The sequence below is a fragment of the Megachile rotundata genome, chromosome 16 (genome assembly GCF_050947335.1).
Source record: "Megachile rotundata isolate GNS110a chromosome 16, iyMegRotu1, whole genome shotgun sequence".
NCBI lineage: Eukaryota > Metazoa > Arthropoda > Insecta > Hymenoptera > Megachilidae > Megachile > Megachile rotundata.
The window spans coordinates 10035368-10507686 of NC_134998.1; the positions used below are offsets into that span (position 1 = coordinate 10035368).

A 472319-nucleotide genomic window follows, 5' to 3' on the forward strand; every position below is an offset into this window, starting at 1 on the left:
CAAGTAGGGAAAAGGGTACGTGTGGCGCCATCTAGCGGCAGTGCGGCGAACTAACGTAACTACAGTTTCAAAACCGTGTAGTTCACCCCGTTCGCCGGAGAGATGGCGCCACCAGTACCGTTTCCCGACCGGTCATAATTAATATTAATTTTTTCAGCTTAATTAAAAATAATGTGCATCAAATTGCTTCTAAAAATCAATTATAATCAGTTCTAGAATCTTTCAGAAGTATTTGTAGCTCGCAAAAGTTATTAAATGCAAAAAAAAGTATCTCTATTTTAGTTCCATTTGTTCCCACCTGTCACCGCTAGATGGCTGGCGATTTTTTAGTCCACGTTTCGAACCTTTTTTCAATTTTCGAATACAATGCTTCTAGCTGACTGTAAAGGTAATTTTCTTACTGTACTGTGATCATAGATCCACTTTTTAGTGTCAGCAACACGTAAAAACTTATTTAAAGAAAAAATGAAGTTTTTTGTTCTTCGAGAAAATGCGCGGTAAATTTAAATTTGAGAAACACGCGTGCCAGGTACAAACACAAATACAATTAATAAATAATAATATAAATATGAACATGAAATTCAATTATGAAGGAACGTTAATTCGCATAAGAATACAGTAATAAATACAGTAATTATACAGTAATAAATAAGTGCACCGACACAGCTCTTTAAAAAAGATGTAATGAAACATTTAAAAAAAAATTTTCAACAATGTTGCTACTTTATATTTGCGATACGAAGAATAGTCCATTGTGTACGTATTTTTTCTGTGCTCACACTTTTATATTCTTCATGCGTCATCGCTGCCGAGTGAGCGAAAGTATCAGGAGCACACGAGGAGAGTTGGTAGATCAAGGAAAACTCTGTCCTCTTATCTTCAGCATCCAACACCTCCTCGATCTTCCTGTAATCCTGCATCCTCGAATCAAAAATCAGCACGAAATTCTAAGTGAAGTTGGTCGTCATGACCTCTTGCAACTTATAATGGTGAAGATATTTTTGTTTTGAGAGAAACAATTTCGACAAGATAGTCTCGATTGTTCTGCTGAACGAGGACAATTATTCAGAAAATTTTGATTGAAGAGAAATAATTTCTTTTGTAAAATATTGCTATTATAATCATACAGCGATCTATAGAGCCTCATTTTGCAAAATACCTTCTAAAACTTTATGAAAGATTCCTTGTAAATTCTTGTTAAAGGCCAAATTGCAAAAAGGGGGTTGCCTACGTAATTGTACAGAGAATATTTAAAACAGAAAGCAAGAGAATATATTGCTTTGATTTTTGGAACGGAAAAAATTCTCAAGTGTGTCAAGACTAGGTCCGCCATCTTGGATTCATGGCGTCCCTAAGTTTCGCTGCCAGGAGACAAATTCTAAAATTACTGTTCCTAGCTTGTAACTATAATTACCTTATAATAATTGTTTACTACATAATTATCTTTTATAATACAATGACATAAATGAGACAGCAAATAAAAATAACAGAATCTTTGCAGAACAAAGATATTTCTCCCAATAAAATCTAATTCCTCCACGAAACAGAATGGTAGATAAAATTCTATAATAGTATTTCATAATAATCGAACACAATTAACCATCTCCATGGCGTTACTTAAAGGCTCTCAAATTTTCTCATACAAAGCGTGCGAAATACGATGAATTTTGAGTGCACTGTTAACATAATTATTCCCTTAACTATCTTCAAACACTCGAGAGCATCAATTACTTCCATCACAATATTACTCCTTCACTCCATTAAAAACCTGTAACATATTTCAAATACTCCGTAAACATCAGACAAGAGCTTCAATGATAATAAGAGTGGCATTTTTCATTCTTTTATTAAAACATTTATAAAAAAGGAGTAAAATATATTTGATACAAGTTACTGGTAACAATGCGAATATAATAGCCAAGTATAAAAGCGAACAACAAGAGCCTTCTTTCTTCTCCTTCCATTGAAGGACGGGAAAAAATGGCGCGGTAATGGATACAGATAATTTATGCGTCGTTCTGTTGCATTCATGCGAAAGAATCGCATTTATATTAATGCTCTTTAATCCCGAGGCAATCGATTCGAATTGGAAATTGCTGGATGAAGTCTGCCAGCTGGAAGTCTGTGCAACGGCACAGCAAGAATACGAGTTATCTCTCCAACCTCGCCTGAAACGGTAAAAGGAAATTCTACAAATTTGTTATTAAAATCGAGCCTTCTACTTTGCCTCTATCTCGTGGAAAACCGTCGCTTAATCCTTTGGTTTCAGGTTGTGATTGATGGGGATTCGAGGAGGAGATGGTGGAGTGAGATGGTGGAGATGGAGAAAATGGAGGAGTGAGGAAGGGTGTTTAGGAGATGGCCATGTAGTGGGAGTGGGGATGTGGACGTTTGGGAGTTTGGGATGTGGAAAGGGGAGAGTGGAATTAGGAAAGTGGGAATTTGGAGAGGTGGGGAATTTGAGAGGTGGGAAATTAGAGAGTGGGGATTTTGGAGAGATGGGAGATTAGAGAGTGGGGAATTTGGAGAGGTGGGAAATTAGAGAGTGTGGAATTTGGAGAGATGGGAAATTAGAGAGTGGGGAATTTGGAGAGGTGGGAAATTAGAGAGTGGGGACTTTGGAGAGATGGGAAATTAGAGAGTGGGGAACTTGGAGAGTTGGAAATTTGAAGAGTTGGAAATTTGGGAAGTTGGGAAATTAGAGAGTGGGGACTTTGGAGAGTTGGGAAATTAGAGAGTGGGGGATTTGGAGAGATGGGAAATTAGAGAGGGGGGAACTTGGAGAGATGGAAATTTGAAGAGTTGGGAAATTAGAGAGTGGGGATTTTGGAGAGATGGGAAATTAGAGAGTGGGGAATTTGCAAAGTTGGAAATTTGAAGAGTTGGAAATTTGAAGAGTTGGGAATTTGGAGAGTTGGGAAATTAGAGAGTGGGGAATTTGCAAAGTTGGAAATTTGAAGAGTTGGGAATTTGGAGAGTTGGGAAATTAGAGAGTGGGGACTTTGGGGAGATGGGAAATTAGAGAGTGGGGAATTTGCAAAGTTGGAAATTTGAAGAGTTGGGAATTTGGAGAGTTGGGAAATTAAAGAGTGGGAAATTTGAAGAGTTCAGAAATTAAAGAGTGGAAAATTTGAAGAGTTGGGAAATTAGAGTGAGGATTTTGAAGAGTTGGGAAATTAAAGAGCGGGAAATTTGAAGAGTTGGGAAATTAGAGAATAAGGAATTTGTAGAGCAGGGAAGATCCCGCCGAATAATTGATAAAAAATAAGTAAAGGGATTAAGTGAACGGTTAAATTAAAAAAATCTCGATAATCTCATACTTACTGGCGTAATACGGATTTGCAAGGTATGCCAGATCTTCCGGTGCCGTCTGTTCCATTAACGGGTTTATTCAATAGAGACAGGGTAAAAGAAAGCGAGAAAAAAAAGATGATAAATTTTCGAGCGACATCAAGAATTCCATTGTTTCTTTCTCTCTTTATTGAAAATAAGATGACGAAGGATAATTACTTGACGTGACTAGGACTTTGCTTTTTACACAGGGTAATTTGAGCCAGTTTTTATATTTTTCGTTAGACCATAAGGACGTTTCTGTTTCTTACGTTCTCCTCACTTCCGTCGGTTACACCCGTTGATTCTACGTCATACGATCGATTTTCATTCAGCTGCAGTTGCTCAGGAGCTTCGGTAATTAATTCGCTGAATCTGGCGGCTACTTGCTTCCATTTGGCCAGGTCAGCTGGCTGTAATGGAAAGTAATCGACCGGTTTACGATCTAATGAAATCTGTCTGTCTTTAAGTTCGACTGCACTTGTTGGCTCAACGTGACACTGCGCACTTCATTTCAGTCATGCTTATCCTTTCAAATCAGTGCATTCTTTAGGACCAGATAAACATTTAGGGTTTAACATTTTTAGATATTTACAGGTCTATGTTTTCACATACTTGGATTCCCAAATGGATACCCAGACTTGGGTTTAGGAACGTAGGTATTTGGATTGGTTCCTCAAATAGCTGCATATCCAAACATCTATATCTTCAGATTCATATGTCTTCAATAACTACATCTTCAAGTAGCTATGTCCTTCAGTAACTACGTCACATCTTCAAATCCCTACATGTCCAAATCCTTATATTTCTAAGTAGCTGCGTCCCCAAGTCACTACATCCCCAAATCTTCACAACTCTAGATACCTACGCTTCGAAATCCTCACATTGGCAAATACCTACGTCCCCAAATTCTCACGTTCCGAAATCCCCACGTCCCCAAATTCCCACGTCTCGAAATCCCCACGGCCCTAAATTCCCACGTCCCCAAATCCCCACGTCCCCAAATCCCCACGTCCCCGAATTCCCACGTCCCGAAATCCCCACGTCCCCAAATCCCCACGTCCCCAAATTCCCACGTCCCGAAATCCCCACGTCCCGAAATCGCCACGTCCCCAAATTCCCACGTCCCCAAATTCCCACGTCCCCAAATTCCCATGTCCCGAAATCGCCACGTCCCCAAATTCCCACGTCCCGAAATCTCCACGTCCCGAAATCGCCACGTCCCCGAATCCCCACGTCCCCAAATTCCCACGTCCCCAAATTCCCACGTCCCCAAATTCCCACGTCCCCAAATTCCCACGTCCCCAAATTCCCACGTTCCCAAATTCCCACGTCTCCAAATCCTCACGTCCCAAAATCCCCACGTTCCCCAAATCCCCACGTCCCGAAATCGCCACGTCCCCAAATCCCCACGTCCCCAAATCCCCACGTCCCCAAATTCTCACGTTCCCAAATCCCTACACCCCCAAATTCCCACGTCCCCAAATTCCCACGTCCCGAAATCGCCACGTCCCCAAATCCTCACGTTCCCAAATCCCCACGTCCCCAAATCCTCACGTCCCCAAATCCCCACGTCCCCAAATTCTCACGTTCCCAAATCCCTACACCCCCAAATTCCCACGTCCCCAAATTCCCACGTCCCGAAATCGCCACGTCCCCAAATCCTCACGTTCCCAAATCCCCACGTCCCCAAATCCTCACGTCCCCAAATTCCTACGTCCCCAAATTCCTACGTCCCCAAATCCCCACGTTCCCAATTCCCCAAGTCCCCAAATCCCTACACCCCGAAATCCCCACGTCCCCAAATCCCTACACTCCGAAATTCCCACGTCCTCAAATGCCCTCATCCCCAAATCTCCACATCCCCGCGTACCCACGTCCCCAAATCCCTGCCGTCCCTTTGTGAAGGAGCCTCCTGCGGTCTAAACTAGCCAAAGTAACCCAGCAAGTTGTGTCTTACCGTCAGAGTGAAGAAGACCGGAAGCAGCGCAATCGGAAGCGGCGAGCCGCGTAGTTCCGATCTCTCGGACGGTGGCCCGGAAAGCGTCAAGTGTCTCAGTAAATCAAGAAGCCCGGCCAGAAGCTCCCCGTGACGACCCCCGACGTCCTGTCGTATTAATCCAAGCGCGTCCATCGCGATTACGTGGGCGGTCACCCCGGGATTGTCGGCTGGTCGATGCAAAATTACCATTTAATCACTCGCTCGTCCTTATTTCGCTGATGGCAGGGAAAGAAACCGTTGAAATTTATGCTAACGATCGGGTCGAGGATCAGGGGCACCGCTATGGACCTGTCGGCTAACTAGCTAGCTGTAATTACCACGCCGGCACGTGGACTGTTGCGGGATATTGCTGATCGATGATTAAATGTAACTGAATAGTTAAAAGAGCATGTGAATGTGACGAGTGGTTTGGTCATCGAGCGGAGTGGATCGTATTGGAACAATTTAATGTTCGAGCACCTGTAGCCGTTTTGTATCGATTCGTATTGTGGGAATGCAGTTGAATTATTTTAGTGGAAACGTGCAATGGATTACTGTTGGATCATTGCGTTTAATATTGGAGATGTGTTGCTTCGGGAATGTTACCTTATATGCTACGATATTGGATCAAATAATTTCGTTTGCAAGCCCCAGACCCCCCAGCGCAGGTAATTATCAAGACTTTCATCAATAAAACTCGTTTCTCTAAAATTATATCTCATTAAAGATAATGCTTGCAATGGAATTTTGAGTTGGTTATAAACGAGGTCGTTCAAAATTGCAATATCGTCGATTGAGATATGCAACGCGATAAACTGCGCCTGCATAACCTATTTCGTGATGTTAAGAAATACTTCTTACTCAATTACGACTCTTCGGAAAATGGAATTCCGATTCGGTTGCATTACCTAGGAGAAGTTGCTGGACGTGTTGAGGCATCACGGGTTTCTTCAAGCGACTCAAGAACAGCTGTAACGCTGCTGCACATTCTAAGGCTGCGTCGTTGTTGTTGTCCAAATGTGGCCTCTCTCCTTTCTTCAACGAATTCAGTATTCGCCTTCGGAGATCGCGGCGACCGGCTCGGCGGAATAAACCCTCCTCTCTGGCATCTTAAACGAAAGTTACTTCCATTGGAATTTATTACTCGTCCTTATATTATTAGAAGTCTGCTCGAGTCCTTATATTATTAGAAGTTTGTTATTAGGTCACAGCGCCATTTTGACGAGCCCGCCATTTTGAGGTTACGCGAAATGTATAATACTTTCTTTCGCGTACGTTCTTTCAGGAAAATGATGATCTGTTTCACAGCCTGCAATGATTTCTTCGATATTATGTCGTCATCTGTTTCTTGCCTGCAACAAATCACACTAAATTACATTCGTCACTTTATAAATTCTAAATAAGTGATGGCATATAGATGTGTGTATTGCTTAAACATTTCTTTCAATCATATTAGTTATTGTGTTCAATGTGAAAAGATAGGTTAAGTTAAATTAACTGTATATTAACTAAAAAATAAAAGTAGACTACAGTAGGTTGGAGAAGTAAATTAGTAAGGTTAAGTTGTTAAAAGTATTTAAAGAAAAAGAATTCCTACCAAGTGAAGTAATAAACGCAAACCAAACAAGACTCAATATTCTAAATAAACGATGGCATAGCAACCATTTTGTAACCACAGTTGCAACAAATTCAAGGCCAAAGCAGACGTCCGCACAATGCAACAAACAATACATCTCTTATTGCTACTCGATCCGAAAGTGGATCAAGGTTCATTAATTTCCGGAAGAGTGTTAAAACAAGGTGACGCGAAACCACTCCGTTTCCGTTAGCTGGAACGAAAACATCTCAACAGAGAGACACGTGATTTAGCTTATAAAGAGGCCACGATCGGTGCTGCCCTTAATATACTCAGCATGTTCGAGCGAGTACTCGTTCTACCGTGTTTGTTCGCGATCCTGGTGTCTGGGTCGCCAGGGATTTATCAAGACGATCTAGTCAGGAGTCTCAGACATGCTTCCTGTCCCTCGTGCCGTAGAGAGCGCCCTGATGCCCTGGTATCCTGGTGAGTGCCCTAAGAATGCGAGGTCTGATCGACTCAGTTTGCAAGGTTGGGCCTGCAAGTTTGCAAGGTTAACTTTCTCTGAAAATTTCATTGGACTCAATTTCAAAAATCAAGGGGTCCTCTTCTCTTCTGAAGCTTCGAACCCCATTTTTGTAAAGGGAAATCTCGTTCAGAATCACTTCAACAACCTTCCATTTCAGAGAGCTACACTCCCACTGAGACACCCTGTATTTACCATTTGTCACCAGTCAAAAGAATTTTATTAACCTACCCAATAATACTATAAATGTTTCAGGTACTCGGAACCCGTCAGAGAGTACCGTGCCCTGGAACCGGAAGCCCCCTGGTCCAATTTCCAACTGGACGCACCCATGTACCCGTACGAGCGAGCCCTTAGAAGCCGAGGAGGCCCTCCTTTCAGGCTTCGAAGCCCCGGCAAACGCGAGGATCCCTTCTCCCTCGAAGGAGACGTCAATTTTGACCTGGCTCCTACACCGGCCGCCCCTGTTCGCGGCTTAGAAGGACCCCGCGAGTACCAGCCCCGTTACCAATATCCACGACCCATGCCCAGACCCAGCTATTTGAAGCCTAGCTTCTACAACAAGATCAGTCGCGACACGGATCTGGGTTCCGGTCGATACGACAGATACGATGGATTCAGATCAGTCTATGAGGAACCTAGGAAACCGTATGAGGTGCGATCACAGAGTTATCCTCTCGTGGAACGTCCTCTGGTTCAACCACAACCGTACCCTGTTCACATGGGACGTCGGATTCAGTCACAGAGCTACCCAGGACAGGGTGCGGGGTACAGGATGGACTCACAGGTCCACATGGAACGTCCAGTTCAACCACAGCCTTACTCTGTCAACATGGAACGTCCAGTTCAACCAGAGGCCTACTCTATCCACATGGAACGTCCAGTTCAACCACAGCCCTACTCTGTCAACATGGAACGTCCAGTTCAGTCACAGCCCTACTCTGTCAACATGGAACGTCCAGTTCAGTCACAGACCTACCCTAGAAGACCCGTTATTAATATAAGGACGCCTGCACCGGAGGAGTTCCTGTCCAGAGAGCAGCCTCGAGACGTATACCCACCTCAAATTAAGGATTCCTATAATTTCACGCCTGAAAGTGTCTACAAAATGCAGAGTGCAAAAGATTCCAATAACGGATGGGAGGTAAAGAGGGAAAAGGCAGAGAGAGAGGCAAGAATCGAGGAATACGAAAGTCAGCAGAGAGGCAAAATGGCGGAGGAGATGAGGCAGGGTAATGGCGGTCGTCAGAATAATGGACAGTTCGATTCCGGTGACCAGGAGGACATGAAGGGGAAGAGGGGTGCTAACGAAAACACTAACGTGGAAGTATTAGGCAGGTCTAAGGTGTCGTGGAACAGGTTAGCGAAACCTACGGAGGTTAGTTCGCCGGAAATGGCTGAGGCAGTTACAGAACGGGTGGAGGATGCGAAGGCTGTAATTGTGCCTTAATCCTGGGAAGACGCTCCTCGAGTGTTATCGGTGGACGGGTAACTGCTGGTAATTTCGTGGAAATGAAATTCTCTAGTACCTTTGTTATGAAGGCTGGGAATTTGTGTTAGCTTAAGTAATTAATGAAAGACTGTGTTTAAACCAGCGATTTCTGCTTCTTATAGAAAATGAAGCACCAAGCTGTATATATTTAGTGCAATAAAACTAATGTAAGACTGGCCTATAAAATTTCTCTGTGTGGAGAACCTCGGAAGAGGGAAATAAAAAATTAAAGGTTATATAACAAATAGTTTCATTTCTGTGTTATTATTTCTACAAACTCCCTACATATCTTCCTATATATTGTAAGATTAACACTAAACCTATCGACATATCATGTACACTTGATTCGAAATTAAAAATAAATATACAAACGACGAAACATAAATTAGCACACATTCTTTATCTTGATAAAAATCAATGCCGATTTCAAGGAATGTACTTTAACAATATGTGTAGCTTATAACAAGAAACTTGTGGAGCGGTCATTTGGTAGTTTCCGCGTTAAAAGAATTCCCTATAAACCTAACCTATAAACTAGAATCCTTCATCAGACGATCATGGCACGTGTTCTTTCCCAAAAGAACCGGAGAAGAAAGAAAGAAGGTTTGGAACAACAGTCACCTTATCCGATTCGATAGTCGAAAATCGTATTCGATAAAAGTATTCTCGCGGTTGAAATGATCCTGCACGTACTACCGTCTGTTATACGGCGGATCCAATCGAAGTAGCGGAGATAAGAAGAATCTCGGCTGTTTCCCGAGGGAAGCAAGTGCCGGAGATTAAAACGGTAGAGGGGAAACAATCGGAGCTTTGTGCTCAGAAGTCGCGTAGAGGAACAGTTTAACGTGACTGTTCATTTCGAAATTATTTCCAGTCCATGGATTTTGTTAGACTACGTTTTGCATAGATTTGATGAATTAATATTAGAGATGGAGGTTATGGGTGAGGATTATGGGAGGTACAACAAAATGGCGGGAAAAGGGAGATTTAACGATGGAGTGATCTGATGATGAAATAATTGTTGCTGCGTTTTGTTGATGGAATGTTAATTGAGAAATGTTTTAATGTTGGAATGATCAAATGATAAATTGTTTCAATGGTAAAGTGCTAGAATATTAGAATGACCGAATGGTGGAATGTTCTAACCACAAAATGGTCGACTGGTGAAATATCAAAATGGAGAAAGGTTCTAATGGTAGAATGTTATGATGATTAAATGTCCCATTAGTGAAATGCTAGAATATTAGAATGACCGAATGGAGGAATGTTCTAACCTCAAAATGGTCGACTGGTGAAATATCAAAATGGAGAAAGGTTCTAATGGTAGAATGTTATGATGATTAAATGTCCCATTAGTGAAATGCTAGAATATTAGAATGACCCAATGGTGGAATGTTCTAACCTCAAAATGGTCGATTGGTGAAATATCAAAATGGTGGAAGGTACCAATAGTAGAATATTATAATGATTAAATGTCCCATCAGTGAAATGCTAGAATATTAGAATGACCGAATGGTGGAGTGTTCTAACCTCAAAATGGTCAACTGGTGAAATATCAAAATGGTATAAAGTTCCAATAGTGAAATGTCCCTATGCTGAAATGATAGAGTGTTGAAATGATCCAATGGTGGAACGTCCCAATCTCGAAATGAGCCAATAATAAAATATTCCACTGGTAAAACATAAAATATCCCAATAACTATTCCACTAATTATCCAATAAAATCGACTACTGCTATATCTCAAAAATACTGTAATTCAATAGTATGAACCCAACCTAACCAGTAGACCAACACAGCAATTATCAACAGTATAACCCAACAGCAAAATAAAATTCCCAACGAATACGAATCCGCTAATTTCTTTAACAGAATAATGAAATTGTGAATATGAAAAAATATCCCGCATACCCGATCAAAGGTTTCAACACGAGCAAAAAATTTGCAACTATATTTTCGCTTCAATTTGATTACACAAGAGCGCAGCATGACCGCGTGCTCTTGATTCCGTATTCAATTACAACATTTTATTATCGCCATGCAAATGCCAGCGCTATTATTGTTTGTTATACAATTTCCTACAGCGTGCGTTATTGTTTGGAATTAAAACATATAATCCAAGTACCGTATAAGCATCATTCACTTTTGTAATTCAAAACAATACAAATTATTTGATGTTCAAACCAGAGATATAATAATTATCTGCATCCGTGCACCGAACAGCTCGAAATACATCGAAATACCAGAATATTCTCGTAGCACTTTATGATTTAATTTATATTTTTAATTTATATTTATATTTCCTCAACTCTATTGCCTTATTGTTTATAACCTTATCGAATTTGAGATTTTAGTTAAGTACTAGAATTTAAGGACTCCATTAAGGCTTCAGAAGTATAATACTAGTTTTACTACAGATTTATTCCAGCAACTTTGCTCAACTTGCTGCTCAACCAGACTCAATAGTATCTATTTCGTTTAACCACTCCTCAACTTTGCTTAACCCACAAAACTCGTGATCTCGTAACACCGCTGCGTGGAACGTCAGTGTCAACAAGTGACCCAATAATTTCCGGAATTCGGCGTGGTCAGCAGTCTCGTGTTGTGGATGCGTGCAGAGTTGCGACACCGAGCACGTCCGCCAGGACCTTTAAATACCAGTCCGACGAGTCGAATCGTCAGTTCAGCATCGAACAATGAATCCTAAAGCCTGCTTCGCCCTCTTTGCGCTCGGTCTGGCGTTGGCGAGTGCCATTCCAGCGAAGATCGAGAGGAAGTCGGTGTACGACGAGCCTGCGAAGGACCTGAAGGTGGAGGAACTCGGCGATGACAAGGAGCGAGCGAAGAAGTCCACTCTCTGCATGGAGATCAAGGACAAGGGCGCTCATACTCTCGGACCGGTTCAGACCATGAACCTGGTACCGCAGAACGGACAAGTGCAGACCTTCAGCGTCCCTTCAGGACAGCAGGTGTCGCAGACCTTCAGCGTCCCTTCAGGGCAGCAGGCAGCGCAGACCTTCAGCATCGGAGGGCAACAAGCAGCGCAGACGGTGAGCATCGGTGAAGGGTCAGGAGTGCAGACGTACAACATCCCATCGGGTCAACATGGAGTGCACACGTTCAACATCGCCGCGGGACAACAGCCACTGCAAGCCTACAGCATCCCATCCGCCCAGCAGCCCGTCCAGACCCTCAGCGTGATCCAGACCCAATCTCAACCAGCTCCTCCGTCGGCGGTCGTGATTCCCCAGCCCGTCCACCCCATTCACACCCTGCAGATCATCCAACCACCCCAGGCGTACCAGCAGCCCAACATCAACATCGTGCAGCCCGCCGTCACCCACGTGAAGGAGGTCGAGATCGAAGAGAAACCAGAACCCACGCCAGCCCCGGTACCGCACACCACTCAGGCTCCTAAGAAACCGGAGAGGATTGTCATGCCGTCCGTACACCACATGGACATGAACGTGTACCCTGTAACTAGTGTCTGCAAGGAGCAGATGGTCGTTGTACCCAAACCCGTCGTCGCGGTGCCCGAGTACGAGAACGTGGCCACCATGGTCAAGGTCCCGCACTGTCATCACTCTCACCACGCTCTGCTTACGCAGTGCGACTGCAAGCCCAGCGCCATGGCCGTTGAACCCATGCACCTCATGGCTCTGCAGAGGAGCAAGATGATGGGCATGCACACTCTCGTGCCGAGGCAGGCTGATAACAAGAAGAAGGTGGGTCTCTACTTTGGGAAATTTAAGAAGTTGGGATGCTATCCGAGGGTTGTCTAATGTGGATGAGTAAATGAAGGGTTCAGGGAGGGTACGATTTGTCTCAGGGGTAGATTTACGTCTTCCGTGATAAAGGAACTGCCATAAGAATGGGGGTATCTAAGAATAACAAAAGACCTCAGCCATGCATGTGCCAAATGTCATACTAAAAATTCTTCTATTGTTACAGGAATAACCTATCGATTCCGGAGGCAGGACGTCAAGATAATGTTTCGTTGCATTCATAAACGCCAATAAAATTATTGTGAAACAACCATGAGTACCTTAATACCCAATTAGGTTAAGTTTCCGTTCTGGTTAAATCCGTTTACGCGATATTTCAATTTGAGAACGTTTTCCAATTCACTTAAAAGTCGAGCGAAGGTGGATTTAAAGGCTTTCGAGTCGGTTAATCTATCATGTAGGCAAACGTACGTCATAATTCGGCTGGCTGACAGGCGAAGAGTCCATTTACGGTAGCTGACGAGTGTTTGAAACGATCGGTGAATCGGACGCGATTTATCATGACACGTCTGACGAAATGGATTCCTTCGAAAGGGCTCGTTAAATGGCTGTCGTTAGGATCGATGGCGCGCACGCTCATACCCACGGTTTAGACGCTGAATAATAACCGCGATCTTGTTTGTGGAATTCTTGTTAACATATGTAATCTCTCGTGTCATTTGTTCTTGTGACATGTTTTCGTATCTTCGATAACGAAGACGCTTCAAAAGGTTATGATAAACGACCTAACCTAAGAGAAACTGTGGAACGGTATAATTGGGACAAGCTGTATCAGCTTTTTGACGAAATATAGGAAAATGATTTAACTGCGTATTTTATGACCTTGCTATTTGTGCTTTAGTTGGTAGTTTTCGGGCAAAGCTTACGTATTACCTCTTTGAGTTTTGCACGCCCATAGTTCCGACTTGTTTGCACGATGAATAAAATCCGTGCGCAGCCGGGAAGCTTCGCTTTTCAGGGTTTACGAGCGATCAACCGAGCAATTTAAACGTTCATCGGGATCGGAAGGTTACGACACGGCACCGAGCGTATTTCTGTCAGCGACGCGAACGCGTCCGATTAACGCTGCCGATGTATAGAGCCTCGTATATCGAATTACTCGCAAACACCGTCTTTTGTCATGGTTATATTGACTTCTAGAACTCTGGAAGTTCCGCACGTTCGTATAGTTTCGTCGTTTAAATCGTCGTGCTTGAATATAGCTAACGACTTTACGATTTCATCGCTCTGCCAAGCTGGTATAATTGCACAACTTTAACTCGAACGTAACTGTATGTAAATTTCACCTAACCTTATATGCATATGTCTAACCTAACCAGACATGAATATATTTAATCCTACCTAACCTAACATGAATACACTTGATCTTATTTAACCTGACTCGAGTAGACTTAATCTAACCTAACTCAATGTTAATATATTTTATGCAACCTGACATGAATATATTTAATCATACCTAACCTGACATAAATATACTTCATTTTATCTAACCTGACATGAATATGCTTAATCTTACCTAACCTTATATGAATATATCTAATCTTATCTAACCTGGAATGAATATACTTAATCATACCTAACCTGACATGAATATACTTGATCTTATCTAACCTGACATGAATATGCTTAATCTTACCTAACCTTATATGAATATATCTAATCTTGTCTAACCTAGAATGAATATACTTAATCTTACCTAACCTAAAATGAATGTACTTAATCTTACCTAACCTTATATGAATATATCTAATCTTGTCTAACCTAGAATGAATATACTTAATCTTACCTAACCTAAAATGAATGTACTTAATCTAACCTAACCCAAAATGAATATATCTAATCTTGTCTAACTTGGAATGAATATACTTAATCTTACCTAACCTGACACGAATAAGCTTAATCTTACCTAACCTAAAATGAATGTACTTAATCGAACCTAACCCAAAATGAATATGTCTAATCTTATCTAACCTAATATGAATATACATAATCTTACCTAACCTAAAATGTACTTAACCTAACCCAAGATGAGTACATACAAACCTAACCTAATATACACATAATATAACCTAACCTAACAGCAGCACCTGAAACGAACAAACACCTTCAGCTAAGTTATTTTTGCATAATAATCAAGTGTACAGTCAATGAAAGAAGGAAAATGATTAAAAGAAGGACGTTATTAAACAATAGCAAGTGCAAATAAATATTTGAAGTCGGCTCAGCGAAACTGATGCAGAACGATGAAACGTGAAAATTTAATTTTTCAGACGGGTCTAAGGTAATGGAGGTAGCTTATTCGTCAGGGTCATGAATAATAATCAAGAGAAGAAAAGCTACAATTCCGTGGGAACCTTTGTGAATGCCGGGACTACGTGGCCGAGTTTATTTCGCCCGGTAATTACCCGCTAAAGGAACAATATAAATGTAAATGGACGCATAATTCCGGAGGTTTTCTACTTTTCGCACTTCACAAAATATTTGCCACATTTAAATATTCGGAATGTCGGTGATCCGCGATGAAACGAACAGGTTAAATCAGGTTAGGTCATCATTAGAAGCGCTGGAAATTTATTTCCATTCACTCATTAAATTATGAAGAACCGGAATTTCGGATCAGGCGAATAATTCCGGATAATATTGCTGTAATTCGGGGAATTATGAGATTAATGGAGTGACCTCTGCCAGAGAAACTGTGAAATTCTGAATAAATTTGCGTTGTGGAGGACCTGGGATTTCAGTAATTTGGAAAGCTTTTTCATAAAGAGTTACTTATTTTATAACCTCGTTATGTACACGTTTTTACTGTAATAATCTATACAAAATATTATTAATAAAGAAAAGAATGTCTCATGCTAATGGTACTCTTTTATTTAAATACTTGAGATATTTATAGTCAATTACATAATTTAGTCAATAAGAAGAATCAAAGTAGTAAGAGAAATCGATGCTTATGAGTCGACTATAGTTGCACGCGATAATTAGCGCCATTAGGCGCTTGGAGTTACCACGCTTGGAATACCAGTGCGTGGAATTACCACGCTTGGAATTCCAGCGCGTGGAATTACGGCGCTTGGAGTTACCACGCTTGGAATTACCACGCTTGGAATTCCAGCGCGTGGAATTACAGCGCTTGGAGTTACCACGCATGGAATTACAGCGCTTGGAGTTACCACGCATGGAATACCAGCGCGTGGAGGTACCACGCATGGAATACCAGCACGTGGAGTTCCTACGCTTGGAATTCCAGCGCGTGGAATTACGGCGCTTGGAGGTACCACGCTTGGAATACCAGCGCGTGGAATTACGGCGCTTGGAGTTACCACGCTTGGAATACCAGCGCGTGGAGGTACCACGCATGGAATACCAGCACGTGGAGTTCCTACGCTTGGAATTCCAGCGCGTGGAATTACGGCGCTTGGAGTTACCACGCTTGGAATACCAGCGCGTGGGGTTACCACGCTTGGAATTACCACGCTTGGAATTCCAGCGCGTGGAATTACAGCGCTTGGAGTTACCACGCATGGAATACCAGCGCGTGGAGGTACCACGCATGGAATACCAGCACGTGGAGTTACTACGCTTGGAATTCCAGCGCGTGGAATTACAGCGCTTGGAGTTACCACGCATGGAATTACCACGCTTGGAATTCCAGCGCGTGGAATTACGGCGCTTGGAGGTACCACGCATGGAATACCAGCGCGTGGAGGTACCACGCATGGAATACCAGCACGTGGAGTTACTACGCTTGGAATTCCAGCGCGTGGAATTACAGCACTTGGAGTTACCACGCATGGAATTACCACGCTTGGAATTCCAGCGCGTGGAAGTATCACGCTTGGAATACCAGCGCGTGGAATTACCACGCTTGGAATACCAGTGCGTGGAATTACCACGCTTGGAATGAAGCCACAATAGTTAATTAATAATCCATCGTGCAGCAAAAATTCTACAAAAAGTTCCACAGAAATCCAACAAGTCGATTTTACTCGTCCCATATTTACTCATTTTTACATCACGTACAAATTAAAATGATCAATAAAGCAGTACAGAAATCAAGCTCACAGACTATTAGGTAAGGTTAGGATTGAAACACCTTTCAAAAAATTATGCTTTTCGATTAACTTTGAAAATTTGAAAAACGATCGGCTTGACCCGATTGGAGCGTAGGTTAAGTGTCCTTTGGTCCAGCGAAATATCGTATTCCGTTCGTTACGAAGGTAAACTTTCGGTCCGCCCTGGGTGTGCAAACACTCGAAGGTTGAAAAGGTGGCGGTTAACCTCGTGGCAGTCGAACAAACCGGTCTGAAGGCAGAAACCAAACAGCGAATGTTCGTTGTTACGTTCGAGACGTTGTCGAACGTGCAAAGATCGTGGGAATAGAAATTTCCTGTTCCGTTGACGCGCAGCCACTCGACGCGCGACACCCAGGACACCTTATTTGCCCGGAGACGGCGAACGGAAGAAGAATGCACCGTGTTTCCGTCCATCGTGGCTCGATCCTGTGAAATGAATCGGATATCGATGGCTCCCCGGTGATACTCGACCCGCACACGACGCAACTGAACCGGCAATGCCGATCATCTACGTGAGCTATTCTTCTCGCGACTTTTCTTCGATCCCTTGTTCGCGATGTGCCCGCGACCGAATTGGAATCGCTCCCTTCTGTTTTTATTCCTTCGTTTTCCCTTTCTTTTTTTTCCTTATGTAGGTTATGGAAGAGAAACAATTTGCGCGAAGTAGAGCGAAAGATTGCGTCGAGAACGATCGATCGACGTTCGGATACTGTCAGCCTGCGCGTACTTTCGTTTCTCTTATTACCATCACATTCCTTCGGTATTGTCTTTTATTTTGCTCGATTTTATTCGTTACTTTGTCCTTGCACTTTTAACATGGCAGTGACACTACGAGTAACTCATGGATAGAGTGGGGGTTGAAAAGTGAGGTTATGTTCGGTGATCTTAGGAGCTGACTGTTAGAATTGAGGAAATTTAATGTTATAAATATTAGGAGCTTTAGGAAATTTTGCACTGGTTTAAGGATTTTGGACAGCCTAGAATTTCATGTGGGAACTTATGGTTTGAGGAAAGTTGCGTTGGGACCCTAGGGAGTTTCAAGTTTCAATTGCATTTCTAAATGTCCTATAACTTCTAGGGACTAAAAAGATTATTGTGTTTAGTTATTATTATGTTTGGTACCTGGAGATTCTAGGGAAGTTTCTATTCGAAACCTAGGAATTTTAGGAACATTGGGAGCCCTGCAGACTTTGGGACCCTAGGGAGTTTCAGGTTCCTATAGCATTCCTAAATGTCCTATAACTCCTAGAGACTAAAAAGATTATCGTGTTTAGACATTATTATGTTTGGTACCTGGAGATTCTAGGGATGTTTCTATTTAAGTCCCAGTATTATATAGAAAACCCTACAGACCTCAAGAAACGTAATTATAGGAACCCTAGTAATATTAATTACCCGAGATAACACTCATCAAATTCATATTCCGAAACGAAGAGGATTTCCTATCTGATCTCTAAATATTTGCCTTTAATTAACATCTGTTATTCTTGTCTTATCGAGCGCGAACAGAGTCTTTCTTGGTTGATTTTTTTCTGGGATGAGGGCAGGAGAAATAAAATATCGCGGTCGATAATCCATCGTAAGAACGAAATATGGCTCCTCGGATTGATCTCGGATGGCGATAAATATTCAGGAGCAGTCGCGTCATCGTACGACGTCACGTTTCCGGGATCACTCGAAACGCTTTTTGAGGTTAAATGACGTTCAATATTTCAGGTGGTAACGAATCTATTCCAGCTGGCGATATTCCTGGGGTTGACCGCGATTTTATTCTCGGTCGCCGCCGTGTCGCAAATGATGGAGATCACCATCGTACATTTTGTTAGCCCCATGACCACCTTCATGCTGCGTCAGTCTTGCAAGATTGCTATGGTGAGTGTCATAGTACTATTCTTCTCAAAGACAAGTCCTTCAAACCTTCTTTTACAAGATCATTAAATAGACAACGAGGAGTTACGGTGCGTGGAATTGCAGCGCGTGGAATTACAGCGCGTGAAGTTTCCATGCATGGAATTAAGGCGCGTGGAACTACGACGCGTGGAGTTACCACGCTTGGAATTCCAACGCGTGGAATTACGGCGCGTGGAGGTACCACGCTTGGAATTCCAGCGCGTGGAATTACGGCGCTTGGAGTTACCACGCTTGGAACACCAGCGCGTGGAGGTACCACGCTTGGAATTCCAGCGCGTGGAATTACGGCGCTTGGAATACCAGCGCGTGGAGGTACCACGCTTGGAATACCAGCGCGTGGAGGTACCACGCTTGGAATACCAGCGCGTGGAATTACCACGCTTGGAATACCAGCGCGTGGAATTACCACGCTTGGAATACCAGCGCGTGGAATTACCACGCTTGGAATATCAGCGCGTGGAGGTACCATGCTTGGAATACCAGCGCGTGGAATTACCACGCTTGGAATACCAGCGCGTGGAATTACCACGCTTGGAATATCAGCGCGTGGAGGTACCACGCTTGGAATACCAGCGCGTGGAATTACCACGCTTGGAATACCAGCGCGTGGAGGTACCACGCTTGGAATACCAGCGCGTGGAGGTACCACGCTTGGAATACCAGCGCGTGGAATTACCACGCTTGGAATATCAGCGCGTGGAGGTACCACGCTTGGAATACCAGCGCGTGGAATTACCACGCTTGGAATACCAGCGCGTGGAGGTACCACGCTTGGAATACCAGCGCGTGGAGGTACCACGCTTGGAATACCAGCGCGTGGAGTTACCACACTTGGAATTCCAGCGCGTGGAGTTACCACACTTGGAATTCCAGCGCGTGGAATTCCAACGCGTGGAATTATGGCGCGTGGAATTCCAACGCGTGGGATTACGACGCGTGGAGGTACCACGCTTGGAATTCCTACGCGTGGAATTATGGCGCTTGGAGTTATCACGCGTGGAATTCCAGCGCGTAGAACTATAGCGCATGGTGTATTTAAAATCGAATGGTAGGGTAAAAGTTCTAACAATTTATACAAACAAACCCTAAAGCAAACTACACATTTCTGTCTCTAATACAATACACAATATCACCGCATGAATATGTGTAATAAGATAATATTATCCAATATAATAGAAGAGCAATGTTTCAGAATCAAGTAAAATTCCTCCCACATAGAATATGATCCTCCGTTCGAGATATATGATTAAGGATATCAGGATTAATTAATCTACCTCGTTGAACATTTCTGCGTGTCGCAGTACTCGAGAAAATGGCAACTGTCACAAGCACTGAATCCCACTAAAATGTTAGGTTATTACACAGTGTCGTAATCTAGCGTCCTAGTAAAAGTCACTCGGCGTAAATTAGATCCGCCATTCTCACATTCTCCCTGCGAAATTCTCGCGGAACCATAGAATTTCTTATACCGAGTCATATTTCCTGATAGCAATCTCTCCGTAAACTTACGACTATGTAGAACTCATTGGCTACTGATCAGTTACTCAATTCCGACAATTTATATCCCCTGATTTCCTTTCTTCCCGACAGTTTTCTTGAAAGACATCTTCGCATCCGTTTACATTCTGCTTTATAGTTCACCGGATTAAAGTCTAAACTATAACCGTAAACCTGTATTTTTATAACCTATAACTTGTACCATAACCGTTGCCATAACCTATAAAACTGTATCCACAGCTATATCCATTGTGTCACTTTTCCTTTAGCGGGTTTGATCACGCTTCGATATGTAGGTCAAAGAGATCTACTCTCACTGTACATTAGGTTTATTCAAATTCTAGATTAAGCTTTATAGTCTGGAGACCCGTAGGTTTCTGGGAAACAGTAGGTCTGGACGCCATTTTAGAATCATTAGTCCCTAAAGTAGTTTGTTCAGCATTTTTCTTAATAAATTTTCATAATAATTTTGCATTAGCTAATTTTTCATATGGGACATAATATTATAGCCATGGAAGTGAAATTTTCGTACGTGGTCCTTATGGTCAGGGACTTGTGAACGAAGAGCATGAGAGTCACTTAGGGTACTCCATATTTTGCAAGACACTTTCAGTTCCAGGGTGGAATTACCACGCTTTGAATTTCAGCGCGTGGAGTTACTACGCTTGGAATTCCAACGCGTGGAATTACGGCGCGTGGAACTACTACGCTTGGAATTCCAACGCGTGGAATTACGGCGCGTGGAATTGCGGCGCGTGAAGTTATCACGCGTGGAATTCCAGCGCGTGGAGTCACTACGCTTGGAATTCCAATGCGTGGAATTACGGTGCGTAGAGGTACCACGCTTGGAATTCCATCGCGTGGAATTACTACGCTTGGAATTCCAACGCGTGGAATTACGGCGCGTGGAATTACGGCGCGTGGAATTACGGCGCGTGGAATTACTACGCTTGGAATTCCAACGCGTGGAATTACGGCGCGTGGAATTACGGCGCGTGGAATTACGGTGCGTGGAATTACGGCGCGTGGAATTACTACGCTTGGAATTCCAACGCGTGGAATTACGGCGCTTGGAATTACGGCGCGTGGAATTACGGCGCGTGGAATTACGGCGCGTGGAATTACTACGCTTGGAATTCCAACGCGTGGAATTACGGCGCTTGGAATTACGGCGCGTGGAGTTACTACGCTTGGAATTTCAACGCGTGGAACAACGGCGCGTGGAATTAGGGCGCGTGGAGTTACCACGCGTGGTAACTCTAGGTTTATTATCACAGTAGTAAAAATATACCATAAATAGTTTACCATAAAAGCTCATAAAAATTAATTATTCTCAAGCCCATAATCATTTTAATATTACCATAAACATCATAATATCAAAATATCATTTTCATATTACAAGATTTTGAAAGGTTCATTTAGAATTAAACAGAGAAGGACCTGTCTTCAGAAGGACTCGATTACCAACCAAACAAGTGAAGTAAGAGACAGGGCCAGGAAGGCCGTGGCCAGTTAATGTTGAGAACCTCCTTGTTCGCAGTTGTCGGTAAATCTGACTGTACAGTTCGCGTCTCGTGCGTATAACAAGATGTGCTACTACGACCAAACCGATCTATCGCCGTTGGACTTGATCAACCTGGAAGCACCGGAAATCCGATACAGCCGAAGCGCGATACCAGGACTCGTAGAGGAAACGCAACCGTTAGCGGATGTTATTTACCCCATCGAAACCGAGGAAGTTTCCGAAGACCCGGAAATGGCTACTACTGCAACGGCTGAGGAGATCACGATCGAGCCAACGGAGGAAAATGCTGAGGAACCGGTAGCCGAATCTGCTTGAAATGTACTTCACTGCAAATATATCTGTTTTTTAATAATTTCTGTGTTTTTTTTTGGGCAGGATTTGGGGAGTTGGATGTTTTGGGAAGGTAGGGATTTGGGGGTGTGAGAATTTAGGGATGTGAGAGTTTGAGAGGGTGAGAATTTGGGAGTGTGAGAATTTAGGGGTGTGAGAATTTGGGGGTGTGAGAATTTGAGAGGGTGAGAATTTGGGGGTGTGAGAACTTAGGGGTGTGAGAATTTGGGGGTGTGAGAATTTGGAGATGTGAGAATTTGGGGGCTGTGAGAATTTGGGGGTGTGAGAATTTGGGGGTGTGAGAATTTGGGGGCTGTGAGAATTTGGGGGTGTGAGAATTTGGGGGTGTGAGAATTTGGAGATGTGAGAATTTGGGGGTGTGAGAATATGGGGGTGTGAGAATTTAGGGATGTGAGAATTTGGAGATGTGAGAATTTGGGGGTTTGAGAATTTGGGGGTGTGAGAATTTGGAGATGAGAGAATTTGGGGGTGTGAGAATTTGGGGGGGGGGTTAAAATTTAAGTCTGTGAGAATTTGTGCATTTGAGAATTTGGAAACTTGCTAATTTGAGGGGTGAGAATTTAACTATGTGCGAAGTAGACAATGTGAGAATTGGACAATGTGAGAATTAGACAATGTGAGAATTTCGAGGTGTGAGAATGTAGATGTTTGGAGTATATTAAAAAACGCGAAAATCTTGTAACGTCAGCACTTGAAAACTGCTCCCCTAAAACTACCATTTGAATAAGAATTTTTTTAAACGATTATCACCGACACGTTTTCGTGGAAGTTTTCGAAAGGTGACCATCAATATTGAACGTCGAACGATCATCGAATTTCGATAACAATAAAATTGAATGCACTTCTTTCCTGTCCGCTTTCGAAAGGAAATCGAATACCATGCTTTTAAGATCGTTTCCGGATTGTTGGTCGAAGTCGCCTCACAATGTTCCGCCATTGCAAAAATTCACGCCGGTGGTCTTCTTCAATGGTATTCACAGCCCCGAGGAACGTCGCGAACGATAATTAATTTTCCTCGTGAATTTTCAATTAAAAACCGTCGATTCTTCGTTCAGATATTAATTAAAAATTGTTAACTTCTTTTAGCAAAGTTTTTACTAGTTTCTGTTTGGTTGTTGTTTTTACAGCGTTGAGAGTTTTGCTCCATTTTTTTGAAGGTTGTAATTTTTGTTGGCGAAAGGAAGTGGATGATGGACAGGATCGATGGAAGCTGGCTTAATTGGGTATTAATATTGAAATTGAGCGATAATTAATTAAATTATAATGGAAATGTCAAGCTTTACTTTCAGTCATCGTAAATTAGGTTAATTAGCGAATTCCACAAAGATCTAGAGGATTTTTTTATGGAACTTAATACACGGTTATTTTTCGAAGCTCATTTATTAGGTTGCTTTATCATTATACTATTGTGCTATTTTTATTTTTTGCGATTTTATTATTTTACTATTTTACTATTTCACTATTTGGCCATTCTGTTATTTTACCATTTTACTATTTCACTATTTGGCCATTCTGTCATTTTACCATTTTACGATTTCACTATTTGGCCATTCTGTTATTTTACCATTTTACTATTTTACTATTTGGCCATTTTGTTATTTTACCATTTCACTATTTCGCTATTTGGCCATTCTGTTATTTTACCATTTTACGGTTTCACTATTTGGCCATTCTGTTATTTTACCATTTTACTATTTCACTATTTGGCCATTCTGTTATTTTACCACTTTACTATTTCACTATTTGGCCATTCTGTTATTTCACCATTTTACTATTTCATTATTTGGCCATTCTGTTATTTTACCATTTTACTATTTCACTATTTGGCCATTCTGTTATTTTACCATTTTACTATTTCACTATTTAGCCATTCTGTTATTTTACCATTTTACTATTTCACTATTTGGCCATTCTGTTATTTTACAATTTTACTACTTCACTGTTTTACCATTTTACTATTTGGCCATTTTGTTATTTTTTCATTTTACCATTTTATTCTTAAGGTCATTTTATTATTTTACCATTTAGTTATTTCGGAACTGTAAAATATATAAATTTTGATAAAAATCATTTCGAATTCATTTACTACAACATTCAGACTGAAAGTAGTATCTTAGAACTACGATCCAAGTCCACCAAGCGCTTCCTGCACCCTGATAAACTGCGAAACCTTTTCACAGTAAACTCTCCACGTTTCCTGGTTTTTGTCCCCCCAAAAATTCTTGCCCGAATATGAAAAGAGGATTCAACGAAATTAAAATGAAACGCAAAAGTTTACACGTCGCATTCCGAGATAGAAAATGTTTTTTCAACAACGTCAAGAGTCTCTTTCATTTCACGGTTCCGTGAAGTTTGCCCCTTCGTTGTTCGTTTATTTCTTCATCAACGTGCCTCGAATGTCACACGAGGTTATAATTTCCGTTCTGTCAAAATCAAAAGAAGACAGAAAAAGGAAATAAAGTTGAAATTATGTTGCTTTCGAGGGAACATGTTCTACAAAAATCTGATTAAGTTTGTCCAATTAATTCATTTTTCGTTGTAAACGAATTTCAGTTACACAGATGTCAAAAATAAACAGAATGAAAGCTGAATTTTGATGCTGAAGTAAATTATTAAGTTTTATGTATGTGACGAAGAGTGAAGACTGGGAAAATGGACGTAAGTACCATTTTGTTTTGCAAAATCAGAGTTTTCTTATAATGTTACATAATTTTAACATTTTTCATAACTTCATATGATCTCATAACCTCATGTAACCTTATATTCTCACATAACCTCATAACCTCATAACCTAACATAATCTCATAACCTGACCTAACCTCATAACTTCAATACCTGACCTAACCACATAACCTCATAACCTCACAACCTCACATAACCTCATAACCTCATAACCTAACATAACCTCATAACCTAACATAACCTCATAACCTAACATAACCTCATAACCTAACATAACCTAACATAACCTCATAACCTAACATAACCTCATATAACCTCATAACCTCATAACCTCATAACCTCATAACCTCATAATCTCACAACCTCACATAACCTCATAACCTCACAACCTCTCATAAACTCATAACCTTACACAGTATTTATTTATTATTAATAATAAATGAAAATTGTACTTGTCACATGCTACACTGCTCCAATACACTTCATTAAAAACCCTTTTCCGATCAACTTTATAAATGAAGTAGTTGGTAATGGAAATTAGGTAGTGCAAAGGGTTAAGTAGTCAATTAACCCCGCACACGAGTGATTAAATACTGAGCTGAAAATTTGAATCGATACTCGAGCTACATGTACTTAAGCATCGAACCATCAATTCCTCCTTGCAGTTCCAACCAATTTTGACGGATTTGGGCAGAAAATTTCCCTGTTTGCAGTACCTACTGAGAGCCGAGTACGCGTCGTATTTAAATACCGCCGGTACTATACTACTTGGCTGGTTAATCATCTCTTGGATATCCTACGTACGTATATTAAATTATATTTACGTTTCTATTCATAATGCGCTTCGAATTCCTTTCAGATTAAATCTTTCTATTGAGATGCTTTAATAACCTCGGCCTTTCATAATTTTTATTGAATTTCGTGTCGTTTTGTGTCGAACTGTAAAATTGTGTTATTAATACACAGAACTATTGATGTGGGGATCTAGGGATCTGGGGATATGGGGATATAGGGATCTGTGGATCTAGAGATCGGTGGATCTAGGGATCGGTGGATCTACCGATCGGTGGATCTAGGGATCGGTGGATCTAGGTACCGGTGGATCTAGGGACCGGTGGATCTAGGGATCGGTGCATCTAGGGATCGGTGGATCTAGGGATCGGTGGATCTAGGGATCGGTGGATATAGAGATCGGTGGATGTAGGGATCGGTGGATTTACCGATCGGTGGATCTAGGGACCGGTGGATCTAGGTACCGGTGGATCTAGGGACCGGTGGATCTAGGGATCGGTGCATCTAGGGATCGGTGGATCTAGGGATCGGTGGATCTAGGGATCGGTGGATATAGAGATCGGTGGATGTAGGGATCGGTGGATTTACCGATCGGTGGATCTAGGGACCGGTGGATCTAGGGACCGGTGGATCTAGGGATCGGTGGATCTAGGGATCGGTGGATCTAGGGATCGGTGGATCTAGGGATCGGTGGATCTAGGGATCGGTGGATCTAGGGATCGGAGGATCTAGGGATCGGTGGATTTACCGATCGGTGGATCTGGGGATCGGTGGATCTAGGGATCGGTGGATCTAGAGATCGGTGGATCTAGAGATCGGAGGATCTAGGGATCGGTGGATTTACCGATCGGTGGATCTAGGGATCGGTGGATCTAGGGATCGGTGGATCTAGAGATCGGTGGATCTAGGGATCGGTGGATCTAGGGATCGGTGGATCTAGGGATCGGTGGATCTAGGGATCGGTGGATCTAGGGATCGGTGGATCTAGGGATCGGTGGATCTAGGGATCGGTGGATCTAGGGATCGGTGGATTTACCGATCGGTGGATCTAGGGATCGGTGAATCTAGAGATCGGTGGATCTAGGGATCGGTGGATCTAGGGATCGGTGGATCTAGGGATCGGTGGATCTAGGGATCGGTGGATCTAGGGATCGGTGGATCTAGGGATCGGTGGATCTAGGGATCGGTGGATCTAGGGATCGGTGGATCTAGGGATCGGTGGATCTAGGGATCGGTGGATCTAGGAATCGGTGGATGTGGCGATCGATGGATCTACCGATCGGTGGATCTAGGGATCTGTGGATCTGGGAGTACTGGGATCTAGGAATATTTTGATCTAGAAACCTTGGAATCTATGAATCTAGAAACCAAATTTAGGAATCTAGAAATCTAACACCTAGAAATCTAAGAGCCTAGTTATTTATATAAGAATTTAGAAACGTATCAATTTAGAAGTCTATAGTCCTACAGAACTGAGAAACCTCGAAGTATCGTTAGACACAGAAAAAACTGACTCCCTCGCCGACCCCATGTTTAGTAAAAGCGTGTGAAAAAGGTACGAATTTAAGTGTAATCTCAGAGTGACCCAGCAGAAAGGCGCGTTTTTGCACGTAGGACCGTACTTTTTTATAGCGAATCGAAACGGGTTCACCCTGTCGGTTGACCCTGTCTCGCGGCGCTGATTCGTGAAATTATGCGAGCGAATTATCGGTGACGTTGTTTCTCAGATCGTGTGGGTGTTGCTCGCCCCGTTGACGGTCACCGTTATCGCCATAATCCTGATCAGCCCGATGACAGCGAAATGGTGCCTTAAACAAACGGTCCCGGGTCTCCAAGTCATCTTCAACGAGTCCGCGGAGAAGGTTCACACTATTTTCACACGAGTACGTGGCTAATCGAAATTCGACGAGATACCTGCTCGAGTACGTGTCGCCTCGAACGTGATACCATCGTCTGGAAGACGTTTGTTCGCAGATAATTTGTAATCACTGTATGTATATAGTCATTTTCTTGTTAAATTCGAATAAAAATTTTTAATACATTATGTCTTCTTTATTAAATGTACGGAATATAGTAAAAAATGAAACTAGTTAAACGTAAGGTAGTTGGTAACGCGAGTAGCGTCATGGACTGTCACCAAAATGACCAGGGATCGAAACCCAATGAGGCCCAAAATATTTTTTCAGTAATATTTCACGTTTTTCTGCCTATATTCTAGGAACATTTGATAGGTAGAATAAAATCACTTTCCCTCTTACCAATTCTAGGGAGTTTTTGAAAGCTTAGAAAATTACTAGCATAAACCTAGGTATTTGGGAAGCTAGAGAATTAGTACGTAAAATCTAGGGAATAGCGTTATAAAATTACTATAATGAGCAATCTAGGAATTGGGAAGCTAGGGAATTATTAGAATATAAAAAACTAGAGATACAGAAGGCAGAAAATCACTATAAAATTACTATAACATGAAACCTAGAATTGTATTGTATCCTACTGTTTACGGTTGATGTTCATATTGAGGAATATTTACGTAGCAGGAAATTGCGTACATACAACACAGAAATTCGTATCATATAGTGGTTGAATAAGTTTGAACAGGGAGCGATGAGTGGCGCAAATTGAATTTCTTGCTCGGAACACGTGTAAATTTGTAACACGTTATGATAATAAAGCTGAAAACAGTTAATCATCGCGGAAAATTGGAGTTGCAGTTAGGTACAGACAAATGGGAACCGCGTTCATTCGAAAGTTCGCGTTTATTATCGAGAACACTCGTGCACCCGTAGAAATTTTAGTTCGCATCATTATTATAATGTAATTAGTTAGTTTCATTTTAAAAGGTTTCATCAGAGTATACGCACGCAAATATTCGTGCTAAAATTTCAACCAACGTTAATTAGAAATTAATTTCTACTCGAACAAACAGAACCAGATTTGCGTCGTTCAATTATCGTCTCTGTGAATCAACACGCAAATTGTACCATTCGATTTCGAGTGCGCATTCAGGTAATTTTTCGACGGAACGCCATTAGAGAATCAATCTCGTTACTTTCCAATATTCACAGGAAACGCATACTAATTTCGCTTCGCCCCTTAATCTTTTAGTTTCTAGACCGTTTTATGAGTTCTTCATCTGCTTACTATTAATTAACTAATAGAGGGAGTATTTAAACGCTCTTTAGCTAACTGCTGGCTGACGTATCACTTTCGTAATAAAACATTAGCTCACAGTAATTTGCTCGAGGTCCTCTTGTCAAACATCCATACTCATTTCTCCGAGCACGTTACTTCCCATAAAATTTAAATCCCTCCCTAAATAACTCCGTGGAACGTCATTTTAACCAAATTCGTAATCTCGAAATTAATCCGACCCTTTCGGCTGTAACAACTCACAAGAACGTCATCGAATTTCATAATGAGAGATCACTTGAAGATTCAGGTCTTCATTTGAAGATAACTCCAGCCAATTATATCCAGAAACTTTGATCATCAGAATTATATTTTTCCTAATAAACGAATATTCATTTTTAATTTGATTAGAGGATTATTTTCTCCCCTTGTAATTACTGAGGGGAAACAAACGCCTGCAATGAATTTTTTCCAGCGAAGTTAATCCTGGAAAACCGGCGCGAACAGTTCTGCAGCTTCCAGTTAATCTTACGTTGGCTTTCAGACAACACTTAAATGATGTTTAATCAGACTGATGCTGAGCGTTTGGCTAAATCTGTCAGACGGCTAGTTAAATTGCTGTTGTAAAACCTGGCTGGATGTGCGTCTTAAGAAACGTCTCATTAAACGAACGAGGATGTTTCAAAGAAAAGAATGTCACTTTGATTTCAGAGATTTTATCAAATTTAATTAAAAGAAATTTCATTCAAGCAAATGTAAATTTTGAATAACTTCGTATTAATTTATAATAAATTAAAGTGCTATCAATTTTTGTAATAATTATTGCAATTTTTGAAACTTGTAACAATTTTATGTTTAATGTTGATTATTTTTAAGTAAAGCTCCATTAACCAGTACACGTTTGATTTCCATTATCGTATTTTTCAACGTACCTCGGAAATTTAATTTAAAAAGTAATTACAACGTTCTGTATCATTTAAATGTTTAACGTGGAAAAGGTTGTTTCAAAAATAACAGAAAAATATTCGAATTTGAAAGCACACGAAATTATTAAAACTTGACTTGTTAATGGATTGTAACAGTGCGTAAAAATTAGGACAATGGAGGTGAAATTTACTCGCAAAGAAGCTGAGGAATTTTTTACAAGCACTCAACGTTAATATACCCGAAAGGTGAGTTTTCTTGAAACGCGATTATTTCGGGCCGAGGAAGCGGTAAAGTGTATGGTTGCGGCTGGAACAAGTAATCCAGAAGCAAGCTGCCTTGAACGATCGTGAAAACTATAAAAGGCAAAGGTTTAATGGGGTAGTAACCGCAGCGTAGTGAACCACCGATCTCGTGGCAGGAACCACCCTATGGCTCATAAATATCCGTTTCTCCGGTCCAAGTAACTCGGAGGTGTAATGGGAGTTGATAAAAGTTAATGTCCCGTTACGATTAATTAAATTGTCGATTGTTCCGAAAGTAAATACTTCTGACATACGCCGTTATGGCCGCACAGGCTGTTTCTATTTTTCGGTACACAACTCGCAGCATAGATTTTCCAGACCGGGTTTGATAAAACAGGATGGATTTGCCGGGAAATGAAAACTGGGACGCAGGATGTAACGTGGCTTTCATTGGAATTTCGTTTCTGTTAGCCGCTGAATTTCCCCTTTTCGGTTGCTTTGAAATGCAAACCTGCAGTCCAAACACCTACTACTACGGCATTTGCATGCAAAACTTCCGCAACTTCGTTCACTTTTTATTCGACTTTTACTACATTGTCATTCTGCTGTTCGATGGATCTTGACAAATCTGTATGCAATTATGCAAATGGTTAGTTTCATGTGATATTAAGCTGGGGTTGGAAGCTTTTAAAAGTACAGAAAGTAAGAAACACTAAAAAAAAATGATATACTACTTGTCTGACCATCTATGTTGCTCGGAGTCACATGTTACTCGAAGTCATCATCTACTTGTCTGACCATACATGATAGCCAGAAGACATATACTACTTGTCTGACCATACATGATAGCCAGAAGACATATACTACTTGTCTTACTACATACGTTACTCGAAGTCATCATCTACTTGTCTGACCATACATGATAGCCAGAAGGCATGTACTACTTGTGTGACTACATACGTTACTCGAAGTCATCATCCACTTGTCTTACCATACATGATAGCCAGAAGGCATGTACTACTTGTCTTACTACATATGCTGCTCGAAGTCATCATCTACTTGTCTTACCATACATGATAGCCAGAAGACATATACTACTTGTCTTACTACATACGTTACTCGAAGTCATCATCCACTTGTCTTACCATACATGATAGCCAGAAGGCATGTACTACTTGTCTTACTACATATGCTGCTCGAAGTCATCATCTACTTGTCTGACCATACATGATAGCCAGAAGACATATACTACTTGTCTTACTACATACGTTACTCGAAGTCATGATCTACTTGTCTGACCATACATGATAGCCAGAAGACATATACAACTTGTCTGACTACATACGTTACTCGAAGTCATGATCTACTTGTCTGACCATACACAATAGCCAGAAGGCATATACTACTTGTCTGATCACACACGCTGCTTAAAGACACGTTCTACTTGTCTGACCATATATGATAGCTAGAAGGCATATACTACTTGTCTGATCACACACGCTGCTCAAAGACATGTTCTACTTGTCTGACCATATATGATAGCTAGAAGGCACATGTCTAGTCGTTTTCTGAAACGTAAACTACTTGACTGGTTATAATACGGCAGAAAATGTACTTGCTTGACCAATCTCGTTGTCTGGAGCCATAAATTATATACTCGGGCAACGGCATTTGGCCTACAAGCCCCTCGCTCGATTCCCTACATCTCTCAGAACACATAAATGCCGCAATTTGGAGCTTATGGTAATCAGTTCGGTGCCAAAAACACTCCCCGGGTATTTCCCACTCCGGCACAGGTCGAAATAGTCCAGCAGCGAGCCGTGGAAATCGGTAAGCCACTTTGCATTCCATTTGAAAGTTGCCGACGGCGTAAATTTCTAGCGGCTAGCGATGGGACTCGGTTGTCCGAGAACGCAATTCGCCCGAAATAATCCACGGTTTGCCGTACATAAGAAGCGGTCGTCGCCAGATTTATTCAGATTTCTCTCGTTTCCATGCGACGGACGGTATGGTCTATTTTACGTGCTCGTACAAGGACGTGTACCGACGGGACACGAGTGTTTTCCAACAGTATATGCACACAGTCTGCGTTCTCTGCGGAATATTGCGGACCCCCCCGTCTCGTCCTCTTTCACGGAAGACAAAGGCGCACCACGTGCATTGTGTTTTAATTTCTCGTCTGCTTGCTCCTTTAATATCGTCTGGCTAGGTGTATACCTGCAGCGTATCGCTGTTCCTTACCCGTCGAGAGGAGGATGCAACGTCCCCATTGTTTCTGCTGATTCTCTGGCAAGTATCTATTGCTTCCGTTATTTCCGGGAAGATGCTTGAACGCTATCGGTGAGCAGTTTCCGAAGTCGGTTACAATGATGCACTGTGTGTCTCACCGAAATCCACGTTGCGTCCAAAATCGCGTAATCCAGGCATTAAATGTTCTTCCCAACAATTAAGCAGCCTGTCCAAGTGTTTTGCGATTCGACGGATTAAGGCGGGAGATAATGAAACGCTCTTTGAAATTAATGTTCGCTTTTGGTGCCTGCGAAAGGTAGTCGTGGGGATAGGGTAGGTAGGATTGTCGGTCTCGTTAAACTTCTTGGTACATTGAAACTTGTAGTTAGGAAACAATATGGAAATGTACATCTACTGTACGAGGATGTAGGGGTTTAGGGATGTAGAGGCTATGGGTATAGGAGTCTAGGTATGGGGGTTATGAGTATAGGACTCTAGGTATGTGGGGGCTATGGGTACAGTGGTCTAAGGATGTGGACGCTACGAGTATAGGACTCTAGGGATATGGGGGCTATAGGTATTGTGGTCTAAGGATGTGGACGCTATGAGTATAAGATTCTAGGGATGTGGACGCTATGGGTATCGGGGTTTAGGGATGTGGGTGCTATGAGTATAGGGGTCTAAGGATGTGGACGCTATGAGTATAGGGCTCTAGGGATGCGGGGGCTGTAGGTATAGGGGTCTAGGGATATGGGGGCTATGAGTATAGGGGTCTAGGGATGTGGACGCTATGGGTATCGGGGTTTAGGGATGTGGGTGCTATGAATATAGTACTCTAGGGATGTGGGGGCTATGGGTATAGTGGTCTAAGGATGTGGACGCTATGAGTATCGGGGTTTGAGGATGTGGACGCTATGAGTATAGGGGTCTAGGGATGTGGGGGCTATGAGTATAGGGGTCTAGGTATGGGGGCTATGAGTATAGGACTCTAGGGATATGGCCACTGTGAGAATAGGGCTTTAGGGATGTGGGTGCTATGAGTATAGGAGTCTAGGTATGTGGAGGTTATGGGTATAGGAGTCTAGGTATGGGGGCTATGAGTATAGGACTCTAGGGATGTGGCCACTGTGAGGATAGGGCTTTAGGGATGTGGGTGCTATGAGTATAGGAGTCTAGGTATGTGGAGGCTATGAGTATAGGACTCCAGGGATGTTGCCACTATGAGGATAGGACTTTAGGGATGTGGGTGCTATGAGTATAGGGGTCTAGGTATGTGGAGGCTATGGGTATAGGAGTCTAGGTATGGGGGCTATGAGTATAGGGATCCAGGGATGTGGGGGCTACGGGTATAGGGGTCTAGCGACATAAGAGCTATGAGTATAGGAGTCTAGGTATGGGGGCTATGAGTGTAGAAGTCTATGTATATGGAGGTTATGAGTATAGGAGTCTAGGTATGAGGTTTATGAGTATAGGAGTCTAGATATGAGGTCTATGAGTATAGGAGTCTAGGTATGAAGTCTATCAGTATAGGAGTCTAAGTACCATGGGTATAGAAGTCTAGGAACGTGACGGTCTAAGGATATAGAGTTACAAATGTCCAGAAATACAGCCGTTTACCCACCCTAGACTTTCCCAGACATCTAGGCTATAGAAATACAGCAGTCTCCGAATATAAAGGACTACGTATACAGTTTCTAAGGATATAACTATGAACATTGGCCTCCAAGGACATACCCTACAGATACGAGAGTGTCAAGGTGTAAGGTCCCAGGAATGTAACGATCCAGGAACAGCAGCAAAAGGCACCACCTACGTCCAACGCGGCGCGGAGAACGTAGTACTACGTTCTCATAGAACAAAGGGATCACCACTCGGTTATGCAAACAATGTCCGCTTGTATCCGCTCGTTGCACACTTTCCGCATCTAACGAGTAACGTTTGTGAACATTTTTCTTTCCTGTTGCTTTATCAAAGGAACAGTAATTGGAATCACGTAGTGCAGATGTATAGTCGTTAAGTCGAGATGTTAAAGTCTCCGACGTTCTTTGTGACAAATATTAACGACGTCGTTTATATCCGGTGACTGAAAGCGAAATGAAGTATGGAGGGAGGGTTCGAATTTGTCATAAATCGTGCGTGTCAGAGAAATCCTGAAAGAACTCGAAAAAGGGACGAGTTAATACTTGAGGTGGAGTTACAGACAGCTTTGATATGTTTTTTATATTCACACTTCGACCGAGGAGTGTTTCAATGGTTGGAGATGTGAACGTAGTAGTACGTTCTGAATTTTTCTCTTTGATGTAATCTTCGGTTGGGTGAATATATTAAGCATTTATAGTAATCGAGTTACAGGTTGTTTCAAGTGACGTACTATGACGTAGTACTACGTTGAAAGTAATCGATACGTTAGAGTGTCCTTACTATTTATTTACGACTGAATCGTTTTCTATCGAACCACGTAAAAATTATTTTTAATAAAGTTTCTGAACAAATTCTAACAAATGTTTTATGGAGTGAAAAAAAGAATATGTAAAAATATTGGAGACTGATAAACAGGTACACGTAGAAAATCTGAGAGCAGAATTCCTGCCACGTGCCATTTGCAGCTTCCTCTCGTCCAATTTATTCGGAAAATCGACGATTCGGGTGCAAAAATTCACACTGGCAAGATCCTTATGTAACCGCCCGAAATCGTCCGTGAAATCTCGCCAATTTTCGGATTCTCCGGTCACACAGGGATCACGTGACCGTCCTACGAATTCCATTAAAGTATTCGCGTGTTTCCGGCCCCGGGGGCGTGTTTCCCCCGGAGGGTGATTGCAGCGATACCAGGCTGCACGTGACGCTGATTGCAGCGCCGTCTTACACGCGAGAATCGCTCAATAATAAATAGTTAACGTTCGCACGTAGTACTACGTGTCTTAATTAACTCCTTTTAGTCTTGAAACTTTCTATTGTCTGACTAATTCAGCCTCCTCCTGAATAAGGCAGGCGTCTTTCCGCGAATTTTCTCCTCACGTACTACTACGTGTCGTCACTTTGTGCTTTCGAAACAAAAGGGATTATCTCTTCGGTATATCTTATGCAAACACGCGCTTTAATTAGTTCTGCAAGCGTTCGTTTTATTTTTAGAAAGTCGACTTTTCGAGGATTTTTATAAAAATAAAATATTATTTCTATAAAATAATATTATTCTATAAAATAATATTATTTCTATAAAATAATATTTTTTAATAAAATAAAATTTCTATAAATAATATTTTATTCCCACACGCGTGGGAATTTAACGTGTAGATATCCAGCGCGTGGAAATCTAGCGCGTGAGAATTCAACGCGTAGATATCCAGCGCGTGGAAATCCAGTGCGTAGATATCCAGCGCGTGGAAATCTAGCGCGTGAGAATTCAACGCGTAGATATCCAGCGCGTGGAAATCCAGTGCGTAGATATTTAACGCGTGGAAATCTAACGCGTAGATATCTAGCGCGTGGAAATCTAGCGCGTGAGAATTCAACGCGTAGATATCCAGCGCGTGGAAATCCAGTGCGTAGATATTTAACGCGTGGAAATCTAACGCGTAGATATCTAGCGCGTGGAAATCTAGCGCGTGAGAATTCAACGCGTAGATATCTAGCGCGTGGAAATCCAGTGCGTAGATATTTAACGCGTGGAAATCTAACGCGTAGATATCCAGCGCGTGGAAATCTAGCGCGTGAGAATTCAACGCGTGGAAATCTAGCGCGTGAGAATTCAACGCGTAGATATCCAGCGCGTGGAAATCCAGTGCGTAGATATTTAACGCGTGGAAATCTAACGCGTAGATATCCAGCGCGTGGAAATCTAACGCGTAGATATCCAGCGCGTGGAAATCTAACGCGTAGATATCCAGCGCGTGGAAATCTAGCGCGTGAGAATTCAACGCGTAGATATCCAGCGCGTGGAAATCCAGTGCGTAGATATTTAACGCGTGGAAATCTAACGCGTGAGAATCGAGCGTGTGGAAATTCTACGCGTATTAGTACGCGTTTGGAATGCAAACTGAGAGCAAAATGGCGGGAAATGCGAAGGAGAGACGAACGAAATTATCGGAGATTTAATTAGGAAGTACAGATTCGTGAACACAATTAGATAGAGAAAATTTGTCGGTCACGCGGAATAAATCGCACATCAGCGAGATTAGGAAAACGTTCGATGGATGCTCGTTAGTCAACCTGCCGTTCAACTTCAAGGACTTGTCTACGATAGATGAAAAATGTGAGCTAAGACGCGCGGAAGTGACGTTTTCGGTGTCATCCATTCTTCGGGGAGATTTAATACGCCCCCTAATGATAGAAATATCGAATAATGCTGTAGTGACTGGCGTTTTATGGCGACTTTCTTGCTCTACGTTGCGTTGTGATTCAATTTTAACGGAATAGATATAAATGGATTTGTTACGTAACTTCAATATCTGCTTTAAGGTTTAGTCGATAACTGAAATGAAAATTGATATTGAAATATTTTTTGTAGTTGTGGAAGATATTGCGAAAGTAATTGCATTACTAACCTAACTTACCATCGGTCGATAAACAGACAGACTTTTATAAAATATTGCATTTATAACCTAACATTAACTGATCTAATTTAAGGTACATTCTCAGTAACCACTTTTTACAGGATTTTCAGTGTAAGATTTTTAACCTGACTATTAGATTAGTCCCGTAATGCCATTATTATTCCCATTATACTATGTTATATTTCTAACCAAACCTGAATGAAACTAAACATACATAATTTTATCAAGCTATAACCTTTTTGATAATTTTATTAAACAATAACCTTCCCGATAATTTTATTAAACTACCTTAACCTTATAATCTCATTAAACCATAACATTCTATAAAGCACTTCTAACCTAACCTTAAACAACAATAAAACATCATAAGAGATATCAAAGCACGCAGCAAAAAGTTCAGAGCTAATTTAAGATAAGAAGTAAATACAGTGTGAAAATGATAACGATAAGTCGATCCAATAATTCCCAAAGGCCCGAGGTGCTCGTAGCTCCATCGCCGGCGGCCATTTTGTGCCTCGTAAGAACAAGGTCCGCAAGTTCGCCAACGTTCTGCAACTTGTAATTTAATTAGTGGGAAGATAATTTTGCGACAGGCAGCCACAGTTACCGAAGCACAATATTGAACCACGTTTATTGGTAAACGTTGTTAAATTATGCTCGGAGGTTATACTTTGACCAGTCGTGAACACTATAATTAATTGTTAATGCTTCGGTGATATTTGGCCAATTAGCACGTACGGAAGTTCTTTCACTTGGAATTATCTAATCGGGATTCGAAGACCTTGTAATATATATCGAAAACCTTGTGCTAAGATCGATATGTGAAAGTGGCGATAAAGTATCCTTCGAGGATAAAGGGTCAGAGGAGTTCATATCTGACAGTATTTGAAGGAACGTCGAAAGAAGAATGAGTGAAAGACTTCACTTCTGAATTTATTATTGCTTTGATGGATAACTTAATCTATAAACTTGAATTCCACGCGTGGAATTTTCAAGCACCAAATTTCCACGCGTTATATCGCCAAGCGCCAGATTTCCACGCGTGGAATTCCCAAGCGCTAGATTTCCACGCGTTATATCGCCAAGCGTCAAATTTCTACGCGCGGAATTCCCAAACGTCAAATTTCCACGCGTGGAATTCCCAAGCATCAGATTTCTACGCGTGGAATTTCCAAGCGCCAGATTCCCACGCGTGGAATTTCCAAGCGCCAAATTTCCACACGTGGAATTTCCAAGCGCCAAATTTCCACGCATGGAATTCCCAAGCGCCAGATTTCCACGCATGGAATTCCCAAGCGCCAAATTTCCACGCGTGGAATTTCCAAGCGTCAGATTTCCACGTATGGAATTCCCAAGCGCCAAATTTCCACGCGTGGAATTCCTAAGCGCCAGATTTCCACGCGTGGAATTCTCAAGCGCCAAATTTCCACGCGTTATATCGCCAAGCGCCAGATTTCCACGCGTGGAATTCCCAAGCGCCAAATTTCCACGCGTGGAATTCCCAAGCGCCAGATTTCCACGCATGGAATTCCCAAGCGCCAAATTTCCACGCGTGGAATTTCCAAGCGTCAGATTTCCACGCATGGAATTCCCAAGCGCCAAATTTCCACGCGTGGAATTCTTAAGCGCCAAATTTCCACGCGTTATATCGCCAAGCGCCAGATTTCCACGCGTGGAATTCCCAAGCGCCAGATTTCCACGCGTGGAATTCCCAAGCGCCAAATTTCCACGCGTGGAATTCCCAAGCGCCAGATTTCCACGCATGGAATTCCCAAGCGCCAAATTTCCACGCGTGGAATTTCCAAGCGTCAGATTTCCACGCATGGAATTCCCAAGCGCCAAATTTCCACGCGTGGAATTCTTAAGCGCCAAATTTCCACGCGTTATATCGCCAAGCGCCAGATTTCCACGCGTGGAATTCCCAAGCGCCAGATTTCCACGCGTGGAATTCCCAAGCGCCAAATTTCCACGCGTGGAATTTCCAAGTGCCAAATTTCCACGCGTGGAATACCCAAGCGCCAGATTTCCACGCGTGGAATTCCCAAGCGCCAAATTTCCACGCATGGAATTCCCAAGCGCCAGATTTCCACGCGTGGAATTCTCAAGCGCCAAATTTCTACGCGTTATATCGCCAAGCGCCAGATTTCCAGATTTCCATTTGAAAGAACATCGAAAGTAGAATAAGTGAAAAAGATTTCACTCGTGAATTTATTATTGCCTTGGTAGATAACCTAACCTATAAACTTGAACCGATAACCTATAAACTAAACGTACTCTAAAATTATTGATCCATGGAAATTCTGTTACGTACAAAATGAAATAGTAATTGTAGTAACGAGGAACTGGAAGGAACTAAAGACAAAAAGGCTACTAAATAAGTCACCATAAAAATAATTAACAGTACACTTGCTAAATTGTTCTCAGTTACAATGGCTCTTAACGAGCATTCATACGAAGTTAATAAGCTCTAGCAAGGATATTCTCAGTGTCTTTTCCACTCCGTATTCAAGTCCAGGTTTGGAAGACGAATGAAAGAAAACTCGATGAAAAATTCATGCACGTCGATGCGACAGCTGAGATCTCTTCTCTTCGCACAGTTTCGTATGCAAATCCGGCCCGGCAACTCATCCGGCCGTCCGTTTCCGTTTCTAACGATGCGGCTGAAATTATTATTACATCACGAAATTTCGCCGGCAGGGAATTAAATCACTGTTTGAGACCAAATTTCACAGAAAACGAGACACCGCTTAATCGACTGCAATTCGTCATCGGTTATCGATTAATCTAACCGCGTTCCGCGCGTAACGAGCTTCTATTCAAACACGAGGGTCCGAAAATTTAGAAACTCTGGAATTGTGGAAAACTCGTTAATTCGATGGGAAATAAAGTGGAGGAAAAAATTGGAAAATTTCTGCGCTATTTCTGTTCGCGCAGCGATCGATAGAGCTTAATAGAATTTTATCCTCGTTAATTAGAAATATAACGGCGTATGGAGATATTACGATAACGCAGATGTTGTTTATCAGCTAATTACCCGTAATTTATCGCGCAACAGTCTTTGTGTAGTTGTTGTTCGACCGTAAATTGTTCTGTTCCCGGTAATTTACTAGTCAATAGTTCTAATTCGGTTAAATAAATTCGTTCGCAATCCCGAATGCGAGGAATGTTTATTATCCGGGTGCTGATCAACGCTTATCGATGTCGTTTGATCACTCGTGGAACGGAAGTGGCGAAGAGTATGGTAATTTCACGATAAATGTAATTCCACCGTGTTTAACACTCGAAATACTATGATTGCGAACAACAGTTATCAAATGGTACAAGTACTAAAGCGAATTTACGCTTTCAAAGTTCCACTATAATCAACGTTTAACATCTTCAAATATTTTGACGCACTCATGACGCACTCTTGACGCACTAATGACGCACTCTTGATGGACTCATGACGCACTCTTGATGAACTCATGACGCACTCATGACGCACTCTTGATGCACTCATGACGCACTTTTGATGAACTCATGACGCACTCTTGACGCACTCTTGACGCACTCATGACGCACTCTTGACGCACTCTTGATGCACTCATGACGCACGCTTGACGCACTATTAATGCACTCATGATATATTTATGTTTCCTCTCATGACGCATTCATGACACATTCAGGTCGCACTCATGACGCACCCATGACGCATTCATGTGGGATTGCTAAGTTCTAAATTTCCACGCGTTATATCGCTAAGCGCGAGATTTCCACGCGTGGGATCCCCAAGCGTCAAATTTCCACGCGTGGAATTCCCAAGCGTCAAATTTCCACGCGTGGAATTCCCAAGCGCTAAATTTCCACGCGTGGAATTCCCAAGCGCCAAATTTCCACGCGTGGGATCCCCAAGCGTCAAATTCCCACGCGTGGAATTTCCAAGCGCCAAATTTCCACGCGTGGAATTCCCAAGCACCAGATATCCACGCGTGGAATTCCCAAGCGTCAAATTTCCACGCGTGGAATTCCCAAGCGCCAGATATCCACGCGTGGAATTCCCAAGCGCCAAATTTCCACGCGTGGGATCCCCAAGCGTCAAATTCCCACGCGTGGAATTTCCAAGCGCCAAATTTCCACGCGTGGAATTCCCAAGCGTCAGATTTCCATGCGTTATGTCGCCAAGCGCGAGATTTCCACGCGTTATATCGCCAAGCGCTAGATTTCCACGCGTGGAATTTCCAAGCGCCAGATTACCACGCGTGGGATCCCCAAGCGTCCAATTTCCACGCGTAGAATTCCTACGTTCCAAATTACCTCTCGTTATATCGCAAACCGTCTTATGATCGCTCTTAGGACGCACTCGTGGTGCATTCATGACGCACCCATGACGCATTTATGTCGCATCCATAACGCACTCGCGATGCATTCGTGACGCACTCATGACGTACATCGTGTTCAATTTTGCTTGAATACAAAATGTGTCTAACTTTTCAATTTGTTCTACATGTCCCCACGCTATTACCGTAATTAGTCATCAACTGTCTAGAAAATTGTAGGTTGAATCAACATTTCAACCGTGACTTCCAACACCTGGCAAGGTGTTAAAACTTCGTAATCGAATAAAAATATCGTCTCCCATCGTGACCCAAGAAAGAACAAACTGCAAAGTAGCTGACACAGAAATGTTGAACTAAAGGTTCGTAACTCCTTAATCGAACAATAATAACCAGAAGTCGATCGTAAATTTTCCATATTTTGTCCAGGTGGTTTCTGTACGAATAGTGGCCGAGGGCGAGAAAAGTCACGTTGCCGTCATAAAGTCGTGCAAATCTGTTCAGCCGTGCGGGTCGAGTCGTAAATTCGAGTCGAATCTGCCGGTAAATGAAGATTCTCCTCGGAACTTATGTGTCCCAGCGGGTCGAGACTGTTGGATGGTTTTCAATTAGACCCCGGGGCCAGAAAAATGAATAGCTCTATTTGCTTCGACGCGCCCTTTTTACACGAATCGATACGCGGTTCGCCCGTTCCGCTCGCGTCACGACGATTTGTCCCATGGTCGGGCAAATTAATCGGTCGGCGAGAAAGTGCACAACGAAGTTAACCGGCGCTGGCCTTAACCGGCCACGATTTCGCCTAAAAACCGACGTTATCGGAAAGTTGGCGCTGCGCGAGATGGACCGTGTGCCCGGGGGTTAATTCGATTTGTTCGATCAGAGAGAGATGAGATTCTTCTGTAATTCGACAACTGGGTAAGGTATATTCGGTTAGTCGTTTAATGGACTGCCGTTTCTTAAGTATTGTTGAGAGAGCGCTTTGTATGGATTGGTCAGGATTATCTGCTTAATGGCCTTATCCGTTACTGTCACTGCTAAGCGTTTTCTACTGCCTCACGGAGGGAACGCTGCTAGAATAATTCAATTATCTTATTTATTTGTCACGCTTGTGCCAGCAGGGAGAAATTTGACAATGACAATGACAAAGGTAATTACAATAACTTCAACAATAGTAGCGATAGTGAGGTCAGTCTAAATTTTAATGGTCATATCAATAGAAACAGCAGTATCAATGTTAGTATCGATAGTGACAACAATATTAATAGTAATATTAATAATAGTAATAGCAAGAGCAATATTAATTGTAAAGAGACAACGAGAGCTGCAACAACACTGTCATCAACATCCACATCCACATCCACATCCACAACTTCAACCTCAAGGTCAACATCTAATAATAATAATAATAGCAATAGCAATATTAATTGTGAAGAGACAACGACACTGTCATCAACATCCACATCCACATCCACATCCACATCCACATCCACATCCACATCCACATCCACATCCACATCCACATCCACATCCACATCCACATCCACATCCACATCCACATCCACATCCATATTCACATCCATATTCACATCAACTTCAACCTCAAGGTTAACATCGAATAATAATAATAGCAATAGCAATATTAATTGTGAAGAGACAACGATATTGTTATCAACATCCACATCTACATCCACATCCACATCCACATCCACAACTTCAACCTCAAGGTCAACATCTAATAATAATAATAGCAATAGCAATATTAATTGTGAAGAGACAACGACACTGTCATCCACATCCACATCAACTTCAACCTCAACGTCAACATCAACCCCCAAGTAGCCAAATGTCCAAGTACCTACAACCCAAATACTTAAACTATATCCCTACATCTCTACATCCCCTAATTCCCACATTCCTAAATCTCTACATCTCCAAATCCCTGCATCCCCAAATTTCCAGCTCTCAAAATCCCTATATCCCCCAACTCCGACATCCCTAAGTCCCCACACCCCCAAATCCCTACCTCTCCAAATTCTTATATTGCCAAGTCCCACCGTCCCCAAATTCATAAATCCCAAATTTCTACATCCCCTAATTCCCACATTCTTAAATCTCTACATCTCCAAATCCCTGCATCCCCAAATTTCCAGCTCTCAAAATCCCTATATCCCCCAACTCCATCATCCCTAAGTCCCCATACCCCTACGTCTCCAAATTCTTATATTCCCAAGTCCCACCGTCTCCAAATTCTTAAATCCCAAATCTTTACATCCCCACATCCCGAAATTCCAAATCCCCATACTTCCTTCCTCCCCATCCAAATGTCCCGAATTCCACGAAAAAAGATTCGGAATAATAACAACATAATGTACTTCCCTTGAATTTTTATCGGAGAACTCCGAGCACACTGTAATGCCAACATCACCATCATAATACCCACCGTGTTATTATATCGAAACTTGTTTATAGAAGCGAAAGTCGAAAACGCGATGGGTTGAGGAACATCCCCTTTAGGCCGTCCGCGTTTTTTGCATAGGAAGCTACTTTAAAGTCCCCCCTCGCGTGGAGAAGAAAACGGAGCTCAGGGCTGAAGGGATGGTGAGAGTTTTTCATATTTATAAACTGATTACCCACTTTCCATGTTCTAAAAGAGACGAGCCGCAAACACTGGCTAAGGATGGATTCGATGGTAGTTTGATGTCTACATTCGCAGTCGAACGTGAGGGAAAAGCGATTAAAAACTTTGGGATTAAAAAGTTTCAACCAGCATAGCTCGATTAAGCGATATGCTTGCTTTCGCTGACTTCAAAGCATGGCTTCCAGGAATCTCGGAGCAAATATGAACTGTGAATGAACATTTATTGATTACTTCAATGAATGTTTATTAGGTACTTGAGGATTTGGCTATTTGTGAGTAGCGCATGCGTTGCAGTACCACGCATTGGATTACCATGTATCGAATTACCACGCGCTGCGTTACCACGCATCGGATTACCATGTATTGAATTACCATGCATTGCGCTAACACGCATCGGATTACCATGTATCGAATTACCACGCGCTGTGTTACCACGCATCGGATTACCATGTATCGAATTACCACGCATCGGATTACCATGTACCAAATTACCACGCGCTGCACTACCACGTATCGGATTACCATGTATCGAATTACCACGCGCTGCACTACCACGCATCGGATTACCATGTATCGAATTACCATGCGTTGCACTACCACGCATCGGATTACCATGTATCGAATTACCACGCGCTGCTCTACCACGCATTGGATTACCACGTATCGAATTACCACGCATTGCACTACTACGCATCGAATTACCATGTATCGAATTACCACGCGCTGGACTACCACGCATCGGATTACCATGTATCGAATTACCACGCATCGGATTACCATGTATGGAATTACCACGCGCTGTAATACCACGCATCGGATTACCATGTATCGAATTACCACGCGCTGCACTACCACGCATCGGATTACCATGCATCGAATTACCACGCGCTGCACTACCACGCATCGAATTACCACGCGCTGCACTACCACGCATCAGATTACCATGTATCGAATTACCACGCGCTGCGTTACCACGCATCGGATTACCATGTATCGAATTACCACGCGGTGCAATACCACGCATCGGATTACCACGTATCGAATTACCACGCGCTGCACTACCACGCATCGGATTACCACGTATCGAATTACCACGCGCTGCACTACCACGCATCGGATTACCACGTATCGAATTACCATGCGCTGTAATACCACGCATCGGATTACCATGTTTCGAATTACCATGCATCGGATTACCATGTATTGAATTACCACGCATCGGATTGCCATGCGTTGCACTATCACGCGTTGGATTACCATGTATCGAATCATCACGCTTTGAATTACCATATATTGAATTACTACGCGCCGAATTACAACACGTTACGCTACCACAAATCGAATTACTACGTGTTGCACTACCAGTCACTGAACTACCACGCGTTGAATCACCACCCAACTCTCATACATTGTACTACTATACTTATCATCATACACATTACTCTATATCCAATTTAGGTACTCGGACATTTGGCTACTTGAGGTTTTAGGTACTCGGTGATTCGGGTATCTAGGGATTTTAGTACTTGGCGAATCAGGTACTCAGACATTTAGGGATTTGACCAGGTATGGATGTGACAGTTTGAGAACTGCAAACCTAATCAGAAAATAAAGAACTTTAGAACTTCGAAAATGTGGAAGTTCGATCATATAAACTTTGAAAAACTATCTATTTGACCACTTTCCCATCTGAAAATCTTGACCCATGAAGAGCTCCTTATTACTTCTACATCAGTAAATTAAGGTTAACGATATTGGAAGAATTGAAAGAACTACAGCACCAGTTCTTGTCCGCCACGTTAAATGAACGTATAATTGAAGTGTCTTAAACGTAATCGCCAAGTTTCCCCGATTCTCTACAGCTCTCGCTAATTGTTTGTTAACTGTGTCCGACAGGCTACGGTATGCATTCATTTAAATCCTAACACTAAGTTTCATGCAGCTGCTAAAGGAACAGGCTACGTTACATAATTTAACAGTTTCTTGAATTCCAAAGTACCAAAGTTTCCAGTTCACGAAACTGTCACGGGGTACAATTGTATTATACGAGTTGTACGTTTCCTAACTCCTCGTCCAATATCCTTATTATACCACTCTTTATTGTTCTACTTAAATTGCCTGAAAATTTTTACTTTTCAAGTTTTCGTATTCTCACATTGTCAGATTCTTACATTGTTGAATTCTCACGTTGTCAAATTCTGATATTGTCTAATTCTCACATTGTCCCATTCTCACATTGTCCAATTCTCGCATTGTCCAGTTCTTACATTGTCCCATTCTCACATTGTCTAATTCTCACATTGTCTAATTTGCACATTGTCAGATTCTTACATTGTCGAATTCTCACATTGTCCAATTCTCACATTGTCAAATTCTCACATTGTCCCATTCTCACATTGTCTAATTCTCACATTGTCTAATTTGCACATTGTCAGATTCTTACATTGTCTAATTCTCACATTGTCTAATTTGCACATTGTCAGATTCTTACATTGTCGAATTCTCACATTGTCGAATTCTCACGTTGTCAATTTCTGACATTGTCGAATTCTCACATTGTCCAATTCTCACGTTGTCAAATTCTGACATTGTCCCATTCTCTCATTGTCCAATTCTCACATTGCCAAATTCTCACATTGTCCAATTCTCACATTGTCCAATTCTCACATTGTCTAATTCGCACATTGTCAGATTCTCACATTGTCCAATTCTCTCATTGTCCAATTCTCACATTGTCCAATTCTCACATTGTCCAGTTCTTACATTGTCCAGTTCTCACATTTTCTAATTCTCTCATTGTCTAATTCGCACATTGTCAGATTCTTACATTGTCGAATTCTCACATTGTCCAATTCTCACATTGTCCAATTCTCACATTGTCCCATTCTCACATTGTCAAATTCTCACATCGTCCAATCTCCCAAATTATTTTCCAATAAAACCCTTAAGTCCCAGAATGAAAGTATGGTGTCCGGTTGGCTTTGTCACGGAAAATCGAAGCGCCGCAGACCAATATCATGCAATTAGTAGGTTGACGAACCGTGCTGTCGCACAGAGAAGCGTCAATTAATTGGTTAATACAGGCACGCGTTTGTCCCCGAACGATCGATGGATCCAGCCATCGAATTCGTAATCGTAGATGGCGAGGTTGTCGCGGCAAAATTGGCGTAGCTGTGCTTGACGGTGTCGCGGCGACAATTAATATCGAGGGAATTTCAGGCATACGATGCGTAGATTATTAACGCACGATACATGGCTAACCAATGAATTGTTTGCCCTTCCGTCATTACGATCAGATTCCAGGAACGAGCATTGTTGTTAATTAATAGCCTCGATGTGTTCGGCGCTAGCCATACCGTCCTTTATGAAACCGTGTCGACCAATCGAATTAACGAAGTTACATCGCAGACGGTTAATTTGAAACGGTTAGAAATTTATGGCGCCATGGGGCAATGATTAATTTAAACAGGTAATTTCTTGACTACGTTTTCACTAACCGGTCCCAATATTCTACCTAACCTAGAAACGTTCTCGTTGGGCCATAGATTATGCAGCGTCCCTTGGGAACAATTACATTTTACTAAATATAATCCATATGGTATAGTATTTCGGATGCAAACCTATATACCTTGATTCTTCTCGACAATATACGTAAAAAATGTGCTATAACTTTTTCTTATAGGTCGCTTCGTTTTGGAGAAAATTATGTTTGAATATTGCAACGACACCTCAGCGTCTACCTCTGATGATATTAGTCTAGCATAAGTTTAGCTACTTATAGGTAAAAAATGTGCAGTAACTTTTTCTTATAGGTCGCTTCGATTTGCAGAAAATTATGTTTGAATTTTGAAACGACACTTCAGCGTCTACCTCTGATGGTATTAGTCTAGCATAAGTTTAGCTACTTATAGGTAAAAAATGTGCAATAACTTTTTCTTATAGGTCGCTTCGTTTTGCAGAAAATTATGTTTGAATTTTGGAACGACACTTCAGCGTCTACCTCTGATGGTATTACTCTAGCATAAGTTTAGCTACTTATAGGTAAAAAATGTGCAGTAACTTTTTCTTATAGGTCGCTTCGATTTGCAGAAAATTATGTTTGAATTTTGGAACGACACTTCAGCGTCTACCTCTGATGGCATTACTCTAGCATAAGTTTAGCTACTCGGTTTCTATGAAGGATCACTGATCTGACGCTTTTGACAGACAGGTGTCACAAAGATTGGAAGTAAATATTGATCATCCTGAATATTTAACCCGAAATCTAACGCTGGATAGGTTAATACGACACACGAAGGAAGGGGACTCAGAATGAATCGACTAAGATGTTCGTTTGTTTATTTATTTATTCATGAATGTACTCACTGACACGCTTGCCAGTTACAAGAGTAGTCACATAAAATCGATTCTCTTAAAACCAACGTTACCCTAGAATGGAACTTACGCGATCGATCGTATGATAACAACATGTATTCTATACAATTTTAGGTATGTTTCGTCAAACGCGAATCGAAATGAGCGGCGAATAAAATCGTTTCTCGATATTTTGCAATTTTCCGCAAACGATTCCGTCGAGGAATCGAGGATCAACCGATTTTCGTGGATCACAGAAGCTTCTCATCTTTGTGGAACAGTTAGGCGCTCAACTGTCTGGGGACATTCCCCTAGGGACAGCCTGACGTACTCGTACAATCGTAGATTATCCATAAGTGTGCACGCTGGCGTCCTCTGGGAACCGCTGCCCGTAACTGCCCTTAAGATGGAGGTGATAGACCGATATGCATAATCAAATCGTTTACGTAAATGGAATTTCGCATAATACGTTAATGAACGCCATGTTGGAATTCCTTATTATATTATTCTTACTAAACTTAACATTCTTCATAAACTATATTACATACTAAGAAAGGAGTTGAAATATTTCAGTCAATAGTAAAAATGACAGTTTGTAATAAAAGCTTCAAATATTGCCAGAAATTGAAGATGTGCAATATGAAAGATGAAAATCTGTAATAAAAAGTGGTATGTCTGCGATTACCATTTTCAGAAGAGTAGCAAAGGACACGTTTACTGCACAAAGTCCAGTACCTAGAACCGCTATAAATTTTAATATCGCTGTAATTTAAAATTTAATATATATGTTAATCATAATCATCTTCGGTACAGAAAGGGTCTGCAATATAACAAGTATTCTTCACAACATCCACGAATAACAAAAGAAGCTAACATAAAAGTTGAAACATCTAAATTACTTTGTAGATATTTAAACAATTATAATTTGATAACGTTAAATAATATCGTTCGTAGCAACAAACAGGTACAAATAGTGATTCCCTCATTACCGAGTAACGGAGATAGGAACCATACGATATAACATCGGTTTACCTAATATCACATTTCTGTCGCAAGTTTCGACGAAATTGCGATTAAACTAATTTGCATAAACTGTTAAACTGAGATCGGTAAATACTGTAACTAGAGCATCAACGCACACTCTGATCCAGCATCGTCGTTCATTAACGCCGTACGACGAAACGTGTCCATGATCACATGTAAATTACAGCCTAACAATGTTCGTGAGATCACCTAGCGCACGACCTTAACAATAAAACCGATCGTTACGGTCTAGTGGCAAATTCGCATGACGCAGGTATTTACAAACGTATATTTACAACAGGTGGATTGATATGAGAGAGAAGGACAGGGAGACGGTGGCCGTCTCCCTTTTCGTTTGATCTATAGCAGGGGTGCGCAACTGATCCATCGTCTAATTTGGGGATTTGGAAATTTGAAAATTTTTAAACTTCAGTTCTGAGTCCCAATTCTCCAAATTCTAAATTTTGCAAATACCAAATTCCGAAAATTCCCAATTTTCCAAGGTTCCAATTTCCCAAGGTCCCAATTTCCCAAAGTTCCAACTTCCCAAGGTCCCAATTTCCCAAAGTTCCAATTTCCCAAGGTTCCAATTTCCCAAAGTCTCAATTTCGCAAGGTCCCAATTTCCCAAGGGCCCAATTTCCCAAAGCTCCAATTCCCCAAGGTCCCAATTTTCCAAGGTCCCAATTTCCCAAGGTCCCAATTTCGCAAGGTCCCCATTTCCCAAAGTTCCAATTTCCCAAGATCCCAATCTCCCAACGTCCCAATTTCCCAACGTCCCAATTTCCCAACGTCCCAATTTCCCAAGGACCCAATTTCCCAACGTCCCAATTTCCCAAGGTCCCAATTTCCCAAATTTCCAATTTCCCAATGTCCCAATTTCCCAAGGTCCCCATTTCCCAAAGTTCCAATTTCCCAAGATCCCAATCTCCCAACGTCCCAATTTCCCAACGTCCCAATTTCCCAAAGTTCCAATTTCCCAAGGTCCCAAATTCCCAAGGTCCCAATTTCCCAAAGTTCCAATTTCGCAAGGTCCCAATTTCCCAAGGTCCCAATTTCCCAACGTCCCAATTTCCCAAGGTCCCAATTTCCCAAGGTCCCAATTTCCCAGCGTCCCAATTTCCCAGCGTCCCAATTTCCCAACGTCCCAATTTTGCAACATCCCAATTCCCCAAGGTCCCAATTTCTCAAGCTCCTAATTTCCCAAATCCCAAATTCCCCAAATCCCAATTCTCCAAATCCCCACTTCCCTAAGCCTGCAAATGTTCCAAGTTCTCTACGCTTCCCCATTTTTAAATTTCAAATTTCCCGCGTCCGCCATACTACACGGCGGGAAATATGAATTCGATCAAACAATTGCGTACCTCACATTCGCAGATCGACTCTTACTGTGTTATTTATGTTCTTTTTTACAAAATCGACTTAACATACGGCAGAAGACTTCGAATAAGCAGCTAACGACAATATTTACAGAAAGCTTCGCGAGGTTCGACTGATCACTTTCGTAGCTGATGAACGTGTGTCCCAGATAAAACTCGACGTGGTCGAAAATGTAACATTTGCTTTCAACCAATTCGTGGAAATATTTATCGAAATTCAGTCCTTCATTTATAGTATCGGTACGTGATTAAAAAATGCAAAATTAAATAGGCTGCGCTGTGCAATATACAGATCCGTGAAATGTAAAAAATTTAATATGCTACAATTGTTTCGGTGTTGAACGAAATTAGACGAAATAAAAAGTATCGATTGCATTATTTGTAACCCATGAAATTTATTAACAATACTTATTTACGCTTAAATTCGGTCTCAATTGATTTCGAATCGATAACAAACTTTTCCTGTCAACGTTTATTCATGACTGGAGAAGTTACCGAAGACTAGAGAAGTTTTAATGAAAACAAGAGGAGCCTGTTCTATCTGGGACGGTATCGGTGATGCATATTTATGAGAACAATGCATCGGAATAGACTTTGCAACTTTCTTCCATCCTCGAAATCGCGTTTTCCTTCGCATCGTAGATTTCGGCTCATTTCTCCACTGAACATTCTTTCGCCCCTTTATTTACCAGTCGAAGAACTGAAAATTTTCGAACGATACGTGTCTAAGACATTTGTGCTTTCCCCTTTTCTATACGACGAAAAGGAAAATCATGTTTCAAGAGATTTTATATTCTGTCTCTGTAGAAATGTCTGTGACTATCTAAAGCGTGCCAACAAAAATATATACCGTCAGCACTGTGAATTCTTCGTGAAAAAACAAGTCGAAAAGTCCTTTACCGTTTTTCGATCCGTTGCCTCGTTTCCGAGATACACGCAATTAAAGTTTGGAGTCTTACGGGCGCCATTTTGATATGGCGGCCATATTTCAAAATGGCGTCCGAAGACTCCAAACTTTGACCGCGTGTATCTCGGAAACGAGGCAACGGATCGAAAAACGGTAAAGAGCTTTTCGATTCGTATTTTCCTGAAGAATACACAGTTTCAATGGCATACAATTTTCTTGAGTTATCATATATTATAAGTTTCTTTTTAGTGTTCGATTCATTAACCAACGCCCACGTAGGCGCATATCACAATGTTTCTTAGATAAAACGTTTCAAGAAAATTTGTATTTTTATAACTCGACAAAACTGTTACATCTACAATCGATATATAACCTTCGTTTCGCGCAAGCATCGAGAAAAGAACCGAATCTATACCCCTTATCCAACAGAAAGGAAACTCCTCGTTATTCAAATGTCATTTCACTGCATCGCACCGTTCGAGATTCAAGTGACTAGAAGACTATAATTGAAACAGTTCACAGGAACAGGTTCGATCACCTCAAACAGTGACTTCTTCGGAGAACCTGCTCTTGTCATCCAGATTGATGACTATGGCGTGTGTCCTCGCATGGCCGGATTTGCTTTTGCTCTTATCTTTCGTCTCACCCGTTTTCTCCTCGTGTTTCGTTTCCGTCCCGATGTCCTCTGTGGTGGTCGGCTTACCGGAAGTGGATACCGCAACGTCGTTGGTCCTCACGGGTTTCCTGGGCTCAACAGCCACCAGCACTTCGGCGTCCTTTGAGGAGCCTTGATCCTTGCTCTTGATCCCGTTCTTCTCTATACATGCTTGACACCTCTTCTCCTCTTTGATCTCTCCACCTGAGCACATACGTGATTTGCCAGGCGGTTCGAGTGGGCCATGGTTAAATCGAGATGCAGGAATATGAGGTGGACTGACGAGGAGTCTCCGATTGGTATGAGTGCCATGAAGTGCGAAGTGAGTGTCGTAAGGGAGTATCATAAAGAAGGAAGTGGATACCGTGAGATCATTAAGCACTACGACTAGATTGGATACCATCAAGAAATAACTGGGTGTGATTCGTTCTGAACGGGGATAGGATTCTTCTTGCAAGTATTTGAAGATGAACAAAATATAAATTCGTAATGGTGTTGTATCCATAAATGTCTTCATACAGGGAGATTCAAAAGTGGTGTTTTAAAATTTGCAAGGGAATTCTAGGACGTTCAAACAATCTTCAAGAGAGATAAAGATTTTAGCTGTTGAAAGTGACGACGGACACCACTTTTGAATCATCCTATACAGTCATGATGTATAAGAGTAGTGTACGAACAAACGAATTCTAGGGCGTTCAAACAGTCTCTAAGAGAGATAAAGATCTTAGCTATTAAAAGTAACGAGGGACACTACTTTTAAATCATCCTGTATAAGACCTTGATGTATAACAGTAGTCCATGAACAAACGAATTGACTCACCCTTCTCCTCGCTTTTGTGAGGTTCTCCGACATCAGTCTCAGCGATCGCCGTGGACCCACTTAGATCGTTCAGTCTCATGCTCGAGGAGATCGCTTGGATCGTGGACACCTGAGTTTCGGCGCGGTTAGCAGCCTCCTGCATTGCTGCCAACTTGTTCACCAAGTGATGATTTCCCAGCAGAACGTTCTTCTCCTTCAGTACTTCCAGCTGGTTGATGAAACGACGAAATTCTTCCTGCAATTTTTCAAGCCGAGGAAAGATATTTTAGCGGAAGTCAAGTGGGAGTAGTTGCGAAATACGAATGAAGGTTGTGAGATGGGAAGTTTGGAATGTAGGGACTTTTGGATATGGGTAGTGAGGGGTGGGGGAACTAGGTAGTGAGGGAATTAGGGAATGGGGGAACTAGAGAGTGGGGGTACTAGGTAGTGAGGGAACTAGGGAGTGAGGGTACTAGGGAGTGGGGGCACTAGAGAGTGAGGGAATTGGGGAGTGGGGGAACTAGGTAGTGGGGGAACTGGGGAGTCGGGGAACTAGGGAGTGGGGGAACCAGGGAATGGAGGAATTAGTGAGTGGGGGAACTAGGTAGTGGGGGAACTAGAGAGTGGGGGAATTAGGGAGTGGGGGAACTAGGGAGTGGGGGAACTAGAGAGTGGGGGCACTAGAGAGTGAGGGAATTAGGGAGTGGGGAAACTAGGTAGTGGGGGAACTAGGGAGTGGGGGAACTAGGGAGTGGGGGAACTAGAGAGTGGGGGTACTAGGGAGTGGGGGAACTAGGAAGTGGGGGAACTAGGGAGTGGGGGAACTAGAGAGTGGGGACACTAGAGAGTGAGGGAATTAGGGAGTGGGGGAACTAGGTAGTGGGGGAACTAGGGAGTGGGGGAACTAGGTAGTGGGGGAACTAGGGAGTGGGGGAACTAGGTAGTGGGGGAACTAGGTAGTGGGGGAACTAGAGAGTGGGGGAACTAGGTAGTGGGGGAACTAGAGAGTGGGGGAACTAGGTAGTGGGGGAACTAGAGAGTGGGGGAACTAGGGAGTGGGGGAACTAGGGAGTGGGGGAACTAGGGAGTGGGGGAACTAGGTAGTGGGGAAACTGGGGAGTAGGGAAACTAGTGAGCAGGGGAATAAAGGGATACAGGAACTAAAGACTACAGGAATTAAGAAATGATCAAATTTGAAAGTCAGAAAACTCGATAATGACAAAACTCGTAAATGTGAGACACACAAATTGCTGTGAAGCAATTAACCGAACCAATTATAGAGTTCCATTGACATTCTATGAATTATTATTTATTCAGGTGGGACAAACAATCTAATATAGCATATTTAAAATATGGTCTGACAATTGATAATGAATGCAAACATGAAACGGACATTTAACATTGAATGATTATTAATGAGCAATACATTCACGAATCGGTAATACGGTAGTCGTGAACACTTTCATAATTATACATTTAACAGAATGTCACTAATTGCCTCGCTATTAATTTCAATATAGAGATGTTAGCGTAGCTGGATAGTTTGTGCGATAATTAAATTCAATGATTAAATGTATGGACACTGTCGATAACGTCGCTCGAACACGACAGTTTCAATCATCTCATCTAAATGTTAAACTAAAATGTGGCATAATAACGCAAAATTAATTTGTCGAAATGTCACCAGTGATTTATTCAAAATAATCGCCCGATTTTATCAACTGATTATGATAATTAATGTAATATTTAAGAATATTTCAGATATAGGATTCACAGTAAAATGCAGCGTATATTTCCCAGACTAAACGAAATAAAAATCTGCACCTTTGTCGGCGTCTCTGAAGGGGTTGAAATAAAAAGAGAAATAGAAGAAGAACACCCTAAAGTATACACGAAAGAGGGAAGGAAGTTTAATTAAAGTTTGACCATTACAGAAATACTATTTACTTTGAATTTCGAGGTTCGAGTTAAGAGGTTGAGGCTTACACAGCGTTGCGTAACTTTAAAAAAGAATATAATCGGAAGGCACTGTACTTGAATGAAGAATTAATTAATCAACTGGAAGGGAATTGAGGGGAATCTGTTTTTAACGTCGATTCGTGGCGCGATTGAGATCGATTCGGGCGAACTAATCTAACCTTAAAACTGCTGATCGAATTGGTTATCAAGGTGGAATGCTTCGGGCAAATTTTCCTAATTCTACAAATTGCCAATTTTTCAAATTTTTAGTTCTTCAAGTTGCCAATGCACCAGAGTCACACTTTCACAAATTCCAAATCCCCCAAATTCCCAAATTCCCAGCTCTTCTAATTCCCCACTTTCTAATTTCCTAGCTCTCCAATTTCCCACCTCTCTAATTTCCCACCTCTCCAAATTCCCAACTCCCCAAATTCCCCACTCTCCAAATTCCCCACTCTCTAATTTCCCAACTCTCTAATTTCCCAGCTCCCTAATTTCCCAACTCTCTAATTTCCCAACTTTCAGATTTCCCACCTCTCCAAATTCCCCACTCTCCAAATTCTCCACTCTCTAATTTCCCAACTCTCTAATTTCCCAGCTCCCTAATTTCCCAACTCTCTAATTTCCCAATTCTCTCAATTTCCAACTCCCCAAATTCCCCACTCTCCAAATTCCCCACTCTCTAATTTCCCAACTCTCTAATTTCCCAGCTCTCTAATTTCCCAACTCTCTAATTTCCCAACTCTCAGATTTCCCACCTCTCCAAATTCCCAACTCCCCAAATTCCAAATTCTCCAAATTCCCAACTCCCCAAATTCCCCACTCTCTAAATTCCCCACTCTCTAATTTCCCAACTCTCTAATTTCCCAGCTCCCTAATTTCCCAACTCTCTAATTTCCCAATTCTCCCAATTCCCAACTCCCCAAATTCCCACCTCTCCAAATTCCCAACTCCCCAAATTCCAAATTCTCCAAATTCCCAACTCCCCGAATTCCCCACTCTCCAAATTCCCCACTCTCTAATTTCCCAGCTCTCAAATTTCCTAACTCTCAGATTTCCCACCTCTCCAAATTCCCAACTCCCCAAATTCCCAACTCCCCAAATTCCCAACTCCCCAAATTCCCAACTCCCCAAATTCCAAATTCCCCAAATCCCAAATTCCCCACCTCCCAAATTCCCCATTTCCCAATACGATTAATCGCACGTCAACATCGATTGAAGCGAACCTAACCTTAAAGAGGAACGGACCGTCGTCATCGACGGTCGAATGTCGAGGTTGAAATTTTCTTTTTTTCCCGCGTTTCACCGAGCGTGTCTTTCAGGTCGACGCAATTTTCCAGGCTTTTTGCCACCGGCCCGGCAATCTTCGCCGCCCTAAAAGCCTCGAGGATGACATTTGTTCTCGTGCTCGGCCTTTATCGCGCGATCCCTTTTGTCGAAACTAATGCAGCCAGAGCTGGAATACCGCATACAACGTTTAACCGGCGTCCGTTCGATCCTCGAAACTCGATTCCCCAAACCACGACCAGGATTTACGAACATTAAGAGGTTACCTTTTAATCGATACGCTGTAAGTTTTCATTTTTCGCTATTTCTCTATCCTGCAACGTACTGTGATTATACGAGCACTCGTGTTTTAATTAAAAAATAATTTGAATGCAGGATCAAAGACGTACCCTTTGAAAAGGTACTATTTTAATTACCAGAAGACGAAGGGCCTTCGCAAGAATTTTATTTAAGGATAAAGGTGCTTTATTTTAATTCCTGGAACAGGATCCTTTTGATCCGTAATTAAAATCTGATTTAGAAGGCACCTTAATCCCTCAGAAGCGCAGGGACATTTTGACCCATAACTGAATCCTTGAAAGCAGCCTTTAAGGTCACTGCGTAGAAACGTGGATTAAATTGATCCGAATTAAAGATAGAACGTTTGCTTAGGACGTTCTAAAGTCAAGGTCAGACAACGGGAACTGTACGCCGTCGTGGAGTTTCAATGGGGTCCATTAGTTCGCGTTTAACCCGGCCATTAGTAAATCGGTTTCTCTAACGTCGATATCGTAATTAACGCGGCAGGTCGTTCTATTAATCGGCTTTTCGTACAATGGGCAACGACGGTTCGATGACTATTAATCGGTATTTGCCTGCATGGTGTGCAAGCGATATATGGTGTGTCCTTGTACGCATGATAACCATGATCGATCTTGAATGAGTTCTTCCTTATCGGGAACTACGGAACACGGATAATCGTGGCCTGCTTGCCAGGATATAGTGCCCAGGGATTCCATGGACATCATTCTTCCCTTAGGATATGGTCGCCATTTTGTTATTTTAGATGGTGTTAGAAATTAGCTGGAGTAGATCTTTTTCAATATATCATTTAAGGATTGGTTGTCTGTTATTTATTGAGGAATTTATGCAAGGACTTTCTATATTTCAGTCTGTGATAGGTGACTATAGCAGCCATAGTCATTTATGATTGAACAGCTAGCTTGATTAATGTGGACATGTCTGTAGTGACTATAGGAATATTATGATAAATGTTTGTGGTTACTATGGTGACATAGGTGCAAATAATGAGCATCAATAATGAGTATCAATAATGAGTATCAATAATAAGCATCAATAATGAGTATCAATAATAAATATCAATAATAAGTATCAATAATAAATATCAATAATAAGTATCAATAATGAAGATCAATAATGAGTATCAATAATAAGTATCAATAATGAGTATCAATAATAAATATCAATAATGAGTATCAATAATGAGTATCAATAATGAGTATCAATAATAAGTATCAACAATAAGTATCAATAATGAGTATCAATAATAAGTATCAACAATAAGTATCAATAATGAGTATCAATACTAAGTATCAATACTAAGTATCAATAATAAGTATCAATAATGAGGACCAATAATGAGTATCAATAATAAATATCAATAACAAGTATCAATAATGAAGATCAATAATGAGTATCAATAATGAGTATCAATAACAAGTATCAATAATGAGTATCAATAATAGTCACTAAATTTTTACAGTACAAATGTCTGCTGAACATAGTCCCAAATGTCTACATAGTCCTCCAGATCTGATTATAATAAACCGCAACCTGAAACGCGCAGATCCCCACAATTCATCGCAACAAAACACCATCTACAGTAGGAGGGGACGTTTTGCTAGCAGAAACAGAAGCCCCGAAGTGTTCTTACCGTGGCACCGTCGCTCTCGTCGGTGAAGTTTCCTTGCTGAAGGGATATGGAGTTGGTCTGGTTACTGGTGCCCGCCGGGCGGCTGCTTTTTCCCAGAAATTTCCCGGTGGCCCCGAAGTGTTTCGAGTCGTCCTTGCCTCCGCTGCGGAACACCACGTAGGCCTACATTAAACAAGCAAGTTTCAGTCGACACCCAGTTTCTCGCGAGATCCTCCATATGGACAAGTTGCGCGAACAATTCTGGCCAGCGGCGGTTTAAATAACTTATGGAGTGCTGAAATGGCGGTGCGAGCTGAATCTTTTCAGATTTCAATTGTTTTTTTAAATTTCAAATTCTCCAAATTGCAAATTTTCCAAATTCCAAATTCCCCAAATTCCAAGCTCCCCAAATTCCAAGCTCCCCAAATTCGAAATTCCCCAAATTCCAAATTTCCCAAATTCCAAATTCCCCCAATTCCAAATTTCCCCAATTCCAAATTCCCCCAATTCCAAATTTTCCCAATTCCAAGCTCCCCAAATTCCAAATTCCCCAAATTCCAAGCTCCCCAAATTCCAAGCTCTCCAAATTCCAAATTCCCCCAATTCCAAATTTCCCCAATTCCAAATTCTCCCAATTCCAAATTTTCCCAATTCCAAGCTCCCCAAATTCCAAATTCCCCCAATTCCAAATTCCCCAAATTCCAAGCTCTCCAAATTCCAAATTCCCCTAATTCCAAATTTTCCCAATTCCAAATTCCCCCAATTCCAAATTTTCCCAATTCCAAGCTCCCCAAATTCCAAATTCCCCCAATTCCAAATTCCCCAAATTCCAAGCTCCCCAAATTCCAAGCTCCCCAAATTCGAAATTCCCCAAATTCCAAATTTCCCAAATTCCAAATTCCCCCAATTCCAAATTCCCCAAATTCCAGATTCCCCCAATTCCAAATTCCCGACTTCCACAAATTCTCCAAATTCCCCAAATTCCGAATTCCCTAAAACGTCGAATCCTCCAAGTTCTCCAAATTCCCCATATTTTGCTCAAAAGTTTGAAGTCCCTAAATTGTCATCCTTTTTTGAATCAACTTGTAACTAATCGTTCGAGACACGTTACCCTTACAAATATCCGCGAAGAAGCGGATAGACGTTTAATGGAGAACGTAGAAGCGTTCGGCGAAATAATGGGAGTACAACTCCAGCAAAGGATAAGCTGCTCAGACTGTTAGCCGTTACAGAGGATTCCCTGGCAAATCAATCAGCAGATTGGTGCAGAAGACAGACGTTCCCTTTTTTGTAGCCCGTAAAGCTGCACCGGAGGGTTTGGGAACAAAGTAAATGGAATGGAACCTCGTTTCTTTGGCGTCGGCTCTTTTCAGATTTCCCTCCTTGATCGATAAGACCCGTCGAAATTTTTGCCGATCGAAAATTCGACAAGTCAGTTTCCACGGAATTTTTGTCACACGGAATCTGACGACTCAGCACCCACGAGGCGACCTTAATCTTGAAGCAGCTTTGCAAGGGAGGACTACATGTTACTTTTTAGTCTAGGCGTCGTGAAAAATGGTGACCGTAGGTCAGACAGAAACGGACGAGTAACGATGGACCTGTGACCTTTCAGACTGTCCTCCGGTCTGGACTGCAAATCGAAGGTTTTCATTGCTACTTCGCAGACAAACCTCGAGGAACTTTCCCGCAAAAACTGCGACACTGATCCATTAACCCTGTTAGCACTCCACAAAAAATTAGGGTCGGATGACCCTCGTAATTCGATGAACTTTAAAAGCTCGTAGTTGTGGATTAACTGGTCAGATAAAATTATGTGCTCAAGCCTTTACACTGACTATATACTCTATGACTCAACTTCAAATACCATAAGATTTTTATTCACAAGAGTGTCATTCTTAGTCATCCACGTAGGTTAGATCCACATCCACATGTTACACATGTGATAATTAAGTGTTAGTTGCTGGTTTGATTACAAGAATATTTCTATCTGTTTTGTATTATTGTGTTCTCTGAGTGAGACACTTGAAACCGATCACCAGGGACGACCTAACCTAACCTTTGATCTAATTTTATCAGCAAAGTTATTCAGGTGGTGCCTCACCCTAGATTTCTGCACCTCTTTTCATCGATAAACGCAGCCGATTCAAATATTAATCCCAGCAAGTACCAACGAAATATCGGCTCCAAGAGGAATTAATAACAATTACCAAATTCGTAGTAGCAGAACAATGGATCCGCACAAAATCTGTCACGGGTCGGCGATTTTTCATCGCCATTCTGCAACCAGAATAAATTAGACCGCTGCTCGGCTGGTTTACAAGTTGCAACCAGCAGGGGCCGCACGCTGTTACCGTCTGATCAATATGCGTGCCGTGAAATAAATAAATTCCGCTGGCCAGAGACTTCGGGACCCGAGGATCCCGCCCCGCCATTTGTCACGTCGCGGACCGCATGAAAACAGACTACGAGATCGATCTTACCTTGCTGCCGAATATGAGGCACAGCAGCAGCGTCACCGTGAGCTGGGTGTGACAGAAAAATATCACGTACAATAAATCCGGATTGGCCGGCGACTGCAAGAACAACCTGCAACCAGAAAGATTGCGGCGTGAAGGCACTTTCGTAGGCCGTTTCTTTACGATGCTCGAATGCTTCTTGATAAACCTATAAATCGTATTGTGTCGCTGGTTATGTGTATAGGAGACGATAAATTTGTTCTTCGTACCTCGCGAGCGCTTTCGGTTCAAATATAGAGAGGTTAGGTTAGGTTAGGTTAGGAAAGGACTGTTTAATTTTTTACCTCTAAGATAAAGCTGGGTTTTCTACAAATTAGGTTAGGATTTCGATTTATTAGAAATGTCGGAAAGGTTGGGTTAGATTAATAAATTTGAAGTTTGAGGTTAGGTGTAGGTTAGCTTCAGACATCAAGGATGAAGCTTTGATAAGTCATCTACCTATGAAGATTACAGTGGACGACTACAATAAACAAATTACGATATGAAGTTTTATTTTAATTTCATATCGAAAGTGACAGAGTGAGGTTATGTCTGACTTCATTTAATTTTGAACATTGAATATGAAGCTTCGATATTTCATCTAACTCTGAAGATTATAGTGGACGACTACAATAAACAAATTACGATATGAAGTTTTATTTTAATTTCATATCGAAAGTGGCAGAGTGAGGTTATGTCTGACTTCATTTGCTTTTGAACTTCGAATATGAAGTTTTGATATTTCATTTAACTCTGAAGATTACAGTGGACGACTACAATAAACAAATTACAATATGAAGCTTTATTTTAATTTCATATCGAAAGTGGCAGAGTGAGGTTATGTCTGACTTCATTTGCTTTTGAACATTGAATATGAAGCTTTTATATTTCATTTAACTCTGAAGATTACAGTGGACGACTACAATAAACAAATTACGACATGAAGTTTTGTATTAATTTCATATCGAAAGTGACAGAGTGAGGTTATGTCTGACTTCATTTAATTTTGAACTTCGAATATGAAGTTTTGATATTTCATTTAACTCTGAAGATTACAGTGGACGACTGTAATAAACAAATTACGACATGAAGTTTTGTATTAATTTCATTTCGAAAGTGGCAGAGTGAGGTTATGTCTGACTTCATTTAATTTTGAACATTGAATATGAAGCTTTGATATTTCATTTAACTCTGAAGATTACAGTGGACGACTACAATAAACAAATTACGATATGAAGTTTTATTTTAATTTCATTTCGAAAGTGACAGAGTGAGGTTAGGTCTGACTTCATTTAATTTTGAACATTGAATATGAAGCTTTGATATTTCATTTAACTTTGAAGATTACAGTGGACGACTACAATAAACAAATTACAATATGAAGCTTTATTTTAATTTCATATCGAAAGTGGCAGAGTGAGGTTATGTCTGACTTCATTTAATTTTGAACATTGAATATGAAGCTTCGATATTTCATCTAACTCTGAAGATTACAGTGGACGACTGTAATAAACAAATTACGATATGAAGTTTTGTATTAATTTCATTTCGAAAGTGACAGAGTGAGGTTAGGTCTGTGTATCAAGACTGGAACATATTCATTAAGTTAGCATACAATGTACGTACACTTATCTCAATTTCAATATACATAAACATTTTTATAAAACCACGTATCATAAACATTACAAAAATATTTCAAGCGACCTCTTCGCATCAAACCAACCTAACCCAACCTGTCATAAAATGACCGTTAAAAAGAATAAGAATTAAAAAAGATGTTATAACCATTTAAAATGTACAAGAAAGCTTTTTTCCCATTTCAATATCTCTGAAATTCCTCGCGGGTGTAATTAACATTAAAGAAGACAACGGAGGTAAGGAGGTTAGGCAGGAACTCGAGGCACGCGTAACGGCTGGTCCCCGACAAAATGTAACCCTAACCTCTCATAAAACGTTCGGCTTAATTCGATACCGTTTCCAGCGGACGACCGGCAAAGGATGCTGCCGCACTCTGCTAACATTATTTATGCGAAACACGTGCGACCGAACCGTACCACAACCACTTCCGGTATTCCGCTCCAGTTCGCGAACGTCGTTGACTATCGGTGGAATACATTATCGAAATTAACGATTCGTTAGGCAATCGGTGTTTTCGCTTTTTTGCACCACTTTTAGCCACCGGTTTCAACCTTTTGGGATACCACTCTATTTTAGGTTAAGTCACGCGGTTACTGAAATCCTCGTTTTTCTTCAGACTCGTGAAAAAATCTTTGTAAGAGTATTTATTTTTGCGGTATTTAATATAATTGTTATTATATTCATGTTAATTTAGGATATTAAACGATAACATTCCTAAAATATTTTTAGGTTAATTCTTGTGGGAAGTTTAATTTGAAGCGGAGGCGCCATTTCGTGTCTCCTACACAAAATGGCGGACGGTACTCACACGTAAACGTTATTATAATCATGTTAATCTATAATATTAATAGACAAAAACAATTCCTAAAATATTTTGAGGTTAATTTGGCAAAATTCTTGTGGGAAGCTTGATTTGATGCGAGGCGCCATTTCGTGTCTCCTACACAAAATGGCGGACGGTACTCACACGTAAACGTTATTATAATCACGTTAATCTCGAATATTAATAGACAAAAACAATTCCTAAAATATTTTGAGGTTAATTCGGCAAAATTCTTGTGGGAAGTTTAATTTGATGCGAGGCGCCATTTCGTGTCTCCTACACAAAATGGCGGACGGTACTCACACGTAAACGTTATTATAATCATGTTAATCTATAATATTAATAGACAAAAACAATTCCTAAAATATTTTGAGGTTAATTCGGCAAAATTCTTGTGGGAAGTTTAATTTGAAGCGAGGCGCCATTTCGTGTCTCCTACACAAAATGGCGGACGGTACTCACATGGAAACGTTGAGGAAGACTGAGAGTAGAAATTCGTTGTAAATCGCCATCGAGATGAAACGGCTTTCATTAAACTCCGACGGTGTTTTTCTCACTACAATGCACAATCTGATACCCCATATCAGGAACATAACCTCCACTGAAACAAAATGGACGTTTTTAGTTGCAGTGCTCGAAGATATTCTCTTTAATCATCGTTTAAAGCGTATTTCTGTTTCATGTAGATCTCTCGAAAGTTTCGTAACCTCTTTCTTTCATAAATTAGAATTTATGTGTTGATATTAAAGTTGCAGATAAAATTAGCTTATTTGAATAAGTTTGGGAAGGATTTAAATTTAATCTGAAGAAAGAACATTTCTCGAGAACTGCGATATTCGTTAATTATTAACGAGGTCAATCGGTTTACAGTGAATTTGAGAAACTTTCAAGCAGAAAATTCTGTGCCATTGTCTTCCATTAATTTTATTATACATTTCTCGTATTTTCCAAGATGTTTAAATAATAATCCGCTCTTCACATTTCACTGTAATCATTTTTAAAACTTGTTAAAACAAAATTATTAAAAGCTGATTTTATAAAATATTAATATGGCAGTTTACGAAATTGTTACAAATATAAAATATTGACAGTGTAACGAATTAATAATTAACAAAGCTCCCTTAACATCAAAAACAATTAAATGATATCCCATCAAAGCTTATTCCAGTTTCAACTGCAGCTCTGCTTTATCTCCATTACATTTTCCCAGAAATAATTCTGGAATAAACTTTAATAATGTCCTAAAATTATATTTCCTGTTTCATAGAGTTTATTACGAAGCTCGACTCATTTGTTCCATTGTACTGTTAATATTATTTCACTCGGCAGAAGGAGAGTTTCGTTGTTTATTTTCTCAAAGCATATAGCAACAATCTCGACGAACATTTAAACACGCATATTCTTCGATCGAAACATGTGCACGTTTAATTTACCGAGGTCATTAAAATCGTGTAATTTTACTACTGTTTCAGTCACGAAGGGAAATATATCGCGATATAAAAATTATATTCGATCGTGTATTCGATGAAAGGAACATTTATCGGCTATTTGCTCTGCAATGGCAGAGATTTAATCCCGAAACAGATATCACGTGTATCTATCAGCAAACTATTTCAGGAAAAAATTAACAATCCTTTGTCATCGGTGATGTAACGGCCATACAATGCGAGGCTCGACTGCGTTTGAATAAATAGCGAAATAAAACCCATTGTTTCCATTTCAATGCCTTCATAATTTTTATACACCCTTTGTTAAACGTAGCTCTCCCCGTTTAAACAGCTTCTGTTTTATTTAATAAATTTTACATCGAAGCTACGTGGCATTCGAATACATTTTTTCCAGGTACGTTCATAAATAACTTGAGTACAAAACGTTGTTTCCATTTCGGTAAATGGCAGGATTGAATTAGATTAGCAGTTGCAAAAATAGTCTATAAACGTTGACTCGGTTGTTTTGTAAATTGATGGTGTCTAGCGCAGCTATATCGAGCTTGAGTAAAGAACCGTGTTTCCACTAAACCTGAAATATACAGGATGTACCAAAATACGCACGCCTATTCCGTTCGAGCAATTATTAATTGTTCAGACCGTAATTACCTCGAATAGTTACTCGATACAAGCTGTATCTCGTTGCCTTCATTTTTCGTTGAAAATATATTAAGATACCACGTCGAAAACAGAGTCAATAATTCGTCAGAATATTTCCTGTTAAATATGCAAATATTTGGACTTGCAAATATCTTATCTGTAGTCGTCGTCAGTTTATAAGCCGTTATCGAGTCGCTTCGATATGCACTGGTATCGGGCCATCTTAATCTTCAAACAGTCCAAGCGAATCGATCGGTCTGATATTCGAAAATCGAATTTCGTTGCTTGAAAAGGCGCGCCCCGCGATAATGGTTCTGATAAAACGTTACTCCTTTCACGGCGGAATCAAATAAAGACTGCTATCGGTTTACCTTTTAAGTTGTTTATCAGTCCTTTCAAGGATGACCATTTTGGTAGAAATATCTTATATATTGCTCAAGATTCTATTTATAGCCAGTAATATCGTTGGAGGATTTTTACCGTGAAGAGGATTTCAAATAACTTCATTTTACTTTATTTTCGTTCTTATTGATTTTCCTTCCTCTTTTTTCTATTTTTCTTTTCGTTCTACTTCTTTTCTGTTCTAATTTTATTGTCCATTTCCTTCTTTATTGTCTTCTATATATTTTCTTCTGTACTTTTTTCCCTCTCCTTTCTCTTCCCCTACTTGTTTCATTTTCCTCCATTTTATTTTTCTTTCATTTTTGTATTTTTCAATTTCGTTTTCTTCTCCATTTTTTTATTTTTTACCATTTTCCTATTTTCTAATTTATTTTCTTCCATTTTTTCTATTTTTCCATTTCATTTCCTTCCATTTTTTATTTTTCCATTTCATTTCCTTCCATTTTTTATTTTTCCATGTTATTTTCTTCCATTTTTTTATTTTCCATTTCATTTTCTTAGTTGTTTTCCTTATTTTCTATCCACTTTTCCTCCATTTTTCCCGATTTTCTACTTTTTAATTTTTTATTGCGCACGTCATGAGAAAAAGCGGCACCCATCTCAGACGCTGACCAGTCCGTTTTGGCTTGACGTCGGATCAGACCAGATCCATTCAAACTCGCACGTCACTTCTCCTTCATACACAAACTTCTCATATTTGTTTAACCCAACTTACTAATGTTAGTTTAACATCTGTATGAAGCTGAGAACTAGTTCACCAAGGCCGTGGGCAAAGTTCTTCTGGAATGTAAATTATTTCCTTAAAATAAATAAAGTATTCGCTGCAAGGTTCAACTGAGAACCACTGTTCAATTTTTAACCCTCGATTCTCCTCACGACCCACAAAAAAAGATCTTTTCCACTAAAATTTGCAAAAAAGTTCTCACGAGAGAATTTCTGTTTTGGACATCAGCCAACGAGCACTCACGAAGCTTCTATTTGTTAAAAATTCTGGCTTTTTTCCCAGCACTCGATCACCTTAGCAATGAAATGCAGCCTTTCAAAAGGAAGGAAAATTTGCTAAATTTAGAAATATTCAATTTCCATCATTTCCGAACCGAAAAGTTCGGTCGAAGTTAATTTTGTTGCGAAATTGTTTCATCAACGGACGTTCTGTGATTACCGGCAAGTTAATTAAACTGGCGGTTTAAATGTGTTGTTCTGAGAGGAAACTTGCAGATAATAGCTTATTCCTTTCGCGATTGTTCCGCTTCGTATCATTTCACTCTGTGTTTTTACGCTGCCTTCGTTTCATTATATCGATACTTTCCTTTCAGAAAAAGCCCGATCAGAATTTTTACAGATACATTTTTTAGTTCGTCAGAAAACTGGTGTTTGATCACTTTCTTGAATGGTCAAAGATTTCTTGGCACCGGTGCTAACTTTCCAAGAAACGACGCCCGGTATCTCTTTCAGTACGTTTCACCGGGAAATTTCCTTTGATAATGTACCAGAAGGAAACTTTGCCAATGTGAAGTTAATCACAGCAACTTGGAAAATCAGCTACCGTGATGTCTCTCCGGCGAATTACCAACGGACTTATTAAACTTCGACTTGGTGGTTTCATCGGGTATTTAGCAGGATTCTGTTACATCTTGATTTACCACTTTTAAAAGATTCTACCAGACTACTAACTAGAACCACTTAAACTTTTACGACTTTGAGCGGACTACATGTAGATACATATAAAAAATTATCTAAAATTCATTCAATTTGTTACACGTTGTAGATAACAGTATTAGAAATCGATATAACATGTTTGTATTATAGCTGCCATAACTTCAATCTAGTTGAAGTAGACCAAACTACGTCACGTCCTATTTATCTTTAACCTTTACCGAAGGTTACGAAAATGAATCGAAGTTCCTAGGTCAATCAATCAGTTCGGTGTATCTAAATTTCCACAACATGGCGTGACAAGACGTCCCAGAGGTTGAAATACAGAAAGATTGTACGAGGTGACGAGGGTGTGTCGAATCACTCACGTGTGGTAAAACTGTGATCCCACCAGTCGGTTCGGCAGAGATAAGCCTTCAGATCATCGGCTGTGCGCGCGACGATGACCACAGGCGGTGCAACCAGGGTGCGGATGCTCAGGAACACGCTGAATATCATCACGATGATGCCCAGACGCTTCAGTAGGCTGCCGTCCGTTATTTTCACTGCCTTGGCGGACTTCACCCTGAATATCACCGATATGCTGAAAGCAAAACACCTGTTAATACCATCTACATATATTTCACACTGTTCCTTTATATAAGACAAACTTTATATACATAAAACTATTACTTTGTAGAGAAAATTGTCTTTGAGTTATAGGAAATCATCGTAAGTCATGGAAAATCTCTTTGAGTCATAGAAAAACATCTTAAGTCATGGAAAACCTTCATAAGTTATGGAAAGTCGTACCTTGAGTCAAGGAAAACTGTCTTTGAGTCATGGAAAATCATTGTAAGTCACGGAAAATCTCTTTGAGTCATAGAAAAACAGTTTAAGTCATGGAAAATATTCGTAAGCGATGGAGAATCGTACCTACAGTCAAGGAAAACTGTCTCTGAGTCATGGGAAATCATTGTAAGTTATGGAAAATCTCTTTGGGTCATACAAGAACATCTTAAGTCATGGAAAACCTTCCTAAGTTATGGAAAATCATGCCTTGAGTCAAGGAAAACTGCCTCTGAGTCATGGAAAATCATTATAAGTCATGGAAAATCTCTTTGAGTCATAGGAAAACATCTCAAGAGAGGGAAAACCTTCTTAAGTTATGGAAAATCGTACCTCGAGTCAAAGAAAATTGTCTTTGAGTCATGGAAAATCTCCTTGTATCATAGAAAAACATCTTAAGTCATGGAAAACTTTCCTAAGTTATGGAAAATCGTACCTCGAGTCAAAGAAAATTGTCTTTGAGTCATGGAAAGTCATTATAAGTCATGGAAAATCTCCTTGAGTCATAGAAAAACATCTCAAGTCATAGAAAATCGTCCTAAGTTATGGAAAATCGTACCGATATGCTGAAAGCAAAACCAGAGTCCTAGGGATCTAACATGTTTTCTAAGTATACAGGACTCGCAGAACACCGGAAGCAATAAAAAAATTCGATTTCCGAAGGAGGTCAATTGTCCACCGCAATTCGATGCCTCTCCACAATAAGAACACTCAGATTTTCCCCTAGTCAACGATGCTACTTTAGAAATGAAATCCCTCCCCTCGAAATGCACTCGAGCCAATAAAAGAAACAACGTGAGAGTACAGTGACTCGAGGTCGTGCAAGAGGAGCAGACGTCCAGGATAATCGTCTTAGCGTCCACTTAATGGCGCGGCTATTAGCGAGCACACCAACCAACCAAATTTACGTAATGAACTTGGTGAACTCTTAATACAGTTGAGGAACCTCCGTTGAATCTCGGCAAAGTTTTCGGCTTGAACTTCATACAGACTCCCTTTAACTCGTCTTGGAAAGAGTTAGCTTTCATGCTGAAGCCTCTGGGCGGACCAGCTTTCATCCTTTGTCCTTTAATCTTTGGATCACCGTTTCAGCCTCGGCCAGCTGGAAAAAACGTACTTTGTGGATGTGCTAACTTTGAAGTCCCTTTGCCGACTGATCAATTATGAAAGGACCTTTTGGATCGTTTCTAGCTGTACCGATTGCCAGAGACATGTCAATAGCGTGTCCAGATCAATAAAGGGCTAAATCGTACGGTTGTGCGGAAGGTCCCTGCGAAGTGTCATCATCGGTTCCGCAAACAGGCATGGAATCATCGCGTCGCAAGACTAATCACCTCGTCCAATCGAATTCCACAAATTTACACCTAGGCCAGGGTGGACAATTCATCGATCACTTGTCGAAGATTAGCGTGAATGCCCTAGGATTTATTGATCCTGAGTAGGCTGTCGAATGTGAAGGCAAAACAATCTCGGGCCACGTTTCTAATCACCGATTCCCATGCTGGCCAACCGTTCATTTGCCTAGTAGTTACGTGTGTACCGGTTGACCTGATTGTCTCCACCACGAGCACCACTCGAGGCGATTAAGGAGTCGCGTTGAGAAGTTGTTGAGCTGGGAAAAGTTTCGACGTCCCTGCCGGAATTCCTGCGACCTCTATCACCTGCTACGAACTGCCTTTGATGCTAGGTATCGACGTTTCACCACCGTCTCTGAGGACCAATCAATTTTCTGGAGGACACATGACAGGGCGACGGTGCTTTCCTGGCCCTGAATAAGTTTGGTTAAATGCCAGGCGGTGCTCGATATTGAAACGGACGCGAAGATGGATGCCTTGGTCAAAAATATAGGGGCTGAGATCGATGTATCTATGTTGCAATATTCACACTGGACTACGAACTTATATGATGGTCTCAAACTGAAGTGCAAACGGGGATTAAGTGTTATAGGATTACACAAATAGCTATGCATATTACGAGGAATCTATCCCAAAGATGTCTTTTAGGGTAACAAATAGATTTTCCATGACTCAAAGAAGTTTTCCTATGAGTCAGCCATTTTTCCATGACTCAGATAAATTTTCCATGACTCAGAGTAGTTTTTCCATGACTCAGAGCAGTTTTACCATGACTTAGCAGCTTTTCCATAACTCTGGGTAGTTTTTCCATGACTCAGAATAGTTTTCCATGACTCAAAGTAGTTTTCCATGACTCAAAGATTTTCTATGACTTCATAAAGATTTCCTACGACTCAAAAGTAGTTTTTCCATGACTGAGGAGGTCTTTCCATGACTCAAGAGGGTTCCTCTGTAATTGAGAGTCATTTGAAGTATCGAAAAGGTATAATTATGGAATTTTCTTTTTGTGACTCATCGAAATTTTACAAAACTCGAAAGAATTTTCTGTAAGAACATCTGCTACACGAACAGACGGTCCAGAATTGATGAATGGAAGCAAAAGAAACTCCCAGAAGCACTCGACCATCCGTAGAATTTCTCAAGTCGTAAGAACCGAGACTGTAGTCATACGATCAAAGCCATTTTTCATAGTTTCGGTCGTAGGAAACAATCGTATTGGCAATGTCTACAGTACGGTGGACCTTTCTTTCCGATAGATTTTTAGCGATAAGCCCGGTCGAAATGCAGAGAACGAGGTCAAAAGTTTTCGACGATCGCTGGTCAACGAGTGTGTAACGGTCCGCTTCTAGTCTCCCTCCACACTTCCCAGGGGATTCGTATTTTCGAGCAGTTGCAGGATTTCCGGTGCTGCGCAGATGCCAGGACAAAGATTGCCCACTACTTTCATCCCCTATTCTTTCTCGTCAATCCCGCCTCTCCACCCTTTGTCGGTCGGATACAGGAGAAAAAAGTTCGCTCCAGTTTTCCCCGAATCCGTTAGCCAGTTAGACTGATGCTCCCGTTTCAGCCGGGTAAAGCTCCGAGCCACGCGCCTCCCTTTCGCTACGCTTCCTGTCCACCGCTGACGCGATAAAACCTTCTCTTAACTTAATACATTTATTTATTTAACGGAGATCCGAGGATTACCGGGGACGATGCACGCCACGGTAAACGTTTCTGTCCTCGCGATTTAATTAATCATACTCATCCTTCAAATAGGTTTTACGGCGAAACGTGTTTGACTGGAATTTCTATTCTACCTTAAGGGTCCTAGGGGGAGCCGAAGCAGACGGGGTTATTTATGAAAGATGCCGGCCGAAATAGGAAATTATTTATGTGGTAACTTAGGGAGGTTCGGAAAATATGTGGAAATTATACAGAATGTCATCAACATGTGAGGAAGCTGTTGTGGAACTACGCTGCATCGTACAGAATTTGTGGAAGCTGCAGAAGCCTCCCGAAACGAGTTTAGAACACTTTGGACTATGAAAAGATCGAGGGACAGCTCTGCATATAGAACAAAAACTTTCTTGAGTCTAGGAAAACACTTTGAGTCATGGAAAACTACCTATGAGTTATGAAAAATCCACATGAGTCATGGGAAACTGTCTTTGAGTCTTGGGAAATCATTGTAAGTCATGGAAAATGTTTTTGAGTCTTAGAAAAACATCTTAAGTCATGGGAAATCCTCCTAAGTTATGGAAAATCATATCCTGAGTCAAGGAAAATTGTCTTTGAGTCATGGGGTATCATCATAAGTCATGGAAAATCTCTTTGAGTCATAGAAAAACATTTTAAGTCATGGAAAATCTTCGCAAGTTGTAGAAAATTGTACCTGAGTCATGGGAAATTGTCTTTGAGTCATAGAAAAACATGTTAAGACATGGGAAATCCTCCTAAGTTATGGAAAATCATATCCTGAGTCAAGGAAAATTGTCTTTGTGTCATGGGATATCACCATAAGTCATGAAAAATCTCTTTGAGTCATAGAAAAACATTTTAAGTCATGGAAAATCTTCGTAAGTTGTAGAAAATTGTACCTGAGTCATGGGAAATTGTCTTTGAGTCATATAAAAACATGTTAAGACATGGGAAGTCCTTCTAAGTCGTGGAAAATCGTACTTGAGTCAAGGAAAATTACCTACAAGTCATGGAAAGCAATGTTTGGGTTATGGGAAATGACTGTAAGTCACAGAAAGGAGCTGCAGGCAATAGAGCATATCTTGAAATCATGAAAACGTCGTTGAAGTCGTAGAAAATCAGATATGAAAAGTTTCTTCCGGTCGAATTTCTGTAGTCAAAGATTTCCGTTCCGACAATCATAAAGTTGAAGAGCATTAGAAACGTTATTCTTACTCACCGCCAAGTTTTGAGCATTAAGGCGCCATAGGTGAGGGAAAATCCAATTTCTCGCAGCCAAACTCGCACCGTGCACGTAATAACGTTTGGACGGGGGTACATTACTATCGTCTGAAACAAATAAATTGCTTTCTCTTCACATTTTTTTTTTCACCACCGAACGGCACACGCTAAACTCGATTTGCCAAGAGGCGAATTTTCTTTCGTTGCCAGAATTTCCAACAATATCGGTACAGGTGTTCCGACATGGAAAGAAAAACATCCACTTACGCCGCGAATAAAACTAACTTTCTCTGACTTCCAACTTTCTGTATTTTCGTTCGATCGATCGTTCATAACACATCAAACGTTCCTGTGTTTCGGGCAGATGGACTGATGGAAATTAATCAATGAATACGTCACTTATCAATTAAAGTAATTAATGTGTAAAGCAACTAATAAATCAATTAATAGAAAATTGATGGGGAGCTGCAAATGAAAAAGTGGATAACCGGAAAGTCGAAAAATGTGAAAATGGGATAATGAGAAAATGTGGAAATTGGAAAATGTGAAAATTGGAAAATGGAAAAAGGTGAAAATTGGAAAATGAGAAAACTTGAAAATTGGAAAATGGAAAGAGGTGAAAATTGGAAAATGGAAATACGTGAAAATTGGAAAATGGGAATGTGTGAAAATTTGAAAATGAGAAAATGGGAAAAGTGGAAAATGGAAAGAGGTGAAAATGGGAATATGTGAAAATTGGAAAATGGGAAAAGTGGAAAATTGAAAAATGAAAAGAGGTGAAAATGGGAATATGTGGAAATTGGAAAATGAGAAAATGGGAAAAGTGGAAAATTGGAAAATGGAAAGAGGTGAAAATTGGAAAATGGGAATACGTGAAAATTGTAAAATGAGAAAATGGAAAAAGTGGAAAACTGAAAAAGTGAAAAGGTAGAAAATGTGAAAATAAAAAATATGAAAATGGAAAGTGTGGAAATGATAGAAAATGTTCCTTGCAACAAACATAACATTCAGCATCTCCGTTAAAATCGCAATTAGTGTAACAATATCGACATAATTCACATTATCGTTTGCCATTTTCGATAATTCGGTGGAAAATACCAGGGCCGTTTCACGCTACATATCGCGTGATTGCACTAATTGGTAATCGAGAGAATAATTTTGATAGTCCACCGATGAATCGCGTGCCACATTAACCGAGCATTTCCAATTAGATTCTCTTCGTTCACCTTTTATCATGCTGCCTCTCGTGTCGATGTGCCGTATATATTTCTCGATCTAACCGGGAAGTAAGGCGCTGCCGTTTATCGGATAAAAGCCACTAAACGAAACGGCCAATTGCTCCTTTAATGCCTATCATCGTCGCCTTCTCAATAAAATTAACTTCAACGGCACTTGAAACTGTACTTGAACCTTATTAATAGACGTACTTTCATGAAACGTGCTTGTACAACGCGCTGTTCAAAACATTCGCGGTCACCAATTACCCCTATTCTTGTTAAGTCATCGTACAAGAGACACCTGTTATATAGCCATTGAATTTTGAGAACCTTCTTGAAATTAACATCGGTGCTTAATTCGGGAAGTGGGAAATTGGACAATAGAGAGCTGACAAAATAGAAAATTGGGACGTGAGAACATTTGAAAATTTGGAGACAGGACAAATGGAAATGGAGAAACTAGTAAATTAGAAAATTGGGAAATTGGATAATAGAAAAAAAATTAGAAAATTGGAAAATTGGAAAATGGGAAAACTGGAAATTTGGAACTTGAGAAAATTGGAAAATTGGAACTTGAGAAAATGGGAAAACTGGAAAATTGGAACTTGAGAAAATGGGAAAACTGGAAAATTGGGACTTGAGAAAATGGGAAAACTGGAAAATAGCAACTTGAGAAAATGGGAATACTGGAAAATTGGAACTTGAAAACATGGGAAAATAGGAAATTTGAAAATGGGGAAATTGGAACTTGAGAAAATGGGAAAACTGGAAAATTGGAACTTGAGAAAATGGGAAAACTGGAAAATTGGAACTTGAGAAAATGGGAAAACTGGAAAATTGGAACTTGAGAAAATGGGAAAACTGGAAAATTGGAACTTGAGAAAATGGGAAAACTGGAAAATTGGAACTTGAGAAAATGGGAAAACTGGAAAATTAGAACTTGAGAAAATGGGAAAAGTAGAAAATTGGAACTTGAGAAAATGGAAAAACTGGAAAATTGGAACTTGAGAAAATGGGAAAACTGGGAAATTGGAACTTGAGAAAATGGGAAAACTGGAAAATTGGAACTTGAGAAAATGGGAAAACTGGAAAATTGGAACTTGAGAAAATGGGAAAACTGGAAAATTGGAACTTGAGAAAATGGGAAAACTGGAAAATTGGAACTTGAGAAAATGGAAAAATTAGAAAATTAGAACTTGAGAAAATAGGAAAATTAGAAAATTGGAACTTGAGAAAATTGGAAAAACTAGTAAATTAAAAAATTGTAAAACTGCAGAACTCAAAAGCAGATAAAATGACTAAAATATAAAATTGAAAAACAGAACAATTTTCAAGTGGAACTACAATGCGAATTTTGTAGCCGAAATGTTTGAGAAAGAAAATCACGAAGCTGCAACGTCGCAATACAAACAGTTGTGTTATGTGTACGAATATATGTGCAAGTTAATAACAGATTTTCAATATTTCAGTCCCTGCAGTTCGTATTACTTCAAGCACGCAGAATTTTTAATATTTTCCATGTCGATTAACGATTAATGATATCCAGATATTTGACCGTTCGATACCGAACAGTTTATTGATTCTGACGTTCATTGAATATCAAATGTTTCACGAATGGCAGAACAATATTGCTGAAAATGTTTGTCGATGAGCTTGACTCCGTGAAAATATTTGTAGCAGTATCAATTTCAAAATAAGACCGACAATTTTCAGGAAAATTATTTGTTAAGGCATTCCTCATAAAATACAATATTAATATTGCGCGGACGGAAATTTAGAATAAAACGAAAATCGAACAATTTCGATGTGCATTAAATTCCTATTAATTTTACATTGAATTTGGGAATACGCAATAAACGGCAGAATTGTCAAATAAATTTTCAATGAATTATTGAATAAATTGCAGTCATTAATTCTATCGTCGATACTCGTTAATTTTAAATGAAACGTTTTAACAAATATCGTGTATGAATTCTGTAATACGATATACCTTCTGTAAATAATTCGACCGAAAATTGAGTTATATACTTTTCACAAAAAGAATAAATTTCAAGATTTTATCAAATTACTCACCGTGCAATAAATGAAAAATGCGCCAAGCACAATGACACGAAGAAGAACCGGACTGGCAGCTCGTACCACCTGTAACAACGCAGCAGAAAAAATTAAATTATAAAAATGAAAAAGTGTACTCAACACGAGGAAATTTTCTTTGATAACATTATAACATATCGCAAAATTGAATTACACCGTTAAAATCTCAAGCACTACTTTTCAAAGCGAAATAGGAGTGAATGGGTAAAGGAAAAATATTAAATTTTCACACAGAAGAAAACTGAGCACAAGAATATTAAATTTCTTAATAAGCCACAGACGAAGAAATGGAGGTGTAACGTTTCGCAGCGAAGGGAACAAAGAATCAGCGATATCTACAAAGCATTATTCAGCTTTCAAAACGTTCAAGTAATTCTGACGCAAAAATAATTGCAGTGTAACGTGTATCTGAAGTTCAAAATAAATTTAATAATTGGGGTTTTAAACAAGAGGTGCAATTTTATTTACTAAACAATGTGAAATCATGGAGGGTATTATATGAATATGCTGCCTCAAATAATAGAATAATTTCCTATATTAAGGGCATTCTGAAGAGTAATTAGAGGGATTATAGTTTGCAGGGGTATTAAGCATGATTATTTGGTGCGTGACGTGATCATCGATGGGTAATAATACCACCCGTGGGTATTCAATACGTAGCATCGCCATGCAAGGTTATTCAACGCGTGGAGATATCACGCAAGAGGCACCACGCGTGGTTACTCGATGCGTAGCGACACCACGCAAGGTTACTCCACGTGTAGTACTACCACGCGTGGTTATTCGGCGCGTAGAGACACCACGCAAGGTTAGTCGGCGCGTAGAGACACCACGCAAGGTTAGTCAGCGCGTGGCGACACCACGCGTGGCTACTCGGCGCATGGCACTACCACGCGTGGCTACTCGACGCGTAGCACTCTACCACGCGTGGCTATTCGACGCGTAGCATTACCACGCGTGGCTATTTGACGCGTAGCACTACCAAGCGTGGCTACTCGACGCGTAGCACTACCACGCATGGCTATTTGACGCGTAGCACTATCACGCGTGGCTACTCGACGCATAGCACTACCACGCGTGGCTACTCGGCGCGTAACACTCTACCACGCATGGCTACTCGACGCGTAGTGACACCACGCGTGGCTACTCGGTGCGTGGCACTACCACGCATGGCTACTCGACGCGTAGCACTCTACCACGCGTGGCTACTCTACGCATAACACTACCAAGCGTGGCTACTCGGCGCGTAGCACTACCACGCATGGCTACTCGACGCGTAGCGATACCACGCGTGGCTACTCGACGCGTAGCGACACCACGCGTGGCTACTCGACGCGTAGCGACACCATGCGTGACTACTTGACGCGTAGCGGCACCACGCGTGGTTACTTGACACGTGACTAGCTGATGCGCAGTAACTCCACGCGTCGCTATTCGACGAGTAGTGACGCCACGCGTGGTTACTCGACGCGTAGCGGCACCACGCGTGATTAGTCGATGCGTAGCGACACCACGCGTGCTTACTCGGCGCGTAGTAACACCACGCGTGGTTAATCAGTACGTAAGTAGTCGATGCGTTGCGACACATGCTTCCTCGCGTCCTTCCACGTGTTATTAATCGCCACATAGTAACATCTATGGTACATCGACGTTACGGCACCGCACATAACTTCCTGTCACGCACCTATCAATGAATGCCCACTCACTCGACTACCCTTGCCACTACAATATAACAAGTGCCCCTTTCGCAACTATTTATCATCTACTAAGACACCATCAAAGTATCTAAAGTACCATCAAAGTATAATACCTTCCTAAATTTCTTTATAAAATGCCCTAATAATTCAAACATTAAGAATCACTCAATTTGACTTCGTATATGCCTAGCCAGCTTCTTTCAAAGCCATCGGGTAGTGAAGGTGCGAGAACGGCGTCCTAAAGAAGAGGAGTGGACGTGAAAAATAACATAGAAGGAATGGGAACGCGTTTGTTGGCGGTGGAATCGGCTGCAGTTCCCTTGCGGAACCGGTGTGGGTGTAACCGACTGTATTCCCGAGAAAGTGCATACAAATCGTTGGCCTTTCGAGAGCAAGCGCATTTATGCACTTCACGAAACGATGGAGTTTCATGGACGAAGCCAAGAACGACCTAACCCACTTTTGTTCGCAAATCCTGCTATTTGTCGAGCGATTTTTCGATCGTGACTGGGTGTGTCGTAATTTTTGACGACGCCAGGCGATTGTTCTATCGAAAATGAGGGAAAATCTTACGGGAAGTTTGTTCGTTCGAGATCAGCTTTACGGGAGAGGCGGGATTTGGTTATAGGGAACAGGGGTTCTCAACTTGTCACGCTTGTTGACGCTTGAAGAACGTATTCGTGAAAATATTGTGTAATAGTATGTCAAGTGAATTTTCGCACCAAATACATTTCTGAATGTTTCAAATATTTCAAGGAAATTCTATTGAAATGTTTCGACGAATGAAAGCTTAATATTACTGCGACTGACGGCAGTTAATTTCTTCCGCGGCGCTCGATTCCCAGCTTCGATACATTTGGTATCGAAGCTTTTCATTTGTATACTTTTTCAATGGAGCTCGGAATGCCAGGAAAAATGTTTTCGTGTACTCAGTATTTTCGTAGAAGACTATTTTCGGTGTCGGCAAAGTGGGCGGAAGGAGTTCGCGGGATTCTCAAATATTATTCATCCAGCCAAATATTTGAGCCCGCGAAATTACGGTGTACATTCCCCAATTGTTTCAAATTGCATACTTTTTATAATACATAGAAACATAGAAAAATGTGAACATTTTCCGATATCGGTAGGGGAGTGTTTCAACTCAGGCACGAAGAATTTATTCAATTCCTATATCATTAATTATTTTGCAGTAACAATATATCAAGCTTGTTCACTTTTTTAAGTTCGCGAGGATTTTTGCAAATTTTTATTTATGTAAATTCTTTATTTTTTTTATTATTTAATTTCGATTGGTATGTAATTTGTTTATTTTACAAGTTTTCAGTGCTTTTATTGTCGAATGACTTAGTTTTTCATGAACCTTTTCAAATCTCCCGCCAATTCTCGTCACACCACCGCCATACTTCTAAGACTGTTAAAGTTGCAAGGGTTTCCTATATTTACAACTTTTTTGTTCAATTTCTCTCATTTGTTGTAATTGTTCCATTATGCAATTATTTTTTTATAATTTTAATATTTGAATGTGTTAATATTTCATGAATCTCCAAAAGTAATTTCAAATTTCCCGCCAATCCTTATCCCACCGCCGCCATCGTCGATCGAAATAGCGGAGTTAAATTAGAGATGTTTAATTATCCGAAAGTGTAGTTCCTCGAATTGGTAGATGAACCATTTACCGACAGTTTACGCAAGAAACACAGACGTGAGAAGTCTGGAACTGGTTTGTTAAATAGGAAATCGGAAGTTGGCGAAATTGCATTCGACGAGCGGAGCCATCTCTTCGGGAACTTCCATCATACAATGGGATCATTTCTCATCCCCTTGTCCCTTTTAGGGGAAGGTTTCCTACTTAATCCAACAAGATTTTGAGGCTCGAACCCCTCCAATCCCGCCGATAAACGACTTTCCAAACAAACTTAATATTTGTCCAAACTGTTAGACCTATGGATACTTCTTCCTTTCTTATTCTCGCAAACTTTGTGTCCGTCCATTAAACTTCTTCCATCCTTTCTTATCTTTCCTTGTGTATCGGATAATTTCACCTTAGGACGTTTCATAATTGTATTTAAATTGAAACATAAAATTAAATAATCTGAACTACATTATGCGATGATACTTTGTCTCGAGGAGACAGTTTGACAAAATCTTGGAGCGTAGTTACTCCACCCATAGCGTCACCACGCGTGGTTACTCGACACGTAGTAATTCGGTGCGTAGCACTACCACGCGTGGTTACTCGGCGCGTAGCACTACCACACGTGGCTATTCCGCGCGTAGCACTACCACGCGTGGTTACTCGGCGCGTAGTACTACCACGCGTGGCTACTCGACGCGTAGTACTACCACGCGTGGCTACTCGACGCGTAGCTCTACCACGCGTGGCTACTCGACGCGTAGTACTACCACGCGTGGCTACTCAACGCGTAGTACTACCACGCGTGGCTACTCGACGCGTAGTATTACCACGCGTAGTATTACCACGCGTGGCTACTCGACGCGTAGTACTACCACGCGTGGCTACTCAACGCGTAGTACTACCACGCGTGGCTACTCAACGCGTAGTATTACCACGCGTAGTATTACCACGCGTGGCTACTCGACGCGTAGCACTACCACGCGTGGCTACTCGACGCGTAGCACTACCACGCGTGGCTACTCAACGCGTAGTACTACCACGCGTGGCTACTCGACGCGTAGCTCTACCACGCGTGGCTACTCGACGCGTAGTATTACCACGCGTAGTATTACCACGCGTGGCTACTCGACGCGTAGTACTACCACGCGTGGCTACTCAACGCGTAGTACTACCACGCGTGGCTACTCAACGCGTAGTATTACCACGCGTAGTATTACCACGCGTGGCTACTCGACGCGTAGTACTACCACGCGTGGCTACTCGACGCGTAGCATTACCACGCGTGGCTACTCGACGCGTAGCACTACCACGCGTGGTTCCTTGACGCGTAGCACTACCACGCGTGGCTATTCGACGCGTAGCACTACCACGCATGACTACTCAACGCGTAGCACTACCTCGCGTAGCTACTCGACCCGTACCACCAAATATTCACAATTTAAAATAAGAAATCAATTTTCACAGGTTTAGTCAATATAGTTGATCACTTTATTTGAAAATTTTTCAGTCTTCCAATATTCCATTTTTATGATTACAGATCACTGCGTTTACCACGGCGAACAGAATAACAATGAAAGCACAATAAAACAGAAGCGTACATGTTTCGCCCATTAGCGAGATACAGAAATTTCGAGAGCGGAAAATATAAAAAAAAAATACGCAAGTGAGAGAGGATTAAAACGCTGAAAAGAATGAGGAATGATTCGGAAACTCGTCAGGTTACGTTGCAATCACGTCCTCACCTGTTCTATTTCCTCGTCCGCGATTCAAACGGAGAAATTTTCTTGCCTTTCTGCGAATCAGGTGGATTTTCGCTGAAGGTTACCTTTCACGTGATATTCTCACGTGGTTTCGAATTCGACGAGCGTGGCTTCGTTCTCGCGAAAGAAGGGAGAAAAAACTTTCATGGAAATTACTTTCCCTATGTGAAATATGAATATTTTTTTGAAAGCCATCTCAAAAAGATAGCGCGAACAGATTTATTTTATTTATTTCCTTTTTTCTGTTGCCGTAACATGGTTGAGTGCTTCGCATCAAATCATTACACTGCGTCCTTTACGCGAACACGAAAGCGTAGCACATTTTTTACTTTTTTCGTTTTTTGTCTAATGAAGTATTTACGTGTTCGTTCGTGCTTGCGACTTCGATTTGGACGAGAAATAATTTTTAGGTCAATTAGTGAAAATTCGAGATCGATCAATTAAATTTTCACGTTTCTACGGAAAATTAAAAGCATACGTTGGTTGAAATCTGAACGTAGCTTATGTCGAGTGTACATCATCAGCAATAATTAAAAGATACGTTCACTTATCGCTTTAAACCAGCAAGGAGGACTATTCATTATTACGCAAAGCGATTGCGTATTGAAAAGTCGAGCACTATCGAAATTTCCTCGTATAACGAATCCCTTGGGAAATAAAGGTGGATGTTTCGGCGCTAATAGGGATTGAATGGCGCTGCTTGATTCCGCGAAAGCCACAAGGATTTCCTATTTATTCTCGATCATTTTTTCCTCCCTCAGTTTTAATTAATTTGATTTCCGTAGCGACGGCCAGGAAGATGGATTGATATTTGAGGGAAGTCGAATGAAACTTCTGTGGGATCAACTTATAATCTGATTGCAATCCGACGGCGGGTTTCGTATTGATTTCATCGGATTTCCGTTAATGGCGATCCTTTCTCGTCAAGGGAGTTCCTGGAAATCCGGATGGATACCGATACCCAGGATTTTTCGTTCAAAATAAAGCGCGGAATGTTATTGTTTAGCTATGCGTTTTCATATATGTTTTGCTCCCGTTCGTTCGATCAATACGGGAAATATATATCCCGATTGCTCCAGGGAATATTATAAAGCTGTTATGAGTATTCGACACATTTATTAAATACGTACGCACGAATTTATTTGATGCTATTATTGTTTCAGAACGTTAGTCTGTACGTATGCTGTTATACTATTTATGTCTGACCTCGAAAATATACTACTTGTGCAGTCACATATAGATACGTTCTCGTCTGATTGACTGTGGTTGGGTTGTACTACTTGTCTGGTCACACACGGTTACATACTACTTGCCTGGGTACATAGGTCGTGTACTACTTGTCTTGCTATATACGCTTACATACTACTTGTCGGACTACATAGGCCGTGTACTACTTGTCTGACTATATACGGTCACATACTACTTGTCTAGCTACATACGGTTACATACTACTTGTCTGGCTACATACGGTCACATACTACTTGTCTGACTATATACGGTCACATACTACTTGTCTAGCTACATACGGTTCCATACTACTTGTCTTGCTACATACGGTCACATACTACTTGTCTGACTATATACGGCCACATACTACTTGTCTAGCTACATACGGTTACATACTACTTGTCTGGCTACATACGGTCACGTACTACTTGTCTGACTATATACGGTCACATACTACTTGTCTAGCTACATACGGTTTCATACTACTTGTCTGGCTACATACGGTCACATACTACTTGTCTGACTATATACGGTCGCATACTACTTGCCTGGCTACATACAGTCACTTATTATTTGGCTTGCTATATAGAGTCACTTATTACTTGTCTTGCTACACAGAGGAACATGCTACTTGTCTGACTATATATGGTCACATACTACTTGCCTGGCTACATACGGTCACATACTGCTTGTCTTGCTACATATAGTCACTTATTACTTGTCCTGCTACATAGAGGAATATGCTACTTGTCTGACTATATACGGTCACATACTACTTGTCTGGCTACATACGGTCACATACTACTTGTCTGGCTACATACGGTCACATACTACTTGTCTTGCTACATACAGTCACTTATTACTTGTCTGGCTACATACAGTCACTTATTACTTGTCTTGCGACATACAGTCACTTGTTACTTGTCTGACTACATACAGGAACATGCTACTTATCTGACTACATACAGGAACATGCTACTTGTCTTACTACATACAGGAACATGCTACTTGTCTGACTACATACAGGAACATGCTACTTGTCTGACTACGTACAGTCATGTACTACTTGTCTGACTACGTACAGGCCTATGCTACTTGTCTTATTACATACAGCCCTATACTACTTGTCTTATTACATACAGCCCTATATACTTGTCTTGCTACATACAGTGCTACACTACTTGTCTGTCTACATACAGTTACTACTTTTCTGACTACATACGATGTTAAACCACATATGTCTTACTATATTTACCCTCCATCCCCAATGTCTTAAAAGTTACATTACGAACTGCATCTCAAACGGTGTCACCTATATCTCCATGGAAAAAAGTACATTTTCCGACTGCCGCAAACGAAATCAGGCGAATATCAAATTCATAAAATCTGATTTATCATAACATGCGAAATATTTGAAAAATCTATCGAGTTCGTATTTATCTTTCGTTCTCTCACCTGTCTTTTCAAATAAAACCGTGAAAAGTGGAATAACAAACGTAAAATTCAGAACATGTGTCATGAGGTGTAGCGAGTTGCGGTCCCCAGTGTGCAACACGGAATTTTTTCTTATTTTTCACTTTCAATTCTTCACCATGGACGGGACGGAGAGATGCACTATTTCGTTATTACACCAGCAGGGCGAGAAATGAAAACGAAAAAGAGAATAGTAGAAAACGAACGCGGGCGTATATTTCACCGCTTGTTTTTCACCTTTTTTCTTATCGACCGTTTCTTGTTATTCGACTAATGACCAACAGAATGTTCCGGAATTTCGAATGGAGATAGCTGTTCTCCCCTGTTTGCGTCCGACTTAACGATACTGCGAGCCCTCGCCATCGTATTAAAATCGCATCATTAGAGCGTGAAACTGGAGGTAGGGCGATTTCGAAAGAAAAACGAGCGCGAACGCTTTTTCCTTTCAACAATTTACCTACAGAGCGTATTCGAAGTACATTAAATTCGAAAATTTTTGAAATAATTTCGCTTCTCTGAAAGTAATTGTTAGAAAATGGATTCTTCCAAGTTGAAACAGTGGAAAATCGGAAACGTCGAGACGAAAGTTAAGACAGAACGGATGATTCTTGCGGCTATATCGCGGGAACGGTTAAGCCGTTCTTGAAGAGCTCTCTCCCTTGGCTAATGATTTCCTCTGTCTCCTCGTCTCGCTCCAAAAGACACTTCTCTTAATTTTCCTCGATTTTTCGCCTTCAAAGATGAACACGCTCCACTGCGAAACTTCATTACGTTTCATCGTTACAGTTCAGTCATTAATTATTATACCATTATTTTAATTACGCTATACAAATGTATTTACTGTATTTTTACATACGCTGTACATTTCTTTTATCACCAATTCCAAAAACATTTCGCTCGCGTAAACATTGATTTATACTACTTAAATATTTCAAATATTTGTATGGGATTTGATTAATATTCCACAGCTGTTCATTTCCATATGAGCAATTGTTGATCCGCAACCCGCAATTTAACTATACATTGAAATTAATGCAAATTGCTGATTACAGTTTAGAAATACATGAAATTCAGAATACAGAAATTGCGTAATTTTTCAATTCATGTACCGTTAATACCATGAGCCATTAGACGAATAAAAATCAGTCACTATAACATTTACTATTACACAATGTACTTTTTACTGCATAGCTCAACGTGTAAATTGATTTTGTTCCCCCGGAGAACATATCAGAAGTGAATTTCGTTCGCGCGGAAGTAAATTACTCTGCCAGACGATGTTTCGCGTCAGAAACGCTTCCGCAAATCGGACGTCTCGTGTACGGTTAATTAATGTCGGTTTTCTTCTGATAACCGTCCGGTCACGATCGTGTCACGGCTGAATAAAATGGCCGCGGCCGTCGAAGGGAAAACTTTCCACTGGTTTCTTCACCTTTTGACATTTCACGGTTCCTTAATTTCTCGCCAACTTTCAACTCGACTCGTGCCTCCGATCTGTAATGAGTTTTCCACCGCAGGAAACTTCGCGTTCCTTCTTATCCGATTGTTAGTAACTGCCGTTTCAGGATGTCTGAACGTTGGAATATACCCGTTGCGAGTTTAAAATTGACTTTATTTTTAAAAGTCGCGAAACGTAGCGAAATGAAAAGATTTATTTGATGCCCGACTTATTCTCGACTTGTACTACTGATGTTTAATAATAGGTTTCTATTAAGGTACACAATGAATCGGAGATACAAGATGAATTGTTCAGTGATACGTTTACGTAATTATTCGTAAATTTACTGCAAACGTGTCTGACTTATGCTTGACATGTATTACTGATGTTTAGTAATAGCTCTCTATTAAGTTACACAATGAATCAGAGATGCAAAATAAATTGTTCAGTGATACGTTTACATGATTACTCGTAAATTTATTGGAGACGTGTCTGACTTATGCCTGACTTGTACTACTGATGTTTAACAATAGCTCTCTATTAAGGTACACAATGAATAGGAGATACAAGATGAATTGTTCAGTGATACGTTTACGTAATTATTCATAAATTTACTGCAAACGTGTCTGACTTATGCTTGACATGTACTACTGATGTTTAACAATAACTCTCTATTAAGTTACACAATGAATCAGAGATGCAAAATAAATTGTTCAGTGATACGTTTACATGATTACTCGTAAATTTATTGGAGACGTGTCTGACTTATGCCTGACTTGTACTACTGATGTTTAACAATAGCTCTCTATTAAGTTACACAATGAATCAGAGATGCAAAATAAATTGTTCAGTGATACGTTTACATAATTATTCGTAAATTTACTGCAAACGTGTCTGACTTATGCTTGACATGTACTACTGATGTTTAACAATAGCTCTCTATTAAGGTACACAATGAATCAGAGATGCAAAATAAATTGGTCAGTGATACGTTTACATGATTACTCGTAAATTTATTGGAGACGTGTCTGACTTATGCCTGACTTGTACTACTGATGTTTAACAATAGCTCTCTATTAAGTTACACAATGAATCAGAGATGCAAAATAAATCGTTCAGTGATACGTTTACGTAATTATTCATAAATTTACTGCAAACGTGTCTGACTTATGATTGACTTGTTCTACTGATGTTTAACAATAACTCTCTATTAAGTTACACAATGAATCAGAGATGCAAAATAAATCGTTCAGTGATACGTTTACATAATTATTCATAAATTTATTGCAAATCTGACTTATGTTCGAGTTATACTACTGTAACTCGCAGTTCACAAAGCATCAATGCCCACTCTCTTTCCACAAACAATTCCGACCCCATTTCGTTAATCGTTTGATAAGAACACGTGTCTGAGTTTGTAGCTATCAGCAGCAGAACACCGCGAGGGAAATTCGGTACATGACAAAACAGAAAAGCTCCACTCGAGTGTAAACCTTTACTTTAGCAACAAACAGCAGTTATCCTCGTTGTCAGGCTGGGCTGCAGGGTTTTGGAGGGAGTGTTCGACTTTAATAAACTTCCGAAGCGACGCGGAAGAGCAAACAGATTTTCTCGGAGACTGCACCGAGAGCAGTATCGAAGGCGCCGGTAACAAGAACGCTAACTTACGTAAGCAGCACGCGGTTACACGATGAATAATACATGGCAGTGTCGTTACGTTCGCCGGCTTTATGCGAGCGCCGGCATTCATCGGTGACGCAACAGCGCCACGGTGCCGCTAGATTTCAAGAGCAAATTCCACGCGGTTTGGCACGCGTTCGGGTTTGCAGATAGCTGACCCAATGGCGTACATGATTCGACCCGGCTCGGCAATAACTCCCGGGGATAGTAACCGTCGCAACTACGGCGACTTGTTACGCTAATGGGCCAGCGGCACGTCACATATGCGGTCTCATTACGATTTTAATCGTCAACCGACGGTCAGTTCGCCTGCTACCCGACCATTAGACCGGCCGTTTAATTGTCTGACCGTTCTGCAGTTTGGATCGTTACTCTTCCGTATTGTGGACGTTACTGGGCCAAGAAAAGCCTGTCCTTCCACGTTCGAAGTTTCCATAAGAAGCCCGCGGGCATCGGTTATTCAATGCTTATCTTGCTTTGGGCCATTTCCTAACCGGAGGGTCTGATTTAAAGGCAGATCTAGATTAGCTTAAACCTGGCTCGAATTTAATTCGACTCCGCGTTAAATGTAATCCACTTTATGGCCACCTGGACCTGGGCCAACCCTATCTGCGAATTCTAATCGATTAGGCTCCACGAATCTGTCTTATTGTTTCCTATGCTTAATAACAGGCATAGACTTTTCTTTGCTGTAAGCTTCGTATAACTCCAATTACGGGGAACCCTTCAAGAAGCAAGTGGTCAACAACGCCGGCAACCTAACCTCTTCTGGTAACCCGAGATTCCTTTAGGAATCGAGATGTTCGAAGGGAAAGGGATTTTCTCATCGATAGCCCGAAGCCACTGGAACGCATCAGGTGTTACGGAACAACTTCTCGACCCGTTAACGGCGCTCGGCAGCGTTAAATTAACCTTCGCTAGAGGTTCACGCGAAGCGCACGATCGCGGAGAGGTTAATCCGTTCGGCGATAAACCGAGTGGCAACGCGGACCAAGATATCGTATCTGGCTCGTTATGGCGCGCAGGAAGAGGCGAATATTACGCGGCATCGTGCTCGTAAATGTAGGCGCGTATATTAGATGCACGCTCGTAAAGCGGTTTAATGTGTACGCCGACGTTACATCAAAGAAACTCGTTAAAGCCGGGCGCCAAAATGGTCTGAGGCCAAAAGAGAGCAGAACGGAGCCAAGGCATTTGTTCACTTAGACATATTTATTCTCTCTGCACCTCCGCCTGAAGACGAACAGGCAACTACCTTCTGTCTTTGCGCTGGGATTAAGTTCAACGTACTGTGTCAGACATCCTTTGTGTTGTTGCAAGTAATTAACGCTGACGAGCTGCGTGGCTGCGATGCTGTCGTCAACAAAGTTCCTGCGATGTGACAACTCTAGTTGGCCACTTAAAGGAGATAACTGTCTGCGCGCAATGTGCGAGCTAATTCAGCGACGGTGCCGCCGTTGACTGTTAGGTACGAACGCTGTGACGAAGGCTGGAACGCATGCCGATCTGTCTTATCATACTTTAGTGATGGGATGCAGGGTAGATGCTGCAAGAGTGGGCCTAGCGGTCAGGACCACGTTGGACATGCCCGGACTTTTCCCATTGGGCTGGGCTGTTAATCACAACTACTATACGTTATAAAGTTGAGGAAATATGTGTCACTCGACTTGTATTATCATAATTGAGCGATGGGTAACGTAGGTGTTGCAGAACCTACTGGAGCTTAGCGGTCAGATGAGTACCGGGTTGGTCATCCCTCAAGGTTTCCCATTGGGCTGGAGTGTTACACACAAATACTATGCGTGATAAACTTGAGGAACTATATCTCCTTCGACTTGTATAATTATATTTGAGCAATAGGCAGCGTAGGCACCGGAGGACCTACGAGTGAGCCGTGGACCTAGCGGTCAGACTACCGCTTTGAACATCCCTCAAGGTTTCTCATTGGGCTAAAGTGTTACACACAAATACTATGCGTGATAAACTTGAGGAACTATGTCTCCTTCGACTTGTATAATCATATTTGAGCAATAGGCAGCGTAGGCACCGGAGGACCTACCAGTAAGCCGTGGACCTAGCGGTCAGACTACCGCTTTGAACATCCCTCAAGGTTTCCCATTGGGGTCCCTAAACTCCGCAAACGCTATAAATCTACTGGGTACAGTCCAAAGCTTCTGTCAAGTACATTCGTTGAGTCCTCAGGCGCTTCAACACTCAGCACGACACGTGAATTCACTCACTAAACGTGTCAACTTATCTGAACAAAGTGTTGAAATCTTTATCGCAACACGTATTTCTATATCTCTGCAAGGATCAGCAGAGATTTCTGCACGCACAAGAGGCGGAAAGGAAGATGATCCACCGGATCGATTTTCCACATAGAAATGCGTGAAAAGGAGGACAGGCTGCTGGCAACATTTATATGCTAAACTGAAATATATTGCCTGGATGCATGGCTTACGGCCAACTTTTCCACGTTTATTCCATTCACGTGCCGTGATGACAGTCTCCTTCGCGGATTTCACCGACTCACGACCTGTATCACGATTTATTCGCGGATTCCTGCCTGCGAATTGGACTGCCCCTTTCAACAACTTTTAGAACTTATAACGGCTCTTATTGTGAATCATTTGCTATTTACTACTTTGTTCTTTGCTTCGACTTTTAACGGAGATGTAGGTTATAGGTCGTCGTGGTAGATTATGGTCATTATAGCTCGAGATGCGCGTAATTTGGGAGAATTTGAGGTTAGGAATTTATTTGCGTAATGCTGCAGAAGGTTTATTAACTTCATTTAGTGTGATCTGGTAAATTACGACATGCATATTATAGCACGAGATGATGTTCGTAATTTGGGAGAATTTCTGGTTATGAATTTATTTGCGTAATATTCTGAAAGGTTTAACTCTGCAGTTTTTTGGGTAATATTTAACTTCATAATATATATGTTAACGTGAAAGACCGAAATTGGAGAATGTCGGTATATACCAAATACGTCGGTGAAAGACCGAATATTTTATTACATTCTTGTACATTCGGACCCTCACCGGTATATGTCGACAATCACAGATATGCTCTGGTGGAGGTCCAAAAGAGAGGAGCCGACAAAGAAGCGACTGGCTCTCTCCCGCCAAATCCTGTGTTCTGCTGGGAGTCAGTCAGCTTTGTCAATCTTATGCAAGCTTTGCTAACGCGAGCAACGTTTCCTTAATTTTTTTTCCAATACCGTAATTTATACTGAATGGATACTGCAGTAAATCGTGATCTTTTTCTTGAAAAGTTAAATGCATTAATTGCGGGTCAACGAGAAGACAATTGTTTTTATTTTTCTCAAGAAAAGTACTCTAAAATACTTTCTGAAGTGGTTTCTGCTAAAACTAAGTGCAACACACCTTGGATTACAGACGATTAAAACGTTTTGACGTTTTAAAAATTAATGATGAAAGGAAATTAATTGTACCATTAAAATCAGGGGAAACGAATATACAGTATTATGTTACCAATGAAAAATTGTTCAGTATACTATATGAAACTCACGGCAGAATAGGCCACGGAGGAAGAACACGTATGCTTAGAATGTACTGTGTGTTTTAAATTCTTGGTCTCTCCTCTCAGAAAGAGAGGCGAAAAAGTTACGTCAACCTTGTGACGTTTTATAGCGACCGAATTACGGAGAAGAAAATATAAATCTCCGACATGTTCAACATTCACCATTAGTGCATGGTGAACGTCGACATTTACCGGTGTAAGTCAGAAATAAGGGTATTTAGCAAATATTTCGGACATACACCAAGCGACTATGTGAATGTCGACATTCACCAGATTTCTGTAACATAATCATGAAATGTATTAATGTAATTGGTGACACGTGGTAATGAAACAAATAAAAATACAAGGTGACGAAACTTTTGAATCACCCGATACACTTGAATTTTCTAATTTGTTTGGCGGAGCAAACACACGCGTACACAAGTGCTCAAGTTCCGTCTGGAATTCAACAACTTGTTGCATTTCGTGGGCAGCGTTGAAATTCAATTACGTATCCGCGCGTTGCTTCAGAAAATATTACTCCGACTAATGAAGCACCAAAAAATTCCGCGAATTCCAGTCAGCAATTACAATTGTTAAATTGTCGTGTAACAACCGTTTCTGTCATTCGCGAATTTTTAATTTAATACTCGAATGTCGCATATCAAAGTTGTAAAATTGAACAACGCGAAAGTAAAACGCGTCCCCTCGTCCGCTTAATGCGCAAATTGCAGCGTTTCGAAACACGTTTATATCCGAAAAAGCGATGAAAGCGCACAATCCGGCATTCGGACCACTTTTCCATTTCCGTCATCTAAAGCTCGTTGTTTCCCTGAAAAACTCGAAATATTCGGCTGCCGAAACGGACAATCGGCCCGTTGGAAACCGGTTACACTTCGGTCTTTTTAATCACGCTCGAGAGATTGAAGAGCGAAATTCGTTAGCCTGCCAGCTCGAACTTTCGATTATCCACCTAACGGTCCTAACGCTTTTTTCCGCCACTGGACACGTGGCCGTCGTTTCTATACCGTGGAAAAGTGATTTTCCTGCGAGTTAACCGATCCCGTTCAAAAAGAAATCGAGTTTTTCGTACGCGTTTCAAAACGCGTTTTTCGCTCGATTGTTGACCGAAGCAAACAGCCTCGATTTACATCGGAAACCGCGGCTCGACTTTGCAATGCAGAAACGTAATCTGCATTCGAAAGTGCGATTCGAGTTGCCAGACTCGAGACAACGGGATTACGGTCTTGGCCTAATTAATTCCCCTCACTCTTTTCGCCAGATTCTTCAGACTCGCCGAGTCTTCTGGAATTAAATTACGCCGGACGCCTCTTTGATCGTGTTCGGAAGGAGTCTCGACAAGTTCAAGTATTTTTGAACGGATTAAATAGACTTTGAGGATGGTGTAGATTCGAGAAATGTGACGAGTGCTGGGAGGGTTCATAAACTCAGGAAAAAGATTCGGTGTTCAAGCACTAATTTTGGGGAGTCTCGTTATATGGCCGATTGAAGGTTATGTTTATTATTTATTATAATAGGGATTATTATAATGTTATAATAGATTTGGCAAATCCAAATGGCAGGGAAAGTTTCAAGTTCCTACCGTCGGCCATATAACGAGAACCTTAACAACAGCACTGTTCATGCATGGAGGTAAATTTGCCTTGAATTTATTGCAATATTTATTATAATAGATTCGGTAAATCCAAATGACAAGGAAATTTTCAAGTTCCTGCCGTCGGCCATATAACGAAAACCTTAACCACAGCACTATTCACGAATAGAGGTAAATTTGCCTCGAGTTTATTGCAATATTTATTATAATAGATTTGGTAAATCCAAATGGCAAGGAAATTTGCAACTTCCTACCGTCGGCCATATAACGAGAACCACTGTACTTAACCACAGCAGTATTCATGAATAGAGGTAAATTTGCCTTGAATCGCTTACCTTCACGTTTCCGTATTTCCAAGTGAAAAGGGCAACAGCCGGCAAACAGGCAATGACACAGCATTCCAGAATCAAAATGGCCGTTCTCATCAACCAGTTCAAGGAAACCACACAGGGAGAATCGTCCTCGCAGGACTCGCAGCCCTCTGCACACGGAAGACACTCGAAAAAGCCGTCCACGTCGTATTGACTCTCTTCACCCTGAATAACATACAAACTTCCTGAAATTTACACATGTTCTTGAACAAATTTTTATTTCTAATTAAGTGCCATAATCACCGTCAAATTATGGTAATTATAATCCAACTGAAGTGTCGCAAAATAAAAAATTTCAAAGTGAAATATTTATGTAATAATTTTCAAACCTTCACCCTCGATCGCTATATTTTTGACATAAATACATTTTTTTGTGGCTATATAATATTTTCGTCGAAATCTGTAGATGGCATAATAGAGTCGTCGAAAAAATTCCTACTCGTATTTCACCGAATTTCGCCGTCATTCATCGAGGGTAGTTTCGCGTAGCGAGGACGGTTCATTATCGTCCATATTGGAAACACATCCCCGAAACAAATTTCCTATAAACGGGCACTGCACGACACCGTTCGCGGTAAATCGCACCGACACAAATCACGCCGTCGTAAATCGCGAATACGATCGGACTTAAATTCCAATGGATTTATCGTTCTCACAAATCACAGCTGGCTGTTATGGTTTACAGGACATTAGGGCCAACTAAATGCACCAACCTGTATCTACGGTGCCGATGAACCTTAATGTTCTTGACCGAGCAAAGTATACCCTGGCGAGGGTTATTTCTCATGCAAATGTCTTTCTTGCGAATGCTTCAGCCTTCAAATTAAGGTCCTTTAAATTAAAGGGAAGAGAGTGATCGATCATGGAAACGAAATGAGCAGAGCGCAGTTGGTGGAGTGGATATGCAACAGATTGCTGGCAACGCGATAAATTAAATGATATCCAAGTGATCGTTCGCATAATTGCAATTACACGCTGACAGAATTACTAAGTGCCTCGAGGATTGACTCTGAAGAAAACTTTTGGAAAGTTCACCCCTTGCACTACTTTCACTAGTTTGCCTTATGACGCACTCGTGACGCACTGGTACCTCGACCTCGATTTTACTCAATTCTTCAAATCTTCGTTTACTTCAATTTGAGTTCAAGTCTATTTGGACTGCCTTACAATGGAACTCAAATAATTAAGTAGTTCAGACGAATATTATTCTCACAGTGATTTAACGTGATCCCAGGTCAAGATGGAATACGGTTGGCATCGATATTTCAGGCACAGTGGCTGTCTCTCGTGACACCGCGTCATTTTCGATTACATAGGAGTAACACAAACTGACAGCGAGTTGTTAAGCTCGTGCTGATTAGTTTCTGATTAGAATGCGCTTGTCGGTTGCGACAGGATCTGGGTACGTGGTTGCGAAGGTAAATTTGTTGAACGATATCCGATGAAAGACGATCCCTCGATTATACCGAAATCAGGACAAGCCTGTTCGATTACCGATTGCCGGAATATTCTATTTTATATCTACTGAGTTTTCATGCAATGTAGATTATGTGGTCAAAGGGTGGATTATTTGATGAATACGGGGAGGTACAATAGCTTTGATGAATATGGGGAGGTTCATAAGTCCAATGGGAGCTCTAGGGAAATTAGGAGCAACGGGACAGGACTGTTGGGTAAGAGCACTGGGGACACTAGTAGCATTAGGATCATTAGGACTTAGGAGGACCACCTGGGACTGTAGTGGATATAGAGACAGTAGGGACACTTATAGTAATGGGATTACTGGACCACCAGAGGCACTGGTAGCAATAGGGATGCTATGTACATGTGGACACTGGTAGCCATAGGACTATTTTGCCCACCTAGGACACTGGTAGCAACAGGGACAGTAGGGATGCTTACAGCAACAGGGCTACTAAGACCACCAGAGGCACTGGTAGCAATAGGGATGCTAAGTACATGTGGTCACTGGTAGCCATAGGACTATTCTGCCCACCTAGGACACTGGTAGCAACAGGGACAGTAGGGATGCTTACAGCAATGGGGCTACTAGGACCACCAAAGGCACTGGTAGCAGTAGGGATGCTAGGTAGATGTGGACACTGGTAGTCATAGGACTACCAGGCCCACCTAGGACGCTGGAAGCAACAGGGATAGTAGGGATGCTTACAGCAATAGGGCTACTAAGACCACCAGAGGCACTGGTAGCAATAGAGATGCTAGGTACATGTGGACACTGGTAGCCATAGGACTATTAAGCCCACCTAGGACGCTGGTAGCAACAGGGACAGTAGGAATGCTTACAGCAATAGGGCTACTAAGACCACTAGAGGCACTGGTAGCAGTAGGGATGCTAGGTACATGTGGACTCTGGTAGCCATAGGACTACCAGGCCCACCTAGGACGCTGGTAGCAACAGGGACAGTAGGAATGCTTACAGCAATAGGGCTACTAAGACCACTAGAGGCACTGGTAGCAGTAGGAATGCTAGGTACATGTGGACTCTGGTAGCCATAGGACTACCAGGCCCACCTAGGACGCTGGTAGCAACAGGGACAGTAGGAATGCTTACAGCAATAGGGCTACTAAGACCACTAGAGGCACTGGTAGCAGTAGGGATGCTAGGTACATGTGGACTCTGGTAGCCATAGGACTACCAGGCCCACCTAGGACGCTGGTAGCAACAGGGACAGTAGGGACACTTACAGCAATAGAACTACCAGGTCCACTTAGGACCCTGATATCAATAGGGGCTACTGATGCCTCCAGCAATAAAATTGTAAGACCAACAGGACCAGTAATGAACGAGCAAACTTGTAATAGAAATGAAAATCACAGAACGGTGGTAAAATTGAAAATTATCAGGGTGATTAAAATCGAGGAAGTGCAGGTGAACAGATCGCTGGCAAGCTATCAAAATGCGGCAAAGTAGAGAAACTTGGTCGACAAGCGTCCTTCTCGAACGGCAACCGGAAGAAGGCTGGCCTCTTCGTTTCACTTTATTGCGCCGTTCCTTATCGGCTTGCAGCGGCGCCGCGTCGCTTAATTGCGCCACGTTTCATCGATCACCGGAAGTGTCCCGTCGGTCGAAAGGGAATTCGGAAAACGGCCGGCGGTTTCGTACCTGTTCCTTTATCCTCCTAACGAGCCGTTTCCGTAACCGTTGTCGGCCATTTGTTTCTTTCGTTGCTCTTTTTGCGGTACATCGACGCCTCCATAAATCACCCCTTCGTTTTTTCGCGGTTTGTTTTCCGCTCTCCGGGGGTGCTTTCGAATTGTTTCCCGCGAATGATTTTTTTGCGGGGGATAATGATATCGAGGAAGTGGCGGTAAATTTCGGATTCATGGTTCGTTCGAATTTGGTATTCATGAATCTTGCCTTTTTTTAGTATTCAACTCTTTGCGGAATTAGGGTATTTCATGGTCGTAAACTTTTTTCGAAGATTCTAGCTTTATGGATTTCATTTAAATTTTGCATTTTATAGCGCTCTGCATATTATTCAGAATTCAAGATATTTTATGGGTTGCGGAACTGTAAAAATGCTTGATGTACGTTTGAAAAGATGTCAGTTTAGTGGAGCATGTCAGTGTAGTCAGGCAAGTAGTGTGCGTGTGAGCAGATTCAGGTCAGACAAGTAGAATAAGACAGTACATGGTCAGACGTAAGTAGAATAGGACAGTACATGGTCAGACGTAAGTACAATAAGACAGTACATAGTCAGACGTAAGTAGAATAAGACAATACATAGTCAGACGTAAGTAGAATAAGACAGTACATGGTGAGACGTAAGTAGAATAAGACAGTACATGATCAGAAGTAAGTGGAATAAGACAGTACATAGTCAGACGTAAGTAGAATAAGGCAGTACATAGCCAGACGTAAGTAGAATAAGACAGTACATGGTCAGACGTAAGTAGAATAAGACAGTACATGGTCAGACGTAAGTAGAATAAGACAGTACATGGCCAGAAGTTCGTAGCCATTAATCATTTTAGGAGAACAAACGCAAATGAATAGAATATTTATTACAGGTGGAAAGGGTTCCAGTTGGTTTCTTCGAAACAATGAACTAAAGCTTGTCAGTCATGATTCCAGTAGTTATAACTTTTAAATTAAACTCATAAATCTTCTAAACGATTCTCCGGCACTCAGTTTGTTTCGTAGTATCGAAAAACTTCGTTTGAAATGGACAGAATAATCCCCGAACGACCTTCTTCAGACGTTTGTAACGTAACGTGTTTAAAAAGTTGGTAATGCAATCTAAGAATATTTTGCAGCTTTGTCTGAAAAAGTTCGCAACATTCCTTTAGATATTATTTCTCCGGGATCCTTCTTCGGAAACTTAAACGTCTTTCGTAATACCCTTCAGGGACGGCGTTCGCTGTTGGCTGATCATTTAAAATTTGCTACTTTCAAACAGACGCGGAGGCAAGGAGCAAACAGTCATGGACAATCAACAGGGAATGGAAAATAAGGACGGCGGTACGGGACGTGGACAAACGAAAACAAACAATGCAACTGATCTCTGATTCGTATCTCGTAGGGTTCACTCGCGTTCGTCGGAGAGGAATCAACAAACGAGAGTGACAATTTTACTGCAGCGTTATTGTTCGATTATTATCACAGCCTGATAAAACAACGTCAGTCTGCAACGAGATACAAGAGAAAGGGTAATTGTCTTCGCTCCGCAAATGGAAATCAGGATATCAATTGACGGTACACGCGAAACAGCACTTCAACGCTTTGAATCTTTAGAATCCCTCGCGTTCCAGAGAGGGTGCTGCATTTTTAATGGCATCTCTTCAAAGAGGAAGCGATGGTGAGCGGAACACGCGACAAATAATGAATCCGGCATTGTTCTCTCGGCAACTGTATACAAGGTTAACCTGTTCGCACCTAAATAGAATCAAGGTGCTTTAGTCTGTACTTGCAGTGGGATGTACAGTTACTCTGCTTTTTCAAAGACAAAGGAGTTCAGGCATTTGGGAGACTGGAATGTTAATGATATATGAGATACGAGAAGCACTCTCGCAGAAGCAATCACAAGGGTAATTTGATGACATTAGAGGTAATAGTAACATTGGACACGTCTATTGGAGACATTAATTGGATATTATGAATATTGAGGACACTGATGGTATAATGATCACACGAGAGATTATACTGCATCGTTCAAAGTTCTTGCAAGCTGTATTGTCACGCCCCAAATCATTGCCACGCCCCCATAGGGCCTTCCTACATTGCCACGCCCTCATGGTACCATATTCGAATATATCACGCCTTTTCATTGCAACGCCTCCACATTTCCACGCCCGCCTATACTGCCACGCCCCCACTGTATCATACTCTACACGATCACGCCCTCGAAATGCAAAGCCTCTGCACTTCCGCGCTCAATATTTCAACACTTCTTATTACAGTGCCCTTAATTACAACGCTCCGTATTGTCACGCCCTAAATTTCGACGACCGCTCACTGTTACGCCCCCAGCGATATACCACGTCACGCCTTCGCATTGCAACGCCCCTAAATTATCGCGCCTTCTCACATTCACACCAGTCTTACCACGCCCACATCGCCGCGTCCCAAATTACCACGCCCACACTAACCTATATTAAACGCAAATTGTAATCACTGAAATGTGACGAGTGGAATTTCTACGGTTGAAAATAATCGCAAATTCAGTGACGTTTATTTCAATTGAATGGCCTTCTTTCAGGTGAACTGTCACTCAGGAACAGTATCATCGTATGACAGAAGATAATACAATTTGAATATATCCGACACCACGAACCCACAGATAAAAGGAAGCTCTATTCACGGTGTACAGAGACCAGGTCGAATTAATAACGTTTCAGCTAGAAGCCAATAGGAAATCGTTTCGCTGTCCGTCGCAGGTGTTCTCGTCAAATCAAACACGTAACTACGAGTGACAATGCCGATGACAACGGTGGCTGCTGTCGATATTCATTTTCGCACGAAAGAACGAACGAATCGACAGGCTATACGGCTCATCGCTACTTTCATATGTACCGAGTGGCCCGTGAAAATTTGAACGTTCTGTTATTTTCGCAAACAAGACATTGCGAGAATTTATTTTTACTTTTCGAAGTAATTGCGATCTTTTTGAATGGGTCAATGTATTTCTGACTTCATAATGTCACGATTTATCGAAACGTAAATTTAGTGCTTTATGTATACGTACACAATATGTATATTCGAGTGACAACAACAGAGATTCAATCATAAGATGTTCCAATTCGCAGAGTATTCGCTAATAGAGGACAGTTTCGAATTTATGGAGAGTCAGATGCATTCTGATGAAGTTCGAGATTGACGTTAATAGAATCTCGGAGTCCTAAAGACACCGGGCTAACGAAGCAATTATGAACAACTTTGACGGATTCCGAGCTGACGTGTGTGCACGTGTGCATCTGCGAGAGATTGTCCCGCAGAGTGTGCAGGATATTTGCATACATTGTTAAAAAGTTTCCCGGAAGTTTCATCGGATGTTTACGACGCAAACTTTCTGTTGCAAAGCTGGAACTTGGAACTAACAAAACTATTTATAACGACGAAAAAATGTATATTAAAAAACTTACTCGCGATGAAGCAGAACTTTCATATGATTCTAATCGTATCTTTTGCAGTTTGTTATATTTACGAAATGGAACTTTTTTAAATTGGCAATATTGGCTTGTACTGTACGAGTGATTGGGTGTTTGGTGATTGGGGGCGTGGTCATTCAGGGCGTGGTGGTTGGGGACGTGGTAATTCAGGGCATGGTGATTTTGGGCGTGGTAATTGGTAGCGTGGTCATTGGAGGCTTGGTAATTGGGAGCGTAGTCATTGGAGGCGTGGTCTTGGGGGGCGTGGTGATTGAGGGCGTGTAGTGATTCGACACGTGGTGACGGAGGGCGTGTAGTGATTCTATGCGTGATAATTGGGGGCGTGATAATTGGGAGCGTGGTCATTGGAGGCGTGGTCATGGGGGGCGTGGTGATTCAGGGCGTGTAGTGATTCGACACGTGGTGATGGAGGGCGTGTTGATTCGGGGCGTGTAGTGATTCTACGCGTGATGACTGATGGCGTGGTGATTGGTTGCGTGGTAATCCAGGGTGTGTAGCGATTTGACGCGTGGTTATTCGACGCGTGGTAACTCGGGGCGTGTAATGATTTGACGCGTGGTAACTCGGGGAGTGTAGTGATTTGACGCGTGGTTATTCGACGCGTGGTAACTCGGGGCGTGTAGTGATTTGACGCGTGGTTATTCGACGCGTGGTAATCCAGGGTGTGTAGCGATTTGACGCGTGGTTATTGACGCGTGGTAACTCGGGGCGTGTAGTGATTTGACGCGTGGTTATTCGACGCGTGGTAACTCGGGGCGTGTAGTGATTTGACGCGTGGTTATTCGACGCGTGGTAACTCGGGGCGTGTAGTGATTCGACATGCGGTGATTTGGGGCGTGTAGTGATACAACGCGAGCGGATACGACGCGTAGAGATTCGACATATATTATTTTAACACGCAGTACTCCGACACGTGTCAATTTAACGCATAGAAATGCAACGCGTAATATACCGTAAAATACTGAACATAATTTAAACTTGATTTTTCAGAAAGCAATGTGACATCCGACTTGTTGAAAGACATATTAAAGCACGCGAAAAAGTTAGAACGAAGTATTTTTTTGAAAAGACGTTGTCGAGTGAAATATGGCTGAAATTCTGCTCAGCCATTCGTGCAGAATGCCAACAGCCCGCGGAAGACGAATATTTGTTGCTCTGGCAGATTGCCAGGAAACTTCTGCACATTCTCCGGCCGGTAAAAGAGAAAAAGCACAGTTTTTTTCTGTTGTAGCAACACCGTACTGAAATTAATCGAGAGAACAGCGCTAAAGTTCAGAGAACGATGCTTCATATCTTTCGTCGTCGTAGGAAGTTAATTCCATTTTCAGGTAGTGGGGATTCTTCGATGGTTACCAACCGAAGCGTGCAAGGCCGTTTCTCATGTTCCTCAATTCGATATGCTTGACAAAGTTTTTTCACAGTCGACCGTCAGTATCTCTGGCTCGCGTAACAGAATTTCCGCGCCGCGCAACGTGTGCTTCCGTAAATTATGTGAATTACGAAAAAAAGGGAACCGTAAAGGGAGCCCGGTTACGCCACCGGGAAACTAATTTTGCACGAGCTACGTGGCTTTGCAAGCAAACGCGGCGTAATGTTGAAAGAAAAACGGGATGAAATTCAATTTGGTGGACTCTGGCGAGGCCGTGATAACGAGACACCCGGTACATTAAAGTCTCGTTCCCCTGATGTTACGGCATTTCCGGTTTTCCTTGACCCGAACCGCGATCATTTTTCTTCGATACAATCCCCTAAGACTCCCTTGTTCTCGCGGACGCGTGGATGTTCGAAACGATACAAGTTCCAATTTGTATTCCAGCTCGGTATTGATCGAATTCCTGATAAATAAGCCTTGAAGGAAAAGTAGCAGTTAGAATGCGAGGAACGATCGAACGTTTAAGTGTTACTGCGAACTACTTTCCTTTTAATGGCACCTACTCGAGGTAAACCCGTAGCAAGAACGGGAAGAAAGAACTAGGTCAGGTTTTTTTTCGTCTTTGCCGCACGATCAACGACAAACTTCGTGACGGGCTAATGGAAAAAGATGACGAGGCCAGACGTGTCTTGTTAAAGCGTCAAGCAATTTTCTAACTTAGAATCAATGTTCGTGGGATTTAATCCTTTACGGTGAGGTTTTTTGGAACACTAGATGGAAGGAATATCACTAGGGATATAGATATGTTACCTGGATTTTGGGCATTAGGAACAGTTAGGTCATCAAGGATGCAAGAGACACCTGGGTACCAAGGACATTAGGGAATGAGGGATGTTAGGGTGACACAAACTACTTGGGGCACTTAGATTACTCAGAAGTAAGAGATAATATTGGGTTGTACTATACGAGTGGTTGGGTGTTTGGGGCTGTGGTCATTCAGGGCGTGGTGATTGGGGGTGTGGTAATCCGAGGCGTGGTGATTGTGGGGCGTGGTAATTGGGAGCGTGGTCATTGGGATCGTGGTGATTCAGGGCGTGTAGTAATTCGACACGTGGTGATTCGGGGCGTGTAGTGATTCTACGCGCAATAATTGGAGGCGTGGTGATTGTGGGGCGTGGTAATTGGGGGCGTGGTCATTGGGGGCGTGGTGATAGGGAGAGTGGTAATTTGGGGCGTAGTAATTCGACACGTGGTGATTCGGGGCGTGTAGTGATTCTACGCGTAATAATTGGAGGCGTGGTGATAGGGAGCGTGGTAATTCGGGGCGTGGTAATTCAAGGCGTGGTAATTGGGAGCGTGGTCATTGGGGGCGTGGTCACTGGGAGCGTGGTCATTGGGGGCGTGGTCACTGGGAGCGTGGTGATTCAGGGCGTGTAGTAATTCGACACGTGGTGATTCGGGGCGTGTAGTGATTCTACGCGCAATAATTGGAGGCGTGGTGATAGGGAGCGTGGTAATTCGGGGCGTGGAGTGATTCTACGCGTGATAATTGGGGGCATGGTAATTGGGGGCGTGGTCATTGGGGGCGTAGTCATACGGGGCGTGATGGTTCAGGGCATGTAGTAATTTGATGCGTGGTAATTCGGGGCGTGTAGCGATTCTACGCGTAATAATTGGAGGCGTGGTAATTCAGGGCGTGGTAGAGACAGTAAGCATATCATGAACATTAGGGGTACCAATGATATCAGAAGTGCCAGGTACATCCGAGCTACCAGGACCATTAGGACCCAGAGGCACCAGAGGCTCCAGGAACATCAAGGGAGGTTATGACATCAGAAGTAGGGATAACATCACATCCAGGTGTACTAAAGTCACCAGGGATACCACAATCAGAAGTACACAAGTCCCAAAGGAACCTTAGCGTCACAAGTAGTGCCTTCATTCGAATCCACAAAGACCCAGCCTAAAAGACTATCAGCTCACATGCACAGTCCACCTGCAAATCTAAGGCTAAGTCATAAGTGCCCTATGAATCCAACTTGTTAGAAAGACATAGGACCGGAAGTGTTGGAAGTCTCAAGGGCGTAAACGGTACTGATTTAGCCGCCTGGCTAGTGATTTAGTGTCTAACCTTGCAATGATGAAGCACTACGGGTGCAAACTCATTTATCTTGTGTCAGTGTTTCTTATGTTTGATCCGTAATCTCAGAAGGGTGTTAGACCGCGGCGTCAATTATCTGATATTGAGGCGGATGGGAACCTTGAAGATTAAATCTACATCGTAATTTCAAATTCAACTTCCAGATTAAACAATCGCCGCGGAATAACGAAAGTTATTCCGAATTAAAAAGGAACAAAGCTCTGTTCTGATAACCTGACGTCCAATCTTCCGGCGTATTGATTTTAATTATGTCCTCGGGTAAACAGGATTAACTCGCGTTCTATACCCTTTGTAATTTTTACAGTATCGATAGACAAGGGATCTATCGAAGTATTTTGTTCGGGAACTGATATAATTAGATACCGGTAATTTGAGCTCTGAATTTGTTCAAAGGAGATCCTCTTCTGGAACTAATCCTTTTAATCGTGTTACCTGAATCGAATTAACATCTTTTGACTCAACGATCTTTAACTACGTCACGAGCTTCAATGGTACAGAAACCTGATAACGTAATTACTTTCGTAATTAATTTCGACTTTCGGGTCGAATTAAATTTAGGTCGCCATAGGTCGTCAGCCTGGAGCTATCGACAACTCTTTGTTCCTTTTTTCGTGTAGATAACACATAATGAATTAATAAATTAATACGCCATATCTCACGGCTCTCAATAGCATCTTGATAGAACAAGAGGGTGTGTACTCAATGATCCCTGCACCAGCTGTCACCAAGGATATTAATCGCGGCAAAGGCGAGGACTAAGATGCTTCCCTTTTGTGCGAGTGCGTGTTTACCGGTCGTTTATCAGCAATTACACGAGAGTCACGTGGCAATTCTCACAGGGAACAAACGTCGTATCGCATGCGCTGGCGCAGTCTAGTTTCGTAATTCCCTTTGATCCTCGTATGTCCGTTCTATCCTGTAAATTATTCCTGGCAGTTTTCAGTCTGATAGCTTTTCAATCTACTCTATGGTCCCGGTATTTTGTCAGCAATTTTATTTTTGAAACTTTCACTCGCGATTCCAGTCATGTTATGATCAACTTTCATGCTTTTACGATTTATGTTTTCATTTTTTATACCATTTCACTTCATATATTCGCAATATTTTACTACGCCCTCAATAGTGGGAACCATAATACCACGCCCCGTATGGCCACGCCCCGTGTGTGCACGCCTCGTATTGCCACGCCTTGTATTAGGACGTCCCACAACAGTGCGTCACAACTTACCATGTCTCGATTCACCACGCCTCCTATTATCCCCTCCCAGTAATACCACGCCCCATATTACCACGTCCCATTACTACCACGCCCCATGTTAACACCTCCCAGTAATACCACGCCCCATATTACCACCTCCCATTACTACCACGCCCCATATTACCACCTCTCAGTAATATCACGCCCCGTATTACCACCTCCCATTACTACCACGCCCCATATTACTACGTCCCATTACTACCACGCCCCATGTTACCACCTCCCAGTAATACTACGCCCCGTATTACCACCTCCCATTACTACCACGCCCCGTATTACCACCTCCCGTTACTACCACGCCCCGTATTACCACCTCCCAGTAATACTACGCCCCGTAATACCACCTCCCATTACTACCACGCCCCATATTACCACCTCCCATTACTACCACGCTCCGTATTACCACCTCCCATTACTACCACGCCCCATATTACCACGTCCCATTACTACCACGCCCCATGTTACCAGCTCCCAGTAGTACCACGCCCCGTATTACCACCTCCCAGTAATACCACGCCCCGTATTACCACCTCCCAGTAATACCACGCCCCGTGTTACCACCTCCCATTACTACCACGCCCCATATTACCACCTCTCAGTAATATCACGCCCCGTATTACCACTTCCCATTACTACCACGCCCCATATTACCACGTCCCATTACTACCACGCCCCATGTTACCACCACCCAGTAATACTACGCCCCGTATTACCACCTCCCATTACTACGACGCCCCGTATTACCACCTCCCGTTACTACCACGCCCCGTATTACCACCTCCCATTACTACCACACTCCATATTACCACCTGCCGTTACTACCACGCCCCGTATTACCACCACCCATTATTACCACGCCTCGTACTACCCCCTCCCATTAATACCACGCCCCAGAACGTCTGATCCATCGACACATCCACTCCCATTAAGCATTTAAGCTCTCTAGATGTACTTTTAAAAGATCTCATGCGCTGTTTTCCTTCCCACAATGCAAGTACCATGAAGTATCCTCAGACAAGTAAGAGCAAATTGGAGTGTTCCACTTGAAACGGATTTTCGTTTCTTTTCATCTGGTTTATCTGAATTTTTGAGAGAGCCTTGAAAGATCAAAGTCAACACAAAGGTAGCAGAAAAAGGGAGGACTTAAAAGTTCCACGAAGAGGATCCTTGAAACGCAAACGTCTTCAAGTCCACAGCCGTTTAACCAGGCTTGCTCCTGACGCCTGAGAAACTGATTTATGACGAGATCGCCGGTAAGAAAGAAATATGTATGAATATCCGTTGACCTGGATGTAATGGCGTGCTTTCTCACCGCGTGTACACAATTTTTACTTCGCATTAACCTGACACTGACAAATTATCGTACTTGTCGCTTAACCGGCCCGGCACTGCTCGGAAACTTTAGCCGTTTGGAAGCCAGCTGAGCGGCTTAATCGGATAGACTCGTTTCGATCGAGATTAAGGTGATTAATTTTACGAATTGTAAGTAATCGTAGTTGTGTATCAACGGAGTAACTACTTCTAGCATTATCTAGTGACCTTAACTCCGTTTCGCAGGAGTTAATTATAAGTCGTTCAAGTTCATCTGCGCGGTATTACGTTTTCATATAAAATGAAATGAACAGATTTAAGTATAATCCAGAATGTGATCCGACCGTTCGATTCCTGTTACGTACCATCATCAATTTCTCGTATTCCTCCTCGATCACAGTGCCATTGTAGTATCGGCTGGTTGATTTCGTGTCCGGGTAATAAAAGCCCCGTTTGCAAACGCATCGATAGCTCCCTCGACGAAAGCCTAGCCCAGGAATGGCGATGCACTGCGATCATAAAAAAGCGCGGGAAATGTAATAGGTCGAATACCGAAATAATAAATCGTTCACTGAGAGCAAATGGAAAATATAGAAAAAATGAAATGCTGTGATTGATCAATTTTTTACGAAATGGACCTTAATTTTAAAAGGGACAACAAATAATATTTATTAAAATATTTTCAGAATTAATATTTTTTGTTATTTTTTTTTTGTTGAAAGGTTTTAGAAATTCGTGCAAAAATTTACCTCCGTTGTTCGCTTTTTGCACTTGTCGCTCGCAGCGAATATATTCAGCTGGGTCGATCCTGGCCGCAGAGGACATTGGTCTATGTCCAATCTCCGTAAATCTATATCGATTCCACTGGTTCCTCTGCAACAAACACATTTCAAAATATTACTGAAATTTTTTTTTTAATATTATTTTGTAAATAATTTTATTAGTTTGTTATAACTCTTCGATCGTTCAGAAAATTTCAGCAAGACGATAATAAAAATATTTCAATATTTAAATAAAGAATTTAAACGTTTTGCAATATTGTGAATGTTTGATCAGCTGGTATTAATTTAGGGGTGTGTTTAATGTTCGAATGCAGTTCATGGGATGGAAAATGTTCAAATAATAAGTGTGTACTCGAATAAATTTCGTATTAATATGATTATATCCCAAATATGATAATTTAAATATTTCGCGAACGATTTTATGAAATAAAGGCAAATAGTGGTTTACCACTGCTTTGAAGTTATGATCCAACTATAGACATCGCGATGTACGCACATGAATAATTACCTAAAACTTCTCTGGCTAAATTTCTCGGAAATTTCCCCGCGATCCGTAAACAAGAATTGAAATATCTCATGAATGTATTAATGGCGGAAAGGCAAATGTTTGTCAGGATACCATTGTGAAGTTAGTTCGATCGAGCCATTTTCACTGAAAAATGTTCGAACAGCGTCGGCAAACTTTCTGAAAAGTCAAACTAGCAGAGAAAAAATAATCAAAATTTATCGAGCGTAAAAAGTTTTTAAACGTATTCATAAAATTTTTTACGATCTAGCTGCAACGAGGTTCCGCATAATATTCCAGTCATATTTAATTAAACTCTCATTATTTCCACCGTGACATTAAATAATTTCACGACGAATTTTTCATGCGTTCGAATTAAAAGTTACGTTAAAGCAAGTGCTTAATGATTCACGGCGAGCATCAATTTCAACGGATATAAAAAGCAGAAGTTTATCTGGAAATTAGGAATCTGGGTCGGAAAGCTGCATTGTCAAAAATGATAGCTAATCCCGGTTTGCCTGGCTCGATTATTCCGGATAATCCGATCGCGAATAAAGGCAGTTCGATAGCACGCAGTCGAACATTACCGCAGAATCTACGTGATCGTTTGCGTAGAAAGGCAACAACACTCCCCGAGTCAATTATCGAAATTGCATTAACCTTTGTGTATCTTGGAGCGGGGAGAATCCTCCGGATTCGGGTAATCGAGCTTTCGCGTGCGATTTGAATCGCTGCTGCAATTATGCGAGAAACGGGACGCGGCGGGGAAAAATTTCACGAACGAGCTGGCCGCATTTTTCAGCATGTCAGGGGCGATAATGCCGGAGCAATTTCATTAGAACCGGACTTTATAGCCCAATGCCGTTGATAAATACCGAAGGAAACTAACTACTTCGCTTTTAACAGGATCTTCATCATGATGTTCAGACTTGAAAAAATTTTCATACAATCACTGCTCTCCATAAAAACCTAGAGAGAGTGAAAAACCACGCCTTCAATCACTACGCCCCCAATTATCACGCGTAGAGTCACTACACGCCCCGAATCACCACGTGTCGAATCACTACACGCCCCGAGTTACTACGCGTCGAATAACCACGCGTTAAATCGCTACACACACTGGATTACCACGCAACCAATCACCACGCACCCAGTCATCACGCGTAGAATCAACACGCCCTCCATCACCACATTCGAATCACTACACGCCCTGAATCACCACGCCCCCCATGACCACGCTCCCAATTACCACGCCCCCAATTATCACGCGTAGAATCATTACACGCCCTCCATCACCACGTGCCGAATCACTACACGCCCTGAATCACCACGCCCCCCATGGCCACGCCTCCAATGACCACGCTCCCAATTACCACGCGTAGAATCACTACACGCCCTCCATCACCACGTGTCGAATCACTACACGCCCTGAATCACCACGCCCCCCATGGCCACGCCTCCAATGACCACGCTCCCAATTACCACGCGTAGAATCACTACACGCCCTCCATCACCACGTGTCGAATCACTACACGCCCTGAATCACCACGCCCCCCATGGCCACGCCTCCAATGACCACGCTCCCAATTACCACGCGTAGAATCACTACACGCCCTCCATCACCACGTGTCGAATCACTACACGCCCTGAATCACCACGCCCCCCATAACCACGCCTCCAATGACCACGCTACCAATTACCACGCCCCCAATTATCACGCGTAGAATCACTACACGCCCTCCATCACCATGTGTCGAATCACTGCACGCCCCAATGGCCACGCCTCCAATGACCACGCCTCCCATTATCACGCATAAACTGTATCTAAAAACGTACCTATAGGACTTGAAATATTGCTTCCTTATGAACCACCCTGTATATTAATTATTTATGTCGATGTACGCTGTTGTAGGTCGACGATGTAACGCAATTTTGAACGTGATTTTAATATCAGCGCCAGAACGCCGCAGTCTCGATGTTAATATTCAGAAGTAGTGATTAATTAGCAGACATTACGCGTCCCGGTTTCATTTAACAAAAGCGTCTAATCCTCGCATCGAATCACTTCAGCTTTTCGCCGGAGGTAATTTCAGCGTATTCGTGGAAGCGCGCCTCGAGGAGGTGAATATAACAGAAGGAATTGTTTGCGACACGAGTGACGTTAAAATATTCGTCGTTGTGCGGCTGGGGAGAGGGAATGAAAATAAAAGCGACAGGATATACCGCCTTTGGTAAAAACGCCATCTTCTATAAAACAGTATGGAACAAGAAGCAGGAGAGACAGTCGTTTGTGTGCTCGAGGATGACAAGGAATGCAATTCAATCGAGGTATACGTTTCTCGAAGACAATCCGATTAATAACGGGAAATAGTTCTTTGTTTCAATTATTATTGGCATCCTTTTTTGCCGACGGAGGGTCTTATATCACTTGTTTGAACAATAGGGATCATATTTTACTTGTTTGATTGCTTTTTGCAATTTATACTACTTGTTTGATGTTCTTCTGTATCGTATTCTACTTGTCTGATCATCTCACGATTCTCGTTCTACTTGTGTGACAAAGTGGTTACATTATCCACTTGTCTGACTCTCTGCTGGATTACATTCTATTTGTCTGATCAACTGCTGCATCATATTCTACTTGTCTTACCAACTACAGGATCATATTCTACTTGTCTGACTATCTGCTGGATCACATTCTACTTGTCTGACCAACTGCTGCACCATATTCTACTTGTCTGACTAACTACAGCATCATATTCTACTTGTTTGACCAACTGCTGCATCATATTCTACTTGCCTGACCAACTGCTGCATCATATTCTACTTGTCTTACCAACTACAGGATCATATTCTACTTGTCTGACTATCTGCTAGATCGCATTCTACTTGCCCGACCAACTGCTGCATCACATTCCACTTGTCTGACTAATTACAGCATCACATTCTACTTGTCTGACTATCTGCTACATCACATTCTACTTGTCTGACTAACTACAGCAGCATATTCTACTTGTGCGACCAACTGCTGCATCATATTCTACTTGTCTGACTAATTACAGCATCACATTCTACTTGTCTGACCAACTGCTGCATCACATTCTACTTGTCTGACCAACTGCTGCATCACATTCTACTTGTCTGACTAATTATAGCATCATATTCTACTTGTCTGACCAACTGCTGCATCACATTCTACTTGTCTGACTAATTATAGCATCATATTCTACTTGTCTGACCAACTGCTGCATCGCATTCTACTTGTCTGACTATCTACTGCATCACATTCTACTTGTCTGACTAACTACAGCAGTATATTCTACTTGTATGACCAACTGCTGTATAATATTCTACTTGTCTGACCAGTGACATATTCTACTTGTTTGATCAATGACATGTTCTACTTGTCTTATCAATGACATGTTCTACTTGTCTGACCAATGACTTTCTACTTGTCTGACCAACCTCATACTATTTTTCTGTCAAACATAATATTATTTGTTTGCCAATTTATCTATAGTACTACTACTTAAAAAATTGGCATGATATTCGACCATTCCTATAGAACTTATCTGATCCCAAGACGGTACATCTATTCGTATCGAAACATGCAGCCTTGCAAGTTCATTATTTATTGAAGTTCGACAACGTATTTATTTGAGAGGAAGGAACATAAAGTGAAAAGTGCTAACGTGTACCGTGAACTCCACTTTTTCTCAAGCAGACAGAACGTTACGTATGGCTAGAACGTTTCGCTATCGATTCCCACGCGAAGCGTCTGATTTATTTCAGACATTTCTACTCGAACAACTTTTTCCAATGCACTTTTCAATCTAGAGACTCATTCGACGCAGAGATCACGCGAAATCCAGCGATATTAATGGGAAAACGAGGAATAATCGAAGTGTACACGCTACGAACGAAATAGACGTCCATTTCAATCCAGCTGATGAAACATCGCTGCCGCGAAATCGAGTGGTTTCGTTCGGTCATCGGCGCAGATTGAACGGACCTCGACAACGCGATGGCTTTTCCGTTATTTCGTTTTTCCTTGATCGAGGCTTGTTTTCCCGCTTACGCTCCGATTCATCAAGGGTGCAAACAACGACTTGTTTACCTACGACCAGCGATAAAATACAAGATAAATAAACAGATTTCGGGTACCGTGATATCATTGATCTCCGTTTACCAATATATTTCATTTAAATTTTTTACGCGCAGTTATACCGCAAATATCTAACAACAGACTTTGTTTAACAGAATTACACATTGTATTCGTTGTTTGGAAACAACAAATTCGTAATATACGTCAAACGTAAGACGAGATTATTAGCGTAAACAGTCCATGGATTTTCTGACATATTCATCGTATTCAAGAACGCTGTTTCACTTGAACTTAATCCTCGTGTAATCCAGCCTAACATACTTGCCGGTCTAACCTTGTCCTAATTTGTGATTAACTTGTATACCTATACGTAGTATCTTATCCAGCTCAATCTAACAACCGGGATCTTGAGCATACGTTTGTCTAACTTATGCGGAACTTCGAGTATGTTGGGGAACAATCTTGATCTACGCTGATAGGATCTGTTGGGTTAAATAGAATTGGTGACGTAATAGCAACTACGATTTTCTGGAGAAGTTAGGTATATTAGTGTTACTTTGGAAACGAGTGAAATTTCAACGCGCCAAAATTACCTCGCGTTATATGGCCACGCGCAAAAATTACTACGCGTCCGAATTTTTACGCGTTAAATTACCACGCGTTAAAATCTCTACGTGCCAAAATTATCACGCGTTATATTGCCACGCGCCGAAATTACCACGCGTTATATCGCCACGCGCCAAGATTACCACGCGTTATATCGCCATGCGTCAAAATTACTACGCGTCCGAATCTCTACGCGTTAAATTACCACGCGTTATATCACCACGCGTCCAAATTTCCACGCACCAAAATTACCACGCGTTATATCGCCATGTGCCGAAATTACCACGCGTTATATCGCCACGCGCCAAAACTACTACGCATCCGAATTTCTACGCGTCCGAATCTCTACGCGTTAAATTACCACGCGTTATATCACCACGCGTCCAAATTTCCACGCACCAAAATTACCACGCGTTATATCGCCATGTGCCAAAATTACCACGCGTTATATCGCCACGCGCCAAAATTACTACGCGTCCGAATTTCTACGCGTCAAATTACCACGCGTTATATCACCACGCGTTCAAATTTCCACGCACCAAAATTACCACGCGTTATATCGCCACGTGTCAAAATTACTACGCATCCGAATTTCTACGCCTCAAGTTACCACGCGTCCAAATTTCCACGCGTTATATCGCCACGCGCCAAAATTACCACGCGTTATATCGCCACGCGTCAAAATTACTACGCATCGGAATTTCTACGCGTTAAGTTACCACGCGTCCAAATTTCCACGCGCTAAAATTACCGCGCGTTATATCGCCACGCACCAAGATTACTACGCGTTATATCGCCACGCGCCAAAATTACTACGCGTCCGAATTTCTACGCGTCAAATTACCACATGTTATATCACCAAGCGCCCAAATTTCGATGCGTTAAAATTACCACGCGTTATATCGCCACGCGTCAAAATTACTACGCATCCAAATTTCTACGCGTCCAAATCTCAACGCATCAAGTTACCACGCGTTATATCGCCACGCGTCCAAATTTCCACGCGCCAAAACTACCACGCGTTATATCACCACGCGCCCAAATTTCTACGCATCCGAATATCTACTTGCCAGAATTACCTCGCATTATATCGCCACGCATAAAAATTTCCACGCTTGAAATTTACCATTCATCCAAACTCCTACACGCCAATATCACCACGCATTACATCGCCACGTCACGGCCATACAAGCATGCGTTCCATCGTTAGAATATCGGAAAATCTACAAAGCATAGCGCAGATGGCAGGTCATTAATAATCAGCGTTCGCGTGAAAGGAGTTCCGTTTATATGGCCAATTCCGCAATTTTTTCTTCTTGGCCTCTTTCGCGGTCGCATAGTCGATGTAGTCAAACAGTGTGCGTTCAGTTGGCTGACTCTAATAGCTGCATACAATGGCGCCGCCTGCGAGCGGTGTAATGATTGACGTGAAGAATAAAAGCTTTTCAAGAACACTGGCGATTATTGGCATGTTTCGTCACTGCTTCAAGAGCCGCGAGCTCGCAACGTGGCAGTCGATGCCGTAAAGTGTTCTGAAAGTAATTTCTGATAAGCGTTCCTGGCGAAAATTGCATCGCTGAGTGCAAAAGATATTGGACGTACGAGAAATATCGATCGGTGGGTGTCTGAGCTTGATAGTTCGTTAGAGAAGAAAGGATTTCGGTGTTGACTTTATTTCGTTTCCGAAGGGAAATAATCACGGTACGTTTCATGCGAATAACTTGCGGATTAACGAAACTTAAAGTTGACAGAAGTAGTTAGTAGAAAGTTAACGGTCGCATATTTCATCGGGGAACGTCATAACGAGATTGCAGTTTACGTATTCGCGTTCCATGTACCGGAAGTTCGGGCCGAACGGCGGAGGGTGGAAACGGTGGCATTTGCGTGGTAACAATAATATCGTAAATCTTTTCCGTTGATTTATATTCTCGTAAAAACGAGAGCCGAACAACGTCCGTCCACGCAATTCGACTAAAATTTACGATACAGTAAATGAAATGACTTCAATCGACTGTCACCGTTGTGTCCCCAATATCGTAAACCATACATTCGCAATTATATAATACGCTCAGGGTGTTCCCGTGTTATATAAAACTCGCAAGAAAACCCATAAAGTATCCTCACCCTTCGTGGATGCTGAGGGAAATGAATATTTCATACGGCATCAACGGGTACCATCGATCCTTAAAAATGGTGAAATATTTCGGTTATGGTCATATAAGTAGAATTTATGCTTTAAGAAGAAAGTCGAGTGTCATGGATTTGTTGTTAGACAAGGGAATATAGTGCTGTTGTGTTGTCAGACAAGTAGTATATGACTGCCAGGACTTGGTAAGACACATAGTATATGTACAGACATTTATGGTCAGACAAGTAGCGTATGTCACTGATCAGACAAGTAGAGTATGTCACTGTTGAGACAAGTAGAATATATCACTGATCAGACAAGTAGAATATGTCACTGATCAAACAAGTAGAGTATGTCACTGTTGAGACAAGTAGAATATGTCTCTGATCAAACAAGTAGAGTATGTCACTGATCAGACAAGTAGAATATATCATTGATCAGACAAGTAGAATATGTCACTGATCAAACAAGTAGAGTATGTCACTGTTGAGACAAGTAGAATATGTCTCTGATCAAACAAGTAGAATATATCACTGATCAGACAAGTAGAATATGTCACTGATCAAACAAGTAGAGTATGTCACTGTTGAGACAAGTAGAATATGTCTCTGATCAAACAAGTAGAGTATGTCACTGATCAGACAAGTAGAATATATCATTGATCAGACAAGTAGAATATGTCACTGATCAAACAAGTAGAGTATGTCACTGTTGAGACAAGTAGAATATGTCTCTGATCAAACAAGTAGAGTATGTCACTGATCAGACAAGTAGAATATATCACTGATCAGACAAGTAGAGTATGTCACTGTTGAGATAAGTAGAATATGTCACTGATCAAACAAGTAGAGTATGTCACTGTTGAGACAAGTAGAATATATCACTGATCAGACAAGTAGAATATGCCACTGATCAAACAAGTAGAGTATGTCACTGATCAGACAAGTAGAATATGTCACTGATAAAACAAGTAGAGTATGTCACTGTTGAAACAAGTAGAGTATGTCAGTGGTAAGACAAGTAAAGTATAACACTGGTAAGACAAGTAGAGTATGACACTGGTAAGACAAGTAGAGTATGTCACTGATCAGACAAGTAGAATATATCATTGATCAGACAAGCAAAGTATGTCACTGGTAAGACAAGTAGAATATTCCACTTGTCCGACGAAGTAGTATCTGTTACTGGTCGGACAAGTAGTTATGTCCTGCCATAGTCAGACAACTAATGATTGACTAAACAATACGAAATCAGTGAAATACATATAACAAAGTTCCTCAGGAAATTACTAGCTGATCAAACAAGTATTGTGAAAGTGGTCAGACTTTCAAAGTTTGATCACATAAAAGTAAATTATTTGTTAAGTCAACCAGAAGGTACAGCTTTCAATACTGATCCTGCTATTGCCATACGTATTTCATGGCAGAAAAGACTATTCTTTAAGTAATTCTCTTTATACTTCCCTGAATAAGAAGCAGCAAACCCCAAAGCATCTCCAAAGGATCCTTCCTTGGTATCGCTATACTTTATCCTCATTTTCTATGGTGACCTGATTTCTTGCCTGAGCTGGATGAGCGTGATTTCACTAAACGGCAAAAGCGTATCGAAGCCGTTGAAAGGGATCGATGTTCGTAATTGCCGCGAACGCAGAATATCGATGGACGCATTGATGTGAACACGGTAAACCTGGGGTTACAGGGACACGAGCATCAAGTATGTTAATTCTTGCCGTTCCGGCAAACCGCCAATCGGTGTGCAAATCGTTAAACTGTGCCGATAATGGTCGTGACAAAGCTTACTGCTAAGTGAAATGCGAGCGGTAGTATTAGGCCCACGAATTTAACTTCGAATCACTGCTTGCTTTCCTTTTTAATTCTTACTCCTTCTTTGAACAATTTTAATCAGACAAGTACAATGAGAGGAATTAAAAAATACCACATTGTATAACTTGTTTATATGTATGTGGTGAGACAAGAAGAATGACGGTATGCATATGTGGTCAGACAAGTGGAACAAGAACTATGGATATACATATGTGGTCAGACAAGTAGAACAAGAACAATGAGTGTGCATATGTGGTCAGACAAGTAGAACAAGAACCATGAGTATGCATATGTGGTCAGACAAGTAGAATAAGACTTATGGTTATGCATATGTGGACAGACAAGTAGAATAAGACTTATGGTTATGCATATGTGGACAGACAAGTAGAACAAGAACAATGAGTATGCATACGTAGTCAGACAAGTAGAATAAGACCTATGGTGATGCATATGTGGTCAGACAAGTAGAATAAGACTTATGGTTATGCATATGTGGACAGACAAGTAGAACAAGAACAATGAGTATGCATACGTAGTCAGACAAGTAGAATAAGACCTACGGTTATGCATATGTGGTCAGACAAGTAGAATAAGAACTATGCTTATACATACGTGGTCAGACAAGAAGAATAAGAACTATGCTTATACATACGTGGTCAGACAAGTAGAACAAGACCTATGCTTATACATACGTGGTCAGACAAGTAGAACAAGACCTATGCTTATACATACGTGGTCAGACAAGTAGAACAAGAACTATGCTTATACACACATGGTCAGACAAGTAGAATAGGAACTGTAAGTACATCAATGGTCAGACAAATAGTAAAATAAATAAATGAGACCTACAGTTTAATTCAACGTATAATTCTGACCTCCAACTCGTACCTATCTAATTTAAGTACTATTTCATTTCTAACAGCCACAAAACAACCCCCAACAAAACAAATTCATTCATCGCATTCGCCCTAACTTTTCAGCCAGCGATTCGCGGTTCAAAAAATCCGTCAGCTCGTTAAAAACTGAAACACGGATGGCAATTATTTTTCGATTCGACGTCGAGACAGAAGGCTGATGCTCGATACAAAAAATGTGTTAGCTTCAGCAGAAATTAAAATCGTCCTCGGGCTAAAGTACCTTTTTACGAGTCGGATTCGTGAATTTGAAATGGATGAAACTCGTTACGCTGCAGTTTTAAGAAAGGGGAGTACACGGGTTCTTCCCACTCATTAAAAGTCGTTGATTAAATCGTCAGGCTGGATACGCCACTCCCCCTTTCAGGATGTTACCTCCGTCAGGAACGTTGGTATGCAAGCCAATCACAAGTGACGTATTTATTTTCAAGAGTTGTAAGCACGAATTAAATGTCCTTAATGAAACATTCAGACTTTCTTCGCATTGTCGAATTCCATCATAAAAATACCTGAAGGGAATATTTTGTATAATCCTGGTAATAAATCGTGTTATATAATGGACAGATTAAGTGTACATTTAAACGGTTAAAGAGGACAGCTTAGGGAGGATTTAAGAACACCTTCCATATTCCTAGCACACACAGTTTCCGTGTCGCTGGAATTAATAAAGACACGAATGCAACGACAAAGGGACAAGTCACGAAAGCGGAAACTCGGAGACAACGAGAACTGCAGATTTGCGACGGATTTGCACGGATTCTCGCGAACTGTTCAGCTGTCCATTTTATCCGGTTACGATTCCTTCAGTTGGCTTAGCCGATCCGTCCGGGAAAGTCGTGGGAGAATTGGCAACTGTCGGCATATAATCGAAGTGTGAAATCAATAATGTCGATCCCTTCCACGTGGCCTCCCTTAAACGGTCAATGCTTCCACGTCGGTTCTTCGTTAATCGTGGATATCAACCATTTTACTATAAATTTGTTGGGCATAGTCGCTGTGGAAATTCCGATAAAATACCCGGGGCTTTTTTTCGCCTATCGACAGCATTCTCTCTTGTCACTTGGGGACAAAAGGGCGCGGACCGTGGCGAAGTTTTTCTAGTTACGGAACACTTTGCAGTTTTTTTTGGAGTCTGAGTTGGATAGAAATCCCTTGTAAGGTTTACCTCAACCTAATCTCAGAGCCAGACAGAAATAGCTCAGGCGTATAATAGACCTGACCCGGTGTCCTCTACAGCTTTGAAGTTCGCGTTTAAAAATGGTGAAGTTAAGTGAAGTTTCATTGTTATTTTATTTTTAAGGAGCTTCGTACACTTTAATTTTAAGCAGAAGTGCCTTAGCTGGTTCATTACATGAAATTTTGCACCATCTATAACCTCAGATAAAATATAACCTCACAGTATTGGAATTGAAGATAACTAATCGAAAAGCATTAAACATCCACAGAAATTTATCGCGTATATGACATAAATGAAGTACTGTACAAATTTCTCCGATTTTTTAAGCCGCAATAAGAGGATCCGACAGAAAAATGTAGAGAATCGTAAAGGGAAATAATTTCAATCACGACTGGATTTCATCCCACTCGAATCTCTTTGAGTTCTGTTTATCGAAAAAATTACACAGGTGGTCGTAACTAATCATGTTTGCCGATGTTTCTTGCACCGCGATTAAAAGTTTCGAGAGATTTGCTCTAGCGGCGTCATGAGAAAATATTTCGCAACTAGAGGACCCTTGACTTACTTTCCCTCATCCCTGTGTTTAAATAAAAAACTTTTCTGCCCGGGATAATATCATTACAACTCGACTAAATTCGTTAAGACCTGGGCTGAAGGAAAGAATCGTCAAAAGAAGACGAACGTGTGCCCCTTTTAATCGCTTCAAATAGACCATAGCGAAGGAGACATTGATCGATCGATTGTGATTAAGTACGGTCGGATTAAACTACTTATCTGATCAACGGAGCACTTGTACCACTTGTCTGGTTGATAACAAGGTGACATTATATTATTTATAACGGAGTTATTGTATTTGGCTGACCATTCAGGGGAGAATACTACTTGCCTGGCTATGGTAGGAGACATCTACTTATCTGACCATCATAGGGACTATCTACTTGTCCGACTAGTAAGGGGACTCTGTTACTTGTCTGACTATAGTGAAACATCTACTTGTCTGACTACAACTACAACTACAAATACTAGACTGACGAGTGACATGTTCTACTTGTCTGACCATTGATATATTCTACTTGTCTTATCAGTGACATACTCTACTTGTCTTACCAGCGACGTACTCTACTTGTCTAATCAGTGACATATTCTACTTGTCTTACCAGTGTTATACTCTACTTGTCTTACCTGTGACATACTCTACTTGTCTGATCAGTGATATATTCTACTTGTTTGATCAGTGACATACTCTACTCGTTTGATCAGTGATATATTCTACTTGTTTGATCAGTGACATACTCTACTCGTTTGATCAGTGATATATTCTACTTGTTTGATCAGTGACATACTCTACTCGTTTGATCAGTGACATATTCTACTTGTCTTACCAGTGTCATACTCTACTTGTCTTACAAGTGACATACTCTACTTGTCTTACCAGTGTCATAGTCTACTTGTCTTACCAGTGACATACTCTACTTGTCTTATCAGTGATATACTCTACTTGTCTCAACAGTGACATACTCTACTCGTTTGATCAGTGATATATTCTATTTGTTCGATCAGTGACATACTCTACTCGTTTGATCAGTGACATATTCTACTTGTCTTACCAGTGTCATACTCTACTTGTCTTACAAGTGACATACTCTACTTGTCTTACCAGTGTCATAGTCTACTTGTCTTACCAGTGACATACTCTACTTGTCTTATCAGTGATATACTCTACTTGTCTCAACAGTGACATACTCTACTTGTTTGATCAGTGATATATTCTACTTGTTTGATCAGTGACATATTCTACTTGTCTCAACAGTGACATACTCTACTTGTCTGATCAGTGATATATTCTACTTGTCTGATCAGTGACATATTCTACTTGTCTTACCAGTGTCATACTCTACTTGTTTGATCAGTGACATATTCTACTTGTCTGACCAGCAACGTACTCTACTTGTCTGATCAGTGACATATTCTACTTGTCTTACCAATGTCATACACTACTTGTCTGACCAGTGACATATTCTACTTGCCTTACCAGTAGTGTAGCGCTTGTCTGACTGTATTAGAACACATTCCACTTATCTAGTCGATAACGAATGTTTAATCAGTAACAGTGGCACTCTACTTATCTGACCACAGAGAGGATAATACCACTTGTCCGACTATCAACGGGGTCGTTCTACATATCTCACTGACAAATGTCGCTGCTCAGTAGTACGATAAATCTGCTTATCTGCTGTGTATAGAACTATCTTTCCGACTGATCAGTTGCAAATGTATCTGTTCAATATGGTCAGTAACGAAAACACTTATTGGATGAATTTGAACTCGGTTACGTTGTACATAACTGCATAAGGAATTTCTTTCTTCCTGTCTGATCAATATCTGACCTATTCTACTAGTTTGCTTACTGGTTTTACCGGAGGCGGTTCTTTATGGAAACTTCGTTGAAAAGTGAACTGTACAGCAACGAAAGGTATAAAGGAAGGTTAGGTCTAATCTGAACGTAGCCACGAGTCAACAGAAATCAACGATAGCGGTAGGAGAACAATGTTGCGCGACATCGACCGTGTTTCTAAATGATCAATTCACGGCTCCGCGATAGTTAGGGTCGATTATGCGACGAATCTACGTCACCGTCGAATTTCCACGTGGCAAGCAGACGAACGCAGCCTTTGTCCCGTCGAATCGAAGCAACGAAGACCGAGCAGCGATGGACAATAGGTTTTCCGGCTACGCTGGTTCCCTTTCAACGCGAAGATACACCCGAACGATGAATTACGGTGTGCCCGACGAAATTTCCTCGGTCCCCTGGTTGCGTTGTCGTAATTCAGTTAGCCACTGTCTGCCGGAAACTCGGGGCGAAAGAGGGGCTCGCCTCGTGAGCCAATTAATATCTGCCGAAAGTAGAATCCCCGGTTCGAGACGAAACGAAATCACCGGGCAAATAATAAACTGGCCCGGGGTTGATATTAAATCCACGATGGATCTCCGACGGGAACCGGCGGACGTTCAAATTATACTTTGATAATTGTTTAAACTTTCGGTCGTTTAATTAATGGAAAATCGAGGCAAAGTTTAAATCGCTTCGTCAAGAGGGGTTAAGACTATAAGCAGATTATTTGCGAGAGAAGAACAACGGCGTTAAACCCCCACCAGACGCTATTCAATAGGGTAGTGAAAATTTCAGCTCGTTTTGTCCTTGTGCTATTAACGGCTTCGACGATTCACGTGAAATGGAGCACAACTCTAGGTGCAAAATACTGTCAAACTGTTTCAACCTCATAAGCTGTTTACCAATACCGTCAAAAATTTAAGCTCGCGATTAGATCACTTGTTCAACCCGCAAGGAGTTCAATCTGCTTCCATTATTATTTCATTACTCGGTCGGTAAATTAATTATGGAGTTTATGTAGATTTAACTTGTATCGATATTGGATTAGAGTTTGCTTTCGCTTGTCTGACCAGTGGCAGGACAATAATACTTCACTGACCGGTAGAAGGACAATACTTTTTGTCTGACTAGTAGCAGGGCAATAATACTTTCTTACTAGTAGCAGGACAATACTGTTGTCTGACTAGTAGCAGGACAATAGTACTTGTCTGAATAGTAGCAGGACAATAGTACTTGTCTGACTAGTAGCAGGACAATGATACTTTTTTTACTAGTAGCAGGACAATACTACTTGTCTGACTAACAGCAGGACAATACTACTTGTCTGACTAGTAGCAGGACAATCATACTTGTCAGACTAGTAGCAGGACAATCATACTGTTTATAAGTAGTAGCAGAACAATACTACTTGTCTGACTAGTAGCAGGACAATCATACTTGTCAGACTAGTAGCAGGACAATGATACTGTTTTTAGTAGTAGCAGGACAATACTACTTGTCTGACTAGTAGCAGGACAATAATACTTGTCTGACTAACAGCAGGGCAATACTACTTGTCTGACTAGTAGCAGGACAATCATACTTGTCAGACTAGTAGCAGGACAATCATGCTGTTTTTACTAGTAGCAGGACAATACTACTTGTCTGACTAGTAGCAGGACAATAGTACTTGTCTTACTAGTAGCAGGACAATGATACTCTTTTTACTAGTAGCAGGACAATACTACTTGTCTGACTAGTAGCAGGACAATAATACTTGTCTGACTAGTAGCAGGACAATCATACTTGTCTTACTAGTAGCAAGACAATGATACTCTTATTACTAGTAGCAGGACAATACTATCTGTCTGACCAGCAGCAGAATAATAATACTTGTCTGACCAGTAGCACGACAATAGTACTTGTCTAATCGACAATAAATACCACTTGTCTGACCAGCAACATACACCACTTGTCTGTGCACTGACAGGATCAATCTACTTGTCTGATCGACAGCAAATACTACTTGTCTGACCAGCAACATATACTACTTGTCTGTCCACTGACAGGATCATTCTACTTGTCTGACCAGCAACAAATACTACTTGTCTTACCAGCAGCAAATACTACTTGTCTTACCAGTGACAGTATACCTCTTGACTGACTACTAACAAAATAATCCTCGTCTGATCATTATAATCTACTTGTTCAATGAACTGCAACCCTCGACTACTTGTCTGACAGTAAACAGATGCTACTAGCTCAAACAGTAACAAGTTAATGCTACTTCTCTGTTTATTCGTTGCATGATTAAAATTTGATTAAACTTGTCTGACAACAAATGTCCCATTTTACTGATTTCATCGCCTCCCATGCATTCAATTAACCCGAGCGCAAAATGATACTTTCAATCGAATCAAACAGCTGCAATTTTCACCATTCTCGGTGCTGAACAGCGTCGTAAAAGCTAGAATAGACCGTGTAATTCCATCAGACCTGTGCCGAAAATGGCCTCCTTTCGCCTCTCCCAAAGCAACCATTTCATCGTCTTCTCCGTATGATAATATCGTAGGAGCTCTTTCGTTAGAAATCTTCACTCGAATTAAACAGGCACTTGAGAATTGTGAAGATGGGCTTCCAGGGTATTGAGTCAGTATGATGGCCGTTCGAAAATGAAGTATCAGTTATTAAAAATATATATTTGTTTTATTAATTCTACTCGTTAAGTGACCTTGCGTTACGTTTTAAGGTCGTTGCACAAGAATTTACGACTTGGCTATGTCAAGGAGACAAGAGTCTGGAATGCACGGTCGTTAAGAGATCGATATCGGTTCCGAAAGTAGGTGCGTCGAGTTTTCACAGACTGATAAACACTCGAACGGGGCTGATAAAATTTCGAAGCGGTAAGTCGCGGCGCTAGATCGACGCTGCGTCAGTCTACCTCTTCGATCGCTCGAAGAAACGTGTGAATCGCGCTGCTTGCAACGACCGAATCAAATCGAGTGCAACGCCGAGAAATTCTGAGTAAGGTTTATAACTTCAGTAGTGCAGTTCGAGAGACGGTCAGACAGATGCGTTCGTTGCGTTTCAATAATGTTTCCCGAGAAAAATCAATGAAACGCTGAATGCCGCAGTGAAAGCCGCCATCACGTGTGCTACACTGTGCCACGCTATAATTATCGTTCCATTTTTGTTGCCTCATCTGATGCTTAAATTACGTTCAACCTCTGGATTTACCGGTGAACGCGAGTCACATGGGAGAAATTTTCATGTTATTGTTCCCAATCTGCGCTGTTTTGTCACGAAAATATATTTATATTACGTAATGGAAGGTTGGAGAACTGTTTAGTGAATACAATGTTTAATTGCAAAAATTTGTAAAAATTTGAGTTGTACAAATTTTTAATGTGTGTAGTTGGTAAATTGGGCAAATTTGAACAAGTGAGTTGTGCAATATTGAAATTCAGATACCAAGTGAATAAACAAGACACAGTTTAAATAATTAAAATTATTAAATTATTAAAATTTATTAAATTATTGAATTTATTAAATTATTAAATTATTAAATTATTAAAATTTATTAAATTTATTAAATTTATTAAATTATTAAATTTATTGAATTATTAAATTATTAAAATTTATTAAATTTATTAAATTATTAAATTTATTGAATTATTAAATTATTAAAATTTATTAAATTTATTAAATTATTAAATTTATTGAATTATTAAATTATTAAAATTTATTAAATTTATTAAATTATTAAATTTATTGAATTATTAAATTATTAAATTATTAAATTTATTAAATTTATTAAATTATTAAATTTATTGAATTACTAAATTATTAAATTTATTGAATTATTAAATTATTAAAATTTATTAAATTTATTAAATTATTAAATTATTAAATTATTAAATTATTAAATTATTAAATTATTAAATTATTAAAATTTATTAAATTTATTAAATTATTAAATTTATTGAATTATTAAATTATTAAATTATTAAATTTATTAAATTATTAAAATATGAAATTATGAAATTATGAAATTATGAAATTATTAAATTATGAAATTATGAAATTATGAAATTATGAAATTATTAAATTTATTGAATTATTAAATTATTAAATTTATTAAATTTATTGAATTATTAAACTATTAAATTTATTAAATTATTAAACTATTAAATTTATTAAATTCTTAAATTATTAAATTATTAAATTTTTAAATTATTAAATTATTAAATTATTAAATTACTAAATTATTAAATTATGAAATGTATTAAATTATTAAATTATGAAATTATGAAATTATGAAATTATGAAATTATTAAATTATTAAATTTATTGAATTATTAAATTTATTAAATTATTAAATTATTGAATTTTTTAAATTATTAAATTATTTAAATTATTAAATTATTAAATTTATTAAATTTATTTATATAATAATTATCACAATATATAATTTATAAAATTACTAAAATTTATTTGATGTTTTTTATGAAATTTGTTCAAGATATATTTTTATATATTTTCATATCGAACTCCGAGTAAATTATTTTCTGTTTTGAAAAGCCTTACCTAAGCGTCCATTACGTTATTTGACCTTCGGCTATAAACCGAATCAATACGGAAACAGCGGTTATGCACGAGTCATTAACTACAAACTCTCTTTGCCTGCTTTATCTAATCACAAATTCTAGTACGAATCTCAACGAAGATTTGATAATTCGGAAAAGATAACTTTTATCTCCCTCGACATTTTAATCAATAGATTCGTATTTTGAAAAATGAAATCCTTCCAGGGATTTTATCTCAATTAAACCGTTGTATAAAGAGAATAATTTTTTACACCCGTTCCCGCTCCAATTGCTACATTTTAATTAATTGTTTTTCCGTTGCTCGACGGAAAATCGAAAATTTCTTCGAAAAGAGAAGAAAATAATTTTTTGTTCGCGAATAAAACACGGCTCGGTAATTCCCTGTAAAGTGTCCGTTTTAATTAATAAAGGTATAGAATTTATTTGTTTTTCAAACAAAATAGAGGATCGATAAAAGGGGGATTCTTCGCAACAGAAAATAAAACACGACCGATAATCTTGTTTCGAGTTTCTGTTTTAATTAAAAACGGGATAGAACGGAAGAAAAGCAATCCCTCGATAAAGCGGTCACGATGAATGGTGTACTATTAACGATCGATAAAAAGCTCAGCAAGTTCCCGGCGGGAAAGCAGAGTAACAGAAGAATCTTTTGTTTACAGAGATTTATCGAGTGGTGCACTCGAACGACTTCCACAGGATTTAATTCGCGCGGAGAATCCGATTGTGCAAGTTTCGGCGAAAGGAAAAACTCTCAACTTTCGCTCGGGAAAGTCAATTTGTTCGGTGTCCTTCGGAGACCAAAATGGCGGACGAACCGAAAGAGGTGCAGGAACCAATGCAGGACGAAGTAGATGTAACTGAAAATGGCGGAGCAAAAAGCAGAAGTAAAAGAAGTATTATTACAGTGCCGGACAGAGAATACATCAAAGATGGCGTGAAATATAGAAAAGACAAATCGGGAAACTGGAGACCGGTCGTCGACATGGACTTCGAAGATTAAACTTGTAAGAAAATTCTTTGTATATTTTTGTTGATTATTCTCCGTGTTTACACGAAATATTCCGTGTTTACCTTCGTTTTGTTAATAAAACACTGCTCGATAATTTACCATTGGAATTCGGGAAATTTAAATGCGGCTGTATTGGTTTGTTTAAATTGAAACGTGCAATTTTGTCACGTGAATGCGTTTCACTCTGAACTGCTTCAACTAATAACTCTGTATTTTCAACATTTTTTGTTGGTAGAACAAAAACACGATTAAAATAAAAAACAGGAGCGTTTCGATCTCCAATTTCACAAGATGTCAAATAAATCAGTAAACAGAATAGATAAACGTATAAGAAGTATTACGAAGAAGAAATAGAGGATGATCCAATTAAAATTCATTAGAAGCTGATCAATATCGCTAATCGACATTTTATGAAGACATCCAGAACCATTAAACATTTATGTTGGCCGGAGTGTTTCGAAAGAAAGTTCAGAAACGATGTGGTAAGAGCTCGAGCACGTGTCGAAGTTGTACGAGTTGGGGAAACGACATCGACGAGGCCACGATACCGTTAACGGCTGTGAAACACGAGACAGTGCATTTCGCTTTGAGTAATATTGTGTAACCGACGGTAGATAGATACTTTTAATTACTGTTACTTTACTATTTACTGTTTTAGTGGAGATGTAGGTTGTTTAGGAATTTATGTAGGGACAGATGCTATGTAGAGAGCTAGGTGATATGGGGATTTAGGTGATATGGAGATATAGGAATTTCTGTATAGGGATCTGGGTTGTGTAGAGATGTGGGATGGATGGGGCATAGGGGATGTGAGGATGTAGGTCATGTGGGGAACTAGGTGATGTGGGGATTTAGGTGACGAGGGGATGTAGGTTATATGGGAATCTAGGTGGGGACCTGTGTGATATGGGGAGCTAGGTAATATGGGGACCTAGGAGATATGGGGACATAGATGATATGGGATCCTCGGTAATGTGGGAATCTAGGTGGTATGGAACTCTAGGTGGGGACCTGGGTGATATGGGGAGCTAGGTGATGTGGGGGACCTAGGTGATATGGGATCCTCGGTGATGTGGGGATCTAGGTAATATGGGATCCTCGGTGATGTGGGGACCTAGGTGATATGGGAATCTAGGTGATATGGAACTCTAGGTGGGGACCTGGGTGATATGGGAAGCTAGGTGATGTGGGGGACCTAGGTGATATGGGATCCTCGGTGATGTGGGGATTTAGGTAATATGGGATCCTCGGTGATGTGGGGACCTAGGTTATATGGGAATCTAGGTGATATGGAACTCTAGGTGGGGACCTGGGTGATATGGGGAACTAGGTGATGTGGGGATCTAGGTAATATGGGATCCTCGGTGATGTGGGGACCTAGGTAATATGGGATCCTCGGTGATGTGGGGATCTAGGTAATATGGGATCCTCGGTGATGTGGGGATCTAGGTTATATGGGAATCTAGGTGATATGGAACTCTAGGTGGGGACCTGGGTGATATGGGGAACTAGGTGATGTGGGGACCTAGGTGATATGGGATCCTCGGTGATGTGGGGACCTAGGTGATATGAGATCCTCGGTGATGTGGGGATCTAGGTAATATGGGATCCTCGGTGATGTGGGGATCTAGGTTATATGGGAATCTAGGTGATATGGAACTCTAGGTGGGGATCTAGGTGATATGGGATCCTCGGTGATATGGGAACCTAGGTAATATGGGGACCTAGGTGATGTGGAGATCTAAGTGATATAGTAACCTAGGCAATATGGGAACCTAGGTGATGTGGAAATCTAGGTGATATAGTAACCTAGGCAATATGGAAACCTAATTGATGTAGGAACCTAACTGATACAGTAACCTAAATAATATAGAGATCCACCTGAAGCAGGGACCTAGCTCACGCAAGGACCTTACATAGATATGTAAGTAATATAAGGACCTAAGTATGGATATCTCGATTACATAAGGACCCAGATTATGTAACAATGTACTATACCTAGAAACCTAGATGATCCAGGTATCTAGGTTAAATAAGGATTAAGGTTATGTACAAATCTAGGATATAGAGACGCAGGTTAAGTAGGGATCAGCACATAAGCATCTGAACAATGTACGGATTCACAGATCTAGATTACGTAGAATCTACACGATAAACAAGTCTAGGGATCTCGGAACTTATGACTCTGATATGAGCAAATGTCTTATGAATTCTACAGACTGTACGACTACCTTATCAGTTAAATTACTTAGTTTGCCAGTTTTATCGGGAACTGTTATCGAAGAGCTATTGATCTTTAACGATCTCTCAGACACCATTTGTAAACCGCCAACTGCGGACTGCGCCATCTGTCGATGGCGTCATTAACTATGAGCAATAACATCGAAACGGCGTTTCGATCAATCCATATCCCTAGAAATATAACTAAACAAAATTGCAATATAATTAAAAATGAATAATTCTAATAAATGCAAGATGAATGAAACTTGATATAAATTAACGCGTGCCGCTGGATAATAACTCACTGTCTCTATCATGAATTAAAAGGTAGAATAACGTAATTGCCCTGGGGGCCCTTGAAAATACGTTGACACGTAGGTTAAACCAACCGAACGCGAAATTGAATCGTATTGTAAATGATACACGGATTGGTAGAGAAACGTTTTCTCACGAAACAGTGTCCGAAACGCAAACACGAGGTAAATTACGGGGAAGTCGCGCGAGGCACTGTTTTAACGCGAGATTTTAACGAAAGTATACGACGGTCCAGGTAACGCGTACGAATAAAACTAACGGATTATAAGTGGCGGTGGCAGCTGCCACGAATCCAACGGAACTGGCTGCGAGCCAGCACGTGTTTAGCCACATTCCGTGGAAATCCACGAGGCATGAATGTGTTGCGTTCGTAATACGAGGGAAATCTTATTACGAAACCGCCGGCCGGAATTATTAAACGGCCGATCTACAATGCAGATTTTTCGCTCGAGATAATAGAATCTGAGTGATCCACTCGGATTCGCAAATTTGCAAATTTCCGGACAGATTCATTGCGCCGGATAACTCGGTTCTAACATCTCGTTTCGAATAATTTCTCTTATTCACGCCGTTTTACTCCTGTATCGTGCGACGATATATTAACTTTCACGCTGCTTAAACTATAATAATATTAGTCTTTTATTTTACCATTTTACTGTAGTGCTATTTCTGCTGTGACGCAGCAGGTGTGTCAGTCAGAAATATACTGTTTTATCATTTTACTGTTTTGTTATAGTACCATCAAATTTCTGCTGCGACGCACCAGGTGCGTCAATTAGTAATATACGATTCTATCGTTTTATTGTTTTATTATAGTACCATAAAATTTCTGCTGTGACGCAGCAGGTGCGTCCGTCAGTAATATACTATTCTATCGTTTTACTGTTTTATTATAGTAGCATCAAATTTCTGCTGTGACGCAGCAAGTGCGTCAATCAATAATATACTATTCTAGCGTGTCACTGTTTTATTATAGTAGCATCAAATTTCTGCTGTGACGCACCAGGTGCGTCAGTCAGTAATATACTATTCTATCATTTTACTGTTTTATTATAGTAGCATCAAATTTCTGCTGTGACGCAGCAGGTGCGTCAGTCAGTAATATACTATTCTATCATTTTACTGTTTTATTATAGAACCATGAAATTTCTGCTGTGACGCAGCAGGTGCGTCAATCAGTAATATACTGTTCTATCATTTTACTGTTTTAGTATAGTACCATCACATTTCTCCTGTGACGCACCAGGTGCGTCAATCAATAATATACTATTCTATTGTATTACTGTTTTATTATAGTACCATCAAATTTCTGCTGTGACGCAGCAGGTGCGTCAGTCAAAAATATACTATTCTACCATTTTACTGTTTTATTATAGTACCATCAAATTTCTGCTGTGACGCAGCAGGTGCGTCCGTCAGGAATATACTATTCTATCGTTTTACTGTTTTATTATAGTAGCATCAAATTTCTGCTGTGACGCACCAGGTGCGTCAGTCAGTAATATACTATTCTATCGTTTTACTGTTTTATTATAGAACCATGAAATTTCTGCTGTGACGCAGCAGGTGCGTCAATCAGTAATATACTGTTCTATCATTTTACTGTTTTAGTATAGTACCATCACATTTCTCCTGTGACGCACCAGGTGCGTCAATCAATAATATACTATTCTATTGTATTACTGTTTTATTATAGTACCATCAAATTTCTGCTGTGACGCAGCAGGTGCGTCAGTCAAAAATATACTATTCTACCATTTTACTGTTTTATTATAGTACCATCAAATTTCTGCTGTGACGCACCAGGTGCGTCCGTCAGGAATATACTATTCTATCGTTTTACTGTTTTATTATAGTAGCATCAAATTTCTGCTGTGACGCACCAGGTGCGTCAGTCAGTAATATACTATTCTATCGTTTTACTGTTTTATTATAGTAGCATCAAATTTCTGCTGTGACGCAGCAGGTGCGTCAGTCAGTAATATACTATTCTATCGTTTTACTGTTTTATTATAGTACCATAATATTTTTGCAGTGACGCATCAGGTGTGTCAGAATTAATCACAGCAACAATGTTAACCACTTAACCTACAATTTTCTGAATAGAAATGTTACGTATGAAACATTTCGTCAGATAATGTATTCACTGTTTTCTTGATGTAGAACGAGAATTGTATTCATTCGAACTGACTGCATGTAACTAGGTTACATATGTGAAATTGCTTCTCTGATACGTAGAGTATGCAATATGGAAATTGAGAAGTGGGAATAATAGGAATGCGGAGAAGAAGGTAGAATAGTATGTTAGGAAATTTGGGAATTGAGGGAAGTGGGGAATTAGGGAACGGGGAAATTGGAGACGGGGAATTACGAAGACTGAGAAGAAGAGGTTGGTAATTTTAAAACTGATGCGGGAAAATAGGGAAATGGAATATTGGGAAGATAGAAAATTGGGAAAGTGGGAAATTAGGGAACGGGGAAATTGGGGACGGGAAATTACGAAAATTGAGAAGGTGAGAATTTTAAAACTGATGCGGGAAAATAGGGAAATGGAATATTGGGAAGATAGAAAATAGGGAAAGTGGGAAATTAGGAAAATAAAATATTGGAAAAGTGGGAAATTAGAAAGCGGGAAATTAGCAAACTGACAAATCTATAAAACTAGAAAGTTACAAAACTGAAAAACTAGTAAAATATAAAATTAGAGAACTTGTAAACTAAGAAACTGAGAAATTGCAAAAATCTAAAACTCTAAAAATTATAAAATTGCAAAAATATAAAACCACAAATGACACTTGACATTTAATGAAAAGAGAACGCGATACGTATTATCCTCTCCCGTCAATGAATTCAACATCTGTTTCAGAGATCCCCGATGGAATTCGTCAAAGAATCAGTGGCAATGGAATTACACTCGCCAAGCGCTGCTTTTAATTTCCTTCCCTCGCTTTGAACTTCGAAGAATGGATTCTTAAACGCGACAGACAGCCCGAACGCTATTGGAGTTTTCTGCAGGAATGCGACGAAAACGGAACAAAAGCGTCGTGAAAAAATTTCGGAGCTGTCTTCGCTTCACTGAAACCGGCACAAAATATTCTTTCTACATTTCCTTCAAAAACGAATCCCCCAAAATATTCCACAAAATTGTAATGCACCTTTAATTAGCGCATTTTTAACGACTTCGTTAAAAACCCCGGAATTAAATCAATCGTACAAAAACTATTGTACAAAATGTAAGAATAAAAAATGTTCGTTAAAATAATCCACACGTAACATAACTCCTAGAAGTATTATTAATTAACTTCGCCCGGTTTAAACACTAACAGTGATAATTAGCGCTGCGTTATTTGTTCGGAAGCGCGCGTAACATCAATCGTTAATTAATTTATTAATTGCGCCAATTTCGCATCATTACTGCACGTTCGAATTTCGCCTAACAAGTCTTCGTCGCGTTGCAAGCAATTCCGGCTTCGTCATTTGTTAAATCTACTAGCTGGATTGTTAATTCGCGAAGTTAATTCGCGAACTGCTGTCGCAATTAACAAACGCTAGTGGCGTAAATGAATTATTGTTTAAACGGTTGAATATTGTACGAAAACCTATTCTCGATGATCTTCCTTTGTATCGCATTCTAAATGGAGTACTCATCCACCCCACAATTCCTGACCCTCGTTTCACTCGCGTCAAGCTCGCACTTCAAACGTGACTTCCGCTCAACGATCCCACTTCCCTGATATTACAATTACTGCTCCGCGACAAACGCATTGATTTTAATCATTTTTACCGAGAGACGAAATGAAACCTGCGTACTGCATTTTTTTTGGTATTTATTACGGATATGGATCGATTTTAATCGTTTTTAGAGAGAGACGAAATGAAACTACTTCCATACTGAATTTTGTGGTATTTATTACGGGTGCGAATCGATTTTAATGGTTTTTGGTAGCTGGAACAAAATGAAAGTACTTGCATACTGGATTTTGTGGTATTTATTATTTAAAGTGATCTATGCAATGCAAAAGGGGATTTTGAGGTTAGAATTTTTTAAAAGGTTTATTCACTGCAATTTGGCGGACCACATAATAATACTTACAACTTATGAGGTAATTCGGGAGAATTTGAGGTTAGGAATTTATTTGCATAATGTTCCAAAAGGTTTAGTAACTCTATACAGTTTGGATGATATTTAACTTCGTAATATTTATAGCTCGAGATGCGCGTAATTTGGGAGAATTTGAGGTTAGGAATTTATTTGCGTAATGCTGCAGAAGGTTTAGTAACTTCATTTAGTGCAATCTGGTGAATTACGACATGCATATTATAGCACGAGATGATGTTCGTAATTTGGGAGAATTTCAGGTTATGAATTTATTTGCGTAATATTCTAAAAGGTTTAACTCTGCAGTTTTTTGGGCAATGTTTAACTTCGTAATATATATGTTATCGTGAAAGACCGAATATTTTATTACATTCTTATACATTCGGACCCTCACCGGTGTATGTCGACAATCACAGACATGCTCTGGTGGAGGTCCAAAAGAGAAGAGCCGACAAAGAAGCGACTGGCTCTCTCCCGCCAAATCCTGTGTTCTGCTGGGAGTCAGTCAGCTTTGTCAATCTTATGCAAGCTTTGATAATGCGAGCAACGTTTCCTTCATTTTTTTTCCAATACCGTAATTTATACTGAATGGATACTGCAGTAAATCGTGATCTTTTTCTTGAAAAGTTAAATGCATTAATTGCGGGTAAACGAGAAGACAATTGTTTTTATTTTTCTCAAGAAAAGTACTCTAAAATACTTTCTGAAGTGGTTTCTACTAAAACTAAGTGCAACACACCTTTGGATTACAGACGATTAAAACGTTTTGACGTTTTAAAAATGAATGATGAAAGGAAATTAATTGTACCATTAAAATCAGGGGAAACGAATATACAGTATTATGTTACCAATGAAAAATTGTTCAGTATACTATATGAAACTCACGGCAGAATAGGCCACGGAGGAAGAACACGTATGCTTAGAATGTACTGTGTGTTTTAAATTCTTGGTCTCTCCTCTCAGAAAGAGAGGCGAAAAAGTTACGTCACCCTTGTGACGTTTTATAGCGACCGAATTACGGAGAAGAAAATATAAATCTCCGACATGTTCAACATTCACCATTAGTGCATGGTGAATGTCGACATTTACCGGTGTAAGTCAGAAATAAGGGTATTTAGCAAATATTTCGGACATACACGAAGCGACTATGTGAATGTCGGCATTCACCAGATTTCGCGGTAACATAGCTCGAGATGATGTTCGTAAAATTTGAGGTTATGAATTACAGTTTAGTGGATCTCGGTTTGTTCGCTATTCAGATTGTTCGGATTTCGACATCTAAATATTTAATCCAAGCTTGAGATATCGCAGTTGAAGCGACGTTAGGAATTTCAAGTCTGGTTCAGTAATTTGTTCTGATTAATATCTTTCCATTTATACTAATTTTCCGCAGTGAATTACAACAGTAGTACAGCAATTTTGAGGTTAGACCATTTTATATACCACAGCGTATCTCTATTATTAATTCTGCTAAATGTCCCTATTCCGAAATGAAGTCGCAATATACCCTAATTGAAATATCCCTTTATTCCCTATATCTCAAGCCGAAAATCTCCACCAGTTTCAGCAATCAAACTTTATGATAATAAGGAGACAGATCCTGCGATAAAGCAGAGATCCCCTAACGAAGATCTCCATTTTTCCTTCAGGTTCTGCTATCTAAATTGATGCAAAACCAATGTATTATGATTGTATCGATATCTTACGCAAAAACTACGAGCATCCTAAACCTATTACAAGAGATTAAATCTCTTACACAAACATTCTTAAGAGACTCGATAATAAAACCAGCTTATTTAGATAACTGTCTTGCTGCGTACCCTTGTTGCATGTTTACTTCAACATAGAAACGTTCCTTAATTGGAACATGCATCTTCTCCTGTCTATTATGCTAATTGCAAAGATACTTGTGCCTCGTACGCTAATTTCGTCTAAACAGATGCACACTTAATTTCGTATAAACTTCAACGATAAACTACCCTTGCCAATGTGGTCAAAGTGACGCAGAGGTTATTGCAGACATTTGATTAGCATTTTAATCAAATAGAACCCCGATCATGTTACAAGTTCAATGAATGTCTCGAAATTTTAATAGGCTTGATTTTTGGCAACATTCTCGAAGGACTACAATTGATAGCTCCAATAGCATTCCTTTCCAGTCGATCAGTTCTTAATCCTTCTTCTTACCCTCCGATAGTGAAGCCATTCAGAAAATCTGTAGACCGTGAAGCGTTCGTGTCCCGATACGCGGCAAATACTCTAGATTTCACCCGAACACGGTCCTAGCTCGCAAAATATCGATCACGGTTGCAGACAATTCGGCTCGAATGCACGGCTTGTGTTTCAACAGGAATCTCATACAGATATCGTGTTTTTCAAATGATTTGTTATCATGCGTATTGTTTTAGAAACATGCTTTTTCAGAACTGTAGTTTGCAATTTCTATTCAATCTTTTATTTTGATAACGACTATTGTATTTTCGATTGTTACGTGTGTAACGCCCTGTACATAGATAATAACATTTCAATCATTCATAACTGGAATTTGTAATTTCTGTAGGTTGATACTTGGACCACCACTTTAGCGACTCCCTGTATATTTTTAATTCAGGACCACCACTTTATAATCATCCTGTACATCTGTGTACCACGTTGTGACTAAAATTTAATTACGATCTTTTACAATCAGTACATGACCTTAGCTAACTCATTTTAATAAATGATATCTATATGTAATTTATGTTGGCCACCATTTTATGACCACCCTGTATATTATACTTTGATGCAAGTTTAACTAAGAACTCTCAGTTCACTCTCACATGATCTAACCTGACTTATTTTTATGAATGACAGCCATTGAATGACATCTATGTAACCTAATTTATTTCGACCACCATTTTATGACCACCCTGTATATTATACTTTGATGCAAGTTTAACTAAGAACTCTCAGTTCACTCTCACATGATCTAACCTGACTTATTTTTATGAATGACAGCCATTGAAAAACATCTATGTAACCTAATTCATTTCGACCACCATTTTATGATCATCCTGTATATTATACTTTGATGCAAATTTAACTAAGAACTCTCAGTTCACTCTCACGTGATCCAACCTGATTTATTTTGACGAATAACAGCCATTGAATGACATCTATGTAACCTAATTCATTTCGACCACCATTTTATGATCACCCTGTACGCAGTATTTTGACTCAAGCTTACCATACACCTGCCAGTTGATTTACACCGCCAATATACCTCAATCAACCTAATTCTGATCAGAATTATGACGACCGACATATAATCTAACACATTTAAGCCGGCATATCTCCAGCACAAACTGGCTTTGCTCTTCGGATATCAAAGGTTTAAGGTAATTGAAAGACAGCATATCGTCGTCAGATACGAGTATTCGATTTGTTAGGTTCTCCGGATCGGTGGTATTTCAACGTCGCGTGACTTCCGGTCCCCAGGAGGTTTGATTGGAACGCGAGCGTGTTGGCTGCGGTTACGTTCCACGTGTACCGCTTCATTCTCTCTCTACGTCCGGACAACATCCGTCTCTGTGGATTCCGAAATAATACGAGAACAATGATGGCTGCAGTACCTGACATAACCTCTGGAATGCTTCTCGCAAAATCTGCCATCGTTTCCTGTCTGCAGTTCTCAATAAGATGGCGGAAATGTAACTCGATCTTACCTACTTTAACTTAACTTTATTTCAAACTCAACATAGATACACTCAAGGGATAATAAAATGAATAAATCAAATGTATTTAATATTTGACAAAATGTATTATGCATTGTTCGTTACCTAACCTAGCTTTCCTGCACACTGTCATGACCTAACCTCATTTAATAAAATGTATTATACATTGTTCGTTACCTAACCTAGCTTCCCTGCACACTGTCATGACCTAACCTCGTTTAATAAAATGTATTATGCATTGTACGTTACCTAACCTAGCTTCCCTGCACACTGTCATGACCTAACCTCATTTAATGAAATGTATTATGCATTGTAGGTTACCTAACCTAACTTCCTTGCACACTGTCATGACCTAACCTCATTTAATGAAATGTATTATGCATTGTAGGTTACCTAACCTAGCTTCCCTTCACACTGTCATGACCTAACCTCATTTAATAAAATGTATTATGCATTGTACGTTACCTAACCTAACTTCCTTGCACACCGTCATGACCTAACCTCATTAACCTTCTCGAATTTCATTAGTACGCAGAGCACATTAAATTATCAAAAATAATATTATATCTGACATCTTCCTAATCTTGAATGTCGACCTAACCTAATTTACGTTTCTACCCATAAACATCAAGAACAGATTAACGCAGATAAAGGGAAAATATTCGAGTAATGTCTGACCCAGTCTCGCTAATACTCCCATAATTTAAGCAACCTAACCCAAATTTTTATCCGTACGCATTAAACGGAGTTAAATAAATAACAGATTATGTCCGGTTGTCCGCGTTTTATCCTGTCGTGTATCATTTTTTTTATCTTTCCACGTCGATGGAGTGTAATTAATCATCGAACCGGATGGTAATTGGCGCGCGGTTCAACTTGATTATCCGGTGTCGAATCTAATATTGATTTATGGAGATTTTTATTAGAGCAACCTAACCTCGATTTTAAACGAGCGTCAAACTTCCCGACACCTCGAGTTACGTTTAAAAATATCGAGTTGGTAATTCGATAAGGTTCGGATGTTTGTAATCGTTACAAGATTGAAATTGCAATCAGAAGTTTAATTTGGATTATTTTTCGCACGACCGAAACATAGAGATAAAATGACACGGATACAGAGATAAAATGATTGCGTGGTTCACAAATAAAACCGCGATGTCGACAGAAATTTCGACTGGTCCGAAATCCGCTGAACACTGCATTTGCCCCGAAAGCAGCCAACCATAATCGTAACCCCAATTAATACTTGTACGAGAACATCAATATTTGCAAAGGAAACAGTTATGCTAAGTTAACGATATAGCTCGAATAATATTTCAGATGCTACGAGAAAAGACTTGCTATCCGAGACTTTGGGGTTTCGAAGTAATACGCTGAATTTGCGAGTCTTCTATTGTTTATTGAACAATTTACAGCGCCCGGTTAGTGGGAGGTGGATCATAATTTTCCCGCCATTATCTTCGAATCAATGGCTGCTCCCACGCCGTGCTGGATTCTCCAAACTAATTTTTATTTATTCCCTGACGAAATGACGCGGAGGTTTTATTACGTGTATCAACCGATAAATATATGTGTGACGATCTCTGAAATAATTCATATCTAATAGGAGCAACGTTATATAATATAGGAGGATATAATGTAGGATACAATATAGGAGGAAATTATCTGGTGACAATTTAGCAGCTATTTCTGTCACAGTTTGCTTAATGCACTATACTTCAATCATTGTATTATAACACTGCATTTGTATGACTAGTAATATTATACACTAGTAATAATGATACTGCACAATATAGTATATAATGGGTCTACTTTTATACTAACCTATAAAGTTATCATTTATGGTGCTGTATAATGTAGGCTTATAGGTTATGTACTAGGGACATGGTGACTTGAATGTAGTATAACACAGACCTACTGTTATACTAATCTATAGGGTTACTGTTATGGTGCTATGTAATGTAGGTTTATAGGTTATGTTCTACTATGGACATAGTGATCTGCAGATATTGAATGTTGAGATAGAGGGAAGAGGGCTTTAGTAACTTCTGAATGTTCACATCAATGTGTCACATACATGCATTTCGTTTTTATCGCATATATAAGTCAATGTATAATATATGTATATGTATATGTACATGTATATATATCTATGCACATGTGTATGTATATATGTATGTGTGTATATGTATGTATATGTATGTATATGCATATGAATATGTATACGTATGTATATTTATGCACATATGTGTGCATATGTGTATGTATGCATATGTATGTCTATGCATATGTGTATATATATGTGTATGTATGTACATGTATGCATATCTATGTCTATGCACATGTATATGTATATGTATGTATATTTATGCACATGTGTATGTATGCATATGTATGTCTATGCATATGTGTATGTATGCATATGTGTATATATATGTGTATGTATGTACATGTATGCATATGTATGTCTATGCACATGTATATGTATATGTATGTATATGTATGTCTATGTATGTATATGTATGTCTATGCATATGTGTATATATATGTGTATATATATGTGTATGTATGTACATGTATGCATATGTATGTCTATGCATATGTGTACACATATGTATACGTGTAAGCATATGTATGTACATAAATTAGCATAATACAATAAAATTCTATCAAAAAACAGTAAAAAATCACTTACTTGAAAAAGTACGTGTCGTTTACGTATCCGAAGAAAGGTACGGTGTAGGTCAGCATCCAGATGTTCCCGCCCCCGCAATCATAGTACGGTTTCGACCACCTGCCGTCCTCGTATCTCACTGTCAGTATCTCGTCCTCTTCCCTCTCTGTGTGCGTGGTTTCGTTCAGGGTGTACGTGTGGAAACCTACACGACAGAGACACACCAGTGTTAATGAATTTCCTTCGAGGAATGTCTCCCATCAGCTGAAACCTACTTTCTCGTTAATGCCACCGATTACAGGATTTTCCGATACGTAGTGGATACACTTCAATCTTCGCTACTCCATTAACCACACGGAACTTTCTACTTCCACATTCTCATACGGATAGTTACTGATTCCCCGCGTAATTATTTAAATAGTAAATAACTATGGGTTGTGAGGAAAGTTTGGTTAAAATTACTGAGGGTTTATTTTGTAGTACCTGATGTTCAGTACAAAGGCATATGTATAGTTGCCCAGATACTACACAGGGTGTTCCATAACTAGTGTAGATCACTGGGGGAGGTGATTCTGAATAAGATTTCCCTCTGCAAAAATGGGGTTTGAAGCTTTGTCTTTGAATTATTAATTCCAAGCACATGAGATTACGGCGCGTGGAATTATAGCGCGTCGAGTTACAGTGCGTAGAATTACGACGCGTAGAATTCCAACGCGTGGAACCACAGCGCGTAAAACTATGAGGCGTAAAATTCCAGCGCGTGTTATTCCAACACGTAGTATTCCAACGCGTGAAAGTACGAAGCGTGGAACTACGGCGCATGGAACTATGGCGCGTGGAGCTACAGTGCGTGGAGTTACAGCGCATAGAATTCCAACGCGTGGAACTATGGCGCATGGAATTGCAGCGCGTGGAATTCCAACGCGTGGAACTATGGCGCATGGAATTGCAGCGCGTGGAATTCCAACGCGTGGAACTATGGCGCATGGAATTGCAGCGCGTGGAATTCCAACGCGTGGAACTATGGCGCATGGAATTCCAACGCGTGAATGTACGAAGCGTGGAACTACGACGCGTGGAACTATGGCGCGTGGAGCTACAGTGCGTGGAGTCACAGCGCATAGAATTCCAACGCGCGGAACTATGGCGCATGGAATTCCAACGCGTGAAAGTACGAAGCGTGGAACTACGACGCGTGGAACTACAGCGCGTGGAGTTACAGTGCGTGGAAATGCGGTGCGTAGAATTCCAACGCGTGGAACTATGAACGTAGCTATGACTAACAAAAAGAAATCATAGGTTAAGAGTTTTATGCACGAAAACTTAAAGAAACCGCGTCACAAACAAACTTGCAGTTTTTTCGACTCGCAGATCCACCTGTAGCTCCTTTAAACCCCTAAGCCGTCGCAAAGACTTCGTCATCGTTGTTTATCTTCCCGGGAGTCGCGCAATACCGTCCCTGTTTCTAGTTTACTATGCTGACCAAGGTTTTTTACAATTTCTACCGTGCTTGCCAAACACTATATTTCGCGATCCGCGGACACAGAGCGGGGAATATATCAGCGACTGGATCCGAGATTCAGCTGGTACGAGCAGATTTAAAGGGGACAGTCGCCGAAAAGGAAATGGAGGGCGCGGACGAACAAGGGCCAACCACGACCGCGGAATAAATAATGATCCAAAATAGAAGCGGATGTGCCGAGTCACTGGGTCATTCTGGACACCGGCTTACTTTTTGGGTTCTGCTAATATTGATTCTGGCAGAGATCGAATTAAACGACGTATAATTTAAGGGGGATGAATTTCAAACGGTAGAATTGTTGGAAGAAGTTCTTTCATTCGCTTTGAGGCTATTCTGGAGGATCGTGCACAAGATATTTGCCTTCACTTTTTATTTATTTTTCTTTCTGGTGTTCTGCTATTCTTTTCGATTTCCTGCTATAATTGCGAACGGATATTAGGTTGGGATTCTCGTTCAGTCGCTAGAAACACAACTCAAAGAATAGTTGCATCACTGCTTTTTGGTTACTTTGCTGAAATTCCATGCGCCGTAGTTCCACGCCCCATAGTTTCACGCGCCGTAGTTACACGTGTAGGAATTCTACGCGCCGTAATTCCACGCACTGTAACGCCACGCGCCATAGTTCCATGCGTCGTAGTTCCACGCTTCGTACTTTTACGCGTTGGAATTCCACGCGCTGGAATTCCATGCGCCATAGTTCCACGCGTTGGAATTCCGCGCGCTGCAATTCCATGCGTCATAGTTCCACGCGTTGGAATTCTACGCGCTGTAATTCCATGCGCCGTAGTTCCACGCTTCGTACTTTCACGCGTTGGAATTCCACGCGCTGGAATTCCATGCGCCATAGTTCCACGCGTTGGAATTCCACACGCTGGAATTCCATGCGCCATAGTTCCACGCGTTGGAATTCTACGCGCTGTAACTCCACGCATTGTAACTCCACGCGCCATAGTTCCATGCGCTGTAGTTCCACGTGTCGTACTTTCACGCGTTGGAATTCCACGCGCTGGAATTCCATGCGCCATAGTTCCACGCGTTGGAATTCCACACGCTGGAATTCCATGCGCCATAGTTCCACGCGTTGGAATTCTACGCGCCGGAATTCCATGCACTGTAACTCCACGCGCCATAGTTCCATTCGCTGTAGTGTCGTACTTTCACGCGTTGGAATTCCACGCGCTGGAATTCCATGCGCCATAATTCCACGCACTGTAACTCCACGCGCCATAGTTCCATGCCCTATAGTTCCACGTGTCGTACTTTCACGCGTTGCAATATCACTTGTTGGAATTCGTAGATATTAAATGTCAGAGTGGATAATGAATTATTACACATAACCCTGCATCTGAGACTAAAGTAAAAATACTATAGAACAAATACTATCGTCTGAATATTTAATTTGTAGAAGTACAAAATGGCGGACCACTTTCCTCTCAAGGCGGGTAATTTTAATGCAACTAATAAAGGTAAAATATCAGCAGGAAGTATTCCGGAAGATTTCCCCTGCTGATTTATGATTTGAGTAGATTTCCTCGAGGGAAGTCCCGGTCATCTTGAAAGAAGATAAGCGCCAAAGAATCCAATAATAATAACTTGCAGCTCGATTCACACTCCAGGGACCGGCAGCGCCATCTATCAATTTCTCTCAGTCGAATGTAACGAGGATAACCTCGTTACAAGGTAGAGAAGGGTAACTGCGATAAATAAATAATACATCGAAGGAAAAAGTGAGAACGTGGGCCGATGTAAAGCGTGATCGAAGGGAATAACGTTTTTCGATGAAAGCTCGATTTCTTGGCGGAACGGGAACTCAGCGCAAATAAGAACGTTTTATCGAACGGGATAAGAAAACACCGACGTCATTTCCTACGGTGGTTGAAATCTTTCGCGACAATTTTCGTTCGGTGATGTAATATCCCTGAACTGGAAGGAAAATTGCTGCTGAACGAAAATTTCTTAACGAAGAACGAAAATTGCTGCAGTCAAAAATTACATATAATTTAATAAAAATGATGTAATAAAAAGAAAATGTATTAAAAATGATCTGCACAATATAAGTGAAAATATCCACACAAGTTTATCTAATAACAGTGATGCAAAGACAGAAATTTTTATTACGAAACTTGTAATAAATTTAATGATAATAAATAAGCTTGCGATAAATTGTTCACCATTTTCTAATTAAAATCAGTGTCATACTTTGTAAGAATAAATTTCCTAAACTTCGAAACATAACCTCGAAGGAGAAACAGTGCGCCATCTTCGTGATTGAGTAACAAAATGGTGTAGTACTCCATTTGATCAGCGATTTGCCTTTTGTTGAATCAACGCAGAGCCTAGTTATTTGTTAGCAGCTGAAAAAATATAGCACTATCTCGTCTGTCGGCACGATGGAGATAGGAAAATTTATAGTCAACGAGAACAATAAATCAAATTTTATCTCTGTTCGCAATTTATTCCGTTCTTTTTTTAGATAGGTCAAAATTTTCGATTCCGCTACCGGAACGAGAAATTCCGCATGCTTTACGAACAGTGGATTTCGTGCAGCAAAAACAAATGGAGATAAAAATACCGCGGAATGAATGACACTGGTCCAATTTCATGTTGAAACTTTGAAGTATTTCCATTCATGCTTGGTTTTACTTTTTTTCTTTTGTGTACAATCCAATTTTTGTTCCACTCCTTCAATTTTGTTTGTTTGTTTTTTTGAAATTCATCCCATCACTTTGCGAAGCTGCCGATTCGTTTGTGCAGCCAGACAAATGAAATTTAATTATTGTCAGAGTTCCTGACGAACATAACCTCCACTTTTGTTGCATCGTTTAATTACTTCTTCGATAAAAGTTATAAGGAAAAATAGAGATATCACGAGTAAATTAAAAGGCAGGAAAGTTTGAAGAAAAGGGAATCATATTCGTTGAATAGAAGTGATTCTAAATGAGCGTTCACGATACCCTTTGCCGAACAAAGTGATTCCCGCTGAGATGGATTCTCCTTAAGTCTCCCGAGTTACAGCCTAGGGATAAGAAATGTATGGAGGCTCAATTTTTCACCTCTGATTCGATGATCCAGTGTTCTGGGCCATGAGGAGTCTGACACGCCTCCATTACACGAAGGTAGCACAAAATGGCGGCATCCATCAAGTCGGAGCTCCAACGAAATTGCTACATGGGGAGCCGGGAATTTAGGGTTACGCGAGTGTGGGAATTCGGGAATTTAGGGAGTTGGGATATTAGGGAGTGGGGAATTTAGGGAGTCGGGAATTTGGAGATATGGGAATTTAGGGAGTCGGGAATTTGGAGAGGTGGGAAATTAGAGAGAGGGGAATTTGGAGAGATGGGAATTTAGAGAGTGGGAAATTTAGAGATATGGGAATTTAGAGAGTGGGAAATTTAGAGATATGGGAATTTAGGGAGTCGGGAATTTGGAGAGGTGGGAAATTAGAGAGAGGGGAATTTGGAGAGCTGGGAAATTAGAGAGTGAGGAATTTGAAAGGGTGGGAAATTAGAGAGTGGGGAATTTGGAGAGCTGGGAATTTGAAGGGGTGGGAAATTAGAGAGTGGGGAATGTGGAGAGCTGGGAATTTGGAGAATTGGGAATTTGAAGGGGTGGGAAATTAGAGAGTTGGGAATTTGAAGGGGTGGGAAATTAGAGAGTGGGGAATTTGGAGAGATGGGAAATTGGAGAGTGGGGAATTTGGAGAGTTGGGAATTTGGAGAATTGGGAATTTGAAAGGGTGGAAAATTAGAGAGTGGGGAATTTGGAGAATTGGGAATTTGAAAGGGTGGAAAATTAGAGAGTGGGGAATTTAGAGAGTTGGGAATTTGAAAGGGTGGGAAATTAGAGAGTAGGGAATTTAGAGAGATGGGAAATTAGAGAGTGGGGAATGTGGAGAGCTGTGAAATTAGAAAGTGGGAAATTTGGAGAGATGGGAATTTAGAGAGTTGGGAATTTGGAGAGTTGGGAATTTGAAGCGGTGGGAAATTAGAGAGTGGAGAATTTGGAAAGATGGGAAATTAGATTAAGAAACTTAAAAATTCCCAAATTTCAAAATCCCACAATCCAAAAATTGAAATAACAAAAAGTTCCCGAACCCCCCCCCCCCCCCCCCCTCTTAACCTACAGCGAATGTAAAATATAAAAAGTGCGATAAACGCTAAGATATATTATCAGAGTGAACTCCGACGTAGATCCAGTGCCCGTGCGTCTGGAGTCACGTAATGCATCCACGTTGACCGCGAAAAATCCTGGGCTCAACGCGTCGCCGGTCAAATAAAGGAGCTAACTTAAAATGTCGGAAACGTCGGCGCTAAGGACATCGCACACACGTTGCAGTACGAGACAGGAATAAGACCATCCACGATAAATATCCATTTGCCGTTTCTAACCGTGGAGCTAGAGAATCAGTGTGGCTGTATCCCAATAAGGGTGTCCCGGTATTTCAACACGGCCGTATAGTCGCGACGTATGTTCTCGTGAACGTGTATCGTGTCCCGTTGCATATTGGCTGAATCAACCTGAAATCTGTATATATCGTTCCGCAACGTCACATCCTGAACGATAACGAAACGATATTAGCGTCGCGTGTGTATCCAGCTTAAGCAGGATTTGTCCCGGGCGTGTTCGCATCGCGAGATTGGAAACGCGCGACCATTGGCGTAACTAGTATTTTTCTTTGGAGACATTAGGAGACATTATGGCTTTTAGGGATTTTTGGAAATAAAGTCTGGAGATGTGTTCAGAATTTGGGGATAGGTTTGGAGATATGGGAGTGTGGGGATTTGGGAATTTGGGGATGTGGGAACTTGGGGATGTGGGACTTTGGGTATCTAGGGATTTAGGGAATTTGGAGATTTGGGGAATCTGGAGATTTGGGGACGCAGAAGTTGGGAGATCTAGGGATTTGGGGTGAAAGGAATTTGGGTGCCTGGGGATTTGGGGAATTTGGAGATTTGGGCGATCTGGAGATTTGGGGTCAAAGGAATTTGGGTGCCTGGGGATTTGGGGAATTTGGAGATTTGGGGTCAAAGGAATTTGGGTGCTTGGGGATTTGGGGAATTTGGAGATTTGGGAGATCTGGAGATTTGGGGTCAAAGGAATTTGGGTGCCTGGGGATTTGGGGAATTTGGAGATTTGGGGTCAAAGGAATTTGGGTGCTTGGAGATTTGGGGTCAAAGGAATTTGGGTGCCTGGGGATTTGGGAAATTTGGAGATTTGGGGACGTAGGAATTTGGGTATCTAGGGATTTGGGGGATCTGGAGATTTGGGGACGTAGGAATTTGGGTATCTAGGGATTTGGGGGATCTGGAGATTTGGGTGCGTAGGAATTTGGGTATCTAGGGATTTGGGCGATCTGGAGATTTGGGGACATAGGAATTTGAAGATCTACGAATTTGGGTACCTGGGAATTTGAAGGATCTGGTGATTTGAAGACGTAAGAATTTATAAACATAGGACTTTGGGGACATCGGATATTACTGACCTAGGGAATTTTACGGATCTATACATTAGAGGACGTGGTAATTTAGGTAATCTACAAATTTGTATTCTACCAATTTGTTAAATTAAATAAAGGGAGATTCGAACACGTAAGAACCTGATTTAAGTATCAACAAATATGAATATGTAAAAATAAAAAATTCAACGTTATAAAAATTTATAAATGCAAAAATGAAAAATCTTTTATCCCACTAATTTTAATCCTTTAGTCCCTACATTCCTACTATTTAGAACATCCAAGAATTTCAAAATGAAAAACTTGAAAAATTCTGAGATTTGAAATATCAGAAGGGTGCAGCTGCACTGTCCAGACTCTTAGTTACGCCAATGTGTGTACCTCGTTCCGTGCAATTCCTCTATTCGCTGCTTTCATTTGCAGATACCACCCTTCCCGCATTAACGGGAATTAATTAAAAGGAGAACCATGCGAAGGATTCTCCTTGCGGCCGTGGAAGTCGAATGTAAATCGGAACTCATACGACAGGATGATGCGTATTTTTAACGCGGGCTACAACACCGAAGCATCCATTAGGAAGGAAGAAGGTGACTGGTTCATTTCAGTCGCGTACCTTTGTGTCCTGAAATATTCAACGGATTTATGAGGGCACAGGCTGAATCCGTGATATATATTTCTGGCGGAATCGATTTGATTAACCCGCACGAATAATTTGCACTTTTAACGCGTTCGATTCCGAGCTAACCAATACGGATGCGATGTGTGTTATATTACATCGTTGGGTCTGAGTGTTAAGCTAATGGAAAGTTCACTATTCAGTCGAGTGACGGAGCTTTCGATACTATTTTTCTTCTACAGGCTGATACACAAGTTTTCACATGCTCTAAATTATAACCTATTTCATTTCCAAGATTTTCAATTTCATTTACGACAAATATAAAACATGTAACAAATTTGAATATGTAAATTTTGAAGAGGAGAAAATTTTGAAATTTGTAACTCAACTTGCAAATTTGATAACTTATAAAATTATTATTGAACTTTTAGCCTGTCCACCTTAACTGCACCGCCCTGTATTCCAAACCAGACCGTCTCTAAATAATTGACCGCATCCCTCAATACGAACAAAGAATCAAGTCTGAAGGATGAACCTTTAAACACCGACCTAAACGTCAGTCCAGGTTAAGTGCAAAGACCTCTACCTATTTCCCCAGTTGTACCATCTAGAAAGTACCTAGGTCGGCTTCGTCGAAAGCATAAAATTTAACTTGGAGCCAATTGAAGAGGGAACTGAGTCACGGACGCCATTAACCGGTCTATAGCAATGTTCAGTAGTTACGAACAACGAATGCGAACAATCGATTCGACGAATGATCAATACTGCACAGCATCGATCAGCAGCAAGGCCGTGCTTATTTTTATGCTGGACAATAGTGACCTTTTCTATTGGTGCGCCTATAGGACCCCTAGAAAGTCGAATGTAATCAGTGCTGCACTGGGTGCTTTATTCCAACGCTGACGATGTGGAGTTCATCCTAACAGTTGACGTGGAAATTTGGGGAGGTAGGTGATTTGGAGAGGTAGGGTTTTGGGGAGGTAGGGTTTTGGGGAGGTAGGGATTTGGGGACTTAGGTGGATTTAGGGACGAAGGTCTTTGGAGACCTGGGTGATTTGTGACGTAGGTGATTGGGGACGTAGGAATTTTGGGACTTAGGTGAATTGGGGGACCTAGGTGATTGGGGACCTAGGTGATTGGGGACGTAGGTGATTGGGGACCTAGGTGATTGGAGACATGGGTGATTGGGGACCTAGGTGATTGGGAACCTAGGTGATTGGAGACATGGGTGATTGGGGACCTAGGTGATTGGAGACATGGGTGATTGGGGACCTAGGTGATTGGAGACATGGGTGATTGGGGACCTAGGTGATTGGGGACCTAGGTGATTGGAGACATGGGTGATTGGGGACCTAGGTGATTGGGGACCTAGGTGATTGGAGACATGGGTGATTGGGGACCTAGGTGATTGGGGACATAGGTGATTGGGGACATGGGTGATTGGGGACCTAGGTGATTGGGGACCTAGGTGATTGGAGACATGGGTGATTGGGGACCTAGGTGAATGGGAACCTAGGTGATTGGGGACCTAGGTGATTGGGGACCTAGGTGATTGGGGACCTAGGTGATTGGAGACATGGGTGATTGGGGACCTAGGTGATTGGGGACCTAGGTGATTGGGGACCTAGGTGATTGGAGACATGGGTGATTGGGGATCTAGGTGATTGGGGACCTAGGTGATTGGGGACCTAGGTGATTGGAGACATGGGTGATTGGGGACCTAGGTGATTGGGGACCTAGGTGATTGGAGACATGGGTGATTGGGGACTTAGGTGAATTTGGGAACCTAGGTGATTGGGAACGTAGGTGATTGGAGACCTAGGTGATTGGAGACATGGGTGATTGGGGACTTAGGTGAATTTGGGAATCTAGGTGATTGGGGACCTAAGTGATTGGAGACCTAGGTGATTGGGGACATATGAATTTTATGACTTAGGTGAAGTTGCGGACATAAGTGTTTGTGGAGGTAAGCAGTCGAGGACCTAGGTGATTGGGGACATATTACTTTAGGGACTTAGATGAATTTGGGGACGTAGGTCCTTTGGCACCCTGGTGATTGGAGACATATGAATTTCATGACTTAGATGAATTTGAGAACATAAGTGTTTGTGGAGATAGGCAGTCGAGGACGTAGGTGTTTGTGGATCTACGAATATGGACATCCAGGTATTTTGAGACCTACACATTTGTAAACATTGAAGTTCAGCAATTTAGAGAAGTAAAAACCTTAAGATATTTGGATCCCAAATTTCAAGAACAAAATATCAAGTTTTTATATGTGTCCCAAAGGAATCCTGTGGAGTACTCATCAAATATATGAAAGGAAGACTATTTTTCCCGTGAGGAAGAATTTGAAGAGCTCTCCCCATAAAATCAACGATGAAACGTCACGAATGTAATGCGTTCTTGACGCGTAAGCTCTTCGCCCTATGGTCGTTAAAAACTTACCCTCGCTCAGCAAAGCAACACCGTCATTTTTCTGCCGTTTTACACCTAACAATCTGACGCCTGTTCCGATGTCCTTTTTTCAGACGACCGTAAAAAGACTAAAGAGTCATAAAAGTAGCTTTTCACTGAGGTAACCTTTCTTCTGGCACTTTACGATCGAGTCGTAGTTGTTTGTAAAAATTCATTGCATGTAAATAAAAAATAAGTGGGAAACAGGAAAAGTTGTTAGGATCATCACGCGTTAGCGACCCTCGGTAAACCCGTGTCACCACCCTCTCCCATCGCTACGCGCCGACACCCTCCGAACGTTTCTCCCGTTGTTGGCCGCGATTATTGGCAACTATATTTGCGGGGGAACATAAATTATTGCTTACACCGAACCGCCGGGGCTTTCCACCTACAACCCTGACCGTAGACAGAAGCCGAACGACTTCGAGCAACTCAGCTAAAGCCTCTTCCGAGGGGAAAAAGTATCCCCTGGTGTTTCTATCGGTGGTGATTAATCGGCCGGCCCCTTTACTGGGGTAGCTTTTCCTTTCGAAATAGAGGAAACTAGAAAACAAAGCACCGAAGACGGAGCCGCTAAGATCGTGCCCGATACGCTCGATCCTAGTGATACGCCTTTTGTTTTCGATGGCTTATGTTGCACACCTCCCGCTTTATACTAGGTTATATATCTTACTGACGATTATTACGGTCGGTTTCTGGTGAAAGGCGTTGTTTAACCTTATGGAAACACCGTGGGAACATGACATGTGTATCTGGGACATGTCTTATTTTTTCTTCCGAAACTGTTTCTTCATCGTTTGCCAAGTCATTAGAGGACGTCTGTTTATGCAAGAAAAAGCTAGAGGTACAGGAGGTACCTATGGCTGGACCACACCTTCATATGTCTATGTCATGTGGACGTGTTATATGCACATGTTCTATGTCTATAAACAAACTTTTTAGTTGATGTTATTGGTCTAAATTACAGTAGGAGACAGTACACTCATCCTCATATTTAGTGCACGTACAGAAAAGTAGTTAGAACATGGTTTGGGACAGGGGCTACCTATGGCCTGACCAGACCTCCACATGCCTATGTTGCTATTCCACAGAAATTTGATATAAACAAACTTTTTAGTTGATGTTATTGGTCTAAATTATAGTAGGAGACAGTACATTCATCCTCATATCTAGTGTACAAACAGTAAACTAGTAGAACATGGTTTGGTACATGGGGTACCTATGGTCTGGCCAGACCTCCACATGCCTATGTTGTTCCTCCACAGAAATTTGATATAAACAAACTTTTTAGTTGATGTTATAGGTCTAAATTACAGTAGGAGACAGTACACTCATCCTCATATTTAGTGCACGTACAGAAAAGTAGTTAGAACATGGTTTGGAACAGGGGATACCTATGGCCTGACCAGACCTCCATTGCCTATGTTGCTCCCCCACAGAAATTTGATATAAACAAGCTTTTTAGTTGATGTTATTGGTCCAAATTGTAGTAGGAGACAGTACATTCATCCGCATATTTAGTGCATGTACAGAAAACTAGTTAGAACATGGTTTGGAACAGGGGCTACCTATGGCCTGACCAGACCTCCACATGCCTATGTTGCTCCTCCACAGAAATTTGATACATACAAGCTTTTTAGTTGATGTTATTAGTCTAAATTATAGTAAAAGACACCACATTCATCTCCATATCCAGTATATAAACCGAAAACTAGTAGAAGATGGTTTGGCACATGGGGTACCTATGGCCTGACCAGACCTCCACGTGCCTATGTTGTTCCTCCACAGAAATTTGATATAAACAAGCTTTTTAGTTGATGTTATTGGTCCAAATTGTAGTAGGAGACAGTACATTCATCCGCATATTTAGTGCATGTACAGAAAACTAGTTAGAACATGGTTTGGAACAGGGGCTACCTATGGCCTGACCAGACCTCCACATGCCTATGTTGCTCCCCCACAGAAATTTGATATATACAAGCTTTTTAGTTGATGTTATTAGTCTAAATTATAGTAAAAGACACCACATTCATCTCCATATCCAGTATATAAACCGAAAACTAGTAGAACATGGTTTGGCATATGGGAGCATGAGTGGACATACTTGTCCCTCGTTAGAAATATAATGTAAACATAAATTTTGGTTGCTACTATGAATTCAACCTGCTGAAACAGTATATCGATGTCCACATAAAGCACCGAACAAACAGCCAACTGTTTAATAAGCTTTCATCGTTGACATAGGGAAATTACGTTCTGTCTCGCTAGACAGACAGCTGTTTAATTGAAGTCCTGCAACAAAAGTACGGCTATTATGCGGCAGTAACACGGTTTTAAAGCTTATAAAAAAACAAGCAAATACAATGAAAAACAGCCTTGACCGTAGCAAGCTCGTTTAATAGCTCGGGCAAGAAAACCTGATTAATCTCTCGACCGCTAAGAGACTGAGTCTTCATCCCTCTTGCAAGCAAATGGTCCATCTTTTTCTTTTTGCTTTAAATGTCCACTTCATGCACGATGTCCGGTTTTGCTAATCTTGTGGTTGAATCTCGGAGAAATGCAGGGCAATTCTGTACGGTTTTTCTGCTTCTCTTAATTCCCTTTTAATTGGTATAATAAGCGAGTAACTGTTCTTGAGTTTGTAACTGCGTAGCTCGGATTATTCCTCCGGTAAAGAGAACTTCATTTTACAAATTATTTCATAAACTTTTGCCAAACTGTTTTAACTTACAGTTACCGAACAAATTAAAATGCAATTCATTCTGATTTTCTTCGGGATTAGGAATTTTCAAGTTTGTCGGATAAAATCGGTTAATCGAGTTTAGTCGGATATTAAAATTGTTATATTAGTTTTCCACGAAACATTTAACGGCGAGTTGATTAGTCTTTCGCCACGTCTTCTTTCGATCCTACTCGAACGCATTCATCACCGGTGAAAAAACACCCCATCTGTTCCCATTTGGGGGATGCTCCAACTGGAAAGCAGCACAACGATCAAGCGTAATCCTTGAAACCCCTGGAACTTACGTTTCATCCCCTCGAAAATGTTATTCAAGCGGTAAGCACGATTATTTCCCGGTACATCCTTTCTTGTTCTTCGAGGGTGATTTATTCGAGCACCGACAAACAAAATCGTACAATCGAAAAATAATTCCACGCACCCTCTTCGCATCTCTGGAATATCTTGCAAAATCGATACGTCCGTGAACGAATCCATCACGCGGGATTAATTTATTCGGTCGAAGGATACAAAATAATCTTTCAGATTAACTTCGACCTAATCTAAAATCCATGATTTATGAGAAAGTTAATCCGTTCGCGTATCAAGATAAATCACGGTGAAATTACTTACATAAATAACGTGCTTCGACATTATACACGAGAACAAAGTAATAACATAATCGTTGGTGAAATTAAATTATTCAAATTTAAAGAAACACGAGTAGTTCTTAGACGTCGCAGGAAAGATCACTAAACGGGTGATTAATAGCGAAAACAAAATCCCTATTAAATGGGGGAAACTTGAAGAAAAACCTCAACAGTTGATAGAGTTCGATGGGTAAATTAATGGCGAAACTTGCTAGGGGAATTTGTTCGCCGTAAGTAGCTTTTTTTACGGCCTCCTCGATTACCTTTATATCTTTTTTTTATCTCCTCAGCCTTTATCGCGTGGTCGGGAAAGTTCGAGGCAACTCCGCGTAAAAAATTTCACGAGAGGAATTTTTATTATAACGCGAATTTTTAATTAGCAAACTTTCGCGCAATGACGTGCTGATCTTTTGCTAATTCGCTAAGGGAAATTTCGGGGGGGAGCATTTAGGGATTTCGAGATTAGGACATTTGGGATTTGAAAATTTGGAGGACTAAAAAGAAATGAAATTGTAAATCGTTTATTGTACATGAGGACTTCTGTAAGACGCCAACCGGCAATATAGCGAGAGACCTCTGCAGGAAGGTGAGACGAAGATTTGAAAGAGAGGGACATGTGGGATTTGAAAATTTGAAGGACTAAAAAGGACTGAAATTGTAAATCGTTTACTGTGAGGATTTCTGTAAGACACCAACCGGCAATATAGCGAGAGACCTCTGCAGGAAGGTGAGACGAAGATTTGAAAGAGAGGGACATGTGGGATTTGAAAATTTGAAGGACTAAAAAGGACAGAAATTGTAAATCGTTTATTGTACATGAGGACTTCTGTAAGACACCAACCGGCAATATAGCGAGAGACCTCTGCAGGAAGGTGAGACGAAGATTTGAAAGAGTGGGACATTTGGGATTTGAAAATTTTGAAGAACCAAAAAGGACTGAAATTGTAAATCGTTTATTGTACATGAGGACTTCTGTAAGACACCAACCGGCAATATAGCGAGAGACCTCTGCAGGAAGGTGAGACGAAGATTTGAAAGAGTGGGACATGTGGGATTTGAAAATTTGGAGGACTAAAAAGGACTGAAATTGTAAATCGTTTACTGTGAGGATTTCTGTAAGACCCCAACCGGCAATATAGCGAGAGACCTCTGCAGGAAGGTGAGATGAAGACATCCCCTTGAAGAATCGTTTAACACTGAAATAACAGTAAATCGAGGATCAAGTTTGAAAAGTTATCTCGATTGGTTCATCGAGAAGATAAGGCGAACGATCCACTATAAATAGACCACTGACATTTAATGAGTCACGTTTCCAGGTTCCGACCGCGAAGGCCTAACAACCTTCAAAGTAAATATCCACTTTCTTCGACTCATTAACGTGTCAAGGAAATCAATTTCGATAATTATTGGGGGTCTAAGTATAGCATGCTAACGTCAGCCGATTCGGTTCCCGATATATATCGTGTTTCCGCCAAAGTGGAGAACACGTTGTTAAAGCGGAGAATTCAATTATCTGGGGAACTGTTGCGCTGCGCTTGCTAATTATCCCGAAAACTGTTCCCCAATACCACGTAATTACCAACAATCATCAGTAAATACAATGAAATGTAACGTTCCACTATCAGCTTCTGATCAATTAAAAATAAACGAATATATTATTTATTGGGGATAGTCATAGCTGGGGTGGATAAATATTTAATCAGGGATTAAGGGATATAATCTTTAAGTCACTGTTTACTAGTCCCTTTGGGTACCTGACCGTATGGGATCACACGACAAATGCTACTGACCATGTTAGAATATATAGGAAGTAAGTGGTGTTCATTTAACTAACGTCCATATGAGGATACCCTTCAAGTCTTCCATGTTCTATAGCATCTTTACCACAGATATGCTTATTATGTATTTGTGAGACATAAGTGGACCTAAACTTCACAAGAAACACTACTGACCACGTTAGAATATATAGAAAGTAAGTGGTAGTCATTTAACTAACGTCCACATGAAGATACCCTTCAAGTCTTCGATGTCCCATAGCATCTTTACCACAGATATGCTTATTATGTATTTGTGAGACATAAGTGGACCTAAACTTCACAAGAAACACTACTGACCACGTTAGAATATATAGGAAGTAAGTGGTGTTCATTTAACTAACGTCCATATGAGGATACTCTTCAAGTTTTCCATATTCTATAGCATCTTTAACACAGATATGCTTATTATGTATTTGTGAGACATAAGTGGACCTAAACTTCACAAGAAACACTACTGACCACGTTTGAATATACATATAGAAAGTAAGTGGTGTTCATTTAACTAACGTCTACATGAAGATACCCTTCAAGTCTCCCATGTTCTGTAGGCTCCTTAACACAACCACATGGAAAATACTGAAGAGAATAAACGAAGTCTATCTTCCTACGCAAGTTGCACTCAATCCTACCTATCGAGCAATTAAAAATACACGCATCGATGAAAGCTTGAAGGAAAGACGTCATAAAAAGGGACAGCTTCGCGATTCCGCGGGGAACCAGCCGACTAATGAAGATGGCGCTGGTTGAAAAGTTCCTGTAACGGTTTAAACGGCGGGACATTTAAAATAAATAATGCAGCCGGTATCTTGTACTGGTCCTGCGGGAGGTTAAGCTTTCACGGAGGACGAGTAATGTTTGTTCAGGACGTGATAAATCGTCGTCGGTTTACCAACGATTGCACGGCATTGATCCTGGCTGGAAAGCGGAACGAGCATCATCGTTCTGCAGCTGAGGCATCGTGAAAAGGCGTCGAGACGCGGTTCACTGGCTGAAGACGTTGAATAGATGATGCATCCGTCCGATTGGGGTCGTACGTCAGCCGGGCGGATTTGCAAATTTCGTACCGATTCGAGAACCAATATTTTTCAAGCGGTATGGATAAATAAATAAACGGAGAGAATATTTTTCCGACCGAATCAAGAGACGCCTCTGTTTGTCGACGGTTAACCATTATTACCGAAGGAATTGTATCGGTGTTGTTTCAGCGGGGAAAACATAAGAAAACTACGAGAAATGTTATTTCCCGCATACCGCGAATTCTTACTCGGACCAACAAGTAACAGACTGTTTTTGTTGATTTGTTTTGGTAATTACCGATTTCGCAATACCGTTTTAAAAGCTCTGGTTCCATAACGAACGAAAACACGTAAAACGCATCCTTTCTAAAGTTTTCAAAGGGAACGAAATGCAAAATTGAAATTCTTCCTGCTCTCGTTCATTCGTAAAGTAGTCCTGCATTGCGAGTGAGCACGAAATTCGACGCTTTATGAGCTCGTGAAATTCCGTTGCAGCTCGTTGACGGGTACATCCGGGCATTGTAATACGCGATACCGCGCATCGACGGGTCGATGATAAGAAGGGTAGTTAAACCGGCAATCGAGAATGCAATTAGCCTGTCAGTTTGTATTTTTTGCAAAGGACAGTTACGAACATCAGCGATATTACGAATTCTGGTCGCTGCCATTGAAATGCATTTATCCTATCGCATTCGCATCAAACATTTCTGAATTATCGCATTCCACGAAACGATACAAATAATAACAGGCAATGGCACAAAGTTATTACATAATTTATAATCTACTGATCGTATCACCTCGAGATCATAATAACTCCCGAGAATTTCCTTCACCTACAAAATTACCGTCTAATCAAATCAAGTAATTACCAGACATCGAGTCGTTTCAAACGCTCAATTACCTCAGGAATAACCGCAACAAAATCTTCGACAATGATACTAATTTATTCGAAGCGTATTATGAGTTATCTTCGTTCATTATCAATTGATCGCCCCGATCACCTTGAGAAACGGCATACCAGTCTGACGAGTCCCCTCTTCGCGATGTGAACCGAACAATATATTTCCTTGATTCGAAAAGATCATCCGCAGTCTGTCGCAAAAAAGGGAGGGAAACTGATTTCTAATTCGACACGATCGATATTTACATTGGAAAAGATCAATATTTACATTGGAAAACAATGAAATGCATATTTGGACACTTGTTGCTATTAACGATGATAGTGACAGTCGCGATCTGTGTTTATCCTGAAGACTATATGGATTCTTTTCCACCTCCTCAGGCAGCCATAGTAGTACCGGGAAGGCCTTGCCCGGATGGATTTAAAAAGGACCACCAACATAATTGTCGACCTGTCGTGGATATTGTAAGTGACACTGTCATATTAGATAGGGTGTTCTTGAAAGTACTTGCAAGTTCACATCTTGGAACTGCATACTGGTCTGGTAGCATGGTGGTCCCAGTCACTATGATTTGCTCACATGCAACATCGTTATTTGGTTCATAATATTCTCGAATCTCCATTTTCCAAATGACATTTCTAGATTCTGTTAGGCACGAAATCCGCAGGTCTCTACATTTGTAAATCCAAGTGTCGCATTCCCATTCGCAGTACAAGTACCCCGTCCACATTCGAAAATTTCCACATATCTAAGTTTTTGTATTCTGTAGTCAATATCCAAATTAATCGCTTTCCTCATGCTGAAAAATGCAAGACTAGTCTGACCAGTCCCCTCTTCTGATGTGAACGGAACAGGGGTATAATTAGTCGTATCGAGGAGATCATCTCACAGTGTTTCGCGAGAAACCGAAAGAAAGTGAATTCTAATTCGACTCGAACTGCTTTTTCGTTGGCGACAATGAAACCCATACTTGGATATTTATTACTTTTGACGATGATACTGACTGTTGTGGTCCGCGCTGATTCTTCAGACAGCACGCATTCTCTTGTACGACGTACGATAATACCTGTACCTGAAAGGAGACTTTGTCCAGAAGGAAACGTCATGTCGAGGCGCTATCCATGTAGACCTCCCCCGATATATTATTAAGTGAGTGTGACACTACATATCTTATTATTCCTAAATCTTCGCAGTACCAAGTCCCAGTCCACATTCGTAAGTTCCCACATATCCAAGTTTTTGTATTCTGTAGTCGCCATACTCCCAAGTTGTCAACATCCCAGTTCCCGCATACTCAAATTTGCATATCCAAATTAATCGCTTTCCTCATCCTGAAAAATTCAAGACTAGTCTGGCCAGTTCCCTCTTCTGATGTGAACGAAACAGGGGTATATTTAGCCGAGTCGAGGAGATCATCTCACAGTCTTTCGCGAGAAACCGAAAGAAAGTGAATTATAGTTCGACTCGATCGGCATTTACGTTGGCAACAACGAAACACATTCTTGGATATTTGTTGCTGTTGACAATCATATTGGCTGTTGCGACCCGTGCTGATTCTTCAGATAGTACGCATTCTCGTGTGTCTCGCGGTGCCATTATAGCAAGAGAGAGACTTTCACCACCGGGAGACGTCAGAAGCCTGGCCAGAGAATGTAGAACCCGTTCACATGAAAAGCCAGTGAGTGTGACGCTTTAATTAATAAGACAGCACGCGTCTTATTAGTTACTATTCATTCTGGGAAGTACTTGCAAGTTCACATCTTGGAACTACATACTGGTAGCACGGTTCCCTCGATCGCCACGATTTGCTCACATGCGAGATCATTATTTGATTCATAATATTCCCACATCTCCATTTCTAGATTCACATGTTATGCACGCAAGCCTCTATTTGTAAATCCAAGCGTCATTCCCAAATCTTCACAGTACACGTCCCCATAGTCCCAGTCCACATTCGTCCCTACATGTCCAAGTTTCTGTTCCGTAGTCTCCATACTCTCAAGTTGCCAATATCCAAGTCTCCACATCCCCGAACCTCCATATCTCCGACTCTCATATTTCCAAGTTGCCATACTTCCAATTCTCCATATTCCCAAGTCCCCGTCTCGCTAGTTCAGTAGTTTCCTCGGATCCCAAATTGTACGCCTGACCCTCCACGTTTCTAAGCCCTCACATATTTCAATCCCCACACGAATCTCCATATTCCCAAGCCTCCGCTAGGTCAGTTGTTTACTGGACAATAATCCCTAAGTTCCCATATTCTTAAGTCCGCATCTTATCAGTTCGGCCTTCTTAATTCTATCGTCCTGGTAAACATCCACATATTCCTAAGTTCTTTGTAGACGATGTTTACAAGAATTCTTCGTATGTTTCGGTCCGTAAGAATTCGGTCTGTAAGAATTAGCTCTTCGTCAAAGTTCTCCGAGGATTCGGAAAGCAAAACGCGGTCTACGTGTGCGAGTTTCCGTCTACAAAATGAGTTCCATTTCCTCGCTACAGCGTTTCCCTTTTCATTCGAGGACGTTTTGCTACTTTCTACCGAAGGGATCCGGTCACAAATATGTTAAGTGCATCTCGAAACGGCCACGAGCACGCGACTGCTACCGGGAAACATTTTTCTCGTGAATAATTCAAGAAGTTCGGAGACGCGAATCGATTCGGAAACGGGCAAATCAAACGATGAACGCGAAATATTGCTCGAGTAAATAACTTAACCCTTTGGCCCGAGATTTCAAACACTCGCCGTGATACTTGAAATATGCACCAGATATATCACCCGTCCTTTGCGGACAGAAGTGTACGCGTCTGTGAACTTTCTTAATGTCCCGTTTACCTTCTATATTTTGTACTTTATATACAATCTGATGGCAACTGATATTGCGGTTTATGTACTTTCGTCTGTTTACCGTTTCCTCGTTTACGTTGCTTCAGAATTTTTAATATCTCCTGTGGTTTGTTTTATTAAAAGGGATGTTATTTTATATTTAGTCATTTGTGATGGAATGAAATGGAGATGCAATGCTTGATAGATAAGGTTTGATATCTGACATCTTGGTGACGTTTGAAACTTGATATTTTATTCTTAACACCTGGTGTCTGACACCTAAGTTATATTTAAAAAATAGAAGCTGAGAAGATGCTTAAGACTTGAGAAATACAGAATTTGAAGTTTGAAGAAGTTAGAAGGTGATGAAGTTGTGGGAGGTTTGAGGCTAGGGAATTGGAAGTTTGAAGCGGCTTGAAATTCAGGAGTATGATGTTTGAAGCGGTTTGAAGTTAATTAAGATGTAGTTTGAAGTGATTTGAAGTTGTGGAAGTGGGAGGCGAAATGGAAGTTTAGTCACTGGAAAATGAAACCAGTTGAAGATGCATTTCAGAGTTGAAGTTTGAAACTCGATCTTAAATACCTGACATTTCATATCTAGCACGAGGAATTTGATATCTCGTACCTGAAATTCGATACTTCAAATCTGATATCTGATATCTAACACGAGGAATTTGATACCTCGTGCCTGAAATTCGATACTTCAAATCCGACATCTGATATCTAACGCGTGGAATTTGATACCTCGTACTTGAAATTTGATACTTCAAATCCGACATCTGATATCTAACACGTGGAATTTGATACCTCGTACCTGAAATTCGATACTTCAAATCTGACATCTGATATCTAACACGAGGAATTTGATACCTCGTACCTGAAATTCGATACTTCAAATCTGACATCTGATACTTGTTATCTGACTCCTGAAATTTGATACTTCACGATTGAAACTTGATATTAATAGCTCGATGCCTGACACCTGATACTCCAAAGCTGACACCTAACACTTCCTACATGAAACTTAATGTTCGACATTTGACACCTCACACCTGACACCCGACACCTTAAGCTTGATATTCCAAAGCTGATTTCTTCGAAGCTGAATTAACAAATTACTACGTGCTTTCTTATAGCAGAATACTAGTAATTGTTATAAAAAAATTACATTAAATCAACCAAAGAATTATGCAAACGGTTGCAAACCGCGAAGCACAAATTAATTTCCTCCGTGCATTAATCTTGGTACGAAATCGGATTTTCAGATGCAAATATGAGTAATAACGAAATTAACGAAATTGTTTTACGTAAATAGGTATTTATCACACGAATCGTAACGCTACGATTTTGAACGAAATAATCCTGTCGCAAATCCGATTACACCAACGGTGATTGAATAAAACTTGGGATGCAGATTTCACGCGAAAGAACGTAGTTTAATTAAAGTATCGTTCCCGACACGAACTTCGACGGGAGATAAAAATCATGGCGAGGTAAGGACTCAAAAGGAGGGTTCGTTGAAAATTTCCCGATCTAACGGAAATCGTGGCTGTCCAGCACCAAACGATTCTGTATTTCTCTTTCCTGCCGTTCGATCATTCAATTTCAACGGACAATGTACCGTTCCATACGGGAAGCGGAAGTAATCTGAGGGGTTTGCCCCTTCCATTAAAATCTGGGTCGACTCTTCGCTTCAAAGGGTGAGAGGGCTAGAAGACAGACGTTTCCAATATCCGCGACAGGTGAGAATTTCCTAGGCGCGAAATTAAGTCGCTAAAATCCGATAGACCTGTCGAGATGCAACTTTTTCTTGCCGTAATATTACTAATTTTAATTTTGATCGACTGTCATAAAATTATTAATCGTTCGAAATTAATTTGTAAATGTGAAATCTGTGGAACTGAATATGGAGATCATAAAAATACGATTTAATATAGTGGCGTAAAAATATACGAATCTAGAGATATAAAACTGTTATGAATACACATTTTGAAGTATTCACGGTTTGCTTCTGTACCATAATTTTCCTTCCAAAAGGACTGTTTAGATAAAATGTAAATTTTCTTTCCAAATGAACAACATAAAACGCGAGAATTCAAAATTAACGCAAACTTTGCAGTTTTCAATCTTTGAACGGATTATGCAGATTACTCCGGTGAATTGAAAATTAAACGTGAAAGCATAAGACACGAGAACCCTTCTGGGTATTAAAAGGATGAAATAGTCATATCTCTTTATCGCTCAATGTGAGCTTAATACCGAAACCTTTGAGCTTAGGAACATCATAAAGAAATCTGATTCATCGGAATACCTTTGAAATTAATTTTTCGCAATTTCCTTTTTAAAATATCCCTTCTTTCTTCGCGAAAAGGGCCTCTAAAAGGTTTCGTCTAAATTTAATTACGATTTTTCGTCGGTAAAAATTTGTCTACCCGCCATAATCCTCCCCTGGCAATCCTAAGATTGAACAGCAAAGTTATTCAAAGTTACTCGACCCAGAACTAACCGCACAGCTGTTTCTAAGTTTCCAACTTGCAAGCCAAGATTAAACCAACGGTATCACTTACCACGGCTGAATTGATCATTATTCGCAATAACCTTCTCCGCGTTCTTCCTAGCAATGTAGAACCACTCGCTGCTGTTGCTCAGGTACTTGTACTCGATCGCGAGGTCCTTCACCAGGATCCCATCCTCCCCCTGCAGTCGATGAGCGAACGGGCAATAAAGCCAGCGGTCCCTGTACTGTAACTTATCGTAGCAATTCCCTGCGGCAAAGATGTCTTCATCGAACTCCACCATGGACAGAATACTGGCGTGCAGCAAGTACTCCGAGGACAACATCACTTCCGGCGCGTACTTCCACAACCTCGTCAGCATATTCGCTCTGTTCACCGCGAGGTTCGCCTCGAGCTTGAACCTCTCCTGGGCATACTGATCAACGATGCCCTCGCCCAAGTTCAGATCCGTGCCCGCGGTGCAGTTCTCCCCCAGAAGATGTTGGTTCTCGATGATGCGGAGGAACCTGGTCACGATGTCCACGTGGACGGGTTCCTTGTTGGGCCTACCCTGGTCCTCCTTGCTGCCGTAATCCTCGTAGTCCTCCCTCTCGGAACTGTTCTTGCCGAGGTCGCTGTCAACGTAGCCGTCGTAGTCCTCCAGGTTGTCCAGGTCGTACCTTTCGGGTGTACCGCGGACGATGTGACCGTACACGTCCGTCATGTTCCCGACCGTTCTGTTCCCGAACGTTCGGGCCCTGTTCCTGGCGATCACCTTCTTCAGCTTGTTTAAAGAGTCGCCTTTATGGCGGACCGGAGTGGCCCGGGACTTTCCCTCCTTGGCTGCCTCGGACAACCTGGTGAGCAGTTTGTCCAGATCCACGGTGGACCTTTCGTCGATCGTGCCCGAGGATCTGAGATCCTTTCCGGTGATAGCGGGATCAGCCTCCGGGTGTCTGGACCTGGAGGCGTCCTCCTTCGGATCCTCCAGTTTGGCCTGTCTGGTGAAGTGGTTCCTGGAACGACTGTGTCTGATCTGCGTAGCCGGCCTCTCGATGCTGGTTTCCGGTTTGCTCCTGCGGGGAGGTTGACTGTCGAACTCGTCCAGGTGGACAGGAGGCTCCGTGGCTTCGTGCGTGTCCAGTCGGTCGACCAGCCTGCGCTCGATGAACGAGGGCCGGTGATTCTGCTGGTGACGCAACAATTCCCTAGGCCTCTCGATCTGGTCCACGAAGTTTGCCCATACGGAACACCACGTGACCAGAAGGAGCACGTACCACGGAACACTCATCGCGGCCATCGAGGGCAACAAGCTGCGCGGGCTGCTGGGCCCCAGTCACGTCATGATGGAACTGGTTAATTTCGACGAAACTCCATGCATTTCACTGCGGCTGTTTGCTTCGGCAAACCTCCGTCACATGTTTAACGAAACACCACCGTAACCGCGCGGTAACGCGAAGAATCCTTCGAGTCTGTCCACTTGTCCCTGCCCGGAATGTTCATCGCGTTTCGAGCTAACGAGTCTTTTGTTTTAACGCTAGGCGGGAACTGTTGCTCCTTCGTCTCCCTTTTGAAGTTTCAAGTGGCATCATCGGATTTCGAGTAGCGGACGCGGGTCTCGCGGGTCATCGTTCTTTACGCGGTGGGGGGAAATCTGATCAAGCGGAAACGAGAATGCGCCCTCGTCGTTTCGCGCTCGCACGCGGCGCCAGACTGAGGGTTGAAACTTGTGTCGTCTGGTGATAGACCGCGGAATCACTTATCGCGCATGCCTGACGCGTTTAGGCTACTACCGTGCGAATATGTTTTCTACCCTGTCAATGATTTGAAAAGGTATCCTTCGTACACTCGCTTTTTATTTAAATTAACGACTGATTGTCTTGGAGCTCTTCAGGATGAGGGCAAAATTCTTCTTCCTTCTTCGCGTGTATATGAGACACGTGATATTGACATTCGTTCAATCTCTGTATCTCGGATTCGTACATTTTAGATCCACATCTTTACGTCCTAGATCCTGAAGTCCTCACATCGTAAAAACTTTATACCACATCCCCTATCTCTTCATAAGTATATTTTTCTATATGCCTAGACTTTACTCCGCAATCCTAAATTGACAGGTGATAAAGCAGTGGAACATGTCCTTGCGGAGAATTACAAATTGGATTTGGAAGATTCATAAACAAACATCGTGCTGCGTAATCGTATTATAATTACTGCCATGCGTTCCGCGCAAAGCGGACCGCAGAAATTACAACATCTTCAATGGAATTTCACGCTGTATTATACGTATTTAATATTATCCAATGTCATACTATTAGCGGTGCTGAAATTTAATTCCGCAGTAAAAATGATACATCTAATTTCATGCGAATTCTCTAGATTCATATTAATCCACATGTGCCGTTCCAAATAGGAAATTCCAAACATGGAAAAGTATAAAACTTCAAACGGAATTTAACGGAAAATTGTTGAACTCGATAGAATAGTTTTCCGCGTATTAATTTCATCGTACGAGAAATTTGATGTACATGGCACGAGATAATAAAGTTCCGGCGTTCGTAAAATTTCGACGTTCAAAATATGACTAACCAACGCGGCGGAAAATACGTAATGACACTAAATCAACGAATTTCGTTCGAAACATTTAACAATCATCGAAGAATAAAATATCAAATTATCCGTTTAATTTCTAACCGGTAACTGTACAATCGATAAACAATGAACATTCCACCAGCTCGAATTTTACAAAAAAAAAATGACTGAATTTCAAGCGTGAAATATTATCAATTTCGAAGCTTCGTATTTCTTCATATTCTTTATCGAAATACATCAAACGAACGTTGTATCGTGTTTCCATTAGCTTTGCTCTCGTTCGATACTCGACGTAATTGATAACAATCCTTTGTATAGCGATAATATTAATAAAAGGTTTCTGCGAAATTTTGCATTTTAATTTATATGAAACGAGTGCCATTTTCTGATTCATACAAAACTGTCAGATTTATTCATTTCGAACCGTTGTATTTATTAGGTTAGGTTCGGAGGCAGCCATTTTGTTCGTGTATAAATGGCGTTTCAGGTTATTTTCACTTCATTATATTTGGGACGTTGCTCAAAGAGTAAGCATTTGAATATACATTAAGGACACAAGTTTTCTTCTTCGTTGAAAAAATTAATAAAACATTTATATCGAAAATGCAATTAGCGTGTCACTTTTTCCCAACTGAACGCCAAAGTTACGAGCCGACCATCAACGATATTGCGAATTCAAGTGCCATTAAATTCATTTACCATTGCCTGTCTCGTTTGCTTTAAATTTCATTCGTGAATTCTCTATCACATACGATGCCGCACAAAAATAGTAACAGGTTCTGCAAAATTACAGTGTAATCAAATCGAGTAATCATCAGACATCAAGTTATTGCAAACGTCCAATTATCTCAGGAATCGTTACGAAATCCTCGACGATACTAATTTATTCGAAGTACAAGCTATTTTCGGTGATTAGCAATTGATCACCTTGCACATCTTGAAAAATGCAAGACTAGTTTGACCACTCCCCTCTTCTAAACAAAACAAGGGTATAACTTGCGCGTTCGAGGAGAACATCTCACAGTCTGTTACAAAAAAGCCAATAGAAACTGAATTCTGATCCGACACGAAGGAAAAAATGAAATACATATTTGGACACTTGTTGCTGTTGTCGGTGCTGACTATTGCGATCTGTTATGATGACAGTGTGGATCTTGAAAACAGTACGCATTCTGTAGACAATGCGCATACTGAAGACAGTGTGAATATTGAGCCGATGGTTATCGCCGCCATAGAGGTGCCGGAGAGACCTTGCCCACCGGGAACCAAGAAGGCTCTGGGAGCTGTTTGTCGACCCGTCATTGAAAATGTAAGTGTGACAGGGTACATGTCTCATTAGTTAGGGTACATTCTTGGAAGTAATTGCTAGTCCACATTTTGGAACTGCGTACTGGTCTGATAGCACCCAGGTCGGAGTTTGCTCAGTCATGCAACATCGTTATTTGGTTTGTAATATTCTCACATCTCCAATTCCCAAGCGACTATTTCCAGATTCACCAGCATCAAATTCGCAAGTGTCTACATTTGTAAATTCAAGTGCTTCATTTCTAAAGCAGTACAAAATCCCCTAACGTAGTCCACATGTCCAAATTTCTGGGTTCAGTCTCCATACTCCCAAGTTGTCATCCTAGTTTCCACATATGCAAATTTTCGTATCCAAAATGATCACATTGCTCATCTTCAAGAAAAGGAAAACTAGTTTGACTACTCCCCTCTTTCAAACAAACCGAGGGTATAACTTGCCCGTTCGAGGAGAACATCTTACAGTCTGTTGTAACAAAACCAAAGGAAACTGAATTCTGATTCGACACGAAGACATTTATGTTGGAAATAATGAAATACATGTTTGGATACTTGTTGCTGTTGTCGGTGATAGTGACTATTGCGATCTGTGATGATCCTGAATACGTTACGGTTACTGAAGACAGTATAGATCCTCAAGACACTACGTATCCTGAAGACAGAACGGATCCTGAAGATAGTATAGATCCTGAATATGTTACGGTTCCTGAAGACAGTACAGATCCTCAAGACACTACGGATCCTGCAGATAGTGTAGATCCTGAAGGGAGTATGTATCCTGAAGACAGTATGGATTCCGAAGACAGTATAGATTCTGATGATAATACGAATCCTGAGGACAGTACGGATCCTGAACACAATATGGACCCTGAAAACAATACATATTCTGGAAAAATTGAGCTTGTAGATACCGCAGCCATAGTCACACGGGAGAGACTTTGCCCAAAGGGAACCAAGAAGGGTCTCGCAGCTTTATGTCGACTCATCTTCGATTTTGTAAGTGTGACACTGTACATATCTCATTAGTTAGCGTACTGGCAAGTTCTTATCTTGGAACTGCATACTGATTTGGTGCCACCGTGGTCTCAGCCACTACAATTTGCCCACATTCAAGATCGTTATTTCGTACACAATATTCTCACATTTTCATTTCCTAAGTGACATTTCTAGATTATGTTAGGCACGAAATTCGCAAGTCTCTACATTTGTAACCCAAGTGTTTCATTCCCATATCTTCACAGTACCAAGTCCCTCGTCCCAGTCCACATCCGTAAGTCCCTACATGTGCAAGCTTTTATATTCTTCAATCTCCATACTCCCAAGTTGTCATCCTAGTTTCCACATATGCAAATATTCGTATCCAAATTGATCACATTGCTCATCTTCAAAAAAAGGAAAACTAGTTTGACTACTCCCCTCTTTCAAACAAACCCAGGGTATAACTTGCCCATTCGAGGAGATCACCTCACTGTCTCTTGCAAAATACCAAAAGACTGCATCCTGATTCGACACGAAGCCACTTACGTTGGAAACAATGAAATACATGTTTGGATACTTGTTGCTGTTGTCGGTGATAGTGACTATTGCGATCTGTGATGATCCTGAATACAGTATGGATCCTAAAGACAGTACGCATCCGAAAGGCAGTACTCATCCTGCAGACAGTATGGATTCTGAAGACTATATCGATCCGGAAATCATTAAGAGTCTTCAAGACGGTACCTATCCTGGATTAAGGATATCTCCTAAATTCCATGACGGTTCTGAACCGTTTGTGGGCACATCCATAGTAGTACCAGACAGACCTTGCCCACCGGGAACCAAGAAGGCTCACAAAATCGGCTGTCGACGCATTTTACAAAATGTAAGTGTGATACCGTACATATCTCATTAGTTAGGTCACATTCTTGAAAGAAGTTACAAGTTCACAACTGCATACTTGATTGTCCACTAGTAAGGTGGTGACTATGATGTGCGTACATGCAAGATGATTATTTAGTTCATAATATTTGCAAATCCTAATTTCCGCATACGCAAATTTCCATATCCTAATTGATGACTTTCCTCGTTCCGAAAAATGCGAGACTAGTTTGACGAGTCCCCCCTTCGCGATATAAACAAGGGTATAACTTGCCAATTCGAGGAGATCATCTCACAGTCGGTTGCACAAAACCAATAGAAACTGATTCGATACGAAGGAAACAATGAAATACATACTTGGACACTTGTTGCTGCTAACGATAGTGACTGTTGCGATCTGTGATGGTCCTGAATACAGTGTGGATCCTGAGGACAGAGTAGATCCTGAAGACAGTATGGATCATGAAGGCAATATGGATCCTGAAGACAGTATGGATTCTAAAGGCAGTGCGAATCCTGAAGACAGTATGGATCCTAAAGGCAGTGCGAAAAGTGTGCCCCCCCCTCCCACTAGCAATCATACTGGAAGAGAAAAGACCTTGCCCTGGGGGATCCAAGGTGGCCCACGGACATATGTGTCGAACCATCGTGCAAACTGTAAGTGTGACACGGTACATGTCTCATTAGTTAGGGTACATTCTTAAAATTACTTGCAAGTTCACATCTTGGAACTGCATACTAGTCTGGTGGCATGGTGGTCTCAGTCACTATGATTTGCTCACATGCAACATCGTTATTTGGTTCATAATATTCTCGAATCTCCATTTTCCAAGTGACATTTCTAGATTCTGTTAGGCACGAAATCCGCAGGTCTCTACATTTGTAAATCCAAGTGTCGCATTCCCATTCGCAGTACAAGTCCCCCGTCCACATTCGAAAATTTCCACATATCTAAGTTTTTGTATTCTGTAGTCAATATCCAAATTAATCGCTTTCCTCGTGCTGAAAAGTGCAAGACTAGTCTGACCAGTCCCCTCTTCTGATGTGAACGAAACAGGGGTATAATTAGTCGTGTCGAGGAGATCATCTCACAGTGTTTCGCGAGAAACCGAAAGAAAGTGAATTCTAATTCGACTCGAACTGCTTTTTCGTTGGCAACAATGAAACACATACTTGGATATTTATTGCTTTCGACGATGATACTGACTGTTGTGGTCCGCGCTGATTCTTCAGACAGCACGCATTCTCTTGTACGTCGTACGATAATACCTGCACCTGAAAGGAGACTTTGTCCAGAAGGAAACGTCATGTCGAGGCGCTATCCATGTAGACCTCCCCCGATATATTATTAAGTAAGTGTGACACTACATATCTTATTATTCCTAAATCTTCGCAGTACCAAGTCCCAGTCCACATTTGTAAGTTCCCACATATCCAAGTTTTTGTATTCCGTAGTCGCCATACTCCCAAGTTGTCAACATCCCAGTTCCCGCATACTCAAATTTGCATATCCAAATTAATCGCTTTCCTCATCCTGAAAAATTCAAGACTAGTCTGGCCAGTTCCCTCTTCTGATGTGAACGAAACAGGGGTATATTTAGCCGAGTCGAGGAGATCATCTCACAGTGTTTCGCGAGAAACCGAAAGAAAGTGAATTATAGTTCGACTCGATCGGCATTTACGTTGGCAACAACGAAACACATTCTTGGATATTTGTTGCTGTTGACAATCATATTGGCTGTTGCGACCCGTGCTGATTCTTCAGATAGTACGCATTCTCGTGTGTCTCGCGGTGCCATTATAGCAAGAGAGAGACTTTGACCACCGGGAGACGTCAGAAGCCTGGCCAGAGGATGTAGAACCCGTTCACATGAGAAGCCAGTGAGTGTGACACTTTAATTAATAAGACAGCACGCGTCTTATTAGTTACTATTCATTCTGAGAAGTACTTGCAAGTTCACATCTCGGAACTGCAAACTGGTAGCACGGTTCCCTCAGTCACTCCATGAGTATTTCAGTGTCAAACTAATTGAAATTGATATAGTATTATACATGTCAAAGCTGCGTGCTAACGATAAGTGAACGCAGTCATTTTATTTATCATTTGACTGCCATTTGCATCAAGCTTTACGCGTTAATCTAGATCAGTATGAGCTGCGTTTTATCATGCCATGAAATCGTGTTAGACTTAATTGGTTTGAAAACAGTGCGGACATTTAAGCATCCATTGAGTTGAACGTTCATGAAACATTTATACAGTCCCTTTTAACTTTAAACTGCTACTGTAAGCTCGTTGCAATAAATTTACGTCATAAAATCTATGTTACAAAATTTAAATTTGCTCGCATGGAGAGTTTTGATAAAAAACCGGCGTCAAACGAGCACGCATCAAACAACGCTCTTCTCTGTGCCAGTTTGAATTCTATTTTCCACCTATTTTTGTCAAAGTCCTGTCAGAGCAATTTGTAGCAGCTTCCGTTCGTTGGCAAAGTGGAAACTGGAATCGTGGCTTGAAATTTGCCGGTAACGAAAGAGAATCTTCCCTTGCTGGCAGTGGATGGCCGGGAAAAAAGGGAATGAGAGAGAACGAAAAGTTTCCACGGTGAAAATGAATGAAAACTAACGGTGACTTAACGCGACAAAACTACGCGAATTCTTTGAGAGGTCGCGAAACTCGAGTAAGATAGAGTCGGTTGCAAAAGGATCGAGTTTCAGTCACTGCCATTTCTGGAGCACCGAACAAACTTTCTGGAAATTCGCGCAAGTTTCTCAGTTGGGTGACCCAGACTTCGCTATTTGTATAGAAATGAAGGTAGTCTACATTTCGAAATTTCTTTATATCTTTAGACTCTATGCGAATGTTTATATCCTTAGAAACTTATTGTTCAGATCATTATGTGTATTGATATATTTTTGGATTTCTACTAGGCAGTTACATCTCTATATCTGTAGGCTTCTATCCTGTGTATATCAGACCCCTATTACCAGATCTCTATCGTCCCACATCTCTATTGTTCTAGGTACCTATTGTTCAAGATTGCTATTGTGCGAAATACCTGTTAAGCCTAATTGCTGTATTCCTAGATTTCTGTTTCCCTAGAGCCTTTTAATCTTAGATTTATATCTTAGAGATCACTATTGCACCAGATCACTATTGCCCTAGGTAGTGTTCAAGAGTGCTGTAGTCTCCACTCCCTGTTATTCCAAATCCCTCTATTCCCAGCTTCCTATGTTCCTAGATACCTATATTCCTAGGTCCCTATGTCCTCAAATCTCTATACCTTCCAGATCAGTATTGCACTAGATCAATATGGTACCACGTCCTTATTGCGCCAGGTAGTGTTCAAGATTGCTTTAGTCTCCACTCCCTATTATTCTAAATCCCTCTATTCCTAACTTCCTATGTTCCTAGATACTTATATTCCTAGGTCCCTATGTCCTCAAATCTCTATACCTTCCAGATCAGTATTGCACCAGATCAATATGGTACCACGTCCTTATTGCGCCAGGTAGTGTTCAAGAGTGCTGTAGTCTCCACTCCCTGTTATTCCAAATCTCTCTATTCCCAGCTTCCTATGTTCCTAGATACCTATATTCCTAGGTCCCTATGTCCTCAGATCCCTATATCTTCCAGAATACTATTGCCCCAGATCTCTGTTGTCCCAGATCCCTCTTGGCCCAGGTAGTGTCCAAGATTGCTCTGGTCCCCACTCCCTGTTGTTCCAAATCCTTCTATTCCCAACTTCATATGTTCCTAGATACTTGTACCCTTAGATCCCTATATCCCCAGATCCCTATATCTTCCAGATCCCTACTGTCCCAGATCCCTATATCTTCCAGATCCCTATATCGTCCAGATCCCTATATCGTCCAGATCCCTATATCTTCTAGATCCCTACTGTCCCAAATCTCTAATGTCTCAGATCCCTACTGTCCCGAATTCCTATATTCTCCAGATCTCTACATCTTCCAGATCCCTATATCCTCCAGATCATTATATCTTCCAGATCCCTACTGTCCCAGATCCCTAATGTCCCAGATCCTTACTGACCCAGATCCCTATATCGTCCAGATCCCTATATCTTCCAAATCCCTACTGTCCCAGGTCCCTATATCCTCCAGATCCCTATATCTTCCAGATCCCTACTGTCCCAGATCCCTATATCGTCCAGATCCCTATATCTTCCAGATCCCTACTGTCCCAGATCCCTATATCTTCCAGATCCCTACTGTCCCAGATCCCTAATATCCCAGATCCCTACTGTCCCAGATCCCTATATCTTCCAGATCCCTATATCTTCCAGATCCCTATATCTTCCAAATCCCTAGATCTTCCAGATCCCTACTGTCCCAGATCCCCATTCCCAATATCGTCCCACATCCCTATTATCCAAAATTCCTATTGTACCAAATCTCCACGTCTCCAAATTCTTCTACCCCTAAACCCATTGTCCCGGATCTCAATTGACCCTCAACCCCATTACCCCAGATCCCGTACTCCCAAATCTCACACTTCCAAGTTTCCACATTTCCAAATCCCCGATCGGTTCTTTGCCACACATGGAAACACTCGCAAATCCCCCATGTCGGCCTCATCTACTTCAAAGTACATTAAAAATCATGTTTGCAATGGAAATAAGCAGATGCATAATTAATTTTCAGGACTCGGAAGAATCAGACGCCATGGAGAAGAAATAGCTGCACCATCCCGCTATCGAAATTTGGATTCTGCATTATAAATGTTCGGAGAAATTGGCTAGCGAATAAAACAGGAGTTCGAGGGAGAAGATACGGCAGTAATTAATTAACTGAAACCGTTATATAGAAATGTTTGATTGAAACTGACACGAAGTGTTCTGGTAAGAAAACTATTAATAACAAGGTTTTCGTTAAATTGCGCTGAAAAATGTATATTATGTATTAAAGCAAATAAATCGTTTATTTATAACTTGTACAAATAAATGATATGGTGAGGGGAAATTGTACCAAAAGAATAATAATTCTATTTTTTGTTTAACTCATTTGTTTAAATAATCATAAGTTTGATTATATTTTTCCTAATCTTTCCTTACATCTATTAATCTCTGTACACTAGACAAATTTCACAGGCATCAAAAATTTAAATCAAATCGCGAAAAACGAGAATTTCGCAGCGAAAAGCAAATTCCTCATTTTTTATCGCCATCACCATTAATCACCTCACCTATGTTTCATCGGTGAGGTTGTGAATTATTGCTCGACGACGTTTCTGGTTTATCACGTACACCAGTCGTAAGCTGCTTTATCGTGAATCGCTATAAATCCTTCCCTCTTTATCGACCACCGACTCGTATTACTATCATCGGATAAACTCTGCGATTTGTATAAATCTGTATTATCGTCGGAGCTGCGACTGAGCAGTGCTGCACCGCAAAACGAAATCTTTCTACGGGAAAGTTTCTAGGGAGCACCAGATTTAACTGTTACACTTTTTCATAATTAATAATACTTTTTCATAATTGATAATACTCTTTGATGATTGATAATACTTCTTGATAATTGATGAAACTTTTTTATAACTGAAAAACTTAAGATTTATTAAAGGTTAGGTTAGGTGAAGTTCATTATGTCATTCGTTATGTTCATTGTAAGTAATGCAATCATGCATTAAACACGTTCAGACTCAATTTTCATTTTTACAAGAGCAATACATTAAATATCTGAGCAGTGACAGTGTTAGGTTAGGTAATATGAAGGTAGGTACACATTAAACAAGCTGGGAATCAATATTCTCTGTGCTATATGTTATATGATATTCCCAAAATGATATAAATGAAAGATTAGATTAGGTGAAGTTGAGTCGTCATGCATTAAACATGGTCAGACTCAATTTTCATTTTTACAAGAGCAATACATTAAATATCTGAGTAGTGACAGTGTTAGGTTAGGTAATATGAAGGTAGGTACACATTAAACAAGCTGAGGATCAATATTCACTGTTCCATATGTTATATGATATTCCCAAAATGATATAAATGAAAGATTAGATTAGGTGAAGTTGAGTCGTCATGCATTAAACATGTTCTGACTCAATTTTCATTTTTACAAGAGCAATACATTAAATATCTGAGCAGTGACAGTGTTAGGTTAGGTAATATGAAGGTAGGTACACATTAAACAAGCTGGGAATCAATATTCTCTGTGCTATATGTTATATGATATTCCCAAAATGATATAAATGAAAGATTAGATTAGGTGAAGTTGAGTCGTCATGCATTAAACATGGTCAGACTCAATTTTCATTTTTACAAGAGCAATACATTAAATATCTGAGTAGTGACAGTGTTAGGTTAGGTAATATGAAGGTAGGTACACATTAAACAAGCTGAGGATCAATATTCACTGTTCCATATGTTATATGATATTCCCAAAATGATATAAATGAAAGATTAGATTAGGTGAAGTTGAGTCGTCATGCATTAAACATGTTCTGACTCAATTTTCATTTTTACAAGAGCAATACATTAAATATCTGAGCAGTGACAGTGTTAGGTTAGGTAATATGAAGGTAGGTACACATTAAACAAGCTGATGATCAATATCCACTGTGCCATGTGTTATATGATATTCCCAAAATGATATAAATGAAAGATTAGATTAGGTGAAGTTGAGTCGTCATGCATTAAACATGTTCTGACTCAATTTTCATTTTTACAAGAGCAATACATTAAATATCTGAGCAGTGGCAATGTTAGGTTAGGTAATATGAAGGTAGGTACACAAGCTGTGGATCAATTCATTTTGTCATGTGCTATATGCTATTCCCAAATGATACAAATAAAAGATTATATTAACTCAAGTTGAGTCTTGCATTTAATAGGTTCAGACTCAACTTTCACCCTAATAAGTGCATTACGTCTTCATGATAGTGTTAGGTTAGGTAACATGAAGCTAGGTACACAAGCTGTGTATCAATTCACTTTGTCATGTGCTATATGCTATTCCCAAATGATACAAATAAAAGATTAGATTAAATCAAGTTGAGTCTTGCATTTAATAGGTTCAGACTCAACTTTCACCCTAATAAGTGCATTACGTCTTCATGATAGTGTTAGGTTAGGTAACATGAAGCTAGGTACACAAGCTGTGTATCAATTCACTTTGTCATGTGCTATATGCTATTACCAAATGATACAAATAAAAGATTATATTAACTCAAGTTGAGTCTTGCATTTAATAGGTCCAGACTCAAATTTCACCCTAACAGGTGCATTACGTCTTCACGACAGTGTTAGGTTAGGTAACACGAAGCTAGGTACACAAGCTGTGTATCAATTCACTTTATCATGTGCTATATGCTATTCCCAAATGATACAAATAAAAGATTAGATTAAATCAAGTTGAGTCTTGCATTTAATAGGTTCTGACTCAACTTTCACCCTAATAGATGCAATACGTCTTCACGACAGTGTTAGGTTAGGTAACACGAAGCTAGGTACACAAGCTGTGGATCAATTCACTTTGTCATGTGCTATATGCTATTCCCAAATGATACAAATAAAAGATTAGATTAAATCAAGTTGAGTCTTGCATTTAATAGGTCCAGACTCAAATTTCACCCTAACAGGTGCATTACGTCTTCACGACAGTGTTAGGTTAGGTAACACGAAGTTAGGTACACAAGCTGTGTATCAATTCACTTTGTCATGTGCTATATGCTATTCCCAAATGATACAAATAAAAGATTAGATTAACTCAAGTTGAGTCTTGCATTTAATAGGTTCAGACTCAACTTTCACCCTAATAGGTGCATTACGTCTTCACGATAGTGTTAGGTTAGGTAACACGAAGTTAGGTACACATTATCAGAGCACAACTATCCACATTGCCATGTGCTATCCTAAACGAAATTACTAAAAGATTAGATTAGGTCGAGTCATGAAACAGGTCCAGATTTCCCGCCACAAATTAGATTTACCGACAAGTAACATGATGTTAGACACGCGTTAAACGGGTCCATTACGCAATGAACAGGTGCAAGACCAATTTCGAGCCAGTCACGTGTATTACGTTTTCTAAACAATGATCCGACACGATTGATGAATCTTATCCGTGTCGTCCATCATTCTACACGATCCAGACCGCGTGACGGAACGTCATCGATCATTCAAGAAAAATTTGTGAGAAGAAAAAGAAACCGAAGAGAAATGGCTGTCTGGCGGTCGACAATTTCCGTGGCGCGTGCATTCACGCGATCGCTTGACCCCCGCCCGCGGCATTGACCACTTCACAGCAGCCTAATTTTCATTTATTACGCAATTGATGCAATTAGATACGTCAATCGGTGGGATAATGGAACGGACGAGATAGGCACCGGCCGACAATGCGAAGTTAATCCGACTTCAAGCGACCGGCACGATGAAAACACGCTCGACATGCTGATTCGTTGAACGACCCTGTATACAGGGTGTCCTCACTGACAATTCTATGTTTCAAACTGCCCTTACTCACTCATTTCAAATATCGAGTATCGAAATTTCTTAAGCTTGTGTGACTTTAGTCGCAGACTAATTTCTCTGATAAGATATCACAAGCTATGATAAGTTATTAATAGGAATCAGTTATCAATAAGAGGTAATTCTCGTTAACTATGTATAGTGTGACTTAACGGTATTAGAGTGGAAACTCAATAAGGTTACAAGATTAGAAAATTTTACAATTTTAGAAATTTGGGATTACAGGAGATTAGATGTGTATGAAGTTTCATCATTTTAATCCTCTCAAGGTTTCTCGAACTTTCGAACAATTTCTTAAGCCTTCAAATTCCTGTACTTCTGTAGAGGAGACTATGTTCCTATGCTTAATGTATGGAACTATCAAAGTTCAGAACATCAAGGTTCCAGAGTACCAAGGTTTATAACTCTCGCAAGCCTTAAACTTGCAAAGACATAAATTCTCAAAGTCTCAAACTTCCAACGTTCCAAGCTCTCGAAATAAAAAATTACCCAAGTTCCAAACTCTTGGGGCATCAAACTTGATAAGTCCCAAATTCTCAAAATCCCAAACTTCCAACGTCCCAAACGTGGAAGGTCCCAAATTCTCAAAGTCCCAAACTTCTAACGTCCCAAGCTCTCAAAATAAAAAATTACCCAAGTTCCAAACTCTTGAGGCATCAAACTTGCAAGGTCCCAAATTCTGAAAGTCCCAAACTTGCAAAGCCCTAAATTCCCAAAGTCTCAAACTTCCAAGGTCTCAAACTCTCAAAGTCCCAAACTTACAAGATCTCAAACTCTCAAAGTCCCAAACTTACAAGGTCTCAAACTCTCAAAGCCCCAAACTTGCAAGGTCCCAAATTCTCAAAGTCCCAAACTTGCAAGGTCCCAAATTCCCAAAGCCCTAAATTCCCAAAGTCCCAAACTTGCAAGATCCCAAACTCTCAAAGTCCCACTCTCCCAAGGTCCCAAATTCTCAAAGTCCCAAACTTGCAAGGTCCCAAATTCTCAAAGTCCCAAACTTGCAAGGTCCCAAATTCCCAAAGCCCTAAATTCCCAAAGTCCCAAACTTGCAAGATCCCAAACTCTCAAAGTCCCACTCTCCCAAGGTCCCAAATTCTCAAAGTCCCAAACTTGCAAGGTCCCAAATTCTCAAAGTCCCAAACTTGCAAGGTCCCAAATTCCCAAAGCCCTAAATTCCCAAAGTCCCAAACTTGCAAGATCCCAAACTCTCAAAGTCCCACTCTCCCAAGGTCCCAAATTCTCAAAGTCCCAAACTTGCAAGGTCCCAAATTCCCAAAGTCCCAAACTTGCAAGGTCCCAAACTCTCAAAGTCCCACTCTCCCAAGGTCCCAAATTCTCAAAGTCCCAAACTCCCAAGGTCCCAAATTCTCAAAACCCCAAACTTCCAAACTCCCAAACTTGCAAAGCCCAAAATTCCCAAAGTCCCAAACTTGCAAGGTCCCAAACTCTCAAAGTCCCAAACTCCCAAGGTCCCAAACTCTCAAAGCCCAAAACTTCCAACGCCCCAAAGCTTACTACATCAAATTATACTTGAAACCGTATGCCAAGTAAATTGGCATCAACAATGAAACTGTTCCAAAGTCATAGTTATAATTTGCATAATGTCGCGTGCAGGTTATATAAAGTATCAATGGCAGACGAGGAAAACTAAATTGTTGACGCATTTTTGACAGCATAACCGTCGCTAGAGATTGCAGAGCCCAAGGCAGTGCATGTTATTATAAAAATTCCATGTACTAGTGCATGATGTATGACTGCTATAATGTCTGACATATTGTAAGAATAGCTTTAAACTAAAGGACATTAAAGTGACAATCTTCGTAAGGTCCCATAAAATAAGGTGTCCTTAAAGTATTAAGCTTGCTGGACTTTCCTTAATCTTGTATCGATCAAAGGAGATCATAAACGTGGACTTTTTATGTCCTGTTAAGGCTCTATGAATTATAGTTAAAGAGGAGGACCTGGCCATAAACTGAAGAGTTGTAAGTATAAATTAGGGAGTCCTTTAAACCAGAGGACTCTGAATAAAGATTTCTGTAACACCGTAGCCTATTAATTTTTTGCAGTGTCAATCATAACTATAATTTAAACTTAAATATTATCAAAATTATAAACATAGCTAATTATTACTATAATTAATTTTGCATAACCCTATTTGACAATGTTACTAACTTGGTAAAAATGACTAATTATATAAAATGGAATATTTCACTCTTCCCTCGCAACAAGAGGTAATAAAACTATGCCCGAGGAAATGTGCAGTTTCCAAGATGAAGGTAAACATGGCGGACTGTGCTGATATTTGATAATGCCGGAGTACGTACAGCGTGTAAATAACATCCTTTCTTGGAAATATCTACATGTTGATCTACAGTACATGTTGATCTAGGTGGAAGGTAACTTTGGGGAAGATTGTATAATACAATTGAAAACTTTGTATTACATCGCCGTGCGCGAGATACCGTCGCGATATCAGGCGTTTTAATTGATAATGATTTCGCGAGAAAATCTAATGGGAAATGGATTTACATGGCATCGAATAATCGATTCCGCTATCATAAATATTGATGCACGAAGTGCGTCAAACTGCTGGGAACCTTACAGATTTCTGTCACGATACGCGTTAATTTCAGGAAGGAATGCAAAAAATTTATGCGTATTTGCTTACCTTATTAATAGCTGTTCTTTTCGTCTCTGCATATTCTTTTGGAACGTCTGCAAAAAAAAAATGTTTATTACATAGCAATTTTAAGTAATAAATTGTAAGTAACAAATTTATTGCAAAGTAAAACTTAACCCCTTGTTCTTAACGTGACGCACTCATGACGCACACTTTGAGAGATCAACACTCGTATCTTTCACTACAAATGAATTTTTAAGTAATAAATAATGAGTGACAAGTAACAAATTTATTGCAAAGTAAAACTTAACCCCTTGTTCTTAACGTGACGCACTCAGGACGCACACTTTGAGAGATCAAGACTCGTATCTTTCACTACAAATTAATTTTTAGGTAATAAATAATGAGTAACACGTAACAAATTTATTGCAAAGTAAAACTTAACCCCTTGTTCTTAACGTGACGCACTCATGACGCACACTTTGAGAGATCAACACTCGTATCTTTCACTACAAATTAATTTTAAGTAATAAATAATGAGTAACGAGTAACAAATTTATTGCAAAGTAAAACTCAACTCCTTGTTCTTAACGTGACGCACTCATGACGCACACTTTGAGAGATCAACACTGGTATCTTTCACTACAAATGAATTTTTTAGTAATATATAATGAGTAACGAGTAACAAATTTATTGCAAAGTAAAATTTAACCCCTTGTTCTTAACGTGACGCACTCATGACGCACACTTTGAGAGATCAATACTCGTATCTTTCACTACAAATGAATTTTTAAGTAACAAATAATGAGTAACGAGTAACAAATTTATTGGAAAGTAAAACTTAACCCCTTGTAAGCGTGACGCACTCATGACGCACACTTCAAACGCGATCAACACTCGTTTCTTTCACTACAAGTGAATTTTTATTTTAATTCTAATTATAGTCTATGTAAAATCGCTGAAAATGTGCTTAACATTTTACCTATCTTAATTGCCATAAAGTTGTAGCATTATCTAGCTACGCATGACGCAAGTGTCCATAAAATTATAGATTAAGGTTAAACACGGCGCCAAATGAAAGAAAACGACAATGTTTTCTGACATTTCTCGATTTGCATTTCTAACGACTTAATTATGATTACAATTGAGTAATTATGATTAGAATTGATAACAACAGAAATTGCTGGTCATTATTATTAGAGAAATAATAACAGTATCGCATTAGAGCTATACATGTGTCACTCAAATAAATGATTACATAGCCTGAATGTTATTCAGATATGCAAGTAAAATGTATCGCAACTGCTAGAACATATTACGCGTTAAGTTCAAGTTTACGTGTTACATTATAAAGTCAAACTATACCATTAACATTTTTACGCAAGGAAAAAAGATTTCGAATCGCTATAACCATTAAAGCTTATCTATACTTCGATTTCTATTTGTCAAAGGTCAATTTTTTTCTTCGCCAATTTTGATTAACGTAGAAAATAGAACGATAAACGTCGTGAGTATTCCTCAAATAGAAAAAATAGTCTCTACGTAGACTGTGCACGTCACTTGTTTCGTAACAACTGATATGGAAAAATTCATTTGACGCTTTATTTTGCTGCGATTACTGTTTTATTGTAAACATTAGTAGATTGGGGGTAAGAGATGTTACAGAGAAGGTTGTTGGAGTATTATGAGTGTGCCATAGGTGCAGAATGTTATGGGTTACAAATTTTTAGGTCTTACAAGATTGAGGTTCATTATGGAGATCCTATGTTTCCCTAACTTCAAAAGTTCCAAAATTCCAATCTTCCAAAGTCCCAAACTCAAAAACTCTACAAACTCCCAAAGTTTCAATCTTCCAATGTCCCAAACTCCCAAAGTCCCAAACTCTCACAATTCCAATCTTCCAAAGTTCCAAACTCCCAAACCCTCAATCTTCCAAAGTCCCAAACTCCCAAAGTTTCAATCTTCCAATATCCCAAACTTCCAAAGTCCCAAACTCCCAAACCCCCAATCTTCCAAAGTCCCAAACTCCCAAAGTTTCAATCTTCCAATGTCCCAAACTCCCAAAGTCCCAAACTCTCATAATTCCAATCTTCCAAAGTCCCAAACTCCCAAAGTTTCAATCTTCCAAAGTCCCAAACTCTCAAATTCCCCAAGCTCCCAAAGTTTCAATCTTCCAATGTCCCAAACTCCCAAAGTCCCAAACTCCCAAACCCCCAATCTTCCAAAGTCCCAAACTCCCAAAGTTTCAATCTTCCAATATTCCAAACTCCCAAAGTCCCAAACTCTCATAATTCCAATCTTCCAAAGTTCCAAACTCCCAAACCCCCAATCTTCCAATGTCCCAAACTCCCAAAGTCCCAAACTCCCAAACCCCCAATCTTCCAAAGTCCCAAACTCCCAAAGTTTCAATCTTCCAATATTCCAAACTCCCAAAGTCCCAAACTCTCATAATTCCAATCTTCCAAAGTTCCAAACTCCCAAACCCCCAATCTTCCAATGTCCCAAACTCCCAAAGTCCCAAACTCCCAAACCCCCAATCTTCCAAAGTCCCAAACTCCCAAAGTTTCAATCTTCCAATATTCCAAACTCCCAAAGTCCCAAACTCTCATAATTCCAATCTTCCAAAGTTCTAAACTCCCAAACTCCCAATCTTCCAATGTCCCAAACTCCCAAACTCCCCAAACTCCCAAAGTCCCAAACTCCCTAACCCCCCAAACTCTCAAAGTCCCAAACTACCAAACCCCCCAATCTTCCAAAGCCCCAAACTCCCAAACTCCCCAAGCTCCCAAATTTCCCAAAGTCCCAAACTCCCCAAACTTCAAAAATCCCAAAGTCCCAACTCCAGAAACATTCTAAAATATCAGATCTATAACATTTCATCATTCACTAAGGAACACGTTCCTAAACCACAATTATTAGCCACACAGAATCAGTGTCCTCGTTAAAAAAGATGGCCGTCGCGCGGGTCATGAAGTACACGCGTGACACACAAATATGATATCTGTCATAAAGAGTAACAGATAACCTTCACACTTCAAGTTACTTCGATTCCCACGAAATCTCCCGCAATCTTGAATTTTTCCGTTAGCACAAATAAATGACGGGCCTATCGTTAACAAAAGCGCACAAGAATAACTTCGCTAACGTTGCACAAATTAGGGAACATTAAGAGATACTTGGAAAAGAAGAACTTTATTGAAAATTATGAGTCTAAGGTGTAGAAACTTTTCGGGTTAATAATGTAGTGAGGAAGAAAGGAAGTGCTTAATTATGAGTTACTCCGAGTAGTTGCTGAAAAATTACAGGAACTCCCAGAGGTATGTAAACTACAACCGGCATTCGCAGAATCTGAAACATTGAAGATATTAGAAACGCTGAAGAGAACACCGCCTGTTTTCTATGACCAGATGAGTGGGTGCTCCGTCGAAAATAACCGAACAAGTTGAGAGTCTAAAATCGAAAGGTCGTGTGCGCCTAACCGCTCAAGGACCTCGCACTTTTCCGTGTCTGCCGTTATTTGGCACTGAATCGATTCGATCACGGTAATTTCACTCAAGGCCGCGATCTTCGAATTCGGAGACGGAAAACATCGGGCAACAACAAAATGTAACTGTCTGTTGATACGACTTCGCAATTATAAAACGTGAACGAGCACAAATATATTGTTTTCGTTCGAATCGACGATGCGCCTTCTCAAGATATTTCGCGCAAAATCCAAGAAAAATAACAACTTCTTTATCGGGTTGATTCGGATAAAGAAAACGTTTTATCTCCTCGACTAAATGTTGTTCATATCGATTCGAGAAAAAGAGTTACTTGCTCGTTCGAAACTGTGGGCGAACGATAATCGAGTGACGTCAATTACTACGTTAATAAACCGATGACACACCTTGTGCGTCTTATGGATTTTTACTGATGACGCACCATGTGCGTTCACGCGATTCTATACATGACGCACCTTGTGCGTCTTATGGTACATAGCCTTGTGACGCACCAGGTGCGTACTACACTACGCACCATGTGCATTATGCACGTTTCATCAATGACGCACCTTGTGCGTCCTATACATTCCTCCTTCGATGACGCACCATGTGTGTCCTTTGCTACATACCCTCATGACGCACCATGTACGTTCTGTAATACATTCTCATGACACAGGTGCGTCTTATAATAAAACGACGCAAGTTTTTAAGTATACAACGATAGTTTCTTATTAATCATTGCTCTTCGAAGTTTCAGCAAGATCCCACTTATGTAACTATATATACGAAAGCAAGATTACGTGAATCGTTCTTAATTTCTCTTGATAATATATTCGTGAACTCGTGTTCCAACTACTGGACCAAAAACCGTGAATGTAATACGGTTTGCATGACCGTCACATTTTACTAGGATCTGCGGTAACTATCGATTTATTTTGTCCTGGATCGAATGTCAACTCGCAGGATCAGGTGACCACGGTGTTCAGCAAAACTTGATCCAACATTTCTCACTTAAATGGCGACTAAAAAGCATCGAGAACACGGTGGTATGTTAGTGCCATTGGTTCGTGTATCTGTGCGTTTTATTGCACCTTTGATAATGAGATCCATTGGCGTAGCTAGGTGCTTTAAGAGAGATTCGTGAAAAGTTTTATGGAAAGTTAATTATTTAGAAACCCTTGACGTTCAAAACTTTTAAAGTCTCAAAATTGTACAATCCTAAAGTTACAAGTTTCCACGTACCAAAGAATCTCAGTTCGAAAGTTTCGAAGGTTCAAGGTCCCGAACATCCAAAGTTCCCAAGGTCCACAGTCTCAAAAATTCAAAGCTACTTTCCACGGTTCAAAATCTTACAGTAAGTGTCAAATGCCCGCAAATAAGGTGAAAAATTGACGAGCCAGGCGCACGTACAGCAATCTTAAATACAGTATCACAGGTGAGTCGATTTACATTAACCAACTCAAATTAGCAATTCAAATTTCGCGCGTTACGTAACGCATGACGATCGCGCGTATCAAAAGGCGGGTAACCTGCATGCAGTTGATTAAATGCACAAAAATGTGCGTTTTTATCATAATGTTTGGCCTATTCTTTGCTGCGAATAAAAACCGACGTGCTCTAAAAGCTACTTTTTTTCTCTTACTTTTTGCGCCTTTTCCTGGACGAATGAGTAAACAAACCCGGCGAGTAAATGAAATGCAAATGCGACAAGTTTCTCTATCCGCTCGCACGCGTGTCTTTAAATCTTTCACATGTCTCTGGTTTCGTCAGCTTTTTTCCTGAAACCATTTATTTTTGAATTTCTATTCAAATCACGTTAAATAATATACGCAATATTTGTCGCAGAATAAATACCTTTTTTATTGGTTAATTTCAAAGATCCCAGTTTTATACAAACTCTGCATTCTACGACAATGGCTTCCTCGTTCATTAATGACTTATGACGTACATCGTTTCTTTTTTCTTTTATTTCGTTTGCACTTATTGACATTGCACTGCTATAATAAACGCGTTTTATCGTCACCCATATTATGAACGTTCGCCTTATGAAGTAGAAAAAATTAAGATTGAAACTATGTGTACGATGGATTGACACTGACCTCGAATACGAATGCAGTCGTTTACAAAACAAAGCGGATTTATCGCAGTGTTATGGAAATTGTATCAGAAATGCAAAATACGTTGAAATTGTTCGATAAACATAATTTTATCGAAACCACTGCTGCATTTCGTTTTCACAATTAACGCCGGCTTTAAAAAGTAACCTTTGTCTTACTTTTTTAAATAAATACGTGACCTTCTCTTCCTTATATTCTTCTTACAGCAGTCGCTTGTTTTCCACAGTTCGAATTCAACAGATTCTTATTAACTTTATTTCTCTACTCTGGTTAGTTTCGATGTATGCAAGTTCAGCATGAATTTGGCGGGAAGATTTCCCGCCCAAATTCGTCATGCAGCACAATTACTCATTTTCATAATGATACAGCACAATTTACTCGTTTTCCTAAATTCGAATAATAACAATTAAATATTCGAAGTCGAGGGTATAAGAGATATAAGAGTATAAACGTATAAGAATATAAGAGAAATGACATTATACCAACTTGTATGCGTATTTCGTAGAAAGTGCACATTTTCCGGACGAAGAGGAATGGTCACTTTTTTCGACTGTTGACATTTGTTACACGAATTTATATCGTTTGTCAACAAATACTAATTCAGCACGATAAAAGATAAGCGGTAATACAAACGCGTTTAGGAGAGCTGGCTAGCACGAGTCTCATTCGTTGGCAAACTATCGTTCGCGGTGTGATTATCGCATCGTTTCGACTCGCGAGAAATCGAACGCAACCGGTTTCTTTCTCGAGATTTATCAAATTTTTCAGCACGTGCGTGGCCAAAGGCAGGAGGGGCACTGGTTGCATGGCATTCGTGCACCTACGATTGGTTGCATGTCGGAGGCACGGCTACACCGTTTAAAAATAAATTAGCATCGCTTAGCGTGCAGCGTCGTGGCGAGTTAAATTGAAACCGGCCAGTGCACTCGGAGAATTTGCGCCGGTCGTGTCGGTCGATCGTGTGTGCGTGCGTTGGAAGTCGATTCTCGACCACCGTCTATTCCGTTCCAACTCGAATTCGTCTCTGTCGTCCGCTTATTCGACGAGTGACGCGCGATCGAAAACACGTGCGAGCGATTCTTGTGTTTTACGACGTCGTGCAGTGAAATCAGTTCCAGTATTATCTACGCATAAATGTGCGCGAACGAGGAACGAACCTAACCTCCAAAGCCCGCAGTTTCACCTCTGTTTCTCGAGGTAGCGCTGCTATTTCTTACGTTTATGCCTCACGTTTCTTGCTTCTGTTGCTAACGTACATATCTTTCGATTTACAACTCTGATGTGTTCTTTTTTACGTATAAATTGTTACTTCGTGCGCGAAAAACATCGAAGGGTGCATTTAGATCGAGCGAGCGAATACTCCTCTGAGAAATTTGAATGCAGTCGAGCATTCTTACGGTGCTCGGTCATTTGCGATCAACGTGAACGAATGCTCTAACAATAGGCGCGCAGACTCGTCGAATCAGTTCGGCATAATTCGATTTGATTCGATACTTACTCGGTTCGGTTCAATTCGACTTGGTATGATTCAATTTGATTTGACTTGACTGTATTTAATTTGACTTGATTCGATTCGATTCTATGTGATTCAATTTGACTTGACCTGACTCAACACGATTCAATTCACCTTATCGAGCATTCGGACGCGCGACTTGAAACGAACAATTCGCTCTTTCACGGGAAACGAGCATGATCGAATGCTCTTGCTCGGCAACTCTAAACGCACCCGAAGAATATTTCGAATGATGTTCGAAGAACTGCGTGACGATGTTGAACAGTGTTTGTGCTGATGAAAAGAATTTTCGTCACTTGTTGCTGTAATTCATGATTCGAGAAATGATATAATTAGTGATCAACACATGCATAAGTGATTTGCAATGACTACGATGCAATACATGTTATGATGTGTCGACGTATAACCCCCCGAAGAATTCGACCGTCGTGTATCATCGTTCCTTTTATCTGCTCGTTATTGCGTCATTAATACACGCGAAGGAATATACGTCTGTTCGTCGTAACCTTGCGCGCTTCGCATCATTGACCTCTTCACGTTCTAGCAAAAATATAAATTGAATGATGTGTCACTGGTGCAAGCAAAAACACGTGGACTGTTCTTGTTTTTCACTTTCGCATACAAACATTTTAGTGTATTTATTTATGAACGTTCCTTAATATGGTACTCTGTGCCAATAAATATGTTCAACGTGGTCTTTATTTCTTTTGCACCTTATGCAATGTTTCCCTTTTTCTGGTGTTCATAGGTCAGTTGCTAGTAATATGTATATTTATATGCTATAAGACATGTTGGTGAGGCAGCCTTAAGGTGAAATGTTCCGTAGTTTACCGGATAAGGTGGCAGGGCTATATTATGCCCATGGCCTATTCTGTTCTTCTTATCCTGTTGCAGTTATTTCGTTAGCAATATCGATCGTATTGCTATGTTGGTTCGTAATGTTTCTTTTTGATCGTGTATTTATTTATAACATAGAAAATGTTTAGCAATATTTTTTTCTTCAGTTATCCTTTGGTCAATTTACCTATGCCTGGCAATGTGCCAAGAGCTGTAATCAATCATACTATTGTACCTGAAAATAGCACGGAGAATTCTGCATTCTACGTTCAACAAGTGGTATTAAGGGTCGGTGTTATTCCATGGACAGAGGAATTAACAATGATGGATGCTTTCCGGGGTCCACTTTATGAAGTTTTTAATCTTTTAGAGATTATACAAAATTATCAGCATCCTGAAACGTAAGTTACATATTTGTAGGAGTATATTTATAGAAGCATTTGTCTATTAATGTCCCAACTCTTTTTAGGTTGAAAACACTTGACCAAGTATGTTTACATGTTGAAGCTGTTAAAAGAAATGGCAAAAAATCAGAAATTTTGCCAGAATATAATTGTCTGGTTCTTTCCCCTGCTAACTTGTGGCAACGAAGTATCGAATTATATGCACAAGATACAAATCTTATAAATACAATTTATTCATATCAGGTAGGAACATTATGCGATCAATATAATACATTCCACTTGAAAAATGATAAATCATACATAATATACTATTTCAAATAGAATGGCCTGCTACAATTATGTAATTGTGTATTATAGAATCTACAAAAGGGTAAAGTTAGTTTAGCTGAAGTAATGTTTGGAATGAATCTGAAAGAAACTGGAATCAAACGATATCCTAGTCGTCTTCGACAAAGAATTTTACAATATGCAGTAACTATTTATTTAAAGGATTATGATCCTGAGTAAGTATTATATTAATACGCGATTCAATCATGTCTTGGATTTATATTATTTATACTACTTTAATTTTCAGCTTTATAAAAGGCTTAAAGCACAGATTAAAAACATATTACCACCTCCATCAAGTAGGTGACAATGATACTTACGATCGCATGGACGAAACGTTACACATCTTTTACCCTGGTGAATTCAATTACAGTGACTTTTTCCCGCTAATGATGACATTCTTTGCATTGTTTTTTTACGTCTATTTCTCCGTGCGAAAAATAGAAATGATAAAGTCAAAAATTGGCATAGCGTTCAGTGCAACAGTAACAGTGATAAGTTCGTTATCTATGACTGTGGGTGTATGCTTTTTTTTTGGCTTAACGTTAAGTTTAAGTGGAAAAGAGGTATTCCCATATTTGGTGATTATCGTAGGGCTGGAAAATGTTTTGATATTGACCAAAAGCGTAGTGAGTACTCCATCACATTTGGACGTGAAAATACGCGTTGCCCAAGCACTGTCCAAAGAAGGTTGGTCCATTACCAAAAACCTACTAACGGAAGTAACGATATTGACAATTGGATTGTTCACTTTTGTGCCAGCCATTCAAGAATTCTGTATATTTGCTATTGTGGGATTAGTCACTGATTTCTTCCTTCAGATGGTGTTTTTCTCAACTATCCTTGCTATCGATATCAAACGTACCGAACTATCTAGTGAAACATCGAAATTTCATTTACCAAATGTTCCGGCTATGCGCAAACAACAATTTACGACAACCATAACAAACAGAAAGCCAAACATCTTTCGATCAAAGTCGCATCCGAGATTAAATGGCTTGACCAGTGGCCCCACAAATGTCATAGCTCCAAACACGCAAAACACTCATACACTAGGAAAAATTCCGAAACGTCTACGTCTGGTTCATTTCTGGGCAAGAACCCGGATATTTCAACGTGCCTTCATGGTATGGATGGTTGTTTGGATCAGCATGATCATATACAATTCTGGCATTGTTGAGCATGTTATACATTTAAGTGAAACATTGAAGTTGGAATCTGACATTGATGGATATACTGTAGATAGATCTCATACTTTAAATAATTATGTTGAACCAAATACAATGAGACCATTATCAGTTCCCTCGGTTGCGGTTATTCCGGACCACTTAAATAAACAGGTAAACTAATAGAACTATAGGTTTACTTGCATATCAGTTATATATTACTTTTAATTGACCATGTTTTGTTACGCATCAGAATGACCTAAACAATATTACCGAAGAACTAAATAAATTACGACCGGTGGATTTTCCGCCTTGGAATCGCTTGTCGCTATACCACTGGTCTTCTGTTCTCTCGATGTACAACATTTCTGCTGCTGGCGGGCGTATTACAATACTACCAGCAGTGAAAATATCTCATGCTGTAAGTCCACAGTTGGTCAAACAAATCAGCAATCCAAACGATGTGCAACATTTCCAGTGGCAAAGTCTTGCAACAGCTGCACTTGATCCGTTAGACTTCTCAGGTATAAAATAATACTGAACGGGCGAAATTGCATTATATTATTAATTATTAACAATGCTTTTCAATCATTATAGACATGGAATTGCCAACAAGATCCGAAGGTCGAAGTTTCAACGCGGACGCCCCTTTCATCCCATCCAGTCCAATGGAGATATTCTTGGCAGCAGTACTCTGTCTTATCAGCGTCATCGTCGTTGCTTATACAATGGTAGTTCTCTACCGTTGTATATGTTCAAGAAACTATGCCGAATGGCGAGCTAGCTGGTACCAATCAGAGAAAGCACACGATTCAGCCACGCAACTAGTTCTGGAAGCATTGCCACTGGTGCTGGAAGGACACACTCAAGAAGTAGAATGCCTCGCAACAGACAGTAACACAATTGCCAGTACTTGCTTAGCTGGCCACATCAGGGTGTGGGACGCGACGTCAGGCGAACAGTTAGTTCACATAGATAGGAAGCAATTTTTTAGCAGTCCCAAGAAAAACCTAAATCATGTGCCATCAGACATGGACGAATTAATGTCAGATTATGAAAGTGGTTCGCCTCCTTCGAGGGGGGAAATGGAGGGTACTAATTCGTTCGGTCTATACTCGGCAGCCTCGACTGTTCAATGCAGAAAGTCTTCGCCTGTCTACAACGTTCATAAGGCACAAAATACTATTAGAAATCACTCGATGGGTGGCTCGTTTGATTACGATTATCAGATCAACGAATTTGGCGTGGAAAAAAGACGAAACGTACGCAGGTCTTTAGACAATGACTATGATATTCCGGATCTGAAGTCAGCGATAAATATCAAGTTCTCAACCATGCAACAGCCTTCATCGCAGCAGAACTACGAGCACGGATTCGATTTTGGTGATCAATATAAGCAACTGTTCGAGGAACACAACAAATCTATAGAAGAGATGCAGAAGTCGGAGAGTTCCGAACACTTGTACATTCCTAATGGGAAATTGAATTCTTCGGGGTTGGTGAATAGTATGTCTTCGTTGAGTACTGATAGAACTGTGCAGATTATGCATTCGGTGTCTTCCATATGGTGTATGGATTATCAGGAGAATCTGATAGTAGTGGGATGTGCAAATGGAAGTTTAGAATTTTGGGAAGGTACCACAGGAAGATTCAAGGTAATTGATCGGTGTAACTGACGCGCAGAAAAATTGAAAATGTTAAATTAAATGTTTGTTATGTTTATCAGTGTTTATTTGACGATGGTTCAGGGCTCGGAATATCCGCTGTCAAGTTTGTCGGAAGTAGAGTCGTGGCGGCCAAGTTGAACGGTTCGATCGACTTCCTACAGCTTGAAAGTTACAGCGAAGGTCAACAAATTGACTGGGGATTCACTTCATATAGGAGAAGTATGACTGAGTGACTCATTCGTTAGCGCCTTTATTCAAATATAATCTTCACGTCACCTTTTTCATTTTAGCCCATGTTAGGACGGGTAGTGCTGGGTCGCCTATGGACATAAACAACATCATGCAACCGGAGGACCTTCGGTGCATGAAAATCAGTTCTCACAAAGCACATCAACAAGCAATAACAGTGCTCGATAGCGAAGGTGGTCGAGTTTTAACTGGTAGTCAAGATCATACTCTTAAAGTATATAGGTACATATCGTTTTACGACGCAGTGAAACGTATACTACACTCAATAGTCTTATTTTGCTGTTCATTTCCAGGTTAGAAGATCAGTTGCCATTGTATACCCTTCATGGTCATTGCGGACCCATATCGTGTCTCTTCATTGACAGGATGAGTCCCATGACATCTGGTAGTGGATCTCAAGACGGCTTGTTGTGCGTTTGGGATCTCCTAACGGGTACTTATCATTCTTGCTTCTGAAAATTGTATGTGAGCACAAATAACTTTTTTTTTTATAGGAACGTGCATGTATAGTATACAGGCTCACGATGGTGCCGTGGCAGCTATTACTTGTTCCGTGTCGTATGTGATAAGCATTGGAACTGATGAGAGGTTATGTGTGTGGGAACGATTTCAGGGACATTTATTACATGCTCTTCCAGCACACAGATCAGCGTACAGTCTACAATTAGTCATGTTAACACATCATCTACTCATAACCAGTAATCAGGTATGTACATATATATTACTTTTGCCATCATTTACGGATTTGAAGAAAAATAAAAATTATCAGTGACCATTAGGTGCACATTATTTTTAACTGTTACATAAAGCATGAGTTGCCGTGTTCATGATTTCGAAAGAGTATAGGTTTTAAGCGAACTTTTACGAATCGTAACGTTTCAGGGATCACTAATAGTTTGGGACGTCAGGACGGGAGAGCCTGTACGAGAAGTAAGATTGGGTCACAAGGATAGTTGTATTTTCATAAAACAAATGTTAGTTTTAAGGGATAGCGTAGTATGCGATTTCGGGCGACAATTACGCATAGTCAGATTCCCGTTGGTCTCTGATAAACTAGATTAAGATCTGTATATTGCACGTTATACATATTGCTGTTTCATCTTGTTTCTTCTTTCTTATTTAATTTTTAACATTCGAGCAGAATCCTACGCTTTTGGGGGGATATCGAAATTTTTACAAATGTACATTTTATATTTTAAAAAACGTCGTATACGCACTTTCGGTGCGCGAACTTTTTACATTTACGACTACGTCATAGTCGCGCCTTAATATTTATAGTCTATCATGACGATTAAAAGGAAAAGAAGTACGTAATGAAAATTTTTAATCGACGGAAGATTATTAAATCGATACTTGAGGTACGAAAGCACCGTGAGGAACGTAAAGCTGAAGACAATGAACACTCGTGATACGAAAAAGATCCATATTTTTTAGATAATCGAGTAATCCGGTATCTCTGTTCATTGTCTGAAAGAAAAATAAGAATGGCTGTGCTATTTTTCGAGGCATGCGTATTGTTTTTGCGCCGCGATTTAGCAGCATTTTCATATTATATTCTATTTAAGAGGTTTCAGAGGTTAAGCCGAGAAATAGAAGCTCTGCATTTGTTAAACCGGTGCTGCTTAACACGGACGTGCTGGAATTTCACGTCTGTGTTGTAAAATCAAGTACATAAAAGAAATTTATTTACTAAAAAGATTATATATATATTAAATGGATCGGTTTATCAAAAGACCATATAGGGGTCAAAAGTTTAATCGAGTCCCATTAAAACATTAAAATTTAACGATCGACGTATGAGTGTATTAGTAAGTTTTCATTCTTTCTCTTTGTTATTCTGTTACCTGCATCACGGTCTAACAGAGTGCCTTCATTCTACCTTTATTTAGTTCAACTAAATAAACCTTTATTTAGTTCAACTAAATAAAGAGACATTTTAGGAAAAGGACTACACGCACTGAAGAAACAGATCTCAGTCGTCTGGTACATAGTCTTTCTTAGCCCATCTATGTAGCTTGAAAACAGGAAAGGCTTTTGAACTTACGATTAATCACATTCATACGCTAAATGAAAACTCATCATTCATGAAAGAGTAATATAACTTTATCGGCAAGAATTGTTTGCGCCTTACGAGGATCGACTCTGGATGGAAGCGTTGCGTTCGAACGATTCAGTGTTTAACATCCCGTGTATTAAAAACGTTTAGTCTTGTTTAGCTTTAGCGGTCTATTTTTGTAAGGAGAATTGTTGTTCTCGAAAGAACTAAAATGGGTCCTATTTTATACGTATATACATTATTGTAGCGAACGGAAGTGTACGTTCTCACTTTCCGGTACAATTTATAGTTCAAAGAAGAATATATACAGGGTGTACACGTCGAGCCAATGTTTTATTCTTCTTTTGAATGAGCCGCAAACGTTGATATGATTCAATCATCAAGTCCATGTGTGAAACTATAGAGGATCGTTATTGAACAGAGTGTTACACAAAGGACTCCTAACAATTAACTGGTCGTGCGTTTCAATGAAAATTTCGTAACTTTCATCGAATCAAACGTAAATGAGTATTTCTATGCTTCCAACGATGTGATAACGATGCAACTTCCAGATTCACAGATAACTTGAGTGAAAAACTTGTTCAGAAATTTTTATACGAACGATTTCGGTTAATTGTTAGCGGATTCTAGCTTCGATAGAAATTTGGCATGTGTGTTATGAAATGAATGTTACAAAATAGTGATCTATACGCCTTTAGACTGAACTATAATGACGATTTATATTGACAAGTTTCTTTTATTTTCTGATGCCGTGTTTGAGACAATTAGTGCTCGGTCATTCATCTATTAATAATAGAGGTATATATTTTTCTTAACCAAAGTTGTAAATGATATCAGGTCATGACACACTCGTAATTCGTAGGAGTTAAAAGACAAAAACGACGAATAAAATAGACAAAAAAAGTACTTCTAACAGCACAGTTGGCTGGCTAACGATCATTTAGAAGTCTGCGTGATTTTTATATTTATTTAATTAATTTAACACGTGCAAATGTGTCGTACACCAAGATATATCATTCTTAATAAATTCTCAAATTTATTAGATTTTAATTTGTTTTCTATACTCACCACAATCCTTCCCTTCTTGCAAGGTTAGATCAGTAATTATATCAATTGTTCATAATAAATTCAAAAGTCCTTAGCGCACAATTATAGCAAATTACTCTGCTAATAACTTGCCGATCACGAGTAATATTCGTTGTGGAACTTTCCTATTAATTAGAACTGTTGACCTATTCAGGCATAAACCGTTATAGTTTTAACAGTGAAGAGATCAATGAATATAACAGGTGTCAGATAATCTCATGATCAGATCATGTAGCACGTCAAGTGTAAATTTTAATATGTTAGAACAACGAATAACATTAACACCATATTTTGTCATTAATATTTCTCATAACAAATGATACATATGTCCAGTAAATTACAGTTAGACAGGCATTAAGAGATTATTGTTTTTATTAAGTTTAATCTATGGAAAGATGTCAATATACTCAACTGTAAGTAAATAATATTATCTAAAAGATTGTAATTCAATTTCTCTAACAGCATTTGAACTTTATTGAGAAATCTATTCATTTAAAGAATTGACAATAAAAAAGTTCTTAATGAATGTACCGTGGATAGATAATTATGTAGTCCAACTGATAAGTGGAGTATAATTAACAGTAATCAAATTTGATGATAGACATGATAATATAAGTGGCATTGACAGCAGTGCTTATGCTTTGATTTTATCTGATTCACCAGCCAATGTTAGTTCCTAATGATAATAACATTCTCAGTTTTCAGTAGGACAAAGGTCTCTAAACATTTGGCTTTGTAGAGTTAACAATAGTATCACTAAACAATCTGACTGTTATCAACACTTTCACTGTGATGCTTTAGTAATAAGATTAACATTGACGTAAAAGGAGATCTCTAATTACATGTAAATCCTACTGAGTTCCAATCTTGTTTGATCCATTTGAATATAAGGTGATTGTGTATTCAATTAAAATGTAGAACTTGAAGATGTAGCAACTTCTCAGAAGCTATATAAAATTCCAGATGTAATTTACAATCTTTGAAAGACAAATATGTTATTTCTTTTGATATTTCATAGATCTCTGATAAGATTAGGACCAAGTTTTCCATAAATTATTCCATTCAAAACAAATTTTTGTAACTAATATTGTTGAAGATTTATGTATTGTCAAATTCTTGAATAAAATTATAATTATATTTAATAATAATGCGTAGTTTCTCTGTTTTTATTATCACATGTTATTTTATTTACCAATTTACTGTATGTTTAAGTACTTTCCACTGATAGAGACCCGCTCTTTTCATGGCCCTACCAATTGTCTAGAGTTCCAATATCAATTTTCAAATTTTCACATATGATTGCAATTATGTAGCACTAAATGATCATGTCTGGTTCTTTAATTTCATTACTAGACGCTACAATATTTTTTATTTAGCAATTTACTGTAAGTCCAAGTGGTCATGCAGCACTGATAGACTCTCGCTCTCTTTAAGGCCCTACCAATTATCTTGAGTTCCAATATTAATTTCCAAAATTACACATACAATTACAATTATGCAGCAATAAATGATCATATCTAGCTCCTCTATTTCATTACTGAATGCTACAATATTTGATATTTACCAATTTACTGTAAGTCCAAGTGGTGCTGTCTCATAGAGAACCTCCCTTCTCATAGATTTTATCAATTTTCTTGAGTTGCAATATCAATTTACAAACTCCTACCTAATCACAACTAACAATCATAAGAATGAATTTCCAATTCGTCACAAATCAAATTTCTTCACGTAAAATTATCCTGCAAACGTCTCAGGGAAAACCTCACCACATTTTCCACTTAATTTATAATCACACACGTGTCGAAATACGCAGACATCAGAAAGTCCCCTCCACGGCGATCAATTTGTAAAGAAGATTAGCAAGCAGCATTCTCGTCTATTAGCTGCGAGACGCAACTGTCATCCACGATAGGTAACAATGGCCCGTTACCGCGGATAGAGGGGGACCAGGTCGCATGTGGCCGTTCATAATAGCAATCGTTGTGCCCGAAGGAGGAGGAATCGGTAAGTGCACCCGAGTTCGCTTTCGTTTCGGGTTTAGTGGTTCGCTAACCGTTCAACGAACGACTCTGCTTGCTCTATCCTCGGTCAGGAACGGAAGAGACCTTTTAGCTCTTCCGGTCATCCTCATGAATTACTCGTTACCGGGATAATACGATTGCTAACATGGAAAGAGAAAGTGACACTTGTAGGCGATAAAGGTCCAACAGTTGTTTGACAGAAATTGATTCAGTTGTTCTGCTTATCAGTGCTGGATCAAAGAAGAGATAATTTCTCGAGCATCGACTAGGATTTGAACGATGTTCATTGGAAGTTGATAAATTGACGAAGATTTTTTAGAGACTGGGGAAACTGAGTCTGCAAGGTGAACAGTGGAAGATATTTGAAGAAAACTGTGAAATTAGGTTTGTAGGGGCAGAGATACAAAATATACTGTTTGTTATCAAGATAGAAGAAGAGAATAAGACAGAAGAAATTGTAACTGAGTGTGTTTGGGAAATTTCAAGAAGGGAAGAAAAATAAAGGGGTAGTTTAGTGGTCTTGAAAAATTTATAGAAAAGAAAATATACAAACATACAGAAGAAATTATAAATGAACATATTCTTCAAATTTCTTCTTCCAATTTGAGAAACTAGTTAAGTTTGAAGAAATAAACTTGAGTAAAGGAAGAATTGTGAAGAAGAGTGTCTGTAAATTTGAAGAAGAAAAGAATTTGTAAAAGGAAAATTTGAAAGTGTCATTGCTGAAACTTGAAAAGAAGAAAACTATTTCACCATGTCCCGCGATTAAAAAGAAGAAAAGAGATTCGAAGAATGCACGTGTAAAAAAGTTCCGAAAAACCGAAGAGAATCCAAACATTGATACAAGATGCCGCTATCCGTGAACAACAACAGGTAATTCTATTTTCGTCAACTTTTAACACAATTCATTCAGTTTATCTCTTCGATTTACTTTTGTTTCTCGCTAAGTGTTAATTAAATATAGAATCATTGATCAAACAGTACTCAGCTGTTGTATCTGTGAATCAGCTTTGAACAATTTTTAAACAAAATTCTATTACAGCTAAAGTAGTAGCTTAATATTTTTAACTAACAATCGAGTCAAGGTATCTTGCTTAACTTGTAGTTTATTTTTAATTTATTCTGAATTTTCTTTTGTCAATTTTTTTCTGTAATTATAAGAGAAGAAGAAGATTAATTTCTCAGAATTTTTGTTGGTGGTTAATATCATTTTGTTTTAATGATTATTGTCCTTAACTTGTAGTTTATTTTTAATTTATTCTGAATTTTCTTCTGTCAATTTTTTTATGTAATTATAAGAGAAGAAGAAGATTAATTTCTCAGAATTTTTGTTGGTGGTTAATATCATTTTGTTTTAATGATTATTGTCCTTAACTTATAGCTTATTTTTAATTTATTCTGAATTTTCTTCTGTCAATTTTTTTTTATGTAATTATAAGAAAAGAAGAAAATTAATTTCCAAGAACTTAAGATATTAGTTAATATCATTTTGTCAGTGAGTTGATATACGTTTTACAAGAATTCGAATGGAATATAAAATTACGAGAAATCGGCTGATTCGTAGTGCTATTGAAAACGAAAGCGGAATGAAAACACGAGGTTACTTTTCCCTCGGAAACTCGATACGTTGGAAATGTAAAACCAGTTTCTTCCGATGCATGTACACAATTAGACCTTGGGTAATGCATCAATTGAATTTATTGCTAGAATAAGAACTGAACATTATGCATTCTTTTAGGATAAAAAACTACTGAGCGAGTAATTAATCATCGAACTGTTTGAATAAATATTTCCTTATCTTAATTGGATTTTCTCATTCTAGTAGACATCTTCAGCACTTTTCACAAACGAAGTCTATTTAGATCAATATTTTTCAAGATAATTAATTATTTTCTTGTACTGTAAAAATATGTCATTTGCAAAATTAAGGGATAATTGAAATTTTATTTGTATTTAAAATTTGATGTAATTTTTATTTGATATATATTTCAAATTTGATGTAATTTAACTTTGATGTATATTTAAAATTTGACATAATTTTTATTTGATATATATTTCAAATTTGATATAATTCAAATTTGATATACATTTAAAAAGGCACCCTTGAGACATAATTTTCAGAGGTGTATTTAAGGGGAGGTGTATTTAAGCGTCATTCTCATTTTTTCTGCGCACGCGTCTCCATTGAAGTAAATGGGAAAAAGATGGTCTCACATAAGGTACCTTTTCTGGAGAACCAGAGCACCTACATGTACACCCAAGGTACCAAATTAAAGCTAAGGAGATGGCCGACAATCTGAGTGAAGTGGATTTTTTTCGTAGGCCTCCAATTTTTTTAAAACTGGCCATAAGCGTGGCCGTTGAGGTAAGTTGTCAGATTTGAAGTGTTAACAAAAAAAAATGAAGGCCTACAAAAAAAATCCACTTCACTCAGATTGTCGGCCATCTTCTTAGCTTTAATTTGGTACCATGGGCGTACATGTAGGTACTCTGGTTCTCCAGAAAAGGTACCTTACGTGAGACCATCTTTTCCCATTTACTTCAATGGAGACGCGTGCGCAGAAAAAATGAGAATGACGTCCCCCTAACCTCGATGCAATTTGCACAGGAAATTGTTCTCTTCTTATCTCAATTTTTCACAACAGATATTGACAATAGGTCGATAATAAATCTGTGTTGCCAGAAACGCTTAGAATTTTCCAGCGCAATGTTTGTCTTCTGCGCTAATCGGTAACGCTAATGGATTTACAGGTTTCTTCACGCATTTTAAATCTCTATACATAGAATTGATAAGCCTCGAGTTATTTTTATCTATTTTATTGACATGTCTCGTTTATTTTAATTTGATAAGTTACAGTTAGCAATCTGATAATTTAGGATTTCAGTTAAATTCAGTTGAAAAATTTAAGGGTTGATTTGGTTAAAACTTGTGAGCTCCGAGGAAATGTTACAAAAGACAGACGGTGTCTTGACGAATTCATTGAACGTTTTTTTGAGAAAAAAAATGCATTGTTCGAGCATGCAGTAAATTGTCCATCAAGCGAGATAAATCGCATTTCTAAATATAATGGCTGAAAAGAATTTCTGTCGATTAACCTTGGCTATTTAATTGCATAATTGTTTCCTCTGCAACATCGTTGTGCAGATATAAACGATGGGTTGGTAGTTTTAAACTAAAAATTGTATGTTAACACTTGTACTAAGTTGAAGTTTCCTCTGGCATCAATTACTTAAAATGGAGCTTAAATGAAAGCTAATTTTTGAGTTTTGATTTAAAAGAACCTATTTGCGTTGAAATCCTGTGTCACTCAATGAGACTAATCTAAATAAAAAATCATCTACGTTTACATTGAATTAAATAAATAAAATTGAGATGAAAAGAAAATTCTGAGTCCAACGCGAAATAAAAATTTCTGAAACAAGGGTTGAAATGAAGAACTTATTTTATCACTTCGTTCCGCACCTATTAATCATCAATCATTGCTCAAACATCGAGTTGACAAAAAAATGCGAATAAGCTCGTAATCCTATTTGATAAATGAGGATCGTCTCCAGACTTTTAAAGCGTTATCTAGATACCGCGGTAAAAGTATGGATTCGACGTATGAGAATTGTTTAATGATTTATGACCGCTTTGAAGTTTGCGTTCTTAATCCGCGATAAGGAACGCGTGCCTTCTGAATGCCATAAGAATCTTAGATTCCTTCTAACGAGTGAAAGCGAACGCGTAAAGCTAGTCTAATACCTCTGTTTAACTTTTGTTTTACGTCTAACTTCAGTTTCGAGAATTGTTTAAACGTAACATAAATATTCGTTGATTACAGAACACATTTAGAATTTTCGAGGTTTAGGTTAGCGCGTGTTACGTCTTAGATTAGGTTAGGTTACTCGTATCGTGTTTAAGTTAGGTTCAGATTAGTTATATCAAGATTAGGTTAGGTTTAGTTACACCACCATTAGGTTGGTTAAGTTTAGTCATATTTCGATTGGGTTAAACCGTGTTTAATTACATCTGCAGTAAGTTAGGTTAGATTTAGTTATATTTAAATTAGGTTAGGTCAGATTTAATTACATCTAGTTTAGGTTAAGGGAGATTTTGTGAAGTCTGGAATAGGTTAGGTTACGTTTATGTATGTTTAGGTCAGGTTAGGTGAGATTTAGTTGCATCTAGGGTAGGTTAGATCAGTTTTAATTAAATCTAGTACAGGTTAGGTCAAATTTAGTTAGTTATATTGTGGGTTAGGTCAGATTTAGTTGCATCTAGAGTAGGTTAGGGCAGTTTTAATTAAATTTAGTACAGGTTAGGTCAGATTTAGTTACTTGTACAGTAGGTTAGGTCAGATGTAGTTGCATCTAGAGTAGGTTAGGTCAGTTTTAATTAAATCTAGTACAGGTTAGGTCAGATTTAGTTACTTGTACAGTAGGTTAGGTCAGATTTAGTTGCATCTAGAGTAGGTTAGGTTAGTTTTAATTAAATCTAGTACAGGTTAGGTCAGATTTAGTGACTTGTACAGTAGGTTAGGTCAGATTTAGTTGCATCTAGAGTAGGTTAGGTTAGTTTTAATTAAATCTAGTACAGGTTAGGTCAGATTTAGTGACTTGTACAGTAGGTTAGGTCAGATTTAGTTGCATCTAGAGTATGTTAGGTCAGGTTTAGTTACATCTAGAAAAGGTTAGATCAGATTTACATAAATGTACAATAGTTTAGGTCAGTTTTAGTTACATGTACAGTAGGTTAGGTCAGGTTTAGTTACATGTAGTACAGGTTAGGTCAGGTTTAATTACATATACAATAGGTTAGGTCAGGTTTAGTTGCATCTAGAAAAGGTTAGATCAGATTTACATAAATGTACAATAGTTTAGGTCAGTTTTAGTTACATGTACAGTAGGTTAGGTCAGGTTTAGTTGCATCTAGAAAAAGTTAGCTCAGATTTACATACATGCACAATAAGTTAGTTCAGTTTTAGTTACATGTAGTATAAGTTAGATCAGATTTATTCATATCTGGCAAGGTTAGGTTAGATTAGTTCAAGGTATGGTTACATCTAAATGAAGTTTTGTTAGGTTTAGTTATATTCAGGTGAGGTTGGGTTAGGTTGATGTGCATCTAGTATTAGTAAATAGTAGAATTCATATAGTTCGTAGAATAAAGTCTGCAGTATTGAACCAGACAGAAAGTAAACAGAAACATTACCGCGATTTCCTTTCGTATCAGACTATTACGAAATATCCATCATGTCGATTTCACGAAACGAGATTACTGCTATAAAAAGATAAAGCTTAGAGTAGCATACGAAGCTTTAGACGTATTAGGGGATTAGAGAAGACAGTACTCGTTATCATTTTATCGCTTAATATCCGCCGTAATGCGGTGACGAGTGCAACGTCCCTGTCCTTTCAGCGTTGGATGCTGCAAAGTCGAATTTTTCGATACTTTTGTCTCCGATTTAGTGCGAGATGGTTTGATTCAGGCAAAACGAATCGTGCCTTACGCAAGCTCAGGTGAACGTGCACTCGTCGGATATTATGTAAGGATGGTAGTTTGGAGCGATGGTTCCTTTCACGCTGGAAGGAACTATGTCAATGACAAAAAACGTTAATCGTCGTCCAGAAACTTCTTCTCTATACTTTTATACGCGCAGAATGAGCGAACTGAAACGAAAAACGACTGCAATCAAATGGCACCACATAATCTTCCTGTTCCTCAATAATTTTATTTAATTATTGATACGAATACGGGACTCGTAAAGTTATGCTACTCGCACATTAAATTATGAAGGTCAAAATATATCTTATAATTTCATGGACTCCTCATTTTTCTGCAGTTAAGTTATTTACATAAATTTCCCTTTTTGTTGTTTAATGGCTAAGATAAAAGAAAATGTTATTCAAAGATAAACGGAATGCTGAAGGTTTCAGAATATGCGTTCTGTTCTGTTGACTGACTGAAACCTCAATCCCGATTGAATAACCATTGCGTGGTTACTATTAACCCAGTTCAACGAGAAAAAAAATCCTCAATGGAATTGAATCTTGGGCCTGGTGTCGATTGAACCGTGATCGTCGATCCGAATCGATCATCGTGTCTGTCGTACATCAATCCACTTATGTGACATTTGTTCCAGTCATCGTCTCTAGCTATACACGCTCGCTACTGTGAAAACATCCTCCATCCACTTACCTGAAGATAAAACAAATTATAAACAATCGAATCATTCTTTTACGGGTCCTCCGTTATTGGGGACTCTGTTTAGGACGTTTGAGCCTAACAGTAATTTTGGAACACCTAGGACATGTACAATTCTTGAGATCCCTAGGATTTATTGGACTCAGACTCGAAAAAGACTCTTAGGTGCACTCTTGGGGTTGCTAGGGTTCCTGTCACCTCAAGTTCCTGGGTTTAGGAATCTTGAGATCCCTAGGATTTATTAGACTCAGACTCCAAAGACTCTTAGGTGCACTCTTGGGGTTGCTAGGGTTCCTGTGACCTCAAGTTCCTGGGTTTAGGGATCCCTAGGATTTATTGGACTCAGACTCCAAAGACTCTTAGGTGCACTCTTGGGGTTGCTAGGATTCCTGTGACCTCAAGTTCCTGGGTTTAGGGATCCCTAGGATTTATTGGACTCAGACTCCAAAGACTCTTAGGTGCACTCTTAGGGTTGCTAGGGTTCCTGTGACCTCAAATTCCAGGGTTTAGGAATCTTGAGATCTTCAGAATTCGTGTTTGAGAGACCAAAATCCTTTGAAACCTCTGTTTGAGATGACATCTCATTTATGTGCTTCAGTAGCGACGAGAAGTCACCACACGACACAAACGGCACCTCAGAGAACTTCTCAATATCCAAACTCCGCCAAGCCCTGCCACAATGCTGCGCAGTCAGCGCCAAGAACCTCCTGATGATCACCTTCGGCTCCACCCTAGGCTTCTCCACTATTCTCATCCCAGAATTGCAGAAGGAGAACTCGGAGATCCCAGTTACAATCGAGGAACTGACCTGGATCAGTAAGTTGCCTAACAGTAACCTAACCAGAAATCCCACATTGAAAAAATGTAACGTGCTCATATCTATTCAGGTAGCCTGAACTTGTTCCTGGTTCCCATCGGATGCTTCGCCAGCGGTCCCCTGTCGCAGTACCTGGGTCGCAAGCGAACCATGATGTTGACCAACATCCCGTTTATAGCCGCCTGGATCATTTACTACTATGCCACCAGTGCTGGGATGCTGTTCATCGCGTTAGCCATGACAGGACTCACAGGGGGTCTGCTGGAGGCACCTGTGATGACGTACGTGGCGGAGGTGACGCAGCCTCACCTTCGGGGTATGCTGTCCGCTACGTCGAGCATGTCCATCATCCTAGGGATATTCACGCAGATGCTGGGTGGCAAACTGGCGAACTGGAGGACCGTCAGCATGGTCAACCTGGCGTATCCGCTTATTTGCTTCGTGGTGCTGTGTCTGGTGCCCGAGAGTCCTTACTGGCTCGCAGGTATAAACAAATTCTGGTTGGACACGTAATAGTTGTCTGGATAAACACATAATAGTTGTCAATACCTAAGAATTAGATATATTCCTACATAACCATTTCAGCAAAGGGTCGCACGAGGGAAGCAGAGCAGGCTCTCTGCTGGCTCCGAGGCTGGGTCAGCCCCTCCCAAGTGCAGGCCGAGTTCCAGACCATTTGCCAGGAGGTCCACAAGCCAGCCGAGTCCAGGGAGAAGGTCTGGAAGTCCTTCAGCAAGAGGACCTTCTACGTCCCCTTCATGCTGGTCACCTGTGCCTTCTTCATCGGCGCATTCGGCGGCACGATCACTCTCCAGACTTTCGCGGTGATGATCTTCGTGAAACTGAATGCGCCTATCGAGGAATACACCGCTGCAGTGTTCTTGGGTCTAGCGGAATTGATCGGGACACTGATCTGTGTCATTGCGATCCACTTCACCGGGAAGCGAGTGTTGAACTTCGTGTCCATCGGCGGCACCGGCCTTAGCTTCTGCTTGGCGGCCATTTATGGTTATCTGAATGACGGCCAGGTGATCGACGTCGAGAGGTTCACTTGGATGCCTACTACGTTGATGATCGGAGCTGCGTTCTTGTCGCATGCGGGGATTCGGTTGTTGCCTTGGGTCTTGGCTGGAGAGGTGTTCCCTGTTAAGGTGCGTCCACGTTTGAAGGAATCTGAGGATGAACTATTAGGATACTATGTTTATATAATTATATATAGGATGAACTGTTAGGATACTGTGTCTATATAATTATATATAGGATGAACTGTTAGGATACTATGTGCTTATATACCTGTAGGAAGATCTATATACATCTCCATTTGGAGTACTTGAGGTTCCTACATGTGCATCCTAACGTCCATGTCTGCTATGTCCATGTTCTCGTAAACAGCTTTAGCACAGAGCACTTAAGAACTCCAAATGCAGACTTAACAACCCCAGCTGTAGCACTGTATCCCTCAGGACTAATGTCACCATTATTCACCATCACTCCATTATTTTGCTAACCTTACATTTAAGCTATGCAGCTGTAAATACAAGAATATATTTTCAATGTTATCAGGTGAGGAGCAGCGCAACAGGGATGGCAGGCTCCATGGGCTACATCTTCAACTCCATAGCCAACAAGGTGTTCCTGTACATGGTGAACGGAATGTCCCTAGCTGGAACCTTCTTGTTCTACGCGTTGATCAACCTTGTTGGCGGCGTGTTACTGTATTTCATACTGCCAGAGACGGAGGGTAGGACGTTGAAGGAGATCGAGGAGCACTACGCTGGGGTGCAGAACTTGAAGAACAGACCCAAGAAGGAGGAGCTGCCGTTCAAGGAGAAATGGGCTGCTACCAACCCTGCCGTCATCTACGACGACCATGAGAGCAAACTTTGAAATATTCGAGAACGGATGCCGATTGTGACAATTTGTAAAAATTGTAATGTTTAGTTCCTCGCTGTTAACCCTCGGACGATTTGAATTTTATATTTTTATGACTCGGTTTGTTTGGGGGTTAAGGACTTTAAAGAAGGCGTTTCTTTTGACATTTTTGTAAATAAGATTCTGCGATTGTTACTTATTGTTACTGACACGTTATAGGAACATTGTAAGCGAAATTGAACTGCGTATGAGCTTGATGTACAGGAGTGGATTTTTGACACTGTGACTCTTCTTGAGAATGTGATTGTAAGCTACAAATTGCTGAATAAAGCACAACTTATTTTAAGTAAAAGAGTCTACGATTTCCTCCTCTGCGTTTTCCTCTCCACATAATTTTTAATAACTTCTAAAAGTTATTATTCATCAGTTTTCTTAGTTTAAGATGTTACATTCTGACGTTGATCGAACACCATTTACTCGATCAAAAATATTCATGAATCAATGTTTTTCACCATACAAACACGTTTGTTTATTCAAAGGACAAAATTACAAAGTGTTATTCCGACAATCAGTCAAAGTCAACTTTTTAACTTTGCCGTGACAATGTTTGAGTCATAATGGACGTTATTCGACCGCGATATTCCTTCACGGTTGCTTGGTAGCCTTGGGCTTGAAGAATTGATCGACCAATTCCAAGAAGTTCTCGTGTTGCAAAATATTCAGAATATTAACAATTTTTTCGGGTACCTCTGGCACCTTCAGACCGTTCGCCGTCAATTTACGACTGCATCTGTTTAATTTTTTCGTCGACCCTCCTACGCTCTGGGATTTTCTTAATCTAAGAAAAAATTTGTTCAAATAAATGCGTGTCCGGAAATTGTTTAGCAAATGAACTTTTTAAAGGATTATTTACTTAAGACGGAATTCTGTAAATTGACGTCCAGATTGCGTTCGTTTCAAGATGTGGTCCTCGCAGCTGACTTCCGGTTCCAGTATTTGTATCTCCTTCACATAACTCTCCCTGGAGTTGTGAAAATTTCTATGAGACATGTTCAACAAATTAATTTAAATATCCTGGTCATCATTAAATTAAATTCTTTTAAATTTATGGACAACCGTGACTGGGTGAAAAACGAATCAAAATTGTGTCGGATAAACAGTCTACGTTACCAGGCAACCAGTTTTAAGATATCGCAAATGAGGGTATAGTAATTGACTCGATACAGGGTTGTCATATTTGAAAATGCTCAAACTTTCACATTTGGAAGTCCAAGTACATTCTTATGTCATTCCTGGTTTCATCGGTGAGATACAGTATAGTGTGCAAATTGTTCTGAAGGTAGAATATGTATTTTTTGACTCAAGGAATATGTTATAGGCAGTATGAAGTCAATATTAATCAATATGTAATAAGTATATAGCATATTAATTAAGAAAATCGCTGTAAATTGGGTTTTTTTAAAAATTGAACTAGTGGCGCCATCTCTTCAACAAACAGGGTGAACTACACGTATCTGGAGGAGGTCCTTCGTTAGTTCTATTTTTCGCCACCAGGCGGCGCCAAAATCGCTGCCCTCTGGTGGCGAAAAGTGGAACTAACGAAGCACCTGCTCCAGATACGTGTAGTTCACCCCGTTCGCCGGAGAGATGGCGCCACCAGTACTATTTTCGATTTGCGCGCGAAAATTTAAAAGTCCAAATCACCTACAGATACTATTACCACCAATCTTCAGTGTGCGAGACAAAATAATAAGAATCCATTATATTTAGACCGCTTTAGAATATTTTAAAAGCGTTAATATATCCGAAAAGTTAATTAATCGAAAAAATTTTGAAACTCTACATTAATTAGTTCCGATTTTCTACCACTAGATGGCAACACATAACACAGAACCCTTAGGATAATTAAAATTAACCTAAAAATGATTATAGACAAATAAATCTTGCACTTCGATGTAGTTTGATTTATTTTATTATTAATTATGCTAATAAATGAATTTTATCAATTGAATTGAATAAAAGATACACGTCGCGCCATCTAGTGACACTGTGCAGGTACTAATGAGGATATAGAGAGTGTTTTTCTATATTTAAAATAGTCAATTAATTATAACTATAAAAAATAACTGTTTTATTGAAATTGATTATAAAATATGTGGTTCTGAATTCAGATTTAATTATGGGATGAATAACGAACGTTTTTCTTTTAAAAATACAATTGAACATAAATAAAATTGAATATCAAGTACAAATAAAATTCTTCTTTATCGACAGCTTGAAAATAAAATTCCTCTTGATCGACGACGACTCCGATGATCACCGCAGAACCCATGGGATAATTAAAATTAACCTAAAAATGATTATAGACAAATAAATCTTGCACTTCAATGTTTTGATTCATTTTATAATCAATTATGCTAATAAATCAACTTTATCAATTGAAATAAATTAAAAAGATACACGTCGTGCCATCTAGTGACACTGTGCAGGTACTAATGAGGCAGCGACTGTTGCGCCGCCTAGTGGCGATAAATAGAACTAACGAAGGACCTCCTCCAGATACGTGTAGTTCACCCTGTTTGTTGAAGAGATGGCGCCACTAGTTCAATTTTAAAAAAACCCCATTTACAGTGATTTTCTGAATTAATATGTTATATACTTATTACATATTGATTAATATTAATTTTCTACTGCCTATAATATATATTTTGGGACCAAAAATGCGAGTTATATCTTCACCTAAGAATTTCTACCATACTAACGACCGTTCATGTAGAAATCACGCAGGGATCTCCAGGGACTCACCATAGTCGTAGACACATGAAAAATCGAAATCAACAAGTGTCCTCCCTCCAGGAGGAGGGTTCTCCCGGTGGTGTCGAGATGTCAGTCGGGTTGTCGAGGGCGCAGGCGCGTCCTTCGTCGTGATTGGCCCGAAGACGGGCGGGGGTCCACGAAATGGTCGATATTTTAGCTATAACGGACTACAGTGGCGCGAGGCTTTACCGAGTCCAGTCCAGTCTCTTTAAAATCGTCGCGAAACAACCCCCGTGCTGCGTGCGTTGCCAGGCCGTGTCGGTTTTCTTGGACTCGCGTACCAAAACCGGGATCTCATCGTCGCAAGAAGACCAGTGCTGCGCGTGGTGCATCCCTCCAGTTCGAGCCGTGACAGGACCTACGTTTGCAGGAGGTACGGGCTCGGTGACGACTCGTCGGACGGGAAGGACAGACTCGTCCTGTGTGCCTCACGGCCTCGAGCCTTGCGATTTTCGAGCCTGAACATTTCTGTCCGACCAGCCAGTCCGTCGATACGCTGCTTATTGATTTCTCTCTGTCTTTCTCCCCCCTTCTCTTGCTCTCTGTCTCTCTCCCTCTCTTCAAAGCTTCTCCGTCGAGTCGACTTTTTACACGCTTTGAGGCCGCACGAGGCCGATCGACAGCCTTTCTTATGGTCCTGACCGGGGGCTAGCTACCGAAGGGGGTCCTCTGTGGTCCACGGGACACCCCCGAACACGGGGACATCGATTGCTCCGCTATACCGTTCTAGAGGCTGTGGATTCCGCTGGTCGTCCATGGACGGCCAGTTTCAGTGACTGTCAGTGACCACCTGCTCCCTACGTCCCCTCTTCGTGGTCTGCTCCCTCTTCCAAAGCAAACATGTCAGCTGTGAAACATTTCGCGTTGGCTCGTCACGAGTTCCATTTATCGACGAAACATAACGCTCTGACGGACAGACGGATCCGGAGAAGCGTGCCGTATCGATTTGGACGCGTTTTTGAGATCCAGACATCGAGCGTCACGACGTACGTATACGGAGGCTCCATCTTCTATCCACGCTCATTCCGGCAGCCGCTGGAATCGAAACCCATCTAACGAGCCGGCGTGGGTGGTCAGGGGTTGGAAATCGATCTTCCAAAAATATTTCCTCTGTTGCTATCCCCTCGTCCCACCGAACCACCCCTTTGGCGCCACATAATGACCAGCGTGGAGAGTGCTGATCTTTCTTAATTACGTTTCCGCCATTTTACCGAATATTTCACGCTCCCGCTGGTCAGTCCATCGGGAATCGAGTGGCTCTCAAAGGGGAACCCCTGTGCCATTCACGAAAGGTTAGGGTGAAATTGGGCGAGAAGGTTAATAGGACAGAACGGCACTGTTTGCCAACTGTTTAGACGTATGGCAACTTTTTTTATCACAAGTAGTTTCTAGGTTAGGTCTAGTTAGAGCTATGGTTAAAGGGTGAGGACACATTAGAGCCAACATTCAAGGGTTAGGTCAAACTTGAGCTATGTTCCAACGATTAGCTCATGTTAGGCCTTAGATTGTGAGGTTAGATCAAATTAGGGTTAAGATCGAAGGGTTAGGCCATGTTAGGGCTTAGATTGAAAGGTTAGACCAACTTAGGATTAAGCTCGAGAGGTTAGGTCATGTTAGGGCTTAGATTGAGAGGTTAGACCAACTTAGAGTTAAATTCGATAGGTTAGGTCATGTTAGGGCTTAGATTGAGAGCTAAGACCAACTTAGGGTTAAGATCGAGAGGTTAGGTCATGTTAGGGCTTAGATTGAGAGGTTAGACCAACTTAGGGTTAAGATCGAGAGGTTAGGTCATGTTAGGGCTTAGATTGAGAGCTAAGACCAACTTAGGGTTAAGATCGAGAGGTTAGGTCATGTTAGGACTTAGATTGAGAGGTTAGATCAAGTTAGGGTTAAGACCGAGATGTTAGGTTAAGTTAGAGTTAAGTCAGTAGACCCAAGCTTGATTGTAGATCAACTTAGGTGAACGATTTCAAGAGTAGATCTCGTTAAGGCTAAGATTGATACGTAAGGTCACCTCGAGGTCAAGACTGAAACGTTAGGTCGAATCGAGGCTAAGGTTAAGACGTTAGGTCAATGCAGGACTAAAATTAAGTCCTATTTACTCGTTGATTAATCTAATCTACCACATCGTTCTACTGTGTTCGTCAAAAATTGTTCGTGTCGCGAGGTGCGTGGGCAACAGGTAAATTGATGCCCTCTACCTGTGCTCTTCCCAAACAAACTTTCTTAGTAATATAAAAATAAGACATAAAACGTTTCATCCGGGTGTTTTAATGCACCCATTCGAATTGAACGCAGTCACTATTGAGGAGCCATTCAGGCTCACATACAAAAGATCCTTGTATACCTGTACAGTAATTGAAGAGCATTAACGGCAGCCAAGGGGAGGCATCACTTCAGCGTCGTCCGTTTACAATCGATTTCTTGCGTTTATATCATTCATATCGTCCTTCTCGCGAGTCACAGCCTCAAGACGTTCTTTTGTCGCGCGCCTTTCATCTTGCCGCGTCCTGTCCCTGGGACACCCAACTTATCAATGATGCACTCCCACGTGCACAAATATCCAAATTTCTGGTTCCACCAGTCTTCACGCGGAAGGCGTTATCGCGCCGATTAAGGATGCAATTGTGTGCCGTGCATGTCAACGCTAACACACGACGCTGGCGATACGATTATCGCGAACCTTGTCCCACTTTCCATGGCCACTCTTCCGAACGCGAGGCGTGGGTGGCTGACATATTTTCGCCCAGGTGGAATCTTTTTACGGAACTTCACAGGTTGTCGAACTTCCGGCCCGTGAATTCGGTATGCAATCGTTCCCTAGGCACCCAGACTCTTTCGTACTGGTGGAGCTTCAGCGATTGGACATCTGGATTTTATGGAACTACACGGACCTTAGACTCTCTGGGTTGTCTGAGAAATCCGGGTTCACTTCTGGACTGGGACTTCTAGAATTTGTGGGACGTTGTGGACTCTAGAGCTAGTGGGATGTCTGGACTCCTGAGAAATCAGATGGACCTCTGGGGTTTGTGGGACTTTATGGACCCTAGGAATTCTAGGTCGTCAGGGACTACTAAGACCACTTGGACTTATGGAGCTTGTGGGACTTATGGGGCTTTAGGACTTATAGGAATCGTAGGATGCCTGGAACTGTTGGGGTCCTAAGCATCTTCCTGGATGTGGACTCCCTGACAGTTATAGTCTCTCTAGGAGTCCTAGCATCTATCTGGTACTTCTGGAACACCTAGAACTTCTAGAAATCCTTAGATCCCTCACATCATTGGAACTCATACATTCATAGGACCTCCAGGATCCTTGGAGTCTTCTGGTGCCTAGGACTCCTTAGTACCCTTCGGTTCCTAGGACCTCTACACTCCCTGGTCTCTTAGAAACCCTCCTAGGATCCCTATGACTCCTAAGATACCTCTAGAGATTATGGTCTAGAGGTTGTGCTCTTTGGAATCCTCCAGGTCCCAGTATTTCTGAAACCTACCAAAATCCTAGCTTCTTCAAAGACTCTTGTATCTGGAAACCCCAACTCCTAGACACCCCATAATCTCCCAGGTCCTCGTTTTCCCCTCAGGTCTAAAAGTTTGATCCCCAAGATCCCAAAACCACCGAAAAAATGGCTGCCGTACAAAGGACGTAGCCCTCCCTCGGTATTGATTTTTGACCCCCATTCTCAAACTGCCATGGTCTCCTATAATTATTGTTGCACAATGGTACATGCGCCTCCGTTAACTCACTGGAGCATACACGACGCATATTTATCGGAGATAAAAGAATGATTCTTGAAGCTGCACGGCGCATCGAATCGGCCTTTTGAAGTGCAGCCGATGCTGGGTAACTCTTTTCCAGCGAGACAGAAGCTTTTAATTCGACGAGCATGCTAGAAATAAGCGAAACAGAAACGATAGGACTTGAAATCCGAGGGATATCTGGAGTTGCCTCCGCGACTCGGGCATGAAATCGATAAGAACCTCCCACCTAGGGTAAAAAGTTCGCAGTGTCTGTGGCTCAGCGTCAAGTTTATTTATAGACCCATCTTTTGGAGTCCAGTTTTTGGCATAAATGCACGTGCAGGCACAGCTGATCGAGTTTTCAATCAATTACTTGTAAAAAGGGACGAGCTTTTTGATCGGCGGATTGTTGGGAGATGTTGCATGCAATTTTTTTTGGACCTGTGGTTTTAGGATTATTTTGGGCTTGTAGGTTAGGTTAGGTTAGGTAGGAACTTTCAATAAGTACTTGCGAAAGGGAGTGAACTTCTTGATTATTAAATTGTTGGGAGATGTATGCAATTTTTTGGACCTGTGGTTTTAGGATTATTTTGGGCTTGTAGGTTAGGTTAGGTTAGGTAGGAACTTTCAATAAGTACTTACAAAAGGGAGTGAACTTCTTGATTATTAAATTGTAGGGAGATGTATGCAATTTTCTTTGGACCTGTGGTTTTAGGATTATTTTGGGCTTATAGGTTAGGTTAGGTTAGGTAGGAACTTTCAGTAATCACTTGCAAAAGGGAGTGAACTTCTTGATTATTAAATTGTAGGGAGATGTATGCAATTTTTTGGACCTGTGGTTTTAGGATTATTTTGGGCTTGTAGGTTAGGTTAGGTTAGGTAGGAACTTTCAATAATTACTTGCAAAAGGGAGTGAACTTCTTGATTATTAAATTGTAGGGAGATGTATGCAATTTTTTTTGGACCTGTGGTTTTAGGATTATTTTGGGCTTGTAGGTTAGGTTGGGTTAGGTAGGCACTTTCAATAATTACTTGCAAAAGGGAGTGAACTTCTTGGGTATTAAATTATTGGGAGATGTTGCATGCAATTTTTTTTCGGATCTATGGTTTTAGGATTATTTTAGGCTTGTAGGTTAGGTTAGGTTAGGTAGGAACTTTCAATAATTACTTGCGAAAGGGAGTGAACTTCTTGATTATTAAATTATTGGGAGATGTTGGATATTTTGTGATTTTTTATTATTTTTGAACTCGTAGTTTTTGGAGGATCATTTTGTATTCATAGGTTAGGTTAGTAATTGCTGTATTTACTTCTTCGATCCTCGTTTAATTTTCTCATTCTTCCAAACTAAGAGACGTAACCAAGTAAAAGTGAAAATTGATGAGTAGCTGGCTCGTACAAATATATTTCTCACTTGGCACGTGGCCCCCCGATATCTGTGGTCGCACCTGACGTCCGGAAAAAGTCACGGTCTTTCATATCAGTTCAGAATACGATTAACCGAGACCGATACGGCGAGCAAAATGATTCCTCGCGTTCACTTTCTTCAAAGCCGTTGAAACGAGCACTAAAACTTGAAAATGCTTTTCCATAAAGTGAGATGGTTCGAAGGTGTTTATGGGTCAATAATAAAAAAGTTATGCATCCCTTTTTAACGTGTGATTACAGATACTTTTTTCCGTGTGAAATGCTACGATGTCAGGTTATATCGAATACTATAAATTTAAATTAGGTTAGGTTAAGTTATTCGTGTAAGAAATTCTGAATTGCGGATACAAGGAATATTGTGATTTTAGGTTAGGTTGGGTTAAGACAAAGATGAGAGAAGGCTATAAAGATATTATTTGTTATATAACATTATTGTTATATGAAATATAGTATATAATAAATTGTCAGTGTTCCGAATATTGTAATTTTAGGTTAAGCAAAGAGGAGGGAAAACCACATTTTCCTAAAATATAAAAAATACTTTCATCTTCTTAAAGATTGACGAATGGCTCCATCACGTATGTTAGACAGTGATGGTTTAAGGAGGGATAACGAAAGATTTGTATGCAGAATTATTGGGTTTAGATGTCCCAATTGTGGGATTATCGATCCCCCATGAAACAACGTTGCAGTTGTGCCAGGAAATTGCATTCGATAACGTTATTGATCGATGTCTCGTTCTTCGTTGAAGTTTTATTAAAATCGTAAAAGAACATCCTACAAAGTTCAACTTCAACTGCAATCATTCTTTATTCCATTAATACATTAAACACAAAATTTTTTCTCGTTTAGACAGCCTTCATTAATAATTTTTAATGACGTCCTACGATACGGAAGATTAAATATGTAAAATGTTAAATCAAGGTTACATATGTAAAATGTTAAATCATGCATATAAGATTAAATGTGTAAAATGTTAAATCACACATGCAACATTAAACACGTGAAATGTTAAATAATATATGTAAAGTTACATATGTAAAATGTTAAATCATGAATGTAAGATTAAATGCGTAAAATGTTAAATCACACATGCAACATTAAATACGTGAAATGCTAAATAAGATATGTAAAGTTACATATGTAAAATGTTAAATCATGCATGTAAAATTAAATGTGTAAAATGTTAAATCACACATGCAACATTAAACACGTGAAATGTTAAATAAGATATGTAAACTTAATTATGTAAAATGTTAAATCATGCATGTAAGATTAAATGTGTAAAATGTTAAATCACACATGCAACATTAAACACGTGAAATGTTAAATAAGATATGTAAAGTTACATATGTAAAATGTTAAATCATGCATGTAAAATTAAATGCGTAAAATGTTAAATCACACATGCAACATTAAAAACGTGAAATGTTAAATAATTTATGTAAAGTTAATTATGTAAAATGTTAAATCATGCATGTAAAATTAAATGCGTAAAATGTTAAATCACACATGCAACATTAAAAACGTGAAATGTTAAATAATATATGTAAAGTTAATTATGTAAAATGTTGAATCATACATGTAAGTTTAAATGCATAAAATGTTAAATCACACATGCAACATTAAACACGTGAAATGTTAAATAAGATATGTAAAGTTACATATGTAAAATGTTAAATCATGCATGTAAAATTAAATGCGTAAAATGTTAAATCACACATGCAACATTAAAAACGTGAAATGTTAAATAATTTATGTAAAGTTAATTATGTAAAATGTTAAATCATGCATGTAAAATTAAATGTATAAAATGTTAAATCATATATGCAACATTAAACACGTGAAATGTTAAATAAGATATGTAAATTTAATTATGTAAAATGTTAAATCATGCATGTAAAATTAAATGTATAAAATGTTAAATCATATATGCAACATTAAACACGTGAAATGTTAAATAAGATATGTAAACTTAATTATGTAAAATGTTAAATCATAGCAAGGTTAAACATGTAATATGTTAAATTGCACGAGTAAGATTAAACACGTAAGATGTTAAGTTAAATATGTAAACATTCGCAATAAAACTTCTGTTAGAAGGAGACAATGAATTGTAGCAGATGTGGTCGCAGTGGAAATTGAAAATGGCCCCCGTGGTACCATTTGTCTTCCACTCCTGCGTAGGCGTGCACACACGTATCGAGAAACCGCGATATCGTCGTAAGAAACCGTAAACGTGGCTAGGTTGAAAGATTGTCCAGTAAAAGTTTCCAAGTGTTCGTTCGACGTTTCACGCTGCTCCCGAAATCCGTCAAAAGTTGGTAAAATTATCTCTAAACAAAAATCCTTCTTTTACTATTTTAACTTGGCAAACAAAACGAACTAGCTAAATAAAATACGTGTAATTAAAATTGTTTGAAAAAATGATGAAAACTATAAACAACGTAAGACGCTAATAATTCCTTTGAATATTTAAAGCAGTGAGGAAATTTTACGTGGAAACCGAAGAGATGAAGCAGCGAGGGGAAGCTAGGAACAATGGGAGACCGGTGGTGAAGGACTCCGTGCTAGAAATGCGGACCAGAATGGCTCGAATGATGTCCATCGTCGAGATTAGCCCGCAGAACAGACTTCCGGTACCAGCACGCGTGCATTTCCTGAATCGTGGTTCGCGATATTGCTCGCTAATTGCGAATAGTGCTATCGTGGAATCCGTTCGGTCGTTTTCGAGCGCACCGAACCGACTATACTCGCGACTAAATCTCTACTATCTTCTTTATTAATTGAAATAACAACCTGTAACTTCGATAGGTTATTGTGTGCGTCATTTTGCAAACAATAATTCAAGGATTTTTATTCATTTTTAATGGATGATGGATTTTACTGAACGATTGTGGCTCTGGGTGTGTATAACTAGGGAATTTTATTGAGTGTCATAGTGACTTGTGTTGGTGCAGAATGTTTTTGTATAGAATTTTCTGGGAACATTGAAATTTATAATACTACAAAAATGTATAGGGTCCCTAATATCCTTGGAATCAATGATATTCATGAAAATCCAAAAGTCTCTAGGATCCTTCATATCCCTAGAACTCTTCCTCATATCTCTAGAAATATTCCTGGAATCACAGAAGTTACTAAAATTTCTGGAACTCCAAAAGAATTCCCTAGAATCACTAATATCCCTGAGATCACACAGTGTTCAGAGTCTTCTGGATCTCCAAAATTTTTTAGAATTCTTAATATCCTCAATACTTCTAATGTCCCTGGAACCACGGAGGTTACTAAAATTCATGAAACTCCAAAAGTCCCTAGAAGACATAATATCTTTGGGAGCACTGAGAGTTCAGGGTCTCCTGGAACTCCAAAAGTCCTAGGATCCTTAATATCCCCAATACTCCTAATATCCCTGGAATCACTGAGGTTACTGCAATTTCTGAAACTCCAAAAGTCCCTAGAAGCCATAATATCTTTGGGAGCACTGAGAGTTCAGGGTCTCCTGGAACTCCAAGGAGTCCTAGGATCTCTAAGATCTCCAGTGTTCATAATATCCCTGGAACCACAGAAGTTACTGAGATTCTTGAAACTCCAAAAGTCCCTAGAATCCCTAATATCCTTGGAAGCACTAATTCGGGGTCTCCTGGAACCTTAAGGTGTCCTAGGATCCCTAAGATCTCCAGTGCTCCTAATATCCCTGGAACCATAGAATGTACTGAGATTCCTGAAACTCCAAAAGTCCCCAGAATTCCTAATATCCCTGGAAACACTGAGAATTCAGGGTCTCCTGTAACTCCAAAAGTCCTAGGATCCTTAATATCCCTAATACTCCTAATATCCCTAGAACCACTGAGGTAATTGCGATTTCTGGAACTCCAAAAGTCCTAGAATCCCTAATATCCCCACTGCTACAAATATCCTTGAAATCACTCACATTTCTCAAACCCCAAAAGTCCCCAGAATGCCCCAAGTCTAATACCTTGATAAGTGGAGGATCTCTTGAAAGCTTGATAAACGAGGAAGGTTTCACGTTTGATTTTCGTGATGTTCATCGTTCAATTTCACCGGTTTTTTCGCAAAACGCCTCTGGAAAGTGGCTGCGATTAAAGTGCTACACTTTTTCACGTCGTTGGCCACCCCTCGTTTCAGGCTGGAAAGATGAAGTGTCGTTTAAAGAGCTCCACGCAATCTTTGTGACACAGGAGGGAGAAAACGCGTGGGAAAGAAAACTCGATTCACGACCTTTCTGAAAAAAATGAGGAAAAAAGAAGGGATTTCGTTTTTCATGCTAGGACGACGCGAGCTTTCTCTCATTCGCGAGATATTGGGTCACTGGGGTGAACAGCGAACGCTTTTTTCCCTATTCAAATGAAATTTTCCGTTGCCTCCAAGTTCTACTGTTTCGTGCTTCCTCGTTAAAACTTTATTGAATTTAATCCTTTATTTAAACAATTCAAGTATTTTTTTTATTTCGACGATTTTGTATCGGTGAAGGACTGTTTTGTATTCATGAAGGACTTGTTGACAGATGGCGGGCCAGGATCCAAAGATGCAGAAGGAGGCCGCGGACCAAAACTTCGACTACATGTTCAAGTTGCTGATCATCGGCAACTCGTCCGTCGGCAAAACGTCCTTCCTCTTCCGTTACGCGGACGATTCCTTCACCTCGGCCTTCGTCTCCACCGTGGGCATCGATTTTAAAGTGAAAACGGTCTTCAGACACGACAAAAGGGTCAAGTTACAAATCTGGGTTAGTATTAACTTATTCTTACCATAACAGTCTCATCGCTCACAATTATACCAGGACCTGGGACCCAGAATACGTGTGCGACGATCAATATTCGAAGTATTCATAGTTGTCACTAATTTATTCGCCTGCACGTTCATTTATCACTTAATGGCTATGCGTCGTACATCACCCTATCTCCCTGTTCATGACGGCTTGCTAATTTACCAGCGCGAGATAGCGAAGAAAAGAAATAAAACATGAATCTATAAAAATTGTCGGATGAAAACTATACTTGTATTTACGATAAACTCGTGTTGATCAAATTTCTTTATTTATGAGAGAACAGGTAGAACAATTGTGTGGACATTTTTAGGACACGGCAGGTCAGGAGAGATACAGAACGATAACAACGGCCTACTACAGAGGGGCGATGGGTTTCATTCTAATGTACGACATCACAAACGAGGAATCGTTCAATTCGGTCCAAGACTGGGTCACGCAGATCAAGACCTATTCGTGCGACAACGCCCAAGTGATCCTGGTCGGCAACAAGTGCGACATGGACGAGGAGAGGGTCATCAGTTTCGAAAGAGGCAAACAACTGGCGGACCAATTAGGTGTACAGTTCTTCGAGACGTCCGCCAAAGAGAACATTAACATCAAGGTACATTACACATTCGCTGCAAAATCCGAAAACCCCTCAAAAAACAGTAAATACAAATTCTTAATTCTTCTATCATATCTGACTTATGATGCATCTGGGTTAGAAACGATAGTGGACGAGTAGTTTGACCTGGGTCTATTCCCATCCAAATTGTGGTGCATGAGTAATCTGACCGGACGTACTCCAGATTTAAGCTGAACGTAGTGAGCGAGTAATTTGAGCTGGGTGCACTCTAAACCTATCTGGGTTGCAGAGTGCAATAAATGAATAACCGGTGTACCATACCTAGCCCAGGTATAGTAGACATTTGAGCTGAGTTCTAAACCTAGCCTACCTCGGTTGCGAAGTCCAATAACCTGACATAGGTCTCCAGATATAACTCCACAGTACTAATGATTAATTCGAACTGAGTCCTAGACCTAAGCTAGCAATTCAAAGTGTGATAAATGGACAATCTGACCTAGGTGTACCCCAAACCTAACTGAAGCTCAGTAGTAATGATTTCTTTCAGCTAAGTCCTAGACCTAAGCTAGAATTGCAAAGTGTAATAAATGAACAATCTGACCTAGGTGTACAAACCTAACTGAAGCCCAGTAGTAACGATTCCTTTCAGCTAAGTCCTAGACCTAAGCTAGCATTGCAAAGTGTAATAAATGAACAATCTGACCTAGGTGTACAAACCTAACTGAAGCTCAGTAGTAATGATTCCTTTCAGCTAAGTCCTAGACCTAAGCTAGCATTGCAAAGTGTAATAAATGAACAATCTGACCTAGGTGTACCCCAAACCTAACTGAAGCTCAGTAGTAATGATTCCTTTCAGCTAAGTGCTAGACCTAAGCTAGCAATTCAAAGTGTGATAAATGAACAATCTGACCTAGGTGTAGCCCAAACCTAACTGAAGCTCAGTAGTAATGATTCCTTTCAGCTAAGTCCCAGACCTAAGCTAGCATTGCAAAGTGTGATAAATGAACAATCTGACCTAGGTGTACAAACCTAACTGAAGCCCAGTAGTAACGATTCCTTTCAGCTAAGTCCTAGACCTAAGCTAGAATTGCAAAGTGTAATAAATGAACAATCTGACATAGGTGTACAAACCTAACTGAAGCTCAGTAGTAATGATTCCTTTCAGCTAAGTCCCAGACCTAAGCTAGCATTGCAAAGTGTAATAAATGAACAATCTGACCTAGGTGTACAAACCTAACTGAAGCTCAGTAGTAATGATTCCTTTCAGCTAAGTGCTAGACCTAAGCTAGCATTGCAAAGTGTAATAAATGAACAATCTAACCTAGGTGTAGCCCAAACCTAACTGAAGCACAGAGCTGCCTAACGGCAAGTACACATCTGTACCTGGTACCCGGTGGTGAAGTCTCGGCATAAAAGAAAGATGACTCAGCTCAAGTATAGAAGAAGTGATTAGAGTCCCAACACCAATCTATCCACATCGAGTAGCTCTACTAACTCCAGACTTAAGTAGACGTCTGACCCTAACTCAGACAATTTTCATTTTTCTCGGACTGTTTGCCGAGTCCATTATCTAGGATAACTAATAGACGGTGGAAAGGTTGTGTCACGTTTCAGCACTTATTTCCATCCACGAGGTGTGTGCACGGTGTACCATTACCTTCGATCGGGCGTCCTCGATTAACGCTCATCTGCACCCATTAATCACCCTCGCATAATCGGCCGTACTGGCATTGACACATCGACGTCTATCGATTTCTCTACTCATCTGTTTTTAACGATAATGTCTGAGCAATTATCGCAAGAAATTCTTACGTGACGCAATTTAACTTTCGGTTGTACTGCTTGACCTACAATTACGGTAACGAGGTTATGTTAGTTCAGGCTTTAGAGCACATGGGTTTATGTTTCTTGTTTAAATTAATTAAGCTAAAATGTGAGGAAACTTTGGGTTAACAAACAGGTTAAGACAGTTTTGGATCTGATTATCTGAACACAGGTTCTGATGGAGTTAGGTCCACAGGTGTAGGTCAGATCATTCATCCAGGTTAGATCATTCGTCCAGGTCAGATCATTGATCCATCAGATCAGATTGTAATACAGATAGGTCTGAAGTAGATTACTACAGCTTCTGGAGTAGAAGGTCAGACTACAGCACCTAACGTTAGACCCACACCTAGCTCATCAGCTCTTAAAACATGTGCATACCCAGCTCAGATTACTCGTACATCACCCAGTAAATTCAGGTTAGTAATGAAGGCTAGAATATTCATCTTCTATATTATCTGACACATTTAGCTTCTGGAGTAAAGTTTTAAAAGCGCCTCTAACTCGAAAAGTAGGTCACGTAATAACAGAGCAAGTGAACCTGTTTGTTTTTCGCAGACGGTGTTCGAGCAGCTGGTGGACATAATATGCGACAAGATGAGCGAGTCCTTGGACAACGATCCGACCTTGCTCGCGGTCGGCGTGGGTCAGGCGAAGGGTCAACGACTAACCGATCAGCCGACCAATCAAGCGAGCGACAACTGTAATTGCTAAGAACGTGCAAGGCCATTTAATCGCGATACCAGCTGAATAACGAAAAAATAATAAGGAAGACGAAGGAGGAGAAATATTAGATGAAAAACGCGTGTATGCCTGTACATGTGTGGACGAATGCGTGTGCGTACCTGGCCGTGTGTGTACTCTGTCGCGTGTGTGTAACGGTATGCGTGGAACAGAGAAAGAGAGAGCGAGAGAGAGAGAGAAAGAGGAGGAGGAGGAAGGTCGAGTGACAATGTTGGCTCTAGTTCATCTTGTTCGTCGTTCCTTTACCCCTGTTTTCCGGCCATTCTTCGTTCTACTCTTTTTCTTTCCTCCTTTCTCGATCGATATATTTATATATGTGCACATAAAATACGTATATGTACAGGATGAACCGTGAAACGTGACCGAACCGGTCGTTTCTGCCATCGGTACTTGGACCAAGGCTAACCAGAACACTGATTTGAAACAACCACAAGATCGTATTACAGTAACTTTTGCTCCGGTGTCAAGATCGATGGATCGGTTTGCACTCGTCCAAATTGATCGATGGTAAAAACGATCGGACCGACCAATATTACTCGATTCGCCCTGTATACATATATATAAATATGTATGATGGTTGTAGCCTGATTACGCGGAGGTGTCATCGAGCTGATCCGAGTCCGATCGCGAGCAGACGTCGTTCATTTTCGTCGAAAGGGAAATCTCGCACGAACCCCGTCGCGACGAATTTTACTGCTACCATAACGTGGAACATCGAATTACGCGTAGAGGAGGTTCGAATCTGCCGCCAAGGCGCGCGGGTTCGAGCGAGGGTGCGCAGTCGGCGCTGCGCAAGCGCGGACCGTGCAGGGAGACCCCGTGGATCCGGGGTTCACGCGACTAACGAAACAAAATCCACATCGCGCGTTTCTATTCTATAGATTCTTCTTTTCTGCCCCGAAAAATGAACTTTTGGAAGCGTTTCCCTTTTGAAACTGTTTTTAGACGACGTCGATCGATGCACAACTTTAAATTCGATTTTCGGAGAGTGGTTCGATGCTCGGGCACCTGAGACGATGTTAATAGAATTGTCGTGACCATTGGAGCAGATTGGCGTGGACGTTGAACACACAATGGCTAGCGAACCTGGGTAACTATGGAGAAATTTGAAGATTCGGACAAGTTTTCCATCGAGGGTTTCAGTTTGCCATTTAGGAAAATTTAGAGTTAAGATCTTTTATCCTTAGAAAATTGCAAAATTTAGGGAAAGTGACACGTTCGTTTGAGTAAATTTACGCAAAGTAATTTGATCTGATTAATGTCACAAACACCTGAGTGGACAATGGTTATTAATCTAGCATTTGTTACTTCCGTATGTTACTTGCCTTCTCGTGAGCAAGCAGAACGCGTTAAATAGCAAAAATTCATGTTTTCCACGTGACAATAAGCGAACGTTTTCAAAATACACGAATTTGTTCCGCTCGCAAACGTTCTATCGATCGAGAACGTAGCAATTGAAGTGGGCACTCGAAAATTGACCTGATTTAGTTTAATTAACCTATAAAAATAAATTCATAAATGTTAAACTTTGTTCGTTTCCATGAAACGAGAAATCGGGTGAAAGTTGGATACTTTATCGGCGAATAATTGACGAGTGTGTATAGGAAAATGTAGTTAGTCGGCGAAAACGGAATCGATATCTGGCGTCAATTATCAGTGACGATCAGCGTCCATTTTGATTACTTCAATGGTCACGTGACGTTATAAACCTACTAGGCAAGCTGCCCTCTGTACATAAAGAAATATATTAAAGAAAACAAAAAATACCTATTATATATGAATATATAAATATATAAATATATATATATATTATTGAATCTGTAATGAAGTGTAATTGTAAGCCGTTAATTATTCGTGTGAACTCAGAAAGATGAAGCAGCCTGCGCCGTCGTGTAATCGAGAATTAAACTTGAAAAAAAAAGAAAAAACAAAGGAAACGAATAAAGAAAAAAAAAATGATGAAAACGAAATAATCTGTCGATCGAAGAATTGTACGATTGTATCGATCAGATTTCAGGCGAAAAATAAAATTGTGCTGTTGACGTGGAGGTTATGATCGATGAAATCGCGTGTCTCTTCGTTATTAAATCACTGATCTTCCTTTTTTCATTCTTTTATCTCGGATATTGATATTGATTTTTACTACCGTTAATTACCTACTCCTTTAATTTCCCTACATGGCCGCCATTTTCGTTCTCTTTTACATTTTGCGTTATTAGAGATACCTTGATGCCGAGGACCTTTGAGATAAATTACTCTTCACACTTTGGTAAATTTAATTTCCTTTATAACCTAACAGTGCATGGTGGAAATTTAGCCTAAATACAGTTTAGTCAAAAGACAAAGCTCTGCAGAGGTTCGTTTAAATTCCAAGCTAGTTCAAGGTCACGTGTCAGTTAGGTAAAGTTAGATGGTAATTTGGTAGTTGAATAGCTGCATAGTTAGTCTAATAAATGCATACTTAGCTACCCAAGTAGCTAGGTAATTAGTTATGTCAATTAGCAATTTAGAAAGTTAAATGGTACTTAAACAGTTCCGTAATTAGAGTAGCCAAATATCTACATAATAAGTAGATATCTACACGACTAGACACCTATTTGAATAGTTAAGTGGTTAGACCAACAGTCACCTTAATCCTCCATCCCTCGAAAATTTCCTCCGCAAATTAATGAAATCGGATACGCGAAATTCTGAAACCTGGAAACTAGGTTAGGCGTACTATTAAAAGACGGTCGATGTAGCAGTTTAATATTTTTATTCGAGTCCAATTATTTTTTCCGTGAATCGACTGCTCTCGTTTCTGGAATCCGATTCCGTGAAACGGAAGCACGTTCGTCTCGGGAAGATGAGTCGAGTGTTTATTTAGTCGGCGCTGCGAAGATACACCATTTTGAATGCATTAAATTATGACGAATCCAATTTGAGGTTTATGAACACTGCTTCGCTATTATTTCATACAGAGATTGGTACCCTAACTTGATACCCTATTTGGTAGGTTCATTGATTATACATGTGGACTCGAGTAGCTTCATTTGACGTTTGAGGCTAAGAGATTGGTACCCTAACTTGGTACCCTGTTTGGTAGATTCACTGAACATTTGATGATCTAGGTAGCTACTCAACTACCTATCTAACTAGCTCCACTGTTATTTGACATTTGAAAGAGCTAGGTTGAGATTAGTACCCTAACTTGATACCCTATTTGGTAGATTCATTGAACATGCATTTGATGAACTGTCTAAGTAGCTACTCAATTACCTATCTAACTAGCTTCACTGTTATTTGACATTTGAAAGAGCTAGGTTGAGATTGGTACCCTAACTTGATACCCTATTTGGTAGATTCATTGAACATGCATTTGATGAACTGTCTAAGTAGCTACTCAACTACCTATCTAACTAGCTCCACTGTTATTTGACATTTGAAAGAGCTAGGTTGAGATTGGTACCCTAACTTGATACCCTATTTGGTAGATTCATTGAACATGCATTTGATGAACTGTCTAAGTAGCTACTCAACTACCTATCTAACTAGCTCCACTGTTATTTGACATTTGAAAGAGCTAGGTTGAGAGTGGTACCCTAACTTGATACCCTATTTGGTAGATTCATTGAACATGCATTTGATGAACTGTCTAAGTAGCTACTCAATTACCTATCTAACTAGCTCCACTGTTATTTGACATTTGAAAGAGCTAGGTTGAGATAAGTACCCTAACTTGATACCCTATTTGATACATTCATTGAACATACATCTGATGAATTATCTAAGTAGCTGCCAAATTACCTGTCTATCTAGCTTCACTGTTATTTGATATTTGAGACAGCTAGGCTGAGATTGGTACTTAACTTGATACCCTACGTAATAGATTCATGTGCTGAGCTATCCAAGTTGCTCAATTACCTAACTATTCAACTACCAGATTGCATAACCATCAATTTGGGTACCTAGAACTAACTACCCATCTACCCAACTATCTGAATATCAACTATCTAATTACCTAACAGCTCAACTATCCACCCGATCTAACCCCACCCAGATAATTACCCTAAGTAACCTAATGTTCATCGAATTAATAATTCATCGAATTCCACATCCTACCTTGCTAACAATTCAACACACATCCTTCAAGCTAAACACCTTATCATTCGAAGTGCGCCTCAATATTTCAGTGGCTTAACATGTACATGTTTAATGTCCGTCATTTTGAGGAACATTGGATCCTATGGGACTGTGGCGTGGCCCAACGCGAAACGATCGATTCGAACAACTTCTCATAAGTAAATCGACACAAATGGAGACACGGACAGACAGGCTGACATCTTCGCAGCGGAAAAAGAATCACGATTGCGGTTTGAAAAAGGGATCCTGTCGCGTGTGCCAATATTTATTAGCTTCCTGCATGCTGACGTTTATCGACTCCGCAACTCGAGCATCTTGAACAACCTCCAAAATACTTTTGATATTTGCATTTCACCGAAAACATAATCAAGGACGAATCTTCTAGAGCTCCTAAGAAATTTACCATAAAGCCTTCAAGGTCTTTTCAAGTATTTCGTTATGCTGAAGCCACTGGTAATAGGATTTCAAGGTATATATTCGAATTTGGAATCTGCTTAAGGGCTGAGCCCTTATTTTGTAGGCAGTCGCAGAATTGGAACCTAGTCAGCTTTCAGTCGATCGAATCACCAGACCGTACGAAAGTTTTACCATAAACCATCAAAACGAAGCTTCTCGAGTACCTCGTTATTCTTGGGACAATGGTAAGAGAATTTTAGGATATAGTTATGTTACTGTTGATGGGGAAGACTCAATCGCTGACGATACAGCGTGGGGTTACGGGGGAGTGGAAGGAATTATGGTGCGTGAAACTTCAGTGGGTGGAATTGTTGCGTATGGAACTAGGGCGTATGAAATGACGGTATGCATAATTAGTGCGCGTGGAAATTCGGCACGTGGGATTTCGACGCGTGGAATTACGACGCGTGGAAATTCAACGCGTGAAATTACGATGCGTGGGACTTCAGAGCGTGGAGTTGCGACGCGTGGAATTACGGCGCGTGGAATTACCACGCGTGGAATTACGGCGCGTGGAAATTCGGCGCGTGAAATTACGACGCGTAAGACTCCAGAGCGTGGAGTTGCGGCGCGTGGAATTACAGTGCGTGAGACTTTGGCACGTGGGATTTCGGCGCGTGGAGTTACTACGCATGGAACTACGACGCGTGGGGTTACCACGCGTGGAACTACGGCGCGTGGAATTACCACGCGTGGAACTACAGCGCGTGGAGCTACGGCGCGTAGAGTTACCACGCGTGGAACTACGGCGCGTGGAATTACCACGCGTGGAACTACAGCGCGTGGAACTACGGCGCGTGGAGTTACCACGCGTGGAACTACAGCGCGTGGAACTACGGCGCATAGAGTTACCACGCGTGAAACTGCGGCGCGTGGAACTATGGCGCGTGGAACTATGACGCGTGGAATTACGATACGTGGAACTATGAGGCGTGGAACTACGCGGCGTAGAGTTACAATGCGTGGAACTACGGCGCGTGTAATTACAGCACGTGAAATTACACCATACCTTCATTTCCCCTACACTATAACATTACTAAAGCATTTCTGACGTACATTCCTAAAATCGTAGTAACATAACAAGAGCCCATCCTCCAAGCCCGCTAAAAAGCTGAACCTTCACTTTGAACCGAAGAGTACTTGCCAAATCGATTCCGAACAGCTTTAATCTCCCAAAGGGTCCCTATCGATTCCCGCCTGAAAAATAATTGCTCGTAGAATAAGGTTAAGAGACAGTGTCCCCAGTACGGCCGTGACTATTGCAAAAATCGAAATTTCATGACCAGGTGCTGTGTTGATGAATATTAATGAACCTCGAGGCTGATGGTATACAGGCTGTTCTCGAAACGTGACTCGTCAGTCTGCAACACGGGTCATGAAACTCTAAATATTATTCAGCATCACTGAAATATTATGGCAGCCATTCGGCGATATAACATACACGAGATACTAGGTATATAAAGTGATCCAACGTATATCCAGGACGCCGAATGTTGCGTCCACGTACAAACCCACGAAATTTCCCATAGTTTAGTCGCAGTCTAGCGGTCAGAGAGCAAGTTACGTGTTAACAGAGGGCATAGTTGTTTGCATAATACTGCAATTAAGGAGAACACGTGGTGTAAGGTGGTCTCTAAACATTCGAGCAAACTTTGTCCGCATTAGCTGATGCCACAACGGTGACTCTTCAGGGTTTGCACTCTGCTACCTGATAGGGTTCATGAACCTGTTGTTGATGAATATTCTGGGAAATCGTGATTTCGAGTCACTTATGCTCTTGCACTATAATTGGTCAGGTGCGTTAAGATTAAGAACAGCTGCAATATTAGAATTGAAAAATTATGCACGTTTTGTATTCGAAGATCATTGATTATGAAGAGTGTTATTAGAAGTGAAGACAAAGTTTGATGACGAAGAAAGTGTGGGTATGGTCACGTATGAACTGTAGGGTGCGTTACTATGGCGCGTGGAATTGCAGCGCGTGGAACTATGGCGCATAGAATTCCAGCGCGTGGAACTACAGCGCGTGAAGTTTCAATGCGTGAAAGTACGACGCGTGGAGTTACCACGCGTGGAACTACAGCGCATGGAGTTACCACGCGTGGAACTACGGTGCGTGGAATTCCAGCGCGTGGAGTTACCATGCATGGAACTATGGTGCGTGGAATTCCAGCGCGTGGAGTTACCACGCGTGGAACTACGATGCGTGGAAATTCCAGCGCGTGGAATTGTGGCGCGTGGACTTACCACGCGTGGAATGACGGTGCGTGGAATTCCAGCGCGTGGAATTACGGTGCGTGGAGTTACCACGCGTGGAACTATGGTGCGTGGAAATTCCAACGCATGGAATTACGGCGCTTGGACTTACCACGCGTAGAACTACGGTGCGTGGAAATTCCAGCGCGTGGAATTACGGCGCGTGGAGTTACCACACGTGGGACTACGGCGCGTGGAGTTACCACGCGTGGAACTACGGCGCGTGGAAATTCCAGCGCGTGGAATTACGGCGCTTGGACTTACCACGCGTGGAATGACTGTGCGTGGAATTCCAGCGCATGGAATTACGGCGCGTGGAGTTACCACGCGTGGAACTACGGCGCGTGGAAATTCCAGCGCGTGGAATTACGGCGCGTGGAATGACGGTGCGTGAAATTCCAACGCGTGGAATTACGGCGCTTGGACTTACCACGCGTGGAATGACGGTGCGTGGAATTCCAGCGCGTGGAATTACGGCGCGTGGACTTACCACGCGTAGAATTCCAGCACGTGGAATTACAGCGCGTGGAGTCACCACGCGTGGAACTACGGTGCGTGGAACTGTGGCGCGTGGAACTACAGCGCGTGGAGTTACAGTGCGTGAAACTACGACGCGTGGAATTACCATTCATGGAACTATGGCGCGTGAAAATTTGGTATCAAACCATGCAAATAACTTGAACTCCAAATTAAAGTCTATTAATTCAAATAAAATTGATCACGATGTCCCAGTGCGTCACAAGTCAGACTATAAAATAGTACAAACGTTTCTGACACGGTAAGTTTTCCAGTAAGTCGAGAATTTCTAGTACAGTAGCTGATGAAATATTTTGGGTGCATCAGCCGGAGGTAACCGAGACAAAAGCGTCGGAACAACCCTTCCAAGTAGGAAGAAAAGATACACGTAGCTGCCGTGCAGTTTTCTACCGCCTGGAATACACTTTCCTGTAGACCCTACTCGACCTGCTGAAGAGAGGCTCCAAGTTTCGCTGGACCCTTGTGTAACCCTGGCGAGGGTCGTGAGCATCCCTTTCGCTATTTCTTCCTCGCCATTCATCATTGTACACTAAGAATTCTTGTTGCGGAAGAGGGAGAAATGATATGGGAGTTTTCCGTGCGATTTTTCTATTTTGGACGAAGGAATCGGCAAACGGAATTATAGCTTCCCTAATTTTTATCAATTTTCCTTCGATTTTTCTACTGGCACCTTCATAAGTGAAACAAATCAATTGATACCACATTCATAAATTCATATAACTGGGATCACTTTGACCCATCACTTATGATGAAACAATTAAGCAAAAATAGAAAACAAATTCATAAAAGAATAATTAAGTAAAAGTAAGAAGAAGCTGGGTAGCTCTGTGTATCAAATTCTGATAAAGAGACTCATAATGAAACAATTAATCAAAAATAGAAAACAAATTCATAAAAGAATAATGAAGTAAAAGTAAGAAGAAGCAGGGTAGCTCTGTGTATCAAATTCTGATAAAGAGACTCATAATGAAACAATTAAGCAAAAATAGAAAACAAATTCATAAAAGAATAATTAAGTAAAAGTAAGAAGAAGCAGGGTAGCTCTGTGTATCAAATTCTGATAAAGAGACTCATAGTTAAACAATTAATCAAAAACAGAAAGCAAATTCATAAAAGAATAATTAAGTAAAAGTAAGAAGGAACAGGTTAGCTCCGTGTTGCACAGTTTATAAAGAGCCTCCCTATAAAGCTATTAAATAAAAATATAAAAAGAAACAATTAAGTAAAAGTAAGAAACAAGGTAGCTCAATGTTACACAGTTTACAAAGAGACTTACGACCCCCGATTAAAATCCGAAAGCACCGCATATTTCCGCTCGTTTTGTTTTTCCACCCGAAACAAACGAATCGTCGCATATATTTTGCATACATAATTGCATAAACATCCGTAGCCTAGAAATAACAAAACGAAATATCGAGATGCGCGAACTGGGTGCGCACAAGTTCTCGCCAGCTATCCGTCATTTCGCTCGGAAATATTCGTGAGGCATTCGTAAAAGCCCGCTAGAACGGGAGAATACGAACTCGTGAAAATATCTGTCCCCACCAGGGTGTTTCCCACTCCACTGTTTCGGCGAAGTAACGCGTGCCGTCGAGACACGAGAGCCAGTGGTGCGCGGGCCTTCGTGCCGCGAGGTCTACGGTTCGCTCCTTTCAGTTCCATCTTCGTGCGTGTTTCGTGTGTGTGCGTGGATCGGTCGGATTTTTTGAAAAACTAAATGTGAAAGATACGTCGGGTTTTCTTACTTTGTCGTTGAACGCTGTTGGACGATTTATGGCGGGATCGGTTCGTTCGAAAATTGTAAGTATGCACATTTTTTTGGGGGCACGAGGGTGAAATTTATAGGAAAAAAATTAAGTTTGTCAAAGGAATATTTTTGACAAATTTATGCTTATGAAAATTTATAACTTGAAATACAGAATCTTCGTGAAAATTAAATTTGTATGGTCATAATTGTTTAGGTAATGAAAGCATGAATTGTTAAACAAAATATTTGTTGAAAGAATTTGTTAAACAATTTTGTTAAACAATTTTCATTAAAAATTGATTCTTTAAAGTTTAGGGAAATACAGAAATTTATGTGAAGGCTTATGAAACTTACGTAATTTAAAAAAATGACTGAAGAAATTATTTTTAAAATTGCAGAAAGACTTCTAAAATTAATTTTACTTAATAAAAATTATTTACTTTAATAAAAATTAATTTTACACTTTTTCAAATATTTGAATTGATTTATTTTAGTCGTATGCTTAAATGGTCCTAGTCGAAGAAATTATTAAATAAGTTGTTTATTTTAAATTGTTGCTTGCAAGACATTGAAGTACCCAAAATTAGGGGAAGAAATTAAGTGTATGCCAAGATCAAGACCCTGATGTAAATGGGTTTGCGATATAAATAAAATTTGCAGTTTGTATTCGAGTTGCTTCGTATTCCGCGGGAAATTTGAATTTCGAAAATTAACATTGATAACTGACATCGATAACCACTTTTTTTACAATAATAATTAGTATTTTTTGTAACGGTAATAACATTTCTTTTTAATATTAATATCGTTCAAAATTATAATAATATTAGTTAAAACATTTATGGACTTAATCGGTGGTCCTCCATTTTCCTGTAGAAACTTAGGAAAATGGAAGCTTAAAAAGGTCCAAATAATTGACTTATTTATTTATTCTGATCCCCACATTTACAGAAAGTGAATATTTTTGTATAATTTCGAAATGAAATTAAATTGTTAACCTAACCTTAAAACCCCCATAACCTAACTTTTCTCATTTTTCGAAAAGTCTGAATTTTTCAAGGCCCAATATTTTCCTGGTATTAAATTTTAAAAACCAATTTTGCCTCTAAATTTTTCGAAAGTGTAAGCACCGTCAATCTAAAAAAACCACGAAATATCCTCGATTCGCAGAATTAACACGCAATTTCTGAAAAAACAATATTATCCTCGTAAACGCGCAAGACACCCATGAAAAACATGGCGTACAATATCCGAATGCAAATTAAGCCCCGGCCATATATCACGCGTTAAAAAAGGAAACGGAGAGAAACACAAACTGAGGCCCACAGTAAAACGGAAGAAAATTTACGATTCGTTTAATTTTCAGTCGTGTTCGACCCCTGTATTTACGACTTGTACAATGCTGCTTGTTGTTCTGACCCGTCGGCCCTGTTATAATTCCTCTCCTATCCTCTAGACTTCGAACAGTGACGGCTAACAGACGAAATTTTGGATTTTCTCCAAACTATGACCACCTGTTTTCGATTATTTATCGATTTCTTCTGTCTTACTGAGAATTCGATCGATATTTTTACAAATTCAATTGATATTGTTATACATTCAATCTTTTTTACATTTTGTTAACCTAGAGAAGTCGATTGTTTATATAATTTTTAGTCAAATATATTCAGTTCTTGAATATTCAAAATTTTTATGTAAAATTGAATGATTTTTATAAAGTATATTAATAGTTCCAAGGTTTTTCTTTTTATATGAACTTGTTTATTATTCTCTAGTTTTTAGGTTATGTTTCTGTTAGACTTAAGGTACGGTTAGACTAGGTTACTCAGGCTGTGTTTAGGTCTTAATTATGTCAAAGTTACGTTCACTTAAGTTACGTCTCAATATTTATTTCATTGATACTCTTTACGACTTGCTTTTTATCTTCAACCCATCATGCTTGAATTAAGTCTGGTTACATTGAGGTTATGTTTAATGAGTCTGGTTAAATTGTGGTTATGTTTAGTGAGTCTAGTTACATTGAGGTTATGGCACCTTCCTAAAGAACGCTTCAACTTTCGAAAATGGCAAAGCAGGAAAATAATCTCGTTAGCTTTCTTGCGACAAGGTTTCTCAAGAAATCGAATTTGTTAATTCCATTTAATAACAAGAGCCGGTTAAAGATTTGTTCGATATATGGCGTACAAAGTGCAGCGATGACGCACCGTGGATAAAGATCAGGAGGCGAATAGAAAATAAGAATTTTCTTTCAGTCGAACTATTCTCCGTTTGATCAAATATGCTGGATCAAGATATTTTCTGCTCTCGCTGGAGTCCTCGTTCTTCAACCGGTCTCTTCTGTCCTCCATTTTAATTCCGTCTTTTTGAGTCGCAGCATCCAATTACGAGCTAGTGTTCGCTCGCCGATAAGAAAGCTGATGTTTTCACAGATCGATTTCGTGAATTTCTTCGATCAGATAGCTTTTCTGCAAATGGGAGCACTGATTGTTTGCCCGTTGCAATTGAATTTCCAATTAAATTTGCAATTGAGTCTACATTTTTTATTTGAATATTCGAGGACGAAGAGTTTCTTATTGCATGTGCTGAATTGTCGAGTTTAGATTGGTTTTTTAGAGTTTATGTTCGACTACTCACTTGTCTGATTAGTTACCTACTCAGTTACTCGGTTACTCATCTACTCATTTACTCATTTAGTCATCGACTTATCTACTCATCTACTCATTTACTGGTCTACTCATCTACTCATCTACTTATCCACTCATCTACTCCTTCACTCATCCACTCATCCACTCATTCACTCATCTACTCATCCACTCATCCATTCATCCACTCATTCACTCATCTACTCATCCACTCACCCACTCATTCACTCATTCACTCGTTCACTCATCTACTCATCCACTCATCCACTCATCCACTCATCCACTCATCCACTCATCCACTCACCCACTCATCCACTCATTCACTCATTCACTCATCTACTCATCCACTCACCTACTCATCCACTCATCCACTCATCCACTCATCTACTCATCCACTCATCCACTCATCCACTCATTCATTCATCTACTCATCCACTCACCCACTCATTCACTCATTCACTCATCCACTCATCCATTCATTCACTCATCTACTCATCCACTCACCTACTCATCCACTCATCCACTCATCCACTCATCCACTCATTCACTCATCTACTCATCCACTCACCTACTCATTCACTCATCTACTCATCCACTCATCCACTCATCTACTCATCCACTCATCCACTCATTCATTCATCTACTCATCCACTCACCCACTCATTCACTCATTCACTCATCCACTCATCCATTCATTCACTCATCTACTCATCCACTCACCTACTCATCCACTCATCCACTCATCCACTCATCCACTCATTCACTCATCTACTCATCCACTCACCTACTCATTCACTCATCTACTCATCCACTCACCTACTCATTCACTCATCTACTCATCCACTCATCCACCCATCCACTCATCCACTCATTCACTCATTCATTCATTCACCCATCTATTCATCCACTCATCCACTCATTCACTCATCCACTCATTCACTCATCTACTCATCTACTCATCCACTCATCCACTGATCCACTCATCTACTCATCCACTCCTGCATTTAACTACTCATCTATTCATTCACTACGAACCTGTCAACTTGTTCGATCATCTGTACAGTCACCTGTTCTGTCTGATCACGTATTCTCTACTCGTTTACTCGTCTACTCATCCTACCTACATTAATCCAATAACAGAGACACTACAAGCTATTCTAAAAACCTCCTCTTAAGTAACCTGAAGTAGCATCTTCCACGAAATCGAGTAAATACCAAGAACAACGTTGATTAACGCTGTTCAACTACTACAATGACTACTGACCGATCGCGGGCGTTTCAAAGTGCCGTATCATCGATTCATAAGAAGAGCTTACGTTTCATCGAATCGAGGTGAATTCCACAGTTCGGATCGGAATCCGACGAGGCTGATCTGCATGATAATCGGGGCCAAGCCGGGGCTTCCCTCCGAACGCACACCAACGTCGTATAAATTAATATTTCGAAGTAGAACAAACCTGGAAGACTGACAAGTGTTTTCAGCGGCGAGCATGTGGCGCAAAAGCCGCCTACTCTCGGCTGAATGTCGGGATAACGAGTATCGTCGGCCAACACGATTCCCATCAAATTGATATTGTTTGTAATTAACTGGCAACCGTTGCGGCGAATTTGAATCCTTCGCAACATTCTGTGAACGTCTACAAAGAATTATCGCGTCGCCGAAGGTTAACTACAATGTTATTCTATTTCACAATCGATGATTTACATTCTTTGACCAAATTAATTGCTTTTGGACGTCTACTGTTTTATTCGAGTTATTGTACTTCGACGGGTCTTGAGATATTTTGGGGACGGGCAGTTATAGGCGATATAGTGCGAGGGGTTTGTGCGTTAGTATATTGATATTGGATGGAGCGCGTGGAGGAGACATGTGTGAAGTTATAATGTGTGAGGTCGCAGTGCGTGAGGTTACAGTGCGCTGGGATACAGCATGTGAAATTATGGCGCGTGGAAATGCAGCGCATGAGATTACGGTGCGTGGAAATACAGCGTGTGGAGTTACAGCGCGTGGCACTACGGCGCGTGGAGCTATGGCGCATGAAAGTACGGTGCGTGGAGTTACCATGCATGAAACTACGATACGTGGAATTCCAACACGTGAAAGTACGGCGCGTGGAACTATGGCGCATGAAAGTATGGTGCGTGGAGTTACCATGCATGAAACTACGATACGTGGAATTTTAACACGTGAAAGTACGGCGCGTAGAACTTCGGGACGAGGAGTTACCGTGCGTGGAACTACGGTGCGTGGAGTTACCACGCGTGGAACTACAGCGCATGGAGTTACCACGCGTTCAACTACGGTGCGTGGAGTTATTACGCGTGGAACTACGGTGCATGGAGTTACCACGCGTGGAACTACGGTGCATGGAGTTACCACGCGTGGAAATAAGGTGCGTGGAGTTACCACGCGTGGAACTATGGTGCATGGAGTTACCACGCGTGGAAATAAGGTGCGTGGAGTTACCACGCGTGGAACTATGGTGCATGGAGTTACCACGCGTGGAAATAAGGTGCGTGGAGTTACCACGCGTGGAACTATGGTGCATGGAGTTACCACGCGTGGAACTACGGTGCGTGGAGTTACCACGTGTGGAGCTACGGTGCGTGGAATTTCCACGCGTGGAACTACGGTGCGTGGAATTCCAGCGCGTGGAACTACGGTGCGTGGAGTTACCACGCGTGGAAATACGGTGCGTGGAATTACCACGCGTGGAACTACGGTGCGTGGAGTTACCACGCGTAGAACTACAGTGCGTGGAGTTACCACGCGTGGAACTACGGTGCGTGGAATTCCAGCGCGTGGAAGTACAGTGCGTGGAACTACGGAGCGTGGAATTATGGCGCGTGGAACTATGTCGCGCGATACTACAGTGCGTGGAACTCCACCACAGAAAGTACAATGCACAGAATCACAGTTCGTGGAAATGCACAGCATGGAATTAGCTCGCGTCGAATAACAACTCGTAAAATTACGGCACGTGGAATTACACCGCGTGGAAATTCAGCGCATGAGATTATAACTCATGAAATTACAAAGCGTGAAATTTTAACACATGGCTTCCTACATTCTTCTGTACCCACAATAAAGTAGACCGTTAAAGTGCAAAAAATACCCCGTAAAAATGACAATATAAAACCACTAATATTAACATACGAGGAATTAAAAATGTGAAACAATTATAAAATTGAACGATGTTAACTTGTTGCAGTTGATTGTCAATAGCTACATTGTTGAGGTCTCTCTGTACGATACACGAATTTCGCGTCTTCTCGAGTGGTACTCTGCCTGTACATTTTCCGCTAATAGACCTGCTACTATTTATAGGAACCATCGTTCAGAAGTTCACACTAGGTATTTAACGTTGCTAGTTACAGCTGTTGGCCAAAATTCGAGGCTTTTATGTCTTCACATAGAATCTTTGTAGCAACTATTATTTATTATTCATATTCTATTTCGGTGATGTTGACCTTTGACCGGTTCAGAAATTTATCTACACAGGCTTTCACATAGCTACAATAATACTGTGAGTTTTAGGAAATTATTTTGGAAATTATAAAATTCCTAGGGATATATGGTTCTTTCAAAATTGTTGATAACAGAATTTATTAATTTTTAAATCCACATTAAAACCTTCAGTAAAAATCTATAAAATTCACTAAAGATCCACCCTGCAATTTTTCACCATATATCGCCACATGCCGATTTTAACAAATGACCCCTATGACCCCACAGATCAATCATTTCTCCCCTGTGGAACCCTAAAACGTTTTCTGAAAAACGTGTCTCGCGACCCATTACACAGCCATCGCGTGATAAGACATTCAGAGGTGGAACCCATAACGCGTTCCACGGACGGCCATTTTATCCTTGATTCATCTAGAGGAAAGAAGGACTGTTGCCTCTAATGGATAGTTTTGTTCGGCTGTAAACGGCGGTTTCGAGGAAAATGGCCGCTGCCGGGTTCCATTTGCAGCCTCTGACCAGCCATCGATGCACGGCACCCTCTCGAATGGCTTTTCCGTGTTCCGTTTGCCCTTCCTTCGCTGCGAACGCTGCTTTCGGCTTTGGCGATCGGTTTCACTCCGTGTACCGTTTTCGAGGTTTACGATTGCCATGGGCTCCGCGGCAAATGACGGGGTTGGGGGACACGTGTTCGCGTTCACAGGCCACCTGGAACATCACATCGATGTCTTTACACTTATGAACTTGTAATTTAGTTTCAATGGAATGTTGGCATTATGTCTGGTGGAATGTTGGCTGCTTGTATCAATTGACAGAATTAGTATTGATTGATAGTGACATTGATATTGGAAGATGGCAGTATCTGATAAGAAGAGAATTGATGTTTATTGATGTTAGTATCAATGGTTAGTAGTATTGGTAGTAATTGATGTTAGGAGAAATTCATTGTGTTATTGTTAGTATCTGATGTCAGTATTTATTGATAACAGTATTGGTATTCATTGATGTCAGTACCAAGCAGTGTCGTTAATCAATGTCAGATGCATTTGATATTGGCATTGGTATTATCTGTTGTCAGTATCTATTGATAATAATATTGATAGCAATTGTTGTCAGCGTGAATTGATACTAGTATTGATAAAAATTAATTTTTGTATCAATTGATACTGATATTGATAGTAGTTGATGACATTATCAAGTGATACTGATATTGATAGTAATTGATGTCATTATTAATTGATACTGATATTGATAGTAATTGGTGTTATTATAAATTGATACTGATATTGCTAGTAAGTGATGTCGTTATTAATTGATACTGATATTGATAGTAATTGATGTTATTATAAATTGATACTGATATTGATAGTAATTGATGTCATTATTAATTGATACTGATATTGATAGTAATTGATGTCATTATTAATTGATACTGATATTGATAGTAATTGATGTTATTATAAATTGATACTGATATTGATAGTAGTTGATGACATTATCAAGTGATACTGATATTGATAGTAATTGATGTCATTATTAATTGATACTAGTATTGATAGTAATTGATGTCATTATTAATTGATACTGATATTGATAGTAATTGATGTTAATATAAATTGATACTGATATTGATAGCAATTGGTGTTAATATAAATTGATACTAATATTGATAGTAATTGATGTTAATATAAATTGCTACTAATATTGATAGTACTTGATGTTAATATAAATTGATACTAGTATTGATACTAATTGATGTCAATATAAATTGATACTAGTATTGATAGTAATTGACGTTAGTATAAATTGATACCAGCATTGATAGTAACCAATGTCAGTATCAATCGATATCGGAGTTGGTATTATCAGTACTTTAGGGGTTAGAAAGTGCATCGCGATGCAAAATGATTAAGGGGGTATATTTTATAAAGTTTACGAGTTAAAAGGGGTCGTAACAGTGTCCTTGGTATCCCGTTATCGCACGAGGGATAAAAGTTACATGTTGCTAATATTTTCTGAGCCAACACAAGTTGCTATCGTTGCGTTCGAAATACTTGAATGTGAACTCGATTCGTGACCCGCGAGCTTTCCGTTTCTCATGCAACCGCGTGCGTGAAAATGATCTCTCAGATAAATTATTCAACGTGTTCGTCTCGATTGCTGCAAAAAATCAATCGTACTTCTTCAAAGGACCACATACAAAAATTATACTTTTAAGTAAAGAAAAATATTTTTATTTTAAATACGTGAAGAATGCTGAAAATTTATAGCGGTCCTAAATGACCCAAGTATATCTCAGAGTATGAGAGATGAGAACTGTGAGTGTCCTAACGAAACACGTGGACAAAATGGACGTCCATATTTGTCACAACGCGAATATCAAAATTAGATTCAATTAATATTCCGAGGAAAACAATGGAAAGCTCTGTCTCGATAAATCACCGTGTTCTAAGTAATTAGAAAACCGATCTCTATTCGAGATTAGCATCCAGACGAAATTCGATAACCTTAATCGTGGGCGAACACGCGACACCGAAAGGGTTTCCGTTTGATCCTTTCTATGTTTTATGCGATTATGGCTTCCGAATCAACGTCCTAATTTGCGTTTATGATCAACCTTCTACAACTTCCATTGTCCGCGGTTCGTATCGAATGTTGACCGAAAAAAATCACCGAATGTAAACACGAAAGTAGCCCGTGTGTGAATAAAATCGTCGAACAGGGATTTTTATTCGGCGTTTAACGCCGGTATCATTCGGCGGGATGAATGGTATTAATAAATCCGGAACGTGTGCAAACAATGGCAACGCGCACTGTAAATACATCGATAAATTAAAGCGAGGTGAATAAGCCGAAACGACGTTACGGCGAATTGGACGAGAATCTGGTGCCGACTTTCCCTGAATCCCGTCCAAATTTTCGGTCGTTTTGGCATTCGACGCTTGCAGCTTTTCCGAAATTGCTGGGGAACGTGCACACTCGTACGACTGATTCTACTTTTGTTTACGGTTTGTTCTACGTCATTGCAGCGCATGGAAGTACGGTGCGTGGAACTATGGCGTATGGAATTCTAACGCGTGAAAGTACGGCGCGTGGAGTTATTACGCGTGGAACTACGGTGCGTGGAATTCCAGCGTGTGGAACTATGGCGCGTGGACTTCCAACACGTAGAATTGCAGCGCGTGTAATTGCAACGTGTGGAGTTACCACGCTTTGAATTCCAACGCGTGGTATTATGGCGCGTGGAATTACCACGCGTGGAGTTCCAGCATGTGGAGTTATGGCGCGTAGAATTACCACGCGTGGAATTACCACGCGTGGAATAACCACGCGTAGAGTTCCAGCATGTGGAGTTATGGCGCGTGGAATTACCACGCATGGAATTCCAGCGCGTGGAGTTATGGCGCGTGGAATTACCACGCGTGGAGTTCCAGCGCGTGGAATTACCACGCATGGAGTTCCAGCGCGTGGAATTACGGCGCGTGGAATTACCACGCATGGAATTCCAGCGTGTGGAGTTATGGCGCGTGGAATTACCACGCGTGGAGTACCAGCGCGTGGAATTACCACGCGTGGAGTTCCAGCGCGTGGAATTACAGCGCGTGGAATTACCACGCGTGGAGTTCCAGCGCGTGGAATTACGGCGCGTGGAATTACCACGCATGGAATTCCAACGCGTGGAATTACCACGCGTGGAATTCCAGCACGTGGAGTTATTACGCGTGGAATTACGTTGCGTAGAATTTCCGCTTGCCTCGAAGAAACACAGAATAAAGAGAAACTAAATTATTATAGCAAGAGTTTAAAACATAAAGTAGAAACATTCAATTTTATCGCCCTTTTCATTACTGAAGCTGCAACTAGATGAAGTTATCGTCCGTTTTCCAAGAAATTCTTCAATAAACAAATTCCTCTTGACCCTCGCATCTCCCATTCTCCGTAATTTCCATGTAATATTACTTCAAAGGAAAACGGAGAATTCTAGAAAAACGTAAAAAGATGATGTTTCCGAGTTCCAGTAATTTATCGATCGTGGCTGGAAAAGAGTTTTCTAAGAAACTTTCAACTGTTGGCCCACTTTTTACGACGAATCCTTTTAAGGGGTTACAAAAGCAGTCCTAGGGGATTCCTTTGGCAGACGAACTAGAATGGTAGGGTACAACTGTGGAACCTGAGAAATGCCCGATTCTTTTGGTGTACTTGCAAAGTGTTCGATTTGCATTGCAAAGGAACGTGCTTCAAAATTAGATTTTTCTTGCTTTGTTACTTGATTGGTTACTTTGTTGCAAAGTCTCTCGGCAGATATGAGCATAATTTTTGAGATTACTTTGTTGCGGAGGCTCTCGACAGATATGAGCATAGTTTTTGAGGTTAGGTCCACATTTTGTAGCCGTCAAAAGAATTTGTGATTCTTCGTGGAATTATGGCGCGTGGAATTACGACGCGTTGAGTTACCACGCTTGGAATTCCAGCGCTTGGAATTGCGATGCGCTGAGTTACCACGCTTGGAATTCCAGCGCGTGGAATTACGGCGCGTTGAGTTACCACGCTTGGAATTCCAGCGCGTGGAATTACCACGCGTTGAGTTACCACGCTTGGAATTCCAGCGCGTGGAATTACCACGCGTTGAGTTACCACGCTTGGAATTCCAGCGCGTAGAATTACCACGCGTTGAGTTACCACGTTTGGAATTCCAGCGCGTGGAATTATGGCGCGTGGAATTACGATGCGTTGAGTTACCACGCTTGGAATTCCAGCGCGTGGAATTACGGCGCGTGGAATTACCACGCTTGGAATTCTAGTGCGTGGAATTATGGCGCGTGCAATTACGACGCGTGGAATTACCACGCTTGGAATTCTAGTGCGTGGAATTATGGCGCGTGCAATTACGACGCGTGGAATTACCACGCTTGGAATTCCAGCGCGTGGAATTATGGCGCGTGGAATTACGATGCGTTGAATTACCACGCTTGGAATTCCAGCGCGTGGAATTCCTTCGCGTGGAATTATAGCGCATGCAATTAACTTGTAACTTAAATTTGTAGGATAGATACGTAACAGTCAATTATCTAACCTCCCCTGCATAATTATTTTCAAAAGAATAATTGCACAATTTGAAAAGCAAGACGTTGCAGTATATTTGCAGCCGAAAGGAAGTGAATGCTGCCGATAAATCGTTTCAGTTTTCAACGATGAAATATTTATGATTAACGCGAAGATTCATCGCGCTCTCGTTTCAAAGATGTAGCAGAGTGGCTAAAATTTTAGTGGTCTACGAAACCGTGCAATCTTTTAAATGACTGTATTTTCGGGGTCACTTTAGAAAATTGAAAAAATATCTGGCACGCTAAGTCACCTTAGAATACGGAGTTGATATTTACTCGGAACATTTCGACGTTCGAATATATCGAGATGGATGTATTTTTATAGAAATTAACTTCTCTACTCTGCAAACATGAAAATATCTTCTGAAATATGTAGCCATCTGTAGTCATTTTAACGATGAAATGTTGAAATAATTATTTGACAATATTTTTCAAACTTCTGCTTAAAAAAATTCTTAAGAAAGATTCTATGAAGTAAGAGCAACCTTAAAAATATTCGAACAAAATGAAATTTGAAGACAAATCTTAAAAATGTGAAAAGTATCGAGAGTCTAAAGTTTGATATTTAACTGTGTTACTAATTTTTCACGAGTGACATTACTTCAAAGGAAACGATGAAAAATTAGTAACTGGATAAAAATATTCGAAGGTAGTTAAGAAATAGATTCACCTAAGAAACGGACAGTGAAAAAAGAATGTAAAAAAATCTCTTAAATCAAAATAATGATGAAGTAGAGGTTAGATAATTGGCTGTCACATACCTGACCTACAAATATCTCTTTAACCCTATAAATCAATTCCGTAATAAATACCTAATCTCTTTGAAACGTAATTTCATTTGAAATGAAACTTCTTTCTTGTTTTTAAATTTAGACTTGTCCAATTTAAATTTTAAAAATATAATTTTTCTATTCGTAAATGAAATACAGTAAACTTGAAAATGGAACAGCACAAAAGCTTTACCTCTCAAAAGCACGAATTTCTGTCGAATGAAAACATAGATACACAAAATTTTCTCCCATCACCGAAATCCTTTGAATACGAACCTAAATAAAATTCATACACAAAATGGAGAAACAGGAATTAAAAACAGCGAGCTTTTTTCTCGGTGAATTTAATGCTCTGTGTTAGAGGATTATTTTTATTTGCTATTTATATAGCTATCGGTTCGGTAACGTTGCGTTAATGGGGTACGGTTCGACATTATAAATAATGAACCTCGAAATCGATAAATGACGATCGATCGGAAAGTATCGTTTCTTTCATTTAACAGATTACTATGATTTTTATTAGAAGCAATGTGTTACTAGAAAGTTTTACTTTTGATAATCAAGGTGTTCATTTTCTTTCAATTTTGGGAAAATTTTGGGGAGATCTAATTTTAGGAACTTTGACATTAGGGGTAGAGGAAAATGCAGAATAAGAGGAAATGGAAGTACGGAGAGTGAAATTATGGCGCGCGGGATTACGATGCGTGGGAATACGGTGCGTGACATTATGACGCGTGGAATTACCACGTTTGGAATTCTAGTGCATGGAATTAGGGCGTGTAGAGTTCCCTCGCTTAGAATTCCAGCACGTGGAGTTACCACCCTTGGAATTCCACCACATGGAGTTATTACGCTTGGAATTTCAGCGCGTGGAGTTACCACGCGTGGAATACCAGCGCGTGGAATCACGGCGCGTAGAATTACCACGCTTGGAATTCCAACGCGTGAAATTTCAAAGCGTAGAGTTACCATGCGTGGAATTCCAGTACGTGGAGTTACTACGCTTGGAATTTCAGCGCGTGGAGTTACCACGCGTGGAATTCCAGCGCGTGGAATCACGGCGCGTAGAATTACCACGCTTGGAATTCCAACGCGTGAAATTTCAAAGCGTAGAGTTACCACGCGTGGAATTCCAGTACGTGGAGTTACCACGCTTGGAATTTCAGCGCGTGGAATAACCACGCGTGGAATTTCAAAGCGTAGAGTTACCACGCGTGGAATTCCAGCGCGTGAAATTCCAGCGCGTGGAATTATAACGCGTGGAATTCCAACGCGTGGAATCCTGGCGCGTAGAATTACCACGCTTGGAATTCCAGCGCGTGAAATTATGACGCGTGCAATTCCAGCGCGTGGAATTATAATGCGTGGAATTATGATGCGTGAAATTATGGCGCGTGGAGGTAGCCAACATCGAAGCCTTGAACCCCAAATGCCTCGCGAATAAAACACGAAAGTCTGATTTTTGTCTCGAAGAAAATGCATAGTAAAATGTGTAGATCGAAGACGGAAGAGCGCTATCCTTCGGGTCAGTTTTGGCACAGAAAGGTTGGCAGTACACGTGGCAACGATGCGACGAAGGTTGCTAGTGTAAAATTAACTTTAATCCCCAACAGCCTCGTCAGCCCTCTTCGCTTAAAAATCATATATATTTATACACCACCGCTATTTTTCCTATCGCGTTTTTCAATGGAATTCCATCGCCCGCGTTTTCCATTTCCTCGCCGGAATTGTTATTAAAGCGGAAATTATCGAAAGAGTATTTCGAGATAATCGAACAGGTGAACGAACAATGCGGTGTATAAATTTGGACGGACTGAATTTTCAGTAATCTGTTTACCATCGTTTATTTCGCATATTCATGAAATTATCGGTCGGCTTTTCAGCGAATTAGCATTTCAAATTTTATCTCTATTATCAGGAAACTTCTGTCAGGCACTATACTCTCCGGCCTATCAATGAAACTTCATCGACTAATTGATTCGATCTTATATTCTACTGATCAACGTTACCCTTAGTTTCTACTTGTCAATTACTATTGACCCAGTTACGTTCAATATCCATTCGATTCTACTGATTCGGTTATAGATGTTCTGTTCTATGCGCTGTGGCTTTGCTGGTCATGTTTTATTGATTCCAGTTTATCAATCAAATTATTCCAGCTGAAATGTCGCCGTGTTCTGTTACTTTGGTTACATCGATCAAATTTGCTTGTGGCATTGTTGCCTGGCTTTGCGTTCCTTACTTCTATAAATATACAGATATTCTGTTATCTCGGTATATATATGGTTATGTGGATATTTATTTATCTAGACATTTAGCTGTTTCATTATTTAAATTTGTAAGTGGGAAGTGGTTATGTAGTTGGGCGATTATATATTCAGGTAGTCATGTAGTCATCTACTTATTTACTCGTCTGGACACCTAGTCACCTAGTCACTTAACCAACTGGTCATCTAATTACCTAGTCAGCTAGCTACCTGGTCACCTAGTCACTTGGTCAGCTAATCACTTGGTCAGCTAGTCACTTGGTCAGCTAGTCACCTGGTCACCTAGTCACCTAATCAGCTAGCTGCCTGGTCACTTAGTCAGCTACCTACACGGTCACCTAGTCACCTAATCAGCTAGCTGCCTGGTCACTTAGTCAGCTACATACACGGTTACCTAGTCACCTAACCAGCTAGCTACCTGGTCACCTAGTCACTTGATCAGCTAGTCACCTAGTCAGCTAGTCACCTAGTCACTTAACCACCTGGTCACCTAGTCACCTAGTCACCTAGTCAGCTAGTTACCTGATCACTTAATCAGTTATCTACATGGTCACCTAGTCACCTAGTCACCTAGTCAGCTAGTTACCTGATCATTTAGTCAGCTATCTACATGGTCACCTAGTCACCCAGTCACCTAGTCACCTAGTCACCTGGTCACCTAGTCACTTAACCACCTGGTCACCTAGTCACCTAGTCACCTAGTCACCTAGTCAGCTAGTTACCTGGTCACTTAGTCAGCTATCTACATGGTCACCTAGTCACCTAGTCACCTAGTCAGCTAGTTACCTGATCATTTAGTCAGCTATCTACATGGTCACCTAGTCACCCAGTCACCTAGTCACCTAGTCACCTGGTCACCTAGTCACTTAACCACCTGGTCACCTAGTCACCTAGTCACCTAGTCATCTAGTCAGCTAGTTACCTGGTCACTTAGTCAGCTATCTACATGGTCACCTAGTCACCTAGTCACTTAATCAGCTAGTTACCTGGTCACTTAGTCGGCTACCTACATGGTCACCTAGTCACCTAGTCACCTAGTTACCTGGTCACTTAGTCAGCTACCTACATGGTCGCCTAGTCACCTAATCAACTAGCTACCTGGTCACCTAGTCACTTGGTCACCTGCTCACCTAGTCACCTAGTCTCCTAGTCACTTAACTACCTGGCCACCTAGTCAGCTACCTACATGATCACCTAGTCACCTAATCAGCTAGCTACCTGGTCACCTAGTCACTTGATCACCTACTCACCTAGTCAGCCAGTCTCCTAATCATCCACCGATGCTGTCATCTAATTATCCCGTCATCTAATGACCCAATCATCCAGTCACTTAGTCCCCTAATAACCTAGCCACCCATCCATCTAGTCGTTTAGTTATCTAGCATGTAATTACCCAGTACAGGTAATGGCCTACTTTCCTAATTGCTCAGTAATCTCGATATTCAATCAACTAATCTTCCATTAGTCATCCGACTATCTAAAATCTTATATTTAGGGAGTAACATTGACCTCTCACACGGTCATATCACACCACTAGCAACACCAAGATGAATCGATAAAGTCTCCACAGAAAATTACAAATTATTCCGCCATTTCCTTCGCTCGCAGTTCATTACTTGGAACATTGTTACACTTTGTTCTAGGGGAATTGCCGGTTGCAAAACACAGAGAACAACTCCGTTAGCAGCGTCAAAGTTTACCATTAAAAAGTCGATAGCAGTTCCGCTTCCTGTCGTGGCTTGCTGTGACACGTATAATGCCTCAGCCTTTATTCAACCCCCCTAATTAAACTAGCAACCCCCCGTGTGTCCAAACTGTCCTTTGTTCCCGTCACGTGACACAAGCTTGCCGTTGACACGACGGAGGTTTTCGCTTCGCAGGCTTGTTTGCTGAATCGATATCGCTTTCTGTGGTTGCCGCTCGTACGAGCTTTCAATGTTTTCCTTCCTCGATCATAGGAACTTTTCTTCCGAATTTTGTCGTTCCGGAAGCCAGCTGGTTACCCTGATTCAAGTTAGTAGGCAACTGGAGGAATGCATGTGTGTGGCGATGCAAGTTTTGGTAAATAGTGCATGAAACCATGGCGCATAGAATTAAAGGGCGTTGAGATAGGACGTGTTGAATTATGACGTGCAAATTAGTGGCGCGTGGAATTATGTCGCGTGGGACTAGGAAGGGTGGAAGTACGGAGAGTGAAATTATGGCGTGTGGGATTATGGCGCGTGGGATTACGACGCGTGGGATTACGGTACGTGAGAGTACGGCGCTTAGAATTTCTATGCTTGGGATTGCAACGCGTGGAATTATGGGTGCGTGGGATTACGGTGCTTGAAATTATGGCGCGTGGTGTTACCACGCTTGGAATTCCAGCGCGTGGAATTATGGCGCGTGGAGTTATGGCGCGTGGAATTATCACGCTTGGAATTTCAGTGCGTAGAATTTTGGCGCATGGAATTACCACGCGTAGAGTTACCACGCTTGGAATTCCAGCGCGTGGAGTTATGGCGCGTAGAATTACCACGCTTGGAATTCCAGCGCGTGGAGTTATGGCGCGTGGAATTACCACGCTTGGAACTCCGGCGCGTGGAGTTATGGCGCGTGGAATTCCAGCGCGTCGAATTATGGCGCATGGAGTTATGGCGCGTGGAATTCCAGCGCGTCGAATTATGGCGCGTGGAGTTATGGCGCGTGGAATTCCAGCGCGTCGAATTATGGCGCATGGAATTACTACGCTTGGAATTCCATCGCATGGAATTACCACGCGTAGAGTTACCACGCTTGGAATTCCAGTGCGTGGAGTTATGGCGCGTAGAATTACCACGCTTGGAATTGCAGCGCGTGGAATTACCACGCTTGGAACTCCGACGCGTGGAGTTATGGCGCGTGGAATTCCAGCGCGTCGAATTATGGCGCATGGAATTACTACGCTTGGAATTCCATCGCATGGAATTACCACGCGTAGAGTTACCACGCTTGGAATTCCAGCGCGTGGAGTTATGGCGCGTAGAATTACCACGCTTGGAATTGCAGCGCGTGGAGTTATGGCGCGTAGAATTACCACGCTTGGAATTCCATCGCATGGAATTACCACGCGTAGAGTTACCACGCTTGGAATTCCAGCGCGTGGAATTAGGGCGCGTGGAGTTCCCACGCTTGGAATTCCAGCGCGTGGAATTACCACGCTTGGAATTCCAGCGCGTGGAGTTATGGCGCGTGGAATTACTACGCTTGGAATTTCAGCGCGTGGAATTATGGCGCATGGAATTACCACGCGTAGAGTTACCACGCTTGGAATTCCAGCGCGTGGAGTTATGGCGCGTGGAATTACCACGCTTGGAATTCCAGCGCAGAGAGTTACCAATGCGTAAGATTAGGGCGCTTAGAGTTTATCACGCCTATAATTCCAACGCATGGAACTATGTCAACTGAAGCTATAGCACATAGAACTACTATGCGTAGTATTACTGCGTTTGAAGTGACGGCGTGTCAAATTACAGTACCAGGAAATAGCACGCATGGAGATATGGCACATGACAATCCACCGTATAATAATCTAATGCGTGATTCGGCGTATGATGATATGACACATGGTAATTTAACGCGTTATAATCCAATGCATAACAATTTTGCACCTGGCAATCTAACGTGAGGTAATATAACGGGTGTCCAATAAATAAACAGATGTCCAATAAATAAACGAGTGTCCAACAAAAATGAACGCAATAATGAAACCTAGAAAGTTCAAATTTTTTTGTTAAAACTATATTGAATTTAATTTGTGGTAGAATCTGCCGGAAGCCATATTTTGATATTCGCCGTCTCCGGTTGCCACTCGCGGATCTCCGAGGAACCAGTTCCGCTCGCCGATAATTGAAAGTGGAATTATATCTGGTGTCGTATTGCAGCGAAACTTTCTGTTTATTCGAGTGGACGAATACGAGATTTGAAATTTTCTTTCTGCCGTGCTCGGCCGACAATGCAAATACAAGGGACAATTCAATTTAGGAACTTTTTTTCTTTGTTTCTGTCACTGCCGGTCCGCGAACGAAATACTGTTGCCATATTTGAATAATAGCATCACTGCTGATTCGATGGAATTATTTAAACGGGTTGACGAATTAATTGTTTGTACTTGATGGAATTATTGACAGCCGGAATAAAATTCCAATTTAACAAATCTGTCAGATTTTTCCGTAGTAATTTTCATGAAAAATATTCTGACAGGCGAAACAATTCAGTAAATCTGTTTCAAGTATCTTTCTTCAAAAGTGTACCACGTGAGATAAATTTTTATATAAATTTTAAAGAACTTGCAGTGAAATTCTGACAGTGTCTAGTAACATTTAAACAACTATTTATAATAGTTCTTTGTCTGATCGGATTTCTAAGCACACTGTCCCACGAATAATAGTGGAATTATGAGACTAGCGATATTTAAGTTGCACTAATCGCGTTGATTCAGCATCTCGGTGTTTATCCCATTGTTGTTTCTGGTTGAACTAGAATTACGTCGGAATTATGCGGAGACACGTGGTTACGATTCGATATACACGGCCGACAGGTAACATGAAATAACGCGGAGCTACGTGCTCTGTAATATTATGGAGCGCAGAAAGATGAATACAATTATTATTCATTCGATTGAAATTGGATCGATGTGCAAATGTCCTCAAGCTGGTACGGCATGCATATGGTTGTAGAATTCTAAACTTGCTCTTACGCGGGATTCGACACTCCGTGAAATCACATGCATTTAATATCACCGGCATCAAAAGTATCCAGGGAATTAAGGCTTCCGTGAACGAGAGAATTTCGTGAATTATTTGCCTGCTCAGTGGAAAATCCGAAGTCTCTGTTGCACTAAATACATTGCTAGTCATTGGAGTTTCGAAGGAATTCAGGGAATTCGAATGAAATTGAGGGAATTCACTACATTTGTTACTTTAGAAATAATAATCATTGGACCTTTTATTAGCAAGAATTTTGACCCACGGAATTCAGGGGAATTCCAACTGTTCAACAAAAGAATTCCAACATTTTTAGAGTGTTACATGTTCAGAATACTTCTGGGCATAATGTTGTCGTGAAACTCAAGCGGAATTCCATGGAATTTCAGTGGAATACGAGGTGTGAAGGTATGGCGCGTTGAAGTACAGCGCATGGAAATACGACACGTGGAATTACCAGGAGCAGAACTATGGCGCGTGGAGTTACCACGCATGGGACTACGGCGCGTGGAGTTACTACGCGTGGAAGTACGGTGCGTGGGGATACGACGCGTGGAAGTACAGCGCGTGGAGATACGACGCGTGAAAGTACGACGCGTGGGAATACGACGCGTGGAACTACGGCGCGTAGAGTTACTACGCGTAGAACTACAGTGCGTCGAATTCCAGTGCGTGGAACTACGGCGCGTGGAGTTACTACGCGTGGAAGTACGGTGCGTGGGGATACGGCGCGTGGAACTACAGCGCGTAGAGTTACTACGCGTGGAACTACAGTGCGTGGAATTTCAGCGCGTGGAACAACGGCGCGTGGAGTTACTACGCGTGGAAGTACGGTGCGTGGGGATACGACGCGTGGAAGTACAGCGCGTGGAGATACGACGCGAGAAAGTACGACGCGTGGGAATACGACGCGTGGAACTACGGCGCGTAGAGTTACTACGCGTAGAACTACAGTGCGTCGAATTCCAGTGCGTGGAACTACGGCGCGTGGAGTTACTACGCGTGGAAGTACGGTGCGTGGGGATACGGCGCGTGGAACTACAGCGCGTAGAGTTACTACGCGTGGAACTACAGTGCGTGGAATTTCAGCGCGTGGAACAACGGCGCGTGGAGTTACTACGCGTGGAAGTACGGTGCGTGGGGATACGGCGCGTGGAACTACAGCGCGTGGAATTCCAGCGCGTGGAACTACGGCGCGTGGAGTTACTACGCGTGGAAGTACGGTGCGTGGGGATATGGCGCGTGGAACTACAGCGCGTAGAGTTACTACGCGTGGAACTACAATGCGTGAAATTCCAGCGCTTGGAGTTACCATGCGTGGAACTACGATGCGTGGAATTCCAGCACATGGAATTACGACGCGTGGAGTTACCACGCGTGGAAGTACGATGCGTGGGGATACGGCGCGTGGAAGTAGGGCGCGTGGAAGTACGGCGCGTGGGAATACGACGCGTGAGAATTTCTACGCGTAGATATATGGCGCGCTGGAATACGACGCGTGAAAACCTGATGCGTGAAAATTTCTACGCATAGAGATATGCTGCGTGGAAATAAAACACGTGAAAATACGGTGCGTGAAATTACCACGCGTGGATATTCTCAAGTGTGGATATACAACGCGTGGAATTACTACACCTAAAGAATTCCCACATTTCTAGACAATTTATTGCCCACTATACCTCAGAATATAAATTCGTCATTACACCCAAGCGGAATTCTATGGAATTCCAGCGGAATTCCGCGGAATTCTCACTGTCCAATGTACCTGAAACCTTCCAGTAATAAACTAGTTTCCTGAATTCCACGAAATTTGCACCGCGTACCTAAGAATTCATGGATCGAATATGCAAGTAGCCGGTTTTATGGAGGGAAAAACAGTCATGGAGCGTTTCCACGTGCATCAGTGCGAAGGAACAGTAGAGATAATTGAACGAGTGCTCCAATTATTTGCTCGCTGAATGGAATGGCGGCTGGAAGCTTTTTAATCCGATATTGTAACACGATTTCCGAACTTTTGAGGCGCATTAGAATGTCAACGTCGGCGTCGCGTCGCCGTACTCTTCCCTTTCGTTCCGCGTGCTGCTGCATTACCGACTAATGAATTGGGTTACGATCGTTCAAGTGGGCTTTGAAGAATATCCGGCCGCTAATAAAAGAACACGCCGACGAAATGAGGAGTCAAAAAGCTCCCGCCATTTATTCCGTGATTCCGAACCATCATTTACTCCGACCTCCGCGCTAAAAACTTCGTTTCAAAGCTAATCCAGACTTGACCTAACATAACCTAGAAAAACATACGATTCTATATTATGAGGACCGTATGAAAAGACTTTTCAAACGTTCCGCGATGAGTGTGAAATATGAAAAGCAGTTATGCAAACATAACCTAACTTAATTGAAAATTTCACCTAACCCGTTTGACCAGTCGTTACATTCCTCGTTCCTGCACGATGTACACACGTTCCCGTTTCATCCACCATACGGAGGTTCACGTATAATCTACCCTAATAAAAAATGATTTATAATTTCACGGAAGTAGTATGGAAAAAGATTGAAACCCTTTATGGAACGAATTTCAACGTACTACGAATAAAAAAACGATAGGAAGCTCTTGAAAGTTACCTAACCTAGACGTAACCGCGCACTGCGTAAGGAAGTGCCCTTATCGCGGGCAGGAGAATGATGGAACGCGAAGAAAGCGAGGGAAAAGTAACTACAAAAGAGAAACAGCGAATATAGCTGGTTTATCGGTTTCTTTGTGTGAGGAGAATGGAAAAATTGGTCTCACGTTTCGACGCCTGACCTGGTTACGTCCGTCGACATCAAAGCTTAGGCAAAGTCCGGGAAAAACTTGTCCTTTTTAAGGTTATGCTTCTGTAAAGCTTGTTCCTACTAGTTGGATTCTGAGAATCTTGTTTGTACACTTTTCGATGTTTGCTGGCATTCTGAACGTATGATTTATGAAGCGTGACTCGCGCATCAGACTCCATGTACGTATTGGTTGAATAAATATGGCAGTCTTATTGACTTTTCGCAATTGTTTGATGGCGAATGAAACTGGTTCGTGGAGAAGAAAGACGGTGGTATAGTTTGTTCGGCGATATGTATACGGCGTGGGGATACAACGCGTGAAAGTGCGGCGCGTGGGGATACGACGCGTGAAGGTAGAACGCGTGGGGATACGACGCGTGAAAGTACGGCGCGTGAGGATACGACGCGTGAAGGTAGAACGCGTGGAAGTAATGCGCGTGGGGATACGACGCGGGAAAGTACGACGCGTGGAGATACGACGCGTGGAAATACGACGCGTGGGAATTTCTACGCGTACATATTCTCATGCGTGGAGATATGGTGCGTGGAGTTACTGCGCGTGAAATTACTACGCGTGGATATTCTCATGCGTAGAGATATGGCGCGTGGAGTTACCGTGCGTGGAAATTTCTACGCGTGGATACTCTCATGCGTGGAATTACTACGCGTGGGTATTCTCATGCGTAGAGATATGGCGCGTGGAGTTACCGTGCGTGGAAATTTCTACGCGTGGGTATTCTCATGCGTAGAGATATGGCGCGTGGAGTTACCGTGCGTGGAAATTTCTACGCGTGGAATTACTACGCGTGGATACTCTCATGCGTGGAATTACTACGCGTGGGTATTCTCATGCGTAGAGATATGACGCGTGGAGTTACCGCGCGTGGAAATACGACGCGTGGAAATTTCGACGCGTGGATACTCTCATGCGTGGAATAACTACGCGTGGATATTCTCATACATGGAATTATTACGCGTGGATATTCTCATCCGTGGAATTACGGCGCGTGTAATTACCGCGCGTGAAAATAGAGTGCGTGGAAATATTGAGAACAAAATTCTCGATCCTGAAGTAAGATATTTCCACTGAAAAGTTCTTCGAATCGACGATTTACTCACGGTGGAACGAAGGAGACAAAGCCTCTTCCAGATACGTGTTAATTACTTGAAATGGCTTATCGCAATTTGCATAGCTCTCCGGGAAGAGTTATTCCGCGGACATAATCGTAGCCAGTGCTCTCTCACCGCGTTCAATTATTTAAAAAGTGTTCCCCAACCAAAGTTATGACCGCAAAGTTAAACACAGCGGGTTCATAACTTTTCCTCTCTCCCTCCAGCCTTGATGATTGCATCATTTTCTCGACGGAGATAAGTTTTCTTGGAAAATTAACGGCTTCCCGCATAACGTTTATTAATTTCCCGAGATTTTATGGGCTGGTATAAAATAAAAATAACTTGGGACGTTTCAATATGGAAGTAGTAGCTGGGTAACCAAGTTTGGTCAATTAGGGATAATTGAATTAGTCAACTGAAGGATAAAATATCTTCTGGTAATAAATAGATATCGGGAAAGTAATAGTAATAATTTTTGTTTAGAAGAAAGTCGAAAGTTGAGAACGCGATAACCTCGTTATTTCTGCACGGACCCATACGTGGTTGCTTCTGGCTGCTGTGTAATCCATCATGAGGGATATAGGGATATTTCAGTGTATTCTGCAGAACTGATTGATTGATTGATTGATCGATTACCCTGTGGAGATGAATATAACACTTCACTGCGCTTCGAGTAGATGCGTTTTCATTAAAACGTTTATGGCTAATACGTTTGTTGGAACCAATTACGAGGGATAACCTAAGTGGATGCTGCTCTTTAATTTATTTCAAAAATTGGATGAATGATTTTAAAGAAGTCTTGAATAGTTTAACAACTCAGTGAATTCAAATAATTCAAACAATTCAAATAATTCAAATAATTCAAAGAATTCAAAGAGTTCAAAGAATTCAAAGAATTCAAATAATTCAAATAATTCAAAGAATTCAAAGAATTCAAAGAATTCAAAGAATTCAAAGAATTCAAAGAATTCAAAGAATTCAAAGAATTCAAAGAATTCAAAGAATTCAAAGAATTCAACAGAATTCAAATAATTCAAAATAATTCAAACAATTCAAACAATTCAAACAATTCAAACAATTCAAACAATTCAAACAATTCAAACAATTCAAACAATTCAAACAATTCAAACAATTCAAACAATTCAAACAATTTAAAGCACTGAAAGTATTCAAACAATTTAAAAAGTTGAAACAATTATAGATACAGGAAGAATCGATTAAAATACCTGAAGTCACGAAGGGGATGCCAATGAACTCGTAGCAAAGTAAAAGAATTTGAAGGGATTTCTCGCAAATCCAATATCCCTGTCGTATTTCATTTCGCTAAGTTGTCAGTATCTCGCACCGTCAAATATTTCGCATTTCGTGCAACACGCAAATCGTCGAATGTTTAGGGCCACGAGTTATTCGCTGTTGGCGGAAGGAAAGGGGTCCCTGAACATAATCAGGCACGCAATTGAAAGCAGACACGAATCTAGTCGAATTCAAACGTCTCGGGATACATTCAAATCAGATTTAAATCACCGACGACGATTTACATGGCTACCTGGCGGGGTCTTTCGCTCGCCGGAAATAGGAGGACGTTTTCTTTATTCAGGGACCGTTGAATAAGTCGTTTACCCTGTAAACAGAGCCGTTCCCCGCCCGCGGGCACAAAACGTGTACAACGTTAACCGAGTTAAAGCGGGTCTCATTAATAATTCATGGGAGGAGCGAATAGCATGGCGATTATTTAAATAAATTCTGAATTGGATACCGGGGCTGAAAAACGTCAATGAAAATACGTTGCCGCGTCGGGTGTTTAAAGAGGATTCGCCAACAATGGCGGGCCGGCGAGGCGGGAGGCGCCGTTTTAGCCGAGGTTGCTGGAAAACGAGGATATATTAGAGCACAGATTGCGCGTTAACGATAAACGCTGTTCCCCGGTTAATTCCCCGGAATTCTCTCTCTCGTCGACAGAAAACTCCCTAGACAGAAAATAGAGTGCAACTATTTGCATGGTTATGACTTTCTAACCGAGGACTTAATTTCGCGGGTGCCTTTTAATGGAAACAATTGGAATTTATTATATCATCTTACTAAATGCTTCTTGCTACAAATAAGACATCTAAGATTCACTAAGATAGTGTTGGTGGAAGCCGGTTCTAGCCAGCAGGTCCATTGACGTCGGTCACTTTGGCAGACCACTGCTTTAGAAATAGTCTTTTGGAAAGGTTAGTTAATCATAAGAGTGACATCTTCGAATGAGGCATATTACGTTGCCACCTTTCAGGATTATAAACCTTTTACTTCTGGGCAAGCTCAAGATTTGGGACCCTATGAACAATGAGGACTTCATAACTCTGAGGACTTTAAGACTTGTGGGAATCCTAGGTGTTCTGGGAAGTTTAAGTGGGAGGTAGACTTGGGAGTTGTCCAAGGTAGTTTGGGACTCTATGAACAATGTGGACTTCATGACTCTGGGGACTTTAAGAACTATGGGACTCCTAGGTGTCTTAGGAAGTACAAGTGGCAGGTAGACTTTGGAGATGTCCAAGGCAGTTTGGGACCTCATAAACAATGTGGACTTCATAACTCTGGGGACTTTAAGAACCATGGGACTCTTAGGTGTCTTAGGAGGTACAAGTAAGAGGTAGACTTGAGAGGTGTCCAAGGTAGTTTGGGAGCCTATGAACAATGTGGACTTCATAACTCTGGGGACATTAACAACTATGGGACTCCTAGGTGTTCTAGGAGGTACAAGTGGGAGGTAGACTAAGGAAGTGTCTAAGATAGCTTAAAACCCTATGAACAATGTGGACTTCATAACTCTGCGGAATATAATAACTATGGGACTCCTAGGTGTTCTAGGAGATACAAGTGGGAGGTAGACTAAGGAAGTGTCTAAGGTAGTTTGGGAGCCTATGAACAATGTGGACTTCACAACTCTGGAGACTTTAAGAACTATGGGACTCCTAGGTGTCTAATGAGGTACTAGTGGGAGGTAGACTTTGGAGGTGTCCAAGGTAGTTTGGGACCCTATGAACAATGTGGACTTCATAACTCTGCGGAATATAAGAACTGTGAGACTCCTAGGTGTCTTGGGAGGAAGACTTGGGAGGTGCCTAATAGCCATAGAGCTATGGAATTACGTCCTCGGGAGTGTACGTTAAGGACTTGGGTCTCTGGGGTCTGCAAAAGGTTTTGAAGACTTGGAAGACAGAAAGTTTGAGATCAATACCGAAATCTCGTAGACCGAGACCCTTATAAAGTTATTATTTCGAACTAAGCTGCCTTTGATCTCTAAAGTTTCTAAGCCTTAGGGTGTATATCACTAAAGGAAATATGTTAAGGAGGACCACCTTGTTTGTTACAGGATCCACCAGCCATGGGTCTCTAAAGCACAGGGCCTAGTCAGCGATCTCCAACGGGCAGCCAATGGATATCTGAACTCCGCGGTAGTGATCGAATCACCCTGGAAGGAAGCTGACGCGCTATAGGGAGGAAAGGCGAGAGGAAGAGTGTCCCGCGTGCCAAGAAGATGCGGTTGTTCGCGTGGCCTGGCAGCGTGACTCGCGACGGACTCATAAACGATGAATTGGCGGGCAGCGATGTTGGCTCGGCGGAGAAAAGCGGCAGCAGCAGGAGCAGCAGCTGTGGAGGCAGCCAGGCCAACGAGCGAACCGGCATCAGATTCGGGGAAAAACCGGGCGAACACCGCGGGCACACCATCGGCTGGGCATGTACGTCATCTACCCGGCGGACGAGCTGTTGCGTATCTATGAGAACCCAGTCCGTGATAGCCCAGTGTTAACCGACGAACGTCGACCGAGCTGCCAGGTGACCGTGATCGCGGTCGACGATAACGAGCGACCGGTCGCCCAGCAGAAGCCCAAAGGGCGCAAGGAGAAGAGGAGGGAGCGCGGACAGACGCGCAAAAAGAGAACGGGCCGTAACGAGGCACGCGGTAACGAGGTCGCGAAGGGCAACCGCCGCGACAAGCACACCAGGACTATGCTAAATAGCCGTGCGACCGGCGAGGATGCCCCGAATCCTCTCAAGGACCTCGTGCAGCCGGGGCTCAACGAGCCGCTCAAACAGCACAATGCGTCCGCCCTCAAACTCGTGCAGACCGGTGAGTACCGCATCCTTACCTTATTTATCAATCCCATTAAATATACCTAGGTTCCTGGAATCTTGAGGATTCTCATGGAAGTAGAATTTCGACGATAATGCTCCTACAGCTCATCCTTGAGGTCCTTATAACCAAGCTTCCACTTGTTTTGCCTAAAACAGCTGCAAGTGGAAGCTGTCCAAGTAGAACGTGTTTGTGATGAGTCCTACTGTCTCGACGGAAAATGCATGTAAACAGGCCACCTGGCTCCCTAAAGTCTCCCTAAGGACTTCCAATGATACGTTATAGGTTGATGCGAAAAGCTGAGGCAATTTAACGTAGTCTAGTGGGTCGTGCGTCATCCTTTAGTATACCCTTGGTAATACTTTGAGTAAGGGAGTCTGATACTCGTATGACCATTCGAAGCGTAATTGAAATCCAGATGTCTTGCTTCGATAAGGGTCGAGTCACCTTAGTGGGACAAGAAGGTTATGTAAAGAAATTTTTGGATCGGTCGTGACTCAGGTGAGGCTTATACTGGCGCGTCATCAAGGTATTAATCATTTCTTTAAATAAATTTTGAAGGACAAACTGTTCGGAGATATTCGCTGAATCCCCCGAATTTATAAAGCGGATATTGGAGGAAAAAACTGGCCGCGTAATAAGAGCGTTAAATTGTCCCTATAAAGTTGCCAGCTTCGAGCCGTGTCACGAGATTACTTACTAAATTTTAATACCTGTCGTTGTTTATCCGGCGTTCTTGCAACGCGACTTCTCCCTTTGAGACGCGAAGGTGACATCATAAAACTTGGAGTATCCAATTATCTTGTTATTCAAACATGAATATCAGGATTACACGTGCCACGATCAAAGCCCCGGCTCCTCTTTCTCCTCCTACACGCGTGTACACGCCTTCCGTGTTCGAAGGCCATTTTACACTGGTATTTAGTAGTTGGCGGAGCTGTAAGTTTAGGGCTTCGTTGTGCCGCCATGCACTCAAGAACGTGTTCGGTTCCCGTGGCTCGCTTTATGACTCTGCCGAGCGAGCCTCGTAAGGCCAATTGCTCGTGTAATATGTAAACAAGACCCTAGGGACAAATCTGTACCCTTCCTGCCCGATGTTGATCTCGTTTTAATTCCATTATCGCACCACATAGAACAGATCATCGGATAAAGAAAATTATGGCTGAATTGCTAACAGCTTTTAGTAATACTAGAATTCACACAACTCCGAATAAAGTCACTAGCCGATTAACGAGTTGGCGCCAACCGGAGAAACGCGAAACGTCGACCGGAAGGGAAGACACTTTGGCACAGATCTCCCTTCAACTTTCCCGCATACAGTGGTAATATCCAAGCTTCTGGGGATGATCTTATCGCATGAGGGCGATGTTCTAAACGATAAATTTTTGGGAAACGCCAGCGGAGTCGTGGAAATCGCTTTGGCATGGAAACTACGGCCATTAAGGCGTCGCGGATTCTTTGTGCATCTCCCCGGACACGTCGGACGAAGCTGGGGGAAATTTATCAGGGACCGCGTTCCCAAAATGTAGCATCTTCCCTTACTTGTTCGGTCGAACTTTTCTGATCGATAAGTTTTGTGAGCGATACGACGCGTGAAGGTAGGGCGCAAAGGGATACGACGCGGGAAAGAACGACGCGTGGAGATAGGACGCGTGAAGGTGGGGCGCGTGGAAGTACGGTGCGTGGAGATATGACGCGTGAAAGTACGGCACGTGAAGATACGACGCGTAGCGATACGACGCGTGAAAGTACAGCGTGTGGAGATACGACGCGTAGCAATACGACGCGTGAAGGTGGGGCACGTGGAAGTACGGTGCGTGGAGTTACGACGCGTGGGAATACGATGCGTGGCGATGCGACGCGTGAAGGTAGGGCGCGTGAAAGTACGGTGCGTGGAGTTACGACGCGTGAAAGAACGACGCGTGGAGATACGACGCGTGGCGATACGACGCGTGAAGGTAGGACGTGTGGAAGTACGGTGCGTGGAGTTACGACGCGTGGAAGCACGGTGCGTGGAGTTACGACGCGTGAAAGTACCACGCGTGGGAATACGATGCGTGGCGATACGACGCGTGAAGGTAGGACGCGTGGAAGTACGGTGCGTGGAGTTACGACGCGTGAAGATAGGGCGCGTGGAAGTACGGTGCGTGGAAATACGACGAGTGAAAGTACGGTGCGTGGAGATACGACGCGTGGCAGTACACCGCGTGGAGATATACCGCGTGAAAGTACGACGCGTGGAGATAAGACGCGTGGAAATGCAACGTGAGAGAATTTCTACGCGTTATAATCTTACCTTACATGACTAACTCGCCTGCATCTAAAATCATAGGTCAAAGGGTTAGACTGAATTATCAACTATCCAATGACAACTGGGTCACGCATGCCCCATGCATCGATATTAAATTGCATATACCAATGTAATCCTGAAAAATGAAACTAGATCCCAGATAACTGTAATTTGTTTAAGAACATCAAATGAGAATTTTGCCCTGGAAAAAAGTGAAGGCGGACAGGAAGAGGAATCGCAAAAGGGAAAAAATGGATTTAAAGGAAGAGAAGCGAGCAGAGACGGCGTGTGCCGCGTAAAAATAACCGGACGCGATGACATAATTGTAAATTATTACTCCCATAAAACGCGGTACACGTGCTTCGCGAAACGACACGCTGAATGGCCGGGCACGCTTTCCTATTTATAACTGCCCCGTCACTGTTAGGCTGTCTTAAGTGGTACATCCTCCATTTCGTTTTTATCTCCCCTTTTTATGCTACATAATTTATTCCCAATAGTACGTACACGTACGTGATCACCTGTGTGTGTATGATGTACGAGAACGTAATTGTGATGGTACCTTTTTTCTTCGGGATCCATCAGCGCGGCTAAATGAATCTAATACCGAGTGATTCATGTGTTGTCGGCGTTCGAATGATAAACGAGTTCGGCAGTAATTTAGTAACTTTTCTTGCTAGTTAGTTTTTGTGAGTGGGAATTGGTACTGTTATCAGATGCCTTTTTCTGGGTTTATGTGGCTTAGTTTAGTATTTTCGTATTAATTAGCTACTAGATATTGGTTGACCCAGGTTCAAGGGACCGTCTGTTACACCTTGATAGTCCCAGGGACGTTCTAAGGACCGCACACGCGGTCTTGATAGTCCCACTGACTTTCTGAGGACCGCCCACGCGGTCTTGATAGCCTTAGTGACGTTCTTAGGACCGCCTACGCAACCTTGATAGTCCCAGCGACGTTCTAAGGACCGCCCACATGGTCTTGATAGTCCCAGTGACGTTCTTAGGACCGCCCACATGGTCTTGATAGTCCTAGTGACGTTCTTAGGACCACCCACACGGTCTTGATAGTCCCAGCGACGTTCTGAGGATCGCCCACATGGTCTTGATAGTCTTAGTGACGTTCTTAGGACCGCCTACGCGACCTTGATAGTCCCACTGACGTTCTTAGGACCGCCTACGCAACCTCGATAGTCCCAGCGACGTTCTTAGGACCGCCCACACGGTCTTGATAGTCCCAGCGACGTTCTGAGGACCGCCCACATGGTCTTGATAGTCTTAGTGACGTTCTGAGGACCGCCCACATGGTCTTGATAGTCTTAGTGGCGTTCTTAGGACCGCCTACGCGACCTTGATAGTCCCAGCGACGTTCTTAGGACCGCCCACACGGTCTTGATAGTCCCAGCGACGTTCTGAGGACCGCCCACATGGTCTTGATAGTCTTAGTGACGTTCTTAGGACCGGCTACGCGACCTTGATAGTCCCAGCGACGTTCTAAGGACCGCCCACATAGTCTTGATAGTCCCAGTGACGTTGTTAGGACCGCCTACGCGACCTTGATAGTCCCAGCGACGTTCTAAGGACCGCCCACATGGCCTTGATAGTCCTAGGACGTTCTCAGGACCGCCCACACGGCCTTGATAGTCCCAGCGACGTTCTAACGACCGTCTATGATGCGTACAGTGTATAGTAAGACGCTACTGCAGCTGTGAATGAAAAGTCACATACGTTCATTTGATCGAAATAGACATATTAGAAAATTCGAAAGTAACATCAGTAAAGTTGGGCCACCTGTACTTCATAGTGTCACAGGATCAAAAAGACAATAAAAGAACTGAATGAAAAATGACACTGCTGAAGAGAGAAGCAAGCCGTAAAGTCGCATAAATTTGCAGGCGTAGTAACGCTCCATTTCTGTTTTTTATCCGACGAATTAAATTGGGAGGGCAAAGGTTAATCAGCCTTGACGTCTCGCAGAAGGGAACGCGAAGAGTCTCGATAAAATCCTAGTCGACAGATGTAATTAATCTTCGAGCAGAGCTGTCGCGATTAGCCTCGAAGGAAGCAACCCCGACGTGAAAAATGCTGCTCGATCCTCTTTAACCGTGAAAATTCACACCCCCTCTCCCTTCGCACTTAGAACCCCCGGAAAATCGGTTTTTGTTAGGAAGGATAAAAGTTCGATAACCCTCGAGTACACGGCACTCTGAAATTTCTTGCTCTACCTGGCACGATGAATGATGAATCCCTTGCTTCCTCGATTTAACGCAACAATTCCTTTTCTATCTGCTTCTTCTTTTCTCGCCCCTTCTTTTTTAGTTGTATCGCTTTTTTGTACGGTGGCTTGATTTAGGGGGGCGCGAGGATTAATGAAGCCTACTACAGATTGATAGTGGCGATATAATGAGAGTCTACTGTACGTAAGTGTGGTAATATTGTTTGATTTAAGGCTGCTGGAGTTGTGCACGAATTTGCGCAAATTGACGGTTAGTTATAATGGCAATATAACTAGAGTGCACAGAGGAAAGTAGGGTAATATTCGGTTATTTGATTCAAGAATATTTCCACAAATTGAAGTAGTAAGCATAGAAAGTATAAGAACAATAATGTTCGTAATATCCCGTAACGTCGAAAACGGCAATATAACGAGAGTCTACTGTACGCAACAAGTACCTCCACGTTAATTTTTTGCCGAGGTATAATTCGTTAAATAGCATTTAAGAAAATGTTATTCTAAAAGAAGAATTCTTTCCTTTTCGCATAATTGAGGGAAAAGCAATAAGAATAATTATTCGCGGTAAAAAAAGGTGTGTGTCACGGTGTGTCCCGGTGACACAAATGCGCGTCACGCGAACGACACTCCACTTTTCTCGAGTGGTTCGCGTTACCGACTTTTTTTTTCTTCTCGATTTTACAGTAATTTTTTTCTCCTGATAGCAATCGATGACGCGCGCGTTAGCTGATTGGTTACAAACAAAACAATCCGGAATCTGACGTTTTCACGCGAATTAACCTCGGCGCGCGCTTCCTCGACAAAAAAAGGAAATCATTCATTCTGCAAATGTATGGCAATTTAGCAAATTGCTTGATAGTTAGCTGATATATTTTTTGCTAACTGATGCATGTTCATTTTTTGTCGCGAAAGTTAGGTTAGATCTGACTTCAAGTTTTAAGGTTAGGTTAGATTTGAGTTCAAGTTTTAAAGGTTAGGTTAGGTTTAAGTCAAGTTTCAAAGGTTAGGTTAGATTTATGCTTAAGTATTAAAGGTTAGGTTAGATTTAAGCTCAAGTATTAAAGGTTAGGTTAGATTTAAGCTCATGTTCTAAAGGTTAGGTTAGATTTAAGCTTATGTTCTAAAGGTTAGGTTAGATTAAAGCTCAAGTATTAAAGGTTAGGTTAGGTTTAAGCTTATGTTCTAAAGGTTAGGTTAGATTGAAGCTCAAGTTTTAAAGGTTAGGTTAGATTTAAGCTCAAGTATTAAAGGTTAGGTTAGATTTAAGCTCATGTTCTAAAGGTTAGGTTAGATTTAAGCTCAAGTATTAAAGGTTAGGTTAGCTTTAAGTTCAAGTTTTAAAGATTAGGTTAGATTTAAGTTCAAGTATTGAAGGTTAGGTTAGATTTAAGTTCAGGTTTTAAAGGTTAGGTTAGATTTAAGTTCAAGTTTTAAAGGTTAGGTTGTATGTAAGTTCAAGTTTTCAAGGTTAGGTGAAGTCTGATGGAAAGCTTTTAAGGTTAGGTGTAAGTGAAAGTTTCCCAGGTTAAATCAATGTGGTTCGGTCAGATTATAAGACATATGGAGAACTTTTTTCCTACTGTAAAGGAAGTCCCTTCATAGCGCCACAATGTCTACGTCCGCGGAAACAGGAAATGGTACCGATACGCTGGATCCAGTGTTTCGCGAGTACCCTGGCGAGGACAGTTTCGAGGCATTTCACGAGGAATCGAGTCCTCCTCGAAGCGTTTCGCAAGATTACATCCGAGACCTCGTTACCGCGATATAAATAGAGGCTTCCCGCTGGCGTGGATTCAGTTAAACACCGGCTGCACCAGGTCCAAACAATCTTCTGGCTGTCACGTGCGCTGACCTGAATGCTTATTCGGATCATTGGCGCCGGGGTGTTGCCTTCGTTCGCGCCAATGTCTGATGGGACCTGTTTCTGCCCTTCGTTCCGTTAATGGCGCCACCTACAATTTATGCCCGCTTTATGGTGTTTAGACTGCAGGTTAGACTCGGTTAATCCCTTTGTACCTCGCGGCATACCTCACTCTTGCAATTTCATGCTCGGTCAAGTCATTTGCAATTTATGAAAGTTTTGGAATTTCACGCAGTTAAATTTCCTTCTATTTAGCGGTGGCTTAGCATAAAATTAGGAATACGTTTCGTCGCTGAATTTCGTGTTGGTTACAGAAATGTTGGGAATGTGTCGGTAGAGTGAGATGTTCCACATCGCAACTCTATCCGTGGAAAGCTTTGGGTGCATACAACGAATTTTATTTCGTGTTAGAAATTCTGCGAATATATCATTGAAACATCTCGTGCTGTAATTATTGGCATCTATAGAAACGTGACAGAGGAACATGCTCTAAGAAATTCATAGCTACTTCGCTCTGAAATTTTTGAGAAGCCATCGCGAAATGTGTCACGCGAGCTTCCGCCATCTGTCGGGAACGCGAGGCAACGCATCCACGTAACCAAACAATTTTCGTTTCAGGTCATTCCACGTGTTAATCTTTTAATATTTGTCCACTTATCTCATTACAAAGCGGCCGTGTTAACCGAAATCTAGGTCGCCGAGCGTCGAGACGTATAATTCGCTTCGGAATTGTTAACTGCATTACCTACAGCACGTAACTGGTCTGTAAACAGCGTTCAAATTTATTGTTGTAAACTTAGCTTTAATTAACTGCACTCTGTAACGCTGGAAAATAAAATTCTCGAGGGTGATTCGGAACTGTGGCGCACAGTTTTCAGGACTGGCGAACTTCACCGTATAGATCAAACTTTCGCGCAAAAACGACCAACGCGTCCACCTCTGTCGCGCACTGTCCCGTTTTAATTTGAATTCCGTTCTCCGAACTGCTCGTACGCGCTTTATTAGTTCGGCTGGTTGATTAATAATGTTTCATGGTACGCGTAGTTTCGGGAAAATTGACTTCCTATGCGTTTCCTGCGAATAAGGTTGGATACAGTAGACTCTTGTTATATTGCCGGTTTCACGTAGCTGTTGTGCTGGACACTGCAGTGATGGGTCACTGTGCGATATGTAATCACTCAGAATCATGCTGATACATTTAGAAATATGTTGTAAAGCAGGATACAGTAGACTCTCGTTATATCGCCACTTTCACATAGCTGTAAAGTAATGGATATTGTTCGAGGGTTGCAGATAAATGGCCATGTGATATGTTGTCAGTCAAACAACCTCATTTTAATACATTTAAAAGTATGTAATAAAGCAGTATATAATAGACTCTCGTTATATCGCCACTTTCACACAGTTGTACAGTAGTGGATATTGTTCTAGGGTTGCAGATAAATGGCCATGTGATATGTTGTCAGTCAAACAACCTCATTCTAATACATTTAAAAGTATGTTATAAAGCAGTATACAGTAGACTCTCGTTATATCGCCACTTTCACATAGCTGCAGAGTAGTGAATATTGTTCTAGGGTTGCAGATAAATGATCATGCGATATGTTGTCAGTCAAACAACCTCATTTTAATACATTGAGAAGTATGTTATAAAGCAGTATACAATAGACTCTCGTTATATCGCCACTTCCACATAGCTGTAGAGTAGTGGATATTGTTCTAGGGCTGCAGATAAATGATCATGTGATATGTTGTCAGTCAAACAACCTCATTCTAATACATTTAGAAGTATGTTATAAAGCAGTATACAGTAGACTCTCGTTATATCGCCACTTTCACATAGGTGTAGAGTAATGGATATTGTTCGAGAGTTGCAGATAAATGGCCATGTGATATGTTGTCAGTCAAACAACCTCATTCTAATACATTTAGAAGTATGTTATAAAGCAGTATACAATAGACTCTCGTTATATCGCCACTTTCACATAGCTGCAGAGTAGTGAATATTGTTCTACGGTTGCAGATATGTGACCATGCGATATGTAGTCATTGAAACAACTTCATTCTATTACATTTAGAAGTATGTAATAAAGCAGTATACAGTAGACTCTCGTTATATCGCCACTTTCACACAGTTGTACAGTAGTGGGTATTGTTCTATGGTTGCGGATAGATCACCATGAGATATGTAGTCACTCAAAGAGCCAGATATTTATATATTTAAAAATATGTAACATACTATTTCATTCTATATCGAATGCATTTTATATGTCCATCAACTCCTAAAATTTTGCAAATATCTGAGAAATCTGAAAATGCTTAAGTCACCAAGCCCTTTAAACGAGAGGTTTAAAGCAAATCCAAAATCACTGTTATCAACAAAATGGGGAGCACATCTGTTTTTGATAGAGTTCTGCGAGAACGCCCCGAAGACTTTAAATAGATCAAGAAGAGATGAAGAGATCCTCGTAACATCAAAGTGGACGATCATCCGGGTATTTGATCTGAAAACCGGCCCATAAAATCTTTCAGCGTAGTTTCAAGGATCCAGCGAAAAGCCCGGTAATCAGCAGAACCAAACTTGAAACACTCTGGTATCCCGTGACGATTCTAACCTACATCTGTCCAATAAATATCCGGGAAGATGCCAAAGAAACTCTGCGAAAAGATACAATACATCTTTATGATATAAACACGACGCATAAATCACGGTACTGGAAAGCGAGAATATCCGGAGCTCGTAAAATCAGATCATTAATATAAAGAGAATAGTTTTAAATCGTTGGGTCTGCTCGACAGCCCTGAAAAGGGTCAGAAATATGTGAAGGAAGTGCAGAAAGCTTATAACAATTTATGGTGCCGTATTTCACAATTCTTTTGTGTCGGAATCTCTCATAAAGCAGGGTAAAGGATGTTTAACGTTGGGGAAACATTCGAACAGGATATCGATTCCCAGCTCCGCTAACAGAACAGCATATAAGAATCCTTGAGATTGATAATCATCTTCGGGAGTCGATAAGTAACCCCAAAAAGAGGCAACAGGTACTCCGAGTGTGGACTGTGTGGGCTGCTCTTCGGTTGTTTTTGGTTAGTGGTTCTGTTGGCTAGTAATTGGAAATTCGAATTTCTGGTTTTGGTTAGGTTAGTCAACAGGAGAAACAAACTGTTTAAGTATTTGATGAATTATATAGACCAGATGTGAACACAGAGGGAGGCTAATTAGTGTCCGACTTCATAAGCTATCTCCAGACCAGACTTAGTATCACATAATCCGAATGACCAATCTATGGCCTAGTTTAATGAACCCAGCAGATAATGTCCAGTGATTTCTCGAACCACCTGACCAAACGTGTAGTCTAAACCCAAATGCAGAAGTTTATGCATGACCTGGTTGTGTCGGATTATTGAACCAGGGATCCAAATGTCAAAATACCAGAAGATCCAAAATAGCCTGGTAACCATCAGATTAAGTCCAAATGCAGAAGAAGGTCTAGCCATGACCTGGTTATGCCAGATTAATAAACCTAGGACTCAAATCTCAAAATATCAAAGATGCACTTCAGAATGACCCAAACACACCATCAGCTTAAGTCAAAATGCAGAAGAAGGTTTAGCTATGACCTGGTTATGTCTGATTAACGAACCTAGGATCCAAATCTCTAAATATCCAAAGTTGCACTTCAGCATGGACAAGAAACAGCATCAGATAGCTTAAGTCCAAATGTAGAAGAAGGTCTAGCCATGACCTGGTTATGTCAGATTAATAAACCTAGGACTCAAATCTCAAAATATCAAAGATGCACTTCAGAATGTCCCAAACACACCATCAGCTTAAGTCAAAATGCAGAAGAAGGTTCAGCCATGACCTGGTTATGTCTGATTAACGAACCTAGGTTCCAGATCTCTAAATATCCAAAGTTGCACTTCAGAATGGACCAGAAGCAGCATCAGATAGCTGAAGTCCAAACGTAGAAGTCATGACCCAGTCAAAAGTGAATCAATCCAAATATGGAGGAATTCGGAAGATGTCTTAGCGGAAGTTGTTTTCGGATGCAAGAGGAAGGCGCCTTGAACCCAGCAGCGAAATTGAACTGGTCAGACTTCCTGAAACCTGGCACCGACCCTGGTTTACGGTGCCAAGGTCGCATGGCTCGGCAGGAGTGCATCCCCGTACCCCGTCAAGGTTCCCCTAACGACTGACAGGTCGACGACTGTGTCCAGGTGGCCGCACCGGAAACACGAGGACAGGTTATATTTAATAAAGGAGTCTGGTTGCCACGGTAACTGCGAGGTGAACGAGCGCGGTATTGATTCAGCCCACCTGAATTCAGGTCAGCCCCTGACTAAACACCTTCACCCGTGTAACACCGTTCGTTTCCGTTGCGTTCCCCTCGTGTGCCTACCAGCTGTAGATACAACCCCTCCGCCGATGACTTTCGCTGCCTCCCCGTGCGACACGCGACCGCCATGCATTATGGATGTGGTTCATCTTGATAGCGACGCTGATTTCTCACAGGCTGCTTTTTGCGATCGAACGTGCTTCGATGGCTGCTGAATCCTACCCTCTCAAGTGCAACGAGCTAACGTGCTTTAAGGTTACCTTTGTACGGCAGAATGTTTCATCGAGGTTTCTCAACTTTTTAGTAGGAAGCTTTGGGTTGCAACTTTTATTAACCCTGGAGTTAGGGTGAGGACCTTTTTAGTAAAAGTGGATGTTTCGATGTTACGAGTTTGGTATTAAAGATTTCGGGTCATTTGAGGGGATTTTGCGTTTATGGACACTTGACCGAGTCCTTTGATATCTGACGTTTGGTGAGTTGGAGTATGTTAGGTAGCTATGCTAAGTTCTATAAGGGTATATATATCGGAGATATGTGTACTGCTTGGGAATACAGCGCGTGAAAGTACAGCGCGTAGGAATACGATGCGAGGAACTACGGCGCATGGAGTTAGCACGAGTAGAACTACGGCACGCAGAGTTACCACGCATGGAACTACAGTGCGTGGAATTGCAGGGCGTGGAACTATGGCGCTTGGAGTTACCACGCGTGGAATCACGGCGCGTGGAGTTAGCACGCGTGGAACTACGGCGCTTGGAGTTACCACGCGTGGAACTACGACGCTTGGAATTACCACGCGTGGAACTACAATGCGTGGAATTCCAGCATGTAGAACTAGGGCGCGTGGAGTTACCACGCGTGGAACTACGGCGCGTGGGAATACGACGCATGAAAGTACGGCGCGTGGGGATACGACGCGCGAAGGTAGAACGCGTGGAAGTACGGTGCGTGGAGTTAGCACGCGTGGAACTACAGTGCGTGGAATTCTAGCGCGTGGAACTACGGCGCGTGGAGTTACCACGCATGGAATTACGGTGCGTGGAATTACCACGCGTGGAACTACAGTGCGTGGAGTTACCACGCGTGGAACTACGGCGCGTTGAAATACGACGCATGAAAGTACGGCGCGTGGGGATACGACGCGCGAAGGTAGAACGCGTGGAAGTACGGCGCGTGGAGTTAGCACGCGTGGAACTACAGTGCGTGGAATTCTAGCGCGTGGAACTACGGCGCGTGGAGTTACCACGCATGGAATTACGGTGGGGGGAGTTACCACGCGTGGAACTACGGCGCGTGGAGTTACCACGCGTGGAACTACGGCGCGTGGAGTTACAACGCGTGGAACTACGGCGCGTGAGAATACGACGCATGAAAGTACGGCGCGTGGGGATACGACGCGTGAAGTTAGAACGCGTGGAGTTACTACGCGTGGAACTACGGCGCGTGGGGATACGACGCGTGAAGGTAGAACGCGTGGAAGTACGGTGCGTGGAGATACGACGCGTGAAAGTACGGCGCGTGGAAATACGACGCGTGGGGATACGACGCTTGATTCTTCCAGAACTCATTAAAGGGTCGAAGTATCTTGTTGCACTCCTCTTTGACGCAACTAAAAATTGCAGCTTAAGCTAATAAATGGATTTCTTCAGCAGTTGTAATTTGTTAAACTCCCGCTAAACTCGATTCTACCGTATTTCTCCGTAAACTCCTCCACTTCCCAGCGCAACAGTTTTTCAATTTCGACTAATTTCTTCCTTAAACATCCACTTAAAGTTCCGTCTCGATCGACTCTAATCCTGCAGTTCCCGTTTAATTTTCTTTTAAAACAACTGGCGCAGAACGATTCTGTTTTCGTTTACAACGGCGCCAGACGCCGCGACGCCTCCGTGAAATCGGAGACAGGGTCGTAAAGCGATGAACCGCGTTAGATTCGGTTGTAGTTCGATAAAAGATGCACGGTCGTAAAGAGATCAGGTCCGATTGTTGGCCGCCATTAAACTTCACCAAAATGGCGTCATCATTTTTCTGGCGATTTCGTCGACTCGTAAAACGCGAGGATCGATTTGGTGGTACGGTTCGAAAGATTTGCGGCTATATCGTGGAGATTGCAATTAAACGAATTAATGGTTCACTGGCTGACGAGTTCCTGGGAGCTGAAATAATTTTACCTGTGACGATTATGAAATGGAGATGTTCGAACATGTGTGACGCTCGTTGAAAATAATGGCTTGATAATTTATCTCGACCTGTGGTTTTTTTAAACGTCCACTGGGTCAGGAAGGACAAATATCGTGTATTTAATTACAAGTGTTAGTATTTGAACGGTGAAAGGATATTTAATTAATCGTTGGTTAGGTCAAGTTATTTAGAAATATACGCTGCGGTTGCCAGATATAATTTATTGATTATTCAATGATGGTTGAAAAATTTAATAAGCATCCATAATTTAGCGAGGTTAGTTGATAGGTTAGAATTTAATTATTTAAGTTAGGACTAATGTTAGGTTAGGGTTAGCTATACTTGAGTTACAGTTAAGTTGAAGTACCTAGGTTAGATTATGTTAGTTCATGCATTAGAATTGAATCAGAGTTAGGTTAAGCCTGAACTAAGTTTAGGATTAGCATACGGTTGAGTTAGAATTAAGTTAAAGTTAAGTTAGGTCAAGTTATGATCAAAGGTTAGATTGTAGGTTAGGTTGCATTAGTTTAAATTGAGCTTAGGTTAGGTTTAATTGATGGTTCATCAAAGAACACTATTAATAACAAATGAAAATACAAAGTTAAAAAAATATTTGAGGTTAGGTCACACAGCATAAAAGTCATATTTATTTTTTATTTAAATAACGTGAAACGCTTAAGGACATAATTATAATTATTTACAGTTGAAAATCAGTGGAAATTGATGTGAGATTGTGGTCAGGTGTCAAGGCAAATAGCGGTAGCATAATAGAATTTCCGCGGATGATTGTTAAAAACGAAAACGTAAACAGAAGCCGCGACGTAGAATGCCGCGACGGGTTTCAACTTACATGGAAACTCGATTAAACGGTCGAACGGAATAACGTCATTAAATAATGCCATTATGGTCAGCCGTTCGTCGCTGATAAATCAATTGCAGGTTAACGAGTATTATCGATGGCCGTGGAACGAAATTTTGTTACGATTACAGGACCAACGGGAAACGAAGTTTGCGTGCTGTCCGTCTGAATCGGGAATTTCAACGCTTCGCCCTGTAACTTCCATGCCGAATACTGTTGAGAATTAAATTTCACAGGGTGAAATGGAAATTCTACGGTTTCGTATTTGCCGGCAAATTGAGAAGGGATTGAAATTAGAGAGCAATTGTACGAAACACCTCGCAGAACTTCAAGCACTTCATTAATTCTAGCCTAGAGTGTAACATAACCTCGCGCTGTCGTACATATAAATTAAACATAACCCGTTATACCTAACTTTAAGTACGTTTCAGTTCATACCTGTTCACTTTAACATAAAATAGATATTCTAAACGGTGATCTAAAATACTAGCACAAATTTTGATGTACTAGGGACATGTTGAACTAGAACTCTACTCTACCTAGAGCACAACCTAACAGACACAAACGATAAAACATAGAATACTATACAATCTTAAATAATAATATACAAGACAATGCGCAGAGTACACAACGCATGAAATTATAACGCGTAGAGCCCCCAGTATAAGGAATTACCACGCGTAGAGCCCCCAATGTAAGGAACTACCAAGCGTGGAGTCCCCAACGCAGGTAGTTATAGTGCGTAAAGCCTTTAGCGCGTGGATTTACCACGCGTAGAGCTCCCAGTGCAAGGAATTACCAAGCGTGGAGCCCCTAACGCAGGTAATTACGGTGCGTAGAGCCCTTAGCGCGTGGATTTACCACGCATAGAGTTCCCAGTGCAAGGAATTACCAAGCGTGGAGCTCCCAACGCAGGTAATTACGGTGCGTAGAGCCCTTAGCGCGTGGATTTACCACGCGTAGAGCTCCCAGTGCAAAGAGTTACCAAGCGTGGAGCCCCTAACGCAGGTAATTACGGTGCGTAGAGCCCTTAGCGCGTGGATTTACCACGCGTAGTGCACCCAGTGCAAGGAATTACCAAGCGTGGAGCTCCGGTGTAAGAAATTACCACGCGTGGAGCTCCCAATGTAAGGAATTACCAAGCGTGGAGCCCCCAACGCAGGTAATTACGGTGCGTAGAGCCCTTAGCGCGTGGATTTACCACGCGTAGAACACCCAGTGCAAGGAATTACCAAGCGTGGAGCCCCCAGTGTAAGGAATTACCAGGCGTGGAGCCCCCAACGCAGGTAATTACGGTGCGTAGAGCCCTTAGCGCGTGGACTTACTACGCGTGGGGCTCAAGACATCAAATTCAGTTCATTCCTAATGTATGACATATCAAATCAAACAATGTCTACCTTGCCAATATCACGTTCCATCATCTTAACCTAGTTATGGTAACCTAATTTATCATGATAATATTCAAGACTAATTTGTACGTTCCCGTAACAGCAAATCCCATTTCCTATATTTTTAATACTTCCTTAAAATCGATATAAGAGTGACTGATCAAGAATTGTGTGCCGACAGATTCTGAAGGAAGCTGTTACCTAAAAGGTCAACCATCTACACGGCGTATTATTATAAAGCTTAGTGGGGTTCTCATTAATGTAGCTAAGAGGATAGACAGAGTAATTATCGTGCCGTTAAACTTCCGTGCAATTTGCACAGTTTCCTAGAGGCACCGTACGATAGAACCTTAATGTAACATCTGTAACGTACTCGAAGCCGGTGTCATTTAACAAATTAGTATTTCCAGTGCCGTGTAATCGTGTCCGAGACGCGATGCCGTTTGTGGTCGCGTCGGTTTCAATATCGTACACTGAAACACGAATCAATTCGTTCCGGCGATGCGGAAACGAATGATTCGTTTGTTGGGAGACGGACAACAGTGTAGCGTATCGAAACCACGTAATTCGACGTTCAATTCCACTCAAAAGTAACCAATCTAATCTGAAGGCTGGTTTAAACTGCAATCTCTAACCTCGGAAAGTGATTAACCGTTGTGTGGCGAGTGTGTGGATCGCATTCTCTTAGCGGGGACATTTTTACTTTCGTCGTGAGTTAAGGTGACACTGTAATTTCACTTGTTATGAGGCCTGTGCGTGGTAATTACCTGCGTTGGGGGCTCTACGCGCGGTAATTCCTTACACTGGGGGCTCTACGCGTGAAAATTCCTTACACTGGGAGCTCTACGCGTGGTAAATCCACGCGCTAAGGGCTCTACGCACCGTAATTACGTGCGTTGGGGGCTCCATGCTTGGTAATTCCTTGCACTGGGAGCTCTACGCGTGGTAAATCCACGCGCTAAGGGCTCTACGTACCGTAATTACCTGCGTTGGGAGCTCCACGCTTGGTAATTCTGTGCACTGAGAGCTCTACGCGTGGTAAATCCACGCGCTAAGGGCTCTACGCACCGTAATTACCTGCGTTGGGGGCTCCACGCTTGGTAATTCCTTGCACTGGGGGCTCTACGCGTGGTAATTCCACGCGCTAAGGGCTCTACGCGTGGTAATTATCTGCGTTGGGGGCTCCACGCTTGGTAATTCCTTGCACTGGGAGCTCTACGCGTGGTAAATCCACGCGCTAAGAGCTCTACGCACCGTAATTACCTGCGTTGGGAGCTCCACGCTTGGTAATTCCTTACATTGGGAGCTCCACGCGTGGTAATTCCTTACACTGGGGGCTCTACGCGTGGTAACTCCACGCGCTTATTGCTCTACGCACCGTAATTACCTGCGTTGGGGGCTCCACGCGCGGTAATTCCATATGCTAATAACTCCCCACATTGTAGAACATATGCGATCGTCACATGTAATAATTGTCACACATTCTGATCCTATGTAATAATCGTCAGACGTTATAATCATCATACTGTGCATCTCTCATTATATCGCCATATATTTCCCCTCTCCTCGTATTCTCATTATTTTCGATGGTATTCCGGGTTCACGGTAGTCCAACTCGAAATTAGATTCGCAACGAGAAAAGTGGCGGATAGGCTGAAGTATTCCCCGGCCTAATTCCCGGTTGGATCAAAGGATTTCTTTCGACTGTTCCTGAATTATGCAACAACGATCATCCTCCAGAGGGCTGAACGAAATTGGAAACAGGATTACGAGCATTTAAAACGAGTTCAAAGCTATCCGATACCTATTAGTACCTGGGTCCCAAATCCCTCGAGGGCCTCGGGAAAATATCAAACGTCTGACAAGAACACAAAGGCGGCCGCCTTTAAAAATGCAATTCCATCGAAACAAGATTGAAATAATCCGCCGGACAATCGAAGCACCGAAGTTGGATCGCGGTCGATTCGGTTACGAAACACGGGTGAAGCGGTAGGCGCGATGCGACCGAAACCCCTGAAGGCAGTAACAGCATCAAATAATGCTGTATCAGCGGGAAAGGTACCATTTCCACGGCGAATAAAGGTCAACAGGGAATTAAATATAGCTGGACAAAACCGCGGGATCGACCAAGACATTCCATCAATCCGTGGTACCTTCCGGTGTTAGGGTGACACCCCTTCCGGATCAATGATAAAAGCAGGGGTTGAAGCTGTCTGCCAGGTGGGGTCACGATTAATCTTTGACCAGCGAGCCCTGGAGAGGATAAAACTTCCTTCACCGACGTGGATTCTCGTCAAGGATGAAACTTTGACGAATACTCTGGTGTATCAAACTATGAAGCGCTATGGCTGATCATTTGCCTGGCGGCGATGGTTCCGCTGGCTATGCCGCTGATAGTTGTGCTAATTTTCATTAAAACGTCACTGGTTTTGCCCTGGAGAGCGTAATTGCGAAAGGAATTACGAAATACTGGTCATTGGACCATGGGGACTGTGCTCTGAATCCTATGCGTGCTAATTTCACGCGCTGTAATTCCACGTGTCGATATTTTCACGCCCTGTAATTGCACGCACTGTAATTCCACGCACTGTAATTCCATGCACTGTAATTCCCACGCGCTGTAATTCCACGTATCAATATTTCCACGCGTTGTAATTTCACGCGCTGTAATTCCCACGCGTCGTAATTCCACGCATTGTAATTCCATGCACTGTAATTCCCACGCGCTGTAATTCGACGTATCAATATTTCCACGCGCTGTAATTCCATGCACTGTAATTCCACGCGCTGTAATTTCCACGCGTCGTAATTCCACGCACTGTAATTCCATGCACTGTAATTCCCACGCGCTGTAATTCCACGTATCAATATTTCCACACGTTGTAATTTCACACGCTGTAATTCCATTCACTGTAATTCCACGCGCCGTAATTCCATGCACTTTAATTTCCACGCGCTGTAATTCCCACGCGCTGTAATTCCACGTATCAATATTTCCACACGTTGTAATTTCACACGCTGTAATTCCATGCACTGTAATTTCACGCGCTGTAATTTCCACGCGCCGTAATTTCACACGCTGTAATTCCATTCACTGTAATTCCACGCGCCGTAATTCCATGCACTTTAATTTCCACGCGCTGTAATTCCCACGCGCTGTAATTCCACGTATCAATATTTCCACACGTTGTAATTTCACACGCTGTAATTCCATGCACTGTAATTTCACGCGCTGTAATTTCCACGCGCCGTAATTCCACACGCTGTAATTCCATGCACTGTAATTCCACGCGCTGTAATTTCCACGCACTGTAATTCCATGCACTGTAATTCCCACGCGCTGTAATTCCACGTATCAATATTTCCACGCATTGTAATTTCACGCACTGTAACTCCACGTGACGAGATCTCCACGCGTTATAATTCCACGCTCTGTAATTAAACGCGGTTGAACTCCCCGCGTTGAGATCTCCGCGCGCGGTGATTCCCACGCACAGTAATTCCCCACACTGTAATTTCACACGTTATAATCTACCGGGGTGCGGTCTTTCACGCACTATAATTTCCGCGCGCAGTAATTCGATACACTACAATTCTACAAATTGTATCCGCACGCATTGCAGCTTCGTATACTAATTTCTCACGTTGTATCATAATAAATTCTATTACCACCGCCACACAGGAAACAGTGCTACTTTTCGTGATATATCACGAAATCATCGTGACATCATGAACGTACGGTGCCACGTTTACGTCGACCTGAATGTCACGTGGGTTTATAACAGGTCATTTTGGGTGGACGCAAAGCAGCACGTGGCTTAAATGGATCACAACGGAAAATATGATAAATGACAGTACGATTAAAGCCGCGCTAAACGATATAATCCGAAGAGATCTCTTTCGATCCCTGACTTTCCATCGTAGCTGAATTATTGCCGGAACACGTGAAGCCTATTAACCACTGTTGGCTTCATTTTCTACCCATTTTGGCCCATTAGACGCGACCAGACGTGGGAGTACCAAGGGGAATTATAAATTGGGGTTTAATGAATGTAATTCAGGTTGTGGAGGATTAAATAGATCATAATTGTATAAAATAACGTTGACTGATGCTGCGGTAGGTGTCAGTCTTAATCTGCTTATATGATTAGCTACTTATGTAGAGTACGCTTTGCATTTGTCCGATTAAGAACACGTTTCAGGTGTCTGACTAAAACTGTGTCGTTCCATTAGAGAATAATGCGATGTCTTAATATCGTGTCACTTCTACTTGTCTGAGCAGCGAGTCCTCGAGGAACACTCTCTTTTTGCTTGCCTGGTCAGCCACTGCTTTAGTGTCACTGTTTACTTGTCTGGTTTATCTGGTACTTGTAAGGTATTCGTAGTTTGTCTGTCCAATATCATACTACTCGTCTGATTACTCATACTTGTCTTATTAGTCTCATACTACTCTGACTAGTCTCGTACTACTTGTCTGACTAGTCTCATACCACTCTTCATACTAGTCCCATACTACTTGTCTGACTAGTCTCATACTACTTGTCTGATCAAGCTCGTACTACTTGTCTTATCAAGTTTATACTACTTGTCTTACCAGTCTCATACTACTTGTCTGATCAAGCTCATATTATTTGTCTTATCAAGCTTATACTACTTGTATTATCAAGCTTATACTACTTGTCTTATCAACCTCATACTACTTGTCTGATCAAGCTTATACTACTTGTCTGATCAAGCTAATACTACTTGTCTTACCAGTCTCATACCACTTGTCTTATCAAGCTCATACTACTTGTCTGATCAAGCTAATACTACTTGTCTTACCAGTCTCATACTACTTGTCTTATCAAGCTTATACTACTTGTCTTATCAAGCTCATACTACTTGTCTGATCAAGCTTATACTACTTGTCTGATCAAGCTTATACTACTTGTCTTATCAAGCTCATACTACTTGTCTGATCAAGCTTATACTACTTGTCTGATCAAGCTAATACTACTTGTCTTATCAAGCTCATACTACTTGTCTTACCAGTCTCATACTACTTGTCTGATAAAGCTAATACTACTTGTCTTATCAAGCTCATACTACTTGTCTTACCAGTCTCATACTACTTGTCTGATCAAGCTAATACTACTTGTCTTATCAAGCTCATACTACTTGTCTTACCAGTCTCATACTACTTGTCTTATCAAGCTCATACTACTTGTATTATCAAGCTTATGCTACTTGTTTTACCAGCCTCATACTACTTGTCTTACCAGTCTCATACTACTTGTCTGATCAAGCTAATACTACTTGTCTGATCAAGCTAATACTACTTGTCTGATCAAGCTCATACTACTTGTCTTACCAGTCTCAAACTACTTGTCTTATCAAGCTCATACTACTTGTCTTACCAATCTCATACTACTTATCTGACCAGTAACTTCTCAAGTACCACTCTTCTTTCACTTGTCTGACCAGTTACGCCTGCAGTGTCACAGTTCTACTACTTGTCTGTCCACTAGCTCCCTCAGTATCGCTTTTCTTAAACTTCTTCGAGCAGTAACTTTCCAAATACCACAGTTCTACCTGTCTAGCTAAATGTTTGCGGTACCAGCAATCAAACTAAAGATATCGGTGTGCTATCGAAATCATTAGGTCCGTTCGAGTAAGTACGATATCGAAGAAAGTAGAACAATACCGTCGCTGATCGGACCAGCAGAAGGTGGGCCAACGATCGAGTAAACGACCATTGAAAAGTCTAATGAGATGACAAATAGACGTCTGGCCTATTTGCCTCGCCGTAGGCGGTATCGATCGGTCGTTACAGGAAAATTAACGTGACAGGGTTAATTGAAGGGGCAAGATATTCAGATAGGAATTCCGGGAAACGAATTCTAAACACGATATTCTGCGATATCCCTAACTTTATGAATTACGACTTTTCTAACAAAAGCAATGATATTATTAATTTAGGAATTATTTTATCACATTTTGCTAATTACGACCAAAAGTCTATCCCATCGACAAAATTGTATAATTTATTAATAAACCGATGGATATCGTGTAATTTGTTTGCTGAGGCAATGTAAACAGCGTAGGGAAATGCAACGAATTAAATGGAAAATTTACTTCCATGATCGACTTAATGGCTTTACAGTCGTCAGTCATCCATGACAATTTAGCAAGAAGCTCATTTGCCCTGGATGGAGAAGTATCGATTGCCCGTTCACGTGGAATTGACACGTCCGCGACTAATCGAAAGTGTCAAATAGCGAACGTTCCAGGGAACAGCGTCGGAAATGCTGACATTATTAACCCCTTTCTCTTTTACGACGATTAATACACTCTTTTTTAGTTGCAAACACTTCGAATTACTGGAACATTTTTACAAACGTCCATCTACTATGAAGAATACTTAAATATTTTTAAAGATGTTCTTCTATGAAGAATATTTTTAAATATTTTTAAAGATGTTCTTCTACTATGAAGAATATTTTTAAATATTTTTAATTGTTCTTCTACTATGAAGAATATTTTGAAATATTTTTAAAGATGTTCTTTTACTAAGAAGAATATTTTTAAATATTTTTAGAGGCGTTCTTTTATTAAGAAGAATATTTTTGAACATTTTTAATTGTTCTTCTACTATGAAGAATATTTTTAAATATTTTTAAAGGCGTTCTTTTACTATGAAGAATATTTTTGAACATTTTTAATTGTTCTTCTACTATGAAGAATATTTTTAAATATTTTTAAAGGCGTTCTTTTACTATGAAGAATATTTTTGAACATTTTTAATTGTTCTTCTACTGTGAAGAATATTTTTAAATATTTTTAAAGATGTTCTTTTACTAAGTAGAATATTTTTGAACATTTTTAATTGTTCTTCTACTATGAAGAATATTTTTAAATATTTTTAAAGGCGTTCTTTTATTAAGAAGAATATTTCTGAACATTTTTAATTGTTCCTCTACTATGAAGAATATTTTTAAATATTTTTAAAGGCGTTCTTTTATTAAGAAGAATATTTTTGAACATTTTTAATTGTTCTTCTACTAAAACAAAATGTTTGAACATTTTTAAATATTCTTCTACGTAAAACAATGTTAGAAAATGTTTTTAAATATTCATCTAAGGGGAAGAGTTTAATAAATGTTCTTTTATTAACGTCTTCAGAGCCAACCATGTGAAATTAAACATTTCGTATAAGCAAAATATTTGTTCTTCGAAAGTGGGTTGCAGGGATAGTTGTAAATTAGAAACAAAGAAATGCATCGAGACGATTTTTACTTTTAATTGAAGGAAACGTTGGAAGAAGTTGAAACAACTTGCCGCGTCCAATGCTTCTTTAACGGGCTGAAAAGTTTTCTGGAGCAAACCGCTGTTCGGGCTGAAAGTTCCTCGAGTTCTTCCAGTTTTCGAATACAATCCACTTACCGTGCCACCATGTTCTTCGCCATAATCGCCTCTTCGAAAAACGACCGCGATCCCGGCGAAATACGACGCGGTTTTATATCGACGACCCATAGAAATGCTTTCAAATTTATTACCGCCATTATTATGACTTACTATTATAATCTCTGTTACTTTGTACCCTAACGTAAAATTTATCGAAGTATAACCTTCTCTTCAACTTTGGACGTTTTATTACCGAGTGGATTTTCAAAATTGGGAAACGAAGTTTCTTCTCGGGTATAAAAATTGAATTCGAACTTCTACCGCCATTTTAACTTGCGTAACCTATTTGAATAAAATGGATGCGGTGTTTGTAACTACCCTAACGAGTTAACGCTAGTTATGAAATAAAAGGGCTAAAAATAATTGAATGTTTTCATTAAACTCGTGTTTCATTTAGCAGGTGACAGGCCAGGTGATCGCGTTGCAAAACAAATGAAGTCATTCTCCGTTGTGTTGGCGGTCAAGCGTCCGTTTTCGTGGATTCGAGTCAAGATTACGCGGAATCTTAAAATTAACCCAACCTCGGAAAATAGTGCATGACGACGATACATAAAAACACACTGCGTATATTTTAAGAATCAGGTTTAACTTCCCTGTTAACTCTCGTAGAATCAACAATGAACGTTTTTAGGTTGACTCTGCGAGTTTCTACTGTTTGTACTTTAAAAAGTTGTAAAATCGCAGGAAAGAGATTTCGGGGCTTTTGGGTGCAATTGACCCACTTTCTATCGTTCGGAAATTAACAATGGACGATCACGTTTGATGTTAGGTTAACTCGAAAATGACCTTTGGAGAAATATCGCGACAAGGTGTGAACTGAAAATATTAAAGCATAATCGCGTGATTTTAGTTCATTTGCTTGACTATCGCTTGCCTCGGAATTAATCGAGCCCTATTTTTAGACACGTCCGCGTAATTGAATGTCAATTCTGTGCTCGTTAACGAGTCTTCAGTTCGAGGCGACGTCAATGGTAATAATTGAATTTTTCACGACAACCTTCGTTTCTTTTTTTGTCAAATCGTTTTTGGCATTTGCAATCGCGAGACCTTTAACATTTCACGTTTCGGTCTGTGAAATCACTTTCAAAGAACGGGGGCGAGCGCTAAACGTGCAAGTAATTATCAAGTGATTAAAACCGAATCACCCTTGGTTAACGCGATGCAAGGAAAATGAATTCTATCGGACAAAGATGCGCGATATTTCCCTGCGTTGGGGGCTGTGCGTCGACACTTTATTACGCAAGCAATTATCGCGTGATTAAGACCGAATACATGATTCAAAAATTCTTGGCGGGAAATTCAAATCCGATATATCGTTCGAGCGATTAAAATGAATTTCATCGAACGAAGATGCGTGATAATTCCCTGCGTTGGGGGCTCTATGGGTCAACACATTATTATGAGCGATTAAAATGAATTTCATCGAACGAAGATGTGCGATAATTCCTTGCGTTGGGGGCTCTATGGGTCAACACACTATTATGGGCGATTAAAATGAATTTCATCGAACAGAGATGAGCGATAATTCCCTGCGTTGGAAGCTTTATGGATCAACACACTATTATGAGCGATTAAAATGAATTTAATCGAACAAAGACATACCATGAACAAAAATACATTGTTGAAACGCACCGAACGAAATTAACCAAAATTAAAATAAATAAATCGATGAATCTCGTCGAAATGGCTGAAAAGAAAACACAAACCGAGCGTGCTAATGCAGCCCCTAACATTCCGATCGCGCCGAAGCTCGGTTCAATTAATTAAATGGAGCCGGTTGTTTAAAAGCTTTCAACCAGTCTGCCCGAGCTGAAATGATTCCATAGCAGAGCTTTAAAGCGTCCACACGTACAAGAGGGCTGTCAAACACATTTGGGGAGGGAATAGAATGGAAAGTCCGTGGTGTTGGATACACGAGACGTCGAGTTCTCTTCAAATATTTCGACATGTGAAGAACAGATGGGGCCGCTCTTGTATCAATAAACAATTAGGGGAGCTTTAATACAATCCCGGTGTTCATTGTTCGGAAACATCGGTGAAGGGGTCAATCGTGAGCGATCGATTTCGAGGAGACGAATTCAACAGTCTGGTTAATTAACGACCAAACTATTCGATAAGCTGTTCAAACGGATTAATTAAAAGAAAGACGGTGCGCGAGAGGCAACTTCATTTATTATGAACGAATTCCGATAATTATTGCTAAGTGAAACTTAATGGTCTTCAACCTCTTTCTGCCAGCCAAAGTTACTTCTTGAAGAATATTTTCTAACAGCGTCAGGTTAGGTTAAGATAGAGTAGGGACTAGGTTAACGTCACCTCGAATCCCACATAGGAGACGTATCAGGACAGACTGAATTAAATTAAATTCGGCCGAATCAAGTTCCTTCTAGAAGGTAATCCACTTCGACCGCCAATAACGTTGGTCCTATTTCTGTTACCAGTGTCGGAGTTTGCACAGGAGTTGGGCGCGGCGATGGAGAACCATTCCGCGATGGTACGACGTCTGGTCGACGAGTTTCGCGGAAGATCCGGTGACATGAGGGTCGATTCCGGCGGAATGCGTCGGGTCTGGGAGAGTCTGCTTCGTCAAGTCGAAGCGGACGCGGTGGCACACTTGGATCTGGCTGCGGTACTTCAACAACAGCTGTCCAGACCCACTTTAGAAGCCAGCTTCCATCGCAAGCTTCAATCCAGAAAGGTATGAGGATGTCTGCAGTGAAGTCCTTGGTCCATAGGATGAGATACCTCTTAGGTACCTTCAGCCTATTACGGTCTCCTTGCTCGAATATCAAAAAAGTACCTTCCAACTTAACACGTGTTTCCATTTTAAACTAAAGTCTAAGATACCGCGCGGCTCTCTCATCAGAGGTGGACGCTGAAGTGTCATTAGCAATTCTAGTGTATTACTGCCAAAAAGGGTGACTCATTGGGATGTCTCCTAGGTGCCCTCAGTCTATTACGGTCTCCTTGCTCGAATATCAAAAAAGTACCTTCCAAGTTAACACGTGTTTCCATCGTAAACTTAAGTCTAAGATACCGCGCGGCTCCCTCATCAGAGGTAGACGCTAAAGTGTCATTAGCAATACTAGTGTATAACTGCCAAAAAGGGTGACTCATTGTGATATCTCTTAGGTGCCCTCAGCCTATTACGGTCTCCTTGTTCGAATATCAAAAAAGTACCTTCCAAGTTAACACATGTTTCCATCGTAACCTAAAGTCTAAGATACCGCGCGGCTCTCTCATCAGAGGTAGACGCTAAAGTGTCATTAGCAATACTAGTGTATAACTGCCAAAAAGGGTGACTCATTGGGATATCTCTTAGATGCCTTCAGCCTATTACAGTCTCCTTGCTCCGATATCAAAAAAGTACCTTCCAACTTAACACATGTTTCCATCATCCTCCACCTTAAGATACCGCGCGGCTTCCTCATCATAGGTAGACGCTAAAGTGCCATTAGCAATACTAGCGCATAACTGCCAAGAAGGGTGACTCATTGGGATGTCTCCTAGGTGCCCTCAGCCTATTACGGTCTCCTTGCTCCGATATCAAAAAAGTACCTTCCAACTTAACATGTTTCCATCATCCTCCACCTTAAGATACCGCGCGGCTCCCTCATCAGAGGTAGACGCTAAAGTGCCATTAGTAATACTAGCTCATAACTGGCAAAAAGGGTGATAACGCATTAATTCCAGGTGTTCGCGCACCGAGAGGCTTACGAGCAAGTAGTCGCAAAGACGGAGGAGAAACTGCAGCGTGCCCGAGCGGATTACAAGCGCGCTTACGCCGCGCTGCTGACGAGCGACGGTAGTAGCGATCAGGAACTGAAACGCGCTTACTTGGAGTCTCACAACGCTTACGTTCTTCAACTGAGGGCCACTAACGCCATCACGGAACGATACCAAGCTCACTGCCTACCCGGTCTACTCGGCGAAATAGCGGAGGTGTACGAGGAGCTGTGCGGGCTGGCTTGCAAATGCGTCGCCGGCATATCGGAAGCGGCGGCGGAGCGGGCTAGCGAGCAGGCGAAGCGTTATCAAGCTGTCGCCAAGGAGGCTCAAGTGATCGCACCGTTGAACGACCTGCAAGTACGTGTCCGTGTGCGATAAGCTTCGCGCCTTGTGTTTCGTTCGAACCAATTACGGGGAAGCGAGGATTTTATCATCCGACGCAGGCGTATTAGGGCGAGCCTGTTGATCGGTGAACCGTGGAAGCCTTCCATTCACGGCATTCATTCAGACGCACTTTGCTCCTGATAAAAGGATCATTATTACTTTTCGCTCTCTATTATACCCAATTGTGTAGTTTAATTAACTTATGCGGAGTAAGCGAGGCCTGACAATGCTTGATTAGACTAGACGTCTAGAACTTTCCCGTGCTACGTCCTTCGAATTCACGTTCCATTGTTGTAATTGGAGTTTCGTGTCCAGGTTCTGGCACGGAGCCTAGCGGCGACGGCGACTCCGTCAAAAAAGCCTTCCAGGCGCCTGTTCGTGGCACCGGGTCCACCGGAACAAGTACCGATCGACAGGATCAATCAAGTACCTCCGCTTAGGGACGAATTGGCGCCGACATCGACCAGCACTTTGCCTCTGATGGAAGATCTACGACGGGAACACGATACTCTGTCGCAAGAAATAAGTCGTCTACAGGACGCCCTGGACGCACTGGTTCGCATGCAACGCAAGTACGTCACCACATCTGGGGCATTACAGTGCCCCCGTACTGGGTTTGAAAGCTAATAGGGGCCTAGGTGGGACCCAGAGGCCCATGCGATTGACCTATTTCGTGAGGCTAATAAACCTGTCCGTAGTACGGTAGTAAAATCTTTGTTGTATTTATAGAAAGTAATTTTTGAGAGTGAACGAGAGGCAAAAGGGTAGGATCGATGGCGTCCCCAAACGAAAGATTCGAGCGTAAAAATAATTAATAGCGGAGAGAGAATAGTTTAATTGCCTCTCGTTCCGGTTGCCGGGCCACGTCTTCAAATTCTCAAGTTTCCAAATTTCCACGTCCCCAAATTCCCATCCCCCCAAATTTCTACGTCCCCAAATTCTCAACTTTCCAAATTTCCATCCCCCCAAATTTCCACGTCTCCAAATTCTCAAGTTTCCAAATTTCCACGTCCCCAAATTCCCATCCCCCCAAATTTCCGCGTCCCCAAATTCTCAAATTTCCAAATTTCCATCCCCCCCAATTTCCACGTCCCCAAATTCTCAAATTTCCAAATTCCCATCCCCCTAAATTCCCACGTCCCGAAATTCCCAAAACCCCCAACTCTCAAATTTCCAACTCCCACGTCCCCAAATTCCCCAAACCCCCAACTCTCAAATTTCCAATTCCCACGTCCCCAAATTCCCAAAACCCCCAACTCTCAAATTCCCAACTCCCACGTCCCCAAATTCCCAAAACCCCTAACTCTCAAATTTCCAATTCCCACGTCCCCAAATTCCGAAAACCCCCAACTCTCAAATTTCCAACTCCCACGTCCCCAAATTCCCAAAACCCCCAACTCTCAAATTTCCAACTCCCACGTCCCCAAATTCCCCAAACCCCCAACTCTCAAATTCCCAATTCCCACGTCCCCAAATTCCCCAAACCCCCAACTCTCAAATTTCTAACTCCCACGTCCCCAAATTCCCAAAACCCCCAACTCTCAAATTCCCAACTCCCACGTCCCCAAATTCCCAAAACCCCCAACAGGCAAAGGGGTAGGATCGATGGCGTCCCCAAACGAAAGATTCGAGCGTAAAAATAATTAATAGCGGAGAGAGAATAGTTTTAATTGCCTCTCGTTCCGGTTGCCGGGCCACTGGTTCAATTTATTAAAGGTAAACACGTTACAAAAGGAACCACGGCATTCAGAAAGCTTTCTCCGGAGGGGAACACACTCGACCGTGTTGGCGTTTTAATACCCGGGAAAACCGGAATCGTTGAACGGTTGCCCTTCTTTAATTGCAGAAGCGCCGAAAGCAATCTCTACACTAAAGTGGCCGAGCTACAAGAAGATATATCTATGAAGCGTTTCGAGCTGGGGGAGGCGCAACTCTATCTGGCGGCTGTGCAGGCTCAGGTACTTTCATTGATATTTGTCAGACGTCTTTATTCCTGAAAGATTTGCCCAAAAGAAAGATGAATTGTATGTTTTATAACTAATTCTTTATTTGGATACTTATATGATAAATTTGACTATCGGCCAAATTTAATAAATCGGTTTATGGGTCAGTTTTTGAGGTTATGTGTTCACTGTATGGAGACTTTAGGCAAATCTTTCGGTAACGTGATTTCATCTGTAATTGTACTAATCCATATTTATTTTTGTTAGATAAATGAGTTAACAAAGTATTTCGTATAACTAGATATAATTTTCTAAGATAAAAACGGATAACTTTAGAAACCTTGCAATTGACAAGTTTGTCACCAGAGCTCTTTACAAGTTTAGCGTAACTTCTGTTAATTAAACGACGTATCGATTGGAAGAACCGAGGCTATTAGCGATCGTCGAAACTGCGTTGAAAAGTTGCTAGTACTACGTATCCCTAGAGTTAAAAAGAGTTCCGGATGTTCCCAGATAAAAAACTTGCCACTTCCTCGCGGAACGAGCTCATTCTTGTTTAGAAAATCCGCGGCAAGTCTCGTTGAAACTTTTTTCATCCACGACAGAGAAGTTTCCGTGTCTCGGTTTTAAGAACACTGTATGTAGAGGGGTGGGAAACGGGTAGGGGGATGACGGAGGGAGAGAAGTCGTTCCGCGACTCGAAATTGGATCTGTGACGGATCTCCAGAAAAAGAAGCACTACAAAGGGGAAAAACCACAGATTTCTCACCTTTGTCGACCATTTTCTTTGCGGGAAACCATTTCCAATCCTTTCGAGAAAGCTGTACTATGTATGCACTTTCGAGGTTGTTAATGTATTATGGATACTTTTTGTGGATCTTTTATTGAAATCTTTTAAGAGATTTTCAAGTGAGGTAGCTGCTTAATCTAACTCGACTTGATGCATTTAAGTTTAACATAACCTAACTGTACACCTAGCGTAGCTACTTAAATCATAGCTTGACCTAACCTGACTATATAAACCATAGTATAATGTAACTTAATTATTTGAACCTAAGTTTAACCTAACTTTGTTTCTCAAATAGAAGTTCAACCTAACCTAACTACTTGATGAACAAGTTTGACCTAGTCTGACTACTTGAACCTAAGTTTGACCTAACCTTATTACTTGAACTTAAGTTCGAACTAACCTAACTGCTTGGACTTAAGTTTGACCTAACCTGACTGCTTAAACTTAAATTTGATCTAACCTAACTATTTGATGAACAAGTTTGACCTAACCTAACTGCTTGGACTTAAGTTTGACCTAACCTGACTGCTTAAACTTAAATTTGATCTAACCTAACTACTTGATGAACAAGTTTGACCTAGCCTGACTACATGAACCTAAGTTTGACCTAACCTTATTACTTGAACTTAAGTTCGAACTAACCTACTGCTTGAACTTAAGTTTGACCTAACCTGACTGCATAAACTTAAGTTTGTTCTAACCTAACTACTTGATGAACAAGTTTGAACCAGCCTGACTACATGAACCTAAGTTTGACCTAACCTTATTACTTGAACTTGAGTTCGAACTAACATAACTGCTTGAACTTAAGTTTGACCTAACCTGACTGCTTAAACTTAAATTTGATCTAACCTAACTAATCGAACTTAAGTTTGACCTAACCTGACTACTTGAACTTAAGTTTGACCTAACCTAACTACTTGATGAACAAATTCGACCTAACCTGACTACTCAAACTTAAGTTTGACCTAACCTGACTACTTAAACATAAGTTTGACCTAACCTAACTACTTGATGAACAAATTCGACCTAACCTGACTACTCGAACTTAAGTTTGATCTAACCTAACTACTTGATGAACAAGTTCGACCTAACCTGACTACTCGAACTTAGGTTTGACCTAACCTGATTACTTGAACTTAAGTTTCACCTAACCTAACTACTTAATGAACAAATTCGACCTATCCTAACTATTCGAACTTAAGTTTGACCTAACCTGACTACTTAAACTTAAGTTTGACCTAACCTAACTACTTGATGAACAAATTCGACCTAACCTGACTACTCGAACCTAAGTTTGACCTAACCTAACTACTTGATGAACAAGTTCGACCTAACCTGACTACTCGAACTTAGGTTTGACCTAACCTGATTACTTGAACTTAAGTTTCACCTAACCTAACTACTTAATGAACAAATTCGACCTATCCTAACTATTCGAACTTAAGTTTGACCTAACCTGACTACTTAAACTTAAGTTTGACCTAACCTAACTACTTAATGAACAAATTCGACCTATCCTAACTACTCGAACTTAAGTTTGACCTAACCTAACTACTTAAACTTAAGTTTGACCTAACCTAACAACTTGAACTTAAGTTTGACCTATCCTGACTACTTAAACTTAAGTTTGACCTAACCTAACAACTTGAACTTAAGTTAGACCTAACCTAACCAAACATAATCACTATTCCTGAAGCTTAACATCAATTTATGCAACTCGAACCAAAATTCCGTCACTCTATCTCCCCAAAGAAGTGTCATACCAACGCAAATCGCATGAAATGTAACCAGAAATGCAGCATCCTATTCCCCAGCCAGCGTCAGCAGGCAATTAAGCATTCGTACAGCCGTGTATCAGCGTGTCAGCGAATCCATTATCCGCATCGAACGAAATGGTTGGCTAAGTGGCTGGAAACGGGAGAAGGAAGGAAAATCCGTGACACTCGATATGTCGAACAGAAACGGCTGCGAAGAAAAGTGAAGTGCGAAGGAAAAAAGAAGACGAGGAAAGAAGTCGGTGAGCATCGGTCGTGCTCGACTCGAGAGGTCGAAATCGAGCCGATTAAAATTAGCACGAGCCATTGTTCCCATCCACGGTTGCCAGACAACTGCACAGTGCGCCAGCTTCCTTACAGTCGTGCCGTTGTCGCGCGTTTTTTCTCCGCTTTCGGACATCGTCCAAAAATTTCGCGGGTGAGAAGAAGAGAAACCGGAAACGGAGGGAATTACCCAGGGGGTAATTGATACGGTGTGAGTAAATCTACGACCCGATTGCTCGTTGCTGCGATTAATTCGTCCTCGAATCGGCATTTACCGCTGTTATTGTTTCTTGTTGACTGAAGATGCTAAATGTGTGTACGTTCGTGCTGACGGGCTCACTCGTGTGGATTTTGGATACTCTCAGATAGGGCTGTCGGAGGTAATCGTTTCAGAGGGTTAAATGCTAATTAGGGGAATCTGCGGATTGTTCAAAGCGGAGGTATCAGAATAGTAGATAGGTTTCGAAGCTACTGCTGTTGCAATAGTAATATGATTTACAGAAAGCTCTCGGAACTTTTGAAAGTCTTAAATGTCTGGAAAGTCTTGAAAGTCTGAAAGGTTTGAAAGGTTTGAAAGGTTTGAAAGATTTAAAAGGTTTGAAAGGTTTGAAAAGTTTGAAAGGTTTGAAAGATTTTAAATGTTTGAAAGTTTTGAAAGGTTTGAAAGATTTGAAAGGTTTGAATGTCTTGAAAGTCTTGAAAGCCTTGAATGTCTTGAAAATCTTGAATGTCTTGAAAGTCTTAAATGTCTTGAAAGTCTTGAATATCTTGAAAGTCTTGAATGTCTTGAATGTCTTGAAAGTCTTGAAAGTCTTGAAAGTTTTGAATGTCTTGAAAGTCTTGAAAGTCTTGAAAGTCTTGAAAGTCTTGAAAGTTTTGAATGTCTTGAATGTCTTGAATGTCTTGAAATGATTGAAATGATTGAGAGTCTTTAAAGGTTTGCAAGGTTTGTAAGGTTTGAAGGATTTGAAAGTCTTGAAAGTCTTGAAAGTCTTGAAAGTCTTAAAAGTCATGAAAGTCTTGAAAGTCTTGAAAGTCTTGAAAGTCTTGAAAGTCTTGACAGTCTTGAAAGTCTTAAAAGTCTTGAAAGGTTTGAATTCCTTTGAAAGTCCTAAATATCTATAAAGCCCTGAAAGTCATCGAAAGCTCCTGAAAGTCTTGAGAGTCCCGAATGTTTTGAAAGTTGAAAAAGGTTTAAAAGCTTTGAAACCCTGGAACCACAAAAAGTGTCTTTAAAAATGAAGACAGAGGCTGATATTCGTCAGCGATTTTAAAGCACGCTACTTGGAAATGAAGGTTTTCGGCGTCGCCACTCGTTCGCTGACATCAAGAGGCTGAATGAAGTAGGCAAAGGTCGAAAGTTCGAAAACGTGTCCGTGTTAAAAACAAGTAAATACGATGCCTTTCCGTGACGTTAAAATAACATGGAATTCGACGAACGTTTGGTCTGAAAAACGTATTAAAAAACGGAAACGTGTCCGTTCGTAATATCGCTCGCTTTTATCAAAGCCCGAACAGTTTGACACTCGTGTGTCGATATTTGAAGCGGGAATAAAGCCATGATCAAAATTTTTCGACTGGTGCCGTAAGAAACCTTGAAAACTTTTGTATCTTTGTAACAAAATGGTAGAAACAAAAGTTCTAACACTATCATTCTGTTGTCGTTCTATAGTAATTTTCATTGTAACATTTCAACTTCTATTTTTACTGGAAATATTGCTAACTTAAATTCAATCTTAGCGTTCTGTACGAGGAAGTAAAACATTGTTTGAAACTAAGGATGGAAATTGCATCTACTTCAATGTAATTGTTTAGTTAGAGCTAACCTAATCTAACCTAGACCTTACTGTCATTGATTCCGTACCGAAGCAATAAGTTTAACTCGAAGTTAAATTAACTGAGAGTTAGATCTAGCTTCAGGTATGGACTTCACTTTGTTACGAACATAACCTCAATTCGGGAGTGATGGGTAATTGTCAAACTTTCGTAACTACACGTTCTTATATTTTTGATGTTCAGAATTTTCATTTTAGCAAATCCCTAGATTCTAAAATTTAATACCTACTCTTCAAATTCCATAATTTCCTGCTACCTAAATCCCCAAATTCTGCAGTATTGAAATAATTAAATCTCTAAATTCCATAATTTCCTGCTACCTAAATCCCCAAATTCTGAAGTATTGAAATAATTAAATCTTCAAATTCCATAATTTCCTGCTACCTAAATCCCCAAATTCTGAATTCTTAAATCCTCAAACCCCCCTAAATCCCTAAATCCCCAAATCTGTGCATCTCCACATCCCTAACCCTACATCTGCAAATCCCGAAATTTACAAATGGCCCGCAGGCCCTTACAGGCACTTAATCCGCCCGTCACAGATTCAGATGTAATCCAATTCATGTTTAGCCAAGTCGAAACCCAACCTCCGTTACCCTACACAACTCCCCAACATCAAAGCGTGTCAGTAGGAAAATATAAAAATCTTCCGTGAACCTTTAATCGATAGAAAAAGAAGGAAACTGACAAAAGAGAATAAAAGAAACGTAATCAGCCAGTCATCCGTAACGTCGATGCTAGAGACGTGAATCGCGGGCGACGGATTAAAAGGAGGGAAAAAAACATAGGACAGGATCAATTTTTTCATTCGAGCGGGCATCAATTGGAGAGACAGACTACGTGAACCCGTGCACCTCTTCAATAATATTGATTTGCATACGACTTTCAAGTATGTGGATGTAGCCCGCGCATCGAATGCAGTGTTCTCGTCGAGGACGATTGGCCCGATTCGAGCGTTCCACTCGAGCGTTCGCGGAATTCCTGATCACGACGTGTCCTGATCCTTTCGGTCCACTTGCCAAGAATTTCGAATTCCGCGAATTCGAGTCGATACTTGAAATATGTCGGAACTTCGATTATTGGGATTCGCGGCACTCTGTCGTCGAAAACCGGGGAAATTCACCGTTGAATTTTTCTCAAATATTTTGACCGGTAAGGTGGCGAGGGTGTGGTTCTTACGGTTGCCGCTAGGCGGCGCGTGACGGTGACTTTCTCGCTAGTGCTCGGGCCTTCTGACTTCTACAATTAGTTACTTTTTGTTTTAAAAGGGAGAGAATCTTTTTCGAGACACCTGGAGATTTACTTTCATTCAGAGATGAGGTGAGTTGTACACAGTTGGTTTGGAACGTTGATCTGGGTCAAATATAGACACTTACCTGGATTTACAAGTAGGTTTTACAAAGTAGTCTAAAGGAAGTAATGACTAGTTAAGATAATAACTGTGAAAATGTGTGGACAGTATGTATTTCTGTATCGTTCGCCACAAGAAGAATTCTCAAAATTATCTAATTAACATAACCATTTCAAGTACTACAAGTATTATAAATATTATAAATATCACAACTGCCGTAACACTCCTAAATTATTACCACGTACAGAGTATAGTCAGCTTCGAGACCTCATCTCGTAGTACACACTACCGTATTTGATAGCGCGGAATGAGGAACGTGTCAGTTTCTAAAGGACCAAAATGAGATCCTATAGGTCCTTAGAAACGTGTATTCAACCATGCAGATTAGAGATTGAAGCGAGCACGTTTAACCAGGTGGATCGATATTAGAGGCAGCGGCTGCTAAAATTTTCAGCAAGACACGTCCTAATGGACTTGTCAGCAGCCAACTGATACGACTATCCATGGAACAGCCAGTGAAGATATCGATAATTGGGCCGCCTTCGATCGGTCCTTGCTATCTTCTTCGCTCGTGGTGTTCGCTCGAATTTCTTCGCCGTAGTTTTCATAGATATTTCTTGGTTAAAATTTCTGTTTAAGGGAGGATTGTCGGTAATTTTGGGGGCAATATTTTTCTGTAATACTCGACGCGCTCGTGATACATTCGTGACGCACTCATGACACACTCATGACGTACTCATGATACATTCATGACGCATTCATGATACAGTCACGACGCACTCATGACACACTCATGACGCACTCATGATACATTCATAACGCACTCATGACGTATTCGTGATACATTGACGACACACTCGTGACGCACTCGTGATACATTCATGATATATTCACGACGCACTCATGACACACTCATGACGCATTCATGATACAGTCATGACACACACATGACACACTCATGACGCACTCATGATACATTCATGACGCACTCATGACGTATTCGTGATACATTGACGACACACTCATGACGCACTCGTGACGCACTCGTGATACATTCATGATATATTCACGACGTACTCATGATACATTCATGACGCACTCATGACACACTCATGATACAGTCATGACGCACTCATGACGCATTCATGATACAGTCATAACGCACTCATGACGTATTCGTGATACATTGACGACACACTCATGACGCACTCGTGACGCACTCGTGATACATTCATGATATATTCACGACGTACTCATGATACATTCATGACGCACTCATGACACACTCATGATACAGTCATGACGCACTCATGACACACTCATGACGCACTCATGACGTACTCATGACGTATTCATGATACATAGACGACACAGTCATGACACACTCATGACGCACTCGTGACACATTCATGATATAATCACGACGCACTCATGACGCACTTATGACGCATTCATGATACATTTACGACGCACTTGCGCCTGACTCACGAGGGCAGGTTGGATGCGATAAGCCAGACTTTTCGAACGATACTACTTCTTCGAACAGCATGAAAATAGTTGAGAAGTAGATAAATCGGTGAAACGGGGAAATTGGTGAAAATTTGTAAAGGCTGTAAATGAGTGTAAGTCGGTGCGGTTTGAAAACACGAGCGTCGGAACATAAACACGAGGCGGAAAACGAGGGTGTACCGCGTCGACGAATAAATACGGCGCGCAATCGCTTGACATGCGCCCTCCCAACTGGGTCACCGTTTAACGCGACCGTCTGAAAATCCATTCCTGGTCTCGAGTCCGCTCTCCTAGGTCAGGGTAGCAGGAGGAGCCACGAAAGTCCTCGGGAAAATGGGCTGGACAACGTTGCGCACACGAGTCGTTAGTATACCCATCGAACACCTGGCTACCCTTTCACTTTCTTACGGTGAATCCGGGTCATCCTGGACCCCGCAGGAGCACACGCAGGACAATACAAAGTGTCGGCCGCTGCGCTCGATCCCGGTTGCTATGCGGCTTTCGTCTCTGGGTCACTTTGCGGCCGGAACAACCGAATCGAAAGTGCTGTGCCATCGATGGCTCATTTTTGGTGGTTAACGCCGGTTCAGTGATGGAAGTTCGATTAATCGTCCGGAGTGATTTCCATTCTCGCGTCATCCCCACCCGTCGTTCATTTTCCCGAGACGAGGAACGCTCGTCGAATTTTCTTCCGCTTCCGTTTTCGACGGAGGGATGCACGTTGTCTATGGGGTCAGGTGAACTGGCTAGGGACACGTGACTGCTTTTTGAAAGGACGGTTAGGACGGGCTTGTTTGTGGCTCATTGACACGTGACTAGCGTGTCGTCTGCCACGTGTCGACTGTGAAATATGGCTGTGTAGATTGCTGGAGGTCTTTCCCCTGCATGGGAGAGTCGACTCTTCGACATCGCTTTCAGACCTTTGTACGCGAGTGCACCAGTGAGCTAGTACTTCAGGGACTTTTCGTAATCTACGTGTTTTACTATGTTGCTCTCGTGTCTTTCGGAACCTTGAAATTCTTCAATGACCTTCGACTACCTTTGGTCGAGCCTTAAATCATTCACAAACCGTGACGTGTAATATTTGAAATCCTCGAAAAGCAAAATCTTGCAATTCTTGAAAGCCTAATTTTTTAAATAACTTTATATAACATACCCGTGAAGTTTACGTTTAAATAATACTGGCTTCACCTAATCGTAATATTTTGACGGAACCGAGATTAATTTCGAAATCCGAATATCGCAGAATGCCGTGTTGAGGCGTGTGGTCGATGCACTTTCGGTCTCTTTATGAATGAAATCCTCGATACAGTAATAGACAGAATGCCTCGTCGAAAATCGATAACAATCGCAGTTTATAATACCGTCCATACATGAAAAACTCCAATACCTTGATTAAATGATATCCCATAATTATTTATTAATTGGAATTTCACATTTGTTAGATTCAATCAAATAACATTTAAGTAATTAACGTACGTAACGGTAACGATATCGCAGAATTAATTAATTAGCAACGTTATTAAACAATTTTATTTAACATTTCATATTTTCGAACGAGTAATCGATATTCGATTATTTTGCCCGAATAAATATGAAAATTACCAGGCTTCAATTAACAGGAATATTTTTCGTCAGAATTCAAATAATTTATCTACGTGTGGGCCAGTATCAGGTGTTCGCTCGAATCGAATTAATACCAGCTGCTTCGAAGCATTAAAACAGCTCTTCCTCTTTTATTCGATATCTATTTACCGGCAGGAGTCGTCAAACAACTCGTGCGGAAACTCTACGATTCCATTCCTATTATTCCACGTTGAAACTAGACACGTTATGCAGTATGAAAAAAGGAAAGTTTCAAGGGAACGTTGGAAAACACCATCATCGATTTCTCGCTTTTCAATGCGCGCTCTTAATACGCGGAAGTTAATTGAAAATACCTGCTCTTTGTTTGCGTTGAACAGTGATGGAAAATTAGGTGAGGATTTGAGGATTTCGAAGGTGGGTATTTGGGAAGTTGCAAATGAGTAGATTTTACGTTTTATGAATTTTCTATGTTTACATATTCAAAACTTCTGAATTCCCATCCCAACAAATTTCCACGTCAGCAAATTCTCAAGTTTCCAAATTTCCATCCCCCAAAATTTCCACGTTTCCAAATTCTCAAATTTCCAAATTTCCATCCCCCTAAATTTCCACGTTTCCAAATTCTCAAGTTTCCAAATTTCCATCCCCCCAAATTTCCACGTTTCCAAATTCTCAAGTTTCCAAATTTCCACGTCCCCAAATTCTCAAGTTTCCAAATTCCCATCTCTCCAAATTTCCACGTTTCAAAATTCTCAAGTTTCCAAATTTCCACGTCCCCAAATTCTCAAATTTCCAAATTCCCATTCCCCCAAATTTCTACGTTCCCAAATTCCCAAGTTTCCAAATTTCCATCCCCCCAAATTTCCACATTTCCAAATTCTCAAGTTTCCAAATTTCCACGTCCCCAAATTCTCAAATTTCCAAATTCCCATCCCCCCAAATTTCCACGTCCCCAAATTCCCAAGTTTCCAAATTTCCATCCCCCCAAATTCCCACGTCCCCAAATTCCCAAGTTTCCAAATTTCCATCCCCCCAAATTCCCACGTCCCCAAATTCCCAAGTTTCCAAATTTCCATCCCCCCAAATTTCCACGTTCCCAAATTCTCAAGTTTCCAAATTTCCACGTCCCCAAATTCTCAAATTTCCAAATTTCCATCCCCCCAAATTCTCAAATTTCCAAATTCCCACGTCCCCAAATTCCCAAAACCCCCAACTCTCAAATTTCCAATTCCCACGTCCCCAAATTCCCCAAACCCCCAACTCTCAAATTTCCAACTTCACATCCCCCAATTCCCAACCCCCTAAATTCTGAAGTCCCCCAATTCCCATCGCCCCATCTCCCCAAATTTCCACGTCCTCAAATGCGCAATTACCCAAACAGTTAAACAACGCCACACATTCCTCATTTAAGAAATAGAATTCGCTGGAAGGCTTGAATTTTCCATCCCGTTGCCTCAGATATTTCACGTGGCGTTTCGATTTGCAGAAGGAGCTGTTCGGAGGAGGAGAAGCCGGTCAACCGGATGGGGTGAGCAGCCGGAAGATGTCGAATGGCTCGACCGGAAGTACCAAGCACAAATGGTTGAAAGCGTTCAAGAGCTTGAAGACCAGTTCTCCCACAACTCCGCCAACAACTGACAAGTCAGTAATTGATACTTGATAGGAATGGATACTTGATTTCCAATGGCTCTTTCTTTTATGTTCAATTTCATTTTTGTTGTTCACAGAGTGTATAGTGTTTTGTTTGATTTGAATAACGAGAAATGTTGTTTTGTGAATGCTACACTAACACAGAGGGAAACAGGCGATGTACCATGCTGTCTCTACGGTGGTCGCCATGTCCAGGTAAGATTTTAACATTTTAACAGGCTTTTTCCATAACCGTTCGTATTTATTTTATTGTTGAGTTACTAACTTGTGCAGCATCGAGTGTTACAATTTTTAATGTTAATAATTATTTAAAAATGGTTTGACTCTTTGCTAACAAGATAACTGTAGTTAATTATGTTTCCACATTAAGGAAATTGAAATTTCAAAGTTAACTTTGTAAACACCGTCATTATGCTTAAGAAGGTGGAAAATGCTTTTACTTGTACAAGAGATGTTATACTTCATAAGGAACATTATAAAAGCTCCTAGAGTTATTTCAACAGCAGGCGTTTTAAGTATATCAATTACGTTTGGTGAGAGTAAGAAGCATCTGAGAAACCAGAAAAATAGTCTGGAAGTGGGTAGAGTCCTTCATAAACAGAGTTAAGGAGCCATTTTGTTAAAAGCATTGCATCGAATTAATGTGGGATGCTCTTAGCGGTCGTCGAACAAATTAACTTGCTTTAAAGCAAGTGTAATGACGAATCAGTTGGGGATTTAATGGTCTGGGGATTGAGAAATTTCGGATTTTAGGGAGATAGGTGTAGGGATTTCAGGATGTAGGTGCTTGGGAATTAAGGTATTTTGGGGTCTAGAGATTTGGGGCTGTGGGGATTTCAGGATGTGGGGATTTAGGAACTTAGGGATTTCAAGATTTAGGAATTTGGGGGTGTAGGAATTTGGGGATTAGGGATTTGGGGATGTAGGAAATGAGGGATGTAGGGGATTTCAAGATTTAGGAATTTGGGGTTCTAGGGATTTGGGGATATAGGGATTTCGGGATGTAGGGATTTGGGAATGTAGGAAATTAGAGATGTAGGGGATTTCAAAGTTAGGAATTTGGGGGTCTAGGGATTTGGGGATGTAGGGATTTGGGAATGTAGGAAATTAGAGATGTAGGGGATTTCAAAGTTAGGAATTTGGGGGTCTAGGGATTTGGGGATGTAGGGATTTCGGGATGTAGGGATTTGGGAATGTAGGAAATTGGAGATGTAGGGATTTACGGACGTAAGGATTTCAAGACTTAGGAATTTGGGAATTTAGCTACTTGGGAATCTAGAGATTTGTGGATGTAGGTATTCGGGGACATAGGAATTTCAGAATTTACGAATTTGGGAATATGGTAATTTAGCTACTGGCGGTCTAAGAGAGCATAACTTGTACCTACTTGCATAGTGTAGACGGCTCCCTGCACGCACACACATGATAGCGATGCAGAGGTACTTATATAAAGCGTAGGGCTCACTGAGCACTTGCGAGAAAGCGGACCTCGGTCCCATGCGCCGCCTAGCGGCGACAGGCGGAGTCAACCGCCTCGCTACTAGCAAGACTAATAGCAGTTACTCTCTCAATCCTTAACCCTTTGCACTCGAAGATAATTTTATTGATTACAAACAGCAACTTTAAAACTTAGTTAAAAAGTTAAATGAATTCTGTTGAGGTTATTATTTCCCTACTAATAATTTCACTATGTTTATACGTCACATGTGTCACATTATAGAATCAGTTAAAAAATGCTTGTTTCACATTATTGTATTAAATAAAATGGTGACTGAGAGTCACCTCTCGAGCGCAAAGGGTTTGTAAAAGTAAAAAAACATAACAAGATTTCAATACATACTTCATTAGTAACGATGCAATTCAGAAAAGTGCATGTTTCACATGTACACTAAAAATACAACTATAAACTATTAAAACTTCATAAGTAACTCACTACATTTTGAAAGAATTCTGCTATAGAGAAGAACTCTAAAATAATGCAAAATTCCTTAAGGGCTAAAAAAGACAAAATTGTTGTACCTTCCAAAATGTTCAAGTTGTAATAAAAATGGTTCTATCCAGAAAAAGTCTAGAATCCGAGGGAGGGCACTCATGGCGCGAGTACACGTACCGGAAGATCACTCCGTGCGACGCCTGCGGCCAAGTACTGAGAGGTCACAGCCGCCAAGGTGTCAGATGTCGCGGCTGCAAAGCGAACGCTCACACCGATTGCATAAATCTGGTCCAACCCGCCATGTGTCCGAGTCTCGCGCCGAAGAAAAGCGGCGGAATACCTCTTCTTCGACGGCAAAAGACCCAGGCCCAGGTGGATGAGACACCGGCCGAGCACAGTAAGTACGAACCAATTTGGAAACTGTCTCGACGATGCTATCTCTATGGTTTTTCTCGCTTCTATTTCACGCGGTACACCCCTACTTTTTCTCTCTTTTTCTCACCCTCTTTGCCGTGGCGAACGATCGATGTTCTCGCGGATGAAACTAATCTGTTCCTTGTTAATTTCGAAGGGGTGCTATTATAAGAAGCTATTGATCGATGGAGTTTCCTTTCTTCTGGGAGAATGGAATATTGAGAAAGTTTGGAAGGGATGAGATTTGAATCGATTGCGAGTTGGGAATTTTATATTAAAATTTTGATCCTGAATTTTTATTTAATATTATCCGATGTTTTTAAGTATGATTCTAAATCACTGTGTCTGTAAATTTGCAGTTCTCTAAATTTCTATATCCGTAAATCCTTAAAATTTTCATTAGAAATATAAGAGATGAGTTTCGTCTAAAGGAACATCGATCGGCCATTTTAGCGAAAGGAACGAACCGTCGGAGGATCAGCTTTTGCACGTTGTTTTCTCTGCTCCTCATCTTTTCATATCAATCGGCTCTCCCTATCACGATCATCGATGCACAGATCGAATTAATCGAATCTCGGATCATTCGCTTCAACTTTCTCTTCTCGCGTCTCTCGATCGCCTGAGCAAAACAAGACAGGAGGAGATCCTATCTCTTATCTTATCTGTGGTGCACTCAGTGTTCTGTGTGGTTCTATGTCGTTATGGTTTCTGTTCAGAGTCACTGAACCGCAGTTTAAATATTTTTAAATACTTTAAAATAATTGACAAATTAAATACGAGTCGATTTTAGACTCTAATTGCTCGACTAATGTATCAGTACAGTAGTCTCTCGTTATATTGCCATATACAAGGTTCTAGAGGTACAGAATTTATAAAGCTGATAATATATTAAAGTATCAGTGAAGAAGACTCTCGTTGTATTGCCATATATAGACTTGTAAAGGTAAAGAAGTTATAAAGCTGAAAATATTTTAAATTATTTAATGGGTGGTGATATAACGCGAGGTAAAGTAATGTAGCAGTCCATAGCGTCATATAATTAATTTTCTTATCCTTAAATTTGAATTTTATTCAAATAGCATTGGTTTCCGAAAAATGACAATGTAATAAATTATGAAACACGTGGCGATATAACGCGAGGTAAAATAACGTAGCTGTTCAAAGCGCCACACAATTAATTTTCTTATCCATAAATTTCAACTTTATTCAAATAGCAATTATTTTTGAAAAATAACAAAATAAAATTAATTATGAAACACATGGCGATATAACGCGAGGTAAAATAACGTAGCTGTCCAAAGCGCCACACAATTAATTTTCTTATCCTTAAATTTCAACTTTATTCAAATAGCAATTATTTTTGAAAAATAACAAAATAATGAATTATGAAACTCGTGGCGATATAACGCGAGGTAAAATAACATAACTGTCGAAATCGCCACACAATTAATTTTCTTATCCTTAAATTTCAACTTTATTCAAATAGCAATTATTTTTGAAAAATATCAAAATAATTAATTATGAAACTCGTGGCGATATAACGCGAGGTAAAATAACATAGCTGTCCAAATCGTCACACAATTATTTTCTCTAAAATTCTAACTTGAGTATAATTTCCAATTTCTCCGAGAAAATTTCATCATGTAAAATCATTGTCGAGTGGCGACGAGATCGAAATTGATTCGGTAAATCGTCGAAGCATCGTCGTAAATCGGGTTGCGCGCTCAAAGGGGGTTGCATGTGTCGAAAATTATTGGCGGTTTCCATCAGGTGCAATTAAATTATTGTTAACGGTGGCTCGTCACATGGTTTTAATCCTTTCAACGTGATTTACTTCGATTGACGTCACACTGAGCTCATCCTTTGATCGATCAATGGCAATTTGCTCGTTCCAAAATGTACGATACCTTCGAATCAAAAATTGAACACGCTTTAACCGGGTTTCAAGAGATTCTGCTCGCGATTCAGTGACTTTGAACAACCGGTGCCGAGAAAATTGTCGATATACGAGAATGGAAATGGTTCCTGAAGCGCTGCTTCTGTGAACAACCAGATTCTTTCGATTCATTATTCTGACATTTCTTTAATTCAAATTTTGATGTATCTCTAAAGTCTGACAATTATACCTCTAATTTGCATTTACAATTAATATATTATGACATCATGTGAATGTCCATAAATTTTTACATTTGATGAATGTAACACGAACTAAATTAAAAAAGAAAAGTTCAAAAAGTGAGAAAATACAAAATTACCTCGAGTGGTACTAATTCACGTGCCTCACGCTATTACTTTAAAACTTGTCAAACAAAAAGTTGAAAATTTTGATTATAACAAAAAATGAATAAGTAATAAAGCTAGTTGTTGAGAGAAGCAGTGGTTCATTGCGAGCCACCGGTCTCGAGCGCACGCAGAATAAAGGAATAAGAAAAGAAATGACAGGGAAGACACACTTTTGCATTGCTGTCTCTCTATCCCGTGTGGACAGACGTGGACGCCATATACCAGGTGCTGAAGCAGGCAGGCGAGATCCGTGGAAACTCGACAAACTCACCACCTACGCCTCCCACAGCAGATCATCCTCCAGCACCTTCGTCAACGAGGGCCTCCTCCCACCCCTGTTCCTCGTCCACCTCTGGTAAGGCACAGCACCGGTTCCTCTTAACCTTGAAGCAGAATAACGTTTCCCGTATATCTACTTAATAAACTCGAGTATTCAGACTCGACTGGAGTACTCTTTGATTCTTAGAAATTGCTGAATAATGAGTGAAATTGGTTCTTAATCGTTGCATTTACGAGAGTATTGGAAGCAGATATTCTTTGTAGAAATTCGCTAACGAAAAAATTTGTTTTCAAGGGTTGTTATGGTGGGGTTATTAGGTTAGGTTAGGTTTACGGGTGTACTTTCTAGGGAAAATTACTAGGAATATCATAAGGAAGGTTATTGTTCTTTAGGGAGCTGGATAGATTCTAATACCTAGGTTAGGTTTACTGAAGAGTGTACTTTCCAGGGAAAATTACTAGGGATTTATTTAATCTTCTCTAGGGAAGGTAATTGTTTCTTAAGGAATTACACAAGTGCCTAAAATTCATTGGAATCTTCTTGAGGAACGTTGAATCACTAGATTTCCCCTATGGGAGAAGCTTCCATCGTACATAAATTCCCTAGGGAAGTTCCATCACACTTTTCCCCTATGGAGAGAAATCCCAGCTCTTCATATCCCCAGACGAAGAGGGTTCCGTCTCTTTTTCCCCTAGATAAGAAGGTTCCATCTAGATAGGTGTTTAGCTAGAAAAATTCCCCAGTGAATCCCTAGAGAAGAAAGTCCCATCACACACTCTTCCCCCATGGAGAGAACTCCCAGCTCTTCATATCCCCAGACGAGGAGGGTTCCGTCTCTTTTTCCTCTAGATAAGAAGGTTCCATCTAGATAGGTGTTTAGCTAGAAAAATTCCCCAGTGAATCCCTAGAGAAGGAAGTCCCATCACACGCTTTTCCCCCATGGAGAGAAATCCCAAGTCTTCATATCCCCAAACGAAGAGGGTTCCATCTATTTTTCCCCTAAATAAGAAAGTTCCATCTAGATAGGTGTTTAGCTAGAAAAAATTCCCTAGTGAATCCCTAGGGAAGGAAGTTCCATCACAAACTTTTCCCCCATGAAGAGAAATCCCAGCTCTTCATATCCCCAAACGAAAAAGATTCCAGAAAAAATTTCCCAGTGAATCCCTAGGGAAGGAAGTCCCATTTTTACTAGAATAGAAGATGAGTCTATACTCCCTAGTCCCATAACCTATTGCTCCTCCCGATTTTCCTATATAAAACCCAATTACTTTTCAGTGAAAAAATAGTTCCACAAGAAAAGAATGTATTGAGGTTAGGTATACCTGTAGATAGACTACAATTATACAATTAGAATTATTAACAAAGAACGTATGAGCGGTAAAGGTTGCCTTTCATTAAACCTAACTTAAATATGTGCCTTTGTAGGTTATGTTCGTATCGATCATACGACACGAATGGCTCGCAAAGGAAGTGAAATATGTATCTTCTAAAGAGACTCCAGTCATTCGAGGCTTATAGTTTTTCCGCGCTTTGATCTGCTTCAAGGCGGCACGTAACCCTATTCTCTGTTTTATTCTTTTAATCAGAAGAGAAGAATGCTCTTCCCGAGGGACATGACTCGTAATTCTACCTTCTTTTCTTTCTTTCTTTATATCGTCTTTCCAATCTCCTATTTCATCTTCATTCCTCCACCGAACACGTGCCATCTTCGCGTTTTACTCGACCATGAAGCCCGCGGGATCAATTGAACGGAATCTAACGATCGCCCAGCCATTTTGCGCGCTTCTTGCGGCCATCATCATCCAATTCGAGCGTGCGGTTTTTTTTGTCCTTCTAGTATCGTAGCGAGCACTTTAGAATGCATTTTACAACGACGAACTTGTACGGTTAGTTTCATTAGATTCCTTTGATTTTCTGCAATTATTCGACGACAACGTAGAACCTTTCTTTTTCATCTTATTTACAAGCATTTTTTCATGGATAAAATTGAAGCAAAGTGGAAGTTTGAAAAACTGTGTCACCCTGTTTCGCGTTGAAGGGCTTTCGAAAGAACACGAAGCCCTCGAAGGTACGCAATTTGTAGTAACCGTGGTCTTTTTCCCCGCTTTTCCGGACTTTTCGCGGAAGCTTTCTCACCCTTGCCCGGTGTCCGAAAACAGTGGCTTTTGGTGAAACGATCGAAGAAACAACGATCCGAAGTGTATTCCTTCGTGCGACCGTAGACACCATAGTTGCTTACCAAAAAACTACCATAAAACCATCAATTCATTTCTTCGATATCTACACCCCGAGTGTTCGAATTAACGAGTGACGAGAAAGAAATTAATAGTCGCTTCACGAACTTGTTAAGCAAATGGGAATTTTTTATTGAATTTTCACGAAAATAAAAAGCTAACTGAGCCACGGACTAACACGCAATTCCGCAAGAAACGAGAGGATTCAGTGCGGCGAAAATGGCGGGAAAATGGTGAGCAGAGGGCGCCATTAGCGTCGACGAGATTCCGGTATGTTGCAATGACTAACAAAGTAACACGGAGCCCTCTAACAAGCCAGAGATTTTGAGCTTTTGCCGAGACAGTGAGACGGAGTGAAAGAAAAGGTTATGAGGGAATCGCAATTCCATTGACCAGGACGAGGCAGCGGTGGATCGATGTCCGGAACCAGGCCGTTTGGACAACCGTTGGTGTTGATGACCCAGGAGGTACCCTCGACCTCGTCCCCGAGTGCACCGGAGCCTTCTTATCGCGGTGCCAACAGGAGACGATGACCCGTGAACTGAAGACGCGTCGGTACGCGTTCGACGACACCCATCGATCGAGACGAACCAGTTCCTTCGCGATTTAGAACTTTCTTCGAGAACCGGAGGATTATCGAACTTACGCTGTGATTTCAACTGTGAATTTTTCACCGGAAAAACGTGGAATTGCTGGCGTAAATTAATAGAATTTGCCTGCAGAAGGATTTGTTTAACGACGAAGTTTAGGATTAGTGGGAAACGTGGAATTGCAGGGGTAAAATGATGGAATTGTTTTGTAAAATTATTTGTTTGAGGACAAATTGTTGGAAACTGAGGTAAAAATGTGGAATTGATAGGATGAACAAATGGAATTTACCTGTGAAACGATTTACTTAATGAGAAATCGTTCGGGATTAGTAGAAAATGTGGAATTGCTAGGGTGAAATGATGGAATTGCTATGTAAAATTATCTATTTATTGATAATTTGTTGGAAAATTATATGAAAACATGGAACTTCTAGGTAAAACAAATAAAATTTACCTGTGAAACGATTTACTGAATGAGAAATCCTTCAGGATTATTAAAAAACGTGGAATTGCTAGCGTAAAATGATGGAATTGCTATGTGAAATTACCTATTTAATGACAGATTGTTGGAAAACTCTATGAAAACATGGAATTGCTAGGAAAAAGAAAGTGAATTTACCTAGGAAACATGGAATTGCAAAGCGTAGCATGATATTCCAATGAAAAATTGCGAGATAATTGATAGTAACATGGAATTATTCGAATATAAAACTGGAATTGAATTGTAGAATGATCTGTTTTGTGAAAAATTAATAAGAACCGTGGAATTGCCGCAGCACAAACGTGGAATTGCAATTATATTTGAGGGCATAATTTTTTTTACACTGTAATACTATCTGATCCTCAAGAAATTGCGTAAAATTGAGGGAATACATGGAATTGCCATTGATCAAGAAGCTTTTCCGCACTGTTCGACGAAGAATCGTTCAAAATTGATGGAATTGCGGTAGTGCAGACTGTTATACCTGAACAGAATTGCGATTTGAGTTAATCCTACAACCTACACACACTGTAATACAATCTTATCTACACGGAATCGTTCAAAATTGACAAGGAGTTGGAATTGCCGTAGTCCACTACTGGAATTGCTAATGTAATTTACTGTAACGACAATTATCGATGGATTTAATTTCTCGACTAGGTGTTTTAAAATCGTGATCGAGTGTCTGTGAAAGGTTATGCACAGTTTATCATGGAATTGCGAATGGAATTGTATCATTTGCGCTTACCATTGTGATCGGGTTTTGATAAATCGATTGTTACAAGTGTTCTCGTTATTTGTATCTGGACAGTGTCGTGGGGAGACTATGGAATTGCCGGCAAATAAATAGTGGAATTGTTCATGATATCGTTTTGCGATGCTGTTGCTGCGGCATGGAATAACTTTTATCTCTTTTGTTTTCATAGGTATGTTTATTTGAATATCAAAGAAATTTGGAATTGCCAAAGCATGACTGATGGAATTGTTTATTGAATTATGGTTTTAAACACTTCATTAATTGCCAACAGCTACAACTTTGTTGAATGTTTAATAATACAAAGGAATTTGGAATTGCTGAATTAGAGAAAAGCACAGATGCACTCGATGTCGCGAATCAAACAAAAATATAATAATTTCTTATGAAAGTTGAAAATTTTTGTTAACAACGCAATTCTTGAATTCAGCATGACCAAATTGACGAAAAACCTACCAGAAATAAAGCGATCAAATTATTTGCAGGATTTTTGTTATTTACGTACAGGTTGTTTCAAAAAAGACTATGCCTGGAAGGTAAGAATCAACCATAGTACTCTAAAAATTTCGAACGAAGAAAGTCCCTAGACATAGTTTCTTTTGAAACCGAATTTATCAAATTTGGGATTGTTTGTCGAACGATTATCGCCTCGAAATTTGCTCAAACGTTTTAAATTTACCGCCAAGACTTCTAGAGGTCGTTTCCCCTGTGTAACATGAATAATAAACAGCGATCAAAAATGTCCGACCTTTTAAGATTAGTCTCTTCCCCGCCATTTTAGTTTCCGCAACCTCACTCTTTTGTTTCTCGACGGATCCATTTCACGTACGAACAAAAAAAGAATTCACAAAACGTGAAGAAACGAGAAAGGAAGAAAGGAAAGTGCGATATATCTGTAAATATTGTAAATAAAAGTGTTCTCTCCCGGAAACTCCTCTTTCACTTCTCTGTACGCGAGTCGTGTCCCACATTTTTTTTTCTCTTTTTTTTTCTGTTTCAAATATTCCTGTGAATTCTCTTTTTCTCTGTGAACGACGTTCTGTACACTGGTCGAATTTGTCGATGGGAGAACTGCTCCCTGGTGTGCATCCATGGTGTTATCTCTATGGTGTCCCTGTATCGCTGTACGTGTTCATTTCAGCCTCAACGTTCACGCCAAACGATGTTCCGCGTCGAACGGAAACGAATAAAACGATACCGTCGTTTCCGTCAACAGATAAACCAAATAAATAAATAAAAACCGATTATATTTTCCATGCTGTTGTTTCATTTCCTTTAAAAGGCTTGTTTTCGTTTCTAACGACTTCGATTTTACGTTTCGAAATTTCCGTTATTTTTTCTGGTCAAATAATCTCACTGTCGCTTCTCTTGAATGTATGCATTTTATCTCTTTCGGTGAAACATTGTTGTTTGCATCCAGTTCTGCGATGTTAAATTAGATAAACGAATTAAATTCTCTTCTAACCGCTTGGTAGAGATCTCTCTTTTCTATCTTCCCTCTCTGTAACGTAAATAAAAGTCTACTTTCACACGAAACACGTTGTGTAATCGAGCAAAAATATATATATATCAGGTAGGATCAGAATAAACAAGAAAACAACACCTTCCTAACAAGATTTGTGACTGTCGTTCTGTAACCCTACGCAACCTAACCTATCCGCGTGCAAAGTGACGAAATGCTTGAGAAAATGGCGTGAACGTCGAGGAGGTAGCTAATTTCAAAGGCTAACTTGTTCTGATCACAAATTATGGAACATGAAGCGCCGCATAGTCCGCAACGTAGACGCGAGAGACTGAATCTGAGGATGAAGAGTCTCAGCCTGGACTCACCGGAGGGTACTGCGCATGTCCGACATCGTCCTAGGGATTACTATGCCACTGGCCAACGGGAGTCCACGCCACCTAGACACTCTGACAGCGGAAGCATCAATAGATTGTGTAAGTTTGTTTTATTTAACACTTTCGTTTTTAATTTACCCACTGAGTCCTTATTTAGGGTATAAGGTTAGCCTAGGGAGGTCCTAGGGGCTTGTAAGTCTGAAGAAGTTTGGAGATTTAGAGATTTGCGAAAGTAGAAATTTAATAATTTGGGGACTTAAGGTTATTATACTTTGGAGATTTAAAGGTTTAGACATGTAGAAATTCAGGGATGTGGAGATTTGGACATAAAACAATGTGGGAACTGGTGGACATCAGAGAGCTTAACGAGACATCAACGATGTGGACATCAAATAATTCACTTCAGACTCCTAGGAATTGTAGATATGGAAATTTGAAGACTCGAGGGATTTTGATATTTATTAATTTGAAACTTCGATTGCAGCCCCATGCAGCCCAGGCCAAGGCCACCCCGTACACAAGCACATACGTGGAGCCATCAGAATGTCAAGTATGGAATTGCCTGACGAAAACGAGAAGTCCTACTCATCGGCGAGCACCTCTCCCTGCCCCTCCCCGCACACCAACAACCAGAACCACATGAACCCACCAGGGAAACGTGTCCTGCCACCTAACAATCTCTACGTGGTGCTGTACAACTTCGAAGCGCGTCACCGGGATGAGTTAGACCTGAAGTAATCATGAATGAACTTCGATTCTGTTGGCTGGTATTGTTACAGTGTTTATAATAGCCTAATTGTTTTATAGGGCGGGTTACAAGGTGACGGTGATCGATAAGTCCGAGAAGGACTGGTGGAAAGGGAAGTGTCTGGGTGGTCGAGTTGGTTATTTCCCTAGCGCGTACGTTATGCGAGTGGAATCTGGCCAGAAGACTCTTCAGGTTACTCGCAATCTTCAGCTGACTGATCAGATCACACTACTGCGTGATCAGGTACGTCGTCTTAAGAACTGCACTAGTGTACAGGAGCTTTCTGTAGCTTATTTTATTCAGTATGTATCCCTTTTTCGACTGCGTCTGGTCTCGTCAACTACTTTTCTTCTGACAGATCGTGATCCAGGTGGGCGAGGAGGTAGATGGCGTCGCGATGGTCCGCTGCGCCGCGGACGTCCGCTCAGCAGACCATACAGGCAAAGAGGGCGAGGTCCTGTACAAGGAAACCTTGTGTCCGCTGAAATACTTGCAAGAGGTGTGACAACAGCCTCGCCAGTTAGGCGAGCGTCAGAATCGCGCGAATTTCCGCGAGCGATTCGCCGCTTCGACGCGTCGGAACGCGGTCGAAAAGTACTACGATTGCCTGCAATGCGCGGAGCAGTGTCGTCACGTGACCAACGTGGTCCCGATCAGCAGCAACAACAACAACGCTACCAGCACCAACAACAACATGAAGCTGGTGAAAAGCACCAAGAACAACCTACTGGCAAAGAGCGGCATGAACAATTACCAGGTGACCAATCCCATCGGTTCTTCGTCACTGAAGGAGAACACCCGAACCTTGGCTCGTCTGGACGAGAGCAGACCCCTGAAGAACCTCAAAAGCACCAACCTGGCCAGGTCCTTGAAGAACCAACCGCTGCCTTTGACCCCGGCGAAGAAGAGGTCCTCGTTGGCTCGTCCGGTTCGCGTCTACGACTCGTTCTCGCAGCCCAGGAAGCTGATGCCCGCCAACTACGCCTTCCAGAACCTGCAGAAGACCACCAACGAGTCGACGTACGAGGAGGACGAGCACGAGGAGACCGGCTGGCCTATACGGCTGAGGCTCGAGCAGATGCTCGAGCTGACTCTGCCGCAGACCAAGAAGAAGAGGAAGAAGAAGACGTCGATGATGCTGATGAAGCAGCAACAGTCGAACAGGCACGCGTGCAAGGACACGGAGAGGCTGTTGCGCGTCCTCAGCGTGAACAATGTGGACCAAGATAATAGGTACAACGTCACACGGTGTTCTGTCATGTAGAGACTCACCTAGACCAGCTGGAGACTGGTGCTCGGTGGAGGTGGGCGTGAGAAGCAAGCTTCGAATCGCTTTAGGTATGCCTGGCTAGTTGGGGAGTTGCAGGTTCTATGGAGAGCACGTAGTTAGGAATTTTGTATGGTGTGGACCAGGTCCTGTAACTTTATTGGAGCCCTCTATAGGGTAGGTGGTATCCTGGAGATGCAATGAGTACTATGCCCTGTACGCTACACTAGGACCTGGCTCCTAGACACTACACTGTGCACTCCACAACCTGGTCCTAGACACTGGTCCTACTGGTGTAGACTACACTCTACACAGCCACTGTACACTATAGGTGCCACCTGCTGTACCCCACAGCCTACAGTTTGAGTCCCACACTCCACATCCTACGCCCTGGGTCCCACACGCCCTAGTCCAAACCCCACGAGTTGAGACCCACAGGTTATACTCTGCACTCCACATCCTATGCTTTGGGTCCCACACGCTCTAGTCCAAATCCCACGCCCTGAAACCCACAGGCTATACTCTGCACCCCATATCCCATGTCCTGGGTCCCATATGCTCCACTCCAAATCCTAGATATTGTGGTCCTAGTCTACTGGTGTAGACTACACTCTATACAACCACTGTACACTATAGGTGCCACCTGCTGTACCCCATAGCCTACAGTTTGAATCCCACACTCCACATCCTACGCCTTGGGTCCCACACGCTCTAATCCAAATCTCACGTCCTGAAACCCACCCTATACTCTGCACCCCATATCCCATGTCCTGGGTCCCACATGCTCCAAATCCTACATATTGTGGCCCACACTCTACCCCCATATCCTAGATCCCATCCACACCACGGAGAGGACCAACCCGTTATACGCCCAGATTCCTATCGAGTTACACCTATGAACAATGGCGCTGCAAGTCTTTCAAGTGGCTCATATGTAGGTAACTAACAAGGTTAAATGAACGAACATAAGGAACATCTAAACTGACCAAAACCTGCCCACCCCACGAGCACCGCTTCGCAATCGAGGCCGTTCGATTTCGAAGGATTTCCATTTGGAAGCCGCACAAACGCGTGTTTCCCATAAGAAAGTTCTTTGTTCAGTGTGACTCGAGTGTTAGTACTTTTCAATCGCTTGTTGAGTTTGATAAAGTCGTCCTCCCGGCGACGGGTGATCGGTGTTTATATGGTTTTTAAGATAGACACAGTTTAAGGGAATCGAGACCGGGAATGTACATCGCAGTCCAATGATATCCGAAAATGACAGCGCGTTCTGTTTCGTCCACTTGTGAACTGTATTCGTTTTTAAAAAAGTATTTCAGATTTTTATTCGTATTTTCTGAAAAATTAGTTCAAACGCTGTAGTCGCTCTAGAGCCCCAATCGCAGGGAAATATCGGGATTTTACAGTAAATATTTATTTGTGCATTTATTTGTCATTGTTTCTTCGCTAACTCATTCATCGTTCTTTATTTAATCCAAACTGGGATTATTTATTTTACTTGTAATTGTTTAAATAGAAATGTTCGGATATCATTCATAATCGATGAGAAAAATTCGGTTAAACAAAAATGTGAGGACTATAGATCCAATAGAGGTACTCTTTCGTTAGCTGATCGTGAAATATTACGAATTTCATCTCCCCTTTGGCAGAAAACATTGCAACCTTTTTTTCGTCCACAAAATTGATTTTCATTCGAAATTTATTTTGCGATGTTTTTTGCGGTATGAAAGGTCGAATTAAATATCGTGAATCGAAGATTTTAAGGCTATACTTGCATCTTGCATTCCGTCCCCGAAAGTCGAAGTTTGAACTTATGAAACTCGTGTGCACTTCATTTACTCTCCGCTCGCATGAACACCATAAATTTCATCCGTCTTTCGTTTCAACTGAAGAGGTTTGTCCTGTTGCTGCAAATTGTTCAATTATTTCGCTACGAAGGGAATGGAAACGATAAGAGTATGTTGATGATTTAGAAATTGTACGAATAAATGTTATCGACTGTTGGAAATCGAATTGTTGTAAGAAATATCGGATGCCATTATTAAATTTTAGAAACTTGTTTATCATTTGACTCCAAAATATATTCTTCTTAAAATTGTATTTGTTATTTCTTACAACGATTGTTCCAGAATGGTTCTATTTCATAATGCAATATTTTATCTCAGTGTTGACCAATCGCGAGATTTGCATTTACTTGGTATGCATTTACGAGTACTGGACACCTTTGAAGGTATGTAATATTTCTTTCAAATAAAACAAAATTGGGACAACGATTGCCACAAAAAATTAACCGAGTTTCTGAGAAAGTAATTCTGCAACATACGAGATTTACCTTGAAATTTATTGCATGCCTTCAAAAATGTTGTACACCTGCATCCTCGAACCAGAAAAGTATATCAATGTTGAAGATCTTCATTCCAGTGTCTTAAAGAGAAGGAAGGTTTATCTAGAGAAAAGATTATTAAATTTTTCTTGAATCGGTTGAGAATAGTAATTTGCGAAAGTATATCTTTCTTAAAGATAGAAGTGGACAGATTTTCTTGTCGCTTCTTCTGTCAGTATGACACTCAAATGTTGCATTTCTACAGTCTAATAATTTTCAAAGCACCGAAAAGCATTTGAGGGAAAACGTTCCACACAGTATTCACGAATAGAGGAAGAATCGCATCAGAAAGCTCCATCTACTTATTTTTTCACTGTCCGACGTGAAGTCGCCTCGCGATAGGCTGATATTACTCACTGATATGCTTTTTGTCGACATTAATCTCATCGAGTGTATCCTGTTCCTGCTTAGAATCCTTGGATCGTCCACGATCGCGTCGAACTCGTTCGGGAAACTCGGAAAATCACCTTTCACTTTATTATCCATTCAAGTCCTGGAAATCGATTTTTCTTTTGTCTATTTTCCCTTGAGAATACCGATTTTTCCATTTCCCCATTTCTTTTCCTGCAGATTTCACGTCGATTTTCCTGGGAATTTTATGTTGTCGCAATTCGAATTGCAATTTTCCAGAAAATCTATGGGAAACTTTTTATTTTCCACTTTTTCATTTTCCCTTTTTCTTTTTTATTGTTAAAATTGCCCGGAAAACCTAATTTTCCTGAGAAAATCAGTTTGAAAAATTATTTCACCCTCCTGAGGGGATTTGAACTGACGCCCCCGCGGTGTTGAGACTAGTACGCTACCCACTCCGCCAACGCCACATTACGTAACCTTTGTGTTTTTAATTTATTTACTGCACATCTAATACCCTGTCACTCTTGTAATTTACGCGAAAGTAAACACGAAAACTGGTTAAAATAAACTGACCAATAACGAAAGTTGAAAAGTTTACGAGTTTCACGAACGAGTTGCTATGAACACTTCATGGGAATCATGATAGACTAGGATTAAGTATCAGGGATAACTATTGTGTTATTGTACGTTGTAACGCTGCATATATTATATTTCATTAATATTATACGCCACGATGTAACGAGTGCCCTACTCCTGTTAAACAAAAAAAAAGAAACTGTATATCGAATTATTAATTGTACCACTAGTGTGTAAGCTATTTCCAACTACCATGCCCAGTATTTTCTAAGCATTACGACTAATGCGGCAAGGATACGTTCGTGTTGTAAACCACTTCCGGTCCGCCATTTCACCGAACAATATTCCCTCTTCTTTGCAAATTTCTAATTAACGAAATCTACTGCCAAGAAGATACCATAAATATTATATAAAAAACAATACCTAAAATTGACCAATGAAATCTTAACTCAAATCTCGAATTTTCTACGATGGAGCATCCTCTCCCTATATTGCCATTTTTGCTGGGGAAGTTAACCGTGCTGTACATTCGGGTGTCATAGAGATTTTATTTTAGTTTCTACACAATATAGGGGAATCTAGGTTGAATTCTTGCTGAAATTCCCCTAGATGTTCTATAAGGTTTATAAGCTTCCCAGGACTCCTTTTGCAGACATCTAACTTTTCAGAGCTATTTTGAAATTTTTCCAGAAGTCCCTAGATTTCTTACAGCTTTTATAAAATCACTAGAGTCCCTAGAATTCTCTCTGTACTTTTGAGTTTTCTACACTTTCCAAAGATCTATATACTTCACCGAAACTTTTCTTAATACTTTTCAAAAGTCCCTAGACATTCCCTAGTCCTAAAAAATTTTCTAAGATCATTCTTTCGAGATTCTCAAACATTTCAAATGTCCCCAAACTGTCTCGATTCTCCACATCTTTCCAAAGGTCCCCAGACTTCGTAAAGTCCCCAGAATCGATGTGACGGACCAGTTTGATTCCGTAAAATGGCGGGCCGGCAAGCGGCAGAAAAGATGACGCGAATCTCGGTAAACTCGAAGCATCGTGAGTTCGAAAGAGAACAGAATGTACAAGAGATTTCAGGAACAGTTTCGTTAAGCTATACGGTATGCCAGTGGCTATGGTTTTAGCTGTGTCTCGTGTGCCATAACACCTAACGTTTGATATGTCTAACGAGTCTAGTCCGTTTACAAGGAAACCTTTCGTACACACCCGAGCAAATGTGTTTATCTGAATTCATAGACTGCACGAAATATATATTATCTATACATACTTGGCAGGTTCATTTACCCGTGTCCCATATTCCATACTCGCGAATCTATGACGTCCTCTCTGAACATAACTATAAAATATTTTAGATTACACGGTTTAATGGACTATCTATTTATTCTGACTGGCTGTTTTTATCATCAAAAGAAATGTTAGATCCGAAGAATTTGAAAAATAACGTTTATTCTTGATACAACGCTCGCGATACACCCTCGGTCGATCGATAAAGCACTTGACCTGTCGGGAATATAAAAAATTCGATACAAGTACACATAAAAGCTAATCGATACAATTTACACGGCTGCATAACACACTTGCGATCAACAAACACGGTAACATATTTTCCGTCGTACCAAAAGTCGAACAAAAGGAACTAGCAAGCTTCTCAATCGAAACTGAATAATAAACTCGCCTAAAGATCAGTCACACCGGCGTAGTTACATTCTACAGTTTGTATTTGGCTCCCCTGACAATGGGGAACTTGTCTCCGGTGCAGACACCACGGAAATCATCCAAGGAGAGATCATAGATGGCAACACCACCCAGACCCTTAGCCTTAACGTAAGCAGCCTTGTTTCCAGCAGTGTCAGGATCTTCGTAACCCACCCAGATGCCGTCAGCACCGGTGCTTTCGTCATAGGGCTGATAAGCGTAGCTGCCGTACTTCTTCGAAGGATCACCCACGCGTCGCAAACGACCCACAGCGCTCTCGGTAAGTCTGGCGCACACCTCAGGGTAGGAGAGAAGTCCTGGGATGTTGGTGTGTGGCCCTTCCGCTCCGGGACCGTCGGTCACCAGGGGTGGCACTCCTGATATCTGACTGTCCGCCGTCAGTTTCCAGGTCCGGGCGTACGTTGGGATTCCCACGACGATCTTGGAGCCGGGGGTGCCGTTCTCCAGCCAGTACCTTGAAGTAGAATTTATACTTTACGGATATTTTTGATTTTGATCGGGAGGGATCTGGGATGCGGAGAAATCTTTGAGGATCTTTAGAAGGCAAGGAGAAAGTTTTGGAAGGAAGAAGCAGGGATAGGACCTAGAACCTATCTGGGACATGGACTAGGTTAAGAATGTTTTTTAGGTCTGTCTAGGTTCTAGGACCTACCAGGACCCACCTAGGATTTGAATAGATAGATGTAGAGAGTCAATGTTCATGAGGTCTGTCTAGGTTCTAGGTGGGTCCTGGTGGGTTGTAGGACCTGGGCAGGCCTTATGAACATCTCAACTTAGTGTAGGTCCTAAGTGTGTCCCCAGTGGAGCCTAGGTCCTAAGTAGTCTTCATGGACGTCCCAAGCTAGTACAGGTCCTAAGTGTGTCCTAAGTCGATCCTAGGATCTAGGCAGACCTTATAGACATCCCAAGCTAGTCTAGGTCCTAAATATGTCCTAAGTAGATCCTAGGACCTGGGCAGACTTTATGAACATCCTAACCTAGTCTAGGTCCTAAGTGTGTCCCAAGTGGAGCCTAGGTTCTAAGTAGTCTTTATGGACGTCCCAAGCTAGTCTAGGTCCTAAGTGTGTACTAAGTGGATCCTAGGACCTAGGTACACCTTATGGACTTCCCAACCTAGTCTAGATCCTAAGTGTGTCCCAAGTGGAGCCTAGGTCCTAAGTAGTCTTTATGGACTCCCCAACCTAGTATAGGTTCTAAGTGTGTCTCAAGTGGAGCCTAGGTCCTAAGTAGTCTTTATGGACGTCCCAAGCTAGTCTAAGTCCTAAGTGTGTCCTAAGTGGATCCTAGGACCTAAGTAGACCTTGCGGACTTCCCAACCTAGTCTAAATCCTAAGTGTGTCCCCAGTGGAGCCTAGGTCCTAAGTAGTCTTTATGGACGTCCCAAGCTAGTCTAAGTCCTAAGTGTGTCCTAAGTAGATCCTAGGACCTGGGTAGACCTTATGAACACCCCAACCTAGTCTAGGTCCTAACTGTGTTCCAAGTGGATCCTAGAACCTAGGCAGACCTTATGAACACCCCAACCTAGTCTAGGTCCTACAGATGACCTACATGCACCCTAAGACCTAGGCAGAACTTGTCAACATCCCAAACTAGTCTAAGTCCTACATGGGTCCTAGATGAATCCTAGAAAGACTTCTGAACATCCCAACCTACTATAACTCCCAGATGAGTCCTAAAAATATTAGTGTCTGAAGAACCTTCTCACCTGGTAGGAACATCAACATTGTCTTGCGGCACGCGACCGTAGCTGTCATAAATAGGTGCAGGGTAATCAGCCTCCTGTGGATTGCGTTCCGGTGTCTTCTGATCGAAAGTGAACAGATGTACAGCATCGATATTAGGCGCCAACAATCTAGCATCGAAGTAAACTGCAAAAAATAAACGATGACGTTACTCCTAATCATTGTACCACCCGGAACAATTCTATTCGAGCCTCAATCACAGGGAATGTCTTTCGAATTAATTCCCTATTTGTTCAAGCTCCCAGAAATTTTATAGGTTTACACATCGTGTCACAATGTTTGCGTTGCATACGACTGGCAAGAAGACACGTTACAGATCCCTCTTCCTAATCTACAGCGTTCAATATTTACAGAACGTGACGGTGATTTTGAGCCGACCGTGTATGCAGTCACGTTTATGGCGCTGCCGACACGTTCTTAATTTTCAGGCAAACAGATATGATTCATCGAATATAGAAATATTGGTTACCGCTGTTGTTGACGTGGGGAAGGACGGTGACGGTCAGGGCCTTCATTCTTGGCCGGAGCTGCGCCTTCAGGTCGCGGACCATGATGGTGAAACCGTCACGGTGCTCTTGTTCCTTGTCGTCCTTGAATTTACCGTAGCCGAAGGTCTTCTTGACTTTGTGCCATATGGATCCAAAGGTCCCTCTCTCCTTCTTTACTTTGACTGGCGGGAATTGCCATGCCAGGTCGATTCCGTCGAAGTCGTAGTCGTTGAAGAGGCGGTTCACGGAGTTGATGAATTTAGACCTGCCTTCTGATGTCTCGGTCTGAAGATGAGCGTAATATGAAGTATATAGACATAGGTTTTGTAAGGTTTTGTGAATTTTGATATTTGATATTGGGATGTGGTAGATGATAGATGACAAGCACGTAATAGTACGTGCAAGTTTGGATTGCGTTTTGAGATTTTGGGAAAATTGCAGTTTGGGGGTTTGAGAATTTGGGGACGTGGAAATTTGGGGAGATGGGAATTTGAGAATTTGGGGAATTTGGAACTTGGGAATTTGCGAGATGGGGAATTTGAGAGTTTGGGGATTTGAGAATTTTGGGAATTTGGAATTTGGGAATTTGAGAGTTGGGGGATTTGGAATTTGGGAATTTGAGAGTTGGGGGATTTGAGAATTTGGGGAATTGGGAATTTGGGAATTTGAGAGTTGGGGGATTTGGAATTTGAGAATTTGAGAGTTGGGGAATTTGAGAATTTGGGAATTTGAGAGTTGGGGAATTTGAGAATTTGGGGAATTGGGAATTTGGGAATTTAAGAGTTGGGGAATTTGAGAATTTGGGAATTTGAGAGTTGGGGGATTTGGAATTTGGGGAATTGGGAATTTGGGAATTTGAGAGTTGGGGGATTTGAGAATTTGGGGAATTGGGAATTTGGGAATTTGAGAGTTGGGGAATTTGAGAATTTGGGAATTTGAGAGTTGGGGGATTTGGAATTTGGGGAATTGGGAATTTGGGAATTTGAGAGTTGGGGGATTTGAGAATTTGGGGAATTGGGAATTTGGGAATTTGAGAGTTGGGGGATTTGAGAATTTGGGAATTTGAGAGTTGGGGGATTTGAGAATTTGGGGAATTTGGAATTTGGGAATTTGAGAGTTGGGGAATTTGAGAATTTGGGGAATTGGGAATTTGGAAATTTGAGAGTTGGGGGATTTGAGAATTTGGGGAATTGGGAATTTGGTAATTTGAGAGTTGGGGGATTTGAGAATTTGGGGAATTGGGAATTTGGGAATTTGAGAGTTGGGGGATTTGAGAATTTGGGGAATTGGGAATTTGGAGAAATGGGAATTTGGGAAATTGAGTATTTGGGGAATTGGGAATTTGGGGAATTGGAAATTTGGAAAAATGGGAATTTGGAGGATTGGAAATTTGGAGAATTGCAAATTTCGAGAAATGGGAATTTGGGAAATTGAGAATTTGGGGAATTGGAAATTTGGAGAAATAGGAATTTGGGGAATTGGAAATTTGGAGAAATAGGAATTTGGGGAATTGGAAATTTAGGGATGTGGAAATTTAAAAATTTCAGTATGGGGGCTTTGAGAGATACTCACAAGAACCAGATACTTGTGGACCTCATCATCAGGGTCAGCGTTACCACCAATACTGAGGTACACCTTCAGCTCTGGGAACGATTTCTTCAACTGAGTGGCGAGCTTGTAGTACGAGTACCCAGCTCCGGTGTCCAGGTTCGGATTCAGCGGAACAACCTCGTACGTTTCGGATTTAATGCCAGCGAATCCGTAGATCAGGTGGGTGCAGAGGGATAGCGCTGGACGAACATCATCCAGCTGGAATTTGCCTGGCCCTAAAATATTGATTGACTTATTAAGCTTGGATTAATAAATGGTGAATGGGAATGGAATGAAAGTTGTATTTCGAATTGCATAATCGTTACTATTAAGAGGAATTTTACCTTGTCGTTCAAAGGCTGTGCTGTTCCAGTAGCACACAACCTTGTTGTGCTCGTGAAGATCGACGCTCAGAACGGCCTGAACGCAGAATACCGCGATGGCGGCGAAAAGTAACACCTTCATTTTCGCAGACTGGCTCTGAAACACACGCACACACAGCAGATATAGAAACTGAACATGTATCTGTATGACACGTCACATTTTATTTGATTACTCGAGAACCTATCAAACTACATGTAGTGTTCATAAAAGCAAGTATAAGAGTAGGAGATTAGGTGTAAACATTCTAAGTCACCTTGAGAATGAAAACAAACTAAAATTCCGTTAGGACATTCACAAAAATTGCAATAAAAATTGAACTACTATACTTATAACAATAATAATGAATAAATTTTAATGAAACACCGCTCCATTTAATAAAACACCAGGAACCATGAAGTCCAGCTACCATTTTCAATTTAATTTCAAAAGTCATAAGCTCTGCCTCGAAAAACTCGTATTACTCTTCCCCAAAAAACACGTATTAAAAGTAACATATTATTAACATAGAACTAACATATTGTATCTATAAATAATCGTCAACAAACACCGATAACAACAAAATTCTACAAAATTATATAAAATATTTCAGTAAACCTTGTCACTATCAAAAGCCACGAAGAATTAAAATGTATATTTATGGTGTTTGAAGCAACGTCCAAGGTCAGCCTGACGTTTTCTCCAGTAACATTCGAAAACAAGAAGGAACGTCTTACCTTTTTGCGAGGAAGAAGCAGACTGTCCGGAGCGATTTCTTCACCAGGGACTTTGATACCTTGGCCTGACCGACAACAAAATGGTGGGGATACTGGATCGTACGTCAGATACGTGATCTTTCAGAACAGTTTCTCCGATCTGCCATACGAGTTACGCATACAGAGTGATTCATGAAATGTACATAAATGCATCACGTGACTTTATCTACAGGTCAGAACAAGGGAAAGAAATGGATCTTGCAAATGGAGGCATGTACTCGTTGGGGTATTTGGTTTTGATTAGATGAAACGTAGTGGATGAGGAAAATTAGTATTCTGAAGAGGGGAAGAGGAACTTTGGACTTTTGGATTCCCATTTCTCCAAATTTCCAATTCACCAAATTCCCATTTTTCTAAATTTCCAATTCCCCAAATTCCCATTTTTCTAAATTTCCAATTCCCCAAAATTTCTATTTCTCCAAATTTCCAATTCCCCAAATTTCCATTTCTCCAAATTTCCAATTCCCCAAATTCCCAATTCCCCAAATTCCCAATTCCCCAAATTCCCAATTTTTCAAATTCCCGTTTCTCCAAATTTCCAATTCCCCAAATTCCCAATTCCCCAAATTCCCATTTCCCCAAATTTCCAATTCCCCAAATTTCCATTTCTCCAAATTTCCAATTCCCCAAATTCCCATTTCTCCAAATTTCCAATTTCACAAATTCCCAATTCCCCAAATTCCCAATTCCCCAAATTCCCATTTCTCCAAATTTCCAATTCCCCAAATTCCAAATTCTCCAAATTCCAAATTCTCCAAATTCCAAATTCTCCAAATTCCCATTTCTCCAAATTTCCAATTCCCCAAATTCCAAATTCTCCAAATTCCCATTTCTCCAAATTTCCAATTCCCCAAATTCTCCATTCCCCAAATTTCCAATTCCCCAAATTTCCATTTCTCCAAATTTCCAATTCCCCAAATTCCCATTTCTCCAAATTTCCAATTCCACAAATTCCCAATTCCCCAAATTCCCATTTCTCCAAATTTCCAATTCCCCAAATTCCAAATTCTCCAAATTCCCATTTCTCCAAATTTCCAATTCCCCAAATTCCCAATTCCCCAAATTTCCAATTCCCCACATCTCCAATTCCCCAAATTCCCATTTTCCCAAATACCCAATTCCCCGAATCCTCGCTTCCCCAAATTCCCAAAATTTCAAAATGCAACCCAAACTTCCACGTACCACTCCGTACCACACATCACACATTCTCTCTCACATCCCCAGCCCATAAAGCCCAATCACAAAATCTAAGCACCGCGTTATCCTCGCTCAGGTAAAATCAAAGTGTTTAGGAAACAAGAAAAAATAGTCGCACAGGTTGGTCTCCGATAACTTTCCAAGGACATTCGACACGCGAATTAGCAAACATACGAGTTGAGTTACGGCGGTAATTGCGAAGGATCGTTCCACACGTTCCGAGATGAGATCATGCTGATTGTACATGTAGGTCGCATTCGATTAACGCGAAGGAAGTCGAATTATCACGCTCGATCCGACGCCGTACAGCGTCAAAACAAACCTTGAGACGCAGCTTACTTTCGAATGGAATTGTTTTAAATACACTGCTCAAAAGAAATATGGCATAGAAAAATTTTAGGCAAAAATTGGCCAAATTCAACTGATGATAACTCTGTGAAAAATTATCGCAAAGTTATGCTCTTTTTTTTAAATTAAAGCTTGAGATCTCTACTTTAAGACCCTGTAGTTTGATTTTAGATTTGATGCATCCCTACCACAATAACACCGTAAATGTGAGGTCATGTTTGCAATATTGAAAATTACAAAGTTTGACGAAATGCATGGACTTGCCACATTTTTTTGGGGCGATACTGTTTGCAGCAGCATAAAGTACAAACTTTTATCTTTAATTTCCAGTATGTGAAAAACCGCTACCATTTTTTTCTGCAAAGATACAGAACTTTAAAGAAACCCTTGCATTTATGGCATATATCGCCGCCATTAGCATTACCCGATGTGCAGGTCGGAGAGGTTGCTGGACAGATTTTGCACATTATATGGCTCTGACAGGAGCCTTTTCTGTGCGTATTTGTGTGTGAGAATCTGTGTGTGTGTATGAATTATCGTCGAGAAGCCTCGTTGAGAATCATTCTCGAATTTTGCAGTCCCAATTCAATTTGATTGCTTCCATATTCTGCAGTAAGTCCAAATTTGAACCCTATAGAAATTTAACAAGACAACCTACCAATCTGTAAGATCTATCGCAAGTCTTAACTGAAATTTGGAATGACATTCCACAGGAAGAAATTAGGGCTTGCATTAACATGAGTAATCGACTGCAAGGGATAATTCAACAACGCGGTGGAAACACGCGTTATTAGAATTCAAACATACAGACACACAGATACTCACACACATATACACACAAAAAAAGGCTCTTGTCAGAGGCATATGATGTGCAAAATCTGTCCAGCAACCTCTCCGAGGTGCATATCGGGTAATGCTAATGCCGGCGGTATATGCCATAAATGCAAGGGTTTCTTTAAAGTTCTGTATCTTTGCAGAAAAAAATGGTAGCGGTTTTTCACATACTGGAAATTAAAGATAAAAGTTTGTACTTTATGCTGCTGCAAACAGTATCGCCCCAAAAAAATGTGGCAAGTCCATGCATTTCGTCAAACTTTGTAATTTTCAATATTGCAAACATGACCTCACATTTACGGTGTTATTGTGGTAGAGATGCATCAAATCTAAAATCAAACTACAGGGTCTTAAAGTAGAGATCTCAAGCTTTAATTTAAAAAAAAGAGCATAACTTTGCGATGATTTTTCACGGAGTTATCATCAGTCAAATTTGGCCAATTTTTGCCTAAATTTTTTCTATGCCATATTTCTTTTGAGCAGTGTAAATTTACAAATTTCTCTGGTTATGCTGGGTACGATATTTAGGACGGAATATGCATTTCGCATCGAGTTATTTTTAAGCATTTTTCCTCTGATAACGTGACGCACTCGTGACGCACCCATGATGCACCTATGACGCACTCATGAACCCATCGTAACACATATTGCGGTTCGAATGCAATAAATATGTATTCAGCATCGAGTTATTTTAATTTCTTGTCTTGTAAGAATATGATGCACTCGTGACGCACTCATGACGCACTCATGAACCTCTCATGACACACATTGCAGTTCGAATGCGATAAATATATATTCAGCATCGAGTTATTTTATTTCCTTTTCTTGTAATAATATGACAGACTCGTGACGCACTCATGACGCACTCATGAACCTCTCATGACACACATTGCAGTTCGAATGCGATAAATATATATTCAGCATCGAGTTATTTTATTTCCTTTTCCTGTAATAACATGACAGACTCGTGACGCACTGATGACGCACTGATGACGCACTCGTGAACCTCTCATAACACATTGCGGTTCGAATGCAATAAATATATATTCAGCATCGAGTTATTTTATTTCCTTTTCTTGTAATAACATGACAGACTCGTGACGCACTCGTGACACACTCATGACGCACTCATGACACACATTGCGGTTCGAATGCAATAAATATATATTCAGCATCGAGTTATTTTATTTCCTTGTCTTGTAATAACATGACACACTCGTGACGCACTCATGACGCACTCATGAACCTCTCATGACACACATTGCAGTTCGAATGCAATAAATATATATTCAGCATCGAGTTATTTTATTTCCTTTTCCTGTAATAACATGACAGACTCGTGACGCACTGATGACGCACTGATGACGCACTCGTGAACCTCTCATAACACATTGCGGTTCGAATGCAATAAATATATATTCAGCATCGAGTTATTTAATTTCCTTTTCTTGTAATAACATGACAGACTCGTGACGCACTCATGACGCACTCGTGACACACTCATGACGCACTCATGACACACATTGCGGTTCGAATGCAATAAATATGCATTCAGCATCGAGTTATTTTAATTCCTTGTCTTGTAATAACATGACACACTCGTGACGCACTCATGACGCACCCTTGATGCACTCATGAAGCACACCACTGTCGAATATGATAAATTAGGCTCGTAATATAATTGCAATTGAATGGTAGGTACAATTCTAATTAGAATTTGTGTAATTAAGTATAGCTGAAGACAAAATATGCTTAATATGTTAACTTTCTTCAACTGTTCCAAAGTTGTAGCAATAATTAGGTGACTCTGAATGGCGCAACTGTCGAGAAAATTGTGGGTTAAGAATTTAGAAAACGAATTTTTTGACCTCACAGATGAAGCTAGAGTAGCGAGGAATTTCTGCAGAGTTCTATACGTCGGTGCGATAACCTCAGTGAAAGGTTGCGATTCCATCGTTGCAATAAGTTAGCGCAAAATTATTCATCACGTCATGCCAGAAGCCTTATATCGTAATCACGTGCGAGGGATTCCTGAAGGAAGTGTCTTCGACTTTTAGAAAACAGTTGCTGTCCACAGTTGTTATTCGCTGTTACAAAGTCCGAAGCCCGAAAGATCTGCGACACACTCCCGTTATATTGCCGTACCGCTCTGAAAATTCTGAACTGAAGGAGTATTGTAGCTGTGACGCACCTGATAAGTCACGAGGGGTTGATTCGAAGCTTGTATGGTTTGTATGATATAGCGTAGTTATATATGCGAGATAACATTGGAAGTAAAGTTAATAAACATTCTAGATAAGTCGAGAGACTTCTGTGAGCTCACGGTTATCTTGTTACGTCTTCAACACGCGACGGACAAATTATTCAATGTTCCAAGAAAAGACGATTACTGCTCGCTCGTCGACCTTTCTCGTATCTAATTTTTCAATAGACAACAAACGAAGTTCTCAGAAACTTTTCGGGCTTAGCCTTCAGCTGCCGACCGCAGGAACGTGTCAACAGTGAGGCGTTCATATATCGGGTGTTCTGTTAACGCTGGCGTTTCAGTTTAGGGTTTCAGTGTTTGCAAGTATGCGGTTTTGGCAATTTGGGAATTTTAAAGTTTAAGAGTTTTAACGTTTGGGGATTTGCTAATTTGGGGGTTTGAGAATTTGGGAATTTGGGAATTTGAGAATTTAGGGGTTTGAGAATTTTGGTATTTTAAAGTTTAAGAGTTTTAACGTTTGAGGATTTGGTAATTTGGGGGTTTGAGAATTTGGGAATTTGAGAATTTGGGGGTTTGAGAATTTGGGGGTTTGGGAATTTGGGGGTCTGAGAATTTGGGGATTTTAAAGTTTAAGAGTTTTAACGTTTGGGGAATTGGTAATTTGGGGGTTTGAGAATTTGGGAATTTAAGAATTTGAGGGTTTGAGAATTTCGGGGGTTTGAAAATTTGGGGGTTTGAGAATTTGGGGGTTTGAGAATTTGGAGGTTTGAGAATTTGAGGGTTTCAGAATTTGGAGAATTCAGAATTTGGGGATGTGGAAATTTGAAGACGTGGGAATTGGGATATGTCAAAATTTCGAAATTTGGGAATTGGGGACTTGAAAATTTGGGCTCATGGAAATTTGGAAATTTGAGAATTTGGGGGCTTGGAAATTCAGAAATTTAATAATTTGAGAACGTGGAAATTGGAAGATGTGGAAATTTGGAAACTTGAAAAGACTGTGATTCGTTCATCACTGAATTAAAAGGATAATGCGGCTATAAATGGTTTATGTCTAGAATGTTATTACGATTTCGCAGTACCGACGTGTTACAAAAACGATTAAACACGATGCAAATATGTTCTAAGAATCGCGATTGTCCCGTGTCGTATTCCATAGTTACATAACCTATACATAACTACATAAACCACGAACGCTAACGTCTAACCAAAGAACTACAATTTTCCAAATTCAAACACTCCTACATTCACAAACCTCTCTATCCTACAATTCCTATATAAATTTCTACATCTCCACATGATTCTCCGAATCTTTCACTTTGAGTCGCCAACTCATGGGCTGCCAACAGTACGTTTGACTCATCGACAAATAAAAGCGATTATGCATTCTCTCCGTTTCGAGATCTGCATCCAGATACCTCGATTTGCATGTGATCTGCCTTGTAACATGACGAAAACAGGAAACTTGAGGACAGTGGCCTCCATTGCTTCACGGTATTTTTAAAAATTTTATTCGATAATTACTTTATTTGTCAAACTTCGTATTTTGAAGCATAATTCCTAGCAGTCACCCATTATGTAAACTCTGAAGAGATAAAAATAAGATTCTTTTTATTTTGCTCGTTAAATGTCTGTAAATTATATAATGTTATCGCATAGTTTTCTTGGATATGCACATAAACAGTGCAGTTTATGTTGACAAGAGTACACGTTACGGAGAAATCAGGGTTGCTCCAATGACCTCTAGATATCTACTTTTGGAAGTAGTCGTTATCTTTCTTAGTTAATGACAACTTTGATAGCGTTGAGGAAAAACAATTGATACTTCAATATTTCTGTGTGATTACTCTGTGGTCTGTGGAGAAAGAGTTACGATGTTTAAATAAATAAGGAGTCGAATTTAAGTTGGAATTGAAGATGTGGGAATTGGGATATGTGGAAATTTCGAAATTTGGGAATTGGGGACTTGAAAATTTAGAAATGTGGAAATTTGGGGATTTGAGAATTTGGGGGCTTGGAAATTCAGAGATTTAATAATTTGAGAACGTGGGAATTGGGAGATGTGGAAATTTCGAAATTTGGGAATTGGGGACTTGGAAATTTAGAGATGTAGAAATTTGGGCTTATGGAAATTTGGGGATTTGAGAATTCGGGAGCTTGGAAATTCAGAGATTTAATAATTTGAGAACGTGGGAATTGGGATATGTGGAAATTTCGAAATTTGGGAATTGGGGACTTGAAAATTTAGAAATGTGGAAATTTGGGGATTTGAGAATTTGGGGGTTTGGAAATTCAGAGATTTAATAATTTGAGAACGTGGGAATTGGGAGATGTGGAAATTTCGAAATTTGGGAATTGGGGACTTGAAAATTTAGAGATGTGGAAATTTGGGCTTATGGAAATTTGGGGATTTGAGAATTTGAGGGCTTGGAAATTCAGAGATTTAATAACTTGAGAACGTGGGAATTGGGATATGTGGAAATTTCAGTTTTCTCCTATGCTTAACAAAATCACCAACTTAGCTTCTGAAGAAGTGCTACAATTTTACAGCTTGTACTTGTCAAATATATATTCTTTATTAAAGTATTATCAGGACTTAATTTCAGTGGCGACTAAATACAATATAGTATTTATTAAAATTTTAGTTTCATTGACTTTTTCAATTAGTTCAGATATATTCTGGAATGATATCAAGGTGGTTACCGAAATTAAGATGTCTACCAGCAGTGAATGATTCAGTTAAATTTCAGGAAACCGTCACGCTGAAATATTGACAGAATTCTGCAAATAAGCTTCTTCCTGCAAAAGAAGATATCTGTGACAATGATTTTTGACGACCTGAACAAAAATTATGTCGTTCCCTATATTACCGATGAGGTGCAGTGTAGTGTACAAACTGCCCTGAGAACATAAATCACATTTTTGGACGTACAGAGTTCATTACAAACAGTAGAATATCAATATTAATACATATATTATAAATATATAGTGTATTAATTAAGAAAATCGCTGTAAAATGGGTTTTTTTAAAAATTGAACTAGTGGCGCCATCTCTTCAACAAACAGGGTGAACTACACGTATCTGGAGGAGGTCCTTCGTTAGTTCTATTTTTCGCCACCAGGCGGCGCTAAAATCGCTGCCCTCTGGTGGCGAAAAGTGGAACTAACGAAGCACCTGCTCCAGATACGTGTAGTTCACCCCGTTCGCCGGAGAGATGGCGCCACCAGTACTATTTTCGATTTGCGCGCGAAAATTTAAAAGTCCAAATCACCTACAGATACTATTACCACCAATTTTCAGTGTGCGAGACAAAATAATAAGAATCCAATATATTTAGACCGCTTTAGAATATTTTAGAAGCGTTAATATATCCGAAAAGTTAATTAATCGAAAAAATTTTGAAACTCTACATTAATTAGTTCACATCTTCTACCACTAGATGACAGCACATAACACAGGAACTCATAGGCTAATTAAAATTAACCTGAAAATGATTATAGACAAATAAATCTTACACTTCGATGTAGTTCGATTCATTTTATAATCAATTATGTTAATAAATCAACTATATCAATTAAATTCAATTAAGAAAGGTACACTTTGCGCCATCTAGTGGCACTGCGTGGGAACTAATGAAAAACCAGTTTCAAAACCGTGTAGTTCATCCTGTTTGCCGGAGAGATGGCGCCAACAGTTCAATTCTTAAAATAATTCTATTTATATTGATTTTAATGGTTAATTTACTATAATAAGCATTGCAAAATTAATTAGTCTTGCTGTTTGATGTTATTTCACTTATATTATAGAATATTGAAATATAAGATTCTACTTTATCAGTTGAAGTAAACTGAGAACGATGCAGCGCCATCGAATGATAGAAGATAGGAACTAATTAATGTAGAGTTTCAAAAGTTTTACAATTAATTAACTTTTCGGATATATTAACGCTTCTAAAATATTCTAAAGCGCTCTAAATACATTGGATTCTTATTATTTTGCCTCGCACACTGAAAATTGATAGTAATAGTATCTGCAAGTAATTTGGACTTTCAAATTTTCGCGCGCAAATCGAAAATAATACTGGTGGCGCCATCTCTTCAACAAACAGGGTGAACTACACGTATCCGGAGCAGGCGCTTCGTTAGTTCCACTTTTCGCCACCAGAGGGCAGCGATTTTAGCGCCACCTGGTGGCAAAAAATATAACTAATGAACCACCTGCTCCAGATACGTGTAGTTCACCCTGTTTGTTGAAGAGATGGCGCCACTTGTCAAAAAAAAAAAAAAAATCAATTTTCCTTGATTTTATTGGCTTAAAAACAAATTCTCTGATGTTATAACAATCTTTAAACAATATTTGAACATCCAAGAGCCATATTCTCCCAAAAAATGCATCGTTATCGCAAAAAGCGCGCGAATATTTAAATTTCAAAGTGCGCCTCTACTTTTGCTTCCAACATGCAAGATACTTTAGAATGTTCTATCATTTCTTTTATTCCCTTTCTGCATTTTAAATGTAAACTCAAGCTGAATGCAAACTAAATAATTTAGGAATGTACATTTCAATGGAGGAAGTCAATTATAGGTCCACATTAACATACACAAAAATTGTAAAATAAAATAACTTATATACTATTTTAAGAATGATAAAAATTGAAATTACTTGCTACTTATTTATTCGTTAAATTTAGTATAAATTTAAGTGTATTACAAGTACATTGTAAACTAATTGTACATTAGTTTCAGAGTAATCTACTTTAAGGATTAAGTCACTTATGTTTACAACACACATTCGCAACGTGAATCATTACGAATACTTCGATGAGATCGAACGATATCGTCAATCCGAACGATTAACAGATTGAAAAATAAGACACCTCTCGTTAAAAATAACAGAGATAAACTTTGACTCCAACATCCCTACACGAACCGAGTACAACCATCCTATAACGCATACACTGTAGCATAAATCCACCTCAGGATGCGGTTGATGATCGATCGTGTGATTTGCACCGATGAACAGAAGAAAGCACTTACAACAAGTTCAATTGGCCGTCGAGTACTGCGAAAGGTAGTAAGTGCATGCGTTTGTGTGTACACACGCCGACTGTGGCCTGTTCTTTAATGGGAATAAGCTCATTCATCCCATATGAAACGGAAGATCACGTGACCTCCGATCGTCTAGGCCTTTGATGTATGCTCATCACTGACAATTAGTTGTCAATTCAAGGCCGTGCTTGTGTCTACGAAACCCCGAGCCCTAAGTCTCGAGTGGCAATCATCCCTCGGCAAGAAATGCAAAAATCAACTCTGTTGGAACTCTATTATACTATTCGTCTGTTATGTATTATGATCTTTGATTTACTGGGGACGTAGAGAGTTAGGCACGTTATTTTATATTTTGAGCAATGTTACATTTAATAATGTTAAATTTTTAGGGTTGTTTGTGATAGACAATTTTGGTTATAAGGATATTCACTGTGTTACTATGGGGACATAAAACTAGGGACATTATTTTAATTTTATATTTTGAGGAATGTTACATTTAATAATGTTGAATTTTTAGGGTAGTTTGTGTTAGACAATTTTGGTTATAAGGATATTCACTCTGTTACTATGGGGACATGACACTAGGGACATTATTTTAATTTTATATTTTGAGGAATGTTAAATTTTTAGGGTAGTTTGTGTTAGACAATTTTGGTTAGAAGGATATTCACTCTGTTACTATGGGGACATGACACTAGGGACATTATTTGTAATTTTATATTTTGAGCGATGTTACATTTAATAATGTTAAATTTTTAGGATTGTTTGTGATAGACAATTTTAGTTATAAGTATATTCACTCTGTTACTATGGGGACGTGACACTAGGGACATTATTTGTAATTTTATATTTTGAGAAATGTTTAATACATTTTTAGTGCAGTTTGTGTTAGACAATTTTAGTTATAAGTATATTCAGTCTGTTATTATGGGGACGTCTAGTTGATTGTTTATAAATTTGTCTTTTCACATTTTGAACAATGTTAAACAATTCTTCATTGCAGTTTGTATTAAACAATTTTAATTGTAAATATATTATATCTGATACTATATGAACATTAAAGTAATCACTTATAAATTTGTATTTTACATTTTGAACAATGTTAAACAATTCTTCATTGCAGTTTGTGTTAAACAATTTTAATTGTAAATATATTATATCTGATACTATATGAACATTAAAGTAATCATTTCTAAATTTGTATTTTACATTTTGAACAATGTTAAACAATTCTTCATTGCAGTTTGTGTTAAACAATTTTAATTGTAAATATATTATATCTGATACTATATGAACATTAAAGTAATCATTTCTAAATTTGTATTTTACATTTTGAACAATGTTAAACAATTCTTCATTGCAGTTTGTGTTAAACAATTTTAATTATAAATATATTATATCTGATGCTATATGAACATTAAAGTAATCATTTCTAAATTTGTATTTTACATTTTGAACAATGTTAAACAATTCTTCATTGCAGTTTGTGTTAAACAATTTTTATTGTAAATATATTACATCTGATACTATATGAACATTAAAGTAATCATTTATAAATTTGTATTTTACATTTTGAACAATGTTAAACAATTTTTTATTGCAGTTTGTGTTAAACAATTTTTTATTGCAGTTTGTGTTAAACAATTTTAATCAGCCGGTAAAACAGACTCATTATATTGCTGAGTAACGTTAAAATTTTTATTGCAGTTTATATTAGATAAATTTGCAATAAAAATTGTTCACCAGATAATTTATCAGCATTTAACAAAATTGATTTATGGTTAAAAGCGCAGAATTTATCAGCGAGAATGTGCACGATTCAAGTGGCACCTCTAACTTATTATCGCGTATTTTTATTGATTGCAAATTGTACGGGCAAAGATTACTTCATAATTGAGCTCATTTGATCCGGCGGAAACCTTTGGTACATGTTTTTATACTGCAATACGCGACCTTGACGATCTTAATCATTTTAATCGTGGTTCTATTGAATTATCGTGGTGAACTTTGTTAAACATGATTTTATCTCTTATCGATAAGTGGAACCGTATGAAATTTCCGTCCACCTTTCGTGGCTTGTTAAAAATGTCGGAAGCTTTTATAATAACCTTTAGTGACGTTAAACAACATTTGCACATCTGTCGTGTACAGGTTCTTGAATAAAAGAATTTAAGCCTCGACAAAAATGGGAAGAGAAAAAATTATGTAGAAACGCAAGTTGCTATTATTATTATTTATTAAATTAATAAGATTAATATGATGGTTTATTTATAGAAGAAAGAATGGTTGCAAGAATATAATATGCAAATGGCTGGTCGAGTGCATTGAATGTATCTCCTCAGCAACCGAGAACATGGTTGACGATTAAGCGGCCGCGTTGACTTGAATTCATATACATACCAATACTCGCCTCTCCTACGCGCTTTATTAAAATCACAGACATCAGGTTATTGTGGGGAATAAACTAGCTGGAATAAACTCTACGTCGATTCGTACTCGCTTCTTTAGCGTTATTTTAAAACTTACTTTCTTTTTACTGCGGGACGATTAAATATTAACACTTTCAAGTTTTATGATTTTTTAATTTTTTAGGAGTCATGTTTCCAAATATCCAAATACTTAAATACCTCAATTCTTTGTCCCAAAAATAAAGATCTCGAATCCTTAGATCTCATAATCAAGAAATTACTAAATTCACACATTCACAAATATTTATATCCACAACTCTCTAAATCACTGACTCACTAAATCCTTGAATATCTAAATCCCACATCTCTATATTCCAGACTCCCTAAATCCTCGAATACCTAAATCCCCGACTCCGTAAATCCCGAATTTTTAAATCCCAGACTTCCTAAATCCCCGAATCCCTAAGACCCAAACTCCCTAAATCCTGAATTCCTAAATCCCCATCTCCCTAAATCTCGAATCTCTAAATCCCCATCTCCCAAAGTCCCCGACTCTCTAAATCCCCGACTTCCTAAATCCCCGTCTCCCTAAATCCTGAATCCCTAAATCCCCGAATCCCTAAATCCCCATCTCCCTAAATCCCCAAATCCCTAAATCCCCAAATCCCTAAATCCCCGAATCCCTAAATCCCCGAATCCCTAAATCCCCATCTCCCTAAATCCCCAAATCCCTAAATCCCCGAATCCCTAAATCCCCGAATCCCTAAATCCCCGAATCCCTAAATCCCCATCTCCCTAAGTCCCCGACTCTCTAACTCCCCATCTCCCTAAGTCCCCGACTCTCTAAATCCCCAAATCCCTAAATCCCCATCTCCCTAAATCCCCGTCTCCCTAAATCCTGAATCCCTAAATCTCCATCTCCCTAAGTCCCCGACTCCCTAAATCCCCGTCTCCCTAAATCCCCAATCCCTAAGTCCCCATCTCCCCAAATCACTAAATCCCCAAATTCCTATCTCTTCAAACTCCAACCCAAAATTCTCAAACCTCAAATTACACCAAAATTACCAGAACAAACTTACAAAACAAATGTTTACACGAACGAACGTTCAAATTTAGACTAAGTAAGTTAACCTTCTCGTCGAGTGATTATGTGAAATCAAGTCGGATGAATTAATAGATAGAAGATGACTATGAAAAGAGATTCGAGTTAGCGTTTGAAGAAAATTGAAGGAAAGGATGAAATAGCGACTTGCTTCCGTCTTACTTCGTTCCATAGACTTTAAATCATCAATCACAACTCGTTGGTCCAATTTGATAATGTGCATCGCTAATTGTCTAGTTAAAGTAGTTATTTGAATTAGAATTACGATTGATATATTGTGTAAGGGTGCGATTAGACCGACCACGTCAATTCTTCTCCTTACCCCGCTTACTAAGAATTCAAATATATTTCTCCTTCATCTTAGTATTCCGCTTCTTTTGAATTCTCTCATTTTTATTTGATATTTTTTATTTTTACGAGATTCAATTCGGTGAAAGTTCAGTGATTCAATTCGAGTACAATTTAATTCGACTTCGTACAATTTTACAGAGGTTAATTAAATTTGATTCAATTTTACTGTTTCGTGTTAGTCAATAAAGTTATAATAAAATTTGAAAAATGTATAAGTAGTTAAGCACGCAAAGACACCATTTTTGTGCAAGTTAATGGACAAGCAAATAACGTACATTGATACGTAATCAAAAAATCCATTATGTCAACAAGAAATGTACTTTCGAATTACAAGGTAAAACAGCTACAGGAGATTATTCATTTCTTCAAATTTGGATATCTGAGTACACAAACATGACTTTCGTATTTGTTGGAACATTATTCCACGGAAACGAGGACCTCGATTAAATTTCTAGAATCTAAAGTCCAGATAATCTGCTGATTGTGATCGAAAACCTAATCCATGAATCATGAAACTTCACTAAATATCAAATCTTTCCTTTCTAAACTTAAGTTACTCGTATAATTCTCTTTCAAAATCATTTTAGAGAAACTTTGTTCTTCGGTAGATGAAAAATATTGCTGAAATTAAAGTATTTATAAGAAAAAAGGGAAGAAACAATTTTCTGTATGGAGTAGGGCCACCATCTTGGCGCGCATGCGCAGTACGTACCATGCGCGCGCATCGTAAGATAAAGCAGTTCAAACTATTTAAACATTCAGAAAAGATGAAATTTTACATTAAATAAATGTACAAAGACGCATACGACAATTTACTTGTATATTTATTCAAAAATTGAGATTAATTCTAATTGAAAAATATAGTTTAAGCAACAATGAAGTTTAAATTGAAAACCAGAAGAAGAGCTCTATATTGACAATATACTTCCATGCATGTATCTATACTTTCCAACTAAATTTTACATTAATTTTTCACGTCAATTTAAACAATTTAAACAAAATTTACGGTATCTAATCGGCGTTTAAATCGAAACTAAAATTAGCCTATGTTTACTATTTTATCTAACCTAATCCTCGCGCAGGGGATATCTCCAGTTTAATTAACAAGATATTCGCCAAGTTTTGTCACGTACATGTAAAAAGATTCGCCAGTATTGATATAGGCAGTCCGTGCAGGTAACACAGACACTCGCAAGACGATGTTAGTGAAATGATAAAGCAAAACCGTGGCCGGTTGACGATAATCCGTTCGACACTTGTTCTGACCGATCGTAGATTGTTCGATGCGGGTGTGTGAACGCACACTTGCACACAAGTACCTCCGATGATCTTATAAAAGCGGCGACCAAGTCGGGGACCAGTAATTCGCCGTTAGCAACAGCTCCGTTTAACGTGTCGTTCGTGTAAACAACGTGCTCAAAGATGGTACAGATCGTAGGAAAATACCAACACGTCTCCAACGAGAATTTCGAGGAGTTCTTGAAATCCTCCGGTCATCCCGAGTTGGCTGGACCTCTGCTGATGTCCAAACCTATCGTGGAGATCACCAACAACGGCGATCAATGGACTATCGTCCTCACCTCCGACAACAAGTCTAGCACCTCCACCTTCAAACTGAACGAACCCTTCGAGGAGAAGCTGCCCTCTTACGATCGCAAATTCCAGGTTCGTTTAATTATTTACTTCTCAATTCTTCTTCTATAACTTGTTGAATAATCTTTGGGTATTTCTTACATTTTATTTCTTATTACAATTATATTGAGACTCATATTTTGTTCTTATTGCAAGAAAGACAATTTACTTAAGAAACGAGATTCGAATTTCGCGCCGTTTTGAATAACCAGGGCGCGTAATTCAAATGCATTCTCGTAGCTTCAAGAAAAAGGCGGGAAGTGATTTTTACATAAAAAGACTGATCTCTTCACGAAGTTATCTTTTAAAACAAGTAAATATCTCTTCTCTTTTCCATTTCTAATAAAAAATATCATGATCTTATTACTAACGCGATTAATCTCTTTGTACCAGAAAATAATCTCTTTCTAACAGAAGATCGTTATCCAAATAGATAAAGTTAATAACTATGTTATTCTTCTTCAAATAAAAATAGTATTAGTTCCTAAGTAATTGAAAGATTAAATAAAGCTAGAGATATGGATTTATCGTTGAAGACCAGTTGATATTTTTTAGATAGAGAATTAAAATATATTGTTCGCATTTATGGTTGTAGCTCGGTCATCGAACTCGAGAGGGGCTGATTATGGTGGTAGCTCGAAGGGCAATTGACATCGTTTTGCTTGTATACTATAATTTATAGCAGTGATGGGCAATTGTGTCCGTGAGGGGTGCACGGATGTGTAAGCGGCGCGCACTCATGGGCATTGATGAGCGATAGCCTGCGGGCACTGTATTTGTCTGGTTATTAGGAGTGGGCAGTATTCCTCACCCTCTTTCTCGCACATTCAATTGGTACATGAACGTTTTACTATAGGCTTTCTCTGCTTGAGAAATTATTTACAGCTTGGATCCCCAAGGGAATTTAGGAACAACCAGGGACAATTAGGAACAACTTAGGACAATTAGGGACAACTTGGTACTTTTGAAGAATTCAGGAAACGAAATTTAGATATGAAATTCAATTTTCGAATTTAGATCGAGGGAGAATTAGAGAACTAAGGAGAGTTTAAATCTTTGAAGAATTTAGCTGCGAAACTCAATTTTTTAATTTTGTTAATTTCTCAAGTTTAAATTTTGCAAATTGTCAAACACTCAATTTAAATTACTACATTTTCAAAATATTCCTAAATTTCTAAACTTCTGAAATGACAAGAGGTAAAATTCCACACTCCAGAATTAGCAGACTGACTTGGAATAATTATGCTAAATTGTGGCGTTAAGCGTTCGAGATAAATGAAATTCTGAAATTTGATCAGTTAATTTTTGGTAGATATCTTTGTACGAACAGAAATCGTTTTATTTCTTAGTAGATTTGCGATAAGATAGTCTGACAATATTTGGACTGGACACGTGGCGATAATCAATGGATTATTTTGTTTCAAGTTTTCGTTTGAAAATAACTTTTATCAAATTGATAAAATTATTTATATCAAGCTTCTAACGTAGAATTCAATATCAGATTAAATTAGAAAATTTGTAAATTATTTTATAAACTGCAAGATTTGACATAAAAATTGAACATATTTGTTAATCTTTATTTAAATATATTTATTAGTCTAACTAAATCTTAAACTATGTTAATTAAAATGGAATTGTTCATGAGGATTTTGAAATCTCGTGATGACACGAGTTATACCTTCAGTCGATAATCTTATTAACTGCAGAGTACTAACAGAAATTTAAATTTGCGAATTTGCAGAGCGTTGCTGTGATGGAAGGCAACACCTTCAAAGTAACAACGGAGGTCGGTGATGCTAAAATGTTCCGCGTCTACGAATTCACGGACACTGGAATGAAAGTTGTAAGTTAATTTAAAAATATTACAACAAATTTGTTGAGTCAAAAAACTAAATACAACCTAATTAAAATTAGAAAATTTGTCTGCAATAATTTAACATAAAAAAAAGACTTCTACCTTGCAAATTTTGTAACATTAACAAAGATTGACTTATTTTTTTATAAAATTAACTATTTCTCTGAACGTGTCAAGTTTCATTTAATTTTAATGCTAAAATAATTTTAATTTCCCTGCAAATGTCTGCAAAAATGTTAAAATCGAAACCCTTTGCTGCAAAATACAAAAGCAAACTAAAAGAAGATATAAAACTATTAAAAACAGCCCTATTAAATAAAAAATATTAACAAAATTGCAAAAATCAGATGAAAATTGCAACAAACTGTTACAATTTCTAAATGGCAATAAATTAATAATAATTTTATTTTCAGCACCTGTCCACAAACAAAAACGACCTCAAGGCAACACGTACATACAAGAGGCTTTAAACCATGAGGACAATTAGACAAAGAATTAACATTTTCATATTACGTTAATTAAAAATAAAAACTTTTTTACAACTTGAATGATCCTTTTAATCTTCCACGATAATTATTCGAAATAAAAGAAAAATCGGGTACAACGAACTGAGCCACCTTCGGTATTTAATATTAGTATTTATTTAAGAAGCTAATAACGCAACAGACGTATAATTCGATTATTAAATTTATACTCTCGAACCAATTCTTTTTCCCTGTCGGTTTTCTAAAATATATCAATTTTAAATAGTATAAAAAATGTAATCGATAAATTATTAAATATAAACGATAATGGACGCGCATACAGAACTAAGTACTTTTTTTTTGCATTTCCAAACAGAAGGCAATAAATTTTTGTTAATATGCACAAGTGTTAAAAAATGGAGAATAAAAGAATTATAGTGACTTTTTTTGGCAGTAGACTCTGTGATTCTGTCACAAATCGTTAAAAAGTTTGTTTTATTAAGTGTCGTTCAGTCGGCAGTAAAGATCGATGCAGAGTTTAAAAATCAGTCACATCGTTAGAAAAACTGGCAAATGGTCCTACAAGGGGGATACGTAAACTCCACCCACCATTTCCGGTCCCTTTCTTTCCGTAACTTCCGCCATCTTTCCGGTGACCTACACATACAAGTTGTCTCTTGGTTTCGTACTTGTTCGAACTTTATTTAATATAATATTGTATCACATTAACTCATAAAAGTGCTGTACATAGATGGATAGAGAATACATAAGAATGGTATCAATTAATGTCGAGCATCTTTTTAATATTCTCTCGCAGTATACTCAACTTCGGAATAGGAACAAACAAAAAAGAAAAAATAAATATATATGGTACTTATCGTCCGCATATGTGTAGATATGTGTATGTATTTATACAGGGTGCGTGTTACTTAAATTATTTGAATTGTTATGTACAGAAAATATTTAAAAGTGTCAGACACGTTTATTACTGAAACAGGGAAATTTTAGGATAACAGACTTGTTAAATGATTTTCAAATTTAAAAATTTCCAAGCTCAGAAATTTTTAAACTGCCAAATTCCCTAAATTTGAGGAAATTCATATGTAGCTTAAATTTCCCAAATTCCATGGATTTTCAAAGCCCCCAAATTTTACATAGATTCTGATTCCCCACACCCTCAAATTCCACAAGTCCTTTCTCATATTCATAAATCCCTAAATTATAACTAATGTTAATACACTTTTAACAATTTTCCATAACAAACAATTTACAAATAATTTAAATATCACACTTAGACCCTGTTCTCCATGTCTCTATACGCATGTGTCCCTGTGTGTGAACGTGTGTATGTAAGTTCTGCTCCATAAAACGTACGGCGATTAATCATTATCAAATATAATGCACATATAAAATTAAAAAGTATAAAAAGACCGTCCAGCTTCTTCGTGTGTTTTACGTTAATAATTAATATTAAGAAATCGACTCGCACGGTCAACGCATCTCTCTCTGGAACCTGAATTATTATCTTCTTCCTCTTCCTTCCTCTCCTTTTTTTTTTCATTTTATCTTCCCGTTGGACCTGTTTCTTTCTGCGTGTCTGTTGTTTTTACAGGCCAGTTACAGCACCACCTGGACATCTCCGACGAATCACGGAGACCACTTGGAAACGCGTCCAATTTATTTACAAAAACAATCTCGATATTTTTTTTTTCTCTCTCTCGTTATATGCTTGCATCCCCAATCAGATATATCTTTTCTTCCAGCGAGACACCCCATTTCTTTTTTCTTCCAGACGACCGAAGCAGTCAAAAGCGATAAAATATTTACAGGGTGTATCCTCTAAAATTAACCAACATTTTTCGAGCATTGGTCACTTAAGAAAGGTTCTGAACACTGGTTATTATGCATCTGGTTATAAATGTACTTGGCCTTGAGATGACTAATGTTTGATCAAATGAAATGTTAATATGAAAAATTATTTTATTATAATAAACGTAGTAATAATTGGTTCCTTTTCTGATATTTTGATTGAGTAATTTGATCGAAGTAAAATAATGTTCCATATCAACATTCTCAAGTTTTCAAACATCAAGAAATTTTCTCTTCCTCCAAATTCCTAAATTTAGAAGTTAAATTTCAAAGTTCCTCAAACTCTAAAATCGTATACGTAATCTTACTCCTATTTTCGCAGTCTTTGAAATAAAATAATTTTCCATGTTAACGATTCAAGGCCCAAAGCTCAAAAGACGGTTCAGAAGATTTCTGATCGCCGGAACGCTCGTAAAACGATGGTTAATCCTAGAGGATACACCCTGCATATTTTCTTTTTGTTTTTTAGATTATATTCTTTCTTACGCGCGCATTCTCTCCCTCTCTTTCACTCGTTCGCATCCTTTCGCTCTCTCTCACTCTCTCTCCCCGCCAATACAGATATAAACGGATTCGTTACTTTTAACTGGTACATATACACATTAATATATTATATTTCATAGTTTACGCTAATTATAGTAAAAACTTCTTCCGATTCGTTATATAATCCCTAATCAACTACTTCTTAGTGGATCCTCATGCTCCTACATCGCGAAATGAATGACGTTTTTTATCGGCGAGCAACACACGTACGATCAACATAAAAACTAAAGATCGAACGGAGCCCAGAACTCAATCGGAGATCATGATCAGCTGGTTATCATTGGGGGCGATTACAGGAGAGAGATCCTTCTTGGGCACGTCGTCGATGATCGTATTCATTTCTACTTTCTCGGACACACCGTTCTGAAGGACCTTTGCTTTCTCGGTGGGCGTCTTGGCGCCCGTGGACGTTTTACCGGACACTTTTGTCACCGAGGTCTTCTTGATCGGGGATGCTGCCGTGGTGGTTTTCGTTGTTGAGGACACGCGTTTCGCCGTGGTGGTGGTTGTGCTGTTGGACACGCGTGATTTAGTGACGGTGCTCGTGCGTGCCATGGAGATCTGTTTGTTGGCCGTTTCCTTCACCTGCTTGTCGATCATGGGAGCCTTCGACGTGGACATGCGAGTCGTCTTCGTCGTGCTGCCCGCGGACGGTGCTGTTTTAGGTCTGGCGCTACTTGAGGTGGTCGTTGTCGTCGTGCTGGATTTGGCAGTAGTGTTGGTTTTGGTGGTCGTGGTGGCGGTAGCGGGTCTCGGTTTGGACGTCGTCGTTCCCGTGGACGTTCGCGTGGTCGACGATTTGGTCAGCGTCGTCTTCGTCGCGGCTGGTGCCGCCTTGCTCGCAGGTTTGGCCGCGGCTGGTTTGCTCAGAGGTTTCACGTCGCCGTTGGCCGTAGCCTTTTTCTCCGTGGTGGTCGTTTTCGCAGTAGTCGGCGCGGTTTTTGGTTTCGCAGCTGCGCCGGTGCTTGTCCTGGTGGTCGCTTTTGGCGTGGAAGCCGGGGTGGTGGTTTTAGCAGCGGGCTTCGGAGTGGATGTTTTCAAAGTGGTGCTCGAAACTGTCGACTTCTTCGGGGCGTCTAGGTCCTTCGGACGAGTCGCCGTGGTTGTCGACTTCTTCGCTGTCGCGGTGGACATTCTTGTCGAGGAAATCGCAGCTTTCGATGGAGACGTTGGTGTAGATTTAGGTGTGGTCGTCTTTGAAGTTGCTGTTTTTGCGGGTTTCGTTGCGGTTTTGGATTTCGCTTTGCTCTGCATGGTAGTAGCGGCTGCTGCAACGACTACCGCGGTTGCAGCTGCTCCTGCAGCTGCCGCTGTCTCTGCGATTTTGTTTTCTGGAGCTTCCACTTTTGCAGGTTCTTCCACAGCTTCCACAGCTTGCACAGTTTCTACGGCTTCCACTGCCTTCTCTATTTCAGGCTCCTTCATCAACGAAGGAACTTCTTCAACCTCTTTCTTTTCCTCCACTTTACATTCCTCTTCCACGACTATTGGTTCTACAGGCTTCTCTGGCTCAATCTTCTCTTTCAATTCCTCTTCCTTCGGTACCTCCTGAACTTCCTGCGGTACAACGCAAGGTTCAACGACTTCTTCTGCTTTGGGTCGCAACTCGTTCTCCAACCCTGTGAATTCCTGCATGGATGCGGACAAGTTTAGAACAGCCTCTTTCGCTGGTTCAATTTCTTCCTCGGGTTTAACTTCTAGGATGTCTGCTTCCATGGGACCCTCTTCCTTTGGCTCGACTTCCTCGGGTTTCTGTTCGGCAGGTTGAACAGGTAGTTCTGGTTTCAGATCGAAAGGTTCAACAGGAACTTCAGGTTTCTGTTCGATGGGTTCAACAGGAACTTCAGGTTTCTGTTCAATGGGTTCAACAGGAACTTCTGGTTTCTGTTCGACGGGTTCAACAGGAGCTTCGGATTCCTGTTCGACGAATTCAATAGGAGCTTCGGGTTTCTGTTCGACAGACCGAATAGGACAAACAAGATCATCCATCTGCGGTGATTTCACCTCTTCGCGAGGAGAAATTGGTGGCGTTAACTCGGGCTCTACTGGACTCTTCGCGCAAACTTGTTGTTCCTCGGCAAAGTTCAGCAAGTTTCCTTCGGCTGGTTTCGCGTCAACCTCTGGCTTAACGTCCTGCTCCTCTTTTTCCTCTGGCTCTGTATCCACATGAAGCTGCTGCAAATTCTGGCTAGGTTCGTCCACATTGCCAGCTTCTGTAGAATATGGCTGATACAAGCAGCTAGGTTCAGAGAGTTTTTCAACAGGTGTCTGATAAGTGTCCTGAACTTGTGCTGACCTCATTTGACAAACATCATCTTCAATGGGAGATCGACAAACTTCGTTAGTTTCCATATCGAACGAACGGAAGCTGTAAGGTTCCTTTGGCGTGAATTCCGGAGCGTCCGCGTGTAGCAAGCACTGCGTTGGAGCATGTGCTTCGTCTGCGCTATCCACCGAAGCGAGAACCTCGCTATCTATCACGTCTGGAACCGGAGACAGCGACGAAGGTGTGTCTGTCTCTTTCGCAGAAGTTTCCTTCTGCAAATCGATTATTGGAAGAGCGGCGTCCTCGCTAGCCTCATCTATGGGCTTCGTTTCGTCTATGTCAGCACTGGAAGGAGACAGAGGTTGCTCGTTATCGACGGAAACAGGTTCCTTCTCCGACTCGAATTTCGCCGAGTAATTCTCTGTCAACGGAGAGTGATCGTCTTTCGGCGTTTCTTGCTGCTCCATTGGGGAAGACTCTGCTTGGAAGGTTAGGAAATCGCTGACTATCTGCGGCTTATCCGTGTGCTCGATGAAGGTGGCATCGCTCTCCTCTTGCTGCGAGGAAAGGTTCACGAGATCCACGGAATCTTCGGGGACCACTTCGCTCGGTGGGTGTTCGTCCTCGGAGGATTCAATGTTGTTAGTGGATTTAAACTGTGGCTCTGCAGTTTGAATCGTCGGTGGTTCTTCTTTCTCTACGGTGTCGTTCTTTTCATCCAGATCGGAGTTGCTCAGATCATGGACGGCGTTCAGGTCGACGTCCTTGTTGTCGAAAGCTGCTTCGAAGTCGCTAGGGGTAAAGGACATGGCCATGGGGTCCTTGGCAATGTCATAATCCCGCTCCGAGTTCGTGAACGACTCGTCCACCGTGGAGATACCTGTTCTGTGGAATTCTGTGGTCGTTAAGAAGCTGACGGACGTGTCGCCGTACTCCGCTTTCGTTGACGAGATCTCAGAATCGTCCAAGGTGTTGATGAAACTAGCTGCCTTCTGTCTGTCGTTCATGTAGTCCGCCAGGTCGCTATTTGGCTGCACGTGGTCCCCATTTTGGTATTCTTTATCCTCGTTCTCGACCTCCCTGGGTCGCTGGCATATCTCCTTCTCGAACTCGCTCTGACTGGGTACTTGTATGTCGTCCATCTGTGGGACTTGCTTGAAAGGCGAGCCAGAAACGGGGAAGTCCTCCAGATTCATCGTCGTCCCGGTAAACTGCGGCGATATAGGTATGAACTCAGCCGCGTCAGGGTTCAGTGGAAAATCCATTGTTTTCGACTTCTCGTGTTCTTCTACGGAATCCTCGTGTTCTTCGATTTCTTCCTCCTTCTCCTCTTCAAATTCCTTTGCTTTGTCCTCGGCGCTAATCTGAAAGATTTTTTATTAGAAACGTAACCTTCAGATATTTTTATACCGCAACGGGGTGGATAGAAATAATCCTCTAGATTATAATAGATTTATAAATTTCACAATTTCTTAATTTTTAAATATCCGAATTAATATATTTTTATAAATACCTCTGTGTTAATAAGCTCGTGCAAGTCTTCCTTCGGACTTTCGCATTTAACTTCTTCCTCCTCTGACTGGATTTTCGACTCGATCTCCTCTTCCACAGGAAGTTTCTCGATCTCCTCTTCTACAGGAAGTTTCTCTTCTTCGACCGGAAGTTTCGGACTCTCTGCTTCTTCCACAGAAAGTTTCTCGCTCTCTTGTTCCTCGTTCCTTGGTTCCTGCACCTCGTCAACGGGATCAGCGGAGTCTTTGTCCTTGTTAGGATCAACGCGATAGTAATTCCACTCGTCCTCGGAATCCTCGCTGTCCGCTACATTATCCGCTTCTTGAATCAGCGCATGCTGAAGAGGTTCTGCAAACAAATTCGTTCCATAAATATACAAAAATCGTTTTCAATTTTCTAATTGATCCTTGTATACTTATTCAAGAGTATAATTTCATGACCGAAACGTTTTTTGATTTTATAAAAAAATGTATCACGTTGAGTTAGATCAGTCTCATATTTTAAAAAAAGTTAAAAACTGTTCAAGTTAGAATAATTTTATAAATTATCATAATACAATTAACAAGTAATATGATTATTAATAAACATAATTATTTCATTCAGTCTAATATTTATTTAACTTCGGTTGCAACTCAGGGTTTGTTCCACAGTCATTTTTTAAAATTAAAGCACCGAATCCATTGATAAAATTAATTATCCAGTGAAGTATGCACAAATACGTAATTATTATCCACACTAGAATAAAATCACAAAACTGCAAAATCTAAACTTTGTTTAAAAAAAAATATATAAAAATCCTTGCTGAGACACTTGAGTCTTCTTTAAAGGCTGAAATTTTCAGATGCAATTGCAAGAAATACATCACAAAAACCATTGATAGAAAAGAAGCACCGTTGAAATCAATATCTGGTCCTATTTCTTACAGAGGCTGCAGAATCCTCGTAACGTGCCTGCAACCCCCAATGACGCAACCCTTCTCGAACCTCCCAAAATGCGGAGGTCAATCAACTCCATCGAAACCTCCGAAAATCACCCAAAAAAAAAGGACTCTCAAAAATACGAAAAAAAAACCGGCAAAATAGTAAAAGAATTTGCAGACAGCAATCGATTCCGTTGAGCCTTTCGATCACACACCACCTTTTTTCCGATCGTAGAAAAACGGTAGAAAACCGCGTCCGGCTATCGAGGCAAGACTGAAAACTCGTTTCTGTAGCGGGACACGGTTCCGTTTGCTGGTTCGGCTTTTACTCACACACGGACTTCTTTGCAGGAAACTCGTAGGATATGGCCCCAATGGCAGGAGCGATCACCGCCGACTAAGAGGAACTACGCCCGCCAAGAGATGCATTATCGATCTAGTCTAGAGGTCCCTGGAACACCCCCCTTCCTCGACGGCCCTGCCACCACCCACCTGTACCATGGCACTGTACCGTATAGCAACAGTCGCACCTCATCTCCGACAGGAACGCCGCTCCTGCGATTGGTCCTTGCTGCCTTTGCACCGAGGTGACTCACCCTGCTGATAGCAATTGACTTTGCCGGGGTGAGTCCTTACAAATTAATCTACCCTAAGATATGCACTTTTGGGAAAATTCGATGGTGGACTGTGGTTCATTCGTTTGAACGTACAGAATATTGCTTGCCATTGAATTATTGTGGATTTGCTAGTTTAAGTTTTGGAGCCTGGTGAGAAATTAATAAAAGTCTTTGTTGACCCTTGTGGACGTCTGAGATATGCACTTTTGGTCGCTGGGAAAATGTGGACTTTCTTCAAAGGGTACTTTGGTTGATTCGTTTGGACATACAGAATATTGCTTGCCATAGAATTATTGCGGATTTGCTAGTTTAAATTTTGGAGCCTGGTGAGTCAGAAATTAATACAAGTCTTTGTTGACCCTTGTGGACGTCTGAGATTTGCACTTTTGGTCGCTGGGAAAATGTGGACTTTCTTCAAAGGGTACTTTGGTTGATTTGTTTGGACATACAGAATATTGCTTGCCATTTAATTATTGTGGATTTGCTAGTTTAAGTTTTGGAGCCTGGTGAGAAATTAATAAAAGTCTTTGTTGACCCTTGCGGACGTCTGAGATATGCACTTTTGGTCGCTGGGAAAATGTGGACTTTCTTCAAAGGATACTTTGGTTCATTCGTTTGGACATATAATATACTGTTTGTCATATAATTATTGCAGAGTTGCTAGTCTCAGTTTTGGTACCTGGTGAGTCGTTAAAAATTAATACTACCCCTTGTTAACCCTTGTAGACCCTTGTAAGATTTGGACGTCAGAAAATGTGGACTTTCAGGTAGAGTATATTCTGGTTCAAAGAGGTCTGGTACTCATGGAATTAATATTGTGTACCATACGATAATTATTGCAGTCTGACCCTGCCAGACTGTGTTGGTACAGGTCGTTAGCAATTGATACGTCAAACCTTTGTTACTACCCTTCAGACATGTAAGATGTGAATACTGGGGCATTGAGGAAAGGTGTACATTCTTGAAACAAAATTTGGTTTACTTGTTTTAACAAAATTTTTAATACTGATAGAATTTGTCAAGGTTGAGACTGTGGCAGACAGTGACTTTGGTAATTCACAGGCTATTCTTATAAATTAATACATCTAATTTATTGCTACCCCTGACAGGAATCTAAGACATATAATAATCATAGCAAACCTATAATGCTAATAAATACCTACACAATTTTGTTCCTCTAAGAATTACAGAACTTACCACTTTCAACCCTTACATTATAATTTATTACTACCCATTACTGAATGTCTAGAAAATTACCAAATGCCTAAAAAATTATAGAATGCCCAAAAAATTACTGAATGTCCAAAAAATTACTGAATGCCTAAAAAATTATTGACTGCCTAAAAAATTATTGACTGCCTACAAAATTATTGACTGCCTAAAAAATTATTGACTATCTAAAAAATTATTGACTGCCTAAAAAATTATTGACTGCCTAAAAAATTATTGACTGCCTAAAAATTATTGACTGCCTAAAAAATTACTGAATGCCTAAAATATTATTGACTGCCTAAAAAATTACAGAACTAAAAAAAGGTTGAATACCTAAAAAATTATTGAATGCCTAAAAAATTATTGAATAACTAAAAAATTACTGAATGCCTAAAAAATTATTGACTGCCTAAAAAATTATTGACTGTCTAAAAAATTATTGACTGCCTAAAAAATTATTGACTGCCTAAAAAATTACTGAATGCTTAAAATATTATTGACTGCCTAAAAAATTACAGAACTAAAAAAAGGTTGAATGCCTAAAAAATTATTGAACGTGAAAAAAATTACAGAGAGAAAAAAAAAGGGGTGAAAAGTCTAATATCTTGAATAATTGAGATCGTCCAGTTTGAAATGACAGCACCTACCCCGGTGCAGGGAATTTGGTGTCGGAGCAACCGGTGTTCCATGAATTTCCCCATGCACTCATTCCAGCAGCCATCGTCCTTCGTTGATGGAGCCACCCCTTAGGGATCGAAGGTGGGTCTCCAGGTCGACTTTTAGGGGATACGATTGATGAGTTAGGGGAGGTTATGATCCAGAGTATAGATTTTTCGATGATAAGGGATTTATTAACCCCTTCGTTATAAAATGTTTTGATAGGGATGATTGATGGTATAAATATTTGAGATGCTATTAACGGGGTAATTTGTATGAACTTGATAACTCCTCGATTTTGGGGTGCTTGTGAATTTATTATGTGATGTTTTACGGGGTGAGTTCACCCTCAGGGTTTTTATTTTTTAAAGTAGAATTGGGAGGAAAAATTTGTGATCTTAAAGGAATTTGTAAATTTTTTCACCCTTAATTGTAATTTATTGATTTTTGAAGGGATGGAATTTAATTTAATATCTCTAATGGATATTTTTAATGGAACTGAAATTTAAATTTGCAACCCCTTTGGTACTCTGCCTTTTAACCTTGCTTTCAGAATTTTATTGTAAATGAAGAATTCTGATAGAAGCAACTCAATGGACGCTTAAGAAATGAAGTCAATTAAAAATTCGTATTAACTAATAATTATGTAAAAATAAAATATGAAATATTTAGCCCTGTCTTTTTATAAATTTTTGAGAAGCAACTGAAACCAATGAACAATGCAACGAATGATTTAATGAACAATGAAAAATTGTATCATGATAATTTGATATGAAAGTAACAAGGATATAAAAGGAAATTCGGGATACTCGAAAGAGTATGAACTTTCCATGTAAAGGTTTTATATTGAAACGAAAAAAGAACTAGAACTCGTATATACTGAAATTAATTTATTTTATTTGTAAATATTCGTTCGATCGTTTATTTCAGGTCACAGTTGCGTTCTAGTCTACAAATACTATCATTCATTACGTGTCTATTAAACAGCTGTTAATTAAACGGAAAATTAATACTCCCGTAAAACGCGTGTTACAGTTGTAAATATATTTGCTATCGAAAATCAATTATTTTGCGTAATTATGCAGATGTACTATAACGCTCGAAAATTACTTAAAAATTGGTGAAAATTGTTGCTGGTATTAATTATAATTAAAATATTACAATTATGATACTTTCAGTACTTCACCCTAGTTCAATTATAAAAATTGACAACGGAAGGAGATATTTTCATATTAGTTTATTTAAACTTGTCTAGCAAGCACCGTATATCTTAAATAACTAGACCAGAAATTACTTCGTTTCCCCTAAAATTCAGACAAGAAATTATAGTATTTTTCTAGTTACATAATTAGATAATATAACTAGATAAATTATATAATATACACAAGTTATATAATCTGTCAAATTATATAATTAGACAAATTATACAACGTGGAAAAATTCAATCACTTAATGTTTCAAAATAAAAAATTATTTTACAGTGTTTTATAGGATACTTTTATGAATGCCTCTAATTTTGGAACACCCTGTAGCACGTAAAAAATACATTAAGTTCCCTTTATGTGAAGATATAGAAATGGGAGCTGATAGAATACAAGGACCACCATTGTCCCATAAAATCACGCCACCTTGGAAGAAAATGGCAGTTTCACAAATAAATGTCCGAGCAACGATTACACCTTAAGACCTCTAAAAAATTTCTTTCATCACGCAGGAAGCTTAATTTCAAATTTAAATGAGTCAAATTTTAAAATGTGTGGATTCGGTAATTTTCAAATTTATAAATTTTATTTGAGGAAATTTAAAACCTTGTCAAAGTTGAATATTTAAAAATTTTCCCAAATCTGAAACATATTTCAGAATTTTCAAGGGCAATTTTTAAGTATAAAGAAATCCTAAATGTCTTGAAATAATTAAACTAAATTTTATTAAATAGTTAATCTAATAAAAGTACGCAATTTAATAAAATACCTGACCTAAAAATATTTAAAATATTTGGAATATCTCTAGAGACCTTCCTAACCAACTACCCGCGGATACGGGGGTATCAAGGTGAATTAGCTAACCTAATAAAAATACCCAACCCAACAAACCACCTAACCTAAGAATATTTAAAACAAATAAAATATTTGGAATATCTCCAGAGACCTTCCTAACCAACTACCCGCGGATATGGGGGTATCAAGCTAAATTAGTTAACCTAATAAAAATACCCAACCCAACAAACCACCTAACCTAAGAATATTTAAAATAAATAAAATATTTGGAATATCTCCAGAGACCTTCCTAACCAACTACCCGCGGATGCGGGGGTATCAAGGTGAATTAGCTAACCTAATAAAAATACCCAACCCAACAAACCACCTAACCTAAGAATATTTAAAATAAATAAAATATTTGGAATATCTCCAGAGACCTTCCTAACCAACTACCCGCGGATATGGGGGTATCAAGCTAAATTAGTTAACCTAATAAAAATACCCAACCCAACAAACCACCTAACCTAAAAATATTTGGAATATCTCCAGAGACCTTCCTACCCAATTACCCGCGGATACAGGGGTACGTGACGTAACGAGGGTTAACCTTAAAGCACAAAATCCGAGAGGAAACTCAGCCCGTAGTTTATGCAATCGAAGCTTCTGGATGCCAGAAACGTACATAGAAACAGGCTTAAAGGGATGCCAAAAAAAGGGCAACCCACGCGGAGAACGTAGTATCTTAACCCGTTCCTAATTCTAACCTTACTTTACCACCAACGCGAATCCGTTCCAACGATCTCCCCGTCTGCAACTTTCAACGTTTCTGTTCCCACGAAGTTTTCCTCTCGGCTACAAGTATTTTAACCAGACTGTTTTCTTCTCCTCGCTTTTGTTCCTCCTCGGTGTTATTCGCAACGTTTTTAGTCGCTCGTTACACAATAAGCTTATGATTGTTTGATTAGTATATTCGTGAGTCGAATATTCACGCGAAATATTTTTCTCGTTCACTTGTTAAGATATTTTGATGTACAGAGCTAATTGACTGGCTGGTCTATGAGTGAATGGATGACGCACCATATGCGTCTTGTAGGACAATTGATGGAGGCAAATTAATATTAACTAGAATTAAAAATATTGTAACTAGTTCAAGTCTTGAAGATGAAATTTTAATTTTCATGTCTGGTCTATGAGGAAAAAGTGAGTGACGCACCATGTGCGTCTTACCAAACAATCAGTTAAGACGAATTAATATTAACTAGAATTAAAAATATTGTAACTAGTTCAAGTCTTGAAGATGAAATTTTAATGTTCGTGTCTGATCTATGAATGAAAAATGGATGACGCACCATGTGCGTCTTACCAAACAATTAGTTAAGATGAATTAATATTAACTAGAATTAAAAATATTGTAACTAGTTCAAGTCTTGAAGATGAAATTTTAATTTTCATGTCTGGTCTATGAATGAAAAATGGATGACGCACCATGTGCGTCTTACCAAACAATTAGTTAAGGCGAATAATATTAACTAATATTAATAATATTATAACTACTGTAAGTTTACATTAAAGCTGTAATATTTGTATCTGTTCCACGGGTAGAAAAAGCATGACATACCGTGTGCGTCTTATGCAACGTGCCGCACCATGTGCGTCATAAAAAAAAAAATTAATATCAGTATTAATTCATAAATGTACATTAACACGCATAGAATTAATATGAAATATTAAAAATTGGCAAGGTACGAAAAACGTACTATAGCTTGTAATCTTACTTGACGCACCTGGTGCGTCTTAACTTTGCGAGATAAAAATTAAATTATGTTGTACCTAATATAAATCGATGACATCTTGTGCGTTTACGCAATAAAATTAAAAACAATGGAAGCATTCTCCCCCATCTCGAAGGAAACAAAAAACGACAAATAAAAGAAGCAGGCTCCAAGATTTCAACCGAAAGAGGATCCGTTTTGTCCCTAACTCGCGTGTTCTTTTTTCCCTCCCCTTCTTTTTTTTTCAATTTCGACGCAGCAACATATATCGGGGTTCAGGGTGCAACGTATAGAGAGCAAAGAGGAGCTAATTTTAACTCAGCGACAGCAGAGAGCAGCGAGACAAGAAAATAAATAAATAAATAAAAAACAAAAAAGGAACCACGCTGCCGCTATTCGGAGCTCCGGTTTCTCTTAACTGCACCTGACTTTACAATGGCGGTGAAACTGTACTGCCATAAATTATTAAATACGATTACGTCGACCTTTTGTATCTTTTATTTTATGAAAGAAGAGAAAATATTTTTGTCAACTACTGTTTTTTTTTTTGTATTTCAATATCTTAATTGACAACAGATGCAATTAAAATTAAATTGATTAAATATGCTGCTTCAATTATAGTAACGAGGGTACAAAAGAGAAATGTATTTTTAAACCTGACAATTTATAAAAATATTTGTTCACTGTTAAGATATAAATATACTTTTTGTACGCAACTACAATATAGATGAAATCATTCTCGATCAAAGATATGTTCGCTAAGTAATTTCGATTCCAAGAACCTATAATAGATTAGATAAGAATCAAAGTCAACGTTGAGAACACAATTAGTGTTTTAAGTAAACAGAAATTGAAGTTGTAGACTTAGTCGATGCAAAATAAACTTGAAATGAAAAGTTGAATGAACCTAATGCTACAGAGTACATTATGCTAAGTAGATAAATAATCTATGACAGGATTGAATGAAAATTTTTATTCTGCTAATAAAATTCAATGAAAAAGGTAAAAGGGTGTGGAAGCATGGTCATCGTTTAGCAATATAGTGTTTTGTTTACAACGTCTGGAGAAAAATATCACGCATTAAAAATAACCTCAACCTCGAAACTTGTGAGCTGATGCATCGAAGTTCTTATCGTTCAATGTCAATGTAACGCCGCATAAAAAAAGATTAATTTTCTCGCGATACGAGTGCTATAATACCAGTGATTTAATTTCGACGGAATTTCTTAAACTCGTGTTTATCTTCTGATCACTAATCCGATATATTGACTGTGAAATTAATGCTACTGTTTTATATCAATTAAAAATTTAAAAATTAATATTTCTTGTGTTGTTACATTCTTGTGTCAAATTTTTTAAATCCTCTTATTTTTATTTTTTTAATTTCAGACTTCAAATTAAACAATTTGTAAAATTATCTACCAATTGAAAATCACAGGACAATAATAATTATTTCATAAATTAAATTAAACCCCATAAAAAAAAAAAAAAATGACAAAATTCAGATTAAAAATATAATAAAAAAATTAAAATACAATGCATATTAGAATGCACAGGATACCAGAATTATATTAATGAAAAACTGCACTATTACATTAATAGAATCCTCATAAAAAAATAACAGAAATAAAAATGACAAAATTCAAATTAAAAATATAATAAAAAAATTAAAATACAATGCACATTAGAATGCAGATAAAATTATATTAATGAAACACTGTAGCAATAAATTTGGCTGAGTGATTAATAGAAGTGGTCGTTAAGCGATAAATAATTTGCGCACCATTTGGCAGAAAATATCGGTCGCTGCAAAGAGAATTTACTATCCACAACACGTGTTCCGTGCCGAAGTGTCTCGCAACGAGAGGGTTAATCTTGAGGTAAGCCTACTAGTTTACATCCAATTATATGGGCGGTGGAGAAAAAGCGCGGAACATAGTGTCGTTATAATATTGTGACAAGAAAAATCGACCGGCACACTACGCGCTATATTTTAGAGCTATAAAGACGGTAAATACTGTTGGCTTCAAGCATGAACGTTATATACTTATATAACGCTGTTTTAGAGGGGTGGCACTTAAACCTTTTAACCCTTAACGACGTTTCTCTTCTTTGAAATATGACGCAACTATGCAGAGTATTATCTCGAGATAAGGTAGATCCTTTCTAACGGGCCGCCATTTTGAATTCGAACCTCTTCAAATTATGGGAACCATTGTTAAATTTCATTACCTAATTTACTGGAGTAATAATTACCTAATTTAATTGGAGTAATAAAATTAATTATGCTATGAAATTAATTAGATTGAAAATGAAATAAATTTGATAAAAATAAAATTTACCAATAAGTAAAAGTGTATAAATTTTTCAATAAGTTGATTTTCTTTGCAACTTCAACATTAATTATTCCATGAGAAAGAATTTTTAATAGAAAGCAATTTATTAGGTGGTACAAGTATGCATTATACCCGATAGAAAAAATGGAAAATGTACTTGGCAACAGAAGGCGGAAACCCGTATTCATCATGCTTGCAAATGCTAATTATTCAAAGGCAAAATGTAAAATATAAATACGGGCGAACCGATAAAAAAACGATCCGACAGACATGCTTTATGAATCTACCGCCATTTTTCGCCATATCTGTTTTTAATTATGTACTTCCGATATACATTAAGACAGCGTGCAATGCAATATTGAATAATCTCGCATTCAAAACAGTTCGATCGTATTTCGAAACTGCGCTTTTATAATGCGTAGCCTGTTTTGACAGGAAACGACTATATTACCAGTAACACCTTGTTCCGCGCTTTTATTTGCGTGTAAAAAAATATATTTTTCAACTCTCACAAATAATAAAAAAATAACGTACATAATTATTGCAAAATAAATTTAAAAATTAAAAAATCTGTAAGTCGACTATTTTATGTAAATTAAATTATGTATATTATATGTGCGACGTAAACAGATTGCAAAGCAAGAAAAAAGTATACTCTTGTCCATTTAATATATGCGAAATATCTTGTTTCAATTCCTCTTCAAATTACTCTTGTTAATTTCAAGATGTACAATGTAACTGAATTTATGTAGCAATGTTCGGTAGAAAAATTAATACATATTAATCACCGTAGTACGTAATATTGCCTAAAATTATCTGTAAGGTTGATGCATATCAAAATAACATGCAATGCTGAATCATACTTGGCTGAAACTTGTTAACATGGTATATACGTTGTATGTTCATTAATTTCAAATTTATTAAATTTTCAACGGAACTAATAAATGAATTTCACTCACCCGTTTAATTAATTTATAATCAATGACAGTTAATCCATCAACTGAATAGTTATAAAAGAATTAATCATCGTTCGATACTGTATCGAACGTAAATATATTTTATAATTATAAAATTTATTCACCGTGAAAATAAATGGACCTTAACCAAAGCAACTGTGTTAATTTAACTGAACTTCTCTTCAAAACAATTTTATTTTTCCTCGTAGAACTGGCTTGTTTTATTTTTGTTAAGAGGTCAACAAGCCTGAATTTGAGTATGTACCAAGTGTACAGCGAGGGGCAAGGCTTTAAAAAATTTGTACACCGGGGATTTGAAAATTTGTAAGATTATGCGTATCATCCTGAAAACTGCGGAGCAAATGGTGGGGTGTTTCCCGTACACCTGTCCTAATCCAAATGAATGCACCGTTGCACCCGCCTCTACGATAATAACTTTAATGCATGATTTCGCAAACGTTGCATCGTGCATGAATATTCGTGAAACGCAAATACCTAAGCATGGACACGCCAAATGTGCGTAGCATACATTGTTGCGGAGAAGGGAATAGCATATACAGTCAAACTTTTTATATGAATCATTTTAGGAACGCGCCATCGCCACCCGAAAGTTTGGCCTTCAAAAACTCGACGCAAGTTTACGAATCAGACGAATATCGAACGACGGACCCGTAAGAAAGAAGTTTCTCGATTTCCAATTAATTCTCGAATAAAAAGCTCGAGTGTTGGCTAGGCGTCAACGTGAAATCGTTCGAATTCGTTTCCGAGAAATTCAGCCAAGCCCGTGACGAAGCCGGCCCTCTCGTGAGGCAAACAAGAAAACGTCGCGACGGTTTTGCGAACAGTCTAACGTCGCAACAATCGACCGATCATCGTATGAACTCTTTTGTCATTCCATCGCAAACGCGTGAAAAACGTTACGAGGAATTTGAGGAATGCAACGAAATAAATCGGCGAAAATTTAACGCCGGCCGGCATCCGTTCTAAATTTAAATTCGCTGCTAGACCGTTCATGGAGGACTTGATTAACGTACCTTTAGAGAACGCTCTCTCGCTGGCACTGACTGCTTAATCGTCAATGAAACTCGATCGGGTTGCTTTATCGTCGCACGTTTCGAAGAAAACAGTTCAAATTTACGATCGGAACGCACTATACACAGAATTAACTGCGTTTTTACCACGAAAACACTTCGACAATGATCAAAAGCGACAAACACTCACGACCGCTCGAAGCTCGGAGACCAACTGCCGGAACCCCCTTCCCGGCAACCCACGCGGCACGTCACGCGATTGGCCGATGCCTGCTGAGCCGTGCGCCTATCAGAATCCGCCGCAGCCGCGCCGACCAATCGCGCTGGTTAGCGACAATTCGAGATTCTTCTGCTGCCTCGCGGTAAATTCAAAAAAGAATTTTGCCCGCGCGTTATTGTAACAATTATCAGTGCCATTATACGGCACATTCAAAAGACCCGACTAATGGTTTCACTTCTAAAAATAGACTAATTAATGGATCATACTTTAAAATAGCATCGAAACACTTTGTAACATAAGCTATTCATAATTTGAATAAATATAAAGATACAAATTATATCTCCGCTTATAGCAGTAACGTCTTAATAATTTTGAGTTAGAAAATGTGTTGTACGTGAAAGTGCAGATGTTCTTGATGAAACGTTCCCTCGAAGATTAATTAACAACTGATAATTAAATGTTAAGAAAATTCGTGCGGGTTACAGTAGAAGTAAAACGACCTTGCGACTGCATGCCCAGATAAATTTAGATAGATGGAAAAAGAGGGGCGTGGTACAGTGAATAACTACGCGCATGCATGAGCAGCATACGTGGCTTCTTTGGCACGTAAGTGTCACGACACTTCTCCTTTTTTAATATCGCACACAGCTTCGAAGAAAACACTTGGTAATGTTTCTCTGTTGCACAGCGACCGAAATATTCTGTTTCTCCCCTTCGAACCTAACTCTAAACGCTTTGCTGAAAGAATCACGAGTACCCTGACTATAGAATTGAAATTTATTTGGAAATTTTTAAGAACGTGTAACGGGGAATTTCTTGAAATGGGTCTATCCTGGAGAACAATGTGTTTCGCGAAAGATAAACCGGAAGTGCAACAGTTAGGCCTATCGCCGGTTCACTACAACCTTTCTCCGTTTATCAAACGTGTTTCTGCTTTTTGAGATATCGTGATTTTTTTGCGATAAAACCGTGCAAATATTCTGAAGTTGATTTGGTAAGTGATTGTGAGAATTTCAAAGATATAATTAAAAAATGTGGACAGAATGCTTCTACCTAGAACCTGATCTTATCACTACCGTTGAACGAGGCGACTTCGCCGGAACGGCAAAGTCATCTTCCATTAAATCAAACGCAGAACTTCGATAGAGAAAAAATTGTCTGAAGAAAGGAAGCAGTAAAAAAGGCCTCGGTCTAGGATAAAGGCTGGCAGTTTTGCGAGGTGGATGACAATTAGTGCAGGAAATGCAGTGACTGGCACAAGGTGGTGAAAGCCGAAGGCAACGGAAAGTGGGCCTCACCGATATAAAGAACACTTTAAACGTCCCACGTTTGACATTCGTATTTCTGAGTGGAGCGATCCGATTTAATTCTACAGACTTCCTACTATTTATCGTCGTTTATTTTATTTCAAAGATAAATGTTTAAAATCGTTTCAATCGAAAAAAAATTGGTCACCCTAACTGCTACATCAGTGAATGAAATGTTAAAAAATTTAATTGCACCTCCCGCCTCTTTAATAGTTCAATTATCTCCTGCAAGCTACAAAAGCCTAGCTTACAAATTAAATATATTGTGATACTATCTATGAAAAGTGGCCCATTCCTTCAGTACATCTGCATTACGCATCCCGCAACCCAACATCGCCACCAGGTCACAAATTGTTTTCATAACAAGGTGTCTTAACCCCGTTCAAAAGTTTGAGAAATCATAAACGGACACGAGACTGAGCAGCATGAACTTGCCCAAAAGGTACGCGCACCTGAGTACCCAGGATGGCAAGGATCGCTCATAGAAACGCGGCTTACTTATTTCACACTTACTGTTAGCCTGCGGCGATGGCGGCGAGTCGTCATAATCCATCGGTCCAGCTTCGTCCACCATATCCCGCGAATCCTCGACGCGATCCTCTTTCTTCGACTCTTCCACATTCTCCTCGAAGGATCTGCGAACTTCGTTTTGCATTTCTTCGTAGATCTTATCGGCGACCTCGTCGCGGAGCACGTCGGACGTAATTTCGTGGCGCTTCTCGTGTAAATTATTGTCAGGACGCGCAACGATGTTGGATTCGTCCATGGGCTCCTTGTCGAGTTCTTGGTCCTTGTAAAATTCGTACGAGAGGTTTTTCACGGGCATCGGCACGTCGTCGATGGCGTCCACGTTCGTTTCCGGTCCCAGGTCCGAGTAATCGTAATCGGCGTCGCCGTTCTCGTGTTTACCGTTGCTCGCTTCCATTATATCGCCGTCGTCGCGATCGCAAGGGTCCGAGATCATCGTCTGCTTCAGGACCTTCGACTCGATCGCGTTCTGCGCGTACTCGATGTCCCGTGGCATCGGTTTATCCTTCGAGTTCATTTCCTCCAGTATATCATTCACGCTTGAAACGATGTACGGATGGAAGTGTCCACGCCTGGCTGCGATCTCGCTCGCTGGGGTTAACAGGACCACGATCAACGTGATGTTGTCCCTCGAACCTGCGTACTTCGCCCACTGCAGCAGGATGTGGTGAGCGCGGTCCAATCCGTCTGCAATAAAAGAAAACGTTCATTGTTATTTTTGATGATTCTCGTAATTATTAATTTAAGTAGTTAATAGTAGGCTGTATTAGTAGTATTAGATATACAGACTCTTAACAATATGGAACTTATATGTTTCATTCTACTTATATGTCATACATGGATGACGTGGTCGTTAAAATGGAGAACGCTATTTCATAGGTTATTAAGATTACACGTCATGTATTATAATTATTAGAGCAGAAATTATTGTGTAACAATGCCCATTAAAATCTGTTGAAATTAAAAAATTCCCAAATATCTGAGAAGTTGAAATCTCGCGCTTCATTACACATTTCCCAATTAACGCCGTTCCGAGACCACGAAAGCTGTGATTAACGCCTCCGTCCCTGTATAAACTTATGCAAAAAGCATTTGCAAAAGTATTGAATCCGTGTGAACGTGCGTGGCTGAATGCAAGTGCAATGACCTACGCGCCACGTCTGCGTAGGCTTCCATCCCACCCTCTTCTTTACCCCATCGTATTTCTCCTATTTTACCCCGACTATTTCGTCTCGTGCTGGCTGAGTTCGGTCTTTCGTTCGCGTCGTTGACTTCATTGCGACGGAAAGCATCCGCCCATCCCCTTTTTCCATCATTAATTCTCCTTCGTTCAGCTTTTCCACCTAGATTTAGTTATTCCTCCCGAACTTCGCTACCAATTTCCAAGCGATTTTCATTTGCCTCTAACGCGATTATTCTACAAAAATTTGGGGGATTTTTTGATAAACACCTATTTTAATTTTCGAGGTTGTATTAATATGCAGATTGTTGAATTTAATTAGAAGTATAAGTGTGTCTGTGAAATGTAAGTGTATATGTTACCGTGAAAGACCGAAATTGGAGAATGTCGACATGTACCAAATACGTCGGTGAAAGACCGAATATTTTATTACATTCTTGTACATTCGGACCTTCACCGGTATACGTCGACAAGCACAGATATGCTCTGGTGGAGGTGCAAAAGAGAGGAGCCGACAAAGAAGCGACTGGCTCTCTCCCGCCAAATCCTGTGTTCTGCTGGGAGTCAGTCAGCTTTGTCAATCTTATGCAAGCTTTGATAATGCGAGCAACGTTTCCTTAATTTATTTTCCAATACCGTAATTTATACTGAATGGATACTGCAGTAAATCGTGATCTTTTTCTTGAAAAGTTAAATGCATTAATTGCGGGTAAACGAGAAGACAATTGTTTTTATTTTTCTCAAGAAAAGTACTCTAAAATACTTTCTGAAGTGGTTTCTGCTAAAACTAAGTGCAACACACCTTTGGATTACAGACGATTAAAACGTTTCGACGTTTTAAAAATGAATGATGAAAGGAAATTAATTGTACCATTAAAATCAGGGGAAACGAATATACAGTATTATGTTACCAATGAAAAATTGTTCAGTATACTATATGAAACTCACGCCAGAATAGGCCACGGAGGAAGAACACGTATGCTTAGAATGTACTGTGTTTTAAATTCTTGGTCTCTCCTCTCAGAAAGAGAGGCGAAAAAGTTACGTCACCCTTGTGACGTTTTATAGCGACCGAATTACGGAGAAGAAAATATAAATCTCCGACGTGTTCAACATTCACCATTAGTGCATGGTGAATGTCGACATTTAACGGTGTAAGTCAGAAATAAGGGTATTTAGCAAATATTTCGGACATACACCAAGCGACTATGTGAATGTCGACATTCTCCAGATTTCGGTCTTTCACGGTAACATATATGTTTATACACGTGTGCATAGATAATAATATTACAAAAATCGCTAACTAATAATTATTACATTTATTATTTCGTAACACCCATTATTATAATTATTATTAGTGAAATAATTATTAGATTCTCTCATAAATACCCTGAAAAGTAAAGAAGTTCAATTTCTTCTGTTTTCTGATCGCAATCACAACAATGATTATATAACATATTGTCGAGGTTATTTAACTATGTAGCTAGGTGAGGTGGTTTCGTAAATATAACTGACGCCTGCATAAACTCTAGTAACACGAGTGGCTGTATTGAAATCTAAAACGTAATTTGAGGCCTAGTTAATAGGTATAAAAACACTGAATTAATTTGCATAAGAGCCTAACACAGACATACATCAATCTCAGTCATGTCAGATCCTCGGATTTATTCAATTACAAATCTCTTTTTAAGCACCTGGAAGAATGTCCATTAGGGAGAACTAGATATCAGAAATAATCATGACAGTAGATTTATTGCAAATAAAGTTGCTGCTTAGGTGGATTTCAACACTTTCACTGCGGCTGTAAAATTTGTTCTGCACTCGAGTTGCATGGTTCGTGCTATAAATTTATTCAAATTTGTCAGCTGGTATGCAAGAATTTACAAATTCCTAGGATTCATAAAGTTTGAAATAAGTTACATTCTAAAACTTCAATTTTCACTGCATCTTCCCAAACTTTCGTAATTTCGAATTTTTTAACTTCAGATTCAAATTTCTTCTATATTTATAAAAGTTGTGTGCTATAATTTTATAAAATTGTTACTTTGTATGTCTACCACGAGTACTCAAAGTTTGGATGAAATCAATAATTGCAAAATAGTAACCCTCCGTTTCTTCAATTTTACATATTTTGCAGATTTCTGAGGTTCATCTACTAACTGTGAATGTTAGTTTCCGAAACATTGTCTACAAATTTGTTTCAGACCAATATATCTTCCGCTAGAACCCACGCCGCTTCACGAGACGCGCCAAAACACTTCCAGAAAGGATTGTCATAATTCCGGCATTTTGAAATATTTCGCAAAATAAAAAATATTCTGTAACAGGCAATAGTTATAATAAATTATACCCAAAATTTCGAAAATGCAAAACAAAGGTGTCCTAAATTTAAAAAAAAATTCGCAAAATTATACCCTTAATTTCGATAATCGTGGCAAACGTTGTAGAACGCAGCGTTTTATCGCCAAAATGGAGCAAACCGAAAGGAAACTGCAACGAGAGAAGGTGGCAACATCACGGTGAGAAATCACCTCTTCATCGTGCAATACGCAGCATAGAGAACAGTTTAAATTACACGGAAATATTGGATTACATGCGTCACGTTAATGCAACAGCGGTTGAACAATAGACGTTTGTGCTAACACCAGTTTCCTTTATTCTATATTATTTATACGTGGCTTCCTCTCCTGATACCTCTGTCTCTATAGGTGCAAGAAAAAACCGGACCTGACAATAGCCGCCTCATGTTTTACTAATTCCTGACAAGAAACCGAACAATCATTTACGGCTGCGGGTAATCGTAACAACTGGGAAAATTATGATTCCAATTATCTCGAGCATCTTCGAGGTGTACATGTATAATTGTACGTTGAAGTACATGAAATACAGAAAATCCAATCATATTTTATTTTTCAATGCTGATTTAAAATGATAAGTTTGTAAAATGCGACTTAAAGTCAGAAGAAAGGAAATGATTCATTTGTTTCACAGGGGAAATGGAAAAGGAAATGTGAGAAGGCTATTAACTTTTACGGTCATGTGGTCATGTAACCTCTATGTCACTAAAGAAAGGGAATTTTTTGGATGAAAAGAATTATTTTTGTTCTGTCTCGAATTATTTTATTCCCAAGTGTATCTCTATTGACAATAACAGTCAATAGTTGTAATTAAATATATTACAGTTCGGTTACAACGAAAAATGAATAAAGATAAATTATTTTCAATTCCACACGAACCATGGTCGTACGAATAAAATTCTAATTACTGATTATAATAACAGGATTCCATTTTGTCCAGGGCGCAGTGAGATGCAGCCTTGCGCCCACACACGGTGCGAATCTGTAGGAAGCGTTTCTATCGTGCAGTGTGAAATTTATATGGAAAAATCTCGAAGAAGACCAACGATGCTGACGGTCAGGGCCGATGAGCATCGGTTCAACGATCGTTCCGCGAGCGGGTCTTGATTTATGTTAGCACCACCTACATAATTCATATCGCTCAGATACAGTAACAGTTCGAAGGATGTGTGAAGCGGCAGGAAGTTTTGCCTAGGATCAACAACGATCTTGGCCCGCTTTCTCTTCTTCCTCGTTAATGAACAAAGCGATTTGCATACGCTATTCTCGGATTACTTATTAGTCCTTTCATTTGTAAGAGCTGGAATCTTTGTTTGATAGCTTTTACTAGTGGTACTGAGGTTACTGCATAAGTATGAGGTCGCTGGGGTACCTAAGTTAGTACTAGACACATATAATCTAGTACAAGTTACATTTAACCTAGCACAAGTTACACCTAACCTAACATAAGTAACACTTAATCTAACACAACTTACACTTAACCTAGTATAAGTTGCACCTAACCTAACATAAATTACACTTAACCTAGAACAAGATACACTTGACCTAACACAAGTTACACATAACCTAGTACAAGTTACAACTAATATAACATAAGTAACACTTAACTAACACAACTTACACTTAACCTAGTATAAGTTGCACCTAACCTAACATAAATTATACTTAGTCTAGTACAAGATACACTTAACCTAGCACAAGTTACACTTAACCTAGTACAAGTTACAGCTAACCTAACATAAGTAACACTTAACTAACACAACTTACACTTAACCTAGTATAAGTTGCACCTAACCTAACATAAATTATACTTAGTCTAGTACAAGATACACTTAACCTAGCACAAGTTACACCTAACCTAGTACAAGTTACAGCTAACCTAACATAAGTAACACTTAACTAACACAACTTACACTTAACCTAGTATAAGTTGCACCTAACCTAACATAAATTATACTTAGTCTAGTACAAGATACACTTAACCTAGCACAAGTTACACCTAACCTAGTACAAGTTACAACTAACCTACCATAAGTAACACTTAACATAACACAACTTACACTTAACCAAGTATAAGTTACACCTAACTTAACATAAATTACACTTGACCTAGCACAAGATACACTTAACCTAGCACAAGTTACACCTAGTCTAGTACAAGTTACAACTAACCTAACATAAGTAACACTCAACCTAACACAACTTACACTTAACCTAGCACAAGTTACACCTAACCTGACACGAGTTACATTTAGCCTAGCACAAGTTACACTTAACCTACCACAAGTTACACCTAACCTAGTACAAGTTACACCTAACCTAACACAAGTAACACCTGACCTAATACAAGTTACCTGACCCAGCACAAGTCTCACCTAACCTTGAAACATCACATAAATCTTTTAATAGAAATATGTAAATGCAAACATGGCCATATAATGAAAGGTACAAAGCACTTTGAAAAAAAAATTATATACGTATATTTAATTTATCGTTGTTATCGGTATATTAATTCATCTTCATGTGACTTTTACATAGAGTAAAATAGAAGTTTTGTTGTGTAATTAAAATGGACATAGTTATGTTGCCTTTGAGGTTATGTTTCAAAATGATGAAACCCCACAACTTTTTGACGGAATTAAATCACTGGAGCCTCTTCGAGTTAAAGATAGAATTCTGTGGAATTAGTCCGCTATCAGAAATACATTGATTACTCAATATAACCGCGCCCACACCCGGTATAAAACCAACACTTGAATCACCCGATAATTACAAAAACGTCTTCCAGGACTATTTATACTGTTACATGTTTTCTGTGATGGAATTTCTTACACAATGTAATATCGAATAACCTGGAATTTATAATCTTAAAATATCTCTAAATTTCATAAATTTACTCCTATGAACACTTGATTATGAAATACAAAACACATGGAAAAATATGTGAGAATCTTTATATTTAGAAAAAACAGTCACATTTTAAAAATTATTATAAAGTCACGTAAGGTTAGTATACTACCACGTATAATACAAATTGCCAAGTACAATTAAAATTAACCAGAATTCAAAGAAACATAATTTAGTGAAACCCAGTCGAAAGTGACATGACGAAACCCCAGTGTGAACCTTAAAACAATGAATGACTAGTTCTGTCATTGAACTATGGGAAGATGAGTTAAGAGAGTAATGCAATAAAAGAAGTGTCGAAATAAAAGGATTAAATCAGAGATGAATATTAATAGCAAAACTCGAGGAAGTAACACAGCGAACAAAAGGGTTGATGAAGCGGGAAGAAAAACTGCAGTTTAATAGCCGACTTTTATTGCCAGAATTAACATGAGAGAGTAACACAAAACGTGATACCGCGTTCCGGCCACGAGTAACAGGAAAGAAAGCGGATCTCCGCATTTTTATGAAAATTTATGCACATAGCTGTAGATTCGGGGTGTGCAGTGACCATCACAGTACGTAAGCGTTTTATTTCCATTATTAAAATAATTCTTTCAGAAGTCGGTGGATGATGACACATTTTCGTGCAGCGACAAAATTAAAGCTGCATGAAATTCAAATTGGTTACGAAATATTGAAATGCGATTATTAAAAATTTTTGTAGTATTCTGTAACGTGTATGATGTAGTTTCATACTCAATTGTTATAATTTAAATTTTGTTTGTCGTAGTGTAAATTTCTGAAAGATTTGCAATTGTACAATTTTACATTTAAAAATTATATAAAAAATATATAAAGAACAAATAAAACAATACTATAGAATATAAAAGTGACTGAATATTTATTATCTTTGGAATTTGTACTAATTAGAACTATACATCATATTATACAATTTAAATTTCGCGCTATTCAGCTGAAAAATGGCGTCGACCCTTACAGGACTACGGTCAGGAATATTTTGCAAAGACGTTTTAACGCCATCTTCCTCGATAAAATAGAATTATAATCGAAAGGAGAAAACTGAATTAACCTAATAATACATAATTAGCTAACCCTAAAGCTCTAATTTATAATGATAGAGTAATAAAGCTAGTAGGAAATAGTCTGTTCACCGTATTCATGTAAACGATGGGGGCCGCTGATAAAGATATTTAACGTTAACTCCACAAATGTAAACTAGGCTTTAGTAACCACTAACCTAATTCTGTAAATGGATTCTTTCTTCCAGTTTTATTGCATTACTGAGTTATGGCTTCCTGGAAGATTTCAGAAGGATGGAATTTCCTGAGTATTCGAAAATTCAGCAGGCTTATTTAAAAAATCGTCTTGAAAATTGTTTGAGAATTTAAAAATTGGAAATGTGAGAACTTAGGAAATTGACAATTTAAAGAGTCAATTACTAAAATATGGAAATAATTCGAAAATACCTCCACAATAAATCCCTTACAGTTAAATGCCTTACAGTTAAATCCCCCATATCATAAAACGTATTCCGCATGTCCTTAATCCTTCAAACGTCATTCCGTTACACTTTCCACCGCCTTATGATTACCACACAAGAACCACAATTCTAAAAGCCGTCGTTCTCTTATTGGAAGACACACTTCGAGTAGATCCAACATTTCACGCGGCAAAAAAGTGTGCGATCGATTTTTCGAATAGTGGTCACGTTTTCTTTTTCTAAAGGCTTCTGTCCCGATACACGGTGTTAAGTTACAGGAGCCTGCGGCTTACCACATTTGCTCCGCTTTCATTGGTCTGCCTTCGGTACCGGGATCATAGCATTTTACGACAGCATAAAATGCAATTAAGCACAGCGTCTATTATCGCTTCGCTCTGCGGTCCGCGGAGTTACCGACCTATCCTAGAGTTACCGACCGAGGAAAATTCGCGGCCACCTCACTCGCGATTTTACTTCCTGTTACACTATTTATTGCCGGCGTTAATTGCTAAATTTCGAGAATGTTTCGCGATACACCACGCTTTCTGGATTTCTGAATCGTGAAAGCCTGCTTCCTATTTCGTTACTTTGTTGCGGTCCTCGAGACCTTTAAAATTATACGACAGTTTATATATTCAATTTTAAACAGTTTATGTATTAATGCACGATCATTATGAATGATTAAAGACTATAATAAAATAAAATAGCAGCAACTGTTAAATTAATTCATTTCAAGGAGTAAGGATTTTGACTTGCCCCGCCATTTAGAGTACCGCGAAATTTGAATTATAAATTGCGAATGAGCTATTAAGACACATAAATTAATAAATTTTTATTAATACAAAAGTTGTTACGTAAGATGTATACTTTTATTTTAAATCGTTTAAAAAATTTGTTAATGTGAATTTATATAAATTTATTCATTTTGGTTTTCAAAATGTTTCTAGTGTCGAAGTGAGTATGTCAGTGCTGCTACACTTTATCGTCGCAAATTGGAAGAATATCAATGCGCTCCATCCTGTATTAATATACCCTATCTATGAATCATTGTACCCCACCTATGGAATAGACTGACGTTTCCATTCTCCAAAGAAATCTCACCAACTTTTTCTATCAGAATATCGTTATAATTTTTAATTTTTTGAAAAATTGCAAGAAATTTTTTATAAATTCCTCTGTCATTTTTTCGCAGAAATTGAAAACTTACAAATTTTGTTGAAAATTATCTCAAAACTATATTAATTTGGATTTCCTAAAGGTACGTCAATTGCAAAGTACGAACATTGTACAACGAATATTTTGCCATAAATATGAAAGTACTGCTTCGAATACTGCTAGTACATTCATAGCAAGTTTCTATTGTACTTTCGATTTTGGACAATCTATGACGTAGCTGTCCATAACGCGAATCTACCAATTAGGTTAGTGAAGGATAAGTTAATTTGTGTAGGACAGTTTAAGGCCCAAATTTACTTTTTCAACATTTTTTCCAAGATTTAAATTTTCGATGATAAAGGAAATATTTTGGTGATCACATACAGGATTTGATTTGCGTTCGTACAATTTTGGGACTTTTCAAAATTTGGGCCTTAGGGTTATGGAAATGCTGGGACTTCAGAATAGTGAAATTTATATTAGGGATTTTGATGATGAGAAAGTTTGAAGAGGTGGAGTTTCGAAATTTTTTTGAGTATTGCAAAGTTTGGGCCTTAGAATTTTGGGACTCATATTGGGGACTTTGGAATTGTTGGACTTTGGGACTTATGTTAGGGAGTTTGGGACTTTGGAATTCTTATACTTTGGGACTTACAGTAGGTATTTTGGAATTTTTTAATTTTGGGACTTGCATTAGGGACTTTGTAATTTTTTAACCTCAAAATATAAAAATTTTTTAAATTGCACAAATGTAAGAACTTCAGGGAGTCTGGGACTTTGGAATTCTTATACTTTGGGACTCACAGTAGGTATTTTGGAATTTTTTAATTTTGGGACTTACGTTAGGGACTTTGTAATTTTTCAACCTCAAATACTAAAATTTTTAAATTGCACAAATGTAAGAACTTCAGGGAGTTCGTGACTTTGGAATTCTTATACTTTGGGACTTACAGTAGGTACTTTGGAATTTTTTAATTTTGGGACTTGCATTAGTGACTTTGCAATTTTTCAACCTCAAAATATTAAAATTTTTTAAATTGCACAAATGTAAGAACTTCAGGGAGTTTGATACTTTGGAATTCTTATACTTTGGGACTTACAGTAGGTACTTTGGAATTTTTTCATTTTGGGACTTACATTAAGGACTTTGTAATTTTTGAACCTCAAAATATAAAAATTTTTTAAATTGCACAAATGTAAGAACTTCAGGGAGTTCGTGACTTTGGAATTCTTATACTTTGGGACTTACAGTAGGTACTTTGGAATTTTTTAATTTTGGGACTTGCATTAAGGACTTTGTAATTTTTTAACCTCAAAATACTAAAATTTTTTAAATTGCACAAATGTAAGAACTTCAGGGAATACTGGAAACTGGGAATGTTTCTGCCCTAACCAATCATCCTTCCACAAAGCCTACTTCACCGGGTGCCACAATACCGGCTCCAGAACACGCGTCACCTCCCGATCCCACAACTATCGTCGCAAAAATAGTATCACAAATTTCCCCGACCCACTGACACCGGTACGACGAAAAAGCATCATGTAGAACTCACTAGAGTGGACTACCGGCACCGGAAACGTGGTCCAGGCGGCAAGCTGTCACAGAACACCACTCGAGGCTCCTCGCCGGTAGTTCCCGGTCAGCTGTAAAACTCGTCTTTGTCGTTCCGTAGGTTACATGCGCAGACTCGGTTCGGTATCCAGGTTTTCGCGAGACGATCGCGCGATGATCGTAGAAACATACAGAAAGCAATACGAGACAGAAAGCGATTCTCTGTCGGGAGATTTGAAACGGCGGGCGTGGCGTTTCGCGACCGACTGGCAGACTGGCGGCCACCGGATGTCGCCACCAGACCGTTGCCGATGACTCACGCCACCCTCGTCGAGCTCTCGGCATGATTGGTCCTTTCGCAACCCCCACCCCTCGACGGTTCGGTCATCGTTCGGGCTCTCCCCTCGGCTCTCCCCGGGATTCCCCGAACCCCGCGCTGCGCCGTGCCCAGCTGCTCGCCCGTCTGCCGCGTAGCCGCTCGCGAAGATACCGATCTGGTACGTAGCGTGCCAGGATCCCGTGAAATCGATGGATCTTCCAACTTTTAACCGACGATTTGTTAATGAAACATTCGAGATCGACTCGTTTCACCGATTAAAGATTTACAGCCTGGGTTTCTGATCGAGCTTCGAGAAATAAGGGTCGGTTTCTAAATATGGGACTGAGCTTTTTGGTACTTGGGGACTTTCGGGGGTTGGGATAAAGGATCTTTGGACTTTGGGAGATTGGGAAGTGTGGGAAGTTTGAAAATTTTGGGATGAGACTTTGGAAGTTTTTAAGTATGGGGCCCGAGGGTTTTGGGACTTAGGCATTTTGGGACTTTGGGACGTTGAGAGTTGCAATGTTGGGGCTTTGGACTATGAGAAATTTGGAATTTTGATACTTTGAGAGTATGAAACTTTGGAATTAGTGAAGTATGAGACTTCAGGGTTTTGGGACTTAAGTATTTTGGGACTTTGGGACGCTGAGGTGTTGCAGGGTTGGGGCTTTATGAGAAATTTGGAATTTTGATACTTTGAGAGTATGAGACTTTGGAATTAGTGAAGTATGAGACTTCAGGGTTTTGGGACTTAGGCATTTTGGGACTTTAGGACGTTGAGAGTTGCAATGTTGGGACTTTGGGACGCTGAGGTGTTGCAGGGTTGGGGCTTTATGAGAAATTTGGAATTTTGATACTTTGAGAGTATGAGACTTTGGAATTAGTGAAGTATGAGACTTCAGGGTTTTGGGACTTAGGCATTTTGGGACTTTGGGACGTTGAGAGTTGCAATGTTGGGACTTTGGACTATGAGAAATTTGGAATTTTGATACTTTGAGAGTATGAGACTTTGAAATTAGTGAAGTATGAGGCCTTAGATTTTGGGACTTATGCACGTTGGGACTTTGGGACGTTGAAGTGCTGCAATTTTGGGACTTATTCACTTTGAGACATTGAAATTATTGAATCTTAGAACTTCAGGATTTTGAAATATAACAAGTTTAGAATTCTAGACCCTTAAATTTTTGGGACTCACGAATTTTAGAAGTGTGGGACTAAGGTACTTGTTTTATATGTGACCTATGAATGTTATTCCCCATTCTGAAACTTTAAAATATCAATTATAAAATTGCAAAATTTGCAGTCTATTTAAAATCTTGTAAATTTGGGTCTTGTAAGTCCCAAAGCAGCGTTGTAACATCAGATAATTGCAATCTTTAAGAGTTTTGGAGCAATATGCTTCGCAGTAAATGTAGGAGTGGAAAATTTTAGTATGTATAATCCTCCTTTCCTTGATATTCTAAGCACGTGCTTATTTTGCTTAATGGTTAATCCAGCCCTGTCAGGGAGAGACGCGATGACGCCCAGGTCGATGTTTTTGGAGAGGATGATTTTTCGCCACTTAAAATACCTCGCGCTATATCGAGAGAGAAAGTTAAGGGGTCACTGGGGGGAGGTTAAGGCGGCTGTCGATCAAATTTTTCGTACAGTTGGTCGAGAAGGGAGGTCCATGCTTCGAATAGCGATCGTGGAGGTCATCGATAATAAAAAGATCGATTTTAATTGCTCGCGCGGATAATAGCAGTTGGGGTTAATTGATCGAACGTTGCTCCCAGTGAAATAGTACTTCAGATAAAGAAAAATACTATTCACTTAATGTTTTTCAACGTCAACGGTAAAATTGTTATTTTAATAAAAGATAACATATACAATATATACATAATATTTGAACTATGTATTTGATAAAAAATAAAATACTAAATTAAGACAATAAGTCAGTTTCATTTAGTGAACACGGTTACTGTGCAAATGAACGGCACATATTGATTACATCATCAAAAAAACTGCAGAGTGCCACCAATAAAAAGTCGACTTGTGTGGCGTAGGACCGGAAGTGGAGGAACCACGTACGTGGCCATCGACCAGCAAGAAGGTCCCTGCATATCGATATCCCTAACAACCAACATACATCCATTCGACACTACTTCAGCTTAGAAGCTGTCTAAGCTTAAAAGAACAAGTTTCCCAAATTTATAAATTTACGAACTGGGCCAAAAATCAACAAGAAGAAAATGTCCTACAAGAAAGCTAGAGTTGTCTCACAAATGACTTGTAAATCTTCCAAACTGACGTAATACCATCGAGTTAGCAACAGTATCGATACTAATCGATAGTCGAACCTGTAGTCAGCAGGATTAGCCGACATTCTCGCGTTAGGGGAAATAATGGTGTTCCCTCGTGCCATAAAGCATGCGTCACACTGCCCCCCTTCGTCTTTTCGTCGCTCGCATTTACCAGACCCTGTTATTTTCGTCCCTCTCTCTCTCGCTATTGCTCCTTGCTCATTGTTATTATAACGTTCCGTTTATTCCGTGTCTATTTACATATGTATGGAGAGCCATACGCGAGAGCACGGACACGTCATCCTGGACGATAAGCTCTGTAAAATTTTGCGATCGCCATTCCTGATCTTCTTGCCGACAGGTTAATAGAGCATGAGATTGCTAAGCATCCGTAATTGCCTTCTCTTCGGCTGTACAAGGTCTTTCCTGGTCTACGATCACCATTTTTTCTTGCATCGTCTTTTTTTTTGGCAAATTTAACCGTTTGCGGTTGCCATGGATCTTGAGATTTTCAGACTGTGGCTTAAATAAAAAGGTGTTTGGTCGAAAAAAGGAGAGTGATATGGGCTGGTGGTTTGTAACACGGTGTGCTATTTTAAGTTTGACTTGTGACGCATTCATGACGCACCGATGACGCATTCATGACGCACCGATGACGCACTCAGGCGGTATTTAAGTCGGGGAAGTTTTGGGTTAAGGGATCAATATTGTAGCTGTGATTAGTTTTGACGCACCTGGTGCGTCACATCAGGAATATGATACTGTAGTAAAACAGTAAATCCATAGACTAGTATTAATATCTTAGTGACGCACCTTACGCGTCATTAGAAATATGGTACCGCAGTAAAACGAAAGAATTGTATTAATATTTCTGACTGACGCACCTGTTGCGTCACATAAAAAATATGGTAGTATAGTAAAACAGTAAATCCAATCCATAGAATAGTATTAATATTTGAGTGACGCACCTTATGCGTCATTAGAAATATGGCACTACAGTAAAACGAAAGGATTGTATTAATATTTCTGACTGACGCACCTGTTGCGTCACAAAAAATATGGTAGTGTAGTAAAACAGTAAAACCATAGACTAGTATTAATATTTGAGTGACGCACCTTATGCGTCATTAGAAATATGGCACTACAGTAAAACAGTAAAATCCAAGAATTGTATTAATATTTCTGACTGACGCACTTGTTGCGTCACATAAAAAATATGGTAGTCTAGTAAAACAGTAAAACCATGGACTAGTATTAATATCTGAGTGACGCATCTTACGTGTCATTAGAAATATGGCACTACAGTAAAATCCAAGAATTGTATTAATATTTCTGACGCACCCGGTGTGTCACAACAAAAGTCTAATAGTGCAGTAAAACAGTAAAGTAACAGAATAGTATTATTGTAGTAGTAAGATACTAAACAGAAGAATTATTTAAAGCATTTAAATATAACATTCAGCGATTCAATGAAAGAATCGAAGAGAATTATCGGAGCACGGTGAAAGTGTTAACCAGTGATCCTTACGTTTTCCCTTTTGCAAAGAGCTAACCCCGAACCTGTTCGGTGTTGCTCAGGTAATGCTCTCGCGATTAATAACCAGACAAGGGAATACCAACAGGAATAAAACGCCGCCGCGAAAGAAGAAAACGAGGAGGAGAGAGAAGAAGCTTATCTTTCGTGTCTGAGAACAAGACTGGTACCGGTTTCTGGTCCCTGATACAGAGTTCACGCGGAGAACGGATATGTACAACGATGAAAATTTCACTCGTTTTCGCTGCTGCATTTCGTTGTCTATTTATATAATTTTTAATTGGGATTGCGGGTCGCTTTGATAATTCTGCTTCAAATTACTTATAAATATTGATAAATGTACGGTTATGGAGGGATCACGTAATGTTGGAGATGCAAATGTAATGTGATGTCTGATGAAAAATTAATATGGTGGTAATTCTTGTCAATTATTACTGTGAACAGCTATGTAAATCGTCTCTGTATTTTTATATTTTTATATCCCTAGATTCTTATGAGACCAACCCACTAAATTCGCTCACATCGAAACGCAAACCCCAGTGGCTATCAGATCCACAAATATAACAACGTTAACCAGTTCCGACAATTACATTAGAAGAACCGGGAAGAAAGGGGGATATAAAGCTGCTGATCTTCAACACATGGCTGTGTTTGAGCACTTTTCACGCGATGATCGCTGCAGATTAAATCGCGAGATGTTCGGCTTTATGATAGGGGATTTGAGGGTTGCGTGCAGGGAGAAGGAAATAAAAGTGGTAATAGCATCAATCGAGAGCAATGTGGATCGATATGTAGCACACGTAACACAAATAGGCACATATCTAAATGGTAAAATTTTTGTTACAAAATATTTCATATTTTTGATATAACTTTATAATAAAGCAGCCCTAAGAGAATAATTTTGTCTTATGAACTGAATATTTTAGTGGAGTCTGAACAACTGGGACACCCTGTACGTGACGTGCAACAGAATCCACCGTCATTTCGTATTTTTGCTGTGAATTTCTAATAAAGTAACCCTACATTGCTATAACATTCTAAGAACACAGTCTGATGGTGCAAAATTGGGACACCCAGTACGTGACGTGAAGCATCTCATATTTTTGTCATAGAGTTATAAAGTAAACCCACGTTAACTTTTCTGCTACATAACAAGTTAATAAATACAAGTTAATAAATTAACACAGAACGAGTTAGTACATTAATAAAGAAGGCGAACGTACACCATGTACATGGCGTCTGATCTGCAAAAATTTATGATTACGACGATGAATCACGAGCAGTTTAATATGGAAGGTTTATAGCGAAGTTCGTGCGTGAAACTCGAATTGATTAGCCTTTTTGTATTTAACCTGGGCCAGGGTGCAGTCAGGTGAACCGGGTTTTAATCAGTGTAATGTTCCGCCGCTTTCTTCGAGCAACGAGTGAATTGGATACAGAGAAAGCGCGATGACTCACGCGAATTAACGACTGGTTTTTTAACGTTGTCGATATTCTTTTAATTTTGATTTTGGAGCCCATCGTTGCACATCTCTGCGTGCTGCACGATATTTTTAATAGAAACCTCGTTAATTTCTTCGCGTTCGCAATGCTGTTCTCTTTAAGATCTTAACTTAGGGTATCAGATTATTACGAACTGTTATTACAAACTTGGAAGAAAATAAAAAATAACCACAGGAAGATGAATATTGCGCAGAGAAATATTCTAATAAAATATTTGATATTTGACGAAATATTTATTAGAAATAAATTATTGAACGCGCGGGTTTAAACTATTCTTCGGCCGCCATGTTTGTTCACTGCGCGCATGCGCAGTTCGAAATCTTACCCCTATTTGACTCAAACATTGAAATTGCTCGTATCCTCTATATAATTATCTCAGATAATTGTTTATCATAGTTAATATTTAATGATCCTAGTAAATATAATGTCTAAATAATAGATAACATCTTATTCTTCAAGTTTATCTCAGCACATCGTCATCCTTGCAGGTGGTCTACTCCCATAATCCAACAACTGATGCTGAATCAACAGTGACTCACTCCACGCACAAACTAAGGAAGCAATTACAAGATTTACCGACATTTACCAAAGGGAAAAGATAAACAGCAGCGATTGTTTCGTAACTCGGCAAACAATGTCATTTTGGAATTTCTTCTTTCAAACGAACGGCAAGCAAAAAGGTCAAGGACAAACGTTTAAATGACTGATCCAAGGACAAGTTGGAATTTCACGCTTTATTTTACCGGTCGCGAGCAAACACGATGAATCATAACTCTACCGGTTAAAGGAACTAGGATACTTTCGCTTTTCAGTGGCCTATGCAGTTATCGTTAAAACGGGAAAAGAAATCAATGGAACTGAGATACTGTAATCGTTCTGACAATGATTACAGAATAATACGATGTTGCGTTGTTAATGAATTTTTCAAAGAGTTGCTTTCTTTGGTGTCATTGTGGAAAGTTTATGGCTGTCGGGTCGTTAGAAAGCTGTGTGAAGTTGGGCTTGAAGTTCAGCAAGTCTGATACAAATTTTTAGTTCTGCAATTGTAAATTTCTTGGAGTCTAAGGTTTCAAGTATGTAGATTGAAATTTACATATTTTCAGATTTCCAAATATTCAAATTTTTCTTCTTCACATTTTTTAATCTTAAATTTTGCAAATTTTCCACGCTTCCAATTTCAAATTTGCAAATTTTCCATGCTTCCAATTTCACCTCTCAAGGTACCAAGGTATATTTCCAAGTTAGCTTATAATTTTGTATACTTTCCAAGCACCTTATACACTACCCTATGAGTGTTCCACTCATGGTGACACAATGGTATAATTATTAACGAATGTTCCACAGGTAGCAGCTTCCGTGGGGCAACAGTTACGAGGTGGCCCATGGAGTTCGAGCAACGGGTCAAACGTGACGTAACATCCGGACGACTTCTCGCGAGGTGGAAATGCTCCAAGGGAATCGACGAAGCGTGCAGACGCCACGCGTCGATCGCTTCTCGCGTTCTCGGTAATACAGCACGTTTCAATACGATCAGGGTGCAGATCCTTTTATACTTTTGTCTACGAACGAATAAAAGGCAAGGTTTACGAAGTACAACAAACGCGTGTTCTACTATCAACGCTAGACCCACGGCCATATAACGAACAGTCACATACGTTGACCACTGAGGTCCATCTTCAAACACGATCAAGTTACATGTCTTTCCTTAATTTTGGAGGGCCTTTTATGAGAAACAGTCTAACGAATGTACCTCCAAAAGATAATCAAACTCGAGTTCATAAGAAAATTTTTACTTGAAGCATGGTCATTTTAGGAAGTATTTAATAATTTTATTGAAACACCCTGTACGAAACGTCACGTCTTTACATAAAAATTTTTAGTAGAAACAATATAGACGTTTTGTGAAGTAATATTGAAACAGCCTGTACACCCTCTTCCAGCTCAGCGTCTAGCGTTTGCTGTCCCCTCCAGTGCATTGCCACATCGCATTCTCGAAGAATGAATCACTAAGAACCTGACGTACAAATACGCGAAAACGTGCGATCAACGCACGCCTCTCGCCTGCCTCGAGGAAACAGCCCGGAGGAAAAGATGCTTTCCCCTGCGAAAGCATGTATGTACTCCTTTTATACCTTCGTGGAGAAATTCGACCATGTTGAAATTGGTGAAAGAAAATATTTCTGTTGATTATTCTTTGGAGTCATCAGACTCTTCGGACACTTATGATCCTGAGGAGACTTGTGGTCCACTTATTTGGATCCATTATTAATATTATTGATGTTTCAAGATGTTCAAAATTATTGCTAATATTATTGATATTTCAAGATGTTCAAGACTATTGCTAGTATTATTGATATTTCAAGATGTTCAAAATTATTGCTAATATTATTGATATTTCAAGATGTTCAAGACTATTGCTAATATTATTGATATTTCAAGATGTTCAAAATTATTGCTAATATTATTGATATTTCAAGATGTTCAAAATTATTGCTAATATTATTGATATTTCGAGATGTTCAAAATTATTGCTAATATTATTGATATTTCAAGATGTTCAAAATTATTGCTAATATTATTGATATTTCAAGATGTTCAAAATTATTGCTAATATCATTGATATTTCAAGATGTTCTAAATTATTGCTAACATTATTGATATTTCAAGATGTTCAAAATTATTGCTAATATTATTGATATTTCTAGATGTTCTAAATTATTGCTAATATTATTGATACTTCAAGATGTTCTAAATTATTGCTAATATTATTGATATTTCAAGATGTTCAAAATTATTGCTAATATTATTGATATTTCTAGATGTTCTAAATTATTGCTAATATTATTGATACTTCAAGATGTTCTAAATTATTGCTAATATTATTGATATTTCAAGATGTTCAAAATTATTGCTAATATTATTGATATTTCTAGATGTTCTAAATTATTGCTAATATTATTGATACTTCAAGATGTTCTAAATTATTGCTAATATTATTGATATTTCAAGATGTTCAAAATTATTGCTAGTATTATTGATATTTCAAGATGTTCAAAATTATTGCTAATATTATTGATATTTCAAGATGTTCAAAATTATTGCTAATATTATTGATATTTCAAGATGTTCTAAATTATTGCTAATATTATTGATATTTCAAGATGTCCAAAATTATTGCTAATATCATTGATACTTCAAGATGTTCAAAATTATTGCTAATATTATTGATATATCAAGATGTTCAAAATTATTGCTAATATTATTGATATTTCAAGATGTTCAAAAATATTGCTAATATTATTGATATTTCAAGATGTTTAAAATCATTGCTAATATTATTGATATTTCAAGATGTTCAAAATTATTGCTAATATTATTGATATTTCAAGATGTTCAAAATTATTGCTAATATTATTGATATTTCAAGATGTCCAAAATTATTGCTAATATCATTGATACTTCAAGATGTTCAAAATTATTGCTAATATTATTGATATATCAAGATGTTCAAAATTATTGCTAATATTATTGATATTTCAAGATGTTCAAAATTATTGCTAATATTATTGATATTTCAAGATGTTCAAAATTATTGTCAATATTATTGATATTTCAAGATGTTCAAAAGTATTGCTAATATTATTGATATATCAAGATGTTCAAAATTATTGCTAATATTATTGATATTCCAAGATGTTCAAAATTATTGCTAGTATTATTGATATTTCAAGATGTTCAAAATTATTGCTAATATTATTGATACTTCAAGATGTTCAAGACTATTGCTAATATTTCAAGATCTTCCCATCAGTATTTGCTAAATTCAACTTCAGTAAATTTCGGTCATCCCTCCATTGAGTAATTCTTTAAAAAAAGATTCAGAATAACAAGCTAACTCAAATTGTCTCTAAAAATGTATATCCTGCAGTAAAGATCGTCCCATCACATGTGCATGTTTCCGAAGATATTTTTGTTTTGCAAAACATCCACGGTTACGTTTCAATAAATTTAACCGTCCTCCACTTTCCAAGGTTCGTCTTAAAAAACATATATACTATTCTGCACTTTCTACGAATCAAAAGTTGATTCTGTAAATAAACTCCGATCCATTTTTCTCTGATTACCTACACGGTTGATATAACCTATAAAAATATAACCGTGATTCCTGTTAACGTCCCAGCGAAATCCAGTGATCTACACGTGTTCAGAAGAGCAACCATAAGTCTGTATAATGTGAGGAGAGAAAAAAGAACAAGTACAATCTATAGAAGTAAAGTGAAGGAAAAGTTTCTCAAGGAATTAGTTTGTCTAACATTTCGAAAACGTATTATGGCATCGACACAGTCCTCCACTTCGCCAAGCAGCGTGTACCTTTTTTGGCTGCCGAAAATACGAATGGTGTCCGCAACGATTCCCCTTCTTGACCATTTCGTAGGCCGTTTGAACAATTTTAACAGCTGGCAGGCATTTCTCATGGAGGAAGTGTCGGGTCATCGACCCGTTGCGAGCATTTTCCTAGATGGCGAGTGAACTGAACCGAAGACGAGTTCCAGGTATCGTAAAGTCTGTTCGCGGAAGATTGACCTATCTAAGTTGACTTTGACTGCCGTCTTTGGGGGAACAGTCCGAGAAAAAGATAGGTGTATAATTGGAATTGTTGTCGAGTCGCTTTCTAAGTCGCTGTGTACACCTGGATGTAACGTTGCTTTCTTTGCATAGCGATTAGCGCGGCGCAGGAGCATCCTGTTATGCGACTTCGATTCCGACGGATTGAATGCGAAACTTCTCGAATCGTCTTCACAAATGTTTCATACTTTGTGAAACTTTCAAAGGATACCCACATTTTTTCAATTTGGAGATTTACGTATTTATAAATGTCCGAACATTTTTAGATGTGAACATCCAGAATGAAATGTTACTAGATTCAAATGCGCTTAAGTATCAAGGATCTGCAGATCTCAATGTGACTAGATTTCATTATCTTTAAATTCCTAATGTCTTTAGATTTGAAATATCTCCGGTATCTTAACGTTCATGGATTACAAGAACCCAAAACAATAACCCTAGATTCCAATACCCCAAATTCCAATCTCCCTAGACTCCAATCTCTCTAGATTCCAATCTTCCTAGATCCCAAACTCTCTAGATTCCAATCTCCCTAGATCCCAATCTCCTTAGACCCCAATCTCCCTAGGTCCCAATCTCCCTAGATTCCAATCTCCCTAGACTCCACTCTCCCTAGATTCCAATCTCTCTAGATTCCAATCTCCCTAGACCCCAATCTCCCTAGGTCCCAATCTCCCTAGATTCCAATCTCCCTAGATTCCAATCTCCCTAGGTCCCAATCTCCCATGATTCCAATCTCCCTAGTCCCCAATCTCCCTAGATTCCAATCTCCCTAGATTCCAATCTCCCTAGATTCCAATCTCCCTAGACCCCAATCTCCCTAGGTCCCAATCTCCCTAGATTCCAATCTCCCTAGTCCCCAATCTCCCTAGTCCCCACTCTCCCTAGATTCCAATCTCTCTAGATTCCAATCTCCCTAGACCCCAATCTCCCTAGGTCCCAATCTCCCTAGGTCCCAATCTCCCTAGATTCCAATCTCCCTAGATTCCAATCTCCCTAGATTCCAATCTCCCTAGACCCCAATCTCCCTAGGTCCCAATCTCCCTAGTCCCCAATCTCCCTAGATTCCAATCTCCCTAGATTCCAATCTCCCTAGATTCCAATCTCCCTAGATTCCAATCTCCCTAGAGTCCACTCTCCCTAGACCCCAATCTCCCTAGATTCCAATCTCCCTAGATTCCAATCTCCCTAGAGTCCACTCTCCCTAGATTCCAATCTCCCTAGATCCCAAACTCTCCAGACTCCAATCTCCCTAAATTCCAATCTCCTTAGACTCCAATCTCCTTAGACTCCAATCTTCCTAAACCCCCATCTCCCTAGATCCCAATCTCTCTAAACCCCAATCTCCCTAAACCCTAATCTCCCTAGATCCCAATCTCCCTAAACCCCAATCTCCCTAAACCCCAAATTTCCATTCCGTATAATGCATATATAACACATAAGAGCCGTGGCAATATAACGCGAGTGAAACTGCAAAGCTAAATAAATAAAAGTTAAATGCGAATCGTAGAAAAATTCCATTACTTTCCATAAAAGGTTTTGGAAAGGATAAGTTCTTTTGTTTGATGGAAACAACAGAGTTGCTATATTACAGAGCAAACATGAAAGAAGAAATTGGAGACGGGCAAGGCAATTAACGGTATCGATTTATCGGACGTAATTGGAGCTTGTTTCTCTGGCAACCGGTGGTGTCTAGCCGGGGAAATGAGGTACAATAAGGAAAAGGGGAGGAAAATAGTTTGGGAAATCTGTCCAACGAGAGACTCTCTCCGATAAATTAAACGGATGCGCCGGCTAACCTACCGCAACGTGGAATGCCGGGGAAATAACTTGGACCGTGGCACAAGCACCGCTACCAATTTTCGCGCTGATGTGTCTGGTCTATGGTACAGGCTCTTTCAAAAATAATTATTCTTCAATGTCATCGGGTAGAATTTTTTAGTGAACGTATACTGAATTCTGTAATTCTACAATTGTGAAACTTCTTAAGTATCATAATGCCGGTTCCTGAAATTAACACTAGAACTACCGACATGAAATGCTCGTTTATCGAAGAATGAAAAATAAAATGAAAAGGGAAATAAATATCAAAGCATCAAGTAACATATAGAACTAGTTTTTACCTCAACAAAATATGAAAGACACTTCCATAGAATGACGACAATAAAATTTTGCAATATAAAATGAGAAATCTGAAACCAGTCATTTTGACTGGTTGGTAGTTCTAGTGTTAACTTGATATCCACAGCCCTATATTACTGGTTACCTATGTTCTTAAACCTTAATAACTATAGAACTCTGAATACCTAAAAGCCAATATCCTTAGATCCTTAAATACCCGAATCCCTAAATCCCCAAATTCCTAAATTCCAAATCCCTATCCTCTAACTTCCTACTATGTCCCAACTCCTTATGTCCCCAAATCCATACACGTCCTCAAATCTCTACGTCTCCAAATCCCTACGTCCCCAATTCCCAGCGTCCCCAAATCTCAGAATCCCCAAATTCCACAATCCTTAAATCCCAGAGCCTCCAAATCCCAGAATCCCCAAATCCCAGAACCTCCAAATCCCTATGTCCCCAATTCCCAACGTCCCCAAATCTCAGAATCCCCAAATTCCACAATCCTTAAATCCCAGAACCTCCAAATCCCTACGTCCCCAAGTCCCAACGTCCCCAAATTCCACAATCCTTAAATCCCAGAGCCTCCAAATCCCAGAATCCCCAAATCCCAGAACCTCTAAATCCCTACGTCCCCAAATCTCAGTATCCCCAAATTCCACAATCCTTAAATCCCAGAACCTCCAAATCCCTACGTCCCCAATTCCCAACGTCCCCAAATCTCAGAGTCCCCAAATCCTAAAAGTCCCTAAATCCCAGAATTCCCAAGTCCCAAAAGTCCCCAAATCCCAGAACCTCCAGATCCCAGAATCCCCAAATCCCGCAACCCCTAAACCTCAGAACTCCCTATGTCCCAACTCCTTATATCCCAAGTCCCTAACCCCCCACTGCCTATGTCCTAAGTCCCCAACCCCTAAATCCCCATATCCCCAAATTCTCACTAAAATAAATTTGATAGCTGATACAGTTAAGTTCGCGCTGAAACTTATCTACTAAGGAGAGAATGCAGCGAATGTGTGTTAATAGCAGTTCCGCTAGTGCTAATCGGTTGATAGCAAAATTGCACCGGTGTCACGTCCTGAATGTGTAAAAGTCGTAAAATTACGTGTAACTGAATGAGTCATTGCATTACCATAGTACTTTATTACGAGTTACGTCATCCGCGGGAATAACCGTGGACAACATTCTTAGTCTTCTTTCTTCCCTCTCTACTTCATATACAGGTCATCATTCTTTTTTCCTTGCGATCACTTTTCTATTTCTATCAGACAAACTCAACGATAATTTTCTACGTTTCTAAATTCACCTTATTTCACCCCACTAAATAAATAAATAAATAATAAACCAGAAGGAAAGAAGAATAAAATAAAATACACAGATTAAAATAAGTAAAGTAAATAAGAGAGCAAAAATGTAATAGAAAAGAGAGAGCACAGTTCAGCGCCCAACGTTTCAATATTCCTTGAGCGTCGCACGCTGTCACGTAATCAGCATTTAATTAAAAAGAGGCAGATACACGACGGGGTTAAAAATATTCATTTGCGAGAAGGATATCGCACCTCATTGTCTGGTAATTCCGACGATTAATGAGAGAAGAGGGAGGCCAGCGAAGCTCGGAAATTGAATTGTTTGTCGCGACTTTATTGACGTTGCATGAGGCCTTAATTAATCACCTGCAGTACTCTATTACTTTATAATTATTCGTGTCCGTACACTCCTCCCTTTACCAATTAACGTTTTCCTATATCCTTTTTCTTCTCGATTTTTAATTGACAATTATTCTACGGTTCATTAAAAACTTTTTTCTCTTGTTTGTTTCATAATCCTTCACTGATAATGATCATATATATTCATTTAGAGTAACGATTATAAATAGTGAATGACAGTAATGATTGTGAAAATTGATTAATAATGATGACAATAGATATTGATTGACAATTATGATTAGTAAAAATTGATTGGCAATAATGATTAGTAAAAATTGATTGGCAATAATGATTATGAATATTGACTAATATTAATGATGATCAATATTGATTGAGAATGATGATTATCAATATTGACTGATAGTAATGATGATCAATATTGATTGACAATGATGATTATGAATATTGACTAATATTAATGATGATCAATATTGATTGACAATGATGATTATCAATATTGATTGATAGTAATGACAATCAATATTGATTGACAATGATGATTATCAATATTGACTGATAGTAATGATAATCGATATTGATTGACAATGATGATTATCAATATTGACTGATAGTAATGATAATCGATATTGATTGACAATGATGATTATCAATACTGACTGGTAGTAATGATAACCAATATTGATTGACAGTGATGATTATCAATATTGACTGATAGTAATGATAACCAATATTGATTGACAATGATGATTATCAATACTGACTGATAGTAATGACAATCGATATTGATTGACAATGATGATTATCAATATTGATTAATAATAATGATAATCAATATTGATTGATAATAATGATAGCAAATATTGAGTGACAATAATGATAGTAAATATTGATTAATAATAATGATAATCAATATTGATTGATAATAATGATAATCAATATTGATTGATAATAATGATAGTAAATATTGATTAATAATAATGATAATCAATATTGATTGATAATAATGATAGTAAATATTGAGTGACAATAATGATAGTAAATATTGATTGATATTAATGATAGTAAATATTGATTGATATTAATGATAGTAAATATTGATTGATAGTAAGTACAATAAAAATTGATTAATACGACGAATACCAAATGTATGACACAGAAGAAAATGAATGTAGAGCACTGTTTATATGACTGTAACGTATCTATTGAATTTCTACGATGAATTTAGACGGAAGTCACTACCGGTTCAAGTACAGTTACTATCCAACTAATTCGTGACTGAATCATCGATAGATACTCTCCAAACAAGTAACCGCAAAGTGTCGGCTTTGCGAACCTGACTTCTTATTCGTTCACGTACTTTGATAACATTCGATAGATAAATATATATTCTTGTAGTATAAGTGTACAATAAACTTGTATAATTTATTATACATACATAAAATTATTTGAATGATTTCAACGTTGAAATGTTGAGAGTGTGCTCAGTCTACCATAAGGATATGTTATTACAATTGAACGGGTGCAACAAATATTTTTAGAGAGCGAAACCTTTCGAAACGTCGCGTTTGTCGCGACCAGATGTGACTTCTCTATTTTAGAGATTGCCCCTTAAACTCTTTAGTTTTCTTCTTAACCCTCCTTCACTGAAAATAACTCGAAACCTTAAGGGGAAACCGAACGAGAGACGGAAATTAACGGAACATCCAGAGACGCTGTTTCAAGAAACAATTTCTCATTAATTGCTAAACTTCATTTTTATCAATTCTGTTATTTAAATAAACAGTTCCGGTTATTATCACTCAATTTTCACTATCATAAATCATTTTCATTGTGTACCTAATAAATACACATAAATTTATGTAATACTTTAACCAAAGAATTTCGTATTACCTAATACACAAGCTACAATAATCTTACAAACAGTAATGAAATATAAAAATTCATAAAATTCCTAACGATGTTTTATCTGCCCGTCACAATCAATTAATCTTAAACAAACTAACGTATTGAACACGTTGTACTTCCTTTAAAAGCTCCTTTTATTTTCGACGGGAATTATTTTTGATGGATGGATCATGCCTAGCCATCAATCAATCAATTTCAAACGCAAGAGGTTAATGGATGTCTGAAGCCTGTACGCTTTCACGGGGAACGCATAGTTACAATTTCGATGCACGAAAGTAAATTTTAGATATGCTTTCGGTGAATCGGGGAATTGCTGATCTAATTTGTGGGGAGAAGATGATACGATCGTGGGTCAATGGTGGGTCAATCTGGAAGATGCAAGTGCAGTGATGCGAGTCAACGATCCGTGAGTCTCGTGATTTATAGCTCTTTTTATTCTTTTTTTGCGACAGATGAAATAGAATGATAGTGACTTTTTCAAATTTCGAAAGCCACGAATTCTCAATAGAGTTCCAAATCTACAAATTCGTAATCTCTACATCCCCTAATCGATAAACTTCCAAATACCTAAATCCCCAAATCTCTACATCCCCAAATCCCCACATCCCCAAATTTCCACATTCCCAAATTCCCACATTCCCAAATCCCCACGTCCCCAAATCCCCACGTCCCCAAATTCCCACGCCCCCAAATTCCCACGCCCCCAAATTTCCACGCACCCAAAATCCCACGCTCCCAAATCCCCACGTCCCCAAATCCCCACGTTCCCAAATCGCCACGTCCCCAAATTCCCCACATCTTCAAATTCCCCACGTCCCCAAATTCCCCACGTCCCCAAATTCCCACGCCCCCAAATTTCCACGCACCCAAAATCCCACGTCCCCAAATCCCCACGTCCCCAAATCTCCACGTCTCCGAAATCCCTACACCCCGAAATCCCCACGTCTCCGAAATCCCTACACCCCGAAATCCCCACGTCCCCAAATCCCCACGTCCCCAAATCCCCACGTTCCCAAATCCCCACGTCCCCGAAATCCCCACGTCCCCAAATCCCCACGTCTCCAAATCCCCACATCCCCAAATCCCCACATCCCCAAATCCCCACATCCCCAAATCCCCACATCCCCAAATCCCTAAACTCCCAAATCCCTAAACTCTCAAAACCTTAAACTCCCAAATCCCTAAATTCCCAAATCCCTAAGCTCCTAAATCCCCAAACTCCCAAATCCCCAAATCCCCAAATTCTTAAACCCCTAAATCCCCAAATCCCCAAATCCCCAAAATTTCCACTCTCGATCCGAAAATTCGCAAAATCAGCTCCCTCGAACGAAAGCAGATACGCTGTTCGGCGCACTGTTCAACTATGGCCGAGAAATTCTATTATTATCGTTGTTAAGACCGCCATAAAGTTCAGAGAACCGGTTTTATTTTGCGAATAACGATGCTGCTCGGGAACATCGCCGTTCCGGGTGGAGAATAGCGATGTAATGTTACGTTCGTGCACGTGAATGTCGTTTTTCTGCAGTTTCGATTTCGTTGGATGATTTTAGATTCTGTGTGCTGGCTTGATAAACAGTTTTTGCTGCTCAGATTATGGTAATAGATTGTGCTGTGGCTATATAGATAGAGGTTAGAGATACAGGCTCTTTCAGGGGACTGTAGAAAGTTTACACAATTTATTAGAGAAAAATTTCTAAATGTACAATGTGTACATGTAGAATACATATGTAGTCACAAATAAATACACATATGTGTATTTATACATTTGTACGTTTGTATATTTATCTACTTGTACATGTATGTATTTGCAAATATGTAAAATTGTACATTTTTAAATTTACAAATTTAAAAATATAAAAATTTGTCAAATGTAAAAATGTGGATATGTGGACATGTGCATATGTGGACATATGAAGACTTCAATGTGGAAGTATGGTAATGAGCTGATATGACAACACGGCAATATAGAAAGATAAAAATTTGGTAAAAATTCATATGTGAGAATCTAAAACCATGTGGTCTTCACATATTAGCATATGTGAGTACACATATGAGAAACTGGAGATGTGGTACAACTATATGAGGATTTGGGAATGCAGTAATGAATACGTATGAATGTATATGAAAATAGAATAGAACATATGAGGATGTAGGTATTTGAACAAATGAGGAGAATAGAACATATGAGGATGTAGGTATTTGCACATATGAGAATGCAGAAATAGCACGATATTGCAATATGAGGATTTTACGGAAATAAAACTTGTGAAAGGGGTTTATAATGGTTACGTACGGAATTAAGGAATTTGTATACCAATCGCCGATCCCTTGTTTGTGTCACGGGCAAAATTAGCTCAGCAGGGAAAACGTTTTAACGAACTTAATTAGAGCCAGTATCGTAACGCTGTAATGGAACACCATGGGTGTGTTCTTTGTTTCATGGCATTGTTATCGCGTGTTGCGATTCTAGAATACAGATAACGCTTTCGTGTTTTAACCTAGTTAAACTTTAACTACTCGAAAATGTTCCATTTCTATTTTTTTAATATTCGTGAATTTTAAATTCCTCAAGTATAAGATTTACTGATATGTGAATGTGTCAGTCAAAAACATTGCTAGAGCATGAGGAAAAAAATTACTAAAAATTTGATTAAAGACAGTCATAAAAGAGACAACTCATTCCTAATCTTGACGAACACCAGTAAAATTTTGCAATTAAATAAATTTTCCAGAATTCTAAAATTTATCATAAGTTAACCTTCTAATAAGAAGGTAGCCAAAAAGCAGGTAATTCCATAAAACAGCAGTTCGCCCGAGGGTGAAATGATGTACAGTGAAAATCACTATAATAGAACGTAATGGAGGCACGTTGAATCGGCGTTTTCACGCGCGAGAACCCATAATGTTCCCCGTCGGGTTAAGGTAACTTGTTGCATGAAATCCGCCCACGGAAGAAAAATGAGGATAGAAAGGGGCAATGCACCGGCGTAGGTGTGGCAGACGATTCCCAGAAAATCGCGATTTTTACCAGGATATTGAAGCATCAATCGAGACGTCTGGCCTTTCACCGTTCCTCGAGGAACGAGATTAGTTCCATGTATCACGCGAACCGAGCAAAGATCAAAAGCTAGGCTTAAAGGCAATCCGCATGATCGGAATTTCGTGGCAAGTGCAACGGGCCTTTGTGTTCGCTTGATCTAAGAAACGAAAAGGTCGTGTCTTCGCGGAATAGTCGAGAGAATAGGAATAGGAGTGGCACGGATATCTTTCCTTAGGGAATTTAGGAGGTTAGGGTATCTACAAGATGATTCGTTTTGATGTGAGGACACTTGCGAAGATTTTGCATGTTTTCGATTTGGGAAATATTTCAGGGTTTTTGTAATTATGGAATTTATAGATTTGTATATTTTTAGGTATCATGATTATGATAATTATTATTGTGATTATTATACTTGTTCTTATTTTTATTATTCTTGTCTTTTGATCATGTTTTACGTATGTATGATTATGATCATAATTATTGTGATTATTATACTTGTTCTTATTTTTATTATTCTTGTCTTGTGATCATGATTTATGTATGTATGATTATGATCATAATTATTGTGATTATTATACTTGTTCTTATTTTTATTATTCTTATTTTATGATCACGATTTATGTATGTATGATTGTGGTCATAATTATTGTGATTATTATACTTGTTCTTATTTTTATTATTCTTGTCTTATGATCATGATTTACGTATCTATGATTATGATCATAATTATTGTGATTATTATACTTGTTCTTATTTTTATTATTCTTATTTTATGATCATGATTTATGTATGTATGATTGTGGTCATAATTATTGTGATTATTATACTTGTTCTTATTTTTATTATTCTTGTCTTATGATCATGATTTACGTATGTATGATTATGATCATAATTATTGTGATTATTATACTTGTTCTTATTTTTATTATTCTTGTCTTGTGATCATGATTTACGTATGTATGATTATGATCATAATTATTGTGATTATTATACTTGTTCTTATTTTTATTATTCTTGTCTTGTGATCATGATTTATGTATGTATGATTATGATCATAATTATTGTGATCATTACATGTGATCATATAATAAAAATGTCTGTTAATCACGTCTTCTAAATTCATTTTTTTAATACATGCAAGATACAGTTTTGTAAAAGAAACGTGCGAGGAAGTTAAAAATAAAGAAGACGTGTCAGCCGGAATTACCCCAATCGATTTAAAGAACTGAGCCAGCAAAGCCGCTCGATTACGAAGAAAGGAGAGCAGCGTTTAGATGATCCGAATGATTTGTTACTTTCTTGAGCTAATTTACGTAGAAACCGGCGCGTTGAAATTGTATGAAATTAGATCGACAGAAGCGCGATTCATCTGCCTCGTATTTTCTGCCCCGCCGCGTTTCTAGTCAATTTAACGGTCCTGATGTTGTTGGTAATTTTCTTTTCGGCCTTTTTTTTTTCTCTTTAGTTCTTGCTTTTTATTTCTTCTTTTCTCGCCGCGTGCCGGCGAAGAATTCGAAAACGCGGCGCATTCATGGCCGAGTGAGTAAGCTTGTCCGAGTTTAGACGCCTTTCTCTGTAACGGCTAGTTTCGACGAATCTTCTGATCTTGACGATACTGTATTGATCTGCTTATTTTTTATTGTAAGGGAGTAGTTGGATAATTTCTTGTGTGGAGAACGTTCGTTGTTATACATGACTTCATGTGTGTATAATGTTCATTATTAATATATGACTTCATATGTGTATAACATTCATTGTAATACATTGACTTCATGTGTGTATAATGTTCATTATTAATATATGACTTCATGTGTGTATAACATCAAATGTAATACATCACTTCATATGTGTATATTGTTCATTGTAATACATCACTTCATATGTGTATAAAGTTCATTGTAATACATGACTTCATATGTGTATGAAGTTCATTATAATACATGACTTCATGTGTGTACAATGTTCATTATTAATATATGACTTCATGTGTGTACAATGTTCATCATTAATGTATGACTTCATGTGTGTATAACATTCATTGTAATACATGACTTCATGTGTGTATAATGTTCATTATTGATATATGATTTCATGTGTGTATAATGTTCATTATTAATATTATATGACTTCATGTGTGTATAATGTTCATTATTAATACATGACTTCACGTGTGTATAATACTCATTATTAATATATGACTTCATATGTGTATCACGTATGTTGTAACACATGATATCATGTATGTGCAATGTTCACGATAGCATATCATTTTATATATATAAAATGTATGAAGTTAACAATAGTACATGAATTTATACATGTGTGATGTACATGATAACACATGACCTCATCTACATATGTGTACTGTCCATAATAAGTTACATGATTTCATAGATGTACAATATTCATATTAATAAATGCTTTCATGTACCCACAGTCTTCTACAAAAATATAATTTTCTCTTCAACCAAAACCATCTAATATCCACATATGTAAAAATAAAATTACACACGTGAAATAATTATTGTACTATTTAGACCACCTTTAGCATATGTGATAAGATAAATGATACTAGACTACATAAAAGATTTGTCAAGCTAAGTTTGATGGAATTTAACGAAATTTTCTTTGTCCAGTCTCGAGAGTACCGTGTGCAGGAGCATCACGTTCAATAAGTGTGTTCCCCGTCCGTTTCTCCCGGACAAAAATGAAATTCATCCGGCAAGCAATGCAAGGAATGTCGCCGTGAATCAGACGCGTTCGCACGCCCGCTAAAATTGGAACTGGCTGGCGTCATAAACGTAAAAAGCCGCGTGGAAACGCAGCTTTCTATCGTGTCTTCGGTCTGAACGTCGATTTTAGCCGTTTTCCGAACGAAAAGCATCGGAGACGATCGAGGACTTGTGTCTTTTTGGTATTGTATTCTATTTTACAAATGTAAGATTCTTCAAATTTCATAATCGGGGAAATATCAGAAATTTCAAGCTTGAAGATGAACACTTACTTAATTCCCTAAATTTTCAATTCTAAGATCTCAACATCTAAGGTCTCAAATCCCCAATCTTCAATTCGACAACTTTCTTAATCCACAAATCTTCAAATTTCCAATTCGACAAATCCCCAAGTCTCTAAATCTCCCATCTTCAAATTCCAAAATTCCGAAATCCCTAAATGCTGAAGTCTCTGACTTCTCAAATTCTAAACCTCAAATCTCAAATCCCGAATACCTAAATCCTGAAGTTCCTGACTTCTCAAATCTTAAACCTCAAATCCCAAATCTCTAAATTCTGAAGTCCCTGACTTCTCAAATCTTAAACCTCAAATCCCAAATCTCAAATCCCTAAATCCTGAAGTCCCTGACTTCTCAAATCTTAAACCTCATATCCCAAATCTCAAATCCCTAAATCCTGAAGTCCCTGACTTCTCAAATCTTAAACCTCATATCCCAAATCCCTAAATCTTGCAATCCCAAATCTCAAATCCCTAAATCGTCCAATCCCAAATCCCTAAATCTTCCAATCCCAAATCTCAAATCCCTAAATCGTCCAATCCCAAATCCCTAAATCTTCCAATCCCAAATCTCAAATCCCTAAATCGTCCAATCCCAAATCCCTAAATCTTCCAATCCTAAATCTCAAATCCCTAAATCGTCCAATCCCAAATCTCAAGTCCCTAAATCCCTAAATCCTCCAAACCCCAAACCCCAAACCCCAAACCCCAAACCCCTAAATCCCTAAATCCCTAAATCCTTCAATCCCCAAACCCCTAAATCCTCCAATCCCTAAATCCCTAAATCCTCCAATCTCAAATCCCTGAATCCCTAAATCCTCCAATCCCAAATCCCCAAACTCCCAAACCCCTAAATCCCTAAATCCCTAAATCCCTAAATCCTCCAATCCTCAATCCCTAAATCCCCAAACCCTTAAATCCCTAAATCCCTAAATCTTCCAATCCCAAATTCCCAAATCCCCAAACCCCTAAATCCCTAAATCCTCCAATCCCAAATCCCCAAACCCCTAAATCCCCAAAATCCTGAAACCTCGAATTCCCTAAATCTCCAAACCTGTACCCCTTTCAGCATCTAAAATAAAATACACCTCGACACACCTGCTTTCTCTACCCATCGAACATATTAAATTGCAACACCAAGATCGAAAATCCGTAGAAAATATTGCAATGTAGAAATCCGCGATAGAAAACAGCAGCGTGGTCCAATTAGAGACAGAGAGGATATTGCGAGAGGTCCGCTTCTCCATCAATGATTTTGTAGCAAACGCTTAACGGTATCAGCCGAACGAAAAAGGAAACCGACTAAGAAGCCTTTTGATAGACATAATGACCGCGAGTACACCGATAAATTTCGAAAAGCGCAGTTCGATCACGTCTTACCTCGATATCGATCTACTGGCAATCGTTTCCGGTAATTAAGTTGCACGATCGACGGTTAAATATCTGTTTGCCAATCTTCGATACTATTATAGTAACTGCTGGAGTTATGGTTTGTTTGAGGAACAAATAAAATTGCATGACGTTTATATTTCGATGTTGAGGTAATAAGCAGCTGGATAGTGCTTCGATTGAGAAATTGTGTAAACTGTATTGGGACTTTTTAATGGATTTTCTATTTATTTTTGTTGGGTACTGTTTAAATAGCGTGTGGATGAAACTACCTGTTCTTATGACGTGATTAAAGATTTGAGAAGGGAGATTTATTAAATGTGAATATTTGATGGATTAATTTGAAGAATATGAACATATATATACAAAAATTTTAAATAATATAGCTAACTGAATGTATATAAATTTAAAATAATACAGCTAACTGAATATATATATAAACTTGAAAGAATATAAACGATTGAATAAACATAAACTTGCATTAAAAAATCTGCCTAAATATAGCAGTCAACTCCTCATAAATCCATATGTATAACAAATGCTATAAATACACGATATCCTCTCTTTTTACACTCGCACGTGTGATTCAACTGAACTAGCTTCCTCCAAGGAATGAAAACGTTATTTAGTACGGTGAGTGTAACAGTGATAACGACATTGATGGATTTTCTGATGACGGTTATTAACACGTTAACCGGCACACTGAGAACCGGTATGCGTAGTAAAAACACGTTGAGACTCTAGTTATTTACGATGAGTGGTTCAGTTTTCGAACTTAAAGTCTGCTACCGTGCAGTGATAATGGTATACAAAGTATACAAGACCCTCTTCTTTTATTTTCTTATACTTCATATGTTGCTGAAGTAATTGTGCAATGCGTCCCAAAAATAATTTTTATTATTGTGCCACAGAATTTTGTTGTAATAAAGAATTTTGTTATTGCACCACAGAATTTTGTTGTATTAAAGTATTTTATTATTGCACCACAGAATTTTGTTGTAATAAAGAATTTTATTATTGCACCACAGAATTTTGTTGTAATAAAGAATTTTATTATTGTACCACAGAATTTTGTTGTAATAAAGAATTTTATTATTGCACCACAGAATTTTGTTGTAATAAAGAATTTTATTATTGCACCACAGAATTTTGTTGTAATAAAGAATTTTGTTATTGCACCACAGAATTTTGTTGTAATAAAGAATTTTATTATTGCACCACAGAATTTTATTGTAGTAAAGAAAAATATAGTTTCATTCAAATAATTGCATTTTAACACTTGTCAGATTATTATAACATTGGTCATATGTTTAATAGTGGCATGATAATTATAATGTTTGCGACTACTGTTATTTTGTGTTACAATATTATAGATATTACCTGGAACACGAGTGAAAAACCTGTAACGTTAGAGTGATTTATATCTGCCTTATTAGAAAGAAAAATGATTAAATGAAAAATTTGAAGTTGTTAAACAGGAGACTGATCTTCGTGTATGCTAATTACAGGTTTACTCCAGAATTCATGCAGTCGGATGAGTAACGAGCACAGAGCAATTAATACGATCTGGGGAACGAAGAAAAGATTTCTCGAAGCTCGTCGTGGCATGGCAAATTTTCTCTAGGTATTTTATTAGGTAACAGCATTCAATTATATACTAATATCTTTTCAGATCCCAACATTCTCAGATTCCTAGATCGATACCTAGATTTCTAAATTTCTACATTCCTAGATTTCTACGTTCATAGATTTCTAGGTTCCTAAATTCGTAGATCACTAGATTCCTTCAATTTGTAGATTTAACTTTGCAGATTCCTAGATTTAGGAATTCCACGATTTGGAGACTTGTCTATTAAAGAAGATTTGTGATTTTAGGAATTTAATATTTTCTTACTCAAGAATTTGAAGACTCAGGACAAAATATAAAAATCCTAATCAGAAACAGGTCCGTCATAAAAGTTATTTGCCAAAATATCGCAGACTATCCGGATCAGTCGCCGTTTTTCCACGACCGGCAATCTGAAGGGAGAGTGAAAAGTTATTGCGACGGCGTAGGATCGAGCCGATCCTGAATCACCGGCGATGGATGTGTAGGGTAAAAAAAGGTGAAAAGAAGGAACGAGACCAGGAGGAGACGGAGAGAGCCGTCCTTCCCGGGTGATTCACCGGGTTTGCGGTTTGGTTACCTCAGTCTCTACCGACCAGACACGAGTACGGACAAGTGGTTCTCATCGTCGAGGCGAAATCTAGTGACCCTTTGCTAGTGAACAACTCGAATTTCATCGGAGACTGTGTTCATTTTTAAAGGGTGTAAAAGGGTTTCAGAGATACGTCTGAAACGTGGGGAAGATGGATCCAAGGGTATTTCTAGGAGCGGTAACCCCTTTCGTAGGGTACATGTACGCTATTTTAAATTACTCCTCAATTTTAAACAAAAAATCATAGCTGATACATAAATTTATCGAACATTCTTACAAGTCATATTCCTGGATTTGGCAATATAACGAGAGTCACTTGCGAGTCCCTATCACATGTCACTCAGGGTGCACCACGTGCTGAAGCACTTAATTAACGCTAATTTACCTCAACCTAACCGGTTTATACGACAAACCTCATTTCCAATTACAAGAGCTATTAGGAAGCTTTCAAAATGTACATTAACCTGCATCCAAACAAATCAATCACGGTATCAGCTTGTCCACGCACTATCCATCACTCAATTACTGTTATAAACCAGTTTAGATGTACGTATGAACATCCTATACATGTGAACGTTCTTAGGAACATCCTTTACATATGAACGGTCTATACATATGAACGTCGTTTACATATGAACGTCGTTTACATATGAAAGTCGTTTACATATGAGCGTCCTTTACATATGAAGGTCCTGTACACATGAACGTCCTTTACATATGAACGTCCACTACACATGAACGTCCTTTACATATGAAGGTCCTATACATATGAACGTCCTCTACACATGAACGTCCTCTACACATGAACGTCCTTTACATATGAAGGTCCTGTACATATGAACGTCCTTTACATATGAAGGTCCTGTACATATGAACGTTCTTTACATATGAACGTCCTCTACATATGAACGTCCTCTACACATGAACCTCCTATACATATGAACGTCCTTTACATATGAACCTCCTATACATATGAACGTCCTTTACATATGAATCTCCTATACATATGAACGTCCTTTACATATGAACCTCCTCTACACATGAACGTCCTTTACATATGAACCTCCTCTACACATGAACGTCCTCTACATATGAACGTCCTCTACACATGAACCTCCTATACATATGAACGTCCTATACATATGAACATCCTCTACACATGAACGTCCTTTACATATGAACCTCCTCTACACATGAACGTCCTCTACATATGAACCTCCTGTACATATGAACGTCCTATCCTTATGAACACCCTTTATACATTAACGTCCAAAAGTCCACACACGTAAAGGTAAAAACTCGTAGTGTCGGTAAAACAGCATCGATTGCATATCGTCTGCCGAAAGTTTGCCCTAAAAAGGTGAGGCGATCGCAGGTCGGTAAAAAAAAGAAAAACGTGGTCGATTGCATAACGACGGTCTGGTAGAGGCAGGATGATTCTCGTTGGCCGACTGTGGCGACACACGACGAGCAGGGTAAGCGTGGAGCCGCATGGCAACAGCGGAACCGTGTTAAAATATCGCAATAAGGTATTAAACAAAGGAATCCGGGAGGAGCTGAAGCAAGACCGCGGTTACTGAAGCGAAACTGAAGGCTGAAGCGTTTCTTCGTCTTGAAAGGACTCGTTCCTTCCTTCCATTCACAACAACGATTCCTCCCGGCTCCTCTTTTCACCGATCGTTTCACCGGCTATCCTGCCACCTCTAACTAACCGGGGTCTTTGCTCTAGACCTCCTCACCTGATCTAATCTCTTGATCGGGACACGCTAGATCCGTTTTCGTGATACCTATTCGCACGTAGCTTCACTGTTTTCTATGGGTACTTGGAGTAGTTGGGAGTTTGGGTATGTTGGAGGTTGGGGCAGGTGATAATGTGGACATTTTCATATGTGACGTAGGATATTCTTATATGTGACATGGGACATTCTCGTATGTGACATGGGACTTCAACTTAACAAGTTTACGAACTTTAAACAATTTCAGACATTTGATAAGTTGAAGTTTGAGATATTTGGCAATGTAGAAGCTTGGGAAGTTGGGAAATTAAACACTTGATTCTGACAATTCTGCAAGTGAATATTTAGGGTACCTGCATCAGTGCTAAATAGTGTAGTAATGTCCAGTGAACCACCCAAATTTCCAACCTAATAATACCAACTATTTATCAAGATCCCCAAACTCAAAAATACCAAACTAATCCCCTAATTCTAAAAATATCAAATTCAAACTAAATGCACTCCTCAGTGCGTGCAACCTCAATTCCACATATTCGATAAAGAAACATAAATTTTGCTATCGAACAAAGTGTTGCATGTACCGTAATTCCTTTTACGTCCCAAAACGGTGATTCCTTTTTGCCCGGCGTGCACGGCAATTAAAAAAAACGTAACCACATTACGCGCGGTGCATCGTGGGACTTGATACTGTACAATTTAACTGCTATCCCGTTTCGAGCGAGTCTATTCGCATGCTCGCCGCCGTATACGAAAGTAGTAAGCGTGGCCACTTTAACCAGACGTACGTTTCTTCCGCTTGTTTGTTTTCGCCCTTTATTCTTTAATACACGCTGCGGCCTCTTCTCTGCTTTTTCCCCGCGTTAATCCACCGCGGCTGCCCCTTTCTCCGCAGTTTCCTCGTCCATAAATATGCAGATGACTTTTAATTAGACGCACTCGGAATTCACCGCACGCTCGTCCACTTGCAGCTGCACTTTAGACGTCGCGCTGTCACTTGGCTCCCGTTTTTCTTCTTTTCTTTACGCGGAATATTAACCCCCCTCCGCGTTTTCGCTCGATTTTCAATTTTTCATTTTCTGTTTATACAACCGAGTATTTTTAATTTTTCTGCGCGACGTACAGTCCGACATCGAAATTTCGCTTCGATGGAAACGCGCGTGATTTTTTATTCGCGAATAATCAAGGGTCTAGGGATATTTCAGATATTAGAAATATAGGGATTTTCAAGATCTTCAGATATTTTGGGGTCCAAGAGTAGTTTTGGATCTAGGGATATTTGGAGATCCAAGTGTATTTTAGGATTTAGGGATATTTTTAGGTACAGTGATTTTTGGGTTCTAGGGATATTTTGGAATTTAGAGATATTTTGGGGTCTAGGGATATTTGGGATCTAAGAGTATTTTTGGATCTAGAGATATTTGGAGATCCAAGTGTATTTTAGGATTTAGGAATATTTTGAGGTACAGTAATTTTTTAGATCTAGTGATTTTTGAGATCAAAGGATATTTTGGAATTTAGAGATATTTTGAGGTCTAGGAATATTTTGGTGTCCAAGAGTATTTTTGGATCTAGGGATATTTGGAGATCCAAGTATATTTCAGGATCTAGGGATATTTTGAAGTACAGTGATTTTTTAGGATCCAGTGATTTTTTAGATTAAATGATGTTTTGAAATTTAGAGATATTTTGGGGTCTAGGGATATTTTGGTGTCCAAGAGTATTTTTGGATCTAGGGATATGTAGAGATCCAAGTATATTTCAGGATCTAGGAATATTTTGAGGTACAGTGATTTGTTAGATCTAGTGATTTTTAAGGATCCAGTGATTTTTGAGATCAAAGGATATTTTGAGATATTTTTCATGTTTGAAAAATTGCATTAAGTTTGACAACTCGCGTATCAAGATTAATGGACGTGCAGGGAGAACTTCCAATGATACAATCGAAAAGAGTTCAATGTCTAATGGGTTTTCGTGTACAACAACAACGTTAATTACACGGTTCGTGACCGAGAAGTACATTTTCACAGACGACTGTACCAGAGTTTCGCGGAGAAAGAGATTTCCGGGCTCCTTTCAATGAACGACCAACATTCTCAGGCTGAGAAAATATATTTCACACGATCATCACCGCGTTTCTCTTCCTTTCTTGAGCGTCTTCCAAAAATTTATCCGCAAATCAACACGTGGAGACTCAAAAATACTGTCGTCTAATTATTTCAAATTCGCGCCACATAATAGCGTTGAAACTGTTTTTGGAAATAATTCGTGTAGATATTCCACGGGAAAATATTCGAACAATTTACAGTAACTATTTTCGAGCGAGTCACTCGACATAACTCGCGTTATTTTCAATTTTCGTTTCGTCATGATGGACAGATTTACCGCATTCCACGAAAAATGCAACTCAATAACTTTCTAACAGTAAAGCAGATGACAACTCGTAATTTCGTAACTGTTGTAGCAAATATTCCTTCGAGTACTTCAATGTCAATCTCTTTTTGCTCCGATTTTTATCGGATATAGAACTTGTCACTGTTCTATGTATTAAAAATTCCTTTTTACATATGTTACATTTGTGTGTGCATATATGTACCTTTGTATGATGTTATTAAAATAGGAATTTTAATTAGTTTATTCGTTATGTTTATTGTATATGTAGAATTGTTGAGTACACGTATGATGAAAGTATCTAAATGTGCATATTTCATATGTGCACGTAGAAGTAACTACACATGAACATACTTCATATGTATACATATGAAGAAGTAATTACACATGAACATACTTCATATGTATGTGTAGAAGTAACTACACATGTGCATATTTCATATGTGCACGTAGAAGTAACTACACATGAACATACTTCATATGTATACATATGAAGAAGTAATTACACATGAACATACTTCATATGTATGTGTAGAAGTAACTACACATGTGCATATTTCATATGTGCACGTAGAAGTAACTACACATGAACATACTTCATATGTATACATATGAAGAAGTAATTACACATGTACATACTTCATATGTATATGAAGAAGTAGCTACACATGTGCATATTTCATACGTATATGAAGAAGTAACTACACATGTACATACTTCATATGTATATCAAGAAGTAACTACACACGTGCATATTTCATATGTGCACGTAGAAGTAACTACACATGAACATACTTCATATGTATATGAAGAAGTAACTACACATATGCATATTTCATATGTGCATGTAGAAGTAACTACACATGAACATACTTCATATGTATACATATGAAGAAGTAATTACACATGTACATACTTCATACGTATACGAAGAAGTAACTACACATGTACATATTTCATGTGTACATAAAAAAGTAATATTACACATGAACATACTTCATATTTATATAAAAAGTAATTACACATGTACTCGTTTCACCTACATATAAAAAAGTAACCTAACCATACATGTACACATTTCTTCTCAAATATATAATATAAAAAATAATATTTTATAAATATAACAAATAAACGTATAAATAAATTTAACAAGTGAAATAACAAGGAGTCATATTGAGTAGTGGAGTTTTTTCGATAAAAATGTAAGGCGAAGTCGAAAATATATTTAGAAGGGTGAAAACAGCCAATTAAAACATATTTGATGGGAAACAGGGCACGATTAAGTAATTATGCTGATTAAATCGAAAGATAACTCGACATCTCGGCCGAAACCGTGTGCGTTCATTCACTGGAGGAAGTGACGTCAGAAGGAAGTCTTTCGATGCAACCTTCTTACCGGTTGTACTTAACGACTCCGACGACAATGTTGTAATCGGACACAGGAACTTGAACTTTTACATTATCCTGTCTTTCTGTACGTTTTAGAAACTTCGCTACTTACATTCAATTTATATAAATGAAATTTCAATAAATTAGACTGAGGTTATTTTTGCACTCTGCAAAATTTAAACAGTTGTAAACTTTGAATAGGTGAATCATCTGAATCATACTTAAAATAATGAACTCGAAATTCGAGTACATCAAATACCTGAATTAAACAATGAATTAATATGCAAAATTATTACAATTGCGCAGAGAGTTAATATTAAAAACTATTTAAATTATCAGAACAAGGAATCAGTATTCATAATCATATGAATTATTGAAGCAAGGAATCACAAAATTACTCGAATTACCCGAGCGAAGAATTAAGATAATTATTCGAGCAAGGAATTAGTATTCGACATTACTCGAACTACTCAAGCAAGGAATTAGTGAAAATTATACGCGCAAGAAATTAATATTCTGAGGATATTAGAATGCTAAAATATTCGGGAGGTACGAAATATTTGGTGCAATTAAAGTGTTCCTATTAAGTGCTTCTTTCCCAACATTCGATCAGGTTGAAAATTCAAAGACGTTGAATACCAAAGCTGGCTACTTAAATCCAAATTCTAATAGAATTCAGATGATGAAATTATCAAAACCTTCATCCCTAGTTTCCTTAAAAAATTCCTGTATTCTATATTCATCAGAAAATGATTTCATTTAAATTCCTCAGAAAATGAATTCATGTAAATTCGTCAGAAAATGAATTCACCTAAATTTGTCATAAAATGAATTCACCTAAATTTGTCAGAAAATGAATTCACCTAAATTTGTCATAAAATGAATTCACCTAAATTTGTCATAAAATGAATTCATGTAAATTTGTCATAAAATGAATTCACCTAAATTTCTCATAAAATGAATTCACCTAAATTTGTCAGAAAATGAATTCATCCACATTTGTCAAAAAATAAATTCATCTACATTTGTCATAAAACGAATTCATCCACATTTGTCAAAAAATGAATTCATCTAACTTTCTCATAAAACGACTTCACCAAAATTCGTCACAAAATGAATTCACATAAATTCCCCAGACATCCACCGCAAAATTCCAAAAACATTTTTATCTTAAAACAGTGAGCCTACATTTTACAAACCACAGCTCACTCCAAAAAACCCCGATACTTAAAACACATCATTCCTATCAACGAATCAAAAGTATCTGAATATAAAAATTAACTAAATACCAAAACTACATCCTACACACTTTGAACTAAGTAAACCTTTCGACCAACTATAAAGTACCCCTAAAAAATTCCCAACAAAAAAACTTACCAAAAGCTACCCGTTCAAAAATGATCCGATCGATATCCTCTTCCTGTATGAAGATCACACAGATCACTGGAAGCACTAAATCCGACGGAACAACAGGTTCAAACCGACAGTATCGACCGAGCACAGCGATCTAATAACCCGCAGAGTCTAAACTCAGCTCGCCGATAGCCGAAACACGTAATATTCGATCGTGAAGCTCGTTGGAGGAACGGATCGCGAGTGACCGGAAGGAAACGGAGATCCCTGTTCGAGGCAGAAGGTGAGAATCGCCGGTGCTGCTTGACAGACGACCTCGCAAACGAATGACGAACGAGCGAATGCTCCGAGGACCTGTAGGCATCGACTCTTTTGCCCGAGGACGAAGGAAGAGGCAAGAGCGAGCCACGGCGCAGGCTACGGGACCGACATTTCGAGCAACGCTGTCGAACTGGATTTACAGGGGGAATTTGTCAATTCTTCATTTTTTTAAATTATTCTTCATTTTTTGCTGTATTGTCTCCAATAAGACTCTAGGTTACTTAATAACTCTACTGCACCAGGGGGGACCTCTGCTTTTTCATTCATACTATTTATTTCTGTTAACCCTTTGCACTCGAAATTTTTATTTATTCGTTTTACCAGCAACTCGAAGCATTTTCAATAGAAAAATCATGTTCAGACATAAGTAAATGATATGCGTGTTAAAAGAAAAATCCAGTTGTCATATTATGAACTGAAAATTATTTTAAGGGCTCAAGGGCTAAAGGGTTAATTGTGAATGTATGTTTAATATGGTAATTGGGGAATTAAGTGGATTTCGACTGGTATGGTTTTCAGAGTGGAACGATAGGGGGGTATTGGCAGATTCCTATGATAATGCAGAGGTTTCGGATTTTAGAAGTTTGAGGTGGGAGTTGGGGAGATTGGAAATTTGGAAACTTTGGGATTTTGGGAGATGGGACTTGGGAATCGTGGAGGATTCGATTTTGGGGCTTACGAGGTTTGAGGTTTGAGAGTTTGGGAATTTTCGATAACTTGGAATTCGGGGATTTTGAAATTCGGGAAATGTAGAATTCGGGAAATTTGGAATTCGGGAGATTTGGAACTCGAGAAATGTGGAATTCGGGGAATTTGAAATTCGGGAAATGTGGAATTCGGGAGATTTGGAATTCGGGAAATTTGGAATTTGGGGAATTTGGAATTCGGGAAATGTGGAATTCGGAAAATTTGGAATTCGGGAAATATGGAATTCGGAAAATTTGGAATTTGGGAAATTTGGAATTCGGGAGATTTGGAATTCGAGAAATGTGGAATTCGGAAAATTTGGAATTTGGGAAATTTGGAATTCGGAAAATTTGGAATTTGGGAAATTTGGAATTCGGGAGATTTGGAATTCGAGAAATGTGGAATTCAGAAAATTTGGAATTTGGGAAATTTAGAATTCGGAAAATTTGGATTTCGGGAAATGTGGAATTCGGAAAATTTGGAATTTGGGAAATTTGGAATTCGGAAAATTTGGAATTCGGGACATGTGGAATTCTGGAAATTTGGAATTCGGAAAATTTGAAATTCGGAAAATTTGGAATTCGGAAAATGTGGAATTCGGGAAATATAGAATTTGGGAAATTTGGAATTCGGGAAATGTGGAATTTGTGAAAACTGGAATTCGGAAAATTTGGAATTCGGAAAATGTGGAATTCGGGAAATATAGAATTTGGGAAATTTGGAATTCGGGAAATGTGGAATTTGTGAAAACTGGAATTCGGAAAATATGGAATTCGGAAAATGTAAAATTCGTGAAAACTGGAATTCGGGAAATGTAAAATTCAGGAAATATGAAATTCTGCAACATTGGAATTCAGAAGTTTTGTAACTCTACACTCTCGAAATCCTCCAACTTTCAAATTCCCTAAAATTCCACATTTCCTAATTCCATAATTTTCTAATTTCAAGAAAAGTACATTCCCAACTTTCATCTAAAAAAAATTAATATCCAAATAACGCATAAAAATAATCACCGTTCGAGAGAAATTCCACACCCCACGAATTTCATTTTCGCGGTAAGAAAAGCATATAAACTTGACAGTTTTTCCCTTCGTATCAGGAGTCTGTACCCTAGACGAGAGCTTTATGTGGCAGCGTACTCTTCCTGCTAGGATGCACTCGACGGCCATGCTGGTTCAGACATTTCCATCTTTTTCTCTCTCGTCCGTGCAAGCCGGCTTTCAATTTTATTTCGTTCTTCAATCATACGCCGTACTTCGTCCACGGATGCTGCAATGCGGCTATGCCTCTCATCGATTCTACTAACGTTGCTTTTTCATCATCGAAAATGTATCATTTACCAGACATAAACCCATTACAATATCTTTCGTTAAATTTCCCTGATGAATAATCTTTGTACTGTTTTAGAAGTGGAGCAAGTTTTTGTGATATGAAGGTTAACACTTAATTTGATTAAAATAAATTAATTTAATTTGATATGTTCTGTAAGCAATTTCTAAATTAAATTTGATGAAGAGGTCATTGGAGGACCATTATAAATTTTCAGTGTTATGGATGTTTTTAAAATTAAATTAGCTGTGTGAATTTATTATATTTAGTACAGAACTGTACATTTATTAGAGAGTGGCATGATATACTGTTACTGTAATGAAAGATTACTAGCACGTGTTAATATCTTGTATTTCTTTTGCTTTGTATTGTTATCGACATTATATTATCAAGATTATATCGTTATCAATGTATTCAATAATAATTTGCGTGACCCAAGACTATTTTTTATACATGACGTGTTGTAGCGGTGACAGTGAAATTTTCGTGGGTGGTACATATGGTAACATAACAATTTTCCAAAACTATCAATTGGAATTCGGGAATTTTGGAATTCTGGAAGATTGGAATTCGGGAAATTTGGAATTCTACAAATTTGGAATTATGGAAGTTTGGAATTCGGGAAAATTGGAATTCGGGAAATTTGGAATTCGGGACATTTGGAATTCGGGAAATGTGGAATTCGGGGAAATTAGAATTCGGGAACTTTGGAATTCGGGAAATTTGGAATTCGGGACATTTGGAATTCGGGAAATGTGGAATTCGGGGAAATTAGAATTCGGGAACTTTGGAATTCGGGAACTTTGGAATTCGAGAATTTTGGAATTCGGGTATTTTGGAATTCGGGGCATTTGGAATTCGGGAAATGTGGAATTCGGGGAAATTAGAATTCGGGAACTTTGGAATTCGAGAATTTTGGAATTCGGGGCATTTGGAATTCGGGAAATTTGGAATTCGGAAACTTTAGAATTCGGGAAATTTGGAATTCGGGAAATGTGGAATTTGGGACATTTGGAATTCGGGACATTTGGAATTCGGGAAAATTGGAATTCGGAAACTTTGGAATTCGAGAATTTTGGAATTCGGGAAATGTGGAATTCGGAAAATTTGAAATTCGGGAAATCTGGAATTCGGAAAATTTGAAATTCGGAAAATTTGAAATTCGGGAAATTTGGAATTCGGAAAATGTGGAATTCGGGAAAACTATGAAAAAAATGGATGAATCGTTTGGAACGTGCTTTCGTTACTTATCGTGCCACAGTGTTATTCAGCTAATGGGTCTCAGAAAATGCGAAATAGCCAGAAGTAAGTGTTCCATGGCTGATCAAAATTCTCCTGCGATCACGTTAGCTCGACCGTAGGTAATTGCATTTGGCCATACCGCAAAAATAAGTACATCGCAGCTTAAAAGAAATTCTGCTTTTTGTGTAACAAGAATTTTCTCTCTTATATAATTTTAACTCCACTAGCAAACATTTGCTAAAACCCTACTAAATCACGTAAATCATCATAACAATAAAAACCAAAATAATTAACAAAAATTACTAATAACCAAAAGATTCTAATAAAAATAATAATCAATTACATCCTCGTTATAATTTAAGACATCTTCGCATTTAATAGAAATATTTGCACACTTAAATATTGTCGACAGAAATGATTGAATATCGGAGTTCAATGAAGCAGAAGAAAGAGGCTCGATTGCCTGGCAAATTGGAACGAAGCATAGAATCATTTGGAGAATTTCGTTACCGGAGTTTGTCCAATTCCCTGATCGAACAGCAATTGGGCCAGTTGCTCTGAGCAAATTGCTCGCATTCCCATTGTCGAGATTCTATTTGAGGGGGTCAAGCTGCACACAATGGCGATTCCTGAGCCTAATTGCAGGAGCGTGTTGCGGCCACGTGGCATATCGATATACGCATCGTTGTTCGACGCCTTCGATATTTAGATGCATTGTCGATTGCCACGACTTTCGTGTACGACAGCTGTTATTCGTGTTATTTCTTTGGGTTAGGTTACGTTAATATAACTTTCGACTTATATCTACTTACAGCAGTTTCCACTTATTAGGACAAATTTATTAGGAAATAACTTAACTATTTGGAGGAGATTCATCAGATAAATTGTTTTATTTCTTAAGGTTAAGATATAATTTTCTACTTTTTGGGGTAGATTTATTAGGAAACGATAACTTAACTATAGGAATAATTCATGAAGGGATTCTTCAAATAAATTGTTTTGTTTTTTGGGGCTAGAATATAACTTTATTGGAGCAAGAGGTTTATTAGGAGGAGGTTTATTAGGAGAACTACAGGAATAACTCATAAGGTGTTCTTTAAATTTGTTAAACTGTTTTGATAAACCCAGTTAATTTGTAGTAACAGTAGTCCATGTGTTTAGGATTAGGTGAAGACAAGATTATGGACTATGGTTTGGTCAGATGAAGAATAGATCAAGATTACAATAGATTGCCATTAAAAAATGTGGATGTTGAGTTAAGTTGAGGATATTATAGTGACACTAGCAAGTCCATGTGTTTAGGGTTACATCAACATGAAGACAACATTAGATTGGACTATGGTTTGATTACGCATAGATCAAGATTATAATAGATTGCCATTAAAAAATGTGGATGTTGAGTTAAGTTGAGGATATTATAGTGACACTAGCAAGTCCATGTGTTTAGGGTTACGGTAACATGAAGACAACATTAGATTAGACTATGGTTTGATTACGCATAGATTAAGATTACAATACATTGCCATTAAAATATGTAGATGTTGAGTTAAGTTGAGGATATTATAGTGACACTAGTAAGTCCATGTATTTAGGGTTACGTTAACATGAAGACAACATTAGATTGGACTATGGTTTGATTACACATAGATCAAGATTACAATAGATTGCCATTAAAAAATGTGGATGTTGAATTAAGCTGAGGATATTATAGTTACACTATCAAGTCCATGTGTTTAGGGTTACGTTAACATGAAGACAACATTAGATTGGACTATGGTTTGATTACATTAAGCATAAATCAAGATTACAATAGATTGCCATTAAAATATGTGGATGTTGAGTTGAGGACATACTTGGTCAACGTTAAATAAGGTCCATATTAGGTTACGTCAAGGTTATATCATGACTGCATTTGGTTAAGTTACATCAGGGTTAGGTTACATTAGGACAAAGGTTAGGTTAAGTCAATGTTCAGATATGGAAATGAGGCAAAGTTAGCTCAGCTAAAGTTTCGCTAAATCAGTATTGAAAAATGACATGATTTGACCAAGTCCAGTTATGTTGAGAAGAACATGATTATGGTTGGATCAATGATAAGTTATGTTATATTATAAGACATAAGTTATGCTATAATATAAGACATTTAAGTTATGCTATAGTATAAGACATTTAAGTTATGCTATAGTATAAGACATACAAGTTATACTCTTATAAGATAAATAATACACCTTACATATAAAAATTGCTAAAAATGTCGACACCATTGGTCCAAATTCAATGAAGAGAATACACAATGATAAAAGGAATTCGTGTCCACAAAGAAGTTTTCTTCAAAGAGAAAAGAACGTTCACGAAACGAGAGGCAAGCAATTTATTCCGATCCCCGTCCCTGAAGCAACAAGAAGCAGAGCATGACAACGCCACGAAGAAAGACTGGACACAGTTTGTTGGCATGCTTCGAACGAGTACGAATCGTTACAAGATTCGTCGTTTCCAGCACGAAATTCTTTGCAACACAGCATTCTCCTTACTTTCTCGAACTATCGGACACTCATCTTTCCCCTCGCGATTAGCAATCGTAATTCGTAGGCTAATTGAACGAAAGAATTTCACGAATAGAGATCGACGTGAACAAAAACTTATACCGTTCCACAGACTGTTGGAGGTTAACGTTTGTACATTTTTCTATGATTAATTAACTCAACCTGGATTGGTAAATGTTCAAGTTTTGCAAATGTGAAAATTGCCAAGTGCCCAAATTTTCAGATTCCAATTTCCCAAATCTCAAATTTGCAAGTATGGTAATTTCCAAGTGCCCAAACTCTCAAATTCCAAATTTGCAAGTATGGTAATTTCCAAGTGCCCAAATTCTCAAATTCCAATTTTCTAAATTTCAAATTTGCAAGTATGGTAATTTCCAAGTGCCCAAATTCTCAAATTCCAATTTTCTAAATTACAAATTTGCAAATATACCAATTTCCAAGTGCGCAAACTCTCAAATTCCAAATTTGCAAGTATGGTAATTTCCAAGTGCCCAAATTCTCAAATTCCAAATTTGCAAATATACCAATTTCCAAGTGCGCAAACTCTCAAATTCCAAATTTGCAAGTATGGTAATTTCCAACTGCCCAAACTCTCAAATTCCAATTTCCTAAATTCCAAATTTGCAAGTATGGTAATTTCCAAATGCCCAAATTCTCAAATTCCAATTTCCCAAATTCCAAATTTGCAAATATGCCAATTTCCAAGTGTCCAAATCTCCAAATTCCAAATTTGCAAATATACCAATTACCAAGTGTCCAAATCCCCAAATTCCAATCTCCCAAATCCCAAATTTGCAAATACACCAACTTCCAATTACCCAAATTCTCCAACCCCAACCTCTAACCACTCAAAATTGGCATAATCCAATACCCATCCATTTCGCTAATGAATATTGCAGACATTAAAACTAGCAAGGAATAAAATTTCCAAATTAAAAATTGATGAATATTCAAATTCGTAAGTAGATCTGTTTCATCGTGGCTCTATAATTACTCGCTTCGATTGTTCCATTCGTGATACGGAAATCACCCCATCTCCCTATCTTGGACGCAATAAATCAAGCAAATTAATGGAACATAACTAAGCACGCTATTCGAGAGAGACGATATACAGAACAGCATAATTTTCTCTCGATTTTCTCTCCGGTATAAAAATAAGTTACCTGCCACGATTTTCCTTTTCGTCGCTCCTCGACGATTTTTCTTAATTAAATGCAAATAATGATTTACAAATAAATTCCTGATTAAATCGAATGAAGACATTCTCGTGATATATAACAGGAAAAAGTTGGTATATGTTACACTATTATTAACAGTCTTATTATGTAAACGTTACAGGATTTAATTGCATCATTAATTAAATTTATTGTATAAACATTTTCATGATTATAATTACATCTGATTAAATTTCTTTCAATTATAATATGGTTAGAAGGAAATCTAATGAAACATCATTCAACTATATGAGGTAGTGTATACATGGATATTTTGATGATATTATTATACAAATATAATGTTACTGTATTATGCTATCTGATTTTGTTATAACTGTATTGTTATACCTATTAATAGGCAATTGTTTATACAATAGATTTAACAATGCTCATGAGATAAATTACCAATAACCACTTTAATCTTCTGCCTCATCTCAACAATTATAAAAGAACTCTACAATTAAAAATGCACATTTAAATTAAAACTATAATGATCACCATTAGAAATTATGGTTACAAGAGTGATTCTGAATTGTGAGGCAAAAGATTGACCCTTTCACAATGTTCTAAGAACAATCATGCTTTTAATATTGCTACTGAACTAATGATCCCCCTGTAGTGAAAGGGTTAGGTTTAGCTATGGAAGATAAAAAGTACTCACTCGGATTTCGGCGAATTTCGTGGTAGAGAATAGTTACAATTTCCGCAGGTCGTACAAAATCTGTTAATCCATCACTGGCGAGGACCAGAAAATCCTCCGTGCCGTCCAAAGTGACGCAACTGGTTTCTGGAGAGGCGGTTACAAACGGTTTGTAAAGAACATCGCCTGAAACAGAAGAAGAGGATGCATGAATAACACAGTAATAATTTTGTTATAGTTGCAGAAATTATTATAACATTTAATTATTATATATAAGTATCATCTACAAGTATCGTCATTGTAACCATTGCAACTGTAATACAAACTTCAATTTTAACTTCATCTCCAAATCACCAATGTTCAATTTCATAATTAGAAGCTTAAGTGTCAATTGATGAGAAAATGTAGATTTTCTGTATAGTTTTACCACTTAACTGTATACGGTTTCATTCATAGTAGTATACTAGAATGATGGAAAGAACCGCGTAAATTTATAATAACCGGAAGCGACTATGTTACGGCGGTGCCATTATTTAAATTAGCTGTACCATTCATTAAATAGATAATTAAAGTTAATTACGGTCTAGTTGAATACTAATACACCCCACGCTTCTACCGTCGCGTGTTTTTCAGATGTAAAAAGCATCGCTTACGTGTGCTGGATAACTGTAACAGCTATCTCGAATTCCATAAAATTACACGTCATGGAGAATGAAGTTCTATTTCTTTTTTCCTCTTGCTTACAGTCATTTTTAGATATTTCTTGCCAATAAATCCTCCTTACGCTAAGTTTTTCAGTGTCTCTATTGCTGACCATTTTAGGCAAACTTTTAAATAGTAAAATATTTTTGTAATAGTGTAACATTTTTTTGTAATAATGTAACAATCATAATGTATATTTATGTAACAATGTAATGTTATTTTGTCTTTTAAAATATATTTAGATTTTTAACTTTGGAGCTATTTTAAGCTGAACAGATATTTTTGTTACAATTTTAAGAACACGTCGTTTTCATCAGAACCTTGAACTTGAGAAAAAAGTAAAGCGACCGATAAGATAATTACGTGGAAAGTTATCAGAAAATTATCTGAATCTAATCTTCCAACCACTTCGAATTTCATAATAGTAGCTTAATTACCATAATTCATAATTATATAAATTCCTATCTTAATTATATGATAAATTACAGTAGCCTCTCGTTATATCGTCACCTTAGCAAACTTTCACCACTTTCTCACCTTCTGTAATAAAAAATAGGAAACTTAGAAATATGAAAAACTTTATAATATAAAAAAATATTGTCACCTTGTCACCAAATATCTAAAGCTGGCCATATAACGAGAGCGTACCGTAAACGTGTTAAACAACGTGAAAAATTGCCTTTCTTAATATTTTCTTTTCTTAATCGTTCATGCTTAACTTTTCGAGCATTTCTTTTTATACAGTACACATTGTTTGATGTATAAATCAGAACTCGAAAGTGTAGAGACCAAATTTTTTACGGTGTGTTGCTCGCAAAACAGGTCATGCCTCGATACAATCATTAATTATGATCCTATCAGGTAGTTTTCTCGGTTCAACACACTAGAAAAGAGTAGCACAATTTTCAATTTCTCTTTGTCGTTTGATGATAATTAACGACCGTGTTGCGTGTTTTCTTGTTCGCGAAATTCAAACGCGCTGTTTAAGCCAGAGAATGCTTTAATATAATGAATCTAACTTCGCTATTGTTTCTAATTTATACACAGCGGGCGTGAAGCTTTTTATAATTTATACAATCAGATTCAGTAATAAATTTTACACAACGTTCTAGCTGATAAGAAATTGTTTACGTATTTTCAATTTGCCATACATTCATGTTCTGTGAAATAAATCCTTTCTGCATGCAAATATTTATGTAATTGCCTGCAAAATAGATAAAATATTACTTGATCACAATCGAAATCAGAGATATTGTCAAACTAATTATCCATTCAAACATACAATCGTTTCTGAAGAAGTCTGACTCATTGTTTGTATATTTGGACAGAAATTGAACACTCATCAACTACACCGATGGTATAATTAATCGATAAGAAGCCATCAAAATTTCGTTACGGTGAAGAGAAATTCCAGTTAACGACCGACCCTTCGAGACACGCGCCTTCTCGCGATGCATAAACGGCTTAATGGGCTGTTAATTATTCCGGGCATGCAATTTGTAGAAGGCACACGGGTAAAGCGTGCATTGCTCGAAGCATGGCTGCACGTATTATTGTGTCAGCGGTCGAACGGAACCAACAGGATACCCGACACGCGTCCAGAATTATTTTTTTCTCTTCGTTTTATCCGCGATACCTAAAGCCATAGTTGGCCACCTTGCACACCATCTACATATCTGGCTTCGCCGAAAAACTATTCGCGCTTTCGCTCAATTTCTTTGATAAATTAGTAACACGCTACCAGTACATACTTCACACTTTCATTTTCAGTTAACATTTTTTTCTATATAAAGTCATTTTTTAATTCCACCTTATAATTAATGTGCTGACTTTATTATTAAAAATATACGGTCAGTTAATTATAGCATAGATAGCTTGAGACTTGCTTGTCCAGGTGATAATAGAATCAAGTTTCAGAAACCGCAAAAACGACTCTGCAAGAACCAGACACAATAAAATAATTAAAAAGATACGAGAACGAGTTGACGAGTACTTCCAAAGAATTCTGTTCATCTCCCATTACATTTTATTTCAAAAGTGTAAAAAAATTCATACCGAAACATTAAATGAAATGAATGACTTTGTACATCCTCTGCAGTACCGCGCAACGTGCAACAGAATACGCATGCGTCACCGAATAAGAAAGCTTTTAACATTCTCTTTCTATTCCTATATCGCATCCACCTACACTAGCATTCTAAAACAGCACATATATCGCCATCTAGCGTCCGCCTGGCATCTCTAGAGATAACAGTGACATTTGTCATTGAGTGGTGGGCATAAACATGTATGTAATGTAAAGTGTCAAGTCAGAAACGAATAGAATCAATCTTGAGTGTCAGTTATCAATTATCTGCTTTGCAGTGATAAATGTGAGTACATAGAACACAGATTTATTCTATTAAATATCTGTAAATATCGACAACATACGACCACGCCTTATAAATTCATTATTTTCTCGTTCGTCTTTTTAAAATAATTATCATTGCACAATAGCATGCGTTACTCGGAAGCGCTTTTATAAGTTGATATAAAAATATTAACCTTGACTTTCAGCAAGAGCTACATAATGAATGCTAACGAACCGTATGTGTACTGTGATAAAGTATTATGACTTTTTTCTTAACAGTTAAACGACGCTTTACGAGGTAATTGATCATGATTACTCATTCATCTTTTTTGCTCTGTGAAAAGTATAAAATATAATTGACTTACCTATTGCTCTAGACACGCTTAACTCTCCATTAACTCTGAAAATTCCCATTTTTTGCATCACTATACCTCCCATTTCTTCTATCCTTCTCCTTTCATCCTAAAAAAATGGATTAATAATATTTTTACATTTTGTCATTAACTTTTTGCACACTATAACTACTGAATGTCAATTGTTTTTTGAACCAAACAAATATTTCTGTCAGACAAAGCATATAATTAAATCTAATTTTGTCATGTTGCTATTAAATATTAATAATTAAATCCAGTGTATTTGAAAATGACAGAATTAGGAACACAAATTAATAGTGACAGAAGATTACTGCAATTTGGAAATTATGAAGAATATTTGGACTCCCTAATTACATTCGTTGATCTTGGTTATTTGGGAAATCTTAACATTGCACGTGAATTAGCTGAGCTTGGCTATCGTTCTACAGGGGAAACATTGAGCAGAGAAGCATTTTATAAACGTTTGAAAGCTGTAAAGGATCTACTGTTTCCAATCTACAGACCATATGTATTAACATCAGAATTAATAACACCTGCTAATTCAGTAATGCAAGAACTTGCACTTCGGGAGCATTTAAACAGATTAAAAATCATATCTACCATTATATTTATAAGGAATTTTACAAGGCTTCAATTTGAAATTTCTGGTTACATTGACTATTGTGAAAGACTTGAGAAGGAAGATTGGCTACCATATTTCGAAGGAAAGAAAATAATATGGCCACGTGCAAATGATCTAGCATATTATCATTGGAGAACAGGGAAAACGTGTTTAAATGAAACATCTAATTATCAACCAATAATAGACCCAAAACATGGCCTTCAATTCAAACACTGTGTTGATAGACATTTGATTAATGTAGACCCAGGAGCACCTTCCCCAGGTGTATATACAACCCGTGTGAGAGCACATTGTAAAGAATATAAGCATGTAATATTGTATGATCATATCATTCGAAGTAAAAGTTAAATAAATGGTAGAAATTCATAAATATAAATATATTCATAATAGTAGTACTTACTTCACGATGAAGTCTGTGAGGTTTCACCAATTGAACGACATCGTCGCGTTTTATTAATGTAGCTGTAGAATCTCCAACCCAGGCAACATACAATTTTTTATCTACTATTAGAGTGCAAACTGCAGTAGTCCCACCATTTACTTTCTGGAAAACGATATTTTTAACATCTAAAGTACTGTTCAAAAGACATGCTATCATAAATAAATATCTGTTTCTTACTTGTGTCCTGTACTTTTCTTTAAACTCTGTGTCTGTGATATTAAATGCTTGATATAAGGCTTGCTCTGGATTAGAAGGATAATATATATTCTCTGTTAAATACTGATGAAGATGGTTAGCACAATAAATGGCTGCACCTTGTCCTGCATGCCCATCAAATACTGCATAGTAGTTTACTGTAGAGTCATCCTAAAATTTTGAAAATTCTACACCTGAATGTTCATTATTTATACAATATTTAACATAAATAATTACCTGAATACCAAATGTGGCATTAAGATCATGCAAAACCACATAACGATCTTCCATTGATCTTCTAAAATTTTTGTTTCCACCAGCTACTACTTGTGGCAATGGTGTGCAAGGAGGGGGTGGTAATAATGCCAATCTGCTATTGTCCAGATAGCGAGTACATATTTCATTAATTTTAGCAATAACAGTTTGCATTAATCTTAATGGACTATATGCTGCAAAGTAAAATACATTGTAAAAATTTACACTTTTTTTTAATCAAATAAATAAAAATTTATTATTTAGACATATACTTTCATCTTCCCATTTAAATCCACAATCTTTTGGTTGTTTTTTGCACATGGAACTGATTTCTTGTACTACTTGATGAACCAAGTGTGCTTGCAAACTTGGTGGACATTGCCTAAAATGTTATGACACAGAACAAATTTCATGTTATAAAAATAACTCTGAACACAGGAACTATAGAAATAGTTGAAGCAAAAGTAAGCAAACATTTTAATGATGTAAACTATGTACAAATTTTAATTTGTCAGATTCAAATGTTCACTCATTGAATTCTAATTTTACTTTTTATGGTGAAAATTATACTACTATCATTGCAACTATGGATTTTTCATTCAAAAATTCTTTCAATCGTAAGGATAACAATTAGTTAAAATTAACCTTTAAAAACACATTGACATATAAATAATATCTTCAATTTTGTGTTTTTTCTATTTTACAATAATTAATATGTTTAATCATTTTCAATGTATTTTAATCATTTCAAACCTTATGACGATTATCTATAATTATGTGGAGGAGTGAAAAAAAGATATTAATTATGATTGAAAAGTTTTCTATAAACTTACAGCAAACATATTTTTTACTAAGCTCGTGTATATACAAATTTAGTTATATATCTTATGCGTTAAATATTCACTAATTTTACACAATTGGAACACGAACCGTTACAATAAATTTTTGGAAAATGGCGGGTTTGGTAGCGCGGTAAACAGGGTTGGCATTATTCGAATATTCAAATTTGAAAATAAAATGAAAATATTCGAGAAGAGTTAATTCTTTTTAACGAAAATATATTTGAATATAAAATTATTCTTTATTCTCGAATATCTATTTTTTATTTACAATTTATTTCGAACAGTGCCCGATTTTGGCGGTAAGCAATGTTGTGTGTTTTAACGTTAAAAAGTTGGTAACCCTTTTAAACGTTTCCCGCTTAAAATAACGCATTCACATTTAGATTTTAAAAGCTTGTGGAGAGGAGAAATAACATGCAATCGACAGTTATCTCCGGAACAAGAAAATTATGGTTTAAATAACGATTTCATCAAAATTACGGACACAAATAACAATGACGAGGTGCATGTTTTACATAAAATAGAATCAAAACTTCCGGTGCGCATGCGTAGTAATATAAATCAAGAAAAGATCTTGTTACAGTCTTTGGAACAGCATCCAGAAAAACTCAACGTAACATCCGTAGAACATTACCGACTGGGACAAGAAATGTCATCGATCGTTGGTACTTATCAACATGAGCGCAATGAAAATCTCGACGAATATTTTAAAGCCGTGGGTATGTTGAAGACAAGAAATGAAAGTGAATGTGGTGAACCGTACGATGGAAGCAAAAACAAATACAATTTTTAATTTTTACTTCAGTTCAATGTTCAGTCTTAGTAGATCATTTACTTAAACACCTGTAATACCGAGTTATATTAAATATACAGTATAAAAAATGTGAATTATTCATTTGTATACGTAATTCAACAATCGATATAATTTTTAATTGAATATACTCATAGGTGTGCCATATATTGCACGGAAAATGATGAGCATGACCAGTCCGCGACTGGAAATATCAAACGACGGTGACAAATGGACCATTCGTACAATTTCTATGATTCGTACAGTAGAAATAGTATTCACTCCCGGCGAAGAATATGAGGAACACATGCCTAGCGGAGTTACATTAAAAGTACTATTTGTTTCGTAATATTTTTCAATCATTGTGTTTGTCTAGCACAAGCAAAAAAAGCACCTCTCTTTGCGGTTTCTGTTTCCTGTTATTCATCATCGCTAAATACATTTTTATTTAAAAAGGACATGTTAGTAGCTTTATGCACCATTTTACGTAATCGTATTGTTTGAAAATCGGTGCAAATATTGATACGAATGTCTGCCTTTGTTTAGAACGTAACCACAATGGAGGGAGACAGTATAGTGACACATTCGGTCGGTCCAGATAACACCAAAGTGGTGCGGAAGTACGATGTTACAGAGGATGGTCTGGTATTGGTACGTTTCATTTACATGTACATTTACCACACAGTTCGCTAACTCCAGTACAGCTTTTTTATTCTTTTCCAATAAAGTACAATTACTTTAAAAAAATTCATTAATCGAAGAGAATGCGGAAAGCAGTATCAATGTTATGTACTGAACAGGTGTTAACTCTATTTTCAGACAATGACCCATGAAAAGAGTGGCCAAGTGGCGAAGCGTTATTTTAAGCGTATTCCGTAAACCTCGACTATATTTTGATGAAAAATTATTTTTATATTTCATTCGTCATGAATTCAATTTTCAACGCGCAATCTGTTTGTCTTCTACGTATATTTATATCTGTATTGTAATAATTCTTGGATGATATCATTTGAGAGCACAGTTTTTAAGTAACGAAAAAGCATCGTGTAGGAACGGAAGGCGCGTGAAAATGCCTACAGTTGCCGGAGGGAAAAAAGTCGTGGATCGATCGCAAATGTCCCCACTGTCATTTTCAGTATAATGCCCCGCCTACTTTTATTATCCGTCACGTGTTATATGGCACACAAACAAAAATTGTATTATTAATTATATTAAACAAAAATAAATTCGTATTTAAGGGACCTTGAAATTATGTGTACAATGTTTAATTTACATTTGGGTGCAATGTAGGTGATATACTGCTATTATATCACAACGTATTCTATACTTTCGTGTTATATTGCGTTGCATAGCCTCTACCTTCGGTTTTCCCTAGATTCCACTAAAATCGAAAGTAAACAGTGGAAAATTTCCCCCTCTATTCATACTCGCAGCACGCATAGATAAATGAAACCTACATTGCACCTGAATGTACCTGTTCTATGTTCATTTAAACCACTGTTTATCAAAGGGAAAGAGCGGTTTTTTAAAGTTCGCACAAAGGCGACTCACATGTACGCGTCAGTTCTGTACGCTTTACTAAATCTAAAACTAACAATATTTTTCGTTTACACGCCTAAAGATAAGGAAGAAAGGGAGTTTCTAAAGCGTATCACTAGAATCTATATATCTTATAAACCGTGTCTGTTTACATTCGGTGCCGGGCGCCATAGAATTTATCAACGAATAAACACATCTGATGTCCGCCCACGCATTGACATACCGCAATATTGTTCATTTAAAAAGTGCATTCACTTACGTCTTGTTGAGGTACTGTAGAGTTATGTTGACGACCTCACCGACTATCTCGCCCTTGGTCAAATTGTATGGAGCCACTGAAACTGGCAGCTGATCGTTCGGTTTTATCCTGTCGAATTCGGTGAAAAAGCGGCTATATGCCCCTAAATAATCACCATCGGTACAATCTTCCGCCATTCTTTTGCTGTCTTTGCAAAAAAATTAAAGTGACCGGCACGCACTTTTCTCCAGCACAAAGAACACAACCCTCCACGGTCGTTTACGAGATGTTAACACGATACTCGCCAAGTTATAATCTTCGTTCAGTCAGAACGAACGCACACGGAAACACAAGGAAGAACGTGTTTATAATGTTGTTTCTGTCGTTTTTTCAACGAACCGATGCTCTAATTAATCTTATTCGTTGATAGGCGATATTTGTATTTAGGTTACGTCACTCATTCAACGTCGCGTACGCACGTAACACTACAGGCCGGATCGAATGACGCGTTCCTCTATTGTGTGCGTCCCTCCAAGAAGTGGGGAGAATTTGCCGGGACGTTTAAAACATTATCTCTCCCGCTTCTTTAGGTCCGGCGTTGCTTTTTGCCTTTCCTTTTGCCACTGACCACTTGCGGATTGACTCTCGTAATGGAGGAAAAAGTGCGTAACGGAATTCACCGAGTGGCGTTCTGCGCATGTCCCACACAGGCCTTTGCGTTCTTGGTACTGTAATTGCATACACTACTACGCTCATTCTTTGTTACATGTAATTATTATTTCTGTTACAAAGTTGTTTTAGCATAAGTATATTTCCAATTTTAGTGACATCAATTATATTCATTATGTGATTTGTGCTTTTAATGCGCTTAAAAATATTTAATTTGTATTACCGACTGTACTACACAATTTGAATATAGAGAAATTCCCGCATTACGAATGTTTTTAAATAACCAAGCTCGGCCCGCCTATAATTTCTTTGGCAAAGTTGATTTTTTTTAAACTTTAAAAAAAGAAATAATCAAGGAAAGAGTAGGTTTATGTATTTGGTTATAAATTGTTGAATGTAAAAAATAATAAATGTGCACATGTATCAGTACTTTTGAAGAGATTAAAGGACAATATATTTTTATGACTGCATTATTTTATCATTCACAACATTTATCACAGACATATGTAATAAAATATTACATGAATATTTTTTTAAAAAATATAATTTCTTAATATTTACTTTTTACATATTTATATTATTTAGCTTTGTTTTTTACAAATATTTATAATATTTAAATGTAATTCTTACATTAAAATGCAATAAGTTGCTTTAATATTGTATTCTTTCTTTTTTTCTAATTCATTTTGCAGTTTTTCCTTTGCAACAGTTAAATATGATGTTTTAGCTCTTTCTTGTAACCAATCAGGTAATGGACAATTCCAATTTTCTGGCCGTCCTTCTCTTCTTTCCCAAACATCATTATTATAGTGACCTTGTAATCGTTCTACTCTATGCTGTTTCTCACTTTTTATTAATTCATCCTGTACAAAATGTTTATAATTTGTAAAATTTGTTTAAAGAGAGTTAGTAGTAACCTGATTTTTGACTTACATATGCTTCTTTGCTCTTGTATTTTTCCCATGCGTAACAGTTATCATAATCGATCTTCCATTGCGTGCAATCTAGATATTCTCCATATACAAAATATTGATGAAAACGTGCTTGCATGCATGAACAATCATTGTATTCGCTTTTATAGAAGCTACATGGTCTTATCTAAAATGTATATAAAAGTGTATGAAATTAAATTTCTATAATTAGTTTACAATAACTTTACAGCAATATTTCCATACCATAAACCCACTTAATATTTAATTACCTATAATTATACATAAAAAGATAAGATATCATACCATCCATTGATCCTTATATAAGTTAGTTTCTGATTCAGGTCCCTCATTTTCAGTAGTAGTATTAGGTTCAGGCATGTCTGTACTTCAATTTAGACTGCAGCACTGATATTCTTTAATTACTACTATGTGTTAGATAATATTCACACTATATAGAAAACGTGTATCGATATTTTACCAGTAATAGTATTACTTTATTGAAATTAGAAACCTATTTCCACATATACTAAAATTTGTAATTTATAAGTGAAAAATTATAGTTTTTAATAGGAGGCGCTGTGTTCATTTCATTTGCGGACGAAGAGAAGATATTTATATTCTTCTTACACCGTGGTTTTAGTTAGAACATAGAAGGACATGTACTACTGGAAAATGAGCACCACTGGTTTCCGCCATTCCCTCCGCGCCCCCATTTTCCCATGCGAACATATCGTCTTGTTATTATTGTAGTTCTCATTCTTGCTTCGAAGACGTGTTCATATCGTTAAAATCCGTAACCACTGTCAGTTTCCTAACCTCTTCAACAACGAATGTTCCGGTGTTTCCAATTGCGTTGAGTTAATAGTGACTTATAAATCGTAACATGATGTCGCGGTCAGTGCGTGCAGAGACTCGTAGTCGTGCCAAGGATGATATTAAGCGTGTAATGCAAGTCGTTGACAAAGTTCGCCATTGGTAAATCTCTTAACATATTATAGATGCACGAGGAAATGTTGAAAGATCTCACAAAAGATATGATAAAAAAGAAACAGAATGTAGTCAAACTCTATGGCTATTAAAAAACGGATTAAACTTTTCCTTACTTGCAAGGTTTAATAGAGATTTTGCATTACACATGTCAGCTGTAAACAGACTTGTGTAGTTCTGAAATGTTTCATGCGTGTTGATTGAGTAATACTGTTTTATGTCTGCTTTTTTAATAACAGTAAATAAGGTAGCTTCTCTGTCTGTTGTTTTGGTGTTGACTTAATGAATGCGCTTTTCATGCTGACACTTTTATAGGGAAAAGAAATGGGTTACTATAGGAGAAACTACTATGAAGATTTATAAATGGGTGCCTATATCAACCCTTGATCAGGTAAACGGAATATTACAATGTGTAGCTGAATGAAAGAAAAGTGAAAATGTGTTTTTTGTTGTTTAGAAGAAGAAAGGAAAGACAGTTGCGGATAAAGAAAATGGTTTACCAAGAAAAAGTGGATTAGATTCTTCAAATTCCAATTTTGGCCTCACAGAAGACTCTAATACATGTGAGTTGAAGATTTGAAAGATTGTGAAGTATATCATACTTGTGATTGTTTAATTTTGTAATATAAATATTTTGATTATCAGGCTTTTCAACAGTTAGTGATTCTCAAGGACTGACTGATTTTTCTGCGCATCTGGGATTCTCAGAAGATTCAAACTCGCAAAATAGTGAACCTGCACCTAAGAGGTTAAAGACTGATTAAAGTTTATTGTGTGACTGTTACTCAGAATATGAGATATTTAGGAAATCATTTATACCTTTTACAAATTTGCACACTCTAAAATTATCTGAAATCATAGCTGTGAAGAAATGGGTTAAACAAATTTCTTTATTTTATATTTTACTATATATTTAGTAAAAGTTCTTGTGTATTGAAGGAAAGAGAAATTGTATGAAATAACTTCAACTACATGTAGTAAATTTATTTTTTTATTCATGGATTTATTACAGAGTTTCATGATATAATTTAGAAGTTAGGATTGATAATATTTTAATAAAAGTTTATGTTAAATGTTCAGTCTGTTTCAAAGTCTGCTTCCAAGAGAATGAAAAAAGCATAAGGCAATTTATTATTAAAAACGGATTGTACATTCTCTAAACTATCTTTATATCATTACAGTATTATTTAAATTCTCAGATACACACCAAATTTTTATATATTACAAAGTGATATTTTATTAATTGGATCACAGAATAATAAGATATTTGTTTTTTCTGTAAATGAATATCTTAAAAATACTTATCTGTAATGTTCCATTATCTTCATGTTAATTGTATATAAACATGATGATTTGTTCGATAATTTTTTAATAATTAAAAGTCATTGTACATACTGCAAACATCATTTTTCATGATTAAATATTTTAAGACGAACTAGCATTCCTTCAGGTTACATTATAGCACCATGACATGTACAAAATAAGCTTTGACACTTACAAATAAAACAATAAAATTGCGAATGTTTGGAACAACAGTTACACGAGTTTTTAAAAAGGCACAAAAGAACCTTGAATGAAATTATAATTTATGTATCTTTATTGGGTAAAAAAGGTTTTATTTAGTGAGTGTTTATAATCTCTAAAAATCTGCATTCTCAAAATGAAAAAGAGAAATTATTTCATTTCATAGTGATAATTTTTGTATTATAACTGTATATATGAATTCTTGTCTATTATTTTAATAATTTCTATGTGTTATAAAGCCTGTACAGAAGAATATGAAACAATGTGGAACATCTTTTTTAATACCTTTACTCTATTGTAATTAATCAAAGTAAAACATTTATGTTTTCAAAAAGTTTTAAATGTTAAATCTGCATAAATATTACAATATATAATATTAATAAAAAATGTAGGTTCAGATATTTCTATTAAATTCTGTTTGCATTTTTTTAATGTTGTTATATACAATCTATATATTACAAGCTAAAACAAGCAATGTCTATTACAAATCAGAAATGGTAGGATTAAAAATAATAAATTGTAAATATAAAAAACAATGAGTACTTTTACCAAGGCAAAATTTTTCCATCATGTTGAATAAAACAACCTGTGTGTTTTTCGGTTAATGAATTAAGAGTATTAATAATGTTACTAATACTAGTATCAACATCCATGGGTGCATTATTTCCACCCATATCAGTACGTACCCAACCAGGATGTAAAGAAGTAACTAAGATTCCATCTTCCTTGAAATCAACACTCATTGACTTTGTTGCTGCATTCAGTGCTGCCTAAGAGTTAGATAAATATCACTAAATATATTCAGTACTTATATATTCATAATATTCGTATTATGAATATTATATATTCATAACTGTACATACATAGTTTTTAGGAGATTTAATACTTAAATAAATGTACCTTACTGCATCTGTAAGGATAAAATCCACCCGTAGTATTGTCACCTATACTCCCAAGAATGGAACTCATATTAATAATTGCTGACCTGTGGATGTTCATCTCTGATTTGTTCTCATACTTGTTAGCTGCTGTTTTCAGTAATGGTAAAAATGCCTTAAAATGTACCAAATGAATTATTTCATGTATTCGCCTTCATATCGCTAAAATTAACAAAATTACCTTTGATAACAAAATCGGCACTACTGTGTTTACAAAAAATGTTTCTGTAAGTTGTTCTTCCTTCACCAAACCAAGTCGCGTAAATTTTGAACTGGTCCCAGCATTATTAAATAAAACATTCAACCCATCTTGACCCACCTTTTCACTCACAACTTGCACTATCTTATCATAGTTTTTCGTCTCGACCAAATCTTTAAGTTAAAAGAATGAAGTAGGTAGAAACATGTTAAAATATTTGAAAATATTCTAGAATTTAATTGTTGACATTCCGACATGGATTTTATGCCGCGCAAATCAAATAAATTACGGTATATTAACTATAGTTGCTTCACACCGAATGTTGTTTTATTTTTAAACTATAGCAACTGTTCTGATCAATACTTTCCATGAAATAAATCAACACATTCCACTGAGCAATTGCGTTCTTTCATATTTGCTCTTTTCATACGTGTAAAAATTATAATAAATTACAGATTGCAGTGAGTACATTTGTAAATAAATAATTCATATTTTTTATAATTTTTGCAGTATGATTTTTACAAAAATTTAATTCTTTTGTGCAAGACGGGTGATAGAGACTGTAAGTATTTTCAAATAAAATTAATATTCTGCGTATTATAAATTTTTCAATAAGTAAAATATTTTCTAAATATGGAGCTTAATATAGGAAGTAAGATTATAGCACTTCACATTCTGTTAAGATGACAAAAATATTATCAGATACCATAAGCTCGTATCGAACAATCTATGAAATTTCAACATCTTCCTGACAGAAAGCATAATCAATCAAATTGTCGCTTCGTAAACAGTACGATTTTTTCTTCAGTCAATTTTTCAATAGTTTTCCCATTAATTTGCTCATTTCAACATGAAATCAAATACTTCGAAAAAAAAGAGATGCTGGTGCTTTAGTTATCGGAAGAAACCGGAAACAATGGATTCGGATTATAGCGACGAAGAAAATCAGAAGTCGGCAGACCTCGTAGAAACACAAATCGATTCATCAGGTAAATATTTTCTCCTATTATCATTACATTTTCCATCATTTCTACTTTTGTAATTTTTTAAATATTCGATTATGAGAAAATCGTGATAAAGAAATGTATTTGTGCATGTCCATCGAAGCTTTTATCTTTGGAGGATCTAAGCGGGAAAAATATTTGAAGCCTTACCTAAAAACATACAAGACAATTGTAATCTAAAATTTTATGACAATAATTATAAATGTATCAATACAGTTATGATGAGAATCAGATCTAAATATGTATCCGCACTTTCTACGAGTTGTAATCTTTATATAAACAAGTTAAAAATTAATAAAAACCATGTGTAACAATATTTGAACTAAAATATCTGAATCATTATGGGTAGATGATTCATAAGAAGTTGTCTCGATATATTTTAACAAAGTCATACATTTCTGAAAGCGTTATTTGATTTCTAGATAAATCGAGAAAAACTTCATAAAATCCTCGATTCAATGCAAGACATTTCAAACATTATCAACGGAAGAGCATAAGAGATTATCCTCTGCGATAAAGATACAAAGGCGTAGTCATTTGAAATTATATAACAATATGTTACACTCACCTATTTCGATAATATGAATGTTCTTCGATGCCTCGGCCAATGCAGTTAATTCCTATAAGAAAACATACAATATTCAAGTTTCTTTGAAGAATGCAATTGTTAAAGGAATGTTTGAATCCAGCCAATTACTCATTATCTGATGGAATGAGGCGTCCTTGAGCCTCGAGTCTCTACAAGTCACATTTAATTGAAAGAATTCATAAATAATTATTCGATAATCGATTCATGTGACTAGCTTTCGATAGTGATTCTCGAATTCCCATCGAGCATTGGTGCTATTAGGCGGGGAAGTCCGATCTATAAAGATTTTCCAAATTACTAAATTTCAAAATCTTCAAAGTCTAAAGTTATAAAGTTTTGTAACTCTCAGGTTTTTGAACAACCAAATCCTAAATGTCCAATTATCCAAAATGCTAAATCCAGCTTTGAAATTTTCGGACTTCAAAACCCACGTGGTTATGTCCACTTGGACATTGACATTATTAGTTAGGTTCAATTTCAAATTAATAAAAAAAAATTGAATTTGTATAGGAGCAGCAAGATATGAAATATTTCAAAAAAGAATGACTTAAAATAAGCTTAATGATTCAGAGTCTGTACGAGGTATTGATCTCTTGATCAAAATTAAAGTGGGAGTTTATTTCATAAGAAAAGGTACGGTGACTTGCACGTCATCATACTTTCTTGCGTAATTGAGCAACACTCGTTGCATGAGTCGCTATAAATCAGACTTAAAACTCGCATGCTTGTGGGAACCGTATAACAGATGGCGGTAAACGAACTAAGCAAGCGTCAGTTCACTCTTGTCTTTTAATCGCGACGAATCGTTCGATCGGGAGTACCGAAAAAGCATTTATTTCTTCGCCGGGAAAATACATTCGTTAAGTTTCTCCGGAACGTGAATTGGAAAATAATAAGAAAATCAAAATGGCACCGATTGGTAAGTGGAATTAAACCGCATCCGGGTGTTGCGTAAGGTCCTCTCTCGTTTAATGTGCAACCGATCTTACCTTTGCTTTACTTCTGTCTCGGCAAGTCGCGAAAATATTCTCTGGCGGTTGCGGTAATTTCGCCAGGTGTTTCACTAGTCCCAGACCGAGTCCACGGTTACATCCGGTAATCAAAATCGACTTCATAATTTCTCGTGGTTTCTCTGAAACTTCCTCGTTCGCCACACATCAACCGATTGCAATCTTTCAGTAATTATTATCTTATATTGAGAAACACGAGTGTCATCAGGGTGACGTCACGTGGCCGTGATCGGTTAGCAATAGTCATGGCGGCGTTAACGCTGCTCGCGAGGCTTGTGTCATATCGCTCCGCTCATGCTAAATTGCTTGAGTTACCATGGTCCAGGTGTAACGCGTTCCCTAATGGCAGAACCACTATGGCCTGCGTGTGCTGTGAGTGTCAACATCCCTTACTATTCTGATGCGAATGTGACTTAAGTCCCACGTTGCGTGTAAACGTTTCGTGCCTTGACAAGCGGTAGTTACACCGGCAAGGTTACGATACGAGTTGCAATATAAATGATGCAATTCAATGATTCGTCGGGAAAGTTCACTGATTTGTGAATGATCTAACAGAAGATTTTATTTTTTAGTAATGTCACGTTTATGTGTGAGAAATTTCAGAAAACTAACAATGTTGCATAACCTCTTTCTAATGACTGAAGAATGTGTACACTCTGCTACTATACTTTCTTTGAATTAGTATGATTCTTCTACCATTTGCTTTCTATTTGAGAGAAATAAAACATACATTTGAATATTTCAGAATTTCTGAGTTGCTAAATTTCTAAGTATGAAAATTCATTAAACAGAAATCAAGGAACAGCGGAGTCATTTCATCCTGTCATCATTTTTAATGTGATATTTATTCATATCTGAATTTGACATCTTAATCTTACTTTATAGAAATGATGTCAGATGTGTCAATGATGCCATATTTTAGTGCTATTAGTAACTATTAACAGAGATAAATTGCATTTACATTATGTAACACACCTTCTATTAACTATTTACAAGAACTACTTAGTTGCAACTTCTGTTTCTGAACTCTATTTTTACATTTGATAACTTTAGATCTATAGAGTTACTAATGTCTTTGTTCTTTTTTCAGCGGATCAAAAATACACCTATGATTTAATTGTCCTTGGAGGTGGATCAGGGGGTTTAGCAGCAGCCAAAGAAGCTGTGAATTATGGTGCAAAAGTTGCTGTATTTGATTTTGTGACACCATCCCCACGAGGTACAACCTGGGGATTAGGTGGTACTTGTGTTAATGTTGGATGTATACCAAAAAAGTTGATGCATCAAGCTGCTTTACTTGGAGAAGCTGTTCATGTAAGTTTCTTATTCAAGTAATCACTGTTCATGAAGTTCAAGAAAGTTAATTTTTTTAGGAATCCACATTTTATGGTTGGCAATTACCAGATCCAAAAACTATTAAGCATGATTGGGAAGCATTAAAAACTGCTGTACAGAACCATGTAAAATCTGTAAACTGGGTTACACGTGTTGAGCTGAGAACAAAGTTAGTGTTATTTTAATTGTGACTATAAAATGTATAACTTGAAAGTTGTTTGTATTATTCTTTTTATGTGTTATTACAGGAAAGTTGAATATATCAATGCACTTGGATACTTTAAAGATCAACATACAGTATGCGGAGTAATGAAGAATGGAGAGGAAAAATTATATACAGCACAAAACATTTTGGTTGCTGTAGGAGGCAGGCCAAGATATCCTGATATTCCTGGTGCTTTGGAGTATGGTATTAGTAGTGATGACATCTTCAGCTTGGAAAAACCTCCAGGAAAAACGCTAGTTGTTGGTGCTGGATGTATCCTTTCTTTATAACAGTTACTCATATGGATTTTTCATCATTTAATATAATCATGCTTTTAATAAGAAAAGATAAGTTTGCTTAAGAAAAAGTGCGTTTTTGCTAGTTGAACTCTGACCGGGCAATTGCGACAGAACATCGATTATTACACAAAAGTGTATAATTATAGATAATTTTATCTAGCCTACGAAATACAGTCTTTATTGTTAAATGTTTCATAAATCATCGATTTTACGTAAAATTTAATTTCCCTTAACGAATACATGTAGATATTGGTTTGGAATGTGCTGGATTCTTGAATGGTTTAGGTTACGATGCTACAGTAATGGTACGTTCCATTATTTTGCGAGGATTCGATCAGCAAATGGCGAACATTATTGCCGCAGAAATGGAGAGACGCGGTGTCCATTTCATTTATGAAGCTAAGCCGAAAAAGATTGAAAAGCAGAGCGATGGACGACTCCTTGTCGATTGGGTTGATAAAGTATGTTTCGAAATTCAAGTGGAAAAAAAGTACTAGATATTTATGTAACAAGTTTCTCTTCTTTATTTTAGGATGGAAAAATTCATCAAGATACATATGATACTGTTCTGTTTGCTATCGGTCGTAAACCACTCACAGAAGAATTGAAGCCTGAAAACGTTGGCCTTAAACTTGTTCCAGACACTTACAAAATAGACGCGATAGATGAACAAACTAACGTTCCAAATATATATGCTGTTGGAGATGTTCTTCATGTAGGTTTTATATTTAGAACCATCGTTTTAAAACTTTATTTTATATATGTTAAACCTGTATGGGTAGGTGCTTATAATGTTTTGTCCGTAATTTAGAAAAAGCCAGAGCTAACACCTGTAGCCATACACGCTGGTCGATTATTGGCAAGAAGATTATTTGGAAACTCGACGGAACAAATGGATTACACTAATGTAGCCACGACAGTATTCAGTCCTTTAGAATATGGCTGTGTAGGTCTCAGTGAAGAGGCTGCGATTGCAATTCACGGAGAGGACAAGATAGAAATTTATCACGCGTATTATAAACCGACAGAATTTTTCATTCCCCAGAAAGATGTCTCTCATTGTTATTTAAAGGTTGTCGCATTAAGAGGCGGCGATCAAAAAGTCCTTGGTATGCATTTCATTGGTCCTAATGCCGGTGAAATTATTCAAGGCTTTGCTGCCGCTGTTAAGTATGTATCAATTTAATTTGTTGAATATTAATTCTTATTTTGTTGTTATTTATTTTTGAACTTTATAATCTTCTTGCAGGTGCAATTTAACATTCCCGAAACTGAAAGAGACTGTTGGTATCCACCCAACGGTTGCAGAAGAATTCACGCGTATATCTATTACTAAACGTTCTGGGCTTGATCCTAAGCCGCAAAGTTGTTGCAGTTAAGGTACACGCAACTTTAGGCTCGTTGCGTTGCCGACGTTTTTGAATAATTTTAAGTGTGATCGGCAGCACACATTTTTTGTGCTTATCGCATCGATCGTTTGTTTCGGAACTAACTTTCCGAGCGGAGCCCTTTCAAACGAGAAATATTTTTTTACGATGTACGAAGAGGAGAATTATCAAGATATTTCAGTATTTCAAACTCGGAATTTGTAGAGCAATGTATAGCAACATTTGCTTCCTGTAGAATCTAATCACGTTGTTGTACTTATAGCAATTTTTATAAATATAATTTTTCAGATGTCAATATATTCTCATGTATACATCCGAGCAAAAATAAATAAGCTTTGAACGAAGTTGTGTATTTTATTTTAACACACATCCTTTTCCATTTTGGTTTATTGAATGTATACCAATTTTATGGTGGGACTGGTGGGAATTTAGCATTTACATTATCGCGCCCTCGCCCTTAACATGGCACCACGAAAGAAGTTGCGAACGATATGCAATAGATGGCACTATTTAAATTTTTAATCGAATCAAAACTGAGAAATTATTTATGCAATACTTGATGTATTTATGCACGTAAATCTGACAGAATTTGTAACAATTCGATCGAATGCTTATAAAATATGGATAGGGTAATGTAGGGGATATAGAACGTAGGATACCTCAAGTAATTCATACTAAAACTTGTTTAATTATCCAATTACCAAATTTCCAAAACATTCGTAAATTTTTAGTTTATTAAAAATAAGAACGCTGAATTATCATTTGCTAATTTCAGATTATAAATATTACATGATATACAGGTTACCAAAATGTCATCGAATATTTCGGTAGCATCTGCCTCAACAGAATCGTCAGATTCTCAAAAAGAAGATGATACGAATAAAGATTTAAAGGGGAAAGAAGAATCCAGTCTTTGCCCTTTTGTAAGCAATTTACAATTTTATTTAATGCATACATTAATTTTGTAATAAAAGCAGTTCTGAATCGATCTAACGATTTGATTACACTTATAGAAATTACTATGGTCCTTTGGTTTAAATTCGGAAGTGCCAGTAATAAATTTAACTACCCAAAATCGAACGATCATTGCATATGCCTGCTCCCATACTGTAATAATCTACAACTACGTTACGAAGGAAGTGGTTAACCTTCAAGGACATGTAGGTTTCTTTTTTATCTTATTTTAATGTAAAAATATTTAAGAGTAGGTAATGTGACTCTTATAGCAAAAGGATTAATAATACATGTTTCACAGCAAAATGCAGTGAAAAGAATAACAGCTTCAGTAGATGGAAAATGGCTTCTGTCAGCAGGTTTTGGAGAGGACTGCGTGCTTGTTGTCTGGGATACTGAAACTGGGTAAAGAAATTTCCTTTCTTACCACACTACAATGGTAAAACGGCGCCATAATTGATTTCAAATATTTTTTAGTGTACCAGTTTGCACTTTATTTAATCCACACGGCAAATACGCGATGACCGCAGCAAGAATCAGTCCAAACGCTAAATATATAGTGACCGTTGGAAATGAAATACAGCAAAGAGTCCATTTTTGGCTGTGGACATATGGGAAAGACGAACCTGACGGTTAATCGTTTTAATTACTTGTCATCTATGAATTTTATTTAATATTTTCTAGTATCACATATCATATTATTAAAATTAATATGTCTTTCTAAATTATTTTTGGAAGTATTAAAAATCATTTTGCAGGCGTTCTGGAGTTAACAGAAACTGTTACGGACAGAGCAAAGACCGTAGCCTTCAACGACGAAGTTTCGGAAGAATTTGCTCTGACTGCTGATTACAATATTATATTCTGCAAGTGGGTTCGTATTTTTTATACGAATCTGTGATGCATCTAAGTACAGATTTTTTTGAATTAGGAAGACAACAAACTGCGCTGTTACTACCCACAAATTTTGGGTAACATACAACGGTATGGAGTCTTCAATAGTTCTACTTACGTGCTGAAGAAACAGCAAGTACTAACTGGAACGACATACGGTATTATTATTAGAGCGGACTCGTTATATTGCCGTTCGTAGTTTTATTATTGTGGATACGTTTAGGATACGTTATGGTCTGGAGTATGGCTGTGGGCGCAGATATTACTGAAAGGAAACACCTCAAATCCGTACAGCTCCATAAATGCAGTATTACCGTCCTAGTACATCACGACGAGTACTTCACTTTTTCCTCTATAAAATAATTCTATGTTCTACTGAATCAAGCTGTATAATTTACTATTTTAGTCTGGTAGTTCTCGGTACGGCGGAGGGTCGAATTTGTTTCTACGGTCTCGACTTGAGAATACTTTACTCCTATCAAAATCCTTATATGAACTGCATCACGTCGATTAGTTTCGAACTGAGATCCTCATTACTGGGTCCTGTATCCATAGTCAGCGAATCTGAACGTAAATATTCTTATCTATAAAAAAGTTAATGTTTCTTTCCTATTCAGAATATCTATCAACGGTATATTTTATCTTACAGTCGAATTTAGCGATGAAGAACATATAGAATACGAAGGAGAACTTGAGATTCTCTCCGAAAGTAAATTACAAGAGCCCATCTGCGACGAGAAAATGAAATATTTAAGAAAACTACAATCGATAGAAGCGGATGAAGTTTCCTCTTCGATGAGTATCAACATGGAAACCACGTTCAAGGATCATAATAAAGGCAGAAAGAAGTTTAGGAGACCTACCGGACCTACAGATGCTACTCTTGAGGGTGCTCCATTTTACACCAGCCATTTTATTGTCAGTCAGTAATATTTGATTGCATCAAGATTAATTTATATTTTATTTTATTTTAAACCGATAATATTCATAGGTTCATTAAATGGAACAGTTGCACTAATTGATATCCCCGAATTAAAGTGCAATTTTATTTTCCGACACGTGAGCGGACCAATTACCAGTTTAGATACGCATCCGCGAAGGTATTCAGAATTTTCTTATAATTTACATAATTCTTTTAACGCGTCTTAATGATTCATTTTGTTGAAGTGACTTCATAGTCACCGGAAATATTCATGGTGCAATAACACTATACGATTACAAGAAGTGCAAGCTTATCGTATCCCGAAAGTCTCCTCCTCTTCCAGACTTCAATTTGTTGTTTGACATACAAGTGAAATGGGGCAATATAATTTACTTCACGTGTCCACAGATCAACGAGAAAGCAACTGCGGTTACAGTACTGAAATATTCGCCAGTAGGCAAGTATCTTCTATTTTGTGGTTACGATTAGGTGCTAACAAAAGTATTTTATTTAGGTGACCTACTCGCTTGTGGCCTTGAAAATGGAACCTTGTGGATGTTGCATCCCGTCACTCTGGATCCACTTGACCGAAATCCTTACAAGCATTCCTCGGAATCTATACAAAAATTGGTTTTCACAGAATGCGGAGAATACATGGCTTATTCGGTAAAACTTCCATTTATAAATTCGTGGAATAATGTTAGGACTACGAAGAAGCAGAGGACTATGTCAGGCTACGGAATCTGTTCTTTCTTTACGTTGTTTAGGATAACACATTGGTGGTAGCAGTTTTCAAAAAGAATCACGCAACGTATTTTAACTACATATATGATTTCCTTGGAAAATATCATGTCCATCATGCAGACGTAAGAGACTTACTTTTTGGACCAGCTACTTCCAGCAGCGGTGTACCGCGATTGTTTTCATTAGGGGAAGATCAGAATTTAATCGAGTACAATCTTAAAGAAAGGTGTGATTGATAATTACAAGAAAATTAATTTACAAGATTTATGAAAATATTATTCAGACTTATAAACAGTGTTAATATTTTTGTAGTGGTCCATATCCTGACCCTGGTTTACTGATAGCTGAAATCCATAAAATCGAGTATACTGCAACACCCCTTTGCCTTAACTGGTACCCTGAGTTGGGTGTTGAAAGATTTTTAATGATTTCCAATTCGGAGGTAATCGCTAATTATTTATTCCAAAAAATGTTTGCAATATTCAAGTACAAGTTGCTAGCTCGAATTAATTAGTTCAAGTACAAGCTGCTGAACGACGTCACCAAAATGAACCGAGGAACATTCTTGGGACCTCTTTTTAATACTCCAGTTCGGTACTTGAAGGTAACCTTGCTTCTAAAACGACTACGAATGAAAAGAGAAGACAAAAATAATATTTGTAGGTATTACCTACCAAAGAGCTTAAAGGTGGAGGTTATATGGTGTTTGCGACCGAAAGAGAAATCGGTCTCCAAATATATCCTTTCGACGGTAATCCTTATAAGATTTTGGGAATGATAGGCCATCCACGAAAGGTAACGAATCTGCTTCAATTTAGAATCACATAAATGATTGAAGTTTATGATGGACACAACTTCTTACTTCTAATTTTTAGATTACTAATCTTTGTACTAACAACGATGGTAGCATATTGTTCACTTCTGGCGACAATGATCCGTGTGTGTTAATGTGGAAAATAAAATGCAGGTAAAAGTCATAACTTCCCATGAATTAAATCAACTTCAGTTAATATTCTTTTCAGGGCCGTTGACGTGATAGCACACTTGGGTGGTGAAGGACTCGATCCATATTATTGTCTGATTCAGGGTGGTAAAAAGGGTTGGCTTTTTAACGAAATGAGAGACCTTTTCTACTACGCCCAAATATTGCAACAGGGAGAAAACACTACAGCCACTAGAATTGTATCTGAGAAAGTATCCATCAAACAGATACCGAATCTGATGCGTGCCGTTGGTTATTATCCTAGCAATGAAGAAGTAATCTTCTTTGATTTCATACCGTCTTGTTTTTCAAATTATCAAAAATTATAATTTTAAAGGAGAAATGAAAATTGTTAACGTTTCAGATAGAGCTCCTCTTGGCAGAGATTTCCTACAAGAATTACGCGAACACCGGTCAAATGGTTGAAGAGATCACGTTTGAGGACTTCGTGAAGTTTTATATAAACCACCGACCAGCTGCAGGAATTTCTATGCGCCAGTTACAGGAAGCTTTTCAAACTTTTGCGAATCCACATGAAAATGTGTTTTTCCACGATGAGAACGCGGCCTTGTCTCGAGGACAGTTTATGAAAATACTGTTTGGCGAAGGCCCTGACGGAATTGTGAAAGATGATAACGATCTTTTTGGTCAGTGTATTCCCCCTCAATTTTTATTAAAGCTACACCACAGAAATTTGCTAAATTTTAAAAAATTAAAATGAACTACTTTTGTAGGAGAGCCATTGACACCTTATGAGGCATTTATATTTTTGAAATTTTTGATGACTTCCGATGATCATATGGAAGACATGTATCTTCGAAATGATGCGCGAGCACCGTCGGTGGAGTTCTCATTCTTACCACAGGTCTTTCTATAATTAAAATTATCCAATTAAATTTTATCGACTTCAGTGAAAGATATAATTCTCTTTAATAATATGGGGGAATGAATAGTCAGTATTTTCCAAGAAAATATTGATAAAAATTAACACGAATTAGTGCACCGTATGCACCAAGGGAAAAGTATCAGTGGGTCATAAATAATGAAAAAGAAGATTGATCGTTTTAGGCTCGCCGAAAGTAATGTATTATTGTTTTATAATACAGAAGATATCTTACAAAGATTTCATCGCGGACATCATGGGTATCGAGTCGCCGGAGGAAACGAGGGCTGACGATGATTAAGTAATCTGTGTCATTACTTGCATTGCTGGCACGTTAATGTCGATTATTAATTATTATTATTATTATTATCGTTATTATCATTATCATTAATTATTATTATCGTTACAATGTACTTGCGAGTTCTATTAAACATGTACGAACACTATAACGTATTTATCTGTTTCGTTTGTTGCTTGAAGCTTAAATAAAAAAAATGGAGAAAAAGGAAAAAGAAAACTCAACGACTGACAGACCCAATTTCGAAGTTTAACAATCGCATTTCGATCGGTAAAATGAATTATTCCTAGATCAGATCCTTCCTTCTCGTTTTTAAACGAATTTCATTGTTTCAGCCAATTGTGGTACGAGCTCAGCAGCAGTCGACTATCGTTCGAAGATCAAACAAAAACAAGCAACAAAATTGATGACAGAACATTGTACAAACGTTGTTCGCTTTTAATCGAAATTTATATAAATATGTTCGCTAAATATCACATCGAAATCGTACGTATCAAAATTTCAACTACGGTTGGCGATAGAGCAGTCGCAAACGAACTACATAGACTAAGCAAACTAGACTAGAAAAAAGGAAACGATAAAAGATCTGCTGGTTAACTCGTCGATTACACTAAAACAAGCGGTAAAAAGAGACAAGAAAGAAGAGGAACGAAGGAAGAATAACTTTAACAATTCTAAAAGAAATTTCAAAGGTTCAAGCGTTAAAAAGAATTGGCTAGGAAAGAGGAACAAAGTCGCGAAGAAAGCTTTGGGAAATGTATCGAGACAATTAACACGTTGACTGCCATTGTTAAGATTAAAATTATCCAAGGATTATTTACAAATCTTTTTTGTATTTTCATGCCATTTTTTTGATTAATTTATTGCACATCGGTGAGAACAATTTGTGACACGTAAATTGAGCGAAGCTTAACAAGTTTTACCACAGTGAATTTGCAAATTATTGAAGTTTAAAAATGTACAATATTTTAGTTTTCAAATTTATAAATTTGTTAAGATTTTTAACAATGAAATTATTTAATAATTAGGAAGCATATAGCAACAATGTCTGCTACTTGGGAAAACTATATTTTTAAAGTGTGTACACGAGCAAGAATTTGATAAGTTAGATTGAAAGAAGTAAAATATTTTAAACGAGAGAATCTTATATGGCAGTCAATGTGTTAAAAGCGAAGATCATCGAAGGGTAACGATCATCAAACGGGGGCACAGACACCGCCAGCAGTGCCGACAGTCGTATCAGCCGCGATATCGCGATTTCGAATTGATAAAAACACAGCCCTCCCCTCTGGTGCTAGGCTTGAACAATATCTCGCTCTACGACGTAGCCTAGATTTGACTTCTAGAACGCTATGCTTGGCCTAACGGCTACCACTAATCAATTTATACACCGCGCACTTATCTTTTTTCGTCGTTTTTAAAAGAAGTACAAACAAATGTACACAAAAAACCTTACTTCACTGTTATAAACTCTAAGGCGTATTTACAAGTTATATACAAACATTCTCCGTTCTCGTATCGGCTTAAGAAAAATATTAACATGGAACAGCGTATGATTGATTCGTTTTGTTTACCAAGAAGAAAGAAAGAAAACGCTGGGAATTATCGTGATCGTTTAATTCTCTCTCCCTCTTTTCTCTTTCGGATAACGTGCGTATCTAAACAAAATTAGAATATCAAATTTTTCTGTGAATAAAATGCACTGCTGTAATATTTCTGCTAATATTGAAGTGAAGATTATAATCGCTTGAACAATTTATGTTAAGAGGTCATTCTACTTTGGATTCTTCTCAGCATGTGATAAATTTTTTTCAGTTTTATTAAACTACTTATAAGTTTAAAAAATTGCATAATTAACATAAATGATTTCTTAGCTCAGATCTGAAAAATTCAAGAAGTTTCTTAATCACAGCTTTAATTTTATCCTTACAACAAATCCACTGGAAGAATTTTATCTTTTAAATTTTCACTTGCTCTATTTTACTTTAAATAAATTATTGACTACTTGCAACAGTAATTATACTAGTTAAGAACCTTTAGAATTTTTTGTTCTTGTATCTAGGCTGAGAAATCACTTGCACTTTTCAGATGTTTTCATGCTACAAAATATAAAACATAAGTAGTTCAATATAGGCTAAAAAGTTTTCATTGCATGCTGCATTTCCCTAAAACCAGCTGAATTTTTGCTGCCAAAATATAATGATCTCTCAAACAAATATCTGAAACATAAAAGTAATTTAACTTCGAGAAATGGATAATTCTGTTTATTTTTCTCCAGTACTGTGGAGAACGCATAAAAGAAGTTAAAATGGAGCAATGGTTCACGTAAAGATAATTACGATAGTCAAGTATTAATAGAATCTACGATTCCAAAATTTCACTAAAAATATTTAAGTAGATTTTATTCCCATGACTATAAACAATAAAACTGTATTAGGTACCATATTAAATTACCAACTTTGAAAAGGAGAAGTAACAACTTGACACAAATGTGCTATGTAACGATATTCTAAACACAGACAAAATCAGCAAATTCATAGTGCACCTAATACTATTGAACCTTCACCGCTTTTCAAATAAAGCTTCCCAAATTTTCCCAGATTTGGTAAGAAATAAAGAGGGAGAGACAATTGCACGTCCATCAAGTACACCTAAACAGCAAATTCAACAAGCGGACACCATCCGCTGCTATCAGTCAAAATAGTCCTCGCTGTTCTGCACGATACCGTGCTTTTTCCGACAGTCCGGACAATACCACTTGCCCTTGGGTGGTACCATGATGCCAACACACTCGAAATGAAACCACTCGATGCGACAGTCTTCAGCATCGCAGGCAATCATCTCCGACACCTCGTCGTACGGACACTGACAGTAACAGTACAAATTAACCGGCCGTTCCGGCACCGACGGGTTCTTCACCAGATGCGTCTGCATCTGTTGGCTGGCTTCCACTTCGGAGTCGCTGGAATCGCTGCTGCTTTCAGCCGGCTCCTCCGACTCGGTGGCGGACGCCGTGGCGAGGCTCAGACTCTCCGGCTGGGTCTCCTGTATCGCCGGCCTGTACGCCACGGACTTGCCCCCGAAGGTCAGCCTGGAGGGCAATGGCTTCAGACTAGGTGCCGTCACGAAAGAAGGCGTCTCCGCCTTCCTCCACTTCGTCACCGGCTGCTTCTCCACCTCGTCGTCGCTGGAGTCGCCGTAGAACCTTTTGGGCACTCGTTTCCTCTTCGACGAACGCTTGTTCTCCGCCTCGGAGCCGCTGCCGCCGATGTTCTGACCCGTCATGACTGCCTGGGACTCGACGGACGCGTTCGCCAGGTGCACGTCGTTCGATACACCCAGGGTTTGCTGCATCAGCGTCGGCGACGAGGCCGAGTAACTAGGGTTCTTTTGGTAAAACGCTTTAGGAATGTTTAGTTTGATGGACTCGACGGCTGGCGCCGCGTCCCGTTGCTTTGCCCTCTCGCCCTTTTTCCGCTTCTTCGTCTTCACCTTCTTCTTCTGCTGCGTCTGCTCCTCCGTCGTGGACATCTGGTCCGGTGACGGTATCGCGGTGTCCGCGTCCGTTAGGCCGTTGTTCAACGGCATCGCCGACTCTGCGGACGCCGGGGCCACCGCCGCCAGCAGCAACAGCTGATTCCGCTTCTCCGCGAGCAACTTGTTGGCCAACTGTTGAGGATGCTCGTCGTAGAAATCTTCATCCGTCTCTGTTTCCTCGGTCTCCAGATCGGACTCCCTCAGTAGAAGTGGCGGACAAACTGGCTCTGCCGGAACCGCCGCTGTTCCGTTCTCCATATCCGCGGAAACGTCCTTATTCTCTAAACGACCTGCTTCTGACTCTTGCGCGTTGTCCTTCTCTTTCTTTCGCTCTTTGCGGCCGGCTTGTTTCTTTGGAGAGTTCTCTGATGTGGAGCTGTCCGAGTCGGAACTACTGCTAGAACTGGAGGAACTGCCCGACGAAGAGCTGCTGCAGCTGCAGTTCGTCCCGCAGGAACAACTGCTTGAGTCGCTGTCGCTGGACGAATCGCTCGACGAGGTGCTTCCGTTCTGCTTCTTCTTCTTCGGACTCTTAGCCTTCTTCTTGTTCGGGTCCTCCTCGACAACGCTTTGAGTCCCGTTGTTCTCGGTCGGACTCCTCTGAGGTTTGTTTAAATAATCTTGGTCCCCGCTCATATTTACTTCCTCTTTGTCGTTCGTTTTTGTTTCTGATTCTTTATCCTTCTCCTTTTCAGACCACACCACGCAGTAATCGTGGTCAGCCAACACTATGCTTCTGAGGAACGCCACGTCGGTTTCTGGCTCTGTTTCTTTGATGAAGTTGGTCGTAGAATCCTTCATTTCCAAACTGGCTGTGTACGATTTGAAATTGTCCCATATACCGTCCATGATTTGTGCACCCTGTTCCTTCTCTTCTTCGTTCTGCTCGACCTCCACTATGCTGTCCGCTAACGGTTCGGAAGAGACTGCATTTGGTTGATCCGAGGCAGGTGCTGTATCCTCCTCGCTCGGTTTGGACTTCTCGTTCGCTTCTGGTTCTTTGACCTCCGCCTTTTCTTCCTCGGAATCTGTGTCGCTTTCTGAAGAAAGATTCAGAGGAGGTAAATCGTAAACATCGACGACCTTTTTTACAGGTTCCTTGGCCTCCTTTGCGGATTCAGAAGCCGCCGAGTTGCTGTCCACTATTACCGCTTTTTCCTTATCCGATTTTTCTTCGTCAAGCATCGGTGGTTGGCTCATGGTATCTGCTAGGTTTGCCATAGTCGGTGGCGGTTCTTTGTGAGCGTTCTCGTGCTTGGTCAACAGTTTCCGAGATATGAAGCGTTCGGTACATTCGCTGCAATTGTACGGATGATCTCCGGAATGTAGTCTCTTGTGCACCTTCAGGGCTACGGCTCGAGAGAAGCTGGACCCACATTCCTCGCAAACGAAAGCTGTGGGCGGTATGCAGAAATGATAAATGTGCGGCCACTTTTTCTGCAGGCATTTCTTGCAGAGTACGCTTTCGGTCCCGTGTTTCCAGAACAAGTGTTTCGTGATGTCCGGTTTATTTCTGTAGGCGATGCCACACCTGTAGCACAAATGATGGAGCTTGTGCTTCCACACGTGGTTCGAAAGGCGCTGCTGATTTCCAGTGGACTCCAAACAGACGTCGCACGCGTGGTGCCGTTTGCGAAGGTGCACCATCAGCCTAAACGCGGATGGTAAGTTCGCCATGGGACACAAACAGCATCTGTACCTCACGTTGATGTTCGGAGAGTACGTCCCGGGACACAGGTGACAAAGTAATTCGCTATAACTATAGAAAGTCGATTTACACATTATACAAATTAAGATTGTCTTTTGATGCATCTTGCGGTTGTGCAAGTAAAGTTCTTTGTGTATGGCAGAATGAAACCTACAATGAAAGCACTCGTACGTCCTGACGCTTGGAACGTTGTACGTACCGTTTGTGCTGCTGTAAGAATCTAAATTAAAGAAATGAGAATCTAACTCGTCCAGGGACTTTTTCACTCTGGCGATAAACTGCTCCGCTTGGATAATGATAGCAGGATGCTGAGGTTGAAATTTGTGTTCCGCGAGCATGTGTAATCCTAATTGTTTACCGTTAACTGCTATATGGCGTGCGTGATTACAGTAGACACAGAGGGGACTGGCTGCTTCTATGCAGCGTTTCAATAAATCTTCTATCTCTATGCTATCTAAAATACCATCCACGTTAAGGTCGATACAAGGAACATCTTCCCCAGCCAACATGATGCCATCATTCGGTTGTACTTGAGTATCATCCATATTCTCTGCCTCGTTCTGGCTAACTTCCTTGTCTCCTTCGTCAATGTCTTGGTCGCCATTCTCGTTTACATCTATCGACTTTTCTTCGGCAATCTCTATTTGGTTTTCATCGCTTCCAATGTTCATGTCAAACTCGATTTTATCTTCCGCTATCGTTTTAGTTTCGTTAGCTTCTTCGACTTCTTCTGTCCCTTCGGAATTACTGTCTACCACTGCTAACTTCATACTGTCTGAATCACTATCTCCGTTATGCGTTTGATAGCTGTTATTATTGTCCCTATCATTTTCAGAAACGTTGGATTGCTTTTCTTCTGTCGTCGAACTATCTGCGTTATTGTTCTCCTCGGATTTATTGTTAATTTCATCATTCTCTACGTCTCCGCTTTTAGTCGCAACTGAAAACTGAGAGTTCTTGTTAGTACATATTTTTATAACTAAACTTCTGTCGGAAGTTTCAGTGGCATTAAACGTCACCGTAGGTTGACATTCGCTAGGTACATCAAGATTTTCTTTATTCTCGTTCTCGCAGGTATTTTCTTTCTGTAAATCTGATACTTGTGATTCGTGTTGCGGGCTAAACAACGACCTGACAGGACTGTGAACAGGACTTTTCGATACCTGAGAAAGAGAATCGCCGTTAGTTTCTGCTATCTCTAATGATTCATTTTTATGTACACTTTCTTCTGTTTCTTGATGCGTCGAATTAGATTCATTTGTTGTATTAGCTTCTTCTATGGGACTCAGAGATTCTATGCTTTCTTTTCCTGTTTCATCAAAGTCTGTTACTGTTTTGTCAGACACGTCCAACATATCAACAGAATCTACATCCTCTCTTTTAGATGTATCACCAGAATCTTCTATGCTGTTTGTACACCGTGATACCTCCATAATGGTCTCAGTTACGCTATCATATGGCATATTATGGCTAATCATATCAGTTGATGGCATCAATTCAGAAGATCTTAGACAACTCGCGTTTTCATTTGCTTCTTCTTTCGCATCATTAGAATCTTCAGTGTATTTTGAAACTTCCATTATTGTTTCTAATACAGTATCTCTAACCACGTTATGCGTAACTTCGTTTTGAGAGTTTTCATCTCTATTTAAGGTTTCATCCGATAGTTGATTTTCATTTGGTTGAGATATAGGAATTTTATTATTTGTCTTTTTTGTATGTGTGTTCACTTTTTGTTGATTAGATACACCGTCTTCTATATGTTTAGACCTGTTATTTTTTACTAGTTTCCTTGAAACAGTTTTATTTCCACTACTAACAGCTTTGTCAAGCAAGTGTGTTGGTATTACACTTGCTTGTGCACTAACTGGTAATGCTGAATTTACTTCTTTGCTGGTATCAACAGCTAAACTGCATGTACTTGCATGTGATCCTGTTTGCCTGCACAGAGTGCATATGGATGCAGTAACATCCTGCTTGGATGTTGATGAGCAAAAATGATTATAAAAATTATCCGTTTCTGAAAACACTTTTTCACAAGTGCAACAAACTAAGTAACATGATCCTTTAAAAGCACCATAGAAATCTTCAACAGATGTGAATGCCATTTCTGGAACACTATGCTTTTTTATTAAATGATACGATAACCTCTCTGCTTGACCAAACATTCCCAGACAAAATAAACATATATGCCGTTTGTGAATATCCCTCATATGTAAAAATAAATTCCAATTTTCAAAATACGTGCCACAGGCTGCACACAAATAAACTTTTCTCGTAATTTTAAAATTAGGAGAATGTGGCATTGCTGATGATTCTGATGTACTGGGCATTGGTGTCATGGCAGAATTACAAGTGCACGAACTTTGCTTTAATGAAGAACACAAACTAGATGATGAATTACACTTTAAACACTTATTCTTTGATGAAGGTTGCAGACCCAAATATTGCGCATATTCGGTTATTTTGCCTCTCTTGATTTCTGCCTTTTTCTCCTTACTACTTTTTGGTGATGCATTAGATATTTGTTGTTCTTGTGCTATACTTTTTGACGCATTCGTTTGTATTTCTTGAGCTTGTGCCAAAATGCGTTTCTTAAAACCTTTAAACACAATCTTTGATCCTGTACTGTTATTTTTGCTTGGAGATTCTTTGGTTGCAATAGAATTGTACCGCAATAATTGTTTCTCCTCTTCTATTACATCAGTGTACACATTATCAATTGAAGGTTTCAACGAATTTCCAATAGAATTATCTTTAAGTTGCTGTTTTCCCAAAATGCTCCACACATCCATAACTTTACTTTCACCATCTTCATCTTCCATAGTAGCACTGCTTGGCTACAGCGGTAGTACCTGCAACATATACAGATATGTATTAACACAGACAATTTAGCACAGTGGAAAAATTTATGTTAATTAATAATCAAATAATTTGTTAAGTTAACAATTGTGATAAAAATATCAGAATAATAAAATGTAACTTCATAATCGTGAAATAGGTGTCCTGCAAATTAATATATTTTAATCAATAATATGTATCACTGCAATAATTTTAAATAAAAATTATAATAATAGTACATTATGGTATCAAGTATGAAAGCTGTCATACATGTTAGTTAAAAAAAATGTGCTGTTTCATTAAAACTGATTGTCATCATTATAGAATTACTATTATAATTAATGTGTACACAGAGCCACCTGTTACATTAAACTTAATCAAGAAATCTTCTCATTTTTGGAATATTATTATACCAATTATAGTGCATAAAAGTTTAAAATGGTATTTCACATGAAATTCAAACTTTTGCATTACAAGCTCGAAGAAATAAACATAATACTTTGCTTTGAAAAGCAAATTAGAAGTCACACCACAAACATCACACACTGCATTGATATTAACTCGCAGAAGACTAAACTTTATATTTAAACTACACTTGATAAAGTAACAAGCATTTAATATAATACCTCTGATAAGGGTATTACAAAATTGAGCACATGGTACGACATGCAAGAAGCCCTTCGCTGTGATCATCACTCCACAGTGACTCAGCCTTAAAGTTCCCACAAAATCAGTTTACTAGGACGAAACTAATGTCAAAATAAGACCAATGAACGTGTACACGTAACCAGGACGTCGTGGTACCAAGTTTCAGCAATAGAATGTTGCTGTAAGCTTTTGTTGCACACAAGGATGATCCCAGTGCAACGAGGGTTGCGTACCTTTCGGTAAACTCCGGCTTGAACGAACCACTTGAAATTATGAAAGAGCGTACACAGCTTGTAAAATATAATCGACACAATTAGACGCTCTCGAAACGATACGAAGTGGAGCACCTTAAGTGGATCGTCGCGATCCGCGCCGAAAAGGTTAGTAAAATGGCGTCATATCAATGAGCACGGCTGCGTCCGTGCTTCCAACACGTCCCCAGTGATGCCACCTTTCGTCATGTTCTACTGTGTGCGGTTTGTCGTAGAAGAGGTTAGGCCAAAATCATCAAGAGAAAGAATGTTTTCAGTATTTCGATTCTTTGATAATCGGTAAACGACTTCGAATCTTTCTTGGAGATTGTGATCCGACTTCGACGCGAGTGCGCTGTTGCTTGGCCCACGGCTGTCGTGCAAAAACTTGAAACACGAAACGACGGCATCTCTCGTGGACGTACTCATATACGCCCAACGTTTTATTCGTTCCACGAGAGATAATACTCGGTTCGCGCAATGCGACCAACTTCAGTAAATTCCCCACCATTTAGGGCTGTCCCACTACTGTGCACTTATCGCTCCATCGGTCATATACCTAGTGGACAAATATAACAATGATGGGAAGAAGTAAAATGCTAGTAGCTTACGGTTACTATTATCAAATTTAGTAATTAGAAAGACTGAGATTTCGTAAAGATGAAATTTTGAAATGTGGATATTTTAGGATTCTGTTATTTGACTGAATAATATATAAAATGAATGACCACTCGTTATATGGACTTAGCGTTCCGAAAACCCTAAGGGCGCATGCGGGTTGCTCCTGGTTACAAAATATGCTCGACCAATCAAAGCTAACATGCGCAAAAAGAACCAAAAATCGTCGAATCATGAGTACGATCTCTTGTTGAATGAATAAGAGTACCATGTTATCCCCACTCCGAGTCTTAACCTGACCTAACCGCTGCAAATGTCAAATATTGGTTAAAACTTTTATTTTATTTTTTATGCACAGGTAGTTGAAAAAAATAAATTGTATAATCTTCAAGCTATCGGTATTTTAAATTAATATCAAATGAATTTCTCCTAAAAATCTGCTAATGAAATGTGTTTCCGCATGATAAAATTTTCTACAGTTTAGCACTTAATCAAAGAAATGTATATTCCGTAGAAAAATCATGGGTAATCTGTATCGCTGATAGTATAAAATTTAAATTTTATTAAAATTTGACTTAGAAAATTCATTGAAATTCATCGCTTTTTTATATAAGTTCATCAATATTATCATGTAATAAAATTATTAAAAATATGTTGATGTTCCATACTGTTTTCATTCATAATTTCATTTTCCCACTCAGAAGGAGTTTCACTATAATTTCAAAATAGAATCGACCATCGATACGAGTAAAACTATCGATATTCATTTTACGAAAAATAGAATTGAAACTTTTTTTTTTAGGTTTAGATATTTTACATAAAAGCCCTTTATCAATTTGAATTTAATTTCATATCTACAATTTTTTCTAAAAATTACAGGTTTTGGCTAGATGATGCGTGTTTTTGATTCGAAAACAGTGTATACTCTGTTTTATGAAAAAAAAACATCAAAAGACACTAGATGACAAATTTTGCTCTTTCTGCGCATCTCCTCTATGCATTTCTACATGTCATATAATCTGTGACAGCGCACATGCGCTCTCACCACTTCGAAATTGTATACCTAAGGAGCAAGAAGTTTTATAATTTTTACTTCTTGATTACAATATATTTTGCTCATTAGATGAAGCATCTCTTTCTGTAATCATATATTTTACAAATACATTAAAAAATGAAGTATATTGCTTTTATTTTGTACAGCATATTATCTGCAGTTTTCGTTGTTCGTTTATTTTTTTTACTCTACACATGACCACGAAAGCAGAAGCACGTTATAAAGATGTCTCACATACATAGCTAGGAATTTCCCTAGATTGTTGAGCCGCGCAAATCATCTAGTTACTGTATTCTCTCCCAGGGTAGTTCATAACAGACCCGTTATAATTGTTGGGAATGCGTCAAAAGGTTGAACCACATTTCGATTGGTTTATGAACACGGACATATTAAGTATGTGCGTTAGGTAGAATGTGTGAATGCGCTAATGCATAATACACCATCTCATTTATTTAGTATTTCATATATATCATTTGTTGATGCTATCACTTTTTGTGTATTTTTATGTGCTGTCAATTTTCGACCAAACGTAGCGTATATTGTACACTGCTAAGGTTAAAAGATTGACGGGAAAACAGAGCGAGTACCAACGCAGCTCGTTCACGGACGGTCGGACGTTGTCATTTGAAAACGGAAGCCATCTTGTGGCCGAGCCTCCCATATTATACAGGGAATAATAGTTCAACGACTATTCGTTCCGAAAAATTGTTTCGTATTTTTTCCATTACGTCTAGACTATGCATGAATTATTGTATCACATGTTTACATAGCCATGGCTGCGACGAGAAAGTTGCAAGGTGAGGAGAAAATGTTTCCAGCATGTTTACATTTAGAAATTTTGTTATGGCCCTGTACCACTGCTACTTTGCTTTCAATTTTGCTTCGCGTCCTGTAGTTTTCTGCCAGTTTAAATGCTCGTAATTACAATTAGTAGCAGCCTACTTTTAACTCGTGTTATTTATCAGCATGCAGGCTTCTATGCCTGACAGTTGGTACAGGTTGCCAGGGTACGGTGGATTGATACATTCTGTTCAACTTTTCACACATTTCTTTATTACAAATTATCCTTTCTTGTGTTAATTGTATTCATGATAGCCTAATGCTGCTTTCTTATGTCAGCATAACCTGTAAAACACTTCTTCATTTTATTTGTATGATACACAGTATAGCGATAGAAAATACAGCATATGTACAGCGTTTATTAATGTAAGCCTCTTAGTATAAGACGCTTAGTAAATTATTAAGATGTATTATTACCAGTAGTTTTTTGTTAATTTACCAACAGTTTTTAAAAAAAGTTCTTAATGGAAAAATAAAAAGTTCTCACTATTATTTATCATGTTTTATTGCACCCATTACTCTTATAACTGGATCAGTCATAGAGTTTAAGTCTTGTGTATATAACAAAATAATATTGAAACATACAGAACATAATTTATTATATGAGCTGCATTAAAGAAACTAAACAAAAACATTTGGATAAATGACTTGTGTGATACTTTCTATAATCAATTTATTTGATTCCTATTTTATTCTACTCTTTACTCTACTTTTATTCCGATAAATTGACCAGTTTTTGTCATAAATTGCTTAATTTATCTGCACACTCTTGACATAGTTGTTTGTTGTTGTTTTAAGTAAGTAGTAGTAATATGTATTGTTTATATGATTAATAATATGTTTATCTTAACTTATTATACATGTGTTTTAAATTTTAGGTGAAATAGATCGGTGCCTTAAAAAAGTAACAGAGGGTGTAGAGACCTTTGAGGACATTTGGCAGAAGGTTCATAATGCTACAAACAGCAATCAGAAAGAGAAATATGAGGCAGACCTTAAAAAGGAAATCAAAAAACTTCAAAGGTTACGTGATCAGATCAAAACCTGGCTTGCGTCAGGTGAGATTAAGGATAAAAGTACACTCCTGGAATACAGGAAGTTAATTGAAACTGTGAGTATACCTTAATGAAGGAACTCAGTTTGTAAAAATATATACAATATATTAAACATAATGTATTCTTTTAGCAAATGGAAAGGTTTAAAGTTGTGGAGAGAGAAACGAAAACAAAAGCATATTCTAAGGAAGGATTAGGAGCAGCTCAAAAACTCGATCCAGCTCAAAAAGAAAGAGAAGAAGTTAGCAATTGGCTGGCAAATTCCATAGATGCTTTAAATCTGCAGGTATGAAATGGAGGATGGTGCTTAAATAGACCCCAGAATATTGTTGTGTAACTAGTAACGTGTCCATAATTAATTTAAATATAGCTGGATACATTTGAATCCGAGATAGAGTCGTTACTCGCAGGGAAGAAAAAAAGGTTAGATAAAGATAAGCAGGATAGGATGGACGAATTGAAAGCAAAGCTTGATAAACATCGTTACCATATCCGTAAATTGGAAACATTGTTGCGTATGTTAGACAATATGTCTGTTGAAGTTAACACTGTAAGTATGTTGATAGAATAACAGAACGCTAGTTGATCGAAATTTTACGATATCGTCGGCACATTGGAACCATATGGTTCTTTAACTTCTGTTTCTTGTTGCTCAGATTAAGAGGATAAAAGACGATGTAGAGTATTACATCGAATCCTCGCAAGAACCTGATTTCGAGGAAAATGAATATATTTATGATGATATTATTGGTCTCGATGAAGTAGAGTTGTCTGGAGTTGGTATTCCCTCATCGGCAACTACAGATAGTAACAATAGTAATGAGACTGGAGGAACACCAACCTCAACTAACTCTGGTACTTCGCCCATACCGTCACCTCCATTAAGTTCCACAATGCATAACCATTCAAGTGATAGTTCTACAGATAACGACAAAAAAACGAAGGTGTGTAGTTTTATGCAGGTTCCAAAGTTTCCGGGAAACATCCGTATAAACTTTAGAAGATTAAGGAGCGATTATTCACCGACGATTTGAATAGCTTAATTAGGTTTAAATTCCGGTCCAGCAATTCGATCAGTTGGATATTTTCCTCGTTGTGAATTCGATGGTTAATTAATTTTTATCTGATTTTTAAATTTCAGCCTGTGAAACCTACAGCAGTCAGGCCGCTACTAAATTCACAGGCGAGCATTCCAACCACGGGAAGCACTGCCACCATAAAATCGAATTTATTATCGAGCAGCACTCCAAGCAAGACCATTCCCATGACACCTAGCCATAGCTCGCCTAGTTCTACAAGTAATCACATCGCTACAACCAATGCTGGCAACTTCGCCACAGTAGCTGCTTCACACAGTAATTCGCAAGCCATCCATTCTACCTCTAGTAAAACATCTTGTAAGTAATCTGTCAAAGTAATGACTCTGTAATGATACATACAGAAGTTTCATGATTGATTTGTATGTTTACAGCTCATAGCAGTGAAAATGGTTTGTTGTCATCATCATCTACGTCCAGTGTTACCTCGAATGTGCCACAAACGATCTCGCAGCAGCACAATAATCCGGCGCCCATACAAACGACACATGTATTGCACAATCAACAAAATCAGAATCACAACAGTGAAACTGAAATGACTACGCCGATCCCACCGTCATCTTCGCCACAATCATCAGTTAGCAGTAGGTCTTCACCTCTGCCTGCAAATTCCTGCTCGCCAGCGCCATCCACTGCCAATGGTCTTATTCCTAAGCTTCCTGATGGCATGTCCTCTTTGAAATCTATAGCCCAACAAGTAATTGTCCGAGCAGATTTGGAAATACCACCGTCCGAGTCGAATAGAAACATCTTTGACAGTGCAAAAGCGAACAATAATAACAACAATGCCACTTCGGAAGCACACATTCCTCCTTTGCTTGGTGTTGCGCCGCTCGGACCGGTACCTCTTCAGAAAGAACACCAGCTACAGTTCCAGATGATGGAGGCCGCTTATTACCATATGCCTCATCCGTCTGATTCTGAACGTTTACGATCATATTTACCAAGAAATTTATGTCCAACGCCTCCTTATTATCAACAGGTATCATTGAATTATTGCTTGATCTTAGGTCATTCGTATTTTAAGGGGTCATTCTATCTTGCCGGCTAAAAAAACTAAACTGTTATTAGGAACATTTTTTTTTTTTTTTCAGAATTTTATCTTTTAATTTTTTATTATTATTTTTAATAAATTATTTATCGTGCTACCTTAATAACTAAATAAAATATTTTAACAGCAGCTTAATATTTTAGCCGTCGGAGTAGAATTAACTCTTTAAAGACATTACAGTAATGTAATTATTATTTATTTTTCTTTTTTTTGTATTTTTTCACATATTTACTGTATTTGTCAGGTCCAACTTCCCCACTCCGATACTGTAGAGTTCTTCCAACGTCTTTCTACCGAAACATTATTCTTCATATTTTATTACATGGAAGGTTCTAAAGGCCAGTACTTGGCTGCGAAAGCTCTAAAGAAACAAAGTTGGAGGTTTCATACAAAATATATGATGTGGTTTCAAAGGCACGAAGAACCAAAAGTAATTAATGAAGAATATGAACAGGTTAGTAACATTTAATGAATATAAATAAATAAATTAGCGATATGAATTTAATTCGTAACAGGAATTTATGTAAATTTTTGTTTTAGGGAACCTACATTTATTTTGATTATGAAAAGTGGGGACAAAGAAAAAAGGAAGGCTTTACTTTTGAGTACAAGTACTTAGAGGACAGAGATCTGAACTAACAGTCCTGTTGCTTGTGAAGTCTCCGAAATGCACTATTTCTGTACCGGTATTATCAAAAAAAAAAATCGAAAAGACAGATTTTATTTTTTACAATTCTATATTTTCGCAAAATATAATTTTATTTATTGGTAAAAAGTATCTCAGAAAAAGAAAAACTAAACAAAAACGAAAGCAAAAAAGCTGATGCATAGCAGGCAATGAAAATATTTCATTATATTTTGACATTGCGGCGGTAATCACCCCCTATATATTTCTTTTCGAGAAACAGAATGCAAAAATGAATTGCGCAATCGAAAGAAACAAAATAATGCAAAACTAATCAAGCAAATGGAGTAAGTTTATCGGGGACAGTAAATTGTAATTATAAAGAAAAAAAAAATGATATGAGTGGCACCAGAGACACACTTTTAACATTTTAGTGTGTGGTGTGTGATATAAGAGGAAGAAGTTATACTCGCTGGCGACTGACTCTGTAATACCAGTACAAACATGCGTGCGGCCCATCTGCCGTTTGGCGGTAAGGTGGAGGGCGCTCATGCTATGGTATGTCTTAATGTTAGATTATAAGTAGCCTTTTTGTATAAAGTATATTGAGGTATAAAACCCTTAAATTGAATTACTGTACAGAATGTGTAGAAATAGTGAATAATAATATTATGGAATATATTTTATTTCTCATTTAAATGAAACCTAAGTTGTTTCAATTTTTGTCACATCTGACACGTCTTTAACACCTTGCATTCAGAACATTCCATCCATTAGATTTTTCTGCCCTCGAACCAGGTTACTTATAGATATGTTCTGACGTGAAAACACAAATGAGGCTCGAACTTGTCTTTAAAGTTGACAACACGTTCAATACGTGTTATCAGAGGTAGCATCTTGGCTACTTTCCTGTTGTATTTCTTGTCGATTCTGAAGTTGTGGTTTAATCTCTTTCCTTTTTTGTTCTATTCTTTTTGAGCAATTTTTACGCGCAACGTACTGTGTTCGTCAAACGGCGACTCGTGATAATTATTGTGCATATGTATTTATGAATTATTAAAAAGACAAATGCGAGAGAAAGAGAGAGCGAATGAGAGATAGAGCCATATTGTACGAACTTATTTATTATAAATTGTCGGTGCTACTAAAAGTGAAACATCTCTGATCAAAAAGTGAAAAAGAAGAAGAAATAATATAAGCAATTCGATATGTACATACGTGTATATTTCTCTATTTCTTTAATCTCCGAGATGTTTCTAGTTAAATGAATGCGAGGCAGTATCGGCATTTGGAATAAATAATTTCAGACAAAGTTTTGCTTCAGAGACTGAAGTGATCGCTTGCACGCGCTATTCGTCATTACAAAAGCCTTCGACAACGAGATTAGGCATATTGCATCCAGTAGTAATAAAATGAAAAACAGTTGAGATTTCTCATCCAATTGACTTAGCGTTAGGATGGTGATTAACTTAGTGAACAAAGAATAGATGTATTTTAAACAGATACTCCTGTTATAATCAGATTTGCGGCAACCTCTATATTTGCATGATAGTACCTAGCCATGATCTTTTATACGTTTAATTTAGAGGCAATGTTTGTGTCGAGATGATCGTATTTCTTCAAAAGCAAAAGGTGTTGCGGTAAATGTTGATTTACAATTTCGCAGAGTGCTTCAGAATTTCATTGTTCTTAACACGTTCAGCAAAAACTTTGCAACACAGTTATGCACCATCCGATACTAATGATCCTTCAACAGTGCTCGATAACTGAACACGTATCGAAGGTGTCATTGCTTGTTGATGATATATTCACAAAAGTTAGGTCAATAAGAATTACAGTTTATATCACAGTATTTTAGTTAGCATAACTTGCAACGTGGAGCTAGATACAACTTAAATGAAGAACTTGTCACTTTATGCAGCACTACATTATTCTCTAGTGCACATTTGACGAGATTCGTTTTGCAATATCTGATACATTAAAAGAAAAGATGCAAGCATTCAATATTATATGCAGGAAAAAATAACATAAGAATTTGTTGCTACTTTATACAGTTGAATAGTATCGTAGATATTAGACGTTGCATTATAATCATAAAGTTACAGTGGAACAGTGCTGTTCCTGGATATTTTGTATTATGAGAACCTGTACAATGCTAATTTCTGATTTCTATGAAGGTTTGGAAAAGAAAAATTTAACAAATTTTACAACAGTGTGCTGTACATAACACTTTTATATTTGTTACAATGTTTTACTGCTCTTTCAATATATTAAATGCTAATCTTTGTCTTGCATTTTCTGGTAAACAAGATTCTGCTTTGTAATCTAGGTAGAAGCGTGCAAGTAGAAAACTAAATTGGTTGTGCAGCTTAAGGAGTTATGCCTTTGTTTTTCTTTTTTTTTATTAATATTTACAAATAGTGCTGCATATTACAAATGATAATGGTTGAAGGATTGTGATTTTTAATTATATATACTTTATATTGTTCCCTTTTGGGCGACGATGTTCGTTATCAGAAAAAATTGAAAAAAATGATTACAACAGAACACTGATTTTTTCAATTTTAAGTAATTATTCTTATTTTACAGTGTTTTGAACAAAAGTATTTAGTTTCATTAGTTATATAGTGATAAATTCATACCAGCGGTTATCATTAATGAGATCCATTCTCGTCATTTTATAAAAGATAGATATTTAAAAAAAAGTTGCAAAAGGGAGTAAAATGTGGTTTTGTAAATTGACAGTTACTTAAGGATTTTAATACAAAGTGTGAGTTTGAAATGAACATATATGAGGGGAATGGTGGTCTGATTTATAAATAAAACGAATAACAATGAAAATAAAAACAGATACCATTTTGCGTTTCCATTATTTATTAAGGAAGAGTAAATGTGGTGATAAGGTGGTTATACTATTCAACCCTTTCTTCCTTTCCCTTTATGTTTCCCCTTTATTCTTTTCCTGACTCCCATGGATTGCTCTGTATCATCGTCCTCGTCACCGCCTTGATGTTTCTTTCTTTTGCCTGATTTTTTGTTCTCTTCGATGTCTTTCAGTTCCTGAAACAACATAATAATGTTTTTCTTATTTTTCTGTACTTAACCAATAACTAAATCGAATGGGAAGAAATTTGCTATACCATTTTTACAATACGTTGCGCTTCAGCTACTCTTTCTTGAAGTACCATTACTTCCTCTTCTTGTGTGGGGTACAAGGGTAACTGCTTTGATATCAATTGTTCTATTCTTTGATACAACTCTACGTCGTACTGTGTTACAAATGTAATGGAACGTCCAGAACGACCTGCACGTGCGGTACGTCCAACTCTGTGTATGTAATCCTTACTGTGTGTAGGTATATCAAAATTTATTACAATATCTACATGAGGAATATCAAGACCTCTGTAAGGAAAAAAGTATAATTATAAATTAGAAGCAATATTTTTGTAATCGAATACATTGGATAACGCATTTACCTGCTGGCAACGTCCGTAGAAATAAGTATAGATCGATTTTTTGCCTTGAATTTAGTGAGAGCAGCTATTCTTTTATTTTGTGACATTTGTCCGTGTAAAGGAACAGCGGTGAAACCCAAATTCCGTAAAAGAAGAGCAGTTCTAACTGTGTTGTTGCAAGTAGCACAAAAGATCATGAAACTGTTACCTGCTAGTTCGTTTAAGATATGTACAAGATATACATCCTGAAATGTAAGAACTCATTATAAAACGGAAAATTTTATAAAACTTAAGAATTCAGCGAATTATTTAAACCTTGAATTTGACTGGAATAAATATGTAATACTGCTGTAATTTTTCAACAGTCTGATACTTTGTAGAGACTTCCACTTTGACGGGGTTTCGCAAAGACGCTCGTTGTAGTTTTTGAACCTTTTTAGTCATTGTTGCCGAAAACAACAGTGTTCTTCTTTCCCGAGGAATTACTCTTAAAATTTTGTCTACCTCAACTTCAAAATCCATGTTCAAAATTCGATCTGCTTCATCCATGACCTTTTAATGTTTAAATAATGAATATGTTTACTTTATTAATAATGTTAAAGTATTAGTAAATTATTACCAAATTATTACCAAAAATTTCAAAGAACGTAAATTGAAACCCTTTGTATTTTCCAAATGGTCAATTAATCTGCCTGGAGTGGCAATTAAAATATGTGGTTTTTTAGCTAATATTAATGCTTGAGACATCATATCCATTCCCCCCACTATTACTGCACATTTTACACCAATGCTCGAGCCTGAATTGTAAGAAGACTATGTATAGTAACATCTATCTTAAATGATTGACATAATAAAATAATAGTGTTTATTACCTAAAGCTTCAAACTGCTCTGATATTTGAAATGCTAATTCTCTTGTAGGTGTTAAAATTAAAGCAAAGTATCTTTGAGGGTTTTCTAATAGTGCTTGCAATATGGGAAGTGCAAAAGCAGCAGTTTTTCCAGAACCAGTTTCTGCCAATCCTATTATATCTTTACCTAATAAATGAATTGAATGAATTTTTTATCAAACATTGTTTAAATGCTACATATTCAATAGATGTGTTTCCTTTTTAATAAAATTTACCTTGTAATGTTAATGGAATAGATTCACGTTGAATTTTTGTAGGTGATTTCCATTTCAAATCCTCGCAAGCTTTACATAATACATCTACAATTCCCTATAAATATTTTGTACAAATTGTTAACTATTTACTTTTGTAAATATAATATGTACAAGGTTATGATAACCTAATCATTATAATACATGCTTAAAATATCATACTTTATTTATAAATATGAAATTTAACTAAGTTAATGTAGAAAAAGAATTATCTTTATTGTAAATTGATAGCATTACATTATATTTATTCTATGAAGATTAAAAAGAAACATGAAACGTATTATGATTAGGTTATATTTTTGTGACAGAGATGTTGAAGCGTACCAAATCTTTCCAAGTCACTTCATTTGCATTTTCCTCCTCGACGTCTGCTTTCTGGCTCTCTTCTTCCATTTTTTAATTATTAGTATATACAATCTTATAATTTCCTAATTTATTTAGAAACCTCGTGTTTCTTCTATTTACAACTTTCTGTATTTATGTTACCACGGACGAAGCAGTAACTACAGATATGACAAGCTGTGCATATTTTGTTCTCGAAGGGTCATGGATTTGGAGTCCGATGTTGGTTAGATAGAAAGTAGCAGTACTTATCGACAACCCTATCTGTTTTACCCGTTTATCTTTTACCAATTGTCAATAATTGTGGTACAACATAGTAGTTATCTATTTAATCGTAATTACTATGGTAATTGAACTTTGTCAGAGGGAGGTAACTGGATGTTAGCAGTGACTACAACCTATGGTCACTGCCGCCATAAAGTGCTACGAAATAAGAGGCGAGAATGGCGGACGCTGCAGCGAGGCAACTGCAATACGAATATAAAGCTGTTAGTATATTTATTAATTAATCTAATAATATTACAATAGATTACAAAACATTTTGTGTTTGTAATTTTACTATTACTTTACATAAATCTATTTCAATTGCAAAACGATTCAATATGAAATATAGGTTATATTTATGTAAATATTGAGAGTATAAATAATGTTACACTTCTTTAATTACATTTTTGTAATTAATTTATGATTCCAGAACTCCAATCTCGTTTTACAAGCTGACGTACGTTTAATAGAAAGACGTAGCAGAGATGAAGCTACCGGTGAGGTTATGTCCCTTGTTGGGAAACTTGATGGAACACGAATGGGTGATAGAGCACAACGTACTAAACCGGGAAAAGCGGAAGAACGAAAAGTCAAGTAAGTACTTACCATATTTCCTTTTATCTCAATAGAATACGAACTTCATTTTTTTTAATTTTCATTAGGCGTCAGAAACGAGACGAGGCACAATATGACTTTGCCCGAATGAAGGGTGCAACACTTCTTTCAGAAGGTGTAGATGAAATGGTTGGGATTGTTTATCGTCCTAAAACTCAGGAAACAAGGCAGACTTATGAAGTGTTACTAAGTTTTATTCAGGAAGCATTAGGGGATCAACCAAGAGATATTCTTTGTGGTGCAGCTGATGAAGTATTAGCAGTATTAAAAAATGATCGTCTTAAAGAGAAAGAAAAGAAGAAAGAAACAGAACTATTATTGGGTACATTAGCAGAAGAAAGATTTGCACTATTAGTTAATCTTGGGAAGAAAATCACAGATTTTGGAAGCGATGAAAAGGGCACCACAAATGAAGAGAATATTGATGAAACATATGGAATTAATGTACAGTTTGAAGAAAGTAGTGAGGAAGATGACGAAGATGTTTATGGAGAAGTTAGAGAAAATGATGATGAGGGTGATGAAGGTGAAGAAGCTAATGATGACAGAGCTATACATGCTGAAAATGTAAGCATACAATATATATATTTTTATCTCAAAATGTAAAATTTTCGTACAACAATTAATTTTATATTTCAGTTAGGTGGTGCAGAAGAAATGAAAAAGGAAAAACCATTGCACCCTTTAGACATAGATGCATATTGGTTACAAAGAAGATTGAGCCGCATCTACGACGATGCGATGATTTCACAAGCAAGAGCTGCTGAAGTATTAGCGGTCTTGAAAGATGCCGGAGATGACCGTGACTGTGAAAATCAATTAGTACTTTTATTGGGTTATGATTGTTTCGATTTTATCAAACAACTAAAGAAATATAGACATACAATTGCATATTGTACTATGTTGGCATCTTCACAATCTGAATCTGAGCGTCAAAAAATTCGAAATAAAATGAACGATGATCCTGTATTAGCAAAAATTTTACGACAGTTGGATACAGGAAAAGGCGACGATGATGCCGATGAAACAATGGAAGCGAGAGCTCAACGCAAAAGAAGAGAAGAAAATGAAGATACTGGAGGTCCGGGAGGTCAGGTGCAGGGTACGAGAAATTTAATAGATTTGGAAGACCTGATATTTGCACAAGGCAGTCATTTTATGGCAAACAAACGGTGTCAATTACCTGACGGAAGTTTTAGGAAACAGCGAAAGGGGTATGTATTATATATATGTCTATACTTATTTATTAAATGTTATAAAAATGAATATTGTTATATCTTTCTACAGATACGAAGAAGTCCATGTCCCTGCATTAAAACCAAAACCATTCGCAGAAAATGAAAAGCTTCATCCAATTGATCAGTTACCAAAATATGTGCAGCCAGCTTTTGAAGGCTTCAAAACGTTAAATCGAATTCAGAGTCGTTTACATCAAGCTGCTTTAGAAAGCGACGAAAATTTGCTGTTGTGTGCACCAACCGGTGCTGGTAAAACCAATGTTGCGCTTTTATGTATGATGCGCGAGATTGGAAAACATATAAACGCAGATGGAACAATTAACGCTGATGAATTCAAAATAATTTACGTCGCACCTATGCGTTCTTTGGTACAAGAAATGGTTGGAAATTTCAGTAAGAGGTTATCTACATATAATTTAACTGTGTCCGAATTAACTGGTGACCATCAGCTAACAAGAGAACAAATAGCTGCAACTCAGGTTATTGTGTGCACTCCTGAAAAATGGGATATCATAACACGAAAAGGAGGCGAGAAAACCTTTACTTCGTTGGTAAGATTGATTATCATTGATGAAATCCATTTGTTACATGACGAGAGAGGTCCTGTTTTAGAAGCGTTAGTTGCGAGAACGATCAGAAATATTGAGACAACACAGGAAGACGTAAGGTTGATAGGTCTTTCTGCTACATTACCAAATTATCAAGATGTTGCCACATTTTTACGCATAAAACCAGAGACAGGCTTATTTTATTTTGACAACAGCTTTAGGCCTGTGGCTTTGGAGCAACAATATATTGGTGTAACAGAAAAGAAAGCTTTAAAACGTTTCCAAGTGATGAATGAAATTGTCTATGAAAAAACTATGGAACATGCCGGGAGAAATCAAGTTCTGGTCTTTGTACATTCGCGTAAAGAAACTGGCAAAACGGCACGTGCTATCAGAGACATGTGTTTAGAAAAGGACACATTGGGACAATTTCTTAGAGAAGGATCTGCATCCATGGAAGTGTTAAGAACAGAAGCTGAGCAAGTTAAAAATCAAGAACTGAAAGATCTGCTACCTTATGGTTTCGCAATTCATCATGCTGGTATGACAAGGGTAGACAGAACACTGGTTGAAGATCTGTTTGCTGACAGGCATATACAAGTTTTGGTGTCCACAGCAACTCTAGCATGGGGTGTTAATTTACCTGCACACACAGTTATTATCAAAGGAACTCAGGTGTACAATCCAGAAAAAGGTAGATGGGTTGAACTAAGCGCTCTGGATGTACTACAAATGTTGGGCAGAGCTGGACGTCCGCAGTATGACACCAAAGGTGAAGGTATTCTCATTACAAATCACAGCGAATTGCAGTATTATTTGTCTCTTTTGAATCAACAGTTGCCTATCGAATCGCAGTTAATCAGTAAAATGTCAGACATGTTGAATGCAGAAATTGTACTGGGTACCATACAAAATATCAGAGATGCAGTCACCTGGTTAGGATACACTTATTTGTACATTCGAATGCTTCGGTGTCCGAATTTATATGGTATTAATCATGATAAATTGAAAGAAGATCCATTGCTTGAATTACATAGAGCAGATCTTATTCATTCTGCTGCGGTAGGATTGGATCGCAGTGGTTTAATCAAATATGACAGAAAATCTGGAAATTTCCAGGCTACCGAGTTAGGTCGGATAGCATCACATTATTACTGTACACATGACACTATGTCTATATATAATCAGCTCTTAAAACGAACTCTAAGCGAAATCGAATTATTCAGAGTATTTTCATTGTCTAGCGAATTTAAACACATAAATGTCAGGGAAGAAGAGAAACTGGAGTTGCAAAAACTGATGGAAAGAGTACCAATTCCAGTGAAAGAAAGCATAGAGGAACCGAGCGCAAAAGTCAATGTACTTTTGCAAGCATACATCTCTCAATTGAAACTGGAAGGATTCGCCCTCATGTCAGACATGGTATTCGTCACTCAATCTGCGTCGCGACTGATGAGAGCAATATTTGAAATTGTCTTGTTTCGTGGCTGGGCGCAATTGGCAGATAAATGTCTGTCTTTGTGTAAAATGATTGACCGCAGAATGTGGCAGTCAATGTCACCTCTCAGACAGTTCAGAAAGATGCCAGAAGAGATTGTGAAGAAGATAGAGAAGAAGAACTTTCCTTGGGAAAGATTATATGATTTAGGACCAAATGAAATTGGAGAGTTAATCAGAGTACCTAAGCTGGGCAAAACTATTCATAAATATATTCACCAGTTCCCCAAATTAGAATTATCAACTCATATTCAGCCAATTACACGGTCCACTTTAAGAGTTGAGTTAACCATCACACCTGATTTCCAGTGGGATGATAAAGTGCATGGTGCATCAGAAGCATTTTGGATTTTAGTGGAAGATGTGGATTCTGAAGTAATACTTCATCATGAATACTTTTTACTTAAAGCTAAATATGCAACAGATGAACATTTGATCAAGTTCTTTGTACCTGTATTTGAACCTCTGCCACCACAATATTTCCTGCGTGTTGTATCAAACAGGTGGATTGGAGCAGAAACCCAGTTACCTGTTAGTTTCCGACATTTGATTTTACCAGAGAAGAATTTACCACCAACTGAATTGCTCGATTTACAACCGCTTCCAATTACTGCTCTACGTAATTCCAAGTTTGAAAACATTTATGCAGACAAGTTTCCACAATTCAATCCGATTCAGACGCAAGTATTTAACGCAGTTTATAATTCAGACGACAATGTCTTTGTTGGAGCTCCCACTGGTTCTGGAAAAACAACTATTGCAGAATTTGCAGTGTTACGTTTGCTTACTCAGAATCCAGAGGGTAGATGTGTATATATGGTCAGTAAAGAAGCTTTAGCAGAGCTAATTTATGTCGACTGGTCTATAAAGTTTAATCAGCAATTAGGCAGAAAAGTGGTTCTCCTAACTGGTGAAACAGGAACGGATCTTAAACTACTTGCAAAAGGTCAAATTATAATTACAACTGCAGATAAATGGGATGTCCTGTCAAGAAGATGGAAACAAAGAAAAAATGTACAAAATATTCAACTGTTTATTGTTGATGAGTTGCAGTTAATTGGCGGTGAAGAGGGACCTGTGTTAGAAGTAGCATGTTCAAGAGCAAGGTATATTTCTTCACAACTAGACAAACCAACGAGGATCATTGCATTATCAGCTTCGCTTGCTGACGCAAAAGATGCTGCACAATGGTTAGGTGCACCCGCTGCAGCAACTTTCAACTTCCATCCATCTGTTAGGCCTGTACCATTAGAATTGCATGTGCAGGGAATAAACATTACCCACAATGCATCCAGATTGGCTGCTATGGCCAAACCAGTGTACAATGCAGTACTTAGATACGCATCTCATAAACCTGTTATTTGTTTTGTGCCCACTCGTCGTCAGGCCAGATTAACAGCTATAGATTTACTGACGTTCACAGCTGCAGAAGGACAACCTTCTCGGTTCTTCCACGCGGAAGAAGCTGACATTAAGCCGTTCTTGGATAGAATGACTGATAAAACTCTAAAAGAAACACTTTCACAAGGAGTGGCTTATCTTCATGAAGGATTATCCGCGGATGATCGTCGACTCGTTGAGCAACTCTTTGACAGTGGTGCAATACAAATAGCGGTTGCCACAAGAGACCTTTGTTGGGGTTTATCCATTACCTCACATCTTGTAATCGTTATGGATACTCAATGCTATAATGGGAAAACACATGCTTATGAAGATTATCCTATTACTGATGTGTTGCAAATGGTAGCACGTGCTAATCGTCCTCTGGAGGATGATGATGCTAAATGTGTTCTCCTTTGCCAGAGTTCAAAGAAAGATTTCTTCAAAAAGTTTTTGAACGAGCCTCTACCTGTGGAAAGTCACTTGGATCACAGGCTACACGACCATTTTAATGCAGAAATTGTGACTAAAACAATTGAGAATAAACAGGACGCTGTTGATTATCTCACGTGGACATTCTTATACAGGCGACTTACACAAAATCCTAATTATTATGGTTTGCAGGGAGTCACACACAGACATCTATCAGATCATTTGTCTGAATTGGTTGAGAGTACCTTGAGTGACCTGGAACAAGCGAAATGTGTTGCAGTGGAAGATGAGATGGATACTTTACCATTGAATCTTGGAATGATTGCAGCTTATTATTACATAAATTATGCAACTATTGAATTATTCAGCCTTTCTTTAAATAACAAAACCAAAATTAGAGGTTTATTAGAAATTATCTCAGCAGCAGCTGAATATGAAACTGTTCCAGTCCGGCAAAGGGAAGAGAACTTGTTGAGGAGCTTAGCAGCAAGACTTCCACATGCGCCTCAAGCTACAAGAATGGCTGATCCTCATGTGAAAGCACAACTTTTGTTACAGGCTCACTTATCCAGGATACAACTTGGTCCTGAACTTCAGAAAGATACAGAATTGGTATTGAGCAAAGCTATAAGACTGATACAAGCTTGTGTCGATGTTCTCAGTTCATCTGGTTGGTTAGCTCCTGCAGTAGCTGCTATGGAATTGGCACAGATGGTCACTCAAGCAATGTGGTCCAAAGACTCTTACCTGAAGCAGTTGCCACACTTCAGTGCTGAAACTATCAAACGTTGCACTGACAAAGGAGTGGAAACAGTATTTGATGTGATGGAATTAGAGGATGATGATAGGAATCGTCTCTTACAATTATCAGAAGCACAAATGGCAGATGTTGCCAAATTCTGTAACCGGTATCCGAATATAGAAATGTCATATGAAGTTCAAGACAAAGATAAGTTGCGCAGTGGTGGTGCAGTCAATGTTATTGTTCAACTTGAAAGAGAAGATGAAGTCACAGGTCCAGTGGTTGCACCATTCTTCCCACAGAAACGTGAAGAAGGGTGGTGGGTTGTCATCGGTGATCCAAAGACAAATTCCTTGTTGTCTATTAAGAGGTTAACATTGCAACAGAAAGCAAAGGTCAAACTTGATTTTGTAGCACCTGCCCCTGGTCAGCATTCCTATACTTTATACTTCATGAGTGATGCTTATTTGGGATGTGATCAGGAATACAAATTTACAATCAATGTAGGAGAGTATGAATCAGATGTCAGTTCAGGGTCAGAATCAGATTAAATTATCATTAAATAATATGTATATTTAATTGACTGTTCATAACCCCTCCATGATTCTTTCTTGTAAAATATTTTAAATAATATCCAAAGAATTGTTGGTAGTGGGTGACGACGTGTTTAGCTTTTATTAAAATAAAAGCATTAAATGCAAGAAAAATATTTTATTTAGATTATATAAATTAGAAAGAAATAGTTGTAAAAGATAGTTAATTCAATATCATTTTTTACATTTAATTTTTAATTTCCATATTGTAGCATTTAAGCACATGTAACAGTACATCATGAATAAAAAATTAATATTATTTAAATTACTAAGTCTGCTTTAATTCATTAGTGAAATTAGGGGAAGGAAAGGGTTAAGTCATCGTATTCCGAGTTTCAGACCTTTGAACTTTTATTTTGGAAGCTATTCATTCTTTTCTTTTAATCCAAAAGAATTGACCTATTATAATAATATTTTATATTTTAAAAATAGATTTTGTACTATTGAAAATTATAAACTAAGTTTGTGAATTCTTTCTTGAAGGCCATATAATTTTTAAATTTCAATAAATATGGCTATATTGTTTGAAACAAGTACGTCGATAGGATGTTTTTAAACCAACTTTGCATCAAGCTGATTTAAATATTTCTTTTACACAGGTTGAAGTAGAAGAAGTTAAAAACATCACAGATAAAATTATGTGTATAATTAGTTTTTATGAAACTCTTATAGGCAAACAATGATAGAAACTGTTATATATTGTATATTAAAACTATTTCTAAATTTGTTTTACAAAAAGCTAACAAATTTTTTATTCAGGAACGGTTTAACTGGATGTTGATTTTCATTACTGTCGAAATAAGAGATTTTCGACAGTCTCGTATAACTTAGGCTTTCCTTCGTCGAAGGTTAGTTAAGAAGAAGGAATGTCACACCACTCGCCTTATCCACATTTTTTATCTACAGGAACAGGTGTTATGTTAGCATATGTACTCTCCCTTGATCCTTCTTCATATTTTTAATTCTCTCTAGTTATCTTGCATTTTCCCTAGGCATCTCCTTAGGTTCGTGGAAGACTCCTTCCTCTTTCCACTTCTGCATCGGTGCATTACCGGATCTATGTTGCGATAGAGTCAACATTTACTCAAATCTGATAATGGACGGTTAAATATAAACGTAGCGAAACGGTTAATGAATATTACTTATAATTATTCTTTTATATAATTTATTCTACGCTGTCAACAACAGCAGTATCATCAAGAGTATGTAACCAATTAAAAATCATCATATTTCTTTCATATTTTGATAATTGATTTCCTCGTTCTCTTTCGACATCTTTAATGGTCAACGCGTGATTACGTTCCTTTCGTCCTGGTAAAGTAGCTCCGGTAGTCGCTGTTGCTCCGGGGACCAATAAAGTAGTTCCAGAAGTTGTTTGTGCTGCACTTGCTACAACTTCTAATTGGTCTAAATTGAATTCGCTTTGAGAGAGTCGCTCTAAAGCACGATATGTTGTTAGTAACCTATAAACAATAGAAACAGTATTAATTTTCATCTTTGACATGATGCATAAAGGATATATCAGGTAACATTTCAACTAACCTTCGACGTATATAATTTTGGCGGACCTTTTTATTCACCGACCTGACAAAATCGGCCCCAGTAAACGGCACCGGAGGTGGCGGTGCGGGGGGTGGTTGTGGTACCGACCGAGACGTTGACGGTTGATTCTGTTCCTGGGCAGCACCTCCGTGAGGGCTAGGAAGCTGCGAGGTGTTGGCTACCGGCTCACCGATAGCGACCCATGTGCTACATGATCTTGAAGTATGGTCAAGTCGTGCGTGTTCCAAGAGCAATGTGTTTCTTTGAGCAGTGTCGAGGGCCAGGGCGGACATTGCTGAACGCAGCGCATTTGGACCTGACGCGTCAGGACTTGGTAATTGAGATACATCGCTTGTGCTAAAACTTTTGCGCAGACCAAGTGCCGAAGAGAGCACCCCGCAACTTCTGATTAGTTCGTTCTCTTCTTCGAACCAGAGAATTTCAGGTATGTCTGCTGGCCTGTAAAGTGTAGATATTTTTACAATAATGTGATTTTGAGGGAAAATAGACGGTTAGGTCTTGAGTGTTAGTTAATAAATATTTTTTATTCTATTGAAATGTTACCTATTGGCTTGAATCTGACGTGAGTTTGGTTTCGGTGATGGACCACGCCCGGCGAGGTGTACGTCGGTGTACGATTTGAAAGTAACGAGTCTATTTACTCCTCGTAATTCACTCGCTATCGAGGATACGCTAAAAAGAGAGAGATCTGTTGTGACGCTCTCGTGACTCGGCGATCGCAACATTCGTGATGTCACTTGGAGGCCTGGGCACTGCGTATCGGTTAAGTTATTACAACACTGCGTAGAAGCGACCGACGGTATTGGCGATACCGGTTTTGTTTTGCCGTCAGACATTTTCGTACCTTTTCAATGCTTCAGTTATCTATGCTTTTCCCACAAACTATGAAAAATCGTACATTATCGTTTCCATTATTTTAGAATCACCATTACCTCAATGTGATAATTTGTATTTCAATATCAGCGAATCTTTCGTAACTTCCGGTTAACATTAGCGGAATCAGCTATTCTATCAGCTTGCAAATTAATACAACAGTTCATTACTAAAGTTCTTAACTTCTTTATTTCTTGTTTTTCGCTGATGCGAATCTTAATTAGCTACATCAAGACTACTTTAGCCAATATTGCTCTGCAGTTAAGGCGTCAAACATTTCAGAACATATAGAGTGTCTCAAATTCTCTGTACCAAAATAATCCTTTTACCACTCTACGATTTTTTCAGATGTAATAAGTCACAAATCGTAAACTGGTAATAAAATTTTTAATGTGTTTTGGTACAAAAAATCGACAACTTAACCCTACAAAGACGACAGAGAAGTTAGGGGTTGCTCGCAAAAAATTGTGTAACGTTTATAAAAATCTTAAAAAACACAAGACGTGAAAAAAGTTTGTTTTCTCCCCCAAAGTCTTTTGTAACTGTCCTTCTAGGGTTAAGAAATATCTACAATTTATTCATCACGTTCCAATTTCGAAAACATTAGTATTAACTAATTAAGTTCAGTTTACTTTGTAGAAAAGTCAGTAATCATGTGCTTACGCCTCATCTTGTTTATATCTCTTGATGGTTTCCTTTATTTCTTGAAGTTCAATGCCACTACCACGGGCATCAATTGTAATTGGTACAATAACCAATTACTTGAACAATATCTGATAATCATCGTATTCTGTTATGAGTCTTTTTGTATCTTAACACATTACACTATATCATTATTTATATCCTTTTGTTCCTCACCAATAATCCTGTAAAATAATTTGAATATTAAACTTTGTCGATGTACAGGGTGATTCATTTTAATCTTAACATTCTTTGGAAATTGTTTGATTTATATCAAGTAAAAGTCACCCTGTATAATTGTGCAGGTACATGACCCACATTAATATAGACACCGTGATATTTAAGGATTACTTATGTAATAATAAAGTAAATACAGTGGACTCTCGCTATATTGCCGGTAAGACCGTAATATTCTTTACGTTGACAATATACGTCATTTTCTTTGTAACAAAACTATAGTATTTTAAAAACAATAATTATGAAATAAAATAACATTTCAAAAGTGTTCATCTCCGGTCACTTCCCCGGTCTTCTAATTCCCAAAGTGTTAACGTTTCCTAATACTTTATGTATTAAAAATTATGGAATAAGTAGTTCTGCCAAGAGATGTCAATTATTTTGAAGCGTATATAATCTCCGCCGTATCTTACTTTGATATAAGACCGTGTTACAGCTCCGGATGTTGTTCCTTTTTCTCCCAGTTCTTTCCCTCCTTCCTGGATTTTTCAGGGGCAAATTTCAGCACTGAGGTACGTATGAATTCTACGAAAATGAAATCGCAGTTCAGAATAGCACAAACTGGTCCGAAACGAAAGAAGATCGAACAATGATTACTTCCCCTGGACTATGGTCGACGGTCATGTCGAGGTCGCATACTGCACAGGCGTCGATCGATACGAACAAGAAAAGTTACCCTTGCGGCTTGCCAAGGGATACAGGATACACGATGCTTTCTTATCAATTTTCTGTTAATCTTGTTACATTTTCATTAGCTGTTGTCAGGCCATTTAAAAAGTCCTCACGTATTTCTCATAAACTTGCAATCAACGTGTTTATTGTAATCCGAGCCTTCTCAACGTTACCTTGTTCCTGCGTCGATATTCTATAAATATTCTACAAATTGTATTCTAAGCGGTTAAAATTTTTAACAGGAAAAAATTAATGAACTATGATGATGAGCATGCTCTTTGAGGAGACGCACGTATTTTTTTTTTATATTTTAAACAATACATGTTACATTTTTTCCTGTTGTATTATTCCCTTTGCATAAGGACACGGATGAGGAGAAAGCCTACTATTTGCTTTTGACTAATTTTGAAAACTTTCAAATTGCTAACTCTCAAAATTCCCAAACCTTGAAGTCCCTAAATGTATTTTATTATATCCGCTGCTATAGAAAGTATTTTAAACAATAATTGAACTATCGAGCTCACATTTATCGAACGGTTATAAGGGTTATACCCGTCTACTCGTGTGTAAGCATTCTAATACTGACTGTACCTTTCATCCTTTCACTATACATTTCTCTTCCACTTCGTAAACAAGTGCATTTTATTTCAATTGATGTTATTGTTATCTACATTATCCTCTTACAAAAAAAATGCTTAACAATTAATTAGATCTAATTCGAGGAATGTAAAACAGCTTCCTACGATCAACAATGTCCTCCAACGAGTTCAAATCCGGAAGAATAGATGGTAGTTCAAAATGGACACTTGGCCATGTGGTTTGAGCTGCTTCTTTTATGGAAGACCATTCCTTATGGTGTGGAGTGTAGTACGACTCTGTTGAGGTCGGCAGTTTTGGATAATATGGATCATCTTCTAGCTCGCTAGGCACCAAAGGTTTTAAAGATAACGTCAGAGCATATACAGGCAATTCTGTTGTGGTCACTGACTTTGAGGTAGTCTCTGGTCTTGTAGTGGTTGTAATGATAGAAATTGGGGCGTTCTTTTGTATAGACTTCAGAGTTTCTAAATAGGGATAATTTCTATGATTCGTGAAAGAAAAATTTGTGGCGTTTTTAATTGTTTGATCGTTCTTTCCACCATCTTGGTTTCGTGCATTCACGCTAGGAGGTTGTAACTTCATAAAATTGTATGTAGCATCGTTTGTTTTGCGATTTAAATAATTCTGATTATTTCGGTCTTTCTCATTTAATTTATCCCAGCTGTTGAAAGTTTGCTTCACAGCAAAATTATTTTTAAATGATCCACCATTTTGACTATTATTTACGAGAGACGCACGCTGCGGTGCAGTGAAATTCCTTGTATTGTATGCAACTTTTGTTCTATTAAAATTATTAGAAGATTCCTTAGTACTGAAGGAAAATCCATATCGCATTTTATTTGTTTTTGGCGACTGCGTTACGCGAAATACAAACTGATTTTTGTTCACCGATGAATTCCTGCTCTTATCTTCAATGTACTTTGAATTGTAAGTATATTCGTTGCAGCGGACGAGATGTGCATGATCGCATATCAAGGCATCCTGTCGAAACGCGGTCTCCTCTGGACAATGATATGTGAATTTATTTCCATATTCATCACAGGTGTGGTATATTTTACAGCTAGCACCAGTGTCAGCATAAAAACCAGCAGTTTTGTTTATACATGAAAAATCTGTCTTCACAGAAATTACGGTATTCTGTAAAATATAAAACGTATATAAATTAAAAATAATTAAGGGTTGAGTTAAGGGGAGACGAATATAGATAGATAACATTTACGACCACGCTATATTTGGACGACGACTATACCGTTAACACTTCCCTCTTGTCCTTTTACCAATATCGGATAATTCATATACCTTGCATAAAAGTTTCCAAAGTTATACATTCTCAAATTAAAAAATTTTTTAATTCCGTTACAAATTAAAATTTATAACCACGCTATTATTGTTAACGTGGCTTCCCTTTCTCCGCTTCCTTACACACATAACTACATATGTATATTTGTACTGTGATGTGCATTTACATAATAAGACGTCACTTTCTTCGTGTATCGTAACGGTAACTTTACGATTTCATATATATTACATTTTTTAATAAAAAAAAGTGCAACGATTAATAAAATATTACTGTAAAACTAATCTTGAAATGAATTATATTATATCAATTCAGTTTTTAATATAAGAAGCAATGTCTTCGGTTATCTCATACTTTGTAAAAGACGTGTATCTTTCTATACTTACAGAAATCTCGGACTGGATATGAGAAATAAAAATGACACACTGGAGAACAATTCCCAAAATGTAGTTTAAATATCTCATTATGACAATTCAACTGAAATCCAAACATATTTTTTCATTAACGAAGTTAAAAATGACCGATACTGATTATACTTATAAGTTGTTTAACACTAACCTGAAAGTGAAAAGGACGTGTTTAGAATGTACTCTCAACCCATGGTATTTCTTTTGTGCCCACGATCCCTCTTTCTCTTTTTCTTCTCTGTATGCAATCCTTTTATATGTGTGCAGTATACATCGGACGCTCCCGCGTTATTTCATCCATTATATCAGTATGATGTCATGTGTTACTAAGTTATTGCAAAAAAAGTCTCATGTATAATAATTTATAAATTAAGAAACACACACATCGATTCTTAGAGAAGATACAAGTTAATGCTTAAAATAGTAAATCTTAAATGATGTAATAAATTGAAATCTACTTCAAAAATATTACTTGTATGTAAGTTTAACGTACAGTTTACCCGGGCCAATTTAAATGTGTACCAAAAAGAGCATTCGAAACTTAACGTACAGCGCGTTTCGTGCAACAGCTCTGTTTGTAATAATCGAGAAATATTTCTTACGTAATTTAAACAATTTCCTTAGGCAAACCAAATGGAAATGTTCTGTCATAGATGTAACTGTTTAATTTTCTTTTTTATAAACCTAAGATAAAAAAGTTATTTAGGTGGTCCATTTTATGCGAAACACTCTATACACCTGGTTTCACAGAAGATCATACTTTTTGAACGACAAATTTTCGTTCATACTGCGCAGGTTGGCTTTGATTGGTTCTAACAATAACCGTAACCATGGATACCATGCATGCGCATTTGCAAAGTTCGTGGTTGCGTGCATTATATCCGGTGGCCCTCAGTTTAGTATGTCAGTACCTATGTACCGATGCTGTTAAAAGAGGGGTGTATTTTTCTTCCTCGTCCACGGTGTATATGACTATGAATTAAAGAACAAAAGCATCACAAAATGGTGGGAAACCTACTGAACCAGTCGAGATGCGCCGAAATAAGAACGTTCTTTCATGACAATAACTACAATGCGTAAACTAGGTTAAACAAGAGATTATTATCTGGTGGTGGATGACTCCACCTGACTCCACCTCTTCACATCGTTTCGAACTGAGTGAAGTTTAGCGTGTTTATATACAAACGTATATGAATTCCAACTGCATGTGAGTGCAGTATAACAAACGCATAAAAATCGTTATAACTTGTGCTTTAGAGAGCAGTAAATACATCTGTATTACAGTTATTAATTCAGAGAATATAAATATTAATGAACAGAATATTGTGAAAAAAGATCTCATTAATCGTTACAAATGTTTATGAACATTATATTTTTACATATTATGATATAAAATATTGAACACAATTATAATTGTGGAAGTTTCAAAGATATTTTTATGTAATAATACTTGAAAAGATATAAAGATGTCTAAACCTAAGGAAGATGATATTCTTGAGTGTTTTCTGTATCCAAAGATATGTTACACAAAACCTCCAGAAACTGTAACAGAAGAAATGCTGTTGCAAGAAATTGAAAAGTTTAATGAAGCAATTGCACCGTATGTTAAAGATTATATTTGGCACAGCAGTGAATTAATTTTTCGTCCTCGAACAAAACAGGCCTTATTATTAGAAAAACTTGTTGAGGGTTCAGTGTCTTTGGAAGGTAAATCACACATGTTTGGAAATTTGTGAATATAATGATTATACATTGATCTTTCTTTTGTTACAGAATTTAATATACTGCCTCATATTTATGTATGCTTACATTTTGATGAAGATATAAGCGATGAGTGGTTTACAGTATTTCTAATATTTAAACTTACACAAACTTTTGGTGGGTTAATAGCTAAAGTAATTGATTCTGATGGAGAATTTCTTTTAATTGAAGCTGCGAATGTTTTACCACCATGGGCTAATCCTGAAACATGTGATAACCATGTGTTCATTTCTAATGGAGAATTACATATTGTTCGTGAAAAGCACAAAACACTGTTCAATTTATTAAATAATATACAAGAAAAACCATATCTTTCCAAAGCTTCTGATAAAGTACAGGATGTTTTGAGAAAAAGAATCAATATTTATCCTGATGAAATCAAGAAAAGACATCATAAAGCCAGAGTGTTTCTACCAGAGAAAGCAGTTTTAATACTTCGTCAAGAACCAAGATTTGTAGCACTAGCCATTAGAAGAATTTGTCACTCCGATCCATTTGAAAGAAAAGTAAAAACTCAATATTATTCATGTCTAGGTACAATTAAAGTTTTGGTTAATTTAATAGTACATTTATGTTGCAGGTTTGTCGTGCTATGAAATATTTTCCTCCTGAACAACGTGTTATGGTTAATGTAAAAATGACCAAGTGTTTATATGCGATGGCAAGTCATTGTAGATATACAGGAGATCCCAGAACAGGCTGGAACCTGCCACCAGTAACTTCTCCAAAGTATAATGCTCACACACTTGGTATTAAGATAGCATGTGGGTTAGAAATGTTAGTTGCCCGTGCGAATGAAGAGCGTAGAAAAAGAGAAAAGAGAGTGGTCAATGATCCTGAAAAGCTAAAAGTAAACGAACATGCTTTGAACACGTATTTAACACGTTTAGAAAGTAGTGGTTATTTTAGAAACTTATTGAAAGATAGCCAAGAGTATAAAAAGTTTCAAAATGCAGCAAAAGAGTATTACTTAGAACATTTATGTAATGATGTTGTTAATGTTAATAATAAAAGTGATGCGGAGAAAGTTTTAGAAGCATGGGAAAATATACAATCTGTTGACATTGAATTGCATGGTAATATTTATTAATCAATATTTCATCATTCATTTTTATTAGTCTGTTTTATTAACTAATGTTTTATAAATTTGTTTTGAATTATCTTATACCTTGCATACAGCTCAAGATGAAAGTACATTGAGTCCTGCAGATAGTGACAGTTGGTTAAACATAGATCCAGTACAATTTGAATCATTCTTAAGTGAACAATGGACAAATGATAGAAATAAGAGATATGAACAAGAGTCGCTAAGTCTAAGAGAGAAAGTGCAAACATTTTTAAATCGATCTAGTGACATCGACGGTGTACAATTCTTAGAGTATGTTACATAAATTATTCTTCAAATATGTTAATTGTGATAATAAATAACATTTCTTATTCGTTCTGTAGAGATCGTTCAATGGATACTGATGTAATACACGATCCAGAAGATAATGGCAAAATAGAATTTGATGCAGACATATTTGATAGCACATTACGAGGTATATTAGATTTAGTTGTCCCCGAAAACGAGGGAGAATTTGAAGGAAGCTCGGAAGGATCCTTAGGTCAAGATGATGAGGATAAACGTGGTGAAATGGATAAATATATGCGATTATTAGATTTAGAATTACAATCAGAAATACAAAAGGATGAGAGCTTTGAAACAAATAAAAATTCTGATACCATAGAAGATAATTTGTTCCAAAGTATCAAAGAAGAAGCAGGAGGTTCAGGACCAACTGGAAATATAGTAGGTGGACCCGCACAACGATTTATGCATTTACAGTTACAATCGCCTACTACGGTACCTCCAGATTTACAAAGTTAATAATTTTACATTCATGTAGGAAAATTAAATGAAAATATAGGGTGTTTTAAAAAACTTGTATGTTATGAAAATTACAGATTTTTCATACCTGTACATCGAAATGTCATTTAGCATTTTAAATACCATTTTCATTTATTTTATTTACTCAATAATTGTTCACGGTCCTTAACAACGCATATATCGAATGGAACGTTTCGATTTTTAATCGCTTATGTCTCGATTTATTTTAACGTGTAAAATCTGTAGCGCTCACGATGTGTAACATTTTTGAAACACCCTGTACATTAATAATTGTTAATGAATTGAAATTCTTATTAATCAACTAATCACAAATATAATAAATATATGTGTAATATTTATTATGTTGAAAATAAGAAATTTAACATAAATAATAACTTTGTTGCGCATAAAAAGTGAAGTAAGATATAATGTAATACATTAAGAACTTAATTATTTTTCTCATAAGCAGTTGCACAGTACTTGATTAATTATATTTTATATTAATGTTGGAGTAAACTTGATAAAGTTCAATGTATATATACGATTAATTATATTTCAATGTTTATTTTATAAAGAATATTTAATTACAATATCAAATATAATATTACATAATCCCAATATTTTATAAATTACACGACTTTGTTAACAATCTTCAAAACTAACAAATTGGACACAATTATTTTGGTAGTTCGATTTATTCTGTCCACAATTCATTGGTACATTTATTATCCATGGGTATTATTATCTGTTTCTGTGTCTTTGCTTGATATTTCAACTTCTTGATTTATCATTGATGTTCTGTTAACATAATATAAAACATTTTGTAATAGTCTTACTATAGTAATAAGTATTCGAACAAATTATCAATTTTCAATTACCTAATTTCAGCTACCTGTCTTTCAACTTTCATAGGATCTGTAACTTTTTCTTTTACATCCGATTTAAGAGTTGACGGTCCAGAATAATAAACGTTAGCACAAGGAACTAAATTCTCGTTAATTAAAGATCTAGTAGGATCTAAAGTACGTTTGGGTGGAGTTGTAACTGTTAAATAATAACATGTTTAATGTTTCTTAAAAGTAACAATTCCTGTTCCAAGGAATATTTACACATCTAAAAATTACTACTTGAATATCTCGAAATCCATAAATTTTTATATTCATGTATTAAAAACAAAATAAATTTTAAATCCTGATGAAGAGAATTTTTGGAGATGTTCAAGTGGAAATAAAATATTTTGCACATTTGTTATATATATATGCTACTTACAAATTACAAAATCACTATTTGGATCAGTTAAATAACTTTTTACAAAATCTTTTATCATTTGTACAGTCTCCATTGGTTGAAATAAACCTTGAAGAGTAAACTGATCTGGAAAGTGTATGCGAATTATTGTATAACGATATTTATTTAATTGATCACGCACTCGTTTTTCTTGATCTAATTGTCGTTGAGCGTTCGTTAACAGAGGTGCTTCTTCCAATTCTTTTCTGTGACGTTTAACATCTCTCAATATTACTTTCGCATCATCGACTGTTAAATCGTAAAAATCATCTGGGAATTCATCTCTAGATATAGGTTGCATTGCAGCTTGATTGAATACTAAAGCATTTCTCTCACCCAGCTATAGCAGATAAAATTATATATATACTAAAAAATCTATGCTTACAAATACTGTATAAATATATCTTACAAATTCTACATCAGATAAATGTTTTATTTCCCGTTTGTGACATGCTTGGGGTAATGTTTCAGGGGCATCTTTTTTCACTGATACTAATGACTTATTTTCTTCTGTTTTAGGAACTTCATGTTTTTTGTCTGTCTTTATTATTGTTTCTGCTTTCCTTTCTATACTCTGAAAGCAAATTTCTAACTCTTCTGATGTCTATACTTCCTTTTTCACAGGAATTACAGAACTTACAGTTTTATTAGATGCCATTGTTTTATTGTCTGCACTAACATTTTCAGTACTTTTTAAAGACACTGATGGTGGGGGAACATCAACAGTCACCTTTTGAGGATTTCTGTGTATCAGTCGTAGTACAGCTTTACCACTATTTAACCCTAAGGATTTTAAAGTTGTTTTCTTTAAGGTATCAGTTCCATAAATCTGTGAGAATGATTATGAAGTTTGAGATATAGTAGAACATTTAAAGCACAATATGAAAGTATAAATAAAAGCTATTCACTCATATCAATCTATGTACATGCACATATATATTAGATCCTTGTTAACATCCATACCTCACGATGCATGTAAGTTAGAGCAACTTTTTCAAGATCTTCATCAAGCCCTACACGTTTTAAAACTTCATCTAATGTTACACTGGGCATACAATCAGCCATTAATCTCTCTCCATTTTCTAATTGTACACCTATTGTTACAGTAGAATTTAAACGTGTCTTTGTACAAGGTACCATTTCCAACTGTGCATTATTAGCTAGTCCCGTAAATCTTAATATTGCATTAGGATCTAATACTTTATTAAAATGTCTATAAATAAAATGTGATTGAGATTTAGTTTGGTATTAATCTTACATTAATTTGTGCTTGAAATAATATTTACTTCAAATCATAATCATCTACGTTGTACCCATGTTTTTGACAGACTTCTTCCAGTACCTACAAAATTGAATTTGATTTAATAATAACATAATTACTAAAACTTATATCAATTAATTAATTGCTTACTTGTAATATTGTACTGTTAGCAGTAACTTTAACATTTTGTCGCCGACCGTTGGGTGCAAGTACAATAACATTTTTATTAGCCATTTTTTCAATATTATCTATGAAGAATATTTAGCATATATTTATTACATGCATAAGTAACCCTAATAAAATTAAAAAAAAAATAACATATAAATAGAGACAATGACCGATGGAACACGTATTTAATAGTAATCAAAATGACGAATCGATTTTTATTTACACTAACTCTTGTTGTATAAATAGCCAAATGTTTATATGCAAAATTTGCTGGTACATGAATGTGCATGAACGTTTGAAAAACATGTATGCCACGGACCACATGTAGAATAGATCTTTCATGCCTCTGTTGCTTTGGCCACAGGGTCTCTAGAGACCCATTACCATTTTCGTGTCACATCTTATCATTTATTTCGTTAGTTACGCGATTCACTGATAGATGACGCTAGCGGTACCTTTTCAGTGAATTCCCGCGAAAATGTGTTTAGGCATGTAAGAATGATGCTTTCAGTGCTTTAATTAAATCTACATTACAAAGTTTCATGGGGTAAAGGTAATTGAGCGAGCGAGCAGAAGGCGAGCGAAGCTCTTATAATTGACTTTGCAACTTCTTTGTCCACGTTTTTCTTTTGCACCACCCAACCAATTCTCGTCAAATTTTGCATGCACATGCGTATGTACATCCAGATGAACATAGAAAAAAAAAAATTTTAATCGGACTTGCCACGAACGATAATCACCGAAAAACTGATCCTAAAAAGTGAGGGTCTGAACACGCATGTAAGGAAAATAAAAAAATGAATATTTCGGCACTTTGACGACGTAGTATGGTTCCTGAGGCATTTAGAAACAAATTTCTATTAGGGTTTGATGCGTTTTGATGCCTAATAAAGCCAGGAAATCAATTTTTGTCGAATTCGGTCGAAAACGGTACAGGTGGCGCCATCTAGCGGCGAGCGGAGGAACTACGAAAAACTAAAATCTCGATTTTCTCGAAAACTAGGGACTTTCCCGAAATTCTGAGATATACAAATTGTTCCTTATCGCCTACGGAATCGAACGAATCTAATTATAGCCCGCTAGGACCATTATTAAAGAAAATAGAAAAATAGCTCATTTCATGGACTAAAAAATTGGCGTCCATCTAGCGGCGAAAGTTGGAACTACAAAAATATAAAAATGCGATTTTCTCGAAAATTAGCGAACTTTGAGTACTTCCGAGGCTCTGAAAGTGTTATGTGATCGCATTAGAAGCAAGATAATGCAACAAAAGCTTCCTAAAGGCTTTAATAAAGAAAATAAAAAAAATGTCATTTTATGGAGAAAATTTGTGGCGCCATCTAGCGGCGAAACTGCGAACTAAATTGAAAAACCGTATGTCCGAACACGCGTTAAGAGGTCAAATAGAAATTGATTTTCTGGGCTTAATAGGCAAAAAAATGAATAACTTATTCAACGAAAATTGCTTTAAAATGTCTAAAGAAGCATACTACGTCGTCAAAGTTGCGAAATATTACTTTTTATATTTTTCCTTAACGCCTGTTCGGACATACGGTTTTTCAATTTAGTTCGCAGTTTTGCCGCTAGATGGCGCCACAAATTTTCTCCATAAAATGACATTTTTTAAAATTTTCTTTATTAAAGCCTTTAGGAAGCTTTTGTTACATTATTTTGCTTCTAATGCGATCACATAACACTTTCTGAGCCTCCGAAGTACTCAAAGTTCGCTAATTTTCGAGAAAATCGCATTTTTATATTTTTGT

General features: G+C 39.2%; 31 protein-coding genes and 4 long non-coding RNA genes across 69 annotated transcripts; 22 read left to right on the forward strand and 13 right to left on the reverse strand.

Moving 5' to 3' along the window:
* Window positions 1-1559: 1559 nt before the first annotated feature.
* Window positions 1560-13846, reverse strand: LOC100881963 (uncharacterized). 4 transcript variants are annotated; one of them, XM_076541518.1, is made up of 8 exons: window positions 13562-13846; window positions 13100-13428; window positions 6587-6663; window positions 6220-6420; window positions 5291-5499; window positions 3603-3743; window positions 3325-3370; window positions 1560-2168 (listed from the first exon to the last, which is right to left on the reverse strand). In XM_076541518.1, exons 2-8 carry the CDS (start codon window positions 13102-13104, stop codon window positions 2062-2064), a joined length of 786 nt encoding a protein of 261 aa, XP_076397633.1. In that variant the 5' UTR covers window positions 13105-13428; window positions 13562-13846; the 3' UTR covers window positions 1560-2061. The 4 variants fall into 4 exon arrangements, 3 of the variants coding, with proteins under 3 accessions (XP_076397633.1, XP_076397634.1, XP_076397632.1); XM_076541519.1 differs by having other exon boundaries at window positions 13511-13567; XM_076541517.1 differs by lacking the exon at window positions 13100-13428 and having other exon boundaries at window positions 1561-2168; window positions 13562-13845.
* On the forward strand, window positions 7178-9152 carry LOC143266061 (uncharacterized). Its single transcript, XM_076541514.1, has 2 exons — window positions 7178-7373; window positions 7669-9152. Exons 1-2 carry the CDS (start codon window positions 7225-7227, stop codon window positions 8861-8863), a joined length of 1344 nt encoding a protein of 447 aa, XP_076397629.1. The 5' UTR covers window positions 7178-7224; the 3' UTR covers window positions 8864-9152.
* LOC143266062 (uncharacterized) lies at window positions 11568-12938 on the forward strand. 2 transcript variants are annotated; one of them, XM_076541516.1, is made up of 3 exons: window positions 11568-11847; window positions 11884-12628; window positions 12855-12938. In XM_076541516.1, exons 1-3 carry the CDS (start codon window positions 11600-11602, stop codon window positions 12858-12860), a joined length of 999 nt encoding a protein of 332 aa, XP_076397631.1. In that variant the 5' UTR covers window positions 11568-11599; the 3' UTR covers window positions 12861-12938. The 2 variants fall into 2 exon arrangements, with proteins under 2 accessions (XP_076397631.1, XP_076397630.1); XM_076541515.1 differs by having other exon boundaries at window positions 11568-12628.
* A 3083-nt stretch (window positions 13847-16929) lies between the features above and the next one.
* LOC143266043 (uncharacterized) lies at window positions 16930-22049 on the forward strand. Its single transcript, XM_076541406.1, has 3 exons — window positions 16930-17276; window positions 18481-18636; window positions 21713-22049. The coding sequence occupies exons 1-3, from the start codon at window positions 17262-17264 to the stop codon at window positions 22010-22012; spliced, it is 471 nt and encodes a 156-aa protein (XP_076397521.1). The 5' UTR covers window positions 16930-17261; the 3' UTR covers window positions 22013-22049.
* A 2359-nt stretch (window positions 22050-24408) lies between these two features.
* LOC143266025 (uncharacterized) lies at window positions 24409-27566 on the forward strand. The gene is made up of 3 exons (XM_076541246.1): window positions 24409-24706; window positions 25396-25530; window positions 27250-27566. The coding sequence occupies exons 1-3, from the start codon at window positions 24701-24703 to the stop codon at window positions 27415-27417; spliced, it is 309 nt and encodes a 102-aa protein (XP_076397361.1). The 5' UTR covers window positions 24409-24700; the 3' UTR covers window positions 27418-27566.
* A 20315-nt stretch (window positions 27567-47881) lies between these two features.
* Window positions 47882-162728, reverse strand: LOC100882071 (metabotropic glycine receptor). Its single transcript, XM_012283499.2, has 13 exons — window positions 160076-162728; window positions 137552-137735; window positions 105232-105355; window positions 104848-104991; window positions 91715-91915; window positions 75305-75373; window positions 72013-72122; window positions 67299-67513; window positions 63248-63386; window positions 60310-60415; window positions 57848-58009; window positions 52690-52924; window positions 47882-52073 (listed from the first exon to the last, which is right to left on the reverse strand). Exons 1-13 carry the CDS (start codon window positions 161301-161303, stop codon window positions 51754-51756), a joined length of 3237 nt encoding a protein of 1078 aa, XP_012138889.2. The 5' UTR covers window positions 161304-162728; the 3' UTR covers window positions 47882-51753.
* On the forward strand, window positions 121769-130306 carry LOC143266019 (uncharacterized). Of its 2 annotated transcripts, XR_013040931.1 has the most exons (4): window positions 121769-121917; window positions 124160-124504; window positions 124745-124991; window positions 129911-130306. It is a non-coding gene; the product is annotated as an uncharacterized LOC143266019 (long non-coding RNA). The 2 variants fall into 2 exon arrangements; XR_013040930.1 differs by lacking the exon at window positions 124745-124991.
* On the forward strand, window positions 155292-170774 carry LOC105662279 (uncharacterized). 9 transcript variants are annotated; one of them, XR_013041077.1, is made up of 7 exons: window positions 155292-155833; window positions 156030-156362; window positions 164286-164893; window positions 165475-165761; window positions 165852-166261; window positions 166298-166414; window positions 170420-170774. XR_013041077.1 is itself a non-coding variant. In XM_076541520.1 (4 exons), the coding sequence occupies exons 3-4, from the start codon at window positions 164417-164419 to the stop codon at window positions 170453-170455; spliced, it is 513 nt and encodes a 170-aa protein (XP_076397635.1). In that variant the 5' UTR covers window positions 155308-155833; window positions 156030-156362; window positions 164286-164416; the 3' UTR covers window positions 170456-170774. The 9 variants fall into 9 exon arrangements, 3 of the variants coding, with proteins under 3 accessions (XP_076397635.1, XP_012138887.1, XP_076397636.1); XR_013041075.1 differs by having other exon boundaries at window positions 165852-166414; XR_013041076.1 differs by having other exon boundaries at window positions 165856-166414.
* Window positions 170775-182099: 11325 nt separating this feature from the next.
* Window positions 182100-183097, reverse strand: LOC105662278 (uncharacterized). Its single transcript, XR_001095777.2, has 3 exons — window positions 182958-183097; window positions 182209-182857; window positions 182100-182132 (listed from the first exon to the last, which is right to left on the reverse strand). It is a non-coding gene; the product is annotated as an uncharacterized LOC105662278 (long non-coding RNA).
* Window positions 183098-183360: 263 nt separating this feature from the next.
* Window positions 183361-190368, forward strand: SCAP (SREBP cleavage activating protein). 3 transcript variants are annotated; one of them, XM_076541511.1, is made up of 13 exons: window positions 183361-183668; window positions 184771-184915; window positions 184989-185222; window positions 185291-185468; window positions 185583-185728; window positions 185800-186892; window positions 186972-187242; window positions 187316-188373; window positions 188445-188604; window positions 188676-188856; window positions 188928-189067; window positions 189129-189340; window positions 189517-190368. In XM_076541511.1, exons 2-13 carry the CDS (start codon window positions 184800-184802, stop codon window positions 189694-189696), a joined length of 3969 nt encoding a protein of 1322 aa, XP_076397626.1. In that variant the 5' UTR covers window positions 183361-183668; window positions 184771-184799; the 3' UTR covers window positions 189697-190368. The 3 variants fall into 3 exon arrangements, with proteins under 3 accessions (XP_076397626.1, XP_076397625.1, XP_076397627.1); XM_076541510.1 differs by having other exon boundaries at window positions 183362-183668; window positions 184733-184915; XM_076541512.1 differs by lacking the exons at window positions 183361-183668; window positions 184771-184915; window positions 184989-185222 and having other exon boundaries at window positions 185327-185468; window positions 185547-185728.
* Window positions 190369-193810: 3442 nt separating this feature from the next.
* Window positions 193811-203025, forward strand: LOC100882177 (facilitated trehalose transporter Tret1). Of its 2 annotated transcripts, none has more exons than XM_012283496.2 (5): window positions 193811-194670; window positions 200586-200800; window positions 200872-201285; window positions 201387-201952; window positions 202365-203025. In XM_012283496.2, the coding sequence occupies exons 1-5, from the start codon at window positions 194645-194647 to the stop codon at window positions 202686-202688; spliced, it is 1545 nt and encodes a 514-aa protein (XP_012138886.1). In that variant the 5' UTR covers window positions 193811-194644; the 3' UTR covers window positions 202689-203025. The 2 variants fall into 2 exon arrangements, with proteins under 2 accessions (XP_012138886.1, XP_003702550.2); XM_003702502.3 differs by having other exon boundaries at window positions 193812-194670; window positions 200583-200800.
* Window positions 203026-203171: 146 nt separating this feature from the next.
* LOC105662280 (uncharacterized) lies at window positions 203172-203851 on the reverse strand. The gene is made up of 2 exons (XM_012283501.2): window positions 203587-203851; window positions 203172-203511 (listed from the first exon to the last, which is right to left on the reverse strand). The coding sequence occupies exons 1-2, from the start codon at window positions 203721-203723 to the stop codon at window positions 203319-203321; spliced, it is 330 nt and encodes a 109-aa protein (XP_012138891.1). The 5' UTR covers window positions 203724-203851; the 3' UTR covers window positions 203172-203318.
* Window positions 203852-205690: 1839 nt separating this feature from the next.
* On the forward strand, window positions 205691-220646 carry Rab3 (RAS oncogene family member Rab3). 4 transcript variants are annotated; one of them, XM_012283504.2, is made up of 5 exons: window positions 212836-212976; window positions 213138-213295; window positions 215185-215406; window positions 215759-216049; window positions 218396-220646. In XM_012283504.2, the coding sequence occupies exons 2-5, from the start codon at window positions 213170-213172 to the stop codon at window positions 218549-218551; spliced, it is 795 nt and encodes a 264-aa protein (XP_012138894.1). In that variant the 5' UTR covers window positions 212836-212976; window positions 213138-213169; the 3' UTR covers window positions 218552-220646. The 4 variants fall into 4 exon arrangements, with proteins under 4 accessions (XP_012138896.1, XP_012138894.1, XP_012138893.1 ...); XM_012283503.2 differs by having other exon boundaries at window positions 212848-212976; window positions 213141-213295; XM_012283506.2 differs by lacking the exons at window positions 212836-212976; window positions 213138-213295 and adding an exon at window positions 205691-205863.
* A 6852-nt stretch (window positions 220647-227498) lies between these two features.
* Stacl (SH3 and cysteine-rich domain-containing protein) lies at window positions 227499-306336 on the forward strand. Of its 3 annotated transcripts, XM_003702504.3 has the most exons (14): window positions 227499-227752; window positions 253953-254711; window positions 279748-280004; window positions 281000-281392; window positions 281735-281991; window positions 283266-283377; window positions 293964-294118; window positions 294272-294322; window positions 296189-296457; window positions 298963-299112; window positions 304858-305034; window positions 305420-305669; window positions 305743-305926; window positions 306042-306336. In XM_003702504.3, the coding sequence occupies exons 2-14, from the start codon at window positions 254318-254320 to the stop codon at window positions 306186-306188; spliced, it is 2796 nt and encodes a 931-aa protein (XP_003702552.1). In that variant the 5' UTR covers window positions 227499-227752; window positions 253953-254317; the 3' UTR covers window positions 306189-306336. The 3 variants fall into 3 exon arrangements, with proteins under 3 accessions (XP_003702552.1, XP_012138900.1, XP_012138899.1); XM_012283510.2 differs by lacking the exon at window positions 298963-299112 and having other exon boundaries at window positions 227500-227752; XM_012283509.2 differs by lacking the exon at window positions 294272-294322 and having other exon boundaries at window positions 227504-227752.
* LOC105662291 (uncharacterized) lies at window positions 306235-310873 on the forward strand. Its single transcript, XM_012283550.2, has one exon. The coding sequence runs from the start codon at window positions 306378-306380 to the stop codon at window positions 306945-306947; it is 570 nt and encodes a 189-aa protein (XP_012138940.2). The 5' UTR covers window positions 306235-306377; the 3' UTR covers window positions 306948-310873.
* Window positions 310874-311697: 824 nt separating this feature from the next.
* Idgf4 (Imaginal disc growth factor 4) lies at window positions 311698-317058 on the reverse strand. 3 transcript variants are annotated; one of them, XM_076541618.1, is made up of 6 exons: window positions 316905-317058; window positions 316152-316287; window positions 315790-316043; window positions 314199-314502; window positions 313693-313855; window positions 311698-312459 (listed from the first exon to the last, which is right to left on the reverse strand). In XM_076541618.1, exons 2-6 carry the CDS (start codon window positions 316270-316272, stop codon window positions 311979-311981), a joined length of 1323 nt encoding a protein of 440 aa, XP_076397733.1. In that variant the 5' UTR covers window positions 316273-316287; window positions 316905-317058; the 3' UTR covers window positions 311698-311978. The 3 variants fall into 3 exon arrangements, with proteins under 3 accessions (XP_076397733.1, XP_003702512.1, XP_012138897.1); XM_003702464.3 differs by having other exon boundaries at window positions 311698-312441; window positions 316905-317043; XM_012283507.2 differs by lacking the exon at window positions 316905-317058 and adding an exon at window positions 316786-316896.
* A 14724-nt stretch (window positions 317059-331782) lies between these two features.
* On the forward strand, window positions 331783-334473 carry Fabpl (FABP-like protein). The gene is made up of 3 exons (XM_003702465.3): window positions 331783-332103; window positions 333812-333913; window positions 334339-334473. The coding sequence occupies exons 1-3, from the start codon at window positions 331861-331863 to the stop codon at window positions 334393-334395; spliced, it is 402 nt and encodes a 133-aa protein (XP_003702513.2). The 5' UTR covers window positions 331783-331860; the 3' UTR covers window positions 334396-334473.
* Window positions 334474-335066: 593 nt separating this feature from the next.
* LOC100882509 (uncharacterized) lies at window positions 335067-414359 on the reverse strand. Its single transcript, XM_012283514.2, has 10 exons — window positions 413553-414359; window positions 410395-410504; window positions 410105-410316; window positions 409850-410038; window positions 409631-409774; window positions 408600-408696; window positions 405204-405368; window positions 354099-354800; window positions 340581-340927; window positions 335067-340431 (listed from the first exon to the last, which is right to left on the reverse strand). The coding sequence occupies exons 1-10, from the start codon at window positions 413726-413728 to the stop codon at window positions 337051-337053; spliced, it is 5523 nt and encodes a 1840-aa protein (XP_012138904.2). The 5' UTR covers window positions 413729-414359; the 3' UTR covers window positions 335067-337050.
* On the forward strand, window positions 349311-352615 carry LOC143266027 (uncharacterized). The gene is made up of 2 exons (XR_013040958.1): window positions 349311-349615; window positions 351615-352615. It is a non-coding gene; the product is annotated as an uncharacterized LOC143266027 (long non-coding RNA).
* LOC105662285 (uncharacterized) lies at window positions 370879-390909 on the forward strand. Its single transcript, XR_001095783.2, has 7 exons — window positions 370879-371458; window positions 371730-371891; window positions 372326-372498; window positions 380833-381110; window positions 386381-386658; window positions 389651-389778; window positions 390123-390909. It is a non-coding gene; the product is annotated as an uncharacterized LOC105662285 (long non-coding RNA).
* On the forward strand, window positions 408766-410385 carry LOC105662283 (cilia- and flagella-associated protein 299-like). Its single transcript, XM_012283512.2, has one exon. The coding sequence runs from the start codon at window positions 408877-408879 to the stop codon at window positions 409576-409578; it is 702 nt and encodes a 233-aa protein (XP_012138902.1). The 5' UTR covers window positions 408766-408876; the 3' UTR covers window positions 409579-410385.
* On the forward strand, window positions 410470-413003 carry LOC105662282 (fatty acid-binding protein). Of its 2 annotated transcripts, XM_076541250.1 has the most exons (6): window positions 410694-410739; window positions 411348-411466; window positions 411548-411683; window positions 411913-412085; window positions 412301-412405; window positions 412574-413003. In XM_076541250.1, exons 1-6 carry the CDS (start codon window positions 410709-410711, stop codon window positions 412631-412633), a joined length of 624 nt encoding a protein of 207 aa, XP_076397365.1. In that variant the 5' UTR covers window positions 410694-410708; the 3' UTR covers window positions 412634-413003. The 2 variants fall into 2 exon arrangements, with proteins under 2 accessions (XP_012138901.1, XP_076397365.1); XM_012283511.2 differs by lacking the exons at window positions 410694-410739; window positions 411348-411466 and adding an exon at window positions 410470-410586.
* A 367-nt stretch (window positions 414360-414726) lies between the features above and the next one.
* On the reverse strand, window positions 414727-415685 carry LOC100882619 (synaptic plasticity regulator PANTS). Its single transcript, XM_003702506.3, has 3 exons — window positions 415436-415685; window positions 415134-415298; window positions 414727-415063 (listed from the first exon to the last, which is right to left on the reverse strand). Exons 1-3 carry the CDS (start codon window positions 415508-415510, stop codon window positions 414827-414829), a joined length of 477 nt encoding a protein of 158 aa, XP_003702554.1. The 5' UTR covers window positions 415511-415685; the 3' UTR covers window positions 414727-414826.
* Window positions 415686-415967: 282 nt separating this feature from the next.
* Window positions 415968-417654, forward strand: BCL7-like (chromatin remodeling complex subunit BCL7B-like protein). Its single transcript, XM_012283516.2, has 4 exons — window positions 415968-416107; window positions 416435-416510; window positions 416577-416682; window positions 416765-417654. The coding sequence occupies exons 1-4, from the start codon at window positions 416016-416018 to the stop codon at window positions 416881-416883; spliced, it is 393 nt and encodes a 130-aa protein (XP_012138906.1). The 5' UTR covers window positions 415968-416015; the 3' UTR covers window positions 416884-417654.
* Window positions 417655-418044: 390 nt separating this feature from the next.
* On the reverse strand, window positions 418045-421497 carry sni (SDR family oxidoreductase sniffer). The gene is made up of 5 exons (XM_003702467.3): window positions 421363-421497; window positions 420353-420404; window positions 418763-418953; window positions 418544-418696; window positions 418045-418413 (listed from the first exon to the last, which is right to left on the reverse strand). The coding sequence occupies exons 1-5, from the start codon at window positions 421486-421488 to the stop codon at window positions 418189-418191; spliced, it is 747 nt and encodes a 248-aa protein (XP_003702515.2). The 5' UTR covers window positions 421489-421497; the 3' UTR covers window positions 418045-418188.
* Trxr1 (Thioredoxin reductase 1) lies at window positions 419682-424954 on the forward strand. 3 transcript variants are annotated; one of them, XM_012283519.2, is made up of 8 exons: window positions 419682-419769; window positions 422474-422697; window positions 422757-422887; window positions 422967-423196; window positions 423469-423683; window positions 423755-423937; window positions 424034-424392; window positions 424472-424954. In XM_012283519.2, the coding sequence occupies exons 1-8, from the start codon at window positions 419697-419699 to the stop codon at window positions 424599-424601; spliced, it is 1545 nt and encodes a 514-aa protein (XP_012138909.2). In that variant the 5' UTR covers window positions 419682-419696; the 3' UTR covers window positions 424602-424954. The 3 variants fall into 3 exon arrangements, with proteins under 3 accessions (XP_012138909.2, XP_012138908.2, XP_012138907.2); XM_012283518.2 differs by lacking the exon at window positions 419682-419769 and adding an exon at window positions 421076-421292; XM_012283517.2 differs by lacking the exon at window positions 419682-419769 and adding an exon at window positions 421620-421755.
* A 95-nt stretch (window positions 424955-425049) lies between these two features.
* LOC100882731 (cilia- and flagella-associated protein 251) lies at window positions 425050-430567 on the forward strand. 3 transcript variants are annotated; one of them, XM_076541247.1, is made up of 22 exons: window positions 425050-425274; window positions 425386-425533; window positions 425624-425770; window positions 425866-425969; window positions 426042-426196; window positions 426323-426438; window positions 426496-426616; window positions 426682-426793; window positions 426865-427028; window positions 427108-427380; window positions 427450-427558; window positions 427626-427837; window positions 427895-428046; window positions 428148-428350; window positions 428437-428566; window positions 428639-428728; window positions 428788-428919; window positions 429000-429091; window positions 429147-429381; window positions 429471-429753; window positions 429841-429971; window positions 430213-430567. In XM_076541247.1, the coding sequence occupies exons 2-22, from the start codon at window positions 425420-425422 to the stop codon at window positions 430288-430290; spliced, it is 3153 nt and encodes a 1050-aa protein (XP_076397362.1). In that variant the 5' UTR covers window positions 425050-425274; window positions 425386-425419; the 3' UTR covers window positions 430291-430567. The 3 variants fall into 3 exon arrangements, with proteins under 3 accessions (XP_076397362.1, XP_076397363.1, XP_076397364.1); XM_076541248.1 differs by having other exon boundaries at window positions 425411-425533; XM_076541249.1 differs by lacking the exons at window positions 429841-429971; window positions 430213-430567 and having other exon boundaries at window positions 429475-429700.
* Window positions 430162-438357, reverse strand: MESR4 (misexpression suppressor of ras 4). The gene has a single exon (XM_012283520.2). The coding sequence runs from the start codon at window positions 438355-438357 to the stop codon at window positions 432979-432981; it is 5379 nt and encodes a 1792-aa protein (XP_012138910.2). The 3' UTR covers window positions 430162-432978.
* A 2963-nt stretch (window positions 438358-441320) lies between these two features.
* Window positions 441321-449620, forward strand: Not3 (CCR4-associated factor Not3). The gene is made up of 9 exons (XM_003702470.3): window positions 441321-441741; window positions 442663-442895; window positions 442970-443125; window positions 443210-443389; window positions 443496-443783; window positions 443981-444236; window positions 444311-444918; window positions 445232-445441; window positions 445528-449620. The coding sequence occupies exons 1-9, from the start codon at window positions 441717-441719 to the stop codon at window positions 445624-445626; spliced, it is 2055 nt and encodes a 684-aa protein (XP_003702518.1). The 5' UTR covers window positions 441321-441716; the 3' UTR covers window positions 445627-449620.
* Window positions 448469-450769, reverse strand: pths (probable ATP-dependent RNA helicase DDX47). The gene is made up of 8 exons (XM_003702471.3): window positions 450553-450769; window positions 450193-450286; window positions 449940-450104; window positions 449698-449864; window positions 449383-449619; window positions 449089-449312; window positions 448753-449014; window positions 448469-448672 (listed from the first exon to the last, which is right to left on the reverse strand). Exons 1-8 carry the CDS (start codon window positions 450619-450621, stop codon window positions 448529-448531), a joined length of 1362 nt encoding a protein of 453 aa, XP_003702519.2. The 5' UTR covers window positions 450622-450769; the 3' UTR covers window positions 448469-448528.
* A 140-nt stretch (window positions 450770-450909) lies between these two features.
* l(3)72Ab (U5 small nuclear ribonucleoprotein l(3)72Ab) lies at window positions 450910-458147 on the forward strand. Its single transcript, XM_003702473.3, has 5 exons — window positions 450910-451058; window positions 451265-451428; window positions 451497-452016; window positions 452089-452663; window positions 452737-458147. The coding sequence occupies exons 1-5, from the start codon at window positions 451014-451016 to the stop codon at window positions 457835-457837; spliced, it is 6405 nt and encodes a 2134-aa protein (XP_003702521.1). The 5' UTR covers window positions 450910-451013; the 3' UTR covers window positions 457838-458147.
* An 880-nt stretch (window positions 458148-459027) lies between these two features.
* On the reverse strand, window positions 459028-462387 carry LOC100879260 (uncharacterized). 3 transcript variants are annotated; one of them, XM_012283528.2, is made up of 6 exons: window positions 461647-462387; window positions 460979-461181; window positions 460287-460324; window positions 459986-460194; window positions 459422-459880; window positions 459028-459342 (listed from the first exon to the last, which is right to left on the reverse strand). In XM_012283528.2, exons 4-6 carry the CDS (start codon window positions 460165-460167, stop codon window positions 459045-459047), a joined length of 939 nt encoding a protein of 312 aa, XP_012138918.1. In that variant the 5' UTR covers window positions 460168-460194; window positions 460287-460324; window positions 460979-461181; window positions 461647-462387; the 3' UTR covers window positions 459028-459044. The 3 variants fall into 3 exon arrangements, with proteins under 3 accessions (XP_012138918.1, XP_012138916.1, XP_012138917.1); XM_012283526.2 differs by having other exon boundaries at window positions 459986-460324; XM_012283527.2 differs by having other exon boundaries at window positions 460287-461181.
* A 142-nt stretch (window positions 462388-462529) lies between these two features.
* Window positions 462530-464273, reverse strand: LOC100882838 (uncharacterized). Its single transcript, XM_012283524.2, has 2 exons — window positions 464189-464273; window positions 462530-463642 (listed from the first exon to the last, which is right to left on the reverse strand). The coding sequence occupies exons 1-2, from the start codon at window positions 464264-464266 to the stop codon at window positions 462608-462610; spliced, it is 1113 nt and encodes a 370-aa protein (XP_012138914.2). The 5' UTR covers window positions 464267-464273; the 3' UTR covers window positions 462530-462607.
* A 1308-nt stretch (window positions 464274-465581) lies between these two features.
* On the forward strand, window positions 465582-467894 carry ecd (ecdysoneless cell cycle regulator). Its single transcript, XM_003702475.3, has 5 exons — window positions 465582-465916; window positions 465983-466476; window positions 466551-467046; window positions 467150-467348; window positions 467420-467894. Exons 1-5 carry the CDS (start codon window positions 465676-465678, stop codon window positions 467838-467840), a joined length of 1851 nt encoding a protein of 616 aa, XP_003702523.2. The 5' UTR covers window positions 465582-465675; the 3' UTR covers window positions 467841-467894.
* Window positions 467895-468379: 485 nt separating this feature from the next.
* On the reverse strand, window positions 468380-470938 carry LOC100882950 (tether containing UBX domain for GLUT4). 5 transcript variants are annotated; one of them, XM_012283531.2, is made up of 9 exons: window positions 470786-470938; window positions 470539-470681; window positions 470414-470469; window positions 470091-470340; window positions 469768-469956; window positions 469537-469701; window positions 469110-469467; window positions 468719-468884; window positions 468380-468638 (listed from the first exon to the last, which is right to left on the reverse strand). In XM_012283531.2, exons 2-9 carry the CDS (start codon window positions 470620-470622, stop codon window positions 468566-468568), a joined length of 1341 nt encoding a protein of 446 aa, XP_012138921.2. In that variant the 5' UTR covers window positions 470623-470681; window positions 470786-470938; the 3' UTR covers window positions 468380-468565. The 5 variants fall into 5 exon arrangements, with proteins under 5 accessions (XP_012138921.2, XP_012138920.2, XP_012138923.2 ...); XM_012283530.2 differs by having other exon boundaries at window positions 470780-470938; XM_012283533.2 differs by having other exon boundaries at window positions 470539-470636; window positions 470786-470937.
* Between the last annotated feature and the right edge of the window lie 1381 nt (window positions 470939-472319).

What these genes read in the sequence shown, in the direction of transcription:
- LOC105662280 (XM_012283501.2), bottom strand. Translation starts at nt 203,723, where the DNA reads ATGTCTCATAGAAATTTTCACAACTCCAGGGAGAGTTATGTGAAGGAG. An exon ending in TTTACAGAATTCCGTCTTAA is followed by an intron (nt 203,512 to 203,586) that starts GTAAATAATCCT and finishes ATTTTTTCTTAG; the next exon opens with ATTAAGAAAATCCCAGAGCG.
- LOC105662291 (XM_012283550.2), top strand. Translation starts at nt 306,378, where the DNA reads ATGAAGCTGGTGAAAAGCACCAAGAACAACCTACTGGCAAAGAGCGGC.
- BCL7-like (XM_012283516.2), top strand. Translation starts at nt 416,016, where the DNA reads ATGATGTCGCGGTCAGTGCGTGCAGAGACTCGTAGTCGTGCCAAGGAT. An exon ending in GTTGACAAAGTTCGCCATTG is followed by an intron (nt 416,108 to 416,434) that starts GTAAATCTCTTA and finishes ACACTTTTATAG; the next exon opens with GGAAAAGAAATGGGTTACTA. An exon ending in CTATATCAACCCTTGATCAG is followed by an intron (nt 416,511 to 416,576) that starts GTAAACGGAATA and finishes TTTGTTGTTTAG; the next exon opens with AAGAAGAAAGGAAAGACAGT.
- LOC143266025 (XM_076541246.1), top strand. An exon ending in TCATCTCTTGGATATCCTAC is followed by an intron (nt 25,531 to 27,249) that starts GTACGTATATTA and finishes GTTGTTTCTCAG; the next exon opens with ATCGTGTGGGTGTTGCTCGC.
- Not3 (XM_003702470.3), top strand. Translation starts at nt 441,717, where the DNA reads ATGGCTGCGACGAGAAAGTTGCAAG. An exon ending in TAGATGCTTTAAATCTGCAG is followed by an intron (nt 443,126 to 443,209) that starts GTATGAAATGGA and finishes ATTTAAATATAG; the next exon opens with CTGGATACATTTGAATCCGA. An exon ending in ATAACGACAAAAAAACGAAG is followed by an intron (nt 443,784 to 443,980) that starts GTGTGTAGTTTT and finishes TTTAAATTTCAG; the next exon opens with CCTGTGAAACCTACAGCAGT.
- LOC143266062 (XM_076541515.1), top strand. Translation starts at nt 11,600, where the DNA reads ATGAATCCTAAAGCCTGCTTCGCCCTCTTTGCGCTCGGTCTGGCGTTG.
- LOC100882731 (XM_076541247.1), top strand. Translation starts at nt 425,420, where the DNA reads ATGTCATCGAATATTTCGGTAGCATCTGCCTCAACAGAATCGTCAGAT. An exon ending in GTCTGGGATACTGAAACTGG is followed by an intron (nt 425,970 to 426,041) that starts GTAAAGAAATTT and finishes AATATTTTTTAG; the next exon opens with TGTACCAGTTTGCACTTTAT. An exon ending in GAGAATACATGGCTTATTCG is followed by an intron (nt 428,047 to 428,147) that starts GTAAAACTTCCA and finishes TACGTTGTTTAG; the next exon opens with GATAACACATTGGTGGTAGC.
- LOC100882838 (XM_012283524.2), bottom strand. Translation starts at nt 464,266, where the DNA reads ATGAGATATTTAAACTACATTTTGGGAATTGTTCTCCAGTGTGTCATT. An exon ending in ATATCCAGTCCGAGATTTCT is followed by an intron (nt 463,643 to 464,188) that starts GTAAGTATAGAA and finishes TATATTTTACAG; the next exon opens with AATACCGTAATTTCTGTGAA.
- sni (XM_003702467.3), bottom strand. Translation starts at nt 421,488, where the DNA reads ATGAAGTCGATTTTGATTACCGGATGTAACCGTGGACTCGGTCTGGGA. An exon ending in CATTCATATTATCGAAATAG is followed by an intron (nt 418,954 to 420,352) that starts GTGAGTGTAACA and finishes TTTAACTTAAAG; the next exon opens with ATTTGGTCGAGACGAAAAAC. An exon ending in ATCCTTACAGATGCAGTAAG is followed by an intron (nt 418,414 to 418,543) that starts GTACATTTATTT and finishes TCTAACTCTTAG; the next exon opens with GCAGCACTGAATGCAGCAAC.
- LOC100882071 (XM_012283499.2), bottom strand. Translation starts at nt 161,303, where the DNA reads ATGGCCGCGATGAGTGTTCCGTGGTACGTGCTCCTTCTGGTCACGTGG. An exon ending in GTCTTCCTCAACGTTTCCAT is followed by an intron (nt 60,416 to 63,247) that starts GTGAGTACCGTC and finishes TTCTGGTTGCAG; the next exon opens with GTTGTTCTTGCAGTCGCCGG. An exon ending in ACGAGAGCGACGGTGCCACG is followed by an intron (nt 52,925 to 57,847) that starts GTAAGAACACTT and finishes GAAAAATTGCAG; the next exon opens with GAAGAATTTCGTCGTTTCAT.
- Stacl (XM_003702504.3), top strand. Translation starts at nt 254,318, where the DNA reads ATGTACGTCATCTACCCGGCGGACGAGCTGTTGCGTATCTATGAGAAC. An exon ending in TGGCGGCTGTGCAGGCTCAG is followed by an intron (nt 283,378 to 293,963) that starts GTACTTTCATTG and finishes TTCGATTTGCAG; the next exon opens with AAGGAGCTGTTCGGAGGAGG. An exon ending in CGGGATGAGTTAGACCTGAA is followed by an intron (nt 305,670 to 305,742) that starts GTAATCATGAAT and finishes ATTGTTTTATAG; the next exon opens with GGCGGGTTACAAGGTGACGG.
- pths (XM_003702471.3), bottom strand. Translation starts at nt 450,621, where the DNA reads ATGGAAGAAGAGAGCCAGAAAGCAGACGTCGAGGAGGAAAATGCAAAT. An exon ending in TACGTTCTTTGAAATTTTTG is followed by an intron (nt 449,620 to 449,697) that starts GTAATAATTTGG and finishes AAACATTAAAAG; the next exon opens with GTCATGGATGAAGCAGATCG. An exon ending in TTATTCCAGTCAAATTCAAG is followed by an intron (nt 449,313 to 449,382) that starts GTTTAAATAATT and finishes CTTACATTTCAG; the next exon opens with GATGTATATCTTGTACATAT.
- Rab3 (XM_012283503.2), top strand. An exon ending in GCCCGCAGAACAGACTTCCG is followed by an intron (nt 213,296 to 215,184) that starts GTACCAGCACGC and finishes ACTTGTTGACAG; the next exon opens with ATGGCGGGCCAGGATCCAAA. An exon ending in AAGAGAACATTAACATCAAG is followed by an intron (nt 216,050 to 218,395) that starts GTACATTACACA and finishes TGTTTTTCGCAG; the next exon opens with ACGGTGTTCGAGCAGCTGGT.
- LOC100882509 (XM_012283514.2), bottom strand. Translation starts at nt 413,728, where the DNA reads ATGGCGGAAGATTGTACCGATGGTGATTATTTAGGGGCATATAGCCGC. An exon ending in AAGCGTGTCTAGAGCAATAG is followed by an intron (nt 405,369 to 408,599) that starts GTAAGTCAATTA and finishes CTTCTGTTTCAG; the next exon opens with GCGATGTTCTTTACAAACCG. An exon ending in CGAAATTCGCCGAAATCCGA is followed by an intron (nt 354,801 to 405,203) that starts GTGAGTACTTTT and finishes CTTTTATTGCAG; the next exon opens with ACGGATTGGACCGCGCTCAC.
- MESR4 (XM_012283520.2), bottom strand. Translation starts at nt 438,357, where the DNA reads ATGGAAGATGAAGATGGTGAAAGTAAAGTTATGGATGTGTGGAGCATT.
- LOC105662279 (XM_076541520.1), top strand. Translation starts at nt 164,417, where the DNA reads ATGTTGGAAATAATGAAATACATGTTTGGATACTTGTTGCTGTTGTCG. An exon ending in GTCGACTCATCTTCGATTTT is followed by an intron (nt 164,894 to 170,419) that starts GTAAGTGTGACA and finishes ATTAATTTTCAG; the next exon opens with GACTCGGAAGAATCAGACGC.
- LOC105662282 (XM_076541250.1), top strand. Translation starts at nt 410,709, where the DNA reads ATGGATTTTTCATTCAAAAATTCTTTCAATC. An exon ending in CGAATATTTTAAAGCCGTGG is followed by an intron (nt 411,684 to 411,912) that starts GTATGTTGAAGA and finishes ATATACTCATAG; the next exon opens with GTGTGCCATATATTGCACGG. An exon ending in CAGAGGATGGTCTGGTATTG is followed by an intron (nt 412,406 to 412,573) that starts GTACGTTTCATT and finishes CTCTATTTTCAG; the next exon opens with ACAATGACCCATGAAAAGAG.
- Idgf4 (XM_076541618.1), bottom strand. Translation starts at nt 316,272, where the DNA reads ATGAAGGTGTTACTTTTCGCCGCCATCGCGGTATTCTGCGTTCAGGCC. An exon ending in TCCCCACGTCAACAACAGCG is followed by an intron (nt 313,856 to 314,198) that starts GTAACCAATATT and finishes TATTTTTTGCAG; the next exon opens with TTTACTTCGATGCTAGATTG. An exon ending in AATGTTGATGTTCCTACCAG is followed by an intron (nt 312,460 to 313,692) that starts GTGAGAAGGTTC and finishes ATATCCGTAAAG; the next exon opens with TATAAATTCTACTTCAAGGT.
- LOC100882619 (XM_003702506.3), bottom strand. Translation starts at nt 415,510, where the DNA reads ATGCCTGAACCTAATACTACTACTGAAAATGAGGGACCTGAATCAGAA. An exon ending in TATATAAGGATCAATGGATG is followed by an intron (nt 415,299 to 415,435) that starts GTATGATATCTT and finishes TATACATTTTAG; the next exon opens with ATAAGACCATGTAGCTTCTA. An exon ending in ACAAGAGCAAAGAAGCATAT is followed by an intron (nt 415,064 to 415,133) that starts GTAAGTCAAAAA and finishes CATTTTGTACAG; the next exon opens with GATGAATTAATAAAAAGTGA.
- LOC105662283 (XM_012283512.2), top strand. Translation starts at nt 408,877, where the DNA reads ATGACAGAATTAGGAACACAAATTAATAGTGACAGAAGATTACTGCAA.
- LOC143266043 (XM_076541406.1), top strand. An exon ending in AGTCTTGCAAGATTGCTATG is followed by an intron (nt 18,637 to 21,712) that starts GTGAGTGTCATA and finishes CCTTGTTCGCAG; the next exon opens with TTGTCGGTAAATCTGACTGT.
- ecd (XM_003702475.3), top strand. Translation starts at nt 465,676, where the DNA reads ATGTCTAAACCTAAGGAAGATGATATTCTTGAGTGTTTTCTGTATCCA. An exon ending in CCGATCCATTTGAAAGAAAA is followed by an intron (nt 466,477 to 466,550) that starts GTAAAAACTCAA and finishes TTTATGTTGCAG; the next exon opens with GTTTGTCGTGCTATGAAATA. An exon ending in TGTTGACATTGAATTGCATG is followed by an intron (nt 467,047 to 467,149) that starts GTAATATTTATT and finishes CCTTGCATACAG; the next exon opens with CTCAAGATGAAAGTACATTG.
- SCAP (XM_076541511.1), top strand. Translation starts at nt 184,800, where the DNA reads ATGTTCCGTAGTTTACCGGATAAGGTGGCAGGGCTATATTATGCCCAT. An exon ending in ATACAATTTATTCATATCAG is followed by an intron (nt 185,469 to 185,582) that starts GTAGGAACATTA and finishes TGTGTATTATAG; the next exon opens with AATCTACAAAAGGGTAAAGT. An exon ending in GTACCACAGGAAGATTCAAG is followed by an intron (nt 188,374 to 188,444) that starts GTAATTGATCGG and finishes TATGTTTATCAG; the next exon opens with TGTTTATTTGACGATGGTTC.
- LOC100882177 (XM_003702502.3), top strand. Translation starts at nt 194,645, where the DNA reads ATGCCGCTATCCGTGAACAACAACAG. An exon ending in CGAGGAACTGACCTGGATCA is followed by an intron (nt 200,801 to 200,871) that starts GTAAGTTGCCTA and finishes ATATCTATTCAG; the next exon opens with GTAGCCTGAACTTGTTCCTG. An exon ending in GAGTCCTTACTGGCTCGCAG is followed by an intron (nt 201,286 to 201,386) that starts GTATAAACAAAT and finishes TAACCATTTCAG; the next exon opens with CAAAGGGTCGCACGAGGGAA.
- LOC143266061 (XM_076541514.1), top strand. Translation starts at nt 7,225, where the DNA reads ATGTTCGAGCGAGTACTCGTTCTACCGTGTTTGTTCGCGATCCTGGTG. An exon ending in CCTGATGCCCTGGTATCCTG is followed by an intron (nt 7,374 to 7,668) that starts GTGAGTGCCCTA and finishes TAAATGTTTCAG; the next exon opens with GTACTCGGAACCCGTCAGAG.
- Fabpl (XM_003702465.3), top strand. Translation starts at nt 331,861, where the DNA reads ATGGTACAGATCGTAGGAAAATACCAACACGTCTCCAACGAGAATTTC. An exon ending in CTTACGATCGCAAATTCCAG is followed by an intron (nt 332,104 to 333,811) that starts GTTCGTTTAATT and finishes GCGAATTTGCAG; the next exon opens with AGCGTTGCTGTGATGGAAGG. An exon ending in CGGACACTGGAATGAAAGTT is followed by an intron (nt 333,914 to 334,338) that starts GTAAGTTAATTT and finishes TTTTATTTTCAG; the next exon opens with CACCTGTCCACAAACAAAAA.
- LOC100879260 (XM_012283526.2), bottom strand. Translation starts at nt 460,278, where the DNA reads ATGTCTGACGGCAAAACAAAACCGGTATCGCCAATACCGTCGGTCGCT. An exon ending in CGTCAGATTCAAGCCAATAG is followed by an intron (nt 459,881 to 459,985) that starts GTAACATTTCAA and finishes TACACTTTACAG; the next exon opens with GCCAGCAGACATACCTGAAA. An exon ending in CAAAATTATATACGTCGAAG is followed by an intron (nt 459,343 to 459,421) that starts GTTAGTTGAAAT and finishes TATTGTTTATAG; the next exon opens with GTTACTAACAACATATCGTG.
- LOC100882950 (XM_012283531.2), bottom strand. Translation starts at nt 470,622, where the DNA reads ATGGCTAATAAAAATGTTATTGTACTTGCACCCAACGGTCGGCGACAA. An exon ending in GTAGATGATTATGATTTGAA is followed by an intron (nt 470,341 to 470,413) that starts GTAAATATTATT and finishes TTTTATTTATAG; the next exon opens with ACATTTTAATAAAGTATTAG. An exon ending in CAATGGCATCTAATAAAACT is followed by an intron (nt 469,702 to 469,767) that starts GTAAGTTCTGTA and finishes ATTTGCTTTCAG; the next exon opens with AGTATAGAAAGGAAAGCAGA.
- LOC100881963 (XM_076541517.1), bottom strand. Translation starts at nt 13,584, where the DNA reads ATGGGCGTGCAAAACTCAAAGAG. An exon ending in GGCGTGCAAAACTCAAAGAG is followed by an intron (nt 6,664 to 13,561) that starts GTAATACGTAAG and finishes GATTTGTTGCAG; the next exon opens with GCAAGAAACAGATGACGACA. An exon ending in CATCATTTTCCTGAAAGAAC is followed by an intron (nt 6,421 to 6,586) that starts GTACGCGAAAGA and finishes CTTTCGTTTAAG; the next exon opens with ATGCCAGAGAGGAGGGTTTA.
- Trxr1 (XM_012283517.2), top strand. Translation starts at nt 421,629, where the DNA reads ATGGCGGCGTTAACGCTGCTCGCGAGGCTTGTGTCATATCGCTCCGCT. An exon ending in CGTGTTGAGCTGAGAACAAA is followed by an intron (nt 422,888 to 422,966) that starts GTTAGTGTTATT and finishes GTGTTATTACAG; the next exon opens with GAAAGTTGAATATATCAATG. An exon ending in TTGTCGATTGGGTTGATAAA is followed by an intron (nt 423,684 to 423,754) that starts GTATGTTTCGAA and finishes TCTTTATTTTAG; the next exon opens with GATGGAAAAATTCATCAAGA.